The sequence below is a fragment of the Elephas maximus genome, chromosome 18, assembly GCF_024166365.1.
Source record: "Elephas maximus indicus isolate mEleMax1 chromosome 18, mEleMax1 primary haplotype, whole genome shotgun sequence".
Taxonomy (NCBI): Eukaryota; Metazoa; Chordata; class Mammalia; order Proboscidea; family Elephantidae; genus Elephas; species Elephas maximus.
In genome coordinates, this window is record NC_064836.1 from 81,439,295 (window position 1) to 82,016,010 (window position 576,716).

General features: G+C 40.0%; 3 protein-coding genes and 1 pseudogene across 3 annotated transcripts; 2 read left to right on the plus strand and 2 right to left on the minus strand.

The window, feature by feature from the left end:
- Nucleotides 1–135,374: 135,374 nt before the first annotated feature.
- On the minus strand, nt 135,375–157,048 carry GUCA1C (guanylate cyclase activator 1C). The gene is given in 4 exon segments (XM_049857884.1): nt 135,375–135,446; nt 135,754–135,905; nt 155,783–155,949; nt 157,038–157,048. Coding segments are annotated over 4 exon segments (402 nt in total).
- Nucleotides 157,049–163,124: 6,076 nt separating this feature from the next.
- Nucleotides 163,125–375,761, minus strand: MORC1 (MORC family CW-type zinc finger 1). Its single transcript, XM_049857885.1, has 26 exons — nt 375,751–375,761; nt 375,211–375,245; nt 367,843–367,911; nt 362,945–363,035; nt 362,124–362,232; nt 360,942–361,101; nt 358,645–358,750; nt 336,990–337,115; nt 319,786–319,865; nt 319,049–319,119; nt 316,829–316,893; nt 314,224–314,367; nt 311,678–311,832; nt 286,016–286,144; nt 276,114–276,219; nt 267,680–267,818; nt 240,084–240,149; nt 237,738–237,983; nt 208,831–208,900; nt 206,803–206,869; nt 205,406–205,414; nt 192,332–192,478; nt 185,060–185,147; nt 182,786–182,839; nt 174,977–175,171; nt 163,125–163,286 (listed from the first exon to the last, which is right to left on the minus strand). Exons 1-26 carry the CDS (start codon nt 375,759–375,761, stop codon nt 163,125–163,127), a joined length of 2,700 nt encoding a protein of 899 aa, XP_049713842.1.
- A 35,740-nt stretch (nt 375,762–411,501) lies between these two features.
- On the plus strand, nt 411,502–424,362 carry C18H3orf85 (chromosome 18 C3orf85 homolog; the record flags this gene model as incomplete). The annotated part of the gene is made up of 3 exons (XM_049857886.1): nt 411,502–411,511; nt 422,649–422,782; nt 424,273–424,362. Coding segments are annotated over 3 exons (234 nt in total), but the record flags the coding sequence as incomplete, so codon positions are not given.
- Nucleotides 424,363–503,777: 79,415 nt separating this feature from the next.
- On the plus strand, nt 503,778–504,598 carry LOC126061462 (COP9 signalosome complex subunit 7a-like; annotated as a pseudogene).
- The last annotated feature ends 72,118 nt before the right edge of the window (nt 504,599–576,716 follow it).

The following is a 576,716-nucleotide window of genomic DNA, read 5'->3' on the forward strand; positions in this document are numbered from 1 at the left end:
CTAATGTATTCTTAGGTCTATTCCTGCTCTTTCACTGACTTGTCTTCTGGCATCAGTACCATAATACATTATTTTTTAATTTGTGGTAAGGCACACTTTCATTCATATCTGATTTTCCAAGGTTTTCTATTCAGACATGTATTATTTCAGGGGAATTTAATCATTTTTTTTCGAATGTTACCACTAAAATATAGCCAAAAAAAGGGCAAATCTAAACAAAAAAAGGGGCCGGGGGTTATTATATTTAAATAATCATTCAGGAACATGATTATTATGGATTGAATTGTGTCCCCCCAAAATGTGTATCAACTTGGCTAGGAATCATGAGGTTAATGAGGCAGGATTAGGGGCAGTTATGTTAATGAGGCAGGACTCAGCCTACAGGGTTAAGTTGTATCTTGAGTCAACCTCCATTGAGATATAAAAAAGAGAAGCAAGCAGAGAGGACAGGGACCTCAGGGCACCAAGAAACAAGAGCTGGTAGTAGAGCACATCCTTTGGACCTGGGGTCACAGTGCTGAGAAACTAGAGGACCAGGGGAAGATTGATAACAAGGGCTTTCCCCAGAACCAACGCAGAGAAAAAGCATTTCCTGGGAGCTGGCACCCGGAAGTAGGACTTCTGGCCTCCTAAACTGTGAGAGAATAAACTTCTGTTTGCCAAAGCCACCAGCTTGTGGTATTTCTGTTACAGTAGCACTAGATAACTAAGGCAATGATGTGATAGTAAGTTTCTTCAAATAAAGTCTGCTCATTTTAAAAGTTTATTCCTAATAATGTCATGTTTTTTGTCATTATAAAGAAGGAAATTTTTGGTGTTCTAAGAGGTGGAAAATATTTTAAAGTGAGACTGTAGGTAATCATATTTTCTTAAGCTCTTTTCCAGCTTTATAGGGCCTATAGTTTCCCAAGTATATTGAGAAAGCAAAATGAGGAGAATTGATACTAATCAGTATTGACAGAGAGTGTAAGATGGCTTTCTCTTCCATGGAGCCCTGAAGTGTGCTGCATTTGCCATGTTCCCCTGTCCCTCCTTTCTCCTCCTCCAGTGGCCATTTGAAATGAAAGGGCGCTAGCAAAGCAAGCTGGCTGTGCCCTCACCTGTGGGAACATTGTTAAGCTTTTCTAGAATTTAATTATCTCCCTTTGATAAAACCTTTGGAAGACCAGATTAAAACAAAAAGTGTCAAAAGGACTTTTTATCAGTTATTTCTCCTTTTTTAAATGTTTATTCAGCACTAAAGTATATACTATAGATTACGGTAGTTTAAAGTTAACTCAAACGTTCTTCAGCGCAATTCCTTTCTATAAGATAAGAAGAGAGAGAGAAAAAAAAAAGACATTTTACGTTCTAGCTGAACTCTTGGCTCTATGACAAAGAGTAAACGCTTGTTCACAAATGTCGTTCATTACTTGTAAATGAAGCTACTCATAGTCTTAGAAGCTAAGATCGAGGCTTTATAATAGTAGTTAATTCATCCTTTGGTTTACGATTTTTTTTCCATGTATTTTACAGCAAACCGGCAAATCTAGATTTAATATCTTGTGATTCGGGAAGGGATTTTTCTGAAATTGTATGTTTCCTTGACTTAAAATTTTAGTATGTTGAGATGTACTTCTCCATACTGCTTTTTAAACTTAATTTAAATTTCAATATTTACTCTTTTAGGGGATGATTAGAAGTAAGGACTACAGCTGGTAATAAAAATGGATAAATGAACAGCAGAGTAGAAATAAAGATTTGACTGTGAATCCAAGAGTCAGGAGAGAGTCGACGGTGTCTTTAGATGTCTATTCCAATGTCTGGGACATGAAATCATGGTAACTGTCAAACCTTGCAAACAACTGCATACATCTGGCGGGGGGGGGAATCAGGATATAGCTGAGTAGTTAATAAAAGTTGTTTAAACACTATAAGCATTTAAGTTACCTTATTAGCCCAAAACCCACAAGCAGAACTTAACAATTCATAAAGTCAGGAAGGCGTTGTTGAAAGAGAATGCCAGGGTGGAATGGTGAAGGGTGAATCATGGTACGTACATTACATGAAATAAAATAAATTAACATGCCTTCATTAATGCTCTAAGAAAGAATATCTCAAGAAAAAATGATAAATGGAAACCAGTTTCTGTGGTTTATTACTACTAATTTAGCATGGATAAAATACCAACAATTTTCTTTATTTTAGTGTATTTAGCATAATCATATACAAAAGTTTGCCAAGATCTACTAGTCATCTCCATTCCGTTAACACCCAGGAAGCAGAGTAAGGGAATTTTGCCAAATCAAGTAGTAGGCTACATGGAGGCAAAACAAAGGAAAAATCACAGAAGTCATAATGAAATATCCCAGAGTCTACCCATTTCTCTTGGCTATAATCTTCTGTCCATCACATAACCTTCTGGCGAAATTATACTCACCCTGGTACTGGGAACAGGTTGCCCTGAATGGTAGACATGAGTATTTCAGTCATTGCAAAGATCTCTGTTTCACTTGAAATTAAGATATTGAAATCTATGTTAACTTCTTCTAAATTTAGTCAGTGTGGATTAGTGTCTAACAGCTCAATAACCCAGGGTGCACTGAAAAATGTGGTTTCTGGGCCTGCAAAGATGGGCCAGATGCATGGTGATTTAACCAAATAGACCACTTTGTAATGTTTCTTACGACTTGAAAATTTTAATTAAAAAAATTAATTACATAGCACACACATATACATACACTTATTATATAATGAACAACATATAAGTATAAAAGGCAAAAACATGCAAATTTCACTCCACTGCCTCCTACCCATGTCCCTGTAATGATAATGAATAGTCTACATTTCTCTCTTGCTGTTGTTCTATACAATTAAAATAAATACATAAGTACATATATACACAATAAATGTTTTCACAGAGATGAACTCATAAGTTCATTTCTGTGTTTTACTTTTTATACTTAATAAAAGGTCTTACAGATTTTTGATGTTAGTACATTTAAGTGTACCTCATTCTTTTAAAGGCCTGCATAAGATTCCATAGTATGTATGCCCTATTATTTATTTAATTATCTACATCTTTGGGCACAGGTGTATACCTCTGTTGTGAAAAGTTCAAGAGATGGGTCAAAGTGTGTGTCCAATTCAAATCCTGGTGCATGTTCCTAAACAGCCCTCCAAAAGTCTCGTTAAAAAATTTTCACTTTTCTTTCTCCAGTTGAAACAGGAGTTTAATCAGGTCTCAAAACATCACTATCCAAGAAAATTGTACATGGCAGCCATCAGTCCTGCCCACTGACCAGAGCTCCGTGGATTTCATCTATTTGGCAATTATTTGTTGAGCTCCTACTGTAGTACAGGCACTAAGCTAGCCACTGTATACAATTATGAAGGAACACAGAGACTCTGGCCACTGTGAAACTTACGGGATAGATGAAAATATGAGTAATAATCAGTTAACGAATAAATATGTAACTACTAGTAGTGAAAAGCACAAAGAAGAAAATGGAATAATGAGGTACGATATGAGGGAGGGCACCTCTGATGAATTTTTAATCAGAGAACAGGACAATGAGAAGGAGCCACCCATGTGAGAGAAGAGGCAAGAGCATATTGTAGACCTAAAGAGGGAACGAGCTAGATGTGCTTAATGAAGAGCAAGGCCAGTGTGGCTGGAGAGTAGTAAGCTTAAGGGAAGAAAATAAAAATGGTTTTTGAAGAGTTGCTTCATCTGCCCTAAGGAAAATAAGTACGGAAGTGGGAAAACAAATAGGATAAGCTATTGCAGTAATTAATTTGAGAGATGATGTGTACCTGGCCAAGTGTTAGAGATGAAGACAGGGAGAAATGGGGAGAATCTAGACATTTTTGAAATTAGAATCAACAGGACTAACTTTTGCTTCTAAGTGGAATATAACAGGTCATGGCAGGCTAACTTTCTCACTACAACAATTGGGGAAAAAAGATATATGGCAAAACTCATATTTTTAAAGACATCGATAAGTTGTGGAAGCAACAAAGAATACATGAACTCAAGCTTCAAAGAAAGAAATCCCTTCCTAGGTGTGCTGGCAATCACAGGCCATTTTCTTCCCAGGATGCATGGCTTATTCTGAGTGGGTTTATTTATTTGCCAGCGATGATAAAGCAAGTAGATTTACTTGTCCATTAGTCTCATCCAATAATTCCTTTAGAACACTTTAGCCACTTTAGAACAGTAGTTCTCAGGCTTTTTTCCTTCCTCCACATTTGTTCATGTGTACAAGAATCTCTCAGCAACAGCTTTATTATGAAGAGTGTGATTCTGAATGTGGGAATGGGTAAGGGGAAAAGGAAGAGAACTTTACACAGAAATCAAAAGAGAAAGAGAAGGGAAACACGTATTATGGAAAACCCTCTTCACCTTCCCCTCTAAACAAACCTGATACACTCATTCCACCCTTCCCTATCTCCTTTGTGAAACATTGTTAAGAAATTAATCCAAGAATCTTAAGGGTATGGGAAAACCCCAAACCACGGATATATAGAACTAAAATCCAGCTTGGAGCACATATTAGTAATAAGTAACAAATATTTTTATATGTTATTTGAGGTTCTTTTTAAAGCTTCATTGAAAATTTTTCAGTTTATTGGTGATTAAATAAGACATCATCAGGTTTCCTAAGAATTGACATTGTAAAACATCCTTTAGATTAAGAAAGTTAAAGCTTACCTCTTGTTTTAGTTCTTACTGAAACTTACACATGCTACTTTCTTAGTAAGTGAAAACAGTATCCTAATTATTTTGCTAAAAATATAAATGATAGCCAGATTAATAGACATTATATGCTTATATATACATAAATACATAAAGTATATACATAAAGTATAGTGTAAACCCATTGCTGTCGAGTCAATACTGACTTAAAGTAGCAACTCTATAAGACAAAATTCTTTTTTGACGATGAATGCAACGCCATTCCTCTTCAATTTGTCATTGCCAGCATAGTAGACCATAAGATTGTCTGACTCAAAATGGCCAAAACTAGTCCATTTCAGCACACTAATGGCTAGGATATTGATGTTTTTGTGTTTCATTTCATTTTCGACAACTTCCAATTTTTCTGAATTCATACTTCATCCATTCCACATTCTGATTATTAATGGATGCTTGCAGCTGTTTCTTCTAATTTTGAGTCATGTCACATCAGCAAATGAAGGTCCCAAAAGCTTGACTCAATCCACATCAATACGGTGGACTCTACTTTGAGGAGGCAGCTCTTCCTCAGTCATCTTTTGAGTGCCTTCCAACCAGAGGGATTCACCTTCCAGCACTATATCAGACAATGATATGGCCTACTGTGTTGAGAATGACAAATTGAAGAGGAATGGCGTTGCATTCATCATCAAAAAGAACATTTCAAGATCTACCCTGAAGTATAACTCTGCCAGTAATAGAATCATATCCACACCCCTACAAGAAGACCAGTTAATACCACTAGTGTTCAAATTTATACACCAATCACTAAGGCCAAAGGTGAAGAAATTGAAGATTTTTACCAACTTCTGCAGTCTGAAATTGATCAAATATGCGATCAGGTAAAATTGATAATTATTGGTGACTGGAATGCGAAAGGTAGAAACAAAAAAGAAGGATAAGTTGTTGGAGAATATGGTCTTGGCAATAGAAATGATGCTGGAGATCACATAATAAAATTTTGCAAGGCCAATGACTGCCTCCTTGCAAATATCTGTTTTCAACATAAATGGCGACTATACACATGGACCTCACTGGATGGAATACACAGGAATCAAATAGATTACATCTGTGGAAAGAGGTGATGGAAAAGCTCAATACCACCAGTCAGAACAAGGCCAGGGGCTGACTTGGGAACAGACTGTCAACTGCTCATATGCAAGTTCAAGTTGGAGCTGAAGAAATTTAGAGCAAGTTTAGGAGAGCCAAAGTAAAACCTTGAGCATATTCCACCTGAATTTAAAGAACATCTCAAGAATAGATTTGACACATTGAATACTAAGGACCAAAGACCAGATGAGTTGTGGAATGACATCAAGAACGTTATACATGAAGAAAGCAAGAGGTCATTAAAAAGACAAGAAAGAAAGAAAGGACCAAAATGAATGTCAGAAGAGGCTCCGAAACTTGCTCCTGAACATTGAGCAGTTAAAGTGAATGGAAGAAATGATGAAGTAAAAAAGATGAACGGAAGATTTCTAAAAGGTGGCTCCAGGAGACAAAGTAAAATATTATAATGAAATTTGCCAAGACCTGGAGTTTTAAAGCCAAAAGGGAAGAATACACTTGGCTTTTCTCAAGCTGAAAGAATTGAAGAAAAAATTCAAGCCTCTAGTTGCAATATTGAAGGATTTTATGGACAAAATATTGAACAGCTTAGGAAGTATTAAAAGAAGATGGAAGGAATACACAGAGTGACTGTACCAAAAAGAACTTGTCCACGTTCAATAATTTCAAAAGGTAGTATGTGATCAAGAACCACCAAGCTGCACTGAATACACTGGCGAAAAATAAGGCTCCAGAAATTGATGGAATACCAACTGAGATGTTTCAACAAACAGTTGCAGCTCTGAAAGTGCTCACTCTTCTATGCCAAGAAGTTTGGAAGACAGCTACTTGGTCAATCAACTGAAAGAGATCCATATTTTTGCCTATTCTAAAGAAAGGTGATCCAACAGAATGGAAATTGTCATACAATATCATTAATATCATATGCAAGTAAAATTTTACTGAAGATCTTTCAAAAGTGATTGCAGCAGTACGTAGACAGGGAACTGCCAGAGATTCAAGCTGGATTCAAAGAAGACTTGGAATGAAGGATATCATTGCTGATGTCAGATGGATCCTGGTTGAAAGCAGAGAACACAAGAAAGATGTTTAACTGTGTTTTATTGACTAGGAAAGGCACTTGATTGTGTGAATCATAATAAATTATGGATAGCATTGCAAAGAAGGGGAATTCCAGAATACTTAATTGTGCTCATGAGGAAGCTGTACATAGATCAAGAGGCAGTTGTTTGAACAGAACAAGAGTTCCACATGGTTTAAAGCCAGGAAAGTTGTATATTCTTTCACCAGACTTATTCAATCTGTATGCTGAGCAAATAATCTGAGAAGCTGGACTATATGATGAAGAACACGGCATCAGGATTGGAGGAAGACTAATCAAAGATCCGGATTATGCAGATGACACAATCTTGTGTCCTGAAAGTGGACTAGAAGCACTTACCAACGAAGATCAAAGGCCACAGCCTCCAGTATAGATTACACATCAACATAAAGAAAACAAAAATCCTCACAACTGGATGAATAAGCAACGTCATGACAAATGAGGAAAACACTGATGTCAAGAATTTCATTTTACTTGGATCCACAATCAACAGCCATGGAAGCAGCAGTCCCAGAAATCAAAAGACGTATTGCATTGGGCAAATTCGCTGCAAGAGGCTCTTTAAAGTGTTAAAAAGCAAAGATGTCCCTTTGATAACTAAAGTGCACCTGACTCAAGCCATGGTGTTTTCAATCACCTCATATGCATGTGAAAGCTGGACAGTGAACAAGAAAGACCAAAGAAGAACTGACACCTTTGAATTACAGTGTTGGTGAAGAATACTGAATATATCATGGAGTGCCAGAAGAATGAACAAATCTGTCTTGGAAGAAGTACAGGCAGAATGCTGAATGACGAGACTTCATCTTACATACTTTGAACATGTTATCAGGAGGGACTAGTTCCTTGGGAAGAATATCATGCTGGGTAACGGAGAGAGTCAGTGAAAAAGAGGAAGACCCTCAACAAGATGGATTGACACAGTGGCTGCAACAATGGGGTCAAGCACAACAACGATCACGAGGATGGAGAAGGACTGGGCTATGTTTTGTTCTGTTGTACATTTGGTGGCTATGACTCGGAACTGACTCCACGGCACCTAACAACAACTTAGGGCAGAGCTGAACTGCCCCACAGGGTTCCCAAAGCTGTAAATCTTTACAGAAGCTGATTGACATACCTTCTGTAGAGTGGCTGGTGGGTTCCAAAAGCCAACTTTTCGTTGGCAGCAGAGCGTTTTAACCGCTGTGCCATCAGGGCTACCCTTTAGTCAGTATGTACACTTTGGTCCATGGAAGAAGTAAAGAATGGTTTAGAATTTGAAGTGAAGGATTTTTCTACACATTTAATATGAAAGCATTGCCTATGAGAAATGACAATTTAAGACATGATACCTGTTTTCTGTTCATCCTATCTAATCATCTTTTTTTTTCTCCTTTTTATGACTTCTGGATTTCTTGAGTATTTTTATGGTTCTATTTTATCTCCATTGTTGGCTTATTAGTTATATATGGTTTTGTTGTGTTGTGTTAGTGATTGCTCAGAGTTTACAATAAATATCTTTAACTTATCACAGCCTAATTTCAAATGATATAATACTATTTTGCATACAGTTTGAGAATCTTAAAACAATGTACTTCTATTTCTCTCTTCCTGGTCTTTGTGCTGTTGTTTTACATGTTGTTATTTTTTCTTTTTATGCTTTAAAATGTCAGCTATTTTTCAGAGATCTAAAATATAAGAAAAAAGTCGATTTATCTATGTAGTTATAATTTTCAGTGCTCTTCAATTATTTTCATTGATTCAGCTTTCCAGTATCAGTTTCTTTCAGCTCGAAGGACTTCCTTTAACATTTGTTGTAGTGTAGGTCTGTTCATAACGGACTCTTTTAGCTTTTGTATATTTAAAAAAGTCTTTTTTTTTTTTTTTGCTTTTGTCTTTGAAATCTATATTTTCTGGGTAAAAAGTTCAAAGTAGATAGTATGTTTCTTTCAGTAATTTAAAAATATTGCTCCACAGTCTTTCACCTGCATTGTTTTTGATGACAAATCTGCTGCCACTCTTATCTTTTACCCTTTATACATTATGGATCATTTTTCTCTGAGTGTTTTAAGATTTTCTTCATTACCTCTTTTAAACATGTTTCTTATGTTTAGGGTTTATTGATTTTCTTAGATCTGTGTATTTATAGTTTTCATGAAATTTGAAAAATTTTGACCAATGTTTTTCAATATTTTTTCTTCACCTTCACATTTCAAGTTTCCCAATTACTTGAAAATTATCTCATATTTCACTGATGTTCTGCTCACTTTTTTCAGTCTCATTTCTGTGTTTTATTTTGGATAGCTTCTTTTGCTGTGTCTTCCAGTTCACTAATGTTTTTTCTTAAATATGCTGTTAACCCCAGTCAAAGTATTTTTTATCTCAGACAATTTAGACTTTATCTCTAGAGGTTCAATTTGGATCTTTTCTTACATCATCCATGTCTCTACCAAACATATTCTGCCTCTCCTCTAGCTTCTTGTACTTATGGAATGCAGTTATAATAACTGTTCTAATATTATTATCTACTAGTTTTATCATCTTTGTCATTCTGGATGAGTTTTAATTGATTGATTCAATTGATTTTTCTATCCACTAGGAGTTGCATTTTCCTGCTTTTTGCATGACTTATACTTTTTTATTGGACAGCAAACATTATGAATTTTACTTTGTGTTGGATGTTTTTGTATTCCTTTCCTATAAATATTATTGAGCTTTGTTCTGGGATGTGGTTAAGTTTCTTGGGTACAATTGAATCCTTTTGAGTCTTGTGCTTAAACTTTGTTAGGTAGATCCAGAGCAGCTTATAATGTAGGTTAAGTTTTCCCCCAAAGAAAGCAAGGCTTTTCTTAGTACTTAGTAACAAAGCTTAATGAATTATGAAGTTTTCTGCCCTAGTTGTTGGAAACAGGTGCTGTTACCAGCTGGTGGTGCAATGGTTAAGTACTTGGCTGCTAACGGAAAGGTTGGCAGTTAGAACCCACCAGCAGCTCCGTGGTAGAAAAGACCTGATGATCTACTCCTGTAAAGATTACAGCTTGGCAAACCCTGAGGGCAGCCTTACTCTGTCATATAGGACCACTGTGAGTCAGAATTGACTCAACAGCACACAACACCAACATGTCCTCCCTGGGCAGAGTTTTCTCTAATCCTTTCAGGCAGACCTTTCCCCAAACTTGGATAGTTAACTCACATGCATACACTAATTAATACTCAATGAATCCTCTAGAGGGACCCTGTACAGATCTCCAGAGCTCTCTCTCTAGAGCTCTCTCATCTCCAGTACTCTTCCCTGCATGCTTTAACCTCCTTGACTTCTCTTGACTTCAACCTTCTCCTCAATTCACATAGGTGGCTGGACTACACCTGGGTTATTTCTGCCTGCATTAGGGCCTGAAAGCTTTCTCTGGATGATGAGCTAAGACAATAGTACGGTTTACCTCATTTGTGTTCCATCTGTCAGGGTCATCAGTCTTCACGTCCTAGTGTCCAATGCCATTGTTTTATATATTTTATTTTTATTTTTTTTAAGTTGTTTCAGGTGGGAGAATATATCCACACAGACGGGTAAATCCAAGATTTCATCTTGAGCAGAAATAGAAGTCTAAATCTTCCTATCATTTTAAGGGCAATATCTGTGTATATAAAATCTGACCAGTAATCTTTTAAACACTGATTGAGAAGCTGTAAATCATTGATCATCATGTAGTTGTCAAGGAGATATATGCTTCACCTGTGACAGTTGTCAGACTTTATGTTCCAGAAGGAGTATAATGATAAGCTTTCATGTTTCAACTGAAAAATGTACATTGGGAAATAAAACAAAAATGTGTGACTAGAAAACAGCTGAATTCCAAAGTCTTAAGAATTTTACTGAGAATGTTTTAAAGTTCCCAAAATTTCAACTCAAATCTCAAGAATAGCAGTAACAATACATTTCCTTTTAGTATTACAGGGCTTTTCTCTGGCAGAGTAAGTCAGGGGTAATTTAGTTGTGAAATGTTTAAATCACTCTCCTAGGTTTTGCCCTCAGTTGATTAACAGAGCAATTTATATAAAGACATTGAAAAACAGGAAGTATCAAAATTGAGAGAAGGGAACAAGAAAGAATACAGATGTACACTCCTAATGTTCCCTTAACCATCTCTGAGAGAAACTACCCCACTCGTCCACAGCTCTTACTACATTGGAATTTATGGCTGACTGGACCAGAAGTGGGAAACTGAATCAAGGCAGCCAATTCATTTCTGAACCAATCCATGTAGAAGAGATCAGACAGTTTTTAGTGAGAGCAAAGGCAAGAAGACACCATAAGATAGAATTGGGGCCCTGGGAAATGAAGCAGAATTATAACGAAAAAAAAAAAGAATAAGCACTTGAAGACAGTTGGTTTAGAATGGAGTTCAAGACTCCATGACTATTCAAACTAATCAGGTAACAATCGTAACAGTGACACCTAACATTTAATAAACACTTGAAAACCCTGGTGACATAGTGGTTAAGAGCTACGGCTGTTAACCAAAAGGTCGGCAGTTTGAATCCACCAAGTGCTCCTTGGAAACTCTATGGGGCAGTTCTACTCTGTCCTATAGGGCCACTATGAGTCAGAATTGACTTTATGGCAATGGGTTTCTTTTTTTTTTAAATGCCAGACACTGGGCTAAGTGCTTTACCTGAATATTTAATTTAATCATATAACACTCTAAAAGACAGATGCTATTTTAATCCCAATCTAAAAGAGGAAGCCACGACTCATAAAGTTTAATTTGCCTAATGTCACACATATAAGCTGCAAAGTCAGGATTTGAACACAAGCAGTCTGAGTCCAGAGCTGGCTCTGTAGAATGACTAACAACTAGAGTTGCTTCCAAGTACCCTGGGGCCCTGATTTCAGATTGTTCTTACATCCTGCCTATTTAATTATAATAGTTTATTTCCTTACTTTGGAAACCCTGGTGGCATAGTGGTTAAGTGATACTGCTGCTAACCAAAAAGGTTGGCAGTTCGAATCCATCAGGCACTCCTTGGAAACTATATGGAGCTGTTCTACTCTGTCCTATAGGGTCACTATGAGTTAGAATCGACTTCATGGCAATGGGTTTGGCTTTGGTTTTTGTATTTCCTTACTTTAAGTTCTGTGACTCAGTCTCTGCTATCTGAAATTAAAAAAGGCTGACTAAAACAAATTTGAAAAATGATTTCTTAAAAGTTTTGGAAGATAATGACAGTTTATGGTAGCTTTCACACACTAAGAGCCCCTCTACTTTAGGAAGAATCCAAATATAAGTTCATTTAAATGACCATCTGTGCTTTCAATACACACATCTGTCACAAAATTTTCATATTAAAGTGATTTTATAGGCAAGTATTTTAGCAATGCTACTTGCTTAAAAATGCCTTAGCTTTTCCTTTATCAGTCTCCCATCTCATTTATAGGGGAAAAAATTAGGAGCCATCACATCAGTGATCATGGATGCTAAAATCATGTTCAGTCTCCATAAAGACAAAACTCAAAAATAACTGAGGAAAAAAAAAAAAAAAAACCCAGTGTTAGAACTAAAATCTAATTTTGTGCCTAGCTTTACCTAATTTTGTGTTAGAGGCTATTGTGTGATGTTTGGTCCCATTTGTGGGGGAATGAAAGTTATTTTATTTAGAATTAGACAAACATTTGTTATTTAAACCAAAATGGAAAGAAAATAGGATAAGAGTCTCTATCAGTAGTGTCCTTTGCCACCTCTAATGCAATGGCCAAGTCTCTTAAAATGCTAGCTTTCCATTTTCTCATAAAACTGAGAGTTTTGCAGGTTAGAGGCTTTGCAGTTTTTTGTTTTTAATCTGAATTGATTGAGAATAGTAGTTAGTAGGTTAATTGGAAATACCAGTTCAAGTGAGAAATTATTAAAAAATTACCATAAACATTTTAACTTAAAATATGTAAACATTTATTCATTGACCTTTTGATATAAGACCAAGTCCTTTTCTTGTGTAGGTGTATACTGATTATAGTTCCACAGTGTCTTTATAAATTACTGCCCATAAAACACCATCTACATTTCCAGTAGTGGTTTCTTTAAAGTGGAACAGGAACTCGTAAGAAATTTGAGTGCAGAATCCTTCTAGACTTTTGTATTTTCTTGCAAGACTTTTATAGCTATTTCTCCCCACCCAAATTTGCAACAATTTTTTAGCAAGTCACTCTTATTTCTTCTTTGTGAAGCATTAAATTATCATATAAAGAACTCTATTCACCCTCATATATTATAGAATACATAGCAAATTATATAATAACAATATAGCTAGCATAATCAATTTACAGACAAATCTGACTGACTCTTTGTAAGCATTCAACCCTGGTGGTGGGAGAAATCCAGCAGGTTATAAGAGAGTAGTTTACTGGCCATGAGTGTTTTGCATACTGTGGTCTTCTGACCACAGTCAATGTGTTTGCAGCCCTCAGTGTGTTTACAGAAGGAAGGGAGAATGGCAGTTAATTGAGGGACTCACAGAAGTGAAAGTCAGTAAACAAAGCTTCTACATTGCAAATCCAAATCAATGCTACAAAATGAATTTTTAGAACACTGGAAATGTCACCTAGACCCACAAAATGAACAAAAGTACCTAATATTCTAACTTTAGAAAAAAAATTTTTTTGAATTAAATATTGTCACACCTTTGTAGTCTTTCTACAAAGAATTGAGAGAGGAAAAACTATTAAGCCAACTAGAGCAAATTGCCCATTGCCATTTGTTGTAGATTGAATTGTGTCCCCCAGAAAGATGGGTTGGAGTATTAACCCTTGGTACCTGTGAATGTAACCTTGTTTGGAAATACAGTCTTCAAAAATGCAATCAGGGAAGTTAACATGAAGTCATACTAAAGCAGCTTGGGTCCTAATTCAATCTAAGTGGTGTCCTTATAAGAAAGAAAAGGCACCAAGAGACAGAAAGAGGAAAGACCACCATGTACCAATGGAGTTAGCTGCAGCTACAAGTCAAGGAATGCCCAGGGCTACTAGGAGCTAAGGGAGAGAATAAAGGATCTTCCCCTACAGCCGTTGGAAAGAAAAAGCCCTGCCAACACCCTGAATTTGGACTATTAGGCTCCAGAACCGTGAAAGAATAAACTTTTTCTTATAAGCCACCCAACTTGTGGGACTCTGTTACAGCAGTCTAGGAAATGAACACACCCTCCAATTTCCATTCTCCCATTCTTTCTTGGTACAGAATCTTGATTTTTAACTGGGCACATAGTTGCTGAATAACATGCCCCCTGCATCTTGGTGTGGTCTTGTTTGACCCTCATTCCCTCTGGCTGGAATAAGTTTGAAGTTTGAGCAGCCATATTAATTTGGGGATGGAAGCTATGGACTGAGGACAGCAAAGAAACAAGATAAAAAGAGCCTGAGTCCTTAGATGCCATAGAGCATCTTTTCAGCTCTGGACCACCTATCTCCACCCTTCTTTAATGTGAGAGAATTTCTGTTTTATTTAAACCACTGTTATTTTGAAGTTTCCATACTTGCAGGGAAACCTAATCTAACTAATACAGCCACAAACATATTGGTTTCATTTTTCAGTTAGCTTTTCACCAAGAAGTAATAAGGAGTGCTAAAGTGGTAACATTTAGAATGAGGTGGGGTTGGCAGAGTGTGAGCCATTGATATTTTTCCATTGACTGAATCTGCTTCATACTATTCATAGAGATAAAAGAAAAGCCAGTTTCCAGTAAAATACTGAGTTTCCTCACAAATTTATAAATTTGTTCCCTCTGCATTAAAAATTAAAACTTAGAAGAAGCCAACACTATGCTATAGACAGAAGCACCATGCCTTCCCTCCATGGTAAAGACCTGAAAAACAAAGTAAAACAGAGACAAAAGTCAATCCTGGAATCCTAAGTGTCAAATGAAGAGATAAAGAGCTCAACCAAGCACTGAATGGAATAAGAAACTGACAGAGAAAAGAGATCAAGGACAGAAACAGAGTGGAGGTGCCTAACGAGGCTTGGATTCTCCATCTTGGACTCGTCAGCCACCAAGATTGGCCAATTGGGAGTAGAGGAAGGCAGCTTCACTGAGCTCCCAGCAGGAGACAGAGCACCTGGTAATCAGCAATACATGCTTTCCCCCATCTTAGTCATCTAGTGCTGCTGTAACAGAAATACCACAAGTGGATGGCTTTAACAAAGAGAAATTTATTCTCTCACGGTCTAATAGGTTACAAGTCCAAATTCAGGGCCTCGGCTCCAGGGAAAGGCTTCCTCTGTCTGCTCTGGAGGAAGGTCCTTGTCCTCAACCTTCCTCTGGTGGAGGAGCTTCTCAGGCACGGAGACCTCGTGTCCAAAGGATACGCTCTGCTCCTGGCACTGCTTTCTTGGTGGTATGAGGTCCCTCACTCTCTGCTTGCTTCCCTTTCCTTTTATCTCTTGAGGGATAAAAGATGGTGTAGGCCACACCCCAGGGAAAATCCCTTTACATTGGATCAGGGATGTGGCCTGAGCAAGGGAGTTACATCCCACCCTAATCCTTTTAACCACAGGCAGAGATTATGATTTACAACACCCAGGAAAATCACAAAATGGAGGACAATCACACATGGCTTAACCAAGTTATCACACATTTTTGGCGGACACAATTCAATCCATTACACCACCCCAGATCCTTCTCCCCATGCTTGACCTCTGCAGCTTCCTGGTGAGCCAACGTCACTCGGCTGGGGAAGCGCAGGTTCTGTGTCGCTTGGATTTGTCCCACCCACTCTGGCCTGCTTCTTCAATGCCGTTTTTTGTTTTTTTTTTTTATGCTGTTGTTACTTTTTTTTGGCTATTTTTTATTTCTTCTCTCTCACCTTTTTATTTCTTCTCTCTTCCTTTCTCTCAAACACCTGGCTCTGTGTGCCTTCTCTGCTTCTTCTTGAACAGGCTGTGAAGTGCTTCTCAGCTGGGGAACCACTTCCCCAGTTGGTACCACCAAGTCAGTGGGCTCCCTCAGGGCATCTTTTTTTTTTTTTTTCCTCTTATTTTCTCGATTTCTTGTCTCCCTCTACCTTCTTTCCTTACCATTCTCCTGAACTCCTGGTGACGTGTGCCATCTCTGCTACTTGACAGGCTGTGAAGTGACACTCGGCTGGGGACCTGCTTCCAGTGGGCTCCCTTAGGGCATTTTGTTTTCTTTCTTTACTTTCTTTTGTCTTTTTTTCTCAGTTACTTGTCTCCCTCTACCTTCCTTCCTTACCATTCTCCTGAACACCTGGACCCATGTGCCATCTCTGCTCCTTCTTGAAGAGCTGTGCAGGGCTGCTCAGCTGGGGAACCACTTACCTGTGGGCTTCCTTGGGGCATTTTCCTTTTCCTTCTTCTTCTTTGTCTCAGTTTCTTGTCTCTCTCTACCTCCCTTCCTTACCCTTCTCCTGAACACTTGACATCTTTTTTTCCTCAGTTTCTTGTCTCTTTCTACATTCCTTCCATTTCTTTCTCCTGACCACATAGCCATGCGTGCCTTTCTTCTTTTTTAAATCTAGTTTCTTATCTCTCTCTTGCTTTCTTCCTTTCCTTTCTCCCATCCATCTAGCTGTGTCTGCCATGTCTGTCTCTTCTTGACAGGCTGTGTGTCACCACCTGGCTAAAACCACTGGGACATGGCTTCCCCAGGTCAGTGCCACTCCAATGGCAGGAACCCTCAGCACTTTTTTTTGGCTCCTGTTTCTGTCCCCTCTTTCTCTTCATTCCCACACCCACTTAGCTCCACACATCACAACCTCTCTGCTCCCTTCTGCCTATCTGCACCATGTGCTGAACGCTGCACCCTTGAGCTGTACAGGCACAGTCTACTGGAACGTGCCCTGCACTGACCCCCAGACCTACCCTGTCAGCCCCAGTATGTGCCACAAACAACCCATCATAGCCTCTTCCCTTCCTCTGGACCTGTCCTGCTGCCCCATAGCTGAGTGATTGGCCCTGCCTGTTGGACAAGGAGGTGAAAATTATTGTGGCTAGACAAGCAAACAACAAAGAATGCAGAGCCCACCTGCTCAGACATAACCAAATAAGACAAAAAAGCAAGATGAAACAAACAAATCTACAATCAATAAATAAAAAAAAATAACTACTGAATGTCCTGAAACAGCAGATAAAATCAAAACATATTTTAAAAAGGACAGGATGGTTCCAGTAGGTGTCCAAAATTAAAACACCAGACGAACTACCAGCAGAAGAAAAGGCACTTGCAACACCTGATAGGAAATTCAAATCTCTAATATTCAGAGCTATCCAAGAGTTGAAGGAAAAAGCAGACAAAAAATGAGGAAAAATATGCAAAAGACAGATGAAACAATGGAAGAATTCAAGAAAATAATACAGAAACAAAAATTTGCAAGTGATCAGAGTTTTGGAACATGTGGAGAAAATGGAAAACACAAAGAGGATCACTGCTGGCAAAAAAAACTTCCCTAATATCATGAAAGATGAAAAGCTGGCCATCCAAGAAGTCCAATGAACTCCATATAGGATAGATCCCAAAAGAAAATTACCAAGGCATATCATAATCACGCTAAAACCAAAAACAAGCAAAGAATCCTGACAGCAGCTCGAGAAAAACAAAAAGTCACACACAGAGGGGAAACAATAAGCCTAAGCTCTGATTATTCAATAGAAGCCATGCAAGCAAGAAGGCAATGGAACGACATATAAAACCTTGAAAGAAAAAATTACTAACCAAGAATAATATATCCTGCAAAGTTTTCATTCAAATATGATGGTGAAGTTAGGACATTTCCAGATAAACAGAAATTAAGGGAATAGGCTCGATGGCAGTGGGTTTTTTTTTTAAGGGAATATGTAACAACCAATCAAACTTACAAGAATTATTAAAGGGAGTCCTTCAGTTTCAGAACAAGCAACATCAAATGACAGCCTGAATCTAGGATGCAAGACAGCATAAGACAGATACCAACCTAGGTAATGAACTCTCAAGGATTAATCAAAACTAAAAGATTTAAAACAGGCAACCAGAGAGGTTAATCTGCAAATGACAACATCAGAACAATAAAAGAGGGAATAAACGGTGTAGGTATACAACTTCCAAATGGAGAGAAAGACAAGGTGATACCAAGTAACAAAAGACTGGTTCAAACATAGGAATATAAGGGTAAATTTCAAGGTAACCACAAAGACAGTTAATGAACCTACTCATCAAAAAAAAAAAAAAAAAATGTAGTCTCAGTAAATGCAAAATCTACAAAAACAAAAAAAGGGAAAAAAAAATCCACAAACAACAGGAGAGTAAGAAGAACAACAAAAAAAAATTCAGCACTACAAAAAAAAAAAAAACTACAAAATGACAGCAATAAACTCACAACTATCAATAATTACACTGAATGTAAATGCCCTAAATGCACCCATAAAGAGAAAGAGAGTGACAGAATGGAAAAAGAGCAGGAGTGGCAATACTGATCTCAGATAAAATAGACTTTAAAAGAAAAACCACCATAAAAGACAAAAACGGGCATTATATAATGATTAAAGGGACGATGCATCATGAAGACATAACCATAGTAAACATCTACTCACCCAGTGACAGGGCTCCAAAATACATAAAACAAGCTGTAATAGCACTGAAAACAGAAATTAACTGTTTCATAATAATAGTAGGAGACTTCAACTCACCACTCTCGGTAAAGGACAGACCATCTAGAAAAAAATTCAAAAAAGATACAGAAGATCTAAAGGCCACAATCAGCCAACTTAACCTAAAGGTATATATAGAACACTCCACCCAACAATGGCAAAATACACATTCTTTTCTAAAGTACTTGGAATGTTCTCCAGAATAGCCCACATCTTAGGCCACAGAGCAACCCTCAACAAAATCCAAAGCACCGAGATAATACAAAGTATCCTCTTTGATCAAAGTGCCATCAAAGTAGAAATTAACAACAGGAATAACAAGAAAAAAAAATCAACTTCATGGAAACTATATAACACCCTGCTTAAAAACCACTAGGTGATAGAAGAAATCAAAGATGGAATCAAAAAATTCCTAGAATCAAATAAGAATGAAAACACATCATACCAAAATCTTTGGAATACACCAAAGGCGCTCAGAGGTCAATTTCTAGCAATGCACACATCAAAAAAGAAGGGATAAAATCAAAACATCAGCTGTGCAACTTGAACAAATAGAAAGAGAACAGCAAAAGAAGCCCACAGCCACCAGAAGAAAGGAAATAATAAAGATTAGAGCAGGAATCAATGAAATAGAGAATAGAAAAACAATAGAAAGAATCAACAATGCCAGAAGTTGGTTTTTTGAAAGGATCAACAAAACTGACAAACCTCTGGCCAAACTGACAAAAGAAAAACAGGAGAGGACGCAAATAACCCAAATAAGAAATGAAATTGGAAACATTACAACAAACTCAGCTGAAATAAAAAGGACCACAACAGAGTACTATGAAAAACTATACCCCAACAAATTTGAAAAACTGGAGGAAACAGACAAATTTCTAGAAACACACTATCTACAGAAACTGAGACAAAACGATGTTGAAAATCTGGACAGACCCATAACAAGAAAAGAGATTGAAAGGTAATTAAAAAAAAAAACAAAAAATCCAGCCCTGATGGCGTCACTGGAGAATTCTACCATTCAGAGAATAGCTTACACTAGTACTACTCAAACTATTTCAGAACATAAAAAAGGAAAGAATACTCCCAAATTATTCTGTGAAGCCAGCATAACCCTGATACCAAAAACAGGCAAAGACATTACAAAAAAAGAAAATTACAGACCAATATTGCTCATGAATATAGATGCAAAAATTCTCAACAAAATTTTAGCCAATAGAACTCAGCATCATATCAAAAAAATAATACACCACGATCAAGTGGGATTCATACCAGGTATGCATGGATGATTCAAGATTAGAAAGTCAATCAATGTAATCCACCACATAAATAAAATAAAAGAATCACATGATCATCTCAACTGATGCAGAAAAGTTCAACACCCATTCTTGATAAAAACTTTCAATAAGATAGTCATAGAAGGGAAATTCCTCAACATAATAAAGGGCATCTATACAAAACCAACAGCAAACATAATTCTTAATGGAAAGGGACTGAAATCATTTTCCTGGAGAACAGGAACAAGACAAGGATGCCCTTTATTTAACATTGTGCTGGAAGCCCTAGCTAGAGCAACAAGGCAAGAAACAGAAATAAAGGGCATCCAAATTTGTTATAAAGAAGTAAATCTGTCCCTATTTGTGGATGATATGATACTATACATAGACAACCCAAAAGACTCCACAAAAAAACCAGTGGAACTAATAGATTCAGCAGAGAAGCAGGATACAAGATAAACATACAAAAATCAGTTGGATTCTTATACACTAATAAAGAGAACGACAAAAAGGAAAGCAGGAAAACAATATCATTTATAATAGCTCCTAAAAAAAAAGATAAAATACTTATGAATAAATCTAACCAGGGATGTACAAGACCTGAGATCTACATAAATGGAAAAACATACCATGCTCATGGACAGTAGACTCAACATTATAAAAATGACAATTCTACCAGAAGCAATCTACAAATACAACGCAACCCTGACCCAAATACCAACAGAATTCTTTAATGAGATGGAAAAACTAATCATTAACTATGTGGAAAGGGAAGAAGCCCTGGATCAGTAAAGAACTATTGAAGAAGAAGAATAAAGCAGGAGGACTCGTTCTACCTGACCTCAGAACCTACTATACAGCAATGGTAGTCAAAACAGCTTGGTACTGGTACAATGACAGACACATTGACCGATGGAACAGAATCAAGAACCCAGAGGTAAATCCATCCACGTATGCTCACCTGGTCTTTGACAAGGGCCCCAAAGTCCATCAAGTGGGGAAAAGACAGTCTTTTTAACAAATGGTGCTGGCAAAACTCGATGTCCATTCTCAAAAAAATTAAACAGGACCCAGACCTCACACCATAAACAAAAACTAATTCAAAATAAATCTAAGACCTAAATACAAGCCCAAACAACTATAAAGATCACAGAAGAAAAATAGGGTCAATGCTAGAGACCCTAATACATGGCATTAACAGGTTATAAACCATAACCAACAACACACAAACTCCAAAAGATAAGCTAGGTAACTGGGATCTTCTAAAAATTAAACACTTATGCTCATCAAAAGAGTTCACAAAAAGAGCAAAAACAGAGCCTACAGATTGGAAAAAAAAATTTGGCTATGACAAATCTGACAAATGTCTAATCTTTAAAATCTACAAGAAAATCCAACACCTCTACAACAAAAAGACAAGTAATCCAAGTAAAAAATGGGCAAAGGATATGAACAGACACTTCACCAAGGAAGACATTCAAGTGTCTAACAAACACAAGAGGAAACGCCTGCAATCACTAGCTATCAGAGAAATGCAAATCAAAACCACAATGAGATACCATCTCACCCTGCCATTATTGGCACGAATCAAAAAAAAACAGAAAATAACAAATGTTGGAGACTCTGCAGAGAGGCTGGAACTCATGCACCACTGGTGGAAATGTAACCATTCTGGAAAACGATATGGCACTGCCTTTGAAATCTAGAAATAGAAATACTATAAACCAAAAAAAAACCAAACCCAGTGCCATCGAGTCGATTCCAACTCATAGCGACCCTATAGGACAGAGTAGAACTGCCCCATAGAGTTTCCAAGGAATGCATGGCAGATTTGAACTGCCGACCCTTTGGTTAGCAGCCGTAGCACTTAACCACTACACCACCAGGGTTTCCTTCTGACTTATAGCGACCCTATATGATCCAGCAATCTCACTCCTAGGAATATATCCTAGAGAAATAAGAGTACATACATGAATTGACGTACGCACACCCATGTTCATTGCAGCATTGTTCACAATAGCAAAAAGATGGAAACAATCTAGGTGCCCATCAACAGATGAACGGATAAACAAACTGTGTGTATGGTACTTACACACAATGGAGTGCTCCACAATGATAAAGAACAATGATGAATCCTAGAACAACATGGATGAATCTGGAAGGTATTATGCTAAGTGAAATAAATCAACCATAAAAGGACAAATAATGTATGAGATAACTACTGTAAAAACTCATGATGAGGTTTACACACAAAAAGAAACAATCTTTGATGGTTACGAGGGAGAGGAGGGATGAGGATCAAAAAAAACTAAATAGACAATAGATAAGTGGTAACTTTGGTGAAGGACAAGACAGTACACAGTACTGGGGAAGCCAGCACGACTTGTTCAAGGCAAGTTCTTGGAAGCTCCATAGACATATCCAAAGTCCCTGAGGGACTGAATTGCTGGCTGAGGGCTCTGGGGACCATGGTCTCAGGGAACATCTAGCTCAATTGGCATAATACAGTTTAAAAAGAAAATTCTACTTTGGTGAGTAGTGTCTGGTGTCTTAGAATCTTCTGAGTGGCGATCTAAGATGCTCCACTGGTGTCACCCCGCCTGGAACAAGAGAGAGTGAAGAAAACCAAAGACACAAGGGACTAATGAACCACTACTACCACAGCCTCCACCAGACTGAGTCCAGCACAACTGCTCTGACAGGGATCACAATAGACGGTCCCAGACAGAGCTGGGAAAAAATGTAGAACAAAATTCTAACTCACACACACACAAAAAAGACCAGGCTTACTGGCCTGACAGAGATTGGAGAAACCCTGACAGCATGGCCTCTGGACACCATTTTAGCTCAGTAATGAACTCACTTCTCAGGTTCACCCTTCAGCCACAGGTCAGCAGGCCCATAAAACAAAGCGAGACTAAAGGGGCACACAACCCCAGGGGCGGGGGCAGGAAAGGTGGCGATTGGGAAGCTAAGGTCAAAAAGGGACAGTATTGTCATGACATTGGTTTGGTTACCAATGTCACAAAGCAATATTTGTATTAATTTTTTAATGAGAGACTGGTTTTTTCTGTAAACCTTTATCCAAAGCACAATAATTAAAAAAAAAAAAAGAAGCCTAAACCCGGAAATCACATACACACGCACACAAAAATAACCTGCACAATTGTAAAATAAATAAATAAAATTTGGACTATTTTATATATGATTGTGAAAACTAAATTTACATACAATTATCAGTTACTAAATTCAGGGGAAATGCAATCAAAGGACCAATTTTACCTTAAGGATATCACTTAAAAAAATTCTTTAGTAAGACATTACAGGCATTTTAAATAAATAATAAAAAAATTGTTTTAAAAAGACCGATCTATTGATTATTAGTCCTTCATCCACTGTCTAAATCTTGCTATCAAATTATTAAGGACAGTATTACAGCATTTTTAGTTACCAAGTTGATATTAACCTGATCTAATTTATCCAACCTCAGTAGGCCCTGGTAGTAGCAAAGATCTAAATCAAGCGGCTCGCAGAGTTCAACTCTGAGTACAGGTTAAAGAAAAGGGATGGAAAAGTGGGGTAGTCAGACTGTAACCATGAGGTAAGGGCAGTGGTGGTTTGGAGGCAGAATTCTCACCTTCCGTGCGGGAGACTCTGGATTTCTGCCAACACACCTCATTCCCAGCCACCACCCATCTCTCAGTAGAGGCATGTATGTTGCTATGATGCTGAACAGGTTTCAGGGGAACTTCCAGACTAAGACAAATTTGGAGAAAGGCCTGGTGCTCTACTTTAAAAATCCGCTGATGAAAACTCTATCCAATCTGCAGCTGATCTTGGGGGTGGCACAGGACCAGGCAGTGTTTGTTCTGCTGTGCGTGCGGTCGCCATGAGCTGGGTGGGTAAACGCAATAACAGCTAACAACAACAACAACCATGAGACAGGAGCTGCTCCCTTGCTTTATGGCCCTCAGGAGACCAGGAAGCCTGCTCGTCTGGCCAGGAGGGCTACTGTGTCCATGCTCTACAAGTTTTAAAAGCCTTGATGACCTTTGTCTGTTCCTGTTGATATCTTTGCGTCGGTTTCCCTACTCTTGTGAGAATGGCACATTCTTCATTTGCGAAGTCAGAGTGCGAAGGATAAATGTTAGATGCTCCTTCTTTCCTTGTTAAGAAGTAAAATCCTATTCATCCCTTATTCCATTTCTGCAAATAATAATGAGGTCTTCGGCCTGCTTTTTACCTTTTATGTTAAGTAATGGAGTTCCAAGCCTTCACAATTAACAAAACGAGACTAAAAGAGATGAAGAGATGTCCCCTCTCTCCTGTAGTTACAGAACTGGAGAGAGATTTCTGCAACATAAAACAAATTCAAACGGCCAGATTTGATAAGGTATTAAATTAGGAACATTCACAAGAATATCAATCTTGTTTCCTGTGCAACAAGGAGACTTGTGTGAATATTCATAACTGCTACCAACTTGTTCTCTTCTGTTAATATAAATTTGTCCTTGAAGATATCATTTGAAGCAAAGATTCTTGTAAAACTTTGAAGACTTTAGAGATTGTTGCCATATCCTGTGGCAATAACTTTGAAAAGAAACCTGCGATTCTGATTGGTTATCATGCTTGACCTGGTAATATTATTATAACTGACATCTCAGCATTTTTAAATAATATAAATACTTGTAAGATTGGTAGTTCATATCAGTAAACAGTCACTGGTACTTTCTTCTTCTCTGACAGGCATGCAGGAATAATAGTTGCCTAAACAGACCTTGGAAACCCTGGTGGTGTAGTAGTTAAGTGCTACGCCTGCTAACCAAAGGGTCGGCAGTTCAAATCCACCAGGCGCTCCTTGGAAACTCTATGGGGCAGTTCTACTCTGTGCTATAGGGTCCCTATGAGTTGGAATCGACTCAATGGCACTGGGTTTGTTTTTTTTGGTTTAAGTGATGCAAACAGTTTGCACTCGATTACTAACATGAAAGTTGATGTTTCAAACCCACCCAGTAGCACTGCAGAAGACAGACCTCGCGATCTGCTTCCATAAAGATTGCAGCCAAGAGAACTGTACGGGGAAATTCTACTCTGTAATACATTTTTTTTTTTTTTAATACATGGTATCACCATGAATCAGAATATACTCGATGGTAATGGGTTTTTGTTTGTTTTAAGGCTAATTTACAGAGTTATTATGAGGAGAAAGTGAGGTAAAATAAAATGTACAAGTATTATACAAAGCATAATACAAAATGTGAGGTGCTGTTATTTTCAAAATGACTTTTTAAGCCATTCTTCTGACAAATATTTCTATGAGCCTCCTCTGTGCCAGTCATTATTCTCCTGTAATCTCCTGTATTCAACCCTTCTTGCTTTCAGTCAACACCGGCCACCTGATTTTGCTCATACATCCATCCTGCTCTCATTCAGCCTCGTGTCTCAAGAGAAACTTTTCCCAGTTGAGGAGGAGAAATCAAGGAGGGACATAACCAGTTTAGGAAGAAACTGTTTCTCTTCCTCCGTCTGGGCATTTGTGCATCTGGACTGCTATCTGGTTGCTAGTCTGATGGTAAAGCCAACACCAAAGCAGGAAGAGCAGAGAGATTGGAGGAAAAGAAGAGAAAACACTCGGAGAAGTTCGTTCATCCTCCCAACTCAGTCTCACCCTCACCTCTTATCCAGCTAGCGGGCCAAGAGCTTGGTTTCTACTTCCGCGTCCTGTTTTTATTTTTCTTTGCCTGCATCCGGGCATATGACAACCGCCTTCTAATTGGTTTCTTCTGCTCAAGGCTTTGGGTCGCTATCAGAACATGCCTAAGACACAGCTTACATCATCTCTCTCTTTTCAAAAATCCTCATTGATTCTCACCTCCTAGATCAATGGTTCTCAAACTTAACAATGAGACTAAAAAAATCACCTGGGGATTTTATTGGGAATATAGGTATAAGTCCCATTTCCAAAGATTCTAGCTAAGTAGTTTGATATTGGGGCTTGGGAATCTGAATTTTTACTAATAGCCCTGATGATTCTTAAGTAATATGATCCTTGGATCATCATTTCATAAGCATTACCTTAGATGTAAGAGGCCAAACTACTTAACAAAGCATGTCATACCTTCTCTGCTCCGTCCGTAAACCCCCTTCAACTTTCATTCATTCACTCTGCTATGTGCCACCCCGGACTTTCCTAAGAAAGCCATACATTTTCAAGGCTCTGTATTTAACTTTCCCTGCTTGTGGTATCTTTCTCATCCTTGAGTTTTAGGTTACACATCGTAAGCTTCATTTTCCTCAATGGCAGTTTGTGAATTCATTATCCTTCCCATGGATTATAAAGTTACATTACCTGTTCCTCTATATTTAGCATACTTTACAATACATTGTAGCAATTTTTACATTGGCACTAAATTATAAGAACCCAACGCAAGGGGCCTTAATTCGTTCAGTTACTTTAAAATGAGTCCTCCTAAGACTTTTCAAGACACTGGAATTATCAGATACACATTAAAATATAACTTCATTTAAATTTAAAAAAAGATAGCAGATTAAAAACATGAAGAAGGGCGAGCATACTATCAAAATTGATGAAGCAAGTTTGAAAAAGAATCAAAAAGAACCTTTTAAGAAAAAAATATATATATGAAATTTAAAATTAAGGAAGTCAGTGTATTTAGTGGTAAGGAAATTAGTGAAGTGGAAAACAAAACTGATGAAATTACCTAGAATGCAGTCCAAAGAGACAAAGAGGTGGAAAATGTGGAAGACTGTTGAGAGACCTTGAGGAGAGAGTGAGAAGGTCTGTGTAGATGTAAGTGAAGTTCTTGAAGAAGAGAATAAAAAGAATGGGGGATTTACACTCTTTGAAATACCTGAGAAATTTTCAAAAATGGTATTAAACCAATGCCCAGATTCAGAAAATCCAATGAATTCACACCTAGATATCTTAAAATGAAACTGCAAAATACCAAAGATTAAGAGATGATATTAAAAGTAGCCAAAGAAAAAGTCAGATTGCCTATAAAGGAATTATTAGTCCGACAGTTGACTCCTCAATGGCAGCAGAAAACCAGAAGGAAATGGAATAAAATCCTCAAAGCTGAGGTAAAATATCTTTAAAGTTAGAATTGTCTATCAAGCTAAAGTGTATTTCCACAACAAGGATTGAAGACAAGGTTGACAGTGTGACTTCTCATTCAGAGAATACGAGAAGAGAAAATACTTCTTAAGACATTTTATGAGGACGTGATAATCTTGATAACAAAAACATATAATCTTACAGTCAATCCCACACAAGAATATAGATTAAAAAATCATAAATAAAACATTCATTGTTGTGTGCCATCGAGTCAGTTCCGAGCCGTAGTGGCCCCGTGTGACGGAGTAGTGCTGCCACAGAGGGTTGTCAGGGGCTGTAGTCTTTACTGGAGCAAATCATCACGTCTTTCTCCCACAGAGCCACTGGGTGGGTTCCAGCTGTCAAACGTTTGGTTAGTGGCTGAGGGCTTAACAATTACATCCCCGTGGCTTCTTAAATAAAACATTAGCAAAACAAATTCTTCAATTAAAAACACCTTGACAAACTTGCATTCCAGAGATATTCATCACTTGTACCACATTAAACATCTCAATAGATGAAGAAAATACAATCAAGAAAATTCAGCATTTATTCATTAAAAAACAACCAAACAAAACTCCTAGGAGACTAAATCAAGAAAAGGCTTTTTTAAACAGAGCTTCTACCAAAAAGACAGCAAACAATATACATGACAGTGAAACATTAAAACATTCCTGTTAAAATCAGGAGAAAGATAAGATTGCCTACTATTATTTCATATATTCAATATGATTCTTACCAGCATGATAAGAAAAGTAATAATAAATTGAAGAAATAAAACTATACTTAGTAGATATATTATCTACTTCAAAAACCCCAGAGTAACTACAGAAATATTACAATTAGAATGTTAATAAATATCCCAGACACCCCCCAAAAAAACGATATTAAAAAATCAATAGCATTTTTATACAGCAATAACAGGGAATACTATTTTTTTTTTAATTTTTATTGTGTTTTAGGTGAAAGTTTACAGAGAAGATTAGCTTCTCATTCGATAGTTTGTACATAAATTGTTCTATGACGTTAGTTACATCCTCCTCTATGTGTTACCATTCTCCCCATTTCCAACCTGGCTTCCCTGTTTCCTTTCATCTGGATTTTCTAACCCCTTCCCAACTTCTCATTTTTGCTTTTGGGCAAATGTCCTTTTGATCTTGTATGATTGATTGTGTTAAGGAACATGTTCCACTCTGGTGTTATTGTTTATTTTATGGGCCTGTCTCTTGTTTGGCTGATAGGTGGTCTCCAGTAATGTCTTCAGTTTCAGGTCAGAAAGGTGTCTTAGGGATTACTGCCCTGAATCTAAAAAAAAGAAAATAACAAATGTTGGAGAGGTTGCAGGGAGATTGGAACTCTTGTGCACTGCTGGTAGGAATGCAAAATGGTAAAGCTATTTTGGAAAATGATATGTCAATTCCTTAAAAAGCTAGAAATAAAAATACTATATGAGCTAGTAATCCCTCTCCTAGGAATATATACTAGAGAAATAAGAGCGTAACATGAATACACATAAGTTCATTTCAGCATTTTTCACTATTGTAAAAAGATGGAAACAACCCAAGTGCCCATCAACAGATGAATGGATATGGATAAACAAACTATGGTACACACACACAACGGAATACTATGCAACAATAAAGAACAATGACAAATATGCAAAACATCTCACAACATGGATGGATCTGGAGGGCATCACGCTGAGTGAAGTAAATCAATCACAAATAGAACAAATACTGTATGAGACCACTATTATAAAAACTCGTGAAAAAGTTTGCATGCAGAAAGAAAAAATTTTTGATGGTTATGAGGGAGGAGAGGAGTAGGGAGGGAAAAACACTAAATAGACAATAGATAAATGGTAATTTTGGTGAAGAGTAAGACAGTACATAATACTGGGGAAGTCAGCACAACTTGTCCAAGTTGAAGTCGTAGAAGCTTCATAGACACATCCAAACTCCCTGAGGGATGGAATGACTGGGCTGAGGTCTGGGGATCATGGTCTTGGGGGACGTCTAGCTCAATTGTCATAGCATAATTTGTAAAGAAAATATTCTACATCCAACTGTGGTGAGTAGCGTCTGGGGTCTTAAAAGCTTGTAAGCAGCCATCTAAGATACTCCACTGGTCCCACCCCATTAAGAGAAAGGGAGAATGAAGAAAACCAAAGATACCAAGGAAAAAATAGTCTACAGGACTAATAGACCACAACTACCACACCCTCCGCCAGACTGAGTCCAGCATAACTAAGTGGTGCCTGGCTATCACCACCTACTGCTCTAACAGGGATCACAATAGAGGGTTCCGGACAGAGCTGCAGAAAAATGTAGAACAATTTCTTTTAATTAATTTATTTATTTACTGTGCTTTAAGTGAAAGTTTACAAATAAAGTCAGTCTCTCATACCTTGCTGTGTGCTCCTACCTGCTCTCCTCCTAATGAGACAGCTCATTCCTCCTCTGTACCCTGTATACCCTGTGTCCTTTCAACTACCTCCTGTCCCCCTCTTCCTTCTCATCTCACCTCCAGACAGGAGTTGCCCACGTAGTCTCTTGTGTCTACTTGACCCAATAAGGTCGCTCCTCGCCAGAACCATTACCTATCTTATAGTCCAGTCCAATCCCTGTTTGGAGAGTTGGCTTTGGGAATGGTTCCAATCTTGGGCTAACAAAGAATTCAGGGACCATGACCTCCAGGGTCTCTCCAGTCTCAGACCATTAAGCCTGGCCTTTTTACGAGAATTTGAGGTCTGCGTCCCACTGTTCCTCTCCATCAGGGATTCTCTGTTGTGTTCCCTGTCAGGGCAGTGATCAGTGGTAGCTGGGCACCATCTAGTTCTTCCAGTCTCAGGCTGATGGAGTCTCTGGTTTATGTGGCCCTTTATGTCTCTTGGGCCCATCTTTACCATGTCTTTGGTGTACTTCGTTCTCCTTTGCTCCAGGTGGGTTGAGACCAATTGATGCATCTTAGATGGCCGCCTGCTAGCACTTAAGACCCCAGACGACTCTCGCCAAAGTGGGATGCAGAATGTTTTCTTAATATATTTTGTTATGCCAATTGATCTAGATGTCTCCTGAAACCATGGTCCCCAGACCCCCGTCCCTGCTACTGTGGCATTCGAAGCATTTGGAAATATTTAGGAAACTTCTTTGCTTTTGGTTTAGTACAGTTGCTCTGACTTCCCCTGTATTGTGTATTGTTCTTCCTTTCACCTAAAATAATTCTCGTCTACTATTTAGTTAGTGAATACCCCTCTCCCTCCCTCCCCACCCTCGTAACCATCAAAGAATATTCTCTTCCATGATTAAACTTTTTCTACAGTTCTTAATAATAATGGTCTCATACAATATTTGTCCTTTTGCAACTGACTAATTTCATTCAGCATAATGTCTTCCAGATTCCTCCATGTTATGAGATGTTTCACAGATTCATACTTGTTCTTAATCATTGTGTAGTATTCCATTATGTGACTATACCATAATTTATTTATACATTCATCCATTGGTGGGCACCTTGGTTGCTTCCATCTTTTTGCTATTGTAAACAGTGCTACAATAAACATGGGTGAGCATATATCTGTTCATGTGAAGGCTCTTATTTCTCTAGGATATGTTCCAAGGAGTGGGATTGCTGGATCGTATGGTTTTATGGTACTTCTATTTCTAGCTTTTTAAGGAAGTGCCAAACCTATTTCCAAAGTGGTTGTACCATTTTACATTCCCACCAGCAGTATGTAAGTGTTCCAGTCTCTCCACAACCTCTCCAACATTTATTATTTTGTGTTTTTTGGATTAATGCCGGCCTTGTTGGAGTGAGATGGTATCTCATTGCAGTTTTAATTTGCCTTTCTCTAATGGCTAATAATCACGAGCATTTCCTCATGTATCTGTTAGCTGCATGAATGACTTCTTTGGTGAAATGCATGTTCATATCTTTTGCCCATTTTCTAATTGGGTTATTTGTCTTTTTGTTGTTGAGTAGTATCATGTAGATTTTACAGATCAGACACTGATCGGATTTGTCGTAGCCAAAATTTTTTCCCAGTCTGTACCAATTTTTTTACTCTGTTGGTGAAGTCTTTGGATGAGCATAGGTGTTTGATTTTTACGAGCTCCCAGTTATCTAGTTTCTCTTCTGGTGTTTGTGCATCTTTAGTAATGTTACGTATTCTGTTTATGCCGTCTATTTGGGCTCCTAGTGTTGTCCCTATTTTTTCTTCCATGATTTTTATCATTTTAGATTTTATATTTAGGTCTTCGATACATTTTGAGTTAGTTTTTCTGCATGGTTTGAGGTATGAGTCTTGTTTCACTTTTTGCAGATGGATATCCAGTTATGCCAACACCATTTGTTGAAGAGACTGTCTATTCCCCATTTAACTGACTTTGCACCTTTGTCAAATAACAACTGCTCATGTGTGGATGGATTTATGTCTGGATTCTCAATTCTGCTCCATTGGTCTTTGTATCTGTTGTTATACCAGTATCAGGCTGTTTTGACTACTGTGGCTTTATAATATGTTCTAAAATAAGGTAGTGTGAGGCCTCCAACTTTGTTCTCCTTTTTCAGTAGTGCTTTTCTTATCTGGGGCCTCTCCCTTCCTTATGAAGTTGGTGATTTATTTCTCCATCTCCTTAAAAAATATTATTGAAATTTAGATCGGAATTGCATTGTATCTATAGATGGCTTTGGGTAGAATAGACATTTTCACAATGTTGAGTCTTCCTATCCACGAGGAAGGTATGTTTTTCCACTTATGTAAGTCTCTTTCGATTTCTTGCAGTAGTGTCTTGTAGTTTTCTTTGTATAGTTCTTTTATGTCTCTCGTTAGATTTATTTCTAAGTATTTTATCTTCTTGGGGGATATTGTAAATGGTATTGATTTGTTGATTTCTCTTTGATGTTCTCTTTATTAGTGTAGAGAAATCCAACTGATTTTCTTATGTTTGTCTTGTGTCCTGATACTCTGCTGAACTCTTCTATTAGTTTCGGTAGTTTTCTTGAGGATTCTTTAGCATCTTCTATGCATAAGATCATGGCACATGCAAATAGAGATACTTTTACTTCTTCCTTACCAGTCTGGATACCCTTTATTTCCTTCTCTAGCCTAATTGCTCTGGCTAGAACCTCCAGCACAATGTTGAATAAGAGTGGTGATAAAGGGCATCCTTGTCTGGTTCCCATTTCCAAGGCGGATGCTTTCAGACTCTCTCCATTTAGGATGATGTTGGCTCTTGGCTTTGTATAAACGTCCTTTATTACATTGAGGAATTTTCCTTCTATTCCTATTTTGCTGACAGTTTTTATCATGAATGGGTGTTGAACTTTGTCAAATGGATTTTCTGCATCAATTGATAAGATCATGTGGCTATGTATTTTGTTTTATTTATGTGATAAAAAGATTACACTAATTGTTTTTCTAATGTTGAACCTTCCCTGCATACCTGATATGAATCCCACTTGGTCATGGTGAGTTATTTTTTTTTTGATATGTGGTTGAATTCTATTGACTGGAATTTCATTGAGGAATTTTGCATCTAAGTTCATGAAGGATATAGGTCATAATTTTTTTTTTTTTTTTTTTGTGGTGTCTTTACCTCGTTTTGGTATCAGGGTTATGCTGGCTTCATAGAATGAGTTTGGGAGTTTTTCGTCCTTTTCTATGCCCCGAAATACATTTAGTAGTAGTGGTGTTAACTCTTCTCTGAAAGTTTGGTAGAAATCTGCAGTGAAGACATCAAGGCCAGGGTTTTTCTTTTGTTGGGAGTTAATTTCCGCTACTGCTTTACCTGTGTGTTCCTTGGCTTGTTTTGAGTTTGACTGATCTCCTTCCTGATCTCATGAAGTGTTCTGTATATTAATCTTTTGTAGTCTACATCTGGTAATGCCAGGAAGACATCTTCATCCTTTGATTCTTTGTTTTGGGAGTTTGTTGAAGTGCTCATGGCCTACTTCTTTATGTGATTTGATATTGACTGTTGTGTCCAAGCCATCTATAAGTTATTGCATTAATTTATTTTATTGTATTAACTTATTTTATTTTTGCTCACTGTATCCTAGCTTCTTGCTTTGTTTTGTTTTGATATAGCCAGATAGGCTACTTGAGTGAGCTAACTTGATTACTGGAGCCTGTGAAGTACTAATGCCCTGTCACAGCTAGAACTTTTACCAGATACATGAGCCTAAAAGTCCATTCACTATTCTTGCATCGATTCAGCTCAGGTGTCCAGGTAGTCAGTCACCAAGTGTGTGGTGCAGGCGCTCATCTGTGATCTCAGAGGAACAGTGGTGATTGCTGTATTCACAGGTTTCTGGTTTCGCAGGGGGTCACACTCTGAGCAAGGCAGGGGGCTGACAACTGACCCCCAGGTGCCTGTGAGAAGGGTGCTTCCCCGTTCTCTAGAGTGCACTGGTGGGTAGGCTCTGCAGCCATACCATAGGCACCAATGCTTTTAAGTGTAAGGACTGGGAGGCACCACTTATCCTTGGACCCCTGTCGTGGGTGGCTAGGTGGTGTGGGTTGAGCCACCAGTCCTCAGGCACCTGATGTGGGTAGGTGAGGATCCTGTTTAATAGACAGAGTGGTATCAAATGTCACCCCCCCCCAACCAGCCTCTCCACCACACAGCTGAAACAGTTAAAGTCAGACCTCAGGCACATTCGCCCTTGCAATATAATAGCAAGAGCCTAGTCGCTGAAATGGAGCCACCTGGGTCCACGCAGGGGTGAAAAACCTTCAGTGTCTGTGGACTACTTATCCTTGGACAGGAGGCACTTCTGCTCTAAGTTCCCAGATTAGGAGAGCCAGCAGATGATTTTTCCCCCATTTGTTAATTTGTTCCTTCCTCAAGGCTGGGAGAATGACTCAGGGAGTGCAGCAGAACTTATCTCAGGCCCAGGGAAATTGATCGTCACTGAAGCCAGCTCAGGGGAGAAGGAGGAGGGATCCAATAGATGGGATAGAGTTCTTTCAAAAGGAGGAGCTATTATATCCATGCAGTAAATTAGACAAAATCACTTACTTTGTGCCAAGAGTGCAGTTTTTTCACTGATCCCAGAGGCGTGCATAGGTTCTGTGCACTGGCTCAGCCCTGCCACATTCACGCCAGGGGATCAGGGCTGCACCACTTTGCTCGCCTTCTTTCACTGAAGCAACTGCGTCCTGAACACCACTGCCAGCCCCACCACAGTCGCACCAGGGGATCAGGGCTGCACCACTTTGCTCGCCTTCTTTCACTGAAGCAACCGCGTCCTGAACACCACTGCCAGCCCCACCACAGTCGCACCAGGGGATCAGGGCTGCACCACTTTGCTCGCCTTCTGTCACTGAAGCAACCGTGTCCTGAACACCACTGCCAGCCCCACCACAGTCGCACCAGGGGATCAGGGCTGCGCCGCTTTGCTCGCCTTCTTTCCCTGAAGCAACTGCGTCCTGAACACCACTGCCAGCCCCACCACAGTCGCACCAGGGGATCAGGGCTGCGCCGCTTTGCTCGCCTTCTTTCCCTGAAGCAACTGCGTCCTGAACACCACTGCCAGCCCCACCACAGTCGCACCAGGGGATCAGGGCTGTGCCACTTTGCTTGCCTTCTTTCACGGAAGTAACCACATCCCAAACATTACCACAAGCCCTGCAGTGGTTGCACTAGGGGATCAGGGTGGAGGGGCTCTAGTTCCCATCAAGTCAGGTCCAGCAACTCCTTACTGCTTCTGCACGGTCTCTCCCTCCCCCTGACACTCAGTGCAATTTCTTAACTTTGCCTCTGAGGCTCAGGGTTCCTTGCCTGTCATGTATATAATTAATTCACTTGTTTTTTGGGTCTTGATTGTAAGAGGGACCACCGGAAGTGTCTGATTACTCCACCATCTTGGCCTCGCCTCCTAGAAAGAAATTCTAACTCACAGAGAAGACCAGACTTACAGTCTGACAGAGATTGGAGAAACCCTGAAAGTATGGTCCCCAGACACCCTTTTAACTTAGTACTGAAATCACTCCTGAGATTCACTGTTCAGCCACAGATTAGACAGGCTTATTAAAAAAACAATAACATGCATAGTTCAACCACGTATACAAGACTAAATGGGCATACCAGCCCAGGGGCAAGGACAAGAAGGCAGGAGGGGCAGGAAAGCTGAACGAACTGAAGTGGGGAACCCAAGGTCAAGAAGGGGAGAGTGTTGACACATCATGGGTTTGGCAGCCAGTGTCACAAAACAATCTTTCTATTAATTGTTTGGTGCAAAACTAATTTGTTCTGTAAACCATCATCTAAAGCACAATAAAAATAAACAAATAAAACAAAATAAATGCCACACACACACAAAAAAGAAGGGTGTCCTAGAGCCATAGTCTCAGAGGTTCCTCCAGTCTCTGTCAGACGAGTAAGTCTAGTCCTTTTTGTGATTTTGATTTTCTGTTCTATGTTTTCTGATACTCTGTCCAGGACCCTCTGTTGTGATCCCAGTCAGAGTAGTCAGTAGTGGTAGTTGGGCACCATCTAGTTCTTCTGATCTCAGGGTCATGTAGGCTGTGGTTCATGTGGTCCATTAGTCCTTTGGACTAATTGCTCCCTTGAGTCTTTGGTTTTCTTCACTTTCCATTGCTCCAGATGGGAAGAGACCAATAGTTGTATCTTACATAACTGCTCACAAGCTTGTAAGACCCGAGACGCTACTCACCAAAGTAGGATACGGAACATCATCTTTATGAACTACGTTGTGCCAACAGACATAGATGTCCTCCAAGTCTATGGTCCTTCACCTAGGAACTATATCCCATGAGTTGTTTGGTTATATCTAAGAAGTTTCCATGACTGTGCCCCTTGTATGCTCTATTGTTTGTATTAATATACATGTAGTACCTCCAATTATATATGTAGAAATGTCCACAGCCAAACTTACATCTGCAGGTGGATGTGCTCCCTTACATCTTCCCACACCTCTTTAACATACCTATCTACCTATGTATCCATTTGTAAATTATTGTTTGTTAGTACTGTTGTTGCAGAATTGTCTATGTTATAGTAATTACTGTAGTTGCCCTTCGTTCTTGTGTTCCTCTCGGTGTCTTCCTTTGGTTTGGTCATGTTGTGCCGACTTCCCCCATATTGTGTATTGCCTTTTCCTTCACCCGTATTAACACGTGTCTTCTATCTAGCTCTCAGCCCAGCAATTCAGTCCATCAGGGAGTTTGGATGTGTCTATGGATCTTCCAGAAACCCTGGTGGCATAGTGGTTAAGACCTACAGCTGCTAACCAAGAGGTTGGCAGTTAGAATCCACCAGGCGCTCCTTGGAAATTCTATGGGACAGTTCTACTCTGTCCTATAGGGTTGTTTTGAGTCGGAATCAACTTGATAGCAGTGGGTTTGTTTTTTTGGTTTTTTCCTATCTAGCTAGTAATTTTCCCTCTTTCCCCTTCCCATCCCTGGTAACCATCAAAAAATTTTATTTCCTTTTTTCTGTGTGCAAACCTTTTCTTGTTTTTTTTATAGTAGTGGACTCATACAATATTTGCCCTTTTGCGATTGCCTTGTTTCAGTCAGCACAATGTCCTCCAAATTTATCCATATTGTGAGATATTTCAGGGATTCATTGTTATCCTTTATTGTTGCTTAGTATTCCACTGTGTGTATGTATCACACTTTGTTTATCCACTCATCTGTTGATGGTCACTTAGATTGTTTCCATCTTTTTACTGTCGTCAATAATGCTACAATGAACATGTATATATGTATTTGTGTCATGGCTCTTTTTTTTTTAGAATACATACCTAGGAATAGGATTGCTGGATCATATGGTATTTCTAGCTTTTTAAACATGCACTGTACAGTTTTCATTAGTGGTTGTACCACTTTACTTTCCCACCAGCAGCATACAAGAGTTCCAATTTTCCCACAACCTCTCCAACATTTGTTATTTATTTATTTATTTATTTTTGATTAGTGCCATTATTGTTAAGATGGGATGGTATCTCACTATAGTTTTGATTTGCATGTCTAATGGCTAACTATCATGAACATTTCTTCATGTGTTTGTTAGCTGCCTGAATGTCTTCTTTGGTGAAGTGCCTGTTCATGTCTTTTACTCATTTTTTAATTGGATTGTTAGAGAATTCAATTTAAAACACTTATCTTTTATAATATAACAAACAAGTAAATAAATAGATGGTATCTTAAAATTAGTCTAGCAAAGATGTGCAAAACACCATTAAAAAACATTAAAGCTGATTTAAATACATGGGGAAAAATTCCATGTTTGTAGATAAAAAGACTCAATATTGTACAGATATCATTTCCTCCCAAAGTTTATAGACTCATGCAATTCCAATGCAAATCCAACAGGCTTTTTCATGAAAACAGAATAGTTGATTCTAAAATTTATACAGAAAAGTAGAAGACAACGAAGAGCCAAAATACACTTAAAGGAGAAGACTAAGATTGATAAGATCTGCCCTACTCCTCATCATATTTCTTAGTACACTGTTGTATTGGTTCATAGATGAATAGACCAACAGCACTGAATGGAGAGCCCGGAAGAGATCCAGCAGTAGCACTGGATCAGTGGGACAGGACTGCAAATCAGTGGTGACATTATGTCTTGTTAAATAAGTCATGTTGCCTCAATTCTCCAGTCATATTGAAAAAAAAAAAAAAACTGTCCTATTCTGTAACACATGGGGTCACCATGAGTTAAAATCAACTCAATGGCAAGGTTTTTTTTGTTTTTTGTTTTTAATGGCCATATGGAAAAATGACCAACCTCACTAATACCTGACCAACTCATAGCACCAATAATCAGGGAAATGTCAATTAAAATAAGATAAGCAGAAATGTTAACAGCTGACAAGATCACACTTTTGGCTCCAAGGTGGAACAGTTGGAACTATATGCTGCCAGTGAAATTGTACTTTATTACTACTTTGGAGAATCATTTGACACTGTCCCCTAGTGTGATGAGTACATACCCTACCACCCAGGAACAGCACTCCCAGGTTCATACCCTAGAGAAAATCTTCTAGTAAACAAAAATGTTTGTACAAGAATGTTAACAGCAGCATTGTTCATAAGACAAACACATTGGAAACAACCTAAATGTACTCCAGTAGGACAGTGAATACAAATATTTTATTTTAGTCATACTGGAATTCTATACAGCAATGAATGTGAATAAACTAGAGTTAAACTTATCAATATGGATATACAACACAAATACAATATTGAGGAAAAAACAAGCTGCAAAAAATACATGCAGTGTGATATCCATATAAAGCTTAAAACCATATAAAACCATACTACACATTGCTTAGCAATACATATCTAAATTGTAAAAATACACAGATTGAAAAGAAATAACAGAACCATATTCAGGATAGTGTCTACCTTTGGTAGAGAGAGGGAGGCTGGGGTTGCACTCATGATAGTCAATGCAGTGAAGAGCTACTTACCCATCTTACCCATTACCAAACAAAGCCTTAAGTGATAGTGCTGAGTGTGGCTCAACTGGGAGCTGCTCAACCAAGCAGAACTTGCCCCTTCCTGTCCATTGTCCTCAAAGTGCTGGGTGTGGGTCAAGCCAATCAAACCCAGTTTATTAGCCTACATATCAAAGGGAAAAAAAATGCAGTTTGTCTTACTGTGTCTGCGCCATGATAACCTATGCAGTACATAATGTCTGTATGTACTTCTTTGTGAGAGATGTTATAAAAGGTTCTGCCTCCCTTTGTTCAGGGAGCTTGATTTGAGGCATACACCTCCTTGTTCCTCGCCTGCACACTTGTAATAAGTGCTCTTCCTCTCTCCTCACAGCGGTGTGTCTTTATTGACTGAGCAGAACACGCTTTGGGTAACATTCTGAGAGCAAGTACACAGGACAGGGGCCTTTGGCTATACTGGTGTTGTTTTATTTCTTAAACTAAGTAGTATTGTGATGTGTCAGCTTGGCTAGGCTATACTCTACTCCCTGCCATCGAGTTGATTCCGACTCACAGTGGCCCTATAGGACAGAGTGGAACTGCCCCATAGGGTTTCCAAGGAGTAGTTGGTAGATTTGAACTACTGACCTTTTGGTTAGCAGCTGAATTCATAACCACTATTCCACCAGGGCTAGGCTATTAAAAAAAAAAAAAAAAAAAAACCACTGTCATCAAGTCGATTCTGACTCATAGCGACCCTGTTGGACAGAGTAGAACTGTCCCATAGTTTCCAAGGAGCACCTGGTGAATTCGAACTGCCGACCTTTTGGTTAGCAGCTGTAGCACTTAACCACTATGCCACCAGGGTTTCCAGGGGCTAGGTTATAGTATCCAGTTATTTAATCAAACATTAATCTAGGTGTTGCTGTGAAAGTATCTTCCGGATATGTTTTACCTCTATAATCAGTTGACTTTAAGTAAATGAGATTATCCTTGATAGAGTGGGTGGGCCTCATCAATCTGTTTGGAAGGCCTTAAAAGCAAAAACTGAGGTTTCCCCAAGAAGAATATGTTCTACCTGGGGACTGCTGCATCAAATTCTGCCTGAGTTTCCTTACTTATTTCAGACTTGCCTACCCCCACAATTTGTCAGCCAATGGCTTAAAACTTCTCTCTCTCTCTCTCTCTGTCCTGACTAACACAGGACGGTACACCGTATTGTTATCTAGTTGATTCTGACTCATGGCAACTCCACGTGTCTGAATAGAACTGTGCTCCATAGGCTTTTCAACTTTTTTTTTTTTTTTTTGGAAGTAGATTGCCAGGTCTTTCTTCTGAGGAGCCACTTGAACATACAATTTCAAATTAATCACTGGGCATTTGAGTTCCTTAGTTAGACACTTTCAGGGTTCTGTAGTACAATTCCCCATCCAGTCTTCGAACCTGCACAGATGAGGGCTAGGCCCTGAGCTGCGGTGAGTTTGAGCCTCCCTCATGGCTGATAGTTGTACTCCATTGGTGAAACCAGAGCTTTCCAGGAAGCCTCAGGTGTCAATAACAGTACCTTACACTGCTGTGCCTGCATAACCTGTTATAATGTTAGTTTGCTTGATTCTTGCTGCTGTGTTAGTATTGGAGGTATTTTTACTTCCTTATCCCTTGAAGAAAACTGTGGTAGCATAGTGGCTAAGTGCTACAGCTGCTAACCAAGAGGTCATTAGTTCGAATCCTCCAGACACTCCTCGGAAACTCTATAGAGCAGTTCTTCTCTGTCATATAGGGTTGCTATGAGTTGGAATCGACTCTACAGCAGTGGGTTTGGTTTTTTTTTTTTTTTTTAATTTACCCCATGAAGGTAGCCAAGCCTTTCTGTTCTGAGTCTGGGTTCCTTTATCTCAACGGCTTGCTTATTGCTTCTGTTTCTCAGAGTTAAAAATGTAAATTTCACCACCCCACTCTCCCTCTCCAGGCCATTTCCCTATCTTCTGGTGTTTCTTCGGGAGCTGAGTCATTTGTGGGAAGAGAGAAAGAACTTTGTGTTGGAAGTTGATGAGGCAAACTTTGAGAGAGAGGGAGAACTCTTTCAGGCAGGGACCCTCATGTACTAAAGGCCAAGCCCCACCCTCATTTTCTGGGCAGCATGAAAAGACTCCTCCAATGAGGTGGAAGAGCCCCCAAAAACATCCAGAATTGAATTTCACACAACCTTGACAAGTAGGGGCATGAAAACAGGTAATATTATTTAGACAGATAAAGTAATATATCTTTTCTTATACCAAAGTGGTATAAAACAAATTCATACCTGCTTCACTATAATGGAGCCTGGTTGTGCAGTGCTTAAGAGTTCGGCTGCTAACCAAGAGGTCAGCAGTTCAAATCCACCACCACTCCTTGGAAACACTATGGGCTAGTTCTACACTTCTTATAGGGTCGCTATGAGTTGAAAGCAACTCGGTGACAACAGGTTTTTTTCTTTTTTACACTATAATGGTGCATTGATGTTTTCAATAATTTATTAATTTTATATCACCTTATTTGAAAGACCATCCCTCCTTTGGAGTGTGCAAATAAGAAACTTAAAAATGAGAGCGGTGAGCATTTTTTCCAAGTTCATGTAATTAGTGCTTACATTACTGCCTGCAAAGGCTTGTATTTAGACTATTCAGTCAGCTCAGACACTTGCCCGCAGTTGAGCAAGACTTCTTCTGCAGAAATGAATCACACCATGTGTTGTCTCATTGAGACATATAGGGTTAACTGGCAGAACAAATAAGCTGTTAAAAGATTACCACCTAGAAGTTGGGTAAACAGGAACCACTCCCTGTCAACACGGGATAAATTACTATCTCTTTCTTAGTGTTTTTCTAGTCCCTTCCCCCTTTAGAGGCTCCCACATGTGCAGAAGAACAAAGTGTGACTGCTGTTTAACCTTCCTTAGCCCTCCAAACATGGTGATGTAGTGCCAAAGATCAGTGCTCTTGCACTATATCCCATAATAAGTGATGCCAAGGGCTGCTGTGAGGACTCCACCTTGAATATCAGCGGGTTCCATCTTAGATTCCAGATGCATGTGCAATCTAATTAACATGCACCGCCATTCTGAGAAGTGCCTGCCCCTTGAAAGAAGCCCACTATATATTCATTACTCTTCTGTCTCCACTGAACCTATATAAGCCCTAGCCTTGCTCCCCTTTTCAGTCAGCCTTTTGGAGAGGCTTAGATCCCCGCTGACTCCTTTTGCTTGACTCAAGCAAAATAAAGCTTGCTGAAGATAAAGTTTGTCTTTCATGTGTATTCTTACTCAGGAAAAGACAATGATCCTTTGTGTCAGATTGGCAATTGATAACATCACCACTGCCCTACTTTCCAACTTCCTACTTTATACTAAAAAAAAAATTACTAGAGAATTTATATCAGGTAAACCTTTCTTGATGCAAGAAAGATGTCAAAGTGTGTGAATGTAGAATGAGAGAGGTGTGTATTCACTTATTCCAAATATTCCAAAATATACGCTTTGGCTACAATGTGGTAGGCACAGTTCTAGGCACTGGGGTTATGTAGAGAAATGAATCACATGGTCTCTGACCTCAAGAAGCTCCTGATTGAGTGCAGCTGCCATCTATTCTACTTTGAAGATAATAGGCCAGATGGGTTGGACTGTGTCTAAGAACCCTCTGGTCTTTCATTAGCCACAGTTGGCAGCGTAGCCTCCTTCTCTCATGCCGGCTCCTGGGCAACTTGGTGTTTAATTTCTCATGAATTTATAGCTTCAATGTGTTATTACTGCCAGAGAGAAGACAGATGAGTTATAGAAGGGATTAGTTATAAAATCCCTTTCAAGGATTTTAATGATTGGCCCAGATTCACCAGGCCTCATACGGCTCTTACAATAGTGCACTAAATGTAAACAAAGAGGTATAATAAAAATGATTTTGTAAAATGTTGACATTGTTGTGTCCTGATTATTTTATTTGACTGCTGTTTACCAATATGAGATGTACTAACATGATGCAAATTTCTTTCTTGAAAATTTTATTGGCCTCATTTTCTATTGAGGATAATTAAATAAGTAAAGATAATGGGAAAATGAAGATGAAAAAAGCATGGTAATCGCTTGTCATTCTATTCTCATCCGCAGATAATTCATCCAGCTCAAACATGCTACTGTTTAATCTACTTCCTTTCAAATTGGGTTATATCGCACTCTATTCAGGGGAATTAAAAGCTTACTCAGCTATAAAGGGATGTTCTGTAAGGTAGAACAGAAAAAGCTGAGGTAGTTCTACATGTATTTTGCTTAACAGCACCTGCTAATGTACCGCCAACAAAAGGCAAACTCTTTGGCTCCGCTTTCAGAGACGTTCCACGAAAAGTAATGTTTGCTTACTAATCAATACCTGTGTTCAATAAAGGAAAGGAAAGTGAAAACAAAAGACCGCTGAAATTTGAAATTGGTCCCATTCTCCAGAATTAAATATACTGACATTAAATCATTCTATTGGTTTATTCATCTCTAGATATGGGGAAAAAAAAGCCCACCAAACAACATTATAAAAAAACAGCTGTTGGATGTGATAAAAATTTTCTAGGGAAGAAAACATGCTTAATATTACTTGTCTCATCTTTTTGTTATGTTTTGAAAGCTGCTCGTCACTGAACAGTTTGTTTATAATGGGTTTATCTTTTTATATAATAAGTGAGAGACTATATAATGAGCCTAATTAGCACCATGTGTTGGAAACAGTTTTTCTCTAAGTGGGAGCCAAAAAAGAATTTCTATCCAAAATCCAAAACCCACATTGATTCAGAGCTGCTACTATGTGGGGCACAGTTCTAGGCGCTGGGATTATGAAGAGGAATGAATCACACCATCTCTGCCCTCAAAAAACTTCCGATTGAGTGAGGCTGCCACCTATTCTACACTGAAGACAATAGGCCAGATGGGCTGGACTGTGTCTAAGAAGTTTGAGTTAAATCAAAATGTTAGGTTTTGTGGCAGTTGGCTCTGATTTTTTCCCCCTTTGTTTTTGTGCATGCTCAAAAGAGGACAACAAGCATTGTAGTGGAGCCATAAGGTCAGAGATGAAGCATTCCCCACCTCCATGTGCTCTCAAGGGTTTCCTGGGACCCCTCTAGGAAATGCTTCAAAGCAAAGAATTTTGCTACTTTCCTGACAAATCATAAACTCAAGAGAAAAGCCTTTCTGTTTATTCTACATTGGCTTCAATTTCATTTCAAAAATAAAAATTGAGTTAAGTTAAACTATTGGCTACTTATTGCATAGATTCTTAAGCTTTTCAAGGAGCTAAGTTCTATTCTGGCCAGAATGTCAAAAAGGCCAGTGATCCCTTTCGTAAATGTTGAGCCATGATTCTGTTTCCATGTTCTAAGGTGTGAAATGTGTATCTTTTTTACAAGTGTAATAGTCAAAGCAAGGATTTGGGGATTTTATTTTTAAGTGCAACAGTCTGTGTAAATCTAGAGAGCTGCCTAGTGAACTAACCAAAAAAAAAAAAAATTGCCGTCAAGTCAATTCCAACTCATAGCGACCCTATAGGACAGAGTAGAAATGCCCCATAGGGTTTCCAAGGAGAGCATGGTGGACTCAAATGCCAACCTTTTGGTAAGCAGCCATAGCTCTTAACCACTACGCCACCAGGGTTTCCCTTAGTGTACTAAAGAAGAATATATTCCTCTCTGGGCCCATTCCTTGTCCATCTACTGCAGCTGAAAGAACTACCTGAGGGAGTTCTTCAAAAAACCAAACCTGTTGCTGTCGAGACGATTCCAACTCACAGTGACCCTATAGGACAGAGTAGAACTGCCCCATAGGGTTTCCAAGGAGCTCCTGGTGGATTCAAACTGCTGACCTTTTGGTTAGCAGCCATAACTCTTAACTGCTACACCATATTTACCACTTGACCTATAGTTGAACCAAGGCCCACACCACGGCCGGTGGCCTAAAATGCAGTCTGCTATAAATGCTCTGCCAAGCCAAGGCATGATGACAATTCACTGGAACAATCAGACTCAGTCTTACTGATTTTTTTTTTAATCTGGAGATTATTGAGAAAGCCATGTAGTTGCCTTTTCCCTTCTAGACCCAAGGCAGAAGGTCTAGAAGGGGAAAGGCAGGAAGAAGCCGAGGAAGAAAGAATCTTTAAGAAATACAGTGGTGTAACATTAGAGCTTTTCCCTCTTCTTCCAGATAAGTAAAACTAAAAACACTGAACATGATATATACTAAAAAAAAAAAAAACACAAGACTTAAAAGATGGAGAGATTGAGGCAGACGAGTCAGGGGCCTAGAAACCCAAGAAATGACAAAATAGTGAGTTTGCTGGGAGTTATTTATTTTTTGCCTCATGTGCCCCTGTCATGGATTGAATTATGCCCCCCCCCAGAAATGTATGTATCAACTTGGTTAGGCCATGATTTCCAGTACTGTGTGATTGTCCTCGATTTTGTGATTATAACTTTTATGTTAGAGAGGATAAGGGTGGATTGTAACACCTTTACCAGGTCACATCCCTGATCCAAAGTAAAGAGAGTTTTCCTGGGGCGTGGATTGCATCACCTTTTATCTTACAAGAGGTAAAAGGAAAGGGAAGACAGAATTTGGTACCAGGAGTGGGGTGCTGCTCTAGTAGATACCTAAAATGTAGAAGCAGTTTTGAAACTGTGAATGGATAGAGGAGTGACAGTGGCAAAGGACCACCAGCAGCAGAGAACCTGCAGCAGTAAAGAAGCTTCAGCAGCAGCAGAACCAGGAGACCAGTGCCAAACAGCACTGGAGCCCACCCACAGAGCGATAGAGCTGAGTGACTGTGCTTCCTGGTGGACTGGGGTGCTTCAGGGCATTTATCAGTGGAGCTAGGCTTGCCAACCCATGGAGCAACAGAGTTGAGTACCTGTATGCAGGAGGCTTCTTGGCAGAGTGGGGTGCCTCTAGGGACTTATCAGTTGAGCTACAGACCTTTGGAGCACTTGCCCTAGCAGGGCAGATGCAGGTGTGAGGCCTGAGGGGCCAAGAGGCCAAGAAACCGGGAAGAAGAAGCTGAAGAGACAAAGAACACAAGAAGCCAAGTTGCTTCTGTCTCAAAGGGTATGATCATGACCTCAAGCACTTCAAAAGGTGGAACCGTGGACTCTGGTGTTTCTAAGAGTAGAATTGCCATTCAGATGGACTAGGAGAATGGTGCACCTAAAGCTGAGAGAGCAGAGGTGCAGTCGCAGTGGGCCTGGAAGACAGAGCTGGAGCCCAGGGCCGAGGGGCCTCCACTCAGAATCCAGAGAGTGTGGCCAATACCTAGAGGCTGGAGTACAGGGTTACTGTGTACTGTCTCAGAGAACAGAGGATTATTTTTAAAGCCTTGAGAACTAATGTAACGTGTTCTGCTGACTTGTTTGGTGGCTATTATGCATTCTTTCCCTCTAATTTCTTCCATTTGTAATGGAAATGTCTAGCTTGTGCCTGTTCTGCCATTCTACCTTTGGAAGCAGATAACTTGTATTCTAGATTGCACAGATGAAGAGGATTTTTTGGATTTTAGACTTGGAGTTAAGACTTTTGCTATGATATGATGGGATGAATATGTTTTGCTTGTTGCAAGATGTGATTTTTAGGGGGCCAAAGGGTAGAATGTCATGGATTGGATTATGCCCCCCAAAAACGTGTGTATCAACTTGGTTAAGCCATGATTTTCAGTACTGTGTGGTTGTCCTCCATTTTGTGATTGTAATTTTAACTTAGAGAGGATCAGGGTGGGATTGTAACACCCCTACCAGGTCACATTGCTGATCCAATGTCAAGGGCATTTCCCTGGGGTGTGCCCTGAACCAACTTTTATCTCTAAAGAAATAAAAGGAAAGGGAAGCAAGCAGAGAATGGGGACCTCATACCACCAAGAAAGCAGCACCATGAGCAGAGCTTGTCCTTTGGACCTGAGGTTCCTGCCTGAGATACTCCTAGACCAAGGGAAGACTGATGTATCACAAGGACCTTCCTCCAGAGCCAACAGAGAAAGAAAGCCTTCCCCTGGGGCCAGGGCCCCGAATTTGGATTTGTAACCTACTAGGCTGTGAGAGAATAAATTTCTCTTTGTTAAAGCCATCCACTTGTGGTATTTCTGTTATAGCAGCACTAGATGACTAAGACAGTCCCATATTTGGAATTGAAAAACCCAGCAATCCAGAAATGCCAGAGAGCACGGACAAAAACAACAAAAAAAAAATCAACAAAAAAAAAATCAACAAAAGCCTGCTGTCACTAGCCAAGAATCAGGAAAGAATTAGCCTAGCAATACAGAAAACTTGTAGACAATAACCACTCTATTTCAACCAAACATCGTAGAAAAAATTGTGGCACCACCCCTACCCATGCAAGCAAAGGCCAAGTGCGAAGCTTAGAATTCTACACTCATGAGGTTGTAATGAGGTGTTCCAACACCCCCGCTGGGGCAGTGTCAGATAAGGCCAAGTAGAGAGCCAGGGCTTTCATGCCACCCAGCCACTAATGAGCACCCCCCCCACCATCCCCGCCAGAGCACTGAGAGAGAAAACCAGCTAAAACAGAAGGTTGAAATAAGATCTAGAGTCTCATAACATAATATGAACTTATCTAGGTTTCAATAAAAAATCACCTGTCATACCAAGAACCAGGACTGATTCCCACCGAATGTAAAAAGATAATGAATATTTGCCAAAACTGAGAAGAAAAAGATATTATAGTGATCTGAAAAATGTTTTAAAGCAGCCATAATAATGCTTCAATAAGCAGTTGTGAACATATTTGAAGCAAATGAGAAAACAGAAAGTTCAGCAAAGAAATAGAAAGTCTCAGCAAAGAGATAGAAGACATATAAAGAGGAACCAAGTGGACATTTGAGAACTAAAAATGCAACAAGTGAAATAAATTCTCGGTAGTGGGGCACAACTGTAAAATGGAGAACATAGGAGAAAGAATCAGTGAACTGAATAATAGAACAGTAGAAATTACATAATGTGAACAACAGACAGAAAATAGACTAAAAACAAACAAACAAAAAGTGAACAGGGCCTTGGAGACCTGTGGGACCATAACAAAAAGTCTAACATTGGTGTCATTGGTGTTCCCAAAGGATAGGATAAAAAGAATGGGGTTGAAAAAAGTACTTGAAGAAATAATGGCTGAAAACTTTTCACATTTGGCAATTCAGCAGCTGAGCAAATCCCAAACAGGATAAACCCAAAGAAATTCATGCTGTGAATGGATGCCTTTTCTCCATTGTTTGATATGATTTTTTTTTTTGATCTGATAATATGGTTGATTGCATTAACTGATTTGTAATACCAGATCAGCCTTATACCCCTGTGTCATGGATTGAATTGTGTCCTCCCCCCCAAAAATATGCGTCAACTTGGTTAGGCCATGATTCCCAGTATTTTGTGGCTGTCCTCCATTTCGTGATTGTAATTTTATGTTGAGAGGATTAGGGTTGGATTGTAACACCACCTTTACTCAGGTCGCCTCCCTGAACCAAAGTAAAGGGAGTTTCCCTGGGGTGTGGTCTGCACCACCTTTTATCTTTCTAGAGATAAAAGGAAAGGGAAGCAAACAGAGAGTGGAGGATTTCATACCACCAAGAAGGCAGCACCAGGAGCAGAACGCGTCCTTTGGACCTGGGGTCTCTGTGCCTGAGAAGCTCCTCAACCCAGGGAAGACTGAGAACAAGGATATTTCCCCAGGGCCGACAAAGACAGAAGGCCTTTCCCTGGAGCTGACAACCTGAATTTGGACTCATAACCTACTAGACTCCGAGAAAATTAATTTCTCTTTGTTAAAGCCATCCATTTGTGGTATTTCTGTTGTAGCAGCACTAGATGACTGAGACAACCTGAAATAACCCACACTCGACCACAGCCTATAATTTTTTATACAGGTTTCTGAATTCAACATGATATGCTGATGTTTTGTTAGTGTATTGTACCTATACTCATAGAGGATATAAAAATCCCAAAATATATATATTCTATACATAAAAATTAACTTATCCTTCTTCTTTGTTTCCAAATTTCACATTCCAATCACAAGTAATTATCAATGCATCTTAATTGCATGTTCCATCAATTTCAGACTACAGCAACTAATAAAAATCTTCTATTTCTTCATCTTTGGCCTTAGTGGCTGGTGTGTACATTTGAATAATAGTCGTATTAACAGGTCTTCCTTGTAGGTGTATGGATATTATCCTATCATTGACAGCATTGTACTTCAGGACAGATTTTATAATGTTCCTTTGACGATGAATGCAAGACCATTGCTCTTCAAGTTGTCATTCCCAGCATAGTAGATGAGGTGCTCACTCATCTATGCCAAGAAATATGGAAGAGAGCTTCCTGGCCAACTGACTGGAAGAGATCTGTAGTTATGCCTATTCTCAAGAAAGGTGATCCAACCAAATGTGGAAATTATAGAACAATATCATTAATATCACACGCAAGCAAAATTTTGCTGAAGATCATTCAAAAACAGTTGCAGCAGTATATCGATAGGGAATTCCCAGAACTTCAGGCCAGTTTCAGAAGAGGTAACAGAACCAGGGGTATCATTCCTGATATCAGATGGATCCTGGCTAAAAGCAGAGAATACCAGAAGGACCTGTGTTTTATTGACTATGCAAAGGCATTCAACTGTGTGGATTGTAAAAAATTATGGACAACATTGCAAAGAATGGGAATTCCAGAACACTTAATTGTACTCATGAGGAACCTTTACATAGATCAAAAGGCAGTTGTTTGGACAGAACAAGTGGATACTGATTGGTTTAAAGTCAGGAAAGGTGTGCGTCAGGGTTATATTTTTCACCATACCTATTCAGTCTGTATGCTGAGCAAATAATACGAGAAGCTGGACTATATGAAGAATAATGGGGCATCAGGATTGGAGGAAGACTTATTAACAGCCTGCATTACGCAGATGACACAACCTTGCTTGCTGAAAGTGAAGAGTACTTGAAGCACTTTTACTAATGAAGATCAAAGACCACAGCCTTCAGTATGAATGGCACCTCAACATGAAGAAAACAAAAATCCTCACAACCGGACCAATGAGCAACATCATGATAAATGGAGAAAAGATTGATATTGTCAAGGATTTCATTTTACTTGGAACCACAATCAACAGCCATGGAAGCAGCAGTCAAGAAATCAAGAGACACACTGCATTGGGAAAATCTGCTGCAAAGGACTTCTTCAAAGTGTTGAAGAGCAAAGGTGTCATCTTGAAGACTAAGGTGCGCCTGACCCAAAAGCCATGGTATTTTTAATCATATCACATGCATGTGAAAGCTGGACAATGAATAAGGAAGACCGAAGAACAATTGACGCCTTTGAATTATGGTGTGGGCGAAGAATATTGACTAGCCCATGGGCTGCCAAAAGAATGAACAAACCTGTCTTAGAAGAAGTACAACCAGAATTCTCCTTAGAAGCAAGGACGAAGAGACTGCATCTTGCATACTTTGGACATGTCAGGAGGGATCAGTCCCTGGAGAAGGACATCATGCTTGGCAAAGTACAGAGTCAACGGAAAAGAGGAAGACCCTCAAGGAGGTGGATTGACACAGTGGCTGCAACAATAAGCTCAAGTATAACAACGATTGCAAGGATGGTATAAGACTGGGCAGTGTTTCATTCTGTTGTGCAGAGGGTCACTACGAGTCGGAACCAACTTGACGGCACCTAACAACAACAACAACAATATATAAAAATAAGGTTTTATCCATATATTCAAGTTTATTCTAAAATTTATATGGAAAGACAAAAGAAGTAGATATACATCAATTTTGAAAATTATGAATAAAGTGGGAATAATTAGTCTACCCAATTTTAAGACTTATTATATAGTTTAGGTAATCAAGACTGCGTGGTATTGGCATATCAGTTGGGGCAGAACAGAGAAAACAGACATAGATCCACATCATATGCCTAACTGATTTTTGACAAAGTTACAAAAGCAATTCAATAAAGGAAAGATAGCCTTTTGATAACAACAAAAAAATGAACCTCGATTTAAGCCTCGGATTTTATATGCAAATTAACTCAAAATAGAGTAGGAATTTAAATGTAAAACATAAAATTAAAAGAACATTTTGGAAAAAATATAGAGGAAAATCACTGGATTTTAGGGCTAGTCAAAAAGTTCTTAGACTTGACACCAAAAGCACTATCCATAAAAGAAAAACTGATAAATAACTTCATCAAATGAAAAATTTTGATCAGCGAAATATCCTGTTAAGAGAACGAAAAGGCAAGCCACAGACAGGGAAAAAAAAAAAAAAATTGCAAAACACGTATCTGGTAAAACACTAAACCCGTTGCTGTTTCCAAGGAGAGGCTGGTGGATTTGAACTCCCAACCTTTTGGTTAGCAGTCATAGCTGTTAACCACCTCGTATCTATGATATATAAAAAAAAAAACTCAAAACCTCAACAGCAAAAAACAAAAAATCCCACTAGAAAGTGGGCAAAAGACATGAGAAGGCACGTTACTGAATAGGATATACCAAAAAAAACCACCAAACCCACTGCCATTGAGTTGGTTCTGACTCCTAGCAGCCCTATAGGGCAGAGTAGAACTGCCCCATAGAGTTTCCAAGGAGTGCCTGGTGGATTCAAACTGCTGACCTCTTGGTTAGCAGCTGTAGCACTTAACTACTGTGCCATCAGGGTTTCCAAAATACAGATGGTAAATAAAGACACTCAAGAAGCCCTGGTGGCACGCTGGTTAAGAGTTTAGCTGCTAACCAGAAAGTTGGAAGTTTGAACCCATCAGCTGCTCCACTGTAGAAAAACGTGGCAGCTGTCTTCCTTAAAGACTTACAGCCTTGGAAAGCCTGTGGGACAGTTCTACTCTGTCCTGTAGGGTTGCTAGGAGTCAAAATCCACTTGATGGCAATGGTTTGGTAAAGACATTCAACAGCATTAGCTATCAGGGAAATGAAAAGTAAAACCACAATAAAATATTACTACATACCTATCAGAATGGTGGAAAAAAAGTTACAACAAAACATTAGGAAGAATGAGGAGAAACTGGATCACTAATACATTGCTGGTGGGGATGTGAAATGATACAGTCGCTCTGGAAAACAGTTTGGCAATTTCTTTAAAAAGCTAAACATGTATTTACCATGTCGTTGTGTGCCGTTGGGTTCATCCTGACTCATACCGACACTATATGGCAGAGTTGAACTGCCCCATAGGGTTCCCTAGGCTATAATCTTTATGGAAGCAGATTGCCAAGTCTTTCTCCCATGCAGCCACTGGTGGGTTCAGACTGCTGACTTTGGTTAGCACCTGAGTGCTCAACCTTTGTGCCACCAAGACTCCTTGTATCTACCATAAAACCCAGCAATTGCTCCTGGGCATTTATCCCAGAGAAATGAAGACTTACATTTACACAAAAACCTGTACATGAATGTTTATAGCAGCTTTGTTCATAATCACCAAAAACTGGAAACGACTCAGATATCCTTCAAAGTCCACTTTGTTAAGCAAACTGTGGTACCATCAGTACCACGGAATACTACTCAGGAGTAAAAAGGGAGAAGCTATTGATGCATGCAACAACCTGAATGAATCTCCAGAGAATTATGCTGAATAAAAAAAGTCAGAACCAATAGGTTACATATTGTATGATTATATTTATACAATCTTCTTGAAGTGGAAAAATTATAGAAATGGAGAACAGATCAGTGGTTGCCAAGGGTTAAGGTGGGGTTGGGGTGGAGGGGCAGTCGATGTAGCTATAAAATGGAACATGAGAGACTCTTGTGATGATGGAAATATTCTGTATCTTGGCTGTAGGGATGTCAATATCCTGGTTGTGACATTGTACTGTAGTTTTGTAAGATGTTACCATGGGGGGGGGAAGTGGGTAAAGGTACACACAGTATTATATCTTACACCTGCATACAAATCTACAAAGTTATCTAAAAAAAAAAAAAAACCTTAACTGAAAAAAAATAAAACACTAGGTGAAAATCTATACGGAAAAAGAAGCAAGGTGGTAGCATCCAACACAATTCCAAGGTTTGAAAATTAGTGCAGTGTTCAGCATTAGTAATTGTAGTTAATTAAAAATGAAATGGAAATATTTTTTCTTTAAAAAATTATTTCTCCTAGATAATATCAAACTACATAATTTCACACCCTTGTGGATTTTCATCAGTTCAACTACAAACCTTCATAAAAACTAGGAAAGGCATTGAAATGATACCCTTTCCAATGTCTCAGAATGTACCCTGAAAGTGGCCAGATGAGGTCCATCACGCCCACTGATTTAGGAACTGAACCACTATTGAGCCAAATTGGAATTGCTTTCATTCATATTGCTTGCCAAGAGTTGCAATTTTATACTCGTAATATTTTATTATTATTTGACTAATACCTGGTATTAGCCTTTAAACTCCATGATTTCATGTTCCATGTGTGACTTTATCAACTTTGTATCTTTTGTATCTATTCAAGAGACTGGCGTATGATAAAATAAATTCTTTATGAATGAAAGAATAAATTAGTGAATGATTCTGTCTCTTGCCACTTTTTTGATTCTACTGTCCTAGCAAGACAGAGTGCCACTTTTTTGATTCTACTGTCCTAGCAAGACAGAGCCTCATAGACTTATCTTTCTGCCTAGGGAATTTACTAGCAAAAGGTTGGCAGTTCAAAACCATGCAACAGCTCTGTAGGAGAAAAGGCCTAGTGATCTGCTCCTGTAAACATTACAGCCTAAGAAACCCTATGCGACAGTCCTATTCTGTCCTATAGTGTCTCTATGAGTCATAATTGATTTGATAGCACACAACAACAAGGCTCACTGGCGCTATGGTTAGATAGATATGGAAGCATCTTTCCCACTCTCATTTCTGTTCATCACAATTAAGTGGTATCCAGATTTACCTGTGCTGGTGGATGCTACTACAGCTTCCTGTTCTTGGTGGAAGGCATGGTGGAAGAAAAAAACAAAAACATGAAAAAAAAACTTGGTATATTGTTGGTTTCAACACAGTTGAAAACTGCGCTATTGGGGAAAATAAGCTTATACATTAGTTCTTATAATTTAGATTTTGTGTCTTTCTTCACTTTGATTTATGATTTCTTCAATGGAAAGATCAGTGCCTTAATTATCTCATGCTGCTATAACAGAAATACCACAAGTAGATGGTTTAACAAACAGAAATTTATTCTCTCACAGCCTAAGAGGCTAGAAGTCCAAATTCAGGGTGCCAGCTCCAGGGAAGTCTTTCTGTCTCTATCGGCTCTTGGGGAATGTCTTGTCATCAATCTTCCCCTGGTCTAGGAGATTCTCAGTGCAAGGACCCCGGGTCCAAAGGACACGCTGTGCCCCTGGCACTACTTTCTTGGTGATAGGAGGTCCCACAGCTTTCTGTCCACTTCTCTCTTTTATGTCTAAAAATGGATTAACTCAAAATACAATCTAATCTAATAGATTGAGCCCTGCCTTATTAAAACATCATAAAGGTAGGATTTACAACACATAGGAAACTCGTATCAGGTGACAAAATGGTGGATAACCATACGATACTGGGAATCATGGCCGAGGCAAGTTGGCACAAAATTTTAGAGGGGACACAATTCAATCCATAACAGTCAGCCTAAGAAATCACAGAGAAAAGAATTGACCTTCTACTATTGTTGCTGTTAGGTGCCCTTGAGTCGGTTCTGACTCACAACAGAATGAAACACTGCCCAGCCCTAAGCCATTCTCACAATCGCTGCTGTTTGAGCCTATTGTTGAAATCCCTGTGTCAATCCATCTCATCAAAGGTCTTCCTCTTTTTCGCTTACTCTCTACATTACCAAGCATGAAGTCTTTCTCCACCGACTGCTCCCTGCTGATAACATGCCCAAAGTATGTAAGACAAAGTTTCGCCATCCTTGCTCTTAATGAGCATTCTGGCTATACTTCCAAGACAGAATTATTCATTCTTCTGGCAGTCCATGGTATATTCAATATTCTTTGCCAACATCATAATTCAAAGGCATCAATACTTCTTTGGTCTTCCTTATTTATTGTCCAGCTTTCACATGCATATGTTGTTGTTAGGTGCCGTCTAGTCGTTTCCAACTCATAGTGACCCTATGTACCACAGAATGAAACACTGCCCAGTCCTGTGCCATCCTTACAATCGTTGTTGTGTTTGAGCCCATTTTTGTAGCCACTGTGTCAATCAATCTTGTTGAAGGTCTTCCTCTCTTCTGCTGACCCTGTACTTTACAAAGCATGATGTCCTTCTCCAGTGACGGATCCCTCCTGACAACATGTCCAAAGTATGTAAGACACAGTTTCACCATCCTTGCTTCTAAGGAGCTTTCTAGTTGTACTTCTTCCAAGACAGATTTGTTCTTTCTTTTGGCAGTCCATAGTATATCCAATATTCTTTGCCAACACCACAATTCAAAGGCATCAATTCTTCACAAAAAGGGATGCTAGCGAAAACAATGCATTATAATGAGATGTGTAAAAAGCTGGAGATAGAAAACCAAAATGCTTGCCATTTCTCAAGCTGGAAGAGTATGCATATGAGGCGATTGAAAACACTACAGCTTGGGTCAGGTGCACCTTCATCCTCGAAGTGACATCTTTGCTTTTTTAACACTTTAAAGACATCTTTTGCAGCAGATTTGCCCAATGCAATACATCATTTGATTTCCTGACCGCTGCTTCCATGGGGCATTGGTTGTGGATTCAAGTAAAATGAAATCCTTCACAACTTCAATCTTTTCTCCATTTATCATGATGTTGCTTATTGGTCAGTTGTGAGTATTTTTGTTTTCTTTATGTTGAGATGTAATCCGTACTGAAGACTGTAGTCTTTGATCTTCATCAGTGTTTCAAGTCCTCTTCACTTTCAGCAAGTAGGGCTGTGTCACCTGCATATCACAGGTTGTTAATGAGTCTTCCTTCAATCCTGATGCCCTGTTCTTCTTCATATAGTCCAGCTTCTCAGATTTTTTGCTCAGCATACAGATTGGATATGTATGGTGAAAGGATACAACCCTCACCCACACCTTTCCTGATTTTAAACCACAAAGTATCCTTTTGTTCTATTTGAACAACTGCCTCTTGATCTAAGTACAGGTTCCTCATGAGCACAATTAAGAGGTCTGGAATTCCCATTCTTTCCAATGTTATTCATAATTTGTTATGATCCACACAGTTGAATGCCTCTGCTAGTCAATAAAACACAGTAAACAGCTTCTTTCAGCCAAGATCCACCTGACATCTGCAATGGTATCCCTCGTTCCATGTGCTCTTCTGAATTCAGCTTGAAATTCTGGCAGTTCTCTGTCAACGTACTGCTGCAGCCGCTTTTGAATGACCTTCAGCAAAATTTACTTGTGTGTGATATTAACGATAAAAAATTGTCTGATAATTTCCACATTCTGTTTGATCACCTTTATTTGGAATGGGCACAAATAGGAATCTCTTCCAGTCATTTGACCAGGTAGCTCTCTTCCAAATTGCTTGGCATAGATAAGGGAGTACTTCCAGTGTTGCATTAGTTTGTTGAAACATCTCACCCATCATGGACAGGTTTCAGCGGTGCTTCCAGACTATGACAGAGTAGGAAGAAGGACCTAGAGACCTACTTATGAACAAAATTGGTCAGCGAAAAAATTATGAATAGCAGCAGAACATTGTCTAAAAGTGCTGGAGGATGAGCCCCTCAGGTTGGAAGACACTCAAAATATGAGTGGGGAAGAGCTGCCTCCTCAAAGTAGAGTCGACTTTAATGACATGGATAGAGTAAAGCTTTGGGGACCTCCATTTCCTGGTGTGGCACAACTAAAAATGAGAAGAAATGGCTGCAAATATCCATTCATAATTGGAACATGGAATGTATGAAGTAGGAATCTGGGAAATTGTAAGTTGTCAAAAATTAAGTAGAATGCTTGAAGATCGATATCCTAGGCATTATTGAGCTGAAACGGACTGGAAATGACCATTCTGAATTGGACAATCATATGGTCTACTATGCCAGGAATGACAAATTGAAGAGGAATGGTGCCACGGTCATTGTCACAAAGCACATTTCAAGATCTCTTTTGAAGTATAACACTGTCAGCGATAGGATAATATTCATACTCCTACAAGGAACACTAGTTAATATTGAAATTTACGAACCAGCCACTAATGCAAAGATGAAGAAATTGAAGATTTCTACCAACATCTTCAGTTGAAATTGATCTACTACAGTACCTGCATTTTAATGCTTCATGATCCAAAAAGGTCACGTATTCTAGCTTTCTCACTTGATATGACTTTAGCAATTTAAATTGCTATTCAGTCAGTAGACAAGCTATACCAGCAGTGATCACACTAGCTTTGTTGTAACGTATTTCTCTGGCTAAAAAAATGTAGTTGAAATTACTGAATAATTTTCAAAATAGGAATCAAGCAGAGAGTGTGTGTTTTAATGGACAATCTTCCCCCATAGAGAAAAAAAAAAAAAAAAAGTCTTAGCTTTAATCAGGAAAGAGGGCAGTGCAGACAGCAGCCTATTTTCATTGGTATGGCCACCAATTATTTCCCAGGGAGAGGTCATTGAACTATAACTAATAAGCCAATTATATTGACGGTCACTGCTAATGTACAAATTTCACATTTTTTCAAGACAGGAAATCTAGGAGCAAACATACTCAGAAAGAAACAACAGCAACTTAGAGTTTTCATATAAAAATTACATTTCTTATGTACCTATCTTGATCATCTGTCTCCCCCTCCACAGTTACCCTTCCACCCTCCTCCTGGAAACCTTCCTCTGAAAACCTGTTATCCTACTTCTGATCTTAACCTTGATCACCTGCCCTAAGCCACCCCTATCTTAAATTGGAGGATGGTTAAAAAAGGGATGTGGTGCATTTTGGCTCTCAGAACTCATGGTTGGATCACAAACTAATTTTATAGATTACTTCAGGAAAAATCCAAGCAGCAAAAATTATAGTTTGAATTCAAACTCTTTTGCTTTCAACACTATCCTTCTTAAATTATCACGGAAAACAATCACTGAACAAATCACCACATCTTCTTTGTATAAGTTTCATACTTTTTTTGCTAAGCAAAAACGTAAACCACCAAAAGCCTTTAAATGAATGTGCTTGAAGAAGGTTAGAGTGAGCAGTGCTGCTGGTGGTGGTTTTATACCTTTCAATTAGTTTTTTGTGTAATTGCATTATTTGCAGGACAGTTTTCCATATCAATACTCGTATGTGGATGCTCAGAAATGCAGATTATGCTGCCACAAACAAACACATGCGTCATATAAAATATCTGCCTCATCTACTTTTTTTGTTCAGTTTCAAATAAACTATGACTTATGATGACAGTTTGGCATATTGTTTGTTTCCACATGATTGGAAATAGTGCGATTCTGGAAAATAAGCTTATGATTATTGCTTAGCCGACTTCGTCATCTCCCTGTAAATATGTACTACTCCTTAGCTTTACTGGCTTTAATTATAGATGTGGGAAATGAAAATTGGATTGGCTAGGTAGTAAATGGTTCGTGCCCAAATTGCCATCATTTTTCAGTCTTAAATTTTGTTTTATTTTTCTCTCTCTCTCTTTTTTTGTTTTTTCATAAGGACCAGTATAACAAGATTATCGTTTAAAATTGTGGCACCGGCTGATCAGCATAAATCATATTTATTCTCAATACTAGTTCTTGGTACGATTTCTAAATTGTTATGGAAAAGAATAGTACTGAAAAAACATCACCAGTTAAATTCATAAAAATTTAATCAAGAGCTTATTCAAGCCTGATTTTGGTATTCAGGTGAATATATCTGATTCCTCTGAAAACGGAAGATATGTTTCTGTAATGTTTTATGTAATCTAGTAGGCTCTATCTGAAGAGAAATTGTATGTTAATGGATTCACGATGACAACTACTCTGAAGAATGCTACCTTTTATATACAGAATATGAACATCAGCACAGTTTGTTGTTATAAACTTTTCAAGAACATTCAGGGAATTTAAATACTATATTATTTCCTAGAACAATGGCTTGCCATTTTTCTATTAACTGGTATGCTGTCGCAAAGACAGGAGCCCTGGTGGCGCAGTGGTTAAGAACTCAGGCTGCTCACCAAAAGGTCAGCAGTTTGAACCCACCAGGCACCCCTTGGAAACCCCACGCGACAGTTTTATTTTGTCTGATAGGGTCACTATGAGTTGGAATCGACTTGACGGCAGTGGGTAATTATAAAGACGAGATATACTACATTTATAACAAAGCAATATAAACGACATTTTGAAAAAAATTATCACTCGATTTTTTGTTTGTTTTGCAGCCCATTTTTGCTGTCTTTGACCCCAATCCTGGGAAACAGTATTTTCCTGCAGATTCGTTCTGCTCATTAAAAGAGGTCTGGGTGACTCCATAGGATAATGATCACCACAGACTGTAACTGGCCTTAAGGAAACAAACTATACACATTCACCCATCCATTTAATTCTAGACCTTGCTGGAAGCAGGCACTGCAATTAAAGAGAAAAAGGAACATGTAAAGATAGAAAGAAGTGGAGACAAAGGAGGCCATGCCCAGTACATGGGCTCAGGCCCAGCTTTACATGTGAGTGTGATCATTTCATTCATTCATTCAACAACTGAATGGACAGTACCCACCATTTGTCAGCTCTGTAATACACACTAAGAAGAGAATATTAAAAAAAAACAACAAATAAAAATTCTGAGAAAATAATAATTAACCGCCATAGTAGTCAAAACAGCCTGGTACTGGTACAACAACAGATACATAGGCCAATGGAACAGAATTGAGAATCAGACATAAATCCATCCACATATGAGCAGTTGATATTTCACAAAGGCCCCAAAACAGTTAAAGGGGGAAAAGACAGTCTTTTTAACAAATGGTGCTGGCATAACTGGATATCCACCTGTAAAAAAATGAAACAAGACCCATCCCTCACTCCACGCACAAAAAGGAGCTCAAAATGGATCAAAGACCTAAATATAAAATCTAAAATGATAAATATCAATGAAGAAAAAACAGGGACGTTAGGAGCCCTAATACATGGCATAAACAGTATACAAAACATTACTAACAATACAGAAGAAAAACTAGATAACTGGGAGCTCCTAAATATCTAATACCTTTGCTCATCCAAAGACTTCACCAAAAGAGTAAAAAGACTATCTACAGACTGGGAAAAAGTTTTTTGCTATGACGTTTCCAATCAGCACGTGATCTCTAAAATCTACATGATACTGCAAAAACTCAACTACAAAAAGACAAATAACCCAATTAAAAAATGGGCAAAAGATATAAACAGACACTGCACTAAAGAAGACATTCAGGTAGCTAACAGACACATGAGGAAATGCTCACAATCATTAGCCATTAGAGAAATGCAAATCAAAACTACAATGAGATTTCACCTCACTCCAATAAGGCTGGCATTAATCCAAAAAACACAAAACAAATGTTGGAGAGGCTGTGGAGAGACTGGAACACTTATACACTGCTGGTGGGAATGTAAAATGGTACAACCACTTTGGAAATTGATTTGGTGCTTCCTTAAAAAGCTAGAAATAGAACTACCATACGATCCAGCAATCCCACTCCTCATAATATATCCTAGAGAAATAAGAGCCTTTACATTAACAGATATATGCACACCCATGTTCATTGCAGCACTGTTTATAATAACAAAAAGACAGAAGCAACCAAGGTGCTCATCAACAGATGAATGGATAAATAAATTATGGTATATTCACACAATGGAATACTATGCATCGATAAAGAACAGTGATGAATCTGTGAAACATTTCATAACATGGAGGCATCTGGGAGGCATTATGCTGAGTGAAATTAGTTGCAAAAGGACAAATACTGTATAAGACCACTATTATAAGAACTGAAGAAATAGTTTAAACAGAGAAGAAAATATTCTTTGATGGTTACAAGAGGGGGGAGGGAGGGAAGGTGGGAGAGGGGTACCCACTAATTAGATAGTAGATAAGAACTACTTTAGGTGATGGGAAAGATAACACAGACTGCAGGCGAGGTCAGCACAACTGGACTAAACCAAAAGCAAAGAAGTTTCTTGAATAAAACTGAATGCTTCAAAGGCCAGTGTAGCAGGGGTGGGGGTTTGGAGGCCATGGTTTCAGGGGACATCTAAGTCAATTGGCATAATAAAATCTACTAAGAAAACATTCTGCATCCCACCATGGAGAGAGGCATCTGGGGTCTTAAATGCTAGCAAGCGGCCATCTAAGATGCATCAATTGGTCTCAACCCACCTGCATCAAAGGAGAATGAAGAACATGGAGGACACAAGGTAATTATGAGCCCAAGAGACAGAAACGGCCACATAAACCAGAGACAACATCAGCCTGAGACTACAAGAACTAGAAGGTGGCCGGCTACAACCAATGACTGCCCTGACAGGGAACACAACAGAGAACCGCTGAGGGAGCAGGAGAGCAGTGGGATGCAGACCCCAAATTCTCATAAGACCAGACTTAATGGTCTGACTGAGACTAGAAGGACCCTGGTGGTCACGGCCCCCAGACCTTCTGCTGGCCCAGGACAGGAACCATTTCCAAAGCCAACTCTTCAGACAGGGATTGGACTGGACAATGGGATGGAGAGGGATGCTGGTGAGGAGGGAGCTTCTTGGATCAGGTGGACACTTGAGACTATGTTGGCATCTACTCCATGGAGGTGAGATGAGAGGGTAGAGGAGGTTAGAAGTTGGTGAAATGGACATGAAAAGAGAGAGTGGAGGGAAGGAGCGGGCTGTCTCATTAGGGGGAGAGCAATTGGAAGTACATACCAAGGTGTATATAAGTTTTTGTGTGAGAGACTGACTTGATTTGTAAACTCTCACTTAAAGCACAATAAAATTAAGAAAATAATAATAATTAAATAATCTTGCAAAGAAGTATAAATTAGCGATTGTGAAAAAAGAGAGTCAGAGGACCTTGTTAGAGAAGGTACAGAATCTTCCCCAAGGACATATTCTTTGAGGTAAAATATGAAGAAGGGTAGTTAATACTGGATAAGAGAAGAAGAAAACTCACTTCTGAGTGTGGGTACAGCAGAGCAAAGCCCCATGTCAAGAGGAAGCATGATAAAGACAACTGAAAGAAGGTCAGGGTGTCCAGTGGGGAAGTATAGTGCGAGCTGAGGCTAGAGATGTGAGCAGGGCCAAACTGTGTCCTGTAGACCTCTGGTGAGTTTTGATATCACATTGACTGACATATCTTTCCCAAACATGCCACTGGGCTTGAAATCCTTTGACTGGAAGACACTGTATACTAAGCAAGAGTTGGTTGCTTGCACTGCTCATCAGGGATCTTGAGCAGGAATTTGGATGGCAGAAGAGAGACACATAACATTTCTAAAATGTCTCCCTTTCCTTCTACTTATCAGTATGGGGTTCTGCCTTTGGGTCATTAAGATGGTGAACAGAGCTGGGGAGAAGTGCTAACACCGGTGTGACTAGTTGTTTTCTTCTCTCTCTATTTTAACTTGCTCAGGAAAGTGTTCTGCTCCTGTGGAAGTTATGCAGAAGCATGTTTCAGATCACTAGAACAAATATGAAGACTACAGCAAAAAAACAAAAAACCAAACCCATTGCCACTGAGTTGATGCTGACTCATGGTGACCCCAGGATACAGTATCCCTTATTAATAAAGATACCTTAGACTTAAGGAGGAGAAGTTAAGATATAAAATAATAAAGTTAGAAGATATATTTCTGAGGAAATAATCTTTGTTCTAATCCTTTCAAGTTCCTGATCTAGTTGAAACCCTGAGGGGTAGGTACAGGAACAACTTAACCCTTGACAAGAATGGGGAAACCAAGAGCAGGGCAGCCGTCTAACACTAACCCCCCAAATTCTCAAGTAGAATCCATGAAGATGCAAGGCCCATGATTTCTCCCATGTCCTAAGGAGCAGTAGAGTAGAGAAGAGTTTCCCGTGGCCCAACATGACACGGGAGTAGTATAATGTATCTAATACTCCTTACAAGCACTTGGATATGGCATTGCAACCTGAAGGGTTATGAAATTGTGGCTTAGGCGAGCCAACAGTTGAAGCCCAGAAGCACAAGGACCTCAGCCAGGGCTGATGTTCAGCCGGTATTCCCTGGTTCACTTGTACTACTTACTTAGTACGGACATCTATTCTGGTTGCCTGTGCCTGTGCCATTGTGGGTTTTATGTATTTTGGTGATCACCCCTGATCACAATAGAACTCAGATGGCTATATTGCAACACAGACCAGATCCTACCCTCCCATATGCTGGTACTCACTCAGCTTCCTAGACAGGTGAAAAGACAGGATGGGAGAGATTTCCTAAGGTGATTGAGATTACATTTCTACTACCCAGAAAAATGGCAATCTCAAAATAGAATTTAACTTCCGTTATGGAGAAACAATGTTAGATTCCCTACACACCCAACTGTGTAGATTGATATATATCTCTCTATTTTTTTTTTTATTTATATAGGTATATATAGTCTCTATAAAGAAAGGGAGAGATCCTGGGTGTCACAAACAGTTAAGGCCTCAGCTACTAACTGAAAAGTTGGTAGTTTGAATCTACCCAGAGCTGCCTTGGAAGAAAGGCCTGTGCGGTGCCATAGGTCAAATTTGTGTGGCCTTTGTAGCCATGGTCTTGTACCTTTGACCCAAATGATTGGGCAGGACTGTGTTATAGAGTAATTGTGGCCCACCAAGGGTATTGGTTAGTTTTGCCATCCCTCTGGGCTGGAAATGAGCCACCCCAGAGGAGGGAAAGAAGAGAAGAGAACACCACAACCAAGGAGGGAGAGGTAGGCAGGAGAGACCTGCAAGAGTGACTTTCAGGAGACGGCTCAGTGGACTTCCCAGCCCATGGAGAGAGAAAACCGAGTACCTCTGGGCAAAGACTGAAGGCCAGAGAGAGGTGTACCTGCGAGTCCAGCTGGGAAGAGACTGTCTTGATGGAAGAACTATATCCTTGAGTATTCCTGAGCCTGAATTGTAACCTGTTACTTCCCTAATAAACCTCATAATCATGAGTATAGTCTTTGAGTTCTGTGTGGCCATTGCAATGAATTATCAAACCCAGCAGAGAAATAGAGTGCTACGGAGGGATGGCTGGTATCAGAACTGGTAAAGATGGCGGAGAGAAGAAGCATGTCTGACTCTGCCTTATGGGAATCACCCTTTGGCTGTTGATCTTGATTCTCCTTCCCCCTTCTGAAGTTAGAGGAGGTCAGGCACCACCCCCATGCCATTTTTACAGCCTGGTAATCTGTTTCCAAAAGGTAATCTGTTTCCAAAAGGTCATAGCAACTGAAAACTCTGTGGAACACAGTTCTACTCTGACACACACAGAGCCGTCATCATGAGTTGAAATCGACCCGATGGCAACTGTTTTTATGCATTTTATACCTAATCCTCAGAGTTTGCAGGAACATGCAGTGGTAGCTTCTCGTGTCGATTCACTTTCTGAGATATCTATCAATATGAGACAGGCAGTACTTAAGCCTGAACTTTGTTATCTAAATCCAAATAATGTATTACTCTTAGGAGAGAAAAGTTATTTATCTGAGAGAAAGATAAATTTAAAATATAAAAATATAGAAGTAAATGACAACAAGAACACTAAGCCAAATCATCTTAAGAATTCTCCTGGTAAAAATCATCTAGGTGACAAGATTCAGTGAGAATGTTGTTTGCCTTATACAAAGTTTCCACCAATGTCATAGTCCAATTCTCACAGGCATCTCAAACCTAATGAACTGCTCACTAGAGTAGAGCAGCCTAAACACAATCCTTTTTTATTAACTTTTATTGAGCTTCAAGTGAACGTTTACAAATCAAGTCAGACTGTCACATATAAGTTTATATACACCTTACTCCGTACTCCCACTTGCTCTTACCCTAATGAGTCAGCCCTTCCAGTCTCTCCTTTTGTGACAATTTTGCCAGCTTCCAACTCTCTCTATCCTCCCATTCCCCCTCCAGACAGGAGATGCCAACACAGTCTCAAGTGTCCACCTGATATAATTAGCTCACTCTTCATCAGCATCTCTCTCCTACCCACTGTCCAGTCCCTTTCATGTCTGACGAGTTGTCTTCGGGAATGGTTCCTGTCCTGGGCCAACAGAAGGTTTGGGGACCATGACCGCCGGGATTCCTCTAGTCTCAGTCAGACCATTAAGTATGGTCTCTCTATGAGAATTTGGGGTCTGCATCCCACTGATCTCCTGCTCCCTCAGGGGTTCTCTGTTGTGCTCCCTGTCAGGACAATCATCGATTGTGGCCGGGCACCAACTAGTTCTTTTGGTCTCAGGATGATGTAGGTCTCTGGTTCATGTGGCCCTTTCTGTCTCGGGCTCATAGTTATCGTGTGACCTTGGTGTTCTTCATTCTCCTTTGCTCCAGGTGGGTTGAGACCAATTGATGCATCTTAGATGGCCGCTTGTTAGCATTTAAGACCCCAGACGCCACATTTCAAAGTGGGATGCAGAATGTTTTCATAATAGAATTATTTTGCCAATTGACTTAGAAGTCCCCGCAAACCATGTTCCCCAGACCCCCGCCCTTGCTCCGCTGACCTTTGAAGCATTCAGTTTATCCCGGAAACTTCTTTGCCTTTGGTCCAGTCCAATTGAGCTGACCTTCCATGTATTCAGTATTGTCCTTCCCTTCACCGTTCTTAGCTACTAATTAATCAGTAAAAAACCCTCTCCCACCCTCCCTCCCTCCCCTCCTCGTAACCACAAACGTATGTGTTCTTCTCAGTTTATACTATTTCTCAAGATCTTATAATAGTGGTCTTATACAATATTTGTCCTTTTGCCTCTGACTAATTTCGCTCAGCATAATGCCTTCCAGGTTCCTCCATGTTATGAAATGTTTCACAGATTCGTCACTGTTCTTTATTGATGCATAGTATTCCATTGTATGAATATACCACAATGCATTTAACCATTCATCCACTGATGGACACCTTGGTTGCTTCCAGGTTTTTGCTATTGTAAACAGAGCTGCAATAAACATGGGTGTGCATATATCTATTTGTGTGAAGGCTCTTATTTCTCTAGGGTATATTCCGAGGAGTGGGATTTCTGGGTTGTATGGTAGTTCTATTTCTAACTGTTTAAGATAACGCCAGATAGATTTCCAAAGTGGTTGTACCATTTTACATTCCCACCAGCAGTGTATAAGAGTTCCAATCTCTCCACAGCCTCTCCAACATTTACTATTTTGTGTTTTTTGGATTAATGCCAGCCTTGTTGGAGTGAGATGGAATCTCATCGTAGTTTTAATTTGCATTTCTCTAATGGCTAATGATCGAGAGCATTTTCTCATGTATCTGTTAGCTGCCTGAATATCTTCTTTAGTGAAGTGTGTGTTCATATCCTTTGCCCACTTCTTGATTGGGTTGTTTGTCTTTTTGTGGTTGAGTTTTGACAGAATCATGTAGATTTTAGAGATCAGGCGCTGGTCGGACATGTCATAGCTGAAAATTCTTTCCCAATCTGTAGGTGGTCTTTTTATTCTTTTGGTGAAGTCTTTAGATGAGCATAGATGTTTGATTTTTAGGAGCTCCCAGTTATCTGGTTTCTCTTCATCATTTTTGGTAACGTTTTGTATTCTGTTTATGCCTTGTATTAGGGCTCCTAAGGTTGTCCCTATTTTTTCTTCCATGATCTTTATCGTTTTAGTCTTTATGTTTAGGTCTTTGATCCACTTGGAGTTAGTTTTTGTGCATGGTGTGAGGTATGGGTCCTGTTTCATTTTTTTGCAAATGGATATCCAGTTATGCCAGCACCATTTGTTAAAAAGACTATCTTTTCCCCAATTAATTGACACTGGGCCTTTGTCAAATATCAGCTGCTCATATGTGGATGCATTTATATTTGGGTTCTCAATTCTGTTCCACTGGTCTATGTATCTGTTGTTGTACCAGTACCAGGCTGTTTTGACTACTGTGGCTGTATAATAGGTGCTGAAATCAAGTAGAGTGAGGCCTCCCACTTTCTTCTTCTTTTTCAGTAAGCTTTGCTTATCGGGGGCTTCTTTCCCTTCCATATGAAGTTGGTGAATTGTTTCTCTATCACCTTAAAAAATGACATTGGAATTTGGATCGGAAGTGCATTGTATGTATAGATGGCGTTTGGTAGAATAGACATTTTTACTATGTTAAGTCTTCCTATCCATGAGCAAGGTATGTTTTTCCACTTAAGTACGTCCTTTTGAATTTCTTGTAGTAGAGCTTTGTAGTTTTCTTTGTATAGGTCTTTTACATCCTTGGTAAGATTTATTCCTAAGTATTTTATCTTCTTGGGGGCTACTGTGAATGGTATTGATTTAGTTATTTCCTCTTCAATGTTCTTTTTGTTGATGTAGAGGAATCCAAGTGATTTTTGTATGTTTATCTTATAACCTGAGACTCTGCCAAACTCTTCTATTAGTTTCAGTAGTTTTCTGGAGGATTCCTTGGGGTTTTCTGCATATAAGATCATGTCATCTGCAAATAGAGATAATTTTACTTCCTCTTTGCCAATCCGGATGCCCTTTATTTCTTTGTCTAGGCTAATTGCTCTGGCTAGGACTTCTAGCACAATGTTGCATAAGAGCAGTGATAAAGGGCATCCTTGTCTGGTTCCTGTTCTCAAGGGAAATGCTTTCAGGCTCTCTCCATTTAGAGTGATGTTGGCTGTTGGCTTTGCATAAAAAAAAATTTTTTTTTTTTTTATGCCCTTTATTACGTTGAGGAATTTTCCTTCAATTCCTATTTTGGTGAGAGTTTTTATCATAAATGGGTGTTGGACTTTGTCAAATGCCTTTTCTGCATCAGTTGATAAGATCATGTGGTTTTTGTCTTTTGTTTTATTTATATGGTGGATTACATTAATGGTTTTTCTAATATTAAACCAGCCTTGCATAAAATAAATCCCACTTGCTCGTGGTGAATTATTTTTTTGATATGTTGTTGAATTCTATTGGCTAGAATTTTGTTGAGGATTTTTGCATCTATGTTCATGAGGGATATAGGTCTGTAATTTTCTTTTTTTGTGATGTCTTTACCTGGTTTTGGTATCAGGGAGATGGTGGCTTCATAGAATGAGTTGGGTAGTATTCCGTCATTTTCTATGCTTTGAAATACCTTTAGTAGTAGTGGTGTTATCTCTTCTCTGAAAGTTTGGTAGAACTCTGCAGTATAGCCATCCGGGCCAGGACTTTTTTTTGTTGGGAGTTTTTTGATTACCATTTCAATCTTTTTTTGTTATGGGTATTTAGTTGTTCTACTTCTGATTGTGTTAGTTTAGTTAGGTAGTGTTTTTCCAGGAATTCATCCATTTCTTTTAGGTTTGCAAATTTGTTAGAGTACAATTTTTCGTAATAATCTGATATGATTCTTTTAATTTCAGTTGGGTCTGTTGTGATGTGGCCCATCTTGTTTCTTATTTGGGTTATTTGTTTCCTTTCCTGTATTTCTTTAGTTAGTCTGGCCAATGGTTTATCGATTTTGTTAATTTTTTCAAAGAACCAGCTTTTGGCTTTGTTAATTCTTTCAATTGTTTTTCTGTTCTCTAATTCATTTAGTTCAGCTCTAATTTTTATTATTTGTTTTCTTCTGCTGCCTGATGGATTCTTTTGTTGCTCACTTTCTATTTGTTCAAGTTATAGGGACAGTTCTCTGATTTTGGCTCTTTCTTCTTTTTGTATGTGTGCATTTACCCATATAAATTGGCCTCTGAGCACTGCTTTTGCTGTGTCCCAGAGGTTTTGATAGGAAGTATTTTCATTCTCGTTGCATTCTATGAATTTCCTTATTCCCTCCTTGATGTCTTCTATAACCCAGTCTTTTTTCAGGAGGGTGTTGTTCAGTTTCCAAGTATTTGATTTCTTTTCCCTAGTTTTTCTGTTATTGATTTCTAGTTTTATTGCCTTGTGGTCTGAGAAGATGCTTTGTAATATTTCGATGTTTTGGATTCTGCAAAGGTTTGTTTTATGACCTAATATGTGGTCTATTCTAGAGAATGTTCCATGTGCGCTAGAAAAAAAAGTATACTTTGCAGCAGTTGGGTGGAGAGTTCTGTATAAGTCAACGAGGTCAAGTCGGTTGATTGTTGTAAGTAGGTCTTCCGTCTCTCTATTGAGCTTCTTACTGGATGTCCTGTCCTTCTCTGAAAGTGGTGTGTTGAAGTCTCCTACTATAATTGTGGAGGTGTCTATCTTACTTTTCAGTTCTGTTAAAATTTGATTTATGTGTCTTGCAGCCCTTTCATTGGGTGCATAAATATTTAATATGGTTATATCTTCCTGATCAATTGTCCCTTTTATCATTATGTAGTGTCCTTCTTTATCCTTTGTGGTGGATTTAAGTTTAAAGTCTATTTTGTCAGAAATTAATATTGCTACTCCTTTTTTGCTTATTGTTTGCTTGATATATTTTTTCCATCCTTTGAGTTTTAGTTTGTGTCTCTAAGTCTAAGGTGTGTCTCTTGTAGGCAGCATATAGATGGATCGTGTTTCTTTATCCAGTCCGAGACTCTCTGTCTCTTTATTGGTGCATTTAGTCCATTTACATTCAGCATAATTATAGGTAAGTGTTTAGTGTTGTCATTTTGATGCCTTTTTATGTGTGTTGTTGACAATTTCATTTTTCCACTTACTTTTTTGTGCTGAGATGTTTTTCTTTGTAAATTGTGAGATCCTCATTTTCATAGTATTTAACTTTATGTTTGTTGAATCGTTACGTTTTTCTTGGCTTTTATTTTGAGTTATGGAGTTGTTATACCTCTTTGTAGTTACCTTAATATTTGCCCCTATTTTTCTAAGTAAAAACCTAACTTGTATTGTCCTATATTGCCTTGTATCCCTCTCGATATGGCAGTTCTATGCCACCTGTATTTAGTCCCTCTTTTTGATTATTGTGATCTTTTACATATTAACTTCAATGATCCCTGTTTTGAGCATTTTTTTTTAATTAATATTAATTTGTTTTTGTGATTTCCCTATTTGAGTTGATATCAGGATGTTCTGTTCTGTGACCTTGTACTGTGCTGGTATCTGATATTATTGGTTTTCTGACCAATTTCCTTTAGCATTTCTTGTAGCTTTGGTTTGGTTTTTGCAAATTCTCTAAGCTTGTGTTCATCTGTAAATATCTTAATTTCGCCTTCATATTTCAGAGAGAGTTTTGCTGGATATATGATCCTTGGCTGGCAGTTTTTCTCCTTCAGTGCTCTGTATATGTCATCCCATTGCCTTCTTGCCTGCATGGTTTCTGCTAGTCTGAACTTATTCTTATTGATTCGCCCTTGAAGGAGACCTTTCTTTTCTCCCTGGCTGCTTTTAAAATTTTCTCTTTATCTTTGGTTTTGGCAAGTTTGATGATAATATGTCTTGGTGTTTTTCTTTTTGGATCAATCTTAAATGGGGTTCAATGAGCATCTTGGATAGATATCCTTTCGTCTTTCATGACGTCAGGGAAGTTTTGTGTCAGGAGTTCTTCAACTATTTTCTCTGTGTTTTCTGTTATCCCTCCCTGTTCTGGGACTCCAATCACACGCAAGTTATCCTTCTTGATAGAGTCCCACATGATTCTTAGGGTTTCTTCATTTTTTTTTTAATTCTTTTATCTGATTTTTTTTCAGCTATGTTGGTGTTAATTCCCTGGTCCTCCAGATTTCCCAGTCTGCATTCTAATTGCTCGAGTCTGCTCCTCTGACTTCCTATTGCATTGTCTAATTCTGTAATTTTATTGTTAATCTTTTGGATTTCTGAATGCTGTCTCTCTATGGATTCTTGCAACTTATTAATTTTTCCACTATGTTCTTGAATAATCTTTTTGAGTTCTTCAACAGTTTTATCAGTGTGTTCCTTGGCTTTTTCTGCAGTTTGCCTTATTTCATTTCTGAGGTCATCCCTGATGTCTTGAAGCATTCTGTAAATTAGTTTTTTATATTCTGTGTCTGATAGTTCCAGGATTGTATCTTCATTTGGGAAAGATTTTGATTCTTTTGTTTGGGGGGTTGTAGAAGCCGTCATTGTCTGCTTCTTTATGTGGTTTGATATCAACTGCTGTCTGCGAGCCATCACTAAGATATAAAAAAAAAAAATCTGCTGCTGTCAAGATATAGTAGTGATTTACTCTATATTTGCTCACTGAGTCTTATCTTGTTTTGTTTTCTTTCAATATATGTGGATGGGCTACTAGATTGTGCTGTCTTGTTTGTTGTAGCCCTTGACTTACTTATGACCTATTACCAGCTGGTTTGGGCTGTTGCCAGATATATATGCCTGAGTCTATTCACTATTCTTGAGTAGAATCTGATTTGGGGTCATCAAGTGTGTGCTGCACCCTAACACCTATCCACCTCGAGAAGTAGTGGTGATAGTTGTGTGCACCAGATTCTATTAGCAGCTGGGGTTCACCCTCCGGGGGGGCAGGATGCTGACAGGCTTCCCCCAAGTGTCAGTGAGGTAGGTGTGTCTCTATTCCTATAACACCTTGGTGGGAGGGCTCTGCAGCTGTACCTTAGGCCCCCAATGCAAGTACCTCTACTGATTGGTAGATGTCACCCTCCTTAGACCCCTGAGGCAAGCGGCTAGGTGGTCTGGGGGGAGCTTCAGCCCTCAGTTCCCTGTTGTGGGTCAGTTAGGGCTCTGTTGAATAAGCAGAGATATCAGACCTGGGGAACTTGTTTTTCCAGTAAATCCGCTAAAAAAAATGCAGTCAGATCCCTATTGGAACTGCCTTTGCATTATAACAGCCACCTTGTTCTCTGTAAGGATGAAAGCCAGAGATTTGGATCATATATGCTTGGCTGGAGCTGGTTCTGTGTTTTTAGTCCAATTAGGGAAGGATTTTTGGTCCCTGGGTTTTTTGTGGTTGCTTCTCTCAGGCCAGAAGAATGGGTTAGGAAAAGACCAAAAAAAAAAAAAAAAAAGGGAAAAGCAAAGTCACAGAGCCGGAGTCATTCTCCCCCTGGCTCAGGAAATTCCAATGTTAATGAAGCCGCCTGGGAAGGGGAGGGGAGGGTTCAGAAAAACAGCAGAGAGTAGCACCCCGGAATATAGCCAAAGTTGCTTATCTTGCTTGGGATGACTATTTTATCTGAGATTCCCGAGGGGCATGTTGCCTATGTGTGCTGGCTGTGTGGAGATTGTCCCTGAGGGTCTGGCCCACTGAAGCCGCGGTCAGATCCTCCGCTGCCAGTCCAACGCCCAGCGTCAAGGTTCCCCTGCTGGGACGCTGCACTCCCGGCTCCAAAATCAGTCGCTGCCTCCCGGGGACTTCTCGTCCCGCCAGCCGCATCGCCACGCCGCCTCCGTGGACTGGCTGGGCCCCCTCCTGGGGTTAGTTCAGGGGAGTAGGGCTGCGCCCCGTGTTTGCACCATGACCAGATGCCACGTTCAGCTCCCCTGTGTCCAGTCCAAAGCCCGGCGCCAAGGTTCCCCAGCTGGGACGCTGCACTCCCAGCTCCAAAACCAGTCACTGCCTCCCGGGGACTTCTCCTCCCACCAGCCGTGTGGCCGTGCCACCCGCGCGGACTGGCTGGGCCCCCTCCCGGGGTCAGTTCAGGGGGCTAGGGCTGCACCCCGTGTTTGCGCCATCACGGATGTCGTGTTCAGCTCCCCTGGGCCCAGTCCTAAGTCTGGTGCCAAGGTTACCTGACTGGGACACCGGCTCCAAGCTCCGAAAACAGTCGCTGCTTCCCCATAGTTGTTCGTTCTCCATCTCTGTCACTCAGGTCAACTCTTTAAATCTGTGTTTGTTGTTCAGGGTTTGTAGATTGTCATGTATGTGATCGATTCACTTGTTTTTCCAAGTCTTTGTTGCAAGAGGGATCCGAGGTAGCGTCTACCTAGTCAGCCATCTTGGCCCTGACTCTCAACACAATCCTTTTTAAAATTGACTGGAGTCACTTTAAGTCAGAGAACATTGGCAAGCTGTCCCCTGCCTCTGAACCTGGCTATCAAAACCTTTTCAACTAAAACACATGACCAAAGCGGGCACACATATCTTTGTCCACATCTGGCTCGTCCCTGATGCATATTTCTACTGTTTGTAATATTTGTTGTCTTGCAGTTAAGTGCTAGAGAAAGAAGTATGAGGACAGCCTGTAGAAGTTCAAATATAAAGATATTTGGTGACGGTGGCATTTCAGGAGTTGGTAGCTAGGAGGCCACAGAAAGTGGCATTCACCGCTCTTGCTAATTTCGTATAAATCATTTACTTTTGCCTTTGAGATCATATTGTAAGTGGCATATTTGAGAATAGAATCCAAGCCTTTTGACTTCAAATTCAACTTATTTCTATGCAGCAATTGTGTTCGATCATGGTGTACAATGTGAGATGACAGAGAGCCATTTTGGGAAGCACAGTAAAATGGGATCTTCATCCTACCTGAGTTGTTCACTGTTGTGGATTGAATTGTTTCCCCCCAAAATGTGTGTTAATTTGGCTCAGCCATGATTCCCAGTATTGTGTGTTTTCCACCATTTTGTATCTGATGTGATTTTCCTATGAGTTGTAAACTGTGCCTCTATGATGTTAATGAGGCAGGATTAGAGGCAGTTATGTTAACAAGGGAGGATTCAATCTACAGGATTGGGTGGTATGTAAAGTGAATCTCTTGAGATATAAAAGAAAGAATAGAGCAAAGAGCAACGGCGACCTCATACCACCAAGAAAATAGTGCCTTTTTTTCTTTTTTTTTTTTTTTTTGACCCAGGGTCCTTTGAACCCAAGGTCCCTGCACTGATAAGCTCCCAGACCAGGGATCTTCCTCCAGAGCCAATAGAGAGAGAAAGACTTCCTCTGGAGGTGGTGTCCTGAATTGGTTCGGATTTCTAGCCTACTAGACTGTGAGAGAATAAAATTCCATTTGTTGAAGCCATCCACTTGTGGTATTTCTGTTATAGCAGCACTAGATAACTAAGACATTCACCAAATGAACTGACAAAACAAGAACAGTGAGTAAGACTAATTCCATTTATAAAATAAGTAAATCTACGAAAACAATGAATGGACAGGGAAGAACAATTCTAGTTACAGGGATCAGAGTGCAAAGAGGCCCAGCAAGTTGAAGAAACTGTGTTGTTACTCTATTATTCCAAACTTGTACGGAAGTATCATTCTCATACCTGATTTCCCCCTTTCCAGTATTGTTCCTCTATGTAGACTTTTTAAAACCTTAATAGAGGTGATACATAAATGGAGTCTTCTTTTTCAAAATCTAACACAGTCTTATCTCTTTTAGATCTTACATCTGTAGGGAGAACCAGGTATAAGTAATGATGTCAATATAATGCCAGCATGACGTGGAAGCCGCATCAGTTCCTTCATGAATTTTTTCATCTTATTCATATTTTGAAGTTAAACTCCCATTAAAACCCATTGACATCAAGTTGATTCCAACTCATAGCAACTGTACAGGATAGAGTAGAACTGCACCATAGAGTTTCCAAGGAGCACCTGGAGGATTCGAACTGCTGACCTTTTGGTTAGCAGCCATAGCTATTAACCACTATGCCACCAGGTTTTCCATTTTGAAGTTATCAGACCAAATTTCCTCATAATAAAAGATAAAGCCTTAGCAACATAAGAAAATCCTAACAGAAAAAAAAATATATATATAAATATATAAATAACCCTATAGGAGCACACCCAAAACCCACTGCTGTCGAGTCAATTCTAACCCATAGTGACCCTATAGGAGCACCTTCTCTTAAACCAAGTAGTGGTTGAACTCCCTCAATTTTCACACTTTTAAACTATCTGGTCAAGCTGTGAAGACAGATTAAAAAAAACTGTGAAAGATATATTTTCCCCTGAGTTAAGAAAGAATGACTGGTGAAGAATTTAATTTCAATGAGACTAGTCTCTACTGGAAGCAAATGTCTTGAAGGCTCCATGTCTTGATGGAGGAAACATGAGTCAGGCTTTAAGACTGCAGGGTTCTTCTGATTGTGGCTGTAGATTTAACTGGGTTAGTATTTTTATTACAATTGTTATTCATTTTGTTGGTGCTCTTCCAACAAAGCTGTATACGTTTTGATTTGCTTGCCCCAAACCTGTTTTTTTTCCTAATTTTTTTTATTGTACTTTAGATAAATGTTTACAGAACAAACTAGTTTCTCATGAAACAGTTAGTACATATGTCATTTTATGACATTGGTTAACAACCCCACACGACATGTCAACACTCTCCCTTCTCAAGCTTGGGTTCCCTATTACCAGCTTTCCTGTCCCCTCCTGCCTTCTAGTCTTTGCCCCAGGGCCGGTGTGCCCCTTTAGTTTCTTTTTGTTTTATGGGCCTGTTCAGTCTTTGGCTGAAGGGTGAACACCAGAAGTGACTTCATTACTGAGCTGAAATGGAGTCTGGGGGCCATACTCTCAGTGTTTCTCCAGTCTCTGTCAGGCCAGTGAGTCTGGTGTTTCTTTTTGAGTTACAATTTTGTTCTACATTTTTCTCCAGCTCTGTCCAGGTCCCTCTACTGTGATCCTTGTCAGAGCAGTCAGTGGTGGTAGCTGGGCACCATCTAGTTGTCCTGGACTCAGTCTGCTGGAGGCTGTGGTCGATGTGGTCCATTAGTCCCTTGGACTAATTTTTCCCTTGTATCTTTAGTTTTCTTCATTCTTCCTTGCTCCCGAAGGGGTGAGATGATTGGAGTACCCTAGATGGCCACTCACAGTCATTTAAGACCCCAGATGCTACTCACCAAAGTAGAATGTAGAACATTTTCTTTATAAACCGTGCTATGCCAATTGAGCTAGATGTTCCCAAGACCATGATCCACCCAGCAATTCAGTCCCTCAGGGGGTGTGGCTATGTCTATGGAGCTTCCATGACCTTGTGTTGTACAAGCTGTACTGGCTTCCCCAGTATTGTGTACTGCCTTACCCTTCACCAAAGTTACCACTTATCTATTGTTTATTTAGTGTTTTTCCATCCCCACCCCTCCCCTCCCTTGTAACCATCAAAGATTGTATCTTTTTGTGTGTAAACCTTTTCATGAGTTTTTCCAGTAGTGGTCTCATACAATATTTGTCCTTTTGTGATTGACTTATTTCAATCAGCATAATGCCCTCCGGATTCATCCATGTTATGAGATGCTTCACAGATTCATCATTGTTCATTATCATTGCATAATACTCCATTGTGTGTATGTACCATTCATCTGTTGTTTCCATTTTTTCGCTGTTGTGAACAACACTGCAATGAACACGGGTGTGCATATGTCTATTCGTGTGATGACTCTTATTTCTCTAGGATATATTCCTAGGGGGAACCCTGGTGGCGTAGTGGTTAAGAGCTATGGCTGCTAACCAAAAGGTCAGCAGTTTGAGTCCACCAGACACTCCTTGGAAACCCTATGGAGCAGTTCTACTCTGTTCTTTAGGGTCTCTATGAGTCGGAATCAACTCTATGGCAACGGGTTTGGTTTTTGGTATTTTATATTCCTGAGAGTGGAATTGCTGGATCATATGGTATTTCTAGCTTTCTAAGGAAGCGCCATATCGTTTTCCAAAATGGCTGTAACATTTTGCATTTCCGCCAGCAGTGCATAAGAGTTCCACCCTCTCTGTAGCCTCTCCAACATTCATTATTTCCTGTTTTTTTTATTTGTGCCAGTAATGCTGGGGTTAGATGGTATCTCATTGGGGTTTTTATTTGCATTTCTCTAATGGCTAGTGATCCCGAGCATTTCCTCATGTGTCTGTTGGCCACTTGAATGTCTTCTTTGGTGAAGTGTCTGTTTTTCCATCTTTACTCATGAGAGATATTGGTCTATAATTTTCTTTTTTTGTGATGTCTTTCCTGGTTTTGGTATCAAGGTTATGCTGGCTTCATAGAAAGAATTTGGAAGTATTCCTTCCTTTTCTATGTTCTGAAATACTTTGAGTAGTACTGGCGTAAGCTCTTCTCTGAATGTTTGGTAGAATTCTCCAGTGAAGCCATCCAGGCCAGATTTTTTTGTTGTTGTTGTTGTCGTTGGGAGTTTTTTTTAAATTACCTTTTCAATTTCTTCTCTTGGTATGGGTCTGTTCAGATTTTCAACATCATTTTGTGTTAGTTTGGGTATGTAGTGTGTTTCTAGAAATTTGTCCATTTTCTCTAGGATTTTCAAATTTGTTGGAGTATAGTTTTTCATACTGCTCTGTTATGATCCTTTTTATTTCATTTGGGTCTGTTGTAATGTCCCCCACTTCATTTCTTATTTGGGTACTTGCGTCCTCTCCTGTTTTTCTTTTCTTAATTTGGCCAGTGGTTTGTTGATTTTTTTGATCCTTTCAAAGAACCAACTTTTGGTTTTGTTGATTCTTTCTACTGTTTTTCTATTCTGTCATTTATTTCTGCTCTGATCTTTATTATTTTGTTTTTTCTGGTGGCTGTGGGCTCCTTTTGCCATTCTCTTTCTATTTGTTCAAGTTGTCTAGCTAATGTTTTGATTTTCTTCCTTTCTTCTTTTTTGATGTGTGCATCTATTGCTATAAATTGACCTCTGAGGACTGCCTTTGCTGTGTCCCAAAGGTTTTGTTATGATGTGTTTTCATTCTTGCTTGATTCTAGGAATTTTAAATTCCATCTCTGATTTATTCTATTATCTAGTGTTCTTTATGCAGGTTGTTAATCAGTTTCCATGTAATCGACTTTTTTTCCTTACCTTTCAGTCAGTAATTTCTACTTTGATGGCATTGTGGTCAGAGAAGATACTTTATATTATTTCAATGTTTGGGATTTTGTTGAGGGTTGCTCTGTGGCCTAAGATGTAGTTTATCCTGAAGAACGTTCCATGTTCACTGGAAAAGAATGTGTACTTTGCAGCCATTGGCTGGAATGTTCTATATGTCTATGAGGTCAAGTTGGCTGATTGTGCCCTTTAGCTCTTCTGTATCTTTGTTGAGTTTCTTTCTAGGTGTTCTGTCCTTTACTGAGGGTGGTGTGTTGTAAGTCTCCTACTATTATTGCAGAACTGTCAATTTCTCTTTTCAGTGCTGTTAGAGTTTCTTTTATGTATTTTGGAGCCTTGTCATTGGGTGCGTAGATGTTTATTATGGTTAAGTCTTTATGATGAATCGTCCCTTTAATCATGATACAGTGCCCTTCTTTGTCTTTTACGGTGGATTTTGTTTTAAAGTGTATTTTATCTGAGGTTAGTGTTGCCACTCCTGCTCTTTTTTGGTAGTTATTTGCTTGATGTTTTTTGCCATACTTTGATTTTTAATAAATGTATGTTTTTGTTGCTAGGGTGTGTCTCTTGTAGACAGCATATTGATAGATCCTGTTTTTTTTTTTAATCCATTCTGTAGCTCTCTGTCTCTTTATGGGTGCATTTAGGCCATTTACATTCAGCGTAGTTATTTATAGGTGTGAGTTTACTGCTGTCATTTTGTAGTGCTTTTTGTGTGTGTGTGTGGTGCTGACATTTTCTTTGTTCCTCTTACTCTCCTGTGCTGAGTTCCTTTTGTTTGTGGATTTCTTTTTCATTACTTTTGTTTTTGTGGGTTTTGTTTTTATTGAGACTTTATGTTTTTCTGCTTTATTTCGATGAGTAGGTTTGTTAACTTTCTTTGTGGTTACCTTGAAATTTACCCTTATCTGCCTAGGTTTGAACTAGTCTATCACTACTTGGTATCACCTTGCCTTCTGCTCCATTAGAAAGTTCTACACCGCTTATTCCCTCTTTTATTGCTCTGAAATTTTTCCAATTTACAGACTAACCTCTCTGGTTCCCTGTTGTAATACTTTTGGTTTTATATAGTCCTTGAGAGTCTGATTTCCTAGGTTAGTATTTGGCTGGTATAATCTCGCATCCTAGATTCAGGCTGTGGTCTAATGTTTGCTCTCAGACCAAAGACTCCCTTTAATAATTCTTGTAAGTTTGGTTTGGCTTTTATGTATTCCCTTAATTTCTGTTAATCTGGATATGTCCTAGTTCCACCATCATATCTGAACAAGAGTTTTGCAGGATATATTATTCTTGGTTGCCTTCTTGCTTGAATGGTTTCTGCTGAATAATCAGAGATTAGTCTGTTTCTCCTCTGTGTGTGACTTTTTGTTTTTCTCGAGCTGCTCACAGTATTCTTCCTTTGTCTTTGGTTTTAGCAAGTGTGATTACGATACGCCTTGGTGATTATCTTTTGGGGCCAATCATATACGGGGTTTGTTGACCTTCTTGGATGGTCAGCTTTTCATCTTTCATGATATTAGGGAAGTTTTCTGTCAACAATTCTTCAATGATCCTTTCTGTGGTTTCCATTTTCTCCCCCTGTTCTGGAAATCTGATCATTCAGAAATTTTTGCTTTGGATTGCGTCCCACATAATTCTCAGGGTTACTTCATTTTTCTTCATTCTTTTTTGTGATTTTTCCTCAAACACAGTTGCATCCAAGTATTTGTCTTCAATTTTGCTGATCTTGTCTTCCATCATTTCAAACCTGCTCCTCAGCCCTTTTATGACACTGTCCGTTTATGAAATCTTGCTGTTCATCTTATGGATTTCTAGTTGTTGTTTTTGCATGATTTCTAGATGTGAATTTATTCTGGCATTTTGTTCCCATATTATTTTCCTGAATTCTTCCATTTTTTTGTCTGTATTTTCCATGAATTTGTCTGCTTTTTCCATAAGTTTGTCTATTTTTTCCTCATTTTTGTCTGCTTTTTGCTTCAACTCTTGCATAGCTCTGGATATTAGAGATTTGAATTCCCTGTCAGTTAGTTCTAGTGCCTTTTCTTCTACTGGAAAGTCATCTGATGTTTTATTTTGGATGCCTACTGGAACCAGTATTGTCTACTGTCTTTGGGACATTCCATATTTTCTTCATTTATTGTTTGTATATTTGTTTGTTTTGGCCTGCTTTTTTGTTTTATTTGGTTATGTCCAGCAGGCAGACTGTGCATTCTTTGCTCATCTAGTCACAATACTTTTCACCTCTTTGTGCAATAGACAGGGTCAGTCACTCAGCTATGCAGGGTGCAGCAGGGTAGGTCCAGCTGAAGGTGAGGCACTGATATGGGTTGTTTGTGGCATGTACTAGGGCTGTCAGGGCAGGCCAGGAATCAGTGCTGCACAGATTCCAGTAGGCCGTGCCCAGTGCTGCCCGGTGGTGTGATGTTCAGTGCATGGTGCAGGTAGGTAGGAAAGAAGGGGGAGGTCGTGATGTGTGGAGCTAATATGGATACGGAAATGAAAAGACAGAGGAGAGAGAAACAGGAGCCAAAAAAAACAAAGGGAAAAAAAGAGTACTAAGGAAGCTTGCTGTTGGAGTGGAGAGATAAGAAACCAAGAAATGGAGAAAACAAAAAGGGGAAAAGAAAAAAAAATAATGACTAAAGATTCAGAAAGAAAGAAAAGCCTCCAAGGGTCCCACCAGTGCAGCTGCGAAGACTGGGGAAGTGGATCCCAGGCTTCACAGCACAGCCTGGCTTCACAGCACAGCCTGGCTAGAGGGGATATAGCTGTCACACAGCACCGGGTATTCAGGAGATGGGAAAAGAAGGTAAGTATAGTTTTTTTTTATAGAAAGACAAGAACTGAGAAATGAAGAAAGAAGAGAAAAAATAAAGAAAAAAAGAAATGCCCCCAGGGGCTGAGCTGACTGGGGAAGTGGTTCCTAAGCCGAGCAGAGCAGCCCAGCTAGATTGGGCTTCCAAGATGTGAAAAGAAAAAGGAAACTAACAAACAGAACAAAGTAAAACAAAACAAAACAAAAAAATGCCCCAGGGATCCCACCAGGATTGTGTCTCGTGCTGTGGGAGTGGTTCCCCAGCCAAGTGGGTCTTCACAGCCTTTCAGGAAGCAGAGATGGCATATGGAGCCTGATGTTTGAGAGAAAGGAGGGGAGGTGGTGGGAGGCATGAAGAAACCAAAAGAAGTGGAAAAAAGCAATATTACCTAAGGAAGCCACCCAATGTGGGCAGGGTGAATCCAAGGAGCCCAGGGCTGGTGGGAAGCAGAGGAGGCCGAAGGGGTGGAGGAAGAAGGGTGGGGGTCAGGAAAGCATACATCCCTGGTTACTGGGCGCTCTGTCTCCTGTTGGGAACTTCGTGAAGCTGCTTTCCCTTACTCCCTGTCCGCCGATTTCTGATGTGGGTGGGGTGAATCCATGCAGCGTGGATGCTGCACTTCATGGCCAGCCAAGCCACCCAGCCAACAAGAAGTGTGGAGGTAGAGCAGCTGGGAGAGGATGGTGGATGGGAAAGCATGTATCGCTGGTTATTGGGTGCTCTGTCTCTGCTGGGAGCTGGGTAAAGCTGCTTTCCCATGGCCCCTGTCCGTTGATCTCCGACAGGAGTCCAAGATGGCGAATCCGTGCTGCATTAGCTGTTAGAGGACCTCTGCATGTATCTCTCTCTCCTCACTCTCTGTGCTCTGTCAGTTTCTTATTCCATTTGGTGTTTGGCTGAGTTCTCTATCTCTTCATTTGACACTTTGGGTCCTAGGAATGACTTTTGTCTCTGTAAAAAAAAAATTTTTTTTTTTTTTTTTTTTTTTTTTTTGCTTAATTTTTTTGGTCTTTGCTGTGGAGGGACAGAGTGGTGCTTCTGCCAATGGTGCCACGTTGGCTGGAAGTCCCAACCCTATGCTTTAATAAATCTTTTTTTTTAATTTTTCAAAAGATATACATATAATACATGATTTGTTAATTCAACGTTTTTCACAAGTACAATTAGTGATACCAATTACATTCATCGTATTTTGCTACTCTCGCTACTAATCATTGCCAAATTTTCTATCATCATGAACAGAAACTCACTGCTTCCCCCTCCCTCCTACCCCTGATAACCACTAACAAAACTTTGGTCTCTATACCTTTGCCTAGTTTATATATTTCATATAAGTGAGATCATACATTATTGTCCTTTTGTGATTGACATCTCATTCAACATAATAGTTTCAAGGTTCATTCATGTTGTAGCATGTATCAGGACTTCATTTTTCTTTTTATGGTTGAGTAATATTCCATAGTATGCATATACCACATTTTATTTATCCATTCATCTGTCAATGGACATTTAAGTTTTTTCCAGTTCTGCTATATTGAATGGGGCTGCTATGAACATTGTTGGACATGGTTCTGTTTGCTTTGCTGCTTTCAAGTCTCTGGGGTAGGTACCTAGGAGTGGAAGTGTTGGGTCATACGGTAATTCTATGTCTAAGTTTTTGAGGAACCACCAAACTGTTTTCCACAGCAAGTGTACCATTTTACATTCCCACTGAAAATGGATAAGGTTCCAATTTCTCCACATCCTTGCCAAAATCTATCATTTTCCTTTTTTTTTTTTTTAAGTATTTTAGCTATCCCAGTGGGAGTGAAGTGGCATCTCACTGTCATTTTGATTTGCATCTCCCTAGTGGCTAATGAGGAAAACTTGGTGGTATCATGGTTAAGAGCTATGGCTGCTAACCAAAAGGTCAGCAGTTTGAATCCACCAGGCACTCTTTAGAAACCCTATGGGGCAGTTCTACTCTGTCCTGTAGTGCCGTTATGGGTTGGAATCAACTTGATGGCAATGGGTTTGGTTTGGGGATTTGGTTTAGTGGCTAATTATGTTAAGCATCTTTTATTGTATTTGTTGGCCATTTGTCTTCTGTGATGAAATGCTTATTCAAGTCCTTTGCCCATTTTTTGATGTGGTTGTTTTTTTGTTGTTGTTGTTAGGTTGTAGCAGTTCTTTATGTATTCTGGATGTTAAACCCTTATCTGAATGGAATAGAACAGAGAGTTCAGAAATAAACCACATATCTACAGTCAAGTGATTTTTGACAAGAGTACTAACTCCATGCAATGGGGACAAATAGTCTCTGTAATAAATGGTACTGGGAGAACTGGTTATCCACATGAAAAAGAATAAAGCTGGACTGATACCTCATACCATACATGAAAAGTAACTCAAAATGGATCAAGGACCTAAACGTAAGAACAAAAACCATAAAAATCCTAAAAGAAAACACAGAGACATGACTTCGGGATCTAGGTTTTAACAGCAAATTCTTAGATTTGACACCAAAAGCACTAGCAACAAAAGACAAAGTCGATATATTGGCCTTCATCAAAATTAAAATCTTTTGTTCAACAAAGAACTTTAACAATAAAGTGAAGAAACAACCTACAGGCTGTGAGAAAATCTAGCTATAGTTATTCTTAGTGTGCAATTTTGCAGAGCATGTAGTATTTTAGGAAAACATATATCACTTTATAACAGAAAGACCACTGTCTCAGGCTGAGTTCTCTGGGAAGCAGACTCTCAGGCAGAGTTTAGTGCACAGAATGTTTAGTATTGAGGGCCCTGGACAACACCGTGGAAAGGAAGAGAAGGAAGCAAGCAGAGGAAAAAGTCTAGGTGCAATGCAGGCTGGACAACATCAGCTGCCCCCCATTGGGTAGCTCTGGGGCTAAATGGCCTTCAGAGTTCTCATTACTGGGCTGAAATGGCTGGGTCTTTGTACCTCAGCTTTCATTAGTTATTGGGTGTGGGCCATCTGCCCCAACCACTACGTTGGCTGTGACCTTCAGCTTTCTGCATCTGAAGGAATTCCTGAAGGGGTGACAGCTGGAGGCTGTGTCTTGGCAACACTTTCACCCACTGGGCAACAGGTTCTTCCTAGAAGGAAGATATGAACATCTCCATGTTCACCACAGTCTGAATTATGAACAAAACTAGAGGCTCTCAGCCCACTCCCATAATTAATTATTCTCATGAATTTGTTGTGTATCCTTCCAGATCTTTTTCTGTATTTTGGTTACTTTTCTCTCCTTTTTGTCTCTCTCTTCCTCCCTCCCTACCTCCATCTTTCCCTCTCTCTCTCTCTGCATATGCATATATGAGTGTGTAACTGGCATTATGTTATAGGTTTCATTCCATACCTTTTTCATTCACCAAGAAGTCTTGGAGATCTATCTATTTGGATTCTTTTGGATCTACTACATTTCTTTTAATTGTTGCACAATATTCCATATATATTACTGTTGTCAAAGGGATTGATATTTACCATTCTAGCATCTATTCTACCCCTTCTCTTTCCTAAAAGAGCCCTGATTTTATTTACAGAGGCACTGTGCCCAGATAAAATACTACATTTTCCAGTCTCCCTTGTAATTAGAGTGATATGTAACAAAATTCTGGCCAAGATATGAAAGTGGAGGTCACTAAGTGGGGCTTCCAAAAAGGCTCTTCAAATCTCACTGACTCACCTGTCATGCACATTCTTTCCTCTTCTTCTTCTTCCTCTTTTCTTTTTGGAGTACAATTGTGATGACCAGGGGAAGGGTTAAAGAACCTCCTTTAGATGTGTGGATGGGACAAACTTAAGAAAAACAGAGCAGAGGAGCATTATATATTGATGATTCAGCAGATCTGCTGCCCAGCTCTGTGCAAAATAATAATAATAAAAAAAATAATCCATTGGGTCAAGGCACTCTAAGTTTAGTTATCTTTTATGTGCACCAGAAACCAATGTCTAACTAATACAAGTATTTTTTTTGTTGTTGTTAGTTGTTGTCAAGTCGATTCCAACTCATGATGACCCCAAGTGTGCAGAGCAGAACTTGCTCCATAGGATTTTCAAGGCTGTGAACTTTCAGAAGTAGATCACCAGGTGTGTCTCCCAAGGCATCACTGGGTGGATTTGAACCACCAAACTTTTGGCTACTAGTTGAGTGCTTAACCATTTGCATCATCCAGGGACAAGTATACCACAGTTTATTTTCCTATTTCAAATTGAAGTAAAATTTGTTTTCAAATTTCGGTCTCACACAGCTGCAGTGAGCATCTTCTACATGTCTCCTTGTGCACGTACATGAATGTTTTTCAAGAGTAGATTCAGAAAGAAGGAATTCCAGCCTTAAAGGGTATGTACATATTGAGTTTTAATGAGAGACAATGACAACATCTCTTCTACCAGTTGTTGCTGTTGTTAGGTGCCTTCAAGTTGGTTCTGATTCTTGGTGACCCTGCGTAGCACAGAAAAAACACTGCCCAGTCCTGTGCCATGCTCACAATCATTGTTATGCTTGCACCCGTTGTTGGAGCCATTGCGTCAGCCCATCATGTTGAGGGTCTTCCTCTTTTCTGCTAACCCTGTACTTTGATAAGCATGATGCCCTTCTCCAGGGGCTGATCCCTCCTGAAAACATGTCCAAAGTATGTGAGATGCAGTCTCGCCATCCTTGCTTCTAAGGAGCATGCTGGTTGTACTTCTTCGGAGACAGATTTGTGCGTTCTTTTGGCAGTCCATGCTATATTCAATATTCTATGCCAACACCACAATTCAAAGTTGTCGCTTCTTCAGTCTTCCTTACTCATTGTCTAGGTTTCACATGCATATGATGCAACTGCAAATACCATGGCTTGGGTCAGGCTCACCTTAGTCTTCAAGATGACATCTTTGCTTTTCAACCTTTAAAGACAACCTTTGCAGCAGATTTGTCCAATGCAGTGGGTCTTTTGATTTCTTGACTGCTGCTTCCATGGGTGTTGATTGTAGACCCAAGTGAAATGAAACCCTTGACAATTTTGATCTTTTCTCTGCTTATCACGATGTGTCTTATTGGTTCAGTTGTAAAGATTTTGTTTTCTTTATGTTGAGTTGTAACCCATACTGAAGGCTGTGGTCTTTCATCTTCATCAGTAAGTGCTTCAAGTCCTTTTCACTTTCAGCAAGCAAGATTGTGTCATCTGCATAACGCAGGTTGTTAATGAGTCTTCCTCCAACCCTAATGCCCTGTTCTTCTTCATAGAGTACAGCTTCTCAGATTATTTGCTCAGCATACACATGGAATCCAAATCAAAACCAAACCCACTGCCGTCGAGTCGATTCCGACCCATAGTGACCCTATACGACAGAGTAGAGCTGCCCTATAGAGTTTCCAAGGAGCGCCTGGAGGATTCAAACTGCCGACCTTTTGGTTAGCAGCCGTAGCACTTAACCACTACGCCACCAGGGTTTCCACACATTGAATAATAATAAAAAAAAAATTGAATAGATATGGTAAAAGCATACAACCCCGATGCACACCTTTCCTGAATTTAAACCAATCAGTATCCCCTTGTTCTGTCCAAACAACTCACTTTTGATCTATATACAGGTTCCTCATGAGCACAATTAAGTGTTCTGGAATTTCCATTCTTTGCAATGTTATCCATAATTTCTTATGATCCACACAGTCGAATAGTCAATAAAACACATGTAAGCATCTTTCTGGTATTCTCTGCTTTCAGCCAGGATTCATCTGACATCAACAATGATATCTCTGGTTCCACATCCTCTTACTCCAGCCTGAATTTCTGCCAGTTACTCCCTGTCGATATACTGCTGCAGCCACTTTTGAAAGATGTTCAGCAAAATTTTGCTCGTGTGTGATATTAATGATATTGTTCTATAATTTCTGCATTTGGTTGGGTCACCTTTCCTGGGAATAGACATAAATATGGATCTCTTCCAGTCGGTTGGGCAGGTAGCTGTCTTCCAAATTTCTTAGCATAGACAAGTGATCACTTCCAGCACTGCATCTGTTTGTTGAAACATCTCAATTGATATTCCATCAACTCCTGGAGTCTTGTTTTTTGCCAATGCTTTCAGTGCAGTTTGAACTTTTTCCTTCAGTACCATCGACTCCTGATCATATGCTACCTCTCGAAATGGTTGAATATCAACAAATTCTTTTTTGTAAAATGACTCTGTGTATTCCTTCCATCTTCTTTTGATGCTTCCTGTGTCGTTTAATATTTTCCCCATAGAATCTTTCACTATTACAACTCGAGGCTTGAATTTTTTCTTCAGTTCTTTAAGCTTGAGAAATAATAAGCATGTTCTTCCCTTTTGGTTTTCCATCTCCAGCTCTTTGCACATGTCATTATAATACTTTACTTTGTCTTCTCAAGACACCCTTTGAAATCTTCTGTTCAGTTCTTTTACTTCATCAATTCTTCCTTTTGTTTGAGCTGCTCGATGTTCGAAAGCAAGTTTCAGAGTCTCCTCTGACATCCATCTTGGTCTTTTCTTTGTTTCCTGTCTTTTCAATGACCTCTTGCTTTCTTCATGGATGATATCCTTGATGTCAATCCACAACTCATCTGGTCTTCGGTCACTAGTATTCAATGCATCAAATCCATTCTTGAAATAGTCTCTAAATTCAGGTGGGATATACTCAAGGTCATATTTTGGCTCTCATGGACTTGCTCTGATTTTCTTCAGTTTCAGCTCAACCTTGCATATGAGCAATTGATGGTCTGTTCCACAGTCGGGCCCTGGCCTTGTTCTGACTGATGATATTGAGTTTTTCCATCATCTCGTTCCACAGATGTAGTCAATTTGATTTCTGTGTGTTCCATCTGGCGAGGTCCATGTGTATAGTCACTGTTTATGTTGATGAAAGAAAGTATTTGCAATGAAGAAGTCGTTGGTCTTGCAAAATTCTATCATTTGATCCGGCATTGTTTCTATCACCAAGGCCATATTTTCCAACTACTGATCCTTCTTCTTTGTTTCCAGATTTCACATTCCAATCACCAGTAATTATCAATGCATCTTGATTGCACATTCGATCAATTTCAGACTGCAGCAGCTGATAAAAATCTTCTCTTTCTTCATCTTTGGCCCTAGTCGTTGGTGGGTAAATTTGAATAATAGTCATATTAACTGGTCTTTCTTGTAGGCATATAGATATTATCCTGTCACTGACAGCATTGTACTTCAGGATACATCTTGAAACGCTCTTTTTGATGATGAATGCAACAATATTCCTCTTCAAATTGTCATTCTGGCATAGTAGACTATATGACTGTCTGATTCCAAATGGCCAATACCAGTCCATTTCAGTTCACTAATGCCTAGGATATCGATGTTTATGCGTTCCATTTCATTTTGGACAATTTCCAATTTTCCTAGATTCTTACTTCGTACATTCTAGGTTCTGATTATTAATGGATGTTTGCAGCTCTTTCTTCTCATTTTGAGTTGTGCCACATCAGCAAATGAAGGTCCTGAAAGCTTTACTCCATCCACATCATTAAGATGGACCCTACTTTGAGGAGGCAGCTCTTCTCCAGTCATCTTTTGCGTGCCTTCCAACCTGGGGGGCTCATCGTCCAGCACTATATCAGACAATGCTCCACTGCTATTCATAAGGTTTTCACTGGCTAATGCTTTTTAGAAGTAGACTGCCGGGTCCTTCTTCCCAGTCTGTCTTAGTCTAGAAGCTCAGCTGAAACCTGTCCTCTCTTGGTGACCCCGCTGCTATCAGAACACCGGTGGCATAGCTTCCAGCATCACAACAACAAACAAGCCCCCACAGTATGACAAACTGACAGATACATGGGGGAGACACTGTGCTAGCTCCTTGTATATGTCATTTCACGTTATTCTCCCAGCATCTCCATGGAGTATTTTAATCTCATTTCATGGGTGTGAAAACTGAGACTAATTGATGTAAAATGACTACCCAGGATAATCTGAGAAGGTGCACCATATGAAGAAGAATGGGATATCAGGATTGGAGGAAGACTCATTAGCAACCTGCGTTACACAGATGATACAGTCTTGCTTGCTGAAAGTGAAGAGGACTGGATGCACTTACTGTTAAAGATCAAAGACCACAGCCTTCAGTATGGACTACACCTCAACAAAAAGAAAACAAAAATCCTCACAACTGGACCAAAGAGCAACATCATGATAAATGGAGAAAAGATTGAAGTTGTCAAGAATTTCATTCTACTTGGATTCACAATCAATGCCCATGGAAGCAGCAGTGAAGAAGTCAAATGATATATTGCATTGGGCAAATCTACTGCAAACGACCCCTTTAAAGTGTTCAAAAGCAAAGAATTTACTTTGAAGACTAAGGTGCCTGACCCAGGCCGTGGTATTTTCAATCACTTTATATGCATGCTAAACCTGGACAATGAACAAGGAAGACTGAAGATGAGTTAATGCATCTGAATTATGGTGTTGGCAAATAATATTGAATATACCATGGACTGCCAGAAGAAGGAACAAGTTTGTCTTGGAAGAAGTATAGCCAGAGTGCTCCTTGGAAGCAAGGATGGTGAAACTCTGTCTCACAAACTTTGGGCATGTTATCAGGAGGGACCACTCCTCGAAGAAGGACACTAGGCTTGGTAAAGTAGAGGGTCAGTGAAAACGAGGAGACCCTCAATGAGATGCATTTACACAGTGGCTGCAACAATGGGCTTAAAGACAGCAAAGATTGTGAGGATAGAGCAGGACCAGGCAGTGTTTTGTTCTGTTTCACATGGGGTAGTTATGAGTCAGAACTGACTCAGTGGTACCTAACAACAACAGGATAATACAGTTAGTGAGTGTGGGAGGCAGACATTAAATTAGTCTACATGCATGAAAGTCTCTGATCTTGTTTCTATAACACACAAAGGAATTTTGTGGGATTCTTTCACCCCCTAGTATTTGAAAGGTAAATGGTATAAGATACAGTACAGATGAACTCTGGCCATTCCCATGGCTGCCATGGGGGTGAGTCTCTCACAGGGAAGGTGTGAGCAGTTGTGGTTTCCATACCTAGCCATGTATCAGGATCACGAAGGATTTAAACATGTTTGAGGAAGACTTCCAGATGGCTTCTCTGTAGGCAGCCTAGCATTGAGGCACATAATTGAGGGCAACTCAGAATTAGGTGTATGGGCAAAAACCAATAGCCTGGGATGCAGAATTCATAGGTAGCAACCTAAGACTCTTGACCATGACAGCCTAAAAAACCTGGGCTTGATTCAATTTGTATCAAATACAAATTATTTTTCTTAAATGTTTTTTCTAAGCAGCAAATCTTTTTGAGATGTTTTAGCCTCAGTCTCTGAATGTGCTTGTCTCATGGAATCATAGGTTATGGGAGGTTGAAGGGACCTTAGAACTCAGAGATCGGTCCTGGCAGTTTAGAGTTGAGAAGAACAAGACTCAGAGAGGTGAAATGACTTGTCAAAAATCACAGTCTACAGTGGCCGTGGGCTTAGAATAAGGATCCAAATGTGGTTGTTAGTCCAGTGTTCTTTCTTCCAAGCTATTCTGCTCCATAAAGTTTTCTCAATATTGTCAGTAATCTTACTGATAAAACTTGGTGCTGTATTTCCTGGGTTTAATTTGATCATCCAAGTCTGGCTCCCTACAGCTGTCCCTAGAAACAAACTCTGACTATTGAAGAAGCTATTCCCTGTCCTCCCAGCGTTAATGATTTTGATTTCTTCAGCAAGCGTAAGACCTAGGTTGGTTTTAAATGTCAGGACTTTTCTGTATTTCATTTTCATATTTAAAGGTTATTCCAATATAGATGGGGGAGGGGAGAGAAAGCAGAGCAGCTTCTGTCTGGCACTCATATTGTTTCTTTAATTCACTAACCCTTCCTTTAGGCCTCTTCATTTGCTTCATAGTCGTATATTCAGTCTTAAACAAACCATATTTTCTCACTTGCTTCCCCATTATATTTAAACCTAAATCATTTTTCTGCTCTCACAGACTACTTTTGTGCCTCAAACAGCAACGCTATACCAACAGACGCTGTTCTTGGTGAGTGTGCTTTGTCCGTGCCAGAAAGCACAGCAGCTTACTTAAAGCAGCAGCTGGTTGCCAGCCCGACTTGTAGGGAAAGAGTGAAATCCTCTCAGAGTGCATCCTCAGCCTGCTCCCACTGCCACGCAGCATTTCTCCCTTGTCTCTTCCTTCCTTTCTCCATATTTGGGGTCAAAGATTCAGACCACCTGCTTCCTGGTGCACCTTAAAGTATGTAGAGAGATGTGCCATGATTTTAGCATTTGTTTTTTTTGAGCGGGGAATCATTTTGATAAAGGTAAACATTAGTAGAATGATGAATGTCTTCTCCCTTTTAAAATACAGCATCTTTCCTTCAAAGGATCAAGGGATTGTAGAAAAAAGGAAAACATTGGAAAATTCAGATTCTCATTAAATGCTTGCATAACTCTGGGCCACTCCCTTAATTTAGCTAAGGTTGTTGCAGTTTCTCACACACCTGGCCCCGCCTGTCATGGAATGCCTTACTTAAAATTTTACTGTAGAACATTTAGGGGGAAAACATATGGAATTCCGATTAAACAGAATAAAACTGCAATTTTTAAAAATCATCATTGTCAGGAGGATGACAAGAAGGCGTTGCTAAAAACTTAACATCTGAAGGAGGAAGAAATTGTCTCTAAAGTATTTGGTTCAGTAAAATAACATAACTTGATATGTGGTCCCTGGGTGGTGCAAATGGCTGGCCCTTGACTACTAGCCTAAAGGTTGAAGGTTTGAACCCACCCAGTGGTGCCACAGAAGAAACACCTGGAGACCTGCTTCTGTAACATTTACAGTCAGGAAACGCCTATGGAGCAGTTCTGCCCTGTAACATAGGGGGCCACTATGAGCTGATACCTACCCCGTGCAATGGATTTTTTGGATATGTAGATCTGGACTATTTTCTTGCACTCAGCATCGTGATGTTAAATCACAGAGGACAGTATGAAGAAGAAACATGGCTTTGGGGGGATATGTCCTTAAGAGATGGGACTTGAGGGAAAAAAAAAAAATATGTGGTTTTCTTTTTCCATTCTCTTTCTTTCCATCTCACATAACCATGAACTAATCTAAATTATTTTGCACTGGAATTTTAGATTCATCTTCTTACCTCCTTCAAATCCTAATAGCTCCTTGATGTGATCACTATTCCTTAGCAAAACCATGAAGTAGATATTATTTTATTATTTGTTTTCTCATGACAAGTAACTATGATCTTCACATTCACCCTACCCACCAAGCTATTTTCCTAAGAAGCTCACCAGGGTGTACTCTATAGGACCTGCCTGCCCTCCATACAGATAGGACAAAGCCATTCTTTGGAAAGAGAAGCCATTACTCCTTTTGTCTCACTTCCATAAGCTCTGGGAGTCAGCAAGTGAGAAGGTGGACATGGCTTGACCTTGGGCATAGAACAGAGCTTAGAAGTCCAAGAGGCAGCTCCCACGGAAGAACTGAAACCAAACCTGGGCAAACTATACACACTAATTAGGGTTCAAAAGGAAGAGACAGAAAGAGAGAGAATCCAGGTATGAAGCAATAGGGTGGCTGGAACCTAGGGAAGTAATATGAGAACTACAGGGTTAAAAGCATGAAATGGGAGGTAGAGCATGGGGGGAAACAGTGTGAATGCCCTTGATCACCTATCTATGTGTGGTCAGAGTGTCCTTCAGGCTTCCACTTGGCTCACCCCACCTATGCCATCTATGCCGGTAACCAAGCTCTGAACTCTCAACAACAACCCCACCCTCTCCAGTCTGCTGGTGATGCTAGACCTAGGACTCTCTTGACTACCTTTCTCCTTTGCCAGCTGGTTCCCTTTTAGGTTCAGCCAATAGGGGCTGTTGGAGAGAAACTGCCAGATTCCTCCCTGTTCCTATAACCCTTGTCTCTGCAATGGCCTTGTCCTGGCAAGGACAGTTGATTCCAATTTTTTTCCACATTCCTAGAATCAGCCTCATCATGCCCTTGCTTTCCACAGAAAATGGGGGCAGTTCCCTCTTCCAAGCTTCTATGTCCTGATAACCCTAATAACCCCAGCCTCTTTGCTTTGTTTCCCCAGCCTTGGGGTGGCAGCTTCTTCCTGCAGGTACTGTAACTACGTTACTTCAGTGATCCTTCTTTGCTTTCTCTGTCCTCCAACATGTCTTTAACAAGTTCCTTTTATTAAAATTCTTTCTGCTGAAATGGCTAGTGTGGTTTCTCTTTTCCCAGACCCTGATTGATACTGGCCCCGATTTAGGCTGGGGAACCCACACTCCTTCTTTTCCTAACATGTACTGGGTGCTGACTCTAGGATTGTGCAGGGTCTGCTCATTAATGCCAATAGCCCAGTGATGTGGCCACTACCTCCACTTTACTTCCAGTATCTGAGACTCAAAAAGCCATGTCATTTCCCAGTCACACAGTACATGGCAGAACTTGATTCAAAGCCAAGTTTGTCTGACTTTTCTCTTTGTATTTCAACACGCTGATTTTTCCTATGTCCCTGCTTCCCTCCTTCAATCATCTACTCCTCCTTTCTCTGGGGACTGTGAAGGTGGGTGAGCCCTGGGACTCAGGTAAAGAAGAGCCCTATGGGAGGCTCTGAGTGCCAGTGAAAGATGCATGCAAGGGCAGATGTTGAGGCCACAAAATCAGAAACCACTGAGATGAGAAGGACCAAGGATATAATGCCTGGGGTGAAAATTGTTAACTCAATAGCAAACATAGCCAGGCCAGGGGAGAAAGCCCCAGCTGGGAGTGTTGTAGGTGAAAGTCAAGATTGGGAATCTCAGCGTGCCTGGGCAACAGTAGTTGCTGCTTTGGATCTGTTGCCTCTTCCCTGAAGAATTTCAGACACACTGAGGAAGGTCAGGCCACAAGAAAAATTAGTTACCTTCAGCTTTGTCCCAAGACTTTGTATTTGCCAAAACTTTACAATGTGTGGAACACATTACAGTTTAAAGGCATTATACCACAACAACTCTGTAGGGTCATTTACCTTGCTGATATTCTGGCTCTAGTAATCATGTTTCCCTCCTCACTTATACTGCTAGGAAGCTTAGAGTCCAATGGGTAGTGCACCTTTAGCAAGTGAGTAGAACTTTGTGCCATTGTGGCTGCAAGGATTTTTGTCACTTTTATATGTGATCATTTTATTTTAACCGTATTTTATCTTAAATTGTGTATTAGTTTTCTAGGGGTGCTATAACAAAATACCACAAACTGGGTAGCTTATAACAATAGGAATTTGTTTAGTCACAGTTTTGGAATCTGGGAGTCTGAGATCAGAGTTGCAGTTATGTTGATTCCTTCTGAGGTTATGAGAAAGAATCTGTTCCATGCAGCTCTCCTAGCTTCTGGTAGCTGCAGGTGTTCTACGGCTCACAACTGTAGCCTCACATAGTGTCCTTCCTCCCTCTCTGTGTCTCCTTTCTTTATTAACAGGACACCACTGAGGCTGGATTAGGACCCTACTCCATTATGGCCTCATGTTAACTTCACTGATAACATGTTCAAAGATCCTACTTCCAGACGAGGATACATTCACAGATATAGGGGTTAGGGCTTCAATGTAACTTTTGCGGGGAAACCATTCAATCCAAAGCATACTGTGTACATTTTGTAGATCTCTTCAAAACCTTCTGGGCACAAAATGTCTCTACACCCAAGTATACTTTTAGCTAGACATTCACTTATAACTCCTTCTCTCTACCTCCATTTATACCTCATCTATACCTCCACCTGTGCTTGTATCCATATCCATAGCTATGATCAAAGACAGGGACAGTCCAACTCTGTAATTTTCCAGTTGTGTGATTTTAACCCAAGTTTGAATATGAAAGTATAATTAGGAAGCTTTGAACATAAAGGTGGTTCACATCTGCTCTTGAGCCTCCACTGTGTTCCCATGAGAAAGCCGTGCATTGACAGACATACTAATGGGCTTGTGATACAGGACCCAAAACTTAAAAAGTTCTAACCCATCAAGAAATCCCATTCATCATTTTATTTTTTGGAAAGGATATAAAAAATGAAATGTCAGAGCTATAATGTCAGGACCATTTAAAATGTCAAGTGCTTGTTGTTGCATAGCCTGGCTGTCTGCTACTCTGATCAAGCCTCCAACTGGCATAATAACTACAGGTGATGCATTGCATTTTTGTGCATAACTGGACTCAGATTTATAACAAATCAGATGGAAACATTCTCATTGCCCAGCCTGAAGTCTTCTCCTAATACACAGCTTAAGACTTTCGCTTTGGAGCAGAATATTATTATCAATTCATGACAGCATTCAGGGTAAGGAATGAGAAAACAAGGTCAAAAAAAAAAAGGCATACTTCAGAAATTGCACAATTTCTCTAGGTGAAATATATATCTATGGAGCCCTGGTGGCACAGTGGTTAAGAGCTCAGGCTGCTAATCAAAAAGTTGGCAGTTCGAGTCCACCAACTGCTCCTTGGAAACCCTATGGGGCAGTTCTATTCTGTCCTATAGGATTGCTATGAGTCAGAGCCAACTCAACAGCAACGAGTTTAGTTTTTGGTTATATATATATTTACATACATATATACTTACATATATATATATACACGTACATAGTTGTGTGCTGTTAAGTCAATTCTGACTGATACTGTCTTAGGTTGGGTTTTCTAGAGAAGCAAAACCAGTAAAGCATATAAATATATAGAGAGAGATTTATATCAAGGAAACGGCTCACTCAGTTGAAGAGGCTTGGAACTTCCCAAGTCCGTAGATCATGATAGAGGCTTCTCTCAATTCATGTAGCCACAGGTGCTGGTGAACCCAAGATCAGTAGGTCAGAGAACAGGGCTCCCACTCTCAGGCTGTGAAGATCGATGAATCCCAAGGTCTGTAGATTACCTGGTAGCTCAAGTCCGAAGGGCCAGAGGTCAGAAAACAAGAGGCAGCTGTGGGATCCAGAGTGAGCAAAAAAACCAGAACATCTGCTTATATTTGGATGCAGGCCACACCTCCAAGGAAAATCCCTTTCAACTAATTGGCTACTCACAGCAAATACCATCATAGGAGTGATCACAAATAAACACTGAGACTCATGGTCCAGTCAAGTTGACACACAGTCTTAGCCATCATAGTTCACCCCGTGTCAATTTGACACATGTACATATCTCCTCGAATCATACATGATCTCTGAATAAAGACAGTTATAAAGTCATACTTGCACCTGACATGATACAACTAACACACATACAATCAAAAACACACTAGCCCTGTTTACATCTTATAAGTGAAGGAAACAAAAATATCTGATGCACACATACAAAGCAAAAATACTCATAAAAATTACACTCCTCATTTCTGCAACTGGCCACGTGACCATAACTAGTATTTAGAACTACCTTCTTCCACCTCCCTTTCTGTATTCCCTTTTCTCTCAGCAAGCACCCCAGCTGGTCATGGTGCTTTGCCTGCTGGGGTGACCCAAACCTTCATTCCTGAAGAGTCTGGGTCATTAGTAATCATGTCGGAATTGGGTTGCTGCAGTTTTCCACTGACATTAATCACAGGGCATGGTAGTACTAAGAGATGCCCTAAGGGATGGCCTGCATTCCAGACAAACTCTTCTTTACCTCCATTATGTAATATCAATCCAATTTTCTCTTGGTAATCAGGATCAATCACACAAGCCAGTATGATAACTCCCTTCTTTGCCTGTTGATCCAGAACCATAAGGAGCCCAAAGAGGCCAGATGGCATTCTTAGCTTCCAGTTGAATGGAATCAGTGATGTGTCTCCAGGTGGGAGCATTCCCCCCTTTGGAACTAAGATCTCTAGACCTGTACATTATAAGGTCGCAGAGACAGGATGTAATAGTGAGTGGTGCCACTCCCATTTCCCCCCTTGATTCCTGGACCCATGAATTCTGGCTATGGGAGAAACAGCACCATATATTGGATGCTGGTTTAGAGTATATACAGCCTCCCGGAGAATATTGCCCCAACCCTGCAAGTTATTGCCGCCTAGCTGGCACTGTAATTGTGTCTTTAAAAGGCATTCCATCATTCTATCAAGCCAGCTGCTTCAGGATGATGGGGAACATGGTAAGACCAGTGAATTCCCTGAGTGTGGGCCCACTGCTGCACTTCATTTGCTGTGAAGTGAGTCCCTGGATCTGAGGCAATGCTGTGTGGGATACCATGATGGTGGATAAGGCATTCTCTAAGTACGTGGACAGTAGTTTTGGCAGAAGCATTGCATGCAGGGAACGCAAATACATATCCAGAGTAAGGGCCTATTTCAGGAAAGACAAAATGCTGCGCTATCCATGATAGAAGTGGTCCAATGTAATCAACTTGCCACCAAGTTGCTGGCTGATCACTTTGAGGGATGGTGCCATACTGAGGGCTCAGTGTTGGTCTCTACTGCTGGCAGATTGGGCACTCAGCAGTGGCTGTAGCCAAGTCAACCTTGGTGAATGGAAGTACATGTTGCTGGAGCCATGCAAAACCTCCATCCCTGCTACCATGGCCACTTTGTTCATGAACCCATTGAGCAACGGCAAGAGTAGCTGGGGAAAGAGGATGACTGGTTTCCACAGAACGTGTCATTCTATACACTTGATTGTTAAAAAAATCATCCTCTGCTGAGGTCACCCTTTGGTGAGCATTCACATGAGACATAAATATCTTCACTTCTTTGGCCCATTCAGAGAGGTTTATCCACACACCTCTTCCCCATAAATCCTTGTCCCCAATCTTCCAATCATGTTCCTTCCAAGTCCGTGACCATCCAGCCAAACTATTGGCCACAGCCCATGAATCAGTATATAATTGCACATCTGGCCATTTCTCCTTCCAAGCAAAGTGAACAACCAGGTGCACTGCTCGAAGTTCTGCCCATTGGGAGGATTTTCCTTCACCACTGTCCTTCAGAGCAGTCCTAGAAAGGGACTGTGGTGCTGCTGCTGTCCACTTTCAAGTGGTGCCTGCATATCGCGCAGAACCATCTGTAAACGTTTTCTTTTCTTCAGTCAACTGATCATAAGGAGCTCCCCATGAGGTCATACATGTAGACTGGGAGATGGAAGGTAATGTGACAGGAGTGGAGACCATGGGCATTTGGGCTACTTCCTCATTCAACTTCCTTGTGCCTTCAGGTCCTGCTTGGGGCCGATCTTGTATATACCACTGCCCTTTAATGATGGAGTGCTGCTGTGCAAGTCCAACTTTATGACTATGTGGCTCAGACAACACCCAGTTCATGATGGGCAGCTCAGGCTGCATGGTGACTTGGTGGCCCATGGGTAAGTGCTCAGTCTCTACTAAAGCCCAGTAACAAGTCAAAAGCTGTTTCTCAAAAGGAGAGTAGTTAACTGCAGAGGATGGCAGGGCTTTGCTCCAAAATCCTAAGGGTTTTGCTGTGATTCACCAATGTGATTCTGCCAAAGACTCCAAACAGCACCTCTATCTGCCACTGACACTTCAAGCACCATTGGATCAGCTGAATCATATGGGCCAAGTGGCAGGTGGCTTGCACAGCAGGCTGAACCTCTTGCAGAGCCTTCTCTTGCTCTGGGCCTCACTCAAAACTAGCAACTTTTTGAGTCACTTGATAAATAGGCCAGAATAGCACACCCAAATGAGGAATATGTTGCCTCCAAAATCTAAAGAGGCCCACTAAGTGTTGTGCCTCCTTTTTAGCTGTGGGAGGAGCCAGATGCAATAACTTAACATTCACTTTAGAAAGACAATCTCAACATGCCTCACACCACTGGACCCCTAGAAATTTCACTAAGGTGGAAGGTGCCTGAATTTTTGTGGGATTAACTTCCCACCCTTTTAGCATGCAAATGTTTTACCAATAAGTCCAGAGTCATTGATACTTCTTCCTTACTAGGTCCATTCAGCATAATGCCATCAATGTAGTGGACCCATGTGACTTCCTGTGGAAGAGAAAAGCCATCAAGTTCCCTGCAGCCTAAATTATGACACAGGACTGGAGAGTTGATGTAGCCCTGAGGTAGGAAAGTGAAAGTGTATTGCTGGCCTCGTCAGCTGAAAGCAAACTGCTTCTGATGTTCCTCTGAAACAGGTATGGAGGAAAAGGCATTAGTCAGATCGATAGCTGCATACCAGGTACCAGGAGATGTATTAATTTGTTCAAGCAATGAAACTACATCTGGAACAGCAGCTGCAATTGAAGTCACCACAAATTAAATTAAATTGGTTAAATTTAGATAATCTACTGTCATTCTCCAAGACCCATCTGTTTTTTCCACAGGCCAAATAGGCGAGTTGAATGGGGATGTGGTGGGAATCACCACCCCTGCATCCTTCAAGTCCTTGATGGTGGCAGTAATCTCTGCAATCCCTCCAGGAATGCGGTATTGCTTTTAGTTTACTATTTTCCTGGGTAGGGGCAGTTCTAGTGGCTTACACTTGACTTTTCCTACTGTAATAACCCTTAATGTATTTGTCAGGGATTCATTGTGGGGGTTCTGCCAGTTGCTGAGTATACCTATTCCAATTACGCATTGTGGAACTGGGGAAATCACTACAGGATGAGTTCAGGGACCAAATGGACTTACTATGAGATGGACATGAGCCAAGACTCCATTAATAACCTGACCTCCATATGGCCCCACTCTGACTGGTGGGCCACAGTGATGTCTTGGGTCTCCTGGAATTAGTGTCCGTTTAGAGCCAGTATCCAGTAATCCCTGAAAAGTCTGATTATTTCCTTTCTCCAAAGAACAGTTACTGTTGTAAAAGATCCCTTTGGGGAAGGCTGGGAGAAAGAGTAACAATAAAAATTTTTGGCTGCGTATTGGAGTCCTTCTTTAAGGGAATCCAGCCTCCCCTTCACTCAAGGGGTTGTGGGTCTTCAAACTCACTCAAATCTGGGAATTGTTTGAGGGACTGTGACTCTCTCTTCTGGCTATTCAAGTTAGGCTGCTGTTCACCTGAACTAGAATTCATCCATCTGTACAGATCAAGTAAATATTTAGTAGGTTTCCCATCTATTTCACTCCTAGGTCTCCCATCTATTTTACTCCATGACTAAGTAGCCAATGCCATAAGTCCATACGAGACAGACTATTCTGATTACTGCTTTGATTCTGCTGTCCATTACTGTAATCATGCCTGTCTTGTCTTTGTCGATTGAGTGCAGCCACTTGGCCCCTACTACCACGGGGTCCAGTCAGCTCCATTGTAGTTAGGTGCCTTAATTCATTTAGGGCAGTTCCCACTGTCAGATCTTATTTACATAAAATAGCAATCACGCAGTTTTCAAGGACACTGGAGCTCCCTTCTCAAATTTGTTCCTCACCATTATGGTAAAAGGTGTGTCCTCTGGGTACTCCATGTGTGGGTCTGTAGATCTAACCTGATAAATGCACTCTAGCATCCCAATTTCCCTAAGTCTTTGGACTTCTTCTATAGTATACCAAGGCAGGTCTTCAACTAGATTTAGTGTAGGCCACCTTGTAATCCATGCTTCAGCAACCCAGCCAAATAAACTATTATATCCTTTCCTAACTTCTCGAGTTGAAACATTGAACGAAGTATCTCTGCTTAGTGGACCCATATCAATAAGCTCAGACTGACCCATCTTTATCTTCTTTGCACTAATATCCCACAACTTTATAGCCATTCCCACACATATTCCCCTGGTTTCTGTTTGTACATATTAGAAAATTCAAGCAGTTCTTTTGGAGTGTAGTGTACCTCCTCTTCGGTCACACTTTGTACTTCACCTTTTGGGGCTCACCGGGACTTACATCTAGTTATAGGTGTAGAAGCCAGAATCAGTAGTGTGGAATCATTTTGAGACCATTCAGTACTGTCTTGTAAAGCATCTGCCTCAGACAATGCCGCAGGCAATGATGCAGGCAAGGGCTCTTTAGAGGCAGGTGGGCTAGAGCTAATCTTATTATATAGGAGTGGAGGGGTTAATGGTTTTTCTGGGCATGGCGGCTTAGCAGACAAACTGAAGTAACCTCTTCAGATGCGAGTGGTTCTACTGGCAGGATTGATTCAACAGAATTTAGGGGCTTAGTGTCTCCAGCTTTCTGATTATCTGCCTGTATGTTCCCATCCCAAGCTTCAGGATCCCAGTCAATCCCCTTACTTTAACTTTAGATACCTCTCAATGTTGGCAATTGAACTGGTGTTGTAATTCAGCCACTTTTACAGTAAGGCTCTGGGTTTGGCTTTCAGCAATTTCAGCTCTGTTACTACAAGAAGTAAGGCTTTCTTTCAAGGCAAAAGTGGAAGCCTTAAGGTCATTTATGCAGCACTTGAGCTTTGACTCTGAAGCCCTGAGCACATCTCTTTCACCAGTTTGTCTAGCGAAAGTAGGACCAACCAATTGGCTTCCTTATACTTCTCATTCTGACAAAACTAGAAAGATATCGCACATGTGTTCACCCAGAGCCTCACCTCTCACCAATACCTGATCTACTGGTGGTGATATTTTGAGTAACTATATTGCCACCTCACACCATGGATTAGCAGTGCCCTCTTTACTGCTGAAAGCAGAGTCATCAACATCTTTAAGACTAGCTGGACTTCAGAACCAGTTTAGAAAATCCATCCTTACAATTTTGTTTCTCTAGAACCACTCTCTGTACCAAATATCTGAGGCTGGGTTCTCTAGAGAAGTAAAACCAGTAAAGTTTATAAATATACATAGAGAGAGATTTATAACAAGAAAACAGCTCATGCAATTGTAGAGGCTGGAATGTCACAAGTCATTGGTTCAGTATAGAGTCTTCTCTCGACTCATGTAGCTACAGGGGCTGGCAAACCCAAGATCAGTAGGTCAGAGAACAGGGCTCCTGCTCTCAGGCTGTGAAGATGAACACACCCCAAGATCTGTAGATAAGCTGGTAGCTCAAGTCCCAAGAGCTGTAGGTCACATGAACAAGAGACAGCCATGGGATCTAGAGTAAGCAAAAAAGCCAGAACATCTCCTTATATTCAGATGCAGACCACACCTCCCAGAAAACTCCCTTTCAACTGATTGGCTACTCACAGCAGATTCAATCATGGGAATGATCATATATAAACACTAAGGCTTATGGCCCAGCCAAGCTGACACACAATCTTAACCAGCACAGATAACAACTCTGTAGGACAGAGTAGAAATGCCACATAGGGTTTCCTAGGCTGAATTCATAATGAGAGCAGATTGCCAGGTCTTTTCTCCCTGGAGCCACTGGATTCGAACCACCAACCTTCCAGTTAACAGCAAGCGCTTAATTTAATCATTGCACCACCGGGGCTAATTTATGTAGCAATGTTATTGTTGTTATTAGGTCCCATTAAATCGATTTTCAACTCATAGTGACTCAATGAGACCAAGGAGAACTGCCCCATCGGGTTCCTTTGGCCATAATCTTTACAGTAGCTGATCGCCAGGTCTTTTCTCCCATGGAGCTGACGGTGGGTTCAAACCACTGACCTTTCAGTTAGCAGGGCTGTTCGCTGTGTTGGGGGACACATTCTCTTCTCTACTCCCAGAGACTCTGAAGGTCAGCGTTATAGGGACTTTTCCATCAGTCACTTCCAATTTCAGCAGTTTCATTAGTGACCGGGCACCTACTTGTGACTATTTAGGCTTGTTTTTGCAATCTGGTTATCCTGCTGATATTCCCTGGATCAACTATCTTGCCATTAATATGTTAGGTATCTTTTACAACAACACAAAATCTCCCACCCAACCCCCTCAAAAAGTCAAACTTCATTGTGCAGGCCCACATCAGCATTTTTACTCTAAGGAAGTCAGCCTGTTTATAAAAGAAATCAGCCTGTGTAAAGGAAATTTGATTTCCGATTCTTTCTAACTCCTCTTGATTAAAACTTCATGAAAAATTGTGCTGGGGCTGGAAATTTAGCAAAGATGGAGTGGAGGAGACTTGGGAGATGAAAATGAGCCATCTTGCAAGTGAGAATGGCCAGCAAAAGTGAAGATTTACACAAGTTTCATATTCATTAGGAAGGTGGCACTAGAGGCATTTAGCAGAGTTCTACGATACAAGAATTTCTTCTCTTTTATGGGGAAACACGATTCTCTCTTATCTCCAATTAATTCCAGGTTTGATTCAGTGTGACCCTTTTGCTTTCAAAAAAGTTCCTGTCTAAAATACTGGCCTTTCTGGTTAGTCACTCAAGAAAGCATTTTTCTTTATGTCCTGCCCTGTGTTCTCTCACCCAAAATATCTTCTTGATAATGACCTTTTTTCATTTTCTTTTTGGTCTCGTTCGGTCTCTTTTCACTTTCACTGCTTATTAATATGAGCCACTAAATCCCCTTGTCCCTGTGCTATTTGACTCTAAGTTAAACTTGCCTGGGCACTTTCTGCACTTGACATTGTGAACAGCATCTATAAATCTTCCCAAATCGTGTCAAGAACTACTCTTAACCAGTGTGTGGCAAACTTCGATTCTTCATCTCCTGGTAGTGAAGGCTACAGATTCTCTGCTCAGTCATTTACCCCGACTTGTCTCTTGCCCTGTTTTCATTCTTCAATAATATTGAATGCTTTGCTTCAGTTTTCTGATTTTGTGATTCTCTTCAAGCTCAGCTTCCTTGATACTCTTATTTATAACATAAAAAAACTAATTTGTTAAATTATAAAAATGATTGATATATGCTTGTGGTAAAAAAATACAGAAAGGCATAAAACAAAGAGAAATACTACCCCTTTAAACTACCATCTGGCCTCCCAGTCTCACTTTCCATAGGTAATTAACTACAGCTAATTGATCCGTGTTTATATTTCATGAAGTTTTCAATGCATGTGTTTTTATATATGCAGGTATGGGGGCAGTGGTGGTTCAGTGGCAGAATTCTTGCCCTCCATGTAGAAGACCTGGATTCAATTTCTGGCCAATGCACCTCAATGTCTCCAGACTAAGATGGACAAGGAAAGGCCTGGAGATCTACTTCTGAAAATCAGCCAACAAAAAGCCTATGCATCACAAAAGTCCAATATGCAACCAATCAGGGGGATGGCACAGAGCCAGACAGCACTTCATTCTGTTGTTCAGGGAGTCATCATGAGTTAGAGGCTAACTTGATGGAGGCTAACAACAATGGCAACAGTGTGTGTGTGTGTGTGTGTGTGTGTGTATACTCATTGCCATAGCATTGACCCCAACTCATAAGTGACCCTATAGGACAGAGTAGAACTCCCCCATAGGGTTTCCAAGGAGCAGCTAGTGGATTCAAACTACCGACCTTTTGGTTAGCAGCTGATGTATGTTAAATTTCACAATGTTCTTTTAGATGTCTTTCTTCCTACAGACAGCATTGTATACTGTTCTTGTTTCTTCTTTATTTTTTTCCTTTGCTTTCCATATGACGCCTTCTTATCAGACACATATGCATTTTACCGCTATTTATTGAGCACCTATTATACACCAGGAAATAGCAAAGTACGAAAAACAAATAGCTTTTGCCTCGTGGAGCTGATCTAACAAGATAAATACATGCAGAATACTTCATAATATTGTGTGTTTTCTTGCCTGAACAGATTTTTTATTTGTCATTATTTTACAAAAAATTTACAATCAAAATTAGAATTTTTATATATGGTCTTGTGATTTTTGGTTGTATATTTGTGTGCTGTAATCTTCTTTATCTGTAGCTTCAATGTTCACTTGACAATCAGATATCAATGGTGTGTTTGCTTTTCTGTTTTATTTTACATATTTTTATTGTCGTAAATATATATGTAACAAATTGTCTGCCATATCAATATTCTTCCTATGTAAAATTCTGTATCATTAGTCATGTTATCATGTTGTTCAACCATTACCATTATCCGTTTCCAAACTGACATAATCAACATGACTCTGGTATATTTTAATTGAACATTTCTATTTCTACCAACACTGATGTTTTAATAACAATGATAATGAACAACAAAAAAAATTATATTGGAGTATACATACTTCAGATTGTACAAATACTATTAGACATCCTCCTCTGTGGTACAAATGCTACAGACATTCTTTTCTACTAACTTCTTTATGCATGAATAAGGCATTTTAAAATTATTCTCCTCCAATACTGGCAAAATCCTCCTGTGCTTCTGCAAATATTAACCTTTTACGTCTTTATTACTTTCTGTTCCTTGTCCTTTGGTGTACTGGGCTGTCTCTGTCCAACAGTACAATTTTTAGCAAGTCTTTTCCTTGATACATGGAATGATCCATCTGCCTCTTGATGAGATGATGCAACAGCCTCAAATTACTTCCATATATAAGCAAATTTCACCAGTTTTAGCTCTGTATATGCATTTGGTAAGCAATAGTGTTTCTGTTATTCTCAAATGCAATTTGTTTATTTGATTTTTGCATTTTGTGGAAGTCAGTGATGTTTATTTTATTTATTTAATTTACTTCAAAACACAAGTTTTGGAGGCAAGGCCAAGATGGTGGAGTAGTCAGACACTTCCAGTGATCCCTCTTGCAACAAAGACCCAAATTGATTACATATATGACGAGCTAGGAACCTGAGCACCAAAAGCAAAGTTAAGAAATCAGACTGAGTGACAGGGGAGGAAGAGATGGTGCAGAAGCAGCTAGGAGTTGCTGAGCCCACGGCACCACCTCAGCCCTGATTCCTTGGTGCAACTGCAGCAGGGCTGATGGTAGTTTTCCAGGACACAGTCACTTCAGTGAAAGAAGGCAAACAAAGTGGTGCACCCCTGATGCTGTGGCATGACTGCATTGGGGCTAGCTGTGGCATTTAGGACATGGCTGCATCAGTGAAATAAGGCAACCAAAGTGTCAGCACCCCTGACCCCCTGGTGTGACAGTGGCAGGGCTGGTTGTAGAGTTTATGACACAGCAGCTTCAGCAAAAGAAGGCAAGCATGGGATGCAGCCCCAACCCCCTGTGGGAATCTCAGCAGGGACCCAGCTGCTGCACACAGGCTGCACATGCCTCTGGAATCTGAGATAAAACAGCACTCTCAGGAGAAGATAATTAATTTTGTCTAATTTACTGTGCAGATCTAATAGCTCCTCCTTTTGAAAGAAGTCTCCTTTTGAAAGAACTCTCTTCTATCTATCTGATCCCTCCTCCCTCTGCCGCAGCCAGCTTCATTAACTGTGGATTTCCCTGGCTCTGAGATAGGTACTGCTGTGCTCCCTGAGCCATTCTTCTGGCTTTGGAGAAGGAACAAATTAACAAACAGGGGAAAAATACTCTGGTAACTCCACTAATCTGGAAACTCAGAGTAGAAGCAGCTCCAGTCCAGGCACAAGCGATCTACAGACTTTTCACCCCTGCATGGATCCAGGTGGCTCCACCACACCAGAGAATATCTGGCTGTTATATTGCAAAGGCGAATCTGTTTGAGGCCTGATTGTAACTGTTTCAGCTGAGCAGTGGAGAGGGGGCTCTGTCTATTAAACAGGGCCTCCACCTACCCACAGCAGGGGCCTGAGGACTGGAGGCCCCAACCACGCCACCTAGCCACATGTGAAAGGGCTCCAAGGATAAGTGGTGCCTACCTATCCTTACAGGTAAAAGCATTGGGTGCCTATGGTATGGCTGCAGAGCCAATCACCAGAGCACTCTAGAGAATAGGGATGTGCCTTCCTCACAGATACTTGGGGAAAGGTTGTCAGCACCCTGCATCTCTCAGAGTGTGAGCCCCTGCTGCTACCAGAAACCTGTGCATACACCAATCACCACTGCTCCTCTAAGATAGGAGGTAAGAACCTGCACCACAGAATAGGTGACCAACTATCAGGACACCTGAGCTGAATCTATATGAGAATAGTGAATGGGCTCCTAGGCTCATACACCTGGTAACAGCTATAGCCATCTGATAACAGGACATTAGTGCTTCAAAGTCTCCAATAATCAAGTTAGCTAACTCTAGTAGCCTATTTGGGTATATCAAAAAAAAGAGAAAAAAGCAAGAAACTAAGACACAGTGAGCAAACATAAAATAAATTAATATAATAACTTATAGATGGCTCGGAGACAACAATTGATATCAAATCACATAAAGAAGCAGACCATGTTTGCTTTAACAAACTCCCAAAGCAAAGAATTAAGAACTCTCCCAGATGAAGATGTATTCCTGGAATTACCAGCTGTAGAATACAAAAGATTAATATACAGAACTCTTCAAGACATCAGGAAGGAGATCAGGCAAAGTGGAGAACAAGCCAAGGAACACGCAGATAAAGCAACCGAAGGAATTAAAAAGGTCATTCAAGAATATAATGAAAAATTTAATACTTTGCAAGAATGCACAGAAAGAAAACAATCAGAAATTCAGAAGATTAACAATAAAGTTACAGAATTAGACAACTCAATAGAAAGTCAGAGGAGCAGAATTGAGGAAATGGAAAGCAGAATTAGTGAGATTGAAGATAAAACAGTTGGCAACAATATATTTGAAGAAAAATCAGATAAAATAATTAAAAAAAAAATAAAGAAACCTTAAGAATGATGTGGGGTTCTATCAAGAAGAATAACTTGCAAGTGATTGGAATACCAGAACAGGGAGGGATAACAGGAAATACAGAGAGAATTGCCATATATTTGTTGGCATAAAACTTCCCTGATATCGTGAAAGATGAAAGGATATCTATCCCAGATGCTCATGGAATACCATACAAGTTAGAACCAAAAGAAAGTCACCAAGACATATTATAATCAAACTTGCCAAAACCAAAGATAAATAGAAAAATTTTAAGAGTGGCCAGGATAAGCAAAGAGCCACCTATGAAGGAGAATCAATAATAACCTCAGACTACTCAGCAGAAACTATGCAGGCAAGAAGGCAATGGGATGACATACATAAAACATTGAAGGGGAAAAACTGCCAGCCAAGAATCATATACCCAGCAAAACTGTCTCTCAAATAAGAAGGAGAAATTAAGGCATTTCCAGATAAACAGAAGCTTAGGGAATGTGCAAAAACCAAACCAAAACTACAAGAAGTACTAAAGGGAATTCTCTGGTTAGAATATTAATAATATCAGATATCAACCCAACACTAGAACACAGGACAGAGCAACCAGATATCAACCTAGATAGGGAAAGTACAAAAATAAATCAAGATAAAAAAATGGTCAAAACAGGGACTCAGTGATGTCATTATGTAAAAGACTACAACATTAAATTAATAGAAAGGAACTAAATAAAGTAGGCATAGGAGGTGAGGCCAAGATGGCAAACTAGTCACAAGCTTCCACTGAACCCTCTTGCAACAAGGACCCAAATAAACAAGTGAATTGATTACATATATGACAGTCTATGAACCCCAAGAATCAAACACAGAATTAAGGAATTGGTCTGACCGACAGGGGAGGGTGAAACAGTGCTGAAGCAGCGACAAGTTGCTGAGCCCATGCAGCACATCAGCTCCGATTTTGTGGCAACAGCAGCAGGGCAGATTGTAGTTTCCTGAGACACTGCAGCTTCAGCGAAAGAAGAAAAGCAAAGTTGTCCATCCCTGACCCTGTGGTGCTGTGGTGTTAAGGAAGCGGCTGCTTCAGTGAAAGAAGGCAAACAAAGTGCTGACACCCCAACCCACTGGTGTGATGGCCGTATGATGGACTGTGAAGTTTAGGACAAAGCAGTTTCAGAGAAAGAAGGCAAGTGTGGGACACAGCTCAACCCCCTAGGGAAATCTTGGCAGGGACCCAGCCAGTGCAAACAAGCTACACACACCTCTGGAATGTGAGATAAAACAGTGCTCTCGACACAAGATAAGTGATTTTGTCTAATTTACCATGTGGATCTAATAGCTCCTTCTTCTCAAAGTACTCTTTCCTATCTATCTGATCCCTCCCACCCCTGCCCCAGCCAGCTTCATTAACGGTTGAATTCCCTGGGCCTGAAATAAATCCTGCTATCTCTGAGCCATTCTCCTGGCCTGGGAGAAGGAACAAATTAACAAATGGGGGAAAAATACTTTCCTGACTCTCCTAATCTGGAAGCTCAGAGAAAAAGCAGTTCCAGTCTAGGCATAAGTGATCCACAGACTTTGGCTTTCACCCCTACATGGATTCAGGTGACTATTATTTTGCAAGGGCAAATCTGTTAAAGGTCTGACTGTAACTGTTTCAGCTGTGTGGTGGAGAGTAGGTTTTGGAGGTCTGATACCGCTCTGCCTTTTATATAGGGCCCTCACCTACCCACAGCAGGGAACTGAGGGCTTGAGCCTCCATCCACACAACCTAGCCACCTGCAAAAGTGGTTCGAGGATAGTGGTGCCTACCAGTCTTTACAGGTATAAGCACTGGGTGCCAAAGGTACGGCTGGAAAGCCCACCCACCAGAGCACTCTAGAGAACAAAGATGCTCCTTCGTCACTGACACTTGGGGGAAGGCTGTCACCACCCTGCCTTCCTCAGAGTGTAAGCCCCTGCTGCTACCAGAAAACAGTGCATACAACCATCACAACTACTCTTCTAAGGTAGTAGGTGAGAGCCTACACCACACACTAGGTGACCGACTATCTGGACACCTGAGCTGAATTTATAAAAGAATAGTGAATGGAATCCTAGGCTCATATACCTGGCAATACACAGAAAAAGCCAAGGAACACACAGATAAAGCAGTGGAAGAAATTTAAAAAATTATTCAAGGACATAATGAAAAACTTAATAAGCTGCAAGAATCCATAGAGAGACAGCAACAGAAATTCAGATAACTAACAATAAAATTACAGAATTAGACAACTCAATAGAAAGTCAGAGGAGCAGAATTGAAGAACTGGAATGCAGAATTGGGGAGATGAAGGATAAGGCACTTGGTACCAATATATTTGAAGAAAAATCAGATAAAGAATTAAAAACAATGAAGAAACCCTAAGAATCATGTGAGACTCTACAAAGATGAATAACTTACATGTGATTGGAATACCAGAACAGGGAGGGATAACAGAAAATACAGAGAGAACTGTTGAAGATTTGTTGGCAGAAAACTTTCCTGATATTGTGAAAGATGAAAGGATATCTATCCAAGATGCTCATCGAACCCCATACAAGGTAAACCCCAAAAGAAACTCACCAAGACATATTATCATCAAACTTGCCAAGACCAAAGGTAAAGAGAGAATTTTAAGAACAGCCAGGGATAAGCAAAAAGTCACCTACAAAGGAGAATCAATAAGAATAAGTTTGGACTATTCGGCGGAAACCATGCAGGCAAGAAGGCAATTGGATAACATAGGTATAGCATTGCAGGAGAAAAATTGCCAGCCAAGAATCACATATCCAGCAAAACTGTCTCTCAAATATGAAGGCGAAATTAAGACATTTCCAGATAAAGAGAAGCTTAGGGAGTTTGCAAAAACCAAACCAAAACTACAAGAAATACTAAAGGGAATTCTCTGGTTAGAAAATCAATAATATCAGATATCAACACAACAATAGAACACAAACAGAAAAACCAGATATTAACTCAGATAGAGAAATCAAAAAAAATAAGATTAAAAAAATGCTCAAAAGAGGGAATCAGTGATGTCATTATGTAAAAGATGATGATAATAAATAAAGAGAGACTAAATAAAGTATGCATAGATCTTCCATATGGAGAGGAAATCAAGGTGATATAGGAAGAAACAAGTGAGGTTTAAACTTAGAAAAATAGGGGCAAATATTAAGGTAACCACAAAGAAGACTAGCAATCCCACACTTCAAAATAAAAAACAAAATAAACAAAGGCTCAGCAAAACCAAAATCAACTACAATGAAAAAGAGGAACACACAATTTATAAGGAAAAACTACTCAGCACAAAAAAATAAGTGGAAAAATTAAACTGTCAATAACACCAAAAAGAAAGCATCAAAATGACAGCACTAAACTCATACCTATCTATAATCATGCTGAATTTAAATGGACTAAATCACTAATAAAGAGACAGAGAATTGCAGAATGGATAAAAAAAAAAAACATGATCCATCTATATGCTGCCTACAAGAGACACACCTTAGACTTAAAGACACAAACAAACTAAAACTCGAAGGATGGAAAAAAATATATCAAGCAAACAACAATCAAAAAAGAGCAGGAGTGGCTATACTAATTTCTGAAAAGACAGACTTCAAACTTAAATCTACCACAAATGATAAGGAAGGACACTATATAATGATTAAAGGGACAATATATCATGAGGATATTACCATAGTAAATATTTATGCGCTCAACCACAGGGCTTCGAGATACATAAAACAAACTCTTACGGCATTGAAATGTGAGATAGATAGCTCCACAATAATAGTAGGAGACTTCAACATACCACATTCAGTGAAGGACAGAACATCCAGAAAGAAGCTCAATAAAGACACAGAAGAGCTAAATGCCACAATTAACCAACTTGACCTCATAGACATATACGGCACACTCCACCCAACAACATCCAAGTATACTTTCTTTTCCAACACACATGTGACATTCTCTAGAATAGACCATGTATTAGGTCACAAAGCAAGCCTTACCAGAATCCAAAACATCAAAATATTAGAAAGCATCTTCTCTGACCATAAAGCAATAAAACTAGAAGTCAATAACAGAAAAATAAGAGAAGAGAAATCAAACACATGGATACTGAACAACACTTTGCTCAAAAAAAGATTGGGTTATAGAAACAAATTAAGGACGGAATAAAGAAATTCATAGAATCCAACAGGAATGAAAACACTTCCTACCAGAACCTTTGGAACACAGCGAAAGCAGTGCTGAGAGGTCAATTTATATATAAAAATGCACACATACAAAAATAAAAAAGGACCAGAATCAAAGAATTATCCCTACAACTTGAACAAATAGAAAAAGAGCAACAAAAGGAACCTTCGGGAACCAGAAAAAAGTAAATAATAAAAATTAGGGCAGAATTAAATGAAATAGAAAACAGAAAAACAATTGAAACAGTTAACAAGACCAAAAGCTGGTTCTTTGAAAAGACTAACAAAATCAAAAAACCATTGGCCAGACCTACAAAAGAAAAACAGGAGATGAGGCAAATAACCTGAATAAGAAATGAGATGGACAATATCAAAACAAACCCAACTGAAATTAAAAGAATCATAACAGAGTACTATGAAAAGCTGTACTCTAACAAATATGAAAACCTAGAGGAAATGGTCAAATTTCTAGAAACACACAACCTACCTAAACTAACACAAACAGAGGCAGAACAACTAAATAAACCCATAACAAAAGAAGAGATTGAAAAAAATAATTAAAAAACTCCCATCAAAGAAAAGCCCTGGTCCGGACAGCTTCACTGGAGAATTCTACCAAACTTTCAGAGAAGAGTTACACCACCACTACTAAAGGTATTTCAGAGTATAGAAAAGGATGGAATACTCCCAAACTTATTCTATAAAGCCAGCACAACCCTGATACCAAAACCAGGTAAAGACTCCACAAAAAAAGAAAATTACAGACCAATATCCCTCATGAACTTAGACGCAAAAATCCTCAACAAAATTCTAGCCAATAGAATTCAACAACATATCAAAAAATAATAATTCACCATGACCAAGTGGGATTCATACCAGGTATGCAGGGATGGTTCAACATTAGAAAAACAATCAATGTAATCTGTTGCATAAAGAAAACAAGAGAAGAAACACATGATCTTATCAATTGATGCAGAAAAGGCATCTGACAAAGTTCAACAATTATTCATGATAAAATCTCTCAGCAAAACAGGAATAGAAGGAAAATTCCTAAATATTATAAACGGCATTTATACAAAGCCAACAGAGAACATCATCCTAAATGGAGAGAGACTAAAAGCATTCCCCTTGAGAACAGGAACCAGACAAGGATGCCCTTTATCACCACTCTTATTCAACATTGTGCTGGAGGTCCTAGCCAGAGCTATTAGGCTAGATAAAGAAATAAAGGGCAGGCAAATTGGCAAAGAAGAATAAAATTATCTCTGTTTGCAGATGACATGATCCTATACACAGAAAACCCTAAAGAATCCTCAAGAAAACTACTGAAAGTAATAGAAGAGTTGAGCAAAGTATCAGGATACAAGAGAAACATACAAAAACGAACTGGATTCCTCTACACCAATAAAGAGAATGTTGAAGAGGAAATCACCAAATCCATACCATTTACATGGCCCCTAAGAAGATACAATATTTAGGAATAAATCTAATTAGAGATGTAAAAGACCTGTACAAAGAAAACTATAAGATACTACTGCAAGAAACCAAAAGAGACCTACATAAGTGGAAAAATATACCTTGCTCGTTGCTAGGAAGACTCAACATGGTAAAAATGTCTGTTCGCCCAAAGCGATCTACAGATACAACGCACTCCCGATCCAAATACCAGTGACATTTTTTAATGAGGTGGAGAAACAAATCAACAACTTTATATGGAAGGGAAAAAGGCCCCAAATAAGTAAAGCATTACTGAAAAAGAACAAAGTGGGAGGCCTCATGCTACCTGATTTTAGAACATATTATACCGCCATAGTAGTCAAAACAGCCTGGTACTGGTACAACAACAGATACATAGACCAAAGGAACAGAATTGAGAATCCAGACATAAATCCATCCAAATACCAGCCTCTCCTTACAAACCCTGTGGGGCAGTTCTATTCCGTCCTGTAGTGTTGCTATGAGTCAGAATCCACTCAATGGCAATGGGTACAAGGAAGACTAGTTTATATGAACTATTATTCAAATTTATACAACAGCCACTAATGCCAAAGATGAGGAAATTGAAGATTTTTACCAACTTCTCCAGTCTGAAATTCATGAAATATGCAATTAAGATGCATTGATAATTACTGGTGATTGCAATGTGAAAATTAAGAACAAAGTTGGAAAATATGGCCTTGGTGATAGAAGTGACATCTTAGATCCAATGATAGATTTTTGCAAGGCGAACAACTTCTTCATTGCAGATATCTTTTTTCAACAACATAAATGGCAACCATACATGTGGACCTCACTGGATGGAAAACACAGGAATTAAAACCACTACATCTGTGGAAACGGATGACAGAAAGGTCAATATTATCAGTCAAAACAAGGCCAGGGGCTGACTATGGAACAAACCATCGACTGCTCACATGCAGGTTCAAGTCAAAGCTGAAGGAAATTGAAACAAGTCTATGAGAGCCAAAATACAACTTTAAGTACATCCCACCAGAACTTGGAGGCCATCTCAAGAACAGGTTTGATGCACTGCACACTAAGGACTGAAGGTCAGATGAGTTGTGGGATGACATCAAGGACACAGTCCATGAAGAAAGCAAAAGTTCATTAAAAAGACAAGAAAGAAAGAAAAGACCAAAACTGATGTTAAGTTTCTGAAACTTGCTCTTGAACCTAGACTAGCTAAACCAAATGGAAGAAATGAAGTAAAAGAGCCGAACAGAAGATTTCAAAGGGCTGCTTGAGAAGCAAAGTAAAATATTATAATGAAATGTGCAAAGACCTGGAGTTAGAAAACCAAAAGGGAAGAACACACTTGGCATTTCTCAGGCTGAAAGAACTAAAGAAAAAATTCAAGCCTCAAGTTGCAATTTTGAAGGATTCTATGAGCAAAATATTGAACAACACAGGAAACATCTAAAGCAGATGGAAGGAATACAGAGTCACTATGCCAAAAAGAATTGGATGACATTCAATCATTTCAGGAGGTAGCATATGATGAAGAGCCAATGGTACTGAATGAAGAAGTCCCAGCTACACTGAAGGCATTAGTGAAAAAGAAGGCTCCAAGAACTGGCGGAATACCAATTGAGATGTTTCAACAAAGGGATGCAACAGTGAAGGTGCTCACTCATCTAGGCAAAGAAATTTGGAAGACAGCTACCTGGGCAACTGACTGAAAGAGATCCATATTTGTGCCCATTCCAATGAAAGTTGATCCAACAGAATGTGGAAATTATCAAACAACATCATTAATATCACACGCAAGTAAAATTTTGTTGAAAATCATTCAAAAGCAGTTGCAGCAGAACATCAACAAGGAAATTCCGGAATTTCAATATGGGTTCAGAAAAAGGACTTGGAAAGAGGAACATATTTTTGATGTCAGATGAATTTTGGCTGAAAGCAGAAAATACCAGAAGATGTTTACCTGTATTTTATTGACTATGCAAAGGCATTTGACTGTGTGGATCATAATGGATTATGGATAACATTGTGAAGAAATGAAATTCCAGAACACTTAATTGTTCTCATGAAGAACCTGTACATAGATCAAAAGGAAGTCATACAAACAGAACAAGAGGATACTGCATGGTTTAAAATCAGGAAAGGTGTGCATCAGGGTTGCATCCTTTCACCATACTTATTCGATCTATATGTCTAACGATATGAAGAAGAATGTGGCATCAGGATTGGTGGAAGACTCACTAACAACCTGCAATATGTAGATGACACAACCTTGCTGACTGAAAGTGAAGATAACTTGAAGCACTTACTGATGAAGATCAACATAAAGAAAACAAAAATCCTCACCACTGGACCAATAAACAACATCATGATAAATGGAGAAAAGATTGACATTGTCGAGGATTTCATTTTACTTGGATTCACAATCAATGCCCATGGAAGTAGCAGTTAGGAAATCAAATGACATATTGCATTGGACAAATTTGCTGCAAAAGACCTCTTTAAAGTATTAAAAAGCAAAGATGTCACTTTGAAGACTAAGATGCACCTGGCCCATGCCAATAATTTTCAGTCACCTCAAATGCATGTGAAAGTTGGACAATGAATAGGGAAGCTGAAGAAAAATTGATGCCATTGAGTGATAGTGTTGGCTAAGTATGTTGAATATACCATGGACTCCCAGGAGAATGAACAAGTCTGTCTTGGTAGAAATAGAGCCAGAGTGCTCCTTGGAAGCAAGGGTGGAGGGACTTTGTCTTACATACTTTGGACATGTTATCAGGAGGGACCAGTCCCTGGAGAAGGACATCATGTCTGGTATAGGGTCACTGAAAAAGAGGAAGACCCTCAATGAGATGGATTGATATAGCAACTGCAACAATGGGTTCGAATATAGCAATGATTGTGAGGATGGCACAGGGCCAGGCAGTGTTTTGTTCTGTTGTACACAGGGTCCCTATGTGTCAGAACTGACTCGGTGGCACCTAACAGCAACCACAAAAACAGTTTCCTGAAATAAGAGCCATTTGGTATAAGCACTCTCACACCCCTTTGCTCCATATTGGAATGCCTGTGCCTACTCTTTTCATCCTACTCCGGGCTAGAGAGAGGCTCAGGCTTGTAGGAAGGCAGATAAAGAATGAGCAGGAAGTAGAAATGTAGAAAATATAGACAGTGCAGAATTGGACTCAAGTATGCACTACTCTTTCCAGAAATTTGCAATTAAAAGGAAGCAAAAAAAAAAAAAAAACTGGCAGTATAATAAGATAGCATGATGGAAGGAAAGATTCCTACATTAGAGAAAACTTGAGCTTATTTGTAAATTGATGGTAAATCTCCATTAGAGAGAAAATAATAGAGCATGTCCCAGAGCAAATAGCAGAGGGTCCTTCATTCCACTTACTCCCATTTTTCTTCCCTTGTGCTTCCAGTTATTCTTCTTCATATTTCCCAAAGTACCAAGCACGATGTATTGAATCCAAATACAGAGCTCCACAATACATAAAACAAATTCTAACAGAGCTGAAAAAAGAAAAAAAACAAAAACACCAAACCCAGTGCTGTTGAGTTGATTACGACTCAGAGAGAAAAGAGAAATAGTCCTACAATCATAGTAGGAGACTTTAACCTACCACTTTTGGCAATGGACAGAAAACTAGAAATAAACTCAGTAAAGATACAGATGATCTAAGTAACACAATCGAACAGCTTGACCTCATATACATATACAGAACACATCATCCACAGCCACACAGTACACATTCTTCTCCAAAACACATGGATCATTCTCCGGAATAGACCATATTCTAGGCCACACAAGCCTCATTAAATTAAAAAAAAATCAGCTTAATACAAAGTATCTTCTCTGACCATAACAGTATAAAATTAGGAATCAATAACAGAAAGAGCAAAGAAAAATTCTCAACAAAATTCTAGCCAACAGAATACAACAACGTAATGGATTGAATTTTGTCCCCCCAAAATATATGTCAGCTTGGTTAGGCCATATGTGGTTGTCTTTCATTTCATGATTTTCCTGTGTATTATAAATCATAATTTTTGCCTATGGTTAAAATTATTAGGATGGGATGTAACACTCTTGCTCAGGTCACCTCCCTTATCTAATATAAAGGGAGTTTCCCTGGGGTGTGGCCTGCACCACCTTTTATCTCACAAGAGATAAAAGGAAAGGAAGGCAAGCAGAGAGTGGAGGACCTCATACCACCATGAAAGCATTGCTGGAAGCAGACAGAGCATGTCCTTTGGACCTGAGGTGTCTATGCTGAGATGCTGCCAGACCAAGGGAAGACTGGTAACAAGGACCTTCCTCCAGAGCAGGCAGAGAGAGAAAGCCTTCCCCTGGAGCCGGCACCCTGAATTTGGACTTGTAGCCTACTAGACTGTAAGAGAATAAATTTTTCTTTGTTAAAGCCATCCACTTGTGGTATTCCTGTTATAGCAGCACTAGATGACTAAGACAAACAACATATCAAAATAATAATAATAGTACATCACAATCACCGGGGATTCACACCAGGGATTCAAGGGTGGTTCAACATCAGAAAATCAACCAACATGACACACAACATAAATAAAACAAAGCAAAAGAATCACATAATCATCTCAATTGATGCAGAAAAGGCATTTGATAAAATCCAACACCCTTTCTTGATAAAAACTCTCAGCAAAATAGGAATAGAAGAGAAATTCCTTAACATAATTAAGGGCATATATACAAAACCAACAGCCAACATTATTCTCAATGGAGAGAGATTGAAAACATTCCTCTTGAGAATGAGACAAGGATGCCCATTATCACCACTCTTATTCAATATTGTACTGGAAGTCCTAGCCAGAGTAATAAGGCAAGAAGGGAAAATAAAGCATATCCAAATTGGTAAGGAAGAAGTAAAACTGTACCTATTTGTAGATGACATGATCCTATACATAGAAAATCACAAAGATTCCACAAGAAAATTACTGGAACTAATATAAGGGTCCTGCAAAATGGCAGGGTACAAGATCAACATACAAAAATCAGTTAGAATCCTCTACACTAACAGAGAACTTCAAAAAGGAAATCAAGAAAACAATTTCTTTTAAATAGCCCCCAAAAGGATAAAATACCTAGGAATAAATCTAACCAGGGACGTAAAAGACTTATACAAGGAAAACTGTAAAACGCTACAGCAAGAAACTAACAGAGACCTACATAAATGGAAAAACATACTATGCTCATGAACTGGAAGACTTAACATTGTGAAAATGTCAATACTACTCAAATTGATCTATAGATATAATGCAATCCCAATCCAAGTCCCAACATTCTTTAACAAAATGGAAAAATTAATCTCCAAATTTATATGGAAAGGAAAGAAGCCCCAAATAGCTAAAGCATTATTGAAGAAGAACAAAGTAGGAGGCCTCACACTTCCAGATCTCAGAACCTACTATACAGCCACAGTAGTCAAAACAGTTTGGTATAGATACAACAGACACATAGAGCAGTGGAACGGAATGAAGAACCCAAAAGCAAACCAATTCAGCTATGAACAGCTGAACTTTGACAGAGTTGAAGTCCATTCAATGGGGAAGAGATAGTCTCTTCAACAAAAGTTGCTGAAAAAACTGAATATTCATTTGCAGAAAAATGAAACAGGATCCATACCTTACAGGATATAAAAAAACTAACTCAAAATGGGTCAAAGACCTACAAGTTAAACCTAAAACTATAAAGTTCCTTGAAGATAACATAGGGACAAAGGCATGGGTCCTAATTTATGGTATAAATACACTATTAAACATAACTAAAAATGCACAAGCAAGAGAAGATAAATTAGGTAACTAGGACCTCCTAAAAATTAAATATTTTATGCTGATCAAAAGACTTTGCCAAAAGAGTAAAAAGAGAACCTACAGACTGGGAAAAAAAAATTTGGCAACAACATATCTCACAAGAATCTCAACTCTAAAATATACAGAAAACTTCAACACCTCAACAACAAAAAAGACAAACAATCCAATCAAAAAATGGGCAAAGGACATGAACACACACGATACACTTCAGCAGAGAAGACATTCAGGTGGCTAACAAACACATGAAGAGATGCTCGCATTCATTAGTCATTAGAGAGATGCAAATCAAATTACAATGAGATACCATCTTACCCCTACAAAAATGGCACTGATCAAAAAAACAGAGAACAACAAATACTGGCAAGGCGGTGGGGAGATTGAAACTCTTCTACACTGCTGGTAGGATTGTAAAATGGTACAATCACTATGGAAAATGGTATGGTACTTCCTCAAAAGGCTAGAGATAGAAATAACCATACAATCCGGCAATTCCACCCCTTGGTACATGTCTTGGTCATCTAGTGCTGCTATAATAGAAATACCACAAATGATGGCTTTAACAAAGAGACGTTTAATCTCTCACAGTCAAGTAGGCTACAAGTCCAAATTCAAGGCATCAGCTCCAGGGAAGGCCTTCTCTCTCTGTCGGCTCTGGAGGAAGGTCTTTGTGATGCGTCAGTCTTCCCTTGGTCTGGGAGCATCTCGGTGCAGGAACCTCAGGTCCAAAGGACACACTCTGCTCACGGCACTGCTTTCTTGGTGGTATGAGGTCCCCAACTCTGCTTGCTTCCCTTTCCCATATCTCTTGTGAGATAAAAGGTGGTGCAGGCCACATCCCAGGGAAACTCCCTTTATATTGGATCAGGGAGGTGGCCTGAGTACCCGTCCTGTTACAACCCCACCCTAATCCTCTTAACATAAAATTACAATCACAGAATGGAAGACAACCACATTATACTGAGAATCATGGCCTAAACAAGTTGATACGCACATTTTGGGGGGACATAATTCAACCCATGACAGTATATATCCTAGAGAAACAAGAGCAGTTCATTGCAGCATTATTTACAACAGCAAAAAGATGGAAGCAGCTAAATGTCCATGAGTGGATGAATGGATAAACAAAATATGGTACATACATACAGCGGAATACTAAGTAATGATAAAGAATAAGGATGAGGCCACAAAACAGAACATGGATGAATCTAGATGATTTTAAGCTAAGTCCATCACAAAAGGACAAATATTGTATGATATCACTTTTAGAAAAAGTCAAGAATAGTTTTACACACAGAAAACAACTTTGATGGCTACCAGTTATGCGAGGCAGGAGGGGAGGGGAGGGAGAATCACTCACTAGATAGTAAAAAAAAAAAATAGTAGACAGGTGCTAATTCTGGTGAAAGGAAAGGCAATACACAGTATGGGGGAAGTCAGCACAATGTGACCAAGACAAATGAAAGCACTGAGAGGTAAGCAAAAATAAAGGACAACCATATAAATGCTATAACATATACAATTTTGCAACAACAGTAATAACAACCAAAAATTCGTGAGTGGTTACATAGGTACATATGTATGCTGTCTACGTGACAGAGGGCGTATGGGACTACATATGCCTGGATGTATAGGTATGTTTTTGTTGTTGTTAGGTGCAATCCAGTTGGTTCCGACTCATAGCAACCCTATGTATAACAGAACAAAACACTGCCTGGTCTTGCGCCATCCTCACCATCTATTGTTATTCTTGAGCCAACTGTTGCAGCCACTGAGTCAATCCATCTTGTTGAGGATCTTCCTCTTTTTGGATGACCCACTGCTTTACCAAGCATAATGTCCTTCTACAGGGACTGATAACTTCCTGATAACATGTCCAAAGTATCTGAGACGTAATCTCACCATCCTTGGTTCTAACGACCTTTCTGGTTGTACTTTTTTCATCACAGATTTGTTCGTTCTTTTGGAGGTTCATGGTATACTCAGTAGTCTTTGCAACATCCATCACAATGCAAAGGCATCAATTCTTCTGTCTTCCTTATTCATCGTTCAGCTTTTGCATGCATATGAGGTGATTGAAAACATCATGGCTTCGATCAAGTGCACCTTAGTCTTCAAGGTGACATTTTGCTTTTCGACACTTCAGAGAGGTCTTTTGCAGCAGATTTGCACAATGCAACCTGTCTTTTGATTTCTTGACTGCTGCTTCCATGGCTGTTGATTGTGGATCCAGGTAAAATGAAATCCTTGACAGCGTCAACCTTTTTTTCCATTTATCATGACGTTCCTTATTGGTCCAGTTGTGAGGATTTTTTGTTTTCTTTAGGTTGAGGTACAATCCCTACTGAAGGCTGTGGTCTTTGATCTTCATTAGTAAGTGCTTGAAGTCCTCTTCACTTTCAGCAAGCAAGGTTGTGTCATCTGCATAACGCAGGTTGTTAATGAGTCTTCCTCCAATCCTGATGCCCCGTTCTTCTCCATATAGTCCAGCTTCTCGGATTATTTGCTCAGTATACAGATTGAATAGGTATGGTGAAAGAATACAACCATAACACACACCTTTCCTGACTTTAAACCAATCAGTATCCCCTTGTTCTGTCTAAACAACTGCCTCTTGATCCATGTAAAGATTCCTCATGAACATAATTAAGTGTTCTGGAATTCCCATTCTTTGCAATGTTATCCATAATTTGTTATGATCCACACAGTCGAATGCCTTTGCATAGTCAATAAAACACAGGTAAACATCTTTCTGGTATTCTCTGCATTCAGCCAGTATCCATCTGACGTCAGCAATGGTATCCCTGGTTCCACGTCCTCTTCTGAAACCGGCCTGAATTTCTGGCAGTTCCCTGTTCATATACTGCTGCAGCCGTTTTTGAAGGATCCTCAGCAAATTTTTCCGTGTGTGATATTAATGATATTGTTCTATAATTTCCACATTTGGTTGGATCACCTTTCTTGGGAAAAGGCATAAATATAGATCTCTTCCAGTCAGTTGGCCAGGAAGCTGTCTTCCATATTTCTTGGCATAGACAAGTGAGCACCTCCAGTGCTACATCTATTTGTTGAAACATCTCAATTGACATTCCATCAGTTCCTGGAGGCTTGCTTTTCGCCGCCGATGCCTTCAGAGCAGCTTGGACTTCTTCCTTCAGTACCATTGGTTCCTCATCATATGCTACCTCTTGAAATGGTTGAACATCAACTAATTCTTTTTGGTATAATGACTCTGTGTATTCCTTCCATCTTCTTTTGATGCCTCCTGCGTCATTTAATATTTTCCCCATAGAATCCTTCAGTATTGCAACTCGAGGCTTAAATTTTTTCTTCAGTTCTTTCAGGTTGAGAAACACCGACCGTGTTCTTCCCTTTTGGTTTTACATTTCCAGCTCTTGCACATGTCATTATAATACTTCACTTTGTCTTCTTGAGACGCCCTTTGAAATCTTCTGTTCAGTTCTTTTACTTCATCAATTCTTCCTTTTGCTTTAGCTGCTCGACGTTCGAAAGCAAGTTTCAGAGTCTCCTTTGACATCCATCTTGGTCTTTTCTTTGTTTCCTGTCTTTTCAATGACCTCTTGCTTTCTTCATGTGTGATGTCCCTGATGTCATTCCACAACTCGTCTGGTCTTCGGTCACCAGTGTTCAATGTGTCAAATCTATTCTTGAGACAGTCTCTAAATTCAGGTGGGATATACTCAAGATCATACTTTGGCTCTCGTGGACTTGCTCTGATTTTCTTCAGTTTCAGCTTGAACTTGCATATGAGCAATTGATGGTCTGTTCCACAGTCAGCCCCTGGCCTTGTTCTGACTGATGATATTGAGCATTTCCATCGTCTCATTCCACAGATGTAGCCAATTTGATTTTTGTGTGCTCTGTCTGGTGAGGTCCATGTGTACAGTCGCTGTTTATGTTGGTGAAAGAAGGTATTTGCAATGAAGAAGTCGTTGGTCTTGCAAAATTCTATCATTTGATCTCCAGCATTGTTTCTATCACCAAAGCCATATTTCCCAATTACTTATCCTTCTTCTTTTTTTCCAACTTTTGCATTAAAATCTCCAGTAATTATCAATGCATCTTGATTGCATGTTCGATCAATTTCAGACTGCAGCAGCTGATAAAAATCTTCTATTTCTTCATCTTTGGCTCTAGTGGTTGGTGCGTATATTTGAATAATAGTCGTATTAACTGGTCTTCCTTGTAGGTGTATGGATATTATCCTATCACTGACAGCACTGTACTTCAGGATAGATCTTGAAACATTCTTTTTGATGATGAATGTACCACTATTCCTCCTCAAGTTGTCACTCCCAGCATAGTAGACTATATGATTGTCCAATTCAAAATGGCCAATACCAGTCCATTTCAGTTCACTAATGCCTAGGATATCGATGTTTATGCGTTCCATTTCATTTTGGACAATTTCCAATATTCCTAGATTCATAGTTCGTACATTCCAGGTTCTGATTATTAATGGATGTTTACAGCTGTTTCTTCTCATTTTGAGTTGTGCCACATCAACAAATGAAGGTCCTGAAAGCTTTATTCCATCCACATCATTAAGGTTGACTCTACTTTGAGGAGGCAGCTCTACCCCAGTCATCCTTCAGTGCCTTCCAACCTGGGGGGCTCATCTTCCAGCACTATATCAGACAATGTTCCACTGCTATTCATAAGGTTTCCACTGGCTAATACTTTTCAGAAGTAGACTACCGGGTCTTTCTTCCTAGTCTGTCTTAGTCTAGAAGCTCAGCTGAAACCTGTCCTCCATTGGTGACCCTGCTGGTATCTGAATACTGGTGGCATATTTTCCAGCATCACAGCAACATGCAAGTCCCCACAGTATGACAAACTGACAGACACGTGGGGGAATACGTAAAAATATGGATTTCTTCCAGTTGGTTGGCCAGGTAGCTATCTTCCAAATTTCTTGGCATAGGTGAATGAGCACTTCCAGTGCTGCATCCATTTGTTGAAACATGTCAATTGGTATTCTATCAATTCCTAGAGCCTTGTTTTTGCCAATGCCTTCAGTGCAGCTTGGACTTCTTCCTCATTACCATTGGTTCCTGATCATACGCTACCTCCTGAAATGGTTGAACTTCTATCAATTCTTTTTGGTATAGCGACTCTGTGTATTCCTTCCATCTTTTGATGCTTCCTGCGTTGTTTAATATTTTCCTCATAGAATTCTTCAATATTGCAACTTGAGGCTTGAAATTTTTCTTCAGTTCTTTTAGCTTGGGAAATGCCAAGCATGTTCTTCCCTTTTGGTTTTCTATCTCCAGATCTTTGCACATGTCATTATAATACTTTACTTTTTCTTCTCAACCTGCCTTTTGAAATCTTCCATTTAGTGCTTTTACTTCATCATTTCTTCCTTTTGCTTTAGCTTCTCAACATTTGAGAGCAAGTTTCAGAGTCTCTTCTGACATCCATTTTGGTCCTTTTTTTCCTGTCTTCTTAATGACCTCTTGCCTTCTTCATGTATATATAGGTAGAGCATATTTGTATATGCTGCATATGTATTCATATATATATAATAGTACATGCAGGAGGCACCTTTATGGAAACTTTTTGGACTTAACCAAAGACCTCATGGGACTGAGTTACTGGGCTTGAAGGTTAAGGACAATAGTCTCCAGGGACATGCAGGTCAATTAGCATAACATAGTTCATAAAGATACAGTGTTCTACAACCTAGTTTGGTGAGTAGCATCTAGGGTCTTAAAAGCTTGTAAGAAGTCATCTGAGGTACAACTGGACCCTTCCTGTCTGGATCAAAGGAGAGTGAAGGAAGCCAAAGGCTCAAGGAAGCAATTAGTCCACAGGACTAATGGCCAACATGAACCATAGCCTTCTCTATCCTGAGACCAGAACAACTAGATGGTGCCCAGCTACCACTACTGACTGCTCTGCCCAGGTGCACAATTGAAGGTCGTGGTTAGAATGGGGGAAAAATGTATAACAAAACTTATATTCACAAAAAAGACCTGACTCATTGGACTGATAAGAGACTGGAGGAACCCCTGAGACTACCATCCTAAGACACCCTTTTTACCTGGAACTGAACCCACTCCTGGAGGTCACCTTTCAGCCAAATAATAGATTGGCCAATAAAATAAATAATAACACCTGTGAGGAATGTGTTCCTTTGACCAATCAATTATATGAGACCAAACAGGCAACATTTACACAAAAGCAAAGATGAGAAGGTGAGGAGGGGCAGGGAAACTGGAGGAATGGTAATAAGGAAGGCAGGGTGGAAATAGGGAGAGTGCTGACACATTGTGGGGCCAGCAGCCAATGTCACAGAATAATTTTTGTGTGAATTGTTGAATGGAAAACTAATTTGCTCGGTAAACTTTCACCTAAAACACAATAAAATGCCCAAGTAAACAAATAGAGTAAATTTTCACCAAAAATACTAAAAAATATTACTTAATAAATAAAAAGAAAAGATTGTATGTCAGTTCAGGGTAATGAGGCTTGGAAATTAATGGAATACCATCTGAAGTCTTATTGTATACGGCATAAAGGGGTTCATTAAACATATTAGATAACAAAAGATACAAAGAGCACTTTGTAGGAAAGATTGTAGTGGTCACAGTCATAAGAATTCTGGACTTTAAGTCAATTATTTACATCTTATGTATGAATACAGAAGAATGACAAGGACTCTATAAGCATCTGGTGCTCCCACTCTATCATTGATTGACGCCTCTGGTTCTTTGTGTCCTTTTGTAGAACGGTTGACTGAAAAAACAGGTATGTATCCTTAGAAAAATACCAAATTTCTCTCACACTCCACCAGCATCTTTTCACTATAAGAGCTGTCAGGGACCCAGAGCAAATGATAATTCCAGAATTCCTAGAGGGAAGATTTAGCCACCACTTTTTTTTCCCCAAGGTTATTTAATTAAGTGACCCAGGTTTGACATAGAATTTCAAAATAAAATGAGAGAGAGAGAAAGAATGAGTCACCAGGGAATTTGAACATTGATATCTTGATTAAACATAAGGGATTCTTTGAAAAACTGCTGGTAACATATTTCAACTACTGGGCATAGTCTTAAATACAAGGATTTGACTATTTCTCTGGCTGCATCCCAAGTATTATTAATCCAGAATCCAATAGTAATCATACTACAACCCAAACTAAACAGTGGTAAAGAACCACTCTTGACCATAGCAAGTCCAGATCTCACAATTAAATACAGGATAATACTTATAGTAATGCTTACATTCATGTAGCATCATATTGAATGAAAATTTTTCAAAGTTCTCAGTAACTGGGCAGAGAGCCCAAAGGCCTAGAAAATTTGGATAGATGTTCAGTATCCCCATCTCCTAAAGTGAGTTGTTGTTAAGTGCTGTTGAGTTGGTTTCATGTCACAGCAACTCCATGAGACAGAGTAGAGCTGCTCATAGGGTTGTCTATGTTGTAATCTTTACCTGCCACCACTCATCTGTCAGTTTGTTGTACTGTGGTGGCTTGCATTTTTCTGTGATGCTGGAAGGTATCCACTGGTATTTCAAATACCATCAGGGTCACCCTTGGAGGACAGGTTATACCAGAGCTTCCAGACTAAGATAGACTAGGAAGAAGGACCTGGCAATATATTTCTAAAAATATCTGCAGTGAAAACCTTATGAATAGCAGTGAAATATTGCTTAATATAGCATTGGAAGATGAGCCCCTCAAGGGGCTCAAAATATGGCTGGGGAAGAGCTGCCTCCTCAAAGTAGAGTTGACTTTAATGACGAGGACGGACTAAAGCTTTCAGCACCTTCATTTGCTGATGTGGCACAACTCAAAATAAGAAGAAACAGCTGTAAACATCCATTAATAATCAGAATATGGAATGTACAAATATGAATCTAGGAAAGCTGAAATTGTCAAAAATGGAATGGAATGCATAAAGATCAGTATCCTAGGCATTAGTGAGCTGAAATGGACTGATATTTGCCATTTTGAATGAGAAAATCTTGGTCTACTATGCCAGGAATGACAAATTGTAGAGGAATGGTGTCACATGCATTGTTAAAAATAACATTTCAAATTCTATCCTGAAGTACAAAGATGCCAGTGATAGGATAATATCCATACGCCTCCAAGAAAGACCAGTTAATACGACTATTATTCAAACTTATGCAACAACTACTAAGCCCAAAGATGAAGAAATTGAAGACTTTTATCAACTTCTGCAGTCTGAAATTGATCGAACATACAATCAAGATGCATTGATAATAACTGGTGATTAGAATGAGAAAGTTGGAAACAAAGAAGAGGGATGAGTAGTAGGTAAACACGGCCATGGTAACAGAAACAACACCAAAGATCCCATGATAGAATTTTGCAAGACCAATGACCTAGTCATTGAAAATACCTTTTTTCAACACATAAGCAGTGACCGTACACATAGACCTTGCCAGATGGAATGCACAGGAATCAATTCCAGAACATCTGTGGAAAGAGATGGTGGAGAAGCTCAGTATCAACAGTCAGAACAAGGCCAGGTGCCAAATGCAGAAGAGACCATCGATTGCTCATATGCAAGTTCCAGTTAGAGCTGAAGAAAATTAAAACAAGTCCACTAGAGTCAAAGTAGTACCTGGAGTATACCCTACCTGAATTTAGAGACCAGCTCAGGAATAGATTTGCGGCATTGAACACTAATAACCAAAGGCCAGGCGAGTTGTGGGGCGACATCAAGAACACCATATGTGAAGAAAACAAAAGGTCATTACGAAGAAAGAGAAGACCAAACTGGGTGTCAGAATAGACTCTGAAACTTACTCTGGAACCTAGAGTAGCTAATGTGAATGGAAGAAATGATGAAGCAATTGAGCTAAACAGAAGATTCGAAGTGCAGCTTGAGAAGACAAAGTAAAGTATTATAACGAAATGTGTAAAGACCTGGAGTTAGAAAACCAAAAGGGAAAAACATGCTTGGCATTTTTCAAGCTGAAAGTTCTGAAGAAAAATTTCAAGTCTCAAGTTGCAATATTGGAGGATTCTGTGGGCAAAATACTGAACGACAGTAGGAAGCATCAAAAGATGGCAGGAATACACAGTTATAGTACCAAAAAGATTGCTCAAAGTTCGACCATTTCACTTAACTGTCTCCAGGTATGGACGAGAACCACTGCTCTACCACTACCTCCAGGTTTCTTCTCCTGAGACTTGCTCCCCCCTTCTATCGGACAAGACCTATGACAACTCTCTGCCAGCTGTCCCTCACAGGTGGTCTATATCTGATCCATGGTAAACATTCTATCATCCTTTGTCCCAACAAATACTTTCCAAACTGCATCCCTCTACTCTGCTACCAGAGTCTGCTTCTTTAGATTCCTCAGGCATGACTCCAATACTAGTCCACTGTTTCCCCAACGGCAGGGGACATCCATGTCTCAGTGATCTTAAATTCCCATACTGATGACTTAAGGAAAAGCAGAGGTACAGCTCTCACTCAAGAAATCTTCAAGCACCCTCACAAAACAAACAAAAAACAACTCTTGACCATTTTATACTCATGTAACTGCTTCTCCTGTAAATTCTGACTATAGTCTATTACTTCTTTTGGGATATGGTATGTGTGTGCATGTGTGTTCCTGGGCTAAAAATTTCGTTTTAACATCCTGTTATTATATGTAGAGAGAACTTAGATTTGCTGTTTTTTCACTTACCATTATGTAGAAAATATGTTCATAGTCCACTAATTTTTTAATAAGCATGTACTTCATGGCATTACAGGCATGCCTTGCTTTATTGGGCTTCCCAGATATTGTGTTTTTTAAAGTCGAAGGTTTGTGGTAACCCTGCACCAAGCAAGTCTATCGGTGCCATTATTCCAACAGCATGTGCTCATTTCATAACTCTGTGTCACATTTTGGTAATTCTCACAATATTTCAAACTTTTTCATTATTATGGTGATCTGTGATCAGTGATATTTTATGTTACTATTGTACTTGTTTTGGGGCACCACAAACTGTGCCCATGTATGACGGCAAACTTAATCAATATATGTTCTATGTGTCCCGACAGCTCCAACAACCAGCCGTTCCTCCTGTCTCTCTCTCTCTCTCCTTGGGCTTCCCTATTCCCTGAGACATGATAATATTTAAATCCTAAATATTTAAATCAGGCCAATTAATATCCTTACAATGGCCTCTAAGTGCTCAAGTGAAAGGAGAGTCCCACAAATCTCACTTTAACTCAAAAGCTAGAAATAGTTAAGCTTAGTGAGGAAGGTATACCAAAAGAGATAGGCCAAAAGCTAGGCCTCTTGAGCCAAATGGCTAACCAAGTTGTGAATGCAAAGGAAAGTTCTTGAAGGAAATGAAAAGTGCTACTCCAGTGAACACAGGAATGATAAGAAAGCAAAACAGCCTCGTTGCTGATATGGAGAGTTTCAGTGTTCTGCATAGAAGATCAAACTAGTCACGACATTCCCTTAAGCCAAAGCCTACTCCAGAGCAGCACCCCAACTCTCTTCAATCCCGTGAAGGCTGAGAGAGGTGAGGAAGTATCAGAGGAAAAGTCTGAAGCTGGCGGAGGCTGGTTTGTAAGGTTTAAGGAAGGAAGCCGTCTCCCTCACACAGAAGCGCATGGTGAAGCGGCAGGTGCTGATGTAGAAGGTGCGGCAAGTTACCCGGCAGGCCCAGACGAGATAACGGAGGAAGGCGACCACGCTGAGCGGCTGATTTCATACTGATGAGACAGCCTTGTGTTGGAGGGAGGTGCCGTGTAGGGCTTTCAGAACAGAGAGGCCGACTCTCCCGTTGGGGGCTGACGCACCTGCTGACTTTAAGTCGGAGCCAGTGCTCATGTACCGTTCCAAAAATCCTAGGGCCCTTAAGAATTATGCTAAATATACTCTACCTGTGCTCTATAAACGGAACAACAAAGCCTGGATGAGGGCACTTCTGTTTACAACATGGTTTACTGAATATTTTAAGGCCACTGCTGAGATCTACTGCTCAGAAAAAAAAAAAAAAAAGATTTCTTTCAAAATATTACTGCTCATTGACATGTACCTGTCACCCAAGGGCTCTGATGGAGATGCACAAGGAGATTAACATTTTCATGCCTGCTAACGCAACAGCCATTCTGCAGCCCATGGATCAAGGAGTAATTTTGACTTTCAAGTTTTGTTATTTAAGAAATACATTTGTAAGGCTATATTTTTATAGATGCCATAGATAGGGATTCCTCTGATGAACCTGGGCAAAGTAGACTGAAGCCCTCTGGAAAGGATCCACCATCCTAGATTCCACTAAGAACGTTCATGATTCATGGGAGAAGGTCAGAATATCAACATTAACAGGAGTTGGGAAGAAGTTGATCCCAACACTTATGGATGACTTTGAGGGGTTCAAGAGTTCAGTGGAGGAAGTAACCACAGACGTGGTGGAAAAAGCAAGAGATCTAGAATTAGAGGTAGAGTCTGAAGATGTGACTGAGTTGCTGCAATCTCATGATAAGACCTAAAGGGATAAAGAGTTGCTTCTTATGGATGAGCAAAGAAAGTGGTTTCTCGAGCTGGAATTTATTCCTGGTGAAGACGCTGTGGCTGTTGTTGAAATGACAACAAAAGATTTAGAATATTACATCAACTTAGTTGATAAAGTAGTGGCAGAATTTGAGAGGGTTGATTCCAATTTTGAAAAAAGTTTACTGTGAATAAAATACTATCAAACAGCTTCACAAGCTACAGAGAAATCTTCATGACAGGAAGAGTCAATTGATGTGGCAAACTTCATCATTGTCTCATTTTAAGAAATTTCCACAGCCATCCCAGCCTTCAGCAACCACCACCCCATTCAGTCAGCAGCCATCAACATCGAGGCAAGACCCTTCACCAGCAAAAAGATTACAACTCACTGAAGGCTCAGATGATGGTTAGCAGCTTTTAGCAATATTTTTTAATTAAGGTATGTACATTGTGTTTTTTAGACATAATGCTATATGGCACACTCAATAGACTACAGTATAGTGTAAACAGAACTTTTATATGCACGGAGAAACCAAAACATGCATTTGCTTTATTGCGGTAGTCTAGAAACAAACCCGCCATACCTCTGAGGTATGCTTGTTATTTATTTAAACTTTTCCTTCTTTTTGGATATTAGATTATATTTTTTTAATCTTTTATAATGTTAAGTGGTTCTGCAATGTACATCCTAAGACTTTTATATTTGAGTACATTAATGATTGTTTTCCCTTACTAAAATTAAGTAAATCTGAGTTTAAAATGAACATCAACTTTTGGACTCTTGATGCAGATTAACAAGTTTCCAAAGAAATGTTATATCCATTAATACTCTTTCTGTAGGTTTAAGTGTGCCCTTTTCACCTCGGGCTTGTCAGAATTAGGTATTATTGTTTTTATCTTTACTAATTAATTGGAGACAAAAGTATCTCATTATTGAATTAATTTCTGTTCTGTGCTTTTCTTATTTAAGTTTTCTCCTTTTCTGTTTCCTTTCTAAACATATTAAATGGGCATTCTGTTCATTATTTAATATTTTTCTTTTCTTTGACTCACTAACACAAGTTACAGAATTTAACTAATGAAAATCTATATACATTTTTCCCGTGAAACTTAGACAAAATCACTTGTTCTTTCCAAACTCATTTGCGAATCTGAAGACCCTTTCCTTCCCCTCTAAAATGCATAATATATAGGCAATATTTCGCCCTCAATTTCCAGGGCTGCAAGGATTACTGAAAGCCGTGAGGTGTAGATCCTGGGATGAGAATCCCCGTTCTGAGCACTGCTTTGGCAGGATCTTCGCAGTTTTGTATGCTGTGTGACACTTTAATTGATTTTTCTTTGTTAAAATTTTATTGTGATTTAAGTGAAAGTTTACAAATAAAGTCAGTCTCATACAAAAATTTATATACACCTTACTATATCCTCCTAGTCACACTCCTCTTAAGGAGACAGCACACTCCTTCTCTCCACACTCTATTTCCCGTGTCCATTCAGCCAGCTCCTGTCCCCCTCTGCCTTCTCATCTTTCCTCCAGACAGGAGCTGCCCACATAGTCTCATGTGTCTACTTGAGCCAAGAAGCTCACTCCTCACCAATATCATTTTTCTATCCTATGGTCCAGTCCAATCCCTATCTGAAGAGTTGGCTTTGGGAATGATTCCTGTTTCAGGCTAACAGTAGGTCTGGGGACCATGACCTCCAGGGTCCTTCTAGTCTCAGTCAGACCATTAAGTCTGGCCTTTTTACAAGAATTTGAGGTCTGCATCCCACTGCTCTCCTGTTCCTTCAGGGATTCTCTGTTGTGTTCCCTGTCAGGGCAGTCATCGGTTGTAGCCAGCAACCATCTAGTTCTTCTGGTCTCAGACTGATGTAGTCTCTGGTTTACGTGGCCCTTTCTGTCTCTTGGGCCCATAATTACCTTGCGTCTTTGCTGTTCTCCATTCTCCTTTGCTCCAGGTGAGTTGAGACCAATCGATGCATCTTAGGTGGCCACTTGCTAGCATTTAAGATCCCAGACACCACTCTCCAAAGTGGGATGCAGAATGTTTTCTTAATAGATTTTATTATGCCAATTGACCTAGCTGTCCCCTGAAACACCATGGTCCCCAAACCCTAGCCCCTGCTGTGCTGGCCTTTGAAGCACTAGGTTTATTCAGGAAACTTCTTTGCTTTTGGTTTAGCCTAATTGTGCTGACCTCTCCTGTATTGTGTGTTGTCTTTTCCTTCACCTAAAATAGTTCTTGACTACTATCTAATTAGTGAGTATCCCTCCCCACTCTCATTACCATCAAAGAGTATTTTCTTCTCTGTTTAAACTTTTCCTTGAGTTCTTATAATAGTGGTCTTATACAATATTTGTCCATTCACAACTGACTAATTTCACTGAGCATAATGCCTTCCAGATTCCTCTGTTAGGAAATGTTTCACGGATTCATCATTGTTCTTTATTGATATGTAGTATTCCATTGTGTGAATATACCATAATTTATTTATCCATTCATCCATTGATGGGCACCTTGGTTGCTTCCATCTTTTTGCTACTAGTAAACAGTGCTGCAGTGAACATGGGTGTGCATATATCTGTTCTTCTAAAGGTTGTTATTGCTCTAGGATATATTCTAAGCAGTGGGATTGCTAGATCGTGTGGTAGTTCTATTTCTAGCTTTTTATGGAAACGCCTAATCGATTTCCAAAGTGGCTGTACCATTTTACATTCTCACCAACAGTGTATAAGTGTTTCAGTCTCTCCAGATCCTCTCCAACATTTATTATTTTGTGTCTTTTGGATTAATGCCAGCCTTGTTGGAGTGAGATGGAATCTCATTGTAGTTTTGATTTGCATTTCTCTAATGGCTAATGATCTTGAGCATTTCCTCATGTATCTGTTAGCCACCTGAATGTCTTCTTTAGTGAACTGCCTGTTCATATCCTTTGCCCATTTTTTAATTGGGTTATTTGCCTTTTTGTAGTTGAGCTTTTGCAGTATCATGTAGATTTCAGAGATCAGACACTGATTGGAAATGTCAAAGCTAAAAACTTTTCCCCAGTCTGTAGGTCATCTTTTTACTATTTTGGTGAAGTCTTTGGATGAGCATAGGTGTTTGATTTTTAGGGACTCCCAGTTATCTAGTTTCTCTTCTGATGTTTGTACATTGTTAGTAATGTTTTTTATACTATTTATGCCATGTATTAGGGCTACTAGCATTGTCCCTATGTTTTCTTCCATGATCTTTATTGTTTCAGAGTTTATATTTAGGTCTTTGGTCCATTTTGAGTTAGTTTTTGTGCATGGTATGAGATATGGCTCTTGTTTCATTTTTTTGCAGATGGATATCCAGTTATGCCAGTACCATTTGTTAAAAAAGACAGTCTTTTCCCCATTTAACTGTTTTGGGCCTTTGTCAAATATCAGCTGCACATATGTGGATGGATTTATGTCTGGATTCTCAATTCTGTTCCATTGGTCTATGTATCTGTTGTTGTACCAGTACCAGGCTGTTTTGACTACTGTGATGGTATAATAGGTTATAAAATCAGGTAGTGTGAGGCCTCCCACTTTGTTCTTCTTTTTCAGTCATGCTTTACTTATCTGGGGCCTCTTTCCCTTCCATATGAAGTTAGTGATTTGTTTCTCCATCTCATTAAAAAACATTGTTGGAATTGGGATCGGAACTGCATTGTATCTATAGATGGCTTTTGGTAGAATAGACATTTTTACCATGTTAAGTCTTCCTATCCATGAGCAAGGTATGTTTTTCCACTTATGTAGGTCTCTTTTGGTTTCTTGCAGTAGTGTCTTGCAGTTTTCTTTGTATAGGACTTTTATGTCTCTGGTAAGTTTTATTACTAAGTATTTTATCTTCTTGGGGGCTACTGTAAATGGCATTGATTTGGTGATTTCCTCTTCGATGTTCTTTTTGTTAGCGTAGAGGAATCCAATGGATTTTTGTACGTTTATCTTGTATCCTGATACTTTGCTGAACTCTTGTATTAGTTTCAGCAGTTTTCTTGAGGATTCTTTAGGGTTTTCCGTGTATAAGATCATATTATCTGCAAAAAGAGATACTTTTCCTTCTTCCTTACCAATCTGGATGCCCTTTATTTCTTTTTCTGGCCTAATTGCTCTGGATAGGACCTCCAGCACAATGTTGAATAAGAGTGGTGATACAGGGCTTCCTTGTCTGTTTCCTGTTCTCAAGGGGAGTGCTTTCAGACTCTCTCCATTTAGGATGATGTTGGCTGTTGGCTTTCCATAAATGCCCTTTATTATGGTGAGGAATTTTCCTTCTATTCCCATTTGGCTGAGAGTTTTTATCATGAATCGGTGTTGATCTTTGTCAAATCCCTTTTCTGCATCAATTGATAAGATCATGTGGTTCTTGTCTTTTTTATTATTATTATTTATGTGATGGATTGCATTAATTGAGCCATCCCTACATATCCGGTATGAATCCCACTTGGTCACAGTGAATTATTTTTTTGATATATTGTTGAATTTTATTGGCTAGAATTTTGTTGAGGATTTTTGCATCTAAGTTCATGATGGATATAAGTTTTCAATTTGCTTTTTTGTGACATCTTTTTTTTTTTACCTGGTTTTGGTATCAGGGATATGCTGGCTTCATAGAATGAGTTTGGGAATATTCCGTCCTTTTGTATGCTTTGAAATACCTTTAGTAGTAGTGGTGTTAACTCTTCCCTGAAAGTTTGGTAGAACTCTCCATTGAAGTGATCTGGGCCAGGGTATTTTTTTTTTTTTTTGGGGGAGTTTTTAAATTACCTTTTCAATCTCTTCTTTTGTTATGGGTTTATTTAGTTGCTCTACCTCTGTTTGTGTTAGTTTAGGTAGGTAGTGTGTTTCTAGAAATTCATCTATTACTTCTAGGTTTTCAAATTTGTTGGAGTACAATATTTCATAGTTGTTTGATATGATTCTTTTAATTTCAATTGGGTCTGTTGTGATATAACCGATCTCATTTCTTATTCAAGTTATTTGTTTCCTCCTGTTTTTCTTTTGTCAGTTTGGCCAGTGGTTTATCAATTTTGTTAATTTTTTCAAAGAACTACCTTTTGGTCTTGTTAACTCAATTGTTTTTCTGTTCTCTATTTCTTTTAATTCCACTTTAATTGTTTTAAAACACACCAGGATATATTCATTTATGAGACTATTTTAAAATTTACACAGGGCTGTGTACTCTTTGTTGAGTATTTTAGATAATTTTGTTTTGCATCATGTGAATGTATATGCAGATTTCTGAATTTAGATTCTTAGAAAGTTCAATTACAAATTGTATTTTAGTACTTTTTTGTGATCTATTTGCCATTAAAATTAGTAATATTAGTATTAACTTATCCTTCAATTCTTTCCATATATCAGTTAATTCTATATTCTTGTTCATTTGTTGAGATGTTTAATGATATTTCTATCCTTTTCTATTGTTTTCTTACATTTTTGGTAATATTTCTACTATGCATTTTGTTTGTAACATAAAAAGAATTTGGACTAGATCATTTCTAAGACACTTTCTGATTCTAACTCTCTTTGATTCTGTATTAAAAATGCATCCATAATATTTTTATAACTTGTGCTATCATTTAGGTAGAGTGTTCCATGTAATCATTTTTTTTTCCCCCTCTGGAATCCATTTTATCACATATCACTGTTTTATCACATAGTTACTATTTCCCACTCCAGTATTTTTTTGGGGGGGGGGGTGTATTAATAAAGGGTAGCTTTGGTGGTGCAGTGGTTAAGTGATTGGCTGCTAATCAAAAGGTCAGTGGTTCAACCCCACCGGCCACTCCACAGTAGAAAGATGTGGCAGTCTGCTTCCATAAAGATTACAGCCTTGAAAACTCTATGGAGCAGTTCTACTCTGTTCCATACAGTCACTATGAGTCAAAATCTACTTGACAGCATTAAGTTTGGGTTTGGTTATTTATAAAGGCACTTATCAGACTTTAAAGATGAAAAGGATATGAGACACCTGAGTTATTTATTAGAAATAAAAAAGCTTAGTCCTCCGGAACCTTCATTCTTAGTCCAAGTCTCTTGCAATAGAAACCATCTTGCATTTTAGTTGCTGCCTAAAAGACATTTTGCACTAAGTCAGAGAAAAGGATATGTTGTTTTAGAACATCATGTTTATTTTGTTTTTCTTCTCAATATTCTGCTCAGTTTGTGAACTTCTGAGTAGACTACACCGAGAAGAAAATGCCAATTTGCAGTTGCACACTCAGTATCCTACAGATTTGGTGAAGCGTGCATTGTTTCAGCTATTCAAAACGTATATCCCAGAAGCAGCTAGACACACAGGGAGCTGTCACCACCTCCACAGGGAAGGAAAAGTGGATTAGCAATATAATGTCCTGCAAAGGATATTTCACTACTTACCATGCAGATGTTCAGTAGTTCCTTTTTGTCAGTAGAGCCATTTCCATTAGAATCATATAGCTTAAAATACCATTTTAATTTTTGCTCCACTTTTCCTAGTACAACCAGATTTATGGAAGCAATAAACTCTAAAAAGTCAATAAATACATCTTATAGAAAGCAAGGTGGAAAGAGAAATAAATATTTAAGGAGAACAATTTTTTTTAGTAGTCATCATTCATGCACAGGACCCTTAATACAATTTCATATAACCCGCTTGATTTCCACTTAGAAACTTTCTCTGGTTATGTACGTAAATTTTATTTTATAGTAAAATGCCTTTTTGGAGAAAATATCTATTTTTCATGCTAATGAAGCCCTTCTAGAACGCCAGGATGGAAGGCTGAGTGCTCACCTCTGAGCCCCATCAGTGACTGTCTTCTCCAGAACATCTCTAGCTGCTGTCCTCTGCTTAGGGAGAAGAAACCAAAAAGGTAAACCCACTGCCACTGAGGTGATTCATGGCAGCCCCATGTGTTACAGAGCAGAACTGCTCCATAGGGTTTTCTTGACTGTAGCCTTTATGGAAACAGATTGCCAGTTCTTTCTTCCATGGCACCAGGTGGGTTCAAACCACCAACCTCTAGATTAATAGCTGAGTGGAAACCATTTGTGTCACCCAGGGATCTTCTCAGGGAGAATACCAGGTACCAATGTTTAATAGAAGTGAAATATACCAAGTAGATAAATTCTGTATTCCTTTTTACACAGTCTGGTTGATTTTTTTTGTCAGTTAAACTCCAGGGTTCCTATTAAGTGCATCATTTTAAGTGAGTCAAGATTTATGGACCTCTTTTTCTATAAAGGTTTTGTCCTATTAGTCAGTCTTGGGAAAGATTGTTTAAAGCTTACAAGCTTATGTAGTTCCCCTCACCCTGTTTTAAATCGGTAAGACATTTCCAGTTGAAACAAAAACAGGCTGTGTCACTCTTGAGAGCCACACATTTCAAACCTCGCACAGCCAAATGCTCCACTATCATCAGTGGTGGCCGCATCCAAGGAGGTGCCTGTCCCACTCGCTGCTATTTTCCCACCTAAGTGCAGATGGCTAATGGTAGCATATCCAGGCCAAGGAAACGCACTGCTGGCTGCATTCTCTTTGGAATACTTGAGATGTCAAGTTCTATTTGTAAGACAGAATGTGACATAAAGTAGACCTTTAGCTTGGAAACAAAGGGCTTTAAACTTATCAGTCTGTAAATTGATATGTGATTTGCTTGGAGTCTCAAGCTTTTGCATCTTGTTCCCCCAAGATCTGAAGAAAAACAACTGAGAAATCATCAGTCATTCTAGAGTTTGAAGCAAAGACTGCCTGGCTGATTAACGGCTTTTGTTTTGTTTTGTTTTAAGTTTTCTATAAGACAACGATGACCGCTTTGATGTTGGAAGCCAATGGGCTAATAATTATGGCTTTGTTTTCAAAATTTACTAGTATTTTACTTTATACATTGTGGATATTTTACCTTTATAATCAGAAACAAATAACTTTAAAAAAACACTTCACTACATTTGGGTAGTAGATTATTATGTTGTACAACTTAGTCTTCTTTACCCCACTGATAACTTGAATATTTCTTATAAGAGATAAAACTTCTGCCAACAAGGTGGTAATTGAATGGGGCTTCTCTAGCAAGTTTGCCCAAGTATACAAAATGTAACTGGCCTCACCTTTTTCCCATCTGCCTTTCCTACAACGTTCCCCCCTCTTCACCTTGTTGATCTCTAGCAGAGCTATCTATGGCTGAGGCAAGGGAAATAGTTATTATAGACACTCCAGTGGCTGTTGTAATTGTGACTTATTCCAACTTGAATTTATGTAATCTTTTTAGAGAATAATTAGAAAAATTATGACCCATGTTGTTCAGCCCTAGTGTGAGAGCATTTCCTCCTTTTGCTCACCAATTTTCCTCATAATTCTGCACTATCAAATCCTAAAGAGTTAGTGTACCAATGGCAAAATCCACCTTTGAGGCTGGGTGTGAGAGGAAAGAAATCACACACACACAGACACAAAGAGAGGGAAAGAAAATATATGAAGACCTTAAATTTAAACATTCTCATCATTTCTCAATTATAAGGACACTATAAAGCACACTTTTTACATCTATAAGGAAGGTATAAATAGATTTTTCAAAAAAGGTTAAATGGTCCTATTAAATAGATGAGACTTTAGCAATCCAGTAAAACCAAAATAAGGAAAACAAGGTCCTGCAGTATTTCTGTCCAACAGAAAATTCATAGGTGGACTATATGGCCTCAGGCAATATTCTTCATGGCATGCCGTAAAGCACGGTTGTTTTCAGGAGGTGAACGATTTGAAATGCAGGTGCCCATACCCCATTGCTGTTGAGTCACCTCTGACTCATAGCGACCCTATAGGACAGAGCAGAGCTGTCCCAAAGGGTTTCTAAGACTGCAATCTTTATGGAAGCAGACTGTCAAATCTTTCTTCCATGGAACAGCTGATGGATTGAATCCACTAACCTTTCAGTTAGCAGCTGAGAGTTTAGCTACTGCACCACCTGTAGGAAGTTAAATTACAAAGCTTATATGTCTACGAAACTATTATTTTTTAAGTATAACTACTATTAATTAAAAAAGACAAAAAACAATGGTCTAAGCACTGTTCTAGACCCTTTCTGTGCATTATCTCTAATCCTAACGGTAACCTTGCAAGTATTCTTATTATTCTTATTTTACAGATGAGAAACTGGCTTCCAGAAAAGTTAAATAAAAAAAGTAACAAAAGTAGAATGTGGGTGAATTCAGGATTTAAACCAGGGCTTTGAACTGGTTCATTCTGGTTCAAACCCCTGCTGAGAATTTGTATTTCTACCCCGGATATACTGAATTAGAATCTACATTTTAACAAGATCCCCAGGCGATTCTTATACATAAGATTTTATACATAAGATTCTTATGTATAAGAATCTTGTTAAACTGTAAGGATCTTTAACAAGATTTTTATGGTTAAGAATCTATGTATAATATCTTATGTATAAGAATCACCTGGAGATCTTGTTAAACTGTAGATTCTGATTCAGTATATCCGGGGTAGAAATACAAATTCTCAGCAGGGGTTTGAACCAGAATGAACCAGTTCAAAGCCCTGACTTAAACCCAGCCAGCCCGGGTGTAAGGCTTTTATATCACTCAACATTGTCTTCAAATTGTATTACTATTGACTTCTCTTCCTAGAAGAGGTACCTACAAACTTGAATCGATGTGACACATTAAATGCCATGTGGTATTCTGGATTCTTGTGAGCTATTTGGTAATAAATATAATTGTATAAGTGAGGTCACTGGGAGTGTCTGAAGATGCTGTACCTGGGAGCCTGTGCTCCCATCATATTTGGTGCTTCCCAAAGAAAATCTGCCTGTGTGTTCTAAGATGCTCAGCCTCAGGCAGAGTTGTAAGGCCCAGTAGGTTCTCAGGGCCACCACTCCCAGATGCTCCCACACCCTGACCCCATGGCCATCTGGCTTAATAAGAGCAAAGGTATTCTTTCTCCTTTTTGCCTCTCTTGCTCTCTGGTGTCTTTGATTGGCATTTCTTTTATCCATCTTGGAATCCTTAACCCCCTTCTCCCTCGCCATAAGTTTAGCCTCCAGTGCCCCATATACAGCAGCCTCTTCCATCCTACAGTTTCCTCAGGAAGCTTTCCCAGCTGCTGCTCCTAGACCTGAGGCATCCATTCTGGCCCTGCTTCCACTGTTCTCAGTCTTCTCTCAAGCACTTGGCTGGAAACGGACAGGCTTCCTTTGCTGTGCTCGGCATTTTCCTCTCCTTAGGGCCTCTTGGAAACCCTGGTGGTGTAGTGGTTAAGTGCTACGGCTGCTAACCACAAGGCTGGCAGTTCAAATCTGCCAGGCACCCTTTGGAAACTCTATGGGGCAGTTCTACTTTGTCCTGCAGGGTCGGAATCGACTCGATGGCAGTGGGTTTTGGTTTTGGTTTAGGGCCTCATACCTACATACAGCCCTTACTAATCCCTCCACTCTCCTACCCTGCAAAAGCCCTGGGCCACTCACTGCAGACATCATCTGATGCACCTACCAGGATCCCACCACCACTTCCTCTCTGTCTGCCTGAGTGACCCTGAGAAAACAGAAACTGAAATGTTAGCTCAATATATTTCAGAGACATCTGCATTTGGGTTTTGTCCCAATGGTGGAGCCATGAATTTATAAACTGGGTAATGTCTTTACGGGAATGAGGTTCCATTTCATCGACTCAAATCATAGAAGTTTGCCTCTGGAAATAGTCCTTCGCTTTCCAGATGAGAAATGGACTGGATAGTAATTATAGTTGTAAAAAAAATCATAATTATAATAACTGCTAGTGTTGATATGTGCTATACATATAAAGTCAGGCATTGCGCTTTCTACATACGAACCCACTTAACTCTAACAAGGTCCCTACATAGTATTAACCCAGAACCACAGAATTCTGGGTTCTAGTAACATTAAGACCATGGAAAGAGAAACTACTGCTATTACAACTAGCAAGAGATTTCCGCTTGTTCTGTGTATCTTCTTATTCAGAAAAGCAAATACTGTAGTTCCAGCAAAAATGCACCAAACTATAATCCCAGATTAAAATGATTTCATCACACAGCATTAACATGGGAAGGCTTAGCTGTGAAAAATCCATAAATTGTCACAGCTCCTAACCTGAAGACATTTGGGTAGTTTCATTCTTTTACATGCGACACTGATCAGTGACATTTAACCAGCTGTGATGGGTCACTAGCAAAATAGGAATTGAAAGGCCCACCTGAAAATGGTCAGAAGTAAGGAAACTCAGAGAGCTGATATAAGCACATTATATGATTAACTAAAAATTGTTAGTGATGTTTAACCCACATTTTAGAAACTGCGAAGAAAGTACCCTTGTCATGTAAGTACATTCTAATCCCTTTTGGTGAATTCTGAAAGTCTGTAAAGGAAACATCACGCCCAGGATTTATGACCTAGCCCATTCTCACTTACACTAAGAGCAAACACAGCCTCTTATCAGGCACGGAATTGCTGGAGCGTCCTAAGGAGAGACTCATCTCTGTAAGATGAGAATGTGCTGCTGGTTTCGTAAACCGGTTCTATAACGTGACCTTCATGCAGAGTAGACACTGATGCTCCTGACCACAACTGCACAAAATTCAGGGGTTCTGAGAAAAGCACTTCTCATAATACTTACCCAACAAGCTCCTGATTACTAATAGGTTTCCTGGAAATCAGGAAACACTAACCCAAGAATGGAGCCAGAACAGCAGGTGTCCAGCCCACTGCTAACTGGGAACCAGTCTCATGTGAGTTTCATTAAGGAGAGACACTTGATCAAGCTTGATCTTTTCTGAATGAGCTAACTGTTGAAGACCCGGAACTCTGGCACTGCCACCTTTTTGCAAGGAGCTTCTTAAGATAGTCAAAATGGACTTCCTTATATAAGCATCTGTCTCCCTAAGCCAATATTGTAATGGATAAAATAAAACCCACCCTCGCCCTAATTCTATCCACCTTTAAGAGTGTTTTATTCCCAGTGTAAAAGCACGGGCCCTTGTTCCTTAATAAATAGAAGACGTAAGTAGGGGATGTAAAAAATGGCAGAAGTAATGGTGGAATGGATATAACTGTATTACTTGCTTCAACGCTGTAACTTTTTACTAGGATTGTAACTAAAACAAGAGTCAGAGGAATTGATTTCCAAGTTGCTGGTTTTGGACTCAGGATTCCTTTCTATATGTACCCATAGCTCTTCGGTGGCAGAAATGAGCCTTTTGTTATGTTGTTAGGTACGATTGAGTTGGTTCCAACTCATAGCAACCCCATGTACATCCAGCAAGGTCCACATGTTGTTGAAAAAAGGTTATTTGCAATGAATAAGACGTTAGTCTTGCAACATTCTCTCACACAATCTCTGGTGTTGTTTCTATCACCGAGGCCATATTTTCCAACCACTGATCCTCTTCTTTGTTTCCAACTTTCACATCAAATCACCATCAATTATCAATGCATCTTGTTTGATTTCTTGACTGCTGCTTCCATGATTGGTGATTGTGGGTCTAAGTAAAATGCTTGCAACTTCCATCTTTTCTCCATTTATCATGATGTTGCTTACTGGTCCATTAGTGAGGATTTTTGTTTTCTTTATGTTGAGGTATAATCCATACTGAAGGTATAATCATCATCAGTAAGTTCTTCAAGTCCTCTTGAACCTCAGGCAAGGTTGTGTCATCTGCACACAGCAGCTTGTTAATAAGTCCTTCTCCAGTCCTGATGCCACATTCTTCATAAAGTCCAGTTTCATGGATTATTTGCTCAGCATATAGATTGAATAAGTATGGTGAAAGGATACAACCCTGACACACACCTTTCTTGATTTTAAACAACACAGTATCTTCTTGTTCTTTTGGAACTACTGCCTCTTGGCCTATGCACATGGTCCTCATGAGCACAATTAAGTGTTCTGGAATTTCCATTCGTAATGTCATCCATAATTTGTTATGATCCATGCAGTAGAATGCCTTTGAATAGAAAGTAAAGCACAGGCAAACTTCTTTCTGGTATTCTCTGCTTTCAGCCAGGATCCATCTGACATCGGCCGTGACATTCCTCATTCCATGCCCTCTTCTGAATCCAGCTTGACTTTCTGGCAGTTCCCTGTCGTTACACTGCTGCAGCCATTTTTGAATTATCTTCAGCAAAATCTTGCGTGTGACATTAATGATATGTTCGATAATTGCTTCATCCTGTTAGATCATGCTTCCCTGGAATGGGCACAAATACGGATCTCTTCCCTTTAGTTGGCCAGGTAGCTGTCTTCCAAATTTCTTGGCATAGACAAGTGAGCGTTTTCCAGTGTTGCATCTGTTTGTTGAAACATCTGAATTGGTATTCCGTCAGTTCCTGGAGCCTTGGTTTTTTTGCCAGGTGCAGCTTGGGCTTCTTCCTTCAGCACTATCAGTTCTTGATCATATTCTGGCCAGTCAGACTGGTGATTCCGGTTTTAGCAGTGATTGACTCTGGTTTTAGCAGTGATCCTGGTTTTAGCAGGGATTCCGGTTTCAGCAGGGATTCCGGTTTCAGCAAGGATTCCGGTTTCAGCAGGGATTCCGGTTTTAGCAGTGATTGATTCTGGTTTTACTAGGATTCCGGTTTCAGCAGGGATTCCGGTTTCAGCAGGGATTCCGGTTTCAGCAGGGATTCCGGTTTCAGCAGGGATTCCGGTTTCAGCAGGGATTCCGGTTTCAGCAGGGATTCCGGTTTCAGCAGGGATTGATTCTGGTTTTACTAAGATTCCGGTTTCAGCAGGGATTCCGGTTTTAGCAGGGATTGATTCTGGTTTTACTAGGATTCCGGTTTCAGCAGGGATTCCGGTTTCAGCAGGGATTCCGGTTTCAGCAGGGATTCCGGTTTCAGCAGGGATTGATTCTGGTTTTACTAAGATTCCGGTTTCAGCAGGGATTCCGGTTTTAGCAGGGATTGATTCTGGTTTTACCAGGATTCCGGTTTTAGCAGTGATTCCGGTTTTAGCAGTGATTCCGGTTTTAGCAGTGATTCTCAAATCTGGCATCACATTGCAATCCCCTAGCAACCTTACAAAAATGGTGATTCAGTTGGTCTCAGGTGGGGACGCCAGTACTGGTATTTTTAATAATACCCCTCCAGAGATCCTACCAGTATACAGCAACAATTGAGAGCCACAGTATTTTGACAAATTTCATTAAAATGTATATATTTTAACTGCTTAAATTTAAATCTATGCCAGCAGGTAAAGCTGGTACACCTTTCACAGATAAAGTTCTTTGAGAGGCTCACCTATCAAAAAACGTGATGGCATACATGAGAATACGTTGTATATTACAAAGTGCTAAACAAATAGGAAGTGTTTTAATTATCACCAACAAATGCTTCCTGAGACCTTTATGCTAGAGGCTCTGAAGTTAATAGCCTTGGTCTTCACCCTTAAGGGCTTACAGCCCAATGGTTTACAATGTAATAGATCCCTATTTGCTTCTAGTAAATGCGTCTTATGAATAGCTACAGTAATTGCGGTCACCTTGCAGGCCAGACAGCCCGACACAGTGTTATAGGCCGCAGGGCATCAAGGTGGTTAATGAACAGCGGCAATAATGGCACAAGTTAAAAGCCAGGCTGCCTGCTCAGACTTCCAAGGACTCTCATACAAAGAGAAGCTAAGGAAGCAGATAACAAAAGGTCATCTCTGAATTTCAAGCAGAGTTGGGGTTCCCACTACGGGTCCTGGGTTGGACTATGATGACAGTCAAAACTATACGATGATTCCCATTTAATTGCATTTCGTGACTGGTAACAATTGCATGGGGTAAATACCCCTCAAAACAACAAAAATGAGCATCTAAAGCACTAGGATAAATTATGGACAAGAAACGACAGGGAAGCAATCTGTGCACCTGTAGGCTCACACTTTATTTGGAAATAAAATGAGAGCTTGATAAGAACTACAGGTAATTGTCACTGATACCAAACCTGTGTGGGCTGAGGTCAGAGTTACCTGCATTTCACAGATAAATATACCATCCTCTGGTGGGCTGCATTGCACATTTTTTCAAAGCTCTTCCACCTACATTATTTCATCTGAGCTCAGTGATAATGTAGACAGGATAGGGCTTGCTGTCTCAGTTTTGGAAATGAATTTGAGTCACAGAGGTTAAGGGCCTTGTCCAAGATTACACACAGCAAATAATGGTCAGAGCTGGGGCCCGAGCCTCGCTCTCCTGATTCCGAATTCAGTGCTGCTCCCACTGTCTCTTTGGTGATTGAGATTCACATTATGAATTTGAAATTTTTCCTATTTACCAATGGGCTCATTTTAAAACAGCAAGGACTGCTGATACTTTAAAGCTGAGATTTGATTTATGAGCAGACTCATATGTAAGCTATCTTTTCAAATCCCACGGCCTGCCACTTGTCCCCACTCCTCTCCCTGCAAACTGGTTCAACTCCCATGTTTCCATGAATTCACTCATTTCCTCATTTCCAATTCCCAGGGTTTCTTAGAGGCTGCTAATTTAAATAATCTGAGAATTTGCTTTGGCTGTTTTATTTTATCCTAGTTTTTGATGTGCCCAGTACTTAAATGATAACTGCTCTTCTGGCTTCAATGGTCACTGCATTTATAGTTTGAGTGCTAAACCCATAAGTTCAGAGAGATCATCTTATTGCCCTCTTAAGATCTTGGTAGTCCCGGTGGCACAGCGGTTAGGAGCTCAGCTGCTAACTGAAAGACTGGCAGTTTGAATCCACCAGTCGTTCCTTGGAAACCCCATGGGGAAGTTCTACCCTGTCCTATAGGGTCATTATGAGTCAGAATCAACTCAACAGCAATGGATACAAGTATAGGACCTTGAGTGGGGCAAATGGTTAAGCACTCGACTACTAGCTGAAAGGTTGGAACCCACCCAGAGGCACCTCAGAAGAATGCCTAGTGATTTGCTTCCAAAAGATCACAGCCTTGAACACCCTATGGAGTAGTTCTACTCTGCACACATGAGGTCACGTGAGTCAGCACCGACTTGACCACATCTACAACAATATCGGACCTCTAGAGTCCTACAAGAGGCACATCTTTCACAAGTTCTTTCAGATGTGTTCTTTTTCCTCCTTTCTATCTGCCACCAGTAATCAGGCTTCTATTATCCCATTTCTGCTTATTAGAAATGGCCTCATCCCTGCCGTCTGCATGTATATATCTGACAAGTGAATTGACAATGGCCCCCTATTTGGATAAAGCCTGGAGGCCTAGGTGTGGCCATGAAGGCCATTCGTTTACCTGCACACCCAGTACAGTGGCAAGAATGCACCAGGAGCCAGGAGGGCCGAGGGCTGACTTTCTGCTCAAGACTCTCCAGGCAATCCCTACTGGCAGCCCCAGTGCTCTGAATGCTTTGTCTCTCAGCTATGACATGGGAGAAAATGTGGTCCCGAGAATAGGCTGGTTATCTACAGGAACAAAACGTACAGGTGAGGTTCCTGGAGTGTGTAGCCTTCAGTCATCCTCTAGCGGTGATTGTCTGAGTGAGACCAGCTCCTCCTGGCCTTCACATGCCCTTCTGTTTCCAACTTTATACTTTAATTTGAGCTGCTCTCCTCATTGCAATTCTCAACTCCTTTGTTAAAGGTGGACCACCACAGGATTCTAAGGTACAGGTCTTGGAGTCAGGATGCTGGAGTTCCAACTTGCTGTGAAACCCTTTAGTATAATTTTAGGCAAGTTACTTAACCTCTTTGTGCCTCAGTTTCCTCATATGTAAAATGGGCTTGATAAAAATAGCACCTTCCCTATAATGGGAACCCTGGTGGTCTAGGGGTTAAGAGCTACAGCAGCTAACCAAAAGGTCGGCAGTTTGAATCCATTAGGCACTCCCTGGAAACATGGGGCAGTTCTACTATGTCCTATAGGGTCGCTATGAGTCAGAATCCACTCAACGGCAATGGGTTTTTTTTTTTCCCTATAATATTGTTGTGGGGATTCTATGAGATAATGTAATGTGCTTAAAACAGTGACTGTCACAGAAGTGCTCAATAAATGTTAGCTTTTATTAGTAATAATCCAAGTTCTTCACTTCTAATAAGGCCCCCAAAGGCCTCAACTCTTCAGAAAGGATTTCCTAACTTATTCCACTGCTTAGGTTTCTTTGCATCTTTTTTCCCAGATGTGGAGTGGGTTAGGGATATCTGAAATTTGAGTATGATTTTTCTACCATTAACCACCCTAGTGGGATAGGATTGAAGAGTTCTCCTGCCCTTTCATCCAACCCGCCCGCCTAGGAGGAGGGTGAACCCTTAATCAATCGCATTACTGGTATGGGGTTTAAAAGCAGCCCTGTAATACTAGTGACCCATTTGGACCCTTGAGACTAAAAGTTAATACAATGCTTTGCCCTCTCTTGGCCTTTGATTCTTTATTTACTACCTTTTGTTTTTCAGGATGTGTGTATCTTCCCCACAAGGTTGTAAACTCCTTTGAGGACAGGGACCAATTCTTATTCATCTTTGTTACTACCTTCTCTCCACTCTGCCTCCAGGTGCTCAATAAATATCTGTAAATGCAGTGGGATAACTAATACGGTGTGTTAAGTATATGACTTTTCTCCTGGTAACCCCTTCCAGCCACCGTCCCGCCCCACATTCAGTAAAGACAGTCACTGCCCTGGAGAGAAGTCATTGTGGCAGAAAAGCAAAAATCAAGACTTCACTCTTAGCTCTTGAGTTGCAACAATTGAAGCCATCTAGGATTCAGAGCATAAAATGTATGCCATAAACAGAAGATTTAGGAGAATTCATGGAGCCACTTTCTCTAGTTCTCCTGGCTACTCTCCAACTAAATAAAGATTCCACAGGCTGGGAGGTTGTGCAGCAGAGGGAGGGAAAGAGTTGCAAGACTTACAGGGGAGGTAGGAAACGTTTTGTGAGGTACAAGAATAGTTTAGAGGTGGAGGGTGGAAATCCCAGGTGAGTTGGCAGATTAAGTCACAAAACACCTGTGCTTCACTTTCCTGGCAGAAATTTTCTGAACTACCCAGCTCCTAGCATAGCTTTGGAGGAAAGGGTGTAAGGAATATCTGGCTAAATAGCCTGAACCAGACCTAAAAGCCCTCAAGGCTGAGCCATGCCTCGGAGTGTAAAATAGCTGAGAGAGATCCTGACCCAGGAGGCCCAGCTGTGCAGAGACAACTGCCCTCTGAGTAGGTCAGGAGAGGAGAAGAGGTGATGTCCCAGCAAATACCAGTGGGGACAGATGCTCCCCGCCCCCATTAATATTTTGACACCCATCCTTGGGGTTTAGATGCAACTTCTCCCCTGGTAAAATTGGGATTCAAAATATAAATCAATTTCATTACAGAAAACCAAAGTTACTTTTTTTTTTTTTAGTGCCTGACTGTGTGAGCCAAAATTCTTACTAGCTGCACAAATAAAGTAAATTTAAAACTTTTCCTTGAGTTCATTATTCCAGTTAGGTACCAAATCAGTATTTGGAAAATACAGTAGTCGTCCTTGGTATAAATATGACAGGAAAAAACAAAAAACAACAACAACCAAAAAAAAAAAAAATGAGAAAAGAGAAAGAACTGCATATTTAAAAGTGATATTATGGACTGAATTGTGTCCCCCAAGAAAGGTATGTCGAAGTCGTAAGCCCTGTACCTGTGGATGTGACCCTGGTTTGGAAATACGGTTCTTTGAAAATGTTTTCAGTTAACATGAGGTCATACCAGAGTAGGGTGGGTCCTAATTCAGTTGGAGTGTTGACCTTACAGAGGGAACAGACACACAGACAGAGGAAGGACCCCATGTGACCCTGCAGCTGCAAGCTAAAGAACACCTGGAGCTACTGTTGCCGGGCGAAAACCCCAGGTTTTGCTCGCATGACTCGTTACAGCCAATAAACAGGAGGACGAGGTGGGAGATCAGAAAGTCGTTTTTATTTTCTCGTACAAGGAAAGGAGCAATCTGGACTGCTGCCTCCAAGATTGCTCGCAGGCAGCTTGGGAAGATGGGCCTTTACAGGGAGCAGAGAAGGAAATGCAAATTCATCATGAATATTCAGCATTGACTTTCACGCAGGCACTCAGAGTTTGGGGATGACTACGCATTTTCTTTAGACAAGGGTTTAATCTCCCAGGATAGAGGAAAAGGTTGATTTTCTTTCATTAGGATGTTAAGTCTCCACCCAGAGGCGGGTTGAGGCCATCTGTGGCCCATTCTGTGGTTATCTTGTCAAGGACAATTTATTCTGCTCCGTGCAGGAGGATAAGCCAGGGCAGGTGTCTCTCAGAAGGCTTGGGCTCTGAGGCTGCCTGCCTCACTACCAGGAGCTAGGACAGAAGCAGGGGGTAGTTTGTCTTTCAGAGCCCTCAGGAGGAATCAGCAGGGCCAATACCCTGATTTGGACTTCTAGTCTCCAGAACCCTGGGGCAATATGTTTCTGTTCTTGTAAGCCATCTAATTTGTGGTATTTTGTTATTGGCAGTCCTAAGAAACTAATATATGAAGATACTAAAGTCGTCACCTCCCCTATGATTTTATTTATACACTCAGTAAATATTTGTTCAATATCTACCATATGCCAGACCCTGTGCTAGGTACCTGGACTGAGGACTCACATGGGGACCAAAGCAGATGACTAATCATTTTGTTTTTCCTATTTCTGCCTGTTAAATGTTTCATGAGGATGGATTAATGCACCACTTGCATTTTAAAAAAGAAAGGAAACAGAAAGAAGAGCAAATTACTGACCAGAAAGAAGGCAGTGTGGCTGGATGCAAACAGTGAAGGGTGAGTGCTGCTCCTTTGCCAGGAACACCCTGGACATCAGCAGAGTGGAGGGTGTTCACCTTTGTGCACTCTGTGAACATAGCCAGGAGTTCAAGCTCACAGCTCATCACTGGAAGCAGCATCCAGGGGAGGCATTTTGCATCAACCTCCAGGCAAAGCCTGTGGATACTCAGAGTGAGGATGGTGCAGCCCCTGCCCATTTTCATTGCCTTCCAGGAACAGTCAACAGCAAAATTCACATTTACACAGTGTTTCCTGTTTTTGGAACATCTGTGCTGGCCCCAGGCCATGTTCTTTTAAGGCCCATCAGCATGCCACCAGCCTCCGCTCAGGCAACGGTGGTGGCTGTGGCCGGCCTTTGGGTCCCACCTAACTTCAGGTCCCACACCTCGCCCTGTCCGAGTTTAATACCAGACCAGGAGAGCCACCTACTTTCATCCTGTGGTAACTTTTAATGGAAATTTCCTGTTTTGATGAGGTTACCCACTTCCAAGATAATGACAACAAAAACAGAAAAACACTAAACCTGTTGTTGTCAAATCTATTCTGAATATTGGTGACCCCATGTGTTACAGAGTAGAACTACTCCATAGGGTTTCTTGGGTGTAATCTTTACAAAACAGCTTGCCAGGCCTTTCTTCCAGGGTGCCACTGGGTGGATTCAAACTGCCAATCTTTAGATAAGTAGGGTCAGGCTAAAACCTCAGCATTCAAGTTAGTAGGATTTTCATAATGGAACTGACAATGCCCAGAGTAGTTAAGTGCTACGGCTGCTAACCAAAAGGTGGGCAGTTCGAATCCACCAAGCACTCCTTGAAAACTCTATGGGGCAGTTCTACTCTGTCCTATAGTGTCGCTATGAGTCAGAATCAACTCGATGGCAATGGGTGTAGATGTAGAAACTAAGGACCTTAATTTTTGAGGAGAGCCGTTTCCATCACTGACCTCACTTACAAAAGATACACAAAAATCATTTATGTTATCATCTTTAAAAGTTTTGACATAGCTTTTTATGTTATAACCATAAAAACCACCCACTGCCATGGAATAGATAATTGACGTACATAGTTAAAATTGAATAGTGCTAAAGGCATATAATTTACAACTGTCAACTTTTTAATTTTTTTCTAACATTTACCTACATATTTGTAAATAGTTATTTTGTTGTCCTGATTTATCAGTTTTAGACACTGTCTATTTACTTTCTGTTAGAGAACTGATAATTATTTAGCTCTACTGACCTCATACAACTCAGTGGTATGCTGTAGCCTATCTTACCTGCTGGTGAGAACTGATTGTTAAATTTTCAGCAGTTTTGTAAGCCAAGTATCATATGGTTGATAGCATAAAATTGGCCATGATGGAAGTATTTACACCACGGAAACTGGCAAACATTACCAGGATTTTTTCCCCCGACAGAATGGGCTTTTAAATATTTCCCAGCTGTTCTCTCTCCATATGCCCACCAAACCCAGCGCCACTGAGCCGATTCTGACTCATAGCGACCCTATAGGACAGAGTAGAACTGCCCCATAGAGTTTCCAAGGAGCACCCGGTAGATTCGAACTGCCGACCCTTTGGTTAGCAGCTGTAACACTTAACCACTACACCACCAGGGTTTCCCATATGCCCACAGTTGTACGTTAATCCAACAGAGAGTTTCATTTTAATGACTGTGGTAAATTTTGTTTACAAGAGAACCAAGTGGTATACCAAAATTACTGATTTCCTTGTTTTTCAAGGAGTTAATAATTGCCTCACAGCAACCTACCACCACCTGAATCTACTAGATAATCCATTAAAAGTGAGATAAGAAGGCATTGATTATGTACCTATGAAGTATTCTAACCAAACAAATTAACTTGAACCTATTTAAGCTTCTATAGCTACATACCCGTTTACGGGTAATATGACGAAGAGAAAGCCATTTCAAAGACACCATAGGAAAGCAATCAGTGAAATCTAGAATACAGGGCATTCTATAGAACCAATGACTCATTTTTCGCAACAAATCAGTGACAGAAATGGGGAGGAGGCAGTGGGGGGACTGTTATAGAGAAAAAGAATACTTAAGAGACACAACCTCTGATTTCAGCCTGTGAACCTTGTTTGGGTCCTGATTCAAATCAACCAACTGTACAAAGGTACGTTAATCAGGAAAGCCTACCTACACACTATTGGGTGATGTTAGGAACCACTGTTACTTTTTTTTTTTTTTAGTTATGAACATGATACAGTAGTTATATTTAACAAGTATCTTCATGTTATGGATGAATAATGCAGTATTTGCAGGAGAAATGACAATGTCTTTTTTTTTTAATCAGGAAAAACATAGGAGGACAGATGAAACAAGTGGCGACATTCTGAAAACTATTGAAGGTGGATGATGGATATATGAGGGCTCATTAGACTATCCCTCTACTTTGGTATATGTGGAAAGTTTTTTAAAGCTATCTCATTTTAAATTTCAATAATTTTCTTGGATTCATCCTTGTGTGTGTTTTTTTAAATGCGCTGTAAGTTTGATTAAATATCAGTTAATATTTTTATCCAAATGCTCAAACGTAGTGATAATCTATTGATATTTTTTTTTTTTAGATTTTCCTCAGAGCCCCCTTCTTCCTTTTCAGTCTGGATTATCAGCCTATGGATAGCTGGGCTTTCCTACCCCATGAATCTGGGACTGCCCTGGTCTGTTTTCCTGTGTGGACTCGCTCTTTCTCTCTTTGTTGATATATTTCCTCATTTTGCTGGAACACCCACTCCTGTAGCTTCCTAAGGAAAACGAGTGCGATGTAAACTGCTTCAGTGCTTGCATGTCTTTACTTTCTCCTCACATCTGACGTGGTTTTGTACTTTCTCCCTCAGAATTTTAAAGGCATTGCTCCGTTTACCTCCACCTTCCAGTGTAGCTGTTTAGAAACACAATGCTATTCTGATTCCAATGTCTTCGTATATTAACTGCTTGTTTTTCTTTCTTTCCCGATGGTATTGGATATTCTCCTTACCCTTGGTGTTATAAAGTTTCTCGGTATGTGCTACAGGTTGATCTTTCTCTATTCACTGTCTGGGTCCTTAGTAAGGGTGACTTATCACTGTTAGTTTTAAGAAATTTTTCTGGTTTGTTTTGTTGTAGTCTTATATTTTCTCTCATCTCTTTTTCTGTGATTCTTGTTAACCCCCAAGTATGAGGATTTATTTGGAGAAATGCCTGTGTGAAGGGAAACAGGAAAGGAGAAGGGAAAAGTTGATAAGCTGTCCAGTCCAGGATGTAAGTCTGACCCAGGTGAAGAGAGAGGGAGAGAATGTTGGGTGAAGTATCCCAGACTTTCTTGCAATCTAAGGAAGGTACATCAAAATGGCAGAGAAATCCTTGAGCCAACACTGGTTGACAAAAGAATCTGCTTAGTATTTAGAATGGGTCCATCTTAGTATTTCTGCTGCAGTCAGTCACGGGTGGGAGGAGTGCAAGCTCAAGTAGCATGCGTTCAGCACAACCATAGTGATGGTTTTCAAGGGAAGCAGCTGGGGCCCTGGTCAATTATGTCCCCCTGACCCTAGGTCTGAGTGGTGCACTCATCATGGCTGTTAATGTAGTAACAGTAGATTCTGTTATATTGTGATGATTGAATGTGGTACTTTATGTATGTACCTAGAACAGTGCCAGGCACACCGTAAGCCCTCAGAAAGTGTTAACTATTGCTGAGCGCAAAGGAGGAGTCAACGCAACAGATGTGAGATTGGCCAAAGGAACTGTTACCAGTTTTAAGTTCTAAACTTCAGAATCTATTTACCTTTACTTTAAGTAGCATTGAAAATCCTATGGAGCACAGCTATACTCTAAACACATGAAGTTACCATGAATCAGAATCAAATAGAGGGCAACTAGTTTGGTTTTGGTTTGGTAATAGGCTTGGTTAACTTGAGTACAAGCCAAAGCCAGGTTGGAAATGGCAGATTAAAAAGAAGTTGAAAAATTATTTGTATAGTAAAAATTAGAAGGCTGTGAAGTGTGTTTGATAGCAAGGGAAGAGAGAGAAAAATACTAGAAAGCAAACACAACTATAAAAGTACATATCTCCAGGGGTTTTAACATCAGGAAACGCAGCCCCAGTAACTTCAGTAGGGCATGGGTGCCTCACGGTATTACATAAAATGCAAAACTAACGTTCATAATAATGAATGTAATAGATCATGAAAATATTTTGATGGTACTTTGAGGAGGCAGAAAAGTATGAAATGCATTTTAGAACAATTTCCACCCAGAAGAGTTAAAACTGCAGAGAAGCTCTATGGAAATAATAAGTCTTCAGGGATTCTAGGCAGCTGATGGTTTGTTGTTGTTGCTGTTGTTGTTGTTAGGTGCCACTGAGTTCATTCCGACTCATAGCGACCCTCTGCACAACAAAACGAAACACTGCTCGGTCCTGCGCCATCCTTACAATTGTTATGCTTGAGCTCATTGTTGCAGCCACCGTGTCAATCCACCTCGTTGAGGGCCTTCCTCTTTTCTGCTGACCCTGTACTTTACCAAGTATGATGTCCTTCTCCAGGGACTGACCCCTCCTGACAACATGTCCAAAGTATGTAAGACGCAGTCTCGCCATCCTTGCTTCTAAGGAGCATTCTGGTTGCGCTTCTTCCAAGACAGATTTGTTCGTTCTTTTGGCAGTCTGTGGTATATTCAATATTCTTTGCCAACGCCACAATTCAAAGGCATCAATTCTTCAGTCTTCCTTTACCATTGGTTTGATATGTCTAATTGAATATATGAGTTTACTTTTTTGTGCATAATCGTATATCATTTCTTAGTATCACTTGATAATAAACAATCCTTACTCTTCACATTTTATAACATGATTTTACGTTGGGATCTCCATACCTTAACTGAGATTAGTCATCGCTCCCCAGGTTCACTTGCTGCCTAAGCAAATATCAAATATCTATGATGAAGCATGGTTACAAGAAGAACTTCCAGGCATTTAAATGAAGCTCCTAAGACAGGCCTGGCCAATCCCATCACCGATGTTGAGAGAGATGCTACACCAATGGCACATACTCAGGACGCCTATTTGGACACTGTCTGCCCATGCTTCTCCATTTGGCAGTGGATCCTTGTTTCTACCCAGCATCCCCTTTCACATGTTCCTCTTCTTGCAAGTGAACCAGTGATGAACACAGCAAGATAATAAACACTGAGCTAACAACAAAATCGCTGGCACAGGATTTGACATCAACACCTTGGAGAACGACCACAGGACGCGATGACAGCTCACCCAGCCTCTCAAGAGCGCTGCGGCATTCCACTGAGAGCAGCTGCCTTCAGTCCTGAAATCAGGATGTCTACAGCAGGCACAGAACACAAAGCAAAATCCAGGGACTGACTCAGAGAGAGGGCGACAAGGATAGAGTGAACCCTGAGAAATACACCCACAGCAGAGACCACTGAAACAACACTCGAACAGTATCCCCAGCATACTTCCAGGTTCAGGAGAACAGCAGAGTCTGCCCCATTTTCCCACTGATTTGTAAGCTCCTTGGGGGCAGAGCTCTTTTGGCTTGCACTCAAACTAAACAAAATGTATGAGCAGAAAGGAACTGTCATACTACAAAGGCAATTTCGCTAACAGTGAACAAACAACAATATGCTAACAGAAATCCCTTCCCTATACTACTAAGAGGATTAAAACAGCTATTAATTCTTCCCAGTTCCTGGAAGTTACCTCTTTTTGAGTCACCTGTGTTTTGGCTTTGGAAAAGGGCATATAGGGCTGTGCTAAATTCCATACAGCCTAATGGACAGCCAGTTATTTTAAATTTTACTTAATTAATTATCCCATCTTTCTCTTCTATTATCACTTGCATAGTCTTCTGAAGTTTTCTGTTTTTCTATCAGTAGAATTTTCCCCTTCCCTCTTCTTCTAGTCAGAGCTTGCACATTTTGAAACACCGAAATCTACAGATAAAATAAGTTAATACACAAGGGAAGATCAGGCAGAAGGTGAGCCTAGTATTTCAGCCTAATTTTTTCTACTCTTGTCCTTATATTTTTTCAAGAAATGAAATTAAATGTACTTTAGCTCCTCAGAAATAAGTAAATTCAAGACAATAGTTGAGTAGAAATCTTTGGAAACTAACATTTATGTGAATTTAAAACTGTAAATTCTTTTGGTTTTCCTCCAAGTAAATTGGTCAGATGTAGGGAAAAAAAGTATTACGAACCATTCCAGCTTTTCAGTTAAGTAAGACAACATGTTGGCTAATTTGTATTGATTTTATCTGCCAATCAAGATGCAATCACACTTTTAAAAGCAGATTCCTGTAATGTGCTTTTATATAATGTCACCAATGCATTGCTTTGACAACAGTCTTTGTAAATCAATCTGTACTTATTAGATTGACTTAAACGATAACATTAGAATTCCATGCCGAGATTTAATTTGGTTTTAAAACAACTCCCTATGTGCAGAATGTTTCTGAGGGCTGAGAGGCTAGTTCCCAATTATTTTCATGCTGTCAGTCCTAAATGTGTTTAATGACTCACTTACCCACAAGCTGTGGGTTCCCTGAAGATCTCCCAAATCACTGGAATGCAGACATTATACCTCAGGCTATTTTATAGAAAAAAAAGGTAAAATGCAGAATCACAGCCAAATGAAAAGCTCTCATCTTGTTCATGTCAAAGATATTACAAACTTGGTCAACATGATAACTGGCCTTTTGAATCTGAACTTACAGACCCAACAGTGTCTTAAATTCATGCAGTGTTTGTAGGTCAGATAGATATTCTGTCATAAATTTTCTGTACCACACAGAGGTGTCTTTAGCAGGAATTTGTCTGAGCACCAGCCCTAGACTCGCTATTCCTCATCATAATTCCCAGTCTACAGCTTTTTCTTGGGTTGTTTTCATGTGAGGTCTCTCCAGGCTTAGTCCCTCACTTTTCACTAAAACTGGAGGCTCACTTCTGCCCTTAGAAAGCTACTCGAAACCTCTTACGGCGATGGGCTGAGTAAGAACGGAAAGCCAGTGAGATTAATTCATTCACACAGCTTTAAAACAGAGGTCACTTGCTGCTGACAGGACTGCGATTACTGCCATCCAAAGACACAGTTTTTTGTGAAGGGCAGAGGCAATATTTTAGAGCAGGTAATCTTTGCCATATTGTTAGCCATAAATTATGCCTACGTTACTGAGCGGTACAATAGGGTCTAATGGAAGAAACTTTGATTTGTAATCAGGAAGCCTGGTTTCTAGACTTTGTTTCATCACGTATTATTATGTGGAACCATTGCTTAAGAGTCTCAATTTCCCATCTACAAAATGGGGAAAATGGTAATAAGAGTATCTTTTTATACCTACATATGAGGTCACTATTTTTATGAGTCAGAATCAACTCAATGGCAAAGGGTTTGGTTTATTGTGAAGATAATCTGGATGAAAAATTTTTTTTAAGTCATGAAAGAATTATACATTGTGAGTACTGTTCAATGAAAAGGAATTCTAGGTATAAGAAAGGTAAATGGGTAGAGATAATTAGTAATAAGGGTTGTAGATGGATAGGCAGTAACCGTGGTCTGAAGATGGAGGAAAATATTGGGCTGTGTCTTTTGTGAGTCCTGCCTTTTTTGTTCTTTGTTCCTGTCTTTCCTGTCTCTCAAATCTGTATCCACGCATGCCCTCTGCTTACTAGCTTTATACCTCTTCCACTCCTGAGCTTAATCTTGTTTTAGCCAGGCCCCAATTGCCAACAGACCTGAGAACTGAGTCAATGGGTATAAGAACTGTATCCATGGTCCAGTAACAGAATGCACTGCCCTGTGTGGTCCTCAAGGCATCTTGCTACCAACCATACCTAGGATCAGATGATCCTAGGTAGAAATAAACCAGTCTTGTTATTCCTAAATTCTAGTTCTCCGCTCCTACCTGCACTCCATTCTTTCCCTGATTCTCATATGGGCTCAGTTCTTAAGTCTGTTTTCTGCCTTTGTACCGACTGAATACATGTTTTTAACCCTAGGGTCCCCAAGAACTGGAGCGACTGGGGACTAGGCAAACTGCCTTCACAAGAAATAGGGGTGGTTAGTGTGAACATAATTAAGTGCATTTCTAGCATAACAATGTGGACATTCAATAGGAATTCCTACTTCATAATTGTAGTTAAATGATAAAAAATAAGAGACCAATAAGTCCATAGCTGGGAAAAATTTGGAATTCATTAATTTGTAAGTATCACATGAATCCACTTGAGTGGATGAGATTTATGCAAAGTAAAAAGAAACAAGGTGGAATAGTAAGGACTCAGCCCTGGGGAATATTCAGTGAGGAAACATGACCAAAAACCAAACCCAGTGCCGTTGAGTTGATTCCGACTCATAGAGATCCTATAGGACAGGGTAGAACTGCCCCATAGAGCTTCCAAGGAGTGCCTGGTGGATTCAAACTGCCGACCCTTTGGTTAGCAGCCGTAGCACTTAACCACTAAGCCACCAGGGTTTCTGAGGAAACATGAGGTGTACCCTATTAGAATCCTCAAAAAACCTTCTCTGGAGAAGTCTCTCTTCAGACTTTCTAAATGTCTGCCAGAAGAGTGCTCACAGGCAGTGACTTCTTATCAACATTAACTTTCATTAATCATCAATTTCTAGATTAAAGGAAGAATGGGCACTGACGACGGCAGCGGAAAGTAATGAAAGTTTTCAAGGGGCGAAAAAGTCCCTTGAGGAAGGAAAACGTTGGACAGATCAAGGATATAAGAACATGTGATCCAGAAACTGGGCTTCTTCACATAAATTTTTTTTAATCTACATAATGATCACTTGCTGATCCATAAAAAGTTATAATATAAAACTATTACAAATATTCTGAGAATTCTTATATTGGATAAATATTGATATAAAAAAAATCAGGAGTCTGACTACAGAAAACATTAACCAATCATAAGAAAATGGCAAAAAGTCTTCATCATAGGGCAAAGAATAAAAAAATATATATATAACTAGAAATGGGCAAGATGTATTTGAAGAAAACTTTAAAATGCTGCTGAAGGACACAAATGAATACATCAAAAGGTATATCTTGGTCTTAGAAAGATTGATATCGAAACAATATCAAATCTTTCTACTAATATACAATATTTCTAACAATCCAACAAAATACAAATAAAATTTGGGGGGAGTGGTAACTAGGAGGGTGAATCCTAAGACTAAATGAGAAACATGCAAGGAAAAGGAGAAAATACTGAAAAATAAAATTACTAACCAGCCTTACCAAAACAACATGGGCCTGGCAAGAGAAAAGATGAACAATTAATGAATCAAAATAGATATTTTTTACAACTAGGCCCAAATACAAATAAGAATTTAACATATAATAAAGGCAGCATTGCAGAAAAGTGGGAAAAAAGACTGATTATTCAATGATGATGCTGGAATGCTGCCACGTGTAATGGTTAATGTTATGTGTCAACTTGGCTGGGCTATGATTCTCAGTGGTTTGGCATGTGCTCTTCCATAATGTGATCACCCTCGATTTTGTGACCTGATGCCAGCAGCCAATTAGATGAAAGAGGAGTTTCCTTGGGGTGTGGTCTGCCTCCAATATATAAATGGATGTTCTCCCAAAGCTCTTTCTCTCTCTCGATCCTGCACTCTTCTCTCACCTGACCTCCAGTTCTTGGGATATAAATCTGCAGAAGTCTCCAGCCTGCCTCCTGACCTCCAGATTATGGATTTGCCAACCCCAGACACCTTATAAGCCAGCAGAGATCTCCAGCCTGATGTGGAGCCCATAGATTTGGGACTTCCCAGTCCCACAATTGCATGAGCCATTTTCTTGAAGTAAATCTCTCTCTCTATATATATACATGTCTCACTGGTTTGGCTTCTCCAGAGAACTCAAACTAAGACACCACAGCTATCTGGAAACACACACACACAGACACATATTCACACACAGAGTTGGGCTCTGTCTTAGGCTCGGCTCTCTAGAGAAGAAAACCAGTGAAGCGTACATACAGATATGTAGAAAGACAGAGAAATTTGTATCAAGGAAATGGCTCATGTAGTTGTAGACGCTGGAAAGTCCCAAGCCCATGCGTGGGTCAGGCATCAGAATGGAGGCTTCTCCTGACTCACGTAGCCACAAGGGGTTGATGAACCTAAGATCAGCAAGTCAGACAGCAGGCTGCTGGCTCATGTGCTGCAGAGGCTGACCAATCCAAGATCAGCAGGTAACATGGCAGGCCACTGGTTCAAGTCCCAAGAACTGGAAGTCAGATGACGTGCCTGACGCAGGACTCAGAGCAAGCAAGTGAGCTTTGCAAAAATGTACATATATATCCTGAATGCAGGCCACACTCCCAAGGGATCTCCCCTTACAACTGATTGGCTGATCACATCAGATCACATCATGGAGGATGACTACATCATTTCAAAACAGCCAAATTACATCATCATATAACTGCCAAACTGCATCATTACATAACCGCCAAAACACTGATCATGGCCCAGCCAAGTGGACACACAACCTTAACCATCACAGATTCCTAACGTATTACTTACACAAAAATATATTTTAGATGGATCAAAGATTTAACAACGCAATTATTAAAATCACTGTAAGAAAACAAAGTAAAATTGCTTTATAGTTTTGGCATGGGAAAGGCCTCTCTAAATGTGACTATAAAACCCAGAAGCCTTTAAAGACAGGAAATGAAAACAAATTTTTTTAATCCCATATGGCTTAAAACACCATAAAAACATTAAAAAATGAAAAATTATGAGAAAATACTTGAAATACACATTATATATAAAGGATAATTTTCCTAATTTGAAACTAACTCCTAAAAATCAGAAAATACCTACCACAAAATAGAAAAATGGTCAAAGGCCAAATTTTAAAATTCAGATTTTTTTAACACATGAATAAGTTTCTTAGCCTCACTCATAATATAGGAAATGCATGTTAAAACTACAATATACTGCTTTTCTCCTATTTGATCATAAAGAGTAAGGAAGTTTCATAACACACTGGTAGGTAAGGGCATGAGAAACAGGCACTCTCGTATATTACTGTGGTAGTGTATATTAAAATTTTATGGAGTGCTAGTAGGTAATATCTATTAATAATAAAATGTACACACCCTTTAACCCAGCAATTCATCCTTTGAAATTTACAGATATAATTGTGCATGTGCGAAACAGACATATTCACTGTCGTGTGTAAGTCCAAAAAAAAAATTAAAAAAAAAAGTCCAAAAGGAGAGAAAAAAAAACCCTAAATGTCCATTAATAAGGACACTTGGGGGTTGGATAAACAAAAGGAGATGGTTAAATAAATTTTAGTAAGTCCATAGAGTAGAATAATAAGGAGTAGTTACAAATAATGATGGAACACTTCTTGTACTCACACTGATAATAGAGTGATCTTTAAACTACGTTGTTGTTAGGTGCTGTCGAGTTGGTTCCAACTCACAGCAACCCTATGTACAACACAACGAAACACTGCCCGGTCCTGTGCCATCCTCACAATCGTTACACTTGAGCTCATTGTTGCAGCCACTGTGACAATCCATCTCGTTGAGTGTCTTCCATTTTTTCACTGACCGTCTACCTTACCAAGCATGATGTCCTTCTCCAGGGACTGGTTCTTCCTGATAACATGTCCCAAGTATGTGAGACAAAGTCTCCCCATCCTCACTTCTAAGGAGCATTCTGGCTGTATTTCTTCCAAGACAGATTTGTTCGTTCTTCTGACGGTCTGTGGTATATTCAATATTCTTCACCAACACCAGAATTCAAAGGAGTCGATTATTCTTCAGACTTCCTTATCTGTTGTCCAGTATTTGCATGCATATGAGGTGACTGAAAATATCATGGCTTGGGTCAGGCACACCTTAGTCCTCAAGGTGACATCTTTGCTTTTGAACACTTCGAAGTCGTCTTTTGCAGCAGATTTGCCCAATGCAATGTGTCCTTTGATTTCCTGACAGCTGCATTCATGGACACTGTTTATGGATCCAAGTAAAATGAAATCCTTGACAACTTCAGTATTTTCTCTGTTTATCAGGATGTTGCTTATTGGCCCAGTTGTGAGGATTTTTGTTTTCTTTATATTGAGGTGTAATCCATACTGAAGGCTGCAGCCTTTGATCTTCATTAGTAAGTGCTTCAAGTCCTCATCACTTTGAGTAAGCAAGTTTGCGTCATCTGCATATTACAAGTTGTTAATGAGTTTCCCACCAATCCTGATGCCATGTTCTTCTTCATATAGTCCAGGTTCTCTGATTATTTGCTCAACATACATATTGAATAAGTATGGTGAAAGGATACAACCCTGATGCACATCTTTCCTGACTTTAAACCACACAGTATCCATTAACACCATTAAGTGTTCTGGGGTTCCCATTCTTTGAAATGTTAGCCATAATTTGTTATGATCCACATAGTCAAATGCCTTTGAATAGTCAATAAAATACAGGTGAACATCTTACTGATATTCTCTGCTTTAGCCATGATCCATCTGACATCAGCAATGATATCCTTTTGTTCTATGTCTTGTACAAATCCAGCTTGAACTTCTGGCAGTTCCCTGTCAATATCCTGCTGCAACTGCTTTTAAATGATCCTCAGCAAAATTTTACGTGTATTAGGTGAAAAAAAGGTAAGGATGTCTTTCAGGGGCTACTGTATCTATATTTGCATCTGTGTATTTATTCATCGCTATGAGTCGGAATCGACAGGACAGCAGTGGGTTTGGTTTTTTTTTAATTTATTCATATGCTTTTATATACATTGGTTGTTTTGGGACTGATTTACAAGTAACTGATAAACCACGCCTTTGAACCAGTTCATTCTGGTTAGAACCTCTGCTGAGAATTTGCATTTCTAACAAGTTCCCAGGTGACGCTAACGCGCCTAGTTAGGGACCAACTCTAAGACCCACTAGTAGAGCGGTGGTTCTCAGGATTTACTGTACATAAGAATCACCTGTGGATCTTGTTAAACTGTAGACTCTGACTCAGTAAATTTGGGGTAGAAATGCAAATTCTCAGCAGGGATTCAAACCAGAATGAATCAGTTCAAAGCTCTGTGATAAACCCGTGCATATTAGCAGTAGCACCTGAAAGACATCATTGCCTTTTTTTCACTTAATACACGTAAAATTTTGCTGAAGATTATTTAAAAGCAATTGCAGCAGTACGTCGACAGGGAACAAGTGACAACAAGAATAACTGGCTGAAGACAAGAATGCAGAGAAAACTTTTCACCACATTCCGTTTTACATGTTCTGAGTGTTGTACCATGTGCATAAAACCAAAATGATACAATTCTTCAAACAAACATTAAATGGTTTATTGTTATCCAAAGTTGCAGGTATTTCTAAACAAACAAACAAAACAATGATTTATCAAGGAAGATGTAAAAGCACAACTCCTTATATGAATATAAGTAGATACATATATACACACTTATATAGAGATAAATGCATATATATCACGTTTAGGAATCTTCTTCTTTGACTATAAAAATAACTCAATAATAAAATTATCACATAACTTATACCTTGAAATCCTTTCTTGGGGTTTATAGTTTCTGATTTACTAAGTATTGGTCACAGTGGGAAATGGTATCATTAATTTCTAGACATTACACTTTTGCCACGCAAATTTTAAGAGATGATTCTGTAATCATTTGTATATTGATTTGAAAAACCACTGTTTTAAATATCTTACAATCTTTTAAGTGAAGACAACGTTTAAGCCTAAATAACATTTTTTTTCTTAGTAGCTCACATAGGAATTACAGAATCCTAGAAACAATTTCTGAAAGAACAGGACAAGTTAGGATATAAGATTGGGAAATGAGTAAATTAGAAATCAGTTGCATTCCTGAAATATAAATTTTTTTAGTGTTAAAGAGAATAAACTTTACAATAACAACAAAAAGGGAATTTTTTTTTTTAAAGAATCTTCTGATTCTCCTATTAGCATTTTTTAACAGGAAATACTTTTTAATTTTGAGAAGCACTTTTATTTTTTTCTACAGGGAGATTATGTTTATGTCCTGACTCTATAGTCACCTTATTTAAAGCATTTTGAAAAAGGCGATTATCTTCTTTAAGCAAAGCTTCCAGATAACCGTCAATCTGTTCCAGACCGCCTGCTGGGCCACCCTGGGAGAGAGAAGGAAGAGTCAGACCAGGGAAGGTGCTACGGGGCTGACACCTGTAACCTGGACAGCCTCTGTACGCCTTCCCCAGGACTCGTGCAGCAACAAAACCCACCTTGCATGTGAATAATGCTCTCAACCTTTCAAAATGTTTTTGCATTTAATCTCTTTTTATGCTCACAAGTGGTTAGGCTGTTCGATCATTTTTTCTTCCTTAGTGGAGGTTAGCTCAATTTTTTTTTTCTCCTTCTTTATAATTACTTCTCACATTCCCAAACCACCCCCACCCCAAACCTCAACATTTTCTCTTACAGGCTCTCATCTATTTTTTTTTTTAAATAGTTTTTATTGTGCTTTAAGTGAAAGTTTACAAATCAAGTCAGTCTGTCATATATAAGCTTATATACACCTTACTCCATACTCCCACTTACTCTCTCCCTAACGAGTCAGCCCGCTCCCTCCTTCCAGTCTCTCCTTTCGTGACGATTTTGCCAGTTTCTAACCCTCTCTACCCTTCTATCTCCCCTCCAGACAGGAGATACCAACACAGTCTCAAGTGTCCACCTGATACAAGTAGCTCACTCTTCATCAGCATCTCTGTCCTACCCACTGTCCAGTCCCTGTCCTGTTTGATGAGTTGTCTTCGGGAATGGTTCCTGTCCTGGGCCAAGAGAAGGTTTGGGGACCATGACCGCCAGGATTCTTCTAGTCTCAGTCAGACCATTAAGTCTGGTCTTTTTATGAGAATTTGGGGTCTGCATCCCACTGTTCTCCTGCTCCCTCAGGAGTTCTCTGTTGTGCTCCCTGTCAGGACAGTCATCGATTGTGGCCGGGCACCAACTAGTTCTTCTGGTCTCAGGATGATGTAACTCTCTGGTTCATGTGGCCCCTTCTGTCTCTTGGGCTCATAGTTATTGTGTGACCCTGGTGTTCTTCATTCTCCTTTGATCCAGGTGGGTTGAGACCAATTGATGCATCTTAGATGGCCGCTTGTTAGCATTTAAGACCCCAGACAGCACATTTCAAAGTGGGATGTAGAATGTTTTTATAACAGAGTTATTTTGCCAATTGACTTAGAAGTCCCCTTAAGCCATAGTCCCCAAACCCCCACCCTTGCTCCGCTGGCCTTTGAAGCATTCAGTTTATCCCAGAAACTTCTTTGCTTTTGGTCCAGTCCAGTTGAGCTGACCTTCCGTGTACTGAGTATTGTCCTTCCCTTCACCTAAAGTAGTTCTTATCTACTAACTAATCAGTAAATAACCCTCTCCCACCCTCCGTCCCTCCCCCGCCCCGTAAACACAAAAGTATGTGTTCTTCTCAGTTTATATTATTTCTCAAGATCTTATAATAGTGGTCTTGTACAATATTTGTCCTTTTCCCTCTGACTAATTTCACTCAGCATAATGCCTTTCAGGTTCCTCCATGTTATGAAATGTTTCACAGATTCGTTCTTTATCAATGCGTAGTATTCCATTGTGTGAATATACCACAATTTATTTAGCCATTCATCCCTTGATGGACACCTTGGTTGCTTCCAGCTTTTTGTTACTGTAAACAGAGCTGCAATAAACATGGGTGTGCATATATCTGTTCGTGTAAAGGCTCTTACTTCTCTAGGGTATATTCCGAGGAGTGGGATTTCTGGGTTGTATGGTAGTTCTATTTCTAACTGTTTAAGAAAACACCAGATAGATTTCCTAAGTGGTTGTACCATTTTACATTCCCACCAGCAGTGTATAAGAGTTCCAATCTCTCCTCAGCCTCTCCAACATCTATTATTTTGTGTCTTTTAGATTAATGCCAGCCTTGTTGGAGTGAGATGGAATCTCATCATAGTTTTAATTTGCATTTCTCTAATGGCTAATGATCGAGAGCATTTTCTCATGTGTCTGTTAGCTGCCTGAATATCTTCTTTAGTGAAGTGCGTGTTCATATCCTTTGCCCACTTTTTGATTGGGTTGTTTGTCTTTTTGTGGTTGAGTTTTAACAGAATCATATAGATTTTAGAGATCAGGCGCTGGTTAGAGATGTCATAGCTGAAAATTCTTTCCCAGTCTGTAGGTGGTCTTTTTACTCTTTTGGTGAAGTCTTTAGATGAGCATAGGTGTTGGATTTTTAGGAGCTCCCAGTTATCTGGTTTCTCTTTGTCATTTTTGGTAATGTTTTGTATTCTGTTTATGCCTTGTATTAGGGATCCTAACGTTGTTCGTATTTTTTCTTCCATGATCTTTATCGTTTTAGTCTTTATGTTTAGGTCTTTGATCCACTTGGAGTTAGTTTTTGTGCATGGTGTGAGGTATGGGTCCTGTTGCATTTTTTTGCAAATGGATATCCAGTTATGGCAGCACCATTTGTTAAAAAGACTATCTTTTCCCCAATTAACTGACACTGGGCCTTTGTCAAATATCAGCTGCTCATACGTGGATGGATTTATATCTGGGTTCTCAATTCTGTTCCATTGGTCTATGTGCCTGTTGTTGTACCAGTACCAGGCTGTTTTGACTACTGTGGCTGTATAATAGGTTCTAAAATCAGGTAGAGTGAGGCCTCCCACTTTCTTCTTCTTTTTCAGTAATGCTTTACTTATCCGGGGCTTCTTTCCCTTCCATATGAAGTTGGTGATTTGTTTCTCCATCACATTAAAAAATGTCATTGGAATTTGTATCAGAAGTGCGTTGTATGTATAGATGGCTTTTGGTAGAATAGATATTTTTACTATGTTAAGTCTTCCTATCCATGAGCAAGGTATGTTTTTCCACTTATGTAGGTCCTTTTTAGTTTCTTGCACTAGTACTTTGTAGTTTTGTTTGTATAGGTTTTTTACATCTTCGGTAAGATTTATTCCTAAGTATTTTATCTTCTTGGGGACTACTGTGAATGGTATTGATTTGGTGATTTCCTCTTCGATGTTCTTTTTTGTTAGCGCAGAGGAATCCAAGTGATTTTTGTATGTTTGTCTTATAACCTGAGACTCTGCCAAACTCTTCTATTAGTTTCAGCAGTTTTCTGGAGGATTCCTTAGGGTTTTCTGTGTATAAGATCATGTCATCTGCAAATAGAAATAATTTTACTTCCTTCTTGCCAATCCGGATGCCCTTTATTTCTTTGTCTAGCCTAATTGCTCTGGCTAGGACCTCTAGCACGATGTTGAATAAGAGTGGTGATAAAGGGCATCCTTGTCTGGTTCCCGTTCTCAAGGGAAATGCTTTCAGGCTCTCTCCATTTAGAGTGATGTTAACTGTTGGCTTTGTATAAATGCCCTTTATAATATTTAGGAATTTTCCTTCTATTTCTGTTTTGCTGAGAGGTTTTATCATGAATAGGTGTTGAACTTTGTCAAATGCCTTTTCTGCATCAATTGATAAGATCATGTGGTTTTTGTCTTTTGTTTTATTTATATGGTGGATTACATTAATGGTTTTTCTAATATTAAACCAGCCTTGCATAAAAAAAAAAAAAATCCCACTTGGTCGCGGTGAATTATTTTTTTGATATGTTGTTGAATTCTATTGGCTAGAATTTTGTTGAGGATTTTTGCATCTATGTTCATGAGGGATATAGGTCTGTAATTTTCTTTTTTTGTGATGTCTTTACCTGGTTTTGGTATCAGGGATATGGTGACTTCATAGAATGAGTTAGCTAGTATTCCGTCATTTTCTATGCTTTGAAATACCTTTAGTAGTAGTGGTGTTAACTCTTCTCTGAAAGTTTGCTAGAACTCTGCAGTAAAGCCCTCCAGGCCAGGGAGTTTTTTTTGTTGGGAGTTTTTTGATTACCATTTCAATCTCTTTTTTTGTTATGGGTCTATTTAATTGTTCTACTTCTGGTTGTGTTAGTTTATGTAGGTAGTGTTTTTCTAGGAATTCATCCATTTCTTCTAGGTTTGCAAATTTGTTAGAGTACAATTTTTCGTAATAATCTGATATGATTCTTTTCATTTCAGTTGGGTCTGTTGTGATGTGGCCCATCTCGTTTCTTATTCGGGTTATTTGTTTCCTTTCCTGTATTTCTTTAGTCAGTCTAGCCAATGGTTTATCAGTTTTGTTAATTTTTTCAAAGAACCAGCTTTTGGCTTTGTTAATTCTTTCAATTGTTTTTCTGTTCTCTAATTCATTTAGTTCAGCTCTAATTTTTATTATTTGTTTTCTTTTGGTACCTGATGGATTCTTTTGTTGCTCACTTTCTATTTGTTCAAGTTGTACGGACAGTTCTCTGATTTGGGCTCTTTCTTCTTTTTGTATGTGTGCATTTATCGATATAAATTGACCTCTGAGCACTGCTTTTGTTGTGTCCCAGAGGTTTTGATAGGAAGTGTTTTCATCCTTGTTGCATTCTATGAATTTCTTTATTCCCTCCTTAATGTCTTCTATAACTCAGTCTTCTTTCAGCAGGGTATTGTTCAGTTTCCAAGTGTTTGATTTCTCTTCCCTAATTTTTCTGTTATTGATTTCCATTTTTATTGCCTTGTGGTCTGAGAAGATGCTTTGTAATATTTCGATGTTTTGGACTCTGCAAAGGTTTGTTTTATGACCTAATATGTGGTCTATTCTAGAGAACATTCCATGCGCGCTAGAAAAAAAAGTATACTTTGCAGCAGTTGGGTGAAGTGTTCTGCATAAGTCTATGAGGTCAAGTTGGTTGATTGTAGCAATTAGGTCTCCCGTGTCTTTACTGAGCTTCTTATTGGAAGTCCTGTCCCTCTCCGAAAGTGGTGTGTTGAAGTCTCCTACTCTAATTGTGGAGGTGTCTATTTCACTTTTCAGTTCTGTTAAAGTTTGTTTTATGTATCTTGCAGTCCTGTCATTGGGTGCATAAATATTTAATATGGTTATATCTTCCTGGTCAATTGTCCCTTTAATCATTATGTAGTGTCCTTCTTTATCCTTTGTGGTGGATTTAACTTTAAAGTCTATTTTGTCAGAAATTAATATTGCTACTCCTCTTCTTTTTTGCTTATTGTTTGCTTGATGTATTTTTTTCCATCCTTTCGGTTTTAGTTTGTTTGTGTCTCTAAGTCTAAGGTGTTTCTCTTATAGGCAGCATATAGACGGATCGTGTTTCTTTATCCAGTCTGAGACTCTGTCTCTTTATTGGTGCTTTTAGTCCATTTACATTCAGTGTAATTATAGATAAGTATGTGTTTAGTGCTGTCATTTTGATGCCTTTTTGTGTGTGTTGTTGACAATTTCTTTTTTCTACTTGCTTTTTTGTGCTGAGACATTTTTCTTTGTAAATTGTGTGTTCCTCATTTTCATAGTATTTGACTTTATGTTTGCTGAGTTGTTATGTTTTTCTTTTGAGTTATGGAGTTGTTATACCTCTTTGTGGTTACCTTAATATTTACCCCTATTTTTCTAAGTAAAAACCTAACTTGTATTGTCCTATATTGCCTTGTTTCCCTCTCCATATGGCAGTTCTATGCCACCTCTATTTAGTCCCTCTTTTTTATTATTGTGATCTTTTACATATTGACTTCAATGGTTCCCTGTTTTGAGCATTTTTTTCTTTTTAAAATTAATCTTAATTTGTTTTTGTGATTTCCCTATTTGAGTTGATATCAGGATGTTCTGTACTGTGATCTTGCGTTGTGCTGGTATCTGATATTATTGGTTTTCTGACCAAACAATTTCCTTTAGTATTTCTTGTAGCTTTGGTTTGGTTTTGCAAATTCTCTAAGCTTGTGTTTATCTGTAAATGTTTTAATTTCACCTTCATATTTGAGAGAGAGTTTTGCTGGATATATGATCCTTAGTTGGCAGTTTCTCTCCTTCAGTGCTCTATATATGTCATCCCATTGCCTTCTTGACTGCATGGTTTCAGCTGAGTAGTCTGAATTTATTCTTATTTATTCTCCTTTGTAGGAGACCTTTCTTTTCTCCCTGGCTGCTTTTAAAATTTTCTCTTTATCTTTGGTTTTGGCAAGTTTGATGATAATATGTCTTGGTGATTTTCTTTTTGGATCAATCTTATATGGGGTTCGATGATCATCTTGGATAGATATCCTTTCGTCTTTCATGATGTCAGGGAAGTTTTCTGCCAACAGATCTTCAACTATCCTCTCTGTATTTTCTGTTATCCCTCCCTGTTCTGGGACTCCAAGCACACACAAGTTATTCTTCTTAATAGAGTCCCAAATGATTCTTAGGGTTTCTTCATTTTTTTTTAATTCTTTTATCTGATTTTTTTCAGCTATATTGGTGTCAATTCCCTGGTCCTCCAGATCTCCCACCCTGCATTCCAATTGCTCAAGTCTGCTCCTCTTCCTATTGAGTTGTCTAATTCTGTAATTTTACTGTTAATCTTCTGGATTTCTGAATGCTGCCTCTCTATGGATTCTTGCAGCTTATTAATTTTTCCACTATGTTCTTGAATAATCTTTTTGAGTTCTTCAACTACTTTATCAGTGTGTTCCTTGGCTTTTTCTGTAGACTGCCTTATTTCATTTCTGAGGTCATCCCTGATGTCTTGAAGCATTCTGTAAATTAGTTTTTTTATATTCTGCATCTGGCAGTTCCAGGACTGTATCTTCATTTGGGAAAGATTTTGATTGTTTAGTTTGGGGAGTTGTAGAAGCAATCATGGTCTGCTTTTTTATGTGATTTGATATCGACTGCTGTCTCCAAACCATCTCTAAGATATTGTAGTGATTTATTCTATATTTGCTCACTGAGTCTTATCTTGTTTTGTTTTCTTTCAATATACGTACATGGGCTACTAGATTGCACTGTCTTGATTGTTGTAGCTCTTGAATCACTTATGTCCTATTACCAGATGGTTTGGGCTGTTACCAGATATATAAGCCTAAGAGTCCATTCACTATTCTTGAGTAGAATCTGAGTTTGGGTCATCAAGTGTGTGGTGCAGACTGTCACCTATCCACCTAGAGAAGTAGTGGTGATAGTTGTGTGCACCAGATTCTAGTGGCAGCAGGGCTTCACACTCTGGGGGGGGGGGGGCATGATGCTGGCACCCCAAGTGCCAGTGAGGTAGGTATGTCTCTATTTCTAAAGCACTTTGGTGGATGGGCTCTGCAGCTGTACCTTAGGCCCCCAATGCAAGTACCTCTACAGATTGGTAGGTGTCACCCTCCTTAGACCCCTAAGGCAGAAGGCTAGATGGTCTGGGGGGAGCTTTAGCCCTCAGTTCCCTGTTGTGGGTCAGTGAGGGCTCTGTTGAATACGCTGAGATATCAGACCTGGGAAACTTGTCTTTCCAGTAATCAGCTAAAACAATTACAGTCAGATCCCTATCAGAATTGCCTTTGCATTATAATAGCCACCTTGTTCCCTGTAGGGATGAAAGCCCAAGACTGTGGATCATATATGTTTGGCTGGAGCTGGTTTTGTGTTTTTAGGCCAATTAGGGAAGGATTTTTGGTCCCTGGGTTTTTTGTAGCTGCTTCTCTCAGGCCAGGAGAATGGGTTAGGAAAAGACCAAAAAAAAAAAAAAAACAACCCCGCAGCGTACTTCACTCTCTGGCTCAGGAAATTCCAATGTTAATGAAGCCACCTGGGAAGGGGAGGGGAGGGTTCAGATAAATAGGAGAGAGTAGCACCCTGGAATATAGACAAAGTTACTTATCTTGCTTGGGATGACTGTTTTATCTGAGATTCCCGAGGGGCGTGTTGACTGTGTGTGCTGGCTGGGTAGAGATTGCCCCCGAGGGTCAGGCCTGCATCCTGTGCTTGTGCTGTTTCAGAAGCCCTGGTCAGTTCCTCCGCTCCCAGTCCAAAGCCCAGCGCCAAGGTTCCCCGGCTGGGACGCCGCACTCCAGGCTCCAAAACCAGTCGCTGCTTCCCAGTGACTTCTCCTCCTGTCAGCCGCATCACTGCACTGCCTGTGTGCACTGGCTGGGCTTCCCCTGAGGCCACTTCTGGGGGCTAGGGTGCGTGCCGTGTTTGCGCCGTCTCAGGATGCCTCAGCTCCCCTGCACCCAGTCCAAAGCCCGGCGCCAAGGTTTCCTGACTGGGGTGCTGGCTCCAGGCTCCGAAAACAGTCGCTGCTTCCCCATGGTTGTTTGTTCTCAGTCTCTGTCATTCAGGTCAACTCTTTAGATCTGTGTTTGATGGTCAGGGTTCATAGATTGTCATGTATGTGATCAACTCACTTGTCTTTGTTGCAAGAGGGATCTGAGGTAGCTTCTACCTAGTCAGCCATCTTGGCCCCGCAAGACCTCTCATCTATTTTTTAAATTCATGAATCTTTAGCCTTGTAGGCAAAAACAGATATATAGGCCAATTAGACTTCTCTGTTTCTCCTCTTTCCACATAAGCATCTTTGCTCCCAGCCCTTGGCTTGCTGTTCTGATCTGTATCCCTTTCTCCATCCTTCCCTTCTCCTTTCCCCTAGCTCCCTACTGGGGTAATTTCATACTTTCCTTCCTTGGGCTTCTTGATCCATGGAACAGACACATGCTTTCTCTTTACCAATCTAAATCTCCCTCCTTCAGACCTACCCATGGGGCCAACTAGCTCTCTAATTAAGCTGATGGATAAAAGAATTTTTATGAAGAACCTTCCAGAAACAATTAGGTCTTTACTTTGTTCACAATAAGTGCCCCAAAATACCATCCTAGTCTCTTGATCTGTGATGGTTAATTTTATGTGTCAACGTGGCTAGGCTATTGTTCCCATTGGTTTTGCCAAACACTAAACTGGGTGCTGTCCCATAATTTAATCTAATGCAATGTAATGTAATAACCTTCCATAATGTAAGGTAATCAATAAATCACTCAAAGAGGAGTTCCTTAGAATGTGATCTGTCTTCATAATACAAATTGATACTCTGTCAAAGCTTGCTGTCACTTGACTCTACGCTCTTCTTTCTCATCACCTGACCTACAGATCCTGGACTCAAGCCTGCAGAGTCTCCAGCCTGCCCCATGACTTTCCAGCCCCACAATTACATAAGCCAATCTCTTGAAGTAAATCAATTTCTCCCTCTCCCTCCCCCACCCCTCTCTCTCTATATATACCTCAGTGGTTCTGTTTCTCTAGAGAACCCTGGCAGACAACATCACTTAAAAAAAAAAAGTTGCCATAGAGTCAATTCTGACTCATAGTGACCTTACAGGACAGAGTGTAGAACTGCTCCATAGCACTTTCAAGGAGCGGCTGGTGAATTTGAACTGCCAACCTTTCTGGTTAGCAGCCAAACTCTTAACCACTGTGCCCCCAGGGCTCCATCCCTTAGCTAGTTCCATCAGTGTGTTTCTGCCTTCATCATTCAGCCCTGGATTTGCTGTTGTTAGTCTTCTAACAGCGCTGAAGTCTGGCAGTGAATCTCAGCTGTGTGGTGGAGCCCTGTTCCTGCAATCAGGTTCCTAAGGTTAATATCATTCTGGATTTCCCAATGTTCACTGACCACGGAAAATGCCCTATGTGAGACTTCCTGGCCCCAAGTACTTCTTAGTCTGTCTGGTAGAATCTAACGCGTTGGTTATTACTGTCTACCTGCCAGACTAAACTTCTTCCCAAGACTTGATTAAGGTTGGTTCTATCCCCAGTTTCTTCAAGAGCCTGCCCCACCCCATCTGCCTCTGGTCCACCTCATTGCACTTCTCTGTTCTATTCCACTGCAGTTGCTCTGGAAATCAGGGACAGTAAACATGGAAATTTTAGGCCAGGGCAAGAGAAAATGTGTTTGAATGAGAGCCCTTTGAGTACCTCTCCAATGTGACTAGGTAGAGATACTAACATGCTCCAATGATACTAGATATGGTACTGGCTAAAGCCCTTAATCTCCCTACCAAACTTTGTGAATAAAGCAAGATAAATTAGTAAAATTACCCTGCTTACCCTGGGAAGACCCAGGAGTTTTGCATACAAGGAATAGTAAATTATTATTATTTCATTTTTTTCTGTAGCCATACACAGATCTGCTGTAATGAGAGTCCATATATTTTATGAACTTTCTTAATAGTCAGACAGCAGTATTAGATTTCTACGGCCTGGAATTTCTTTGGCCTTCTTTGTATTTCTTGTTGGAGAAACAACAATCTTCACTGAGAGCCACCCAAGTGCCAGGCTCCACAGCAGATCTTATACACAAACCACTCACCGTCTCTCACAGCACAAGAACCCAAAGGAGCACCACTCAACACCACTCTTAGAGCAATAAACACACTGCAAGAACTGGCTGAAATAATATGTAGACAGAAGCGCAAATAAAACTACCATTACGTGAAAATGCTTAGTGTTAACCATCCTTTTTTAATACACATAGCATTTTAATTGCTGCCTAGACCACCAAAAAAAAAAAAAAAAGGGGGGTGGATTTCTCTTTAGGCTATATCCTCAAATTAATAAAAAAATACACACACACACACACACACACACACACACACCCATTGCCATCGAGTCAATTCAGACTCATAGCGACCCTACAGTACAGGGTAGCGTTTCCCCATAGAGTTTCCAAGGAGCATCTGGTGGATTCAAACTGCTGACCTTTTGATTAGCAGCCAGAGCACTTAATCACTACACCACCAAGGTTTCCATATATACATATATTTTTTTTCCTGTATTTAATTTTTGCACTTAATGTAAAACGAATTCCAGATAAATCAAAAGACTTGAAGGGGCAATGGTCTTAGAGACGTTGAAATGTTCACAGCCAGGACTGAAAGCCAGGCAGTGTGGCTTCAAGGTCCATGCTCATCACCCACTACAGTGATGTAGGGCTTATAGTGAGCTTCCCTTTACGGACACAGCGATCCTCCAAGTTGTGATTTTTGCAGGGGACCCAGTTCCTGCCCTTCCAGCTTGCATGGCCCAGGAAAGCTGTGTCTCCTGTCCCTCCCTGGAAGGGGAATAAAGCCATAATCCAGACTGCAGGGCCTGTATCTGTGTCTAAAAGGCCACATGCTTGCTACACTCAATGCTCTGACTTTGATTCCTCAATTTATTTCTAGCATACACAGACTTTTTGAACTTGTCTCTGTGTGTGTGTGTGTGCATACATACACACATATATAATACATACATATGTATATATAATTTTTATTGTATTTTATCCAACATTTCTATATTTCTGTGCTGTAGTAAAAGACAGGCCCTTCCGCATGAGCTCAATCTATCATAGAAACTCAGTCTTCATGCATTGAAGTACACAAACAAAACTGGCAATAATTTACACTTACAAGGTTTTTCCTGGCCTCTCCAACCTCTCAAGATTAGAAGAGTCTATTTTTATTTATGTATTACTTTAAAAGTAAATTAAAATATCTTGCTGTCTGCAAAAAAATTAGAAAAGAACTTCCTATTGGAAACAAGCTATTTGAAGAGATACTGATGATGAGTATGAACCCTGATGATGCAGTGGTTAAGAGCTCAGCTGCTGACCAAAAGGTCGGCAGTTCAAATCCACCAGCCGCTCCTTGGAAACCCTATGGGGCAGTTCTACTCTGTCCTGTAGGGTTGCTAGGAGTCAGAATGCACTCAACGGCAACAGGTTTGGTTTTTTGGTTTATAGCACAAGGAAAAGATGCCAGTTTTTAAGGGAAAAAGAACAAATATTTTTTAAGATGTTCTTTTATATACTTTCAAAGTTCATTTATGATTCTTACACGGAAAGTTGGGGCTAGGTTAAGTGACTTGTCCAAGGGTCAATAAGTGAACGATGATGTTCGCAGAAGCCAGTCAGTGCTTCCCATGAGGTACATTCCTAGCGCTCGTACACGACGTCACCACTCACCAGCTGAAGCTTCTGCAGCAGTACTGTCAGCTTTACACGGAGACGCTCCAGTTTCTCTTCGGTGAGTTTCCTTTTCTCTTCACATTGCCCCCGACGCACTCCACTCACTTCTTGTCTTCTAGCTGCATCAGAGACAATGGACCGCATCTTTCTCTTTAGTCTCTTCTCATATTGGACCATGTACACATTCTGGATCTGAGAACATTTTTAAAAGCAGTGTTAGTAGATTTCTAAAATATTGCTTTCCCCCTAATATCACAAAGCACCTTCATTTTCCAATTCTGTTGTATGTCCCAAGTCACAACTCTGTATGTAAATGCTACAGACAGTCTAAATGGAAGACATGTGGATACCCTTAAGGAAATGACAATCTAAGGGGGGTGGGGAACAGGAGAGGGGAGGAAAAATGTGCAATATTCCAGTAACTATAATAATAAGGCAGGCGGGGAGACCTTTCCTTCAGGAAGAAGAAAGAACCCAGTAAAGGCTAAATCTGTTCCCCACCGCCCCCCCCCCCCCCCAGTGTTGCCAGATTAGCCAAAGCACAAAGGAGGCCGGTGCCTGTGGCCCTCTCTCTGCAGCACCAGTGACTCACGGGCAATGACAGCCACTCCAGCTTTTCTAGCAGACAATGTAATGTTATTTGAATCTCAAGTCTGAAGCATCTAGAAAGCACAGAAGCTACAGTACAAGGAATTTCTGTTCCAGTAACTCTCTTCAGGTTCCTTGCTGTGAGGTAAAGAGGACATAGAGTTCTGCATACGATCCTTGCTAATTCAAGAGCCCTGGTTGTGTTCCAAGAGCTCGAGCTGTGCCCGAGGCACTCACAAAGTAGAAAGAGATAACAGAGAGGCCAAATGCAGTCATCTCAAAATGATATTAATTGCTGCTATCAACATTTCTAGAGGGTCAGAGGATGTTCGGAGGAAAGAGATGCAGGGCAAATACCACTATGATAAACATCTGAATCTTCATGTGATAACCAGATGCCTATGTTCCAGTATGACAAGAGTCCCAGGGAAATTGTAAGGGGGCCTTTCTCATCCACCTCCCCCTTTGTCACCCTCCACCACACTCAGAAACAAGTCCAGGCCTTCCTAGACACTGCCCACATCATCCCCTTAGGCACACATTAACCTCATGGATTTCTCCTTTCTATAAAACCCTTTAAATAAACAAACAAAAAATCCTATACATGCTTCTGTTTAATCAACATTTACTAAATACACCCTAAATTCAAAGCATTGAATTTAATTATAGGTGAGACAAAGATACAGGTATGGTCTTTGCCTTCAAGGCCTTCTAGTCTACGGAAGGAGATAATCCAAGTGTGGAAATATACCTTATTGGATAAAGTGCTTTGTGTCCTCAAGCAAGGCACAGATATCATGAGAGTTAGAGAAGGGTGCGGATTCACCATTAAAATAAATCATTGCCTTGTAATTAAAGTAGTTGGCTTAAATTTATTTATGTTTTCAGTATACTTTTAATAGAGAGGAGTATTTGAGATTAGCGGCCCAAATAACACTCCATAGGGGCAACCACTGACCCTCTATATGTAATTAAGATAATCTGTTAAAGGTTAGGGTAATTGTGAGGTTTGTAGATTGCCATGTAAAGAACTCTAAGACTTTCAAAGTCTTAAACCGCTTGGTAGCCTGTGTGAGGCACTAGGAATCAGACTCTGAAATCCTTGACCTGGCTTTACCTATTTCTTACTTTTTCTCCTAAATTATAAGCCTTATTCTACTAGCTTGCTGTTCTTCCAGGAATATATCAAGCTTATCCCCGCCTCAGGCCCTGTGCTCTTGTTTTTTGTTTGGTACACCCTGCCCCAGATCTGCACAAGGCTCACTCCTTGCCTTAGGTCTGTGTTAAAAGGTCACCTCCTCAGATATTCCGGGCCTATCTTACCTGAAACAGCCCCCACCTCTACCCCCTCCCACACCATCACCGTCTATGCACAATTATTTAATGGCGCATGTCATTATATATTTATCTGTGTTTGTTATATATATATATATATTTTAACTCAAAGCCAGGGAGTGGCATCCCCCAGGGCCTACAGGTACAGTGTGGTAAACAATTCAACTCAGCTGGAACAAAGACAGGTTCACAGGTAGTTCAGATACCACTGTACACAGTTCATCATTTTCCAAACTCTAGCATTTTACAACTTGTGCCATCTTAAACAAAAATAGCCAGGAAACACTCGAAACAGCAACAAAAACAAAGCACAAACCATTGAGGTGATGTGAACAGGCATATGTGCACCTACGTTCACTGCTGCATTATTCACAAAAGCACAAAAATGGAAACTACCTAAATGTGCTTCAGTGGATAAATGGAGAAGCGAAATGTGGAACATACATACAATGGTATACTACGCGACCATAAAGAACAATAAGGAGTCCACGAAATATAGCATGGGTGGATCTGGAGGACATAATGCTGAGTGAAATAAGCCAATCACACAGGGACAAAATTGCAAGATCCCACTTTCATAAGAAGATAAGAATATATACATATATACATATACACAGAGACTGATGTTCACTGGTGGTTATCAGGGATGGGGGTGGGGGAATCACTCTGTAGATCATTATTTTTTGTAATGGGAAAAGCAGCACAGAAGGTGGGTGTAATGAGCACAGCTTGACCAAAGTAAATGATGCCACTAAGAAGTGCACAAGAGAAATGGATATTTGTGCTAAAGAATATGACATACGTAGTTTGGCAAAGCCACCAACAATAACCAAAAAATGGGTGTATGGGCACATATGTAGTTGTGTAGGCATATATGTCTACTAGTAGGTAGAGGTGAGTACATATATGTGTACAGATAGAAGCCTCTATACGTATGTGTACACACAGATATGTGTGTGCCTGTATATATATTCACAGAGGACACAGTTACAGATACTTCTCAGACGTATCCAAACACCTTGCAAGAATGGTTTTCTAAGTTTGAAGGCTTAGGACCTTAGTCTCATGGAACAACTGAGTCAATTGGCATAATATAGTTCACAAAGTTCCTGTTCTGCATCCTAGTGAGGTAAGTAGCTTCTGGGGTCTTACAAGCTTGCGAGCAGCCATCTGAGATACAATTATTGGTCTCTACTTTTTACTCATCAGGAACAAAAGAGAGAGAAGTCTCACAGAAGAAACTATTCTACAGGGCTATCATGGATTGAACTGTGTCCCCCCAAAATATCTGTCAACTTGGCCAGGCCATGATTCCCAGTATTGTATGATCGTCCACCATTTTGTCATCTGATGTGATTTTCCTGTGTTATAAATGCTATCTCTACGATGTTGATGAGATGGGATTAGTGGCTATTACGTTAATGAGGCAGGACTCAAACAAGATCAGATTGTGTCTTAAGCCAATCTCTTTAGAGATATAAAAGAGATATGAGTAGGGAGACCTCATACCACCTAGAAAGTAGTACTGGGAGAACAGCGCATACTTTGGACCTGGGTTCCCTGCACTGAGAAGCATCTAGTCCAGGGGAAGATTGATAACAAGGACCTTCCTCTAGAACCGACAAAGAGAGAACACTTTCGCCTGGAGCTGATGCCCTGAATTTGAACTACTAACTTACTTGACTGTGAGAGAATAAATTTCTGTTTTTAAGCTATCCACCTGTGGTACTTCTGTTATAATAGCACTAGATAACGAAGACAAGGGCTAATAGTCTACACAAGCTACAGCCTCATCTACCCCGCGACAAGAAGAACTAGATGGTGCTCGGCTACCACTACTGACTGTTCTGGTCAAGGCCACAATAGATGGACCATGATAGAATGGAAGAAAAATGCAGAACAGAACTCAAATTCTTAAGTCCAGATTTACTAGATCATTTGAGACTAGAGAACTCCCTGGCACTACTGGCCTGAGATACTCTTTAAGCCTTGAACTGAAACTATCCCGAGGTCACGTTTTAGTGAAATAACAGATTGGCACACAAAATAAAGGGTATTATTTGTGGCTATGATGGTAAATTAAAAAAAAAATCTATATGAGACCAAAAGGTCAACAATTAGTCTAAAGCAAAGACAAGAAGAAAAGGGGGCAGGGAAACTACAGTAATCGAAACAAAACAACTAGGACACAAAAAGAATGTTGACACATTGTGGAAAATGTTACTAATGTTGCTGAACAATTTCTGTAGAAATTGTCAAACAGGAACCTAATTTGCAGTGTAAACTTTCCACCAAAAACACAATAGAATATTAGTAAAAAATAAATCTTTGTATAACCTCCAAAAAAACCCACACACACATACAAACCAAACCAAATCAAATCAAAAAAAAAAAAAAAAGAGATAAATATGAAAAACAACATTGTTTGGAAAAACAACAGTACTGCTCATCAGCAAAAACACTACTGATACACCTGGATGGATGTTACAGACAATATGTGGAGTGGAAAAAGGCAATTGCAAAGTATAATTCAATTTATGTAACATCCTTGAAATGACGAACCTGTAGAGACGGAATACAGATGAGCGGTTTCCAGAGGCTAGGGGTAGGTCTGACCATAAAGGGGTGGCACAAGGGAGATCCTTGTGGTGATGGGAGTTCTGTATCTTGATTTCAGCGGTGGTGTACAGATCTACACATGCAATAAAACGACATAGAACTGTATCTTACCAACTTCAATGTCCTGATTTTGATTTTGTACTATACTTAGGTAAAACGTAAGCGTGGGGGAAACTGGGCGATTGGTACGCAGAACCTCTCTGTAATATTTTTGCAACTACTGGTGAATATACAACTGTTTCAAACTAAAAAGCTGGGGAAAAAAAAAACCCAACATTGTTAAAACAGTGTTACACTGGGAATCTTTACACAGCTCACTACATGCAAAGCCAACGTCAAAACAGTGTTACACTGGGAATCTTTACACAGCTCACTACAGGCACAGCCAACATTGTTAAAACAATGTTACACTGAGAATCTTTACACAGCTCACTACAGGCAAAGCCAACGTTGTTAAAACAGTGTTACACTGGGAATCTTTACACAGCTCACCACAGGCAAAGCCAACGTTGTTAAAACAGTGTTACACTGGGAATCTTTACACAGCTCACTACATGCAAAGATAACGTTGTTAAAACAGTGTTACGTTGGGAATCTTTACACAGCTCACTACAGGCACAGCCAACATTGTTAAAACAGTGTTACACTGGTAATCTTTACACAGCTCACTACAGGCAAAGCCAACATTGTTAAAACAGTGTTACACTGGGAATCTTTACACAGCTCACCACAGGCAAAGCCAACGTTGTTAAAACAGTGTTACATTGGGAATCTTTACACAGCTCACCACAGGCAAAGCCATACTCAGTCTCTCAAAGTTCAACGTTTTCTAACTAACTACATTTCCCTTGAGCACTATCTGCCAGTTTCCTGATTTATTCTTCTGCTCTCCTCAGGGTCCCATCTTCAGGAGGTTTCTATAAAAAGTAGCAATTTTGACAATTTTCAAAACTCCATGAAAAAGGACTTCTGCTTGTATTAACGTTTTAATTAAGGTAAACAGAGAACTGTGCCAAGATGAGAGGCTTAGTTCTGCTGGCTAAACCTGCTCTTGTAGAGGTATTTGTGGCGGATCAAAAACGGAATTCTTCCCAAACTCCATTAATTCCGAATGGAATTAGGATTTGAAACAGGATATTCAACTGAGATTTTAGTTTTCTGCTTTGAATTCAAACTCATTGACTAGCAGCTTTGGAGCTCCAGAATCCTAACAACTGTGCACAAAATAGGGGAGGCTATAGATTTTGTACTATATAAACGGGGTGTGCATGTGTGTGTTTATGTGGGCAGAACCACACGGAAACAATGACCTTCGATTTAATGCGCACATATTAAGACCCAGATGCATTCAAAGGCACTGACTGGATGCTGCTGGAATGCAAAGATTGATGAGAGTATTCCTAACCTTAAAAATATTGTAATCTAGCTAGAGCGAAAATAAAATACAAAGCAGAAAATTTAATTAATGATAGAGTTTTAATTTTTTCTCAGAACACATATAGGTCAAGATTAATTTGACATTGGCAGGCTGAAGAAGGCTTCATGGAGAAGACAGCATTTCCCAGGTTCTAAATAAGATGGGTAGGATTTCAAGGGGCCAACTCTAGACTAAAAAAAAAAGTGGATAAAAAGATTCTAAGGGACAGAACGGGCAAAGGACAGCACAAGAGGCAGGGACATCTAGGTAGGTCTGAACAACTCTGGGAGGCTCATTTTGGGTAGAACAGGTGGCTTGTTAGAGCAAATAAAAGATGATGATCGGGGTCAGCAGGGGCAGCAAGGCTCTCATGAGTCATCTTGATATCATATAATAGTACTTATGAAAGCCACTACCACTGCTGTCGTCAGAATGAACTGAGGGGACGAAATGAGTCTGCAACTTACCTAGGGTCCTCCTATACTTTGATGTGGCTCTCATTATTAAAAGTACACACCTTAAAGCAAGTGATATAGATTTGTCTCCTAAATGGATTTCAAGAAAAGATATGAACAGTTTTTACAACTATCCACCTAAAGCTGCCAATCATTCAGAAAGTTCTTGAGACCAGGGTATTTTCTTTGTTAGGGCAAGTCATGATTCAAATTGTTCCATGCGTTGCTGCAATATCTCAGTTTGAACAGGAACTCATGATCTCTTGACGGTCTTGACAAGATTGTCTAGTGTTAGGTCTTTTGGGAATTTACTTCACCATTCTATTCCAACTATAAAGCAAAGATATACCTTGTTACACACAAAAGAGTACAACGCCGGGGGTGCCAGTCACTTCCTATTTATTATAGATTTGTATGCTATTGTGACAATTCTCAAGCAGATGGCTGTAAGGTTCTTGAAGAAGATGTTAGTATATACGGCAATGATGGAATTGGCACAGGTTTGAGAAAGTACATGTAAAGTGGTAACAAAGATCTAACGTCTCAGTATGAATTCTGGTACCATGAAAATTTCTAGGGTGTTGTGACCTCTATGCTGAGTCTGAAAACCTCAGTGGCCATCCTGACTCCAACACTAATTCCCTGTGTCAACCTGGCCAAGTTCACATCTTGGAGCCTCATTTCCCTTGAGTTGGAAATAAGGACATTGAGAACATACAACATTTTGATATATGTCTCCAGTAGAACTGAAGGCCATTACAAGTTCTTCTTTTTACAGGAAATCTCAAGGAACTAGGTACACAGTATAATTTAAAGACTGTAAAGAAAAAAAAATCTACGCAGAGAGAGATAGAGGGAAAAAAAGTTGTAAAAAAATACACTAAAATACTAATAGTAGTGATCTTGTACTGGTTTGGGACTATAGATGAATTTGTTTGAATTCCTTTTACTTTCTTGTATTGGCATAATTACTTTTATAATGGAAAAGGCATAAACTTAAAAAACTGTTGATAGCATACGAAAAAGCAACACAGAGAGATCAAACCTTCTGAAACAATTTACAGCTTAATCTACAAATGATTTCTGGTTTAGTCCAGTATCTCAAGGATTCAGTAAATCTAATGCTTAAAGACTTAAAATGTCATGTTTCTTGTTCAAAATATAGTCTTATTCCAGGTGTTTCATATGCTTTATGTTATAGAAACATTTGCATTTTAAAATTCAAAAAGATGTTGCTTTATGGCACTTGATATGTTATACATTAGTCTAAGTCTTGATAAGTGAATGCAGATTTGATTTCCTTCCAACCTAACATTTGGCAATGCACGTTATTTCTTCTCTGGAACACAGGATCATTTGGAATATAAATGACTACACTGAAAGGACGCTTACCTGGTTGAAACACAGTTTCAGCTTTTTGTTCGTCTGCTCTGGGCACTGCTCCAGCTGTATTGGTAAATGATAATAGATGAGGACATTAACTTTTAGAGAATGAGATGTCTGTAACAGAGTTATAACATTCAAGTATTTGGTGTAAAAAAGCATCAACTGCTGAGCGAAATTAGTCAGAGGCAAAAGGACAAATATTGTATAAGACCACTATTATAAGATCTTGAGAAATAGTAAAAACTGAGAAGAACACATACTTTTGTGGTTACGAGGGGGGAGGGAGGGAGGGTGGGAGAGGGTTTTTTACTGATTAGTTAGTAGATAAGAACTGCTTCAGGTGAAGGGAAGGACAATACTGAATACATGGAAGGTCAGCTCAACTGGACTGGACCAAAAGCAAATAAGTTTCCGGGATAAACTGAATGCTTCAAAGGGCAGCGGAGCAAGGGCGGGATTTTGGGGACCATGATTTAAGGGGACTTCTAAGTCAATTGGCAAAATAATTCTATTATGAAAACATTCTGCACCCCACTTTGAAATGTGGCATCTGGGGTCTTAAATGCTAACAAGCGGCCATCTAAGATGCATCAATTGGTCTCAACCCACCTGGATCAAAGGAGAATGAAGAACACCAAGGTCACACGATAACTAAGAGCCCAAGAGACAGAAAGGGCCACATGAACCAGAGACCTACATCATCCTGAGACCAGAAGAACTAGTTGGTGCCCGGCCACAATTGACGACTGCCCTGACAGGGAGCACAACAGAGAACCCCTGAGGGAACAGGAGATCAGTGGGATGCAGACCCCAAATTCTCATAAAAAGACCAGACTTAATGGTCTGACTGAGACTAGAGGAATCCTGGCGGTCATGGTCCCCAAACTTTCTGTTGGCACAGGACAGGAACCATTCCCAAAGACAACTCATCAGACAGGACAGGGACTGGACAGTGGGTAGGACAGAGATGCTGATGAAGAGTGAGCTATTTGTATCAGGTGGACACTTGAGACTGTGTTGGCATCTCCTGTCTGGAGGGGGGATGAGAGGATAGAGAGAGTTGGAAGCTGGCAAAATTGTCACGGAAGGAGAGACTGGAAGGGCTGACCCATTAGGGGGAGAGCAAGTGGGAGTACGGAGTAAGGTGTATATAAACTTGTATGTGACAGTCTGACTTGATTTGTAAACGTTCACTTGAAGCTCAATAAAAGTTAAAAAAAAAAAAAAAAAGCGTCAACAACCTAGAAGCAGCCAACATTGTTACAGTGGGTCTTTTCAGCCTGGGTCTAGCTAAATTAATTAACTAAATCATACATTTCCTCATCCCAAAAAGGATTAAGGCAGCTTAACTAAATATAACATGGATAATAAATTCTAAAGATGAAAAAAAAATCAATCTAAGAAAAATTAAATAGCAAAGTATTAAACACTCAAGGGTAGATGTCAAGAAGGCAGTTTGGATCTGAATTTCTAGGAAGGCAATGCCAGAGAAACAAACTGGGGAGTCACTGGCATATGGGGTAGTGTTCAAAGCCGCAGGCTACAGGAGGTCACCTAGAAACAGCACATAAGAGAGACAAGAAAGCGGTCCAGGAATGAGCTCTCAGACCAGCCAACAGGAGGAACAGATATGGAGGGAAGCAAAACAGTGAGAAGAGTGTGGTATCAAGGAAGCTGTGCAAAGAAAGTGCTCCAAGAAGGGGAAAGTGATCAACTGGTTGAAGGTTTCTAAGAGGTCAGGGAAGATAAGAAGTGACTACTGAATCTGTCAGCACTGCGGTCATCAGTGATCCCGGCAGGAGCAGTCCCAGGTAACCATTAACACATCAGCACAGTGGTGCTGAGGAGCCCACCTGTTGCAGCAATGTGAGCAGTGGCCCTGGCCACAGGACTGCACACCTCACTCAGCAGGTGCTCTAGGCACCTAACGTGGCCGCCCCACCCACTCCTCACCTCAACTCCTCCTAAAGATGACGGAAGAAGTGTATCTAGGAAACAGAAAGTCTATTTTTGGCAGGGGGAAATAAGTCAGGTACTGTACTCTGTTTCTTTTGATCTTTGCAACTGACTTTTCTCAATCCATAAGATCTTCTCCAACCATATTTAACCCTTGATTTTTACACAATAGTATCGAATGCAGCTTCAATTCTGAATTATCAAATCTTCCTTCACTTAAGCCATTCTAAGTCCTCTTAATCACACACTTTATGTTTTTATTTCACCGAAGATTAAATTCATGCTATTTGCTCATCCCCTCAGAGTCCAAAAAAGTCAGCTTACCTCAGAACTTGCTAGAGGCTCCTCCACACATGCATGGTTAAATTCTGATGGTAGCTGATACTCGGGGAAAAAAAACAGGAGAATCTCCCTAGGAACACAAGCACAGCAGAACTGGGGGCATACCAGGACAGCAGACACAGCACTCACCTGTTAGAACTGGCGCCATCCCCTGGGCGTTAAACATCCTGGCAAAGACGAACAATCGTGTCCCCTAACTATTTTGTTTTTACCATTGGCATTAAAGTGTTCTTCAGAAAGCAGAGACTGGGGAGGGAGGTGGGTGTGGCCGCAAAAGGGCAATGGGAGGGATCCTGGTGGTAACAAACCTATTCCGTAGCTCAACTGTATCAATGTCAAGATCCTGACTGTGATACTGTGCTATATATAGTTTTGCAAAGTTGTTACATTTGGGAGAAGCCAAATAAAGGATAAATGAGGCAGCTCTGTGTTATTTCTTACAACTTGGTGTGAATCTATAATAATCTCAAAATTTAAAGTTTGAAGCAAGTCAGCTGCCTAGCCTGGACTCCCAGTGCCCAGCGATCCATAACCACGCAGTGCGGTGAAGCCCTGCACCTGCCTGCCTGTACTCTTCTGCAGAAGCCCTCCGCAGAGAACCCAGCACCGCAAAATTCCCGGGTAACACTTAGGCTGACTACGGGCTTACTTTCTTCCCTAAGAAAACCTGAGCTTAACCCTCCGGAGTTATTCCTTTTATCAGGCTCTATGGGACAACTCTACTATACAAGGATGCTGCTCTTTTCAAACATTGGTGGCCATTGCTCTGACGGGTGCTTTATTTTGCCAAAACAGCAGTGCGCCACCTTCTCTAGTGTGACAGCTTCCTCTGGGATCAATCATCTAGATGACACATATTCCATTCCTGTGAGAATCTGAAATCTAGAAATGTACAGCCACCACACCTGACATGTGTACAGAGTGCTTTTATGCCGAAGTGCCCCAAGAGCCTCATGCACAATTTCTGAGGGATTTACAAAACGGTTTCAATCGTAAAATACTGTGGCGTGCCAGAGATGAAATCGCTCTCCCTTATACAGTTTACATTCATAGCCTTTTCAGTACATTATGGCATTTTATTGGTATTAATATTCATTTATAATTTCAAAGAGATTCAAATCAAAAAGTTAAAAATTCTCAGCACTATACTAATACCACACATATCCATATACATGATATTTGTACACTGCTGAGTAGGGCTCCTTGAATCCTTACTAAAGCATAGCCTTTGCCCTCTGGCACTTACAGAGCCTCACATGGAGCCTCCATGCCGGGAACTCAATACATTCTTACTGCCCTGAGTTCAGCCTGTTGGGGAATACAGATGAGAAAGTAGGCTATCATAATACAGAGCGAGAAATGCTAGGAGGAGAACGAGGATGGAGCACCATGCGTGCCCAGAGGAAGGGCCCTAACCCATAACTGGGGAGCCCCCAAAGAAAGAATAGGACTTAGCCAGGCGTGGGGGACATGTGGAAATGAAAAGGGAGTGTTCCAAGCCAACTGCACTACACATGGAGGAGTTGAGTACTTTTCTATGGCACGGAGCCCCTGGGTCAGATTCAACTGTCCTTTATAATGTACTGGAAATGTGCCAACCACTGCTGTATGCTCTATATACATAGCTTCACTCTTTGATTGAGGAGTTGTTTCTATTTAAATCCTCTCTGGTTTCCTGATTATTAAGGACTCTGCCCACAAACTCCATCCCCACCATCAAACCAATGCAGGTTCCCTGAAGCCTCCTTGTGTCTCTCTCCCTCCAGGACCCCTGTATTCAGCCTTCTACTGACTCCTTCTTAGAATTCTACTAAATAGTTTCTCCCTCAAGAATTCTGTACCACAGGCTGAATAAAGTGGGAAACATATTATCTCAGCTTCTTGCATTTTCCAAACACAAGCACACAGACCTCTTCCTCCTCCTGCAAAATTAATTCAGGAAAACTGCTGATGATAGCAGAACTCATAAACTTAGGGTCTGACTATAGGAGTTAAAGAATTCTTTAAAAAATTCCTTCAGTCATTGTGTTGAATCCCTCTCCTCAACAGTTTTCTTCAATGATGCCTTCTTTTGCTCCCGAGTGTGTATATTATCAAACCTCTCTCCTCCCTGAAACTCTAGATTTCCTTTAGGATGGACAAAATGATCCCATAAGCTCTGAAGGACCCTTAAAGTGGGTGGGCCAGGATGTATTCAGGGCAGAACTATAGGAATAAACCACTGACTCCAGTGGACACTGAGCATGCTGGGGAGTCCACTGAACCAGATGCTGCCACTTCAATGGGACTCTTGTTCCGTCTAGGAACAGTCCTTCCTTGCAGCATATATTCACACTTCTACCCCCTCCGCCCCCAGACTTGACAATAAAATTGAGATTTTGTCTTTGTTTAACATGGTCTATCTTCTCAAGAGCTCAAAAATGAAACATCCTGAACATCTTCCTGGAGAGCTGTAGTGGTTCCGTGGTAGAATTCTCAGGCTCTGTGAAGGAGATCCTGTTTGATTCTTGGCCAGTGCACCTCAAGCATCTTCTAGTGGAGATGTGTGTGTGTTGCTATGACACTGAACAGGTCTCAGCAGAGCTTCGAGACTACAAGGAACTAGGAAGAAAGGCTTGGTGATCTACTTCTGAAAATCTGCAAATGAAATACAACAGTCCAATCCACAACTTATCATGGGGACGGTGCAGGACTGGGCAGCATTTGTTCCATTTTGTATGGGTCACCACGAGTCAGAGGCTGACTCGGTGGCACCTAACACCACCACCAATCTTCCAGAGCTCTTATCTGTATCCATGCTACAGGTCCCTGCCATGGTACCCACATAAATTGATTCCTTTATGACTCATGTCCGTCTCTGAAAGCTTGAATTGAAAGCTTGTAGAGTTCAGCTAGATTAGCTAAAAACTAAGTAAACACTGTCTCTATAAATGATGGCCAAGTTTTGCATAGTTCCAGCTAAGGGCAAAAACGTTCCTTTTTACTCTATTTCACTGAGAAAAATCTCTCTCTTACTTCAGTTATCATAACTTCACTGGTTCTAAACAAGGGCTGGGTCACAGAGAGGCACCTGGACACCCAGCTATTCTTTTTCAACAGTAACAGAGTTAGCTAGCTTAGCAGTGGCTGAAGAGAAGAGCAAGTCTCCTACTTGAGGTAAACTGAAACTTTCTTCTTCAACCCACTGAAAAAGAAAGACTAGGATAAAATGGAAATGGCAGGACCCTGCTAAAACCAGGAATCAGATAACACTTTCTGACCGCAATTTTGGTGGCCTGGCAACAACCTGCAAAAAGTGACTCTTTTTAAAATTTATTTTTAGTATTTTTTTATTTAAGACAACACGAAGCACATATTGACTTTTGTAGGGTTGAAATCTGCTGCCTGCTTTATTTTGAAGTTTACGTATACAATATTAAGCTGGACATAAAAGGTTAAGAGCCTGGACTACAAGGCCAGGATTATTTGAATCCTGTCAGAATTCAAACCCCAATTCTACCACTGAAAGTTATATAATGCTAGGCAAACTACTTAACCACGATGTGCCGCTCAGTTTTCTCACCTGTAAAAGGAGGATAATAAAAATATCTACTCATAGGATTGCTGTAGGGCTTATGTGAGTTACTGCATGCAAAGCCCTTAGGCCAGTGCCGGGCACATAGTAACTGTATCCAAAACCAAGCCTGTTGCCTATAGGACAGCGTAGGAGCCCCACGGAGTTCCCAAGGAGTGCCTAGTAGATTCAAACTGCCAACCTCTTGGTTAGCAGCCAGAGCACTTAATCACTAGCCCTCCAGGGTTTCCAATAAGTGCTTAGTAAATATCTATTATTATTACTAAAAATGATTTAAAATTTGATACCATTCCAATATACGGACCATCTAAACAAGTTTATTAGGTTGGACCTAGGCTTAGATTAACAAAACTTAACAACACAACTTAACAACTTAACACAACTCAACAACTTAGCACAACTCAGTCTCACTCCATTATTTGAAAACATTACAACATCTGGCAATACTACTCAGTACTTTTTACATTAAAAACCCAGTAAGCCTTTTGATTTAATTAAAAAGTAAGTATTCTTTCAACATCTACTAATACATGTTTCACATGATGCAGAAAGTCTCATCTATTTTTAAAGGAGGATTTGGGGATTAAACTAATACACATGAAATTAAAAAAACAAACATGACAGGAATATGCTAAGCTAAACATAATCAGGTGGTGAAAATTGACAGTAAAAACTACTATCTTTTTATTATTTTACTCAGTTAGCATTAATTAAACAGAGGTGTCTGACCCTACTGTGGCAATTAAAAAGGGATAAAGATTATGTAATATCCAAAGTGAACCAATTGGAGGGAATAATCTATACATTTAAAAGGTTTTTAACTAATCTATTATGCGATGACCAAGGAAAATACGGTGAGAGCAATTCTGAGTGTAAAGAACATTGTGCTCTCCCCATTACACGCAGCTAGCCACGATCTTTGTGCTTTGAAGTTACTATGGTCTAGTTAACACAAGGAATAACATCTGGACCAGATAGGATAGTGCAGGGTAGAAAACAATACATAACAAAGACAAGCAATCTATTTTCACTGGTGAAATGCGAGAAAACATACTACATGTTGCTAAAGGCAAAAGAGAAAATTGCTTAAAATGAAGATCTCATTTTGTTCCAGTTAAAGCCTCGTGTTCTGTTCAATTCTTTTCCACTGAATATTTTTTTACAAAACAATCACCACAGAAAATTTAAGGTGGTACAGAAAAGAGCTGATAGATTAGCACATTCGGATTTGAGAGCGATGAAAACAGCGTGAGTTCAAGCACTGAAGATGCTACATGTTTATTAGGAAGACGGTTTGTGGGAAATTTTAATCTTCTTTTGATGCCTAATCATGGAAGTGGGTGCACTTTAAAGCCTCAGTACCCTCAAACGGATGGACCCTTTCTTGATCACATGTAACATATCACAATCAATAGAAATGTTACCTTTAGATGCAGAACAAAAATAGCCAGGTAAAAATAAGGGAAATGAGAAATTTGAAAAAGAAAGTTTACCTAACTGGGAAAGACTAGTAAATTCTGTACAGCACCCAGACAGGTCTCTGCAGGCCTCATCAGTGTTCAGAGAAGGAAACACGTAAATCCAGTCCTGGCCTTTGTAGCTATGCACTTTCTGTGTGACCCTGTGCCACTTAGTGTCTCTAAATTGTGGTTTCCTAATCCATAAAGTAAAGATAAAAATAATACCAATCTCATAAGTTTGTGGGAGTGAGGAAATAATGCATATGAAGCACTTACTGGGAAGAATGCTTAACTTTTAACAGTCAAAATGATAGCTATTATTATCCAGAAGGCTTGATTCACTTGAAGCAATGTCCCAGTCATTGGAAACAAGGTCTTAGTGGTGATATCTAGACATTTTTAATGATATTCACACTTTTATTTAGATGTATACAGGCACCAGGTAACCATTTGCATCAGAGTTCATTCCAACTCACAGTGACCCCATGTGTGTCAGAGTAAAACTGTGTTCCATAGGGTTTTCAATGGCTGATTTTTTCAGAAGTAGATTGCCAGGCCTTTCTTCTGAGGTGCATCTGGGTGGACATGAATTTCCCACCTTTTGGTTACCAGCGGAGCACATTACACATTTGTACCACCCATCTGTACCAGGAACATTATATATATAGACACGTGCATACATAATTAACACATATTGCCACGCCTTAGTGACTTGCTGGAATCATAGAACTAGTAAGTAACACACTGGGGTTCAAATTTAGGTCTACCCAACTTTAAAGCTAATGACCTTAAATATTACTTCTGGACAAATACTGACAGAGGGTAAGAAACTAGTTGGAGGGTCCCATTCTTCATGGACATTCACCCAGATCACTGAACAAGCGGCCTTCTTCTACTTCATGACATCTGTACAACACTGGGGTCTGGGCTGCTTCTGTCCCATTCTGGCCCATCAACCCTGGGACTATGACAGATTTGGTGGTCAGAGCTTGGTGTTCTGGAGTCCACCTTCATTTCTCAGTCTATGACTTATCTCTGGATCATTAGAATCGCTAGTAAAAATAGGTTCTGATGCAAAGTCCAAGGTGGGTCTACCTGCGTACAACCGAGAGCACTTCCTCCTTTCTCCAGAGGAAAGACTCAGTGGGACTTCTATGCCCAGGAAGCCTCTGTGCGTGGGGGCTGCCACACAGGGTTCTATAAAGCTCAGGGCGGCTGCGCATTGTGTTCATGTCTTGCAGTGGTTGGCTGTCTCCTTTCACAAACAGGACCAAAGCCTGGGGCACAAGTGGAGGCTGCAGCCCCTGCATACATGTCCCATCTCCACCATCCACGTGTTGTTCTCTTTCTTCCTACCTGATCCTGATTCCTTCTTGCCAACTCTCTTCTTCAGGAATATTTTGTTAATCACTGCCCTGAGGGAAAATACTCTTCAGGCTAGGCCATGCTGTGTGTTCTCTCTGGCTCTGAGCCTCACCCCATACAGGGTCCTCATGGTCTCCAAATCCTAACAGGACAGACTGGCTGCACTAACCAGCAGTGGTGCTGCTCCATCGCCTGACACAACGCCAATTTCAGAACAAGTTAGACTGGCTGCACTAACTAGCAGTGCTGCTGCCCCATCGCCTGACATGACACCGATTTCAGAGCGCTCTTCCGTAGGAACCCAAAGAACCCTGTTATCGCTGGCCCTATCTGGAAAGACTCTGAATCCTGCACTTTGCCTCTTTCCTATTTCCATCCTTTAAAGCACCCTACCATCACTGGTCTTATCTGCAAAGACTCCAAATCCTGTACTCTGCCTCCTTCCTGTTTCCACCCTCTAAGAACTGGGCTGAGACATCTAAACTCCTAAAATAACCACACCCATAAAGGTTAATCTTCTATACTGAACAAGACTATAGAACTCATTTTCCCTCAATAAGTTCATTATCTAAAACTACAAAAAGATTTTTAAAACCTACGAGTCTTTGTGAGGCAAAAAAAAGTAACAATAAGGATTCTTCATTGCATGGAGGAGAGGACCCCATCCACTGTGCTGCTGTGGACAGGCTCCAACAACAGGCCGTTACAGCACCTGCAGTTCTGTTTCAAGAGGCACTGAGCCCACGACAATATCTCAGTCGGCGTAGTTAGGAGACAATAGGGAAAAATTCATATGTTGTCACTGCTTAGAAAGTTCAACAGAACGTGTGGAAATATGTTAGTAAATATCTTTACCTTAAATTAGACATCAGTTTTCTCGCTGTTTCCTTCACGAATGTATTTTGAAAAGACTCTGTCATAGAAGAAGCAACTTCATAATCGCCATTCCCAGAAACCCTAGCTCTGTGTCCAGAACTTGCATTTACATCTTCCATTGTCACACTGGGCAAAAACAAGCAGTGGTTTATTATTCCAAAGTAGGGATCACATTAGATACTAATAAATTCAGAAACATTAATATACAACCAATGAAAGAAAAGAAACAAATCTAATGCTGAAATGATCATTTGTGTACCTGTACCCCTGACAAATTTTGTTTCCAAGGTTTTCAGGTAGCCACAATAAAGGTAACTGATGGTAATTTATTCTGGACAACGGTGATCGTGTACCACTTGCCTCTTACTCGTGAAGGAGGCTTTCAAACTAAAGCTCTAGTCTAGCCTGGGGCAAAGCATGTAGAGAAAGAAAACAAAAGAAGGGTGACAAAGTCAGTTTGGAGTCAAGATCTGGAGGAAGACGAGTACTCCAGGTGAAGTGTGGTGATGGTCAGGTGATGAGCTAGGGCTGTGCAAAGCAGAGGGGTGGGATGAGCTAGGAGCTGAGGTAGAGAGGTCAGGTCGTGGTCGTGGGGGAGAGAACTGGAGTTTATTCTAAGTAGACCAAGCATGGCCGGTCCAGGGTTTCATGCATGTGGGTGAGGCGATCTGATCCATTCTTTAAAGGGATAACTGGCATCTCTCTAAATGGGATCCAACAGACAACAGGAACTCAATAGACAGGAAATTCAGGGGGAAGTGAGTTTATGTTAATGGGATAGGAATAATTCGTAAAAGGAGACTGAGAATGGTTGCACAACTTGAAGGAGGTAATCGCTGTCACTGAACTGTACGTGTGGAAACTGTTGAATTGGTGCATGTTCTGCAACAACAATAAAATAAAATAAATTATTCAAAAAGATCCATAACCATATGTGCTTCTAAAGGCTGTGTGAGCCCCAGGCATACTGTTTCCTCCACTGAACAAATGGCTCCTTTATATCCACATGAGGTGTAATGCAATAATTAAAGACAATCGACAGCACTGGGTGGGATCTTGGTCATAAAACATAAAAAAAAGGGTAATTGGCTGAAGCATAGAAAATAACACATAGTAAACTCAAAAAAACCAAACCCACTGCCATTGAGTTGATTCTGACTCATAACAACGCTGCAGGACAGAGTAGAACTGCCCCATAGGGTTTCTAAGGAGGAGCTGTTGGACTCAAACTGCTGACCTTTTGGTTAGCAGCTGAGCTCTTAACCACTGCACCACCAGGGCTCCAATTAAAGAATACCGTGGTCATAAAATATAAAAAAAGGGTAACCGGCTGTAGCATGGAAAATAACTCACAGTAAGAAGGCACAGAATAGTGTAGTATGTTGATAATACCCAAAGTGTTCAGGGTTGTGGGAACAAAAAAGAATAAGGGGCTGGGGAAAATATGGGAGATGATGTTGGATAGGTGGTAGAAGTCAGATCATATAGGGCTTTGTTTCTCAAGTAATGAGATTTTTGTAGTCCTTTTTCACACTGGGCTTTCTAAGAACGTCCATAAATTAAGAATAGAGCTCTAGAGAGTTTTGTATGTTTATATCACACAAGCCTTTCAAAAACTGGATAATAGTTTATATCGGACGTACTTCTACCATCAATAGTTCTTTGGCATTAATTATACTGTCTAACTTCAGATGAGATATTTTAAGGTTAAGAACATTATATAAACTAATGCTTAATTGTCTGTTAAAGAATACTTGTACAATGTTTGAATGCTCATTAATTATACCTCTGTACTGAAATTTTATTAAGGAAGTCTTTTTTTTTAAATCTTTTTACCATTTTAGGAATGCTGGAAATGTATGCTGGGATTAGAGGTGGAGGGATAAATGCATACACTAGAGCACAGGCGGTTCTCTTCCTAAACTGGTTTTTCTTTGTCATATAATAATAGTGCCTACCTCGCAGAACTGTGCTAAGGATGAAACAAGATATATAGAGATGTTAGCTCAATGCCTAGTATTAAGAAGTGCTCAGTAAACTAAAAAGAAAAAAAAGAAGTTGCCCTTGAGTGGATGCCAACTCATGGTGACCCTGTGTGTGTCACAGCACAGCTGTGTTCCACAGGATTTTCAATGGCTGATTTATGAGAAGTACATTGCCAGGCCTTATTTCCAAGGTGCCTCTGGGTGGACTCGAACCTCCAGTCTTTTGGTCAGCAGCTGAGCGTGTTAACCACTTGCACCACCTAGGGAATCCGCTCAGTAAATAATATCTAATTATTGTTACTGTAGGTGGTTATTATTATGATTAACTTTATCATTACTTTCATTACTACTATATTTGACAAGGTCCTTCCATTAAGATGATTTTAGGTGAATTGTACTTCTAACATTTGTAATGTATTTATTATGCAGCAGCGATTTAAAAAAAACACAACCTCATAAAGATTTAAAACTAATGTATGAAATAATGCACGCCCACACACTTAAATTAATTTTAGCTGTATTTTAAGTCACTTTAGTAAATAACTCTGGGTGAATGCATTGACCATAAGAAGGTCTAGCTACAGATTTGGGAAAAAATCATATCATTCATTCAACCAACAAATATTATGAGTGCCAAGCGTAAGTCAGGGGTCATTCTGGACACTAGGGACACAGGGCAAGGAAGTCACAGGTCCTGCGCTCATGTAGTGAGCTGCCCTCTATGGAAAAATACAGAAAATAAGCAAGCTAGAATGTAAAATGGCAAAAGAAATAGATAAGTGAAAGATACTTTCAGACAGTAATAAGTCCTCGGGGAGGGGGGGGAAGGATAATTTAATAGTGTGGCTGGCTCAGAAATGGAATGGGCTACTTTAGATGGACTGGTTATGGTGGAACTCTGAGGCTAGATGTAAGAAGAAGGGAAGATAAGGTCCCTGTCCTTACCAAGCAATTACGCAATAGGAAGACAGGTTGGTATTTAAACAGACAGTATCCGCTGACCATCACAGGGACCCCCCCCCCAGGGTGGAAACACTGTTGGTATTGAACAAATAATTATTGAAACTGAACAAATTGTAATGCAATCTGATCATTTCAACAGTGTCTCTGTGAATACCTGATTTTTTCTGGGAGAATCAGGAGGACTCCAAAGAAAAGACCACTTGAACTAAGACTTGCAGATCGAAAGGGCATTAGGGTGATGCACAAATTGCAGAAGGCATTCATGCAAAGGAAGTAGTGTGGGCAAAGGGAAGGAATTATGTGATAAAACAGAACTACAAGTAATTTTTTATATTCCAAAAAGCAAAGGGAGCCCTGGTGGCACAGTAGTTAAATACTCAGCTGCTAACCAAAAAGGCTGGTAGTTCAAATCCACCAGCCACTCCTTAGAAACCCTATGGGGCAGTTCTACTCTATCCTATAGGGTGGCTATGAGTCAGAATCAACTCAATGGCAACAGGTTTTTTTAAAAAGCAAAGGGGAGGCTAAAGAAAGAGGCAGGAAGCAGATCATGAAGGTTTCATGCCATGCTAAAAAGGTTATAACTTAAAGGTGATGAAAGGCTATGAAACGTTTTTGAGTAGAAGACTGACATGATCAGAGTTGAATGTTAGAGGGACTACTTTGACAGCAAGTACAGGAAAATAAAAGACCTTTTTCTTCCTTGTCCTTAATCAATGTTCTCCTGTGTAGACAGCATGGGATTTGGATTCAGATAAACTACATGTAAGTGCCTTGAAAAAAGCTTAGGTAGGTGTCTTAGGCTGAGTTCTCTAGAGAAACAAAACCAGTAAAGTGTATAAATGTATATATGTATAGAGAGAGATTTATATCAAGGAAAGGCTCACACGGTTGTAGACACTGTAAAGTCCCAAGTCCCTAGGTCAGGAAAGAGGAGGCTTCTCCTGATTCATGTAGCTATAGGGCCTGGTGAACTCAAGATCAGCAGGCTGGAGGGTAGGGCTGTTCCTCACAGGCTGTGAAGATCAATGAATCCCAAGATCAACAGGCAAAACCACAGGAAAGCTGCTAGCTCATGTCCCAAGAACCGAGGTCAGACCAACAGGAGCCAGCTGCAGGATCCAGAATGGGCAGCTGCAGGATCCCCCAGCCCTGCCTGAACATCTGCCCACACTTGATATAGATCACATGCCCAAAGAAATTCCCCTTCAACGGATTGGCTACTCATAGCAGATTCCATCATGGGGGTGATCATGTATCAGATCTCAACAGGGAAGTGATCACAATATTAATTCGACTACCAAAGCACTAAGAATCATGGCCCAGCCAAGTTGACACACAATCTTAACCATCACAGTCTACCCCTTGTTAACCTGGCACCTGTACACATCTCCTTACACCATACATAATCTCTGAATAAAGATAATTATAAAGTCATACGTGAGCCTAATATGATACAACGAACACACAAAAAAAACAAAAATACAATAGCCATGTTTACATCTTATATAAGCGAAGAAAACAAAAATATTTGATGCACACATACAAAGCAGAAATACTCATAACAATTACAGTCCTCATTTCAGCAACTTGTCTTGTGGCCGTAACTGATATTTAGAACTACCTTCTTCCACCACCCATTGCCTTTACTCTCAGCAAGCACCTCAGCTGGTCGTGGTTCTTTGCCTGGTGGGGTGACCCAAACCTTTATTCTTAAAGGGTCTGGGCCATTAGGAGTCATGTCAGAATTGTAATTTTCCATTGACTTTAATCACAGAGTATGGCAGTATAACAGATGCCTTAAGGGACCTCCTGCATTCCAGACATATTCTTCTTTACTTCCATCATGTAATATCAATCTGATTTTCTCTTGGTAATCAGGATCAACCACACCAGCCAGTACGGTAACTCTCTTCTTTGCCTGTTGATCCAGAGGCATAAGGAGCCCAAAGTGACCAGGTGGCATTCTTAGTTTCCAGTTCAGTAGAATCAGTGATGTGTCTCCAAGTGGGAGCATTCCTCCCTTTGGAAGTAAGACCTCTAAACACACAGAGCATGAGGTTGTGGGCATGGGAAGCAAAAGTACTGCCAGTGGGTCACTAGGGGTAATAGTGAGTGGTGCCACTCCCATTTCCATCCCTTGATTCCTAGACCCATGAATTCTGGCTATGGGAGATACAGCACCATACATTGGATGCTGGTTTAGAGCATATACAGCCTCCTGAAGAACACTCCCCCAACCCTGCAAGGTACAGCTACCTAGGTGGCACTCTAATTGTGTCTTTAGGAGGCCATTCCATTGTTCTATAAAGCCAGCTGTTTCAGGATGATGGGGAACATGGTAAGTCCAGTGAATTCCATGACCATGGGCCCTCTGCCACACTTCATTTGCTTTGCAGTGAGTCCCTTAATCTGAGGAAATGCTGTGTGGGATACCATGACAGTGGATAAGGCATTCTGCAAGTCCATGGATGGTAGTTTTGGCAGAAATACTGCATGTAGGGAAGGCAAATCCATATCCAGAGTAACTGTCTATTCCAGTAAGAACAAAATGCTGCTCCTTCCATAATAGAAGTGGTCCAATGTAATCAACTTGCCACCAGGTTGCTGGCTGATCACCTCAAGAGATGGTGCCATATCAGGAACTTAGTGTTGGTCTCTGTTGTTGACAGATTGGGCACTCAGCAGTGGATGTAGCCAAGTCAGCCTTTGAGAGTGGAAGTCCATGTTACTGAGCCCATGCATAACCTCCATCCCTGTCACTATGGCCACTTAGTTCACGAGCCCACTGAGCAATGACAGGAGTACCTGGGGAAAATGGATGAGTGGTTCCACGGAATGCATCATCCTATCCACTTGATTGTTAAAATCATCCTCTGTTGAGGTCACCCTTTGGTAGGAATTCACATGAGACACAGATATCACTTCTTTGACCCATTCAGAGAGGTCTATCCACATACCTCTTTTCCATAAATCCTTGTCTCCAGTTTTCCATTCATGTTCCTTCCAAATCCCTGACCACCCAGACAAACCACTGGACACAGTCCGTGAATCAGTATACAGTCACACATCTGCCCATTTCTCCTTCCAAGCAAAGTGAACAACCAGGTGCACTGCTCGAAGTTCTGCTCATTAGGAGGATTTCCCTTCACTACCATTCTTCAGGGAGATCCCAGAAAGGGTCTGTAGTGCTGCTGGTGCTGTCCATTTTTGAGTGGTGCCTGCATATCATGCAGAACCATCTGTAAACCAGGCACTAGTTTTCTCTTCTTCAGTTAACTGGTCATAAGAAACTCCCCATGAGACCATAGCTGCAGACTGGGAGATGAAAGGTAATGTGACAGGAGTGGAGACCATGGGCATTTGGGCTACCTCCTCATACAACTTACTTGTGCCTTCAGGACCTGCTTGGGCCCAACCTCTATATGCCACTTCCATTTAATGATGGAGTGCTCCTGTGCATGTCCAACTTTATGGCTCTGTGGGTCAGACGATACCAAGTTAATGATGGGCAGCTCAGGCTGCATGGTGGCTTGGTGGCCCATGGTTAAGTGTTCAGTCTGTACAAAGGCCCAGTAACAAGCCAAAAGCTGTTTCTCAAAAGAAGAGTAGTTACCTGCAGACGAGGGCGGGGCTTTGCTCCAAAATCCTAAGGGTCTGTGCTGTGATTAACCAATAGGGGTCTGCCAAAGATTCCAAACAGCATCTCTATCTGCCACTGACACTTCAAGCACCATGTGATCAGCTGGATCATATGGTCTAAGTGACAGAGCAGTTTGCACAGCAGCCTGAACCTGTTACAGAGGCTTCTCTTGTTCTGGGCCCCGCTCAGAACTAGCAGCTTTTCAAGTCACTTGATAAATAGGCCAGAGTAGCACGCTCAAATAAGGAATATGCTGCCTCCAAAATCTAAAGAGGACCATTAGGCATTATGCCTCCTTTTTGGTTGTGGAAGGAGCCAGATGCAGTAACTTTTCCTTCACTTTAGAAGGAGCATCTTGAGATGTCCCATACCACTAGACACCTAGAAATTTCACTGAGGTGGAAGGTGCTTGAATTTTTGTGGGATTAATTTCCCACCCTCTAGCACACAAATGTTTTACCCATAAGTCAGACTCATTGACACTTCTTACTTACTAGGTCTAATCTACATACTGTCATCAATGTACTGGACCAGTGTGTCTTCTTTTGGAAGGGAAAGGTGATCAAGGGACCTGCAGACTAACTTATGACATAGGGGTGGAGAGTTGATGTAGCTCTGAGGTAGGCAACTGAAGATGTATTTTTGGCCTTGCCAGCTAAAGGCAAACTGCTTCTGATTGTCCTTTGAAATAGGTATGAAGAAAAGGGCATAAGTCAGATCAATAGCTGCATACCAGGTACCAGGAGATGTATTAATTTGCTCAAATAATGAGACTACATCTAGAACAGCAGGAGCAATTAGAATCATTACCTGGTTAAGTTTTTAATAATCCACTGTCATTCTCCAAGATCCATCTGTTTTTTGCACAGGCCAAATAGGCGAGTTGAATGGGGATGTAGTGGGAATCACCACCCCTGCATCCTTCAAGTCCTGATAGTAGCAGTAATCTCTGCAATCCCTCCAGGAATGCAGTATTGCTTTTGGTTTACTATTTTCCTAGGTAATGGAAGTTCTAATGGCTTCCACTTGGCTTTTCCGACCATAATAGCCTTTACCCCACTTGTCAGGGATCCAATATGGGGGTTGTGCCAGTTGCTGGGCATGTCTATTCCAATTATGCATTCTGGAACTGGGGAAATCACTACAGGATGGGCTTGGGGACCCACTGGACCTACTGTGAGACTGGCATAAGACTGCATTAATAACCTGACTTCCATATGCCCCTACTTTGACTGGTGGGCCACAGTGATATTTTGGGTCTCCTGGTATTAGTGTCAGTTCACAGCCAGTATCTAGTAATCCTAGAAAAGTCTGATTATTTTCTTTTCCCCATTGAAGAGTCACTCTCATAAAAGGCAGTAGATTCCTTTGGGGAAGGCTGGGGGAAAGATTAACAGAATAAGTTTTTGGCAGTGCACTGGGGTCCTTCCTCAAGGGGACCCAACCTCCCCTTTATTCGAAGGGTTGTAGGTCTGCAAACTTGCTCAAGTCTGGAAGTTGATTGATGGGCTGTGACTTTCTATTCTGGCAATTTGAGTTAGACTGCTGCTCATGTGACCTAGAATTCATCTGCTTGTACAGATCAAGTAAATATTTATTAGATTTACTATCTATTTCACTCCTAGGGACACCATGACTAAGTAGTCAATGCCGTAAGTCCATGAGTCATGCTATTGTGATTACTGTTTTGATTCTGCTGTTCATTAGGGTAACCACACCACCTTGTATTTGTTGATTGGGTGCCGCCACTTGGCCCCTACCACCATGGGGTCCCATCAGCCCCAATGTAATCAGGTGTCTTAATGCAGTTAGGGCAGTTCCCACTGTCAAATCTGACTTACATAAAATAGCAATCACAACAGTCTTCAAGGATGCTGGGGCTTCTTTCACAAATTTGTTCCTCACTGTTGTGGTAAAAGGTGTGTCCTCTGGGCACTCCATGTGTGGGTCTATGGATCTAACCTGAGAAATCTATTCTAGATGCCAATTTCCCTAAGCCTTTGGATACCTTCTTCAACAGTATACCAAGGCAGGTCTGGTACTCCAACTTGATTTAGTGTAGGCCACCATATAATCTATGCTTCAGCAACCCAACGAAATAAACTATTAGACCCTTTCCTAACTTCTCCAGCTGAAACATTCAATGAACAATCTGTCCCTAGTAGACTCATATCAATAAACTGAGATTGATCCATCTTTATGTTCCTTGCACCATTATCCCACACTCTTAGCAGCCATTTCCACACATATTTCCCAGGTATCTGTTTGTACATATTAGAAAAGTCAAGCAGTTCTTTCGGAGTGTAGCATACCTCCTTCAGGGTTACACTTTGTACTTCGCCTCTTGGGGCTCACTTGGACTTAAGTCTAGTTATAGGCCTAGAAGCCAAAATCGGTGGGGAAATGTTTTGAGAACGTTCAGCATTGTCATGTAAAGCATCTGCCTCTGGCGATTTTCCAGGCAATGACTCAACAAAGGTGTTTTAGATGCAGCTGGGTTAATCTCATTAGATTGGAGTGGAGGGGCTAATGGTTCTGTTGGCAGAAGTAATTCAATGGAATTTAGGAGCTCAGTGTCTCTAGCTTCCTCATTATCTGTCAATATGTCCACATCCAAGGTCTCAGGATCCCAGTTCTTTTCAATCAATGCCCTCACATTAACTTCAGACATCTCTCAATATTGTCAGTGGAGCTGGTGTTGTAATTCAGCCACTCTTACAATAAGACTCTGGGTTTGGTTTTTGGCAATGTCAGCTCTCTTACTACAAGAAATAAGGTTTTCTTTCAAGGCACAAGTGGAAACTTTGAGGTTGTTTATGTGGCGCTTGAGCTTTGACTCTGAAGCCCTGAGCCCATCTCTTTCTTTCACCAGTTTGCCTAGCAAAAGTAGGACCAACCAACCGGCTTCCTTACGCTTCTCATTATGACAAAATTGTAGAAAGGTATCATCTATGCAATCACCCAGAGCATTGTCTTTTACCAATACCTATTTTATTGGCAGTGATATTTTGCATATTTGAACTGCCACCTCATGCCATGGGTTAGCAGTGCCTTCTTTACTACTGGAAGAGACATCAACATCTTTAGACTAACCAGACCTGAGAATCAATTCAGAAAATACATCTTTACAATTCTGTTTCTCTAGAACCACTCTCGGTACCAAATGTCTTAGACTGGGTTCTCTAGAGAAGCAAAACGTATAAATATATACATATATACAGAGATTTATACCAAGGAAAATGGCTCATGCAGATATTAGAGGCTGTAATGTCCCAAGTCTGTGGGTCAGGAAAGAGGCTTCTGATTCTCATAGCCACAGCATCTGGTGAACCCAAGATCAGCAGGTCAGAGAGTTGGGCTGTTGCTCACATGCTATGAAGATCGATGAATCCCATGATCAGCAGGCTAAACCAAAGGTAAGCTTTTAGCAAAGGTCCCGTGAACTGGAAGTCAGAGGAACAGGAGCCAGCTTGTCATGGATTGAATTGTGTCCCCCCAAAATATCTGTGAACTTGGCTAGGTCATGATTCCCCATATTTTATGACTGTCTATCATTTTGTCATCTGATGTGATTTCATTATGTGTTAGAAATCCTATCACTATGATGTTGATAAGATGGATTAGTGGAAATTATATTGAAGAGATCTACAAGATGCTTTTGAGATATAAAAGAGAGAAGTGAGCAGAGAGACAGGGGGTCTCATACCACCAAGAAAGCAGCGCCGAGAGCAGAGCATGCCCTTGGGACCCAGGGTTCCTGTGGGGAGAAGCTCCTAGTCCAGAAGACTGATGAGAAGGACCTTCCTCCAGAGCTGACAGAGAAAGCCCTCCCCTGGTGTTGATGCCCTGAATTTGAACTTCTAGCCTATTATTCTGTGATAAAATAAATTTCTCTTTGTTAAAGCCATCCATATGCGGTATTTCTGTTATACTAGCACTAGATGATTAAGATACAGCTTCAGGATCCAGAATGAGCAAAAGCTCCCTGAGCCCTATCTGAACGTTTGCTCATACTTGACGGAGGCCATATGCCCAAGGAAACTCCCCTTCAACTGCTTGGCTACTCACAGCAGATCCCATCACAGGGGTGATGATGTATCACATCTCAGAAAGAAAGTGATCACAAGATTATGCGATTGCCAAAACACTGAGAATCATGGCCCAGCCAAATGGACACAATCTTAGCCATCACAGTAGGTTTGTAGTTGAGTGGAGATAAGAATTTGCTACCTTGAAAATATATTTCTATTGGGTATCCCCACCAATTGTCTGTCAGTTTGTTTTACTGTGATGGCTTGTATGTTGCCGTGATGCTGGATACTATGCCGTCGGTATTCAAATACCAGCAGGGTCACCCATGGTGGACAGATTTATGCGGTGCTTCCAGACTAAGGAAGACTAGGAAGAAGGACCTGGTGATTTACTTCTGAAAAAAGTGGCCACTGAAAACCTTATGAATAGCAGTGAAACACTGTCTGATGTAGTGCTGGAAGATGAGCTCCTCAGGATGGAAGGCACTCAAAATACAACCACAGAAGAGCTGTCTCCTCAAAGCGGAGTTGATCTTAATGACATGGATGGAGTCAAGCTTTTGAGACCTTCATCTGCTGATGCAGCATGACTCAAAATGAGAAAAAAAGCTATAAACATCATTAATAATTGGAACATGGAATGTACGAAGTATAAATCTAAGAAACATGGAAATTGTCAAAAATGAAATGGAATGCATAAAGATCAATGCCCTAGCTATTAGTTAGCTGCAATGGACTGGTATCGGCCATTGTGAATAGGACAATCATGTGGTCTCCTATGCCAGGAATGCCAAATTGAAGGGTAACAGTATCAAATTCATTGTCAAAAAGAACATTTCAAGATCTATCCCAAAGTAAAATGCTGTCCGTGATAGGCTAATACCCATATGCCTAGAAAGAAGATGAGTTAATATGACTATTTACACAGCAACCACTAATGTCAAAGATGAAGAAATGGAAGATTTTTACCAACTACTACAGTCTGAAACTGATCAAATGCGCAATCAAGGTGCATTGATAATTATTGGCAATTGGAATACAAAAGTTGGAAACAAAGAAGGATCTGTTCTTGGAAAATATGGCCTTGGTGATAGAAATGATGCCAGAGATCCCACGAGGGAGTTTTGTAAGACCAAGAACTTATTCATTGCAAGTGCTTCTTTTCAGCAACATAAACTGAGACTATACACATGGACCTCGCCAGATGGAATGCTCAGGAATCAAAGTGACTACATTTGTGGAAAGAGATGATGGAAAAGTTCGACATCATCAATCAGAACAAGGCCAAGGGTGGATTATGGAACATTCCATTAATTGCTCATATGCAAGTTCAAGTTGAAGCTGAAGAAAAATAAAACAAGTTCATGAGAGTCAAAGAACAGCCTTGAGTATATCCCACCTGAATTCAGAGACCATTTTAAGAACAGATTTGGCTCACAGAACACTAATGGCCAAACATCAGATGAGTTGTGGGATGACATCAAGCACATCATAAATGAAGAAAGCAAAAGGTCATTTAAAAGATAGCAAATAAAGAAAAGAACAAAATGGATGTCAGAAGAGACTCTGAAAGTTGTTCTTCAGTGTAGAGTAGCTAAAATAGATGGAAGAAATGATGAAGTAAAAGAGCCAAACAGAATATTTCAAAGGGTGCTTGAGAAGACAAAGTAAAATATTAAATTGAAATGTGCCAAGACCTGGAAATAAAAAACCAAAAAGGAAGAACACACTTGGCATTTCTCAAGCTGAAAGAACAAAGAAAAAATTCAAGCCTCGAGCTGCAATATTTAAGGATTCTACAGGGAAAATATTAAACTACACAGGAAGCATCAAAAGAAGATGGAAGGAATACAGAGTCACTGTACCAAAAAGAATTGCGCTATGTTCAATTATTTCAGGAGGTAGCATATGATCAGGAACCAATAGTACTGACGGAAGAAGTCTAAGCTGCACTGAAGGCATTGACTAACAACAAGGCTCCAGGAATTGATGGAATACCAGTTGAGATGTTTTAACAAATGGAGGTAACACTAGAAATGGCCACTCATCTATGCCAAGAAGTTTGGAAGACAGCTACCTGGCCAACTGGCTGGAAAAGATCCATATTTGTGCCCATTCCAAGGAAAGGTGATCTAACCAAATACGGAAATTATAGAACATCATTAATATCACATGCAAGTAAAATCATGGTGAAGATAATTCCAAAACAGTTGCAGCAGTACATCAACAGGGAACTACCAGAAATTCAAGCCAGATTCAGAAGAGGACATGGAGTGAGGGATATCATTGTTGACATAAGATGGATCTTGGCTGAAAGTAGAGAGTATCAGAATATGTTTACCTGTGTTTTATTGACTATACAAAGGTATTTGACCGTGTGGATCATAACAGATTATGGATAACATTGGGAAGAATGGGAATTCCAGAACACTTAATTGTGCTTACTCAAAACCTGTACATAGACCAAGAGGAAGCTGTTTGAACACACGGGGATAGTGTGCGGTTTAAAATCAGGAAAGCTGTGTCAGGGTTGTATCATTTTACCATACTTATTCAACCTGAATGGTTAGCAAATAATCCAAGAAGCTGGACTATATGGAGAAGAATGTGACATCAGGACTGGAGGAAGACTCATTAATAACCTGTGATGTGCAGATGACACAACAATGCTTGCAGAAAGCACTTACTGATGAAGATCAAAGGCTACAGCCTTCAGTATTAATTACACGTCAATATAAAGAAAACTAAAATCCTCACAACTGGACTAATAAGTAACATCATGATAAACGGAGAAAAGATTTAAGTTGTCAAGGATTTCATTTTACTTAGATCCAAAATCAATGCCCATGGAAGCAGCAGTTAAGAAATCAAGTGACACATTGCATTGAGCAAATCTGCTGCAAAAGACCTTTTTAAAGTGTTTAAAAGCAAAGATGTTACTTTGAAGAGTAAGGCGCACCTAGCCAAAGCCATGGTGTTTTCAATTGCTTCCTATGCACTTGAAAGCTGGACAATGAATAAGGAAGGCCGAAGAGAACTGATGCCTTCATATTATGGTGCTGGTGGAGAATACTGAGTATACCATGGACTGCCAGAATAATGAACAAATCTGTCTTGGGAGAAGTACAGCCGGAATGCTCCTTAGAAGCATGGATGGCGAGACTTGGTCTCATGTACTTTGGATATGTTATCAGGTAGGACCAGTCTGTGGAGAAGGACATCATGCTTGGAAAAGTAGAGAGCCAGCAAAAAGGAGGAAGACCCTCAGTGAGATGGATTGACACAGTGGCTGTAACAACGCACTCAAACATAGCAACAAGTCAGAACTGACTTGACTGTACCTAACGGCAACAACAATTATATTTGGTATCCAAAATATTCAAATGATTTTATTTTAAACATGGCAAAGGTCTCATGTCAAGAAAATTCTAGTGTTCAATTAGTATAATTACATGTATGTATGACAATAAGATAATGAGTCACAGAGGAATGTCAGTTTACGATTTCATACTCATACTTTATAACTGTGACATTTTCAGTTCTTTGAAAATACAGTAATTTGAATTATTTACATGCTTTGAGTAGGTTATTAAACCTGCTTCATTTCATTATCCCAAAATCCTTACAAAGGGAAATGAAAACATGTGGGGAAAAAGGTAAGAAATCTAGTACATTCTATTGTTCCCTTCTCCTTTTTAAAATTTGGTTCCATTTCTTGTCTTTCTTTGTTACTGCTATTTTCCTTTTTCTTGTATTTAAACATTGATAATTATTTTTCAACAGTATAATTACACTCATTTGGAATCTATGTAATTGCAGTACACTGACCTTTTCAAGTTACACAATGAAGAGTTTCTCTTTATTTCTGGAGTAACACTGTACAGCTCCTGTTTTTCTTCAAAAGAACACAGACAAAAGTAAGACAATAATGTTTTGATGATCAGAAATAAACTGAACCAAAAGAAGTGCTAGCAGTTCATTAACTATGTGTGTAAAATTTGCCTGTGTATTCAAACATCAATTTGTAAAACTGCACCAATATATTCTAAGGAAAACTTAAAATGAACTTCTTGGAAAGAATATGTAGTAAACAGGATAATCTAACAGTCTTTGTAGCTGAAGTTTTTTTTTTTTTTTTAATTAATGTTTATCACCTGCTATTGGTGTTGGTGTGCTCAGGACTCATATTTTCTGCTCTCACCAGCCTCTGCCTAGACAAACATCTACCTTTCCCCTAGTATCTCATCCACTTCTGCACTTTTATTTTGTGGTCAGATTCTGACATACTGACAGGTACCAATGAAAAATATGTCTCCAATTGAGCGTTGAACTTTAAAGCAAGAAGAAATCTGAAGTCAACCAGTCCATCCTCTCGCTCAGTGAACCTCAGAATTGTAGACTCAGAGAGGATAGTGATTTGTTTAAGGTCACACGAGAAGCAAAAATCCTTTGCTCACCATTGATCGGTTGTAAGAATGTCTTAGGGGCACAATAGAAGCAAGAACCAAAGTGCCTTTCTTACCATCTATCTCTAGAATTCTTTGTGATATCTTGTTCCATCAAGTAAACTTTTGCCAACAAATTTAGGTACATTGAAGGCCATGTGGAACAGGATATCAGTAAGTAACATTTTAGATGGGTAACTAGCTGAGGAACTGCCTGGCTCCTTAAGGAAAATACAAAAAAGAATGGACAGAGAGAGGCTTTCCAAGCACACTGCAGGCACCATTAGTTTTACTCACTGACATGCATACAAAATGAAATTTTTTACCCAACTGTCAACTGATCCATAATTACAGCCATTTGAAAATACTTCACAATTTGTTCCTGTCAAACTCAGGATGAGTATTTAAAATTAAATTACTAATTTTAGGATCAAAATTGTATTAACCATTTTTCCATTACAATTTGAAAATCCAACAGGACCATACTTGAAGGCACAGTAATAGTTTGAAATTTCTCTAAAAGATTGGCTTTAAAATTAAGAAACCCTTACAAAAGCAATCCTGGTTGTGGAATGGCAAATTATCTTAATTAAGATAAAAAAAAAAAGTGTGAACTCTTAGGGACCCTACTAATAGGCTCAACTGTGAATGAATAGCTGGTTAGGTTACCTAAGCAACAAAATATGAAAGAAAGAGAGAACACAAAATGGTGGCACGGGCCCATAAAAAAAGGGTTGAGGATGATGAAGCCAAATGGAGCTAAGTTTTGCTAGAAAGAAAAAGAAAGGTTTTAAAACATTTCAAAAATGTGACTGAAAAAACAATGTACTTGTTGCTTGGGCTAATGGAATAATATTAAAATAAAAAAGAATAGCATTTATAATATATACTAATTATAATAGTAACAATGGTTGGAGGCTAGGAAAACAAAATTTTCTGAGTCCAGTTTGTTTCTGGTTTCTCTATCCAGGGAAACTAAACTTAGATTGAATAGAGATGGCAACTACATGTTTTAAATAAGTTTAAGTCTCACCTGAGATAAATTACATCCCATGGACATGAAGGAACTAATAAATGAGTTTTTTGGATTACTCTTAGTGATCTCAGAGGAGTCATGAAAAGCAAGAAAGGGACATAAAGATCGAAAATAGGGGCATGTCATTATAATTTTCAAAATAGATTCTGAAAATTGTAGGCCTGATATCAGTCCTCAGCAAAATTCTAATAGAATTCACTGCTAAGGGTGGCATAACTCTACTATCAGGAATTTCAGGCAGGGTGGTAGTATTGGTGGCACTATTTTCAGGCAGAAGTATTTTTCTGCTCCTTCAAAACACGAAGCCTTCAAAGCCTTATTGAAGACCCCACAAACATTACAGCTAATATAAGTAAACTGAGTTCTGTTTTTTACCTTTGTTCATAAGAGGAACTTCCTTTTTTTCTTGTTTCAGTGAAATGCCAGTGTCTCTTTTATCTAAAACCTGAAAAACAAGATTTTTATTTAAAGCTGCAGAAAAACATAGGACTTATTATAGAGTGGAAAAAAGACAATGCACATCAATGTCCACCTGAAATGAGAAAGATCATAGCGTTGTCAGTAGTAACATTTGCACACACATAAGGAAGGAAAGAATTGCAGAGGTTGTGAAAATTATATTTGGCATGCATCTAGAGAATGACTGCCATTGTAATTGTTGTATTTACTTGTATAAAATCTTAAAGGACTTCACATTTATAGCAACATTTGTACAAGTATTTTAAAAATTTGTGTCTTACACAGATGTAGCAGTGTCTCCAATTATTGAGCCAAGTATTATTCGTTTTCACCAGGAGGAGCCATCCAGTCTCAGCTCTTTTAAGGAGGCTTCCCTAGTTGTTGCACAGCAGAGACTCAACATCAGTGCAAGTAAACCTGTGGTGGACACTGAGTGCTAGGGCCTCAGGTACCAAAGCATGATGGGGAAGAATATGGGGATAAGGCACTCGCCCATGAGGACAGGAGTGTTAGAACATAGGACAGCTTATCTTCTGACAGAATCTTAGGGAAGCTAAACCCCAAGAGCATGGCTCCTGGACACACTTTTAACTCAGTAGTGAAGTCACTCCTGAGATTCACCCTTTAGCTAAAGATTAGGTAGGCCCATAAAACAGTTATACACATAGTTCAACCATGTGTATGAGACTAAATGGGCACATCAGCCCAGGGGCAAGGATGAGAAGGCAGGAGGGGACAGGAAAGCTGGGTGAATGGAAATGGGGAATCCAAGGTTGAGAGGGGAGGGTGCTGATATGTCACGGGGTTGACAGTCAATGTCACAAAGTAATAGGTGTATTGATTGTTTAATAAGAAACTAACCTTCACTTAAAGCACAATTAAAAAAGAATCTTAGGAAAGCTAATGAAAAGGGGCTGCAGAGCCTTATGTATTGAATCAGGAGGGTTGGTGGCATGTGGGAGTGAAGGGATGTGTGTTTAATCTGGGATGAAGGACTGGGGAGGTGGAGGGTGCCATTCAGAAATCATGTCTACTATTGTTTTGAGAATCCTGTAATAGCCAGGCTCACACAAAACAAACTTACATTTTGGGAATGGACTTCTTCACATCTAAGATTGTGTGTGTGTGTATGCAGAACCTCAGGAAAAAGCAACATACCCAGAGTGTACCCCATATGTATCTTGTAAATCTGAGAAGAGGTGGGGAAACAACTGTAGAATAAAAAGAACAACGAAGAAGGCAGGGGTAAGGCCTGTCTGGTTCTGGAACTGAAGACACTGAAGTTCATTCAAAACATGACCATATCCCCCACCTCTCATTACCCAGTGCAAGGCGTGGAGCTGTCTGTTTTCTGCAGCTCGCCCACTGTGCACGTATCTTTCACCTTTCATGCCTCCCTACGGAGAGGGTAGCAATCTCCTTTTTCTCCCCTCCAGGAAGCAAGGTGTATTCTTACGTGGCACTCTGCAAACAGCGCTGTCGGGAAGCAGGTTAACCGGGCACAGGTGTAGCCTAGCAACAACATACCCGCCTAGCTCTCCATCCCTGCCATTCTCTATCTTACCCAAATCAAGAGAAATAAAAGCCTTGTGAGCAGGAAAAAGAAATAAAACTGATTCTAAGCTCCTTTTGTCCGTTTCAAAATATTTTCATATGTACATTGTAAATAAGTGCATGCTGTAGGAAGCCGTCATAATGCATAATTTCTAAAATCTCGTTTTGCAAAAATCTTGAAAATGGCTTTAAAAAGAATGCCTTATTTATTTCTGAGGTAACATAAACTTTAAAGTGTTCTGATGTGCTGACATGTAAGGAAAGCCCACACAGTACTTTGTTACAAAGTGTCCCCCCTTTTAGGACTATTTCTCCACAGGTTTATAAGCAGCACAGACTATTTCTCACCACAATGAACAGAAACCGTAAGGTGAGCTGAAGAGAAGCGAAATGAAGCCAGCTGCTGCTGAACCGATTCGGGCTCGTGGTGGCCCCACGTGCATCAGAGCAGGACTGGGCTCCGCAAGGTTCTCAACGGCTGGCTTTTCAGAACTGGATCACCGGGCTTTCTTCCGAGGCACCTCTGGGTGGACTCAAACCCCCAGCCTCCGGGTTAGCAGCCAAGCACATTAACTGTTTGCACCAGCTAGGAACTCCAGAAGAGAAACGATTCCCTACCTGCAGTACCACCACTTGGTTAGGAACCATGATGACCCTTCTCGGGATGTGTTCATTTGCTTCGGTAACTCCTTTTTATGATGAAAATCAGGTAAGATGGAAGTATCCAAGGTTAACAAAAAATGACAGCACTCTCAGAAGGGAACTTCTGTGGTTTGTGTTATTCATACAGCCTCACTAAATTCATTATTTTTGCATTTGATTATTTAGTTCTTTGAACTCCACCTTGTTGGGGCTGTTTCCATCACGATCAAATATATGCCCCTCCAACAGCAAAAACGTCACCTGTACAAAGCTTTACCGTTCCTACTGCAGAAGAGATTTCTCTTCTTTTTCTTTATTTCTATCCTTTAAATTGAAAGCATAGAAACGTTCAAAAGATTTTGGATAAACAACTTGTAGCCCACAGATGCTTCCTCTTAAACAACACTGTGTAAATATCCGATTTCAAAGGATGCTGCATTCTATGACAAGATAGTTGTCGCCTCGAGGGTCTGAAATTTTTCATGCTGAGACAAGAAGAGACGCAGCTGTCCTTTCAATGACACCATTTGTATATATCTTTGATACTACTTACAAAGCTCTTTCACATACGTTAAATCGTGTCTTTAGAGAAATGCTCTTCCGTCACTCAGGCTTAACTGTATTTCATACTCTGCAGTTTGGGGATATCTCTTCCCTAAAATCTCACCTAAGTCACAGGACAGATAACACCTCCCACACAGGAGATGAGACTGAACGGGGATTAAGACACCTTAGTTAGATTACGTTGATGATATGCAGGGTGGGATTTGTCAGTTCCCCAAGGGATGCAATGGGTCAGCATAATTCCACACACTTAATTTTGCAAAGTATCTATTTAAGAAGATAAATAAATCATAAATAAGTCAGAGGAAAAATAATCATACCACAGGCAGCTATATAATACCCATCTAATTCAATTGTTAAGTAACTTGAAGAACTGGACAGTATCATTTTACCTGCTGTTTTTCCTTCTGTTCCTTTACCGCTCCCCCCCACCCCAAGCACATACTATTATCAAGGATCCATAAGAGCTACACGTCCAGTAAATGCCTTCCTGTCAAACTCTGAGGGCCCTTCTGTTTTCACTCTGCCACAGTTAACATGATGGACCAGGACCCTCCCCTTCATTCATTAATTTCATCAATAAAATTGCTGAGTTCCTACTGTGGGTGAATAGTACAAAGTCCTTGTCTTTATGGAGCATATTTTCTAGTTAAAGAGAGAGAGAGATTAAACACACAAAAAGACAGATGTGTAAGAGAATATCAGGTGACAAGTTCTGTAAAGAAAAATAACGCCGGTAAGAGAAGGAGTTCCTGGATACCGTGACCCCGTTGCCTCTCTGCTCTTGCCCCATAGCCTTCATTTCTGCTCTCTAGCCACTTTCCCGCAAATGTGCCAGGAATAATCCTCCCCCAACATCTTTGGCTTGCTGTTCACTGCAAGCTGGTGTGTTCCCCCAACTTTTCTCCAGTCTTCCCTCAAACATCACTTCCGTGGAGCCTTTTCGGCTACTCTACGTAAAACTGCAACTCATTCCCACCGCACCCAGCACTGACACTGCCCCTGGCCCCTGCTTGATCTTGCTCATTAGCACCTACTGTTTTTTAACCACACGAAATATCTCACTTATTTGTTGTCTGATTCCTGGAACAGAAGTGCCATGAATACCAAGAGCACTGTCTATTTTACTCTTCTGTATCTCCAGTGTCTGGGACAGTTACTGCTACTCAGTGCACTCACAGAGTGAATACAGTACAAAAGCAAGCCTGCTACTCGGTATACTCACAGAATCAATAAAATAAAAAAGCAAACCATGAAAATGTGTTTGTGGGTTACTTAGTACCAGGCAGTAGAAACAACAAAGAAAAAGGCTGTGAAGCAAAAACAATCTTAGGGTGCTGGAGACCCAGGAAAGGTCAGGGCGGCTAGAAAGGCACTGAGAGTAGAGATAAGTGTTGGGGTAAGATCCCACAGGGGGCAGGGCCAGGTCACCTATGGCCTGCAAGGCCACAGCCAAGACACTGAAGGCCGTTCAGGTGTGAAAAGAAGCTATTGGAGGGTTCTGAGCATGACAATGACAAGATCTGACATATTAAATAGAGTACTTCATCAGCCATACTTCTAGGCTTTCCTATCGGGCAGTTTTACTCTGTCCTATAGGGTTGCTATGAGTCAGAATCAACTTGACAGCACCTAACAACAACAACAAACAAACAACTCTGAGTTTTAGACTGTGGAAGCCAAGAGAAGCATTGGGGTAATTTACAGGGCACTGCTATTACCCTGGCGAGAGATGGGGAGTTAGCCTGGGTGGTAGCTGTGGAGATGGTAGGATAGGTTGTATTTTTAAAGGCTGATTTGGCGAGATTGGCTGATGGACAGAGTGTGGGATGTGAAAGAAAGAAAGGAATCCAGGGGGACTCTCAGGTTTCAGCCAGAATAACTGTGAAAGGTGCTGTCATTTAATGAGGTGGGGAAGCATGAAGTAGTTCCTCTTGGAATTCCTTCCTCTGATTTCTATAACCATCTGTGTTCCAACTCTTCCTTAATCATTTACTTTTTTTCTATCTACTCCTGATCCCCGAATGAAACATTTCAAGGGGTTACACTATCAACTTTATGCAAACAATGGCTTCAGTTCAGCAACATTATCAACCCTAACTTTTCACCTTCCCTCCAATTATTTCCAGCTGACTTTCAGGAGAGTCACACTTGAATGTCTTGCTGCAACTTCAACCCTCAGCCCCATCTTTGCCTATTCAGTCAAACTCCCTACATCGACGTTCTGCTAAAACCTGTTCACCATGGGTGAGCTTGCTGGTACTTGGTATACTGGTGACATAGCTTCCAGCGTCACAGCAACATGTAAGATACCACAGTACGACAAACTGAAAGACTGACAGTAAGTTACATACAGTTTATTATTGTTATTAAAAGCCAAGCACCTTATCTATAAACCATGTAAGACTAGGATCGTGTTGCATCCTTGATTCTTGCCATTAAACTTTGAAGCAGGGCCCAACTCTACAAGCATCAATAAATATAGATTTTATTGAAGACTGTGCTGCAAATGTCAGTTTTAACTTACCACTGAACATCTGTATTTACACTTCTTCAATTGCCAGCTGCCTCATCTCTCTATGCATTTTCCCAGCAGCATCACTGGCCCTGCAGCTCCAGCCTTTTCTGCTTCTGGGATTACCTCCAGCATCGTTCTCTAAATCTCCTTTTTCTTCCACACAGGAATTTCAATCTCTCAATTTTCATTTGTCTCTCACATCTCCTGGCTCACTCAATAAAGGCTGAATTTGCCCTCTTTGGAATTACAGGAGGAAGACACCTTTTCCTCATTTATCAACATGGTTAGGTTCCAAAGACCAGGTCATTATGTGAAATCTGTGTTATGCAAAAATGGAGATGACCACGTCAAGTGACAAAATGGAGGACGACTATATCGTTACATAACCTCCAAATTACATCAATTATATAACTGCCAAATTATGTCATTTCATAACTGTCAAACCACTGAGAATCATGGCCCAGCCAAGCTGGCACATAACCTTAACTATCACAGCCAGCATTACTCTCACTTCATACCTCAGTATTTGTTACTGCTAGATGTATGTCATTAATGCACAAAATAGATTTTTTTACTATTGTTGTAAATGTGAAATGTCCCATAGTTGATGCGAAGAGAAGTTATATTCTGGATAAAATATTTTTCAAAATAATTTTTATTTCTTCACAAATATATCATGCCATTAATTCTCATAACCTTAAGAGTAGGTGTTTTATCCTCCCCAGCTGTAGAAAACGGAAGATCAAAAGTTGATACAACTAGGGTGGTGCAAATGGTTAATGTGCTCAGCTGCCATCTGCTACCTGAAGGGTTGAAGGTTTGAGTCCACCCAGAAGTACCTCTGATCTACTTCCCCAAAATCAGCCATTGAAAACTGATGCAACGCAGTTCTACTCTGTCACACATATGGCAGCCATGTGTCACGTTGAGGAGATGGCAACCAGTTTCAGAGCTGATATAACAAGTGGCATGTAGCTCTGCACTTGAATCTGAATCTGCCAGAGTGAAGAGCACTCTTTTCCAGAGGCAGTGCTACCTCATGGTTTTGTAAAATTATCTTCTAATTTTTCTGCTCCTTCAGGGTTGTTGCTTTTGTTAGGTACCATTGAGTTGGCTCGACTCATAGCAACCCCATGTGTAATAGAATGAATTGTTAGCCAGTCCTGGGTCATCTTCACAATAGTAGGTATTTCTGAGCCCATTTATGGCAGCCTGTGTAAACCCATCTCATTGAAGGTCTTCCTCTTTTTGGTGTATCTCAAAATCTCTCACACAGTACTGTTCAATAAATTCATCTTGATTAATTGCTGCATGGTTATCCATAGTGCACACACCGGCTCTTGAACACTTAGGTTCATTCTAAGTGCCCCATGAGATCTTCCTTTAGGCCAAGGTCTGTATCACATGTGGTGTTTATGTCTGTTGGTAAGTCTGTTGGCAAGCTGATGAATGAAGCAGTGGAGGGTGAGTACAGGCAGCTTTTCCTCCAAAATCCTTGGGCAGCTCTGTTTACATCAAGTAAAGGGGCTGGCTCTGCCCATGACATTTCTGATACAGTTAGCAACAATCACTGGATTATACAGGTACACATAGAGGCAATGGGAGCATCCTCAACCAGGAAAGCTGACCGAGAAATAGTCTGCTTTTGAAATGAAGGCAACTTCAATAATGTGAGATCATACGACCTTCCCCTAAAAGCTTCTGTTAAGAGTCAGAAAAAGAGATACGCATTTAAACTGAATGCTGGCTGATTTGGGGACTGGCTGTCCAGATTATTTGCTTTTCTTCTTTTTGCCTTCTTTTGGTCACTGAGTTACCTTTTCGATCTCATTGTCATGTAGTACACCTGGGATACTTTCTTTTTTGTTTTTTTTTCTTTTTTTGCTACCACAGGGCATGAACCTAGACCTCAGCAGCTTATCAGCTTCTCTAGAGGCTCCTCAGCTTTTATAACCCACCACGGAGGCCCTGTGAATGAATCCTAGGGATTAAGCGTAAATCGATGCCTGTTCTGAGCTGGAACCAGCCTCTTTTGAAAGGTGCCCGGGGAACTAGCCAGGTGCAGCTGGTGAAGGTGAAGCTCAGTTCTGATACAGGGAGATGGTTCCATTCCCTTCCTCCTTTGATCACACAGTAAAACCTCCAAAAGCTGGAACCCGTGTAAGGGCAAAATCCGTCAAAGAAGGAAAACTGAATATTTTCCACTAAAATGATTACTTCAGGCTAATCAACATTCTCTGAAAAGCCAGAACCGGCGAGATGAGAACGGAACCAGAAAATTGTTGGTATTGCAACCTCGAAACGAAGAAGTGCAGATGTGGAAGCAGGAAATAGTTCCAGGGAGTACAAGCGTCAGAGCCAAGGGCTCAGTCTTCCACCCCTTTGGCACAGTTACTACGTGTGAGTTTGCGCTGTGGATCACTATTGTTCTCCGAGTACATCTAGTCTTTACATTTTGCCTTTTTTGTTCTCTTTTATTTTTTTGCCTGTAAATTTTTTCCAGTGAAAAACAATATCTGTAAGTTTGAAAGAAGATACTAATAAATTCCTTAATTTTCAATAAGATTCAGCAAAGTATTTTTTCCTTTTCCTTGTCTTGAGAGGTTTTACTCCTCTCCTTATCTTTTTTAGTTTTGGCTTTGGCTGTTTGTAATTTTGACACACATCATTACAATTTCCAAAATCCACTCCTTCATTTCCTTGAAATCTTTTCCTTCAATGTTTCTCATTTTGCCCCCAAAATAAAGCATTTCCTCACTTAACACATTCAATGTATGTACAAAAGCAAAAACGATCTTCTTAAGAGGTTTTTTTCTCAAGTACTTTACTGATGTGTACTAGTTTTATCGTATGGATGACTGTGATCAGGATATGTATCAGCTTGGCTGGGCCATGGTTCTCAGTAGTTTACCGTTCATGATGTAGTTTGGCAGTTATATGATGATGTGATCGCCTCCATGATGGGACCTCCTGGGAGGTACCAATCAGTTGAAAGGGATTTTCCTGCTGGGGTGTGGCCTGCATGAAATATAGGTGGGCTTTCTCGCAAGACTCACAAGCTTTTGCTCACTCTGTATCCTGCATCTGGCTCCTGTTCATCAGACCTCAGGTTCTTGGGATTTCAGCCAGCAGCTTACCTGCCATCTTGCCTGCCCATCTTGGGATTCATTTGTTTTCACAGCCTGTGAGCCAGAGCCCTGCGGTCTGACATGCCGATCTCAGGTTCCCAGCCCCTGTGGCTATGGAAATCAGGAGAAGCCTCCAGCCTGACCTACAGAGTTGGGACGTTCCAGCCTCTACAACCATGTGAATCATTTCCTTAACATAAATCTCTCTCTCTCCCTCTCTCTCTCTACATATGCTTTACCGGTTTTGCTTCTCTAGAGAACTCAGCCTAAGACAATGATGTTGATAGTTGTCATGGACTGAATTATGTCCCCCCAAAAATGTGCTTATCAGTTTGGCTGGCCCGTGATTCCCAGTATTGTGTGATTTTCCTATATGTTGTAAATCCTGCCTCTATGAAGTTAATGAGGGAGGATGGGTGGCAGTTGTGTTAGTGAGGCAGAACTCAACCTACAAGACTGGATTGTGTCTTGAGGCAATCTCTTGAAATATAAAAGAGAAGTGAGCAAAGAGACAGGGGGACCTCATACCACCAAGAAAGCACTGCTGGGAGCACAGCGCGTCCTTTGGACCTGGGGTCCCTGCACGGAGAAGCTCCTAGTCTGGGGAACATTGATGAGAAGGCCAACACAGAGAGAAAGCCTTCCCCTTGAACTGACACCCTGAATTTGGACTTTTAGCCGACTTTACTGTGAAGAAATAAATTTCTCTTTGTTAAAGCCATATCCGATTGTGATATTTCTGTTACAGCAGCACTAGACAACTAAGATAATAGTTTTCATTTTGTTTGAGATACATACACTTTTGAGAAGATAAGACCATATATTCCTGAACTTTTGTAAGTGTTTCCTTTTTTAAAAAAACAAGCTTATTCCTTCACAGCCATGGACAAGAGAGTGAGAAATTTATCTCTGAAAGAAAGGTTTGATGAAGACCTATCATTAGAGGGGCCTGAGCCTTTCAGTCAAACACATGTTTTCAGCTCTATAAAGGCTTTAAAGCAATATGGAAAAGTTAAAGGAGACCAAGAGTTTTTTTTTTTTTTTGATAAGTCTACAGAATTAGAAATTTGTTTTAAATGATTTCATCAAAAAAACAAAAACATACCGAACAGTTGATATTAGGTGTTTTTTATGAAAAAGTGAATTTTACCCGTATCTTTTCTTGAATAGTTTAGGCACATATCTGTCCATTATTTGAATAAACACATAAATCATAAAAAAAAAAAAAAGTTTCTTTTTAAGTTCTATAAAATTGAAAAGAAACAGTTTCTGGGTGTTCGAAGTAGGATTCCTAATAGAGAGTGATAGAAAAGCGGTAAGACTGTCAAAGGTGGAAAACCTGCAAGACCAAGAAAAGCAAGGCAGTCCTGTTGAGTTCTAGCTCTCATAGGTTCCACCGTGTATCTTTCCTGAACCCTAGAAAGTACCTAGCACACTGTGCTGGGCACTGTAAGCTAAATCTTTTATAATAAATACCAGAGGCTCCACTGCCAGACTCTTAAAATGCATCTTTCAGTGGTGATCTGGCCATCGAGTTTTTAAAATTGCCTATAGATTGGGAAAATAAAATGACCATTTGCCAGTCTACTTTTGGAGACTACCTTCAAGCCAAGAGGCTTAAATGACCACAGAGGACAAAGAGGCCAAAGTCAATCCAAACAAAAAAGGTAGTACACAATTCCTGGTTATTACACAGGCAGCTGTAATCTAACCTTGTAACCACATTATATTCTTTCAACTATGTCTGCCACTGATATGCAGAGCATTTATTGAAAAACTATAAAATATGGAAATATAACAAAATATGAGTATCTAAGAAAGAAGTAAATGTTACTTCATATCAGAGTCAGAAATTCAGCACAATGTCAATTTGGAGTATGTGCTCCACCAAGAAGAACAGAAGTATATACACATGTAATAAAAAGTCTTCCACTCTGACTGAGTCTCAGCAAATTATTCCTACCCAATATCCCTAACTTAATGTTGGTGCTGGTAACTTTATCCTCCTGGTGTTCTTGAATTTTACCTCTTTCTTCCAATTGATCATTTGTTTAACCAATCATCTCTTATGGTCTGGATATATGATTTTCTCAGTTGCCTTTCAAAAAAGATCCCCTAGGGTGTCTAACCTGTACAGCTGCTTCTTTTATCTTCTCTGATGACATAATTTGAATGGGTTGCTTACCTCTTTGATAGGATGCTTGGTATTTCATCTCATTGCTTCATTTTATTTTTACCACTTCTACCCAGCATGATGCAGTAGGACTGCAACTGATCAGACAGCATCATTTTTGAGGGGCACTGATAATACCAAATGCATCCACAGTCCTGGAGTGGTATGGAGCTCACATGTCAAATTTTTGCCTAGAGTAAAGTTCATCTGCCAACTTAGCACACAGTAGCGCATAGGAGTTCTTAACTGAACCTAGACAAACCCTTAATTACAACAGTACCACAGTGCACTTCTCCAGCAACAGCTAAACTGTGTAGCGATGGCTTTACATAGACACGGATTCCCCTGACAGAGGCTGGCACATCAATAAGAGATGGTATAAAATAATTTCTATTTCTAACTGGGACAAATTTGAACTCTACCTACGGGTCTGGAAAGTTTTGTGACACAAAACAGTTCAGAATCTACGATATTCATTAAGAGAGAGGGCAGGGCATGTATTTTGAGCACAGAATATGGGATATATGGATTTTCTGGAGATCAACAGGCAACACCTGTTCATGGGGAGAAGGTGGCTGTAAGTTTATGACCAGAAGAGTGATCATCTTAGACAAGAAAACAGTCTCTTTTTCAGGAGCCAGGAATTAGTAGAGACTCTGAGAAGATAAAACTGATGACTATTACATGACTGTGTTGACTGGAAAGAGAACAGCCAGAGATGAAGCAGAGAAGAATTCATCGTATAGATCAGATGTAGCGTGGATAAGGGGTGAAAAGGCTGCAAACGGAAATTAGCTTAATATGGCCAAGGAGTAGAGCAGGATTGATTTTTTAAAATTGATTCAAGACAGCTGGAGAATCCTCATCAATGAAACTCTGAAAAATCTGAGCCAAAGTGATTAGTGTTAATCAATGCAATGTGTATTTGTACGCTGAAATCCTCACTTCTGAGTAAAGTGCATTTGTGTACACCAAACAACCCATGTGGAATGGGCTGCTTGAACTGATATGAAGGATAGGTTATGGGGATGGAAGATAAAGGGACATTACATAATGAGGAGTGGTTAAGAAAGTGGGAGCTGAATTTGAACAGCCAGGATTCAAGGCGACTACTTCCTCACAGTGGATGCTGAGCAAGTTTTATTTTCTTATTAGTAAAATGGGGATGAAAATAGTACATACCTCTCAGGTTGTTAAAAGGACTCAATGAGGAGGTGGAGCCAATATGGCATTATAGACAGAAGCACCATGCCATCTTAGTTATCTAGTGCTCCTACGTCAGAGATAACACAAGTGGATAGCTTCAACAAACACAAGTTTATTCTCTCACACGCAAGTAGGCTAGAAGTCCGCTTTCAGGATGCCAGCTCCAGGGGAAGGCCTTCTCTCTCTCTCTCTGTTGGCTCTGGGGGAATGTCCTCGTCATCAATCTTCCCTTGGTTTAGGAGCTTCTCTGCATAGGAACCCCAGGTCCAAAGGATGCACTCTGCTCTTGGCATTGCTTTCTTGGTGGTTTGAGGTCCCCATGTCTCTCTGCTCACTTCTCTCTTTTATATCTCAAAAGAGATTGGCTTAAGACACAATCTAGTCTTGTAGATCTCATCAACATAACTGCTGCTAATCCATCTCATTAACATCATAATGATAGGATTTACAACACACAGGAAAATTACATCAGATGACAAAATTGTGACAATCACACAATACTGGGAATCATGGCATAGCCAAATTGATAGGTATTTTGAAGGGATAAAATTCAACCCATGACATTCCACCCTTTGGCCCCCCAAAATTCACATCCTTGCCACATATAGAACACATTCACCCCATCATATCATTAACAAAAGTCTTAAATCCTAGTTCAAAATCTCATTTTCTGAAAAATTCCTCTTCATCTGTGAAATCTAGAAAACAAGTTATCTGCTTCCAAAGTGCAGTGGTAGAACAAGCAGGCACAAGCTAGACATTTCCATTACAAGTGGGAGAAACTAGAGGAAAAGGGATAAGGGGCACCAAGCAAGTAAGCAGAACATATTACATTAGCCCTCAAGGCTTGCAAATAACCCTCTGTTCTTTGAGACCATTTACACAGCGGCACTATCCTCCAAACTCTGGGTATTGGCTACATTCTCCTGATTCTTGGTGGAGGCCTTCCAGGCCCACTAGGATGGCAACTCTGTTCCCTTGACTTTAAGTGCACCATTCTCCTAGTCCATCTGAGTGGTGACTCCACCCTTAGAAACACCAGAGTCCATGGCTCCACCCTTTGAGGCCCCAGAAGTCATGGCCATACCTCTTGAGACTGAGGCAGCTTGCCTTCCTGTGTTCCTTATGTCTTCAGGTTCTGCTTCCTGGTTCGTTGGCCTCTTGGCCCTTTGGGTACTCTCAGCCCACGTCTGGTCTGCTGGGCCAAGTGTTCCAAAGCTCTGTAGCTCCACTGATAAGTGTCTGGAGGTACCCCACTCTGCCAGTAAACTTTGGCCAGAAGGCACTCAACTCTCGCTCCGTGGGTTGGCAAGCCTAGCTCCAACGATAAGTGCCTGGAGGTGCCCTACTTCACCAGGAAACTTCCTGCGCATAGACACTCAGATTGCTCTGTGGGTCGGCTTCAGCACTGTCTTGTGCTTGTCTCCTCATTCTGCTGCTGCCAGTCATCTGCCTCTGCCAGTTCTCTGCAGCTGCTGCTTCTCTGTTACCGCTGGTCCTCTATTGCTGCTTCTCACCATCTGCATCATCTCCGGTGTCAACAGTTCTCCTTACTTCTTCTGAGTCTTCTATTCATCCACAGTTTTAAAACAGATCCACATTTTAGGTATCTGTTAGACAGCACCCCACCCTCAGTACCAAATTCTTAGTTATCTGGTGCTGCTATAACAAAAATACTATAAGTGGATGGCTTTGACAAACAGAAGTTTACTCTGTCACAGTCAAGTAGGCTAGAAGTCCGAATTCAGGGTGCTAGCTCCAGGGGAAGGCCTTCTCTGTCGGCTCTGAAGGAAGGTCCTCATCATTAGTCTTCCCTTGATCTAGGAGCTTCTCTGGACAGGAACCCCAGGTCCAAAGGGCACACTCTGCTCCTGGCACTGCTTTCCTGGTGGTATGAGGTCCCCATGTCATTCTGGTAATTTCTCTCTTTTATATCTCAAAAGAGATTGGCTTAAGACACAATCTAATCTTGTAGATCTCATCAACATGAATGCCGTTAATCCATCTTATTAACACCATAATGACAAGATTTACAACACATAGGAAAATTACATCAGATGACAAAATGGTGGACAATCACATGATACTGGAAATCACAGCACAGCCAAACTGATACACATATATTTGAGGGACACAATTCAATCCATGACACTGTCCCTCTGCAGCAAAGACCCAAAAAACTAACTAAAACAGATATAAACGTCACTCCTGGAACCCTAAGCATCAAAGAACTAGACCAAGAACTGAATGGAAGAAGCTGACAGAGAACAGAGATCAAGGAGAGCTATGGAGTGGAGGTACCCTGCTGTCTTGGAGCACAGCCATCGACAATCCTGGGCAGGGAGTACAGGAAGGCAACTTCAAGGTTTTAGGAGCAAATTATAAACAATGAAAGCCAGTATCAGTAAAATTGAAGATAAATCCATGGATACCACTGATTTTGAGGGAAAATCAGAGAAAAGAATGAAGCAAAATTAAGAAAACCTAAAAACTATGTGGGATACAATCAAGAGTAAAAATTTGTATGTGATCGGAGTTCCAGAACAAAGGGAGAAAATGGAAAACACAGAGAGGATCATTACAGATCTGCTCACAGAAAACTTCTTTAATGCTGTGAGAGATGAAAAGCTGACCATCTAGGAAGCTCAAGGAACCCCACATAAGATAACCAAAACAAAAACCAAACTCATTGCCTTCAAGTCAATTCTGACTCATAGCAACCCTACAGAACAGAGAAGAACTGCCCTATATGGTTTCCAAGGAGTGCCTGGTGTATTCTAACTGTTGACCTTTTGGTTAGCAGCCAAGCTCTAAACCACTGTGCCATCAGGGCTCCATATAGGACAGATCCCCAAGAGTCATAAAGACATATAATCACACTTACCAAAACAAAAAAAGAATGCTGAGAGCCACTTGAGAAAAATGAAGATCACATACAAAGAGGAAACAATAAGACTAAACTCTGATTATCTGGCAGAAACCATGCAGGTAGGAGGGTAATGGGATGACACATATAAAAACCTGAAAGAAAAAAAAAAAATACCTACCAAGAATTAATATATCCTGTAAAACTCTTGTTTAAAAAAGATGGTAAAATTAGGACATTTCCAGATAAACAGAAGGGAATTCATAAAAACCATACCAAGTTTACAAGACTAAAGGGTGCCTGTCCTTTGGTTAAACAGAACCAAAAACATCAGATTGCAACCTGAATCTAGGACACAAGATGGCATCAGCCAGATACCAACTTAGGTAATGAATTCTCAAGGATAAAACAAAAGTTTTATAAGAAGGAACCAGAGACGTCAATCTGTAAATGACAATATCAGAATAATAAAAGGGGGAATAAATGGTGTAAGTATAGAACTTTCAAATGGAGAGGAAGTCAAGATGATGTCAAGTAATAAAAACTAGTTTAAACTTAGGAAGATAGGAATAAATTTCAAGGTAACTGTCTTAGTCATCTAGTGCTGCTATAACAGAAACACCACAAGTGGACGGCTTTAACAAAGAGAAATTTGTTCTCTCACTGTTTAGTAGGCTACAAGTCCAAATTCAGGGCATCAGCTCCAGGGAAAGGCTTTCTCCGTCTGTCAGCAGTGGAGGAAGGTCATCGTCATCAATCTTCCCTTGGTTTGGGAACATCTCAGCGCAGGAACCTCAGGTCCAAAAGATGCACTCTGCTCCCGACACTGCTTTCTTGGTGGTATGAGGTTCCCCTGTCTCTCTGCTCCCTTCTGTCTTTTATACTTCAGTAGAGATTGGCTGAAGACATTATCTAATCTTGTGGATCTCATCAACATAACTGCTGCTAATCCATCTTATTAAATCATAGTGATAGGATTTACCATATATAGGGAAATCAAATCAGATGATAAAATGGTAGACAATTATATAATACTGAGAATCATGACCTAGCCAAGTTGACAGATATTTTGGGGGGACATAATTCAATCCATAAGAGTAACCACAAAGAAAGTTAATAAACCTACTCTTCAAAATAAAGGAGAAAAATATAAAAGTCTCAGTAAACACAAAATCTACAAAAATGAAAGAAATTCCACAAACAAAAGAAACTCAGCACAGGGGAGTAAGAGGAACAAAGAAATCGTGAGTACCACAAACAAACAAAAATACAAAATGACAGCAATAATCTCACACATATCTATACTCACACTGAATGTAAATGATTGAAATGCACCCATAAAGAGACAGAGAATGACAGAACAGATTTAAAAAAAAAAAAAGACCCATCAATATGCTGTCTACAAGAGACGTGTTGGAAACAAAGATATAAATATATTAAATATCAAAGGATGGAAAATATGTATATCAAGCAAAAAGCAACCAGTGAAGAGCAGGAGTGGCAAATACTAATCTCAGATAAAATATACTTTAAGGCAAAATCCACTACAAAAGACAAGAAGGACATTATATCATGATTAAAGGGAAAATCCACCATGATAACATAACCCTAATGAATACCTACACACCCAATGGCAGAGCTCCAAAATACGTAAAACAAATTCTTACAGCACTGAAAAGAGAAATTGACAGTTCCACAATAATAGTAGGAGATTTCAATACACCACTCTCAGCAGAAGACAGAAAATCTAGAAAGAAACTGAACAAGGATACAAAAGATCTAAAGGCCACAATCAACCAACTTGACCTCATGATCGTATAAAGAACACTCCACCCAACAGCAGCCAAGTATACTTTCTTTTCCAACGTACCAAAAGAGACCTACATAAATGGAAAAACATACCATGGTCACGGACAACATTGTGAAAATATCAACTCTACCCAAAGCAATCTAAAAATACAATGCAATCCCAATCCAAATACAAACAGCATTATTCTGTGAGATGGAAAAACTAATAACTAACTTTATGTGGAAAGTTAAGAGCCAAGGAAAAGTAAACCACTATTGAAGAAAAACAACAAAGTATTACCTGATCTCAGAGATCCTACTTTATAGCTACAGTAGTAAAAACAGTCTGTTCCTGGTACAATGACAAACACATTGACTAATGGAACAGAATGAAGAACCCAGATGTAAATCCATCCAACTATGGTCACCTGATCTTTGACAATAGTCCAAAGTCCTTTAAATGGAGAAAAAACAGTCTGGTGCTACAAAACTGGATGTTCATCTGTCAACAATGGAACAGGATCTGTATCTCACATTATATACAAAAACTAATGCAAAATGGATCAAACATCTAAATATAAAACCAAAAACTATAAAGATTATGGAAGAAAAAATAACGTTGACGCTAAACAAACTAAAAAGAGAAATCCTTTGCCATCGAGTAGATTCCAACTCATATTGACACTATATGACAGAGTAGAACTGCCCCCCTTCAATTTCCAAGGAGTGGCTGGTGGATTTGAACTGCTGAACTTTTGGTTAGCAGGAGAGCTCATAGTCACTGCACCACTAGGGTCAACACTGTTGTTGTTAGGTGCCATCAGGTGAATTCTGACTCATAGCAACCCTATGTACAACAGAACAGTGCCTGACCCTGCGCCATCCGCACAATCATTGTTATGCTTAAGCCCATTGTTGCAGCCACTGTGTCAATCCATCTAGTTGAGGGTCTTCCTCTTTTTCACTGACCCTGTACTTTACCAAGCATGATGTCCTTCTCTGGGGATAGATCCCTCCTGACAACATGTCCAAAGTATGTGAGACAAACTCTTCACCATCCTTGCTTCTAAGGAGCGTTCTGGTTGTATTTCTTCCAAGACAGATTTGTTCGTTCTTTTGCCAGTCCATGGTATATTCAATACTCTTCTCCAACACCACAATTCAAAGGCGTCAATTCTTCTTCAGACTTCCTCATTCATTGTCCAGCTTTCGCATGTGTAGGAGGCAACTGAAAACACCATAGCTTGGATCAGGCACCTTAGTTTTCAAGGTGACATCTTTGCTCTTCAACACTCTTTGAGGTCTTTTGCAGCAGATTTGCCCAATGCAATGCATCTTTTGATTTCTTGACTGCTGCTTCCGTAGGTGTTGACTGTGGATCCAAGTAAAATGAAATCCTTGACAACTTCAGTCTTTTCTCCGTTTATCATGATGTTGCTTATTGGTCCAGTTGTGAGGATTTCTGTTTTCTTTATGTTGAGGATTAATCCATTCTGAAGGCCGTGGTCTTTGATCTTCAACTCTTCTTCATTTTCAACAAGCAAGGATGTGTCACCTGCATAATGCAGGTTCTTAATGAGTGTTCCTCCAATCCTGATGTTCTTCATATAGTCCAGCTTCTCGGATTATTTGCTCAGCATATAGATTGAATGCTGAAAGGATACAACCCTGACACACACCTTTCCTGACTTTAAACCACTCAGTATTCCCTTGTTCTGTTTGAATAACTGCCTCTTGATCTTCTTCATGATCTTCTTCATGGGCACAATTAAGTGTTCTGGAATTCCCATTTTTTGCAATGTTATCCATAATTTGTTATGATCCACACAGTGGAATGCCTTTGCATAGTCAATAAAACACAGGTAAACATCTTTTTGGTATTCTCTGCTTTCAACCAGTATCAATCTGACACCAGCAATGATATCCCTGGTTCCACGTTCTCTTTTGAATCTGGCTTGAATTTCTGGCAGTTCCCTGTTGTGATGGTTAAGGTTGTGTGTCAACTTGGCTGGGCCATGATTCTCAGTGTTTATATGTGATCACTCCCATGATGGAATATGCTGTGAGTAGCCAATCAGTTGAAGGGGCATTTCCTTGTGGGTGTGGCCTGCATCCAAGTATAAGCAGATGTTCTAGCTTTTTGCTTGCTCTGGATCCTGCCGCTGCCTCCTGTTTGTCTGACCTCTGGTTCTTGGGACTTGAGTTATCAGCTTATTTGCCGATCTTGGGAATAAGTTACTGGGCTGAGGGATGGACACCACGGTCTCAGGGGACATGTAGCTCAAGTGGCACAACACAACTCATACAGCAAATGTTCTACATCCTATGCTGGTGGGTAGCACCTTGAGTATCTTTTAAACTTGTGAGAGGCCATCTAAGATACATCTACTGGTCCCACCCGTCTGGAGCAAAGGAGAATGAAGAAAACCAAAGGAGAATGAGGAAAACCAAAGGCACAAGGGAAAGATTAGTTCAAAGGACTAATGAACCACAACTACCAAAGCCTCCACCAGACTGAGTTCAGAACAACTAGATGGTGCCCAGCTACCACCACTGGCTGCTCTGACAGCGATCACAATAGACAGTCCCTGAAACAGTAGAAGAAAAATGTAGAACAAAATTCAAAATCACACACACACACAAAAGACCAGGATTACTGTTCTGACACAGACAGGAGAAATCCTGAGAGTATGGCCCCAGATACCCCTTTAACTCAGTACTGAAGTCACTCCTGAAGTTTGCCCTTCAGTCAAAATCTGTTGTTTTTGCTGATAGGTGCCATCGAGTCAATTCCAACTCATAACAATCTTACAGGACAGAGTAGAACTGCCCCATAGGGTTTTAAAGGAGCGGCTGGTGGATTTGAACTACTGCCCTTTCGGTTAGCAGCTGAGCTCTCAACCACTATGCCATCAGGGACAAAGATCAGACAAACCTATAAAACAAACAATAACACTTGTAGTTCAACCATGTATACGAGACTAAATGGGCACACCAGCCTAAAAGCACATATGAGAAGGCAGGAAGGGACAGGAAAACTGGACAAATGGGAAATGGGGAACCGTTTGAGAAGGGCAGTGTTGATAAATCATGGGGTTGGCAACCAACGTCACAAAACAATATGTGTATTAATTGTTTAATGAGAAACTAATTTGTTTTGTAAACTTTCACCCAAAGCACAATTGAAAAAAAAAAAAAAAGAATTCAATAACAAGACACATGTGAAGCACAGTACCTGAATTCCATCATGGACACATAGAGAGAGGAAAGGCTAACTCCACTAGAACACACACTAGGATTTCAGCACAATAATGTTTTACAGGGTCAGGGTAAATTTGGATCACACTAAACCAAATCAAACTGTTGCTGTCGAGTCAATTCCAACTCATAGCGACCCTATATGACAGATTAGAATGCCCCATAGGGTTTCCAAGGTGCTGCTAGTGGATTTGAACTGCTGACCTGTTAGTTAGCAACTGAGCCACCAGGGCTCCTGGATGACACCAGTTACCCTAAAATGGTGGCAAGAACTGTAGCAGTGCTAACAAGATTGTAAAAAATAATGAAAGAAGTTTGCTGCAGTGCACAACAATAGTTTCAGACTAAAGGTCAAACTGGAAGGAAATCAAAGGCTTTTTGAAAAGGATTGTTCTCACTGCTAGATACCATTGAGTCAGTTCTGACTCATAACGACCCTATGTACAACAAAATGAAACACTGCCAAGTCCTGCGCCATCCTCACAATCGTTGCTATGCTTAAGCCCATTGTTGCTGCCACTGTGTCAATCCATCTCATTGAGGGTCTTCCTCTTTTTTGCTGACCCTCTACCAAGCATGATGCCCATCTCCAGGGACTGATCCCTCCTTACAACACATGCAAAATCTGTGTGACATAGTCTCACCCTCCTTGCTTCTAAGGAACATTCTGGTTGGACTTCTTCCAAGACAGATTTGTTCATTCTTTTAGCAGTCAGTGGTATATTTGATATTCTTCTCCAACACCACAATTCAAAGGCGTCAATTCTTCGGTCTTCCTTATCCATCGTCCAGCTTTCACATGCATATGAGGCGATTGAAAACACCATGGCTTGTCAGGCACAACTTTAACTTCAAGGTGACATCTTTGATTTTCAACACTTTAAAGAGGTCTTTTGCAGCAGATTTGCCCATTGCAATGCGTCTTTTGATTTCTTGACTGCTGCTTCCATGGCTGTTGATTGTGGATCCAAGTAAAATGAAATCCTTGACAACTTCAATCTTTTCTCCCTTTATCGTGATGTTGCTTATTAGTCCAGTTTTGAGGATTTTTGTTTTCTTTATGTTGAGGTGTAATCCATACTGAAGGCTGTGGTCTTTGATCTTCAGTAAGTGCTTCAAGCCCTCTTCATTTCAGTAAGCAAGGTTGTGTTATCTGCATATGTCAGGTTGTTAATGAGTCTTCCTCCAATCCTGATGCCAAATTCTACTTCATAAAGTCCAGCTTCTCAGATTATTTGCTCAGCATACAGAGGGAACAGGTATGGTGAAAAGACATAACTCTGGCGCTCACCTTTTCTGACTTTAAACCACACAGTATCCCCTTGTTCTGTTTGAAAGACTACCTCTTGATCTATGTACAGGTTCCTCACGAGCACAATGACATGTTCTGGAATTCCCATTCTTCTCAGCGTTATCCATAATTTGTTATGATACACACAGTGGAATGCCTTTGCATAGTCAATAAAACACAGGTAAGCATCTTTCTGGTGTTCTCTGCTTTCAGCCAGGATCCATCTGACGTCAGCAGTACCTTTGGCTCCACGTCCTCTTCTGAATCTGGCTTTAATTTCCGGCAGTCCCTGTCAATAGACTGCTGCAGTTGCTTTTGAAAGATCTTCAGCAAAATTTTACTTGCACGTGATATTAATGACATTATTAGATAATTTCCACTTTTGGTGGGATCACCTTTCTTGGAATAGGCATAAATATGGATCCCTTCCAGTTGGTTGGCTGGGTAGCTGCCTTCCAAATTTCTTGGCACAGACAAGTGGGCACTTCCAGTGCTGCATCTGTTTGCTGGAACATCTCAACTGGTATTCTCTCAATTCCTGGAGCCTTGTTTTTCACCAATGCCTTCAGTGCAGACTGGACTCCTTCAGCACCGTCAGTTACTGCTCATATGCTACCTTCTGAAAAGGTTGAACATCAACCAATTCGTTTTGGTATAGTGCCTCTGTGTGTCCCTTCCATCTTCTTTTGATGCTTCTTGTGTCTTTGAATATTTTCTCCACAGAATCTTTCACTATTGCAACTTGAGGCTTGAATTCTTTCTTCAGTTCTTTCAGCTTGAGAAATGCAGAGCACGTTCTTTCATTTTGGCTTTCCATCTCCAGGTCTTGCACATGTCATTTTAATACTTTACTCTGTCTTCTCAAGCCAACCTTTGAAATCTTCCATTCAGCTCTTTTACGTCCTCATTTCTTCCTTTCATTGTAGCTACTCGGCATTCAAGAGCAAGTTTCGGAGTCTCTTCTGATGTTCATTTTGTCTTTTCTTTCTTTCCTGTCTTTTTAATGACCTGTTGCTTTCTTCATGTATGATGTCCTTGATGTCATTCCACAACTCATTTGGGCTTCAGTCATTAGTGTTCAATGCATCCAATCTATTCTTGAGAAGGTCTCTAAATTCAGGTGGGATATACTCGAGGTTGTACTTTGGCCCTCATGGATTTGTTTTAATTTTTTTCAGTTTCAACTTGAGCTTGCATATGAGCAATTGATGGTCTGTTCTGCAGTTGGCCCTGGCCTTGTTCTGACTGATGATATTGACCTTTTCCATTGTATCTTTCCACAGATGTAGTCTTTTTGATTCCTGTGTATTCCATCTGGCGAGGTCCCATGTGTATAGTCGCCATTTATGTTGTTGAAAAAAGGTATTTGCAATGAAGTCATTGGTCTTGCAAAATTTTATCATGTGACCTCTGGCATTGTTTCTATCACCAAGGCCATATTTTCCAATACAGATCCTTCTTTGTTTCCAACTTTTGCATTCCAATCACCAGTAATTATCAATGCATGCTAATTGTATATTTGATCAATTTCAGACTGCAGAAGTTGGTAAAAATCTTCAATTTCTTCATCTTTGGCCTCAGTGGCTGATGTGTAAATTTGAATAATGAATAACAGTGGAACACTGTCTGATACAGTGCCGGAAGATGAGCCCTTCAGGTTGGAGGGCACTCAAAAGGTGACTGGGGAAGAGCTGCCTCCTCAAAGCAGAGTTGACCTTAATGACATGGATGGAATCAAGCTTTCAGGACCTTCATTTGCTGATGTGGCATGACTCAAAACGCAAAGAAACAGCAGCAAACATCCATTAATAATCAGAATGTGGAATGTACGAAGTATGAATCTAGGAAAATTGGGAGTTGTCAAAAATGAAATGGAACACATAAACATCAATATCCTGGGCATTAGTGAGCTGAAATGGATTGGTACTGGCCATTTCAAATTGGACAATCACGTGTTCTACTATGCCAGGAAGGAAAGAGTGAAGAGACATGGCATCATATTCATTACCAAAAAGAATATTTCAAGATCCATCCTAAAGTACAACACTGTCAGTGATAGGATTACATCCACACACCTACAAGAAAGACCAGTTAATTCAACTATTATTCAAATTTATGCACCAAATTTATGTACCAAAGATGATGAAAGTGAAGATTTTTTACCAATTTCTGCAGTCTGAAATTGATCAAACATGCAATAAACATGCATTGATAATTACTGGTGATTGGAATGTGAAAGTTGGAAACAAACAAGAAGGATCTGTAGTTGGGAAATATGGACTTGGTGATAGAAATAATGCCAGAGACCATATGACAGAATCGTGCATGCTGAGCAAATAATCTGAGAAGCTGGACTATACGAAAAAGAATGAGGCATTAGAATTGGAGGAGACTCATTAACAACCTGCCATATGCAGATGACACTAATCTTGTTTTCTGAAAGTGAACAGGACTTGAAGCAAGTATTGATGAAGATCAAAGACTACAGCCTTTAGTATGGATTATACCTCAACATTAAAAAAACAAAAACAAGAGGCCTATAGCAAGGTATTAACCAAAAAATATACAAGGATTAGCAGCAATTGATGAGGCACATTATACCAACTTCATGCTTTCCTTTATCAGCCTCTGTTAAAGAAATTCAATTTCTGATCTGTGCCCTCAGGAAGTGTATGATTTAGATACGCACATCTGAAGGTTAAATAACAATAGCTTCATTGCTGTAGAGTTGATTTCATCACACAGCAACCCTACACAACAGAGTAGTGCTGCCCCATAGGGTTCCCAAGGGGTGGCTGGGGGATTTGAATTGCCAATCTTTTGCTTAGTAGCTGAGCTGTTAACCATCACGCCTCCAGGGCTCCTTAATAAAAATACATAGCAATAAAAAAGAATGTCACAGACAAATTAAGTATGAAATGAGTGGTAGAAACAAGAAGGCTCAACAGTGAACTGAAAGGCCTGCTGTATTTTGCAAAGGATATGCACAAATTACTATCGATATACTGAATGAATAATTCCAGACACTTAATTGTGCTCATGAAGAACCTGTACATAGATCAAGAGGCAGTTGTTTGAACAGGGCAAATCTGCTGCAAAGGACCTCTTTAAAGTGTTAAAAAGCGAAGATGTCACCTCGAAGACTAAGGTGCGCTTGACCCAAGTCATGGTGTTTTCAATTGCCTCATATGCATGTGAAAGCTGGGCATTGAATAAGGAAGACTGAAGAAGAATCGATGCCTCTGAATTATGGTGTTCGTGAAGAATATTGAATATACAGTGGACTGCCAAAAGAACGAACAAATCTGTCTTGAAAGAAGTACAGCCAGAATGCTCCTTAAAAGCAAAGATGGCGAGACTTTGTCTCACATACTTTGGACACAGTATCAGGAGGGATCAGACCCTGGAGAAGGATATCATGCTTGGTAGACGGTCAGCGAAAAAAAACCAAGGCCCTCAATGAGATGAACTAACACAGTGACTGCAACAATGGGCTCAAGCATAACAATGATTGTGAGGATGGTGCAGGACTGAGCAGTGTTTCCCTCTGTTGCACATAGGGTTGCTGTGAGTCAGAAGCAACTCAATGGCACCTAACAACAACAACAACAACATAGGTACATACATCATTCTTAAAATGTATGTAGATGTTGCTGGGGGGAATAAGATATACAATTATTTCAAAATATCTAGGATGGCTTCCTCTTATGATGTAGCTCTTAACCAGTGGATGGATCCCTGGTGGCACAGTGGTTAAGAGATCAGCTGGTAACCAAAAGGTCAGCAGTTCAAATCCACCAACCTCTCCTTGGAAACCCTATGGGTCAGTTCTACTTGGAACTGACTCCACAGTGTGAGTAACCAATGGATAATAGACATACCTAGGATTATTTAAGATGTCTGCAGTCATTGTCATTTTCTGACATTAAAAAGTAGTTCTCATACTTGAAAAGGTAGAAAACAACTGGAATGTAAAATTTCTAATGCAGGGAAAGGTCTCTCTTGATTGGAATGTGTACAGGTAGGCTGTTAGGTTCTTGAGGGCAGAGACTGTGTCTTATTCATCTTTGAGTCCCTGGTACTCAGCTCCAAGTAAGTGTTTAATATGTTTGTTGAGTGAAATGAATTAAGAAAGATCACTGAGAGAAAATTTAAAGGAATTAAAAGTCATATACATAGGACATAATAAGTAGATTAATTTTATTTTGAGCCATGTTTTCAGGAAATAGGTTAAAAAGTTGTTTAGGATAAAGAAATTAGAACCTTTTAGAAAGGCAGGGTGTGATAATAACAATTATCTAGAAGAGCAGTTAATTAATTACCTGTATTAATAGAGATGAACACTAATGTATGTAAACTAAAACATTAGCTAATTCCAGAGTCATTACCAGCGAGCTCTTGGAGGACGTGATAAGATTTACTCGGAACATATCTGCCTTCCTAAGCCTATGCTGCTTAGCCTAATATTAAAATTAATTGTATTTCCTGTACCTCCTGTGTCTCATGGTGGTAATGTCTAATGTTGGGCTTCCTAGAAAGAATGTTAGAAATTTACCACAATAATCCTCAGGTAATCGAAAACTGTTTTAATTGCAGTTTAAGATCCGATTGAATTCACTTTTCAAGTGCTTATAAGAAATTTTTCATAATGGATCAGCCTTCTAAATTTTCTTAAATATAGAGTATCTTCTCAGGTGAAATCATCTTACCTTTCCAAGAGTTGATATAGAACCCAGCTCTGTTTTTTTTCCTTCTACTATCTAATCAGTCCATTGGAGACTGGTTTCTACCCTCATCATTCCAACAGCAGCAGAGACCTGGCAGAAGGAGGCAGTACAGTGGGCTTTCCCAACCCACAGAGCTAGAAAGCTGAGCTCCTCTGAGCAGAGACCTAAGGCAAGGGAGACGCATGCCTGCGCACATGGCTGGGCAGAGGCTGTCCTGATGGGAGAACTGTATCCTTGAGTGTTCCTGAGCCTGAATTCTAACTGTTACTTTCCTAATAAACACCATAATCCTGAGTACAGTCTGGGAGTTCTGTGCGGCCAGTGCAGTGAATGACCAAACCCAGCAGAGAAGAGAGTGCTGTGGGAGGGATGGCTGGTGTCAGAATTGGTAAAGATAGCAGAGAGAGCAGGCATGTCTGACCGCAGCCTCATAGGAATCAGCCTGGAACTACTGACCTTGATTTTCCTTCCCCCTTGTGAAGGTAGAGGAGGTCAGACACTGCCCCCAGGCCATTTTTACACTCCATCTCCACCATTGTCCCAGCCCACACTTCAGTTATTCCTGAGGATACCACTGTAATAGTCCCCATTCACTCTGCTCTCCACTGACCTTTCCTCCACACTCAGTACACCACCCCCTGCTGGAAATCCTTTAATGGATTTCAATTGGTTTTCCCATTGCTTTTAGGACAACTGAAGAACCCATGCCAAGGGCTATGGAACCTGCATGGTTCTGGTCACTCTCCGCTCATCTCACACCCCTTTCTAGCTCACTGCCCTGTCACAGCTTAACTGTCTCCTTAAGGTGCAGTACTTTACGCTCACCATGTTCTCTTTTAGCAAATGCTGTGTGCGTTTGTTTGAAAATACTCTTTCTTTCCTTTTACCAATTTAATTAGAATTCCATTGTAAAACCTCAGTGATCACTTTTTGGGGAGCCTTCCCAATCCTCCCAGATAATCATATCCCCTATTAAAAGTGCTCATGCTGTAGTATGTCTCTGCCATGAAAACTACCACAGTAGCAGTTTCTATCTGTCTGTGTAATTATGTGATTGTCTGTCTCCCTCATCAGACTGCTAGTTGAATGAGAACTGGGACACCATGTGGTTTTGCTCACCACTGAATCCCCTATAGCTAGCATACTCAATTATACATACCCCAAAACCAAACCTGTTGCCACAGAGGTGATTCTGACTCATAGCAACCCTACAGGACAGAGTAGAACTGCCCCATAGGGTTTCCAAGCAACAGCTGGTGAATTAGAACTGACGACCTTTTGTTTAGCAGCCTAATGCTTAACCACCGCACCACCAGGGCTCTGAATTAAGATGTCAATATTTATTAATACATACCTGTATGTATTAAATGCTACACTAAGTACATCTCTATAGTTAAGTCTCACATGCATCGTCTTTACACGTGGGAACACTCGCAAACTTCTCCATCGTATATGTTTTTGGAGCACGCAGTGTCCTCACAAAATACGCCAACTGAACACAAACCTTAAAACTGAGCAGCTATTGAGTTTTTCTAGAAATCAGGGTGAGGGACACTATGACTCTGAAGTGACAAAGTACTTTTTATATTACAAATGTGCAGTACTTTGAACACAGCAAGTGTTGAATAAGTATCTACTGAATATATGAACTTGTACATTCAAACACAATACGATACCCGAAGTGACAGAAAAATTAAAATTCTGTAGTAACTGTAGACCTATTCAGCTGGTTTATATAGACTTAAGGGAAGACTTAGGACAAACATTTCAAAATTATGGGGCTCTGGATTTCAAATAAGGAGCTCTGGCGGTGCAGTGGTTAGGCACTTGGCCGCTAACCAAAAAGCCGGTGTTTCGAAGCCACCAGCGGCTCCGCAGGAGAAGATGCGGCAGGCTGCTTCCGTAAGGTTTACAGCCTTGGCGACCTTGCGCGGGAGTTCTATCCTGTCCTAAGGGTCGCTGAGAATCAGGATTGCCTTGACGGCAACAGTCTGATTCCGTTCGGATTTCAGGATGAGCTACCCAACAAACAGAACAAGTAAAAGCCTGTCTGAGGAGGTCAGGGGTTCTCCATCGCTACATATTTTCAAGAAGAGGCTGGGCACGATGTGTCAAAGATATTACAATGGAAATGTATGAGATATTTCTGTAATGTGACCATTTCTTTTGAAAGAACCATGCCTAAAATATTTTGTCACCCTGTGTACGACACTTTGTCTCAATAGGTATTTGCTAATAAAATCAGTTAATTTTTTTTCAGAACCCACCGGAATTCACTTCAACATTTTCCATGGTAGCACATAGTTCCCTTTAAGGGTGAACTTAATTTTTGGAAATGATAAAAAGGCATTAGAAGTTAAATATGATGAACAAGGTTGATATAATAGGCAATAATTTTTTGGCTTACAAAAGGCAGACACCGGTAGTTTGTGAAACGATGTCTGTCATCGCTTGACACTATACGTGACACGTGGTAAATGCTCACTCAGTTGTAAGTACTAGTATTATTATGAAAAGCTGAATCTGAAGGCTAATTCTCAAGAATGAATTAAATAAGAGTAACGGAACAATGAATCCACAGTGATTCTTTTAGCAGAAACAAACTCATTTGGATATGCGGAAATTCTAGGGTAGTACATTTGTTAAAATCAGTCTCAACACTTAGTTGTATATTGACGGCATATCCCGCTTTTCCAGGACTTCGACTACAGGGATAACTACCTATCTACAATCTGGTTAAGGGCTTTTCCTCTATAAAGCACTGAATGCAAAATTCTAAAGATTATACATTTATCATATATTTCTCTCTGTTTATAAACACATTTAAAATACTTTTTCCAACCAGGTGTTTTTTCAGGGGGGCCTTCAACTGGTTTGAGCTTTCCACACCCATTGCTGATATCAGCAATCTGACTTTTTTCCGAAATAGAGAATACAAAAAAAAAAGAAATTGGGAGCTTATCCAGGAAACACAGACTGCAATTTGTATTCTATAATTTAAAAAATCACCCAGTGCCGTTAGAGTGCTTTAAAAATGTAAAAATGAAGCAAAACCTTCACCAAAACTATTTCAGAACAAGTGGATTACTAAAAAAGAAAAGAGCCCACCTGGGACCCCTCAGCTGGTTCGACGTTTTCTGGCGGGGCTGCTGGGTGTCTCCCCTGCCGAGGTTTCACTTTCTCCTGCATAGTCTTCTTCACCGTTTTAGTCTCTGAAATGAACTCTACATCTGAGTCTGACCCGTCTGTGTGTCTCTTCTGGCCTCCATGGTGGACTGAAAGCTCAAAGGATGGGACAGACTCAGGCTTCAAGTCACCACCTGGAGGCCTGATCCTCTGTGTTTCGGTATTTTCCTTAAATAACAAATAACAAGTTGTTATCTTTTTGGTAGTCAGCTTATTTATAATTAATCACCACTTCCCTCACAACCTTATGACATCAGATAATATTTCTTATTACTAGAAAAAAAAAATTTATAAATCAGGAGCTTAGAAAACAGGCCTTCAGGAAATGTATACCACTGTAACAGCTCATCCAGACTTTGATTCAGGAACAGCTGCAGAGCTGGGGTGAGTCAAGAAATCTGATTAAGAGGATGGGGTTTTTTTTTTTTTATAAGATCCTAGATGGAGGACATATTTCGTACCTCACTTTTCCCCTCCCAGAGGTTCACTTGTCTTTGGCTCCCTGGCCTGTCCAAGGCTTGTCCCTATCCCTACCGCACCCCATATTCTCCTTCCCACCCCTTGCTGGTTGAACTTTAACTGATAAATGATGTATTTGCTGATAAAAGGGAATATTTGTGCCTACTGGTCAAAGCCTGCATGTACATATATGTATATATTAAATGATTTACTAGGTCAATATATTTAAAACCTAAAATGTGTTTCCTGTAAGAAAGCAAAAATGACTATTAGAAGGAGAGGAGTTTGGGGTGTTAAGTGACACTGTGGTACTTCTAGGTGTATCATTCTCCACCAGAAAACTAACATACACTGGTCAAGGACCTTTCTCCCCTTAGCAGTGCTGAGGGCACAGTGAAATGGCTCGGCTCCCCTTTTCTTTCATGTAAACCACCATCTTTTTGTAAAGTTACACTGCAGTTGAGTACCTCAGTTTGCTCATGTCTTTGCATGCCAATCTTATTTCTGAGATCCTACCGAGGGGACGTATAACAACACATTTGCAATCTATTTCCTGGGGCAAGTCACTGACAGATGATTTTTACTGATCTCCACTCCTGAAAGAATACTTTTCCTGCTCTCACTCTCAGATTTTGGTAATAATTTACTATAAAAGGGACTGACCCCATGCCTGGTTCTGCAGCTGAGCTTGTGGTGATCTTAGGGAAAATACTGTAAAGGAAGGGGCTGGATCAAAAGATGGTAAGAGTTCCAATTCATTATCAGGTTCTCAGGTCCCTCATTCCTTGATATAGTAGCAGAAGAAGTAACCAAGAAAATACAAACTAACAATTCACTCTGGCAACAAGTGTTTCAATGTTTGAAACAGTCAAGAAATGTCAAAGATATAAAATAAACTACGTACATACATCAGTAATTTATTTATCTAAAGGTTGGCTATTTATCTAAAGGTCCACCTATAAGAAACGTGAATAATTAAAATTGTAAAGGGTTCCCCATATTTTGTATGTGTGACTGGTGTAACTGAGAAGCTTAAAGGTTCAAAAATGTTTTCCTCTAAATTTTGAATTTTAGATAACAATGAATTCTGAGGGATACAATGCAATTATGACATTTAGTAACCATGAGAAACAATGTAGAAATTACATATAAAACATATTTGTAGGAAAATACACATCCATAAACTGACATACACACCCTCTCTCTCTCTGGGGATGGATGGATGGATTTATATATATATATGTGTCTCTGTGTGTGTGTACATATATAGACACATACGTGTCTATATGCATACACACATGTATGTGCATATATATGCATACATTCTCAATAGATAGCTGCCTTCAAGTTCACTCTGACTCGTGCCAGCCGTGTGTACACCAGAACGAAATGCTGTCTGGTTCTGCGCCCTCCTCCTGTGCCGGCATGTTCAAATTTATCACTGCAGCTACGGTGCCAACCCATCTCCCCAAGGGAATGTCTCTCTCTCTACGCACACATACACACACACGTATGTGTATGCCATAAAAAATATTGAAAAAATACATTACAATATTTACAAGGGTCATTATTGCCAGGCAGTAAGACAATGGGTGATTTAAATTTTCTTACTTACATTTTATTTTCTAAGTTTTCACTAATTAAGTTTTTTTTTGTACCCTACTAAGAAAAAAAAAAGCTGTTAAATAGAATCTGCTAGCGCTTCATTTTCCGAACCTCATAAACCAAGGTGACCTTTAGCCCTAGATTAGGCTTATCCTTGCATGTGAAACTTGACGCAAATGGTTCCATCACACTTGAATCACTGACCTTAGGTGCTGCAGTTTGGCAGGTGGTAGTGAACTCAGCGATCCTACTTGGTGGTATAAGTTGGGGCTTTTACGGAAAAAAAAAAAAAAAAGCAAGTGTAAGTAAAAATAACTTCAAATTGGCCTATTACAACAATTCGGTTTTCTTCATTTCTTGCAGAAGAGATGTCCAAATAGCATGTTTTCACTGACAACTGTTTCAAGGGTCCACTTAGGTTTAGACGTGCTGCAATGATGTTCTCATTATTAGTGACACGCTCAATTACAGATTCAGCGTCTTATGAGCAACTTTCAGGGTGCCACTGTGTCAAACCCTGTCTGCTTCCTAGCCTCCACAGCCCTCTTGTCCCCTCTCTTGAGACACTGTATCCCAGGGTCTGGGTGGAATTTTGGCTTTGGCAGCAGCTCTATCCAGTTCCGAGCTTGAGGCCTGAGCTTCAGTGGACTCTGAAGGCAGACTGGCCCCGCTGTGTCCCAGGAGCAGGGGGGCAGTTGCTCTCCTTGAGCACATTCTAGAAAAGTACTTTTTAAGCTGGTACGTTGACGTGATTGTTGTTAAGCTACAATGATGGGATGTTAAATAAAATACACGGAGGCAGGATAGAGTCTGCAGGCCCTTCACTGCCTTGTGATGAGACCCTGATTAGGCCCCCAGCGACCACCCTCACAATTATAACTTTATTTAATACTCTGAGTCCTCTGTAGCTTTAGAAAGTTTAAGTTTCCTATCCTAAACAGTGACCATATGTATTTAATTTATTTGCACTTCTTCCACTGTCTGATATTTATTGATAACATCTTTCTCAGTGTTTACCCTAGTGCAAAAAATATACTTATGAGGGCATGGTGGCGCAGTGGTAACATTCTCGCCTGCCATGCAGGAAACCAGGGTTTGACTCCTGGTCAGTGCTCCTAATGTGCGGCCACCACCCTTCTGCCAGTGGAGGCTTGCACGCTGCTCTGATGCTGAGGAGGTTTCGGCAGTTTCCAGGCTACAGACTGGGAAGAAAGGCCTGGCGATCTGCTTCTGAAAATCAGCCAGTGAAAACCTTACGGATCACAACAGTCTGATCCCCAACCGATCACGCGGATGGCACAGGACAGGGCAGCTCTTCGCCCCATCGTGCACGGGGTCGCCTTGTGCTGGGAGGCAACTCGATGGCGGCTAACAACAAAGAGGACACTTACACTGCTGTTACCTCACTCATCAGCTAAACGCACCTCTTGATCTCCTGCGCAGACGGTACGAGCGTAACTACCTTTCACCTTTGCCCTCTTTTGTGTTAGCTGAACTATTTGTACAATCCCAGGACTTTGACCTTCAGTTTGGCCTAACGCCCCAGTTTTAGTCTTAGTTCTGGACCTAACACAGCCAGTGCTCACCTCCAGTCCTTTGCGGTGGAATTTTCAGGTATCTCTTGATTGGTTGAAGTTTGATCTCGGTAGTTTCCTCAAAAAGGGATTATGAGAACAATATTTTCTGATTTTTTTTTTTTTTTTCTATTTTCAAGTCTAATTACCTGCAACATTTTTATTTGAAGGACAGTTCGGCTACGTAAAAAATCCTTGGCTCACACTTTCTTTCCTTGAGGACCTTGCAGTTCTTACTTCAGTGTTACCTGGAGCTGAGTTTGGCATAGAGAAGTTTGAAGTGAATCTGAATTGTTTTCCTCTTATAAGTAACTTGACTTTTATGCCTGCTGGCCGAAGGGGTCTATCGTTTTCTTTAGCTGAGTAATTTTACTAGAGTGTTTTCTTGTTGACCATTCTGGGACATGCAGGGTATCATTTCAAAAAATGTAGTTTCAAGTTATATTTTTTCCCCTGAATTACTTCCTGATTAATATCTTTAAAAATTTATTTTTCTATTACTTTGGAGTTTTGCCCTGGTGAAACAGTGGTTAAGAGCTACAGCATTCTGTAGCTGCTAACCAAAAGGTCAGCAGTTCGAATCCACCAGACGCTCCTTGGAAACCCTATGGGAGCAGTTCTACTTTGTCCTACAGAGTCGCTATGAGTCAGAATTGACTCAGTGGCAACAGGTTTGGTTTTGGTTTTAATATATATTTCAGTTATGCAAATGTTGAATCTCTTTGCCTATCTTCTATTAGTATCACTTTCTTCATAATTTCAAGCAAGCGTTGCCTAATTTCACCAATTTTATTTCATAAGTGTTGCCTAATTTCACCAATTTCATTTCATAAGTGTTGCCTAATTTCACCAATTTCATTTCATAAGCTTCCTCCCCCCCCCCAACTTTTATCCTCTATCTCGGGGGTCAGCAAACTTTTTCTGCAAAGGGCGTGTCATCAAATCAGCTCCAACTCATAGTGACCCTAGATGTAACAGAATGAAATACTGCCCGGTCCTGCGCGATCCTCACAACAGTAGGTATGTTCGAGGCTATTGTTGCAGCCACTGTGTCAATCCACCTCATTGAGGTTCTTCCTCTTTTTTGCTGACCCTCTACTTTACCAAGCATGATGTCCTTCTCTAGTGACTGGTCCCTCCTAACAATACATCCAAAGCATGTGAGACGAAGTCTCACCATCTTTGCTTCTAAGAAGCATTCTGACTGTATTTCTAAGATTTGTTCGTTCTTCTGGCAGTCCATAATATATTCAATATTCTTTGCCAACACCATATTTCAGAAGTTCAATTCTTCTTCGATCTTCCTTCCTATTCATTGTCCAGCTTTCACATGCATACAAGGTGATCGAAGACACTACGACTTGGGTCAGCACACTAGTCATCAAGTGGACATTTTTGCCTTTTAAGATTTTAAAGAGGTCTTTTGGAGCAGATTTGCCCAATGTAATATGTCCTTTGATTTCTTGACTGCTGCTTTCATGGGCATTGTTTGTTGATTTGAGTAAAATGAAATCCGTGACAACGTCAATATTGTCTCTGCTTATTATGATGTTGCTTATTCGTTCAGTTGTATGGATTTTTGTTTTCTTTATTTTGAGGTGTAAACCATACCGAAGGTTGTAATCTGATCTCCAACAGTAGTGTTTCAAATCGTCTTCACTTCTGTCAAGCAAGGTTGTATTACCTGCATAGCTCAGGTTGTTAATCAGTCTTCCTCCAAACTTGAAGCTGCTAAATGTTGTTGTGTGTCATCAAGTCAGTTCTAATTCACAGTGACTCTATGGGACAAAGCTGAACTGCCCCATTAGAGTTTCCAAGGCTGTAATCTTTACAGGGAGTCCTGGTGGCTCAGTGGCTAAGAGCTCAGCTGCTAACCAAAAGGTCAGCAGTTTGAATCTACCGGCCACTCCATAGAAACCCTATGGGGCAGTTCTACTCTGTCCTATAGGGTCGCTATGAGTTGGAATTGACTTGATGGAAGCAGCCTACCACTTTTTCTCCCGTGGGGCAGCTGATGGCTTCAAACTGCTGAACTTAATGTTTAGCAGTCAAGTGCTTAACCGCTGCACCACCAGGGCTCCTTATTGCTGCTAGATAGTATTTTATGCTTTGCAGGCCACATACAGTGTGCGTTGCATAATTTTCTAATTTTTGTTTTTTCTCCACCCATCTAGAAATGTAAAAGTCACTTATTTTTAGCTTGAGGGTCCCATATGAACTGGCTATAGCCCCGCTGTGTTTACCACATTGTTAATTTGCCCTTGTGTTTTTTCCAGTTGGATAATGTCATTCTTTCTGCTTGTCATGGATTGAATTGTGTCCTCCCAAAATATGTCAACTAAGCTGGGCCATGATTCTTAGTATTGTGTGACTGTCTGCCATTTTATGTGATTTTCCTATATGTTGTAAATCCTATCACTATGATGTAATAAGATGGATTAGCGGCAGTTATAGTGATGAGGTCTATAAGATTAGGTAGTGTCTTAAGCCAATCTCTTTTGAGATTTAAAAGAAAGAAACGGGCAGAGAGACATGGGGACCGCATATCACCAAGAAAGCAATGCTGAGACCAGAGTGCATCCTTTGGACCTGAGGTTCCTGTACTGAAATGTTCCCAGACCAAGGGAAGACTGATGACAAGGACCTTCCTCCAGAGCTGACAGAGAGAGAAAGCCTTCTGCTGGAGCCGGTACTCTGATTTGGACTTCTAGCCCACTGGACTGTAAGAGAATAAACTTCTTTTTGTTAAAGTCATCCACTTGTGGTATTTCTGTTATAGCAGCACTAGATGACCAAGACATTGCTATTACTTTCTTGAATTCCACCCCATTGTGTTTTAATGTCTCCTGCTGAATTGACATCTCTTCCTGATAACTCTTAGATTTCTGCTGCAGGGTTTTCCTTCATAAAAATGATTTTTTCCCCCAAGTTTAATTTTTAATTTATGTAGAAATGTGTTTATTATAATTTCCTTCTGAACTATGGGAACATTTTTCCTTCTTTTTTTAATTCATAGCTTTACTGAGCTACATTTATTAGCATACAATCAACTGTACATCCTTCAGCTATACAATTTGATAAATTTTGACATATGTATAAAACCATAAATCTACTACTATAATCAAAATAATGAACACATTGATTCCCAAAAGTTGGCTTGTGTTTCTTTATAAGCCCTTCCTACCACCCCTTCACGCATCACAATATCCCTGGGCAACCACTGATTTGCTTTCTCTTACTATATATTAGTTACATTTTCTAGAACAGTATGTAAGCAGAATCATACAGTATGCAGTCTTTTTCTGTTTGGTTTCTTTTACTCAGAATAATTACTTTGAAATTCATGCATGTTGCTGCATTTATCAGTAGCTCATTGCTTTTTATTGCTCAGTAGTAGTCAGCTGAATGGATATACAACTATTTGTTTAACTATTCACCTTCTGATGGTCATTGAGTATCTTCTAGCTTTTAGATACTGGAAGTAAAATTACTACGAACATTCAAGTACAAGGTTTTGTGTGGACATACGCTTATGTTTCTCATGTGTAAATACCAAAAACTGGAATGACTGGGTCATATGACAGATTTACGTTTAACTGTTTAAAAAACTGCAAAACTGTTTTCTAAAGTCATTGTACCATTTTACACTCCCCCAGTTGCCCCACATCCTAGCCAATACTTAGCACGGTGAATCACTTTAATTTTATGCAGTGTAGTGAGTGTATAGTAGTATCTCATTGTGGTTTTAGTTTGTACTTCATTAATTAATTTATAGACCAATATGGAAAGAACTGATGTCTTAACAATATTGAATCTTCAAATCCATGAACACGGTATACCTCTCCATTTATATATGTTTTATTTAATGTTTTTGGCAATGCTTTGTAACTTTTATCATATATTTTGATGCTATTGGAAATGGTATTGCTTTTAGATTTCAATCGCCAATTGTTTTTTGCTAGTATACGGAAATAATTGATTTTTATGTATTGATTTTGTACTCTTGCTAAGTTCATTTAACTAGTTTCAACTGTTTTGTAAATTTCATCTGATTCTCTACATAGGCTATTGCATCTCCAAAGGGATACAGTTTTACATCTTTTTTTGCAGTCTGGATGTCAAGTTGGGGTAGTGAGAGCAAATCTCCTCTCCTGATCTAAAGGGAGAGCATGCAGACTTTCACTATTAAACATCATTTTAGCTGTTTTTTGTGGATGCCCTTTATCACATAGAAGGCTTTCTCTTCTATTCTTGATTTGCTGAGAATTTTTATTAGGCAATGATATAGCTGTGTTTATTTATTTATTTTTTTGATCATTTATATTTTACTGCAATTTTTCTTCTTACAATATCTTATTCGTGTTATATATTTGTTATATGTTTATACAATACCAAAACCAAACCCATTGGCATCGAGTTAATTCCAACTCATGGGGGCCTTGTGGGTCAGTTGTTAAGTGCCAAAAAGGTTATCAGTTTGAACCAGCCAGCCGTTCCTTAGAAACCCTGTGGGGTAGTTCTACTCTGTCCTATAGGGTTGCTATGAGTTGGATGTTTATGTAGTGTCATTTATATTTTGCTAATTTTTTTCTTTTCTATTATGATGCTTGTTTAGATGTTATACTAGTTCATTTTTTAAACACATCATTATAAAAGTTGGGTTTTCTAGGACCAGCTTTTTGACTGAACTCTATAGGGAGCGTAGGCAGAGGATAAGATTCCAGATGAGTTCTTTTTCACAAATACCTTTTTTCTCATCTTTGCAACAAATACTGCTTCTGAAAATATAGCTTATTCAAGTACTTTCATGTACACCTTCTGCTTCTATATGTCCAGTGGGATTCCTGTGGCCTCCTGGATATTGCCAACAATGGCTATAGCTTTTCCATCTCCAGATGTACCCTCCTTCAGTAAGTGTACTTGTATTGATTCTTTATGTGTGCCATTGTTGGGCTATGAAGTTCCTGCTTTGGGCAATCCTTAGATATATTTTGGTATATGTCTCCTAGTTTGACTACAATTGGAGTTTACACTTTTGTTTTCTACTTTTTTTTTGTTGCTCTGAGAGAAATCCAAAAAAGGAATGAGAAAATGCTAAGTCTTTATAGCCATATTTATGCCAGTAGTCCCCTACAGCACTTTGACATACCTCTATCACGGTATATGTCATATGGTTTAATAGTTATGCGTGTCTCTCTCAATAGCTTGTGAACTCCCAGTCATTTATCTACAGCACTTAGCCCAATGCTTAGGACATTATAGGTGTTCAAAAAATTTTGGGGACTGATAGGATAAACAGATGCTCTTTGAGCCTATTACTCATCTCTTCTCCACAGTTGAAACACTGCCACAAGTCAATTGTGGGTTCATCAATATGACTACTTGTCCAATACCTGTCAGATACTATCGCACCTTTCAGATCAGGCATATTAAATGCTAGTGTGTACTCTCTTACAGTACCTGTGTTACCCTGGAGCAAGTCTTGCTCCTCATATAGCAAAATGGATTATGCCTAGCCTGGTAATGATTTATGACAAATTGTTATTATTTATGTTTGCAACATTTTTGTTGCTAGCTTAGAGGCAATTATTGCTACTATATAGTTTTATGGAGTCCGGGTGGCATAGCGGTTAAGAGCTATAGCTGCTAACGAAAGGTCAGCAATTCAAATCCACCAGCCACTCCCTGGAAACCCTACAGGGCAGTTCTGCTCTGCCCTATACTGTCACTATGAGTCAGAATCAACCCGACGGCAATGGCTATATAGTTTTATTACAATGAGTTTTGACCTGAACTACTAATTACATCACTAAGGAGTTGTGAGTACCTAAAAAAATTTATAAATTCCATTAATTTTCTTCTTTCATTTTAATTTCAGAGTTGTGTTTTGGACATTATAGAAAAACACAATAAAGAAAAACAGTAAATACAACTAGATTTTGAAGAGAAAAACAACAATAATGGTGGTCAAATAAAACATTTTAAGGCAATACAGAAGCCAATACCAGGCACTGTGGTGACCTCCTGAGGCAGGCAGCCTCAGAGCCCAACTCTTCTAAGAAACACCTGCTCTGGTTTATCCTCCTACACTGAGCAGGATAAGCTGAACGTTCTTCTGAAATTGTCTCTTACAAGATAACCACAGAACGGGCCATAGAGGGCCTCAACCCACCTCTGAGCAGAGACTTAACAACCTAATGAAAGAAAATCAACCACTTTTTCCATCCTGGGGCATCGAACTCTTGTCTAAAGAAAATGCATAGTTATCCCCAAGCTCTCAGTGCTTGTGTGAAGGTCAGTCCTGAATATCAATGACGAATTTCCATTTCCTTGTGTGCTCTCTGTAAAACCACATCTCCCCAGGCTGCTTGTGAAAAGTCTCGGAGGTAACAGCCCCAACTGCTCCTTTCCCTGCACAATGAAATAAAGGTTTCTGTCTGATCTCCCACCTTAGCCTCTTGTTTATTGGGTATAACAAGTCATGCTAAGCAAAACCTGGGGGTTTTCACCCGGCAACACTCCAGTAATAGGATGAAGGCAAAAATTCATGCCTAACTAAAAGAACATTGCAGGAGATGGGGAGAGAAGCATGCAAAGATAGCTACACTGAACAACTTTTGCCCATTTCTATACCCAGAAAGTTTTACTACAGATAATGAATGGGTAATTAATTTCAATATTTTTATACTAGTGGTGCACTATCCCCTTAAGAAGGAGTCCATGGGTGACAGAAACAGTTAACAGGCTTGGCTGCTAACTGAAAGATTGGCAGTTCCAGTCTACAGAGAGGTGTTTCAAAAAAAAAAAAAAGTCTAGCTATCTACTTCTGAATAACCAGCCACTGAAAACTTTAAGAAGTTCAAGTCTACTTTGATACACACAGAGTTGCCATGAGTCAGATGTGACTCAGCGGTAACCGGTCACATCCGTAACAATGGCGGATCCCATTCCCCCCACCCACTTATCTTTTCCTTCATTTTATCATATACTTTCCATCACTGTCTGTCTCCAGGGCTCGCTCAAGTTCAGGCAACTTTGAGCAGTTTACACTTATCTTTTCATCTCTTAAAAATGGCCCACTTTTGGAATCTTTTATTTATAGTTCTAATTCTCTCAGTACTATTGCCAATGACCTTCATATCCACTGAAACTTCTAGACTCTCAGTTTCTCTTTTTTCTCTAAGTTTATCACATCCCAACTTGGCTTCCCTTTCTTTCCACTTCTGTGTGAGAAATAGTCCATCACTTTAGTTATGCTCCGCCACACTGTTATAGATTGAATTGTGTCCCCAAAAAATATGTGTCAACTTGGCTAGGTCATGATTCCTAGTATTGTGTGGTTGTTCACCATTTTGTGATCATATGTGATTATCCTAAATACTGTAAATCCTAACCTCTATGGCATAGTGGTTAAGAGCTACAGCTGCTAACCAAAAGGTTGGCAGTTCGAATATACCAGGCACTCCTTGGAAACTCTATGGGGCAGTTCTACTCTGTCTATAGGGTTGCTATGAGTCAGAATTGACTCAATGGCAATGGGGTTTTTTGTTGTTGTTGTTGTTTGATGATGTAGTGGTTAAGAGCTATGGCTGCTAACCAAAAAGTCCATGGTTTGAATCCACCAGGTGTTCCTTGGAAACCATATGGGGCAGTTCTACTCTGTCCTAGAGGGTCACCATGCGTTGGAATTGACTCGACAGCAATGAGTTTTTTTTTATTATGAGGTTAATGGGACCAAATCAGCAGCAGTTATGTTAATGAGGCAGGAGGATTCAACCTACAGGATTAGGTTGTATATTGAGTAAATCTGTTTTGAGATATAAAAGAGAGAATCAAGCAGAAAGGAGAGGGATCTCATTACCACCAAGCAAGAAGAGCTAGAAGCAGGGCATTTCCTTTGGATTTGGGGTCCTTGCACTGAGATGCTCCTAGACCAGGGGAAGACTGATGACAAGGACCTTCCCCCAGAGCCAATAAGAGAAAGCCTTCCCTTGGAGCTGGCACCCTGAATTTGGACTTCGAGCCTCCTAAACTGTGAGGGAATTAATTTCTTCCTGTTAAGGCCATCAGCTTGTGGTATTTTTGTTACAGCAGCACTAGGTAACTAAGATACACACCCATCCTGACAATCCTCAGTTTTGTATCAATCAGATCATCAATATTTCCCTTTCTGCTCAGAAATTTCAGGATGCTAAAATTTATGTAACTTCTGAATCCATATTATAAAAAATGTATGGTTTGCATCCTTTTCTGGACAATTCTTTTGCCTGTCCCTAGTTTTCTTCTGTCCTTATCCCCTTAAAGGCTGCTCCAAATCTTCATTAAAGCCTCTGCCCAAAGCCTGCCTCTTTCACTGTCAGCACATGGCCCTGTGTCCTCATTAGAGAGGAGTAAACAAAATTGAGGTTATGAGGTATGTGTGAAATGCCCATAACTTCTTTCCCACAATCTCACAGGAAAGAATATCTCTCCCCTTCACCTCAATTAAACCCTCCACTTATGTCCTAACAGCCTCTCCTTCCTGTCTTTGCTAGAATCTTTCTGCATCAATCAGGCCCCATCTCTCCCCATATGAAGCTTCTCCAGTTTCACAGGTTCCTTTCTCCTAGTCCAGAAACATTATCAAATCTTCCCCACCACAAATGCACTTCAACTCTATTTAACCTTCTAGTTACAACCCTATCTTTCACCACTCCTTGAATGTACAATTTTTTAAATGTAGCTTATGATCCATGGCTTCTACTTCTTTACTTTTCATTTATCCCCCCACAACTTACCTGCCTTTCTCTCTGAAACTTATCTTGCTGAGGTTACCAATGACCTCTGAGTTATAAAATTCAATGTACTTAGCACAATGTCTGGATCATCATAGATTCAACAAATTTGAAGGGGAAAAGGTCAAACTAAAACACTAAAAGATAAAATTAGAGTTGCAAACCCACAGGAGGAAGTTTCTAAAACAGTAAGACAAAACGTAGAGTATTTTAATTTTACCCTGAATCATCTTCTGTGAAAACAGCAATACCCACTATTTGGTGCACTAAAATATATTTGCATATATTAAGTGTGCTAAACGAAGCTGACATGAAAGAAAAAAAATCACAAGTTCCCCAAAGTTTTCCCTCCTAAATTAATTAAAGAGAGAGATTTCTAATAGATACATTTCTACTAATAGATAGATGAAGTTAAACCATTTTAGTTTTGGTGATAGCCTATATTTTTAAAAATATGTTTTTACAAAATCTCTTACATGGTTTCTTTTTTAAATTTAAGGAATACATTTTTATATGTTTGATTATATTTTTTGAAAATAAAAATCTGGATACTAGGTAAACTTGCTTCAAGGTTTGACTCAGTTACTTAATGAGTAGCTGTTTACATACTATAGCTTTTTTCTCGTCACCTTTATGTATTTTTTAATTTTTTACTATATTTTAGATGCAGGTTTACAGAACTAACTAGTTTCTCATTAAACAGTTAGTATATTGTTTTATGACACTGGTTAACAACTCCATGACACGTCAACACTTTCCCTTTTCGATCTTGAGTTCCCCATTACCAGCTTTCCTGTCCCCTCCTGTCTTCTAGTCCTTGCCCCTTGCCTGGTATGCCCCTTTAGTCTTGTTTTGTTTTATGGGCCTGTCTAATCTTTGGCTAAAGGGTGGACCTCAGGAGTAACTTCATTACTGAGCTAAAAGGGTGACCAGGGGCCATACTCTCAGGGTTTCTCCAGTCTGTCAGGCCAGTAAGTCCAGTCTTTTTTGTGACTTAGAATTTTGTTCTACATTTTTTCTCCAGCTCTATTGTGATCTCTATCTTTGTATGTTTTAAATAAGAATAATCACCGTAGAAGACTTGCTAATATCAGTGTTTATTTTTTAAATGACACTCATAAACTCTTACACTAGGACTGTTATGCTTCCTTATATATGTTAGCAAAATCCTGCAAATCACAGACTTAAATCAGCAAAATTGGTATAACATGAAGTCTTGGAGGCCTAAAAGCAGATGATCCTTAAACCTTGAATAAAGGAGAGAATGTCCATGGTTCATATGAATCATCTGGAATCTGGGCAGAATGTAAATCCCAAGGCCTAGGTTCAAGAGATTCTTGTTTAGTTGGTCTGGTGTAGATTGCAGAAATCTGCATTTCTACAAACATGTGAGGTTGTTCTCATATAGATGTGCCAGTAAGCACAGACTTAAAGCCTTAGAAGGTAAGGAATTTTCTCTTCTAATTTTATATCAATGCTTTGTGGGACTATAGAGAAAATATTTTTGTGTTTCTGCATAGTTAGGGCTTTCTGAACAAATTTTACTGGAATTTGAGACTTGGGCTTAAAAAAAAAATCTTGAAAGTTAATTTGACTGATTATTAGTGAGAGAAAATCTGGAAATTTGTACCCAGAGAGATTAACCTCCCCAGAGGTCTGTGTTTACATTTTAAGGGAGAGATGAGATCCAAGATCATAGGACATCCTCTACATTGTAAACTTGGAAGAGCTAGCCTTCTGTTTTGTTTTGGTAAAATATACACAGTTGAGGCAGTCTAAGATGGTGGCATAGTCAATAGCCTCATAGCGTCCCTCTTACAACAAACACCCAAGAAAAAAAGTGAATCCTGTATAGAATACAACTTTGGAACCCTGAGCATCAAAGGCAAGGCTGAAGAATCAGACCAAATCCCATGAGGAGGGAAACTGTAGAAAAACATTGGACACAGAGGATTACGGATCACTGGCGCCCTGTCAGCTAAACCTGCACAGCATAGCCATGTTGAGTAAAAGCAGGAAGCACTTCCAGCTGAAGCCCCAATCACCTGGTGCAGCCAAGCAGAAGCAACTCTGCACCCACATCCAGGACCAGGAAGGAGTGATCCCTGCCCTGAAAAAGTTAAGTGCGCTCACCTCACCTACCACACACTCCCAAACCCCCGTCGGAGGCACATGGACCTTGGTGCCCCCCCACACCCTCAATCTCACCTCCCTGCATGTGATCATGGTCTGATGGCACCCACCACCACTCTGACCCCTGAGCCAGAGGTCTACAGATTGGCGCCCCTTTGCTCAACCACTCATGCCGGGACCTGCAGATCAGCAGTACCTCCTCTCTGCCCGGCCACCAGCACTGAAGGCCCACAGAATGGAGGCACTGCCTCTCAGCCTAGCCACTCACACTGGGAGCCTGTGGACCAGCGGCATCCCTCATCTTCCCACCCAACTGAATCAAGGGCTCATGAACTGGTGGTGCCCCACTCCTAAGTCCAGCCACCCAAGCCAGGGCCTGCAGACTAGCAACCTCCACTTCTCCATCTGGTGGCCTGTGTCAGGGTCCCAGGAACCAACTGTACCCCCTCTTGCATCCGGCCACTGCACCAAGGGCCCAAGATGGGTAACGCCTGCTCCCATGCCCAGCTGCCCACACCAGGGACCCATGGACTGGTGGCATCTACTATTCAACCCAGCTACTGGTGCCAGAATCTTGCAAACTGGAGGTGCCCGCTCCTACACAAAGCCACCCACGCTGGGGGCCCACAGACCAGTGGCATCTTCTACTCTCTCTAGCCACCCACACTGGGGGCCTGAGGGCCATCAGCACACCCTACCTCACAACATGCTCTAGTGGACAGCGGCATGCCCCCCTAGTGGGCACCTGTGAACTGATGACATCCCCTCCTGCCTTGCTAGCTGTACCACCTGCAACTGGAGGCCTGTGCCTGTTCTGACCACCCCGGCACAGCCCTGACCACCCAGGACTGCTGGTGAGAGATTCCATACAGCCTATCCAGTGCCCAATGACTCGGCCACCCTCACCTCAACCACCTGGCGAACAGCAGTGCACACACACGACACCCAACCCAGTGATCAGTGAAAAGGCTCCCTGCACCTACACCCAGGTGACTGGCTGGTCAAACCTCACCAGCAACAACAGGTACATCCTTAGCCACCCTGAAAGACTAGTGAACACAGACCCATGGTCACACACCCAGCGGCTGCCCCACTTACCCAGAGACAGGTGGCGAGCACTGCAATGTGGAAAGTCTAGTAACCAGGGTAGCACTCACGCTCCCTCTGCTTGGATATATCAAAACAAAACAGAAAATCAGGATATAGGAAACAAGCATACAATAAATAACTAAATAGAATAACACCTTAATTCCTCAGAGACAATAGACAATATCAAATCACATAAAGAAGCAGGACAAGATGGCTCCAGCTAGTGACCACAATAAAGAACCAGAAAGCCTTCTGGAGGAAGAAACGGTAATGGGAACAACCTGATGTTGTTGTTGTTGTTAGGTGACATCGAGTTGGTTCTGATTCATAGCGACCCTATGCACAGCAGAATGAAACACTGTCCAGTCCTGAGCCATCCTTACAATCGTTGTTATGCTTGAGCTCATTGTTGCAGCCACTGTGTCAATCCACCTCATTGAGGGTCTTCCTCTTTTCCGCTGACCCTTTACTCTGCCAAGCATGATGTCCTTCTCCAGGGACTGATCCCTCCTGACAACATGTCCAAGGTATGTAAGATTCAGTCTCACCATCCTTGCTTCTAAGGTGCATTCTGGTTATACTTCTTCTAAGACAGGTTTGTTCGTTCTTTTGGCGGCCTGTGGGATTTTCGATATTCTTCGCCAATACCACAATTCAAAGGGGTCAATTCTTCTTCGGTCTTCCTTATTCATTGTCCAGCTTTCATATGCATATGATGTGATTGAAAATACCACGGCTTGGGTTAGGCGCACCTTGGTCTTCAAGGTGACATCTTTGCTCTTCAACACTTTAAAGAGGTCCTTTGCAGAAGATTTACCCAATGCAATGCGTCTTTTGATTTCTTGACTGCTGCTTCCATGGCTGTTGATTGTGGATCCAAGTAAAACGAAATCCTTGACAACTTCAATCTTTTCTCCATTTATCATGATGTTGCTCATTGGTCCGGTTGTGAGGATTTTTGTTTTCTTTATGTTGAGGCGCAATCCATACTGAAGGCTGTGGTCTTTGATCTTCATTAGTAAGTGCTTCAAGTTCTCTTCACTTTCAGCAAGCAAGGTTGTGTCATCTGCATAATGCAGGTTGTTAATGAGTCCTCTTAGTTATCTAAAACAGAAATACCACAAGTGGATGGCTTCAACGAAGAGAAATTTATTCTCTCACAGTCTAGTAGGCTACAAGTCCAAATTCAGGGCATTGGCTCCAGGGGAAGTCTTTCTCTTCTCAGCTCTGGAGGAAGATCTTTGTCATCAATCTTCTTCTGGTCGAGGAGCTTCTCAGCGCAGAGACTCCAGGTCCAAGAGACGCATGCTCCTGCTCTTCCTTCTTGGTGGTATAAAGTCTCCCTGTCTCTCTGCTCGCTTCTGTCTTTTATATCTCAAAAGAGATTGGCTTAAGACACTATTTAATCTTAGAAATCTCATCAGTATAACTGCTGCTAATCCATCACAGTGATAGGATTTACAACACATAGGAAAATCTCATCAAATGACAAAATGGTGGACAATCACATAATACTGGGAATCATGGCCTAACCAACTGGACACATATTTTGGGGCGACACAATTCAACCCATGACACCTTCCTTCTAACTCCAATTGTCCTTGATGTACATCTAGCTTAGAGCACATAGTTATTTGTCTCCTATCTAAAGACTATGTATTAGTTTGCTAGGGCTGTGATAACAAAGTATTAGACACTTGGTACCTTAAAACAATAGAAATGTATTTTCTCACGGTTCTGGAGGTTAGAAGTCTGAAACAAGGTGTCGGCAGTGCCATGCTTCCCCTGAAGGCTCTAGGGAAGAATCATTCCTTGCCTCCTCAAGTTTTTGGTGGTCCTGGGCATCCCTTGACTTGAAGCAGTATAACTAGTCCCTGCTTCTGTCTTCACATACCCTTCTCCTCTGTGTGTCTTTCTGTGTCATTGAATTTAAGATCCACCCTTAACCCAGGGTTTCATCTGGAGATCCTTGACTAATTTTATCTGCAAAGACACTATTTCCAAATGAGGTCACATTCCAAGTTTTCAGGTGGATATTAAATTTGAGGGTCCCTTTTTTTTTTTTTTTTTATATGAGTCGAAATCAACTTGACAAAAACGGGTTTTATTCAACCTACAACAATAAGCTTTCTGAAAGAAAACCCAAAACTGTCTCGCTTGTGGCTGTTCCACCATTGTACTGTGGAAGCAGATAACTTGTATTCTGGATTTCACAGGTGAAGAGGGTTAGATTTTAGACTAGGAGTTGATTTAAGGCTTTTGGGATCATAGACGGGGTGCATGTATTTTACATGTGACAATGACATGAATTTTGGGGGGCCAAAGGGTAGAATGTTATGGATTGAATTGTGTCCCCTAAAAACATGTGTCAACTTGGTTAGGCCATGATTCCCAGTAGTGTGTGGTTGCCCACCATTTTTTGATCTAATGTGATTATCTTATGTGTTGTAAATCCTAACCTATGTGATGTTAGTGAGGAGGACTAGAGTCAGTTATATTAATGAGACAGGACTCAATCTACAGGATTAGCTTGTATCTTACATCAGTCTCTTTTAAGATATAAAAGAGAAAATTGAGCAGAGAGGAGAGAGACCTCATACCACTAAGAAAGAAGTGAATCATGTCCTTTGTACTGAGGGTCCCTGCATTGACAAGCTCCCAGATCAGGGAAGATTGATGACAAGGACCTTCTCCAGAGCCAACAGAGAGATAAACCCTTCACCTGGACCTGGTGCCCTAAATTCGGATTTTCTATCCTCTAAGACTGTGAGAATAAACTTCTCTTTGTTAAAGCTGTCCACTTGTGGTATTTCTGTCATAGCAGCACTAGATGACTAAGACATGTGCTGTCCTCACGATCACTGAGTGTTTGAGCCTACTGTTACAACCACGGCAACCCTCATCTCATTGAGGGTCTTCCTGTTCTTCACTGACCCTGTACCTTACCAAGCACGATGCACTTAAATTTGGTCAAAATAAAGTGCCGCATTCGGATGAGAGGAGAGTGACTGCATTGGATTTCATTTGCCACGTTCAGTCTTTGCATCAAATCAATAGCCTCAAATTCCATGGCTGTTGAAAAGGAATTCCAGCAATCGCTTTCTATCCTTTTGCAGTGCTCACATGAACATGGAAAATGAAATAATGTAATCTGACAATTCCCACCTTGGTTGTTTTCGCGGTGAATGTAGAGCACAAGAAGGCTTGCTGAACTTTTAACTGTGTTTTCCAAATTGAAATGGCATAGCTGAGCACAACATCATAATGAAGAATGTGAGTGCGTTTTCCCGTTTAGAATGTAGTCTTTTTAATGTGTCATTATTGTGTGCAATGCTGAGATTTCAAATCCATGTAACTAGAGAGACAGATGACTTAACTAAGACAGAAGGAGACATTCTTACAGCTAGGGAAATGAAAGAAGACTTTATATAGAAAGTGGCATTAGTTTTGGATCTTGAAAGACTTGGAGAAGGGACAGAGACCACTCCAGACAGAAGTCAGGAATAAAGGCACTCTGATCAGCAGGGAAGTAGAGAACAAGCATAAGTAACATGCGGCAGTTCCGTGGGAGCATCATGGAGAATGTAAGAAACTAATGCTACAAAGGCACCTAGAGTCAGGTTATAGAGTGTCTGGACTGTTGGCTACGAAACTTCTATTAACCAGATATGATTAATTTAGAAATACACTATACGTTAACATCACGCAGATACAAGTGGTTAAATATAAGGTAGGCGTCATTCAGGAAATGAAGTTATGATCTGTCTTATAATGATTGAGAGTATTAAGGACATTAAAAGTGATACCAAAAAAGCCCAAATAAATTGTAACTAAAACTACACACTCATCTGTCAGTTTGTGGTGGCTTGCATGTTGCTATGATGCTAGAAGCAATGCCACTAGTATTACAAATACTAGCAAGGCTGCCCATGGTGAACAGGTTTCAGTGGAGCTTCCAGACTAAGACAGACCAGGAATAAGGACCTGGTGATCTCCTTCTGAAAAAACTGGCCAGTGAAAACCTTATGGACAGCAACAGAACATTGTCTGATATAATGCCGGAAGATGAGCTACTCAGGTTGGAAGGCACACAAAATACGACTGGGGAAGAATTGCCTCCTCAAAGTAGAGTTGGCCTTAATGATGTGGATGGAGTAAAGCTTTTGGGGCCTATATTTGCTGATGTGGCACAACTCAAAATGAGGAGAAACAGCTGCTAACATCTATTAATAATTGAAACGTGGAACGGATGAAATAAGAATCAAGGAAACACAGAAGTTATCAAAAATGAAATGGAAAGCTTTAGATTGATATCCTAGGCATTGTTGTTGTTGTGTGCTGTCAGGTCGATTTCAACTCATAGCGACCCTATCGGACAGAGTAGAACTGCCCCACAGGGTTTCCAAGGAGTGGCTGGTAGGTTCAAGCTGCTGACCTTTTGGTTATCAGCCTGAGCTCTTAACCACTTCGTCACCAGGGCTCCACATCCTAGGCACTGGCCATTTGAATTGGACAATCATATGATCTATGTGTGTGTCAGTTTGGCTGGACATAATTCTCAGTGGTTTGGCAGTTATGTAATAATACAGTTTGATAGTTATGATGTGACCTGATGTGATCATCCAAACAATTATAAGGGGAGTCTCCTCGGGAGTGTGGCCCACATCCAATATATATATGGACATTCTAGCAAAGCTTGCTTGCCTGCTCTGGATCCTGCATCTGGCTCATTATCATCTGACCTTCAGTTCCTGGGACTTGAGCCAGCGGCCTGCTGTACTGCCTGCTGATCTTAGGATTCGTCAATCTCTGCACCATGGGCCACGCTCATCCAATTAACCGGTCTTACCATGTTCCCCATCATCCTAAAGCATTTAGCTTGATAGAATGATAGAATGGCCTTCTAAAGATACAATTGCAGCCCCAGCTAAGTGGCAACACTTTGCAGGGTTAGGGCAATGTTCTCCAGGAAGCTGTATATGCTCTAAACCAGTGTCCCATATATGGTGCTGTTCCTCCGATAACCAGGATTTATGGTTACAGGAATCAAGGGGTGGAAATGGGAGCGGTACCATTCACTATTACCCCTAGTGACCCATTTGCAAATTTTTGCGTCCCGTTCCTGTGACCCTATGCCCTACAGGTCTAGAGGTCTTACTTCCAAAGGGAAGAATGCTCCCACCTGGAGACACAACACAGATTCCATTGAACTGGAAGTTAAGAATGCTACTTGGCCACTTCAGGCTCCTCATGCCTCTGGCTCAACAGGCAAACAAGGGACCTACCATATTGGCTGGTATGATTTACCCTGACTACCAAGGAGCAATTGGATTGGTGTTGCATAATGGAAGTAAAAAAGAATATATCTGGAATACAGGAAATACCTTAAGATGTCTCTTAGTACTACCATGCCCTGTGATTAATGTCAATGGAAAACTACAGCAACCCAATTCTGACATGATGGCCCAGACACTTTAAGAATGAAGATTTGGGTCACCTCACCAGGCAAAGAACCACCACCAGCTGAAGTGCTTGCTGAGGTAAAGAGAATACAGAATGGGTGGGTGAAGAAGTTCTAAATATCAGTTACAGCCACATGGCCACTTGCAGAAACTAGGACTGAATCGTTACGAGTATTTTTTCCTTGTATGTGTGTATCAAATATTTGTTTTCTTCAGTTATAAAATATAAAATGTAAATGAGGCTAGGGTATTTTCAGTTGTATGTATGCTAGCTGTATCACGTTAGGCACAAGTATGACTTTGTAATTGTCTTTAGAGATTGTGTATTGTTTAAAGAGGTGTGTTCAGGTGCCACTCTGACAAGGGGTGTGCTGTGATGGTTAAAGTTGTGTATCAACTCGGCTGAGCCATGATTCTCAGTGGTCTGGCAGTTATGTAACAATGTAGTTTGTCAATTAGTAATGATGTAATTGGGAAGTTATGTAATAATGTAGACATCCTCCATGACATGATCTGGTGTGATCAGTATCAGTTATCAGGGGAGTTTCCTCTGGGATGTGGCCTGTATCCAATATATATACAGAAAGTCTAACAAAGCTTGCTTGCTTGCTCTGAATCCTGCATCTGGCATGTTATCATCTGACCTCTGACTCGTGAGGCCTGAGCCATCAGTCTGCCATATTGCCTGCCAATCCTGGCATTCATTAGCCTCTGCAGCCTGTGAGCCAGCGGCTTGCTGTCTTACCTGCCTATCTTGGATTCATCAGCCCCTGCAGCTACAGGAGTCAGGAGACACCTTCAGCCTGACACCTGACCCAGGGACTTGGGATTTGCTGGCCTCTACAATGGTGGGAGCCATTAAGATAAATCTCCCTATACATATGTATATAAATGCTTCACTGGTTTTGCCTCTCTACAGAAGCCAGCCTAAGATAGTCTGCTATGCCGGAAACAACAAGAGGAACAACGCTGCATTCATAGTAAAAGAAAAAAAACATTTCAAGAGCTATCCTGAAGTAAAATGCCATCAGTAATAGGATAATATACATATGTCTACAAGGAAGACCAGTTAATACGACTATTATTCAAATTTATGCACCAACCACTAATGCCAAAGCTGAAGAAACTGAAGATTTTTACCAACACCTGCAGTCTGAAATTGACAAAACATGCAATCAAGATGCTTCCATAATGACTGGTGATTGGAATGCAAAAGTTAGAAACAAAGAAGAAGGATCAGTTATTGGAAAACTTGGTCTTGGTGATAGAAACTATGTGGGAGATCGCATGACAGAATTTTTCAAGACCAAAGAGTTACTCATTGCAAATACCTTTTTTCAACAACATAAATGGTAACTATACACCTGGATCTTGCCAGATGGAAAACACGAGAATCAAATCAGCTACATCCATGGAAAGAGAAGATGGAGAAACTCAAGGCCAGGGGCCAACTATGGAACAGGCTATCAATTGCTCATATGCAAGTTGAAGCTGAAGCTGAAGAAAATTAAAACAAGTCCATAAGAGTAAAAGTACAACCTTGAGTATATCCCACCTGAATTTAGAGCTCATCTCAAGAATAGATTTGACGCATTGAACACTAATGACTAGAGACAAGATGATTTGTGGAATGCCATCAAGCACATCATGCATAAAGAAAGCAAAAGGTCATTAAAAAGGCATAAAAGAGAGAAAAAAAAAAAAGACCAAAATGGACGTCAGAAGAGACTCTGAAATTTGCTCTTGAATGCAGAGTAGCTAAAGCAAAAGGAAGAAATGACGAAGTAAAAGAGCTGTATAAAAGATTTCAAAGGGTGGCTCAAGAAAACAAAGTATTTAAATGAAATGTGCAAAGACCTGCAGTTAGAAAACCAAAAGGGAAGAACATGCTTTGCATTTCTCAAGCTGAAAGAACTGAATAAAATATCCAAGCCTTGAGTTGCAATACTGAAGGATTCTATGGGCAAAATATTGAATGACGCAGGAAGCATCAAGAAGATGGGAGGAATACATAGAGTCACCTTAGGAAAAACAACTGGCAACATTCAACCATTTTGGGAGGTAGCATATGATCAAGAAACAATGTATTAAAGGAAGAAGTTCAAGAGGTACTGAAGGCATTGGTGAAAAACAAAGCTCCATGAATTGATGGAATACCAACTGAGATGTTTCAACAAAGGCATGCAACACTGGAGCCGTTCACCGGCCTGTGCCACTAGTCTATGCCAATAAATTTGGAAGACAGCAATCCGGCCAACTGACTGGAAGAAATCTGTATTTATGCTCATTCCAAAGAAAGATGCAGAAATTATCAAATATCATCATTAATACCACACCCAAGTAAAACTTTGCTGAAGATAATTTAAAAAAAGAACAGTACAGGTATCAGAACTGCCAGAAATTCAAGCCCAATTCAGAAGAGGACTTGGAATGAAGGATATCACTGCAGATGTCAGACAGATCTTGGCTGAAAGCAGAAAATACCAGAAAGACATTTATCTGGATTTGATTGCCTTTGCAAAGCATTTGACTGTGTGAATCATAACAAATTATGGATAACAATACAAAGGATAGGAATTCCAGAACACTTCACTGTGCTCACGTAGAACCTGTACAAGAAGCAGTCCTTCAAACAGAATAAGGGGATACTTCCTGGTTTAAAGTCTGGAAAGTTGTGCATCAGGTGTCCTTTCACCATACTTATTCAATCTGTATGCTAAGCAAATAATCCGAGAAGTTGGACTATATGAAAAGAACACAACATTAGGATTGGAGGAAGACTCATTAAGAACCTGTGATATGCAGATGACACAACCTTACTGTCACGAAAGTGAAGAGGACTTGAAGCACTTACTGATGGAGGTCAAAGATGACAGCCTTCAGTATGGATATGTACGGATATAAAGAAAACAAAAATCCTTCACAACTGGACCAATAAACAACATCATGATAAATGGGGAAAATATTGAAGTTTTCAAAGTCCATTTTACTTGGACCCACAATCAATGCCTACGGAAGCAGCAGTCAAGAAATCAAACAATGTATTGCTTTGGCAAATCTGCTGCAAAAGATCTCTTTAAAGTTTTAAAAAGCAAAGATGTCACTTTGAGAATGAAGGTGAATCTGACCCAAGCCATGGTATTTTCAACTGCCTTATATGCATACAAAAGCTGGACAACAAATAGGGAACACTGAGGAAGAACTGATGCCTTTGAATTATGGTATTGGTGAAGAATATTGAATATACCATGGACTGCCAGAAGAACAGGTCTGTCCTGGAAGAAGTACAGCCAGAATGCTGCTTAGATGCAAAGACAACAAGACATTGTCTCACATGCTTTAGACATGTTATCAGGAGGGTCCAGTCCCTGCAGAAGGACATCATGCTTGGTAAAGTAGAGGGTCAGCGAAAGAGAGGAAGACTCTCAATGAGATGGACTGACACCTTGGCTGCAGCGATGGGCTCAAGCATGACAAGGATTCTGAGGATGGTCTAGTGCTGGGTAGTGTTTTGTTCCTTTGTACATAAGGTCACTATGAGTCAGAACCAACTTGACAGCACCTAATAACACAACAAAACTACCTTCTGAGTGCACAATAATGGCAGAGTCCCCCTTGTCATACAATAGAAAATAGATGAGAAATCTAATTGTAAATTGAAACTGAGAAAGGGATGTAGTCTCAAATGCAAAGTTCTCATACACAGGGGAATTGATTTTGTAAATGTACTTGAACGTTTGAAATTATTGTCTGCCGTTTACTGAAAAAAATTATTGAAATAATCCATCAGTGAAGAGCTGAGCAGTCGAGGGTGACATGATGAAAATGGAAATGCATCTCAGTTTGGCCAGCAGGTGGCACTTGTCACAAGGTATAGAAAACAGAGGGTCATGAATGAGGCAGAAACACGGAGTTAGGAACAGACCATCTCTTCAAAAGGAAGAAACAGTAGAATGGGGTCTTAGTGAAGCACCCTTTATGCAGAGGCACTCGGCTTTTTGGCACAGTGTGTCAGTTACGTGGGGGAGGGGAGATAGAGGGACAAACGTTTTACTCTATGAAATACACAGAGGGTGACAAATCTTAGAGTTTCTTGTTAGGTTTACTGAATTTAGGTATTTCCCTTAAACATGGTTTGTAATTTATCAGTCTGCTACCTTTGCAAATGGTTTTACGCCCTTTTTGTCTGATTAGTCCTATGGGACTGTGAGCATCATTATGCTGGAATTGGCAAAAAGGGAATAAATTCCAACTGTACCATTTAAAGACATGTGGTGTGACTTGAACAAAGTTATTTAACTTCTTTGAAATCATTTCCCTCTTTTGTTGAAGTGGATACATGTAGCTGGAATGTTCTGGGGATAAAATAACATGCTATTTACAGAGATGACTGCTCCGGACATCCCTGCTTCCCTCTCTCCTAGAGGACAAGGTCTAATTGTCTGGCTCTGCCTTTTAGCAGCACTGTTTTCCGCCTCACTCTGGGTTTTCTTTCATAGGCCATCCTGTGGGTGCGCTCTTAGAACGGGTTTGTCTTTCCTTACACACCAGTGTAGAGTGGAGGGTAGACGCCATTCAGATGCAGTGTAGCTACTATACGTGTGTCACATCCTAACAGCTCTGCTTCTAAAGGCACCCAGGGAGAGAAAATTCACACCGGCCACTGGATGCTTTTGAGTCTTGCTTCTGGCAACAGGCATAGAGCACCAAAATAGTTTCTGAACACTTTCATGGATTATTTTTGACAAGGGGAACTTATGTCACATCTCAAATTTTTTGTATTCGGCAATTACAATATTTTATAACAAGTAGCACAGTTTTTAAAAGACAACTAGGCCACACAAATATTGAGTTTATTTTTTAAAATCCACAAGGTTAGCACTGAATTTAAAAGGTTGGTTCCATGAAGGAACAGGGCAGCACATGACTCCAAGTCTCCATTTACATCGTTCTCACGCACACTGCCCTGTCCTTTTTCTTCTGTTCACCCTAAACAGACATCAAGACCCAGCTCAAGCCCGCTTGCTCTATGAATCTTTTTTTGACTGAAGTTACCCTCACTCTCTCCTTGTCAATGAGCTTCTACTGTAGTTTCAGTTCAGTCAATTAAGTACTGAATTAATATTGTCTTAAACCAAAAAGAAAAGCCAAATCCATTGCCATTGAGTCAATTCCGAATCATAGTGACCCTACAGGACAAAGTAGAACTGCCCCATATGGTTTCCAAGGAGGGGATGGTAGGTTTGAACTGATGACCTTTTGGTTAGCAGCTGTAACTCTTAACCACTGCACCACTTGGGCTCCATATTGTTTTACAGTTGTTGCTAATTTTAAATAGTTATTAAAACTTTTTTTTTTCCACAAGACTGTATATTATCTGAGGTCATGTATTATTCATTGATTCAACTGCAATCTATATTGTTGTTGCTATTGTTAGCTACAAAGTCATCCCTAACTCGTGGCAACCCCATGGACAATGGGATCAGACCATTGTGATCCACAGGTTTTCACTGGCTGATTTTCCTAAGTAGGTCACCAGGCCTTTCTTCTTAGTCTGGAAGCTTCACTGAAACCTTTTCGGCATCATAGCAACACACAAGCCCCTAATGACAGGTGGGTGGTTGCTGTGCATGAGGCACAGTTGCCAGGAATTGAACCCAGGTCTTCTGCATAAAAGCCAAGAATTCTACCACTGAACCATTACTGCCATCCTACACCTACCTGTAAGTGCTACATATGTGCCGGGCACTGTTTTACCTAATTCACATTCACAGTAGGCAGCCCTCATGGGGCTTACATTCTGGTATTACAGTTATTCTGGGTTCTCCACAAAGCCTGGTGTGACCGCTACAGGGGCACGTACGTGTTCAGCGAACACGTCAGAACGAACTGGCTGTCCATGGTTGGCTGCAACTCAACCAACAGGGTCAGTTAAGGGCACCGAGTACTGGGAAGCATGTTAAAGATGCTAGAATCGTCTTCACAAAAGAAGGCAGGGAAGGACAGTGAGGGTCCTTATGTCATTTGAACTGAGGGAGTAGATTCCTACTTAAGTACTGTTAAATATCTTTGGTTTATATTTGTAACCAAACGAATATAGAAACCTGGCTTAAATGTTTATGAAAAATCAACTACCAAGAAAGAAACAATAACTAGAATGATGGCTCAAATCTCTTACTCCATCGACTGCGTCAAAACCTCCACCTCAGTGGTGAATAAAGTGTCCTCAGCAAACAACGCGCCACTTGAGACTTCATGACCGGTGCTATTAATAACCAAAGGTCCAGAGAAGGCAATAAAGACAAAATCAGTTCAGGGTGTGCTGGGTTCCCTCACAAAGCAGCAAAAGGTGGTAAAAAAGAAACAGAATATTCCCCATCGGAAAGATACGACTTTACCTAATTGTTTATTTATTAAAATAACTACTGGTTCGGGTTTTGACTTGTTGCTGTTGTTAGGTGCCGTGGAGTTGGTACCAACTCAGAGCAACCCTATAGGACAGAGCTGAGCTGCTCCATAGGGTTTCCAAGGAGCAGTTGGTGGATCTGAACCACTGACCTTCTGGTTAGCAGCTGATCTCTTCACCACTACACCACCAGGGCTCCTGATTTTCATTTAAGTTACCTTTAATTTTGACTTCTGTTATTCAACTCTAAGAATTATAAAAAACTAAGCTTTTTGAGGATGTGGACTGCTTAGGACAATGGTGTTTCCAAAGTTACTGGCAGAGAGACCCTGAAACTCCAGGCTAAAAGGGAAGAGTAGGTCTCTTTGATTGTAATCACTGGAGACGGTAGACGAGTGCAGGTCCCTTGCAAGGTGGGGAGAGGTAAGAAGGTGAAACTAGGGTAGGGAAGAAAGTTTATCTGCTAAGAATCCAAGAATACATGTGATAATAAGATGTCAAAGCCAAGAGTCTTAACTTCTGCTGCGTAAGATAATTTTCTAATTTGAATAAGCACTTAATTTTCTGACATCAAGAGAGGCATCAACACGTTCAGACATATGCCACTAACCTCTTCAAGAGCTATATGAAGAAGCTGATGGTCTACACAATTAAAAAATGCTGAATTTGGGTACCAAATTTATGTAGTAAACATATAATGGCTTTATTAGTTAAGAAATTAAAACATTTCTTCATGTTACTTTTTCTTTCACTTGAGATTGTCATGGTTATCTATGTTTATCGGCAGTAATATTTTTTTTTTCCTTTTTTTTTTGACTTATAGCGGCCCTACAGGACAGAGTAGAACTGCCCCATAGAGTTTCCAAGGAGCGCCTGGTGGATTCGAACTGCTGACCCTTTGGTTAGCAGCCATAGCGTTTAACCACTACACCACCAGGGTTTCCAGTAATATTTTATTTATTGAATTTTCTTACAATTAAATATGATGTTGAGCTTATGTATTAATAGGTTAATTTTTTTTTAAAGAACAACTCCTTAAAAAACCCACCCTCAGAGAAGAAGCCTAATGAAATAATTAGAGCCTAACCTTTGGGGTCATATAGACACTTGGCCAAGTGACCTTGGACAAGCTGGCTGGCTCCTAAGAAGCTACATGTCCGTCTGTAGAGTGGAGATAGATTTCTCTATCCCTCACACTCAGTGTTGTATAGACTTCACACTGTGTTAAGCAAGGGCCTGAGTGAGTAAATCCCACCTTCGTTACTAACTGCATACTAAGGATCAACATGAGTTCAATCCCCACCTGGAAATGGATCTAGTCCTCACTTCACAGTTCTCCATCCTCATTGCTAGCTGCCCAAGTGGCATTCTCTCTCTGACCCTAGCCACCCAGAGCTGGGATGGAGCTCACAAGTTAAATGACATCCTTCAGACACCCACCCATGCAGTGCATCTCTGACTCTAGCCACCTGGAGCTAGAGTCACAAGTTAAAAGGGCATAGTCCTTCAGACTGCCAAATAGATAGACACCAGCTGCAAGCTAGAGAAGTCCATCTGACACGCAACCTTCTGTCCTATTGGCCACAATTTGGGGCTCGTTTCCCACTACCTTTTCAGGGTACCAGCCACAAGCTTGGGGAGTCTATCCAATACCCCAACCTTCTGACCTGCTGGCTCCTACTGCCCATTTTGGGTTCAATATCACTGGAACAGCTCACAGAATTCTACTCTATACTTACAGGTACCTATTTATCATAACCAGAAAGAATGCAAACAACAAGACACATAAGGCAAGGTCTGGGGGGTTTGCCAGCGCGAAGCTTCAATATTCCCCTCTCCAGTGCATAGATGTCTTTCACCAACCAGGAAGCCCATGGAACTTCATGTCCAGGGCTTTTATTTGGCCTCATTGCACAGTAAATATGGGTGGCTGATTAAATCATGCCCCTCTCTCTTCCTGAGGTGAGCTGACCAGGTGGCCTTTGTGCCCTGGCCAGCCCCTATCATTTGCACAAATCCTCCAGTGTAATCTGGCAGTTTTACATAGCAAAGGCACCTTGACTACCCAGGAAATTCCAGGGATTATCTCTCAGAACAAAGGAAAAATGCCCGACTTACTTTAGGGAAGGTGATTCATCACCACACACACACATACAGTGTTTTTTAAAGAATTCTGCTCTTGTCTCTGTACCCATGGAGCACTCGTCCTCACCTCTAGAACAGTCCTTAGGTCAAAAATTTAAAGGATGGAAAGAAGAGGTTACAAATTTTACTTGGGTAAACCACATTAGTCAATTTGCATACATGAAACCAACAGCTCAAGAGTCAGGGTAGATTTTGGAAAGAATTAATGACAACTCACCTGCAGCTGCTGTTCTGTAAGCTTATTTTGATACCTATGGACCAACTCTCTAAGATGCTTCTCTTTCTCATTTTTTGATAGCGTTGCAGTGCTCATGGTGCCCAGGGGGATAGAAGGTAGCCGTTCCATCTGATGACAACTTTACAATCAAAAAGTACAAGATAAAGCGTCAGGAGGAAATATAAAACCATGTACTCTCTGTAAAAGATGATTCATTTCTACAAGGAGTTGCTCTTTATGTCTCACAACCAAAATTGAAACACAAAGGAAGAGTACTGTATTGATGACTATAGGTGATAGATACATGGCCTTAAATCTCCCATTTGCATGGAGAAGAGTCTAATGGAAAACGTGTAGGGTAGCATTTACTTATGATGGTAAAAGAGAATAAGTTATTTTGCTAATGCTTCATTTAAACTGTATTATGAAATGAGGCCTTTTGCAAAAACGTGCTTTCTAGATACTTGATAAAGTGCCAAATATTTTTTCACAAAAATTTGAGGTAGAAATCTGTATTATTGTTGCTGTGAGTTGATACTGAGTTGATTCCAACTCACAAATGGTTAAGTGCTGGACCACTAATTAGAAGGCTGGCAGTTCAAACCCACCCAGCAGTGGTGCCTCGGAAGTAAGGCTGGTGATTTGCTTCCAAAAGGCCACAGCCCTGAAACCCCTATGGAGTGCAGTGCTACTCTGTACACACAAGGTTGCCATGAGAAATCTATGTATCTCTAAAATATATCAAATAATTCTGTCTCTAAAACAGAACATACTGGCAACATGGATCCTTTGCATGATGACTCAGGGTAACTGTGAAGATGGCTAACTACTATGATGTGGGACAATACTCAATGGCCATAGAGTCCCTTCATCAAATAGCCCCACAGACCAGGACTAGCACATCCTTCCCAAGCTCCCTGCAGCTTTCAGCACATCTGCTTTTAGCAGTCACTCTGCTTCCAGCCTCAGTGATATGCTGTTTCTAAAAAAAAAAAATCACTAGCAGGTTAATAAATGTATTAAATAATCATGTTGAATTATATATAAACAAACATTCAACAGGCTATGCATAATGGCATCCCTGGTTACAAAAAATAGTAATGACTTTTGTGACATGGTTCGGATGGTTTGAGTCCTTCCCCCCCCCACCCCCACCCCCTTCTTACTTTTGGTCCTGTGGCTACACTCCAGGGTGTAGAGTTAATCAAAATTGTTGAAAAAGTAAAATATTTTTCACCTCGGTCTGGAAGCTTTACATGGATAAGAAGTGGACATAGCTTTGGTTCACGGCATGGCTGGCAATGCGAAGCACTGAGGCAAAACACTGAGGTCAGTTCTTAGAGGCTGCTCCAGGCAGTGAGGCAGAATGCTGAGGTCAGTTCTTAAAGGCCGCTCCAGGCAGTGAGGCAGAATGCTGAGGTCAGTTCTTGGAGGCTGCTCCAGGCAGTGAGGCAGAATGCTGAGGTCAGTTCTTGGAGGCTGCTCCAGGCAGTGAGGCAGAATGCTGAGGTCAGTTCGTAGAGGCTGCTCCAGGCAGTGAGGCAGAATGCTGAGGTCAGTTCGTAGAGGCTGCTCCAGGCAGTGAGGCAGAATGCTGAGGTCAGTTCGTAGAGGCTGCTCCAGGCAGTGAGGCAGAATGCTGAGGTCAGTTCTTAGAGGCTGCTCTGGGATGCCACCGTGACCAGCTGTTATCAACCTGACCCCAATCCATGGCAACCTCATGTGTGTCAGAGACTGTGCTCCACAGGGTTTTCAATGGGTGGTTTTTTTGGAAGTAGTTCACCAGGCCTTTCTTCTGAAGTGCCTCCAACCTTTCAGATATCAACTGAACACAATATCAATTTGTACCATCTGGGAACTCTGTTGTAGCATAAAGGTTTTGTATTATTGATTGATAGGTAGGGAGAGAGACCACTCAGCTACCATAAAGAGCAAGGAGGGGCAGAGTTTATAGAAAACAAGTGTGTGCTAGGCTAAGAATGGGAGGAAGAAGTTGAGAATAGAGAGGGTATTCTCTCTGAAACAGAGAAGGAAAACTGAAGCAGATCAAACCCACTATTTCTGTTTTTCAGGGATGCAGAATGTATTTTCTTGCTCCTAACCAACAGAGAAGAGTGAATACCTACAATCAAATTCAGGTACTGTGGTGAAAAAAACACTTAAGTCCACCCACATACGGTGTTTGTTATTATTGTTGCTTTCAAAGAAAGATTCTAAATCAATGAACCCAGGGGAAAACTACTACCTATACAGGCACAGGCACCGACAGGGCAGATTTGAAGACATCTGTTGGGTGGCACCTGGAGGGGTTTCTATTTAATTTCAAAAGAAAAGAATCGTGAGGTAATGTTAATGCTTTACTCAGAAAAGAGAAGCCTAAAGTGTTTTATTAAAACTCAATCTATTCAATTGTCTTCATTTAAGATTTTTGAAAATGCATTAAATTTTAATATGCATGGTAAACTGCAGCCATTTTTTTAACAACCTTTCCAAAATTCAGTCTTTTTGGTTCAGTCAAGTGATAAGGTATCATTTTTACCCTATTTTCAAAGCAGATAAATGCATATCATGAATGTAATGGAAATATACAGGTATCTCTTCCTTAGATGTTATTGTTGTTAGGTGCCATGAAGTCGGTCCCGACTCATAGCAACCCTATGAACAACAAAAGGAAACATCCTGCATCAGCCTCACAATCGTGGCTATGCTTGAGCCCATCGTTGCAGTCACTATGTCAATCCTTTCATCAAGAGTCTTCCTCTCTTTCACTGACCCTCCACTTTACCAAGCATGTTGTCCTTCTCCAGGAACAGGACCCTCCTGATAACATGTCCAAAGTACCTGAGATGAAGTCTTGCTATCCTCACTTCTAAGGAGTATTCTGGCTGTACTTCTTCCATGATAGATTTGTTCATTCTTCTGGCAGTCCATGGTATGTTCGGTATTCTTTGCCAATACCATAATTCAAAGGAATCAATTCTTCTGTCTTTCTTATTCATTGTCCAGCTTTTCGATGCATATGAGGCAACTGAAAATACTATGGCTTAGATCAGGTGCACCTTAGTCCTCAAAGAAGTATAGTCCTCAAGCACCTTAGTCCTCAAAGCTTTTGAACACTTTAAAGAAGTATTTTGCAAATTTGCCCGATGCAATATGCCATTTGATTTCCTGACTGCAGCCTCCATGGGTGCTGATTGTGGATCCAAGTAAAATGAAATCCTTGACAGCTTCAATATTTCCTCTGTTTATCATGATGTTGCTTATTGGTCCAGTAGTGAAGATTTTTGTTTTGTTTTGAGGTGTAATCCATACTGAAGACTGTGGTCTTTGATCTTTATCAGTAAGTGCTTCAAGTCCTCTTCACTTCCAGAAAGCAATTTTGCCTCATCTACATATATCAGGTTGTTAATGAGTCTTCCTCCAGTCCTGATGCTGCATTCTTCTTCATACAGTCCAGTTTCTCAGATTACTTACTCCGCATACAGATATAATAAGTGTGGTGAAGGGATACAACCCTGACACACACTTTTCCTGATTTTAAACCTCGCAGTATTCCCTTGTTCTGTTTGAAGGACTGCCTCTTGGTCTATGTACAGGTTCCTCATGAGCACAATTAAGTGCTCTAGATTTCCCATTCTTTGCAATGTTGTCCATAATTTGTTGTGATCCACATGTCAAATGCTTTTGAATAGTGAATAAAATCCAGGTAGACATCTTTCTGGTATTCTCTGTGATATCCCTTGTTCCACACCCTATTCTGAATCCAGCTTGAATTTTTGACAGTTCCCTGTTGATGTACTGCTGCAACTGCTTTTGAACGGTCTTCAGGAAAACTTTACTTGCCTGTGATATTAATGATATTGTTCCATAATTTCTGCGTCCTGTTGGATCACCTTTCTTGGGAATAGGCATAACTATGGATCTCTTCCAGTCTTCCAAATTTCTTGCCATAGACAAGTGAGTAATTCCAGCACTGCATCCATTTATTGAAACATCTCAAGACGTATTCCATTAATTTCTGGAGCCTTGTTTTTTGCCAATGCCTTCAGTACTATTGGTTCCTGATCATATGCTACCTCTTGAAATAGCTGAACTTTGTCCAATTCCTTTTGACACAGTGACTGTGTGTATTCCTTCTATCTTCTTTTGATGCTTCCTGAGTTGTTTAATATTTTCCTGATAGAATCCTTCAATATCGTACCTCGAGGCTTGCATTTTTTCTTCAGTTCTTTCAGCTTGAGAAATGCAGAGCATGGTCTTCCGTTTTGGTTTTCCATCTCCAGGTCTTTGCACATGTCATTATAATACTTTGTCTTCTCAAGCCAGACTTTGAAACCTTCCATTCAACTCTTTTACTTCATCATTGCTTCCTTTTGCTTTAGCTACTTGATGTTCAAGAGCAAGTTTGAGTCTCTTCTGACACCCATTTTGGTCTTTTCTTTCTTTTCCGTCTTTTTAAAGACCTTTTGCTTTCTTTATGTATGATGTCATTCCACAACTCATTTGGTCTTCAGGCATTAGTGTTCAATGCATCAAATCTATTCTTGAGATGGTCTCTGTATTCAGGTGGCATATACTAAAGGTCGTACTTTGGCTCTTGTGGACTTGTTCTAAGGACTTGTTCTAGTTTTCTTCAATTTCAACTTGAACTTGCATATGAGCAACTGATGGTCTGTTACACAGTGGGGCCCTGGCCTCATTCTGACTGATGATATTGATCTTTTCCATTGCCTCTTCCCACAGATGTAGTTGATTTGGTTCCTGTGTATTCCATCTGGCAAGGTCCACATGTATAGTCACCACTTATGTTGGTGAAAAAAGGTATTTACAATGGAGAAATCATTGATCCTGCAAAATTCTATCATGCGATCTCTGGCGTCATTTCTATCACCAAGGTCATATTTTCCAACTACTGATCCTTCTTCGTTTCCAACTTTTGCATTCCAATCTCCAAGAACTACCAATGGATGTTGATTGTATGTTTGATCAATTTCTGACTACAAAAGTTGGTAAAAAAAAATCTTCAATTTCTTCATCTTTGGCCTTACTGGTTGGTGTATAAATTTGAATAAGAGTCGTATTCACTGGTCTTCCTTGTCAGTGTATGGATATTATCCTACCACTTGCAGTGTTGTACTTTAGAACAGATCTAGAAATGTTCTTTTTGACAATGAATGCAATACCATTCCTCTTCAAGTTGTCCTTCCCGGCAGAGTAGACCATATGATTGTCCATCTCAAAATGGCCAATACCACTCCATTCCAGCTCACTAATGCCTAGGATATCAATGTTTATGTATTCCATTTCATTTTTGATGATTTCCAGTTTTCCTAGATTCACACTTCATACATTTCATGTTCCGATTATTAATGGATGTTTGCAGCTGTTTCTTCTCATTTTGAACCATGTCACATCAGCAAATGAAGGTCCTGACAGCTTGACTCCATCCACCTCATTAAGGTTCACTCTACTTAGAGGACGAAGGTCTTCCCAGTCACCTTTTGAGTGCCTTCCAACCTGAGGAGCTCATCTTACAGCACTATATCAAACAATGTTCTGCTACTATTGATAAGCTTTTCACTGGCTAAATCTTTTCAGAAGTAGACTTCCAGGACCTTCTTCCTAGTCTATCTTAGTCTGGAAGCTCAGCTGAACCCTGTTGGCCATGGGTGATCCTGCTGGTATTTGAATACCGGTGGCAGAGCTTCCAGCATCACAGCAACACGCAAGCCCCCACAGTACAACAAACTGGCAGACATGTGGGGGAAAAGAAGCTTTAGTGGTTTGAAAGAAGATGGCTTCCATTTTACTCTATCTGGGTCACTGCCCCTGAATACTGCCACCATCTCTTTAAATGAGAACCATAAAATCATGTATTTTTGTCACTAAAAGGTATTTGGATTGCATCGGACTCTCCTGAAATATAAAAGGACGCCTTCAAAGAAGTGATTTGGTAAAGCAAAAAGAGTAAAGGTTTTGCAACAAAATGCTTAGCTTTAAATTTCAACTATAACAAGGAACCTTGAACGAGTCACTGATCCTGTCTTAGCCTCTCTGTTTTCTCCTTTGAGAAAGTTCTTAGGACTATGGTGTAATTGCCATGTATGAGAAACCTACTGTTTCCTGCCCAAGGTCTAGTTACATAGACGTGGTTCATTCAAATACTGTTTACTGCTATTAACCCTGCTGATACTAAACCATATTTTACTGAAATAAAACAAAAGCACTTTTCACCCCATTTTTCTGTCCCTCTACTTATGGAATGATGCATAATAAAGAACTACAGTTCCCTGCTCCTCACTTTAACCCACTCATTTCATGTGATTCTAGCTAATTCTATAGCACATGTATATCAGTTCTGCCTAAAGATAATCTCTTTCAAGGTATGTTTGCAAGGTATGCACTGCCCATCCTACCATACTGAATCAGAGGACAGCTCAAGGTCACCAGATCCATTTCTCTTCTGCTGGGAGTCATTTATCTATGTCACTGTCAATAATTTCCTGTAAAGGAGGTGCCAACTCTTGATTAACTGCCCTTGTAATCAGGAGTTTCTTTATATCTCACCCAAATATCTTGCTACCATTTTAAGCATGTTTCTCCTCATAATCTTTTCAGTGGAAATGAGATACAGATGGCCAACAGTATGGTAATATATTTAAAGAACCAAGGACTTAAGCAAATTATAAATATAAGAAGACTTTTCACTGTAGGCTTTTAAAGTCTATCAGTTTCCTGTCAACAAGGCTAAAATTATCTTGTCTCCCATCACAGGTGGCCCTGTTTTGATGTGTAAAGGGCAGAGTAATGCAGCTCTGAAGCTAATTTTGCGATGCTCTGTGATGGCATCACCATCTTTCAATGAGACAAGGATAGTAAGGGGCCAGTATAGGGACGGTGGTGAGCTGGAGATAAGGGAAGCTGTAATGGACTGCTTCCCAGTTCTTTGGGTCTGACAGTGCCCAAGATTAGTCTATGAAATCATAGCTATATAGTTAAATCTGTGGAGAGTATCGTAAATTCTGGCTCCTTGTTGTTAAGGGACCCCAGTGACCAGGGAATTTCAGTAGACTGTCTTTACAAGAGGACCAGCTGGATGCAGAGAAGATGCACCAAAGTACTATTATTATACCCCATCTACAAAGAGTTGAATTAAAGAAGTGTCTTATCATTTCCTGAGGTTTCATAGCCGGTGGAGTCAGGAATTAAAGACAGGTTTCTGGCCCAGTCTGAACTCCGAACACTACCCAACACATTGTTTGAATAGTTCTTAGCTCATAGCATGTAATCAGTATTATTATTATTAGGCCAGAATCAATTAGGAATTAGAAAACCTTACTCATAAACAAGTTTTTTAACCCCTATTTGGGCTTTAATGGTCTCTTCTCTGAAATAAACATGTCAGACTAGATGAGTTTTTTTTTTTTTTAATCTTACTCCATTGAGCTCTAAGCTTTTTGCAGAGAGTAGGGAACAGAGTACTTTTGGTCCCCAGGTTTCCAGAGTCCAATTGAACCAGGACAGTTCTGCTTTTATCTATTTTACTTACTTGGATTCCAAGACAAATTTTATTTGAAAACAAAATATGAGTTCTGCTGTAAACAAAACAATGGAGGAGGAGTTGGAAAACCCCCGGTCAATGTGAAATCTTAGCACCCTTCAACCTCTGACATTTTTGTTCCACCTCAAAAGATAATTAGCCTGGGGGCTCTAGATGGAAGGGGCTTCAGCAACAGTTTCTGAATGTATTCTTCTTATACTTACTTTTTCTACTTTTTTCGGGGCTGGATAAAAATAACCAAACAGGAATTATTACCCTATTGTCTATATTAGCAATATTGATCCACTTATCCAGGCAGGACTTAGAACCATCTCCATGGAAAAGCTCTGTTTGACCCAGGGGTACCTTTGTTAAAAAAAAAAGGGAGTATTAAATCTTTTTCCCTAGGGAAAGAACATTAGTTTCAAAGGGCTAGTAATAATGTTGACATTCATCAATATTTAATTGGTCTTTTTCCTGTTTTAGACTGAACTTTTTCCTCCAAGAGCACAAAGCAATGAAATCAATATATGACTTAAATGGAAAAAGCACATGGTCTACCAGCTGAATGCCTCTGGAGACACCCTCGGTTTAACACTCCTATACGGTAGGGTCGTATATTGTGTGAAAATGAACTGGAAGGCGCAACTCTTGAATATTGGCTGGGTCATGGTCTTCTGCCAACAAAAGTGCAGAGCTTTCATGCTCCAGCGTCTACAGAAATGACATCCAGGTCTCTTTTATCTTGTTGGAAAAACATACTAATGAAATATCTTTCCACAAGTGGCAAGGGGCTAGAAAGGATTTGAAGAGATAGCAGATCCTGAGCTATAATCCATCTGTACTGTTATTTTCTAGTGGATAAAAGATTTTTGAAAACTCTGTCAAATCTACCTGTTTTCCAAGGGGTTAGGATTATTAGCACAAATCCAGATGTCAAGAAATTCTTTTTCCTGATAATTAGTAGAGGAAGGCAAGACTCTCCACTTGAGGCAAAGATCTGATAATCAAAACAAAATCACACACAAAAGAGGCCACAATTAGGAAGGAATCCATCACATTAAGGCATCAGTTTGCATATACCAAGAGTATAAGGGTATCTCTGGGTCCAAACGTGAAGGCTTGATTACATACTATTATACCTGATGATAAAACTACGCTAGGGTTCTACAAGGTCCTGCCAATAACTTATAATTATTATTATAGTTTACGTTCCCTTCTGTTGTTTTTCTGCCACCCTACCTCCTCCTAAGCCACGTTATGACCTCAGTGGCTTGAATCTCCTTTCCTCTAAGTATATTATCCATCTGCTGACAACACCATTTTTTGTCTCCAACCACATAACATAAAAAGGAAAATCAAGCTCTCTGAACCATCTAAATGTTTCCTTGTTCTGCACTGTTTTCTGTTTTTATCCCACTCTTCAGCCTACAGTTTCTGAACTCTTTGTCCATTTCCCCCTTTGAGCCTGCCCTTGTCTTTAGGAGCAAAGCATACTACTCTTTCCAGGCTATACTATTTTTTTTTTATTGTGTTTTAAGTGAAAGTTTATGAATCAAATCAGCCTCTCGTACAAAATCTTACACACACCTTGCTATGTACTCCTAATTGCTCTCCCTTTAACGAGACAGCACACTCCTCCCAAACCTGTATTCCCCTGTCCATTCAGCCAGCTTCTGGACCCCTCTTCCCTCTCATCTCCGCTCCAGACAGGAGCTGCCCGCATAGTCTCACGTGTCTACTTGAACCAAGAAGCTCATTCCACACCAGTATAATTTTCTATCTTACAGTCCAGTCCAATCCCTGTCTGAAGAGTTGGCTTTGGGAATGGTTCCGGTCTTAGGCTAACAGAAGGTCTGGGGACCATGACCTCCGGGGCTCTTCTAGTCTCAGTCAGACCATTAAGTCTGATCTTTTTACGAAAATTTGAGGTCTGCATCCCACTGCTCTCCTGCTCATCAGGGATTCTCTGCTGTGTTCCCCGTCAGGGTACTCATCGGTTGTAGCCGGACACCATCTAGCTCTTCTGGGCTCAGGCTGATGTAGTCTCTGATTTATGTGGCTCTTTCCAACTCTTGGAAACCCTGGTGGCATGGTGGCTAAGTGCTACGGCTGCTAACCAAAGGGTCGGCAGTTTGAATCCTCCAGGCACTCCTTGGAAACTCTATGGGGCAGTTCTACTCTGTCCTATAGGGTCACTATGAGTCAGAATCGACTCGATGGCACTGGGTTTGCTTTTTGGTTTTTTGGTTCTGTCTCTTGGGCTCATAATTACCTTGTGTCTTTGGTGTTCTCCTTTGTTCATTTTTTAATGGGGTTGTCTTTTTGTGGTTGAGGTTTTGTAGTATCATGTAGATTTTAGAGATCAGACGCTGACGGGAAATGTCATAGCTAAAAACTTTTCCCAGTCTGTAGGTAAAAACTCTTCTGGTGAAGCTGTTGGATGAACACAGGTGTTTGATTTTCAGGGGCTCCCAGTTATCTAGTTTCTTTTCTGGTGTTTGTGCATTGTTGGTAATGTTTTGTATACTGTTTATGCCACGTAGTAGGGCTCCTAGTGTTGTCCCTATTTTTTCTTCCATGATCTTTACTGTTTTAGATTTTATATTTAGGTCTTTGATCCATTTTGTGTTGGTTTTTGTGCATGGTGTGAGGTATGGGTCTTGTTTCATTTTTTTTGTGTATGGATATCCAGTTATGCCAGCACCATTTGTTAAGGAGACTGTCTTTTTCCCATTTAACTGACTTTGGGCCTTTGATAAATATCAGCTGCTCATATGTGTATGGATTTATGTCTGGATTCTCGACTCTGCTCCACTGGTCTGTGTATCTGTTGTCGTACCTGTAGCAGGCTGTTTTGACTACTGTGGCGGTATAATACATCCTAAAATCAGGTACTGTGGGGCCGCCCACTTTGTTCTTCTTTTTCACTAATGCTTACTTACCCGGGGCCTCTTTCCCTTCCATATGAAGTTGGCGATTCATTTCCCCATCTCATTAAAAAATGTCATTGGAATTTGGATCGGAATTTCATTGTATCTATAGATATCTTTTGGTAGAATAGACATTTTTAAATGTTGAGTGTTCCTATCTGTGAGCAAGGTATGTTTTTCCACTTATGTAGGTTTTTTTGGTTTCTTGCAGTAGGGTCTTGTAGTATTCTTTGTACAGATCTTTTACATCTCTGATTATATTTATCCCTAAGTATTTTATCTTCATGGGTACTACTGTAAATGGTATTGATTTGGTGTATTTCCTCTTCGATGTTCTCTTTGTTGGTGTAGAGGAATCCAACTGATTTTTGTACGTTTATCTTGTATCCTGATACTCTGCTGAACTCTTCTATTAGTTTCAGTAGCTTTCTTGAGGGTTCTCTAGGATTTTCTGTGCATAAGATCATTTCATCTGCAAATAGAGATACTTTTACTTCTTCCTTACCAATCCGGATCCCCTTTATTTCTTTATCTAGCCTAACTGCTCTGACTACGACCTCCAGCACAATGTTGAATAGAGTGCTGATAAAGGTCATCCTGGTCTGGTTCCCTGGTTCCCGTTCTCAAGGATAATGCTTTCAGACTTTCTCCATTTAGGATGATGTTGGCTTTGTATAAATGGCCTTTATTATGGTGAGGAATTTTCCTTCTACTCCTATTTTGCTAAGAGTTTTTATCACAAATGGGTGTTGGAGTTTATCAATTGCCTTTTCTGCATCTATCGATAAGATGATGTAGTTTTTGTCTTTTGATTTATTTATATGATGGATTACATTGATCATTTTTCTAATGTTGAAATACCCCTGCATACCTGGTATGAATCCCACTTGACCATGGTAAATTATCTTTTTGATAAGCTGTTGAATTCTATTGGCTAGAAGTTTGTCGGTAATTTTCTTTTTTTGCGGTGTCTTTACCTGGTTTTGGTATCAGGGATACGGTGGCTTCATAGAATGAGTTTGGGAGTATTCCATCCTTTTCTATGCTCTGAATTACCCTTAGTAGTAGAGGTGTTAACTCTTCTCTGAAGGTTTGGTATAACTCTTCAGTGAAGCCATCTGGGCCAGGGCTTTTTTAAATTACCATTTTAATCTCTTCTTTTGTTACAGATTTATTTAGTTGTTCTACTTCTGTGTTAGTTTAGGTAGGCTGTATGTTTCTAGAAATTCGCCCATTTCTTCTAGGTTTTCAAATTTGCTAGAGTACTATTTTTTTGTAGTAATCTGATATGATTCTTTTAATTTCAGTTGGGTCTGTTGTGATATCACCCATATTATTTCTTATTCAGGTTATTTGTTTTGACTCCTGTTTTTCTTTTGTCAGATCGGCCAATGGTTTATCCATTTTGTTAATTTTTTCAGAGAGCCAGCTTTTAGTCTTGTTAACTCTTTTAAATGTTTTTCTGTCCTCTATTTCATTTAATTCTGCGATGATTTTTATTATTTGCTTTCTTCTGGTGCCTGATGGTTTCTTTTGTTGCTCTCTATTCAATTTGTAGAGATAATTCTTTGATTTTGGCCCTTTCTTCTTTATGTACGTGTGCATTTATTCTTATAAATTGACCTCTGCACACTACTTTAGCTGTGTCCCAAAGGTTCTGATAGAATGTGTTTTCATTCTCATTGGATTCTATGAATTTCTTTATTCCATCCTTAATTTCTTCTATAACCCAATCATTTTTGAGCAGGGTATTGCTCAGTTTCCAAGTGTTTGACTTCTTTTCCCTACTTTTTCTGTTATTGATTTCTACTTTCATGGCTTTATGGTCAGAGAAGATGCTTTGTAATATTTCGATGTTTTGAATTCTGTTAAGGCTTACTTTATGACCTAACGTGTGGTCTATTCTAGAGAATGTTGCACACACGCTGGAAAATGAAGTATACTTGGCTGCTGTTGGGTGGAGTGTTCTATATATGTCTATTAGGTCAAGTTGGTTGACCGTCGCATTTAAATCTTCCGTGTCTTTATTGAGCTTCTTTCTGAATGTTCTGTCCTTCACCGAAAGTTGCGTATTGAAGTCTCCTACTATTATTGTGGAGCTGTCTATCTCACATCTCAATGTTGTTAGAGCTTGTTTTATGTATCTTGCAGCCTTGTCATTGGGTACATAAATATTTAATATGGTTATATCCTCCTGGTATATTGTCCCTTTAATCATTACATAGTGTCCTTCCTTATCCTTTGTGGTGGATTTAACTTTAGTCTATTTTGTCAGAAATTAATATTGCCACTCCTGCTCTTTTTTCAGTTGTTGCTCACTTGATATATTTTTTCCATCCTTTGAGTTTTAGATTCTTTGTGTCTTTAAGTCTAAGGTGTTTCTTGTAGGGAGCATATAGACAAATCGTGTTTCTTCATCCATTCTGCCATTCTCTGTCTCTTTATTGGTGTATTTAGTCCATTTACATTCAGCGTAATTATGGGTAGGTGAGCTGATGCTGTCATTTTGATGTCTTTTTGTGTGTGTTATTGACAGTTTATTTTTCCCTCTTATTTTTTTGCTGAGTAGTTTATATATTGCTTTTCCTCTTATTCATTTTTCTTGATTTTATTTTTGCTGAGTCTTTAGGTTTTTCTTTTTCTTTTGATGAATAGGATTGTTAGTCTCCTTTGTGGTTATCTTAATATTTACCCCTGTTTTTCTAAGTTTAAATCTAACTTTTATTTCTTTACATCATCTTGACTTCTTTGCCATATGAAAGATCTATGACTACATTTTTTAGTCCCTCTTCATTGTTTTAAGGTGCAAGCCATATACCTTAAAACAATAAAGATAAACAAAACAAAAATCCTCATGATAAACAGAGAAAAGACTGACGTTGTCAAGGATTTCATTTTACTTGGATCCACAATCAACAGCCATGGAAGAAGCAGTCAAGAAATCAAACAGCACATTGCATTGGATAAATCTGCTGCAAAGGACCTCTTTAAAAGTGTTGAAAGGCAGGGATGTCACCTTGAAGACTAAGATGCACCAGACCCAAGCCATGGTATCTTCAATTGCATCATATGCACGTGAAAGCTGGACAATGAATACGGAAGACGGAAGGAGAATTGACGCCTTTGAATTGTGGCATTGGGGAAGAATATTGAATAAACCATGGACTGCCAAAAGAAGGAACAAATCTGTCATGGAAGAAGTACAACCAGAATGCTCCTTAGAAGCAAGGATAGCGAGACTTTGTCTTACATACTTTGGACATATTGTCAGGAGGTATCAGTCCCTGGAGAATGACATGATGCTTGGTAAGGTAGAAGGTCAGCAAAAGAGAGGAAGACCCTCAGCGAGGTGGACTGACACAGTGGCTGCAACAATGAGCTCAAGCATCTAATAACGATTGTAAGGATGGTGCAGGATCAGGCAGTTTTTCATTCTGTTGTGCACAGGGTCACTACAAGTCAAAACCAACTTGATGGCGCCGAACAACAATAAAATATGGTTTTAATGTTGTCATCTTTTACATAATGACATTGCTGTTTCCCTGTTTTGAGCGCTTTTTTATCTTGATTTGTTTTTGTGATTTCCCTCTCTGGGTTGATATCTGGTTGCTCTGTCCTATGTTCCAGTCTTGGGTTGATATCTGATATTATTGATTTTGTAACCAGAGAACTCGCTTCAGTATTCCTTGTAGTTTTGGTTTGATTTTACAAATTCCTTAAATTTCTTTTTTTCTGGGTATATCCTAATTTCACCTTCATATTTGAGACACAGTTTTTTTTGGATATATGATTCTTAGCGGGCAGTTTTTTTTCCTTCAATGCTTTATATAAGTCTTCTTGCCTGCATGGTTTCTGCCAAGTAGTCCAGGTTTATTCTTACTAACTCTCTTTGTAGGTGACTTTTTGTTTATCTCTAGCCACTCTTAAAATTCACTCTTTATATTTGCTTTTGGCAAGTTTGATTATAATATGTCTTGGTGACTTCCTTTTGAGATCTACCTTATGTGGAGTTTGATGAGCATCTTGGATAGATCTCTTCTCATCTTTCACAGTATCAGGGAAGTTTTTTGCCAACAAATCTTCAACAATTCTCTCTGTATTTTCTGTTATCCCTCCTTGTTCTGGTATTCCAATCACTTGCAGATTTCTCTTGATAGAGTCCCACGTGATTCTTAGGGTTTCTTCATTTTTTTTAATTCTTTTATCTGATTTTTCTTCTAATATATTGGTGCCAAGTGTTTTATCTTCAGTCTCACTAATTCTGCTTTCCATTTCTTTAATTCTCCTTTGACAACTATTGAGTTGTCTGATTTGGTAATTCCATTGTTAATCTGAATTTCTGATTGCTTTCTCTCTGTGGATTCTTGCATCCTATTAAATTTTTCATTATGTTCTTGAATAACCTTTTTAATTTCTTCAACTGCTTTATCTGTGTTGTGTCCTTTGGCTTGTTCTGAGTTTTGCCTGATCTCCTTCCTAATCTTTTGAAGAGTTCTGTATATTAATCTTTTGTATTCTACATCTGATAATGCCAGGAAGACATTTTCATCCAGAAGATTCCTTGATTTTTTGTTTCGAGAGCTTGTTGAAGCGATCATGGTCTGGTTCTTTATGTGATTTGATATTGACTGTTGTCTCCGAGCCATCTATAAGTTATTGTATTAATTTATTTTATGTCTGCTTATTATATCCTAGCTTCTTGCTTTGTTTTGTTTTGATATGCCCAAATAGGCTGCTTGAGTGAGCTAGCCTGATTATTTTTGCCTTTGATGCTCTAATGTCTTGTCACCAGAGGGTTAGAGCTGTTATCAGGTACATGACCCTAGGAGTCCATTCACTTTTCTTGTACAGATTCAGCTCAGGTGTTCAGGTATGTGGTCATCAAGTATGTGGTGCATGCTCTGTCCTACAGTATTAAAGTGGTAGGGTTGATTGTGTAGGCACAGGTATCTGGTTGCAGCAGGGAGTCACGCTCTGAACAAGGCAGGGGGCTGACAACCATCCCCTGAGTGTCTGTGAGGAAAGCATGCCCCCATTCCCTGGAGCACACAGGTGGGTGGGTTCTGCAGCCAGACCATGGGCACCTCCTGCTTTTGGTTGTAAGGACTGGGAGGTACCACTTACCCTTGGACCCTTGTCATGGATAGCTTGGTGACGTAGGTGGAGCCACCAGTCCTTAGGCCCCTGATGTGGGTAGGTGAGGACCCTAACAGGCAAAGCAGTGTCAAACATCAAAAACTCATCTCTCCACTGCACAGCTGAAACAGTTGCAGTCTGCCAACGAGAGCCTATTCACCTAAAATGGGTCCACCCAGGTCAATGCAGGGGTGAAAGGTATTCAAGTCCTGGGCCATTTGTGCCTGGAGAGGAGCTGCTTCTGTCCTGAGCTCCCCATCTTAGTGGAGCTGGGAGATTATCTTTTCTACCAATTGTTAATTTATCCCTTTTCCAAGGCTGGGAGAATGGCTCAGAGTGTACACCAGGACCTATCTCAGGCCCAGGGAAACTGACAGCCATTTAAGTCAGCTTGGGGGCTGAGGGTGTGGTAAAATAAATGTACAGTGGTTAGGAACCTGAACTTGAGATTCCCATCAGTTTTAACTTTGAATCCCAGCTCTATCACTTAAAACTTCTATCATCTTGGAGAAATTACTTAACTTCTCTACCTTTCAGTATCATCATCTATAAAAAGAGATTAATAATATTGCTTAGGAATCCCTGAGTGGTAGAAATGATTAACACACTTGACTGCTAAGAGAAATGTTGGAGGTTTGAGTCCACCTGGAGGTGCCTCAGAAGACAAGCTTATCTATCAAAAAATCAGACATTAAAAACCCTTTGGAGCATAGTTCTACTCTGACACACTTGGGTGCCGTGAATTGGAATCAAGTCAACGGCAACTGGTTAATAGTACTTAATCTCAAAAGGTTACTGTGAGGATTAAATGACATAAAATTAATGACAATGACAAAAACCAACATTGCTAGGCAGTATCCTATGCACATTGTAAATTTTTTACTTATTAATTTCATTCTCACAAAACTACATAATGTAGCCACAAGTAAAAACTTCATTTTACAAATGAGGAAGCTGATGCTTAGAGAGTTAAGTAATATGCCCACTTCAAAAAACTCTCAGGTATAGGAAATTGGATTCTAACATCAAAAACACAGAGTAATTTTTAGCTATTATTATTATCATCCAAAATGTTGTCACATATTGTCATCAGTTCTCTCAATTATGCCTTCTACATATGTCAGGAATGTTTCTCTAAAATCACACTGTCATGCCCTAATTCAGACATTACAATTTCTCACCTGGGTCCTGGATGACAGTGGCAGTCCCCATGCCCTAATTCACCATTTCTCATCTGGATCCTGGATTACAGTGGTAGTCCTCATGCTCTAATTCACAATTCCTCACCTGGATACTTGAGTACAGTAATAGTCCCCATGCCCTAATTTACAAATTCTCACCTGGGTCCTCGAGTACAGTGGTACTCCCCATGCCCTAATTTACAATCCCTCAACTGGATCCTGGAGTACAGTGGTAGTCCCTATGCCCTAATTCACAAGTCCTCACCTGGATTCTGGAGTACAGTGGTAGTCCCCATGCCCTAATTCACAATCCTTCACCTGGGTCCCAGAGTACAGCGGTAGTCCCCATGCCCTGATTCACAATTCCTCACCTGGGTCCTCGAGTACAGTGGCAGTCCCCGTGCCCTAATTCACAATTCCTCACCTGGATCCTGGAATACAGTGTAGTCCCCACACCCTAATTTACAATTTCTCACCTGGGTTCTAGTGTACACTGGTAGTCCCCATGCCCTAATTCATAAGTCCTCACCTGGGTCCTGGAGTACAGTGGTAGTCCCCATGCCCTAATTCACAATCCCTCACCTGGATCCCAGAGTACAGTGGTGGTCTTCCAGGAGGTCTCATCCCTCTCTTTGCTCAAGCCCTTTTCCAAATCCCCCTTCACTGAGCTGCCACACCAAACTTAGTACAAATCACATCTGACCATGTCAGGCCTTCCTTGAACCACCCCAGGCCCAAGGTTGGGGAAGGACTCCTCTAGCACCGTGTAAATAGTTCTCTAGCATTTTAGACACTACAGTGTACTTTGTTTATTTGCTTATCCATGTTCTCCTCTGGACTGCAGATTCCTCAAGGATAGTAGGAATTGTATTTTAATTCTTTAACCCTTTGCATAGTTGCTAGAAGATGTATCAGTGTTCAATGATTCAAAGAACACTTTCAATGCCTCCCCACTGCTTGTGAAAGTAAAAACTTCTTACCCTCACATTCAAGGCCCTCTAACATGTTTACCCGACCTATATTTTTGTCTTTCATTATTTATTCATTATTAATTCATTCGGTAGTCAACTACTAATTTCCTACCATGTGTTAAACATGTAGCAGGTATTAAATATAGAAAGACATCAGTTTTCTATTACTTCACCATAAAAAATTTAGCTATAGTAACCCACATCCATCTTGATGCCTCAGCTTTCCATCCAGAACACTCTCTATGCTACATCTCTGCCTATTAAAATTCCATCTAAAATACCATTATAGAAGCTAACTCTGCCTTGAAGGCTTGCTTCAACATCTTCCTTTTCTCTGAACTCTAAAGAACTTTTTGCCTCTTTTACATCATTTACCCCATTTTTCCTTCCATTTCAGTTATTTCTGTGCTTATCTTTACCTGTCCCCTAGACTGTAACCACTTTGAAACCAAGAACCATGTCTTACTCATCGTTATACTCCCACCGCCTAGCTGTACTTAACACAATGACGTGTTAAGTTACATATTTAGGAACTCATTAAATGTTTACTAGTTAGAATGGAATCAATCACTAACCACACTGGATGATAAATGGTATGGCCATGACTTGTCTTCTTTGATACCCAAGAGAATCTAAAGATTTTTCCACATCCTGGGTATTTTGATATTCAAATTCATTCCAAAACAATGACAAATTTCTATTACCTAAAAAAAAACAAACAAAAAGCAGATAAGGAATAATGAAAGAAAATAAGATCAACAAAATCAAGATGATTAGCTAAAGAAAGTTTGAATATGAATACATGTGTAAGAAATATGATCTCAACTACATAAAAATCAATAAAAAATAAAAATCAACACATATACAGAAATAAAAAAAATAAAGTCCTGATTATCACTGAGTAGTGAGATTATGAAATTATGTTCTGCTTTATACTTTTTTGTATTTTCCAAATTATATACAATAAGTACACAAAATCTTTCTAATAAAATTAAACACAATACAGCTACTTAAAAAAATAGCCTTTGCATTGTTGCAATAAAATATGTTGACATTTAAAAATATTGTTCCTAAATATTCCTAAGAGGGACTGTACTGATTAAGCTTGCAGGCCACCCTTAAAATTATTGATGCAAAATTTTTTTTTTCTTTTTATGCTATTATTGTGCTTTAAGTGAAAGTTGACAAATAAAGTCGACCTCTCATACAAAACCTTATATACACCTTGCTATATACTCCTAATTGTTCTCCCCCTAATGAGACAGCACACTCCTTCCCTCCACCTTCTTTCCTCATGACCATTCAGGCAGCTTCTGGCCCCCTCTGCCCTCTCACCTCTCCTCCAGACAGGAGATGCCAATAGAGTCTCATGTGTTTACTTGATACAAATAATTTTGAAAAAAAAAGAGAAGTTTTTTTTTTTTTAACCTTTATTTTTGTCTCTGGTTCCTCTTCTTCCAGTCTTTAATGTCTATGCCTACCCTGCCCTATATTTTGTACTCCCTCCAAGCCTACAAAGAGCAGTTATCATGGGAGACCATTAGGGAGACTGTGTTCTTACCTTTTGATCTAGCAACTGCACACTAGGAATTTTCCCTACAGGCATATAAAATTATGGCCATAAATATTACAGCAGTGTTTGAATAGGGAAAAAAATTAGCAACAACCTAAAAGCCCATGAATAGGGAACTGATAAATTCCAAACAATGGAACAATAAAGGAGTGAGGTAGAGCTAAACATACTGTTGTGTCAAAATCTCTAAGATACATTTTTAATTTAAAAACAAAAATTAAACAGTATCCCAAGCATAGTGAATTTTGTAACTTATAAAAGCATAAACACATAAAATTGGGGTGGACATACTTTTCCTTGAAATGATACAAATAAAAAAGATTTAATAGTAGATACTTCTGGAGAAAGGAACAGGTGCTAGGAGGATGGCAAAGGAAGATACTTGTACTTTAAATCTTTCTGAACACTGAATATTTTTACATGTACGTAGATAATAAAAAAATCAAATTCATGTTCTTATCGTTTGGTTCAATATGGTAGCCACTAGTCACATGTGATGCTTGAAATGTGGAAAATTTCATAACATTTCCACCAATATACAAAGTTCAACAAGTGTGTTTCTAGAATATAAACCTTTATATAAATAAAATATATAAAATAGGGCCAGCTTTACAACAACCTACACATATAACTGTGTAATCCACGCAAACCACAAATAAATACGCCTCAGATTTTACTATCCTGTGTTAAAATTTAGGTTCAGCACATTATGTGTTTTTAAGACCAGCAGGGGAGGAACTCAGCCTTCAGACAGGACTTTGCCTCTGCCTGAAGCTGCCCTAATGAATTTCTGTATCTCTTCCTCTTGTCGCTTCACAAAATCCCTAGCTGCTCTCATCCCAAATTTTCCTTCTGCTTTCTGGGCTTTCAACTCAGACTTCAGTTTTCAGCTCTTTGCTGGGCATCTGGCCTTGGTTCATTCCAAAACCAAAACCAAACCCACTGCCCTTGAGTCTTTCAACTCATAGAGACCACACAGGACCAAGCAAAACTGCCCCACAGAGTTTCCAAGGAGCACCTGGTGGATTCCAACCGCGGACCTTTTGGTTAGCAGCCAAGCTCTTATTCACTGTGCCACCAGGGGTCCTGGTCCATGCCAGCCTTCACTTTTTCTCTGCAAACAGATCCTGATGTACTCTCTGGTATCTGAATAGGGCTCATGAGGCTTGCGTCTCTCATTTCTACATTAACTGCTCTGTCCATCATAGGTCAAGGCAGGGAGTGCTGTAGATAAAAATTACGTAGATTCTAGTGGTGGCTCTGCCACACATTAGTTGTATAATTCTGGGGAAACCACTTACTTTTCTTATTATAAATTGAGTGATTAAATAACTTTCCTTCCAGGGTTTCATAAAGATTAAATGTGAAGGTACATTAAAAACTAGACAGCCGTGCAGAAATTAAGTTGCTGCTGTACTGTATTTGACCTCTCTCTGAATGTTATTTCCCCCCAAGAAGACTTCTCCTTTCAAAGGAGGAACTGTGTTTATAACTGCATGTCCTCAACAAACAACTCAGCATCCTGCACCCAAAAGGGTCTCAAAAGAGGATGCTACTGCTACTCCTTACAAAACACCTCACTAGTGTTTTGTTCAGGGTAAACTGAAGGTAAAATAATGTCTGTCCCTGAAAGCATTAATGAAAACATAGTTAATGCAATACAGCTAACTTATAAGATGGATATCAGCCATGATCCCCAACACAAACATTTTAATAGTAACACAAACCCTAGGTTGTTATAAACAAACACACACTTCTCAAGGGTACAGTGGTCCTCTCCCTCCCTGATGTGTGATCCCAACACTCCTACAACACATCCACATCACATTTTAGTTCATCTTATACCTATTTCTGCCTTTGAATAGTGAATTCCTTGAAGACAGTGACAATTATCTTGTCCCAGTAGCTGACACACAGTACTCAACGTTTACTTATGGAACTAAGTAAAACTGAAGAACTCCTGGGGATTTAAGGCAGAAAGGGAGAAAATTTACTAGTCCAAACATCTAAATACCAGGCCTGATAGAAGGCATTTTAATATACAAGGCAAATATCAAGGCAAAGAAATCAAACAGGATTTTTCATTTTGGGTGTCAGAAATGGCTTTTCCTAATTTCATCTAGCATCTCAACTACTTTCCTTCAGATAGAAGCTTGCTCCAACATACAACCTGCATTTGTGCCTGTGGTGTTATTAAAAACAACAACAACAAGTTCCCATGGAGTGGATCCTAAAGAACAGGTAGAAACTTCAGCAAGCTGGTAAGAGGGATGGTATGGGCAGGGAGCTGACAGTGGGAAGAAGGCATTACAGTGGTGTCTATTTCTTTCAGGTGTTTCTCACTCTATAGAGATTTATACAGCTGCCCTGAAAGGTTTCTTTCCTCACCCCCTAAAATCCATTTATCCCAGAATGATAATAATAATTGACATTGGGGAGGTGGGGCCAAGATGGAGGAGTAGTCAAACACTTTCTGTGGTCTCTCTTACAACAGAGACCTGAAAGAACAAGTGAATCGATTATGTATGACTATCTAGGAGCCCTGACCATCAAAGACAAAGTTGAGGAGTTGGACTGAGTTGCAGGGAGAGGGAAAAACAGTTCAGAAGCCGCGAGGATTTGCCAGACCTGACATGGTTGGCACCCTGCAGGATCAGCTGGCTTGCACAGGCTGAGGCAAGCAGTAGCACTTGGGACACATTTTCCACACTGGGAGAAACTGAGTAGTAGAGTGTCTGCTCAAGCCTCCAGAACCAGGGACAAACAGTGCTCAATTGGTGAAAAACAAGTACAAGCATCTAATCTACTGTGTGGGTCAAAGAAACCCTTCCCCCTTTGGGAAGTACCTCTCTCCTATTTACTTGCCCCCTCCCCAATCTGATCTGGGTTTTGTGCGGCTTCAGTGATTGCTCCATTCCCTGGGCCAGAAGTAGGACCTGTCGAGAATCCCAAGCCATTCTCCTGGCTTTGAGAAGGGAACAATTTAGAAAACAGGAAAAAATAATCTGCCAGCTCTCCTAAGCCAGGAACTCAGGGGAGGCACAGCCCCTTTGCCTAGGCACAGGCATAAGGGGTCCATGGACTCTGAATGCCTTTCACTCCTGCACAGACCTGTGTAGGCCCATTTCAACAGTGTAGGCCCTCGTTTGCACAATACAACAGGGTACATACCTTAAGTCTATTTTCAAGTGCAACAGCTTTAAGGCACAGTGGCAGGCTCGTGACTTTTGACACCATCCTGCCTGTTAAAAAGGGTCCTCACCTACCCACATCAGGGGCCTAAGGACTGGTGGCTCCACCCACTCCACCTAGCAACCTGCGACAGGAGTCCAAAAATAAGTGGTACCTCACAGTCCTTACAGCCAGCAGCATCGGGTACCCATATTCTCGCTGCAAAATCCACTTACCTATGCACTCTAGGGAATAGAGACATGCTTTCTACCCAGACAGTCAGGGGGAGCCATTAGCCCCCTAACTTGCTCAGCACATGACCCCCTACTGCAGCCGGATACCTATGCCTACTCCAATCACCCTGCCCATCTAGGACTGCAGGTGAGAGCCTGTACTACACACCTGGTGACCAACAACCTGGACACCTGAGCTGAATCCACACAAGAAAAGTAAATGGACTCCTCAGCTCACATACTGAGTAACAGCTCTAACGACCTGGTGACAGGACATGAGGGCTTCAAAGACGCCCACAATCAAAGTAACTCACACGACCAGCCTATTTGGGCATATCAAAATGAAACAAAACAAGAAGCTAGGATACAGAAAGCAAACATAAACTAATTAAATATAATAACTTATTGATGGCTCAGCGACACAGTTAATATCAAATCACATAAAGAGGTAAACTATGATGGCTCCACCAAGCGACCAAAAAAAAGAACCATAAAATCTCCCTGAGAAAGAGAAGATCCTGTAATTTATGGAAGTAGAATCCAAAAGATTAATATCAAGAGCTCTTCAAAAGATCAAGAAGGAGATCAGGCAAAATGCAGACCAAGCCAAGGAACACACAGAAAAAGCAACAGAGGAACTTAGGAAGGTTATACAAGAGCATAATGACAAATTTAACAGGCTGCAAGAATCCACAGAGAGACAGCAAACTGAAAGCCAAAAGATTAACAATGAAATTTCAGAATTAGACAACTCAGTGGAAAGTCAGAGGGGCAGAATTCGGGCAATGGATGTAGAATCAGTGAGATTAAAGATAAAGCACTTGACACCAACTTATCTGAGGAAAAATCAGATAAAAGAATTCTTAAAAAAATGAAGAAACCCTAAGAATTATGCAGGACTCTATCAAGAGGAATAACCTATGAGCGACTGAAGTATCAGAACAGGGGGGATAACAGAAAATAGAGAGAGAATTGTTGAAGATTTTCTGGCAGAAAACTTCCCTGATATTAGGAGAGACGAGAAGACATCTATCCAAGAAGCTCATCAAAACTCACACAGGATAGATCCCAAAAGAAGTTACCATGACGTATTACAATCAAACTTACCAAAACCAAAGATAAAGAGAGAATTTTAAGAGTGGCCGGGAATAAACAAAAACGCATCTACAAAGGAGAACCAAAAAGACTCAGCTCTGGCTACTCAGCAGAAAGCACGCAGGCAAGAAGGAAGGGGATAACATATATAAAGCCTTGAAGGAAAACAACTGCCAGCCTAGAATTATGTTTCCAGAAAAACCGTCTCTCAGATATGATGGTGGAATTAGCGCATTTCCAGATAAACACAAATTTAAGGAATTTGCAAAAACGAAACCAAAACTACAAGAAATACTAACGGGAGTCCTCCAGTTAGAAAATCAATAACATCAGATAACAACCCAAGACTAGGACACAGGACAGAACAACCAGATATCAACCCAGTTAGGGAAATAACAAAAATAAATCAAAGCTAAAACACTGGAAATAGCGAAGCACAGATGTCAATATGTAAAAGATGACATTAAATCAAAAAAGAGGGACTAAATAATATAGTCACAGAACTTTCATATGGAGAGGAAATCAAGGTGACACCAAGAAATAAAAGATTGGGTTAAACTTAGAAAAACAGAGGTAAATATTAAGGTAACCACAAAGGAAACTAACAAACCTACACATCAAAATAAAAAACAAGAAAACATAAAGACTCAGCAAATACAAAAGCAACAACAATGAAAAAGATGAAAAGAAAATACATTTGAAAAAAAGCACTCAGCACAGAAAATTAAATGGAACAAACCGTCAGTAACACACACACACACACAAAATATATCAAAATCACAGCACTAAACTCAGACCTATCAATAATTATGTTGAATGTAAATGGACTAAATGCATCAATAAAGAGACAGGGTGTCAGAATGGATTAAAAAAGATCCATCTATATGCTACCTACAAGAGACACAACTTAAACTCAAAGACACAAACAAACTAAAACTCAAAGGCTGGAAAAAAAATATACCAAGCAAACAATAATCAAAAAAGAATAGGGGTAGCAATATTAATCTCTTATAAAATAAAAGTTAAAGCAAAATCCACCACAAAGGATGAGGAAGGACACTGTATAATGATAAAAACTCAATACACCAGGAGGACATAACCATAATAAATTTTTATGCACCTAATGACAGGGCTCCAAAATACATAAAACAAGTTCTAACAATACTGAAAAGAGAAATACACAGCTCCACGATAATAGTATGAGATTTCCACACATCACTTCTGGTGAAGGACAGAACATCTAGAAAGAAGCTCAATAAAGACACGGAAGACCTAAATGCCACAGTAAACCAATTTGATCTCAAGGACATATAGAGAACACTATCCAACAGCAGCCAAGTATACTTTCTTTTCCAACACACATGGAACATTCTTGAAGAATAGACCACGTATCAGGCCACAAAGCAAGCCTTAACAGAATCCAAAATATCAAAATATTACAAAGCATCTTTACTGACCATAAAGCCATAAAAGTAGAAATAATAAGAGAATGAACAAGGAAAAAAAATCAAATACATGGAAACCAAACAACACCTTGCTCAAAAACTAGTGGCCTATAGAAGAAATTAAGTATGGAATAAAGAAATTCACTAAATCAAATGAGAATGAAAACACATCCTATCAGAACCTTTGAGACAAAGCAAAAGCAGTGCTCAGGGGTCAATTTATACCAATAAATGCACACATCCAAAAAGAAGAAAGGGCCAAAATCAAAACATTAAACCTACAACTTCAACAAATAGAAAGAGAGCAGCAAAAGAAACCCTCAGGCACCAGAAGAATAGAAATAATAAAAATTAGAGCAGAATTAAATGGAGAATACAAAAAACAACTGAGTTAACAAGACCAAAAGCTGGTTCTTTGAGAACCTCAACAAAATCGATAGAGCACTGGCCAAATTGATAATATGAAAACAGGAAAGGAAGCAAAAAAACTGAATAAGAAATGAGATGGGCAATATCACAACAGGCCCAAATGAAATTAAAAGAATCATAACATAATTCTATGAAAAACTGTACTCCAACAAATTTGAAAACAGAGAGGAAATGGCCAAATTTCTAGAAACACACTACCTACCTAAACTAACACAGACAGATGCAGAACAATAAACCTATAATGAAAGAAGAGAATGAAGAGGTAATTAAACAAACAAACAGAAAACCCAATTAAAAAAAAAAAAAAAAAAGCCCTAGCCCTGACAGCTTCACAGGAGAATTCTACCAAATTTTCAGAGAAGAGTTAACACCACTACTATTAAAGACATTTCATAGCATATCCCCAAACTAATTCTATGAAGCCAGCATAACCCTGATATCAAAACCAGGTAAAGATACCACAGAAAAAGAAAATTACAGACCAATATCCCTCATGAACATAAACACAAAAATTCTCAACAAAATTCTAGCCAATAGAATTCAACAAAATATGAAAAAAAATAATTCGCCATGACCAAGTGGGATTCATACCAGGTATGCAGTGGTAGTTCAACATTTGAAAAGCAATCAATGTGATCCATCACATAAATAAAACAAAAGACAAGAACCACATGATCTTATCTATTGATGCAGAAAAGCCAGCTGACAAAGTCCAACACCCACTCATGATAAAAACTCTCAGAAAAATAGGAATCAAAGGAAAATTCTTCACCATAATATAGGGCACTCAGACAGTCAACAGCCAACATCATCCCAAATGGAGAGAGTCTGAAAGCATTATCCTTGAACCAAAAGCCCAGTGCTGTTGAGTCGATTCCAACTCATAGCAACCCTATAGGACAGAGTAGAACTGCCCCATAGAGTTTCCAAGGAGCACCTGGTGGATTTGAACTGCTGACCCTTTGGTTAGCAGCCGTAGCACTTAACCACTATACCACCAGGGTTTCCCATTATCCTTGAGGATGCCCTTTATCACCACTCTTATTCAACACTGTGCTGGAGGTCTGAGCCAGAGCAATTAGGCAAGAAAAATAAATAAAGTGCATCCAAATTGGTAAGGAAGAAGTAAAAGTATCCCTATTTGCAGATTATATGATTTTATACACAGAAAACCCCAAAGAATACACAAGAAAACTACTGGAATTAATAGAAGATTTCAGCAAAATATCAGGATACAAGATAAACATAACAAAAATCAGTTCCTCTACAACAAGAAAGAGAACTTCGAAGAGGAAATCGCCAAAGCAATACCATTTACAATAGCCCCCCAAACGGTAAAACACTTAGGACTAAATCCAACCAGAGACATGAAAGTCATATATAGAGAAAACTACAAAAGGTTACTACTGCAAGAAACCAGAACAGACCTACCTAAGTGGAAAAACATACCTTGCTCATGGATAGGAAGACGCAACACTGTGAAAGTATCAAGTCTATCCAAAGCGATCTACAGATACAATGGAATCCTGATCCAAATTCCAATGATATTTTTTAATGAGATGGAGAAAAAAATCAACAATTTCATATGGAAAGGGAAGAGGCCTCAGATAAGTCAAGCATTACTGTAGAACAAGAGCAAAGTGGGAGGCCTCACACTGCCTGGTTTTAGAACCTATTATATCACCACAGTAGTCAAAACAGCCTGGTACTGGTACAACAATAGATACACAGACCAAAAACCAGAATTCAGAATCCAGACATAAATTCATCCATCTATTTTTTTATGAGTAGCTGATATTTGACAAAGGCCCCAAATCCATTAAATTAGGAAAAAACAGTCTATTTAACAAATGGTGCTGGCATAACTGGATTAAATTAGGAAAAGACAGTCTATTTAACAAATGGTGCTGGCGTAACTGGATATCCATCTGCAAAAAAAAAAAAAAAAAGAACAGAATACAAACCATAACTAACAATGCACAAACACCAGAAGAGAAACTAGAAAACTGGGAGCTCCTAAAAATCAAACACAACCACTTTGAAAATCAGTCTGGCACTTCCTTAAAATGCTGGGGAAGCTCTGGTGGTGTGGTGGTTAAGTGCTACGGCTGCTAACCAAAAGGTCAGCATTCAAATCCACCAGGCGCTCCTTGGAAGCTCTATGGGGCAGTTCTACTCTGTCCTATAGGGTTGCTATGAGTTGGAATCAACTTGATGGCACTGGGTTTGGTTTGGTTTTTTGGTAAAATGCTAGAAGTAGCAGTACCATACGATCCAGCAATCCCAGTCCTTGAAATAGACCTTAAAGAAATGAGAGCCATCACACGAATAGATATATCCACACCCATGTTCATTGCAGCACTGTTCACAATAGCAAAAAGATGAAAACAACCTATGTGCCCCTCAATCGATGAATAGATAAACAAATTATGGTATATTCACACAATGGAATACTGAAAAAAAAAAAAAAAACCCATTGCCGTACAGTCGATTCCAACTCATATAGACCCTGTAGAACAGAGCAGAACTGCCCCACAGGGTTTCCAAGGAGCACCTGGTGGATTTGAACTACTGACCTTTTGGTTAGCAGCTGTAGCACTTAACCACTATGCCACCAGGGTTTCCATAAGAGCTCAAGAAAAGGTTTAAACAGAGAAGAAAACATTCTTTGATGCTTAGGAGAGGGAGGGAGAGAAGAATTCACCAACTATAGTGGTGAATTTTAGGCTAATTGGTTTATTTTAGGCTAAGTGGTTTATTTTAGGCTAAGAGAAGGACAACACACAATACAGGGGAAGTCAGTATAACTGGACTAAACCAAAAGCTAAGATGTTTCCTGAACTCATCCAAACACTTCAAGGGACCGAGTAGCAGGGGCGGGGGTCTGGGGACCATGGTTTCCGGAGACATCTAGGTCAGTTGGCATAACAAAGTTTATTAAGAAAATGTTCTGCATCCCACTTTGGGGAGTGGCATCTGGGGTCTTAAAAGCTATCGAGTGGCCATCTAAGATGCATCAATTAGTTCCAACACACCTGAAGCAAAGGAAAATGAAGAACACCAAAGACACGAGGAAAATGTTAGCCCAAGAGACAAAAGGGGTCACATAAACCACAGACTTCATCAGTCTGAGACCAGAAGAACTAGATGGTGTCCAGCTACCACCAATGACTGACCTAACAAGGAATACAACAGAAAGTCCCTGATGGAGCAGCAGAAAAATTCACATAAAAAGACCAGGTTTAATGGTCTGAGACTGGAGAGACCCTGTAAGACGTGGCCCCTGGACTTACTGTTACCCCAGAACTGAAACCTTTCCCAAAGCCAACTCTTCAGAAAAAGAATAGACTGGACTATAAGACATAAAGTGATAACTCAAGAAAAGTGTGCTTCTTTGTTCAAGTAGATGCAGGAGACTAAATGGGCAGCTCCTTTCCGGAGGTGGGATGAGAAGGCAAAAAGGGACAGGAGCTGGTTGAATGGACACAGGAAATTCGGAGTAGAAAGGGGGGGTGTGCTGTCACTTTATAATGAGAGCAACTAGGGTCACATAGCAATGTGTGTTGTGTATAAAGTTTTGTATGAGAAACTAACTTGAGCTGTAAACTTCCACTTATAGCACAATTAAAAATAAATAATAATCAACATTGGGAGGTGTATATCTACTGACATTTCCCAAACTGCAGGGAACTAGAGGCTGAGAGCTTATACTTAAAAAATCCTTGTCTCTCCTAGTCAGGAAACAATAAGATTAATAACAATAATAATCAATTGTTTTAGGTTCAGCTTCACTAGTGGAATGGACATTTTTTAAATATGGCTTTAATAACTGATGTTTGTGTTAGCGTGTCTTTAATAAGGTTTTAAAATTGCCCTGTACACAGAGGTTGAATTAAGAGATAAGAGTAAAATTCCAAAACTTCAAAAACAAACTGATTTTTAAAAACACATCTTAAATATTTCCACCCACCTATGAAAAGAGCCATAAAGATAACCAAAAAATTATTAACTCCAAAATTAAATTGTTATTTAAATATCCTCAAAATATTCCAATTTAAAAATTCAGCTTAACACTGTTAAGAGAAAACGGCTATAAGCACGCAGCTAATATTTAAAATTATTAAAAAAATACGTATTTTAAAAACTTTTATTTGAAGGATCAACAACTTGTTAAATTAAATGGATATTCTGGGGTTAATGAATACAGAATTAAAGTCCTAATTTCTAGAAGAGATGTCTCCGAGAAAAAAAAAATGAGAGGTTAATTTATATCCAGCTATGTACAGAATATTTTATTCAGAAGATTCCTAACGCTTAAATTAGTCTGATTAATTTTTTAGGAGCCTCTCACAGCTAGAAACATATAACGGAAAATGCTGCAATAAATTACTAAAAACTTGTCAAAAACCAGTAACTAAAAGATCAGTTCATACAGTAAGATTTTGTGTCTTACATACTTTGGCCATGTTATCGGGAGGGACCAGCCCCTGGAGAAGAACATCACGCTCGGTAAAGTGGAGGATCAGTGAGAAAGAGGAAGACCCTCAATGAGATTGACTGACACAGTGGCTGCCACAACAGGCTCAAACACAGCAACGATTGTGAGGAGGGTGCAGGACCAGTGATGTTTCATTCTGCTGTACATACGGTCACTGCAAGTTGGAACCGACTCAACAGCACCTAACAGCAACATAAATGTTAGTTTCATATCTGCTCATAGTTATATCCAGTGAATCAATCAGCCTAGGGGAGAAGACACCTAAAACTGATTATGAAGTCAAAACACCAGGAAAATCACAAGACAGAAGAGGTATTTAAATCAGTCCCTACCTTCAGGTAGTTCTGCATCTAAATAGATGATTACATTCTATATTTGCAGATCTCCTGAGATAGAAATTACACACTTCCTCCTCTGTTCAGTCTTGTTGTTTGTCATTATCCTTCTCATTCTTAGCTAATGTAACAGCCAGACTTCAGTCCCGTCCTAAGCTCATCCAAAGTGTGATACTTTATGAACAATATCCTTAATGGAAGCTCTGGGTTAGTGTCGGCAAACAGGTTTCGATTGATATGCCAGCTCCACTCAGTTGGTAGCAATGTCAGGAACACTCTTAAGAAGGATCATGAAAGCCAATCACAGACACCAGGAACCAGTATGATGCTGAGAAAGCCTGTGGTTCGTGTGGGATGAAAAAGACCCCACATAAAACTGGCCTACTTGCTATCCTTCTTTGTTTTTACTTCCCAAAGCACTTTATTGTACTTGAAGGAAAACAAGACATCTTCAGTGGCGGTAAAGCTGCCACAGTTCTTCTTTCCTTTCCTTCTCTTGGGTATTCAGGGTGGGGTTGGCCAAGCCTCATGCTGTGGCAGAAGTAGGCAGCAGTTGCTATAATGGCATTTTCACTTGACTCCACTGTGAACACAGTAGGTTTCACGGTAAAACTTCATGAGTCTGCAGAGTCGGTCCAACTCACTCTAAATGTCAACACTGTGATGTCACCTGGCAACACAGCACCATTTTCCCTAGTTCCACGTGAGTAGTCATCCACCTTCTTAAGGCTGAGGACCTCCTCAAGCCACAAATAAGTCAGAACTACTGCCCTTTCCAATCTGAGAAAACACATGATGACAATAAAAAGTATGAAAATAATGTGATATTAATGTCATTACCCACGACACCTGGACATATTTGAAACCTGTAGCATATAGGTGTGAAGCATAATTCCATCTCTAGACGATCATCGTCAGATGACACGTGTGTCAGTTAGGGTTCCCCAGCAAACCAGGAAAACGGAATTATATTAGGAGATTTATTCCAGACAACTGGCTTATGTGACTGTGGGGGCTGGCAAGTCTTCTGTAGGGTAGGCTAGCAGGCTATAAAATCTCAGACAAGAGCTGATGCTGCAGTCTTCAGGCAGAATTTCTTCTTCAGGGAAGCCTCAGCTTTGCTCTTAAAGCCCTTCAATTGATTGAATGAGACTCATACACGTTATCAAGCATAATATTCTTCACCTAAAGCTAACAAATTGTAGGCGCTAACGACATCTGCAAATACCTTCACAGCAATACTCAGATTAGCATTTGATAGAATAACTGGGTGTTATAGCCTAGTCAGTGCTAGAATTCTTGCCTTTCATGGGGGAGCCCTGGGTTCAATTCCCAGCCCAGGCACCTCAGGAGCAGCCAGCACCCGCATTTCAGTGGTGGTTTGTGCGTTGATATGATGCTGAACAGGTTTCAGCAGAGCTTCCAGACTGAGACATGCCAGGAAGAAACCCTGTGGATCACAACGGTCCGATCCCCAGCCAATCATGGAGACGGTGCCAGACTGGGCAGCGTTTCATTCTGTTGTGCACGGGATCGCCGGGTTAGGAGCCAGCTCTGCGGCAGCTAACAGTAACAGCAACATAGCCCAGCCCAACTGACACAAGCCTTTGCCACATGGAAGTAATCACACGTGGATTCCAGGGCTCCTTGGCGTATCTCTGAGGACATCGATGGCTTCTCGGCTCCCATGTGGGAACCACATCATTCTGTGTTCCAGAGAGAAGAAGGGAGAGTGTTTCTTGTTGTTAGTTGCTAATGAGTTGGCTCTGACTCGTGGTGACCTCCCGTATAACAGAACGAAACGTCGCCTGGTTCTTCACTATCTTCGTGATAGTTTCGTAGTCTGAATCCACTGCAGTGGGGGCTACCATATCAGGTCATCTCATTGAGAGCTTCCCTCATTTTCTGTCGGTCCCCTGCTTGACCAGCCGTCCTGTCCTTTGCTGATGATATGCCCAAAGTCACCAAGCTGAAGTCTCACCATCCTTGCTTCTAAGGAGCATTCTGGTTGTACTTATTCTAAGACTGATTTGTTTGTTGTTCTGGCAGTCCGCGGTATATTCAATATTCTGTAATAACGCCACAGTTTGAATGCATCAATTCTTCTTCTTTCTTTTTTTATTTTCCAGCTTCTGCATGCACAAGAGTTGATTGAAAAGTCCATGGCTTGGGTCAGACACTTAGTCATCAAAGTGACATCTTTGCTTTTTAACACGTTAAAGGAGTCTTTTTGCCACGGATTTGCTCGACACAATATGTCATTTCATTTCTTAACTGCTGCTTCCACGGACATTGATTACTGAGCCACTGAAACTATTGACAACTTCAATTTCTTCTCCATTTATCACGATGTCATTTATGGCCCAGTTGTGAGGACTTCCATTTTCTTCAAGTTCTGATTCTAAAGGCTGGAGTTTTCGACCTTTATCAGTGGCCTCATTATGACAGCCTTCAAAAGCAACACTAAGAAAGGTTATATTTCTTCTCATTCTTTCCCCAGGAAAAAAATAACACCAAGTTATTTTACTCTCTCTTTTTAGGTTAGATTTTTAGTCACTGTCACTGTTTTTTTTTTTTTTTTTTTTTTATATACTCCAGTTTCTCTGGTTTTCTCTAAAATGTAGAAACCAAAGCTAGATATAATAATCTAAAATATATTCATAGAGGGTTCTGGGTTATCATAGGCACTGGCCTACTCGGTACCTATGTCTCTCCAATACCCAGGTTAGGACAGCTTATCTTTCTACCAGTACTCTCCTTAAGTACTTTCCTCACACATACACAAAGCCAGATGACTGACTTACCACTGTTAGATGTCTGTAGATTCATCTTTGATTTATTTTTAATTAATACATAATACAAGTGCAGTCAGAAAGAAGGAGGCCTGGTGGCCCAGTGGTTAAGCATTTGGCTGTTAACCAAAAAGTCAGCAGTCAGAATCTACTAGCCACTCCTTGGAAGCCCTATGGGGCAGTTCTACTCGGTCCTATAGGGTCACTATGAGTCGGAATCAACTTGAGGGCAACAGGTCATGGGTAGTTGGAAATAAAAGGAAGCATAAATATTGTCTACAGCGATAACTTCATTTACCAGGTAAAAGCAAACTAAATGAATAAAATCTAAGAAAATAATTTTTTTAAACAGAAGTCAATCCAATGAACCATTCTTTACCGGAAGCTGGCATGAACAGAATGATTTTGAACAGAATGAATGTGTATGTGTGTATGTGTGTGTGTGTGTTTGTACATATATATGTGTATATACATATTACATTTACATATATGTATATACAATGAAACCCGTGAGAGCCAACAGTCAACAGGACAGCCTTGTTTTTCCAGGTCTTGCAAGTTTTCCACTTTTGACAGGGTGCAGTCACCACTTTTCTATCACTCTCTTGTGGGAAATATTTGAGTTTTTCTTCTCTGACAGGTTTCCGCCTTACACAAGTTCTGGGTTTCGCAGGTTTAACTGTATAATATGTATGTGTGTGTGGCATATAGAGAGAGAGAGAAAGAGAGTGTTCCTGGATGGCATAAACGATTAGGCGCTGGGCTACTAATCAAAAGGTATGTGGTTTGAATCTACCCAGAGGCGTCTTGAGAGAAGGGCCCGATGATCTCCTTTTGAAAGATCATAGCCATTGAGAACCACACGGAGCATCGCTCTACTCTGACACACATGGGATTGCCATGAGTTGAAATCAACCCAATGGTAACTGGTTTGATATTTTTTATATATATTACATACATATATACATGTACATACATATATGTACATTATACACATATATGTGTGCATGCTGTGTGTTGTTGAGTCAATTCCAATTCATAGCAGCCCTACAGGACAGAGTACAACTGTCCCATAGGGTTTCTAAGGCTGTAATCTTTCCAGGAGCAGATTGCCAGGTCTTTTCTCCCACAAAGTGGCTGGTGGGTTCAAACCACCGACTTTTCAGTTAGCAGCTGAGCACTTTAACCACTGTGCCACCATGGCTCCTTTTGTGCGTGTATGTATATACACATATATATACACACATAATCATATATATTTAATTACTTAGCTAAAATATCTATACCATTTTTAATGTTTTAATTGTGTCTCTAATTCCTCGTAAATCAAGCTTTTATCCAAAGCATTTACTTAGTAGTATAGGGTGGCACAGTGGTTAAGAACTACAGCTGCTAAAAGGTTCTTTGTTTTTATAGAGTTTTAGTTACTTCTGTCAAACAGTAAAATTACCAACTAGCATGCTATTTAGAATCTATAACTTTGAGTAACAAACGACATATGAAAGTAACTTTTTCTTTATACAAATGATAAACCCATCACTATCGAGTCAATTCCAACTCATGGTGACCCTATAGGGCACGGTAGAACTGCCCCAGAAGGTTTCTAAGGAGCAGCTGGTGGATGTAAACTGCTAAGCTTTTGGTTAGTAGGCTGAGCTCTTAACCACTGCACCACCAGGGCTCCATACAAGTGATAGAGCTAACAAATGAAGAAATAATGATATAATTACAGCATAACTCTTTGTAATTCCTAGGAGATCTACAAGAGCTCGATGGCACAATGGTTAAGCACTGGGCCGCTAAATGAAAGGTTGGCAGCTCGAAACCACTGAGCAGCTCTGCAGGAAAAAGACCTGGTGACTTGCCTCCCTAAAGATTACAGCCAAGAAAACCCTATGGAGCAGTCTGTCACATGGTGTTCCCATGAATTGGGACAGTAACAACAGCACAAGAGATCTAAGTATTGATCATGTATTGCTAATATCATTAAAAGAGAGACAAGCAGGCAATATGTGACTCCTGATAAAAGAATACACCACCACCTACCAAACGTCTTGACAAAAAAAACCTGGATCTGATCAAGCTGCTGCTAGTCTAGATTCTACCAATTTATAGAAAAATGTACAAAACAGAAAAACCAGCAATACCCAGCACCCAGTAAGCAAAGTCTACAGTGCAGGAAAACTGTAAGACAACCAAACCAGCCTTTCCTATGAATAAACTGCAGGGAACACGAGAGAGAGAATGAGAAAAGAGACGTGGGAACTGATGAGAGGAGGAGTGCCGGTTAAGAAAGTCTTAAGACACATGTAAACCATCAGAACGTGTAGACCTTCTTTGGATCCTGATTGAAATAAACTGTAAAAACACTATAATAGGAGGTAATTAGAAATGTGAACAACTGACTGGATATTTTATGATATTAAGGAAGGACTGATAATTTTTTAGGTATGCTCCATGTGCTGTGCTTTTGTTTTTAAACACAATTCTTACATTTAGAAATACATGATAAAATACTTATGAATATAATCATACAGTGACTAAAATTTCCATCATAATCCAGTGGTAGGGGAGCAGGTGGGAGTATTGATTAAATCAGTCTGCCCAGGAGTTCATAACTGCTGAGGCTGGATGATGGACTGATAGGTGTTCATTATAACGCTGTCTTTAATTCTGTATCATTCTGAAATTTCCAAAAATAAAAGTTTAAAAATTAAAACATAAAATACAGAATTTCTAATATTTAAAAAAAATAAACAGGCATAAAAGCCATAGCTACAAAAACCGAGAAAAAAAAAAGATAATGAATTGTCAGCCTAACTGTACAAACTTTTGTCATAGTCTCACCTCAATATTTACATGGGTTTCTTCATTCCATGTATCCCTAGCAGAGGTTTGATATCTCACGTTTCTTGAAATGCCTTTCTGAGATCTTAGAGACTAAAATACATCATAAGAGAAACAAAATTTTGTTGATATGGTGGCTATATCTAGTTACTATAGCATTACCTACTTGTTAAAAGAACCATTCATTTAATAAATATTATCGCTTACTTTCAAAAGTATGAAGAACTGGGTAATCAATATGAATTAGGTGATAGTATAGTTAGTAAGTATTGTATCAGGGTTCAAGGTTGTCAACAAAAGACATCAATGACACACACTATCAGTGCACGGGTAAACACTTTACTCACACAGAAAAGAGAAAGAGCTAGATCAGCTTCACTAGTGGGCACCAGTCTCCCATGGCCAGCAGGATCATCCCCCATATGGCCAGTGCAGCGGAAATGTGTACTTTCACCCCTCTCATCCCATGGTTGAGAGACCCTGTGCCCTCCCCACTGGGAACAGATATAGAAGTGGTGCTAGCCAGGTACCATAAGGTGCTCACACATGTACAACAGAGAGAAAGCTACTGTATGCCCAGAACAGAGGAAGGCTTCTCTGACCAGGAGAAGGAACTGGAGGAAGAGACAGTAACCCACTCCCAGTCTCCTTATCAGAGAGTGCTCAGGGCCCAAAGGCCTTTACTTAGGCAGCCTGAATGGGAGGCATAGAGGCCAACCGTGACCCAACAGTAAGATTTGTAATTGGCTAACTTTCCTCACCACGAGTGGCCAGTGTGCCCACTGTACCTGAGTGGAGGTTGGCAATGGAGGGCCGCAGTGCTTGACCTCCCTGTTCTGTCCAACAGCATTAAATGAAATCACAGAGGAAAAACTAGTTGGATCTAACATAATGCTGGAAACAATACATTAATTGAAAGTCAGTATTAGACACCAAAAAGAAGCCCTAACAATCTAAAAGAATGGGCCTAATAAGGTAATAAAATTTAATAAGGATAAATGTATGATTCTACTCAACAGTCCAAAAACACTTACTGGAAAAATATGAGAGTATGGCTTATCAAGAACACACACATTAAAGTTTTCATTAAGAATTTAAATTGGTAACACTAAATAGACAATAGACATATGTTAACTTTGGTGAAGGGTAAGACAGTACACAATACTGGGGGAGCCAGCATAACTTGTACAAGGCAAGGTCAAGGAAGCTCCATAGACACATCCAAATTCCCTGAGGGACAGAATTGCTGGGCTGAGGGCTGTAGGGACCATGGTCTCAGGGAACATCTAGCTCAACAGGCATCACACAGTTTATGAAGAAAATGTTCTACATCTATTATGATGAATAGTGCCTGGGGTCTTAAAAGCCTGTGAGCGGCCATCTAGGATACTCCACTGGTCTTACCCCTTCCGGAGCAAGAAAGCACAAAGAAAACTAAAGATACAAGGGAAAGATTAGTCCAAAAGACTAATGGACCACATCTACCACGGCCTCCACCAGACTGAGTCCAGTACCACTAGATGGTGCCCAGCTACCACCACTGACTGCTCCAATAAGAATCAAAATAGAAGGTTCCAGACAGAGCTGGAGAAAACTGTGGAACAAAATTCTAACTCAAAAAGAAAGACCAGACATGCTGGCCTGACAGAGACTGGAGAAACCCTGAGAATATAGCCCCTGGACACCTTATCAGCTCAGTAATGAAGTCACTCCTGAAGTTTACCCTTCAGCCAAAGACTGGACAGGCTCATAAAACAAAACGAGACTAAAGGGGCACACCTTCCTGGGGCAAGGACTTGAAGGCAGGAGGGGACAGGAAAGCTGGTAATAGGGAACCCAAGGTTAAAAAGGGAGAGTGTTTACATGTTGTGGGCTTGTTAACCAGTGTCATAAAACAATATGCATACTAACTGTTTAATGAGAAACTAGTTTGTTCTATAACCTTTAATCTAAAGTGCAACAAAAATGATTAAAAAAAAAGGAACTTTAATTGGTAATAAAGACACAAGAGTCAATAATACGCACTGACAGGCTGCACCAATAGAATTACAACTTCAAAAAAAGAGATGTTGATTCTATTTCAAGAGCGTTCAGGTTTTACCTGGAATATTTGCTTTGAAGTGACACACTTTAAAGTGCAATGCCAAAATGGTGAATAAAAATCATTTAATACTAGGTCAAATGAAGAATAGCAACGGAGCTTGAAAATGTTAGTCTGGATAAAACAAGACAGAAAAGAGACAGAGCCTGCCTTCAAATATCTGGAGGGCTCTCATTTGGAAAAGGCTTAGGATCTACCCTCCACGGCCCCACACGTGAAGGATTACACTGGCCTGGCTAACTCCTCGTTCTTCAGGAAATATCACTTCCTTGGGGAGGCCCCCTGGCCTCTAGACTTCAAGTTCCCAAGGACCTGTTTAGCACTCATACTCCTCCAATCCAACTTCTGTTTGTCAAATCGCGTTATCCCTGCTAGGCTATAAACTCCAGGACACGGCAGGATAGACCACGTCTGGTTTGTTCATGCTATAACTCTCGTGCCTAGCAGAGCTGAATGAATGAGAGGACGAAAGAGAAATAGATTTGAATTCAACATGCAATTTCTAATAGAGCTGTTCAGAGATTCATGGGCTGCCTAGGAGGTGGCAATTTTTCTTTCATGGGAGGCCCTCACTCAGGTTTAAGTTGCCTGGGAGAGGAGTGGGAGTAGTAGAGGGGATCAAGGCACTGGTTGGGGTTATGGGTTAAACTGTGTCCCCCAAACGTATGTTTTGTAAATCCTAACCCTGTAAATGTAACCCTATTTGAGAATGAGTTGTCTTTGTTATGTTAATGATGCCATATCTGTATATAAAAAAAAAAGACTGACTTTAATCAATCATTTATAGACTGACTTTAATCAATCATTTTTGAGACACTGAAAAAGGCTGACCAGGCACAGAAGCAAGGACACACGAATGGATAAAGACTGATGCCATGTGGACAGCACCAAGGAACTGAGGAACAGAAGCTGAGAATAGACAAAGAACATCTCCCTAAATTGACAAAGACAGAAAGCCTTCACCTAGACCTGGTGCCCTAAATTTGGACTTCTAGCCTCCCACACTGTTGTTGTCAGGTCAATTCTGACTCACAGCAACCCTATGTACGATAGGAACAAAACATTGCCCGGTCCTGCGCCATCCTCACAATCCTTGTAAGGCTTGAGTCCATCGTTGCAGGCACTGTGTCAGTCCATCTCATTGAGGGTCTTCTTCTTTTTTGCTGACCCTCTACTTTACCAAGCATGATGTCCTTCTCCAGGGACTGGTCCTTCCTGAGAACATCCAAAGTATGTAAGATGTAGTCTTGCCACCCGTGCTTGTATTGAGCATTCTGGCTGTACTTCTTCCAAGACAGACTTGTTTGCTCTTCTGGCAGTCTATGCTATATTCAGTATTCTTCACCAACACCCTAATTCAAAGGAATCAATTCTTCTTTCATCTTCTTTATTCACTGTCCAGCTTTCACATACATATGAGGTGACTGAAAACACTATGACTTGGGTCAGGCGCACCCTAGTTCTTAAATGATGTCTTTGTTTTTTAATACTTTAAAGAGATCTTTTGAGTAGATTTGCCCAGTGTAATGCATCTTTTGATTTCTTGACTGCTGCTTCCATGCACATTGATTGTGGATCCAAGTAACATGAAATCCTTGACAACTTCGATATTTTCTTCATTTATCATGATGTTGCTTACTGGTCCAGCTGTGAGGATTTTTGTTTTCTTCATGTTGAGGTATAATCCACACTGAAAAGCCTGCGGTCTTTGATCTTCATAGTGGTTCAAGTCCTCTTCACTTTCGGCAAGCAAGGCTGTGTCATCTGCATAACGCAGGTTGTTAATGAGTCTTCCTCCAATCCTGATGCCACTTTCTTCTTCATAGAGTCCAGCTTCTCAGATTATTTGCTCAGCGTAGCAGCACCAAGACAGGTGGGGACCGGACTAAAGGACTGCTAGCCTCATTTCCAACTTGAGGACCTATGATTTGAGTTCCGCTGAAAAGTGTTATGCTTATTATACCATAGGCTTCATTTAAATACATGGGCTAATTCTGATCCATTTTGGAAAAGTTTAGTACTATATTTCTACATAACTGCTTCTGTTCAAACACAAATTTCATTTGGTGTTTCTCCCCATCTTTTCCTTCTCCCTTCTTTCCCTACTTCAGAAAGCTGATGAATAATATTTCCATTGTAGTCTAAGGATACACATAAAACTTCAGAAAACACAGCAGCAGACAGTGAGGTGAGGTAAGACTCAGAGACGAGAAAAATATTTCTGAGATTCTTACCATCAACTGTGCCAAAAGTAAATGCAGATTTGATAAATGACACATAGTCATTACCTCTCCATTTTCCTTTTTGCTGATTCGATTTTTACAAGGTCCTGGTTTTCCATAGAAACAGATCAGATTTACAGCAAATACAAAGACTGCATCTTTTATTTATAAGGCAAAAAATCTACCCAAGTACTTTTCATTAAAATTGGGTTCCCTGAAATACTGGCTTTCAGGGTATTATTCAAATATTACCTAACTTCTGTTACTCCTGAGGGAATAAATGAGCAAGGACCTGGAAGGTCGATCTCCTTCCAATAGTTTTGAGATGACCAATTTTGCCCTTTCTTACTGGATTCAGTTTTATAAGGAAGATTTAGGATGAAGTTATCAGATATGTAAACAAACGCACATGCTTGCTATCCTCCCTCCACTCTCCGCCTTTTTTTCAATAGGGAAATCTTTTATGAAAGTACCTTCCAGCCTCAGATCAATTCATAGACAGTTATGGAATTAAGGAAATAATACGTTATTAACCAGCAATAATAAAAATACAAATACAACTTATTTATTTTGAATCCTACTACATTCATTGAGAAGGTTTTTAGAAAATTAACTAGACAGGTCAGGAACAGGCAATTACGTAGAGCGGTGGGGTAGCTTGGCAAGTAAAACGCAGCGTCAAGAGGACACTTGTTGGGAGGGCGCCAGCACACCAAAGGCGCTTAGAGAGAGCCGCACCAGAGTCAGGACTGAATGTGACTCTCCTGAGTAAATGTAGCCTAGACTGCAGTCCAAGGAGCCTTGGTGGCGCAGTGATTAAGCACTCAGTTGCTCACTGAGAAGTCGCTGGTTTGACCCCACCAGCTGCTCCACAGGGGAAAGATGTGGCGATCTGCTTCCATAAAGTTTACAGCCTTGGAAACCCTAGGAGGCAGTTCCGCTCTGTCCTATAGGGCTGCTACGAGTCAGAATCAACTTGACCGCAATGGGTAGACTGCAGTCCCTGAGTGGCGCAATGATTAATGCTCTCAGCAGCTAACCAGAAGTTGGCAGCTCAGAAGAAAGGCCTGGCAATCTACTTCTGAAATATCATCTCTTGAAAACCCAATGCAGTACAGTTGTACCCTGACACACTTGGGTTACCATGAGTCAAAACACACTCAATGGCAACTTTTTTTTTTTCTGGTTACATAGAGATAGGTGGTCTTGGGTGGTCCAAAGAGTTAATGTGCTCTGCTGTCAACCAGAAGGTTGGACATTCAGTCTACCTAGAAAAAAAAAAGAGGCACCCTGGAAAAAAGGCCTGGAGATCTACCTCTGAAAAAATCAGCCACCGAAACCCCTATGGTGCACATTTCTACCGTGACACTCATGGGATCAGAATCGATGCGGCAGCAACTAGTTTTTAGATGGAGATAATTTCTATGACCTTAAACTTAATGCTGGTAGCTCTTTTGCTAAAGATGAGGAAGATGAGGAAGGGATTATGGAGAAGATATGAGAAGAATGGAAGTTAGACAATTTTCAAATGCTTAATGTTTACCTTTTGCACTGTGTCACGGCATCATTTAAAGACCAAGGAGCAGAAGCTTGATTCATACTTCATTACGTATATTCCATTGAAAGAAAAACATGGAGCCCTGGTGGTGCAGTGGTTAAGAGCTTGGCTGCTAACCAAAAGATCAGCAGTTCAAATCCACTAGCCACTCCTTGGAAATCCTATGCGGCAGTTCTACTCTGTCCTATAGGGTCACTATGAGTTGGAATCAACTCGACTGCAATTTTTTTTTTTAACATATATTCCAGAAGAGCCCTGGTGGTGCAGTGGTTAAATCACTCAGCTGCTCTCTGAAAGGTCGACAGTTTGACCCCACCAGCCACTCCATGGGAGAATAAAGTGGCACTCAGTTTCCATAAAGATTTACAGCTTCAGAAACCCTATGGCGCAGTTCTCCTCCGTACTATAGGGTTGCTACAAGTCAGACTCGACTCGAAGGCAATGGGTTTGTATTTTTATGTGCATTCCAAGGAGCCCTGGTGGTGCAATGGTTAAGCACTTGACTTCTAACTGAAAGGGCAGATCTACTCTGTCCTTTAGGGTCACTATGAGTCAGAATTGACCTGAGGGCAACTGTTCTTTTTCGTTTGTTTGTTTTACATTCCTAAGTTTTCTACAGCTTCAAATAAACCCTGACAGATAATGTAGTCATCCCTATGTTTAACTCCAAAAATATCTCTTTCAAAAAAAAAAACAAATGGAAAAAGTATGCCTATCCTAAGCAAAAATTACATGGATGTACTTACTCTTAGGGCAGTGCTTCTCAAATTTTAATGTGCTTACATATCACCAGGGAATCTTGGTAAAATGCAGGTTCTAATTCAGTAGGTCTTGGATGCGGCCTTAGGGTACATTTCTAACAAGCTCGCAGGTGATGCTGACAGCGCTGGTCCATAACCACACTCTGAGTGGCTTTTAGACACTGACGTCGAAAGCCAGCTTTGACAGGAATTCTGTTCTCTCAGCCTCATTCCCGCTGCTCCCACCCCCTCAAGTCCCTGCATTCTCCTTTCTGTTTCACAGGTGGGAGAAAGTTTAGGTCCAAACATGCTGAATACACAAGAAAATAAAATACTCTAAAATTACACCTCCAGTGCAGCACTAAGATTTTTTAAGGTGCCTCAAGGGTAGACATAATTTCTGATATGCATGAAGTTTGTGTAATTCATGCATATCAAAAATTATGTCCCAACCCTTGAGACAACTTAAAAAATGGGAGTTAAACAATTTTCATGCAAATCATTGAACAAATACACAGTGGCCTGTCTATTTCTTTCCATAACGGAAGCTCTGTATCTGGGTAACTTAAAGGCAGTTTGTTTAATTAATGCACAGCACAGCACCATGTTGTTCAGTTTCTCTGGGGAGTGAGATGATCTGAGTTAGACAAATTTTCCAAATAACTGTTCACACTTTTAAGTTTCCAAACATACATTTTCTAACTATTTTTAATCAAAATTGACTTAGAATTAAGATAATAAAAACGTGTTATTAGTACAAAACAAAATTTAACCTGCAATTACCCAGGGTCAACAATTACTCTATGCCCTGATGTAACCGTGCTGCAGGAGCTACCGAGACCCAGGTGGGACTAGGTGCTCCTACGCGGGAAGGTTCAGATTTGGTCCTTTAGGGTTTCTTGGGCAGTTCGGAGCTACGTTTTGCCTCTTACCCCCTGTCGTCAGCTGCCACTTCACACTGCTCTCTGGTTGTCCTTCCCTTCCAATTTCTTATCGGCTGCTTTATTTTTAATACAATATTCTGGGAAAGATTCTGAGACTGGCTCCCTTCTCACTTCTAATACGTTTTAAATGCAGGAGATCTTTTTAGGGGCTCTGAGTCACTAGTTACCTGAATAAATGTAATAGCTACAGCTTAAGGAAGTCACAGGACTTGGTCCCTCTTTAAGCATTGCTGATAGGATTACGAAATACTCACTGATTCCAGTGTCCTTACAGTACTGGACCAAGTACTGTCCCATGACTTTCAGCAGATGACTGTATTCTTGGACATTGAGAAATTCCTGTTTATTATGGGATGGTTCCATGATCTCCAAGGGTATATTAACAATTCCAACCACGCCTGCGCCAAGTCTGGGGGAATAAATGCATATACAAGTTTTGTGAAATTTAGCTAAGGAAAAATAAAAAGCAAATATATCCTGGTCATTTAAAATCAAATTCTTCAGAAATAAACTCATTTATTTGTTCTGGACCAAAGTTTAACAAGAGACGTGGCAATTGTATCTCACTACATAAATCTACGGCCATCCTAGGTGTGTCTGGTCCCATAATGTACAACCACTTTAACACATCATTGCTGAATTAATGTGACTCCTTCTCCACACCCACCACCTAAGGTGAAGAGGAGGCCTTTCAGCATGAAACACCAGGATAAATGCCTTGCTCAATAAACAAATATCATCTTTCTAATGATATTGGTCGGAGTCACTTTCTTCATCCTCAATTTGATCTGTCAGCTTGGACTTCTCATCACTACAGAGGCCCCCAGGATCTTTGTGAATTCTCCTGAGGGGGTATAAAAGCTGGGCTGTCCCAGAGGGTAAAAGTACCCACGTGTTAGCCGACTAGGTAAACTCAATTTCTTTGTTTTTTGGGGGCTGTTGATGTATACACAGTGTAGCTAGAACTCACAGTTGCTGTATTATTTTACTTGGTGACATAATCGGCTCTGGAAGAGAAGAGTATCCAGGAGTCTGACCCTTCGGGGGCTCCTCACTGTCCTTGGCACCGCACACAAATCAAGCTTTCCTAATTTGCGGTCTCTGCTGGTCTCTCCTGTTATGTTTTCACCACTTTCCCCTCCCTTCATTTTACTTGTCATTCTTTAAGTCTAAATTTGTCATCACCTCTCTCAGGAAGCCTGACTTGACTCTACCAGTCTGGCTTAGCTGCCCTCCTACACACTCTTTTTGCACCTTACATTCGCCACTAAAGCAGTGTTCATTCGTTCATTCAAACTAAGCACCTGGCCCTGTTCCAGGAACTGAGGATAGAGTGAAGAGCAACAATGACAGGGTCCCTGTTTATGAAGTATCCCTTGAACTAGCGGGTGACAAGCATGAAGCTAGTAAACAGACAATGAACATGATCACTTCAGATGGGGAGAGAAGAAAGGAGTATGGGCTATAATACGTGAAAGAATGGCAGGTGATGGGGGTGATGGCAGGGACCAATTTTAATTAGATAATCAAAGACCTTCCTCTGGTGGGGCGTTTAGAGCTGACACCTGAATAACATGCTAGGGCCAGCAGTGAGAAGGTCGGAGGCCAGAGGGAATGACAAGGGCAAGGCGAATGAGCTCAGAGTGAGGAAGAGGGGATTTAGACTGGTGGGGGACCAGGGGTGAGGACAGTGTGTCACAGAGCATGACAGAGGCCAGATCACCAGAACACCCCAGTAAGCAGCTCTATCCTAAATGTAATGGGGTTTAAGCAGAGATGTTGCAAATGATGTTTTAAAATATCATGCTTGGTGCTATCACATAATAAAAAACGTGTGTTAGTCACCTGTCCCTTCCACTGGGCTGTAAGTTCCTTAGCTAAGGCTACTAACCCACTGCCGTCGAGTCGATTCTGACTCATAGCGACCCTATAGGACAGAGTAGAACCGTCCCACAGAGTTTCCAAGGAGCACCTGGTGGATTCGAACTGCCAACCTCTTGGTTAGCAGCCATAGTACTTAACCACTACACCACTAGGGCTTCCGCTAAGGCTACTAGGTCTTTACTATTTTGTCTGCAGGGTGTAGCACAGTGCCTGGCACATGATACTTCCCAATAAACTCTTGCTGAATGAGCAAATGAATGAACTGCTCATTTCTTCAGAGTGAAGAATCAAAACAAGAAACATTCCCCTGAACCATTCTACTGGTCACGATGATCTTGTCTGCCTCGTGGCGCTTTTCTATAGTGTCTCTTCAGGACTTTACATAATTCATGTGAGTAGCTTGTGGAGTTTCAGACCACTGGGAAAGCACCAGGAGGTATTACTCTAGAATCCAAATAGGCTGCAGAATGTTAATAATAAATACTCCTGCGGGTAGCTGGCAAGAGCTCATGTAAGCAGGGGTTGCACACAATGCTAACGGGGTTGCTCTAGAAGACTAGGGATCTTCCCTTTCTTTTCTAAAATTTCTTTGATATGCTTATATTATTTTTAAATTGGCAAAATATTAAAAACTTAACCCAAATAGATAGCACAAGGAATGGTAAAACATCAAGTTGCTCAGGAAACACACTGAACAAATTTCTAAAAGTCTGCTTTCTCCTTACAGCATGCATGTAGCTCCACGGGCATTATAAAGGAGACAGACTACTGCCTGTGTGCTGACAGGAAGAGGGAGCAAAGACGCCAATACCTGCTTCTATATTGATTGATTGATCACTCACCTAGTTCCATACACAGAATCTGACTGCCGCCTCCCTCTTCCTGCCTGTGCATATGAAAACAAAAACATACTTACAAGGACTTGAGCTTCAACTGGGGGCCCACTTTCTCACGCATTTTGATCAAGCGGCTGTTACTGTAAATGAACATTCCGGCTTGGCTTCGATTTTCTACACTCACTCCAAAGAACAAGGACAGCGTTTTTGCTTTTTTTAATTCTCTAGAGTTAAATATAGAAAAGTTGAGGAAAACGGTTTTTATTAAATAATAATATAAAGTTCAAAATGGCTAATAAACTCAGAAGGCAAACTTCAAAGGAATGATCTATAAAATATCCATGCATTTTGCAAAAGCTGGCGGGTACACTCAGTATCTCTGCATAGCCAAGTGTTCTGCACAGTCATGAGGGATAATAATTTTACCAGCCAAACACAAGCATTCACTGATTCAAAAACAATTTGCCAATTTAAATTTACAAGAACTTGAAAATGCCAAGAAAGCTCTGAAATGTTAAGTGATCCAATCTGCAGACCGCAGCTTTTTTGAGAAATGATGAGCTGGGTATTTCAAAATTTAAGTATTTCTAAGACTAGATGTGATTTCTAACTTCCACCATGTCCTCGAGACTCCAAATATCCTGTACAGCCCAGAATCTACCAAAAGATATTTTTTAAGTTTTCTCTCTAACCTTTTCTAAAATCAAAGGTAAATAAAAACTCAATAAAGCAAGTTTATAAGGGCAAGAGATATAAGCTGTTTTTTCACTCTGTCCTGCTACGCTAGGTTTTGTGCAACTCTTCTATTAAAAGTGCAAAAATAGAAATTGTGTAATAGCAGAGTATGACAGACCAAAGTCACAGGAGGCTGCCTGGAGCTGTGAAAAGTGCCTGATGTAAGAACCAGAAAGCCAGACTCAGCTTCAAATACAAGCTCATCTTCATGATAGCCAGGTGACTCCGGATTAGTCACTTAGCCTTTCTCAATCTTATCTGAAAAGTGGGAATAATACCTGCCCACCTACTTGGGAAGGAGTCCCTGGATGGCACAAATGGTTAAGCACTGAACTACTAATTGAAAGGCTGGCAGTTCAAACCCACCCAGAGTCACCTTGGAAGACGGGTCTGGTGATCTACTTCTAAAAAGGTTATAGCCTTTAAAACCCTATGGAGCAGTTCTACTCTCTATGGAGCAGTTCTACTCTGTACACGTGGGGTCACCGTGAGTCAGGATTAACTCAAGAGCAACTAACAACAATAATGACCTACTTGGGATGCCACAAGGACTAAAAGAGATAATGTTAAATATAAACCCAGAACAGACTGGGTACTTAACAAATGTTATTTTCCTTCCCCAACCAAAAATGACGGCAAATACAACTCCTCCCTCCACCCGCCCCAGAGCCACTCCCCGTCCGCCCACTGAATACGGCTTTTTCTTTTGAGGTTCATAACAACGTACTAGTACAACTGCCATAATACACTCGTTGGACTGCGCGTATACATCTGTCATTAAAGGACACTGATAGATTTCCATCAGTCCTTCTATGTGGACACAATATACAGAGTATATCAGACTTTCTCAGAAAGTTATTGACACCGGTTACGCTATCAGGTGTTTATTAAATCCAGCGTACACCTAGGGTTAAATATACGCGGGTCAAACTTTTCTCAAAAGTCTCTACTCAATAATTGGATCCCAGCTCTTCAACAGTATGTTGAATGTGTAAGGGACCCCAGACCAGGGTGTCAGAGGATACAATATAATCATTCTGCAATATTAAATGTCATGCTGTCTTCAAATAATTAAAAAAAAAGAAAGCATTTTACTTTTAAAAAAAGTCCAAGCCAACTGGCATTATTATAGTAAAGCACAGGCTGGTCATCAGTAATAGGTACTATTATGATTGCAAACAAGTCCTCAACCAGACTGTTCTTTCTGAATTTGTATGATATTTATTTAATAGTTACTTCAATAAATGCATAAACAATGTTTCAAATTTAAGTTTTGAGGAAAGTTATGGTTTTATGAAATTGCATGGTTCATAAAAATAATATTCAAATCTAATCATATGATCCTAAAAACTAGTTTCTCAAAATTATCACATAGTCTTCAAAGTGTGACCTTACTGGAACAGCACTGACTATTTTCAGTTTAACTTAACATCTAAGTTGGAGAGCTAATCAATTTACAGATGTAAATATTTTGTTTTATTTCATAGGCTTACTACTTTGACTTTGTTAACTATATGTAAATGATATATTTACTTGGAATGTAATTTTCTATCTTAAATGTTAAGTTACTGAAGAGGAAAGTAACTGCGACTGGCTCTCTGGTTCAACAGCAAAGGACGTGAATGGAGAGAGACACGGTCAGCCGATACCTGGGCAGCCCACTTCCTGAGACATCTCATCCAGACAAACAACCAGGTGCTGAAATAATTTTTCACTTTATATTCAGAAGCTTTAACATAACATAGCATGTGTACATGCAAATATACACTTTATATTTTATATTGATTATGTTGGTTAAAGGACTTTGACCACATTACGCTTAATGTTGTAAGATGTCACAAGTCAAGAATGAGAAATTGTCAAAATAACCACTAAATCTGCCTACTCAGGAATCGGAATTTGTTTTAATCGAATGCAGAGGATCCTTGCAAACAGAACTCTGCGACTTACCTCCGTTTCTGTTTAAGAGTCTCACGCTTTGCTTCTACATCTCCCAAAGCTTCTTGTAATGCATTCTGGAGAAGTATATTTGGCTGGAAGAGAACACAATGCCATTAAATTAACGAAGGCCAAGCTGACATGTATTACCTTATGTCCAAATGTTTCAAGGGCAACAGTGACAGGTCACATGGCCCAGCAAGATTCTACTACCAAATGTACTCAATAAATATTTGATAATTGATTAAGTTCCAATATCTAAGAGGATAAATCAAATCCTAGCCCACTAATCACTGTCACGCATAGTCAGATGCACTCTCTCTATTTTTTGGAGAGAACCTCTACTCCCTGTTACGGCACCATGGCTTTGACACAAACTAAGTGAAAGCTCGGGGGAGTCGTTCAATGTGCCTAGGTTCTGGCTACTGTCTCGGAGAACAAAACCCAAAACTCATTGCCGTTGAGTCAATTCCGACTCATAGTGACCCTACAGGATATGGTAGAACTGCCTCATGGAGTTTCCAAGGAGTGCCTGATGGATTCAAACTGCCGACCCTTTGATTAACAGCCGTAGCTCTTAACCACTACGCCACCAGGGTTTCCTCTCTGAGAACAGGAAATGCTAAATTTTGTGATAATTAAGGCTTCTTTCAGGAAAAAAAAAAGTGTAATTAAAAACTTGTTAGTAGCTAAAATTTCTCTTTTCATATAAAGTTCTTAATATCTCTACTGCTCTCCAGGCAGAAAGGATATAATTCATTATTATTATTCTCACAAATAAGAAAAGACTTGGTGTACTCTATCCAACTGGCGTGAAAGCGGGTTTTTTTATTTTTATTTTTTTTGATTGAAGACTGTTTTCATTGACTTCCAAGTAAAAGAAAATGGCAAATGGTTAGTAAGTTTCACACTTCAATCTCTCAACTGCCTGGAGGAATTTAAGAGGTCAAAAGCCGAGGTCATCTGGCTGTGCTCTCTTCTCTGTGTTAAAGAACCAGTGTGTATCAGAGCCACAAAGCAGGCCGGTCAATGGCTTCCCCACCCCTCCTGTCAGAGAAGTCAGAGCACACAGCAAGGAGGCAGTGAAAAGTGTCAGATGGAGGCAAAAAGCAAGGTCCTGACCCATTAAAGAGTGTGTTTCTCTTGTCCCTCAGATACATAATAGCAAAGGGAATTTATTTCTTAGAAATAGCGACAATGAAAAAACAAAGCTTAAACCTTAAAAATATGACAAGAATTTTTTATCTTTAACTCAAGAAAATAGAGGAAAAGGGAAAAGTGAGAGAATCCTGGGAGAACCTGTATAAATTTAGCTTTGGGCGTTAGCACATACGATTCTTTGATTCCATCACCTACTCATTACTGTGAGATATGAGAGCTCCTTACTAGGCACAGCCTTGTTCTTGAACATTTAAGGGGAAATCATGGAAAAGATTAATATATTTTGGTCTGCAGAAGGGGATGAAAGAAAGGTGAAGAGTTTTTCTCTGTCCTCATATTTACCCCTTTGTATGCAAACAAATAAGTTGCTTAATGAATCACCGCAGTAGAAAATTGTGCACCATATTTTCAGTAAAAATGAGGAAACTTACACGTCCTATAGTACATTTTTTCCTCATTTAGTAACAAGGCGTTATAATTAATGATAAGAGTTCTTTATAACCTATCTGAGCCATAGACATATTGCAAGGGTTACAGAGAATGTTTAGGAACTGTGAGGAGGAACTCATAAGAGCTTTGTAAGCTGGAAGCATTGTTATTAATATTTGTAATTACAGCATATAACTCCTAGCACTGGAAAGAAGGATTGCTTATTAGTCCTCTCCTTCCTTCCCCATTTATTTGGGTCTCTGAGGAGCTATAATTTGAATAGATATTTTCAAATAGACTTAACGGTCCAGTTTTTCTACTAGCATCTTGTTATTTTCTCTTTTTCTCATATTACTTCTCTTTTCACTCTAAGCAAATTAGTTGTGATGCTCTTCTCCACTGTTTAAATCCACACAATGTTCTGTTCATCTTTGCTCTCAGGCTTAGCTTCCTCCCCATTTGCTGGGTGTCCCCCCTTTTTCTGAACTTATCTATTCTGTTTACCTGTGCTAAAATCAACTTAACCTTCTGAGCTCATCTGTGGTTAAAAGTTTAAGAAGTAAATTATAAGGCACAGCTATGCACAGAAAAAAGCAAATGACAGTGTTTGCTGTTTAAAATCCTACTTTTTCTACATCGTACCTTGGGAGGAGGTGACAAAGTTGTGTCCAGTTTATTGACTTTCATTTGTGCTTCTTTCAGTATGAGTTCAGCTGGAAGTTGAAGCAAGATAGCTGTAATAGGGAAATTCTTTCAGGAAAATTTAAGTGAGCATTTTCTGTGGATATAGCCATGACGACTGCATATGGCATACAAATCATAATACCAGAAAACCTTACGGTCCTTTCATAGAATTCCAAGTCTAGGCAGCTGTGCTGGGCTCCTCTCAGGCATGATAACGTACAGGGTTAACTATATATACGAATCCAAAAATCAGGCGTGAGCTTTCAGCTCACTGAAAACTAAAATCAGTGCAACGTGGGTATACAGCTACTCTTTACTCCTGGGTCACTGGGTAAGGATGGCTTTGTCCCTGCCATTAGAGGAGTGGATGTTTAGAATATTCTCTCCTGAAGTGGAAGCAACTCTGGTCTCTAATATGACATAACTCATTATTATGATGGCCAGAGTTTCTAATAGATACTAATCTAATTCTGAGTGTGTTCTGGATTATAATAAAAAATAACATCATAATTAAACAAAACTAGCCTTGCATAAGATGTGTTATGAAGTTCTTTAGAGGCAAGAACTGCTTCTGATTAACTGAAGTAGTTTCTACAATGCTTAGACCAGTGCATGGCTCAGTAAAAGTGCTCAGTTAATGTTTGCTAAATGGATAAACATTAAAAAGGTAATGTAGGCTATTAGAAGACACATACCAATCTTAACAGCTTCTTCGGCATTTTTAACTTCATTTTTAAATGTTCCTTTAAAAGAAGATGTAACATAGAGATACTTTCTGGAAAGAAGAAAGAAGAATATAATCAAGTTAGATTATCACTTTTAAAGTATATGACAATATTATTTAATAAGATTGTAAGCTCCAGAAATAAGCAATTATTAAGTAAGATTAATCAGGTAAATTATATTCAGCTTAGTCTACTATGCTGGAAATGACAAATTGAAAAGGATGGCATTCACTGCCAAAAAGAACTTTTCAAGATCTGTGCTGAAATACAACACTGTCAGTAACAGGATAATATCCATATACCTACAGGGAAGACCAGTTAATATGACTATTATTCAAATTTACACCAACCACTAATGCCAAAGATGAAGAAACTGAAGATTTTTACCAACTTCTGCCATCTGAAATTGATCAAACATGAAATCAAGATGCATTGATAATGACTGGTGATTGGAAGGTAGAAGTTGGAAATGAAGAAAAAGGATCAGTAATCGGAAAATATGGCTTTGGTGATAGAAATAACGTCAGTTATTCATTGCAAATACCTTTTTCCAACAACATAAATGACAAATATACACATGGACCTCACTGGATGGAATACAGAGGAATCAAATCCACTACATCTGTGGAAAGAGACTATGGAGAAGCTCATCATCATCAACCAATAAACAGCCAGTGGCTGACTAAGGAACAGACCATCAGTTGTTCATATGCAAGTTCAAGCTGAAGAAAATTAAAACAAGTCCACGAGAGCCAAAGTATGATTTTAAGTATATCCCACCTGAATATAGGGACCATCTCAAGAATAGATTTGACCACTCTATACTAATGACGAATTTTTATACTAATGACCAAAGACCAGACAAGTTGTTGGATGACATCAAGGACATCATACCTGAAGAAAGCAAAAGGTCATTAAAAACACAGGAAAGAAAGAAAAGAGCAAAATGCCTATCAGAAGAGACCCTGAAACTTGCTCTTGAACCTTGAGTAGCTAAAGTGAATGGAAGAAATGATGACGTAAAAGAGGTGAATTCTCAATTTCAAAGGGCAGCTCCAAAAGACAAAGTAAAGTATTAAAATGAAACCTGCAAAGACCTGAAGTTAGACAACCAAAAGGGAAAAACATGCTTGGCATTTCTCAAGCTGAAAAAACTGAAGAAAAAATTCAAGCCTCAAGTTGCAACACTGAAGGATTCTATGGGCAAAATATTGAATGATGCAGAAAACATCAAAAGAAGATGGAAGGAATACACAGATTCATTTTACCAAAAAGAAATGGTTGACATTCAACCATTTCAGGAGTAGCATGTGATCAAGAACCCACGGTATTGAAGGAAGAAGTCCAAGCTGCACTGAAGCCATTGGCAAAAAAAAAAAAAAAAAATGGGGGGGGCGGGCTCCAGGAACTGACAGAATACCAATTGAGATATTTCAACAAACAAATGTAATGCTGGAAGCACTCACTCGTCTATGCTGGAAAACAGTTACCTGGCCAGCTGACTGGAAGAGATACGTATTTGTGCTCATTCCAAAGACAGGTAGTCCAACAGAAAGCAGAAATTATCAAACAATATTATTAACATCACATGCAAGAAAATTTTATGATAAGATAATTCAAAACCAGCTGCAGCAGTGTATGGACAGCGAACCACCAGAAATTCAAGATGGATTCAGAAAAGGATGTAGAACGAAGGATGCGGAAAAGGAAAAGATCAGATGACCCTTGGCTAAAAGCAGAGAATACAAGAAAGATGTTTACCTCTGTTTTATTAATTATGCAAAGGCATTCGATTGTTTGAATCATAACAAATTATGGGTGATACTGTGAATGGGAATTCCTGAACACTTAATTGTGCTGATGTGGAACCTCTACACAGACTGAGGCAGTCATTCAAACAGAACAAGGAGATACTGTGTGGTTTAAAAACAGGAAAGGTTTGTGTCAGGGTTGTATCCTTTCACCATACTTATTCAATCTGTATGCTGGGCAAATAATCTGAGAAGCTCAACTATATGAAGAAGAATGAAGCATCAGGATTAGAAGGCTCATTAACAACCTGTGATACGCAGATCACACAACCTTGCTTGATGAAAGCAAAGAGAACTTGAAGTACTTAATAATGAAGATCAAAGACTACAGCCTTCAGTATGGATTACTCCTCAACATGAAGAAAACAAAAATCATAAAGAAAACAAACAAAGCAGCTCAGGTAAAGCAAAAAATCACATACAAAGGGGAAACAACAAGACAAAGCTAAGCTCTGATTACTCCGCAAAAACCATGCAGGCAAGAAGGCAATGGGATGACCTATATAAAACCTTGAATGAAAAAACTTGCCAACCAAGAATAATGTATCCTGTAAAACTCTCTCTCAAATATGACGGTAAATTGGGACATTTCCAGATAAACAGAAATTAAGAGAATTTATAAAAGTCAAACCAAACTTACAAGAATTATTAAAGGGAGTTCTTTGGTTAGAGAACCAATGTCAGACAACAAACCTAATCTAGGACACAGGTCAGTATCAGCCAAATACCAACCTAGGTAATGAACTCTCAAGGATAAAACAAAACTAAAAGATTCAAAACAGGAAACTAGAGAAGTCAATCTATAAATGACGATGTCAAAACAATAAAAGGGTAAATATACAGAGTAGACATAGAACTTCCAAATGGAAAGGAAGTCAAGGCACTACCAAGTAATAAAAGACTAGTTCAAACGTAGAAAGATAAGGATAAATTTAAAGATAACTGTCATGGATTGAACTGTGCACCCCCCAAAATATGTGTCAGCTTGGCTAGGCCATAATTCCCAGTGTTGTATGATTGTCCAGAGTTTCTTCATCTGATGTGATTATCTTATGTGTTGTAAATCCTATTGCTATGATGTTAATGAGGTAGGATTAGAGGTAATTATGTTAATGAATCTACAAGATTAGATTGTGTCTTAAGCCAACCACTTTTGAGATATAAAAGAGCAAAGTGAGCAGAGAGACATGGGGTCCTCATACCACCAAGAAAAAAGAACCAGGAGAATAGTGTGTCCTTTGGACCTGGGGTCCCTATGCTGAGAAACTCCATAACCAGGGAAGATTGATGGCAGGGACCTTCCCCTAGAACCAACAGAGAGAGAAAGCATTCCCCTGGAGCTGGCACCCTGAATTCAGACTTCTAACTGCTAGACTGTGAGAGAATAAATTTCTCTCTGTTAAAGCCATCCACTTGTGGTACTTCTGTTATAGGAGCACTAGATAACCAAGACAGAATTTGGTACAAGGAGTGGGGTGCTGCTCTAACAGATACGTAAAAGGTGTCACTGGTTTTGAAACTGTGAATGGACAGAGAAGTCAGAAAGAAATGAAAACTGTTAACACTGGAGAACTGAAACAGATGGTAAGAAGCAGCAGCAGATAAACGGCAGCAGCAGAACCAGAGACCAGCATGAGACAATGCTGGACCCAACCCAAAGAGAAAGACAGCTGAGTGTCTTTGGCAGGAGGCTTCCTGGCAGAGTGGGGTGCCTCCAAGCACTTATCAGTGGAGCTAGGCTTACCACCCATGGAGCAAAAGAGCTGAGTACCTTCTGGTCGAAGTTTACCCGTGTAGTGGGGTGCCTCCAGGCACTTACTAGTGGAGATAAAGAGCTCTGGAACATTTGCCCCAGCAGGGCAGACACATGCAGTGAGGACTGAGGGGCTAAGAGGCCAAGGAACCAGGAATCAGAAGCTGAAGAGACAAGGAATACAGGAAGCAGAGCTGCCTCAGTCTCAGAGAATACAGTTTGTACTCAGATCTGACAAGAAGAATGGAGCTGCCAAAGCTAAGGGAGCAGAGTTGCCATTCCAGTGGGCCTGGAAGATGGAGCTGAAGCTCAGGGCCAGGGGGCCTCCATTCAGAAGCAGGGGAGTGTGGCCAACATCCAGAATCTGGAGGACAGGGCCTCTGCATAAATGGTCTCAGAGAACAGAGAATTATTTTCAAGACTTGAGGGCTAATGTAATGTGTTCTGCTGACTGGCTTGGTACCTGTTATTCCTTCTTTCCCTACAATTTCTCCCATTTGTAATGGAAATATCTAGCTTCTGCCTGTTCCACCACTGTACTTTAGAAGCAGATAACTTGTATTCTAGATTTCATAGATGAAGAGGAAGTTTTGGATTTTGGACTTGGAGTTGAATTAAGACCTTTGCTATGATATGATGGGGTGAATGTTTTACATGTGGCAAGGACACGAATTTTGGGGGGACAAAGGGTAGAATGTCATGGATTGAATCATGTCCTCCCAAAATATTTATCAAACAAGCTAGGCCATGATTCTCGGTATTGTGTGATTGTCTACCGTTTTTGTCATCTGATATAATTACATGTTGTAAGTCCTACCTCTATGATGTTAATCAGGTAGGATCAACGGCAGTTATGTTAATGAGGCAGAACTCAATCTACAAGATTAGACTGTGACTTAAGCCAATCTTTTTTGAGATATAAGAGAAAGAAGTGAGCAGAGAGACATGCGGACCTCATGCCACCAAAAAAAAAAAAGAGAATAGCACTGGCTATTTGATCCAGGGTCCCTGCACTGTGAAGTTCCTCACCTGGGAAAGACTGATGGCAGGGACCTTCTCCCAGAACCAACAGGGAGAGAAACCCTTCCCCTGAAGCTGGTACCCTGAATTTGGACTTCTAGCCTTTAGACTGTGAGAGAACAAATTTTTCTCCGTTAAAGCCATCCATTGTGGTATTTCTGTTATAACAGCACTAGATAACCAAGACAGTAACCACAAAGAAAGTTAACAAACCTATTCATCAAAATGAAGAAGAAAAACATAAAGTCTCGGTAAACACAAAATCTACAATAACAAAACAAATGAAATTTCAAAAACAAAAAGAATTCAGCACAGGAGAGTAAGAGGAACCAAGAAAACATCAGCACAACAAAAAAAGTAATATAAATGACAGCAAGAAACTCATACTTACTGATAACCACACTGAATGTAAATGGTTTAAATGCACCCACAAAGAGACAGAGAGTGACAGAATGGATTTAAAAAAAAAAAAAATCCATCAAAATGCTAGCCTTCATAGACATATACAGAACACTTCACCCAACAGCAGCAAAGTATACATTCCTTTCGAACACATATGAAACATTCTCTAGAATAGACCATATCTCAGGCCACAAAGCAAACATCAAAAAAAATCCAAAACACTGAGATAATACAAAGTATCTTTTCTGATCAGAACATCTTAAAAGTAGAAATTAATAACAGGAAGAGCAAGGAAAAACCAAATACATGGAAACTGAATAACTCCTTTAAGAAGCACTTTTTTTTATTTTAAGAAGCACTGGGTAACAGAAGAAATCAAAGATAGAATAGAAAAATTTTCTAGAATCAAATAACGAAAACACATAATACCAAAACTTTTGGAAAACAGCAAAAGCAGTGCTCAGAGGTTAGAAGCACATACATTAAAAAAAAAGGGATAAAATCAAAAGATTAGTCCTACAATTCGAATAGAAAAAGAACAGCAAAAGAAGACCATAGCCACCAGAAGAAAGGAAATAATAAAGATCAGAGCAGAAATAAATGAAAAAGAGAACAGAAAAGCTATAGAAAGAATCAACAAAACAAAAAGTTGGTCCTTTGAAAGGATCAACAAAATTGTCAAACCACTGGCCAAACTGACAAAAGAAAAACAGGACAGGAAGCAAATAACCTAAATAAGAAATGAAATGGGGGACATTACAGCAGACCTAACTGAAATAAAAAGGATCAAAACAGAGTACTATGAAAAAGTGTTATCCAACAAATTTGAAAACCTAGAGGAAATGGACAAATTTCTAGAAACACACTACCTCCCTGAACTACCACAATCTGAGGGAGGAAATGTGAACAGACCCATAACAGGACATAAGATTGAAAAGGTAATTAAAAAAAAACTCCCAACAAAAAAATCCTGGCCCAGATGGCTTCACTGGAGAATTCTACCAAACATTTAGAGAAGATCTCACAGCAGTACTACTCAAAACAATTTCAGAACATAGAAAATGAAAGGATACTTCTGAAGTCATTCTATGAAGCCAGCATAAACCTCATACCAAAGCCAGGCAAAGAGACCACAAAAAAAGAAAATTACAGACCAATATTTCTCATGAATACAGATACGAAAATTCTCAACAAAATTCTAGCCAATGGACTTCAGCAGCGTATTAAAAAAAAAGATACACCACGACCTAGTGGGATTCATACCAGGTAAAAAAGGATAGTTCAACATTTGAAAATCTGTTAACATAATCCACCACATAAATAAAACAAAAGGATCACATGATCATCTCAATCAATGCAAAAAGGGCATTCGAAAAAGTCCAACACCCATTCCTGAAAAAAACTCTCCATACGGTAGGAATAGAAGGATATTCCTCAAAATAATAGAGAGCATCATACAAAACCTGGATCCCTGGTGGCCCAGTGGTTAAGAGCTTGGCTGATAACTAAAAAGTCAGCAGTCCGAATCCACCTACTGCTCCTTGGAAACCTTATGGGATGGTTCTACTCTGTCCTACAGGGTCACTATGAGTTGTCATTGACTCAACAGCAACAGGTTTAGTTTGGTTTTCATACAAATTCAACAACCAACATCATTCTCAAGGGAAAGAGGCTGAAAACATTCCCCCTGAGAACAGGCAAAAGACAAAGATGCGTGTTATCACCACTCCTATTTAAAATTGTGCTGGAAGTCCTAGCTAGAACAATAAGGCAAGGGGGGAAAAAAAGCAACCAAATTGATAAGAAAGAAATAAAACTATTCCTATTCATGGATGATATTATACTATACATAGAGAACTCTAAAGACTTCACAAGAAAACTACTGGAACTAATAGGAAGATTCAGCAGAGTGGCAGGATACAAAATAAACATACAAAAATCAGTTGGATTCCTATACACCAATAAAAAGAACAATGAAAAGGAAATCAGGAAAGTAGTACCATTTTTAATAGCCTGTAAAAAAAAAAAAAAAAAAACTTAGGAATAAATCTAACCAGGGATGTAAAAGACCTATACAAAGAACACTACAGAATACTACTGCAAGAAACCAAAAGAGACCTACATAAATGGTAAAACGTATGATGCTCACTCATAGGTAGACCTAACACTGTGAAAATGACAATTCCTACCCAACAAAAAGCAATCTATAAATAAAGTACAATCCTAATCCAAATACCAACAACATTCTTTAACAAGATGGAAAAACTAATCTTCATATGGAAAGGGAAGAGGCCCATAATCTTTATATGGAAAGGGAAGTAAAACACTACTGAAGAAGAACAAAGTAGGAGGCCTCACACCACATAACCTCAGACCCTAGTATACAGCTATGGTAGTCAAAACAGCTTGGCACTGGTACAATTACAGACACTTTGATCAGTGGAAGAGAATTGAGAACCCAGATGTAAATCCCATCTACCTACGGCTACCTAATCTTTGACAATGGCCCAAAATCCATTAAATGAGGAAAAGAAAGTCTTTTTAACAAATGGTGGTGGCAAAACTGAATGTCCATCTGTAAAAAAATGAAACAGGATCATATCTCCAACCATACACAAAAACTAATTCTAAATGGATCAAAGACCTAAATATAAAACCAAAAAGTTTAAAGATCATTAAAGAAAAAATAGGGTCAACACTAGGGGCCCAAATATATGGCATAAACAGGACACAAACCATAACTAACAATACACAAACACCAGAAGATAAGCTAGATAACGAGGATCTTCTAAAAATTAAACACTTATACTCATCAAAAGATTTCACCAAGAATAAAATGAGATCCTACAAACTGGGGGAAAATTTTTGGCTATGACATATCCAACAAAGGTCTATTCTCTAAAATCTGTAAGAAAATCCAACACCTCTACAAAAAAAGACAAATAATCCAATAAAAAGACGGTGAAAGGACACCAAATACACAAGGAAAATATGATCGCAAAAGACAGAAAGGGCCACATAAACCAGAGATTGCATCAGCCTGAGACTGGAAGAACTAGATGGTACCCAGCTACCACCAATGACTGCCCTGATAGGGAACACAACAGAGCATCTCTGGTGGAGCAGCAGAAAAATGTGATGCAGAACTCAAATTCTAGCGAAAAGACCAGGCTTAATGGTCTGACTGACACTGGCGGGGCCCTAGAGGACATGGCCCCCGGACACTCCGTTAGCCCAAAACTAAAACCACTGCCAATGCCAACTCTTCAAAGATTAGACTGGACTATAAGACATAAAATGATACTGGTTAGGAGTATGCTTCTTAGCTCAAGTAGACAAATGAGACTATGTGGGCAGCTCCTGTTTGGAGGCAAGATGAGAAGGCAGAGGGGGACTGGAGCTGGTTGAGTGGACACAGGAAATACAGGATGGAGAGGAGGGGTACGCTGTCACATGTAGGGAGAGCAACTAGGGCCACATAACAATATGTGTACAAGGTTTTATATGAGAAGCTAACTTAAACTGTAAACTTTCACTTAAGGCACAATTAAAAAAAAAAAAAAAGATGGGGAAAGGATACGAAGAGACACTTCACCAAAGAAGACATTCAGGTGGCTAACAGACACATGACGAAATGCTTGCTACCACTAGCCATTAGAGAAATGCAAAATCAAAACTACAATGGGATGCCATTTGACCCTGTCATTTCCAACACGAATCAAAAAAACAGAAAATAACAAATGTTGGAAAGGCTGCGGGAAGACTGGAACTCTCAGGCACTGCCAGTGGGAAGGCAAAATGGTACAACCATTTTGGAAAATATTTCTTTAAAAAGCTAGAAATACCATATCATTCAGCAATCACACTCCTAGAATATATCCTTGAGAAATAAGAGCCATCACACAAACAGACTTACACACACCCATGTTCACTGCAGCATTATTCACAATAGCAAAAAGATGGAAACCTAAGCCATGAATGGATAAATGAACTATCGTACATACACAATGGAATAATATGCAATGATAAAGAAAAATGATAAATCTATGAAACATCTCACAACATGGATGAATCTGGAGGGCATTATGCTGAATGAAACGAGTCAATCACAAAAGGAGAAATACCGTACATGAGACCACTATTACAAAAACTCAGGAAAATGCTTCCACACAGAAAGAAACAATCTTCGATGGTTATGAGGGAGAGAAAGGAGAAACATTAACTAGACAGTAGATAAGCAGCAACTTAGGTGAAGGGTAAGACAGCATATAAGACTGGGGAAGTCAGCACAACTTGACCGAGGCAAAGTCATAGAAGCTTCCCAGATACACCAAACTCCCTGAGAGACCGACCTACTGGGCTGAAGGCCGAGGACCATGGTATGGAGGACATCTAGCTCAACTGGCTTAACACAGTCTATAAAGAAACTCTTCTACATCTGACTGTGGTGAATAGCCACTGGGGTCTTAAAAGCCTGCGAGCGGCCATCCAAGACACATCCATTGATCCCATCCCGGCTGGAGCAAAGAAGAATGAAGAAAACCAAAGACACAAGGGAAAGATTCGTCCAAAGGACTAATGGACCACAACCGCCACAGCCTCCACCAGACTGAGCTCAGAATAACTAGATGGTACCTGGTTACCACCATGGACTGCTCTAGCAGGGATCACAATAGAGTGAGAAAAAAATGCAGACTATTTAAATTCACACACACGCACGCACAGATACACACACACACACACACACACACACACACAACACACACAGCCTTGCCAGTCTGACAGAGACTGGAGAAACCTGAAAGCATGGCCCCACACACCCTTTTAATGCAGTAGTGCAGTAACTCCTGAGGTTCACCCTTCAGCCAAGGATTAGACAGGTCTATAGAGCCAACAATAACACACGTGAAAGATGTGCTTCATAGTTCAATCATGTATGATACTAACGGGCACATCAGCCCCGAAGCAAAGAGGAGAAGACAGGAAGGGACAGGAAAACTGGACGAATGGAAACAGGGAAACTGGGATGGAGAAGGGCAGGGTGTTCACACATTGCGGGCTTGGCAAGCAACATTACAAAACAATTTGTGTATTAACTGTTTAATGAGAAATTAATTTGCACTGTAAACTTTCACCTAAATCACAATAAAAAAACCAAAGTGTGTGTGTGTGTGTGTGTGTGTGTGCGCGCTGTGTAAATGTGCAGAATACCACCTGGAAGGGTCCTTATCCGCCTCCTATCAGAGGTTCCCCTTGGGGAGACTGTGGATCGCTAGAACACAGAGTGAATAACAAGTGGTAAAGGAAGTTCTAAATTATTTGATGTTTTTCCCGATATTAATTCCATATTGTTTAAAATTTTATTAATTTTACTATTTTAAGGGCAAAATAGAATTCCTCCCCCTCAAGAGAAATAAAAACAGAAAGATCTGAATTTTTTTCAAGATTTTATGCCCAGAACCATGCAGTGCAGCACGATGCGAGCATCTGCTGTGACTGCTTTGAACAGAACAACCTGCAGAAATTTACACTTACATTTGGCATTTAATTTTCACACTTACAAAATTCATCTAAAACCTTTTGACTAATATCAAAAACAATATTTTAGAAATTTTATGTTAAAAAAATAGACTTTGAGAAAACTACGGCTTTAAATTTTTTAATGCAGGGAAACATAGCCAAGATTATGAATCTAACTACATTCTAGTATTCACAATCGTGATTATTTTATTTTTAAATTATGAGCTTACCTAGTATTGTTATGCCATAATATAGTCCCAAGGAGCCCTGGTGGCACAGTGGTTAAGCACTCGGATGCTTAACCAGATGCTAGCTGAAAGGTCTGTGGTTCAAACCCACCCACTGCTCTGAAGAGTCACGATCTGCTCCTGTAAATATTACCGCCTTGGAAACCCTATGGGACAGTTCTACTCCGTCCTATAGGGTCACTATGAGTCAGAATTGACTTGACAGTGTATAACAACAACGGAATAGCTAAAATTATTCATTATTACTCATATGTAATTAGCAGGATCAGGAACTTTCTCATATGAATGCTGATAGGTAGATCTGGCTGTGAAATAGGCCTCTCAAACAGTATGTCCAGGATGAGGTGGAGTTCTCCACTGACCATTGCTCCTAACCTCCACACCTCTGCCTCTCCTGCCATTCCCAAGTTTTGGCTCAGGGAGAAAACTTAGGATGTTTGGCACAGGATATTGGTGATGGTGGCACAACACGATTGATGTAATTGATTTCACTGAATTGCAGATGTGAAAAACGTTGAATTGGCAAATGTGTTACCTACACTTTTACAATTAAAAAAATAAAATTAATAAAAAACAGAAAAATAAACAAACAAAAAAACCTGGGAAGCATTCATAACTCCTCATTTTCTGGCTAGCCCACACCCATTTCCATCAGCAAGTCCTATCTTCACATGTCTGTCATCAGAGCACATCTCAATACTTCTGCCACGAGCATCCTAGGACACCTGGAGTAAGGTATTCTAACTAGTCTCCCTTCCTCTCCTCTTCCCCATAAAATCAACTGCCCACTCAGCAGCCATACTGATCTTCATAAAACTATGAAGTAATAACTTGTTGCTGGAGGACCTGTGTGGCCTGCCCACACCTTCCTCACCTCCTCCCCGACGCTGCACTCCTGCTACACAACCAGCCTTTGTTCCCATCCTTGCACTCACTGCCCTTTCCTCCTGGGACCGTCTTCCCAAATATCCTTGCACGACGCACTCCTGCATGACTCCCTGTGTTACCAGGCCTCCAAGATGTCCCCTAACAATTCTGAACTCCTGGCTTTCATGCCTTGTGGTAGTGCCCTCCTACACTGAATCCAGGCTGGCTTATGTGAATAAAAGAATACGGCAGAAGTGATGGTGTGTCACTTTTGAGACTGTGTCCTAAAAGGCTGCAGTTTCCACTGGCAGAAGTCAGCCCTTACACAGTGGAAATACTCAGGTAGCCCTGTACAGTGGCTTCTGTAAAGAAGAACCAAACTGCCAGCCATGTGAGCAGCCAGCCGCCTTGGAAGTGGATCCTCTAGCTCCAATCAAAGCTTCAGCAGCCCCAGCCGACATCTCTCAGCAACTTCACGAGACCCCAAGCCAAAACCATGCATCAGAGCCACTCTCAAATGACTGGCCCACAGAAACCATGAGAGAAAATAAATGGCTACTGTGATACTAAGCCACTACATTTTGGGGTCATTCGTTATATAGCAATAAATAACTAATACGCTCAGTTCCTCTGTTTATTCAGTTCCCTGCTCAAAATTTGCTTGCTTAGAAAGGCCATCCTTGATTTCTTATCTAAAATAGTCACCCAAACCCCCATGACTCTCTATTCCCTGCCCTTTTTTTTCCCGTAGTACGTAGAATCGCCTGTTATCGTACTATCTATTTTTTATTTACTTATTGTCTTTCCTGCCACTGGAATGTAAGCTCCATGAGGGCAGGAATTGTTTTGTTGCCTGTGTTGGCTCCCCAAAGCTTAGAATCCTGTCTCGTACACAGTGGTCATTCTATCCAGGTATTACTCATTTCTATAATAGCAACTACAAACATGTCGGGAACAGTTCTGAGCAGTGTTCTGTTTAAAATAGAACATAATTTTATTTAATCCTCACAAGCCTAAGGGGCAGGGAAAGTCCCAGTTCACAGTGGAGAAGAATAAAACCCATTGCCGTCGAGTCAATTCTAACTCATAGCGACCCTACAGGACAGAGTAGAACTACTCCACAGGGTTTCCAAGGAGTGCCTGGTGGATTCGAACTCCTAACCTTTTGGTTAGCAACCACAGCACTTAACCACTATGCCACCAGGGCTTCCAGAGAAGAGTAAGGCTTAAGTAATTGCCAAAGGTCCACAACTAGCAAACGACAAAACCCAAACTCAAATCCAGGCTTGGCTGATCCAAATTTTGCTCTCAACCACTATCCTATATTGAAAGGTTAGATAATTTAAGATTATAAAAATTCATGAATATATATATATAATTTGTAGAGTTTACAAAAGAGATACTTTTCAAAAATTATTAGTCTATCTAGGTGGGGGGGGGGATAAGGGGGTGGAAACAACCCTAAAAAATGAGAAGACTGCTCCAGCAGCAGAGTGCTGCAGTGTACTCAACAGTGCACCATAAAGCTGTATCTCTACACAACTGACAAAGGAGCACGCTGCTCCTATGAAAGCAGAGTAACTCCAATGCCACTTCATTTGGGCTCCTTGCAGTGGTGTGGCTCTGTAGAAAAGCCCTGTTAATGAAGAATGGAGTTCATTAAACCAGCATTTTTGCTCTGTCACCCTTAGAGAGCCTTCACAAATGATCATTTCAATCCCTTCTTTAGTCCTAATATGCAGATACATAGAGCCTGTAGAAATGTGACGGTTAGTATTCTGTTGAGCTAAAAAAATCAAAGTCAAAGAAAGTAAGTAATGTTTGTTGCCTAAGATCAAATAACACAGCCATACATAACTTGTTGGTATTATATAGGGATAAACAATACTTAAGACTCCAAGAATTAAAGACTTATAAAAGCTTAAGTTGAAAGAGGTATCAGAAACCATCTAGATGAAATTCTTCCCAAAGTAATAATGCCTTCTACAACCCAGAATCTTCCAGAGACAGATTTGTCCCCATCTTACGTGCGAGTCTTTTCCATTGTAAGAGCATGAATAACTGTGGACACTTCATTAATTCCATGCCACAGGCATAGGCTTCTCTGAGCTGCTCTATCCTGTGCCACGTGGATCTGGAGAAGGTAAATCTTCTACTCTGGATACCCTGAATCAGTATCTGATAACTGGACTGGGGCTGGTGTCCACACGAAAGATGCTATGTAGATGTCCCTGAATTCTGCTCAATAGGGAAGATTCATGCTTGGCAAAACCTACACTTAAGGGCGCAAATGCTAGGTGCACCCACCAAAGACCACACCGCAGAGCTGTATCCTGAGCAACACTAAGCTGCTTCAGTTTTCCAGAACATCCCAGTCCACGGAAACACATGGAGTCATAGGCGATGGTGAGGCTTCTGGGATGGCTCCCTGCTACATACGTTCTCTGAACATTGTTACACTAAATTTCAGTCAACAAAGGTCATCTGTGTGTCTCTTCCTGGCAAAAACAGCCCAACGCTCTCATCTGAGCAAGTTTTGCCTTTTTCTATCCAGCCATCCATGTTCTGCCTTTTGGAATTCCAGTTTTCACAGGACAGCCTTTAATGCCTTCACTCAGGTCCTAGGTTTTTTCACCTCCATGGAATGACTCCTTACTAGAACAGTTACTGTCCTGGGAGTGAGACACTTTCCAATGCATTCGTGTCCCTCCTAAAGCATCCCCACATGGGCATCCCCTCCAGACATGGTGCAGCAATATAAGGCTTAATGGTACTATTGTCATCTTGTTTGGTCACTAAGTTCCATAAACATTTTTAGCAACCTCACAGGATTGGCTTATACTAGGCTTGTGGTCAATTAAAACATCTACGTATTTTTCTCACGTAAATCACTGTCAAGTTTATACTTACACAATAGATTTTTTAATCTAAACGTAGATCTATACCTTACCTATATTACATTTATCTTTTGGACCTCAACTTTTTCACATCTTGTTTCTGTAATGCCAGGTATAAAATACTCTTCTCAGTTCAGGGTCAACTAAGAATTCAGTAAGCATACATGTCTGTTTGTTGTTTGCTCATTTATCTGTTTTTTCCAAATTACTGATGAAAAATATTGAACAGAATACGATCAAGGAAGAAAATCAATGACATGACACCAAAAATTTCTCTTCAGCCTTTCTCTGAATGTGTTAGAGATGTTTGTTTCAAGTTGCTAAAGCAATTAGAAATCCACTCATATGGTTGAAAATCCAGTCTTCATTTTTGTTTGCTTCAAAAGCATAGAAAAATAACTGATGAGGAACTATAGTCATGTATTCTTATAATACTTTAGAGTTAGAGTCCTTTTAGGGGTATCTTAGTTTCACATTTCATTTCCAGAAGTTTATTGCAGCCTGGTGGCCAACAGTCTTTAATCACTTTCTAAATATCCTTTAAATGTCTTTATTTTGACCGGATGGGGTCATTCCCAACCCTTATCCTGTTCTGATGCAGCCAATAAACTATAACACCTTTTGGTAAGGGAAAAAAAAAAAATAGTAGTCTACTAGAAGTGGGATAACAGGGGAAAACTCCACGTATTTCTTACATAAAATTTCTGCCACCATAAGACACATTAACCCGGACCCGATGCCATCGAGTCAATTCCGACTCATAGCGACCCTATAGGACAGAGTAGAACTGCCCCATAGAGTTTCCAAGGAGCGCCTGGTGGATTCGAACAGCTGATCTTTTGGTTAGCAGCCGTAGCATTTAACCACCACGCCACCAGGGTCTCCATAAGACACATTAGGGAAATTAAATGCAAGTAAATATGATAAATGGAGAGAGAGATAAGCCCTAAACTATACTGCCACAGAATAAATCCGTCCATATGGGAACACCAGATATCGGATTTAACAGAGCTTATCAGAGTCCCAAGTGAAACTTGGCAAGATTCAAGCCTTCTTCAACTTTTTCTGGAAACAAAACATATACGTATATTATATTACTTTGACAGGTGAGTAAAAAATACACTAGAGTGGGCACAGCTATCATTTGATATAAGTGATTTAGGGGGATGGAATTCAATTTACTATAATTCCCCTCAGGAAATAGAGACAAATTCACGTTTTCTATTGGCTTAAACCATTTTTTACCCCCAATTCACTAAGGGAGGAATAATTTAATTTGAAAAGATAAGCTTTATTGATTGATCCAGGAGACTTAGTAATTCCAAGAAGAATAAGACTGATGAAAAGACAACATCACTTTGATATTCGTTAGGGAATGAACAGACAGTTTTATAAAGTCTCAGACTTGGCATAATTTATTTTCAACAAATAATCTCCAATATAATCAGAAATCAAAAATAAACTTTTGAGCAATCTATTGGTGTGCAGTCAGGGTGTAAGTAAGATACAGATATCTATAATTTTTAATATTAATTTCTACATGAGGGATTTTAAGACCCTGGGACAGCAACTACTTTTCATGAAAATAAGAGAATTTGACAAATGAGGGCCTATTATCAAGAGTTAGTGGAACAGGAGAAAGGGCACAGAATTCGGAGTGGCAAAGAATTTGGAGCCAGAAGATTTAAGTTCTTATCCAGTTTTGACATTCACTTATGTCTAAATGGTGACAATAAAACCTAACAACAGGGTCACTGCAAAAATTAAATAAAATAGTGTGTGAAAATACATATTTACAGGCACTGTAAGACATTAAAAGTTTTTCTCAGTAGATATGAAGTTACTCAAAACTGGAACTAATCTTATCTTTTTTATACTTTGTAGCTAGCACAATCTTAGGTTCAGAGAAGAGTCTGACAAATGTTTGGGAAATGAATGAATGGTCACCTAGAAGCCACAGCACGAATGACTGTTCTGAATGTATGCATAGCTGGGTGAGACAGGTTTCATAATAAGCAAATGCAAACTTAAAAAAAAGTTCATGCTATAATATAAAATAAAACAGAAATGAAGTATGTGTATTCATAAATACGTTCACTTTATGCATACAGTGTCCGTGCATACACAGGTATACGGTTTAATAGTTCAAATGTATTATGACAACAGAAGATGAAAGTGAACTCTGACCTTTTAATGGAACCGATCACAACCCAAGCACTGAAGTGGAAAACAAATTTCTACTTTGGATGATTATCTAACTTATTGTATTCACTGCAGTGTGTTGCTATTTCTGCCAAATACTTGTCACACGTGATTACTCTTTAGAAGACCTTCCTGAATGCAGTCTGAATTTTGTTTACAGTGTAAAAATCTTACTATCAAAGTAAATGTCATCACCTTGACAATACTGGGGGGCACATCAGTTTTTTATATAAAAGCTCTATGAAGATAATTGATAGAGGCAGGGACAGATTACCCAATAAGCAAGGTACACACGGGCTTACTCCTGCTTACTTACTAGTCTGTAGTGCACAGTTTCACGTGTTTTTCACCACATCAAAGTAAACACAAGTAAGCCAGTGCACACCTTCCTTACTGTAAGCCCATGCATACCTCGCTTACTGGTTAATCGGCTTCTGGATGGAAGGTGAGTTACCTGGGTCTGTAGAGGGAGTGACAAAGGTGTTTTGTTTTAACTCTTTTGGCCTGAATGAAGATTCTCATCCGAGGGTCAAAGTACAGGACAGATGTGTAGGCTCTGAATGACCATCTCTCTGGAAAACTGGAATAGAAAATATCAAAGGCCACGATGTAAAGGAAGCAACAAGAACATTTCTTTGAGAAGAAAAAAAATCAATCTGTCAGGTTATGAAGGTTACTACTAGAAGCTTCAGGAACTTTTTTTCTAAGGTTAACCTTTATTTGGCGAATGATATCACAAACACCAGCAAATCATGAAACACTCACGTACTTCATTAGGTAGAGGTACACAAATTACCTACCTTTTGATTAGGACTGAACTTTTGCTGGCAACCAACCATTCTAAGTAGACTTGAACATCAGCAATAGAAAACATACTTTCCATATTTCCAAAATCAAATAAACAAACCAATCCCCCAGCTCAAAACACAACAAAATCAGACCCACGTGAATAAAAAGCATTTCCAGTAAGTTTTTTCGAATAAAAAATTATAACTTAAATGTTTCATTTACTTTTAAAATTATAAACAAGAAACACAAAATTTTATTTCGTAAGTGCAGTAAGTATTAAAGTAAGTATTTATGACCAGCTAAAGGGAGAATCCTGATGACTAGTGATAAGTGAAAGAGATAAGGGAGAAAACTAAAGAATAGACAGTAAAATGGGAACAACAGAAACAATGCAAATAGACTATGAAGAAAACTACCATTTTACCGCCGCATGTTACTGGGAAATCTCTACAGCCCTGTATACTAACAGCTCCGGAGACATTCTCTATTAAAGCCCGCTTAGGAACTGAAAATGCTGTCCAATTTGACACGATATAAAGATCAAAAATAAGGTCAGACACGCTTAAGGAGTGGTGCTCTTTCTCTACTGGGTCTCTGAACTGTAAGGCCAGTCTACGGGGGATTCCTCAGGAGGGGTACGCCACTGCCAGTTACTCAGTGAGAAGTGACAAGGCTCCAGGGGATTTACAAGAGTGAAGACAACGCCCAACAGAAACTCAAGGATTTCTTACGGGATTATAAATTCCTTCAGGCAGAATTTAAAGCTCATATATAAAGTCAGAAATTTCCTTTACTTCTTTAAAGAAAATTCTTTTCAAGTAAGCCTTGAGTAGAATTTTTCAAAAATAAATTATACGAAAGTATCTAGTTCACAGGGAGCCCTGGTGGTGCAGCGGTTAAGAGCTTGGCAGATAACCGAAAGATAAGTGGTTCAAACCCACCAGCAGCTCCATGGGAGAAAGATGCAGTAGTCTGCTTCCGTAAAGATTTACAGCCTTGAAAACCCTATAGGGCAGTTCTATTCCGTCCTATAGGGTTTTTCGGTTTTCTCTTTTTTTTGGTTTTCTCTAGTTCATGGCTATCATTGTATAAATACTGATGCATTTTTAACGTAACAAGAGGCTGCCTGCACTGGGTACAGTGTTACAATTATGTGATCAACTTTCAGCATACCACGATTAAGTCCTCACCTGTTAAAAGAAAAAAAGTCACCTTGAGACTCTATAAATATTCCAAACTTTGTTACTGAAAACCTTTCTGGATCGCCTGATTTGAAACTGGCTTTGGAGATGGTAACTCTTTCTTCTGACGTTCCACAATGATGGAGGATCTCTGTCATTTAAGCTAGAGATTTGGAAACCACTCCCTGATAGACCTAGTGGCCAGGCCATGTCTAAGGCAGGCTGCCTGAAACAGAGAGCAGAACATTCTCTCACAGATCTGTGGGCCTTGGACACCAGCCAAGGAATGCCCACCTGCATGTAAACACACTGGGCAAACAGGCAACACACTTCCACCCAGGTCAACACACAAGCTACTCTTGTAAGGTCTGTAGTTGAGAAAACAACTCTGAATGCCAGGCACCAGACTAGACTAGGTGCCTTCTGAAATATCTCAGAAGTGCCATATTTTTATCATGAAAAATCATAACAACAATTGCTTTCTAAATTTATTGCTAAAGTCCCTTACAAATCTCTGAAGAGTTTTTTTTTTTTTTAATTGTGCTTTAGGTGAAAGCTTACAAATCAAGTCAGTCTCTCATATAAAAAGTTATACACACCTTGCTGTGTACTCCTAGATGCTCTCCTCCTGATGAGACAGCACATTCCTCCTCTCCATCCTATATTCCCCATGTCCATTCAACCAGCTCCTGTCCCTTCTTCCTTCTCATCTCACCACCAGACAGGAGTTGCCCACATAGTCTCAAGTGTCTATGTGAGCCAAGAAGCTCAGTCCTCACCAGTATCATTGTCTGTATTGTCCATTGTACAATCCCTGTCTGTAGAGTTGGCTTCAAGAATGGTTCCAAACTTGGGCTAACAAAGGGTCTGGGGACCATGACCGTCAGGGTCCCTCTGGTCTCTGTCAGACCATTAAGCCTGGTCTTTTTATGAGAATTTTAGATCTGCATCCCACTGTTCTCTGTTGTGTTTCCTGTCAGGGCGGTCATCAGTGGTAGAAAGGCACCATCTAGTTCTTCTGGTAACAGGCTAATGGAGTCCCTGGTTTATGCAGCCCATCCTGTCTCTTGGGCTCCTCTTTACCATATGTCTTTGGTGTTCTTCGTTCTCCTTTGCTCCAGGTAGGTTGAGGCCAATTAATGCATCTTCAATGATGGCCTTTTGTTAACTTTTAAGACCCCAGGACGCCTTTTGCCAAAGTGGGATGCAGAACATTTTCTTAATACATTTCGTTAGGACAATTGACCTAAATGTCCCCTGAAACTATGGTCCCCAGACCCCCATTCCTGCTACTCTGGTCTTTGAAGCTTTTGTTTGTATTCAGGAAACTTCTTTGCTTTTGGCTTAGTCCACTTGTACTGACCATCTCTGTGTTGTGTGTTGCCCTCCCCTTCACCTAAAATAATTTTTGTCTACCTAGTTAGTGAATATTCCTCTCTGTCCCTCACCACCCTCAGAACCATCAAAGAATATTTTCTTCTGTGTTTAGACTTTAGAGTTCTTATAATAGTGGTGTCATACAATACTTGTCCTTTTGCAACTGACTATTTCACTCACCATAATGCCTTCCAGATTCCTCCATGTTAAGAAATGCTTCACAGATTGTTCTTAATTGTTGCATAGTATTCCATTGTGTGAATATACCATAGTTTATTTATCTATTCACCCATTAATGGGCGCCTTGGTTGTTTCCATGTTTTTGCTATTGTAAACAGTGCTGCAATGAACATGGGTGTGCATATATCTGTTCCTGTGAAGGCTCTTAGTTCTTTAGGTTATATTCCAAGGAGTAGAATTGCTGGGTCATATGGTAGTTCTATTTCTAGCTTTTTAAGGGAGTGCCAAATCAATTTCCAAAGTGGTTGTACCATTTTACATTCCCAACAGCAGTGCAGAAGTATTCCAGTCTCCCCACAACCTCTCCAACATTTCTTATTTTGTGTTTTTTGTATTAATGCTAGCCTTGGCGTGAGATGGAATCTCATTGTAGTTTTGATTTGCATTTCTCTAATGGAAACCCTGGTGGCGTAGTCGTTAAGTGCTACAGCTGCTAACCAAAAGGTCAGCAGTTCGAATCCTCCAGGGGCTCCTTGGAAACTCTATGGGCCAGTTCTACTCTGTCCTATGGGGTCACTATGAGTCGGAATCGACTCAACGGCACTGGGTTTGGTTTTGGTTTTAATGGCTAACCATCAGGAGCATTTCCTCATGTATCTGTTAGCTACCTGAATGTCTTCTTTACTGAAGTGCCTGTTCATATCTTTTGCCCATTTTTTAATTGGGCTATTAGTCTTTTGGTTGTTGAGTTTTTGCAGTATCTTGTGGATTTTAGAGACGAGACACTGATCAGAAATGTCTTAGCTAAAAACTTTTTCCAAGTCTGTAGGTAATCTTTTAACTCTTTTGGTGAAATCTCTGGATGAGCATAGGTGTTTGACTTTTAGGAGCTCCCCGGTATCTAATTTCTCTTCTGGTGTTTGCGCATTGTTAGCAATGTTTTGTATACTTTTATGCCACGTATTAGGGTTACTAGTGTTGTCCCTATTTTTTCTTCCATGATCTTTATTGTTTTAGATTTTATATTTAGGTCTTTGATCCACTTCAAGTTAGTTTTTGTGCATGGCATGAGGTACGGGTCTTGTTTAACTTTTTTGCACATGGACATCCAGTTATGCCAGCACCATTTGTTAAATAGACTGTCTTTTCCCCATTTAACTGACTTTAGGCCTTTGCCAAATATCAACTGCTCATATGTGGATGGATTTATGTCTGGATTCTCAATTCTGTTCCATTGGTTTATGTATCTGTTGTTGTACCAGTACCAGGCTGTTTTGACTACTCTGGTAGTATAAAAGATTCTAAAATCAGGTAGTGTGAGGCCTCCCACTTTGTTCTTCTTTTTCAGTAATGCTTTATTTATGTGGGGCCTCTTTCCCTTCCACACAAAGTTGGTGATTTGTTTCTCTATCTCATTAAAATATGTCACTGGTATTTGGATCCAGATTGCATTGTATCTATAGATCGCTTTGGGTAAAATAGACATTTTTACAATGTTGAGTTTTCCTATCCATGAGCAAGGTATATTTTTCCACATATGTAGGTCTCTTCCGGTTTCTTGTAGTAGTGTCTTACAGTTTTCTTTGTATAGGTCTTTCATGTCTCTGGTTAGATTTATTCCAAAGTATTTTATCTTCTTGGGGGCTGTTGTAAATGGTATTGGTTTGGTGATTTCCTCTTTGACATTCTCTTTGTTGGTGTAGAGGAATCCAACTGATTTATGTATGTTTGTCTTGTATCCTGATACTCTGCTGAACTCTTCTATTACTTTCAGTAGTTTTCTTGAAGTTTCTTTAGAGTTTTCTGTGTATAAGATCATGTCCTCTACATATAGAAATATCTTTAATTCTCTTTGCCAATTTGGATACACTTTATTTCTTTATCTAGTCTAATAGCTCTGGCTAGGACCTCCAGCACAAGTGTGTGCTGGAAAAGAAAGTATACTTGACTGCTGTTAGGTGCAGTGTTTTGTTTTGTTTTGTTTAACAGGACCTCCAGCACAAGTGCGTGCTGGAAAAGAAAGTATACTTGACTGCTGTTAGGTGGAGTGTTCTGTATATGTCTATGAGGTCAAGTTGGTTCACTGTGGCATTTAGCTCTTCTGTGTCTTTACTGAGCTTCTTTCTGGATGCTCTGTCCTTCACTGAAAGTGCTGTGTTAAAGTCTCCTACTATTAGTGTGGCGCTGTCTATCTCGCTTTTCAATGCTGTTAGTTTTATGTATCCTGAAGCCATGTTGTTGGATGCATAAATATTTAATATGGTAACATCCTCCCACTATATTGTCCCTTTAATCATTACATAGTGTCCTTTCTTATCCTTTGTGGTAGATTTAACTTTGAAGTCTGTTTTGTCAGAAATTAATATTGCCCCTTCTGCTCTTTTTTGACTGTTTGCTTGATATATTTTTTTCCATCCTTTGAGTTTTAGTTTGTTTGTGTCTTTAAGTCTAAGCTGTGTCTGTTGTTGGCAGCATATAAACAGATTGTGTTTTTTATCCATTCTGCAACTTTCTGTCTCTTCATTGGTCCATTCAGTCCATTTACATTCAGCGTGATTATGGATAAGTATGAGTTTAGTGCCATCATTTTGATGTCTCTTTTCGTGTGTTGTTGACAGTTTCTTTTTTCCACTTAATTTTTTGTGCTGAGTAGTTTGTAAATTGTATATTCCTTTTTTTACTGTTCTTGATTTTGTTTTTGCTGAGTCTTTATGTTTTTCTTGTATTTTATTTTGATGTGTAGGACTATCAGTCTCCTTTGTGGTTACCTTATTACGTACCCCTATTTCGCTAAGTTTAAACCTAACTTTTATCTCCCTATATCACCTTGATTTCCTCTCCATATGAAAAATCTATGACTACTTTATTTAGTCCCTCTTTATTGATTTAATGTAGTCAGCTTTTACAAAATGACATCGCTGTTTCCCTGTTTTGAGCGTTTTTTAATCTTGATTTATTTTTGTGATTTCCTTATCTGTGTTGATATCTCTTTGCTCTGTCCTACATTCTAGTCTTGGGTTGCTATCTGATATTAAAGATTTTCTAACTAGAGAATTCCCTTTAGTATTTCTTGTAGTTTTGGTTTGGTTTTTGCAAATTCCCTGAACTTCTGTTTACCTGGATATGCCCTAATTTTGTCATATTTGAGAGACAGTTTTGCTGGATGTATGATTCTTGCTGGCAATTTTTTTTTTCCTTCAATGCTTTATATATGTCATTCCATTGCCTTCTTGCATGCATGGTTTCTGCCGAGCAGTCTGAGCTTATTCTTATTGATTCTCCTTTGTAGGTGACTTTTCATTTATCCCTGGCTACTCTTAAAATTTTCTCTTTATCTTTGATTTTGGCAAGCTTGATTATATGTCTTGGTGACTTTCTTTTGGGATCTACCTTCTATGCAGTTTGATGAGCATCTTGAATAGATATCGTCTCATCTTTCACAATATCAGGGAAGTTTTTTGCCAACAAATCTTCAGCAATTCTCTGTGTATCTTCTGTTTTCCCTCCTTGTTCTGTTACTCTAGTCACTCATAGGTTATTCCTCTTGATAGAGTCCCATAAGATTCTTATGGTTTCTTCATTTTTTTTTAATTTGTTTATCTGATTTTTTTGAATATATTCTTGCCAAATGTTTTATCTTCCATCTCGCTGATTGCAATTTCCATTTCCTCAATTCTGCTCTGCTGACTTTCTACTGAGTTTTCTAAGTCTGAAATTTTATTGTTAACCTTCTGAATTTCTAATTGCTGTTCTTCTATAGATTCTTGCAGCCTATTAAATTTTTCATTATGCTCTTGAATAACCTTCTTGATTTCCTTGGCTGCTTTATCTGTGTGCTCCTTGGCTTGTTCTGCGTTTTACCTGATCTCCTTCCTGATGTCTTGAAGAGTTCTGTATAGTAATCTTTTGTATTCTACATCTTGTAATTCCAGGAAGACATCTTCATCTGGAAGATTCCTTTAATATTTTGTTTTGGGAGTTTGTTGAAGCAATCATGGTCTTTTTTTTTTATGTGATTTGATATTGTATTAGTTTATTTTATGTTTCCTCACTGTGAACTAGCTTCTTGCTTTGTTTTGTTTTGATATACTCAAATAGGCTACTAGAGTGAACTAACTTGATTATTGGAGCCTTTGAAGTACCAACGTCATGGCTCCAGATGGTTAGAGCTATTAACAGGTATATGAGCCTAGGAGTCCATTCACTATTCTTGTATAGATTCAGCTCAGGTGTCCTGGTAGTTAGTCACCTAATGTGTGGTGCAAGCTCTCACCTATGATCTTAGAGAAGTGCTGATTGATGCATACACAGGTTTCTTATTGCGGTAGGTGGTCACACTCTGAGGAAGGCAGGGGGCTGACAACCTTCCCCCAAGTGTCTGAGGAAGGCATGTCCCTATTCTCTAGGGCACACTGGTAGATGGGCTCTGCAGCCATAACACAGGCACCCAATGCTTTTATGTGTAAGGACTGGTAGGCACCATTTATCCTTAGACCCCCGCCATGGGTGCCTAGGTGGTGTGGGTGGAGACACAGCCCTCAGGCCCCTGCCGTGGGTAGGTGAGGACCCTGTTTGATAGGCAGAACAGCATCAAATGTCAACCACCCCTGCAGCCTCCTGCCTCTCCACCACACAGCTGAAACAGTTACAGTCAGACCTCAAACACATTCACCCTTGCACTGTAACAGCTAGAGCCTATCCACTATAATGAGGCCACCTGGATCCATGCAGGGGTTAAAGACACTCAAAGTCTGTGGACTGCCTGTTCCTGGACAGGAGCAGCTTCTGCCCTAAATTTCCAGATTAGGGGAGCCGGCAGATTATTTTTCCCATTTGTTAATTTGTTCCTTCTCCAAGGCTGGGAGAATGGCTCAGAGAGCATAGCAGGACCTATCTCAGGTCCAGGGAAATCAACTGTCACCAAAGTCAGCTAGGGAAGAGGGAGGAGGGATCAGATAGATGGAAGAGAGTTCTTTCAAAAGAAGGAGCCCTTAGATCCACACGGTAAATTAGACAAAATCACTTATCTTGTGCTGACAGCACTGTTTTATCTCGGATTCCAGAGGCATGCATAGATTCGGTGCACTGGCTCGGCCCCACCATGGTTGCACCGGGGATCAGGGCTCTACCACCTCGGTTGCCTTCTTTTGCTGAAGTAGCTGCATCCTGAACACCACCACCAGCCCCACTGCGTTTGCACCAGGGGATCAGGGCTGTGCCACTTGGCTTGCCTTATTTCACTGAAGCAGCCACGTTCCAAACACTACTGCCAGCCCTGCTGTGGTTGCCAGGGGATCGAGGCTGAGGCGCTCCTGCCAAGCCAGATCCAGCAACTCCTCACTGCTTCTGCACCATTTCTCCCTGACCCTGTCACTCAGTCCGATTCCTTAACTTTGCCTTTGATGTTCAGGGTTCCTAGCTTGTCATATATATAATCTATTCACTTGTTTTTTCAGGTTTTTGTTGTAAGGGGAACCACCAGAAGCATCTGACTACTCTGCCATCTTCGCCCCACCTCTCTCTGAAGACTTCTTGAAATTGAAATTAATAAGGTCTATATTATCTTGAAGAAACTCTGGTGGCATAGTGGTTAAGTGCTACAGCTGCTAATAAAAAGATGGGCAGTTCGAATCCACCAGGTGCTCCTTGGAAAGTTTAGAGACAGTTCTACCCTGTCCTGTAGGGTCACTAGGAGTCAGAATCAACTTGACAGCAAAAGGTGTTTTTTTTTTTTTTTAAATCTTGAATATAAAAAAGGGGCATAAAGATTTTTAATTACTTTAAATTTTGAACTTTGAAGAGGCTTACCAAATTTGATCTTAGTGTAGGTTATACCTCTGAGAAATGTCATCTTGAAAAGATAATTTAAAAGAAAAGTTATAATCTCCACAAAGTAATGAAAGTACTTCTGCCATAACCACCGTATGGCAAACAGTGCATTATAATAATTTGAAGCTATAACATTTAATGTGTTCCCAGCCAGCTCAGTTAAGACATAAGCCAGAAACATTATGGAATGCTGTCCAATGACTGTCAGTTTAGAAACACACTGTCAACACGGTACCTAATTTCAAATCATTACTTAGCACAAAATTTCAACTCCATTACTCTGTGTTATATCATCACATACAGAGCTGGTTTTGCATGGGCTTCTCTAGCTACATGACCCCCTGAGCCATGGTGGATTCCAGGGACATGGCAGGGCCCTTTTATCTATGATGGCCAACTTCTAGACATGCCTTTTTTTTTTTTTTTTTTTTTTACTAAGGTCTGTGCCTTCTTCAGGAGCTCTGGCACTGGGGCCTGGCTGCTAACCAAAAGGTCAGCAGTTGGAGCCCACCAGCTGTTCCACAGGAGAAAGATGTGGCAGTCTGCTTCCATAAAGATTACAGCCTTGGAAACCCTATGGGGCAGTTCCATTCTGTCCAGTAGGGTCACTATGAGTCAGAATTGGCTCAATGACAGTGGATTTAGTTTTCATTTTTGGGTGGTGACTTCTTCAATGCCTAGGTAGCGTAAATAGTTTAGTGTTCAGGTGCAACCTGAAAGGATGGCAGTATGAGTCCACCCAGAGGTAACTTAGAAGAAAGGCCCGGTGATCTACTACTGACAACAGCCATTGAAAACCTGTGGAGCACAGTTGTACTCTGACTCACACGGTGTCAACATAAGTCAGATCAACTGAAGGCAACCTTTTTTTTGTTTGTTTGGTTTTGATGCCTTCTACCAGTTTCTTGCAAAGTTGTGTACACATGGCATTTATAATGTTAACAAGACAGTAAGCCACTGAGGGAAGTGAAAGGAACTCAGGAACAAGGATATCATGGACATAATTAACCAGGGCATATGGTTCTGAAGTCCAAAAATGGAATCAGGAAAAATGCCATAGGGGTGATCGAGTCAGTTTGGAATTCAAAAAATATTTCAAAGGTAAAAAGAACTTAACAAAATTTTCCAAAACTTCCTGTGTCACCTTAATATGGACCCCAAATGACCCCACTTCATGATAAACGAAGAAAAGATTTAAGTTGTGAAGGATTTCATTTTACTTAGATCCATGGAAGCAGCAGAAAAGAAATCAAAAGAACTTTGTTGTTGTTAGGTGCCGTCTAGTCAGTTACGACTCACAGCGACACTATGCATAACAGAACGAAACGCTGCCCGGTCCTATGCCACCCTTACAATCATCATTATGCTTGGCTCCTTGTTGCAGCCACTGTGTCAATTGTCTAGGGTCATCTTCTTTTCTGCTGACTCTGTACATTGCCAAGCATGATAGCCTTCTCCAGGAAATGATCCCTCCTGACAACATGTCCAAAGTATGCAAGGTGCAGTCTCACCATCCTTGCTTCTAAGGAGCATCCTGGTTGCACTTCTTCCAAGACAGATTTGTTCGTTCTTTTGGCAGTCCATGGTATATTCAATATTCTTCGCCAACACCACAATTCAAAGGTGTCAATTCTTCTTCGGCCTTTCTTATTCATTGTCCAGCTTTCATGTGCATATGATGTGATTGAAAATACCATGGCTTGGGTCAGGCGCACTTTAGTCTTCAAGGTGACATCTTCGCATTTCAACACTTTAAAGAGGTCCTTTGCAGCAGATTTACCCAATGCAATGCGTCATTTGATTTCTTGACTCCTTCTATGGCTGTTGATTGTGGATCCAAGTAAAATGAAATCCTTCACAACTTCAATCTCTTCTCCATTTATCATGATGTTGCTTACTGATCCAGTTGTAAGGATTTTTGTTTTCTTTATCTTGAGGTGCAATCCATACTGAAGGCTGTGGTCTCTGATCATCATTTGTAAGTGCTTCAAGTCCTCTTCACTTTCAGTAAGCCAGGTTGTGTCATCTGCTTAATGCAGGTTGTTTATGAGTCTTCCTCCAATCCTGATGCCCTGTTCTTCTTCATATACTACAACTTCTTGTATTATTTGCTCAGTATACAGATTGAATAAGTATGGTGAAAGGATACAACCCTGACACACGCCTTTCCTGACTTTAAACCAATCAGTATCCCCTTGTTCTGTCCAAACAACTGCTTCTTGATCTATGTAAAGGTTCCTTACAAGCACAGTTAAGCATTCTGGAATTTCTTTTCTTCGCAATGTTATCCATAATTTGTTATGATCCACACGGTCAAATGCCTTTGATTAGTCAATAAAACACAGGTAAACATCCTTCTGGTATTCTCTACTTTCAGCCAGGATCCATCTGACATCAGCAATGATATCCCTGGTTCCACGTCGTCTTCTGAAACCGGCCTGAATTTCTGGCAGTTCCCTGTCAACATACTGCCGCAGCCATTTTTGAATGATCTTCAGCAAAATTTTGTTTGCGTGTGATATTAATGATATTGTTCGATAATTTCCACATTTGGTTGGATCACCTTTCTTGGGAAAAGGCATAAATATGGATCTCTTCCAGTCAGTTGGCCAGGAAGCTGTCTTCCATATTTCTTGGCATAGCTGAGTGAGCACCTCCAGCACTGCATCTGTTTGCTGAAACATCTCAATTGACATTCCATCAATTCCTTAAGCCTTGTTTTTTGCCAATGCCTTCAGTGCAGTTTGAACTTCCTCCTTCAGTACCATTGGTTCCTGACCAAATGCTACCTCTTGAAATGGTTGGACATTGGTTAATTCTTTTTGGTATAAGGACTCTGTATTCCTTCCATCTTCTTGTGATGCTTCCTGCGTCGTTTAATATTTTCCCTATAGAATCCTTCACGATTGCGACTTGAGGCTTGAATTCTTTCCTCAGTTCTTTCAGCTTGAGAAACGCCAGCATGCTCTTCCCTTTTGGTTTTCTATCTCCAGCTCTTTGCTCCTGTCATTGTAATACTTGGCTTCTCGAGCTGCCCTTTGAAATCTGTTCAGTTCTTTTACTTCATCATTTCTTCCTTTTGCTTTAGCTACTTGACATTCATGAGCAAGTTTCAGAGTCTCCTCTGACATCTATCTTGGTCTTTTCTTTCTTTCTTGTCTTTTCAGTGACCTCTTGCTTTCTTCATGTACAATATCCTTGATGCCATTCCACAACTCGTCTGATCTTTGGTCACTAGTGTTCAGTGCATCGAATCTATTCTTGAGATGTTCTCTAAATTCAGGTGGGTTATACTCAAGGTCTTATTTTGGCTCTCGTGGACTTGCTCTGCTTTTCTCCAGTTTCGCCTTGAACTTGCATAGCATTGGGCAAATCTGCAGCAAAGGACCTCTTTCAAGTGTTGAAAAGCAAATATGTCACCTGGAAGAGTAAGGTGTGCCTGGCCAAAGCCATGGAGTTTTTGATTGCCTCGTATGCATGTGAAAGCTGGACGATGAGTAAGGAAGACCAAAGAAGAATTGATGCCTTTGTATATGGTGTTGGAGAAGAATACCGAATACATCTTTTGAACTGCCAAAAGAATGAACAAATCCATCTTGGAAGAAGTACAGCCAGTATGTTCCTTGGAAGCAAGGGTGGTGAGACTATGTCTCACATACTTTGGACATGTTATCAGGGGAGATCTGTCTCGGTAGGACATCATGCTTGGTAAAGTGGAGGGTCAGCAAAAAAGAGGAAGACTCTCAATGAGACGAATCGACACAGTGGCTGCAACAATGGGCTCAAGCATAACAACAATTCTGAGGGTGGCACAAGATCTGTGTTTTTTTTCTGTTGTGCATTGGGTCCCTATGAGTCGGAACCAAATCGACAAAATCTACCAGCAACAACCACAATGATCTTCAGGGATGGAGAACAGTGGGATCCACCACTGAGAGTCCCCGCAACTTCTGATGGAAGTATTTGCCATATTCTTGGAAATTACTGAGACACTGGCATTCGATTCAGTTTACCAGAATTTTATTCATTTGTTGCTTGCTATGTACTGGGTACTGAGTTAGTTTCCGGGGCAGTATAGTTAGTTAGTGCTAGACAGAAGCGTTGCAGGGACCAAGGACAGAAGGGACAGGGTAGAAGGGATCATTGTTTAGGCAGCATTGCATTTTTGTTTATGGGAATAGAAAATGTGGCAAAGGGAATTGGTGATGACTGTACAACATAACTGCTGTCGCTAGTTTGACTGAATTGTACATATAAAAATGTCAAACTCACAAATGTGGTGTTCTTTATATCTTTATAACAATTAAAAAAGAGAAGCCCCAAAAAATAAGCAAAATAAGCTCTTGGAACTCTGAGGTTTGAAAGCTTCTGCCTGGGGGGGTGGGGGATGCACTGAGAATATCCACATGCCAGGCATGGGCTTATTCTATCTGTATAGGATCCATACGAAATTATGAAATAGATATTATAACCTCATTTTATATATGAAAATACTGAAGTTCAGAGAATATACATAATTTTTCATTAGAATGAAGGCTCTTGCAGGAGAATTCAATTCTCTTGAGGCAGTTGTATTTGTCTATCTGTTGTTGTTGTTCAGTGCCTTCAAGTCAATTCTGATTCATAGCAACCCCATGTCCTAGAGGACGAAACACTGCCTGGTCCTTCATCATCCTCAGGATCGTTGTTATGCTTGAACTCACTGTGGCAGCCACTGTGTCAATCCACCTCGTTCAAGGTCTTCCTCTTTTTCGCTGACCCTCAACCAAGCATGATGTCCTCCTCCAGGGAATAGTACCTCCTGATAGCATGTGTAACATATGTGAGATGTAGTCTTTCCACCTTTGCTTCTAAGGGGCATTCTGCCTGTACTTCTTCCAAGACAGGTTTGTTCATTCTTTTGGCAATCCATGGTATATTCAATATTCTTCGTCAACACCATAATTCAAAGGTATCAATTCTTCTTCAGTCTTCCTTATTCATCATTCAGCTTTCACATGCAATATGAGGTGACTGAAAACACCATGGCTTCGGCCAGGCGCATCCTGGTCTTCAAGGTAATATCTTTGCTTTTTAACACTTTAAAGAGGTCTTTTGCCGCAGATTTGCCCAATGCAATGCATCCTTTGATTTCCTGACTGCTGCTTCCATGGGTGTTGATTGTGGATCCTCAACAACTTCAATATTTTCTCCTTTTATTAGGATGTTGTTTATTGGTCCAGTTGTAAGGACTGTTTTCTTTATGGTGAGGTGTAATCCATACTGAACACGGTAGTATTTGATCTTCATCAATAAGTGCTTCAAGTCCTCTTCACTTTCAGCAAGCAAGGTTGTGTCATCTGCATACCTCAGGTTGTTAAGGAGTCTTCCTCCAATCCTGATACAACATTCTTCTTTGAATAATCCAGCTTCTTGGATCATTTGCTCAGCATAGAGATTGAATAAGTATGGTGAAATGGCACAACCATGACACATAGCTTTCCTGACTTTAAACCAATCAGTATCCCCTTGTTCTGTTTGAGCAACTGCCTCTTGGTCTATGTACGGGTTCCTCATGAGCACAATTAAGTGTTCTGGAATTCCCATTCTTTGCAATATTATCCGTAATTTGCTATGATCCACACAGTTGAATGCCTTTGCATAGTCAATAAAACACCACTAAACATCTTTCTGGTATGCTCTGCTTTCAGCCAGAATTCATCTAATATTAGTAATCATATCCCTCTTTCCATGTCCTCTTTTGAATCTGGCTTGAATTTATGGCAGTTCCCTATCCATGTACTGCTGCAACCACTTTTGAGTGATCTTCAGCAAAATTTTACTTGCATGTGATATTAATGATATTGTTCAATAATTTCTGCATTTGGTTGGATCACCTGCCTTGGGAATAGGCATAAATATGGATCTCCTCCAGTCAGTTGGCCAGGAAGCTGTCTTCCATATTTCTTGGCATAGCCAAGTGAGCACCTCCAGGGCTGCAACCGTTTGTTGAAACATCTCAACGGATATTCCATAAATTCCTGAAGCCTTGTTTTTTGCCACTGCCTTCAGAGAAGCTCAGATCACTTCCTTCAGTACCACTGATTCCTGATTTTATGCTACCTCCTGAAATGGACGACCACAGACCAGTTCTTTTTGGTACAGTGACTCTGTGTAATCTTTTGATGCTTCCTGTATCAATTAATATTTTACCAGTAGAATCCTTCAATATTTCAACTTGAAGCTTGAATTTCTTCAGTTCTTTCAGCTTGAGAAATGCCAAGCATGTTCTTCCCTTTTGGTTTTCTAACTCCAGGTCTTTGCACATGTCATTTTAATACTTTATCTACTCAAGCCACCTTTGAAATCTTCTGTTCAGCTCTTTTACTTCATCATTTCTTCCATTTGCTTTAGCTACTCTATGTTCAAAAGCAAGTTTCAGAGTCTCTTTTGGCAACCATTTTGGTCTTTTCTTTCTTTCCTGTCTTTTGAATGACCTCTTGCTTTCTTCATGTATTATATCCTTGATGTCATTCCACAACTCATCTGGTCTTCAGTTATTAGTGTTCAATGCATCAATCTATTCTTGAGATGGTCTCTAAATTCAGGTGTGATATACTCAGTGTTGTACTTTGGTTCTTGTGGACTTGCTCTAATTTTCTTCAGCTTATCTATTTAGTTTCCTGATATATTCCCAGCTCCTAAAACAGGGTCTGACACTCAATAAATATGTATTGAATGAGTGAGCATAAAACATACCCATGAACACTCAGACAGTTATGAAGCAGAAGAACCAGAATTTGAGGCCAGTCCTAAGCAATTGCAAAGTCCTCGTTTTTTATAATATACCACACTACTTTCAGGTTGACTGGTTTGAAGCACATCTTTGCAATGTAACTTGGATTGGTGACAGTGACTGATGGGCTTGGGCAACCCCACCTTTCACAAAGACTACCTGCATATATGCCTGAGGTTCTCATTCCTTCAACCTGCTCCCACAGAACTGGATTCAATAACCTGATGCCCGTATTTTCTAATTGTGTATGCATCTCACTACACAGAGAATAAACTACATGATATTAGGCTGCCAACATCCCCCAGTAGTCCAGTTAACCCTTTAGGATGCTAAGGTCCTGTCCCACTTGTGAGAGGATATTGATACTGATACACCCTACATTTCAATAAGAAAACTATAAGCTTAAGTATTCTTATTAATCATTTAAAAGTAATCCACTGAAAAAGTATAATGGGACATATAATTTGTTCCATAAAATGGAACAAATGAATCTTCCTTCTTTGGGGGAACAGATGAAATCACAACTCAACCAATCTCACAAAGGGGAGAAATAGAACGCAGAACAAAATAAAACAAAAAAAAGTGTACGCACAAACAAATAATCAGAGAAGCAAGGTAAATATAAAGCCTAAAATAAGAAAGCAGAGTAAAGCTTTTTTGGAACAGGAATTTATCACTATTTAAATTAAAAATAACTACCAATTAACCCAGCAGTACTATTTCTGATAATCTATACCAAAGAAATACTTATACATGTGCCCAAAAATACAAGTATGAAGATGTGCATTGTCTGAAATAGAGAAAAAGTGAAGTCAACCTAACTGCTTATCAACAGGGGTATACTGGTGTATAACAGTGATTATGATACAATATTAGATTATTACAAAATCAATGTATACTGACTATTCAACAATCACTTATAAGAATGAAGTATACCATTTAAAACAGCCATTTAAAAGAATGCAGCACAGCACTGACCAATAAAAGGAACCAGGGTTTCTTGAGAAAAGGCTGACGGCAAGGTTAAAGCAGGGGAAGTACAAGATGAGCCAGGAACACCCTGTGATGCCACATAATAGAAAAATTGCTCAAAAAATAACAGTGACATGTCAAAAGAACACAAGAGCCAGCTTGAACAGGCCCCACTAGCAAAATCTAGGGCAACTTTAGCCACAGAATTAACATTAAAAGCAATAGATGAAAACTCCTAGAACAAAAGAAGACTATGGGTCCATACCATACGTAAGAAGAGGCAAAGGGGAGGGAGCATGATTAAACAAGTGTCCAAATATCAGCATTTCGGGAACTTGGGTGAAAGGTACATGGGATTTTTTTTGTATCATCTTTTTGCAAATCTTCTGGAAAGTTTAAAATTATTTTAAAATAAAAGGTTATAGGGAAAAAACAGGGTAAATTAAATCTAACAAACTGACAATGAAAAGTCTATAGGATGCATCTAAAAATTCAAGTTGCAAAAGAATTCTTGTAGTAGAAGAAGGATTGAGGGAGCAGAGATATAAAATTAGGCAACCTTTTTTTAAGCTTTATATGTATTTATGTATGTCTGAATATTTTTCAGTAATTAAAAATTTTGTTCTATTTAACCCCCCCCCCCCCCCCACACATAAAGGTTAATGCCCCATGAACAGGAGCTGGGCCATCAGGTGATGAGGGGGTAGGGGGAAGGAAAGAAAACTAATGCTTGGGGCTAGGACTCAGTGGTATATCTTACGTGAAATTTCAAAATCTAAACTGTGAAATTATAATTCCATACTGGCTCTCACAAAAAGAATTCTGTGTCACATGAATGACTCGCATCCTAATTACAGAATTTTAATTCCCTACCTTGTATCTTCCTAAGCACTGGTAAGGAATGTTGAAGCAGAATTACAACTCCGTAGCTTTTGCAGATGCCAAGTCCAACTAACCACATACAAGGCAATGATGGTCACTGGCTTGTTCCAAAACCCTCCTCCAGTCTGCCATCTTTCATCTGCTCAGTGCTACTGCACTCGGTCAATACAGGGCCTTTCAAAATGTCTCTAAATGGAATTTTCATTGTTATTGTGATTGAAAGTTACTAACAGTGCTAGTCAAAAGGAAAGAAAGAATTAACTGAAGATTTTGTTTTGCACAGGCTACTTCAAAGAAAAAAAAAACAACATGCCAAGGAAGAGTCTACAAAGTTTGAAACATGAGACTTTTCCCAAAGTTCCAAAAATTACTACAACATAAATTAATAAACAAACATATCTAAGTCCAGCCCTGAAGAAATATCTTGTTTTCTGTCATTAGATCACTATAATACTCCTCGGCATCCAGCATTCACAGCACTTTTCCTGCCTCTTTGTTCCAAACACTAGTTTGTTTCTTACAAAATTATTTCTCATGCCTTCCTCTTCTCTTTCATGGAACTGGACCTAAGTTTAATATGATAGTTAATTTAACATGATTTTTCCCCTGATACAAGCCACTTTCTACATTTCACCCTGGAAATCTATATCTCATCGCTGGCACTCTCCTTATACCATATTCACAATCTCAAAATCCAATTTAATATATCATCTGTGAAACTCAAACTTCTTCACCACCTGCCTTCTAAAATTCCGAGGTGACTGTTATCTAGCTGCGTCTGTTTTTATTTAGTGAAACGGGTCATTTTTAGACTGATGTTGCCAAAGGACGTGACGCCACTAACCGAGAGCTTGAAGTGTTTTTCTAACGAACTTTTTATGGTGTCGTTATCATTGGACACAAGGCCCTGCCAGCCACTGGCCCGACTACTGCTGCTACCGCCTCAGCCCAGATCAAAATGACAAAGAGTTTTGATTCTTAAGTTTAAAACTGGTGCCAAATAGTTACGGGATCTATATGAAAGTTCAGACCCTTTGATACAGTAATTCCCTTCCTAGGAATTTGTTGTTAGGAAATAACTGAAAAGAATTTTAAAAAATGCATTTCCATGAACATGCTTATTTCAACATTATGCATAAATAACATGAAACTTGGGAGCAATGCTACTATCCAAAAACAGAAAAACAGTTATGAAAATTACAGTGAATCAACTCAGTGGAATATTATGAAGCCACTGAAATATGACTTCTAAAGACTATGTGACACAGAATAAAGTTTAGAAGCAAATCATACGGGAAAAAAGAAAAGTGACAAATTGCAGTTTTTAAGAAACACTAGAATGTAATAACAAAAAAAATTAATCATGTTATATAAATTCTTCTTAAAATTTTTTAAATGTTTACCTTTTGATTTTACAATAAACAAAAATGGAAGGAACATAAATAATACCAAAAAACCCTCTTCTCCAAGGCCAGTAAAAACCTGAAAATCTGAATTTTCCTATTCCTGTGCAGAAAATTACACTATTTTCAGAATCAGCAGGAATAGGTTATCTAGCAGCAAACCTGAGATTATACAGTTCCCGGATCTGAAACTTGTTTTGGACAGATGTAGACTCATGTATAATTCAAAAACCCACTGCTGTCGAGCTGATTCCTACTCACTGTGACACTGTAGGCCAGAGCAGAACTGCCCCGTAGGGTCCATGGCTGTAAATCTCTATGGAAGCAGGCTGCCACGTCTTTCTCCCACAGAGCAGACGCTGGGTGTGAACTACCGAACTTTCAGCTAGCAGCCGAGTGCTCCGATGAACAATGTTAATCTCAGAACTATGTTGTTATCCATAGGCTTGTATAGCAAATTTTGTACTTTTTAAAAATTAAAAAATATATATGTATTTTAAGTTTAAGAGGAGTATGAGAGTGATGGAGAGGAGAGAGTAGGTGTAAGTCAAGAACGCAGTGGAACTATGGGCCAAAACTTTTCAGAGAAGCAATTATAGTGATGTTACTACCCCAAGGAGGTGTCATTCCTGTCCCCTTCTGGCGCCTCCATGTCAGAAGCCATGAAAAACATACATCCTTGGCACAGAAATTATGTCTCCTCTTTACAGTAATCCTTCCTCATAAGACCCTATCCCTGTCCTTGCAAGACTTTCCTTGGGCTTTAACTATAAAACACTTGCTGAAAAATCAAACAAGCAAAGCCAATATGGTCCATGTTCCTAAGTGACACGGTACAAGGTCTAGGTCTGATCCATTCTCTTTATTTTGTAATTAACTACCTAAACGGCTTAAGAAGCTTCTGGCTTCATTAAACAACCTGAAAATGGAAAGAACTTTTTCCCCAAAGAATTAGTCAACAAACTATTCCTTTAATAATGTATTGTTACCTAATGCTAAATGCCAAGCCACTGTTGAAAATTAGGAATTTCACCCAAACCAAAAAACCCACTGCTGTAGAGTTGATTCCAACTTACAGTGGCCCTATAGGACAGACAAGAACTGCCCCATAGGATTTCTAACGTTGTAAGTCTTTACGAGAGCAGACTGCCACATCTTTCTCCTGTGGAGCAGCTGGTGGGTTCAAACCACTGACCTTTTGGTTAGCAGCCAAGCACTTTAGCCACTGCGCCACCAGGGCTCACTAAGAATTCCACATGTTGGAATAATATGAGAAAAATATGAATCATAACAAAGGTAGGAAAAGATAATCCAAAGTGTTTTATAAAACATTAAATTTTCTAACTGTGGAAGGAAACTTCTAAATTTTACCTTAAAAGGCAAACCCAGAAAAGAGAAGAAAAAAATATTCTCTGTTAAGTTGATGTATTTATTTGGGTTTCAATACCTTATTCTAAAACTATACTGTCCAATATGGTACCCACTAGCCAAAGTTAGGAGCCCTGGTGGCAGAATGGTTAAACAGTTGGCTGCTAACCAGAAAGTCGGTGGTTTGAATCCACCCAGTGGCTCTGCGGGAAAAAAGGCCTGACGATGACCTATCTGCTCCTATAAACATTATAGTCTATGAAACCCTATGGGGAAGTTCTCTGTCCTTCAGGGCTGCCAAGTTAGAATCAACTTGGTGGCCCACAACAACCACCACCACCACAAGCGGATACTGGGCACCTAAAATGCCATTAGTCCATGCTACAGAAGAGTCATTCAACGTACAACTGCCTTTAAATTGGATGGATGAGGTATGGACTATTTCATAGACCTCCTATCATTAGTTACCTAGGTTGATTTCATTTTTTAATCATTTATTGAATAAACCAAACTTGTCATTTGGAAAAAGAAAAAAAAGCCATTAGTCCAAATTGAAACGTGCTGTGTGTGTAACACACACACAGACATCGTCCCATAAAGATTTCAGCTTAGGGAAACCTATGGGACAGTCCTTCTGTCACAGAGGCTCACTGTGAGTCAGGATCAACTCAGCCGCACAGCTGCCATAACAACAGCAATGTAGTTTACAGGGCATTCTAGGCAAAGAATAAAGGCAAATAATAATACTCTCATCTGGTTATTTTTTGCTTCACACTATACTGATGTTGCTTTCAAAGCTCTATAATGAGTCATAAACTCTGTGGTTGTGTTTTGTTTTCGGTTTTAATATCCTTAAGATAGTAATTATGGAATTAGACTCATAGCAACCCTATAGGACAGAGTAGAACTGCCCCGTAGAGTTTCCAAAGAGCACCTGGTAGATTTGAACTGCAGACCTTTTGGTTAACAGCCATAATTCTTAACCACTATGCTACCAGGGTTTCCTAGAAAGCTTTAGAGGTCTTATACGCCAGTGGTTCCCCAATATGTTGGCACTTTTGAAACATCTGGGGAACATTTGACAAATATTAATACTAGGCTTGATCCTTGGAGATTCTGATTCAGTAGGTCTAGGATGAGGCCCAGGATCCTGTACTTCTTAAGAAGCTCCCCAGGTCACTCTGAGGCTCAACCAGGTTTGGAAACCATTAGCCTAATTTAGTTAATTTGTAACTTGGTAAGATAAATCATCCCACTATAGGGGTCTCAGACCTGGAACCAGGACGCAGGACTCATAACTCCAGCTTCCTGCCATTGTTGAGAAACACTGTGTTGAACACACACATTACTCACTCCTCAAGGGCTCCAGCAACCAAAATATCTTCTTGGTCAGTTTTAACATCCAGTTCTGGTTCTCCATTAAGCAAAAGCTTCAAGTTGTAAATAACCAGCAAAGTACCTGGTAGGAAAATAGAAGTTTCACCTGTCAATATTTTAAATACACTAAACGTTAGTCTTATGCTATCATCTCATCTGTGGAGTTGTACTTCCATACATAATATGTTTGCCTAAGTTCCAAGATATATGTGTCTTATAGCAAATTCTACTCTCTGTCAAAGAGTGTTGTTTGTACAGCCTGGAGATTTGTATTACTACTGAATTCATTATGAGTCTTTCAATATGGATTCTTAATCTTTGGCACTGTATTCATAATTTGCATCATGAAAATTGTTAGGAGTCTGAACCAAATGTGTATTATGAGTAAAGCTCTCATTAAGAGAACTGGAATCAATGCGTATAAGAAGAAACATAAATTAAAAAAAAAATTGTACAAATACAAAATACTGCCTTAGACTCCATGGTGGGGGTTGGCAAAATTTTTTTTTTCTGTACAGAGTCAAATAGTAAATATTGCAAGTTCTGCAGGCCCATACAGTCTCTGCCACAACTCCTCTCTGCTGCTGTTGCATGAAAGCAGCTATAGAGAATACACAAATGAATGCGTATAACTGTGTTTCAATAAAACTTTATTTACAAAAATAGGTGGGGGCCAGATTTTTTTTCCTTTTTTTTTTTTATTGTACTTTAGATGAAGGTTTATACAATGAACTAGTTTCTCATCAAACAGTTAGTACACATGTTGTTCCATGACATTGGTTAACAACCCCAAGACATGTCAACACTCTCTTCTCAACCCTGGGCTCCCTATTACCAACTTTCCTGTTCTCTCCTGCCTCCCAGTCCCTGCCCCAGTGCTGGTGCACCCCTTCAGTCTTGTTTTGTTCCATGGGGGTAGGGGTCAGATTTGGTCCACCGGTCACAGCTGGATGGCCCCTGTTCTACAGCATTAACAAAAAGCTCATATTCTTTACAAAATTGACAATGACATGAAGACAAACAGGACTGTCAGAGAAATCAAAACAACCAATTATTATTTTGTTTTTTGGTAGTTCTTAAGACGAGGGAAAACAGCATGGTGGCTAGGAATATGGAATCTGGAGGCCAAATGCTTGTGTCTAAATCTTTTATCTATCACTTACTAGTACAGTGACTTCAGACGAGTTTCCTGACCTTTCCATGTCTAATTTTTCTCACCTGTAAATGGAGTCATGAGACACATAGAATTGCTCTTAGGATTAAATGCATAGTTTTTATAAGGCATGTAGAAAAGAATCCAGCAAAGAATGAGACCATCACTGATACTGATGAGTATTCCATAGTTAGAAGAGAACTAAAAAACCTCATGAATAAGGCAATAAAATCAAGCAATTTTGAAAGTAAAGTAGGCCAAATCAGAAACAAATTTCTCAGAATATCACTACAAACATTACATGAATCAAGCAGTTACAGAAAAACAATATACACGTAGCTTTTTCTACAGCAGGGTTCTTTGTGATTCTAAATATGAGAAGTGGTAGAAGGAAGCATGGAGAAAGGTTGGCACTAAAAATGTCAGTAGACAGTGCATCCTACTGTCGAATAGAAATTTGGTGGAGGTAGAAAGAATGGGGAAAAGACTTGCTGATTTGGAAAGAGTGTTTATAAACCTTTTGCTACCTCTACCACAGGAACCTGAATTCATTAGTTTATAAGTCACTAACCCTCTTGTGGGGCCCTAGTGGTGCAGTGATTAAGAGATCAGCTGATAACCAAAAGGTCAGCAGTATAAATCCACCAGCCACTCCTTGGAAACTCTATGGGACAGTTCTACTCTGTCCTATAGGGTCACTACAGGTTGGAATTGACTCGATGGCAATGGTTTTTTTTTTTTTTTAACCCTCAGTTGAGTTTTGGGTTCTTATAAACCTGGGGTGACCTAGTATCAGGTGCTGAAGTTAAGTGTCTCCTAACTTTGTTGTATGGTGTAGCTGTGGACTCCCTGAGGTCATAGCCTGTGTCACCCTCCTCCCATCCAGTTTCAATCAGCTCATACAAGTACTGTACAAGCCTTTCTCCCATTATCAGGGACATACAGTGACTCATGTTTGGACTCTTTTAAGACAAAATTCATATGAATAAAATAAATGACTGCCCCTGTAAGATCCCATGTGAGATTATAAATACAAAAAAGTGAAAACATATTTATACTATCTTTCTTAAGACACTGAAAACAAATGCTTTCATCAGAATTTCCATTTTTATTATCTTACCACATTTTCCATAAATCATATCAAACTGCTGCATCAATTCAGCTTCAGTTTTAAATGGGGAGTATTTATAAATTATAGATACTTCTGTGGAGAATTTTATGGGATCATTGGTGACATACTCTTTGGTTCTTGTTAACCACGAAGGTATTGGAACCACAACCTTTAAAACAAAAATAAACATCAATTTATTATGAAATGTACAAAAATCATCATCTCTTTTGTCTAATCCTAATTCATATACTCTCATCCAGCCAAATTACAAGACACAAAGATTACTTCCCCCTATACTCTAGTTTTCAGGGATAACATAACAATTAGGGACTCAGGGTTTTATTTTAAAATGATTTATTGTGAAATGTGCGAAAGGATAAAATCTACTTATCCTCCTCACGAAAGATGGGTAGAACGGCATAGGAAACAATGGCACCAATATTTTAGAAGTTGAAAAACAGATGACTTAGCAGACCCAAGAAAGATGAATCCAAAGCCGATACCAGAAATGCGAAGAACCAGCCTGATACACTGTTCAGAAGCCCCTGAAAGGCTCAGGGATTGATGGCATGAAGTAGCTCTAAACACACAAACGAACGAACAAAAAACACATTGCTGCCGAGTTGATTCCAACTCATGGAGACCGTATGTTGTTATTGTTGTTAGCAAGGAGAAAAACCAAAAACCAAACCCATTACCATCAAATCGATTCCAACTCATAATGGAAATATTTCTTTCTCTGAGCCATCAAGCAGAATCAACATGGCCGATATCTTGATTTGGACTTCTAGCCTCCCAAACTGTGAGATAATAAATTTCTGTTTAAAGTAATCTACTTTATGGTATTTTTTACATAAGCCCTAGGAAACTAAGACACAAAAAGAATAACTGGCATAATAGTAAAACTCAGGCATTGCAAATGAATGAAATGCTTTTTGGATCATCACAGAGAGTTGAAATTATGGTCACTAAAGTTGCTATGGTTGGAATCAACTCGAAGGCAATGGGCTTTTTTGAATTTAGAGTCATAGTTTAAAGTCTAACTTGCATTCAATTTCTTTAAATTGTCTTTGAATTCAGTATTTTATTTACTTAAAGACAGTCAGAACATATGACACACTTTGAATCCTGCAGGATAAATTTAAACCACCACCATTACCACAAGAACAGAAAGAAAACATCAAATCTTACCTCACTAAGACCTTCTCTTTCACAGAACGTCTGAGAGAAAAACACACAGGTCATTGTTTCTTCCTTCTTTGTAAAAAGAATAAAGTCTTTGCCAATTCTCATGGACCCACTATGAATGAAGAAAATAACGGTTTATCACTAACACTAAAAAGAGGAAACAGGTGAGCATGGTGCTATGTACTGTACCAGGGTGGTCGTCTCATAGAAAAAGCTCCATTGTTTTGATGACCCATTACCAATAAGGCACAAGTATTGTTACTTTCTTTCCTCAAAGCAGAGGGGATGAATTTGAACTCTTCTAGCCACACAGCCTTGGGTGACAAGTGGCTGCTAAAGATATGTGGCTGCCTGGGGCCCGAGGAAAGAACCGTCATCTGGCCTTGGCAAGAGTCCCAGATGACAGTGGCCTCTTGTCCTCACCTCTTACTGAGATGTACTAAAAAAATAAACTATGGACATGTATCTCCTAGGCTAAAATGTGCTTTGAGGAACAACAAACATGGAGACACAATGAAGCTCTAAAGTACATGGAGGTTGCTTCAGAAATTTCTGAGAGAAGATTCAGCTTATTATATTTAATATTAACTTTTTTTTAAGTTGTAAAGATACAAGTCAGTTAATGGATATGGTGATTTCTACAGAAAGTAGGACCCCTATGCCTTTACCCCGCCCTCTTGGACTTTGAGACAAAATGACTATTTACCCTAGGTTGATATTCTTTTCTAAGTTTTACATACTTGGATCATTCCGTGTGGGACTGCCTTTAACTAAATATAGTTCCCAATATTAATAAGATATGCGTTAAGGGGAAACTGGCTTACCTTTTAAGACCATTGCCATACTGCCCAATGAACTTCAAGGCTGATAACCGTTTTTTGGATGTTCCAAAATAAATAATGTCTGAAGCTTCCTCTGTAATCCACAAAAATTTTTTAAGGTAGTTAGGAATTATGCGCCATTGATACTGGCCAGAGGTCCAGTTGTCAGAACCTCTCACAGATCTCAAGACATTAGGACAAGTTATACCTTTTGGGTCAGCCCAGAGATAAGGACTCCTGTCAGGTCCCATAACCTAGATCAGAGGAGGTAAGAAGGCTTCACAGTCAGATAGACCTAGTCATATGACCTTAGGAAAATAGTGTTTAAAAACTGGAGCCTTAATTTCTTCATCTATAAAAGGGAACTATTAATACTTATATTACAAAGCTCTTGATGGAGACAAATGAAATGAATTAAATAAGATGATGTATATTTGGTACTTGGTAAGTGCTAACAAATTATAGATATTATTATTTGTACTAACAGTAATTTTCCCATGGATTTGACTTTTGTCCAGGTTGTCCACATAAGACAAAGAAGGGCAGACTGGCTCCTGATCTGATACTACCTGGAAAGAAGGGTTAATTGCCTCAGACTTTCAGAGTCATTTTTCTGATCTCTCCAGGACATTCTGGGATTCTATAAGGAATCCTCTGGCCTTCTGAAAATACCTACTTCCAGAAATAGGAATAGCGCTCTAAGAGCAGCAAGATAAGACATTAATGGATCTCTCAATTAGCATGCCTGAATACACGTTTTAGATGGCCCTGAGGATCCTGCATCAGCTTGGCTGAAGACACGTTACAGCTTAGTGGCACCTGATGTGGTAGTGTAAAGGCTACCAGACACCCTACTTGTCTGCACTCCCTGGATATTGCATCAGGTTCTGACAAAAAGTTCCTGTGTTAGGTGACCACCACCAGCTGTCAGTCTGTCATACTGTGGTAGTTTTGCGTTGCAGTGATGCTGGAAGCTCTGCCACCAGTATTTCAAATCCCAGGAGGGTCAGCCATGGTGGGCAGGCTTCGCCAGAGGTTCCAGGCCAAAACAGACTTGGCAGTCTACTTCTAAAAATCAGCCGGTGAAAATCTTATGGCTCAAAACAGAATAGTGTCCGATACAGTGCTAAAAGATGAGTCCCCCTAGGTAGGAAGGCACTATACAATAGCCATAACAGTGGACTCAAACACATCAACGATCACGAAGACAGTGCAGGACCGGGCAACATTTTGCTCTGTTATACGCTCAGTCGCCCTAAGTCAGAGCTAACTCGGAGGCAACTAACAACAACAAATATTAGGCAGGAGTATACATGATGACAGTAAAAAAAAAAACCTACCATTTATTGTTCAGTACATTCTATATACGTGTTATATTTTATATGCATTGTTATTTAATATTTACAGCAAACCTGCAAAGAAGATATTATGATCTGGATGTTACAGATGAGGAAACGTAAGTTTAAGGAGTTTAAACAGCCTGCCCAAGATCACACAGCTGATAAATGGGACAGCCAGGATTACAACTCACAACTGTCAGAGAACAAATGCCTTGTGTTCATCACTACACCACATGGACTCTCAGAGTTCTGGGCATGGACACAGGACACTGAACAGGACAGACACAGCCCTTGTCCTCAAAGGCTTTGTGTCCCGGTAGTAGAGGCAGTTCTGTGTAACACATGGGGTGGCCATGGAACACTGGACAGCAACAGATTACTGAAGGCGGCCTGAAAGAAAGACCAATGAGATCATTGCTGAGAGTATTAAGTAAAGAAAAAACAACTAGGGTAAGGTAATAGAGAAATAATGGCGTGTGGCCTGCCGACAGGATGATCATGGAAAGCCTATTTGAGAAGGTGACACTGGAGCTGAGAGTCAGAAGACGAGGGGCAGGTCGATGCGACTGCAGAGCTGCAAACGAAGGAGGGAGTGGTGCAATCAAAGGCCAAGAGCAGGACCGGGCCACATAACGCAAGACCTTGACAGTGATGCTGGGGAGTTTGAATGCTGTTTAAGGGATGGAAAGCCACTCAGGGTTTTAAGCAGGGTAATGACATGGTAAGATTTACATTAAAAGGGAGAAGGAGAAACCAAAAAAAAAAAAAACCCCACCCAGGATGCTGTATGTGGGATGAACTGTAATGGGCAAGAAACGAATTTGGCATTTACTGTGGCCCTCTTCTATGGGTCAAGCTTGATCTCACTTAGTCTGGACAGCAGATAGATCCCATTTTCAGTCATCAGATAAATTCTTCCTTTTAATTTACTATGTGATTTCCAATGTTAATAAAGAATTTCTTTGCCAACACTCCTTCCTTCCAGTTGCTATCAGTTGATCCCAACTGATGGTGAACCCAGGTGTGTTAGAACAGAACTGTGCTCCATGGGGTTTTCATTGCCTGCTTTTTCTGAAGCAGATCACCAGGTCTTTCTTCAAAGGCACCTCTCAGTGGATTTGAACTTCCAATCTTTCAGTTAGCAGCCCAGAAAGCATTTGAACCACCCAAGCAACTCCCTGCCAACACTAGTGGTTGGTTGGTTGGTTTTACTGCTATATAAATCAACTAAGGTGTAAGTTTCTTGCAAAGATCTGAATATTTGTCACTTGTCTCCGTTTTCAGTATTTTGTTTGTGGATGTAAATGAAAGGAGTTGCATCTTAAGGAATTCCCTTAGAACACATCACTTATATTCCATCATTTATTTCAAGAATTCAGGAAGATGAACTTAATGCCCAGGCTAGTACTGAAAAGTACTTTCTCATACTTAGTTAAACACCAATGCACTAACAATACTTTTAATTAAAATTATCCAGAAAAATTAAATTCTGTCCAAACAAAGTCAGAACAACAACTGGGTGGGATATTTGAGCATTTTGTAAACTTGCTAATACATATCCTTTGACTCTTCAGACCAAATGAGACTGCAGAGACCCAGAAGAAAATAACTGCTTTGCTCTGTGTTCTTAGTTGATATCAGTGTCAAATAACCACCTTTGCCCTGCCGTGGGACTGACCAGAACATTCACATATTACACAAGCTCCCTCACCATTTTTTAAACCTACTGGTCAAAAACCCTGGCTTGTGGGGGCAGAGACAAGTGTTACAAGAATTCAGGAATAAGATACCCAGATAACTTAAAGCCCTTATCGGAGGGAATAACATTTCATTTCCTCAGTAAGCAGGTATTGTGCACCTATTCTTTGTGGCCCTGTGCTAGCCTTGAAGACACAAAGAAAATTCACACAATATATTGTAGATGATACAATGTAGAGGAAGTCAGCACAAGTTGACCAAGGCAAAGCTATAGAAGCTTCCTAGACACATCCAAACACCTTGAGAGACCAAGGTACTGCGGCTTAGGGCTAGGGATCATAGTCTAGGGGGGACATATAGGTCAAATGACATGATATAGTTCATAAAGAAAATATGTTCTACATCCCACCTTGGTGAGTACTGTCTGGGCTCTTAAAGGCTTTTGACCGGCCATCTGAAATATATTTACTGGCCCCATCACATTTGGAGCAAGGGAGAACGTAGAAAACCAAAGACACAAGGAAAATATTAGTTCAAAGGACTAATGGACCACAAGAACCACAGCCTCCACCAGCCTGAGCCCAGAAGAACTAGATGTTGCCTGGCTACCACCAACAACAACTCTGACAGGGATCACAGTAGTGGGTCCCGGACAGAGCAGGTGAAAAATGTAGAAAAAAATTCAAATTCACAGAAAAAGACCAGACTTACTGGTCTGACAGAAAATAGAGGAACCACCGAGACTATGGCCCCTGAACTCTATACTAACTCAAAACTGAAGCCTCTCCTGAAGTCCTCCTTTCAGCCGAATATTAGATAGGCCTATTAAACAAACAATAACACATACAAGAAATGTGCTTCTTAGTTCAATCAAGTATACCAGGCCAAATGGGCAACACTTGTCCAAAAGTGATGACAAGAAGGCAGGAAGCTTCAGGAAAACTGGACAAGTGGACTCTGAGAACCCTGGGGGGAAAGGAAAAGGAGGAGCGTGCTAACACATCGTGAGGACTGCAACTGATGTCACAAAACAATTTGTATATAAAATTTTTGAATGAAAAACTAATTTGCACTATAAGCTTTCACCTAAGACACAATGAAATTAAAACATGTATTACAGTTAATGAAGAGTGCCCGGGTGGCACAAATGGTTAACATGCTCAGGTGCTAACCAGAAGGGAAGAGGTTTTTGTTCACTAAAAGGCACCTTGGAAGAAAGACCTGGCAATCTAATTCTGACAACTCAGTCACTGAAAACCCGACACAGTACAGTTCTTCTCTGACACTCTTGGGGTCACCATGAGTCAATTTATTCCATGGCAACTCATTTGGTTTGGTTTATTGTAGATGAATTTGTTATGATGGGAACATTCAATTGAAGCAAGCAAACATGAACATGAAGAGAATAAACACCGACTGCTAAAATACAAGGAGGCAGCCTCTACCTCAAAGTGAAGCAGAAAATTAGAGACAGCCTAGCGGCACCGGAAGCTGCCCCAGCTCTTGGAAGCAATGCTGACGGGCGGGCTGAAAACCATCTCAGAATCCCTTCCATTTCTATTTGTTTTGCATTCAATCCCAGATGCTTTTTCTTAAAAACAGTCAGTATCCTTGCCTTTCATTTTTTGACAATATTTATTTAAGTATACTTTCTGTCTTGGTTTAGATGGTTACACAGAACTGACTCCACGAGCTGAACAGTTAAGCCTAAAAAGTTCAACAGTAAGTTAAGTCTAGGGTTTATATTCCCTAATGGCTGCATACCTGTTTTTGCATAGATGGCTCAGTTTATTTTTATTTATTTTATGCATTTTCAGACTGTTTCCTTTAACAGCCAGTTAGGTATCTGCGTAATTAACTTACCGGGGCTCATGCCACATCCATCATCCAGGAAGCACAGCATGAATCCACCCTGCAGTGTTTCATTATCCACTGTAAAAGAAAGCAGCATTACTAATAAATACTGGGCTAATTTGTTCGTCGGCAGGTCACGCTGCTCACGTAATTACCCTCCCTCCTTAAACACGGCCACGGAGTGCCGGGGCTGGGGCACGACGACGACGGCGCAAGGGACAGAGTCTTGGCTACAGGCTTCACAGAAACCACAGGGGAAAAACATCGTGCACCAAAAACACTTAGAATTAACATGAAATATCTACATGTTAATAAATTATGTATCAGCGTGATTCGGCCCGCTCTGGAACTGGACTGGTCCCTTAAACTGCAGGCATTTCCTCCTAGGGGAGGGAATAAAGGGAGACCCCAGGATCTTTTAATCAAACTGACCAACCTTTGTGCCCTTCCACCAAAGCACTCTGGTAAACAAATCCAGGCCATTCTTACTGCTGCCATCAGGCTCCCTTCTAGTAGTTAATTTCCCTAAGATCCATTTTTGAGTGTCTCTTAGGAGGAGAAAATATTTGCCTCTTGAAGACGCATTTGATTTTTGAAAACAGCCAATGTATTTGGAATCAATTTTGATGATTAAAATATACTATTAAGCTATGTAATACAATCTGGTTTAAAAAAATTTTAAGGCATAACTAAAACTAATGAGGCTAATTTTAATGTACAGTTTTTAAACTGGCTCTGAAAGTAATTTCAACATTTGTACATATGAGTTCTAGGACATTTCCTTTTTTAAAATAACAATTTTGTTGAATATTTTTACACAATGAACTGCATGTGTTTAAACTGTTCCATTTGGTAAACCCTGACATACGAATACACCCACGAAACCACCAGCAGGATCAAAGCAGTGAACGCATACACCACCCAGACACCTCCTGGTGCCCTCTGCAGCCCCTCCCTTCTGCCCCTTCCGTGGCTGCCCCATCCCCAGGGGACCACTGATCTGCCCTCTGTCCCTAGAAATGAGCTTCCAGCACATCTGATAAGCCAACCTGTATTGAGCGGTCACCTTGTATTCACATTTTAAATATTAAATAATGATACAAGATAATCCATGTATAAGCACCTAAAAGATACCCTGGTGGCGTAGTGGTTGACAGCTACAGCTCCTAACCAAAAGATAGACAGTTCGAATCCACCGGGCACTCACTGGACACCCTATGGGGCAGTTCCACTCTGTCCTATAAGGTTGCTAAGAGTCGGAATTGACTTGACGGCAACCGTTTCTTATTTTTTTTTTTTTTTACGCTTTCAGGGTTCATAACGTTCTGGTCGTATGCCCACTTCTAATCACCTCCTGACTCTAACTCTTCTGCCTGTCACCTGACTCTAACTCATCTGCCTGTCACCTGACCCTAACTCATCTGCCTGTCACCTGACCCTAACTCATCTGCCTGTCACCTGACTCTAACTCATCTGCCTGTCCACAGCCCCTTCAGCTCTGCCTTCCTGTTGGTTGCCGTTGAGTTGATTCTGACTCACGGTGACACCGTGTGTGCAGAGTACAACTATTCCAGACGGTTTTCAAGGCTGTGACATTTCAGAAGCAGATCACCAGGCCTGTCTTCTGAGGCCCTTCTGAGTGCATGTGAACTGCCAGGCTTTCAGCTGGTAGTCGAACGCTTAACCGTCTGCACCACCTGGGGACTCCCGGGCTCTGCCTGGCCGCCTCACTTCCCCAGCTCTTTCTCTGTACCCTTTGGTCTGCTTGCCTCCGCTTCTGCAGCAGGATATCCTTCCAGACTCTCCTTAAGGTATCTGTTCTGTTCAACTTTCCCTCTAAGGCTGACACTTCTTCAGTACCCAGTGAAGGCATCCCACTTTCACTGAGCTCTTTGCACAAGGCAGTAGTTTCCCACCTGGATTGCACTTTAGAATCATCTGGAAATATTGACTTAATTGGTCCTGAATGAATTTCAGGAATTGGTAGTTTTTCTAAAAGCTCCCTCTGGCTATCCTAATAGTCATCCAGAACTGGTAACTACCTGATCCCAGTACTGGTCAGGTTTAGCCTCAGGCAGCTCTGCACAGTAGCTGCAGCTGACTTTGCAGCTCTTGGTTTAAATTTCTCCCAGAAGGAGGCTACAAGAAAAGGGTATTTCTCAGGAGATGGGTGGGAAGGCTCAAGATTGCCAGGAAATGTACATGGTTGTTAGAACAATTTTAATGTGAGGTGCTTAACATGAATAAAATGGCTGAAACAGGTCTGATATCAGGCCCCATTTCTGTCCCTGCTTCTGCCTTCCCAGAAGTACATGAAACTTGATTTATTTTCCTGGAGGAATTTTGAAGGTTAATGGCTAAAGTATGTGGTTTTGTTTAAGTATGTAAAATGTTGCCTGCACAGAATGTCCTCAGAAAGTTTTTGTTTAGGTTGTTCCCAGAGCCTTGTGTCAGAAAAAGCTGATGTTAAAAAGAATAAGTGCATTGTCTTAACTTTGTGACTGTCTTATATGCCTGACTGGTTGGGATTTTAAAACATCAACCAATCAGAATATTTGCTCAGAAGCTCCTGAAATCTTTGTATATAGACCTTTCTTCCCCTCCCCAATGCTGGGCGCTTTGTAACCTTCTCGGCACTGCCCAACTTGAGTTGTCTATTCCACAATAAAACTTCTCACTTTTAATCAGAGCTAATTATGAGACTTTTATTATTTTGACACAGTACTTTTTCTGTAAATCCTAAACACGGATTGTAAACTAGCAATCATAGCTTCTAAATCTGACATTGTTTATTCCAATTCCTTAAAACTATGTTTTTCGGCTAAATGTCACCTGTTCATGGGTGGATTACCCAGTTAGTAAGGTAAGCATAGGCTTACTTGTGCTTATTTACTAATCTATAGTAATTACTGGGTAATCCATTCCTGTCAAGGACTGCAAATTTGAAAAGAGGCTTTGATTCTGTAGGAAGGTGCCATGGGGTTGGGAGACAGACAGATGCCAGCCATACCTAGAAGCAGAATCTTTGATGTGATGAAAGAAATGTGAAATTGTTCACTACAGATGATCTGGTTAAGCACCAGGTTTACCTTGCCTATTGGATAAAGTGCCCCTGCATCTGTTTACTATGCATGTCCAAACAAAGCAATGCCTTCTTCATTGGACTGACTCCTCTCCCTGATGTGTCTGCTTCAATACAAAGCATCATCCTGCCATTAGGCTTCAGCTGCCCAAGTAACAAGGTCGTCGCTGAGTTTCTCATCTCCTCACCCCACACACAGACACCAGGTGCTCTAAATTCCACCTCCACATCTATGAGATTTGGCCACTTTCTCCAGCCCTACTATACTGCCTTACTTCAGACAACCATCATCTCTTTTCTGGACTACAATAACAGCTCCCTAACTCCTTGCTCCCCCTAAAATCAAAGGATGCAGCCAGTCTGCAATCAGTTGACTATTTCATTACTCTCCTGCTTATAACACTGCCATGGCTTTCCACTGCCTCAGGATGAAATCCAATCAGTTAAGGAATCTTTCCTACCTCCATGACCTGGACCTCTTAGCTCTCCAACCTCACTCTTGTCATCTCCTCCCCAATCCATACTGCTATTTTCCACTCCCACACACACATTCCCTTGGACTAATCTTCAACGTTTCAAACATTTTTGCAACTTCATCAACATCGCGTATTATCTCTGGGTTCTAGCCACTGCACATACTGTTCCTTTGCCCCTTCCATCCTTAATTCAACAGGGCAATGGCCAGTTCCATTTAGGTGTTAGTTCATACAGGACTTGTTCTAGGAGGACTTCCTGTCCCTTCCACCACATCATGTGCTCATACTGAAAGTTCCCTTTGTAATCTTTTATATTGTATCACAATACCTGTTCATGTATTTACTTTTCTCACAAACCAGTGTGGTTCTTACACATTTTTGGAATACAGCTTCCTCAGAGACATGATGAAAACTGTGGACTCTCTACCTATTAAAGGGCAGATAGATACATACCACATTTTCCACACACTCCATATTAGGATGTCAATTCCCTAGAATCAGGCACTGTGTGTACTCAGCACTTAGCCCAGCTCCTGGCACTTGGTACGTACCAAAAAATTATTTATTGAATGCTGTGATGGTTAATGTTATGTGTCAACTTAACTAGGCTGTGATTCTCAGTGGTTTGGCAGATACTGGACTGGTTGCTCTTCCAACCCTGTGATATAGTGTAATCATCTTCCATGATGTGATCTGACATGATCAGCCAATCAATTGAAAGAACATTTTTCTTTAGGATGTGACCTGCCTCTAGTATAAAAATGGAAATTCTGGCAAAGTTCAATCTCTCTCTCTCTAGACCCTGCACTCTTCTTGTCACCTGATCTCAGGTTTCTGGGATGTAAGCGTGCAGAAGTCTCCAGCCTATCTGACTTGCAGATTTTGGACTCACCAGACCCTGCAATCAATCCCATGATCCTACGGAGGTCTCTGGCTGCCACCTGACCTACACATTTGGGACTTGCCAGCCCCCACAACTACGTGAGACATTTCCTTTAAGTAAAACAACCTCTCTCCCCCTCTACCTCCCCGTCCCCCTTTCTCTCTGTGTCTATATATAAATATATATATATATATACACACATATGTTTCTGGGTTTTTTTTTTATATATATATATGTTTCACTAGTTTTGCTCCTCTAGAGAACCTAGACTAGAACACACTAGACTACACACAGTAACAAATAAAACACCCATGCCTCTTCCGAACTTACTTTAAGAAAACTTAAGATTGAAGAGTAATTTAGGGATCTCTAAAAATATATATATATTTTAAAATAATTTGAAGCTAGCCCAATGCTCAGATTTACTATCCAGTCCCAGACCAATTTTACTTATTTGTGCGTAAGACCTAGCTCTGGCTTTTTTTTCCTTAAGAAAAATCAATTTTGCTACGTTGATAGCCATATCACAAGTCACTGTAATGAAAAATAAGTTCTAACATGAATACCAAAAACAAATAAACAAACAAAAAGAAAATGTTGCCACTGAGGTGATTCCAACTCATAGTGAAATTATTGGACAGACTAGAACTGCCTCATAGGATTTCCAAGGAGCAGCTGGTGGATTCAAACTGCCAACCATTTGGTTGGCAGCCGAGCTCTTAACCACTGAGCCAACAGGGTCCCATAACATGAATAGGTGATTTATACATTTATTTTTTCACGAAAACATTGATAAGCAAGAACTCTGATCAAACGCTTCACTCAGTTCTCTATTCCTGGCCTAGAGGAGTTGTTGTTTGGCTCATTCTTAGTACACAATGAATAAATTGTTATTGAATAAATGAATGAATCTCCGAAGTGCTTTACCTCCATTCTTTGTCTCATAATAATTCTTCAGACAAGAATATTCTCTTCTTCCTACACTACTTGACAAAAATCACATCCATATTTCAAGCCTTAGCTCCTTAATACGAGGCATGAGTGTCTTCTTTGAGTTCCCTCCATATTCTAAGTCTCTTCTAGACTTTTATTACACTCTGTAGAATTGGGTATGTGAGAAATACTGTCATTTCCTCCTATCTGCTATGAAGCTCAATTAGTATTAGTAAAGGGACTCTTCCCTATCCCTTCCCACACTCTTCCTCTGTGGGGCAAGCTGACATCTGATGGGTAATTTGGGAAGAATTAACAGGGCAGGCTACATTCAGATGTTCCATTTTTCCTCTTGAGAAGGAGCCGCCTGCAAAGAGGCAGACCAGTTTGGAGGGGAAGCCTGACTTGACTAGGTAGGGAGTCAACCTGATTCTGGGGTTCCATATGCCAGTCCATTTGACTTTCACGCTAGGCTACATACTCTAATCTAGCACTTATCAGTAATAGAACTTAACTCTTCTGTTTAATTTCTCATCTTTTCAGAAGCTTCATTTATTGTGTTTCCTCAGATGCCTGGAGATGATGGCTTAAGGATCATCAGCAACCATATAGCTCAGAACCTTAATTAAGCACTCAGACGACGGAGTTGCTCGGTTAATGCAGATGGGGGTTTACACTGTGGACCACGTCCTCTCACTTGTAACCAACAGCCTGTATTTACGGGAGAGCTGGCAGAACTGGAGTGGGCAGAGTGTTACCACTGTCATCACGGGCCTTTTCTCTGTGCAGTATTACTACAGAACTGTTTCACACAGCTGAACTTCATTAGGACCATATTCTAATGAAATGAACTGATTAGTGCAATAAACACTTGGTGGCTAAAAATAAAGTCAATGAAGGAAACATACTTAGTTTGGGTTTTATAGCCCTCAAACATTCATACTTCACATTCGCTTATGCATTTCAAAACTGTGATAAGTTGGGAATGATGTTTGCTTTATTGTGACTAACAATTAATACGCTTTTTAAAAATAAAGCTGTTTTCTCATGCAAACGGGCTGCTCCAAGCCACTCCAATGCTTTCAGAAAACTCTGAAAGATCTAATTTTGTAAATGGGTACTCTAACAACTGAACAACCTGACTCTCAGAGGGCCATCTAACAACCGAACAACTTGACTCTCAGAGCGTCCTCTAACAACTGAACAACTTGACTCTCAGAGGGTCCTCTAACAACTGAACAACTTGACTCTCAGAGGGTCCTCTAACAACTGAACAACTTGACTCTCAGAGGGTCCTCTAACAACTGAACAACTTGACTCTCAGAGGGTCCTCTAACAACTGAACAACTTGACTCTCAGAGGGTCCTCTAACAACTGAACAACTTGACTCTCAGAGGGTCCTCTAACAACTGAACAACTTGACTCTCAGAGAGTCCTCTAACAACTGTACAATTCAACTCTCAGAGGGTCCTCTAACAACTGAACAGTTCGACTCTCAGAGCATACTCTAACAACTGAACAATTCAACTCTCAGAGGGTCCTCTAACAACTGAACAACTTGACTCTCAGAGAGTCCTCTAACAACTGTACAATTCAACTCTCAGAGGGTCCTCTAACAACTGAACAATTTGACTCTCAGAGGGTCCTCTAACAACTCAACAACTTGACTCTCAGAGGGTCCTCTAACAACTCAACAACTTGACTCTCAGAGGGTCCTTTAACAACTCAACAACTTGACTCTCAGAGGATCCTCTAACAACTCAACAACTTGATTCTCAGAGGGTCCTCTAACAAACAACCTGACTCTCAGAGGGTCCTCTAACAACTGAACAACTTGACTGTCAGAGTGTACTCTACTGACTCCCCATAGGTCACCGTAGTCACAGAGCACTTAGGTTAAAAATCTATACAATGTGCTTTGGTTTCATGAAATGTAATAAAAGTAAAATTACAGGGTTTTTCTATTAAAAGGGGAAAAAAGGGAAGAAAGCAAATCAGCTCACCTGAAAACACATCCAGTCTTGTGGCCCCTGCATCTCTGAAAACAATACAAAAACATAATTTCTTCAATATGAAATTGTTTTTTAAAAAATTACATTGATCTGAGTTGCTTATGTGAGGTATAATCTGTTGTCAGGTATCAAACAACAGAGAAAGACATTTGAATTGCTTCAAAAACAATTACTAGAATGTTTCACTGTACATTTATATATCAAGACCTATGTATCACTCATAATTTGAGAATGTTACAGAGCCTGAAATTTATAAATTTAAGAGATGGAATTTAGTGGTAGTTACACAAAAACCTCAACAAAATGGGTATGAATAATAATAGTTTAAAAAATGGTTGGAGAAATATCCAGAAGTCATAGGTTTTCATGATATATTTAATTTAAAAAAAACTGTAAAGAAATAGAAAATTGCTAAGTCATAGGTATTGTAAGATAACATTTTGAAGAACACATATGATACACATGTGCATATCTAGAACCAAAGGAATCAAAATACTAATAGTGGTTTTCTCTAGGTCAGAGGTTGCTAACCTATGGCCCATGGGTCAACTCTGGCCCACTGACTTTTTATAAATAAAGTTTTATTGGAACACAATGCCTATTCATTTATGTATTGTCTATGGCTGCTTTTGCACTAATATGGGAGAGTTGAGTGGTTTCAATAGAGACTGCAGAGTCCACAAATCTGAAAATATTTACTGTTTGGTCTTTTACAGCAAAGTATGTGGATTCCTGCTCTAGATAATGAAACTACTAATGAACTTTTCTTTTTTTCCCTTATTTTCTCAGTTTTCTAAAATTCACAGATATTATTTTTGTACTTTTAAAAGTAAAAATGTAAAGGATAAAAAGTCAAAAGAGTGTGGCTTCAATATCACAGGTCTGACATGAGGATTTAGGTCTCAGCCGCTGAGGAAGAGCGCATGTTGAGGGAAGGAGGAGTCTAAAAGGAAGCTCAGTAAAGTAGCAACAACCAGTGGGATTCTGACTGGGGAAACTTGAGTTTCTCCCAAGATTTCCATTAGTCCCAACCTAAAACTGTCCCCAGTAAACCTAAGTAGGTAAAGTGTACTTGATCTACAAAGCTAGTTTCAAAGTCAGTCCCTCAGCTACCTCCTCTGGCAAATTGCACCCCCCAAGCTCCTCCTATATTGAAATTCTGGAGTTTCGACTGCCGTTTCCTGAACATTTTCTATGTGTCAAGTAAGCACTGGATGGAACACTTCTGAAACTTCTCTCCGATCCTCAGAACAACCTACGACAGGTAAGTATCATGATCACTGTTTTACAGATGAGCAAGCTGTCCCCATCGTGATGGGCAGTGGTGGGTCAGTGGTAGAATTCTCGTCTTCCACGCGGGAGACCTGGGTTTGATCCCAGCCCGTGCACCTCATGCAGAGCCACCACCCGTCCGTTGGTGGAGGCTTGCACGTTGCTCTGATGCTGAACAGGTTTCAGCAGAGCTTCCGGACTAAGACAGACTAGGAAGAAAGGTCTGGTGATCCACTTCTGAAAATCAGTCAATGAAGGGTGGGCCAAGATGGCAGAATAGTCAGGCGCTTTGTGTCATCCCTCTTACAACAAAAACCTGAAAAAACGAGCGAATCAGATATATATGACGGCCTAGGAACCCTGAGCATCAAAGACAAAGATGAAGAGTTAGACTGAGTGACAGGTGGAAGGAGAGACACTTCAGAAGCAGCAGAAATGGGGAATTCAGGATCACCAGATCACTAGCATCCTGCTAGCTAAACCTGCACCGTGTGGAGATACTGAGGCACGCAGCAGCATCCCACGCTGAAACCCACCCCAACTGGTGCAGCTAAGCAGGAAAGATTCTATATACCCCCAGAATCAGACAGGAGTGACACCAGACCTGCACAAGTTAGGTGAAGGCTCCCAACTCACCACGTGTACCATGGCCTCATCCCCCACCAGAGCTCCAAGAGCCATGAACCCAGTCCAGAGGCACCTGCCCCTTCACTCAGCCACTGACACAGGGGGTCCACGGGTTTGCAGCACCCTCCACCCCCTCTGATCACCCACAGCAGTGCCTTGCTGGCTGAGCCAGTACAGCATGCCCACATTAGCATAAGGTGGGCAGAGTTCCCAGCTGGAGCTCATTTTCACCTGCAGCAGCCAAGTGGGAGCTGTAGGTCTAAGGCATTTGACACCACAGTGCCTCTTAAGCCTGTAGCTCTTAGCCTGATCTGAGGTGCCTATCCCATAGCTTAGCCACTGGCACAGGGGGTTCATGGGCTTACAGCACCCTCCATCCCCTCCGATCATACCACCACTGCCTTGCTGTCCGACCCTGCACAGCATGCCCTTATTAGGATACAGTGGGCAGGGTTCCCAGCAGAAGGCATCTTCACCTGCAACAGCCAAGTGGGTACTATAGGTCTGTGGCATTCGACACCATCCCACCCCCAAAGAAGGAGCCCCAACCACACACACCAGGGACCTGAGGGTCAGCAGTACCACCCACTCCACCCAGTCACCCACTACTGGGGGTGAAGAACCAGTGGTGCCCCCAAACCCTCCAGCCAATGGCACTGGGCACCCAAGGACCAGCTCCACTACACCCCACTATCCGCTTTAGTGGACGGGGCAGATTCTTCATCCAGGCACATGGGGGCAGTCAACAGCCCACTGCCTTGCCCTCCGCATCACCCCCACTGCAACCAGTGACCTGTGTCTGCTCCAAACACCACCCCACCAGAGCCCTGCCCACCAGGGCTGTAGGCGAAAGCCTCCCCAAGCTCTTCTCCAAATGTTTGGTAGAATTCACTGGTGAAGTCATCTGGGCAGGACTTTTTTTTTTTTTTTTTAATTGGAGGAGGTTTTTGGTTTTGTTTTAATTTCAATCTCTTGTTTTGGGTCTGATCAGATTTTCTACCTCAGTTAGTGTTAGTTTAACTAGGTAGTGTGTTTCTAAAAGCTTGTCCATTTCCTCCAGGTTTTCAAATTTGTTGAGTATAGTTTTTCATAGTATTCTGTTATGATCCTTTTTATTTCAGTTGGGTCTTTGTGATATCACCCATCTAATTTCTTATTTGGGTTATTTGCTTCTTGTCTTGTTTTTCTTTTGTCAATTTGGACAGTGGTTTTTCAATTTTGTTGATCCTTTTAAATAACCAATTTTTGGTTTTGTTGTTTCTTTCTATTGTTTTTCTATTCTCTAATTTATTTCTGCTCTGATCTTTATTATTTCCTTTCTTCTGTTGGCTGTGGGCTTCTTTTACTGTTCTCCTACTTGTTTCAGTTGTAGGGCTAATATTTTTATTTTTTTCCCCTTTTCTCTTTTTTGATATATGTGCCTATTGCTATAAATTGACCTCTGAGGATTGCCTTAGCTGTATCCCATAGGTTTTGCTATGATGTGTTCTCATTCTCATTTGATTCTAGAAATTTGGGGGTTCCACCTTTGATTTCTTCTATTGCCCAGTGTTTTCTAACCAAGATGCATTCAATTTCCATGTATTTGATTTTTTTCCCTTGCTCTTCATGTTAGTAATTTCTACTTTTATGACATATCTGATAAAGGTCTAAAATCTATAGGAAAATACAACCCCTGTACAATAAAAAGACAACTAATCCAATTAAAAAATGGGCAAACGATATGAAGAGACACTTCACCGAAGAAGACATTCAGGTAGCAAACACATACATGAGGAAATGCTTGCTATCGCCAGCCATTAGAGAAATGCAAATCAAAACTACAATGAGATATCATCTCTTCCCAACATTACCGGTACTAAACAAAAAAAGAGAAAATGACACGTGTTGGAGAGATTGCAGAGAGATTGGAACACTTATGCAATACTGCTGCAAATGCAAAATAGTACAACCATTTTGGAAAACAATATGGCACTCCCTTAAGAAGCCACAGATAGAAATACCATATGACCCAGCAATTGTACTCCTAGGAATATATCCCAGAGAAATAAGGGCTGTCACATAAACAGAGATATGCACACCCATGTTCACTGCAGCATTATTCACAATAGCATAAAGATGCAATCAAAGTGCCTATCAACAGATGAATGGATAAACAAATTATGGTACATACACACAATGGAATACTACACAATGACCAACACTGACGAATCTGTGAAACATCTCACAATGTGTATGAATCTGGGAGGCATTATGCTCAGTGAAATAAGTCAATCACAAAAGGACAAATACTGTATGGAACCACTATTGCAAAAACACATGAAAATGTTTCCACACTGTGCCTGGGGTCTTGAACCCCTGCAAGCAGCCATCTAAGGTACATGCCCTGGTCCCATCCTGTCTGGAACAACGGATAGTGAAGAAAACCAAAACACAAGGGAAAGATTAGTGCAAAGGACTAATGCACCACAACCACCACAACCTCCACCAAACTGAGCCCAGAATAACTAGATGGTACCCGGTTATCACCACTGACTGCTCTGGCAGAGATAACAATAGAGGGTCCTAGACAAGCTTGAGAAAAATGTAGATCAAAATTCAAACCCCCCACCCCCCCAAAATAAAATAAAATACCAGGCTTGCTGGTCTGGCAGAGACTGGAGAAACCTTGAGAGTATGGCCCCCAGCCACCCTTTTAACTCAGCACTGAAGTCACTTCTGAGGTTCACCCTTCAGCCAAATATTGGACAGGTCTATAGGGCCAACAATAACACTGTGAGGGATGTCCTTCACAGTTCAATCACGTATAAGAGACTAATGGGCATGCCAGCCCAAAAGCAAAGATGAGAAGGCAAGAAGAGACAGGAAAACTAGACAAATGGAAACAGGAACCTGGGATAGAGAAAGGGAGAGTGTTGACACATCATAGGGTTGGCAACCAATGTCCCAAAACAATTTGTCTATGAACTGTTTAATTAGAAACTAATTTGCTTTGTAAAGTTTCACCTAGATCAGAATTTAAAATTTTTCAAAAAGAAATAAATGTCTGGTTTAAACCTAGAAAAATAAAGGTAAATTTCAAGGTAACCACAAAGGAAGCCAAAAAAAACAGCCATCAAATTGAAAAAGAAGAAAAACATAAAGACTCAGGAAATACAAAATCAGCAATAATGAAAGAAAAGAAAATCCATAAAAAAAACTCAGCACAGAAAATTAAGCAGAACAAAGACACTGACAACACAACCCCCCAAAATTACAGCAGTAAACTCATACTTACAATAGTTACACTGAATGTAAATGGCCGAAGTGTATGAGTAAAGAGACAGAGAATGGCAGAATGGATTAAAAAAAAAAAAATGATCCATCTACATGCAATCTAAAAGAGACACACCTTAGGCACAAAGACATAAACAAACTATAACTCAAAGAATGGAAAAAAATATACCAAGCAACCAATAACCAAAAAAGAGCAGTAGTGGCAATATTAATCTCCAATAAAATAGACTTTAAAGCAAAATCCACCATAAAGGATAAGGAAGGACACTATATAATGATTAAAGTGTTATAACACCATGAGGATATAACCATAATAATTATATATGCACCCAATGATAGTGCTCCAACGTACATTAAAAACAAATAAAAAACTCTAACAGCATTGAAAAGAGAAATAGACAGCTCCACAGTAATAGTTGGAAACTTCAACACACCACTTTTGATGAAGGGCAGAAGATCTAGAAAGAAACTCAGTAAAGATACAGAAGATCTAAATGCCACAATCAAACAACTTGACCTCACAGACATATACAGAACACTCCACTCAACAGCAGCAAAGTATACATTCATTTCCAACACACATAGAACATTCTCCAGAAAAGGCCACAAAACAAGCCTTAACAAAACCGAAACCATCAATATAATACAAGACATCTTCTTTGATCACAACATCATGAAAATAGAAATTAATAACAGAAAAAGCAAGGGAAAAAAATATCAAACACATGGAAACTGAACAACACCTTGCTTAAAAACTACTGGTAAATAGAAGAAAACAAGGATGGAATTTAAAAAATTCATAGAATCAAATGAGAATGAAAACATATCTTACAAAGCCTTTGGTACACAGCAAAACCAGTGCTTGAGAGTTCAATTTATAGCAATAAACATACATCAAAAAAGAAGAATGGGCCAAAATCAAAACGTTAGCCCTACAAATCAAACAAATAGGAAGAGAGCAGCAAAAGAAGCCCACACGACCAGAAGAAAGAAAATAATAAAGATTAGAGCAGAAATGAATGAAATAGAGAATAGACAAGCAATAGAAAGAATAAACAAGACCAAAAGTTGGTTCTTTGAAAAGTTTCAACAAAATCGACAAACCACTGCCCAGGCTGACAAAAGGAAAACATGAGAGGAGGCAAACAACCTGAATAAGAAATAAGATGGGTGATATCACAACAGACCCAACTGAAATAAAAAGGTTTCATGACAATATATTATGAAAAATTGTACTCCAACAAATTTGAAAACCTAAAGGAAATCGACGAATTTCTAGAAACACACTACATACCTAAATTACCACAAGCTGAGGTAGAAAAGTTAAACAGACCCATAATAAAAGAAGAGATTGAAGAGGTAATAAAAAAAAAATTGCCAACAAAAAAAAAAAGTCCTGGCCCTGACAGCTTCACTGGAGGATTCTACCAAACTTTCAGTGAAGAGCTATCATCGGCACTACTCAAACTATTTCAGATCATACAAAAGGAAAGAACACTCTCAAATTCCTTCTATGAAGCCAGTATAATCCTGATACCAAAGCCAGGCAAAGACATGACAAAAAAAGAAAACTACAGGCAAATATCCCTCAAGAACATAGATGCAAAATTTTTCAACCAAATTCTAGTCAACATAACTCAACAGCATATGAAATAAATAACAAATCATGACCAAGTGGGACTCATACCAGATGTGCTGGGCTGGTTCAACATTAGAAAAAAAAAATAGATAAACATAATCCACCACATAAATAAAAGATTCATACAATCATCTCAATCGATGCAGAGAAGTCATTTGACAAAGTCCAACACCCATTCCTGATAAAAACTCAGCCAAACAGGAATAGATGGGAGATTCCTTGACATAATAAAGGGCGTCTAAACCAAACCAACAGCCAACAACATTCTGAATGGAGAGAGGCTGAAAGCTTTTCCTGTGAGAACGGGAAACAGATGAGGATGCCCTTTATCACCACTCTTATTCAACATATTCTTATTTTTCTAATATCACATATAGGCCTTACTATGAACAAGGACCAAAAGTTACAGTAATAACCAATTAATGGAAACAACTGAGACACAAAGTCAAGGAGGATGTGCTCCCTCTTTAAAGGTAGTAAGCACTGCAACTAAATATCCCTGCTCAGAAAGAGGGAGACCAGCCTTAGTATCTGGGAAAGTTTCTGGATGCAAGAGTGAGGCTGAGAATGATCTGTGAGATACAGAGTCAAGATACAAAGGAGATACGGAAGACAGAATGTACAGGCGAAATCTGGTCCAAGATTCAAGCAGACGAGCCAGCCAATGAGTTAACACAATGGGTGCCCATGAAGAAGCAGAAACAAAGTATCATTTTTATTTGTAAGAATATTTATTTTGTTTTCTTCTGGGTAAATATTAAAATATTAGATGGTCTAATATCAAGTCTTCAAGGCTCCCAAGACATTACCTAAGTAAAGATTAGTTTTATCTTTGTTAATATGATTAACTGCACCAATATTAGTTGGCCATTTTTTGAGAATACCTACTTTTGAAGGAAACCCACAACGAAAGCCAGTATAAATTATAAAAGAAAATCAAAATAAGATGGTTTTTTATTCTGTAGGGTCACTCATTAACTCTACAGTTTTACACGCCATTCGCTTCCCTAATGTGGACAGTCCTTAAAATAACATGAGTTTACTATCATTTTTTTTTAAATGGATGAAACTGACATTTGTCTAGGCAATATCCAAATGTGAGTGATGGAGGATATGTCTAACAGCAGCTGCAGTTGGTATGACAAGAAGCGTAAAAGAATTTGGAATGAAAACCACCAGCTAATGAATATGATGAAATAAGTAAACGGGGAAAGTCTGCTATTGTTCAGAACCACATGAATGTTAAATAAATTAGAAAAATGTAATCAATACGAAGCAGGCAACTATTTTTCAAATTCAAGATAAGTTTAATTTAAAAAAAATTTAAGATATCAGATGAGAGGTTCCAGTTAACTGGACAAAAGTTCCGGTGGAGACTGGGGACAAAGTATCATGTACAAAATAGGTGCTCAATAACACCACGGTGCTGAAATGGAAGCTTTTAAAGTCAGCTTTCCACGGGATAAGGCATAAATCGATAACTCAACTTTAAAATGTTCAAGACATTTTATAACAAGCTTTGTGCTTTAGCCCAGGATACTTTCTATCTGAATAGCTGTAGTATTAGGGGGAGGCCCCTCACCATACCTTACCATGCCACATTTTTTTTCTCTTTCCTGTAAAGCATTCTTTCTATATCTTCTAGTTCTAATTCTCACCACTACAGGAAATCATCGAAATCTTGAAGACAATAATATAAAATATTCCTTATAGTAATAAAGGATCTTGTGTAGACCTTGGAGTCTCTAGGTGGTACAAACAATTAACATGCTTGGCTGCTAACTGAAAGGCTGGAGGTGTGAGTCCACCTCGAAGCACCTTAGAAGACAGACCTGGTGATCCCCTTTTCACCCTATGGAGCACAGTTCTACTCTGACACACATGGGGTCACCATGAGTTGGAGTCGACTCGACGGCAACTAGTCAACCTTATTAAAAGCAAGACCAAGTGAGCATCCTGCATGTCTGTTAAATAGCTTCATTTGACGTCAAATACTAGCACTGAAGCAGGGGTAGTAAACTTAAGTGTCCAGCGAGGACAAAGTAACTGAGATTTCAGGCTGTCCACCGGAGTATGTGAGAGTTGGGGTAAACCTGAAGGCAGGGGCTGGCCCCGAGAGAGCCCCTGGTATCACCTCCAGCCACTGGTCCCTTGAAGGAATGTGGGGTTGAGGTTGCTTCTTCTGATTTTCAAGAAAAGTAGGAGATGCAGATTTTTATGTGGTGCCTCCTGGTTCTTAAACCTCACAATTCCTTTTCTTCCTCTGCTTTATAAACACTGTATGGGCTTTTATGTATGGTCTAAACAAACATGAGACAGGCTGGACTTGGTCAGGGCACTGCCAGTTTACACTGTTCTGAGAATTGCTTTACTGATTGTGTTTCTCTCACTCCCCTGAGTCTGAAGTCAATCTTTCTTTCCGAATCACCCTCTAATAAATAAACGGGACCCTTTGTTGTTTCTCCTTTATTGAATATTGAATGAATGAGTTAAACAACTTCAGAAAAAAAGAGATAGTGGCTAAATAGAAAGATGTGTTTCATTCATGAGGGTGATGATTTCCCTCAGGCCTTTCACAGAGCAGAAAGCACTCTAAGTGTCTACCTTTAAAAGAAATTATCTTTTTTTTTTTCCCACAAATAACATGTCTACGTAAATAACGCACCTACACATATAACGCAAGGCACAGCAAGCTTACAAAAATAGCACTGGGGGGTGTTGTGCAGTTGGCAAAAAAATGTACAATGTGTACGTTATTTGTGTAGAAATATAGTACATCCTAACTTTCAGAGTTATGGAAAATTGTCATATAATGGGGAGACCAGAGGAGATCATGAGCTGCTAACCAAAAGGTCGGTGGTTTGAACCTACTGGCCACTCCTCCAGAGAAAGATGCAGCACTTTGCTTCTGTAAAGATTATAGTCTTGGAAATCCTATGGGGCAGTTCTACTCGGTCCTATAGGGTTGCTACGAGTTGGCACTGACATGACGGCCACGTTTGCGTTTGGCTTATAGGTTGCTGACTTATAGTGGTAGTGCTGGTGGTAAAATTACCACACCCACTTAAAACCTGTTAATAACCTACGACTTCCAGCTACACCAAACATACATGCTTTTGTCTGGTTTTTTAGATATTTTTATAATTTAGCCCACTACAGCCTGTTTCCTCACTCTTAAAATATGGATAATAATGTACCTGTATCCTAGATTATTGTGAAGACTGAGAAAATGCATATAAAGAGATTAACACAGAGTCTCACACACAGTAAGAACATTACTATATATAAACCATATTTGCAGTAGATTAGCTGGGTTGTGAGTATTATCCATCCAAATTTTATTTCCATTTCTCTCTAATACAATGGTTCTCAGAGTGTGGTCCCAGGCCAGCAGCATCGACATCACCTACGCCTTCTCAGAAATGCAAAGTATTAGGACCCACCCCAAACCTACTGAGTCAGAAATTTGGAGGTGGGGCTTGTCAACCCCTCCAGGTGGTCCTGACACACACCAGGGTTTGAGGCTCACTGCTGAAAATACACTCTGTGTTCTAAGCAGAGGCCCTCAGTCTATTCATATTCTGCCCACCTTCAAGACCAGAATTCTTATTCTACCTGCTCTGTGAAGCTATTCAGACCTTCAGTGTCCCCTGTTTTGAACTTCATCATGTAAAATCTGGACTTTCTAACTTATATACATCATGCTTGGTAAAGTAGGGGGTCAGCAAAAAGAGGAAGACCCTCAATGAGATGGACTGACATAACAGCTGCAGCAACAGGTCAAACACAGCAATGATTGTGAGGATGGCACCAGACTGGGCAGTGTTTTGTTGTTATGCATGGGGTCGCTATGAGTCGATGGCACTTAACAACTTATATCCTAGTAATATTGCTTCAAATTATTTGCTATTATTTCAGGTCCTTAATTTTGCTTCTCTACCTTGTTTACCTTGACGTACCCTTGCATGCCTGTCAGTTTATCATACTATGGTAGCTTGTGTGTTGCTGTGATAGTGGAAGCTTTGCCACTGGTATTTCAAATACCCGCAGGGTTATTGTTGGTGGACGGGTTTCAGCAGAGCTTCCAGCCTAAGACAGACTAGGAAGAAGGACCTGGCAATCTACTTTGGGAAAAAACTGGCCAGTGAAAACCTTACTAATAGCAGGAGAATATTGTCAGATATAGTGCCGGAAGATGAGCCCCTCAGGTTGGACGACACCCGAAATAGGACTGGGGAAGAGCTGCTTCCTGAAAGTAGAGTCAACCTTAATGACGTGGATGGAGTCACCCTTTTGAGACCTTCATTTGCTGATGTGGCACGACTCAAAGTGGGAAGATAATGGCTGCAAACATCCATTAGCAATCAGGACGTGGAATGTACAGAGCATGAATCTAGGAAAATTGGAAGTTGTCAAAAATGAAATAGAATGCATACTCAAGGATATCCTAGGCATTAGTCAGTTGAAATGGACTGGTATTGGACATTCTGAATCAGTCATATGGTCTACTATGCCGGGAATGACAAATTGACAAAATGACGGAATTGTGATCATCATCAAAAAGAATATTTCAACATCTATCATGAAGACCCACACTGTCCATGATAGGAAAATACCTAAAGCCTACAAGGATGACCAGTTAATATGACAATTATTCAAACTTACCCACCAACCACTAAGGCCAAAGACGAAGAAATTGAAGATTTTTACCAACTTCTTTAGTCTGAAATCGATCAAACATGCAATTGAGATGCATTGATAATTTCTGGTGACTGGAATGTGAAAGTTGGAAATGAAGAAAGAACTCGTTAAAAAAAAAAACCCACTGCCATCCAGTTGATTTGGACTCATAACAACCCTACAGAGCAGAGCAGAACTGCCTCATAAGGTTTTCAAGGAGCGGATGGTGGATTTGAACTGCCAACCTTTTTTAGAGGCTGAGATCTTAACCACTGCACCACCAGTTTTCCACTGAAGAATAGTAATTAGAAAATATGTCCTTGGTGATAGAAATGACGCTGGAGATCACATGATAAGAATTTTGCAAGACCAATGACTTCTTCATTGCAAATACCTTTTTTCAACAACATAAACGGCAACTACACATATGGACCTCACCGGATGCAATACACAGGAATCAAATTAACTACCTCTGTGGAAAGAAGTGATGGAAAATGTCAATATCAATGGTTAGAACAAGGCCAGGGGCTGATAGCAGAAAAGACCATCAATTGCTCATATGCAAGTCCAAGTTGAAACTGAAGAAAATTAGAAAACGGCCACAAGAGCCAAAGTACAATCTTGAGTATAACCCACCCGAATTTTAAGATCAACTCAAGAACAGATTTGATGCACTGAACACTAATGACTGAAGATCAGACAAGTTGTGGAAGGACATCAAGCACATCATCACACATGAAGAAAGCAAGAGGTCACTAAAAAGACGGGAAAGACAGAAAAGACCAAAGTGGATGTCGAAAGAGACTCTGAAAGTTGCTCTTGAACACAGAATAGCTAAAAAAGAAATGATGAAGTAAAGGAGCTGAACACTAGATTTCAAAGGGCAGCTCAAGAAAAAAAGTATTATAATGAAATGTGCAAAGACCTGGATTTAGAAAACCAAAAGGGAAGAATATGCTTGGCATTTTCAAGCTGAAAGTACTGAAGAAAAAATTCAAGCTTCAAGTTGCAATATTGAAGGAGTTTACCATGAAAATACTAAATAACATAGGAAGTATCAAAAGAAGATGGCAGGAATACGCAGAGACACTACACCAAAAAGAATTGGTTGACATCCAACCATTACCGGAGATAGCATATGATCAGGAACCAGGGCTACTGAAAGAAGCCGCCCAAGCTGCACTAAAGGCATTGCCAAAAAACAAGGCTCCAGGAACTGACAGAATACCATATGAGATGTTTCAACAAAGAGATGTAGTGCTGGAAGTGCTCACTCGTCTATGCCAAGAAATTTGGAAGACAGCTACATGGCCTACCAACTGGAAGAGATCCATATTTGTGTTCATTCCAAAGAAAGATGACCCAACAGAATCCAGAAATTATCAAATAATGTCATTAATATCACACACAAGTGAAATTTTGCTGAAGATCATTCAAAAGCAGTTGCAGCAGTACATCGACAAGGAACTGCCAGAAATTCACGCCAGATTCAGCAGAGGACGTGGAACGAGGGGTATCATTACTGATGTCAGGTGGATCCTGGACAGAAGCAAGGGATTCCAGAAAGATGTTTACCTGTGTTTTATTGACTACACAAAGGCATTCAATTGTGTGGATCATAGCAAATTACGGATAACATTGCGAAGAATGAGACTTGCAGAACACTTAATTGCACTCATGAGGAACCTGTACATAGGCCAAGAGGCAATTGTTCAAACAGAACAAAGGGATACTCAGTGGTTTAAAAAGAGGAAAGGTGTGTGTCAGGGTTGTATCCTATCACCATACTTACTCAATCTGAGCATGTAAGAATGTGGCATCAGGATTGGAGAAAGACTCATTAACAACCTGAGATATGCTGATGACACAACCTTCCTTGCTGAAAGCGAAGAGAACTTGAAGCACTTACTGACGAAGATCAAAGACTAAAGCCTTCAGTATGGATTACACCTCAACATAAAGAAAACAAAAATCTTTACAACTGGACCAATAAATAACATCATGATAAATGGAAAAAAGACTGAAGTTGTCAAGGATTTCATGTTACTTGGATCTACAATCAATGCCCATGGAATCAGCAGTCAAGAAATCAAAAGATGCATTGCACTGGGCAAATCAGCTGCAAAAGCTCTCTTCAAAGTGTTAAAAAGCAAAGATATCACTTTTAGGACTAAGGTACACCTGACCCAAGCCACAGTATTTTCAGTTGCCTCATATGCATGTGAAAGCTGGACAATGAAGAAGACTGAAAAATAACTGATGCCTTTGAATTACTGTGATGGCGAAGAATATTGAACATACCACGGACTGCCAGAAGAGCAAACAAATCTGTCTTGGAAGAAGTACAGCCAGAATGCTCCTTAGAAGCAAGGATAGTGACAGTTTGTCTCACATACTTTGGATGTGTTATCAGGCTGGATCAGTCCCTGAAGGACATCGTGCTTGGTAAACTAGAAGGACATGAAAAAAACAGAAATACCCTTAACATGATGGAATGACACAGTGGCTGCAACACTGGGCTCAAATACAGCAATAATTTTGAGGATGGTGCAGGACCGGGCAGTGTTTCATCCTGTTGTATATAGATAGGGTTGCTATGAGTGGGAGCTGACTGATGGCACCTAACAACAACAAACTTCATGACCACGGTGCTGATGGCTGGCCTCTGACAAGATCCTTCCCTTGGCCCTCAGCACTGCTGTGGTCTCACTTCCTTGATTTCCGTTTATGGCCAAAAAATGAGAGACAAACACAAAAAGTTGAAATAGTTACCAACCAGTAGCAAGGCGTTTAGGTCTCCTACTGAGATCCCTGATCTAACAACTGCTTCCTACTTCCTGGGTGGACTTGGCTTTCAGCAGAAAAGGTGCGTAAACCTTCTGTTATAGGGAAATATAAAACCAGTCAAGTGCCGGATTCAATTTAGCTGAAACTCTGACTCCCTCATAAGCCCCCAGATCAAATACATTACTGAGTGAGCCTTAAATCGTTAAAGAGATTTCCTTAAACACCAATACCTTTGTTAGAAAGGCAGCAAGACAGAGGAGGCAGGTGTGTAGCGGACAGTCTGAATTTGAGTTCTGGCTCTGCCAAGTGTGAATTGTGTGGTCTTGCTCTCCGTGTGCCAATTGCCACATCTGTAGAACCGGGATACTAATCACCTCACTTCAGTGTGTTGTTGTGAAGACTAATGAGTTAATAGTCACAGGTAATGTGCTTCAGACAGGTCTGATACATAATAAGCGATTAACAGCTACTAGCTATTTTCACCTTAACTATATATGATTCACTGCAATGAAAACTTCCATAAACGTCCACCCCAAAAAGTAAATTCTGAAGACATACTGTACGTTGATATATAACTCACAAAAATCATCTAAATGAGTATCTGCTATCACTTGGGTATTAACACAAAAACAGAACCCTAATTTAACTTCAAGTCTGATCAGAAATACAAGGTGAGTAATTCCTCCTCTTTTTTCCTATAATTCCTTGATTTTGCAGGAAATGTGGCCACAAAATAATTACAGGTGGGAAAAAATAACATTACCTTCTTATCTTTAGATATTACTCAAGTTGATTATGCCATGAAATTCCCTCAGAAATCTCCCCACAGATAAGCCTTACCTTGCATTATCCAGCAATTCGGCAAGTGCTCCAAAAAGGAAGCTGTGAGTGGTGCTGATGAAGAAATACAAGGAAAACAAAAGGTTAAGCCAGCTCTGTAGTAAGTGTAAAAGGTTCAAGACACTTGCAGACAAATGTCCTCCAGTTCTAGACAGATAATCAATTAAGGAGTTATTCTGCAAACGACTATCTCAGCACGGTCAAGATTGTGAAGGAGATGCTCTCCATTGTAGAGTCAGGAGCAAGCACACGTTTGCCAAAATATCCTGGCTGTGCCTAATAAAGCAAGGACTTCAAGGACCTTACTGTAGTTAGAACAAACTTTAACCTCTGCAAATTCCTTTATAACCATTCGTTGAAGTTTTTCCAGAGAATTATTTATTAAAATTGTGTTATTAAGGCCAAATTATTTCTGAAGAATATTGATTAAAATTCTGGCCACAAGGCTCCATCTGCCACATAGTACCTGGCAGGAGGCCTCTGTCTGCCCCACTAACCTGTATTTATTCGTAGAATTTTTCCACCTCTGAAGAGCCTGTTCCTTAAATAACCTCACCGATTACGGGCCGGCACCCTCTCCTGCACTCCCCGACACCAGGTCCTGGGTAACAGCTCACTAGACAGTCTTCATTCACAACTTACAACACACTGAAAGCTTAATGTGCATCTGGGGATAAAGGCAGGCTGTGTTCCGGGTCTCGTACTTGCTTGTCATTTCCTGATGTGGATAGTTCAATCAGCAACTTATCACAGCATTAAAGGGGATTCAGTATACAATTACCTTTAATGTTTAGTAAACAGAGGTAGCAGAAGCAAGACAGATCCATTTACCAGAATCATTTGCTTATTTGTGCAAGAGACAGGGTCATCTGCAATGCCACAGAGATTCTAAATACCTAAGGTCACAGGACAACATTTTAGCTTACAATTTACATTTATAAACTACATACATATACCCATTTCTGGAATTTTAAACTTTAAACACAAATGCTGATGCAAGGTCTCTTGAGTCAAGTCAGCTTTAAAGTTTGTAATTAAAAAAAAAAAATGCTATTGTTACAGAAAGGGGTCCCTCACTCTACAGAAAATCGGTATATAAAAACTTAAAATAGCCTAAGAGATAAGTGGAGGTAATCTGCTTTACAAAAGCAGTACTTGAAACCATAAGCTTTTCTAGTGAATTTAAAACAAAATTCAATAAAAAATTCAACATAGAAACAATTCTTAGAAAATAGTAATTGCAATAATTCTGACAAAATCGCCCATGAGTTTCTGTACTATTTCATTCAACAAACTCTTAACAACTGCCCGCAAATATGCTGGAAACGATGTCTAGACAGGTCTTTGCCCCCCTGGAGCTCAAGGTAGTAGCTCTGGTGGTCGTAGCCGCTGTAGAGTGGATTCCTACTCATGGTGACCCCATGGGTGCAGAGCAGAACTGTTCCACAGGGTTTTCAGGGCCAGTTTTCAAGAAGCAGAACACCAGTGTCACAGATTGAATTGTGTTCCCCCCAAAATAGGTGTCAACTTGGCTAGGCCATGATTCCCAGTACTGTGTGGTTGTCCTTCATTTTGTGATCTGATGTAATTGACCTATGTGTTGAAAATCCTAATCTCTGCCTGTGATTGAGGCGAGCTTACATTACATTTAAGAGGATTAGGGTGCGATGCAACACCCTTACTCACGTCACATCTCTGATCTGATGCAAGGGGAGTTTGCATCGCCTTTTACCTTACAAGAGATACAAGGAGAGAGAAGCTAGCACAGGGAGGAACCTCCTACCACCAAGAAGAGCTGAAGGCAGAGTGCATTCCTGGGACACAGGATCCCTGCACAGAGAAACTCCTAGACTCAGGGGAAGATTGATGACAAGGACTTTTCCCCAGGTCTGACGGGGAGAGAAAGCCTTCCCCTGGAGCTGGCACCCTGAATTCAGACTTCTAGCCTCCTGAAATTGTGAAAAAATTAACTTCTGTTTGTTAAAGCCATCCACTTGTATTTCTGTTATAGCAGCACTAGATAACTAAGACACTAGGCACACCTTCCAAGGAGCCTCCGGGTGTGTTGGAACCACCAACCTCTCAGCTAGTAGCCCAGCACTTAATTGTGTGAGCTACTCAGGGAGTCCCTGGAGCTAGTACATTTTCCACATGAAGCTAGTAAGGGATATGGCAAGTGGGCAAGTACATAAAGGTGCTACACAGACTGTGACTCTGAAGGAAGACCGATGGGAAAGGTAAGTGGTGAGAAAGAGGCAGGTGGTCAGGGAAAGCCTCTCAGGATACAAGACATTTAAACTGAGCCCCGAGGAGGAAAAGGAACTGAACCCCTTACAGAGCCAGGGTGAAAACTTTCCAGGGAGAGCAGGAGGTGCAAAGACCCTGAAACAGAGAAGCGCTAAGGTAGCCGGTGTGGTCAGCCTACGGTGAGGCTGGGCGAGGGGGCAAGGCCAGGGCAGGGCCCGGGCCCTGCAGGGTGTCCCACTCCACAATGTTCTATGGGCAACTGGAAACCACTGTAGCATTTGGGGAATGGCAGTGTATCGGGTTTACTTTTTTAAAAGTTCTCTCTGGAGGATTCAGGAAAATGGACCACAGAGAGCCAGAATGGGAAGATGAGCCAGAGAAGAGGCTATGTGCAGAGGTCCAGTAGAAAAACAGATGACCCTGAGACATAAATATAGCACGAAGAGGACTTAATGACAGATTGATGGGGCGGAGGGAGGGCACAAAGGGATAAACAAAACATCACTCTTGTTTTTACTGATGGAGGTCCCAAACAAAAATCTACCTGGCGCAGGGGAGGTGTCAGTATGTATCTGATCTTGCTGCTGTCCCAGGCTGTGTAGCTTTTGTTAATAAGTTACCCAACCATCAATCAAAAATGAAGCAGGGGGAGGGGATGTTTCAGGGTGGCTTGGGCATGGGGAAAGGAAGCAGAAACTACACAAAAGTGAGCCTGAGAAACTTTTCTGAGATAAATTTCCCTGTCCTGCTGGCACAAGGCTTATGGCTTTTCTTAAGCTCACTCAAATCTACCATTTTTTCATTTGCCTTCCACCTCAATTACCATTTAATTACTTGCTCATCTTTCCAGTTTGAGATCTTTCTTGGTGATAGAGATGATAAAAACCAAATATCTGCTGAATTTGCTTGGTGTATTACATGTTAAAATCACAGCTGGCCTCTCCTGGCTTTCTGGACACTTACATTTCCGTGGTTTCAAACCTTTATCCCTTATACTAATCGTTATTTTCAGTAAATCCAAATTACTGAAAGACTCCCCCTCAAAATGACCACCACAGTGATTATATAGTACTGATTCCTGTACTTTGCTGAGTTGGAAACGATAGATGAAATAGAAAGCCTTTGTTACCTGCCTTTGCAATCTGAGTATTTGAAATGAGACCTAATGAATAGCACTATGAAAGATGTGGGCATGGAGGAGAGGAAAAAGTTGCCGAAATAACAACTAAAATGTGAGATCCCTGTCCTCAGAAGGGTCACAGCTTTGTTAAGACTCAGGAAGCCATGCCGGCTCCAATCAATAAAATCAAATTATTCTGTGTGAAGAGCAAATTTAATCTTTCAGTTGTCAGTGTGTTGGCACAGAGATGGCTGAAGGTCATTTCTAGGTCGGCAGAACGAGGCTTCTGCCGACCTAGAATAAAATCGTTCTGTTAAACACTAAATTGAGCCCTCTCCATCTCTTGGTGTTAATTGAAGAAGACCAAAAAGGTGTCGTCTGGTCCAGAATATACTTTGATAACGTTTTCATTTTTTAAACAAATACATAGAAACTAATGTGTGAGTGCGTTTCTGTAAGTCAACAATATCAAGCTCATTTTTGAAAATTCGGTATTTGGCTAGGAGATGCACACGCTGAGACCCTCCCCCGCACTGGCCCAGCCAGGTACTCACGAGTTGGCGTGGATGAAATCCAGGTGCAGCTGTGCCCGCCGCAGCGGGGCATACCTGTCGCCCATGCCCTGGACGCGGCCCGCGCGGCCCAAGGGGACAGCGACCCGCCCGCCCCGCGACTGTTCGCCTGCGCCTGCGGCCACACCCGCGCCCACACTGACGCCCGTGCCCACGCCCACGTTCACACCCACGTCCGCGCCCACACCCGCACCCACGCCAGCGCTCACACCCAAGCCCGCGCTCACACCCACGCCCGCGCCCGCGTTCACGCCCACGCCCGCGCCCACGCTCACACCCACACCCACGCCCGCGCCCACGTTCACGCCCACGCCCGTGCCCACACCCACACCCGCGCTCACACCCACACCCACGCTCGCGCTCATGCCCAGGCCTACACGCGGACCCCCTGGGGGCAGGAATGTGAAGTTCACGCTGCTCTGGGGGCTTAGGCGACCACGGACGTTATTGTGGCCGTGACTCAGTGGTTAAGGGCTCAGGCTGCTGATGAAAAGGTTGGCAGTTCAAATCCACCAGCTACTCCTTAGGAACCCTATGGGACGGTTCTACTCTGTTTTCTAGGGCGGCTGAGTCCGAGTGGGCTCAAGGGCAAGGGGTTTTTGGTCACCACTTGAGAATGACTTCTCTGAGCTAGACTCCTCTTTCTGAACGGAGGTTTACATAACCTTTCTACACTGTTGTTCCTCTCCCTGCCTCTGGACCACTCCCCAGGTGGGAAATGCAGCAAAAGCTGGCATTGAAATTTGATTACCCACAGCACATACACGAGAATGTGGAGAAAGGAAGTCCAGGGTTGTGTCGCCGGGGTTGTGTAAAAAAAAGTGTAGGGAAGGTAAATGGATAGTTTCCCTCTGCTTGTCCAATTCCTTACATAGCACCAGTAGTAAGGATGCCTTGTGTTTTAGCACCAGCGCTCACTTTCCCAAATCTCTTGGGTTTATCATGTTTTCTCCATTTGGAGGAAAGGAAATCAAAAAGATCCGTTAGGGAGAAGGAAAGGAAGAGGAGACAACTAAATGCGATCACAACAGAATTTCTTCATGAGGACAGCTGTGCACACCTGGCTGAGTCATCAACTTTCTACTTGTCAGCTGCCTTTAACTCTTTGATGAGCTGACCTGACTCACTGAGTAGACCTTCTATACTGTCCCAGAGGATAGAACTGGGCAGGTGAAAGGTGGAGATGGTAGGGTTGTTGTTGTTGTTGCTGTTGTTGTTACGTGCCGTAGAGTAAGTTCCGACTCATAGCGACCCTATGCACAACAGAACGAAACACTGCCCAGTCCTGCGCCATCCTTACAATCATTGTTATGCTTGAACTCATTTTGCCGCCACTGTGTCAATCCACCCCATTGAGGGTCTTCCTCTTTTCTGCTTACGCTGTACTCTGCCAAGCATGATGTCCTTCTCCAGGGACTGATCCCTCCTGACAACATGTCCAAAGTATGTAAGATGCAGTCTCGCCACCCTTGCTTCTAAGGAGCATTCTAGTTGTACTTCTTCTAAGACAGATTTGTTCGTTCTTTTGGCAGTCCATGGTATATTCAATATTCTTCACCAACACCACAATTCAAAGGTGTCAACTCTTCTTCGGTCTTCCTTATTCATCGTCCAGCTTTCACATGCATATGATGTGATTGAAAATACCATGGCTTGGGTCAGGCGCACCTTAGCCTTCAAGGTGACGTCTTTGCTCCTCAACACTTTAAACAGGTCCTCTGCAGCAGATTTACCCAATGCAATGCGTCTTTTGATTTCTTGACTGCTGCTTCCATGGCTGTTGATTGTGGATCCAAGTAAAATGAAATCCTTGACAACTTCAATCTTTTCTCCATTTATCATGATGTTGCTCATTGGTCCAGCTGTGAGGATTTTTTTTTTATGTTGAGGTGCAATCCCTACTGAAGGCTGTGGTCTTTGATCTTCATTAGTAAGTGCTTCAAGTCTTCTTCACTTTCAACAAGCAAGGTTGTGTCATCTGCATAACGCAGGTTGTTAATGAGTCTTCCTCCAATCCTGATGCCCTGTTCTTCTTCATATAGTCCAGCTTCTCGTATTATCTGCTCAGCACACAGATTGAATAGGTATGGTGAAAGAATACAACCCTGATGCACACCTTTCCTGACTTTAAACCAATCAGTATCCCCTTGCTCTGTCTGATCAACTGCCTCTTGATCTAATGGTAAAGCCAAGGATAACATAAACAAGGGCTAAGCTCAACAGCTGCCCACACAGAGCAGTGTGTTCCGAGTTACCAAAACTCAGTCTGAAACAGGATCTCTCAAGGATGCTGTATGGAAAGTCTTCGTTGGGGTGGGAAACTAGATGACCTTTAAAAAGTGTTCAAACTCTGATTCAAAGTCTAGGGCTGTTGACTTGGACCATGACTCGTCTGTCAGTTTGTCATACTGTGACGGCTTGCCTGTTGCTATGATGCTAGAAGCTATTCCACCCACTGGTATTTCAAATACTAGTAGGCTTCCCAATGGCTGACAGGTTTCAGTGAAGCTTCCAGACTATGACTAGGAAGAGAGACCTGGTGATTAGCCAATGAATACCCCATGGATCACAAGATAATATCATTTGATATAATGCTGGAAGATGAGCCCCTAGGTCAGAAGGGGTTCAAAATACACAATGGCCACAACAATGGACTCGAGCACAGCAATGATTGTGAAGATGGAGCAGAACTAGGCGATGTTTCATCTTGTTATACATGAGGTCACCGTGAGTTGGAGCCAACAGCAGCTAACAACAACAATTGATTTGGAAACTAATATAATTCAACAGTATTCAGCAGAGATTTTACGTGTTAGCTTTAAAGTCAGAAAGGAGAGTCAATTCAATAAAGAACTTGAGCTACATGGATTTCAGATTCCATGGCTTCATGCAGACAATGAAGCCCTCACAAATGAAAAAAAAAAAAAAAAGATGTCATTCTACTTTAAGAGAGAGGTGTTTATCAGCTACCACATTTATAGGAAGAGGAAGAGAGAATTTGAATGGAACCCAAAGGAAAATGATGCTCCACTTTAATGTGAAAACTGGAAATAAGCATAAACATTTTAAGTAATTTTCTGATTGCATTTTGTCTTAACAGTGGCTGATGTGGTGGTTTTTTCATAGTGAAATTCTCTTTACTAAGCAACTTGAGTTATCTTTCCAATTTTTCCTTCTGTAGAACTTTGCAATATGATATTTTATTTTCATTTTATGGAGTGAGAAAAGCTTGACGAGCTTCTTCTGGATTTATTTTATTTTCCCAGTTTCCAGCTGGTATTTCAAAGCAATTTACTGTTGGGAGGGCACCAGAGCCATCAGCCTGTAATTAGCGAAGGCTATAATATTTAATTTCTACCAGAGGGAAGGGTGTGATTAGTGCAGAAACACTCCTAATAACCTGGGCAGAGCATTCCTGCAGCAAGTGGCCAGCCCAAAGCACTCGCCAGCGCTGGTTGGGCTGCATGACAGGCTTGGAGGAGGCTCCGTTAGATGATGCTGAAAAGAAGGCCTGCGATTCATTGCACAAAAACCACCAAAAGTCTTTTCGCCATTTCAATTCTGTCTCACCACCCTCTTGTCATAAAGCCAAAACTTGTTCTTCTTCAAGATGTACTTTTGGGATCCCCCGCACCAACCACCTCCTTCAATCCTGCCTTAAGATTCATTACAACATTATCTCACCATGAAAAATACTGGAGGAATGAGAGGGAGGGGAGATTTAAAATAAGAACTGCATCTTGGAGTTGATTCTGATTTTAAGGAGAATCAGTTTAGGATAAGAGACTCTTCACAACATCTAACTCAACATTTCACTTTTGCACCGTCCGTCCATGTCCTAGGCGACAAACGATGGTGTGAATCTTTCAAACTACACCCCCCTTTCATTTAAATAGCTAATATGTGAACCAACGTCTCATCACTTTTTTCAAACACGTTGAAACTCAAGACCAAGTTTTCAAACATAAAAAAGACTGATGTTCATACCTATCGACCATCCAGGATGTTACGTCATTTCCTAAGAACTATAATTAAGACGTGACATTGGCATATAATAAACAGAGAAAACAAATGCTATCAAATTGATAATGTTGAAAGTGGCTAAGGATCTTTGGTAGCTAATAGTGAAATGTCTCTGTAAAGCAACTCACACTTTTCTTGCTCTTTTTCTTGTGTTTATACAGGACTAACGATAAGTGTGTTTTCTTCTACTTCCAACCTCTTCCATGTCAGGCAGTGGTGAGTTTTTCATTGCATCTAAACTCAGTTATCCATTTAACTGTCAGTCTTTTTACTCTAGATACACAGCACCGTGGTAGGCATCTCTGTGGACTGTGGAAAAATACGAGGCCTAGAGCTTGTCCAGAAAATATTTATGGTTATTATATGAATTCAAAAATATGATAGTCAGTTTGGTTGGCTAACCCACTAGCCATTTCCAACTCTTCTCTTTCCACTCTAAAAACTAGAGTCTTATTTCTTGGACTCCCCTGCTGCAAGAGGTGGCTGTCTGACCCAGTCATTGTAAGTAAATATGAGCAGACGTGTGTGAGTGGGCTTTAGGGAGGGTTTTGCTCTCCTTATAAAAGGTACAGGCAGTGCTGCCTCTTCCTTCTGTCTTGTCTCTGCCTTGAATGTGGGCACAATACCTGGATCTTTGGATATAATTTGCATCCCTGAGAGAAAGGCCAAGACAATCATCTCCTTTTCAGTGTGACATATAATTTGGAGTCACTATTGGTTCATACAATGAAGTTGTCCCAAACATTCTTGAATTACTAAACCAAAGCTAGCAGTCACTCACCTTCAGATTAATTTTTGTTATAAAACAAAAAGTAAAATAAGTCTTTACTTGTTAAATTCATCGTAATTTTTTCACTTGTATACAAAGATATCCCTAACTGAAATAGAGATTCAAAACGTAACACCAAAAAGCATCAAAAATCAAAATTTCTCTCCACCATCGAGCATTAGCAGAATGATATTTTACAGGAACTGTGATTTGTAAGTCTTTTCTTGTCAGAGCTGGTAAGTATAGGTTGGCACAGAGAAATGCTGCAGCCAGGAGGAGTCATTAGAACAAAAAGATGGAGGAAAGGACAGTGCCTCTGTGTACAGAACGTAACAACCAGAGTCATTAGACTGAAGCATAGGAAGAGAGGAGGTTGGCCAGTCAAGGAAAAGGAGAATTGAAAGAGAGGCTTGAGTATCAGGGTGAACTTTCTGTTCAGTCTGATGTATGAGTGAGAGCCACTATTGGCTCATCCACTGTATCACTCATTTATTTGATTACAGTCAACTCTGTGTTAGGTCCCAGGAATACAAAAATAAAAATAACCTGTCCCTGCCTTCGGGGGTTGCAGTTCAGTAGAGGAAGAATGCATCAGGTTTCAATCTAGGAAACAGAAAGCCTTGTAGATATGTCAGACAGAAAGGAACATGTTATAGAAAAATGGGTACTTATGAAACCTCTGAAAGGGTAGAAGGGCCAAAATCAGGGGCCCACCAACAGACAGCTGAACTCAGGAATACATCGTGAAGCTATAAACTAGAGACCAGAAGTCTGCTGATGTCACTGCTCCAAATGCTTCTTCCATTACTCAGGAGAATGGTCTCAGGATGTTGGGGCACTGAGACTGGCCACTGCCTCTAAACACCACATCCCCAAGTCCTGCACATCAGCAGCAAAACATCAAAAAGATATCCCTCTCTGACCTCTGACTTCTTGTAGGAAATACTCTAGTTGGTGAAAACTTTTTCACATCCAGAGACTTGTTAACTGAATAGATTGGGGAGAAGGTATGTGGAGGTGAAGGCGGCAATATACAGTGTCCGCCATATTGATAGACTTTTAAGGGACTAATTGATGTATTAAAGCATTATAGGCTCTCTAAGAGAAGTCTTGGCAATCAAGTAGGGAAGTGGGTTAGGAAAGACTTCAAAGAAGAAATGACAGTTGAACATCACCTTGAAAGATGCATTTACATTTGCCAGGTGAACAGAATTGAAATTGGCATGCTAGGTAGAATACTCAGTTGAAAAAAGGAAAAGTGTGAAACTGTATGGACATACAATTAGTAGTTTATCATGTCTTAAGTGTGGGGTGCAAAGTGGGGTGGGGGGTGGGAATACATGTTTAGAGAGGACTAGACAGGAAGTAGGGGATGGATCCTGGTGGGCCCTGAATGCCATGCTGAAGAATTCAGAATCTATCCTGTAAGAACTGTAAGACAAGATTCGTGCCTTAAGCAATGCAGTCCCATGAACAAATTTCTGCTCTATAAGGATCACTCTGGGTACAGTGTGAGTAACAGGTGGGAGGAGTTCAAGACTAGAGGCAGGAAGGCTAGTTAGAAGAGCATTACAACAGAAAGTTAGGACAGCCACAACTACCGTGGCCTCCACCAGACTGAGTCCAGTACAACTAGATGGTGCCCAGCTACCACCACCAACTGCTCTGACAGGGATCACAACAGAAAGTCACAGACAGAGCTGGAGAAAAATACAGAGCAAAATTCTAACTCACAAAAAGACCAGGCCTACTGGTTTGACAGAGACTGGAGAAACCCTGAGAATATGGCCCCCAGACACTCTTCTAGCTCAGTAATGAAGTCACTCCTGAGGCTCACCTTTCAGCCAGAGATTAGACAGGCCCATAAAGCAAAACAAGATTAAATGGGCACACCAGTCCAGGGGCAAGGATAAGAAGGCAGGAGGGAACAGGAAAGCGGTAAATAGGGAACCCAAGGTCAAGAAGGGGAGAGTGTTGACATGTCGTAGGGTTGGCAATCAATGTCACAAAACAATATGTGTATTAATTGTTTAATGAGAAGCTAGTTTGCCCTCTAAACCTTCATCTAAAGTACTATTTAAAAAAAAAAGACAGAACTCTTGAGTAAAAAATAAATAAATGCTGTGCACTGGATATCCTGATAACTTATTTAGCTGAGAAATTCACCTCTAGGAGACTTGCAGTAAGATGGAGAGGAGAAAACAGAGATGAGGACTGGAGAGGTGAAAATGAAAAGTGTTGATTAGGAAAACTTGGGAGTGGACATTTCCAAATGAGATCAACAAATAACAGTAAATGCATGGGAGAAATACAAGCATGGGTGGATTGATTTAACTCTTCTAAAGTCTGAGAGAAGCAGAAAAGAAAGGGGGCAAAAGTCATTCCTTGTTTTGAGCTTGAAATCCATTAACAGTATCAGGCAAGTCACAAAAGATTTCTAGTTTGAAAGGTAGAAGAGGAAAAGTTCATTTTTGTCATGTTAGGATTTAGCATTAAACGGCATATCCAGGTAGAAAACGATTGTCAGTGAGGCTTAAATAAATCTATGGCTGTCCTGTCTTCAATGAAGTTGGCTAACAAGGCATTGTCATTTTTCAATAAAATGAAAATTCGTGTTGTGGAAGATATTAGTGAAGTTACTGAGCACTTTGTGCCTCTGAATTTGGAGGCTGAGAAGCCCCCAAGGCTGAGAAGGCTGTTGAAGCTGTCAGGAAGGAGAGGAGCACGTGTGTGCACACAGGTAAACGGATGGGAAATGCAAATTTCATGGATATAAGTTAATATTTTAAAGACTAACCAAAAAAATTATCTGCAAAGAAAATGTTCTGTACAGAACCCCAATTTAGATATTCATCTCCAATTTCTGGATTGAGGCAGTATGACAACTCCATAGGTTGACAAGGATTATGCACCAGCCTCGACCTGAAAAGACAAGAAAATCTTCTCTAATTCTGTTTCCTGGGATTTACCCACGGGAAATGAAGGGAAGATAATGTATTCCAGATCGCTCTCAAACTTGTTTCTGTTTCATTCAGCAAAACCCTGTTAAAACCATTGAAAATGGCTAAGTCTGGTGCATTATTAGAATGCAAAGTGATGAAACAAGAAAATTGATCTTTGGAACACTCTGTAGTAAAAGTCTTTTTAAAAGTTCAAGGGTGGAAAAAACCTCACACATGTAAGGAAGTCTCGTACCCTGACCTTTGAGCACAGCACTTAGAGACATGCAATGAATCAGTGGTAATTCAAAGGGAGAGGTAAGCTCGTTTTTTCCTGGTGTGGCAAAAAGAACCGTCTCTTAAAAGTTTTTATCTCACTCAAATTACAAACCTTTAAAATGAAACAAATAGCCCTATATGTTCCCCAGTGTACCATTTTCAGCTTGGGGACCTTTCTGACCCATAAATTTATTATCTTTCCTTCATATCATACCATAATAATATCCAGAAAATGACTGGTATATCTTAGACACTCAAATAAACTGCTGTTTCTAATTTAAAATTTGCCAACAATCTTATTTTTTTCTTTTGTTACTTGCATAGCCCTCTCATATCAAATTGCTAGACTTCTGCCACTGGAAGTAATCACAAAGGATGTTGTAATAAGTGAGTTTTAAAGTAGGTAACACCAAGTATATAACCAATACACTGCAACACTTTAAGATTAGTTCTTTTGGTTTTATTTATTTTACTGTTGAATTTGAATTATCTTTATTCCAACATAAATACAATAGGACAATAAGGAAATCCAACATGTAAAAGAAAAATTCACCAGAAGAACTGGGTGGTGCCCGCTACCATTACTGAACATTTTGATCAAAGATTCTATAGAAGAATCCTAATCAAAAGGGGGAAAAAGCAGAACAGAATTTCAAATTCTCATGGACTCCAGAGTTTCTGGAGCCAACAGGGCTGGATTAACCCCTGAAACTATTGCTCTGAGACAATCTTTAAAACTGAAACCAAAACTATCCCCTGAAGTTTTCTTAAAGCCAAACAATAATTTTGATTAAGTGGTAAAAAATGTCTGCATTGAGCATTATGCTCTTAAGAACTATCAACATGGGATCAAGTGACAGTAGCAACTGGAAAGATTAGATAGGAATGGTAGGGAGCAGTGAGTTTATGTTAATGGGGTAGGAAAAGCTCAGAAAAAGGGGGTGAGAATGATTGTTCAGTTCTAAGAATGTAATCGATGTCACTCAACTGCACATGTAGAAATTGTTGAATTGGTGTATATTTTACCGTGTATAATCTCAACAACAACAAAATAAAATTTTTAAAAAGTCCAACACATTAAAAAAAAAAAGGAGCTGCTATGTGAGGTGATGTCAGGTGTTCTCTCCCAAAAGCCCAACATTCCACCATCTTTTATTGGTAGCCTGAGAGTTCTTCAACAAAGCAAAAGGCCTTCTATTTCACAAATTAATAAACATTATTTATTTCACAAATAATAGGGTATGGCAGAAGAAGACTGTTGAATGTGGGCTGAATGCAGAAGTAGCTAGATTCAAGGCTCCACTGGTATTACCCTGCTCTTCGGGCTCAGAGGCATATGCTGGATATTTCTAGCTTGGATGGAATCTGGAGCGCTGTCCAGAAGTGGACACATTGCCTTAGACCTTATGCTAATGGTATGGTTCATGATGGAGAATCTTCCTGGTTGTGGATTGATGTGTGTTTCCCAAAAATTTATGTTGAAGTCCTAACCTCTGATACCTGTGAACATGACCTTGTTTGTAAAAAAAGATCTTTAAAGATGTTATCAGTTAACATGCAGTCCTATGGACTAGGGTAGGTCCTATTCCAATCTGAGTAAACTAGTTATTATCAAGTCAGTTTCAACCCATGATGACCCCATGTGTGTCCAAAAAAAAAGAACTAAGCCCTATGGAGTTTCCAATGCTTGATTTTTTGGAAGCAGATCACCAGGCCTTTCTTTGGACATATCTCTGGATGAAATTAGACCTGCAACCTTTCGTTTAACAGGGGCTCCCCATCAACCTGAGTAGTGTTCTACAGAAGAGAAGAGACACGAAGAGACAGAGGAAAACGAGCATGTGAGGGAGGAGTTATGCTGTAGCTGTAAACCAAGGAATACCTGGGGCCTCCAGAAGCTGAGAAACACAAGAAAGGAACATCCCCTGGTACCTATGGAGAGAACACAGCCCTGCAGACATCCTAAACTTGGACTACTAGCCTCCAAACTATGAACAGTAAATTTCTGTTCTTCAAGGCACCAAGTTGGTTGTATTTCATTACTGCAGGAGTAAGAAATGAATATACACATAACGCTATTGAAAAACGTTTAATCAATAAAATATGGTAACAGACATTTGATATGAAGAGTTAGTATGGACTTGAGTGTTCAGAAGGTCTCTCAGGTTTCCAAATTCCATACCTTTTCACCCAAAATCATTCAGTTTTGGTGTGGGACACTGAGGTTGTGGGTGGAGAAGTGAGTCATTTGCGAGAGCCTGAATCTTTTCCAGAATGGCTTCCTGCCTTTAAGGCATGGGGTCTTCACATCATTCTCTTTAATGGGCCTTTTACAGTAACTCTTTCCTTAGGACATTTCTTTCTCATTAATTCTTCCATTTTTTCCTCCCCAATCCTAAAAGAAACATTCCCTATCCTCTGGTCAGTTACAAACAAATTGGTACTCCAATTAAGTAAGTTGGCTTGGAGTCTCTATTCAGAACGTCATTCCCTGCTGAAGCTCGTAATTCCATTGTTTATGGGATCCCTATCACACACCAGTTAAATTTTGCTGAAGATCATTCAAAAGCAGCTGCAGCAGTATATCATTAGGGAACTGCCAGAAATTCACGCCGGATTCAGAAGAGGGCATGGAACCAGGGATATCATTGCTGATGTCAGATGGCTGCTGGCTGAAAGCAGAGAATACCAGAAAAATGTTTACCTGTGTTTTATTGACTATGCAAAGACATAGTCAATAAAATTATAACAAATTATAGATAACTTCCAATGAATGAGAATTCCAGAACACTTAAACGTGCAGTTGTTCAGACAGAACAAAGGGATACTGAAATGGTTTAACATCAGGAAAGGTGTGTGTCAGGGCTGTATCTTTTCCTCATACCTATTCAATCTGTATGCTGAGCAATTAACCTGAGAAGCTGGGCATCAGGATTTGAGGAACACTCATTAATAACCTGTGTTATGCTTGCTGAAAGTGAAGGGGATTGAAGCACTTACTGATGAAGATCAAAGACCACAGCCTTCAGTATGGATTACACCTCAGCATAAAGAAAATGAAAATCCTCACAAGTGGACCAATAAGCAACATCATAATAAAAGGAGAAAATATTGAAGTTGTCAAGAATTTCATTTTACTCAGATCCACAATCAACACCCGTGAAGCAAGAGTCAAGAGATCTAAAGATGCATTGCTTTGGGCAAATCTGCTGCAAAAGACCTCTTTAAAATGTTAAAAAGCAAAGATGTCACCTTGAAGACTAAGGTGCACCTGACTCAAGCCATGGTGTTTTCATTCGCCTCATAAGCATGTGAAAGCTGGACAATGAATAAGAAAGATGGAAAAAGAATTGACACCTTTGAATTGTGGTGTTGGTGAAGAATATTGAATATACCATGGACTGCCAAAACAGCAAACAAATCTGTCTTGAAAAAAGTACAACCAGAAAAAGTGTTCCTTAGAAGCAAGGATGTCGAGAGTACATCTCACATATTTTGGATATATTATCAGGAGGGACCAGTCCCTGGAGAAGGACATCATGCTTGGTAAAGTAGAGGGTCATAGAAAAAGAAGAAGACCCTCAATTAGATGGATTGACACAGTGGCTGCAACGATGGGCACAAGCATACCAATGATTGTCAGGATGGGGTAACCAGGCAGTGTTTCATTCTGTTGTACATAGGCTTGGTATGAGTCGGAACCAACTTGATGACACCTGACAACAACAACACTAGGTAGCACCTCACCAATGAAGAGGTTTATGCCCACTCTCCTTGGATCCCACTCTTACAGATAAGAATCCCCATAAATATCAGAGGTGATGGGAAGTTATTGTTATCAACTTCCCGTTGTTATATACCTACTTCTCTGTTATATACCTAACCTCTGCCATGGCCTCGCCTTTGTAATTCTATCTCAGTAAGACTGTGAACTATCTTTAATTATCTTTGAGTTCTGATGTTGCTTATTCTTTCCAAATTTGTAGTTTCTATTCCTTTTTTTGTCCTCTTTTTCAGGACTAACTGTTTAATCTTGTCTTCATCCAAAGATCTTGTCTGTACAGCATCATAATTTTTATCTAGAGTAACCAAAGGATCATTAATCCTGAGAAGAAAGTCTGTGGTGGAGAATATGGCATCCTTGTAACATAAAGAGGACCGGATCTTCTAAATGGCTTGGGACTCTGTAACTATTATAGCTCTATTCAAAGTTAAATCTCCATGAAATTCCTCCTAGGAACCCTCTGCATTGGGAAAATCACAATTTTAGCAATGTAGGAACATGCAATAAATTGAATTTTCTGCTTCCAAAGAATAATCTTCTACGTCTTGCCTGAGGAATATAACACAATGAATAACAAAGAAAAGTGACTGTAATAATGAATTTAATGACTACTATGTGACCAGCGATAAATGAAATAGCCTGGTGAATTCTATTTGAGTATCTTCCTACAAAGGAAACAAACGCTCGTGGTATAGTTTCTACCAAGGTCCCTAATTCATTCTTGCCCATTTATACCTACCCTGATGCATCATCCTTCCATGGAAATAAAATTAATTCATCAACCTATTGGTCAGCCTCAGTGGAGATAGGACCTACACAACATGTTGACCCAGAGATGCAAATAATTAAACATTTTTTGGAGTCCTAGCAAGAAACTGGATTAAGGGAAGATTGTTGGAGAGTTGCTTGTCTTTCTTAAACCTCTGTTCTATCCAAGAAGTAAGTAAGGGCAATCTTCACAAGAAAAAAACAGATTATTAGCCGACATGGGTCTCCTCCTCTTCTTTGATATTCCCAACGAAACTTCCAAGTACTCCTCTTCCTTATTGAGAAAAACAATCAGAAGAAGCAAAACAACACCTATTTGAATAGGATACCTCATTGCTATCCAACAAACAATTAATATGAAGCAATTTCTACCCGTTCTTATCCACCCACTGTAGCATCTCAGGTTCTTCTTCTAACCTCTTGCTCCTTCCAACCCAGGACTCACAATTCTCAGCTTACTCCCTCCAGTTCCTCGAGCACCGCAGAATTTCACTTTCATATGTCCTCCTCCATATACCTCTCCTATATCTTAAGTCTCCCATCTTTTCCTCAAGGAACCAGCAATTTTAAGCAACACTCTTTAAAGCTAAGTCTTTCTCTGGAGAATCCAACTTAGCTGAAACCAAGGAGCTCTGGTTAAGTGCTCCACTACTAACCAAAAAGTCAGCGGTTCAAACCTACCAGATCTCCGTGGGAAAAGATGTGGCAGTCTGCTTTGGTAAAGAATACGGCCTTGGAAACCCTACGGGGCAGTTCTATTCTGTCCTATAGGATGGCTAGGAGTCAGAATCGGTCGGCTTGACGGCAGTGTTTTTTTGTTTTGTTTTGTTTTGTTTTTTAAATGGGTAAGCTGAACACATGTACTTACATTTTGATCCTGAAGAAGTCATACTCATACCAATGAAGGCTCAGTTACAGCTGGCAGCAGTACAGGCATCATAAAATGACAGAGGAGCCTATACTTCAAACCTGCACTGGGTTATCAAGTTTATTTTCTGAGATTACTGGGATTGTGGGAACAGATTGCTTCCCTGTAGAAATAATACTAATGCCCACAGAGCTACCTGCAGAGAAAATCTGGCCCCTCGGCTTTTCCAGTGAGTCTCCAGAAATGCCACCTTTACTTTTAGTTCAGTGGTGCATGAAAGACTTAGCAAATGACAGACTGCATTTTGCTGTGAGCCAATTGGGCAGGGTCCCTTGACAGTGCTGTGCCCTGTAAACAAGCTAGCACGCTGCCGATGCGTGGTAAATGTCACATGTTGTCAACTATCAATTATTCAGGAAAATGCCTTGGCATGCGTTGCGTCAAAGCTTAATCAATAATCAGTGTGATTCCAATACCATATCATAAAACGGATTGGCATTTTTACTTAAACTGCTAGACTGTATATAAAAAAAGACTGTATACCTTTATATTATTAATGACACATCTTTAAATTACTCCAAATTGTTTACAGTGATAAAATTATTAAGCATCAGTTAACATTTCAGAAACTTTTTAAAACAGACCAGCACAGTATTCAAAAATGTTATTTTTATAGTCCCAAATGATGCCTGACTAGTGTATCACGTCTATTTAAGCTCCTTTATCTTAGCTCATATTGCTTCCTTTCCTGGAATTTCCTTTCTCGCCCAACTCAGTCTGTCCTCCTGGAAAGCTCCAACTCACCTCCCTGAGAAACTTGCCCTAATATTATTTTCTCCCTCACAAGAAACGATATTTAACATATCTTTGGAATCAACTTGACGGCACTGGATTTGGGTTTTTTTTTTTTTTTTGTAATTCTAATACTTGGAACAATGCACATAGTATATATTCAAAACAGATTGATTTTAAAAAGTAACTGGGCCATAGTATTTGTAGTTGTTGTTCGCTGCCGTTGAGTCAGCCCCAATTCATGGTGTCCCTGACTCATGGCAACCCACGCACAGTAAAATGAAATGCTGCCTGGTCCTGTGTCATCTCTGTGATTGGTTGTGCATCAGACTGTTGAGTTCCACAGGCCTTCCACTGGCTGATTTTCAGAAGTTGATTGCCTTTAGAAGTTGATTTGCCAGGCCTTTCTTCCTAGCCTTTCTTAGTCTTGAAGCTCCCCTGAAATCTGTTCAGCATCAGAGCTACACACAAGCCTCTAATCCTCACCTGACAAATGGGTAGTGGCTGCGCTTAAGGTGCATTGGCTGGGAATCAAACCCAGGGCTCCAGCCCCACTACTGGAGGTGTGCGAAGGTAAGAAAGAGCAGTCAAATCTGATTGGAGGATCAGAGAAGGCTTCACCAGGAAGGGAAGTAACCTATACCTCTGCTGTGAAACTGACTTGCTAGGCCAGCTTCACCTATGAGCACAGTCAGAATCCTCCTCACCTAATTAGCCTCATTTCACTGGCTTGAGCCCCTATGCACAAAGCAACCCTCCTGCTTTTGCTGCCACCTTTCACATACTGTAATTTCTGCAAGCTCCTTCAACAAGGCGTGAAACATCTCTGAGCCTAAATTTCCTCATCTGTAAAGAGATAATAACGATCCCTGCTTCACAGAATCACGTGAGGGGTAAGTGAGACAATGTATGTAAAATGCGTGGAAGAGAGCTGACACACCACCGAAGCTTAGTGGAAGTCAGCTTTTATTACATGTGCTGATACATCGCATCCAAAATAATTGACGAATGACCCGTTTTGTTACAGGAGTAAGATAAAAGAGCTAGGATGCAACTCCAGCTCCCCTTCTCCAGACAAGCCTCGCCTTCACCCCCGAGGTTGAACAATGACGGAGGGAAGACTAGAGGGGGGAAAGAGGGATGTCTCCTTGGGTTCTACAACCTGTAAGTCGCAAGAAGTATTTCTCCTTTGATTGTCTTGAGGTTCTCCTAGTTTATCACACAATTACAAATTTATACCTCTCCACCAAGTAAAAAATAAGGGGAACTTACAGAGGTGTAGCACTGGCTATGTCGTCTTCAAAATCACGTACCGATGGACACAGGGCAGGGGTTACCAGGACTCTGCTATGCCTGTTTCCAGATGTCCCTGTCTTTCCAAATCCTCCAGCAGTAATCAAAGGCATCTAAATGCTGCCTACGGTTCAAAGGGAGACATCAAGAAAGTTGTTTTCTACCTGATGAGACTGGCTAACAGGTGTACACTTTGCAGTTAAGTGTAAATTGTACACTGACATGCTTATTCAGTTAACTGTATCATTGAAAGGGTTAATTGAAAAATGGGAGAAGTGTTTTTGTCTTATTTCTTACATAATTTTGTTGGATACAAACAAAGTTTACAATGTGATGAAACATTCTCTGGTTTTTAATTAAACCTTTTCTTTTGTGATGTGTAATTTACACGCAGTTGTAAGGTATAAAGTAGAGAGATCTTATAAACACTTCATCCAGTTTTCCCCAATGGCAACATCTTGCAGAACTATAGAGTACAGTACAGTACAGTGTAATAACAACCAAGGTATTGAAATTGACACTGATATAATCTACTGATTTTTTTCAGATTTCTGCAGTTTTCCATGTATTCATTTGTGTGTGTGTGTGTAATGCGCATTTGTTGCTGTTGTTAGTTGCCATGAGTCAATTCTGACTCATGGTGACCCCATGGGTGCAGAGCAGAAGTGCTCCACAGGGTTTTCAGGGCTGCGACCTTTCAGGAACAGACGACCAGGCCTTACTTCCGAGGCACCTCTAGTCCAGGACTCAACTGTTGCAACACCCAGGGTCTCTGGATGTGCATTTAGGTCTATGTATTTTCATCACATTTACGTTCATGTATCCACCACCACGCCCCAGATAGGAAACATCCCATCACCACAAGGATTCCTCCTGATGCTCTTTTGTAACTATACCCGCCTTCCCCACCCCTTGGCTAACAACCCGTTCTTCCTCACTGTAATTTTGTCTTTTCAAGAAAGTTATTTAAACTGAATCATACAGTATGTAACCTTTTGGGAGTAGCTTTTCCATTCATAATTCCTCGGAGATTCATCCAAGTTTTTGTACCTATCAGTCGTTTTATTGTTGTCGTTGTTGTTGTTGAGCAGTATTCCCGGAACGGATGTAGGTTGCCCCACCGCCTGCTTAGCATTCGCTGTTGGAGGACATCTGGGCTGCTGCCGGCTTTTCCCAACTTTTGATAAAGCTGCTGTGCACATCTTGTACAGCTTTTCGCATGAGCACAAGCTTTCACTTCTCTGAGATAAAGGCCTGGGAGCGCAGCTCTGGGTCTTGGTCATCCCGTGTTTACTTTTGTCAGAAACTGAAAAGCGGTTTTCCGGAGGGGCCGGGCCATTCCACGTTCCCACAGGCATTCCCACAGGCACTGTACGGCCGTCCGCTTTTTCCACTGCTGTTTCTCTGCAGTACCTGAGTCTGTGTGAATGGCAAATCAGTAAATAAATAAATGACCCGTAAAGGCAGCCTGAAAAGTCAGTCCAAAAAGTCCAAAGGGTAAAGAAAGCAGTCGGTATATGAAAAAGCCACCTCAAGTCCGGCCTCGCCGATGCTGCAACTCACAGCTCCCCAGGTAAGCTGCCAGTGCTTCCGCTGCTGAAAGACGCCTGCTGTGCCCCAAAGTGTTGCTCGGGCTGAATTAAAATAAATACATCTTTCCACAGGATCATGGCCTATAAAGTGCTTCAAGTGACCCTCTGTTCGACATTGCTTGTAGGTAAGAACCTATTTCTCTTTTACTTAGCAAGCTTTTTATACCTATCAGGTTGTTAACCTCTTCTGACTTTTAAAGAAATGAGCAAACGTGTTTTATTTATAGACCAATTCTAAAGCATTGGAGAACCATACTCTGTGTCATGCTGTGGTTTTGAATAGATTAATGTTAATTGCGTGTGATCATTTTATCCCTAATAATGTATTAACATATTAACACATTACTGGTGCTAAGAAGTCAATCTAACTGCTGCTTCAAATGAAGGGCTGTGGCATCCTTGAACAAAGAAAAATTAAATATGTCTTTTAGAAACTGTAATACTTACATAGTGCCATTATGTGGAGACTCAAGATCCTTTGGGAGCATGAATTCATTAACCTTCAGGGCAAGCTGTAGCTCAGAGAAGTGGTGTTTTAAAGACAGATCAAGGAAGGTACCAAAGGCCAGGTGACTTGCTGCCAAATTGATCCAGGAACTCAGTGGTTAACCTCAAATTGAACTGAGAGGTCATTTGCTTTTCTTGTAACCCAAACTGAAAATATTTTCCAAGGTATAAATTCCTTTCACAGTTTAATCTGTACAATTTATAAATATTTCTGATGAAGATGGCTAAATCAGGATGAATTTCTCCTATGATAAACTCGAGACACATACAAAATACATATTTTTTTGCTTTAAGTATATGTATAAATATATTGATATAGATACACATACAAAAATGCATATTATACATAATATATGTGAGTTATATATGTGCATGCTATATAATACATAAAATTAGCTCTTTTATATTTATAAATATGTTTATATGTATATGTATACACACACACTCCCACACATAATTAGCCCTTATTTTTTTTTTTTTTAAGCCTAGGAATTATTTTAATAGAGTCTTTAATCATCAGTATTGCACTGTGTATTTCGGACAGGTTCCAATAAATCAATTAGAAATTTTTAGCCAAGATATTATTAAGCATTTATCACCAAGACATACATTGTTATACACAGTTACAGCCCATATTTCTGTGAAGCTATCAGATTTCACCTCCAGATAAGGAAAGTCAGGCTGGCTATGACTAGATTCATTCAGCATTCTGGGTGTCGTAGAAAACTAGTCTCCTACCCACAGGGCATCATTTGTTATGGTCCAAGAGATGGGAATCCCATGAACACACACAGGTAGTGATCTTGAAGGAGTCTTTCATGAATTTCTAATCTCGGTCGACAAGACTGAAATGTACTAAAAGATCTACCAGCTCCAAACACACGTCCCAGGGACCTAGATGGCTGTACCGTGCACGCCTCGCGTGTGCGTTTGCATGCTGAGAGTCCGGTTAAGGCAGACTGAAGTTAAACTCAAGTGATAGCAACTTCTGTTTACTTATCAAAGTACTCAACGCATCAGCAATTGTAATGTCAATAGATCCAAAGTTCCTGAGTTAAAAGTTCAGCTACGAAAGGGTTCTATTAACGGGCAGTTTAACATGGCAGGTAGGAGAGCTGGTCCCACCCTTCAGCGCGCCTGTCTTTTCCTCTGCTTCTCTCCATCCACCCTCTTTGCCCCTTTTCTTTTTACTCTCACATCTGCTCTGCTCTTTCTATGGCTTCTCACATTTTTCTTCTCTTTCATAACCTCTTCTTTTCTTACCTTCCTTCCTTGGATCTCTTTCCTTATTTTTCTTTTCTTACCCCTTTTCTTCTCTGTTCTTTATCCTCTTGACATTTTTCTCTGGCACAACCTAAATTTCTTCTCTCTTAATCGCAGTTAATCTCTCTTCTTCTTCCCCCATATTTTATTTGAATTAAAACCAAGTGAGAGAATCCATTGTGTGTGTATCCACATACATATTCATCCACGTGTCTATATATATGTGTGTGTATATATATACATATACTCATCTATATATATATATATACTCATCTACCTCCCACCATAAATTTTTGGGTTAATGACCAAAGCTTTGAGTGGGAAGAAAAAAAAAAAATCTATTTTATTATGTTAAAAAAAAATCTTTACACAAAAAGAATGAAATAGTCAAGTGTATGGAAATGGAAACCTAAACATGAGTATTTTAGTCTCTCACAAAATCATAAATGTTCTCCTATAGTTAGAGATATTTTTGAAAAATTTACCATTTTGCCAAAACCTTAGGATACCTTTTCTCCTGATCTTCTTTTGTACTTAATTTCTAATCACTATTTATCGTTTATTTCAGTACCTAATTTATCTGTGTATGTAATTGTCTAGGCACTTTCCATCTTTTTTTTTTTTAATACATAAACATTTTAGGGGTAGAGACTAAGAGTCAGTTCATCGATAATAGTGTGTTTATGTTCTTAAGACTGACATAACAAAGCACCACAAAATGAGGGGCTTGAAAACAACAGACATTTATTCTCTCACAGTTCTGGAGGCCAGTCGTCTGAAATCAAGGTGTCAGCAGGGACACCCTCTCTGCTGGCTCTAGGGGATACTCCTTCCTTACCTCTTCCGGATACTGGTAACCCCAGACAGTCTTTGGTTTGTGCAGCTTAACTTCAGTCTCTACCTCTGCCTTCACATGGCTGTCTCCCTTCTGTCTGTCTGTCTGTCTGTCTGTGTGTCTTCTTTTTCTTAGGACGCCAATCATATTGGATCACAGCTCACCCTGCTCCCGTAGGACCTTATGTTAACTAATAACATTTAATAACCCTATATCCCAACAAGGTCACATTCACAGGTACCAGAGGTTAGGACTCATCATATCTATTTGAAGGACACAATTCAGCCCATAACAAATAAAAATCCATTGCTGTTGAGTCAATTCTAACTTGTAGAGACCCTACAGGACAGAGTAGAGCTGCTTCATAGGGTTTCCAAGGCTGTACTCTAGAGGGAAGCTGACTGCCTCATCTTTCTCCCATGGAGGGGCTGGTGGATTCTAACCACGCTGACCTTTTGGTTTGCAGTTGAGCCCTTAACTGCTGTACCACCAGGACTCCTCGATAACAAATAGTAAATAATAATTATTATCTTTTACATACTTATCTTGAATGCTAAGTGCTTTACATTTAATACCCTATATTTAAGTGTTCTTAAACTTGCATGGCTATAGTTTTTATTCTCTACCTCCAGCACCGGATATTAGATCATATCACAAATATTAATATTATCCATACCCTAAAGGACACAGTGGTTGACCTATTTTGTGGGTCTGCCAGGCATTACCTGTCTTCTACCCCCACTGAGGCACATCACATCTGTTTCAAAGATGTCCAGATGCTGAAGGTTACAGAAGTGAAAGAGCTCAGTGTTGACTGTCCCAGGGTGACAAGCTTCTGCTAGTTGGGGTGCCCTAGGCAGTGCTCTCTTTTCCTATTTTTCCTTATTTCACAGAGATAACACACCTGTTGGGATCTCTGAGCCCCTACCCCAACAAAGAACATCCCCTTCTTTGTCTTGGTTTTGATCAAGTTGAGAAATAAGCAAAGACATTTATGGAAGTCATAATCATCTTTGCTTATTTATCACTGAAAAAGGCTAATTTGGATGATATATCTCAGTATAGGAATCCCTGGGTGGGTGGCCGAAGTGGTTAAGATGCTCGGCTGCTAACCAAAAGGCTGGAGGTTCCAGCCCACCAAAGGGCACCTCAGAAGAAAGACCTGATGATCTACTTCTGAAAACCCTGTGGAGCACAGTTCTACTCTGACACACAGCGGAGTCGCCCTGAGTCAGAATCAATTCAATAGAAACTGGTTTAACTGGTTAGCTGAAATCATTTTTTAATTGCTATGTGGAGTACTGGCCTGGTGAGTGAACCCCAAAATCTGGCAAACTTAGCATCCATTTGCAGGCTGGAGAAGCAGGAAATAAAGTGTGCTCTCTAAAGGCAACTCAGTCTCAAGAAGAGGCACTGAGCTGGACATGTCAAGCTGTGAGTCCCCAGTTTACCATTTAAATAAGTGCTATCCCTTCCCAAGGACAGAGTGCACAAAGGGGCAAAGAAATACCTGGGGTTACTCTAAAAGAGCTCCCTTTACAGGGAAAAAAAAAAAATCAGAAATCTGCTGTCAGACACAGGAATTCTGCATCTTAAGTTTCATGTTAGGCTTTCTGATTTTTTACCGTCAAGGTACCTGCCACCAGCATCACTTTCATGGCCCTGTGCATAGTGTATAGACCGTTCAGTCATTTCTCCACCATCAAATCTAAAGGCACTTTTCTGCCTTCCCTGGGTGATGGTAATATTGGGAGTCTTTCCCTTTCTAATTATACAACTTTAATTACTCCCACGCTGCTCATCAGCAGGTAGTGTGCACTCAGCCCTTTGTTTATGCGTAATGTGAATACATTTTTATTTATTTTTGCTTTAATTATAAATAGATCTCTTTTGGTCTCTCTTTCACTTATTTCTGTCCATCTCAGTGCTGAATTTCTCAGCATGTAAGTTCTTTGGAGGTAGTAGGAGCTACACCACTTAGTAAATTCTACGTGCTTCTGATGACATCATACCAAACTCGCTTTTGATTAATGACCTATTTGTTTGAATATATTCAAGTTCAAAATATGAGTTGGAAGACACCTTGGAGATTGTACAATCCATCCCTATTTTACATAATGGAAAATGCAGGTGCAGACTGGCTTTCCAACCTGTCACTGGCAGAGCCAGGACAAAACTCTGGGTCTTCTGATCCCAGGCTTGTGGCTAGAGCTGTGACCCCAATGATCTCCACATGCTGAAGTGTCTGCCTTATTTCTACTGTACAGAGTCTCCTGCAAAGGGTGTTCAAGAAACGTTTTGATGGTAGAACTATGCTCGACAGGTCTTACTAGGAATGCCTTGTACAGGATTAAGGAAAGGAGAGTGTGTAGAGAGTTGGAAAAAAGAAAGATATTTTTCATAGCTTATAAAGCTTTAAAAAGGCATTACTTTGGCTGATATTTCCTACATTAGAAACAAACAAACAAACAAAAAAACCTATTTAAGAACCAACAAAGTAATACAGCTCAGGGTTTGGTTTGCAAGCCCCAACAGTATAAAACAGACTCACAAACTCAAAAGCCCAATCTTTCTCTTACTTACTTTCAAGGTCAATCAGGCAGAATGAACAAGGGAGGAATTTCTTAAGCAGAGAGGACAATAGCATGCCCTTCTATGTTACTTGCGTTTTATTTCCAGCCCTGCCACTGACTTACTAGGTGACCTTGAGTGAGTCATTTCATCTCTGTGTGTCAATTTTCTCATTCGTAAAGTAGGATAATAAATACTACTTTCTGTCTCTCTCATGGGTGATGCTATTATCACCATCAATTAATATTTATTGGATGCCTGTTGGGTGCATAATGCTGAGGTAGGTGCCTTGTTTTCTGGGAGGGGAAAAAGAGATTATATCAGTAAAATATTTTCCATGAGCAAAAAGATAGAGAATTTAAAAAAGGAGATGGAATTGTTAGAGCTTAAAAATAGCTATGGTACAAATTTTAAAACATGTTTCTTGGCCAAGATTTATATAATAGCAATTTTTTTTTCCTTAGTGATCGTACAATACAACTAGGATAATTTGGTACAGAATATAGGTTTCACTTTTGGATAATTCCAAATAACACTGTCTTAAGCAATTGCTCTTTCTTTGTCTAGCTTTAAGTTAGATCCTAAGCATCATTTGTTTAGAAATACTTGATGGATATTGATGATATTGGATCTACTATCCACAGTCACTGCCTTTGTTTTGAAAAACACGTTTTGTAACAGAATAATAATACATAAAGCAGGTAATATTACAACACCTTTTCTTCAAAGAGAATAAAGAGAAAGCTGAAGTCACCTATTAGCATATCTCAGCTAAAAATGGAACTTCAAAGCTAGTCAGCCCACACTTGGGTTCTCAGCCCAAATGGATGAGGGCGTTCTTCAATTCTCTCCAAAGTAATCCTTTCTTCCCATCCTTGTTGTCATCTCCCTGATTCAGATCCTAGTTATCCCTCACCTGGGCTGTTAGAAGAGCTGCCCGCCCGTCTCTCTCGCTCTTAAATGAGATGCTTTGTGTGTGAAAGTTTTGAAATGTAAAGTGCACTGTAAGTGCGTGAGAGTTGTATACTGTTATCTGGCCGCGGACAATCCTGCATCTTAGTCAAGATACAAGGCAGTGGCTCTGAACTGAGCGTTCCATCTCCTCCAGTTCTCACCTGTATGGCCTTGGACAAGTTACTTAACTCTTCTGTAATTTAGTTTTCTTCTCCGCAAAGTGAAATAAATGACGGTGCCACTTCCTAGACTTATTGTGATATTAAATAAGTCAGGAAAGTATTTAGCATAACGCTCAATAAATGTTAACTGATGTTACTATTTCCTTAAATAAAACTCTTCCCTCCAGCCACCTTTAACCATTGTTTTCAGACATTGGTCTCATAGGTTTCCAGCGTCACACTTTTGCTCACATCCTTTCTCCAGATTAAAATGAATTTTTGCCCATTCTCCCATCTTAAAGAATCTAACCTCGACTTCAACGAACAGGTGGAGCAACTCCTCATGAAAACTTCCACTTATGCCCAGTGTGCAGTAACAACACCTTCGCCTAAGTTTCTTTCACAAAATCAGATTCTGTATTGCCTTGTTTTGCTTTGTACCTTTGACCTTTTATCCCAATTAGACAGAAGGCCCCTAGAGGGAAGGTTTCATGTCTTACAGATCACAGTAAACCTGCCTATAAAGAGTATTGGTCAATAAAACCAAATATCAAACCAGCGGCCATCGACTTGATTCCAACCCACATGGGTCAAAGTAGAACTGCGCTCCACAGGCTTTCAGTAGCTGATTTTTCAGAAATATATCACTAGGACTTTCTTCAGAGACAGCTCTGGGCAGACTTAAACCGCCAACCTTCTGGTTAGAAGCTGAGCACATCAGCCTTTTGCACTACGACTAGAGAGAGGTCTGTTAACGATGAGGCTGTAGAATATTTCACGTAACGTTATTCACAATTAAATTCTGTAACAAATCCTTCCTTTTTAAATTGTGGTAATATATATAACACAAAATTTGCCATTTTAACCATTTTTAAGTGTATAATTCAGGGCATTGATTAACAAATGCTTTTTTATTACACCCAATGGACAGATTGTATTATTACCACGTATAGGTCAGGAGTGTGTTCTTTTATATTAATTCAAGTTACAACTCTGACACTATCATGTTTTATTTAGAAATGAAAACATAATATGAGCTTAAAATATTAAGATTCTAAAAGCTCTGGAATTTAAAATCATCACCATATTTTTCTTAATTCTGTAATGGGGATGTCAATTTAATTTAATAATGAATTTATCAATATTAATTTAAATCACAGTGTCAGAATTGGGAGAATGACCTTATTTAATACAACCAATCTTAGAAGTGGCATTTGTCATATCGAGCTGAAAGATATGTTCTATTTTAGAGGGCTAGGAAAGTAAGCCTCCACATGTCTGTCAGTTTGTTGTACTGTGGGGGCTTGTGTGTTGCTGTGATGCTGGAAGCTATGCCACCAGTATTCAGATACCAGCAGGGTCACCCATGGAGGACAGGTTTCAAAACGCTGAGCTTCCAGACTAAGACAGACTAGGAAGAAGGACCTGGCAGTCTACTTCTGAAAAGCATTAGCCAGTGAAAACCTTATGAATAGCAGTGGAACATTGTCTGATATAGTGCTGAAAGATGAGACCCCCAGGTTGGAAGGCACTCAAAGGATGACTGGGGAAGAGCTGCCTCCTCGAAGTAGAGTCGACCTTAGTAACGTGGGTGGAGTAAAGCTTTTGGGACCTTCATTTGCTGATGTGGCATGACTCAAAATGAGAAGAAACAGCTGCAAACATCCATTAATAATTGGAACCTGGAATGTACGAAGTATGAATCTAGTAAAATTGGAAATCATCAAAAATGAAATGGAACGCATAAACACCGATATCCTAGGCATTAGTGAGCTGAAATGGACTGCTATCGGCCATTTTGAATCAGACAATCATGTAGTCTACTACGCTGGGAATGACAACTCTAAGAGGAATGGTGTTGCATTCATTGTCAAAAAGAACGTTTCAAGATCTCTCCTGAAGTACAACGCTGTCAGTGATAGGATAATATCCATATGCCTACAAGGAAGACCAGTTAATACGACTATTATTCAAATTTACTCACCAACCACTAGCACCAAAGATGAAGAAATAGAAGATTTTTATCAGCTGCCACAGTCTGAAATTGATTGAACATGCAATCAGGATGCATTGATAATTTCTGGCAATTGGAATGCGAAAGTTGGAAACAAAGAAGAAGGACCAATAGTTGGAAAATATGGCCTTGGTGATAGAAACAATGCCAGAGATTGAATGATAGAATTTTCCAAGACCAGCGACTTCTTCACTGCAAATACCTTCTTTCACCAACATAAACGGCGACTCTATACATGGACCTCGCCAAATGGAACACACAGAAATCAAATTGACTACATCTTTGGAAAGAGATGATGGAAAAGCTCAATATCATCAGTCAGAACAAGGCCAGGGGCCGACTATGGAACAGACCATCAATTGCTCATATGCAAGTTCAAGCTGAAACTGAAGAAAACCAGAGCAAGTCCACGAGAGCCAAAATATGACCTTGAGTATATCCCACCTGAATTTAGAGACCATAGGAAGAATAGATTTGATACATTGAACACTGGTGACCGAAGACCAGGCGAGTTGTGGAATGACATCAAGGACATCATCCATGAAGAAAGCAAGAGGTCACTGAAAAGGCAGGAAAGAAAGAAAAGACCAAGATGGGTGTCAGAGGAGACTCTGAAACTTGCTCTTGAGTCTCGAGCAGCTAAAGCAAAAGGAAGAACTGATGAAATAAAAGAACTGAACAGAAGATTTCAAAGGGCCTCTCAAGAAGACAAAGTAAAGTATTATAATGACATGTGCAAAGAGCTGGAGATGGAATTACCAAACGGAAGAACACACTCAGCATTTCTCAAGCTGAAAGAATTGAAGAAAAAATTCAAGCCTCAAGTTGCAATAGTGAAGGATTGAATGGGGAAAACATTAAACGATGCAGGAAGCATGAAAAGAAGATGGGAGGAATACACAGAGTCATTATACCAAAAAGAATTAGTCGATATTCAACCATTTCAAGAGGTGGCATATGATCAGGAACCGATGGTACTGAAGGAAGAAGTCCAAGCTGCTCTGAAGGCGTTGGCAAAAAACAAGGCTCCAGGAATTGATGGAATATCAATTGAGATGTTTCAACAAACAGATGCAGCACTGGAGGTGCTCACTCGTCTATGCCAAGAAATATGGAAGACAGCTGCCTGGCCAACTGACTGGAAGAGATCCATATTTATGCCTATTCCCAAGAAAAGTGATCCAACCGAATGTGGAAATTATAGAACAATATCATTAATATCACACGCAAGCAAAATGTTGCAGAAGATCATTCAAAAACGGCTGCAGCAGTATATCGACAGGGAACTGCCAGAAATTCAGGCCAGTTTCAGAAGAGGACGTGGAACCAGGGATATCATTGCTGATGTCAGGTGGATCTTGGCTGAAAGCAGAGAATACCAGAAGGATGTTTACCTGTGTTTTATTGACTATGCAAAGGCATTCGACTGTGTGGATCATAACAAACTATGGATAACACTGCAAAGAATGAGAATTCCAGAACACTTAATTGTGCTCATGAGGAAGCTGTACATAGATCAAGAGGCAGTTGTTTGGACAGAACAAGGGGATACTGATTGGTTTAAAGTCAGGAAAGGTGTGCATCAGGGTTGTATTCTTTCACCATACCTATCTAATCTGTTTGCTGAACAAATAATCCAAGAAGCTGGACTATATGAAGAAGAAAGGGGCATCAGGATTGGAGGAAGACTCATTAACAACCTGCGTTATGCAGATGACACAACCTTGCTTGCTGAAAGTAAAGAGGACTTGAAGCACTTACTAATCAAGATCAAAGACCACAGCCTTCAGTATGGATTACACCTCAATATAAAGAAAACAAAAATCCTCACAACTGGACCAGTGAGCAACATCATGATAAATGGAGAAAAGATTGAAGTTGTCAAAGATTTCATTTTACTTGGATCCACAATCAACAGCCATGGAAGCAGCAGCCAAGAAATCAAAAGACACATTGCACTGGGCAAATCTGCTGCAAAGGACCTCTTCAAAGTGTTGAAGAGCAAAGATGCCACCCTGAAGCCCAAGCCATGGTATTTTCAATCACATCATATGCAAGTGAAAGCTGGACAATGAATAAGGAAGACCGAAGAAGGGTTGATGCCTTTGAATTGTGGTGTTGGCGAAGAATATTGAATATACCATGGACTGCCAAAAGAACGAACAAATCTGTCTTAGAGGAAGTGCAGCCAGAATGCTCCTTGGAGGCAAGGATGGCGAGACTGCGTCTTACACACTTTGGACATGTTGTCAGGAGGGATCACTCCCTGGAGAAGGACATCATGCTTGACAGAGTACAGGGTCAGTGGAAAAGAGGAAGACCCTCAATGAGGTGGATTGACACAGTGGCTGCAACAATGAGCTCAAGCATAACAACGATTGTAAGGATGGCACAGGACCGGGCAGTGTTTCGTTCTGTTGTGCAGAGGGTCGCTATGATTCGGAACCGACTCAACGGCACCTAACAACAACAACAACAACAGGAAAGTAAGAGTAATATTGTTGACTGGTTCTTTCAACATTAAGCATCCAGGTGGCTTATATCCATTAACTCATCCATTCTTCACCATAATCCTATTTTTCTTATTATTATTCCCCTTTTCATACATACAAAAGAAATGAATTGAAATTGAGCAACTTGCTCCCAAAAAGCAACAGACAGGAATTGAATTCAGGTCTGCCAGCTCCCATGCACGTACAGGAGCTCTGAAGACCTTCTCCATCCACCACTTCATGTTGGCTTTCATGCAGTACTGTATGTAGATCAAATAGGGTGATGAGGGAACCATGGTAACAGACAGGTGAGGAGCACCCATTTACCTCAGGGCATAGCTTTTCCAGGGTTTTCTTCCTCAGTGCCCATCCTTGCACAGATTATAGCCGTGTTTCTTTAAGAGCAAACATTGAGATGTAAACAATGTGGTAAAAGATGCTGTCCTTGTGGCCTCTGAATTGCAGGCGTGTTAGGAGCACCGTTTTTGTTGGAGGACCCAGCAAACCAATTCCTACGCCTCAAAAGACATATATATTTGCAGGATTACTGGGACCCAGATCACAGTCCAAATGTGTGGAGAGACACACTGGCTGATCAGGTACTTGCATTCAAAAGATATGCCCTTCACTGTCTACATTTTTTTTTAATTAACATTGCTTCAACTGCCACTAACAGACCAGCCTCTCCTTGATTTTTCCTCTCTGGCCCCCTGAAGTAGTTTTTACCTGGGAAACTCCACCTCTTCCTTAAAGGCTCAGCTCAGATATCCCTTCCTCTGCCACCTTTCTCTTCTTTCCAGGAGACATTGTCCTTCCTTTTCCCACCCATTTCCATGCTGTTCCCACTTGAATAATTCCCAAAATTAACACTGCAATTGTTTGTTCTGTGCGCTCATCCTCCTGTCCAATCCATGGGGTGGGGGGGAGGTCAATGTCTTATGCATCAAAGTAATCATTCTTAGAATCTAGCAAAGCAACTGGTATGTAGTCAAGACTCAGTAAATTATGATATGTTTAGGTAGGTGTATAGATGGCTAGTGGTGGTGTTTTAGTTCACTTACAGCTATTCAGTAGCTAGTTTTCCTCTGTGATAATTACCCAACCCTTTAATGGCATTCCTTCATTTGCTTGCCTTTTCCTATTCATGTGCATTCCAAATCGAGAAGTAATAAAAAAGAAACTTGTATTAGCCAGTTTTATCACGTGTTTACCTTTCTTATGGAAGAAAATGAAACTCTGGCCCAAACAAGGTTGCTGAATTATCTGAGGATTTCAGTTATTCATGATTTCCCTCTTACAACTCAGCAGTTTAGAAAACAAAGATGTGTAATTAATTACTTTGTTCACTTATTCATTCGTTCTTTCTTTTAACATTTATCAAGCACTCACTATCGCCAGGCACAAGGGTTGTATAAAGGAACAAAAAAAATTGGACCTCCTTGTTTCCCCCAGGGCCTCAGTCCTATCCTTGCTTCTCAGGGCTGGGTCTTAAATGGTCTTCCAGCACCAGCTTGTTTCTGCTTGGCATTTGCTGATGAAAACCACCACCTTGAATAATGTATCTAATTTTATGCTTGTTTTCTCCAAGAGGCATCATTTAGAGATATTAAAACAAGACATTCATTTACTTGGCAAGTTAAATAATTACATAGGCTAGTAGACTGTGTCTTCATTATGGAATGTTGAAATTTTCAAGTACGCTCCTGCCTATAATTGTAGACCAGTTGTTGTGTGATCAACCAGCAGATATTGCAATGTAACAAAATGCTACCACATTCATTCACACTGTGTCCCCCAAAATACTGCTAAACATTTGAGTATTAAAGAAACAGATGGGTGAAGTGTTAAAAAAAACAACCCCTCTTTAATATTATTCTTCCATTGGGTTCCTCCCGGTCTTTTAGGAGTATTTCCATAGGAAACCCTATGAGGCAGTTCTACTCTGTCCTGTAGGGTCACTGTGAGTTGGAATTGACTCAATAGCAATGAGTTTTTTTTTTTTTTTTTTTTTTTTGGTATGATACATTAACTGATACAATATGTGTTCTATAGACTCAGAGACCAGGACTTGTGTTTTCTTTTTCTACAGGTTCGTGAAACATGGACTTCTTTGAAAACAACAGTACAGTATTATTTGGACCCAATTACCTTCACCTCTTATATGTCTATTGCCCAGTAAATGTGCTTTGCTGGTTCAACCAGAAGAACAAATATGGTGGCATTCAGCATGAAAATGTGCCTAAACCATGGGCTTTGGAGATGTGGTGGTGAATCTCTGCCACTTACTAGGCATGTTATTTTATCTCCTGAAACTCTTTCAGATTTGAAAAACAGATTATGTGTGTCTCATGGAGTTGTTTGCTGAAAGGAGGAAATATGACAACCCATACAAAGACCTAGAATTAGAAGTTCTCAACAAATGGTAGCTCTTAAAATGAGAACTAAAATAAAGGCTGTAGTAACATTTACCCTAAGAAAGGACTTTTGTGGGAAAAGTAAAACAAAATAAAAAAGTAGCGTCATTAAAACACTGTTCGTAGCTCTTGCTTTCTGTTGTCTCTTATTGAAGAGTTAGTTCATTTCTGTAATTCAGGGAAGGGAGAGTCTCTCAAATGGAGCTGATGCTCCCGTCTTCATTACTTGTTACTTTCTAAAGCCAGTCTAGTTTGAGACCATGATTTTGAAACTTTTTACATCAAAGTTGTATGGCTGAGGGCTGTTAAGAGTAAAATCTTAACTCATATTAGGGTGTAGATGGTGGTTAAGGAACCCACTTGCTGGCAAGTGCAAACTTCCATAGAAGTTTTATAAAATTTATGCAAGCTTTGCAACCTGCTGCATAATATATTGATGTTTGTTTCAATATGAAATAACAGTTTTAACTTATTGATCAAGTACACTTATTAATCTTTTCCACAATAAAACTGAAAAATTTAGTCTAAAGAAAAGCACAATATATTTATCCTGTAACTTTCCCTATACGCATGGAATACCACTTCAATACTCTAGTTGCAAAAATACTGAGGAGACAATATAACTTGCCAACTTGGTTTCCACTAATCACCAAGATTGTCCCAGATAATCATAGATAAGTGAAATTTTGTCATTAGAGGTTTCTTTCTGTCCATATACCTACATCAATTGTTCTTTGTGGTGGGATTTCTTTTGGACTTTCAAGCTAAATAGAAGCATCTTCCCAAGACTTTAGTTGGCCTTATGCGATCTTACAACAGTCTTGGGCAGTTTTTCAGCAGCAGATGAATAAAAAAAATAGATACCAAAAAAGCTACACTATTAGGACTTTGGCCCCAGCCTTTTCTTCTCTAAGAAGACACTGGTGGCCACTTGGTATTATCCCATCCCTTAGAGGCAACTTCATAAAATGTGAGGCTAATGTGTAACTTATTATGTTAACTCTTATCCATTTCCAATAAATATGAACATAGATTTTTATATCAAAAGACAATGGTAGGGGGGGAGGCACGATGGCTAGAAGCTTCTGCTGAACCCTCTTGAAACAAAGACCCAAAAAAACAAGTGAACTGATTACATATATGACAATCCAAGAACCCTGAGCATCAAACACAGAACTAAGGAATTGACTTGAGTGACAGGGGAGTGAGAGACTGTGCAGAAGTAGCAATGAGTTCCCAAGCCTGTGCAGCACCTCAGCTTCGATTCCTTGGTGCCATTCTTTGGTGCTAATGCAGCAGAGCTGATGGTACCTTCCTGAGACACAGCAAATTCATCCAGAGAAGGCAAACAAAATAGGCGCATTCCTGACCCCATGGTGTGCCTTCAGCGGGCCTGCCTGTGGAGTTTGGAAGTGGCTGCTTCAGTGAAAAAAAGGCAAATGAAGTGCTGGCACCCCGACCCCCTGGTGTGATGGCTGCAGATCTGGCTGTGAAATTTAGCACAAAGCTGCTTCACGGAAAGAAGGCAAGCGTGGGATGCAGCCCTAACACCCTGGGGCAATCTTGGCGGGGACCCAGTGCACACAGGCTCCGTTGCTTCTGGAATCTGAGGAAAAACAGCACTCTCAACACAAGATAAGTGATTTTGTCTAATTTACTGCACGGATCTAATATCTCCTTCTTCTGAAAGTACTGTCTCCTATCTATCTGATCCCTCCCCTCCCTGCCCCAGTTGGCTTCATTAACATTTGAATTCCCTGGGCCTGAGATAGAATAAGCCATGCTCTCTGTGATCCACTCTTCTGGCCTGGGAGAAGGAGCAAATTAACAAAGTTTCCCAACTCCTCTAAACTGGAATCTCAGAGCAGAAGCGGCTCCAGTCCAGGCATAAGCGATCCATAGACTTTGGCTTTCATTCCTACATGGAACCAGGTGGCTTTTATAATGCAAAGGCAAATCTGTTAGAGGTCTGACTGTAATTGTTTCAGTGGTGTGGTGGAAAGGCAGGTTTTGTAGGTTTGATACCACTCTACCTATTAAACAGAGCCCTCACCTTTTTTTTTCTCACCTACCCACAGCAGGGATCTGAGGGCTGAGGCTCCATCCATGCCACCTAGCCACTGGCAAAAAAGGTCTGAGGATAATGGTGCCTACCAGTCTTTACAGGTATAAGCATTGGATACCTATGGTATGCCTGCAGAGCACACCCACCAGAGTGCTCAAAGAGAACAGAGACACTCCTTCCTCACTGATACTTGGGGGAAGGCTGTCACTACCCTGCCCTCCTCCAAGTGTGACCACCTCCTGCTACCAGAAACAAGTGCATACAACTATCGCCACTACTCCTCTAAGATAGTAGGTGAGAGCCTACACCACACACTAGGTGACCGACTATCAGGACACCTGAGCTGAATCTATACAAGAGTAGCAAATGGACTAATAGGCTCATACACCTGGTAACAGCTCTAACCATCTGGGAACAGGACATTCGTGCTTCAAAGGCTCCAATAATCAAGTTAGTATACTCTAGTAGCCTATCAGGGTATATTGAAACAAAACAAAGCAAGAAGATAGAACACAGTGAGCAAACAAAAAATAAGCTATTACAATAACTTATAGATGGCTTGGAGACAGCAGTTGATAAAAAAGCAGACCATGATTACTTCTACAAACTCCGGATGAAGATGTATTCCTGGAATTGCCAGATATAGAATACAAAAGATTAATATACTGAATGCTTCAAGACATAGAGAAAGACATCTGGACCGAAATCAGGCAAGGTACAGAAAAAGCCAAGAAACACACAGATAAAGCATTTGAAGAAATTAAAAAGATTATTCAAGACCATAATGAAAAATTTAACAAGCTGCAAGAATCCATAGAGAGACAGCACTTAGAAATTCAAAAGATTAACTATAAAATTATAGAAGTAGACAACAATAGAAAGTCAGAGGAGGGAGCAAAATCAAGCAGGTGGAAGGCAGAATTGGTGACCTTGAAGATAAAGCAGTTGGCACCTATATATTTGAAGAAAAATCAGATTAAAAAAATGCAGAAGCCTTAAGAATCATGTGGGACTCTATCAAGAGAAATAACCTACGAGTGATTGGAGTACCAGATCAGAGAGGGATAAGAGAAAATACAGAGAGAATTTTTGAAGATTTGTTGGCAGAAAACTTCCCTGATATCGTGAAAGATGAGAAGATATCTATCCAAGATGTTCATCAGATGCCACATAAGATAGATTTTAAAAGAAAGTCACCAAGACATATTGTAATCAAATTGCCAAAACCAAAGAAAGAGAATTTTAAGAGCAGCTAAGGATAAACGAAAAGTCACCTACAAAGGACAGTCAATAAGAATAAGCTCAGACTACTCAGCAGAAACCACGTAGACAAGAAGGCAATGGGATGACTTACATAAAGCATTAAAGGAAAAAAAATTGCCAGCCGAGAATCATATATCCAGCAAAATTGTCTCTCAAATACGAAGGTGAAATTAGGACATTTCCAGATAAACACAAGTTCAGGGAATTTGTAAAAACTGAACCAAAACTGCAAGAAATACTAAAGGGAGTTCTCTGGTTAGAAAATCAATAAGATCAAGTATCAACCCAAGACTAGAACACTGGGCAGAGTAATCAGAAGTCAACTCAGACAGGGAAATCACAAAAATAAATCAAGATAAAAAAAACTCTCAAAACAGGGAATCACTGATGTCATTATGTAAAAGATGACAATAATCAATACAGGGATTAAATAAAGTATGCATAGATCTTCCATATGGAGAGTAAATCAAGGCAATACAGGGAGATGCAAGGTAGGTTTAGACTTGGAAAAATAGGGGTAAATATTAAGGGAACCTCAAAGAAGACTAACAATCCCATACATCAAAATAAAAACCAAGATAAACATAAAAACTCAGCAAAAACAAAATCAACTATAATGAAAAACAGGAACACACAATTTACAAAGAAAAACTCAGCACAAAAAAGTAACTGGAAATATGAAACTGTCAACACACAAAAAAAGGGCAGCAAAATGACAGCACTAAACTCATACTAATGTATAATTACTCTGAATGTAAATGGACTAAATGCACCAATAAAGAGACAGAGAGTGGCAGAATGAATAAAAAAAAATAATAACCCAGCTATATGCTGCATAAGAGACACACCTTAGACTTAGAGACACAAACAAAACTCAAAGATGGAAAAAATATATCAAGCAAACAACAATCAAAAAAGAGCAGGAGTGGCAATATTAATTTCTGACAAAATAAATTTTAAAGTTAAATCCACCACAAAGGATAAGTAAGGACACTACATAATGATTAAAGGGTCAATTTACCAGGACGATATAACTATATTAAATATTTATGCACCCCATGACAGGGCTGCAAGATACATAAAACAAAATCTAACAGCTTTGAAAAGTGAGACAGCTCCACAATTACAGTAGGAGACTTCAACACACCACTTTCAGTGAAGGACAGAGCATCTGGAAAGAAGCTCAATAAAGGCATGGAATATCTAAATGCCGCAATCAACCAACTTAACCTCACAGTCATATATGGAACACTCCACCCAATAGCAGCCAAGAATACTTTCTTCTCCAGCACATATGGAACATTCTCTAGAACAGACCACATATTAGGTCATAAAGCAACCCTTAACTGAATCTAAAACATCGAAATATCACAAAGCATCTTCTCTGACCATATGGCCATAAAAGTAGAAATCAATGACAGGAAAACCAGGGAAAAGAAATCAAATACTTGGAAACTGAACAATACCGTGGCTCAGAAACGACTGGGATATAGAAGACATGAAGGATGAAATAAAGAAATTCATAGAATCCAATGAGAATGAAAACACTTCTTATCAGAATCTTTGGGACACAGCGAAAGCAGTGCTCAGAGGTCAATTTATATCAATAAATGCACACATACAAAAAGAAGAAAGGGCCAAATACAAAGAACTACCCCTACAACTTGAACAAATAGAAAGAGAGCAGCAAAAGAAACATCCAGGCACCAGAAGAAAAAAAAAATAAAAATCACAGCAGAATTAAATGATTTAGAGACCAGAAAAATAATTGAGAAACTTAACAAAACCAAAAGCTGGCTCTTTGAAAAAAATCAACCAAATTGATAAACCATTGGTCAGACCGACAAAAGAAAAACAGGAAAAGAAGCAAAGAACCCAAATAAGAAATGAGATGGGTGATATTACAACAGACCCAACTGAAAATAAAACAATCATATCAGATTACTATGAAAAATTGTACTCTCAGAAATTCAAAAACCCAGAAGAAATGGATGAATTCCTAGAAACATACTATCTACCTAAACTAACACAAACTGAGGTAGAACAACTAAACAGACCCATAAGAATAGAAGAGATTGAAAAGGTAATCAAAAAAATCCTAACAACAACAACAAAAAAAGACGGCCCTGAAGGCTTCATTGCAGAGTTCTACTAAACTTTCAGAGAAGAGTTAACACCACTACTACTAAAGGTATTTCAGAACATAGAAAAGGATGGAATACTCCCAAAGTCATTCTATGAAGCCAGCATATCCCTGATACCAAAACCAGGTAAAGACACCACAAAAAGAGAAAATAACAGACCTATATCCCTCATGAACTTAGATGCAAAAATCCTCAACAAAATTCTAGTCAATAGAATTCAACATTTCAAAAAAATAATTCACCGTGACCAAGTGGAATTCATCCCAGGTATGCAGGGATGTTTCAACATTAGAAAAACAATTAATGTAATTCATCTTATAAATAAAACAAGAACCATATGATTTTATCAACTGATGTAGAAAAGGCATTTGACAAAGTCAAACATCCATTCATGATAAAAACTCTCAGCAAAATAGGAATAGAAGGAAAATTTCTCAACTGAATAATGGGCATTTACACAAAGCCAACAGTCAACATCATCCTACACGGACAGATTCTGAAACCATACCACTTGAAAATGGGAACCAGACAAGGATGCTCCTTATCACCACTCTTATTCAACATTGTGCTGGAGGTCCTAGCCATAGCAATTAGGCTAGATAAAAAACTGAGGGACATCCAGATTGCTAAGGAGGAAGTAAGTGTCTCCATTTGCAGATGACATGATGTTATACACAGAAAACCCTAAAAAACCCTCAAAAAAAAAAAAAAAAAAAAGAAAGAATACTACTGAAACTAATAGAAGAGTTTAGCAGAGTATCAGGATACAAGACAAACATACAAAAATCAGTTGGATTCCTCTACATCAACAAAAAGAACATCAAAAAGGAAATCACCAAATCAATACCATTTACAATAGCCCCCAAGAAGATAAAATACACAGGAATAAATCTTACCAGAGATGTAAAAGTCCTATACAAAGAAAACTACAAGACACTACGGCAAGAAACCAAAAGAGACCTAAATAATTGGAAAAATACACCTTGCTCATGGATAGGAAGACTCAACATTGTAAAAATGTCTATTCTACCAAAAGCCATCTATAGATACAATGCAATTCCATTCCAAATTCCAATGACATTTTTTAATAAGATGGAGAAACAAATCACCAACTTCATATGGAAGGGCAAGAGACCCCGGATAAGTAAAGCATTACTGAAAAAGAAGAATAAAGTGGGAGGCCTACTCTACCTGTTTTTAGAACCTATTATACCACCACAGTAGTCAAAACAGCCTGGTACTGGTACAACAACAGATACATAGACCAGTGGAACAGAATTGAGAATCCAGATATAAATCCATCCACATATGAGCAGCTGATATTTGACAAAGGCCCAAAGCCAGTTAAATGGGGGAAAGACAGTCTCTTTAACAAATGGTGTTGGCATAACTGGATATTCATCTGCAAAAAAATGAAACAAGACCCATACCTCACACCATGCACAAAAACTAACCCAAAATGGATCAAAGACCTACATACAAAATCTAAAATGATAAAGATCATGGACGAAAAAATAGGGACAACCGCAGGAGCCCTCAAACACGGCATAAACAGAATACAAAACATTACTAAAAATGATGAAGAGAAACCAGATAACTGGGAGATCCTAAAAATCAAACACCTATGCTCATCTAAAGACTTCACCAAAAGAGTAAAAAGACCACCTACAGACTGGGAAAAAATTTTCAGCTATGACATCTCCAACCAGCGCCTGATCTCTAAAATCTATATGATTCTGTTAAAACTCAACCACAAAAAGACAAACAAACCAATTAAAAATTGGGCAAAGGATATGAACACACGCTTCACTAAAGAAGATATTCAGGTGGCTAACAGATACATAAGGAAGTGCTCTTGATCATTAGCTATTAGAGAAATGCAAATTAAAACTACGATGAGATTCCATCTCACTCCAACAAGGCTGGCATTAATCCAAAAAACACAAAATAATAAATGTTGGAGAGGCTGTGGAGAGACTGGAACACTTATACGCTGCTGGTGGGAAAGTAAAATGGTACAACCACTTTGGAAATTGATTTGGCGCTTCCTTAAAAAGCTAGAAATAGAACTACCACAGGATCCAGCAATCCTACTCCTTGGAATATATCCTAGAAAAATAAGAGCCTTTACACAAACAGGTATATGCACACCCATGTTTATCACAGCACTGTTTACAATAGCAAAAAGCTGCAAGTAACCAAGGTGTCCCTCAGTGGATTAATGGATAAATAAATTATGGTATATTCACACAATGGAATACTACGCATCGATAAAGAACAATGATGAATCTGTGAAACATTTCCTAACATGGAGGAACCTGGAAGGCATTATGCTGAGTGAAATTAGTCAGATGCAAAAGGACAAATATTGTATAAGACCACTATTATAAGATCTTGAGAAATAGTTTAAACTGAGAAGAACACATTCTTTTGTGGTTATGAGAGGGGGGAGGGAGGGAGGGTGGGAGGATTATTTACTGATTAGATGGCAGATAAGAACTACTTTAGGTGAAGGGAAGGACAACAGTCAATACAGGGGAGGTCAGCTCAACTGGACTGGAATGGACCAAAAGCAAAGAAGTTTCCTGAATAAACTGAATGCTTTGAAGGTCAACGGAGCAAGGGCAGGGGTTTGGGGACTATGGCTTCAGGTGACATCTAAGTCAATTGGCAAAATAAATTTTATTAAGAAAACATTCTGCATCCCACTTTGAAGTGTGGCATCTGGGGTCTTAAATGTTAACAAGCAGCCCTCTAAGATGCGTCACTGAGTCTCAACCCACCTTGATCAAAGGAGAATGAAGAACACCAATGTCACAAGGTAATTATGAGCCCAAGAGACAGGAAGGGCCACATAAACTAGAGACAACATCATCCTGAGACCAGAAGAACTAGATGGTGCCCGGCCACAACCGATGACTGCCCTGACGGAGCACAACAGAGAATTCCTGAGGGAGCAGGAGAGCAGTGAGATGCAGACCCCAAATCCTCATAAAAAGACCAGATGTAATGGTCTGATTAAGACTAGAAGAATCCCAGCGGTCATGGTCCCCAAACCTTCTGTTGGCCCAGGGCAGGTACTATTCCCGAAGCCAACTCATCAGACGAGGATTGGACTGGACAGTGGGTTGGAGAGAGATGCTGATGAGGAGTGAGCTACTTTCATCAGGTGGACACTTGCGACTATTTTGGCATCTCCTGTCCAGAAGGGAGATGGGAGGGTAGAGGGGGTTAGAAAGTGCAAAACGGTCATGAAAGGAGAGACTGGAAGGAGGGAGCGGGCTGACTCATTAGGGAGAGAGTAAGTGGGAGTATGTAGTAAGGTGTATATATGTGAGAGACTGACTTGATTTGCAAACTTTGACTTAAAGCACGATAAAAATTATTTAAAAAAAAATACAGAAGAGAAACCAGATAACTGGGAGCTCCTAAAAATCAAACACCTATGCTCATCTAAAGACTTCACCAAAAGAGTAAAAAGACCAACTACAGATTGGGAAAGAATTTTCAGCTATGACATCTCTGACCAGCGCCTGATCTCTAAAATCTATATGATTCTGTTTAAACTCAACAACAAAAAGACAAACAACCCAATCAAGAAGTGGGCAAAGGATATGAACACGCACTTCACTGAAGAACATATTCAGGCAGCTAACAGATCCATGAGAAAATGCTCTCGATCATTAGCCATTAGAAGAATGCAAATCAAAACTACAATGAGATTTCATCTCACTCCAACAAGGCTGGCATTAATCCAAAAAACACAAAATAATAAATGTTGGAGAGGCTGTGGAGAGATTGGAACACTTATACGCTGCTGGTGGGAATGTAAAATGGTACAACCACTTTGGAAATCGATTTGGCACTTCCTTAAAAAGCTAGATATAGAACTACCATACAATCCAGCAATCCCACTCCTTGGAATATATCCTAGAAAAATAAGAGCCTTTACACGAACAGATATAAGCACACCCATGTTCATTGCAGCACTGTTTACAATAGCAAAAAGTTGGAAGCAACCAATGTGTCCATCAATGGTTGAATGGATAAATAATTTATGGTTTATTCACACAATGGAATACTACACACTGATAAAGAACAATGATGAATCCATGTAACATTTCATAAGATGGAGAAATCTGGAAGACATTATGCTGAGTAAAATTAGTCAGTTGCAAAAGGACAAATATTGTATAAGACCACTATTATAAGAACTTGAGAAATAGTTTAAACAGAGAAGAAAACATTCTTTGATGGTTACAAGAGGTGAAGGGAGGGAGGGAGAGGGAGAGGGGTTTTCGCTAATTAGATAGTAGATAAGTTTTATTTTAGGTGAAGGGAAAGACAACATACAATACAGGAGAGGTCAACACAAATGGACTAAACCAAAAGCAGAGAAGTTTCCTGATTAAACTGAACACTTCAGAGGCCAGTGTAGCAGGGGTGGGAGTTTTCGGACCATGGTTTCAGGGAACATCTAAGTCAATTGGCATAATAAATCTATTAAAACTTTCTGCATCCCACTTTGGAGAGTGGTGTCCGGGGTATTAAACGATAGCAAATGGCCACCTGAGATGCATCAATTGGTTTCAACCCACCAGGAGCAAGGAGGAGTGAAGAACACCAAAGACACAAAGTAATTAGGAGCCTAAGAGACAGAAAGGACCATTTAAACAGAGACTACACCAGCATGAGACCAGAAGAACTAGATGGTGCCCATCCAGAATTGGTGACTCCCCTGACAGGAAACAGCAGAGAACCCCTGAGGGAGCAGGAGAGCAATGGGGTGCAGACCCAAAATTCTCATAAAAAGACCAGACTTAATGGTCAGAATGGGACTAGAAGGACCCTGGAGGCCATGGTCCCCAGACTTTCTGTTAGCCCAAGACAGAAACCATTCCCGGAGACAACTTTTCAGACAGGGATTGGACTGGAATATGGAATGGACAATGACACTCGTGAGCAGTGAGCTTCTTGGATCAAGTGGACACATGAGACTGTGTTGGCATCTCCTGTTTGGAGGGGAGCTGGGAGGGTGGAGAGGGCCATAAGCTGCCCGAATGGACATGAGGAGAGAAAGAGGAGGGAAGGAGTGTGCTTTCTCATGAGGAGGAGAGCAATTAGGAGTGTATAGCAAGATATATATAAATATTTGTATAGGAGACTGACTTCATTTGTAGACTTTCACTTAAAGCACAATAAAAATTAATTTTAAAAAAAGATAAACGGGAAATAAAAAAGGATGTGACTGGAACAATTTGTTGCCTATACATAATCAGAATACTGTAATGTAAACAAAGTTTTTGTTCTGAATTCTAAGGGATAAATTCATTCCTATTAATTTGCTTGTGCTTTCTCTCTGGAAACACGTCCTTGTTTTCGCAACGACTGATTTGAATGCAAGTTTGTATCTAGAGTATTTGAATAAAAACTCTTAAGCATAAAAAAAAAAGACAATGGGATGGACAAAACAAAGAAGATGAATCATTTGATTTTGCAGTAGGGAATAAATCTGAGGTGGTGCAATAACACATCTTCACTGTTTCAACAATAATACCCATTTTGTTACCACAAAATTGCATTTTCTAATCATTTAATCAAAATAAGAGAATACCTGTTTTAAGTTATTTAGACTATCCTCCTACACACATACACACACTTGCTCATACACACATTCACACATACGCAGCTGTGACTGGAGCAACATAGGGTGGAGAGAAAAAGAACTTTAATCCATTCATTTTGTTCAGTATCATACAAGGAAGGATCAGAGCGGGTTGAAGGCTGCTGAAAAGGTTAAATTGTAAGTTAGCTACAAACTTAATTTTGTCATAGGTAACACTGAGAAGAAATTTTACAATTAGATTGTTATCTAATAAAACAAGCATGGAAAGGACGTTTCTTATTCACACATACTTTCATGTGAAATTATTGGAAATTTATATAACATCAGAAAATTAAAAGAAAACAACAATCTAGGCCTAAGTAGGATAATTTATCTAAAAATCTAACATTTAACTCCACACAAGTGAGCAAAGTGGTGACTCTTTCATTTTCTAGATAGGATATAAGAAAAGTCCGGAACCACGTATTTAGCGACTACATGAAAATTTTCTTAGACCAAAACAACTTTATATTTATTTGGTTAAAGAAATTGATTATTTTGAGCTATCAGTTATTTGGCTGACTCACCTAGTTATTTTCAAAATGAAATATGAGTTGACAATCGAATTTTGTTGTTGTTTTCCAATTTGATTTAAATCTATATCTAATTTACAAACACTAGGTATATGTGTGCCTATCCGAAGACCTTTTCAACCTTGTAAGGATCCTAGAACAAACCAAAGCAATCTGGGAAATACTAGGATAAATACAAAGGATCAAAGACTACCTTTCCTCACTTACTCCCTGTGGATGCTAAGGAGCCTCTGTGGCTGGAATGTTCACATAGACTACTGCAGGCTTAACACAAATACAACAGGGACTGTGAATTCTTCTGAAGTACAAGGTGTCCATTCTGAGGTCTACAGGGAACCATGTTGGTTTGCTTCCATTTTCTGATTGATTACATAAGCCCATTCTTTAAGAGGAAGTGACCGGTAATTATTTTCCCTCTAAATTCAGATGCCCTAGAAGGCATCTGTGTAAACTTGAGGCTCACTAGCCTCACTTTCATCCCATGAATAGTACTCTACTAAGTTTTCCTTCATTTTCTGTAGACCCAGTCAACCAATAAATCTAGAATCAAATTGACCTCCTGGGTTCTTAGACACTCAGTACCCTCTAACATTTCTGAGGTGCTCACTCACAGTTTCCCAGTACACATTCCAATGCTCAGTTAGTCTAGGGAAACAATTCCAAGTCTTGCTTAGATAATACTCATGAGAAGCATGGTTCTAATATGTAGTATACCCAGCTCAAAAGCCTATATTTTTTTTAAACTTTTGACAAATGAAGAGGAGAGGAAATCAATCACTGAGACATAAATTTTGATGTGTATTATGCTAGACAATTTATATACTTTGTTTCATTTAATTATTATAACAATCTGATAAGGCAGTACAAATGGTTAAAGTACAAGACTATTAATTGAAAGGTTGGAAGTTTGAGTCTACCCAGAGGCACCTTGAAAGAAAGGTCTGTCAAATCTACTTCTAAAACATCAGCCATTGAAAATCTTATGGAGCACGGTTCTACCCTGACACACACGGGAACACCAGGAGTTGGACTCTACGCAACAGCAGCTGCTGGGTTTTTTTTTTTTTTATTAAGTAGATCACATTTTACAGATTACAAACTGAGGCTTAGATAGAGGTAGATATAAGAATGATTAAGAATGTCTGGGCTCAATTCCTGGCTTCACTATTGCTAGCTGTGCAGTTTTCTGCATGTCACTTACCTCTTTGTGCCTTAGTCTGCTCTTCTACAATATAGGAATAAGTGGACCTAATGACTGTGAGGAACAAATAAGGTGATACACATAAAGCAGTTAGAACAGTGTCTGGCATCAAAGTAAACACTCAATAAAAGTTGGCTATTGTTAGTTTTTCTAAGGTCACCTTTAAGTCCATGCTCTTCTCATTATATCACAATGGGGCTCCAGAATTCCATTGTCTAGAACTCAGAGCTCCTTTTAGTTTGGCCCTTTTCCTGTCATTTCACCCACTCCCCTGAAACACTCTTTCTACCCTGTATCATTTATAATCTGTTCACTCACTCATTTAACAAACACTCTTGCTAGCTTTCTTTGGCCTAGGCATGGTAGAAGTACAAAGGAGATTGAGACACAGTGTCTTCTCTGAGAGATAAATATCCACTGTATTTATAGGGATGAATTATGGAGATTCATATGAAAAGTCACATGTGCACAGACGATAGAAAACTTACTCGGCCAGGGTGGTCAGGCAAGGCTTCTCCTTAGACTTCAGTTTTAAAGGATGCATAAGAGTAATACAGGCAGTGACTATCATTACAGACATTTTTTATATTTTTCTATTACAGTATAAACCCCTTAGGGCCACGATTTACATGAGATTTAGACTTGCAGCTCCAGCAATACGGAGGACAGGGCCTGGCGTGCAGCAGGCATCTGATGGGTGCTGAGGAGGAGGGCGGCCGCAGCAGATAAGTGGCTTTCATGAGATTTTACTCTCACCCTTCCGTATGGACTGAATTATGCCCCCCCAAAGATATGTTGAGCTCCTAATACCTGTTACTGTGAAAGAGACCATATTTGGAAATAGGATTTTTCTTTTTTCATGTTTTTACTGGAGTAGGCTGACCTAATCCCTTCTGAGTGGTGTCTTACAAAAAGGGAAAACAGGGAGAGGCACATTCACAGGGGAAGAGAGACACCATGTGATGATGGAGCAGGAGCACCTACAAGCTCAGGGATACCAAGCATTGACAGCAGCTACTAGAAACTCGAAGCAGAGAAGGACTTTCCCCTAGAGCTCAAGCCCTGAATACGGCCTTCCTGAATACGGCCTTCTAGCCCCCTGAACTGTGAGAAAATAACTTTTTGTCTTCCAAGAGACTCACTTGTGGTATTTTATTTGTTACGGCAGCACTAACAAACTCAGGTACCTTCCTCTATCAGGTATGAGACAGGGTAATAAGGCATGATGTAATTTACCTACACAGCGTACAAGGAAACAATAGAATTGAACAAGAGCCCAGTTGTATTTTTTTACTTCTAGTCTTTAGTTTCATCCATACAACAGACCCAAACTCAAAAGATATCCATCCTTGCGTGCCAATTCATTATAATTTAAGTAGAATAACTAATGGATGGGAGCTGCGGTACATATAGAACAAATTAGAAATGAAGGTATTCATTTTCATATGTTGATTTTACTTATTTCATTCATTTTCCTCTGATTGATCTAAAACATTTCAAGCAATGGAACCAGGCAGAGAATATGTATATATCACGTGCTTACCTTCAATGACCGCGACAGCCTGAATGAATTTTATTGAAAGTCATTTAGCATTGACTGGTTAAATATACAAACTACTCATCTGAATCAGAGATACTGCCAGACTCCTTCGAATTAGAGAAAAAAAGAAATGTTTGGTGATTACCTCACCAATTGGAACTGTCTTGGCAGGCAGTTCAAACGTAAAAATGAAATAAATTATCTAGATTTAAAAAAATTTTTATTCTGTCCATCACAGTAACAAAAGCAGCTGCATTTTCTCTGTCTGATCATGTTAGAAAACAAGCTACTTATTTTTCAACAGACATTTTGAGGAAAGGTGAAGCTTCTTTCCCCTCTCCCCCTTTGCTCCATCGAAAGTGTATTTTAAAAGGATTCTTGGAGGATCTTTAATCCAGACAGTAACCATAGAGAGAGGGAGGAGGGGGCAAGACTTGGAACTGGAATTCTAAATGCCTTTAAATGCTTACATAGATAGAGTCCCAGGCATTTTCCAGCCAGGCTTAGTGTTCAGTTCCCTGTTCCGCCCCTTTCTGGGGGTTGGAGAGATGGTGATCTACGGTGTAGCCTGCTATTTAAGAATGTAGCCTCTGAAGCCAGAGGGTCCTAGCCCACTTACTAGCATTGTCACAGTGGGCAAACGACCTTGCCCTGCTGTGGCTGCCTTTCCTAGGTATGAAATGGGAATGATAAAACACCCATCCCTGAGGCTTGAATGAAAACAGCCCCTGGCACATAATAAGCCCTCTACAATCACTTGCCTACAGTAATAGAATGTACTTATCTCTACTTTGACTTCAGAAAATAGATTTAACTGTTAGGAAGATTCTTCCTCATATAAACACCAAGGGCTACTATCTTTAAAATAAAAAATATAGCTTATCATGTTAGGAATGCTGGGAAAATTCCCACAGGGGACACAGTCAATAATTCTGTTTTGTCATTTGAATTTCCACATTTTGACTCACATACCATCACAGATCATTTCCCCTTAATATACCAGAAAAAAAAAGTTACCCAAATGTTAACAGCCTGGAAGAAATAAAAATCCAAGAATTTCCCAGTACCTGAGATAGATAGTAATTTCACTATTGTTCTGTTCTTCTGAAGAATCTTACATATAGGTCCCAGAGTGATATATCTGAGAGCTTACTATGGTTGAGGCACTATGACTTTGTGCTGACGTCAAAGATGAATGAGACTGTTCCCTGCTCTTAAGGATCTCAAAGAAATTACAGTGCAATGAAGGGCTGTCATTTGTGTGCACCATGATGATGAAAATGCTATGATAGAAGTTATGGTGGCAAAAAGTTCTTGATGCCCTGGTACCTATCTGGAGCTCAGATCTTGCCTGGGACAACTCTCCTTCTCCCTTAACATGTTCTAACCACACTGGCCCTTGCTATTATTTTAAAATATGCCAAGTTTGCTCCAACCTCACAGACTTGGTGTTTCTCTTCCCTTTGCCTGTGTTGCCAGAATCTAATAAGGTTCTTGCCTCTCACTGGTCAAAAATGAGCAGGTAAGGCACGAAGAGTTTTTCACATGAGCAAAGCTTTATTGAAGAGGCTTGCAAGCAGAGACAAGGAGGGCCTAAGCAACGCATAGCCCCGTTTCATAGAAAAAAGGACTTGCTTGGATTTTTTTTTTTAAGTTTTTGGGCGAGAAAAGTTTCATGCTTAGACGTAGACATAGGCAGGGATATGTTAACTAAGGTGTGCTTGCTTCCTAATATGGCTCTTGTCCAGGGGGCCTCTGAGATTTGTAGGACTTATCATGGGGTGTCATGCCTGAGCAGTCTCTCACTCCCCGAGTATGATTCTCGGCTGCTGCTGCTGCAGCCCCTCACTGCCCCTGGTGGAAGGTCACACAGCAGTCACAGGTGACTGTTCTCCACACATCCCTGGGGCTGGTTTTATCCAGCTGCTTCTGAAAGACAACTTTAAAGAAATTTGCAGGCTATTTTCTGATACCCTGCCCTATTGTTCTGGGAAGTGGCTTTGTTTGTAGGCACTGACCCATTTCCTGTATTTTATTTGCAGATTTGGGGACCCCTCTGTTCCCTGTCTTACCTGGACTCTTCTTCTTATGATGTTTACAAGGTTGGCTTCTTGTTATCATTCAGGTCTCAGCTCAAATATTCTTCCCCAAAGAAAGCCGTGCTCACCAGCAGGCCCTAAGTAGTGCACTTTATGGGTTTCCTATAGCTGCTGTAACAAATTACCACAAACTTAGTAGCTCACACAACACAAATTCATCTTACCGTTCTGTAGATCAGAAGTCCCACACTGGTGGGGCTGTGTTGCTTTCTAGAGAGTCTAGGAAACAACCAGTTTCCTTGCCTTTTCCAGTTTCCAGGCCACCGTATTCTTTGGTTTGTGGCTCCTTCCATCTTTAAACCCAGCGATGTTGCCTCTTCCAACCCTTCTTCTATAATCATATCTCTCTCTCTCTGACCAGAGCTGGAAAACGTCCTCCATTTTTAAGGGCTCATGTGATTAGATTGGACCCAGCTGAGTAATCCAGGATAATATCATCTCAAAGTCTTTAACCTTAATTATATCTGCAGTCTCTTTCCCCATGGAAGGTAATATATTTACAGGTTCCTGGTATTAAGACACATGAGCCCTTTATTCTATCTACCACACTTACCCTCCCCCAGTCTCTATTATGTTGCTTTGTTTGTTTGTTTGTTTAACACTTTGTGAAATTCTCAGGAGCCCTGGTGTCCCAACTGTTTAGTGCTTGTCTGCTCCTATAAAGATTACAGCCTTGAAAACCTTAGAGAACAGTTCTACTCCGTGACATGGGATTGCTGAGTTGAAATCAACTCGATAGCAACTAACAACAACATACGAAATTCTCTTATTTATGTTCTTATAATTTACTTATTATTATATATTTCTTTATGATAAGAAAACCCCACCTGCACCATATATTCTTACAGTATTCTGAGTTCTTCTTGAGAATAAGAACTTAACCTACTTTGATCCCAACACCTAGAGCAGTACATGGCATGAAGAATCAATAAATCCTTGTTAAATGAATAAACAAATTCAGGTTTGGCAATTGGCGTAAGCTTTAAAGAGGTGGCCCTGCCCAAATTGAGTCTTGAAGATCGGTAAGGAGATTATAGATGAAAGTCAGGGAGAAAACTTTCTGGCATATGTTGCTGTGGAATGATGATAAAATAGTGCTCTTGGAGGAACAATCGAGGACAAGTGAGGCAGAAGAAATAAGTCAGAGCCAAATCACCAAGGACATCTAGATTTCATCCTGTACATAATGAGGGCCATCGAAGGATTTATAGGGAGGAACAACTTGATTAGCCTTACATTTAGGGAGACACTGTGTCACAGGTGCCACTGTCAAAGATGATTACTTGGAGGAAGGCCAAATGGGAGGCTGGGAAGTGAATTTCCCCTATCTTCCAAAATTTTAACTTGTTAATCTGATGAATTGATGAATGGCATAGTGTTCATGAAAAACTGTTAGCTGAAAATCCATCTTGTCTTCCAGGCAATGTGTATTTTAATAGTTGTCCACTGGAGATACTATTCTTCTTTCCCCTACCAACTGTAGAAGATCTTTGAAAGCATATATGGCTGCCTTCTTAAGATTTTCTTGAAATCTTAAAGAGGGTATATTTATGTAAAGCCTAGTTGGCAGATTGAACTCACCAGCAGTTCAGTGGAAGAAAAGACCCGGTGATGATTACTGCCAGGAAACCCTATCGAGCAGTTCTACTCTGTCACTATGAGTTGGAATCAACTCAATGGCACACAACAACAACTATAATCAGAGATTCAGCTTTATATGTTCCCTTCTGGAAGTGGCATACAAAGTTACTTTCAGCAAGACAGTCCAGCTGTCTTTTTGTCGTTTGTTCCGATCATGCACTGGTATAAACAAAACAAAACAAAGAGCATTATGTGATGATGGCTTATAACTAAGAGTAAGAGAAAGGAAAGACTCAAAGATGAAACCACAGTTTCAAACGTGGGTGACATGGGTAATGAAGGTGTTGAATAAAGAAAAGAGAAATGACAGCAGGAAGATCTGACAGGGTTGTGAGGTCGGAAAATGATGTGTTTGGTTTGGTTTAAACCATGAATTTCATGCTCATTCTCATGTTTAATTTGGGAAGTTATAGATCTCTCACTGAAGATTTTTATATGAAAAACAAAATCATCTACTTCTACTCTGGCAAAAATAAAGCAGACAAAATATCAAACAAATAAACAAAATGCTTCATAAATTGTAAAATTCTTCCACTTCTCTCTTTTTCTCTCACCTCTCCAGTAATTAAAAAAATAATAATAATAAAATACATGAAACTTTAAGCATTAATATTTATAGATTCTATTCCTTTTCAGTTTAAAAGAAAAAAAATTCCAAATCAGGAAACATGATTTTACTACTTCTATATAAACTCAAAATATTTTATATCATTAAGGAAATTCTGAGTGTACATTAAGGCCTACATGATAACTTGAGGGAAACAACAACAATGAAAATACTGATAGTGCCAAATGTTAGTAAGGATATCGAACAGCAGGGCCTCTTACTCATTGCTGGTGGGAATGCAAAATGCTATAGCCACTTTGGAAGACACTTTGGCAGTTTCTTAGAAAGCAAAACATAATCTTATCCCATGATCCAGCAATCATGCTCCTAGTTATTTACTCTACTGAGTTGAAACTTATGTCCACACAGAAACCTGCACACAAATGTTGATAGCCGTTTTATTCACAATTGCCCCAAACTGGAAGCAACCAAGATGTCCTTCAATAGGAAAATGGATAAACAATCTGTGATACATCCATACAACAGAATATCAGTGATTAAAAGGAATGAGCTATCAAGCCACAAACAGATCTAGAGGAAACTTATCTTTTGCTAAGCAAAATAAGTCAAAACCCCTAGTCATTAGCATAAATTATGGACTTTAGTTAATAGCAATGTGTAAATAGTGGTTCATCAATTATAACAAATATACCACATTAATGCAAGGTGTTAATAATAAGGCAATTGTGTATGTGAGCAGCTGCGGGAGGTACATGGGGACTCCATGTACAATAAGCTCCATTTTTCTGTGAATCTAAAACTGTTTTAAAAAATGAAGTCTTTAAGTTTATTAATTAAAAAAAAGCCACTACTCTGTCATTACAAAACCATAGCTATGACAACACCTACCTGTCCTCCAAAATATTTTATTTGACGGGAGTGATCATGCACCAGTATGCTTGGGAGGTTCCCTGGGATGTTTATGCCTGTCGTCCCAGTATAATTATTAACTGAGCATCCCTTTGTTCTCAAAAGTGTCCTGTTGGGATGATAAACTACATGGTCACTGTACTCAGAAGGGAAAGGAAATTAACATCTTTTTAACATCTGTCTTCAAATCCAAGGATCTGGACCATGCCCTTTACTTAGAGTTTCATTTAAGCTTCACAGTGTTCCTATGAGGATAAGTTAGTCCTTCGTATTTCAGATGAGAAAAACTGAAGCTAAATGAATCATTTGCCCAAGGCCATACAATTCATCACTTGTAGAACCTACACTTGAACATTGCTTTCCATGACTCCAAAGCTCAAGCACTTTGCTCTGTAGTATTTGAATTCAGGAGAAAAACCAGATGGTTTACATATAAAGAGAGTTTTATTTCTAAAACTCCTGAGGAATTTTTCTTCAGTAGAATATGAAAAAAAAAAAATTTTTTTTTTTGTAGAATATGATGATGTCACAGTTAATGTCTGTTCTATCCTTGGGTAATCTGACAATAATGATGTCTGTACTCCATTATTTCCTGCAAGGACAGTGACAGTGTAGCATATAGCTCCATTATCTGACCTCAGCAGAGAAAAATGATTAATTTGTGCCACCACATCTTCGCAGCTGGGAAGAAGTCTTTGTGGGAGTAGAGAGTTGTGTGGACTGCAGTGGCTCACATTTCTGGCTGATTGGAAGCACCAAACCAACCTTTAGCTTTTCCATCCCCAGTAGAGCAGGGCTCAAGAAAAGACTGCAGTTTCCAAGCCAGGTCTCCCACACACACTCTTTCTTTCAAATTCTCAGAGCGCATCACCATCCTGCCAATTACTATCATTCCACAAAAGAAAGGCCTGCCGTGGAAGAATAGTTTCATTTGTGACAGAATAAAACTACTAGTTTCTGCTTTGTCTTAGTCTGGGTTCTCGAGAGAGGCAAAACAAGTGTGTAAAAATATATAGAGAGATTTATATCAAGGAAATGGCTCATGGGGTTGTAGAGGCTGGAATATCCCAAGTCCATGGATCAGGATACAGGCTTCTCCTGATTCACATGAGCACTGGGGCTGGCGAACCCAAGATCAGCAGATAGGAAAGCGGAGCTGTTGCTTACAGGCTGTGAAGATCGATGAATCCCAAGATTGGCAGGCAAGACCTCAGGTAAGCTGCTAGCTCAAATCCCAAGAACTGGAAGCCAGAGGAACAGGAGCTACCTGCAGAATCCAGGACAAGCAAAAGGCCACAAGCCTTCCCAGAATATCCACTTATATTCAATGCAGTCCATATGCCCAAGGGACCTCCTTTTCAGCTGATTGGCTGCTCACAGCAGATCCCATCATGGAGGTGACCAGATAATATCAAATCTCATCATGGAAGTGATCACAACATCATAAGACTATGAAACCACTAAAAATCAGGTCCAGGCGAGTTGACATACGACCTTAACTATCACATGGATTAAAAGTTGTTTCATAGATGATCTCTTTAAAAGGTAATTCAACTTTTCTACCTAGATGGTACTTTTTAAAACTAGGTAAGGAACTCTGCTCTTGGTGTGGTGCTTCAGGAAGCACCTTGAGTAGTGGATACAGCATCAACTTTGGAATCAAATGCACCTAGATTGAGTATAAGTCTGCCACTTTTCAGCTGCATGACCCGGTTATTTATTTTTGTTCCTCAGTTTAATAACATGGAAAATGGAAGTAACAATAGCAGCTATGTCACAGGGTTATTTTTGCTTAAATGAGATAACAACAATAGCAGCTATGTCACAGGGTTATTTTTTCTTAAATGAGATAAGTATAAAAGACATAGATTAATGAGAGTGGGAGATGTCTTGACTTCACTCTATAAAGCTTTAAAATGTGATCTAGGGACTATTGGGGATCTACAGGTTCCTTTCAGGGGATTCATGAGGCCAAATTGTTTCAGTAAGAATTTTAGTAAGAATATTAAGATATTGAGGCAGAACCAAGAGGATGGAATACATAGATGCTCCCGGCGAGCCCTCTTTACAACAAAGACTAGAAAAAACAAGTGAAACAAGTATATTTATGACAAGCTAGGAACCCTGAACATCAAAGGCAAGCTTAGAAAATGAACTGAGGGGCAGTGGGAGGAAGAGACTGTTCAGAAGCGGAGAGGAGTTACCGGACCTGAATCATGGGGAGCCCTCATGCACCATTCCAGGAGCGGCAGTGGTGGCTGCTACTAGCATTTGGCATGGTTTCCTCAGGGAGAAGCAGCCAGCCACACACCCTACTCACACCTCCGGAACCAGAGAAGAAAAGCACTCTTGGTAAAAGCCAGGTACTTCTGCATATTTTACCGCTCCCTACCACCCCCACCCACCGATCCTATACTGGCTTCAGTGGCTGACTTCCCTGGGCCTGAGATAGGCCTTTTTGAGCACCTAGAGCCAAACTCCCGACCTTGGAGAAAGAATAAATATGCAATTGGGGAAAAAGATCATTTGTCAGCTCCACTAATCAGGGGAGCTCAGGACAGAACAGCTCCTGTCAGGCATAAACGGTCTATGGACTTTGAGTACCTTTCCTTTCCACATGGACCTGTGTGGGCCAATTTCAGGAGAATAGACCCTTGTTGGCAGACTTCAACCATTTCAGCTGTGTGGTGGACAGGTGGGTGTTTGATGTTTGACATTGCTTTACCTATTAAACAGGGTCCTCACCTACCCACATCAGGGGCCTAAGGACTGGTAGCTCCATTCAGGTCACCTAGCCACCTGTGACAGGGGTCCAAAGATAACCGGTACCTCCCAGTCTTTACAACCAAAAACACTGGGTGCCCATGGTCCATCTGCAGAACCCACCCACCTGTATGCTCTAGGGAACAGGGAAATGCTTTCCTCAGAAACATGTGGGGGATGATTCTAAGCCCCCTGTCTTGTTCAGAGTGTGACCCCATGCTGTAAGCAGATACCAGTACATACACCAATCACCTCTACCCCTCTAAACTGTAGGACAGAGCCTGTACCACACACTGGATGATCAGCTACCTGGAACCTGAGCTGAACTCATACAAGAAAAGTGGATGGACTACTAGACTGATATACCTGATAACAGCTCTAGGTATCTGGGGACAGGACGTCAGAGCTCCAAGGCAAAAATTATCAAGCTAGCTCACTCAAGCAACCCATCTGGGCATATCGAAACAAAACAAAGCAATACAATAACTTATAGATGGCTCAGAGACAATAGTCAATACCAAGTCACATAAAGAAACAGACCATAATCACCTCAACAAGCACTCAAAACAAAGAATCAAGGGATCTTCCAGATGAAAGTGCCTTCCTGGAATCACCAGAGGCAGCATACAAAAGATTAATATACAGAACCCTTCAAGACATCAGGAAGGTAATGAGGCAACATGCAGAAAAAAGACAAGGAACACACAGATAAAGCCACTGAAGAAACTAAAAAGATTATTCAGGAACATAATGAAAAATTTAATAAGCTGGAAAAATCCAGAGACAGACAGCAATCAGAAATTCAGAAGATTAACAATAAAATTACAGAAGTAGACAACTCAATAGAAAGTCAGAAAAGCAGAATGATCAAGTGGAAGGCAGAATTTCTGAACTTGAAGATAAAGCAATTGGCACTAATATATGTGAAGATAAGTCACATAAAAGAATTTTAAAAAATGAAGAAACCTTAAGAATCATGTGGGACTGTATCAAGAGAAATAACCTACAAGTGATTGGAGTACGAGAGCAGGGAGGGATAACAGAAAATACAGAGAGAATTGTTGAAGATTTGTTGGCAGAAAACTTCCCTGATATCGTGAAAGATGGGAAGATACCTATCCAAGATGTTAAAAGAAAGTCACCTAGACATAGTATAATCAAATTGCCAAGACCAAAGATAAAGAGAGAATTTTAAGAGCAGCTAGGGATAAACAAAAAGTAACCTACAAAGGACAGTCAATAAGAATAAGCTGAGACTACTCAGCAGAAACCACGTAGAAAAGAAGGCAACGGGATGACTTACATAAAGCATTGAAGGGAAAAAAATTGCCAGCCAAGAATCATATATCCAGCAAAACTGTCTCTCAAATACAAAGGTGAAATTAGGATATTTCCAGATAAACACAAGTTCAGGGAATTCGTAAAAACTGAACTAAAACTACAAGAAATACTGAAGGAAGTTCTTTGGTTGGAAAATCAATAATATCAAGTATCAGGCCAAGACTAGAACACTGGGCAGAACAATCAGAAGTCAACCCAGAGAGGGAAATCACAAAAATAAATCAAGATAAAAAAAACTCTTGAAACAGGGTAACAGTGATGTTATTATGTAAAAGAAGACAACATTAAAAAAATAAAGAGGGATTAAGAAATGTAGTCATAGATCTTCCATATGGAGAGGAAGATAAGGCGATTAAAAGAAACAAAAATTAGGTTTTAATTTAGAAAAATAGGGGTAAATAATAAGGTAACCACAAAGGAGACAAAGTATCCTACTCATCAAAATAAAATACAAGAAAAAAATAGAGACTTAGCAGAAACAAAATCAACAACGAATGTGAGGACAGGACAATACATAAAGATAATCTACTCAGCACATAAAATTAAGTTGGAAAAAGAAACTGTCAACAACACACCAAAAAAAAAGTCAAAATGATAGCACTAAATTCATACCTACCCATAATTATGCTGAATGTATATGGACTAAATGCACCAATAAAGAAACACAGAGTGGCAGAATGGATTAAAAAACATGATCCATGTATACACTGCCTACGAAAGACACACCTTAGACTTAGAGACACAAACAAAATAAAACTCAAAGGATGGAAAAAATATATATCAAGCAAACAACAATCAGAAAAGAGCAGGAGTAGAAATATTAGTTTCTGACAAAATACTCTTTAAAGTTAAATCCATCATAAACAATAAGGAAAAACACTATATAATGATTAAAGGGACAACATACCCAGAAGATATAACCATATTAAATATTTATGCACCCAATGACAGGGTTGCAAGATACATAAAAAACTCTATCAGCATTGAAAAGTGTGATAGACAGCTCCACAGTTATAGTAGAAGACTTCAACACACCACTTACGGTGAAGGACAGGACAACCAGAAAGAAGTTCAATAAAGACACGGAAGATCTAAATGCCACAATCAACCAACTTGACCTCATACGCATATACAGAACACTCCATCCAAAAGCAACCAAGTATACCTTCTTTTCTACTGCGCATGGAACATTCTTTAGAATAGACCACATATTAGTTCATAAAGCAAGCCTAAGCAGAATCCAAAATATTGAAATATTACAAAGCATCTTTCCAGATCATAAGGCCATAAAAGTGGAAATAAATAATAGAAAAAGCAAGGAAAAGAAATCAAACACTTGGAAAATGAACAATATTCCTGCTCAAAAAGGACTGGATTATAGAAGACATTAAGGATGGAATAAAGAAATTCCTAGAATCCAAGGAGAATGAAAACACTTCCTATCAGAATCTTTCAGACACAGTGAATGAAGTGCTCAGAGGTCAATTTATATCAATAAAAGCACACATTCAGGGGGTGGGGCCAAGATGGCAGACTAGGTAGACGCTACCCCAGATCCCTCTTGCAACAAAGACTCGGAAAAACAAGTGAATTGATCACATACATAACAATCTACGAACCCTGAACAACAAACACAGATTTAGAGACAGAAAATGAACAAATACGGGGAAGCAGGGACTGTTTTCGGAGCCTGGAGCCAGCGTCCCAGTCAGGTAACCTTGGCGCCGGGCATCTGGGCCCAGGGGAACTGAACTCATAAACCTTGTGACAGTGCAAAAAAGGGGTGCAGCCCTACCCCCCTGAACTGAACCCGGGAAGGGGCCCAGCCGGTCCGCGCTGGCGGCGTGGCGACGCGACTGGTGGGAGAACTCCCCGGGAGGCAGTGACTGGTTTTGGAGCCGGGAGTGCTGCGTCCCAGCCGGGGAACCCTGGCGCCCGGTATTTGACTGGGCGCCGTCACAGCGCAAGCACGGGGCGCAGCCCTACTCTCCTGAACTAACCCCGGGAGGGGGCCCAGCCAGTCCGCGGGAACGGCGCAGCAACGCGGCGGGAGGGACGAGAAATCCCCGGGAGGCAGCGACTGATTTTGGAGCCGGGAGTAAAGCGTCCCAGCAGGGGAACCTTGACTCTAGGATTTGGACTGGCAGCGGAGGATCTGACCGCGGCTTCAGCAGGCCAGACACCCGGGGCAATCTCCACACATCCAACACACATAGGTGACACACCCCTCGGGAATCTCAGATATAATACTCATTCCAAGCAAGACAAGCAACTCTGGCTATATTCCGAGGTGCTACTCTCCTATCTCTCTGATCCCTCCCCCACCCTCCCCAGTCGGCTTCATTAACATTGGAATTTCCTGAGTCAGAGGGAGAACAGCTCCGGCTCCGCGGCAGCTTTGCTTCCCCCCCCCCCTTTTTTTTCTTTTGGTCTTTTCCTAACCCACTCTTCCGGCCTGAGAGAAGGAACCACAAAAAACCCAGGGACCAAAAATCCATCCCTAATTGGACTAAAAACACAGAACCAGCTACAGCCAAGCATACATGATCCAAATCTCGAACTTTCATCCTTACAGGGAACAAGGTGGCGGTTATAATCCAAAGGCAGTTCTGATAGGGATCTGACTACATTTTTTTTAGCGGATTTTCTGGAAAAACAAGTTTCCCAGTGATGGCTCGGAGACAGCAGTCGATATCAAACCACATAAAGAAGCAGACCATGACAGCTTCTACAACCCCCCAAACAAAAGAATCAAAATCTTTCCCAAATGAAGATACAATCCTGGAATTATCAGATACAGAATATAAAAAAATAATTTACAGAATGCTTCAAGACATCAGAAACGAAATAAGGCAAACTGCAGAAAAAGCCTAGGAACACACTGATAAAACTGTTGAAGAACTCAAAAAGATTATTCAAGAATATAGTGGAAAAATTAATAAGTTACAAGAATCCATAGAGAGACAGCATGTAGAAATCCAAAAGATTAACAATAAAAATTACAGAATTAGACAACGCAATAGGAAGTCAGAGGAGCAGACTCGAGCAATTAGAATGCAGACTGGGAAATCTGGAGGACCAGGGAATTAACACCAACATAGCTGAAAAAAAAATTCAGATAAAAGAATTTAAAAAAATGAAGAAACCCTAAGAATCATGTGGGACTCTATCAAGAAGGATAACTTGCGTGTGATTGGAGTCCCAGAACAAGGAGGGATAACAGAAAACACAGAGAACATAGTTGAAGATCTCCTGACAGAAAACTTCCCTGACATCATGAAAGACAAAAGGATATCTATCCAAGATGCTCATCGAACCCCATTTAAGATTGATCCAAAAAGAAAAACACCAAGACATATTATCATCAAACTTGCCAAAACCAAAGATAAAGAGAAAATTTTAAAAGCAGCCAGGGAGAAAAGAAAGGTTTCCTTCAAGAGAGAATCAATAAGAATAAGTTCAGACTACTCAGCAGAAACCATGCAGGCAAGAAGGGAATGGGACGACATATTTAGAGCACTGAAGGAAAAAAACTGCCAGCCAAGGATCATATATCCAGCAAAACTCTCTCTGAAATATGAAGGCGAAATTAAGATATTTACAGATAAACACAAGTTTAGAGAATTTGCAAAAACCAAACCAAAAAAAGAAAAACAAAACCAAAGCTACAAGAAATACTAAAGGATATTGTTTGGTCAGAAAACCAATAATATCAGATACCAGCACAACACGAGGTCACAAAACAGAACATCCTGATATCAACTCAAATAGGGAAATCACAAAAACAAATTAAGATTAATTAAAAAAAAAATGCTCATAACAGGGAATCACTGAAGTCAAAATGTAAAAGATCACAATAATCAAAAAGAGGGACTAAATACAGGTGGCATAGAACTGCCATATGGAGAGTGATACAAGGCGATATAGAACATTACAAGTTAGGTTTTTACTTAGAAAAATAGGGGTAAATATTAAGGTAACCACAAAGAGGTATAACAACTCCATAACTCAAGATAAAAGCCAAGAAAAACATAACAACTCAACAAACATAAAGTCAAACACTACGAAAATGAGGATCTCACAATTTACTAAGAAAAACGTCTCAGCACAAAAAAGTATGTGGAAAAATGAAATTGTCAACAACACACATAAAAAGGCATCAAAATGACAACACTAAACACTTATTTATCTATAATTCCGCTGAATGTAAATGGACTAAATGCACCAATAAAGAGACAGAGAGTCTCGGACTGGATAAAGAAACACGATCCGTCTATATGCTGCCTACAAGAGACACACCTTAGACTTAGAGACACAAACAAACTAAAACTCAAAGGATGGAAAAAAATATATCAAGCAAACAACAAGCAAAAAAGAAGAGGAGTAGCAATATTAATTTCTGACAAAATAGACTTTAGACTTAAATCCACCACAAAGGATAAAGAAGGACACTACATAATGATAAAAGGGACAATTGATCAGGAAGACATAACCATATTAAATATTTATGTACCCAATGACAGGGCTGCAAGATACATAAATCAAATTTTAACAGAACTGAAAAGTGAGATAGACACCTCCACAATTATAGTAGGAGACTTCAACACACCACTTTTGGAGAAGGACAGGACATCCAGTAAGAAGCTCAATAGAGACATGGAAGACCTAATTACAACAATCAACCAACTTCATCTCATTGACTTATACAGAACTCTCCACCCAACTGCTGCAAAGTATACTTTTCTTTCTAGCGCACATGGAACATTCTCTAGAATAGACCACATATTAGGTCATAAAACAAACCTTTGCAGAGTCCAAAACATCGAAATATTACAAAGCATCTTCTCAGACCACAAGGCAATAAAACTAGAAATCAATAACAGAAAAACTAGGGAAAAGAAATCAAATACTTGGAAAATGAACAATACCCTCCTGAAAAAAGACTGGGTTATAGAAGACATCAAGGAGGGAATAAGGAAATTCATAGAATGCAACGAGAATGAAAATACTTCCTATCAAAACCTCTGGGACACAGCAAAAGCAGTGCTCAGAGGCCAATTTACATCGATAAATGCACAGATACAAAAAGAAGAAAGAGCCAAAAGCAGAGAACTGTCCCTACAACTTGAACAAATAGAAAGTGAGCAACAAAAGAATCCATCAGGCACCAGAAGAAAACAAATAATAAAAATTAGAGCTGAACTAAATGAATTAGAGAACAGAAAAACAATTGAAAGAATTAACAAAGCCAAAAGCTGGTTCTTTGAAAAAATTAACAAAATCGATAAACCATTGGCTAGACTGACTAAAGAAATACAGGAAAGGAAACAAATAACCCGAATAAGAAACGAGAAGGGCCACATCACAACAGACCCAACTGAAATTAAAAGAATCATATCAGATTATTACGAAAAATTATACTCTAACAAATTTGCAAACCTAGAAGAAATGGATGAATTCCTGGAAAAACACTACCTACCTAAACTAACACATTCAGAAGTAGAACAACTAAATAGACCCAAAACAAAAAAAGAGATTGAAACGGTAATCAAAAAACTCCCCAAAACAAAAAGCCCTGGACCGGACGGCTTCACTGCAGAGTTGTACCAAACTTTCAGAGAAGAGTTAGCACCACTACTACTAAAAGTATTTCAAAGCATAGAAAATGATGGATTACTACACAACTCATTCTATGAAGCCACCATCTCCCTGATACCAAAACCAGGTAAAGACATTACAAAAAAAAAAAAATTACAGACCTATATCCCTCATGAACATAGATGCAAAAATCCTCAACTAAATTCTAGCCAACAGAATTCAACAACATATCAAAAAAATAATTCTCCATGATCAGGTGGGATTTATACCAGGTATGAAAAAAAAAAAAATTTTCTTTTATACAAGGCTGGTTTAATATCAGAAAAACCATTAATGTAATCCACCACATAAATAAAACAAAAGACAAAAACCACATGATCTTATCAATTGATGCAAAAAAGGCATTTGACAATGTCCAACACCCATTTATGATAAAAACTCTTACCAAAATAGGAATTGAAGGAAAATTCCTCAGCATGATAAAGGGCATGTATGCAAAGCCAACAGCCAGCATCACTCTAAATGGAGAGAGCCTGAAAGCATTTCCCTTGAGAACGGGAACCAGACAAGGATGCCCTTTATCACCGCTCTTATTCAACATCGTGCTAGAAGTCCTAGCCAGGGCAATTAGGCTAGACAAAGAAATAAAAGGCATCCAGATTGGCAAGGAGGAAGTAAAAATATCTCTATTTGCAGATGACATGATCTTATACACAGAAAACCCTAAGGAATCCTCCAGAAAACTACTGAAACTAATAGAAGAGTTTGGCAGAGTCTCAGGTTATAAAATAAACATACAAAAATCACTTGGATTCCTCTACATCAACAAAAAGAACATCGAAGAGGAAATAACCAAATCAATACCATTCACAGTAGCCCCCAAGAAGATAAAATACTTAGGAATAAATCTTACCAAGGATGTAAAAGACCTATACAAAGAAAACTACAAAGCTCTACTACAAGAAATTAAAAAGGACCTACTTAAGTGGAAAAACATACCTTGCTCATGGATAGGAAGACTTAACATAGTAAAAATGTCTATTCTACCAAAAGCCATCTATACATACAATGCACTTCCAATCCAAATTCCATTCTCATTTTTTAAGGTGAAAGAGAAACAAATCACCAGCTTCATATGGAAGGGAAAGAAGCCTCGGATAAGCAAAGCATTACTGAAAAAGAAGAAGAAAGTGGGAGGCCTCACTCTACCTGATTTCAGAACCTATTATACAGTCACAGTAGTCAAAACAGGCTGGTATTGGTACAACATCAGGCACATAGACCAGTGGAACAGAATTGAGAACCCAGATATAAATGCATCCACATATGAGCAGCTGATATTTGACAAAGGCCCAAAGCCAGTTAAATGGGGGAAAGACAGTCTCTTTAACAAATGGTGTTGGCATAACTGGATATCCATTTGCAAAAAAATGACACAGGACCCATACCTCACGCCAAGCACAAAAACTAACTCCAAGTGGATCAAAGACCTAAACATAAAGACTAAAACGATAAAGATCATGGAAGAAAAAATAGGGACAACCCTAGGAGCCCTAATACAAGGCATAAACAGAACACAAAACATTACCAAAAATGATGAAGAGAAACCAGATAACTGGGAGCTCCTAAAAATCAAACACCTATGCTCATCTAAAGACTTCACCAAAAGAGTAAAAAGACCACCTACAGACTGGGAAAGAATTTTCAGCTATGACATCTCCGACCAGCGCCTGATCTCTAAAATCTACATGATTCTGTCAAAACTCAACCACAAAAAGACAAACAACCCAATCAAGAAGTGGGCAAAGGAAATGAACACACACTTCACTAAAGAAGATATTCAGGCAGCTAACAGACACATGAGAAAATGTTCTCGATCATTAGCCATTGGAGAAATGCAAATTAAAACTACGATGAGATTCCATCTCACTCCAACAAGGCTGGCATTAATCCAAAAAACACAAAATAATAAATGTTGGAGAGGCTGCGGAGAGATTGGAACTCTTATACACTGCTGGTGGGATTGTAAAATGGTACAACCACTTTGGAAATCTATCTGGCGTTATCATAAACAGTTAGAAATAGAACTACCATACAACCCAGAAATCCCACTCCTCGGAATATACCCTAGAGAAACAAGAACCTTCACCCAAACAGATATATGCACACCCATGTTTATTGCAGCTCTGTTTACAATAGCAAAAAGCTGGAAGCAACCAAGGTGTGCATCAACGGATGAATGGGTAGATAAACTGTGGTGTATTCACACAATGGAATACTACGCATTGATAAAGAACAGTGACGAATCTGTGAAACATTTCATAACATGGAGGAACCTGGAAGGCATTATGCTGAGCGAAATCACTCAGAGGCAAAAGGACAAATATTGTATAAGACCACTATTATAAGATCTTGAGAAATAGTATAAACTGAGAAGAACACATACTTTTGTGGTTATGAGGGGGGGAGGGAGGGAGGGAGGGAGGGAGAGGGTTTTTTACTGATTAATTAGTAGATAAGAACTGCTTTAGGTGAAGGGAAGGACAACACTCAATACATGGAAGGTCAGCCCAATTGGACTGGACCAAAAGCAAAGAAGTTTCCGGGATAAAATGAATGCTTCAAAGGTCAGTGGAGCAAGGGCGGGGGTTTGGGAACCATGCTGTAAGGGGACTTCTAAGTCAATTGGCAAAATAATTCTCTTATGAAAACATTCTGCATCCCACTTTGAAATGTGGCATCTGGGGTCTTAAATGCTAACAAGCGGCCATCTAAGATGCATCAATTGGTCTCAACCCACCTGGAGCAAAGGAGAATGAAGAACACCAAGGTCACACAACAACTAAGAGCCCAAGAGACAGAAAGGGCCACATGAACCAGAGACCTACATTATCCTGAGACCAGAAGAACTAGTTGGTGCCTGGCCACAATCAATGACTGCCCTGACAGGGAGCACAACAGAGAACCCCTGAGGGAGCAGGAGATCAGTGGGATGCAGACCCCAAATTCTCATAAAAATACCATACTTAATGGTCTGACTGTGACTAGAGGAATCCTGTCGGGCATGGTCCCCAAACCTTCTGTTGGCACAGGACAGAAACCATTCCCGAAGACAACTCATCAGACATGAAAGGGACTGGACAGTGGGTAGGAGAGAGATGCTGAAGAAGAGTGAGCTAATTATATCAGGTGGACACTTGAGACTGTGTTGGCATCTCCTGTCTGGAGGGGGGATGGGAGGATAGAGAGAGTTGGAAGCTGGCAAAATTGTCACGAAAGGAGAGATTGGAAGGGCTGACTCATTAGGGGGAGAGCAAGTGGGAGTAAGGAGTAAGATGTATATAAACTTATATGTGATAGACTGACTAGATTTGTAAACGTTCACTTGAAGCTCAATAAAAGTTAATAAAAAAAAAGCACACATACAAAAAGAAGAAAGGGCCAAAATCAAAGAATTATCCCTACATCTTGAACAAATAGAGAGTAAGAAAAGAAATGCACAGGCACCAGAAGAAAATAAAAAATAAAAATTAGAGCAGAAATAAATGAAATAGAAAACAGAAAAACAATTGAAAGAATTAACAAGATCGAAAACTGCCTCTTTGAAAAAACCAACAAAATTGATAAACCACTGGGCAAACTGTTAAAAGAAAAACAGAAGAAGCAAATAACCCAAGAAAGAAATGAAATGGGTGATATTACAACAGATCGAATAGAAATTAAAAGAATCATATCAAGTTACTATGAAAAATTGTACTCTAACAAATTTGAAAACCTAGAAGAAATGGATGAATTCCTAGAAACACACTACCTACCTAAACTAACACAAACAGAGGTAGAACAACTAAATAGATCCATAATAAAAGAAGAGATTGAAAAGGTAATCAAAAAATTCCCAGCAAAAAAAAAAAGCCCTGTCCTGGACAGCTTCACTACAGAGTTCTACCAAACTTTCAGAGAAGAATGAACACCACTACTACTAAAGATATTTCAGAGCATAGAAAAGGATGGGATACTCCCAAACTCATTCTATGAAGCCACCATATCCCTGATACCAAAACCAGGTAAAGACACCACAAAAAAAAAAAAAGAAAGAAAATTACAGACCTATATCCCTCATGAATGTAGATGCAAAAATCCTCAACAAAATTCTAGCCAATAGAATTCAACAACATATCAAAAAAATAATTCACCATAACCAAGTGGGATTCATACCAGGTATGCAGGGATGGTTCAACATTAGAAAAACAATTAATGTAATCCACCACATAAATAAAACAATAGAAAAGAATCACTTGATTTTATCAACTGATGTAGAAAAGGCATTTGACAAAGTTCAATACCCAATCATGATAAAAACTCTCAGCAAAATAGGAATAGAAGGAAAATTCCTCAGCATAGTAATGGGCATTTATACAAAGCCAATAGCCAACATCATCCTAAATGGGGAGAACCGGAAAGCATTCCCGTTGAGATCAGGAACCAGACAATGATGCCCTTTATCACTGCTCTTATTTGACATACCTGGTGGATTTGAACTGCCAACCCTTTGGTTAGCAGCAGTAGCACATAATTACTACTACCAGGCGCTCCTTGGAAACTCTACGGGGCAGTTCTACTCCATCCAATAGAGTCACAATGAGTGAGAAATGACTCGACAGAACTGGCTTTGGTTTTCTTTTTTTTAATTCTTCAGCATTGTGCTGGAGGTCCTAGCCAGAACGATTAGGCTAGATAAAGAAATAAAGGGCATCAAGATTGGCAAGGAAGAAGTAAAGTATCTCTATTTGCAGATGACAGGCTCTTACACACAGAAAACCCTAAGGAATCCTCAAGAAAACTACTGAAACTAATAGAAGAATTTAGCAGAGTATCAGGATACAAGATAAACATACAAAAATCAGTTGGACTCCTCTACACCAACAAAAAGAACATCTAACAGGAAATCACCAAATCACTACCACTTACAGTAGCCCCCAAGAAGATAAAATACTTAGGAGTAAATCTTACCAGAGATGCAAAAGACTTAAACAAAGAAAACTACAAAACACTTCTGCAAGAAATCAAGAGAGACCTACATAAGTGGAAGAACAACTTGCTCATGGATAGGAAGACATTATAAAAATGTCTATTCTATCAAAAACAACCTATAAATTTAATGCAATTCCGATCCAAATTCCAGTGACTTTTTTAATGAAACGGAGAAACAAATCACCAACTTCATATGGAAGGGAAAGAGGCCCTGGATAAGTAAAGCATTACTGAAAAAGAAGAACAAGGTGGGAGGCCTTACTCTACCTCATTTTAGAACTTATTATATTGCCACAGTAGTCAAAACAGCCTGGTACTGGTACAACAACAGATATATAGACCAATGGAACAGAATTGAGAATCCAGACATAAATCCATCCACATATGAGCAGGTGCTATTTCTAAAGGCCCCAAAACAGTTAAATGGGGAAAAGACAGTCTTTTTAACAAATGGTGCTGGCATAACCGATATCCACCTGCACAAAAAATGAAACAAGACCCATACCTCACACCATGCACAAAAACGAGCTCAAAATGGATCAAAGATCTAAATATAAAATCTAAAATGAAAAAGATCATGGAACTAAAAATAGGGACAACATTAGGAGCCCTAATACATGGCATAAACAGTATACAAAACAGTACTAACAATGCAGAAGAAAAACTAGATAACTGGGAGCTGCTAAAAATCAAACACCTATGTTCATCTAAAGACTTCACCAAAAGAGTAAAAAGATTAACTACAGACTGGGAAAAAGTTCTTAGCTATGACATTTGCAATCAGGGCCTGATCTCTAAAATCCACATGGTACTGCAAGAACTCAGCTACAAAATGACAAATACCCCAATTAAAAAATGGGCAAAAGATATGAACAGACACTTCACTAAAGAAGGCATTCAGGTAGCTAACAGATACATGAGGAAATGCTCACCATCATTAGCCGTTAGGGAAATGCAAATCAAAACTACCATGAGATTTCATCTCATTCCAACAGGGCTGGCATTAATCCAAAAAACACAAAATAATAAATGTTGGAGAGGCTGTGGAGAGATTGGAACACTTATACACTGATTGTGGGCATGTAAAATGGTGCAACAACTTTGGAAATCGATTTGACACTTCATTAAAAAGGTAGAAATAGAACTACCATAGGATCCAGCAATCCCGCTCCTTGGAATATATCCTAGAGAAATAAGATCCTTTACATGAACGATATATGCACACCCATATTCACTGCAGCACTGTTTACAATAGCAAAAAGATGGAAGCAACCAAGGTGCCTGTAAACAGATGAATGGATAAATGGTATATTCACACAATGGAATACTATGCACTGATAAAGAAGAGTAATGAATCCATGAAATATTTCGTAACATGAAGGAATCTGGAAGGCATTATGCTGAGCGAAATTAGTTGCAAAAGGACAAATATTGTATAACACCAGTATTATAAGAACTCGAGAAATAGCTTAAACAGAGAAGAAAATATTCTTTGATAGTTATGAGAAGGGGGAGAGAGAAGGGTATTCACTAATTAGGTAGTAGATAAGGTCTACTTTAGGTGACAGGAAAGACAACACACAATACCGGTGAGGTCAGCACAGCTGGACTAATCCAAGAGCAAAGAAGCTTCTTGAATAAACTGAGTGCTTTGAAGGTCAGCATAGTAGGGGCAGGGGTTTGGGAACCGTGGTTTCAGGGGACATCTAAGTCAACTGGCATAATAAAATCTATTAAGAAAACATTCTGCATCCCACTTTGGAGAGTGGCATCTGGGTCTTAAACACTGGCAAGCGGTCATCTTAGATGCATCAATTGGTCTCAACCCACCTGGATCAAAGGAGAATGAAGAACACCAAGGACACAAGGTAATTACGAGTCCAGGAGACAGAAAGGGCCACATAAACCACAGACTACATCAGCCTGAGACCAGAAGAACTAGATGGTGCCTGGCCACAACTGATGACTGCCCTGACAGGGAACAAAACAGAGAACCCCTGAGGGGGCAGGAGAACAGTGGGATGCAGACCCCAAATTCTCATAAAAAGACCAGACTTAATGGTCTGACTGAGACTAGAAGGACCCCAGTAGTCATGGCCCGCAGACCTTCTGTTGGCCCAGGACAGGAACCATTCCCAAAGCCAACTGGACAATGGGTTGGAGAGGAATGCTGGTGAGGAGTGAGCTTCTTGGACTACATTGGCATCTCCTGCCTGGAGGGGAGATGAGAAGGTAGAAGGGATTAGAAGCTGGCAATATGGACACGAAAAGAGAGAGTAGAGGGAGGGAGTGGCTGTCTCATTAGGGGGAGAGCAATTGGGAGTATGTAGCAGGGTGTATATAAGTTTTTGTGTGAGAGACTGACTTGATGTGTAAACTTTCACTTAAAGGACAAAAAACAAATTTTTTTTTTAAATTGATAAAAACAAAAAAATGATTGTGGAGCTATCTCACTTTTCAATGCTGTTAGAGTTTATGTATCCTGCAGCCCTGTCATTGTGTGCATAAATATTTAATATGGTTATATTCTCCGGCATATTGTCCCTTCAATCATTATATAGTGTCCTTTCTTATGCTTTGGGGTAGATTTAACTTTAAAGTCTTTTTTTGTGAGAAATTAATATTGTCACTCCTGCTCTTTTTTGATTGTTGTTCGTTTGATATATTTTTTTCCATTCTTTTAGTTTGTGCCTTTAAATCTAAGGTGTGTTTCTTGTAGGCAGCACGTAGATGGACTGTGTTTTTTAATCCATTCTGGCACTCTTTGTCTCCTTATTGGTGCATTTAGTCCATCTACGTTCAGCGTAATTATGGATAGGTATGAATTTAAAAAAAAAAAAAAATTTTTTTAATGAATTTAGTGCTATCATTTGGATGTCTTTTTTTGTGTGTGTTGTTGACAGTTTCTTTTTCCCACTTAATTTTTTGTGCTGATTAGTTTATATATTGTCTTTTCCTCTTATTCATTGTTGTTGATTTTGTTTCTGCTGAGTCTCTATTTTTTTCATTTTATTTTATTTTGATTAGTAGGATTGTTAGTCTCCTTTTTGGTTACCTTAATATTTACCCCTTTTTCTAAGTTTAAACCTAACTTTTATTCCTTTAATCACCTTGTCTTCCTTTCCATATGAATGATCTATGACTACATTTCCTAGTCCCTCTTTATTGGTTTAATGCTGTCTTCTTTTACATAATTGCTTTGTTGTTTCCGTTTTGAGTGTTTTTTTAAATCTTGATTTCTTTTTGTGATTTCCCTATCTGGGTTGATACCTGGTTGCTCTGTCCAGTGTTCTAGTCTTGTGTTGATATCTGGTATTATTGATTATCTAACCAGAGAACTCCCTTTAGTATTTCTTGGAGTTTTGGTTTGGTTTTTGTGAATTCCCTAACCTTCTGTTTATCTGGAAATGCCCTAATTTCACCTTAATATCTGAGAGACTATTTTGCTGGATGTATGATTCTTGGCTGGCAATTCTTTTCCTTCAATGCTTTATATATGTCATCCCATTGGCTTCTTGTCTGCATGGTTTCTGCCATGTAGTCGAGCTTATTCTTATTGGCTCTCCTTTGTAGGTGACTTTTCGTTTATCCCTGGCTGCCCTTAAAATTCTCTGTCTTTGGTTTTGGCAATTCGATTATAATATGTTTTCATGACTTTCTTTTGACATCTACCTTATATGGAGTTTGATGAGCATCTTGGATAGATATCTTCTCATCTGTCATGATATCAGGGAAGTTTCCTGCTAACAAATCTTCAACAATTCTCTCTGTTTTTCTGTTATCCCTCTGTATTCTGGTACTCCAATCACTCGTAGGTTATTTCTCTTGCTAGAGTCTGACATGATTCTTAGGTTTTCTTCATTTTTTTTTAATTCTTTTTTTCTGATTTTTCTTCAAATGTATTGGTGCCAAGTGTCTTATGTTCAGTCTTACTAATTCTGTCTTCTGCTTACACAATTCTACTCCTCTGATTTTCTTTTGAGTTTATAATGTTTTAATTTTATTGTTAATATTCTGAATTTCTGATTGCTATCTATGAATTCTTGCAGCTTATTAAATTTTTCATTATGTTCTTCAATAACCTTTTTATTTCTTTAACTGCTTTATCTGTGTTCCTTGGCTTGTTCTGCATATTGCCTGATGCCCTTCCTGATCTCGTTCCTGATGTCTTGAAGAGTTCTGTATATTAATCTTTTGTATTTTGCCTCTGGTAATTCCAGGAAGGCATCTTCATCCAGAAGATCCCTTAATTCTTTGTCTTGAGAACTTGTTGAAGCTATCATGGTCTTCTTCTTTATATGATTTGATATTGACTGTTGTCTCTGAGCCATCTATAAGTTATTGTATTAGTTTATGTTTGCTTACTGTATCCTAGCTTCTTGCTTTGTTTTGTTTTGATATGCCTAAATAGGTTGCTTTAGGGAGCTAGCTTATTTTTGCCTTTGAAGCTCTAAAGTCCTGTCAGTAGATGGCTAGAGCTGTTATCAAGTGTATGAGCCTAGGAGTCCATTCACTTTTCTTGTATGGATTCATCTCAGGTGTCCAGGTAGTTGGCCATCAAGTGTTGGGTACAGGTTCTGTCCTACAGTCTTAGAGGGGTGGGGTGATTGGTGTAGGTACCAGTATCTGGTTGCAGCAGGGAGTCATTCTCTCAACAAGGCAGGGGGCTGACAACTATCCCCTGAGTGTCTGTGAGGAAAGCACATCCCTGTTCCCTAGAGGGCACAAGTGAGTGCAATCTGCAGATGGACCATGGGCACCCAATGCTTTTCTTTATAAGGACTGGGAGGTACCAATTATCCTTGGACCTCTGTAGTGGGTGGCTTGATGATGTGAGTGGAACCAGCAGTCCTTGGGCCCCTGATGTGGGTAGGTGAGGACTCTGTTTAGTAGGCAAAGCAGTGTCGAACATCAAACATTCACCTCTCCACTGCAGGGCTGAAACAGTTGCAGTTTGCCAACAGGGCCTATTCTCCTGAAAGAGGCTCACACAAGTCCATGCAGGGAGAAAAGGTATTCAAAGTCCACAGACCATTCATGCCTGGACAGGAGCCCCTTCTGTCCTGAGCTCCCCAGGTTAGCGGAGCAGGCAGATTATTTTTTCCCCAATTGTGAATTTATTCTTTCTCCGAGGCTGGGAAAATGGCTCAGAGTGCTCAGCAGGACCTATCTCAGGCCCAGGGAAATAGCCACTGAAGCCAGCTTGGGGGTGGAGGGTGCGGTAAAACATACACAAATACTTAGCTTTTGCCGAGAGCACCGTTCTTCTCTGTTTCTGGAGGTTTGAGTAGGCTGTGCGGCTAGCCATTTCTCCCTGAGGAAACTGCAGCTGAATGCTACCACCAGCCTGCCACAGTTGCTCACAGGAATTGGTGCTGAATTTTTAAGTTTTATCTCCTAAATTTTTATTTTCTAAAGTTCATTTTAGAAAATGAATTCCCCCGATTCCCTGGAAGTGAGAGAGGGAAGCAGCCTGACTACATAGGCCAACGGACGGGACCCAAGGCAGTCCCCCTGACTCCTGACATACTTGGTGCCTCCCATTGTTGAGTCTGTTGAGTTTCTGAAGTACAAATCAGCTGGCTTCTCATTAGTTACCCCACTGTAAGCACTGATGTTTCTAATTTCTCTGGTTTGCTAAGATAATTACCACTGGTCCATCTGCTTTCCCAATTACTAAATTCTGCTAACCTCCCTTTAATACTGTCATTTCCTGTCTTGTTCTCTAGATTCTTAAGGGTTTATGCTTTTTTTTTTTTTTGAGAGGCAGGGAGGAATATCTGTTGAAGAGGAATAAGTTAATCAACCTTATTGGCCATTGCAAAGGTTCTCTCTTGTTTGTTTATATGTATATTTATTTTCTTTAATATTTTTCCCACTCCCATCTCTTTCTTAGACCAAAGGCAATGATTCCTAGTGTCTTTAATGCATATGTTTTTATTTGAGTTTGTAAAACTGTGTATTTCTGTTTCATGTATATGAATTTAAATACCCACACATGGTATTGTAATCTAGTTCTTTTTTAATTTCTTACTTTTTTCACCCAACGTCATGCTTTTAAGATTCATCCTTTGCTATCTCTACTGTTAGGATTTATAGATTTTAAAGATTTATATCATTTTTATTCCTTTACTGGTATTTTCTTTGATTATGTTTCTATTGATTGGAATTTCGCACTATTTTTCTTTCTTAAAACAGACCTATAGTTCATCTCTACAATTTCCAGTTTGGGTTTCTTTAAAGTGAAGCGAGGACATGAAGATACTTTTCAAACAATCTGAGGGCAAAATACTTCCAGATTTTTTTTACTTCACCCCCATCTTTTACAGCTACCTTGCCCACATCTAATCCGACAGGAATTGTTAGAGATTCACTTCTATATTCCTTTTCTAAGCAATCCTTTGGTAGATTTCCTTTATAGAAAGAATAATTTTGTGTTCAAGCTTTTTTTTGGTAAGTTTTGGTTAAACTTTAATCAAATTAGATCATTGCAGTAACAAATAAATGAGCCTAACCTAGTTTAAGGGTAAATACAATTGAATTTTGATAAACATACAATTCAACTGGAGGGAGAAATACTCCAGGATAGTAGAGAGCAGTGAGGATTCAGCAGGCTATGGGCATTTGTGTGAACGTTTTACACAGTGAACGTGAGTGTTGGTTAACTCAGAGAGTCATTTAAGAGAACTTTTACTATAGTATTTGTTTGCTTGTATCTGAAAAATGCCCTATCAATTTGTTTCTTTTTTGTTTGGTTTATTTAGATCCTCTTGTGCTTGAATAAGAGCAGATCCACAACAGGGCAGGATGGAGAAGTGTTGAGACCTCTGTCAAGAGACCTCTTGAAAGCTGGATGGGCAATACAGGCACTGTTGCCAAGATGTTTATTCCAAATATGTGCTATCAAAATTCTATCAAATCAAATCTTCTCTTTCACCTAGAATTTAAAATAGGGCAATGGTTGAAGAACTGCTAAAGAGATGTTTGAGTCGATAAGCATATAGTACAAGGCTGTGGTTTGTTTATGATTATCAACCACCTAGGCAGCACCATTTTCCCCATCTTTGTTCTCAGAGGCAGTTCCAGTACCATCACAAGAGAATCCTCATGTTCTTCCAGAAAACTAAAATGAGCCCTTAAAATGTTATTAAGAACCGTTCTCCCAAGAAATATAAACCCCCCTTCAGACTTTATCTCATTTTCTCTTCTAAAATCTGTGAAAGGGATAGATAAATGACAAATTGTTGATGCACTTTACAAGAAAAGAAATAGGCTCAGAGTGGAAACCGGCTAACTAAAGACCATAGCACAGTGCTAACAGGAGTTGACTGTGCCATATTTTATGGAAACTCCTTTTCTCATTCTGAAAAAGCAAAAGGAAAATAAAGGCATGGATAAAATTAACCACATTTTTTACTTTGATGTTGCAATGCTCATTGCTTTAATCTTATATCAATAAATTGAGAGAAGTGTTATTTTCTCCTCAGCCAACACCACTATGTTGCTCTTTTTAACTGATGCTTGGGAAACAGAAAGGGAGTGAAAAGTTCAAATAAATGCATGAGGCAGTAGCACTTGGCAAGGTTTTATTTTTCTTGTGTTTCTGGTACTCTAGAATATTTCTTGGTATATGGAACCTTTATCTACCAATGACAATCTGTCAAACAACCAGTTAAAGAGGGTACAGGAATTTATATTTGAAAAGAAAAGGAAATATAAACTAAAAATAATTATCTTACCATTTGCAAGAATTTTTATTAAACTTTGTATTCATTTCAAGCCTGAAAGGAAGTTTGTTTGCCTTAAAGAGGGAACAAATACTCATACTTTTTTAAAACTCTAAACTAAATTAAGATAAAATCAAACAAATCAAACCTATTTTCTTGTGTAGGGGGGCCTCGTTTGAGTCTAAGCTGTGTTTATCTTAAGATGCATTCATTTCTTGACATAACTGAAGGATTGTGGCCCTTATGGACTCCCAAAGCTGTATTTACAGAGAAGCCTGAGAACCTCTATTCTGAGGAAGGGGGCTCCTCATTCTAAGGGAAGTTCAATGTAAAGTGCTCTCATTTGGTTCAAGAATAAACAGACAGGACGTGGGAAGTTGGAGAGTCTTCCTAGCGTGCAGGCTCAGGCCTAAGGCCAGAGGCAGAGCTGCCACCGATATGACAGTGACAAGTAATGATGAGAAGGGGTTTATGGCTTCTCTGTGCTTTCAGTGAATATCACGAAGAAAAGTGCAAGATTTTAATACATTTGCAGAACAAACAGGACAGATTTGTAGTGTATAATTACCTGGCTCATATTATACATTCTCATATTTCACATTTCTGATAGTTGCATTTTGTTTTCCCTCTAGGATAAGGGCATGCAAACTTTTTTCTGTAAAGGACCAGGTAGTAAGTATTTAAGGCTTTCTGTGTCACATGGGTCTCTGCCACATATTCTTCTTCTTTTTTTGTTTTTACAACCTTTTCAGTTTTCTGGCCAAATAAAAGTAGGTCAGAAGCCAGCCCTTGCTCTAGGACTTTGGGCCTTAGGTCTGTTGTGATGAGGATGTTGATATAAGGATGTTGCCATGAGGATGTTGTGATGAAGGCATTGCCATGAGGACGTTGCCATGAGGATGGTGAGGTGAGGGCATTGCCATGAGGATGTTGCCATGAGGACGCTGTGATGAGGCTGGGGCCTTGGTATGCCATCTAGCCATCCATCTTACCTTCTGCATCTGCCATGATAGGACTCTTGGTCAGACTTTCCAACTGTCCTTTCACCAATCCTGGAGATTTCTGCCTGAGACCTGGTATCGTGGCTGAAGAGTGAATAAATGGACTCCAGGACCAGTGGGCAGCACTGCTCTGTGCTCCATGTTCCAGAACCTAGTGCAGAGCTGGGGAGGCATAGGGCACTTTCGCCATTCCAGGTTACCATTGGAACATGGACTCCACATGCTTTTGAGCAACAAACTGACTGGCTTACAGGAAGCCTGATGAAGAGGACGGTGCTTGGCAGGCATTAGTGGTCAGTGCTGGCAGGGTCTACAGCAGCAGGAGGAGCCCCTGAGTCTCTGCACATGTGCTATGCCTGCATATTTGCATCATAGGAAGCCCTGGCAATAGATATTGCCCTAGAACATGAAGTAGGAAAGCAGTGTAATGACAGGTGTTCTGTGGGAGCTGGCAGGGCTGTGTTTGTAATCATGGGAGACACTACCTGGGACATCCAGGGGAAAAGGCAGTAGGAACTTTACACAGGGGTGGGGATAGAGGCACAAAGATGTTGTTTCTTAGTTTACCTAGTTTTGTATTTTAATCCCAAGTGGGGTAGCCTGGAGAAACATTGTTTGGATTGGTTAGATTTATCCTACTATTGTTTCCTCCCACATAAATGAAGGTAATTGTTTTCAACTAAGAATAGTGCTATGTGTTTGGGAGACCAATGTGCTGTCTCTAGTCATGTCAGTATATAGCTGCTTGATCTCGTACAAGTTCCGTAATTTCTCTTGCCCCCAGGCTGCTCCTCTGTAGAGTAAGCAGTCTGGATTCCTAGCGTCAAAGGATGCATCTTGTTTTAGATATTTGTTTCATAATTGATTAAAATAAAAGCCATTCATTAATAATTTTTAAAATTGAAACAGCTACTTTGTTTCAAACATGGTGATCAGTAAGGAGACTACTGAGGCAAAAAGAGTCATTGCCCTCAAGAATCTCTCTAAAAGCAAACCGACACAAGCAGGTTATTAAAAGTTAGGAAAGAGGTGTGCTCACGTTACTCTGGGATCATAGAGGATGGGCACTGTCTTAACCTGAGTTCCTAAGAAACCAGAACCTGGGCCAAAGCTTCTGTGTGAACACTGTATTGAGGGTTCAGTCCCAGAGCAGTTGAATGACAGAAGGAGGGAAAGCAAAGGTGGCTCATTCATAATAAAATACAGCTGTAAAGAGCCCTGGTAGTGCAACAGTTAAGTGTCCAGCTGCCAAGTGAAAGGTTGGCAATTCAAACCCACCCAGCAGCTCCTCCAGAGAAAGACCTGGCTAACTGCTTCCATAAACATTACAGCCAAGAAAACCCTGTGGAGCAGTTCTGCTCTGTCACATGGAGTCACTATGAGTTGGAATCAACTCGACAACACCCAACAGTAACATAATCAAAACATTACATCTACACTGGTTAAAAGTCAATCAGCATAATAAAGCACAGATGATATCTTAGTTACATTAGACAACTGTATGGAGACTCCTGTGCCTCAGAACAGTCTGTGGAGGGTGGGGATGGAGCATGGGATGAAAGCATGGGAATCTACCTAGCAACCCCTTCTTGTTTCCTGTCTCTCCTTGGTCAAAGTTCATTCCAAAGGGAACTCGCTTCCTTACATCCTGAATTATATGACCTAGCCCCAGGTGTGGGGAAGCTAGAGCCCCGTCCCCACCACACGGTGCTTCATCTGACTCTAGAAGTGGATGTTGTGGGTTTGGACTCTGGCATCATGTTTCTGCAGTCCCGCATGATAGGCATGATGGAGCCATGCTAGAGTTCAGCCCGGCCTGAGAGAGGTGGCAGGGTTAGAAGCTGTGGCAGTGGTACAGCAAGGGCTCATTGCCAAGCAGCTGCTGGAAGCTTGGAGGCAGATGGGGCTCCGTGAATCTGGAGAGGGCCATAAGTTTTATACAAAACAGTGAGTTGAAAGGCTTCCTAGAGGAAGTGAGGCCTGAATTTCATCTGGAAGGAAGGAAGGAATTACCAGGCGAGCATCTGGGGGGAAACAAGAGGTAATGGGACATGACAATGTGGGGTTGTCAACAAGAAATTTCAAACTAAGAGAACAGTATTTGCAAAGGCAAAGAGGTGTGAAAAAAGATGACCAGTCCAGTCAACTGCAAACATTGCCTGGCTGGGGGATCCTGGTGCATGAACAACAGAGGCCCCCTCATTCTGGACCATCGTTCTACCTTTGCCAACTACCCACCAGAAACTGAACCTACATGGGGTGAAATGGGAAATATTTTAAGTACAAATCCCATGATGGGTAGATGACTGAAATCATCATCAATTTATTAATTCATTCAATTCACTAATCAAATATTTGTTTTATACCTACTTGTGTGAAATGTGGGCAAAAGATGTGGCAATCTGCTTCTGTAAAGATTACAGCCTTGGAAACCCCATGGGGCAGTTTTACTCTGTCCTACAGGGTTGCTATGAGTTGGAGAGTTGGAATTGACTCAGTGGCAACAGGTTTTGGTTTGGTGTGTGAAATATTTTATTGCACTCAAGATTTAAACCACAGAAATCTTTTGCATTCTACTTAAAGCTGCTTTTTCTAGAAACACAAGGATATTACCAGTGACTATTTCTCTTCATCTTTTTAATTTCCTGTGTTTATGGTTTTGATTGTCAGGGTATATATATATATTTTAATTCCCATGTTTTCCTGACAGGAATTCATTAATTATTCACTCTATAGATAACCCTCTCAGATAGTGCCATCTGTGAAATGAGCACTGCAATTAGTTAATTAAATATTGACTCTTGAAACATCTGAAGCACTGACAACTCTAGCCATGAACAGACTACTGCTCTTTTATTGCCTCTGAGCAGTAATAACACACGTTCAATTGTTATCTCTGACTAGAAATAAAGATGGATGAAAGGGTTTTTATTCACTGAATATCATCACTTGAGCTCATGTGAATAATGTGAATGATATTCTGGTGAGCCTTGAGTTTTCACTAGGCCATTTTGCACTGCTGGATATAAACATCTCGGGATAAGCAGAACTGCACTTCAAAGTTGCATTCCTCCTGCTTTTCTAGCTCACTGCCTCTAGTACTCACTGCAATTCTAAAAATTATTTGACTGCAACTGTGCCTAAAATCCAGTGATCCCACCAGTTATTCACTGTCCTTCACCCCACTCAGATACTTTCTTTCCTCTTTGCTGGGCTTTGAGGGTGTGTTCCATCATTGTAACACCATCCTGTATACACCTCCTACTCCCTCCCACCACTACTTTCCTAGACTACTCATCTGAAAAAAAAAAGAAGCCCAGTTTTGATTAATCTGATTCTCTGCTTACTCCATACCTGTTGTGCCTGTACTGTAGTTGGAAAAAACACACTATTGAATTGACTCATCCTTTTCAACCGCTTTTGCTGAATTTTCTCATCTGGGGTGCCCAGAGGTAAGCTCTTCTCTTTCTAGCTGAATTCATCCTGTCTTATGGCTTTAAATATCATCTATATTTTTAAAAGAATCCCTGGGTGGTATAAATGGTTAACATGGTTGGCTGCTAACTGAAATGTTGGTTGTTCAAATCTACCCAGAGGTAGAAGAAAGTGCCAGTGATCTACTTCTGAAAAATGGACACACATGGGGTCACTATGAGTCAGAATCTAGGCCACAACAAGTGGTTTACCTTTATATTTTGATGATGCCCAAATTTATACCTCCAAACTGGATCTTTCCTTGGAATTTTGGACTGAACTACATACTAAATATTTCTAACAGGCATCTCACACTTAATACGTCCACAACTCTTGTTCTCATCTCCAACTTGACAAAAACCTGCTCCTTTGGTCCCATCTTTCCTATCTTGGTAATCGGTGATCAAGTCTACAAGTTGCTCAAAGCAAACAACAAAAAGAAAAGAAAAAACAAACTTTAAGTTATATATTCAAAATTAAGATATAGTTCATATGCCATAAAATTCATTCTTTTGGGGGGAGGTGAGATGGTACCCAGGACAGATGTACCACACCATACCTCTGCAGCAAAGATCCTGTAAACAAAGTAAAACAGACACAATCTGTTCAACCCTGGAACCCTGAGCATCCAATGAAGATATAAAGAACTAGATCAAACACAGAATGGAAGAAGAAACTGATGAAAACAGAGAACGAGGAGAGACATGGAGGGGAGGTCCCCTGCCAGCTAAGACGGCACAGCATAGCCATCTTGAAACACAGCCAGAAACAACCCTGGACAGTGAGTATGGGAAGGCAACCTCAGGGAGCTCCCAGTAGGAGACAGAGCAACTGAAAACCGAGAAATATGTTTTCCCACCCCTCACTTTTCTGGTGAGCAGAAGCAAGAACCCCTCCCATCCCAGCATCCCCGACCAATGGGGTGCACAATACAAGTCCCTGCCCCGGTCCACCCCATTTTTGTTTTCTGTTTTCTTTCTTTTCTTTCTCCCTCTCACCTAGCCCTATAACTCCTCCTCCCCCTTCCTGCCAGCCCCCACCCACGCTGCCATTTTTTCTTTCTTTTCTTTCTCCCTCCCATCTATATGACACCTCCCATACCTTTCCAGCAACCCCCACCACACCACTGTGACAATAGAGCCACAAGTGCAATGACTCTCCACACCAGGTCTGCCCAGCTCCCACCTGTCAGCTCTGGCACCTCCATTATTTTCTTTCTCCCTCCCATCTAGCCCTGTAAGTACCTCCCCTTCCTTCTCACCGGCTCCCAGGCCCACTCTGTCACTCTTGCTGGCCCCCACTGCACTGCTAGATTTTTTTTCTTTTTTTCGTTCTTACTTTTCTTTCTCCCTCTCACCTAGTCCCATACACCACCATCCCCCCTTCCCACCAGTCCCTATGACCACCCAGCCCCCATCCACAGGGCCCCACCACCCTGACATTTTTTTCTTTCTCTCTCTTTTCTTTCTTCTTCCCACCTAGCTCCGTATGCCACACACCCCCTTCCAGCCAGGCCCTGCTGTGCTGTTGTGGCTACAGCACCCCTGGTAGACAGGCCCTCCACCACACAGGGACCACACCACCCCTCCTCATCCACCACTCGACCAGCTGCCGATCATCAGGAAGCAAATCCATGCCACTCTTGTCCAACTGCCCTGCCCATCTGGCAAGGGGCTGTGAACACTCACACAGTACTGGTCCAACATAAGGAAGTAGAAAGCACACAGTCAATTTACCCTCAGCCATCCCACCAAACCAGTGTACAGAGAAGTGAGTTGGCCCTGTCTGCTGCTACCCTGCCCACCCAGACATGGTGGTGAGAGGTATAGTGCCCACAGACTAGCAAGCCGCAAAGCACACACAACCCACCTGTCTTGACATATCCAAACAATACAAAAAAGCAGAATGAAACAATCAATCAAAAAAGAAAGAAAATAATTTATTAATGTCTCTGAGCAGCACACAATATCAAAACAAAAAAGCAGGACAAGATGGCTCCAGCAAATGACCATGATAAAGAACCAGATAACTTTCCGGTAGAAGAAAAGGCATTGGAGCTACTTGGTATGGAATTTAAAAGACTAATATTTAGGGCTCTCAAAGAGATTAGGAAAGAAATCAAGGAAAACACAGAAAAAAACAAGGAAAAAATAGACAAAATCATTGGAAACACAGATGAAAACATAACCAAAGTCAAGGAAAACACAAAGCAATAGAGAATTCAGGGAAATAATACAAGAACAAAACATCAAAATAAATAAATAATTACAAATCATACAAAACAGCAACTAGAAATGCAAAAGATAAACAACAAAATTCCAGAAATGGACAACTCATTTGAAGATTTTAGGAGCAAATTTGAAACAATGGAAGACAGAATCGTGAGATTGAAGACAAATCCATGAACACCAATTTATTGGGAAAAATCATAGAAAAGAATGAAGAAAACCTAAGAATTATGTGGGACACAATCAAGAGCAAAAATTTCCACATGACTGGAGTTCCAGAACAGGGACAGAAAATGGAAAACACAGAGAAGATTATTGAAGATTGACTGGTGGAAAACTTCCCAAATATTATGAAAGACAAAAAACTGACCATCCAAGAAGCTCAACAAACCCTTATGGAGTAGATTGCAAAAGAAAGTCAACAAGACATATCATAATCACACTTGGCAAACCAAAGACAAAGAAAGAATCCTGAGAGCAGCTCAAGAAAAACCAAAAGTCACTTATAAAACGCCAACAATAAGACTAATCTCTGATTTCTGAGCAGAAACTATTAAGGCAAGAAGGCAAAGGGATGCCATATGTAAAACCTTGAAGAAAAAAAAGAAAAAAACTATTAACGAAGAATAATACATCCTGCAAAAGTCTCTTGAATATGACAGTGAAATTAGAACATTTCCAGATAAAGATAAATTGAGGGAAATTATAAAAATTAAACCAAAGTTACAAGAATTATTAAAGGGATTCCTTTGGTTAGAGAATCAACAATATCAGACAACAACTGAAGTCTAGGACACAGGACAGCATCAGCCAGATACCAACCTAAGTTAAGAACTCTGGATAATAAAATGAAGATAACAGTCTTAAAACAGGGAACAAGACATGTCGATCTGTAAGTGATGACAACATCAAAACAGTAAAAGGGGAAATAAATGGTGTAGATATAGAACTTTCAAATGGAAAGGAATTCAGAGCAATATCAAGTAAAAAAAAAAAAAAAAGGAAGCTAACGATAAATTTCAAGGGAACCACAAAGAAAGTTAACACATCTACTTATCAAAAGGAAAAACATAAAGACTCAGTAAACACAAAATCTATAAAAAAAAAAAAAGGAAAAGAAAATACGCAAACAAAAGAAACTCAGCACAGGAAAGTAAGAGGAACAAAGAAAGTGTCAGCACCACACACACACAAAGGCACAACAATATGATGGCAATAAACATATATAGTGATAATCACACTGAATATAAATGTCTTAAATGCACTCATAAAGGGACAGAGAATGGCAGAATGGATAAAAAGCACAACCAATCAATATCCTGTCTTCAACACACAAAGACATAAATATATTAAAAATCAAAGGATGAAAAAATAATTTATCAAGCAAACAGCAACCACTAAAGAGCAGAAGTGGCAATACTGCCTAAAATAAAATAGACTTTAAGACAAAATTCACCATTAAAGAGAAGGAAGGACATTATATAATAATTAAAGGGGAACTTCCGGCCAACATAGCAGAATAGATAGAAGCACCACACCATCCCTCCACAGCAAAGACCTGAAAAACTAAGTAAAACAGAGACAAACATCAGTCCTGGAAACCAAAGTGTCAAATGAAGAAATAAAGAACTCAGCCCAGCACCGAATAGAATAAGAAATTGACAGAGAACAGAGAGCGGGGAGAGATATCTGCAGATCTGTCAGCTAACACAGCACGGATTCGCCATCTTGGACACCTGTAGGAGATCGACAGACAGGGAGCACAGGAAAGCAGCTTCACACAGCTCCCAGCAAGAGACAGAGCACCCAGTAACCAGCAATACATGCCTTCCCACCCCACATCCTCTCCCGGCTGCTCTACCTCCATGCTTCCTGGCTGGCAGCGGTGGCTCGGCTGGCCGGGAAATGCAGCGTCCATGGCACTTGGCTTTGCCCCACCCACATAGGAGATCCGCAGACAAGGAGTACAGAAAAGCACCTTCAGGAAGTTCCCAGCAGAAGACAGCAATATATGCCTTCCTAACCCCCACTCTTTCGCTCCCCCAGTCCCCTCAGCCTCCTCTCTTCCTGCTGGCTGCAGTCTCTTGGCTTAGAGGCAACTGATTCGGCCCCAGGGTGCTTGGATTCACCCCACTCACACTGGCCAGCTTTCTGAGTACCATTTGTCTGTTGCTACTGTTGCTTTTTTCTGTTTCTTTTCGTATCTTCCTTGCCTCCCACCACCTTCCCCTCCTTTCTTTCGAACACCTGGCTCCATGTGCCATCTTTGCTTCCTCTTGAAAGGCTGCAAAGATCCGCTCAACTGGGGAGCCACTCTGCTGGTGTGTGACACCATACTGGTGGGATCCCTGTTTTGTTTTTTCTTTTTTTTTTTAACTTTGCTTTCTCTTGCTTTGTTCTGTTTTGTTCTGTTTCTTTGTTTTCTTTTTCCTTTCATGACTTGGGAGCCCCTTCTAGCAGGGCTGCACTGCATAGCTTAGGAGCCACTCCTCCAAAATGTGCAGCTGATAGGTGAGATTCCTGGGGGTATTTCTTTTTTCTTACTTTCATTTCTTTTTCCTTTCTGTCTTTCTTCATTTCTCACTTCTTGTCTCTCTATATTTACCTTCTTTTCCTGTCTCTCAAATACCTGGTGCTGTGTGACATCGATATCGGCTCTAGCCATGTTATACTGAACGGTCTGGGAGTCTGGGAGCCACTTCCCTGGTCTTTGCAACTGCACCAGTGGGACTCAGGGGGATTTTCTTTTCCAAAATTTTATCTAGGTATTTTTTTTCTTTTTGTTTTTAGCCATTTCTCATCTCTCCACTCCAGTGGCAAGCTCCCTTGGCACTCTTTGTTTGTTTGTCCCTTTTTCTCTGTCCTTTCTCTCCTCTTTCTCATACCCATATTGAAGCCTCTGCCGAGACTTCCCCCCACTCTCCCTGCTCCACCGCAGTTCCCCACCCCCCTTGCAGCCTGCCAAGCCACAGCTTCTAACTGTGGTTTGGCCCGACCATGCTGTGGCCCTAACCACAGTTTGAATTTGGTGCCAGAATCCTGCACACGCTTGAACAAAGATTTTGGTGCATGCACAGGACCTGAAGAGCTATGTCCTCAATCTGTCCTTAGACCTGAACATCACTGACATGATTCAACATCTGGAACTCCAAATATGGACATGGGAGGGCTAAGGGTGGAGAGTTCCAGGCACCAAACCCAACCCCCAGATGCCACTGGAAATAAAAATCTCCCCAGCCCCCTCAGACAGTGAGCATGTGGCCTTATGGGCACTAGACCCCACATTGCTCCTTGTCTGCATAGACAATAAATTTTCACTTTCTCTTTTCTTTGCAGCTGGTGGTGTGGTGTCCATCTTATTTCAATCAGTTAATAGGACAGGACAAGAACCCTAGTTTGGTTACAATATTAGCTCCATACATCACAACCTCCTTGCTCCTTCCTGCCTACCTGCACTGTGCACTGAACATCACACCCCTGAGTAGCACAGGGACAGCCTACCAGAACCTGGTCAGCACTGATTCCTGGCCTGCCCTGTTGGCCCTAGTATATGCCACAAATACCCATTCTAGCCCCTCCCCTTCAGCTGGACCTGCCCTGCTGCACCATAGCTGAACAACTAGCCCTGCCCATTGGACAAAGAGGTGAAAAGTATCATGACTAGAGGCAAGTAAACAACAAAGAACGTGTAGCCCATCTGCTCAGACATAACCAAATAAAACAAAAAAGCAGGACAAAACAAACAGAACTACAATCAGTAAACAAAGAAAATAACTACTGAATGTCCCAAAGACAGCAGACAATATCAAAACACATTTCTTTTTTAAAAAAAAGACAGAATGGTTTCAGTAGGCATACAAAATAAAACACCAGATGAATTTCCGTGGAAGAAAGGCACTAGAGCTACCTGACAGGGAATTCAAAGCTCTAATATTCAGAGCTATCCAAGAGTTGAAGCAAAAAGCAGACAAAAAATGAGGAAAAAAAATAGACAAATTCATGTAATATACAGGTCAAAAAATGGAAGAATTCAGGAAAATAATTAAGGAACAAAGTGCCAAAATAAATTCACAACTAGAAATCATACAAAGACAACAACTAGAAATCCAAAAGACACACAACAAGATTTCAGAAATGGGCAGCATCATAGAAGGGCTGAGTTGCAGTTTTGAAATGATGGAAGACAGGATCAGCGAAGTGCAAGAAGAACATTTGGATACAACTCTGTTTGAGGAAAAAATCAGAAAAAGAACAAAGAAAACTGAAGAAACCCTGAGAATTATGTGGGATACAAGCAAAAGCAAAAATCTGCGAGTGATCAGAGTTCCAGAACACGGGGATAAAACAGAAAACACAGAGCAGATCATTGAAGAATTGCTGACAGAAAACTTCCCTAATATCCTGAAAGATGAAAAGCTGACAATCTAAGAAGCTTGACGAACCTCATATAGGTTAGGCCCCAAAAGAAAATCACCAAGGCATAACATAATCACACTCACTAAAACCAAAGACAAAGAAAAACTCCTGAGAGCAGCTCGAGTAAACTCAAAAGTCACACACAGAGGAGAAACAATAATACTAAACTCTGATTACTCAGCAGAAACCATGCATTCAAGAAGTCAACAGGATGACATATATAAAACCTTGAAAGAAAAAAAAATTGCCAGCCAAGAATAATATATCCTGCAAAACCCTCATTCAGACACGATGGTGCAATTAGGACATTTCCAGATAAACAGAAATTAAGGGAAAATATAAAAACCAAACCAAATTTAAAAGAATTATTAAAGGGAGTCCTTCGGTCTGAGAACAAACAACATCATACCACAGCCTGAATCTAGGACCCAAGAATGTACCAGCAAGATGCCAAACTAGGAAACAAACTCTCAAGGACTATCCGAAACCAAAAGAATTACAACAGGGAACCAGAGGTTAATCTGTAAATGATAACAACATCAGAACGATAAAAGAGGGAATAAACAGTATAGGTACACAACTTTCTAATGGAGAGGAAGGCAAGGTGATATCAAGTAATAATAGGCTAGTTCAAACCTAGGAAGATAAGTGTAAATTTCAAGGTAACCAGAAAGAAAGTTAACAAACCTACTTAACAAGTTAAAGAAGAAAAGCATAAAATCTCAATGAAAACAAAAGAAATGAAAAAGAAATCCATAAACAAAAGGGATTCAGCACAGGAGGGTAAGTGGAACAAAGAAAACGTCAGCACCACAAAAAAAACCAATACAAAATGACAGCCATAAACTCACACCTATCAATAATTACACTGACTATAAATGGCCCAAATGCACCCATAAAGAGACACAGAGTGACAGAATGGATAGAAAAAAAAAAAGGATCCATCAATATGTTGTCTGCAAGACACACACCTTAGAAACAAAGATGTAAATTTATTAAAAATCAAAGGATGGAAAAAAATATATCAAGCAAATAGCCTCTAAAAAGGAGCAGGAGTGGCAATACTAATCTCAGATAAAATAGACTTTAAAACAAAACCCACCATGAAAGACAAAGAAGGGCACTATATGATGACTAAATGGACAATCCATCATGAAGACTTAACCATAATAAACATTTACGCACCAAATGACCAGGTTCTGAAATACGTAAAACAAACTCTAACGGCACTGAAGAGAAATTGACAGTTCCACAATAATTGTAGAAGACGTCAACACACCACTCTTGGTAAAGAACAGAACATCTAGAAAGAAACTCAGTGAAAATACAGAAGACCTAAAGGGCACAATCAGCCAGCTTGACCTCATAGACATATACAGAACACTCCACACAACAGCTGCAAAGTACATATTCTTTTCCAATGTACATGGAATGTTCTCCAGAAAAGACCACATCTTAGGCCACAGAGCAACCCTCAAGAAAATCCAATACATGGAAATAATACAAAGTATCTTTTCTAACCACAACATCATCAAAGTAGAAATTAACAAGAGGAGTGCCAAGCAAAAAAAAAAAAAATCAGTTACGTGGAAACTGAAGAACACCCTGATTAAAAACCACTGGATAATAGAAAAAATCAGAGATGGAATAAAAAATTCCTAGAATCAAATGAGAATGAAAACACATCATACCCAAAGTTTTGGGACACAGCAAAGGCAGTGCTCACAGGTCAATTTATAGCAATAGATGCACACATCAAAAAAGAAGAAAAGGACAAAATAAAAAACATTAGCCACACAACTTGAAGAAATAGGAAGAGAAAAGCCAAGAAGCCCACAGCCATCAGAAGAAAAGAAATAATAAAGATCAGAGCAGAAATAAATGAAATAGAGAATAGAAAAACAATAGAAAGAATCAACAAAACCAAAAGTTGGCTCTTTGAAAAGATCAACCAAATTGACAAACCACTGGCCTAACTGACAGAGAAAAACAGGAGAGGATGCAAATAACCCAAATAAGAAATGAAATGGGGGACATTACAACATACCCAACTGAAATAAAAAGGATCATAACAGAGTATTAAGAAAAACTATACTCCAACAAATTTGAAAATCTACAGAAAATGGACAAATTTCTAGAAACACACTACCTAACCAAAGTAACACAAAATGATGTTGAAAATCTGAACACACCCATAACAAGAGAAGAGATTGAAAAGGTAATTAAAAAAGAAAAAAAAACTCCCAACAACAAAAAAGCCCTGGCCCAAATGGCTTCACTGGAGAATTCTAGCAAATACTCAGAGAAGAGCTCACACCAGTACTACTCAAACCATTTCAGAACATAGAAAAGGAAGCAATACTTCTGAATTCATTCTATGAAGCCAGCATAACCCTGATACCAAACCAGGCAAAGGCACCACAAGAAAAGGAAATTCCGGACAAATATCTCTCATAATATAAAAAAAAATATAGGTGCAAAAATTCTCAACAAAATTCTAGCCAATAGGATTGAACATCATATCAAAAAAATAATACACCATGACCAAGGAGGATTCATACCAGGTATGCAAGGATGGCTCAACATTAGAAAATCAGTCAATGTAATCCTCCACACAAATAAAAGGAAAAAAGGAATAACCTGATCATCTCAATTGACAGAGACAAGGCATTCAACAAAGTCCAACACCCATTCCTGATAAAACCTCTCCATACAGTAGGTATAGAAAGAAAATTTCTCAACATAATAAGCAGTTCAAATCCACCAGGCGCTCCTTGGAAACTCTATGGGGCAGTTCTACTCTGTCCTGTAGGGTCGCTATGAGTCAGAATCGACTCGACGGCACTGGGTTTGGTTTTGGTTTTACACAAAACCAACAGCCAACGTCATTCTTAACAGAGAGAGGCTGAAAGCATACTCCTTGAGAACAGGAACAAGACAAGGATGCTGTTTATCACCACTCCTGTTTACCCTACCTACAGCAATAAGGTGAGACAAAGAAATAAAGGGCATCCAAATGGGTAATGAAGAAGTTAAACTGTCCCTATTTGAGAATGATATAATACTAGATATAGAAAATCCAAAAGACTCCACAAGAAACTACTGGAACTAATAGAAAGATTCAGCAGAGTAGCAGGATACAAGATAAACATAAAAAAATCAGTTGGATTCCTATTCACAATAAAAAACAATGAAAAGGAACTCAGGAAAACAATACCATTTATAACAGCCCCTAAAAAAAAAAATCAAATACTTAGGAATAAATCTTCCAGGGATGTAAAGGACCTATACAAAGAAAACTACAAAAAACTACTGCAAGAAACTAAAAGAGATCTACATAAATGGAAAAACATACCATGCTCATGGGTAGGTAGACTCAACATTGTGAAAACGACAATTCTACCCAAAGCGATTTTACAAATAAAATGCAATACCAATCAAAATACCAACATTTTTTTCAAGAGATGGAAAAACTTACTATTTACTTTATATGTAAAAGGAAGAAGCTCTGGATAACTAAAGCACTACTGAAGAGGAATAAAGTAGGAGGACTTGCACTACCTGACCTCAGAACCCACTATACAGCTACCGTAATCAGAACTGCCTGGCACTGGTACAATGACAGATACATTGACCAATTGAACAGAATTGAGAACCCAGATGTAAATTACCCACCTATGGTCACCTGATCTTTGACCACAGTCAAAGGCCATCAAATGGGGAAAAGACAGTCTTTTTAACAAATAGTGCTGGCAAAACTAGATGTCCGTCTGCAAAAAATGAAACAGGGCCCAGACCTCACACCACATACACAAACTAATTCAAAATGGATCAAAGACCTAAAAAAAAAAGCCAAAAACTATGAAGTTCATAGAGGAAAAAAAAAAAAAGAATCAACGCTAGAGGCCCTAATACATGAATGGCATTAACAGGATACAAACCACAACCAATGACACACAAACTCCAGAAGATAAACTAGATAACTGGGATCCTCTAAAAATTAAACGCTTATGCTCATCAAAAGACTTCACCAAAAGAGCAAAAAGAGAACCTACAGGCTGGGGAAAAGGTTTTGGCTATCACAAATCAGACAAAGTTCTAATCTCTAAAATCTACAAGAAAATCCAACACCTCTACAACAAAAAGACAAATAATCCAATTAAAAAATGGGCAAAGGAAATGAACAGACACTTCACCGGAGAAGACATTCAAGCGGCCAACAGACCCAAGTAAATGCTGAAGATCACTAGCCATTATAGAAATGCAAATCAAAAAGATTGGACAGGCCCATAAAACAAAACGAGACTAAAGGGGCACACCAGCCCAGGAGCAAGGACTAGAAGGCAGGAGAGAATAGGAAAGCTGGTAATAAGGAACCCAAAGTTGACAAGAGGAGAGTGTTGACATGTTGTGGGGTTGTTAACCAATGTTATAAAACAATATGTGTGCTAACTCTTTAATGAGAAGCTAGTTTGTTCTGTAAACCTTCATCTAACTTACAATAAAAAAAAATGGATGAATGAATGAAAAAAAATAATGCTCTGAAATGGGAAAAAATAATTAAAGGAAAATCCACCAAAAAGACATAACCTTAATAAATATCTACATGCTCAACAACAGCACTCCAAAATACATAAAAGAAACTCTAACAGCAATGAAAAGAAAAATGGAAAGTTCCACAATAGTAGTAGGAGACATCAACACACTATTCTCAGAACAGGACATCAGAAAAACAAAGATGCAGAAGATCTAAATGCCACAATCAACCAACTGGACCTCATAAACATTTAGAACACTTCACCCAAGAGCAGCAAATTATACATTCTTTCCCAATGCACATGGAATACACCAAATTTTAGGCCACAAAGAAAAACACAATAAAATGCAAAACATTGAAATAATACTAAGCATTCTTTCTCATCACAAGGCCATAAAAGTAGAAATCAATAACAGGAAGCGAAAGGGAAAAAAAAATCAAATGCATGGAAACTGAATAACACCTTGTTTAAAAACAACTAGGTAATAAAAGAAATCAAAGAAGGAATTTAAAAAAATGCCTAGAATCAAATGAGAATGAAAACACATCACACCAAAACCTTTGGGACATAGAAAAGACATTGCTCAGGGGTCAATTTATAGCAATAAATGCACATATGAAAAATGAAGAACTGGCCAAAATCAAAACATTAACCCTACAACTCAAACAAATGAAAGAGAATAACAGAAGTAGTCCACAGCCACCAGATGAAAGGAAATAATAAAGATTAGAGCAGAAATAAATGAAATAGAAAGCAGAAAAACAATAGAAAGAATCAAGAAAACCAACAGTTGGTTCTTGGAAAAGATCAACAAAATTGACAACTCTTGGCAAAACAGACAAAAGAAAAACAGGACAGGAAGCTATAACCCAAATAAGAAATGAGATGGGGGATATTACAACAGACCCAACTGAAATAAAAAGGATCATAACAGAATACTATGAAAAATTGTACTTCAACAAACTTGAAAATCTGAGGAAAAAGGACAAATTTCTAGAAACACACTACCTGCCTAAACTAACACAAACTGAGACAGAAAATCTGAGCAGACCCATAAAAAGAGAAGAGATTGAAGAGGTAAAAAAAAAAAAAAAAAACTCCCAAGGTGAGGGATGAGGAATAAAACCCTGATCTGGACAGCTTCACTGGAGAATCCTACCAGACATTCAGAGAAGAGCTCACACCAGTACTACTCAAATTGTTTCAGAGCCTAGAAAAGGAAGCATTACTCCTGAATTCATTCTATGAAGCCAGCATAACCGTGATACCAAAGCCAGGCAAAACCCATTTCTATTGAGTCAATTCTAGACCAATATCTCTCATAAATATAGATGCAAAAATTTTCATCAAAATTCTAGCCAATAGAATTTAGCATCATATTAAAAAAAAAAAAAAAGTACATTACCAAGTGGGATTCATATCAAGCATGCAAGGATAGTTTAACATTAGAAAATCAATCCACAAAATCTACCACATAAATAAAACAAGAAAATCACGTGATCATCTCACTCAACACAGAAAAGGAATTGGATAAAGTCCAACACCCTTTCCTGATAAAAACTCTAAATACGATAGGAATAGAAGAGAAAGGAAAGACCAAAATGGATGTCAGAAGAGACTCTGAAACTTCCTCTTGAACATTGGGTAGCAAAAGTGAACAGAAGAAATGATGAAGTAAAAGAGCTGAGAAAGAGATTTCACAAGGCAGCTGAAGAAGACACAGTAAAGTATTATAATGACACTTGTGCAAAGACATGGAATTCGAAAACCAAAAAAGAACACACTCAGCATCATTTCTAAAGCTGAAGGAACTGAAGAAAAAATTCAAGTCTCAAGTTGCAATACTGAAGGATTCTGTGGACAAAATACTGAACAACACAGGAAACAGGAGATGGAAGGAATACACAGTCACTGTACCAAAAACAATTGGTTGACATTCAGCCATTTCCGAAAGTAGCATATGATCAAGAACTGACGGTACTGAAGGAAGTCCAGGCTGCACTGACGCGTTGGTGCGGTAGAAGGCTCCAGCAACGATGGAATACCAACTGAGAAGCTTCAACAAATGGATGGAGCACTCGAAGTGCGCACTCGCCTGTGTCAAGAAATTTGGAAGACCGCTACCTGGCCAACCGACTGGAAGACTTCTAAATTTATGCCTATTTCGAAGAAAGGTGATCCAACAGAATGTGGAAATTATCGACCACTCATTAATATCATGCACAAGCAAAATTTTGCTGAAGATCATTCAAAAGCAGTTGCAGCAGTACATCAACAGGGAGCTGCCAGAAGTTCAGGCTGGATTCCCAAGAGGACGTGGAACGAGGGGTATCATTGCTGGTGTCTGATGGATCCTGGCTGAAAGGAGAGAATACCAGAAAGATGTCTGCCTGTGTTTTAGTGACTATGAAAAGTCATTTGACTGCATGAATCATAATAAATTATGGGTTACATCACGAAGACGGAGAATTTCAGAACACTTCATTGTGCTCGTGAGGAAACTGCATGTAGATCAAGAGGCAGTCATTTGAACAGAACAAGGGGATGGATACTGCACGGCTTAAAGTCAGGAAATGTGCGCTTCAGGGTTGTGTTTGTTCACCATGCTTATTCAATCTGTATGCTGAGCAAATAATCTGAGAAGGTGGAAGCAGAGTGTGGCATCAAGACTGGACGAAGACAACCTGCAAAATGCCAATGACACAGCCTTGCTGGCTGAAAGTGAAAAGGGCTTGAAGCACTTACTGAAGAAGATCAAACACTACAACCTTCAGTATGAATTACACCTCAAGATAGAGAAAACGAAAATCCTGACAACTGGATCAATAAGCAAATGAAGAAAATATGGACGTTGTCAAGGACTCCATTTTACTTGGATCCACAATCAATGCTCATGGAAGCAGCAATCAGGAAATCAAATGATGCATTGCATTGGGCAAATCTGCCACAAGAACCCTCTTTAAAATGTTAAAAAGCAAAGATATCACCTTGAAGACTACGATACACCTGACCCAAGCCATGGTGTTTGCAATCGTCACATATGCACATGAAAGCTGAGCAATGAATAAGGAAGAACGAAGAATTGATCCCTTTGAATTATGGTGTTGGCATACAACCACTATGTGAAACAATACTGCGCCTCCTTAAAAAACTAGAAATACCATAAATTCCAGTAATTCCACACCTAGGAATATAACCTAGAGAAATAAGAGCTTCTACACGGATAGTCATATGCAGACCCATGTTCATCACAGCTTTATTCACAATAGCAAAAAAGAAGGAAAACAACCTAAGTGCCCATCAACAGATGAATGGATAAACAAATTATGGTACAAACGCAAAATGGAATGCAACGATAAAGAACAATGATGAATTCATGAAATATGCCACAACATAGATGAATCTGGAGGGCATTATGCTGAGGGAAACAATTCAATCACAAAAGGACAAATATTGTATGAGACCACTACTACAAAAACTTGAGAAAATGTTCACATGCAGAAAATAACAATCTTTGATGGTTTCGAGGGAGAGGAGGTTGGGAAGGGGAAATCACTAACTAGATAGTAGACAAATGTTAACTTTGGTTAAAGAAAATACACACACAATATAGGGGAAGTCAGCACAAATTGACAAGGCAAAGTCATAGAAGCTTCCTAGACAGATCCAAACACTCTGAGGGACCAAGTTACTGGGGCTGAGGGCTGAGGACCGTGGTCTTGAGGGACATTTAGGTCAATTGGCATAACATAGTTCACAAAGAAAATGTTCTACGTTCTACTTAGCTGAGTAGCGCCTGGGATCTAAAAAGCTTGAGTGGCCATCTAAGATACATCTATTTGTCCCATCCTGTCCAGAGCAAAGGAGAATGAAGAAAACCAAAGACACAAGGAAGCAATTAGTCCAAAGGACTGACGGACCACATGAACCACAGCCTCCACCATCCTGAGTCCAGAAGGACATGACAGTGCCCATCTACCACCAAGGACCACTCTGACAGGGATCACAGTGGAGGGTCCCAGGTAGCGCTGGAGAAAAATGCAGAATAAAATTCAAATTCACAAAAAAGAGCAGACTTACCGGTCTGACAGAAACTGGAGGAACCTCTGAGACTACGGCCCCCGGACACCCTGCTAACTCAGAACCGAAGCCCCTCCCAAAGTCCACCTTTTAGTTAAAGAATAAAAAAATAGGCAGGCCTATAAAACAAACAATAACATTCGTGAGGAAAGAGCTTCTTAGCTCAATCAAGTACATGAGACCAAATTGGCAACATCTGACCAAAGCCAAAGACAAGAAGGCAGGAAGGCACAGGAAAACTGGGTGAATGGACACGGAGAACCGAGGTGGAAAAGGAGAGAGTGCTGACACACTGCAGGGATTGCAACCAATGTCACAGAACAATTTGTGTACAAATTTTTGAACGAGAAACTAATTTGCACTGTAAACTTTCACCTAAAGCACAATAAAATTTAATTAAAAATTCACTCTTTTGTGTGCTATCTCATTGTGGGGAGAACAACTGGGAGTGTATAGCAAGGTGTATGTGAGGTTTTGTATGACAGACTGACTTGATTTGTGGACTTTCACTTGAAGCACAATAGAGATTTAAAAAGTAAAAAAAAAAAAAGTCACTGTTTTAAAGTATGGAATTCAGCGGTTTTTAGTACGTTCACAAGGTTTTGCAACCATAACCACCATCTAAATGCAGAACATTTTCTTCATCCCCCAAAAGAAACTTCGTTTTAGCCCTTGTTGACTCTTCTTTCCACATAGTACATCCAATCCATCGGCAAATTCTTTTGGCTTTGTTCTTAAAATATATCCCAAATCTAAACATTTCCAATCACCTACACTCTTATAAAATTGTGATGTGCTATCAGGATAACAGAGAGTGTCCTAACTGGGCTGCTTGAGTCCCACCCTTGTCCTTCCCAATCTAATCTCAACACACAGCCACAGGGAACTTTTTGAAAATCTAAGTCATAGTTTTCTCAATACTCTTCAAAATTATCCTATGGATTTCCATCCTCTCAGAGTACCATTTATACATTACGGCTCCCCGCAAGGCCCCACATGATCTGGCTCTCCTGTTATGCCTCTGGCCTTCTCTCCTACTGCTCTCATGAGCTTGCTTAATCTGTCCCGGCCACACTGATATTGCTACTTTTCAAACGTGCTAACCACACTCCTAACTCAGGACCTGAATGCTTACTGTTCCCTCTGCCTGCCTGAATCTCTCTTCTATCAGATATTCACAGGCTGCCTCCAGAACTCACTTCCTTCAGGACTCTGCTCAAATATTGTCTTATCTGTGAGCCCTTCCCTGAACATTTAATGTTAAATAATACACCCCAGTACTCCCAATTCTCCTAGCCTGCTTCATTTTTTCCACAGTGCTTAATTTCATTTGAAAAAGTACCTATATAATTGTTTATGTGTTTATTGTCCGATTTCTCCCAAGTAGTATGTAAACTCCATGATGATAAAAACTAGTCCCAAAACATGCCTGGCACAAAATAATCATTCGATTAATATATTTTGTTTAATTAAAGAGAAAGGAAGAGAAATGGGAACCAGACAAGAAAAAAGTAGACTAAGCAAGACAGTCTAAAACTGAAACAGGTGAACTGAACTTGGGTGTCTTAGGCTGGGTTCTCTAGAGAAGCAAAACCAGTAATGCGTATAAATATACAGAGAGAGATTTATATTAAGGAAACTGCTCATGCGATTGTAGAGGTTGGAAAGTCCCAAGTCCTTGGATCAGGATAGCGTCCTTCCCCAAATCACTGAGCTGAGGAAGCTGGTGAACCCAAGATGAGCAGGTTGGAAAGCAGGGATCCCGCTCACAGGTTGTGACCGTCGAGGAATCCCCAAGGTCGGCAGGCAAGACTGCAAGGTTTCCCCTGAGTCACTTAGCTACAGGTACTGGCAACCCAAGATAGTCAGGTCGGGGAGAAGGACTCTTGCCTGGAGGCTGTGAAGATTGGCGAATCCCAAAATGGACAAGTAAGCTGCTAGCTGAAGTTCCAAGAACCAGAGGTCAGACAAGAAGAGATGCTGGATCCAGAACAAGCCAACAACCTTTGCAAGGCAAGCAGGAAAAAGGGAAGGAGCTGGTAGAAGGCAGAGAGATGAAGGCTGAGGGGGCGGTGAGCCACCACAGGCTCCACCCCCACTTGGTACCACTCAGCAGATTCCATCACCGGGATGATCACATATCAAATTTCGACAGGAAAGTGATCACAACATTATACAATTGCCAAAACACTGAGAATCATGGCCCAGCCAAACTGACACACAATCTTAGCCATCACATTGGGGGTGTTCATTAGGAATTGTAATGGAACTGAATTAAATCCTTTCTGGGAAAAAATGTTTATGTAGTATAAGCAAATGAATCAATAAATGAATATAACTGATTGCATACTGTGATAAATAGGTCCTAAATTTTTTTTTTTTTTTTTTTAAAGAGAGAGGGCCCATGTCTGCAAATGTTTAGCTAAGAGCATCATTGGTATAATAATGGATCTTAATCCAAGTCTGGAAACTCTGGTGGCATAGCAGTTAAGTGCTACGGCTGCTAACCAAAGGGTCAGCAGTTCAAATCTGCCAGGCGCTCCTTGGAAACTCTATGGGGCAGTTCTACTCTGTCCTATAGGGTTGCTGTGAGTCGGAATCGACTCGACTGCACTGGGTTTGTTTTTTTAATCCAAGTCTATTCAGTCTTTATCCAACATTGTCTGGGTTGCAAGAAGAAAGGAAGCAGAGGTTGGATGAAGGAGGAACACATGCTGACTCTAGGATACTTAGTCATTATGAGACAGAAATCTTCTGATTGTGCTATCTATCCTGCCTCCAAAAACACATAATTTGCCCCTCAGGGCTATTTCTGGATTCCCATCATTTGGATTGTTGGGTGCTCAAGTGTAAAGAAGATCAATGAGAATGGAGAAATTTCCTCCAGAGGTTCATGTCTTAATAAATGAGTGTAGTAGTATCAGGAGAAATCTGTCTTACAGATTAAAATCAGAAGGAAAGATAATTTCTCCTCGGATAAGAGAAAAAGGGAGAGTGGCCACCAATAAGATTACAGAAAAGCAATTGCTAGTGTGGGAACCATTTCCAGAGGCACAGTGAATCAAAACTGATGCATACATTTGAAGATCTGGGCACCTGCCCACGAATCCAGCTAGAACAACAAAAAAATAATATTAATAACAGTTTACATAAAACGAACACTGGCTATATGCCAGTACTGACCTACACCCTCTATCCAAATTAATTCATTCAGTTCTCACCACAGCACTCTCAAGTAGGCATCATTATTATCTCTGAGACAGAGAAATTAAGTGACCTGCTCAAAGTCAAGTAGTTAGGAAGCCAGGTGGGCAGGCGTTGAACCCAGATAATCTGGCTCCACAGCCCATGTCCTTTTTTTTGTAACACCTCGATATATTTTAGAACATTTTCATCACCCCAGAAAGAAATCTTATATCTGTTAGCAGTAACTTCTTATTTTCCTCTAACCCCCCAGCCCCTGGAAACCACTAATCTATTTTCTGTCTCAATAGATTTACCTATGTCTGACATTTCAAATAAATGGAATTATACAATGTGTGGTTTTTGTGACTGGCTTCTTTCACTTAGCATAATGTCTTCAAGATTCATCTATGTTGTAATTTGTGTCAGTACTTTATTTCTTATAGATATACCACATTTTGTTTATCCATTCATCAGTTGATGGACAGTTATTTCTAACTTTTGACTAATATGAATAGTGCTGCTATGAACATTCACGTGCAAGTTTTTTTTTTTTTTTAATAAACATCTGTTGTCAACTCTCTTGGGTATATACGTAGGAATGGAATTTCTAGGTCGTATGGCAACTCTGTGTTTAGCCCAGGGCTTCCAATCTGGGTTCAAACTCCTGCTGAGAATTTACATTTAACAAGTTCCCATGTGAGGCTAATGCTGCTGGTTAGGGAACAATTCTGAGAACCACTAGTAGAGCAGTGATTCTCAAAATTTATTATACATAAGAATCACCTGGGAATCTGGTTAAAATGTAAATTCTGATCCAGTATATCTTGGGAAGAAATGCAAATTCTCAGTGGGGGCTCAAACACAAGGAACCAGTTCAAGGCCCTGGTTTAATCTTTTAAAAAAAAAAACTCACACTTTTCTTAATCACTACCCTCCCTAGAATCTGATACAGGGCATTTCCCACAGTAGGCACAGTCACTGCCGTCTCTAGGGAAAGCTTTTGAGGATACTATCTCTCTCTGCTTTCAGGAAGCTTTAAGTTGTTCTTCTTTTGATGTTTGATATCCTGTTATTTCAGCATGAAATGGATCTTGGCTAATTTCAAGTTTGAGGTCAACAAATATTATTGAGTCTATGATATGTGCCAAAGATTATTACTAGCTCTATGAGGAATTCAGGGGAAAATATCCATCCCTTCCATCCTATATTCCTTTCATAAACATTTATTGAACATCTACCAAGTGTCACCAGTGCTGTCCACGTGGAACTTAAAATCTTATGGAGAAGACACAAACATGGCCATGTGAACCGTTACGGCTACCAAGGAGAGGTGTGTGGTGTTCTGAGACCCTATAATAGGAGCACTGGATACAAGGAGATCAGGAAAGGATCCTTTAAGAAAAATTCACTTGAATGAAGATCTAAAGGGAGACAAGGGGTTATTTGGTGAAATTTAGGAGGAAAGAGCACCATGGGCTTTGATGCAGAAAGGAATCACGCATGAGGAACCCAAAGGGGACAGAGAGTTCAGAGAGCAAAGAATGCTTGGAATGCGAGGAGGCTGGAGAGGTAGAGGGATCAGACTTTGTTGAACCTTAGAGACCAGATTAAAAACTTTTATTTTTAGTATTTAAAAAGACGGGGAGGAGAAGATGACATCAAGCTTCGATTTTGAAAAGACCACTTTGGTTGCTGTATAAAGAAGGCTTGTGTGGGATCCGGGATGAATATGAGCAGTCCGGTTAGGTTTACAATGGAGGTGGAGAAAAGTGGACAAATTTGAGACGTGTGCATTTTGGATCAGCAACTGAGACAGTGAGACATAGGGAAGTAATAAGGATGTCAGTACATATTGGAAATGCTAGGAGGGATTTCAGGTTGATCAGGACAAGGTATGTGTCTTCCATGGAGTGACATCAAGTAAGTAGTTTAATATATGGATCCAGAACTCAAGGGAAAGTTGTGGACTAGGGATATAAAATCAAAGGTTTAAATCTCTCATCTAAAAAACTGTGAAGTAGAGAGGATACACTACTTGCCAGTCTGAACAAATTAGGAAAAAAAAATACAAGACAGTAGTTGAGCAAATGCCAAACTATTTGACATCAATAATAATTGTTTTAAACTGTGGAAATTCAGAAAGAGAGAGACCACCCCTGTCCAGAATTACTGGGATACCTGTGTTGAGGGGCTGGGATTGGAGGTGCCCTTGAAAGACAGGTATGGTTTGGTTTAGCAGAAAGGAGGAGCCTGTTAACCTGTGTCCGTCAAGTGGATTCTGACTCATAGTCATGCTATAGGACAGAGTAGAACTGCCCTACAGAGTTTCCAAGGAGCGCCTGATGGATTCAAACTGCCGACCTTTTGGTTAGCAGACGTAGCTCATAATCACTACACTACCATGGTTTCCAAAAGGAGAGAGGTGCAAATTTCAACCCGGTGATGGTAGGAAAGCAGTACTATTAACCAGAGACTTTAAAGGTTCAGAAAGACAGAATTAAACAAACAGGACTGGGCCTATGTACATCGTATAACACTATAATCATGATAATATAGCACCACCTCAGACTACCAACTCAAGGCCAGAGAAAGCCAGGTGTGTTGGCCTCTCACTGATCAGGGCCTCTGAAGCAGCATGGACTTCTGGTAGAACTCCAGCTCCCAAGATGAACCTCTATTCTGAGAGCGAGCCATTAAGCTCTACTCAGCCCTAACAGCCTTCACCGCTCTGCGGAGCACTCCTGCTGTTCCCTGATTGTGGAGACATCTGGCCTCTGGAAGGAGGTATCAAGCACTCAGGGCTATTGAAGATGAGCCAATGAGAAACCATGGTTCATAGGGAAGCACCGCCTTGTGGCCCTAGCACAGCTGATCCCTTTCCAGTACCAAAAAACCAAAAACCAAACCCACTGCCGAGTTGATTCCGACTCTTAGCGACCCTACAGGACAGAGTAGAACTGCACCATAGAGTTTCCAAGGAGCACCTGGCGGATTTGAACTGCTGACCTCTTGGTTAGCAGCTGTAGCACTTAACCACTACGCCACCAGCGTTTCCCTTACTTTCCTGTACAGTGATTCATAATACATCCCCACTGCTGAATCCCTGCTCAGATTATACTCCTAGCTCCATTGCTCAGAACTTGGCAAGAATGAACACCTAGAGCAACATAACAGATTTAGTGCCTCTTCCACACATCCCCGTTAATATTTATGCTTTTGAGATGAGAAAAATGCACCAAAAATAGCTGAAATTTCAAAAAGAAAGAAAGAAAAATACCTATTGTTGAAGGAACTGTGAAGTCGGCACTCTCAATACAATTTTTTAAGTAGTTTGGAAACGTAGTAAATTGTCCTTAAAATTGGCCTGGTCATTTTACCTCAGGGAAATAATCCTCAAGACATAATTTTAAAAAAATAAATAAGAAATAAATTTTATTCACAAAGATGTTCATTATAGAATTGTTCAAAACAATACAAAGTTGAAAAAACCTTAATGTGCAACAATTTCAAAAACAAAACAAACCCATTGCCATGGAGTGGATTCCAACTCATAGCGACCCTATAGGACAGAGTATTACTGTCATCCTTTTCCTTACCAGTCGCATCACTTAACCACTGTGCCACCAGGGCTCTGTACAACAATTAGGGAACAGTTAAGTGAATTAGGTATTACCATGCATTGTATTACCCTCCTTTGCCTTCAAGTCAGTTTCGACTCATAGCAACCATGCACTACAGGGTAGATCTGCCCCACACAGGTCTTCCAAGGCTGTAATCTTTGTGGAAACATCTTTCTCCCACGGAGCTACTGGTGGGCCCCAACTGCCTACCTTTCTGACAGCAGCCGAGTGCTTAACCGCTGTGCAAACAGGGCTCCTTATTGTAATATTACTCATCACAAAATATTTTTATGAAGCTCTTTTTCAAAGCTTAAACATTCTTTACGTAGTAACATTAAGCCTCAAAATCAAAATAGAAAATTGTATGTAGAGTGTGATCCTAGCTTTGTTAGGAAAAAAAGACTGAAGGAATAGTCATCAACAAAAAAAAAAACCCAGTAAATGTCTCTATGGTTAATGGAATTATAAATGATACACAAGGACCTATTATCCCATAACCAAGACAGGCCCTGGCTTACTTGTGCTTACTTACTAATCTATAGCGCACAACTTCACCGATGTGAAATTTCACCCATGTGAAATTGTGCATTATGATGGATTGGTTAAGTAAAATTCACCTAAGCCTGGGCGTACCTTGTTTAATGTAAACCCATGCATACCTCGCTTACTGGATTATCTGCCCTGGTAAGTACATCTTTGCTTTGTCGTTATAAATAAGTAAACACCTAGTTGGAAAGAATAGAAGACAAAATGAAAATGGAGGGTAAATTGGAAATTATGATGACATACTTCTACGTATATAGGATTCAGAATTAAGTTACATCTGGTCCTGTCTATTGATCACAAATACTCCCTCCTCCCCAAAGTCATTCCCTTGAGTCAAAGGAAGCCCCAGGCCAGGGAAGGCATCTTTTTACGTTTGCCATCCGGGAAGATGGCTAGCTGGGTTTGAGAGGAAGCTCTCCCGCCGCCCTGAGTGTCAAAACACTGAGTTCAGGTCGCCCCTGCGCTGTAGAGCCTACTGTGCCAAGGTGTGAGGCCAAGGGGCAGCCTCCGACTGACAGCTGCTGCCTGAGGCTTTGCCAGCCATGCTGAGGAGCTAGCCAGCATGAAAAGACAACAGGAAGCAGACGGCAACCCGTTCCTCTCTTTGGCTGGCCTGTGAGAGCCATCTGGAGAAAAGGAAATTGGTCCGCTGCCTGGAGAAAAAGGTGCCGGTAATAAATAGTTCCCATCCTCGCATTTTGCCAATATGTGGTGCCCAGAGAGGGACCGAGGAAAATCTGCTGCAGGCATTGATGGGAAAACACTGCTGTCCACCACAGTTCACAGGTTACCTTTCTGGAGGGGCAGCTTTCTGGGGCCCAGGAGCCCACAGGACTCCACAGTTGACACAACGGGTGACTCCTAGTGGTGTGAATGCCGGCCAACCAGGCACAAAGAAGGGAGAAAAGGCCTTCTTCTCCTGGGATTGCAGGCTGGACAATGTGAACACTGTATGGGTCTTCATCCCCCACCATAGCATTTACCTGTCCGTCTCCAGGTTCCCCAGAAACCATCGCAGCTACTCATGTGTCTTCAGACAGTGTTCCTTGACTTAAACGTCCGGCTCCCGCAAATGGAGGTTAAAATCCCCAGCTCTTTAGTGGGAGAAGGACTCGTGTTCTGGAAGTTGACATGTGAATACAGAGGGTGCTTAAGTGAGAACAGGAGGAAAAGAGAAGAGGTGAGATATTACTTAGTCTGCCACTTCCTGCTGACGTCAGCGGGATGTGTTCCTGTAGTTCTATAGCCCGCGGATGGGTGGGAAGGACCACCACTCCCTGGTTAAATGCCTGGGAAGTGTCTCTGACACCACCATGGCCAGGCCACTGCAAGTCCACGTAGTGACTCTGGGAATATAGAAAAAGTGCTTCCTCCAGGCTGATTCAACCCCTCTCCGGGGAACTTGATGTGGAGGGTGGAGCAAGGGATGGATTTCAGACCTCAGTCACCTCTTCATTTCTATTCAAGCAGTGAACAAAATTCACCACCATATTTGGTGGCCCTGATTGTGAGGTTCAGTCAGCCCCAGATCTTCATGACCAACTCAAAGATGCTGTTGTCAGGTGCAAATGAGTGGATTCAAACTCAGAGGGACACTTTGTACAACAGAATGAAACATTGCCCAGTACTGCACCATCCTCAACATTGTTGGTATGTTTGAGCCCATTGTTGCAGCCACTGTGTGAATCCATCTCACTGAGGGTCTTCCTCTTTTTCACTGACCCTCTACTTTACCATGCATGATGTCCTTCTCCAGGGACTGGTCCCTGTTGACTACATGTCCAAAGTACATGAGACTAAATCTCACCATTCTCACTTCTAAGGAGCATTCTGGCTGTACTTCTTCCAAGACGGATTTGTTCATTCTTCTGGCAGTCCATAGTATATTAAGTATTCTTCATCAACACTATAATTCAAAGGCATCAAATCTTCTTTGGTCTTCCTTATTCATTGTTCAGCTTTTGCATGCATATGAGGCGACTGAAAATACCATGGCTTGGGTCAGGTGCACCTTAATCCTCAAAGGAATATCTTTGCTTTTGAACACTTGAAAGAGGTCTTTTGCAGCAGATTTACCAAATGCAATACATCGTTTGATTTCTTAATTGATGTATCCATGGGCATTGATTGTGAATCCAAGTAAAATTAAATTCTTTACAATTTCAATATTTTCTCCATTTATTGTGATGTTGCTTATTGGTCCAGCTATGAGGATTTTTGTTCTCTTTATGTTGAGGTGTAATCCATACTGAATACAAAGATAGGACGCAAATTTTATCATTGGCATAAACTGTCATTCATTTATTCATTAAAGGACTCCCCAAACCACGGTTTATGTATACATGCATGCATACATTTTTTCAACAAATACTTATCAAGGGCTTACTCTGTGTTATGTGCCAAGATAAAAAGTTGAATGACCCGAGATCTCTACCTATGTCCGTCTCTTTATGGTAAGGAAAACAGAAGTATATATATATAGAGAGAGAGAGAGAGAGAGTGATAGAACCCTGGTGGCACAGTGGTTAAGTGCTCATCTGCTAACTGGAAGATTAGCCATTGATCCCATCAGCTGCTCCATGGTAGAAAGATGTGGCAGTTTGCTTCCATGAAGATTATAGTCTTGAAAGCTCCATGAGGAAGTTCTACTCTCCCCTATAGGGAAAAATCTCTACAGCTTGGCATGGCCATGTGACCAAGTTCTATTCAATAAGATGTGAGCAGGTGGTGTGAGAGTTCCAAGAAGTCTGCTTAAAGGAAAAGAAATGAATATTTCCTTGTTCTTCTTGCTGTCATGCTAGGACTTGGATGAGATGACTAGATCTCTAGAAGCCACCTTGAGTTATGAGGTGTATTTAAGAATGGAAAGCATATATGAAAGATGGTGAAACGGAAAGATATGGTCTGGAACCCTGGTGACTGAGGAGCTGTCACTCAGCCTTGGACTGCCTAAGTCTAAACTTTTCTTAGGTGAGAGAAGTTTAAATTTCTGTCTTGTATGAGCCATTGATTTTTTTCCCCTGTCATTTTAATCCAACTCTAATCCTGAAGGAAGCTTAAGAGGGCATGGAATGTTTGAAGAATGATATAAAGTTTATAATGGTTGGTTGAAGGATGAGTAACAAGTACAGTAAAATAAAGATGGATAGATATTCTGAAAGCAGACTGATTTGGGTTTTGGGTGCCATACTTAGAGATTTGGATGTGTATATATACAAAAGGGATACGATCATAATTGATTTTTTTTTTCAAAACTATGTAGAGGGAGGATATATTAGAGAGAGGAGAGACTTGTGGCAACGGAGTCATTTAGAAGACTATTATTAGAGTCCAGCTAATGATTAGATGAATGCAGAAGCAATGAAAATGGAAAAGAAATAACAGCTCAGAAGACAGTCCTGAGGCAGAATGAGCAGATTTAATCTCTTTCAGTGGATGAGGAGGATGTAGTTCATGATTCTAGCATGGGTGATCACAGCATTAGCTAAAATAAGGGTATAGTAGGAGAAATAGATCAGGAGGTAAGTTCTAGTCCAGATCTGTTATTTAGTACTCATCTTGTGAACTTAGGCAAGCCACTTAAGCTCCATGGGTCTCACTTCAAAAAGGAGTGCTTTAGAATAGATGATCTCAGATGTCCTTAGCTCTTTTGTAGGAAAATTATGTCACCATTTCAATGGAGAGTCAAAGTGTGGTGACTTTCACAAAACAGTCATATTTCCATGGCAAGTCTCCTGGCACCATCCAAAGACACAAAAGCCATTGACTCATCTCCGTGTACCAGGATATAAGTTCTCACATATCTGAAGAATAACCCCACAAACTTGTAGTTGATCCCCCTCTTTTGTTAAAATTTTATAAGTTTCCCTTTTGCTCTAATAAATGAGCAATAGCTCCATACAAGTCCTGGCCCAAAGGGGCCATCAGATAATTCAGGCCATTTTCCAGAGTTGAAGCTGGAAAGAAAGACTATGAGTTCGCTCAGTGAATATGGATGGGAGGAAAATACATTATAGAAATAGATGTCAGAGAAGTTAATAAATTATCCTCACACTTATCATTATGCTAATTAGTAGAAAGGAGTAGAAATAAAAATCTAACATGGAATTTCTGGTTATAAAAACTCAGATTTTGTAGATTACTTTTACTTTTGCCCAAATTTTGAGAATTAAACTTTCTTTTTTGTCAGATCTGTGCCCCCAACTTTAGACTGTAGTAACCCAATAAATGAAGCTCAATTCAGAAGAGGACATGAAATGAGGGATATCATTGCTGATGTCAGATGAATCTTGCCTGAAAACAAAGAATACCAGAAGGAGGTTTACCTGTGTTTTATTGAATATGCAAAGGCCTTTGACTGTGTGGATCATAACAAATTATGGATAACATTGCAAAGAAAAGAAATTCCAGAACATTTAGTTGTGCTCATGTAGGACCTGTACATAGAATAAAGAGGCTGTCATTCGAACAGAACAAGGGGATGCTGCATGTTTTAAAGTCAGGAAAGGTGTGTGTCAGGGTTGTATCCTTTCACTGTACTTGTTCAATCTGTACGCTGAGCAAATAATCTGAGAAAGTGGGCTATCTGAAGAAGAATGTGGCATTAGGATTGGAGTAAGAGCCCACCTTAATCTAGTATGAACTCATTTTAACTTGATCAAATTTGCAAAGACTGTATTTCCAAATAAGGTCCCAGTCACAAGTTCTGGGGGTTAGGACTTCAACATATCTTTTTGGAGGATAAGTTTCAATCCATAACAACATATTTTAGACGAAGATTAAAACTTCAGATGGGGTGGCCCCAAAAGACCTCAGGGAGAAGATGAATAAACCTGAAAGAAGTGATAGGCACATACAGGTAGTGACCTGAAGAATGTGATGTCCATATTTGGAGGAGGAGCAATCCAAGCAGAGGAAACAGCTAGTACGAGGACCCTGAGGTTTGAGAAACAGCAAGGAGGCCAACAAAGTTGGGGTAAAATGGGGGAGGAGAAGGGGAGTAAGAGATTAAGTCAAAGCGTCCCCAGAAATGGGGACTAGGATGAGGTAAAGCTGAGAAGAGAAGCCTGAGGGACCTCCTGTACATTGGTAGGGAAGGCTAATAAAGTGTCTTTTTTAATGGCCCACCAGACTAAAGGAGTCCCTGGGTGTTGCTCAGTTAAGTGCTCAGCTGCTACTGAAACACTGATGATTTGAATCCACCCAGAGGTGCCTTGGACAGCAGACCTGTCAATCTGCTTCCAAAAGATCACGGCCATTGAGAATTCTGTGGAGCACAGCTCTACTCTGAAATACCTGGCATTACCGTGGATTAGAATCAATGGCAGCTTTTGTTTGTTTGGTTGTTTTCAATCAGGTTGAAAAAGCAGAAGACGAGGTGCCCGGCTAAGGTCATGGAAAGTTGTCAAACATCAGGGAGCTAAAATTTTTTATGCATTAAAGAAAAATCCATTCTCTCCCAGATTTTTTATTTCTGTCCTTATCTGAAATTTAGCTATGATAATAGATCAAAGGAGAACTTAAAGTAAGGCTGGGAACTCAATTCTGTTTAAAGACCTTCCCAAGGAAGACATACAGTAGTTGTCAGGTATGTTTAGAATAAACTCATTAGCCTGGCAACAGATGAAGTATGATCTCTAACAGTCACTTACAGAGTTGGGATCCTGCAAACGATCTACCCTTCTGGCATTTTTCCAATCTGCTTCTGCTTTTTTTTTCTTTCTTTTAATAAGCTCATTCTATCATCCCATCAGCTTGGTTTCCACCGCAGACAGAGTTCTGCATTCAGCTCTCAATTCACATAGCAATTTTCATCAGCTGAGTCATTGCAGTTAAATTGGTATAGTCCTGACCCCAGGAAGTGGGCAAGATGACCTAATTGGTCTTTCGTTTCTACCACCAGCGATACCATGAATACAACCCAGCCAGCATCGTGCTCAACATCATGAAAGATCAGAGCCTGTATAGATTTAAAATAATCAGTGCTCATTGGAAGTAGAATAGTGTAAATTGGTGGCTCTGACATTCAAAGTCAGAACACGAACATTTTATGCCTAGCTTTATTACTGATTTTCCATGGAACCATAACTGAGGTGCTACATTTTCCTTGGTCTTATTTCTGTAGCTGGAGAATCTGAGCCTTCTTTCATTCTCTAGCTTCTGATTATTGGCACTAATGGAGATGAGCAAGAGTATAGACAATCAAATGGCATTGCCATTTGGCTTGAGAATTAATTTACTTTTGCAAAATGGGCTTTTTGGGAATTCACAGTATTTGAAATGAGAAAATAAAGTCACATTGAAAAAACTGACTTAGGGAAAATTAGAAATTTTATATAGTGTTTCTTATCTCATTTTCCTTCCTTTCATTCCTTCCTTTCTCCTCCTCTCTCTTCCCTCCTTCTTTCACTACCCAAAGTAAAACTGGACTTTCTCTTTTTCCAAAGCAAGATTTCTAATGCATACTTTGTCTAAGTGCTGGAAAATAAACCAATTAATTTTTTTAAAACTGGAAACTCCTGGACTTTAAAAGCTTATGTTTTAATATCTATTCTCAGGTAAGATTGCTTGTAAAACACAGGTAACTGGATCAGATCACGGGTACTGAGGTCCAAGGTCGGAAAAATCCATGCACACTAATTTCAGTGGCATCTGCTTTGAATAGTCTCCAGACAAGCAGCCAGATTGGGCAGGCTCTTTGTTAGATGGAATGAGTCCAAATCTTGCTTTTGGATTTAATGTCTTCTGCCATCTTGTCTCAATTCTAGATTAGTTCCAAAGTACTTTCCTTCCCCAATAGTCAGTTACCTGCCATATAGGTGTCTTCATACCAGGAAGCATAATATTAAAAAATGCACTCAGAAATATTTAAGGGCAAAGGCCATGATGTATAAAACTTATCCTCAATTGGTTCAGGGGAAAAATCAGACAGATATATAGCACAAATGATAAAGCAAATGGAGTTACATCTTAACAATAGGTGAATCTGGGTAAAGGGCATATGAGTGGCCTTTGTATTATTTTTATTTTTGTACCTTTTCTTGTAAGTTTGAAATCATTTCTAAATAAAATGTAAGACAAAAAAAGAAAGCGGATGCTGAACAGGACAAGTGTATTTTTGTTATATATATGTGCACGTGTGTGTGTGTGTGTATGAATACAGAGAAAGCTCTGAAAGGATAGGCACTAAGATGTTAACAGAGGGTGTCTCTAGGCAGATGAAATGTGAAGTTTTAATTTCCGTGGGCCTCCATTTTCTAATTTCCCGCAACACATGCATACTACTGCTGTAATAATAAACATTGTTTTAAAGAACAACAAGCAAACAAAAGCTGGGCACTTGCCTCAGTTGTACTTGGATAGGGCACTTTAGTCAGTGCTTAGTACAGCTGCCCATTATTGAGTTCTTTGTCCCACTTTTGGGGAAATGTTTGGGGACCCTGGAGATGGACTAAAGCTCTGTGGTGCTCTTCTCCAGCCTTCTTGCCTTAAACAAGATGGCGAAGCTTTGCCATGGGCACTACATTAGGGAGGCAGAGGAAGCTCCAAAGTTTGGGCCATACATCTTTCAAGACAACCTACTGCTCCTTCAGAGTCATAAATTGCTTTGGCCCCTTCTTGAGCAACCCTTTCATCACCCACTACAGAGGGTTTCTATATAAACAGTCCTTGGAGGATGTACATCCACACATCGTGATGCTGAAGCTTGATTTATAATGAACACTGGAATTAGTCAGCCAGGTCAACCATCCCCATGGCAGCCAGTTTGGTGTGCGTGAGCACGAATGTAAGTGTATTGCTGTTGCTTCATACTTCAAAAGCTACCCAGTTTACATGCTCCTAGGATTTGTTAGTAGTGTCCATTCTAAGGTCACAAAATACTAATGTGTGAGGAAGGTCAGATGAACAAACATCTGAAAATGAATTACACAAAAGCAAGAACAAATTGATCTGCTGCAGGGTAAGGAGATGATAAGGGAAAATTTGGTTTGGTTTCCAAGGATAAAACAGTTGGAGAAAAATAAAACATTATCTCCTAAAAAAAAAAAAAAAAACTAATGTGTGAGTAGTTCAAGCCAACAGACAATGGCTGATGAACATTATTGGTTGTTTCCCCTCTTCGGGCAGAACAGCTCCTGAACCTTGATTTCAACATCTGTATGGGTAATAACCCCCATGTGTCTGTCAGTTTGTCATACTGTGGGGGCTTGCATGTTGCTGTGATGCTGGAAGCTATGCCACCTGTGTTCAGATACCACCAGCAGGGTCACCCATGGAGATCAGGTTTCAGCTGAGCTTCCAGACTAAGACAGACTAGGAAGAAGGGCCCAGCAGTCTACTTCTGAAAAGCATTAGCCACTGAAAACCTTATGAATAGCAGCGGAACATTGTCTGATATAGCGCTGGAAGATGAGCTCCCCAGGTTGGAAGGCACTCAAAAGATGACTGGGGAAGAGCTGCCTCCTCAAAGTAGAGTCGACCTTAATGACATGGATGGAGTAAAGCTTTCGGGACCTTCATTTGCTGATGTGGCATGACTCAAAATAAGAAAAAAACGGCTGCAAACATCCATTAATAATCAGAACCTGGAATGTACAAAGTATGAATCTAAGAAAATCGGAAATCGTCAAAAATGAAATGGAATGCAAAAACATCGATATCCTCAGCATTAGTGAGCTGAAATGGACTGGTATTGGCCATTTTGAATCAGACAATCATATAGTCTACTATGCTGGGAATGACAACTTGAAGAGGAATGGTGTTGCACTCATCATCAAAAAGAACATTTAAAGATCTACCATGAAGTATGATACTGTCAGTGATAGGATACTATCCATACGCCTACAAGGATGACAAGTTAATATGACTATTATTCAAATTTACGCACCAACCACTAGGGCCAAAGATGAAGAAATAGAAGATTTTTATCAGCTGCTACAGTCTGAAAGTGATCGAACATGCAATCAGGATGCATTGATAATTACTGGTGATTGGAATGCAAAAGCTGGAAACGAAGAAGGATCGGTAGTTGCAAAATATGACCTTGGTGATAGAAACAATGCTGGAGATCAAATGATAGAATTTTGCAAGACCAACAACTTCTTCATTGCAAATACCTTCTTTTACCAACATAGCCAGTGACTATACACGTGGACCTCACCAGATGGAACACACAGGAATCAAATTGACTACATCTGTGGAAAGAGACAATGGAAAAGCTCACTAACATCAGTCAGAACAAGGCCAGGGGCCAACTGTGGAACAGACCATCAATTGCTCACATACAAGTTCAAGCTGAAACTGAAGAAAATCAGAGCACGTCCACGAGAGCCAAAATATGACCTTGAGCATACCACACCTGAATTTAGAGACCATCTCAAGAATAGATTCGATGCATTGAACTCCAGTGACCAAAGACCAGATGAGTTGTAGAATGAAATCAAGGACATCATACATGAAGAAAGCAAGAGGTCATTGAAAAGACAGGAAAGAAAGACCAAGATGGATGTCAGAAGGGACTCTGAAACTTGCTCACAGACGTCAAGCAGCTAAAGCAAAAGGAAGAAATGATGAAGTAAAGGAACTGAACAGTTGATTTCAAAGGGTGGCTTGAGAAGACAAAGTATTATAATGACATGTGCAAAGAGCTGGATATAGAAAAGCAAAGGAGAAGAACATGCTCAGTGTTTCTCAAGCTGAAAGATCTGAAGAAAAAATACAAGCCTATTGTGAAAATATTAAATAACACAGGAAGCATCAAAAGAAGATGGAAGGAATACACAGAGTCATTATACCAAAAAGAATTAGTCAACATGTGGGGCACGAGGGGAGGACTAAGGGATCTTCATTGTCGGAGTGGACACCATGTGACACTCCTTCCCTCACTGCATCTTGAGCCTTGGGGCTTAATGGGGTGCATGTAGTGAGGCTTGGGGTTAGTCCCAGGTGTCAGGGGAGAAGCTCCAGACATCCTAAGCCCAGCTGCCCCCAACTCAGTGCAGCCATGAGTGGGGAGGTGACAGGGCAGAACCAGGAGCAGTTTCTGCTTCTGGCCAAGTTGGCCAAGGGGGCAGCACTGGCCACACTCATCCACCAGGTGCTGGAGGCCCCTGGTGTCTACGTCTTTGGGGATCTGCTGGATATACCAAATGTTAGAAAGCTGGCCGAGAGTGACTTTGCTTCCACATTTCGGCTGCTTACGGTGTTTGCTCATGGGACATATGCTGACTATCTAGCAGAAGCCCAAAATCTTCCCCCACTCAAAGAGGCCCGGAAGAATAAACTTCGACACCTACCAGTTGTCACGCTGGCCGCCAAAGTCAAGTGCACCCATATGCAGTGTTGCTGGAAGCCGTTGCCCTGCGTGACGTGCGGCAGTTAGAAGACCTGGTGATTGAGGCTGTGTATGCCTACGTGCTTCCTGGCTCCTTGGACCAGCGCAATCAGCGGCTGGAGGTTGACTACAGCATTGGGCAGGACATCCATCGCCAAGACCTAAGTGCCATTGTCCGAACCCTTTAGGAGTGGTGTGTGGGCTGTGAGGTTGTGCTGTCAGGCATCAAGGAGAAAGTAAGCCAGGCCAACCAGCACAAGGAGGAGCAGCTGGGCCTAAAGCAGCAGATCGAGAGTGAGGTTGCCAACCTTAAGAAAACCGTTAAAGTTACAATGGCAGCCACAGCTACAGCCACATCTCAGGACCCTGAGCAACACCTGACTGAGCTGAAGGAACCAGCTCCTGGCATCAACCAGCGCCAGCCCAGCAAGAAAACCTCAAAGGGCAAGGGGCTCTGAGGGAGCTCCAAGGTTTGGTCCAAGTTGAACTGAAGGGACTGTTGTTTCTTCTCTGGGGATGTGGGTTCCCAGCTGCCCACCTGCCCCTTAGGAGAACTCAGAGAGCCTTACTGTGCCCCTGGCCAGCTAATAATCCTAAATTCATGAGACTTCACCTCCCTTCTTCTCTCCCTCACTCACAAGCGTAGATCACACCTCTCTAGGAAGGAGGCGAGTATAGGTCATGTTTTAGTTAGTACTTTTTGCTTTGTGTGACTTTCTAATGCGTTCCCATGTTCCCTACCGCCTCCCTGCCATTCCCTCTCCCCTCTTTAAGAGCTCAGCATCTGTCCCTGTCTGTTACATCTGTCATTGTGTAGGTGCCCAGCATAACCCACAGGTGTTCTTCACATACTACCCCTAACCTTGCATGCCTGATCCCCAATTCCCACCCCCTACACTGGTCTATTGCGCAGCATCTGAAGAGTCATAGGGCCCCCAACTTTTTTCCCACTATGAGCGTTCGCGGAGCCAGTCTGCCATCCAAACAGTCACTGGACACTTTCATCCTAGAATCCTGTCACTCTGCATTTGTTTGCTTTCCTCTCTCCTCCCCTTGGGTCCTGGGAGTGCTGGTGCTTCAATGTTCCGGGGCCCAAGAAGGGTAGCTGTTTCTTCAGATGTTGAGAGATGGCTCTTTCTTGGCCCTGGCTGTCTTAGAAAGCCTGATAGCAGTCCTGGGAGGATTTATATTTCTTTTTGTGAGTTTGGTAGGGAAGGTAAGGGGAAAAAAGGGAATATAGATTGTATTAAAAAAAGTATATATACATATATCTATATACAACATGACACAGAAATAAATCCATGAAAAATCTATTAAAAAAAAAAAAAGAATTAGTCAATGTCCAAATATTTCAAGAGGTAGCATATGATCAGGAACTGATGGTGCTGAAGGAAGAAGTCCAAGCTGCTCTGAAGGCATTGGTGAAAAACAAGGCTCCAGGAATTGATGGAATATCAACTGAGATGTTTCAACAAATGGATGCAGCACTAGAGGTGCTTGCTCGCCTATGCCAGGAAATATGGAAGACAGCTTCCCGGCCAACTGACTGGAAGAGATCCATATTTATGCCTATATCCCAAGAAAGGTGATCCAACTGAATGTGCAAATTATAGAACAATGTCATTAATATCACACACAAGCAAAATTTTGCTGAAGAACATTCAAAAACAGCTGCAGCAGTATATTGACAGGGAATTGCCAGAAATGCAGGCCGGTTTCAGAAGAGGATGTGGAATCAGGGATATCATTGCTGATGTCAGGTGGATCCTGGCTGAAAGCAGAGAATATCAGAAGGATGTTTACCTGTGTTTTATTGACTATGCAAAGGCATTCGACTGTGTGGATCATAACAAACTATGGATAACACTGCAAAGAATGGGAATTCCAGAAGACTTAATTGTGCTCATAAGGAACCTGTACATAGATCAACAGGCAGTTGTTTGGACAGAACGAGGGGATACTGATTGGTTTAAAGTCAGGAAAGGTGTGCATCAGGGTTGTGTTCTTTCACCATACCTATTTAATCTGTATGCTGAACAAATAATACGAGAAGCTGGACTACATGAAGAAGAACGGGGCATCAGGATTGGAGGAATACTCATTAACAACCTGCAGATGACACAACCTTGCTTGCTGAAAGTGAAGAGGACTTAAAGCACTTACTAATGAAGATCAAAGACCACAGCCTTCAGTATGGACCGCACCTCAACATAAAGAAAACAAAAATCCTCACAACTGGACCAATAAGCAACATCCTGACAAACAGAGATAAGATTGAAGTTGTCAAGGATTTCATTTAACTTGGATTGACAATCCAACCAGCAGCCAAGGAATCAAATGACACATTGCATTGGGTAAATCTGCTGCAAAGGACCTCTTTAAAGTGTTGAAAAGTAAAGATGTCACTTTGAAGACTAAGATGCACCTGACCCAAGCCATGGTATTTTCAATCACATCATATGCATGTGAAAGCTGGACAATGAATAAGAAAGACTGAAGAAGAATTGACGCCTTTAAATTGTGGTGTTGGTGAAGAATAGTGAGTATATCATGGACTGCCAAAAGAATGAACAAATCTGTCTTGGAAGAAGTACAACCAGAATGTTCCTTAGAAGCAAGGGTGGTGAGACTGTGTCTTACACACTTTGGACATGTTGTCAGGAGGGATCAGTCCCTGGAGAAGGACATCATGCTTGGCAAAGTACAGGGTCAGTGGAAAAGAGGAAGACCCTCAGCGAGGTGGATTGACACAGTGGCTGCAACAATGAGCTCAAGCATAGCAATGATTGTAAGGATGGCACAGGACAGGGCAGTGTTTCGTTCTGTTGTGTGTAGGGTCGCTATGAGTCGGAACTGACTCTACGGCACCTAACAACAACAACAACAATGGGTAATAAAGAAACCCTGGTGACACAGTGGTTAAGAGTTCAGCTGCTAACCGGAAGGTCAGCAGTTCGGATCCACCACGTGCTCCTTGGAAACCCTATGGGGCAGTTCTACTCTGTCCTATGGGGTGGCTATGAGTCAGAATCGACTTGATGGCAATGGGTTTTTGGGTTTGGATAGATAATAACCACCACCTGTCTGTCAGTTTGTCATACTGTGGTGGCTTTTGTGTTGCTGTGATGCTGGAAGCTATGCCATTGGTCTTGCAAATGCCAGCAAGGTCACCCATGGTGGGCAGGTTTCAGCAGAGCTTCCAGACTAAGACAGCCTAGGAAGAAGGACCTGACAAACTACTTCCAAAGCTTAGCCAGTGAAAACCCTATAGACCACAGCAGAATATTGTCCACTATAGTGCTGGATGCTAACCAAAAGTTTGGCAGTTCAAATCCACCAGCTCCTCTTTGGAAACCCTGTGAGGCAATTCTACTCTGTCCTATGGGGTCACTATGAGTCAGAATCGACTTGGCTGCAATGACTCAAACATGTTAACAATGATGAAGATGGTGCAGGGCTGGGCACTGTTTTATTACGTTGTACATAGGATCCCCATGAGTTGGAGCCAACTCACCAGTGAGTTACAACATAGGAATAAAGGCATAGCAGGGGCAGTGAAGGTTAAGTGAGATTTCTCCAACTGCCTGGTCTCAGGCTTCAAAATGGCAATGCCTGAAAATCTGGAGAGGCCACAGGGCCATGAGTGCTGGTGCTCCTTGTCCTTCTCTGCCTTGCACCTCTCTTGACCGGGTAACCTGTCAAGTTGTTAATGGCTTAGCAATTAGTAAACAACCCTTCACAGTCTCCTCTGGTAGTGCCTAAACTTAAAGAGTTTTCAATTTGGTGTTATTGGGGCTAACCAGTATTCACTTCAGGAACAGTATTTGCTTTCTGCTGTGACTTCACTTGCTCATCATAATTCACAAAGAATTGTCAGCATTGGCACTTATCAAGGGACCTCATCAACCTTGTCCTTCCCAACTTAAAGAAGTTTTTGCTCTGGTGTTTTCAGAATCCTGCCAAAAATGATTATGTCATCTAAATAAATAAATCCTCTAGGTAATTTATGTCTTCCAATTACCTTCTCCATTAAACACTGAAAACTGGCCCATACCCATTGCTGTCCAGTCAATTCTGACTCATAAGAAGCCTGTAGAACAGAGTAGAACTGTCCCATTGAGTTTCCAAGGAGTGTCTGGTGGATTCAAACTACTGACCTTTTGGTTAGCAGCCATAGCTCTTAACCACTGCACCACCAGGGTTTCCTGAAATACTTCTGGGCACACTTTCAAATTGATACTCTGTCCCCTTCCACATACAGGGCAGATGAAGTCAAATTTTTTTTTTTTTTAATCCTCTTTAAACCCACTGCCTTTGAATCAGTTCTGACTCATAGTGACCCTATAGGACAGGGTAGAACTGTCCCAGAGGGTATCCAAGGCTGTAAATCTTTTACTGTGACATCTTTTTCCCGCAAAGCCTTTGGTGGATTCCAACTGCTGATCTCTCAGGTAGCAGCTGAGTATTTGATCATTCGTATTCTTCAAGTCCGGGAGTAATCTTCAATATTTCCCTGGCAGACAGTCCAAGGTGGTTTGATAGGGCATTAGTCTATTTCTGTGCATTTTTTCAGAACGCAATAGTCCATGTGTCTATGTAATTATAATTTGCCTGATTTCTTTTGTGTCACCTTGAGGGCCCATAACTAAGGCTGTAAGGTTTAGATATGATGTTGTTTGTGAATAACTCTTTAGTATGCTCTCATATGTCCTTGATTTCAGGCTTTCAATCTCTCTAGAATGCTGAAGTGTGGATCATTTTTACTGTATTATTTGTTGTCACTCTGAACACAATGTATTTCTCATTCATAGAAGGAGAAAAATTGCTCCTGTCTTAAAATTTTCTTGGTAGTCTTTTCTTCCCCTCATTGAATATTGAGAAACCTTTAAAATCCAAACATTTTGGCTTTAATTTTGGAAATTCCATGGATTCAAAGTCTACTTAGAAAAACAAGGTTTATGTCATGTATATATCTGGCCAAATGTCCATTCTTTCTTCAGCCAGTAACCAGTTTCCTCTGAATTGGAATTGGCTCTTAGTGATCCCATGTGAGTCAGAATAGAACTGTGTACAATAGGATTTTTGATGGCTTATTTTTTGGAAGTAGATCATCAGGACTTTCTTCCAAGGTTCCTCTGGGTGGATTTGAACAGCCAACCTTTCAGTTAGCAGAGAGCATGTTAACCATTTGTACCACCCAGAGACTCATCTCTTTCTTTAGGAAGCAGCAAATACACATGAGAAAAACAGACATTTAAGTATGCAAGATCTGCCTGCTGCTGACACCACTGGACTTGCCTTTACAAAACATTGGAATTTTTTCTCATAAGTAATAACATATCCCAAGAACACTCAGGTATGGGCATATAATAGTGGGTTATATGCCTCCTACATGATCTCAGAGGCACTAGGAGAAATTCTAGTCTAAAATTAAAAAAGCAAAACAAAACAAAAGCAACAACATAAGGATAGTTCTCGAAACTTAAGTCACTGTGTACATCTGCATTATGGGCTGGTATCAATATACCTCATGAGAACTAGATCCGTGCTTTTAGGGTCCTCAACCTTATGCGATTTGGAGAGGCTCTCTTTAAGAGAAAGAATACAAAGTTACAACTGCAAAATCTCATAAGAGAGTTTATTTATGGTGAGAAAAATGGAAGCAAATTATAAAATTTAAAATGCTGACTGGGGGAAAAACTGACTGGGCAGCATGAAGATGGTCATAATTTCTTGGCTACTCATTCCATTGGGAGATGAAGTCTAATTCTGCTCCCCTTAAATCTAGCCTGGCTTTAGTGACTTAATGACCAACAATGTGGCAGAAGTGAATTTTAGGACTTGTGAGACTAGGTCATAAGAAGCGTTGTAGTTTTCACCCAGGAACTTAGACCACTTATTCTTGGAACCCAGTCATGATGCTGTGAAGAAGCCTAACCATCCCTAAGAGATCACTGTGGAGATAAGCTGAGGCTCTTGTTCCAACAGCCCCAGCTGAGCTAGCAGCTGACAACCAGTACCAACTTGCCAGCCACATGAGGAGAACCATCCTGAAAGTGAATGCTCCAGGTCCAATTGAGCCACGCCACCAGAAACAGAAAAGCTGCCCCTGCTGAGCCCTCCCCAAATTGCAGATTTGGTAGGACAATAAATAATTATGATTGGTTTATGCAACTAAGTTTTGAGGTGATTTGTTCTGTAGTAATAGACAACCAGAACACTGACAATATCACAAAATCCAGAATGATTCTTCCTGCCTCATGTGGTTGTTAGTATTAAACAACAACCTGATTAAATTATGTATAAAGTGCTTAGAACAACTGAGCCACAAAGCAAGTGCTCGATAAATGTAAACTAATGTTATTATTAGGTATCATATAGGTTTCCACAAGACTCTTTGAGGCTGGCTATTGAAAAGTGGCCTGTAGCCTTTTAATTCTAACCTGTTTCTCCTTCATATGATTCCCTGCAGTCTCTTCTCTTGTCTTTCACCCTCAGACCTTCTCTAAGACTCCAACACTCCGCTTGTTTTCCCAGGAAGATGAAGTAGCTCTGTATCGCCATCAACTCCCCTCCCCACCCCCCCCGCCCCCACCCCGGCAGGTGCATCTTTCTGGTGTGAATTCTGTATTCTTTTCTTCAGGTCTTCTCTGTTGACTCTTTACCACTTCACATGATAGAATTTTGCAAGACCAATGACTTCCTTATTGCAAATACCTTCTTTCAACAACATACACAGTGACTATACATGTGGAGCTCACCAGATGGAAAACATGGGAATCAAATTGACTGTATCTATGGAAAGAGACCATGAAAATCTCAATATCATAAGTCAGGATAAGGCCAGGGGCCAACTGTGGAACAGACTATCAATTCCTCACATGCAAGTTCAAATTGAAGCTAAAGAACATTAAAACAAGTCCATGAGAGCCAAAATACAAACTTGAATATAGTGTATCCCACCTGAATTTGGAGACAATCTCAAGAAAAGATTTTTCTCATTGAACACTTATGACAGAAGACAAGACAAGCTGTGGGATGATATCAAGGACACTATACATGAAGAAAGCAAGAGATCGTTAAAAACACAGGGAGGAAAGAAAAGACCAAAATGGATATCAGAAGAGACTTTGAAACTTGCTCTTGTACGTAGAGTAGCTAAAGCAAAAGGAAGAAATGATAAAGTAAAATAACAGAAGATTTCAAAGGATGCCTCAAGAAAACTAAGGAAAGTATTATAATGAAATGTGCAAAGACCTGGAGAAAGGAAACCAAATGTGAAGAACACTCTCAGCATTTCTCAAGCTGAAAGAACTGAAGAAAAAATTCAAGTCTTGAGTTGCAATTTTGTAGGATTCTGTGGGCAAAATATTGAATGACAGAAAGTATCAAAAGAAGTTGGAAGGAACTTATAGAGTCACTGTACCAAAAAGAACTGGTGGACATTCAATCACTTCAGGAGATAGCATATGATCAAAAACGGGTGGTCCTGAAGGAAGAAGTCCAAGCTCCACTGAAGGCACTGGCAAAAAACAAGGCTCCAGGAACTGATGAAATACAAACTGAGATATTTCAACAAATGGATGCAGTGCTAGAGGAGCTCACTTATCTATGCAAAAAAAATTGGAAGACAGCTACCTGACCAATTCACTGGAAGAGATCTATATTTGTGTCCATTCCAAAGAAAGGTGATCCAAAGGAATGCAGAAATTATAGAACAATATCATTAATATCACACCCAAGTAAAATTTTGCTGAAGATAATTAAAAAATGGTTGCAGCAGTACATTGACAGTGAAATGCCAGAAATTCAAGCCAGATTTCAGAACAGGACATGGAATGAGGGATCTCATCTCTGATATCAGATGGATCTTGCCTGAAAGCAGAGAATATCAGAAAGGTGTTTACCTGGGTTTTATTGACTATGCAAAGGCATTCAGCAGTGTTGATCATAAGAAATTATGGATAATATGGCAAAGAATGGGAATTCCGTAATGCTTAATCATGCTCATGCAGAACCTATACATAGACCAAGAGGCAGTCATTCGAACAGAACAAGGAGGTACTGCGTGGTTTACAGTCAGGAAAGGTATGTGTCTGGTTTGTAGCTTTTCACCTTACTTATTCAATCTGTATGCTGAGCAAATAATCTGAGCAGCTGGACCATACAGAGAAGTTATGTGGCATCAGGATTGGAGGAAGTCTCATTAACAACCTGTGATATACAGATGACACAACATTGCTTGCTGAAAGTGGAGAGAACTGAAGAACCTACTGATGAAGATCAAAGACTACAGCCCTCAGTATGGAATACACCTCTATATAAAGAAAATTCATATTTCAAAAATACATCTGGGCCAATAGCAACATCATGATAAATGGAGAAAATATTGAAATGATAAAGAATTTCATTTTACTTGGACCCACAATCAATGCCCACGGAAGCAGCAGTCAAGAAATCAAACAATGTATTGCATTGGGCAAATCTGCTGCAAAAGACTTCTTTAAAGTATTAAAAAGCAAAGATGTCACTTTGAGGACTAAGGTGCACCTGACCCAAGCCATGGTATTTTCAGTTGCTTCATATACGTGTGAAAGCTGGACAATGAATAAGGAAGACTGAAGAAGAGTCGATGCGTGAATTATGGTGTTGGAGAAGCATATTGAATATATCATGGACTGCCAGGGGAACAAACAAGTCTGTCTTGGAAGAAGTAGAGCCAGGATGCTCCTTGGAAGTGAGAATGGTGAGATTTAGTCTCACACTTTGGACATGTTGTCAGTAAGGACCAGTCCCTGGAGAAGGGCATCATGCTTGGTAGAAGGTCAGTGAAAAAGAGGAAGACCCTTAATGATGTGGCTTGATACAGTGGCTGCAACAATGGGCTCAAATATAACAAGGATTGTGAGGATGATGCAAGGACTGGGCAGTGTTTCCTTCTGTTGTACATAGGGTTGCTAGGAATCAGAACCAACTCAATGGCACCTAACAACAACAACAACTGTATTTTATTCATGCTATAAAATTCGTATTTCAGAAGGCAACATGGATGCTCTGATCAAGAGAAAGATTTCACACGAGGATATTGGTGGGGGAAGTACAAAGATTGATACATTGAGGTATTTCCTCCCTCTAGGTATGCCTTAAACAGGAATTTCTGCACCTTCTTTGACCCTCGTACTCTAAATCCTATCCCTTCTTACTCTCACAAGCTCCTCCAGTCACCCCTTCTCTCTTCTGCATCAACCAACCTGTCCTCCCAGCTGGATCATTCTTCATATGCAGAGATGTGCTATTACCATCCGTCCTTATAAATACATACCCTCGACCCAACAATTCCCTCCAGTTAGTGCCCCAATTCTCTTTTCCCCTTCACAACAAAATAGATTTAAAGGATTTTCTGCACACATGGTTTCTACTTGTTCTCCTTCCATTATTTTCTCAATCTCCTCCAATTTCAACAATAAACTGAAACTTTCTCATGCTAAGATCACTAACTACCTCCACTTCTGTGACATCATCTTACTTGACCACTCAGAAGCACAGGCACCCGTACACTCTCATCCTTGATTTACTCTTCTGTCAGCTTCCCTGGCATCATCCTCTCTCATCTGGCTACTCTGTTTCAATCTCCTTTGCCTGCTCCTCATGTAAATATTAGGAATTCACCGGTCTTTCTTCTGTACCCTCTGCACAGTCTTTGGGTGATATCACCTGTTTATGTGGCCTTTAAAGCCATCTAAATGCTGACAACTCCCAAAATTATATATCTATTCTAGCCTCTGAACTCCCACGGTTGTATATCGAACTGCCTACTTGACATCCTCTTAGCAGTTTCATATGTATCTCAAATACAACAAATTAGAATAAAAGACCAAGCTTGGGGATAAATCGCCTATAAAACAGGGGAAACTTCCAAATTAATTTTTTAAGAAAAACTTTAATACTAAACACATTTTTTTTTTTAATATATAGGTAGTCATCAGGATTGGGACTTGATTAGGCATCTAATCAAGATGGAGCCCTGGTGATGCAATGGTTAATTGCTTGGCTGCTAACCAAAATGTTGATGGTTCAAACCCACCAGCCGTTCCTCTGGATAAAGATGTAGCAGTCTGCTTATGGAAAGATTACAGCCTTGAAAACCCCACGGGGTAGTTCTACCCTGTCCTATAGGGTGGCTTGGATTTGGCTTGATGGCAGCAGGTTTGGTGATTTTAGGCATCTTTACATTTACGTTGACTTAGTATTGTTTTCACTTTTACTATGTTTGCAGAAAAGAGGCAATGTAACATTTTTATTGCATGATACTTCTAAAAATCTAATCAACCCTCATTCTTACTCAGCTTTCCCTGTATCAGTAAATGCATCAGTATAACCATCCATTCCATTTTGAATCTGGAAATTTGGTAATCATGCTTGATAACCTCCCCCTTTTCCACATCCGATCCATGAGCAAGCCCCCAAAATATATTAACTCATACATGGTTCTCCACCTCTACCACTGTCATGCATTTATAATCTCTCAGCTCAACTATCAAAGAACCTCCTTATTGCATACATCTTCCACTTCCATGCTTGTTGTTGTTGTTAGGTGCCGTCAAGGAAGTTCCTACTCATAGGGACCCTATGGACAACAGAACAAAACCTTTCCAGTCCTGCGCCATCCTAATGATTGTTGCTATGCTTGAGCCCATTGTTGCAGCTACTGTGTCAGTTCATCTCGTTGAGGGTCTTCTTTTTTGATGACCCTCTACTTTACCAACCATGATGTCCTTCTCCAGGGATTGATCCATCCTGATAACATGCCCAAAGTATGTAAAATGTAGTCTCACCATCGTTGCTTCTAAGGAGCATTCTGGTTGTACTTCTTCCAAGACAGATTTGTTGGTTCTTTTGGCAGTCCACAGTGTATTCAATATTCTTCACCCACAACACAATTCAAAGGTGGCAATTCTTTTTGGGTCTTCTTTATTCATTGTTCAGCTTTTGCATACATATGAGGCGATTGAAAACACCATGGCTTGGGTCACGCACACCTTAGTCCTCAAGGTGACACCTTTGTTTTTTAACACTTTAAAGAGATCTCTTGCAGCCAATTTGCCCAATGCAATGCATCTTTTCATTTCTTGCTGCCATGGGTGTTGACTGTGGACCCAAGAACAATGAAATCCTTGACAACCTCAATCAGTTCTCAGTTTATCATGATGTTGCTTATTGGTCCAGTTGTGAGGATTTTTGTTTTCTTTATGTTGAGGTGTAATCCATACTGAAGGCTGTGGTCTTTGACCTTCATTAGTAAGTGCTTCAAGTCCTCTTCACTTTCAGCAAACAAGGTTGTATCATCTGCTTAATGCAGATTGTTAATGAGTCTTCCACCAATCCTGATGCCCCATTCTTCTTCATATAGTCCAGCTTTTAGGATTATTTGCTCAGCATACAGATTGAATAGGTAAGGTGGAAGAATATGAAACTGACACACACATTTCCTGACTTTAAACCATGCAGTATCCCCTTGTTCCTCATGAGCACAATTGAGTGTACTGGAACTCCCATTCCCCTCAATGTTATTCATAATTTGTTATGATCCACACAGTCAAATGCCTCAGCATAGTCAATAAAACACAGGTAAACATCTTTCTGGTATTCTCTGCCTTTAGCGACTATCCATCTGACATCAGCAATGATATCCCTGGTTCCACGTCTGTGCTTACTCTCTTTTAATATATTCTCTACTCAACAGGCAGAGTGTCCTTTTAAAAAATCCGTAAATCACTCCCATTGCTAAGAACCCCTCGATGGTTTCCCATGGCTCTTCATATTGAACTCAGCTCCATTCCAAGATTTTGAAGCCTTGTCTGATTTGATCACTGTCCTTCTCCCAGCCACACCGTGGACACCAGAACTCCTTCCAGTCCTGGTTGCTCCTTCGCATCATTTGGTTTCAGCATCAATTTTATTTTCCTAAATTTTATTTATTTTGTTGTTGCTGTTATTGAGAATATGAACCAAAACATACATCAATTCAACAGTTTCTACATGTATAATTTAGGAACATGGACTATATTCTTTGAATTGTGCAATGATTTTCATCCCTCTCAGAAGTTGTTCCTCCCTTACGAACACACTCACTGCCCCCTAAGTTTCCTATCAAATCTTTCTAATTGCTGTCGTCAGTTTGATCTGATATAGATAGTTCTTAAAAGAGCATAATGCTCAAGACAGACCTTTTTTAAAAAAAATTTTATTGCGCTTTAGGTGAAAGTTTACAAATCAATTCAGCCTCTCATACAAAACCTTATATATACCTTCTATGTACTCCTAGTTGCTCTGCTCCCAATGAGACAGAACACTCCTTCTTCCCACTTTCTATTTTCATGTCCATTCAGCCAGCTTCAGTTCCCCTCTGCCCTCTCATCTCCCATCCAGACAGGAGCTGCCCACATAGTCTCATGTGTCCTCTTGAGCCAAGAAGCTCACTCCTCACCAATATCATTTTCTATCCCATAAAAAAACCAAACCAAACCCACTGCCATCGAGTCGATTCCAACTCATAACGACCCTATAGGACGGGTAGAACTGCCCCATAGAGTTTCCAAGGAGCATCTGGCGGATTTGAACTGCCGGCCTCTTGGTTGGCAGCCATAGCACTTAACCTCTATGCCACCAGGGTTTCCTTCTATCCCATAGTCCAGTCCAATCCCTGTCTGAAGAGTTGACTTCGGGAATGGTTCCTGTCTTGGGCTACAGAAGGTCTGGGGACCATGGCCTCCGGGATCCTTCTAGTCTCAGTCAGACCATTAAGCCTGGTCTTTTTACAAGTATTTGAGGTCTGCGTCCCACTGCTCTCCCGCTCCCTCAGGGGTTCTCTGTTGTGTTCCCTGTCAGGGCAGTAATCAGTTGTAGCTGGGCACCATCTAGCTCTTCTGGCTTCAGACTGACGTAGTCTCTGGTTTACGTGCCCCTTTCTGTATCTTGGGCTCATAATTACCTTGTATCTTTGGTGTTCTTCATTCTCCAGGTGGGTTGAGACCAATTGATGCACCTTAGATGGCCACGTGCTACCATTTAAGACCCCAGACACCACTCTCCAAAGTGGAATGCAGAATGTTTTCTTAATAGATTTTATTATGCCAATTGACCCAGATGTTCCCTGAAACCATGGTCCCCAAACCCCTGCCCCTGCTATGCTGGCCTTCAAAGTATTCAGTTTATTCAGGAAACTACTTTGCTTTTGGCTTAATCCAGTTTTGCTACCTCTCCTGTATTGTGTGTTGTCTTTCCCTTCACCTAAAATAGTTCTTGTCTTCTACCTAATTAGCGAATACCCCTTTCCCTCCCTCCTTCCCCCCCTCATAACCATCAAAGAATATTTTCTTCTCTGTTTAAACTATTTCTCGAGTTGTTATAATAGTAGTCTTTTACAATATTTGTCCTTTTGCAACTGACTAATTTCACTCAGCATAATGCCTTCCAGATTCCTCCATGTTATGAAATGTTTCACAGACTTATCATTGTTCTTCATTGATGCATAGTATTCCACTGTGTGAATATACCATAATTTATCCATTCATCTGTTGATGCACACCTTGGTTGCTTCCATCTTTTTGCTATTGAAAACAGTGCTGCAGTGAACATGGGTGTGCACATATCTGTTTGTGCAAAGGCTCTTATTTCTCTAGTATATATTCCAGGGAGTGGGATTGCTGGATCGTATGGTAGTTTTATTTCTAGCTTTTTAAGGAAGTGCCAAATAGATTTCCAAAGTGGTTGTGACATTTTACACTACCACCAGCAGGGTATAAGTGTTCCAGAAGACAGATCTGTTTTACTAGTTAAGCTGAATTATTTTTCAGTTTTAAGATGACTTCAAGGGATATTTTTGGTTTAAGGTTTAAAGATTATCTCAGGGAAAATAGTTTCAGGAGTCATCTACCCTCCATGGCTCCAGAAAGTCTGGAGTCCATGAGAATTTTAAATTATTTTCTTCATTCTCCCACTTTTGTTCAGGATTCTTCTATGGAATCTTTGATCAAAATATTCCCTAATGGTAGCCAGGCACCATCTTGTTCTTCTGGTCTCTTGGCAAAAGAGGCAGATGCTCATGGAGGCAATTGGACACACATTCCATATCCTCCTTCCATTCCTGACTCTCCTTCCTCCGTTGCTCCAGATGAATAGAGACAAATTGTTGCTCCTTTGATGGCTGTTTGCAAGCTTTGAAAATCTCAGGCACTACCCAATAAACGAGCAGGTAGAACAGAAGCACTAATCACCTATTGGGTCAATTAACTGGGATGTCTCATGAAACCATGACCCTAAACCTCCAAACCAAGGAACCAAATCCCATGAGGTTCTTGGTCTTACGTAAGCAACCTCAGCAGCTACTCTTTTTCTTTGTCGTCACACAACTTTAGCCAATTCATCTATTTACAGGTGTACAACTTACTGACAGCAATTACAATAATCAGCTGTACAACCCTACCCTTAATCAATGTGATTTTTCCATCACCATTAACCTCCCTTTTGTTCTCTCCCTCCTGACCCTGGTAATCACTAATAAACTATGATCTGTGTACATTTGCCTTTTTTTTTTGTCTTTTTATATAAGTACGGTCATACAATATTTGTCCTTTTGTAACTGGTTTATTTCACTCAGCATAATATCCAGGGGCTGATTATCCAATAGGCAAGACAAGCATAGTGCTTTCCTTGCTTACTCGATCATCTGTAGCAAACAATTTCACATGAGTTTCACCACTTCAAAGGTTCTCACTGCAGATTAGTAAGTAAGCAAAAGTAAGGCCGTGCTTACCTTGTTTACTGAATCATCCACACCGTTAGGGATTGTAAATTTGAAAAAAGACTTTGACTCTGTAGGAAGGTGCTGTGGGATTGGAAGAGAGACAGATGTCAGCCATACCTAGAAGCAGAATCTCTGATGTGATTAGATATCCACCCTTGATAAAAAAAAAAGAAAAATTTTTTTGTACTGTCTTTAAACTCCATCCATACTGTAGTATGTGTTAAGACTTCCATTTCTCCTAATGGCTGAATAGTATTCCATTGTATGTATGTACCACATTTTGTTTATCTGTTCATCTCTTGATGGGCATTTAGGTTGTTTCCACCTTTTCGCTATTGCGAATAGTGCTACACTGAGCATTGGTGTACAAGTCTCTTTTTGAGACTCCACTTTCAACTCTTTTGGGTATATACCTACCTAGAAGTGAAATTGCTGAATCAAAGTTCTATTTTTTAGTTTTTGGACAAACCACCACTCTGTTTTCCAAAATGGCTGTAACATTTTGCATTCCCACCAGCAATGGATAAGGGTCCCGATTTTCACACATCCTTTCCAAAATTTGTTATTTTCTGTTTTGTTTTATCTTAGCCATTCTAATTGGAGTGAAATGGTATCTCATTGTGGTTTTGATTTGCATTTCTCTGACAGCTAATGATGGTGAGCATCTTTTTTATCTTTTTATTGTGCTTTAGATGAAGGTTTACAAAAGGAACTAGTTTTTCATTAAACATTTAATACACATGTTGTTTTACGACATTGCTTAACAACCCCATGACATGTCACCCCTTCTCAACCTTGGGTTCCTATTACCAGCTTTCGTGTCCCCCCCCCGCCTTCTAGTCCTTGCCCCAGGGCTGGTGTGCCCGTTTAGTCTCACTTTGTTTTATGGGCCTGTCCAAGCTTGGGCTGAAGGGTGAACCTCAGGAGTGACTCCATTACTGAGCTGAAAGAGTGTCCAGCGGACATACTCTCATGTTTTCTCCAGTCTCTGTAAGGCCAGCATGCGTGGTCTTTCTTTTTGAGTTAGAATTTTTTCTACATTTTTTTCCAGGACCCTCTATTGTCAGAGCAGTCAGTGATGATAGCCAGGCACCATCTAGTTGTACTGGACTCAGTCCAGTGGAGGCCATGGTACATGTGGTCTGTCAGTCCTTTGGAATAATCTTTCCCTTGTATCTTTAGATTTCTTCATTCTTCCTTGCTCCCAAAGGGGTGAGACAGTAGAGTATCTTAGATGGCCACTCACAGGCTTTTAAGACCCCAGACGCTACTCACCAGAGTAGAATGTAGAATATTTTCTTTATAAACTATGTTATGACAATTGAGCTAGATGTTCCCCAAGACCATGGCCCCCACAGCCCTCAGGCCAGCAATTCTGTCCCTCAGGGAGTTTGGATGTGTCTATGGAAAGTCCATGACCTTGCCTTGTACAAGTTGTGCTGGCTTCTCCAGTATTGTGTATTGTCTTACCTATCACCAAAGTTATCACTTAATCTATTGTCTATTTAAGTGTTCTTCCATCCCCACCACTCTCCTCCCTCCTAACCATCAAAGATTGTTTCTTTCTGTGTGTAAACCTTTTCAAGAGTTTTTACAGTAGTGGTCTCATACAATATTTGTCCTTTTGTGATTGACTTATTTCACTCAGCATAATGCCCTCCAGACTCATCCATGTTATGAGATGCTTCACAGATTCATCATTGTTCTTTATCATTGCGTAATACTCCGTTGTGTGAATGTACCACAGTTTGTTTATCCATTCATCTGTTGATGGGCATCTAGGTTGTTTTCATCTTTTTGTTATTGTGAACAGTGCTGCAATGAAGATGGTTGTGCATATGTCTATTTGTGTGATGACTCATTTCTCTAGGATATATTGCTAGGAATGGGATTGCTGGATCATATGGTATTTCTATTTCTAGTTTTCTAAGGAAGCACCATATCGTTTTCCAAAATGGTTGTATCATTTTGTATTCCCAACAGCAGTGCATAAGAATTCTGATCTCCCTGAAGCCTCTCCAACACTTGTTATTTCCCATTTTTTTGACTCATGCTACTAATGCCAGGGTGAGATGGTATCTCATTGTGGTTTTGATTTGCATTTCTCTAATGGCTAGGGATAATGAGCATTTCCTCATGTGCCTGTTGGTTGCTTGAATGTCTTCTTTAGCGAAGTGTCTGTTCATTTCCTTTGCCCATTTTTTGATTGAATTATTTGTCTTTGCATTATAGAGGGGTTGGATTTTCTTGTAGATTTTAGAGACTAGACATTTGCCCAGTTTGTAACATACAATTTTTTTTTTTCCCAGTCTGTAGGTTTCTTTTTACTCTTTTGGTGAAATCTTTTGATGAGCGTAAGTGTTTAATTTTTAGAACATCCTAGATACTAGCTTATCATCTGGAGTTTGTGTGTTGTTGGTTGTGGTTTGTATCCTGTTAATGCCATGCATTAGGGTCTCTAGCATTGTTTTATTTGGTCATGTCTGAGCAAGCAGGCTGTGAATTTTATTGTTTGCTTATCTTTGGTCACAATAATTTTCACCTCCTTCTCCAATGGGCAGGGCCAGTGGCTCAGCTATGTTGCAGCAGGGCAGGTCCAGGTGAAGGGAAGGGGCTGGGATGGTTTTTTTTTTTTTTTTTTTCTGGCATATACTATGGCCAACAGGGCAGGAATCAGTGGTGGGCAGGTTCTGGTAGGCCGTGCCTGTGCTGCTCAGGGGTGTGAAGCTCAGCACATGGTGCGGGTAGGAAGAATGGGGGTGGTTGTGATGTGTGGAGCTAATATGGGTATGGATATGGAAAAGAGGAGAGAGAAACAGGAGCCAAAAACAAACAAAAGGGTGCTGAAGGAGCTTGCCATTGGTTGGAGAGATGAGAAACCGAGAAATAGAGAAAAACAAAAAGAAAGGGGAAAAAAATTACTAGATAAAAATTTGGGAAATAAAAGAAAGAGAAGAAAAGCCCCCAGGGGTCCCACTGGTGTGGCTGCAAAGTGGTTCCCAGGCTGCACAGTATAGAGTGGCTAGAGAGGGTATAGATGTCACAGAGTGCATTGTATTCAGGAGACAGGAAAAGAAGGTAAGTTTTTATAGAGAGACTAGAACTGAGAAATGAAGAAAGACAGAAAGGAAAAAAAAAAAGAGAGGGAGAAAAAAAACAGAAAAAAAAAGAGAGAATGAAAAGGAAATGCTCCCAGAGGCTGTGCAGACTGGGGAAGTGACTCCTAAGCTGTTCAGTGCAGCCTGGCTAGAAGGGGCTCCCAAGCCACGAAAAGAAAAGGAAAACAAAACACAAGAAAGCAAAACAAAACACAAAAAAGCCCCAGTGTTCCCACCAGCGTGGTAGGGTGGGCTGGGGGAGTGGTTCCCCAGATGAATGGTGCCTCACAGCCTTTCAAGAAGCAAAGATGGCCCACAGAGCTGGGTGTTCAAGAGAAAGGAGGGAGAAGCAGTGAGAGGCACAGGAAAAACCGAAAGAAACGGAAAAAAACAACACTAGCAACAGTAAAATAGCACTCAGGGAGCCTGCCAGTGTTGGTGGGGTGAATCTAAGTGGCCCAGGCTGAAGCAGTTGCCTTCTGGTCAAGAGACTGTGGCCAGCAGGAAGCAGAGGAGATCAAGGGTGGGAAAGGAAGAAGGGTAGGGGTTAGGAAAGTATATATTGGTGGTTACCAGGTGCTTTGTCTCCTACTGGGAACTCCATGAAGCTGCTTTCCCGTGCTCCCTGTCTGCTGACAGAAGTCCAAGATGGCAAATCCATTCTGCGTCAAGGGACTGTTAAGGGACTTCTGCACGTATCTCTTCTCGCTCTCTGTTCTCTGCAGTTTCTTATTCCATTTGGTGTTCAGCTGGGTTCTTTGTCTCTTCATTTGACACTTCGAGTTCCAGGAATGACATTTGTCTCTGTTTTACTTAGTTTTTCAGGTGTTTGCTGTGGAGGCATGGCATGGTGCTTCTGTCTATGGTGTCATGTTGGCCAGAAGTCACTCAGCATTTTTTCATGTGTTTGGTGGCCATTTGAATGTCCTCTTTGGTGAAATGTCCGTTCAAATCATTTGCCCATTTTATGATTGGATTATTTATCTTTTTAAGTTGTTGCAGTTTTTATATATATATACATATTATATATACATATATACAACTTATTATTAGATTCTTGTCAGATACATGGTTTCTGAAGATATTCTCCCAGTCAGTAGCTTGTCTTTTCACTTTTTTTGGTAAAACCTTTTAATAAACAAAAGTTTTATTTTGTCTTTTGCTCTTTGTGCTTTTATCATACTAATCAGTTGTTGAAAGTGAAGACTGACAGTGTTGCCCCTGCTTTTTCTTCTAAGAATTTTATGGTTTTATTTCGCACACTTAAGTCCTTAACCCATTTTGAATTTTTCTTTGTGTATGGCGTAAGACATGGATCCTGCTGCATTTTTCTGCGCGAGGAAATCCAATTTTCCCAACACTGTTTACTGAAGAAATTCTTCTTTCCCCCATCAAATGGATTTATCACCCTTGCTAAAAATCAGTTGACCTTAGATGTGTGGGTTTATTTCAGGTCTCACCGTTCTTCAATGACATCTTCACAGAGAAAGCTTCTAATTAGCACCCACTCTTTAGTCATCTACCACTTTATCCTTTTTGTTATCATAATTTGTAACTTACTGATTTGTTTGCTTCCTTACTTCCTTTTTTACTATTTCTTACACTAGACTATAAACTCAGAGGCCTTGTCTGTTTTCTTTACTCTGTGTTCCCCCCAAGCCTGATACATAGCAGAGGCTCAAAATTCAATGATGAATTAATAGATTCTATCCATAAATGGAAACCCTGGTGGAGTAGTGTTTAAGTACTACGGCTGCTAACCAAAGCGTCAGCAGTTCAAATCCACCAGGTGCTCCTTGGAAACTCTAAGGGGCAGTTCTACTCTGTCCTATAGGTTTGTTATGAGTTAGAATCGACTCAACGGCTCTGGGTTTGGTTTTTTTTTTTTTTTTTTTTTCGGTACCCATGAATAGAATCAGGACTAAACCCAATTCCCATAACCAAAAATGCAGCTCTTCTTCCACTCTCTCTCTCACTAAAAAAAGTAACTCTAGAATACTGGGCCTAGAATGAGCTCTTTGCTACCAGGTGCAATGACTTATTTGCTTGTAATCAGGGCCCAATCCAGAACTAAATCTGTAGCCTGTGTTTATTGAATGGTGATGGAATGGATAACTAAGTAAAGGAGCAAGTCACTCTGGGTTTTCATTTTCTCATCAATAAAATGAGAACAATATTAAAATTAAGTTCCTTCCTGCTCTAAATTTCAAGACCGCTGAAAGTCTTATAAGATTTAAATGACAGCCAGGAGGTTTAGCCACAGACCTGGACTCAGCTACTAAGAGCTCCAGGGCAAGCTTAGTCCTTGTAATAACATAGAGTGATAATCAAGGATTCATCACAACAATGGCATCTCCTTGTCTCCATTCCATTTCTACATGAAAATGGGTGCTTGATCACTATGCAAGAGATACCAGTTCTTGAATCCAGACTTTCTGGAGCCACTTGAGGCTAGACAACCCCCAAAACTATTGCCCTGGAGGAATCTTCAGACCTTAAAGCATATTCACTGAAGTCATCTTACAAGAAAAAAAAAGTTCATGGCTGCCAGGGGCTAAAACTAGGTGGAGCCCAGGGCATTTTTAGGGCAGTGAAACTTCTGTATGATGCTGTAATGGTGAATACATCACACTGTGCCATTTTTAAAGACCAACAGGACCGAACACTTTAGTGCGTGAACCTTAATGTTAACTATGAAATTTAGTTAACAATAATGCATCAATATTGATTTATCAGTTGTAACAAATGCATTACACTGATGCAAGATGTTAATAATTGGAGAAACTGTGTGTAGGGGGGAATGAGTATATGGAAACGCCATACTTTCTGTGCAATTTTTCTATAAACCTAAAACAACTCTAAAAATAAAGTTTATTTTTTTTAAAAAAAGAGTTACAGTGCAAACACTGATGAAATTGAGAGGTGTTTATAGTTTACAATATAGTCCATATGAACACTTAGAGAGGTGTCTGTTGCAAAGTAAGTCTTCAATGAATGATAGTATATACACCAAAATTCACATTATCTAAGACACAGGGGATATTTCAAACATGAAAATGGGGAAAGCTGACTTTTGAACCTTCTATCCCAATCCTGTCTGAAGAAGGCACATCACAGAAGGCTTTGAAAAATAATTAGGAGAAACAGATTTGGCCTTCCTAAATATGTACGCTTTGTCTTTCTACTCTGAAGATGGCATATAAAGGAGGATAAGTAAGTTGACAAAATTCACGAAGATATTTAACAACTGCTGATGTGCTGTGACCCAGGTTCTCAGAATTAATATTCTAACATCCACAGAATTTTTTATTAGGCTTTAGTAAATGTATTCAAAATATTCAAATTCAATCACACACTAAATGCAGCATGACACCTAGGCTGTTAATTTCAACCTCTCTCAAAATGATGGATATGTACTCCCAACCACCTATCCCATTGAAAAAAGACAATTTCCTAAGACGTTTTTAAAGCTTCTCACTAGTGGCTACTGAATTAGAGGCCAAATACTAAACCATAAAAATCATCCATTAAAAGCTGGAAAACATACAATCCAAGATACAGTAAGCTTGGTAATCATTTTGACAAGGGTAAAATTGAAGTAAGAGACCTTGCTTAATCCACTAAACCAAGTGTGAGAAGGTGATAAAAACACAGCCCTTCAACACTATGTTCAACCAGATGCTGGTGTCTGGTTGGAGGAAAGGGAGCCACCAGAAGTAGCCTCATTCCATGTCGTGGTCTGTACTAGGCTAAGCTTTGCATAAGCTGGCACCCAGTCTTTACTTGGGTACAGGCACACAACCTGAATCTGCTCTTAGGCACAGATGCATTGGCACAAAATCTGTTCTTAGGCCCAGAAAACTGAGAATTTTGGCTACATTTGCATAACATGTCATTCCAACAAAGTGATTGAAACTGCAAGGGTGGGTGGATTTGATAAAACACAGTAAGCAGAACAGGAAGAATTCAGACATTAGTTGCCATCAGACTCACAATTTTAAGGAGAAAAAAAATACTCCGTGTGGAAGTTTTCCGGAAGAACGTATGTCTGTTAATAGTAGTTATCTCTTATAGAAAGGATTATGGGATACTTTTTCTATAAAAGTGTATTTCTGTAATTTTTGTTTTCTCAAAATCACATATTACTTATATAATCAGAAAAAAATATAAAACATAGAAAAGCAAGAAAAATGGCACACCCCATAATCCATTCACCAGCATCGAATGCCCAGATCTTTACTTTTAAACCACTGAAAGGGAAATTTGAGATTTCTTCCTTTAGGCTTCCACTTACAAGGGATAGCATATTCCCTTCACAATGGTATAAGATTCCTTTTGTCCTTTATGGGATAAACTCCCCACAAAATTGATTTGTCTGGTACTCAAGGTGAGGCTGAGTCATGCGTATAAAATAAAGACTTTTAGTCCCTCTTCAATAAAATAGAATATTCCTTAAACCTACAATGCTAGGGGGAAAAATGATTTCATTAACAGAAATGTTTGGCTAAGACACTGGATGGTGCCTTTCACCTGCCACAGCAATTAAAATATCTCCAATAAAATACCATTGAGATAAATTATAGTCCTTTATTCAGAGTTTGTCAGAGAAGGTCTAATTTACAGCTTTGACTTAACTTGTTAAAAAACTCTAGGAACACTAATACTGTGATAAATTTCAATCATGTGGCTAGACCTAGCTTCAAAGCTATATTAATTACACATTTAAGCTCTACATACAAACTTGTACATTACACTACACCCAGAACATGTAAAATATAGTCTGAACCAAATTAAAATATGCCCCTTTCCTTGGCTGTTATTTGCTTTTGATATACTATAGTTATTTCAGTTCAGCCTTTATAAACATTAAATTACAGCTGCACTTTCTCAGCCATTTTGCTTTCTTAGCGAGAACTCCAGGCTCTAGTTAAACTTCTGGTATGATTTTTTACTTCTGCAGGATATAAAGTAAATATCCAGAATTCTCCAACCAAGATAAATACTTCATAAAAGAGGTGAAAGTGCTAGCAAAGTTTCACTTCCTGATCCAAAAGTCTACCAGCTGTGCCTTCCTCACCCACCACAATTCCTAATCTTACCCTCCCATTAAAAAAAAAAAAAGAAATCAAGCCCGTTGCTGTAAGTCAATTCTGACATGTAACAACACTATAGCACAGAGCAGAACTGCCCCGTAGAGTTTCTGAGAAGTGCCTGATGGATTCAGGCTGCCGACCTTTTGGTTAGCAGCCTGAGTTCTTAACACCACCAGGGTTTCCACCCTGCCATTACACTCTAGTTTTTCATTATAGCATCACAAATGTAGGTCAAGTTACCAGAGTCTCAATAAGTACAGGCATATTTTCCTTGCTTAAGAAAAAGCCTAGACAAGGGTTACTCAAAGCAGCAGGTCTACAAACTACCATTCTGTGACAAATTACTAATCTGTGGCAAATTACCATTCTGTGACAAAATAATGAGTCTGAGCCAGAGATAAATGAACACATTGCTTCCTTCACCAAGGAAGTCAGAAAAGATCAGTTGAACTGAATCATATGCTTAGTGTTGTAGTTGAATATTCCCCAAATATTACATATATGTAAAATACCACACCGTACAAAATTCAAATGGCAAGGTAGGGCTAAGATGGTGGAAGGGTTGGATTCTTCCTGTGGTCCTTCTTACAACAAAGACCAGAAAAAACAAGTGAATCAATTACATATGACAATCTAGAAGCCTAAACACCAAACAAAAAGTTGAAGAGTAGGATTCAGCAGCAGGGGAGGGAGAGACAGTTCAGAAGCAGTGAGGAAGTGCCAGACTTGATGTGGTCAGCACCCTGCAGGCTGGATTGGATGGCGCACATGGACTGAGGAAAGAAGTTGCACTTGGACATGTTTTCCACTTTTGGAGAAACCCAGTGGCAGAGAGTCTGCACAAACCTGCAGGGCCAGGGGAAGCAGTGCTAGATCTGCAAAAGCTAAGTGCAAGCATCTAACCTAGTGCGTGGGATCAAAATAACCCTTCCCCTCTGGGAAGCGCCTCTGTCTCCCTCACCCACCCCCTCCCCACTCTGCTCTGCTCCAGGTCTGGCAGTGTTCAGCAATTGCCACGCCCTGTAGACTGGAAGTGGGACCCTTCAAGCCTGAGCCAGTCTCCTGGCTTTGGGGAAGGAATGAATAAATAAATGAACAGACAGGAAAAAAGAAACTGCCATCTCCCCTAAGCCAGAAACTCAGGGCAGACACTGCCCCTTTGCCTAGGCATAGGCATAAGAGGTCCACAGACTTCAAATGCCTTTCACCCCTACATAGACCTATGTGGGCCCATTTCAACAGCACAGGCCTTCATTAGCATAGTACAAAAGAGTATGTACCTGAAGCCTATTTTCAACTGCAACAGCTAAGGGGCAGTGGCAGATTCATGACATTTGACACCGCACTGCCCATTAAGCAGAGTCCTCATGTACACATATCAGGGGCTTGAGGACTGGTGGCTCCACCCACTCTACCTAGACTCCACAACAGGGGTCCAAGGATAAGTGCTGTCTCCCAGTCCTCACACCCAGGCACTCAGGGGCAGCAGTCAGACCCCTATCTTACTTAGCACATAACTCCCTACCACAGCCAGATACCTGTGCCTGCTCCAATCACCCCTGTGTAGCCCTGCCTGTCTAGGACTCTAGGTGAGATTCTGCACCACACTCAGTGATCAATGACCTGGACACCTGAGCTGAATCCACCTAAGAAAAGTAAATGGGCTGCTGGGCTCACATACCTAGCAGCAGCTCTAACCACTTGGTGACAGGACATGAGAGCTTCAAAGACACCAATAATCAAAGTAGCTCACGTGGCCAGTCTATTTGGGCATATCAAAACAAAACAAAACAAGAAGCTAAAACTCAATAAGAAAACATAAAATAAATAAATATAATAATTCATCAATGGCTCAGAAAGAACAGTCAGTTCAAATCCCATAAAGAGGCAGACCATGATGATTCAAGCAAGCAACCAAAACAAAGAACCAGGAAATCTCCCAGAGGAAGAGAAAATCTTGGAATTACCGGAGGTAGAATTCAGAAGATTAATATACAGAGCTCTTCAAGAGACTAGGAAGGAGATCAGGCAAAATGCAGACCAAGCCAAGGAAGACACAGACAAAGCAATAAAGGATGTTAGGAAGGCTATACAAGAGCAAAGTAACAAATTTAGCAGGCTGGTAGAATCCATAGAGAGACAGCAAATAGAAATCCAAAAGATAATAAAATTTCAGAATTAAACAACTCAATAGAAAGTCATAGGAGCAGAATTGAGGTGATGGAAGTCAGAATTAATGAGATTGAAGATAAAGCATTTGACACCAAATCATTTGAGGAAAATCAAATAAAAGAATTTAAAAAAATTGAGAACCCTAAGAATTATGTGGAACTCTATCAAGAGGAATAACCTATAAGTGGCTAGAGTACCAGAATGAGGGTAGGGGGAATGGAATAACAGAAAATACAGAGAGAACTGTTGAAGACTGATTAGCAGAAAACTTCCCTGCTATCATGAAAGATGAGAAGATATCAACCTAAGAAGCTCACTGAACCCCACATAGGGTACATTCCAAAAAGAAGTCACCAAGACATATTATAATCAAACTTGTCAAAATCAAAGATAAAGAATTTTAAGAGCACCTAGGGATAAATGAAAAGTCATCCTCAAAGGAGAGTCAATAAGAATAAGCACTGACTAAGCAGAAAACATGCAGATAAGAAGGCAATGGGATGACATATATAAAGCCTTGAAGGAAAAAATTGTCAACCAAAAATTATATATCCAGCAAAACTGTCTCTCAAATATGAAGGTGAAATTAGGGCATTTGCAGATAAACAGAAATTAAGGTAATTTGTAAAAATCAAACCAAAATTACAAGAAATTCTAAAGAGAGTCTTCTGGTTAGAGAATCAACATCAGATGGCAACCCAAGACTAGAACACAGGGCAGAACAACCAAATATCAATCCAGATAGGGAAGTCACAAAAACAAGTCAAGGCTAAAACACTGAAGGTAGGGAATGAGAGACACCAATATGTAAAAGATGAAAACATTAAAACAAAAAAGAGGGACTAGTGTATTCATAAAATTTTCATATGGAAAGGAAGTTAAGGCAATATCAAGAAATAAAGACTGGTTTAAACTTAGAAAAATAGAGGTAAATTTTAAGGTAACCACAAAGGAGACTAATGAACATACACATCAAAATAAAAAGGAAGAAAAACATAAAGATGCAGCAAATACAAAACCAACAACTATGAAAGTAATGAAAAGAAAAGACAAAAATGATTCAGCATAGAAAATTAAGTGGAACAAAGAAACTGTCAACAACATACACACACAAAATCAAAATGATAGCACTAAACTCATAACGATCAATAATTACACTGAACATAAATGGACTAAATAGAGAGTGGCAGAACAGACAAAAAAAAAAAAGATCTGTCTATATGGTGCCTACAAGAAACATACCTTAGACTCAAAAACACAGACAAACTAAAACTCAAAGGATGGAAAAAATATATATATCAAGCAAACAACAGTCAAAGAAGGGCAGAACTGGCAATATTAATCTCTGACAAAATAGGCTTTAAAGCAAAATCTACCATAAAGAATAAGAAAGGACACTATATAATGATTAAAGGGTCAATACAGCAGGAGGACATAGCAAAAATAAATATTTAACACACCCATTGACAGGGCTCCAAAATACATAAAACAAACTCTAACAGGACTGAAAAGGGAAATAACTCCCCAAGTCGTAGGAGACTTCAACGTCCCACTTTTGGTGAAGTACAGAACATCTAGAAAGAAGCTCAATAAAGACACAGAAGATCTAAATGCTGCAAGTAACCAACTTGATCTCACAGACATATACAAAACACTCCACCCAACAGGGGCCAAGTATACTTTCTTTTCCAACACAGATGGAACGTTCTCCAATACAGACCACATTTTAGGCCACAAAACAAGCCTTAACATAATCCAAAACATCAAAATATTATAAAGCATCTCTTCTGACCATAAAGCCATAAATGTAGAAATCAATAACAGAAAAAGAAAGGAAAAAAAAAATCATATACATGGAAACTGAGCAACGCTTGCTTAAAAACTATTGGGTTATAGGAGAAATCAAAGAAGGAATAAGAAAATTCACAGAATCAAAGAAGAATGAACACACATTCTACCAGAACCTTTGGGACACAGTAAAAGCAGTTCTCAGAAGTCAATTTATAGCAATAAATGCATACATCCAAAAAAGGAGAAAGGGCCAAAATCAAAATATTAACCCTACAACTGGAACAAATAGAAAGAGAGCAGCAAAAGTAGCCCTTGGGCATTGGAAGAAAAGACAAAATAAAAATTAGAGCAGAAATAAATGAAATAGAGAACAGAAAAGAAGAATCAACATACCAAAAGCTAGTTCTCTGAAAAGATCAACAAAATCAATAAATCACTGGCCAAACTGACAAAAGAAAAACAGAAGAGGAAGCAAGTAACCCCAATCAGAAATCAGATGGATGATATCACAACAGACCCAACTGAAATAAAAAGGATCATAATAGAACACTACAAAAAATTGTACTCCAACAAATTTGAAAACCTAGAGGAAATTTCTAGAAACACACTGCTTACCTAAACTAACACAAACCAAGGTAGAAAAACTAAATAAACCTAAAAAAAAAAAAAGAGATTGAAGAGGTAATAAAAAAAAACTCCCAGCTACAACAACTGAAAAAAAAAAAAAAAACTTGGCCCTGATGCCTTCACTGGAGAATTCTATGAAACTTTCAGAGAAGAGTTAACACCAGTACTACTAAAGGCATTTCAAAGCATAGAAAAAGACGAAACACTCCCAAACTCATTCTGTGAAGCCAGCATAATCCTGATACCAAATTCAGATTAAAAAAAAAAAAAAAAAAAACCATTGCTGTCAAGTAGATTCTGGGTCATAACAACCCCAAAGGACAGAGTAGAACTGCCCTGTAGGGTTTCCAAGGAGCACCTGGTGGTTTCAAACTGCCAACCTTTTGGTTAGCAGCCTTAGCACTTAACAACCACGGCACCAGGGTATCAAAAACCAGGTACAGATACCACAAATAAAAAAGAAAATTACAAACCAATATCCTTCATGATCATTTTATCCTTCATGAACATAGATGCAAAAATCCTCAACAAAATTCTTCCCAATAGAATTCAACAACGTATCAAAAAAAAAAAAACTTCACCATGAACAAGTGAGATTCATATCAGGTATGTAGTGATGGGTCAATGTTATCAATGCAATCTATCACATAAATAAAACAAAAGATAAGAACCACATGATCTTATCAATTGATGCAGAAAGGGCATATGACAAAGTCCGACTTCCATTCATGATAAAAACTCTCAGCAAAATAGGAACAGGAGAGAAATTCCTCTACATAATAAACAGCATCATAATATGTCTTGGTGACTTGCTTTTAAGGTCTACCTTAGGTGGAGTTCGATGAGTATCTTGGATAGATATCGTCTCATCTTTCCTGATATCAGGATGTTTTCTGCCAAAAAACCTTCAACAATTCTCTCTGTATTTTCTGTTTTCCTTCCCTGTTCTGCTACTCCAGTCACTCGTAGGTTATTTCTCTTGATAGAGTCCCACATGATTCTTAGGGTTTCTTCATTTTTTTTTTTTTTAATTCCTTTATCTGATTTTTCTTCAAGTAAACTGGTGGCAAGTCCTTTATCTTCAACCTTACAAATTCTGCCTTCCACTTCCTCAATTCTCCTCCTCTGACTTTTTATTGAGTTGTCTACTTCTGTAATTTTGTTAATCTTCTGAATCTCTGATTGCTGGCTCTCTATGGATTCTTGCAGCTTATTAAATTTTTCATTATGTTCTTGAATAACCTTTTTAACTTCTTCAACTGCTTTATCTGCTTGTTCCTTGGTCTGTTCTGCACATTGCCTAATATCTTGCCTGATGTTTTGAAGAGTTCTGTATCTTAATCTTTTGTATTCTGCATCCGGTAATTTTAGGAAGCCATCTTCATCCAGAAGATCCCTCAATTCCCTGTTTTGAGAGCTTGTTGAAGTGATTGTGGTCTGCTTCTTTATGTGATTTGATATTGACTGTTATGTCCAAGCCATGTATAAGTTACTGTATTAGTTTATTTTATGTTTGCTCACTGTATACTAGCTTCTTGCTTGTTTTGTTTTGATATGCCCAGATAGGTTGCTTGAGTGAGCTAGCTTGATTATTTTCACCTTTGAAGCTCTAACATCCCGTCACCAGATGGCTAGAGCTGTTAGCAGGTATATGAGCCTAAGAGTCCATTCACTTTTCTTGTATAGGTTCAGTTCATGTGTCCAGGTAGTTGGTCATCCAGTGTGTGGTACAGGCTCTGTCCTACAGTCTTAGGGGGCAGGAGTCCTTGGTGTAGGTACCAGTATCTGCTTGCAGCATGGGGTCACACTCTAAACAAGGCAGGGGGCTGACAACTATCCCCCGAGTGTCTGTGAGGAAACCGGGTCCCTGTTCCCTAGAGCCCACAGGTGGGTGGGTTCTAAACGGACCTTGGACACATGGTGATGGCTGCACATGAAGTGCACTTGCATGGAATCAAGTCCAGGTCTCCTGGATGGAAGGTGAGAATTCTACCACTAAAATACCATTAAATTCTTATCATACACATGAGAAAACTGGGGGTTCCAAGACGTAAGTTGCTTGAGGTGATAACAATTAAGTGCCATAAATCCACACCTCCTTCTCCTCATCTCCCTTCTGATCCTCTCTCTCCTTTGTCCACACAGAATTAAAGTAATTTTAATCCTAGGGGAACTAGATGGGCTTTGTGTGTGGAGGAGTAAATGTTTCTGCAGGTTTTATAAATGAGAGCTTACAGAATGAGAGTTGGAAGTTGTCGAGCCCCTTGATGCATTTTTTTCTCTCTTACTTGCATTTCTCCAAGATGAGAAGGCATAGAGGAGCCAGCATGGCTTTGAGGAAAGGAAAAAACTCTCTGGCCTTTAGAATTTGTTGGAACAAAAGAGACTGACAGGAAAAAAGCAAAGAGAACTATTACATTTCCTTTCTAGGTGTGATAATTCTACTGAGAAGGAAAATAGCAAGGATTTAGGGTGAAAGCAATGTTCAGAAGACAGTGGGCACTTGACTAGAGATTTCATTTGACTCTATCTCCTAGGTCCCCCAGTGACAGGAAGTGTGAGGGAACACGCACAGCCTCCATAGATGCACGCAGAACATGAATTTAGCACAGACTTTAGAACCAGACAAACATGGCTTCTCATCCTGCACCTCTCAGTTACTGACCTTGGCCAAAGTCCTTAACTCTCTGGTTCTCATCTGTTAAATGGGCTGTTCTGAAGAATAAGTGAGATAGTAATAATAATGCACATAAAACGCTTGACATTTAGTAGGCATAGCTATTTTTACCCAAACATAACTCATGCTTTTCGATGATCTAAATTTTACCTATAAAACTGCTCTCAGAACTGATGTTAACTTTTAGTAAGTGTTGATAGCCACCAAAGGATCCCTGGTGGCACAGTGATTAAAGGACCTGGCCGCTAATCAGAAGGTAGGCAGTTCTACTCTGTCCTATAGGACCACTATGGGTCAGAATCAACTCAACAGCAACAGGTTCGGTGAGTTAGTCACCAAAAATCTTTTGCATGAATTTTAATCCTAGAACTCTTTGAAAAAATAAGACAAGGTACAATTTTTTCCAATAGTTTCACGTTTCCTCTAATTATATTTATGATCCTGCACTGAAAAGAATTTTTAAAGAACATTTTTTGAATAAATCTATCTCTTATATAGCCAAGCTAGCTAAAATGATCCTTTTAAAATAAATACTAGCCAAAAATTACACCCTTTCCAATTCTCAAGTCATGTGAAATAATTGACCATATGAGAACCGAAGATGCAAGCATTATGTATGTTTACATGGTCTTTTACATAAATATAAGGAGCCCTGGTGGTGCAGTAGTTAAAGAGATCAACTGCTTACCCAAGTGTCGGTGGTTCTAAACCATCAGTGGCTCCATGGGAGAAAGCTGTGGCAGCCTGCTTCTGAGAGATTTACAGCCTGGAAACCCTGTGGGGTCGCTATGAGTTAGAATCTACTCTACGGCAGTGGGCGGCAGTGGTGGTTATATACACACAAATTAACACCTACTCAATAGACTAGTTTTGTCTATTTGAAGAGATAGAGGGGTCCTGTTTTAATGACTGAAAGATACATGCTTTTGGAAAATTCTGGGTAATTTGGACTTTTTTTTTTTTTTTTAATCTAAGAGAAAATTCCTTCTGATCTGCAAATACAGCAAAAGACCAGGTTGGAAGTTTGCATGAGAATGTTCGTCAGTTCTTTTAAAAGCAAACACCACAGTTGATATGATGATTTGTATATGGAAGTGAATTTATGATGCAGTCTTGTAATTGTTTCCATTCACATGGAACAGCTCCAGCTGCTTTCAAAAATCAACAAATGACAAACAGAAAGATGGGAGGAAAACAACAGAATTTTGTTATGTCCAACCGAAAAACACAGTATTGCATATAAATTCCATTCAGCATAATTAAGCACATAATTAACATCATTTGTAATGCAATAAAATAAGGCAGCTGAGATAAATGGAAAAAGGTCCCAACTATATTGATTTGATGATCAAAATTGACAGTGCCAAGTTATATATTTACTAAAAATATGGACAAAGTTTCAAATAATTTCTTTCTGGATATATGTGCATAAACTGTGGTTAAAGGTCTGAGCAATTTTCATCTTGTTACTCAAGTTTGTTAAACCTTAGCCTTCCATGATTCATGTCCCTCACAGTGTACTTAATTACCTAGAATGAATCATAAAACAGTTCTAATTTAATAGTTAAAGCATCACGGACAAGGAGTAAATCCTTTCCTTGATAAAATTTTGGGAATATAGATTTACAAAGGAAGACAAGAAGAACTAAAATTACTGAATGCCTTCAATGTTTCAGGTACTGTATCTGTACTTTAAATATATCAATAATTCACTCCACAAACATTAATTGAGCTCATGCTCTCTGATAGAAAGATATCCTATTAAGTGTTGGAAATATGAGTTATAAGGCTGTCCCAATCTAATGGGAATGATAGGCATATGTAGATGCCGCTTCAGTATGATGAGAACTGCAGTACTGGCACATGGCCCTGGTATGGAGTGTGAAGTGGGGAGGCACAGAGACAAAGCATCTTACCTTATCTTGTGGGATGAAGGAATCAAGCATAGCTTCTCAGAGGAGGACTATGTTGAGCCCTTAAGGATAAACAAGTGTTGATTTTCATAATAATCTCATAATAACCCTCATTTTTAAGTCACAGAATTATCCCATTTTATAGCGCTATAAGTTGGTTGTTTGAACACATCCAGAGGCGCCTCAGAAGACAAGGCTGCCAATCTGCTTCCAAAAGGCCACAGCCTTAAAAATCCTATGGAGAAGTTCTACTCTCACACATGAAGTTGCCATGAGTCAAAACTGACTTGATGCAGACTTCCAATAAATTCTTTTGAAGAATTAAAAAAAAAAAAAAAAAAACTGACTTAATGGCAACTGACAACAATAATAACGTAGATGAGGAAACTGGTACACTGTGATGCAGAGATGATATGTGGTATGTGGCAGGACCAAGATTTTGAACCCAAGTCTACCTGATCCCAGTGTTCATAAATTGTCTACTGTACTATATTATCCCTGAAGGTCTCAGCAAAATATTCTGTATGTATCTCTAAGCCACAAAATATTTCCATTGCTGATCTTACTTACCAGTTCTAACCTTATTACTATTACTGATCTCACCTAGCAATTCCAACACACCGTTACCTTCTTATAATTTTCCCCCATGCTCAGTAAGAGAATATAATCATTAGTTTGTGTTTCTTCAACATATTCTTAGAAATTCTCATGAAAACCCAAGATATTACAGTTGTCCCAGAGAATAGGTATGAAAACCTAAAACTGTCCCTGAAAGGAGAGGAAGTTCTGTTAAGATGTTTAAAATAAAGGACTAGAAATATTCCTTTTAATTGACCAAATAATTCTGGAGTTATTCTCAAAGAGAGGGGCAGCAGTCTAAAGATCTTTCGGATTAAGAAGTTCACTTGCTCCTTCTCATGGCGGGGCACAGTAGAAGTTCCTTCATAGTTTGCCTGGCTTCATGAGAGAAAGAGGAGACAATTCTATTTTCAGCCTAATATATTCTCTAATTGACTGTGCAACAGCTTTAGGAAACTGGAAGCCACCCTGACCACCTATAGCCAGCAGATCATGAGACTTCAGATTTGTTTAGCCGTCCACGAGAGCTCACTAAGGTATCGCCAATATCAGCATCACCACTGAGACATAGAAAATGAGATCTAGAGGTGTCCACAGGTGCATTAATTCAACAGATACTTAATGCTGACCTACTATGTGCCATACAACATGCTACCTACTAAGGGTTTAATGCTGAGCAAGCTATAGTGCCTGAACTTAAGAGTTTGCCTTCAATGGCAGGAGACTATGAAGAAATAGCATATAAATGCATAGGGTCCAGCCCACTCATCTTACACATATGGAAATAAAGAATACAAAATAAGTAGTTTATCAAACTCTCGTTACGCACTGTCAGTGGGAGTGGATATTGGTATAGCCTTTTTGAAAGACAGTTTGGAAATAACTTTTAAATTTGTAAATGTTCTTACTCTTTGATGCAGCTATTCTAAAGAGGAATTTATCCTTCAGGTATACTTGCAGAAGTTCCAAAGATATATGTTGGAAAAATTATTGTAGGGTTGTTCACATTAGGGAAACACTAGAAACCACTAAATATCTATCAATAAGCAACTGATTTTATGAATTGCAAAATGAAGTAGATTTGAACATAACGTACACATAAGAAGATATCCAGGTCCTACTGATATATGAAAAAAGTTATAAAACTGTATGTGTAATATGGTTTTATCTTTATTAAAAAAAACCATAACAAGTACATTTTTAGGAAAAAAAAAAGGAAACCCATACCAACACCAAAACAAAAAAATAGTAGTTAATACAGTAATTACAGATAATTTTCATTTTTCATATTATATAATGTTGAATTGGACTGTTTTTTACAAAACATCATGTTCAACTAAGTTGATGAGTTTTGATAAACAGTGTCTTTCAAAAATAATATGTCTTGGTTTTTATACCTATGAAAGTTCTTTGAAAACTGTAAAGCCTAAACATTATGGGGTTATCTATTTGCATTCATGAGAAATAAAAACACACATTATTTTTAGGCACCCTAAAAGAGGATCAGGCAGAAAAAATTTAAACTACTAAAATGATAAAATTAAAAATTAGAATAATCACATAGTTTTGTAGTTTCTTAAAAGCATTCTTAAGCTTTAAGTCTCTTGATTCCTGGTCCAGGTCTCTTTCTATGCATTTATCTCTTGCCACATGGGTAACCCATTAAAAAGTTTATGCTCAAAGGCAAAATCTATCCTAACCGATCCTTAAGTCTCATTATAGGAACTGCACATATTTGAATGTTTCTATGAAGGGAAAAGAAACCTGCTAATATTACTAAAGGAACTTGTAACTACACATTGCAAAAACTTTAAACTTTACATCACCAGAATGTATGAGCTCCTGAAGCAACCAGTGACTTGACCTGTTCACAGGGAGGCCTCACAAATTATCTAGAACTAATAGTGAACAAGGCATTTGGGAGACTTTTTTGCGTGATGTAATCATTGGGGTTCATGAAATTTTTCTATTTCTGTATATGTTTGAAATTTTCAAAAATAAAATTTAAAACAAAAAAAGGGCAAGTTTTACATTTTTTATAAAGGTGCAAAGCAGTGTCTATAGTAGAATACACTGAATGTAAGAGGAAAGGAAGGCCTCTGTGTGGTGCACAAATGGTTCACTCTGGACAACTAAACTAAAGGTTGGCGGTTCAAAGCCACTGAGCAGTGTTGCAAAAGAAGAGGCCTGGAGATTTGCTTCCATTAAGATTACAGCAAAGAAAATCCTATGGAGAAATTCTATTCTGTAACACATGGGGTCGCCATGAGTCAGAATTGACTCAAAGGCAACTAACAACAAGGGAAGGAAAGTAAGAATAAACATTATTTGCCTAACTTTGAAGAGAAAAAAAGCAAATACTAGAAGGACTAACCAAAATTAAAATGTACACGTATGAGGATGGGGAGGATGGGGTACAGGAGATAAGGACAGAAGCAAGACTTCTCTTTTAATACACTTCTGACTTCTGACTTATGTAAATTTTCACATATTCCCAAAATCAATTACACGTAAAAAGTAAACTAAACATTGAAAACAAAGTAAAATGAATGAACTTAATTAACTATATGTCAAACTGGTCAAAGAATCACACAGAGAAAATAATTATTTCAGGTCATTTTTTAAAAAGTGCTCTGTTTTTAACTCCCAAGTGGGATATGGCCAAAGGACAAAAAGAACTGGAAATAAATATTAAACTTTAGGAGGTGAAGCCAAAATGGCAGAGTAGTCAGATGCTTCAGGTGATCCCTCTTACAAAAAAGACCAGAAAAAAAAAACTGAAATGATTATATATATGACAAGCTAGAAGTCCTGAACATCAAAGACAAAGTAAGTTAGGAAATCGGACTGAGTGGGAAGGGGGAGGAGAAATGGTTCAGAATTGGTAAGGAGTTGCCAGACCTGACTTGCTGGGAACAAGTGCCCCTCAGGCATGATTCCCTGGAGCGGCTGCAGTGGGGCTGGTGGTAGCATTTGGGACATGGTTTCCTCAGGAAGAGATAGTAAGCTGCCCAGTCTACTCACACCCCTGGAACCAGAGAAGAACAGCGATCTCCAACAAAGCTAAGTATTTGCATTATTTTACCATACCACCAGCCCCCAAGCCAGCTTCAGGGGCTGTTGATTTCCCTGGGCCTGAGATAGGGCCTGCTCCACACTCTGAGACACTTTCCCAGCCTTGCGGAATGAATAAACAACTGGGGGCAAAGATAATCTGCCAGGTACATTAACCTAGGGAGCTCAGGACAGAAGCAGCTCCTGTCCACACACAAATGGTCCACAGACTTTGAATACCTTTCACCCTGCATGGACCTGTGTGGGCCCATCTCAGGAGATTAGGCCCTTGTTGGCAGACTGCAATTGTGTATGTGCTTGAGAGCTGACTTCAACTGTTTGAGCTGTGTGGTGGAAAGGTGGGTTTTTGATGTTTGATACTGCTTTGCCTATTAAACATGGTCCTCACCTACCCACATCAGTGGCCTGAGGGCTGGTGGCTCCATGCGTGTCACCTAGCTGCCTGTGACAGTGGTCGAAGGATAAGTGGTGCCTCCCAGTCCTTACAAACAAAAGCACTGAATGCCCATGGTCTGGCTGCAGAACCTACACACCAGTGTGCTTTAGGAAACAGGGATGTGCTTTCCTCACAGACACTCAGGGGATAGTTGTCAGCCCCCTGCCTTATTCAGAGCATGACCCCCTGCTGCAACCAGATACCAGTGCCTACACCATTCATCCCTGCCCCTCCAAGGCTGTAGAACAGAGCCCGTACCACACACTTGATAACCAAATACCTGGACAACTGAGCTGAATTCATACAAGAAAAGTGAATGGACTCCTAGGCTCATATACCTGGTAACAGCTGTAGCCATCTGGTAACAAGATGTTAGAGCTTCAAAGGTGCAAATAATCAAGCTACCTCACTCAAGCCACCTATTTGGGCATACCAAAACAAAACAAAGCAAGAAGCTAGGATACAGTGAGCAAACATAAAATAAGTTAATAAATAACTTATAGTTGGCTCAGAGACAACAGAAAATATCAAATCACATAAAGAAGCAGACCACAATCATGTCAATAAGCTCTCAAAACAAAGAATCAAGGAATCTTCCACATGAAGATCTATTCCTGGAATTACCAGATGTAAAGTACAAAATATTAACATCCAGAACTCTTTAAGACATCAAGAACGAGATCAGGCAAAACACAGAACAAGCCAAGGAACAAACAAATAAAGCTATTGAAGAAATTAAAAAGGTTATTCAAGAACATGATGAAAAATTTAGTAAGCTGCAAGAATCCATAAAGAGACAGCAATCAGAAATTCAGAAGGTTAACAATAAAATTACAGAATTAGACAACTCAGTAGAAAGACAGAGCAGCAGGATTGAGGCAATGGAAACATAATTAGTGACAGCAAAAATAAAATACCTGGCACCAATGTATTAGAAAAAAATCAGATTAAAGAATTTTTAAAAAATGAAGAAACCCTAAGAATCATGTGGGATTCTATCAAAGAGAAATAAACTACGAGTGATTAGAGTATGAGAACAGACAGAGATAACAGAAAATACAGAGAGAATTGTTCAAGATTTGTTGGTAGAAAACATCCCTGATATCATGAAAGATGAGAAGATATCTATCCAAGATACTCATTGAACCCACATAAAGTAGATCTCAAAAGAAGGTCACCAACACATATTATAATCAAACTTGCCATAACCAAAGATAAAGAGAGGATTTTAAGAGCAGCTGGGTTTTTTGGGAGGGATAAACGAAATGCCACCTACAAAGGAGAGTCAATAAGAATAAGCTCAGACTTCTTGGCAGAAACCATGCAGGCAAGGAGGCGATGAGATGACTTATAAAAAGCATTGAAGGAAAAAAATTGCCAGCCAAGAATCATATGTTCAGCAAAACTGTCTCTCAAATATGAAGGCAAAATGAGGACATTTCCAGATAAACAGAAGTTTAGGGAATTCATAAAAACCAAACCAAAACTACAAGAAATACTAAGGGGAGTTCTCTGGTTAGAAAATTAATAATATCAGATATCAACCAAAGACTAGAATACAGGACAGAGCAACCAGATATCAACCCAGACAGCGAAATAACAAAAGTAAATCAAGATTAAAAAAATGCTCAAAACAGGGAAACACAGATGTGTTATGTAAAAGATGACAACATTAAAACAATAAAGAGGGACTAAAAAATGTAGTCATACATCTTTCATGTGGAGAGGAAGCCAAGGCGATATAAAGAAATAAAAGTTTGGTTTAAACTTAGAAAAATGGGGGTAAATATAAAGATAACTAGGAAGGAAACTAACAATCCTACACATCAAAATAAAATACAAAAAAAAAAGAAAATAAAGATTTAGCAAAAACAAAATCAACAACAAAGAACAAGAGGAAAAGACAATATATAAAAGATAAACTACTCAGCGTGAAAAATTAAGTGGAAAAAAGAAACTGTCCGTAACAACACAAAAAAGACATCAAAACGGCAGCACTACACTCATACCTACCCATGATCACGCGGAATATAAACGGACTAAATGCACCAATAACGAGACAGAGAGTGGCAGAATGGATTAAAAAACACAATCCATCTACATGATGCCTACAAGAGACACATCTTAGCCTTCAACAAACTAAAACTCAAAGGATGGAAAAAAATACATCAAGCAAACCATGATTAAAAAAAACAGCAGGAGTGGTAATATTCATTTCTGACAAAATAGACATTAAAGTTAAATCCACCATAAAGGATAAGGAATGATACTAGATAAGGATTAAAGGAGAAGACAACCATGTTAAACGTTTACTCACACAGCGATAAGGCTGCAAGGTACATAAAACAAACTCTATCAGTACTGAAAAGTGAGATAGACCGCTCCACAAAAACAGTAGGAGACTTCAACACACCACTTTCAGTGAAGGACAGAGCATCCAGAAAGAAACTCAATAAAAGTCAGTTAAATGGGGAAAAGATAATCTCTTTAACAAGCGGTGCTGGCATAACTGGATATCCATCTGCAAAAAATGAAACAAGACCCATACCTCACAAAAACTAACTGAAAATGGACCAAAAACCTAAATATAACATCTAAAATGATAAAGACCATGGAAGAAAAAATAGGGACAATGCTAGGAGCCTTAATACATGGCATAAACAGTATACGAAACATTACTAACAATGCACAAACACCAGAAGAGAAACTGGATAATTGGGAGTTCCTAAAAATAAAGCATCTATGCTCATCTGAAGACTTCACCAAAAGAGTAAAAAGATCACCTACAGACTGGGAATAAGTTTTTAGTTATGGCATTTCCAATCAGTATCTGATCTCTAAAATCTACATGATACTGTAAAAACTCAGCAACAAAACGACAAATAACCCAACTAAAAAATGGGCAAAGGATATGAACAGGCTCTTCACCAAAGAAGACATTCAGGCAGCTAACAGATACTTGAGGAAATGCTCATGATCATTAACAATTAGAGAAGGGCAAATCAAAACTACAATGAGATTCCATCTCACTCCAAAAAGGCTGGCCTTAATCCAAAAAAACACAAAATAATAAATGTTGGAGAGGTTGTGGGGAGGCTGGAACACTTATACACTGCCGGTAAATGCCAGTGGGAATGTAAAATGGTACAACCACTTTGGAAATCGATTTGGCACTTCTTTAAAAAGCTAGAAATAGAAATACCATACAATCCAGAAATCCTACACCTTGGAATATATCCTCGAGAAATAAGAGCCTTTACACAAACAGATATAAGCACACCCATGTTCATTGCAGCACTGTTTACAATAGGAAAAAATGGAAGCAACCAAGGTGTCCATGACCAGATGAATGGATAAATAAATTATGGTGTATTCACGCAATGGAATAGTATGGATCAATAAAGAACAGTGATGAATCTGTGAAACATTTCATAACATGGAGGAATCAGGAAGGCATTCTGCTGAGTGAAATTAGTTGCAAAAGAACAAATATTGTATGAGACCACTATTATAAGAATTCAAGAAATAGTTTAAACAGAGAAGAAAATATTCTTTGATGGTTACAAGGGTGGGGAAGGAGTGAGGCAGGGGGCCTTCGCTAATTAGATAGTAGACAAGAACTATTTTAGGTGAAGGGAAAGACAATGCACAATACAGGAAATGTCAGCACAAGTGGACTAAACCAAAAGCAAAGAAGTTTCCTGAATAAACTGAACTCTTCCAAGGCCAGAGTAGCAGGGGCAGAAGTCTGGGGACCATGGTTTCGGGGGACATCTAGGTCAATTGGCTTAACAGAATCTATTAAGAAAACTTTCTGCATCCCACTTTGGTGAGTGGTGTCTGGGGTCTTAAATGCTAGGAAGCAGCCATCTAACATGTAACAATTGGTCTCAACCCACCTGGAGCAAAGGAGGATGAAGAACACCAAAGACACAAGGTAATTATGAGCCCAAGAGATAGGAAAAAAAAAAAAAAAAAAAAAACCTGTGCCGTTGAGTCGATTCTGACTCATAAAAAAAAAATAGCGACCCAATAAAAAAAAAAATTTTTTTTTTTTTAAAGGGCTACATAAATCAGAGACTACATCAGCCTGAGACCAGAAGAACTAGATCTTGCCTGGCTACAACCGATGACTGCCCTGACAGGGAACACAACAGAGAACCCCTGATAGAGCAGGAGAGCAGAGGGAAGGAAATCTCAGATTCTCATAAAAAGACTTGGCTTAATGGTCTGATTGAGACTGGAAGGACCCCGGACCATGGTCCCCAGACCTTCTGTTTGCCCAAGACTGGAACCATTCCCAAAGCCAACTCTTCAGACAGGGACTGGACTGGATTATAAGATAGAAAATGATACTGGTGAGGAGTGAATTTCTTGGCTCAAGTAGACACATGAGACAGCTCCTGTCTGGAAGGGAGATGAGAAGGCAGAGGGGGGCAGAAGCTGGCTGAATGGACTTGGGGAATACAGGCTGGAGAGAAGGAGTGTACTGTCTCATTAGGAGGGGAGAGCAATTAGTAGTATATAGCAAGGTGTATATAAATTTTTGTATGAGAGACTGGCTTGATTTGTAAACTTTCACTTAAAGCACAATAAAAATTAAAAAAAATATTAAACTTAATAGGCTTGTTATTAGTACAGATATTGGTATTGCAATTGTGAAACAATTTTCTGTATATTGTAGGATGAAGCATATAATAAAACATGTTAATATAATTAGAGTCAGGTTTACAATGTAATACAAAGGAGATACAATTATAAAATCAAAACAGTTAAGAAAAAGCAAACTGTACCATTAGAATTGGAAATATGACCATGAAATATTATTAAAATATACGCCCCTCTGTATTGGAGTAATGGAGCCCCAGCAGCACAGTGGTTAAAGCGCTCAGCTGCTAACTGAAAGGTCGTAGCTTCAAACCCACCAGGTGCTCCTCCGGAGAAAGATGTGGCAGTCTGCCTCCTAAAGATCACAGCCTTGGAAACCCTACGGGGAAGTTCTACTCTGCTATGAGTGTGAATCAACTGGCCGGTAGTGGGTTTGGTTTTAGTTTGCATTGAACTGAGGAGGTGGGGAGCTGCTGAAAGCTTGAGGAAAAGAAGACCTGGCAGCTCAGGATGTGATTCAAACCTTTCTGATGACAAAAAATAATCATCACACAGACAGACAGACAAATAGAAAGAGTTTTAGGGAAAGAAGCAGGGTGACAGGAGAGGTAGAGAAAAGTACGGAGCATAAAAGAAGGGAGAACAAGGTCGTGTGGACCACAAGGCAGGGAGACACCCCCTGTGTCAGGCTCCTCTGAGACTAAGGGAGCTCCTTAGGGGCGCAACAGGAAGAGACCCCTGTTCTAGACACTTTGAATCAGATGACAAGCCCATTGCAAAGAAAGGATTCTACATTCCACTCATTTTTGTTCCTTTCCTATGACTGATTTTATTGCTCTCGATTACTCCATGATCATTAAATAACCACTGGATTTTAGTTCCAAGAAACAGAAACTCAAGAACAATGACTCATGGAGGAACTAAAGGATAATTTCAAATTAATGTGTACTAAATGCTTGGTTTACGGCAAACCAGAGGCCATTTGTTACAAAGCTGCATGAGGCTATTGCAGGCAGGGGTAAAAGTTCTTAGCCAAAGAATACAGAGCCTGAAACAGAGCATGGAAATCATGGCAAACTTGGAAAAAAACTCAAAAGCAGAAACATAAAGAAACACAGCAGACTAGAGAGGAGATAACAAAGATAATGGGGCCAAAGTCTTCAAAAGTCCAAATAAGAGAAATTAAATTTAAAAAGCAAAGATATGATTGAAGATAAATTTAAAAGCAGTAATTTAAAAAGACAATAGGAGCAGATTAATCACATCGTTAAAGAATCTGGAGGAAATCTGACCAGAAACTTCCTAACAGTCAGAGTTTGAAAGAAAAGCAGCAGCTGGGACAGCCACAATGGGACGTTTCCACTCTGTGGGTCCTGCGGCAGAAGAGCCAGGCTACTGCTGTGTAAGGCGAAGAATGACCACTGAAAAGCCCCAGTCTAGAGTGAACAACTCGCAGGAAGATAAAGGAACTGAGTTACTCTAGTGATTGTTTCTATGGAGCACATTATGACTCCATATTTGCAAATTTCAGCAAGAATGATTTTGATTTAACCTACTCAGTTGTTGGAGAACACTGTTTGTAAAATGCGAGCTATCATAGTAACGGTAGTGTCAGAACCTGTCTGACTTCGGGGGGATAATGACTAGGATCAGGCCAAAGCTGATTCCCATGAAGGGGAGGTCAGACATACCTCCCCTCTCCAAACTTTTCACCAATTCTGACACCAGTCAGCCCTCCCACAGCATTCACTACTTCTCTGCTGGGTTCAATAATGCATTGCAACGACCACACAGAACTCACAGACCATACTTAAAAGGTAAGTGAATTATTAAGGAAGTAAAAGGGTACAACTAGGGATCAGGTTCAAGAAGCATGTAGGCAAGGTCTCCCTACTTTGGTGGAGAACAACTTTTTCAGCTCCTCTGGGCAGTGCAGCCTCCTAACAGCCCCTTCAGGACAAGCCTTTTCTCAGCCCCCTCAGGACAGGCTTTCTCTAGGCCCCTTCAGGACAGGCCTCTTCTCAACACCCTGAGGACAGGCCTCCTTTAGGTTCCGTTAGGACTGGTCTCCTTTAGGCCCCCTTGGGACAGGCCTCCTCTAGGCCCCCTCAAGACAGGCCTCTCAGCTCTCTCAAGACTGCCCTCTTCTCAGTCCCCTCAGGACAGGCATCCTTTAGTTCCTCTTAGGACAGGCCTCCTCTAGGCCCCTTCAAGACAGGCCTCCTCTCAGCTCTCTCAAGACTGCCTCTTCTCAGCCCCCTCAGGACAGGCATCCTTTAGTTCCTCTTAGGACAGGCCTCCTCTAGGCCCCTTCAAGACTGCCCTCTTCTCAGCCCTCTCAGGACAGGCATCCTTTAGTTCCTCTTAGGACAGGCCTCCTCTAGGCCCCTTCAAGACAGGCCTCCTCTCAGCTCTCTCAAGACTGCCCTCTTCTCAGCCCTCTCAGGACAGGCATCCTTTAGTTCCTCTTAGGACAGGCCTCCTCTAGGCCCCTTCAAGACAGGCCTCCTCTCAGCTCTCTCAAGACTGCCTCTTCTCAGCCCTCTCAGGACAGGCATCCTTTAGTTCCTCTTAGGACAGGCCTCCTCTAAGCCCCTTCAAGACTGCCCTCTTCTCAGCCCTCTCAGGACAGGCATCCTTTAGTTCCTCTTAGGACAGGCCTCCTCTAGGCCCCTTCAAGACAGGCCTCCTCTCAGCTCTCTCAAGACTGCCTCTTCTCAGCCCTCTCAGGACAGGCATCCTTTAGTTCCTCTTAGGACAGGCCTCCTCTAGGCCCCTTCAAGACTGCCCTCTTCTCAGCCCTCTCAGGACAGGCATCCTTTAGTTCCTCTTAGGACAGGCCTCCTCTAGGCCCCTTCAAGACAGGCCTCCTCTCAGCTCTCTCAAGACTGCCTCTTCTCAGCCCTCTCAGGACAGGCATCCTTTAGTTCCTCTTAGGACAGGCCTCCTCTAAGCCCCTTCAAGACTGCCCTCTTCTCAGCCCTCTCAGGACAGGCATCCTTTAGTTCCTCTTAGGACAGGCCTCCTCTAGGCCCCTTCAAGACAGGCCTCTTCTCAGCACCCTCAGGACAGTCCTCTTTTCCACCCCCTCAGGACAGGCCTCCTCTCTGCCCCCTCAGGACAGACCTCCTTTGGGCCCCTTTAGGACAGGCCTCCTCTAAGCCCCCTTTAGGACAGGCCTCTTCTCAGCCCCCTCAGGACAGGCCTCCTCTCAGCCCCTTTGGCACAGGCCTCCTTTAAGTCCCCTAAGGACAGGTCTCCTTCAGGCCACCTCAGGACAGGCTCCTCTTGGGTCTGCTGTCCGTCACCACCAGGTCTGCTGCTGGGCCCCTTCCGAGCCTGTCGCCATCTTCAGTGTTACAGCCCTTGACCCTTCTCCCTCTTCTCTCTCTGCTTCTTCTTTCTTGTCTTCTTTCTTCCTTCTGCTTCTGTTCCTGCTTCTTTCTGTCTGAAAAAGCTCTGTGGGGCTGGCTGTATATACAAAACTCATTGTCAATTTCAAGGCTTGGCCCCTCCCAGCAGGGGCCACAAACTGACCAGTTCCCTCTCAGTGGGCCACAGACACTTCACTTGCAGAGTAAGCTATAGTCACCTCATTTGCATAGTCCATAATCACTTCATTTGCATGGGTATATTGACCAATCACTGCAATGTGCAGACCAATCGCAAGGCAGGCTGCAGTCCAGTGCCAGACAAAAAGTCAAGATGTTTACAGCTTACCCAGGAAATGTCAATCAATCTGGACAAAAGTAACAAACCCTTTCAGGTAGAAACTAGGGCAAAGGCTTAGGGGGGAAATCTCTCAAGCTGTTTATTTTTGTTTTTCCAAAGAACCAAGGCAAAAAGCCACATAAAGAAATTCATTTCCTCATACTGTTATTCCAAGTGATCTCAGTACCCGTGAGTTTTTAGCCACACTCAGGAGCTAATACGAGGATTATTTACATGCAATATAGATAATTTATGAGGAACTGGTGGTTCAGTGGTAGAATTTTTGCCTTCCATGTGGGAGACCCAGGTTCAATTCTACCCAAAGTGCAGCCGTCACTCGTCTATAAGTGGAAGCTTGCATGTTGCTATATGCTGAACAGGTGTCAGTGAGCTTCCAGACTTAATGGGCTAGGAAGAAAGGCCTGGCAATTTGTTTCCAAAACACAGCTTATGAAAACCCTAGGGATCACAGTAATCTGATCTACAACAGATCGTGGGGATGGTGCATGACTGTGCAGCATTTTATTCCATTGTGCATGGGGTTGCCATGAGTTGGGGGCTAATTCAACAGCAGCTAACAACAAAAGCAATATAGATAATTTACTACATGTTCTAACAAGAGACAGTCTAGAACTTTTCAGGAGTTGGAGATACTATCACTTAAAGATGGAGGCCACTTGATGTAGCAAAAGACATGGAGGTTAGAGAAACTGATTCAGGCTGCTTGGACTTGAAATAATCAGGGCAGGCCCATGACATTGAAGGCAGCAACATGCAAAGAACTGTACGTGAAAGTTTCACTAAAGACACTGAACTATTCCAAAGAACTTTAATGAAACCACCAGATTGGTCAAGAAGTGCCAGGAGACTCACAGAATCTCCCAACATCATCTGTCTTCTAGGCCCCTTTTACAGAAATACGCATTTTGCTTAGGTAGCAACGGATAATCTTAAAGATTTGCATAACGAGTACTAATTCCAGGGGATATTGTAAGCATGCATGGAGTCCATATTTCACCCTACAGGAATATGAAAAAACAATGGAGATTTTCAGACCTTCTTTCATCATCGAAAACAACTTTGTAAATTTAACAGAAGATTTTGAAGCAATCAGACTGACTATGCTAACTAAATATTTATTGGTATTTGAACTAACGAGTATTTCATTATATATATAATGTACTTTTTTTCCTCATTCTTAGAAAAACCATAGAGGGGACATTAAATACTTGTAAACTATATTCATGATTAAAGTATGAAATAAGTGTTTATAATGTTGCAAAGATTGGGTATACATTAATAATGCTGAATCTTGGACTGTGAAAACACACATGTAAGAAAAAGCCAAGAAGCAATGGCATCCGAGGAACAACGAATGTTCAGATTTTGGTTTCTACCAAAAGGAACTAGATCTCCTTGAATATGGCAGATTTTAATTCTGGGGCAGGGAAGGTGTAAAGTCAACCTGGGATATCTTATGCCATAGGGAAAGAAGGGTTCCAATACCAATGAGGTCATGTCAAAAGAAAATAACTTAAGAAATGCCTATTTTATTCATCAAATTTGTGAAATTTTGAATTATAATTTTACTTATAAAGAATAATGGGAGGCATCTGATTTTTGACAAAGGATCGAAGTCCATTAAATGGGGAAGAGATAGTTTCTCTAAGAAATGATGTTGACAAAACTGAATGTCTATCTGTAGAAAAATGAAATAGGATCCAGACCTCACACCATACCCAAAGGTGATTCAAAATGGATCAAAGACCTAAATATAATGTCAAAAACTGTAAACATCATGGAAGAAAAAAATAGGGACAACACTAGCCCAAGCCCAGTGCTGTCGAGTCGATTCCAATTCATAGTGAACCTATAGGACAGAGTAGAACTGCCCCATAGAGTTTCCAAGGAGTGCTTGGCGGATTCAAACTGCTGACCCTTTGGTTAGCAGCTGTAGCACTTAACCACTATGCCACCAGGGTTTCCAACTAGGGGCCCTAATATATGACATAAATATGATAGCAAACATAACTAAAAATGCACAAACAGCAGAAGGTGAACTAGATTAATGAGGCCTCCTAAAAGCTTAACACTTATGCTCATCAAAAGACTTCTCCAAAAGAGTAAAAAGAGAGCCTACAGATTGGGAATACATTTTTGGATAAGACATATTTGAAAAGGGTCTAACTGCTAAAATTCATAGAAAACTTCAACACTTCAACATCAAAAAATAATCCAAATTAAAAAGTGGGCAAAGGATGTGAATAGACATTTCACCAAAGAAGACATTCAGATGGCTAACAAACACATGAAGAAATGGTTGGAATCACTACCTATTTGAGAGATGTAAATCAAAACTATAATAAGACACCATCCCACCCCAATAATAATGACACTAATAAAAAAAGAAAATAACAAATGTTATAACAAATGTTGGCAAGGTTGTAGGGAGATTGGAACTCTTATACACTGCTGGTGGGAATGCAAAATGATAAAAACAGTATGGCTCTTCTTTAAAAAGCTAGAAATAGAAATACTATATGATTCAGCAATCCCACTCCTAGGAATACAACCTAGAGAAATAAGAGCCGTCACAAGAATAAACATACGCACAATCACAATCATTGCAGCATTATTCACAACAGCAAAAAGATGGAAACAACCTACGTGCCCATGAACAGATGAATGGGTAAACAAACTGTGGTACATACACACAACGGGATTCTATGCAAAAATAAAGAAATAATGATGAATTCACAAAACATCTCACAACATGAATGAATTTGGAGGACCTTATGCTGAGTGAAACAAGTCAACCACAAAGGACAATACTGTATGAGACCACTATTATAAAAAAAAAACAAGAAAAGATTAACACACACACAAAACATTCTTTCATGGTTACCAGGGATGGGAAGGGAAGGGAGCGAAAGTTACTAACTAGATAGAAGACATGTGTTAATATCGGTAAAGGGAAAGACAATACACAGTATGGGGGAAGTCAGCACAACATGGCCAAGGCAAAGGGAGACACTGAGAGGAACACAATAATAAAGGGCAACTATGGTAATTTTTGTAACATTGACAATCCTCCGACAATAGCATTAACAGACAATAATCTAAAAATCAATACATAGGTAGATAGGTATGCTAAAGAGGTTTGGGAGGGTGTGAGGGAGCACACCCACCTGCAGATATAGGTTTGGTTGTGGATAGTTCTACATACGTAATTGTAGTTCCTATAGGGTCGCTATGAGTCGGAATCGACTCGATGGCACTGGGGCTTTTTTGGGGGGATGTATATTGATACAGACAATAGAGTATGCAAGGGGCACAGTCATGGAAACCTCTCAGACATAACCAAACACCTCAATGGATGACATTGCTAGGCTCGAGGGCAAAGGGCCATAGACTCAGGGAACACCTACGACAATTGGTACAATATAGTTCATAAAGACAATGTTCTGCATCCTACTTTGGTGAGTAGTGTCTGGGGTCTTAAAAGCTTTTGACTAGCCATCTAAGACACAACTATTGGTCTCTTCCCATGCAGACCAAAGGAGGGTGAAGAAAATCGAAGACTCAAGGAAGCAATTAGTCCAAAGGACTAATGGACCATATGAGCCACAGACTACACGAACACAACCCTGAGACCAGAAGTATGAGAGGGTGCCCAAGTACCACTACTTGGGCTGGGATCACTACTCTGACTGGGATCACAACAGAGGGTCCTGGACAAAGTGGGAGAAAAGTGTAGAAAAAAAATCAAATCCACAAAAAAGACCAGACTTACTGGCCCGACAGAGACTGGGGGAACCTCTGTGACTATGGACCTAAGATTTCCCTCTGAACTGGAACTGAAGCCATTCCTGGAGGTGACCTTTCAGCCAAACAATAGATGGCCCCATAAAATAAACATTAATACCCAGGAGAGATGAGTTCCTTAGAACAATTATACAAAATTGAAAGGATAACATTTGCCTAAAAGCAAGATGAGACAGCAGGAATGAGTAGAAAATCCAGAAAAAAGGAAAGGGAGAACCCAGGGCAGAGATGGGAAGAGTGCTGACACATCAAGGGGAATAAAAGCAATGTCATGGAACACTTCATATACAAACTATCAAATGAGAAACAATTTGTTCTGTAAACTTTTACCTAAATGCACAATAAAAAATAATAATAATAAAAAAGAATAGTAACGGATATTAATTGCAAGAAAAAAAGCAAAGAGAGAAAATGGGTTCCTCCTTAAAGAAGAATACCTGCTGATATGGAAATAATGATAACATTTAAAATTTTTCATTGGCTATCTTACCATAAAACAATTGATACAGAAAATTATCATTACTAAATACTAAAACCCTTAGGTTAAATGTTTTCGGGTAACAGGATACTTGCATGATACCCTGCAGATTACTTGCTTTTTACAAATTAAAAAAAAACCCACTTTTATAAGGGAGAGATCTTACCATCACCACCTTAATCAAATAATTAAACTTAGCATCATCTAATAGTATATCCTTCTGAAGGGAGAAATATGAAATACTCAGTACCACCTATAAGTTATTCTTGCCCAGAATGTTTATCTGAAATCAAATGATACATTTTAGAACTAACTTCAAGGCTATGGCAATTTCAGGAAATAGGAGGATTATGTTAAATGATACTACAAAGAAACAATTAGCCAAATCCAGAATGTGGGGGCATTTTACAAGACAACATGTCTAACCAATGTCACAAAAAATGAGAGGAAAAATCAGGAACAGATAGTGGCCATGGTTGAACAACATGATGAAAGTAATTAACGCCACTGAACTGTACACGTAAACGGTGTTGAAATGGCAAATATTTTGTTACATATGTATTTACCATAGTAAAGAAAAAAAATAGGACATGGGCTTTTTCTAAGATTAAAAGAGATTAAAGAGATACCAAATTTGAATGTAATACAGGAAACTTGATTGGGTTCTATTTGACAATAAAATCATATTGTGAATAATTGTACGTGTGAATATAGCTTGAAATTTATACTAAATTTTCATCTTTTTAGGTTTGATAATGATATTGGGATTATGTAAGAAAACATCCTTATTTTTAGGACACTCATGCTGATGTATTTGGGGCAAAGTGTTAAAATGTCTATATCTTACCTTTAAATGGATGGGAAAGAAAAGTATATGGCAAAATGGTAAGCACTGTTGAGTTTAGGTGGTGGGTATATGATCATTGTACTTTTTTTTTCAACTTTTAAAGAATGTCTGACATGTTTTACAACAAAACTTTGAGGAAAAATGGAAGAATATCTGACAAGGGACTTTTATTCAGGGAATGTAATAAACTCTTAAAACTCAAAAAATAAACAAACAACACAATTGAAATAGTTCTCCAAAGGAGACATATCAATGATCATTAAGCACATGAAAAGATGCTCAACAGCATTAGTCATTAGAGATGCAAATCAAAAGTACTTCACATGAACTAGGATGGCTAAAATAAAAAAAAGATGGAAGTGACAAGTGTTGACAAGGATGCAGAAAATCAGAGCTGTCATGCGCTACTGGTGTGGATGTAAAATAGTGCAGACCAATTTTGGAAAACAGTCCGGCAGGACCCCCAAGTTTAATGTAGATTTACCATATGACTCAGCAATTCCACTCCTGTATATCTACATATGTGTGTGTGTGTGTGTGTGTGTGTGTGTGTCTGTGTGTGTCTGTGTCTGTGTCTGTATGTGTATATATACCTGAAGCCCTGGTGGCACAGTGGCTAAGAGCTCAACTGCTAACCAAAAGGTCAGCAGATCAAATCCATCAGTTGCTCCTTGGAAATCCTATGAGGTATCTCTACTCCATCCCATAGGGTCTCTATAAGTCGAAATCCACTCAGTGGCAATGGGATATATATATAAAACCAAAAACCAAACCCACTGCCGTCGAGTCGATGCCGATTCATAGTGACCCTATAGGACAGAATAGAACTGCCCCATAGAGTTTCCAAGGAGCGCCTGGCGGATTTGAACTGCTGACCTCCTGGTTAGCAGCCGTAGCACTTAACCACTATGCCACCAGGGCTTCTGGGGTATATTTATACAGGAGTAGAATTGCTGAGTCATATGGCAACTCTGTGTTTAAACTTGGAGGTACTGCCAAACTGTTCTCCGAATTTGTCCTCACCATTTTGACAACAGGAACGATAGGAAAAACATCCACCCAAGAGAAATGAAAGTGTATGTTTACACAAAAATTTGCATATAAATGCTCATAGGAGCATTATTAATAACAGCCCAAAGTGGAAACAACCCAATGTCAATCAACTGATGAATAGATAAACGAGATTTGGTCTATCCATAAAATGAAATGTTTGTCAATAAAAAGAATTTATAATACATGCTAAAACATGGATGAGCTTTGAGAACATATGTTCTACCAATAAAATGAAATATTTGGCAATAAAAAGAAATATTTGGCAATAAAAAGAAATTATTAATACATGCTAAAACATGGGTGAACTTTGAGAACATACACTAAGTGAAAGGAGATAGACACAAAAGTCCATATATTGTATTATTACATTTATATTAAGTGTCCATAATAGACAAATTCATAGAGACACAGAGTAGATTAGTGGTTGTTTGGGGCTTGGGAAGGTGTGCATGAGTAGTGGGTGCTAAAAGGTATAGAATTTCTTTTTGAGGTGATGAAGACGTTCTAAACTTAGATAGAGGTGACCTTGTGTACATCTGTGAATACACTAAAAACATTGAATTGTACACTTTAAAAGGGTCAGTTTTATGGTGTGTGAGTCATATCTCAATAAAACTGTTAACAAAAAAGGTTTGAAGAAATAAAAAATGTTCTGGCCCTAAGCCAAACCTGTTGCTGTTGAGTTGATTCCAACTCATGGTTACCCCACGTGTTACAGAGTAGAGCTGCTGCAGGCTTTTCCTGGCTTATCTTTACAGAAGCTATCACTGGGCCCTTCTTCTGTGGTGCCACTGGGTGGGTTCAAACCACCAAAGTTTAGGTTAGCAGTCAAGCACAAACCACCTGTACTACCCAGGAACCTCTGCTGGCCCCAGTGACCTTGAAAGTCACCCTTGAGAGTGCTAGTCAAATATAAACTTTTCTATTTTCTGTACTTTCCTTTCTTCTGTATGCTTCAGCCCCCAGGGCTTTAATTGGGTAATTGAAGAGTAGAGATATAGATGGGGGAAAAAAGATAAAAAATAAGCCAACCATGTACCTCTTCCTGACTTTACACTTCCTGCCTGAAACTAAACCCTACCTAGGGAGGGAACAACCCTCAATTTTAAATCAAGTCTGGAATCTTTACCGTTAAATGGAACTAGACATTTTAATTTCTGGACGGTATTACCAATAAGTGGCCAGAAATATTTCAGTGCAACCAAATTTCATTCAGGGGATGAGAAAGGTGTAACTCCACTGAATAAATTTAATGGGGCAATTGAAGATAAATTAATGGTTTTATGATTAAATCCTGTAGGTTCAATGTAACAGTTATAAATGAAAGGTATAACTGACAAATCGGCTGTCAAGTAGCTCAAAGTACAAGAGTCTTTTTCTGGACTTGTTCATGAACTCGCTTCTGTTCCCCTAAGTCAGGATCCTAATCCTAGGACAAGTTCAAGGTGGCCTTTAATTAATTCTGCAGCAATAAAACATACACAGTATAGTAATGATGTATATTAATATAATTTTAACAAGTGGAGTAGTCAAATGTTAAAGATTATATCTTTTGGTTATTATTATAAAGACACTGACATTCATGATTTCCTTGATCAACTCCAAAGAGAAGAGACAGTTGAATAATAATAATAAATTACAACAGCATATATCAAGTGCTATGAGTGAGATAGTGTGGTATAGTGAAAAGAAGAACTACTGCAAGCTAGGTAGACTCGGGTTCAAATCCTGGCTGTACTGATTCCTGGTGAAATGGCCATGGACCAGTTGTCTACCTCAGTGACTCCATTATACCTCCTATAAGCACAGCATTCAGTTCTGCCCTACATAGTGCTGATTTTTTATAGGCTATTTGTCTCCAAAACAGTTCCACATTTTTTTTAGAGAAAAATGTATTTATTACTCCAGTGAGCAGTAAAATTAATATGTATTTTTCTCATGATCCATCAACCAGCACACAGAGTAAGCAATATTAAATGCTCCCAGCCAATTTATTTGCTTACTCTGTTGTGATCTTTCTTTCTGCTATTATTTCATGTTTTGTCGAGCAGTTTGGATTCTTAATGGCTGATAAATGGCAAGCAAATTGATAGTGTTGGAAATGCTACAGAACTCTCTGGCAGTTTCACAGCAGCTGTTCAAGTGCACATTTTATAGTAAGTGAGCACCTTTGAAAATCTTGTGGCAGTGTTTGCTAGTAGAGTTCAGCAATGAAACAGGGATTGGTGAAGGACTTGTGTCATATGAAGTTCACCTTAAACATCTCTACAGCCTTGGAGGAAGTGAACAACAATTCTTTGGATAATTGCCTGCAGAAATTATGCCTGGAGACATGTCACAACTTCAGATTTGAAAAGAAGCAAGTGATGATTGTCAGTATACAATATCGAGAAATATATCCAATGCCCCTTTGCGGTACAGATTCAGTCGGACTTTCCCTGTCAAATGGAATCCCTTCTGTGCTAAATGGGATTTATCTGTAATAAGTTATCTAGTGCAATGTTGTGTGGATTAAATGAGACAGCCTGTAAAAGTGCCCAGCCTAAAGGTACAGAGATCAAAGTTTATTAGTGGTTACCAGGCATAGGTAGTAAGGAGGGGAAAAGAAGACACAATGCTTAGGGACACTGAGCTTCAGTTGAAGGGTGATGGAAAAATTGGGAAATGATTAATGGTGATGGTTGAACAACATGATACACAAAATTAATGCCACCAAACTGTACATGTGAAGTTGTTGAAATGGCAAATGGTTTGTTACCTAGATATTTAGCACAATAGAAATAAGTGCACAGCTTAATGTCTGGTACGTAGTAGGCTCTCAGCTAAACTCTCCTTTCCTTATAATAAAGGATTTGGCAGAAGTCATGGCAGGGAAGAGATATACAAGGAATCCCATTGTCATCAAGTCTATTTGACTCATAGCGACCCAATAGGATAGAGTAAAACTGCCTCACAGGGTTTTCGAGGCTGTAATCTTTATGGGAGCTGACTGCCACGTCTCCCTCCTGTGGAGATGCTGATGGGTTCAAACTGCTGACCCTTCACTTAGCAGACAAGCGCTTAACCACTGTGCCACCAGGGCTCTTATATAAGGAATAAAGAGGCCTAACTCGATCTAAGGGATCTGATGACGTGAGAAAATTCTTGAAGAATGAGAAGTTTACCAGGCAAAGAAGTTGGGTGACTATATTCAGTATAGAGAGAACAGCATGAGCTAGGGGTGGCTTGGGAGAGCTCCCGACACATTGAGGCAGCTGCAGACAGATTGATGTGGGTCTGACCCTGAGCATTAGGCACCAACAATGAAATTCCTGCACTGTCTTCCCTTCACTTTATAGCAAATACACTAGTCCTATCCAGTGTTCATTTTCCACATCTTCTTTATTAACAGAATACCAATAATGTTTATTAAAGCAAAGTGTCCCACTAAAAAAAAAACACCAGCATCTCCCAGCCTCCTTTGCAGCTAGAGGTGGCCTCGTATACAGTTTTGATCAATGACACATAGACAGAAATAAGAGATTTCTGGGACAATTTTGTTTACCTGGTATAGTCATGGCCATTCCTCCTCCTTGCTTTCTTTAGCTTCTTTGTCCTGCCTAGAATGAATGTTTGAAGTTGGACTGTGGCTATGAAGAAACTCTGAGGATAAAAAGAGTTATAAGGATGATGAAATAAAGAGAACGAGAGAGTGGGTCATTGATGACACAGTCTTGGCTGCCTGTATCTGAATTCTTTAATAGATTTGCCTTCTGATTTTTAAACCACTGTGGTTGGGTAGCTGAAGGGCATCTTTAACGACCTGTTTTTTAAGCCAGATCAGCCTCAGCAATACTGTAAGGAAGCTGGTGTGCAATGTGGACACCTAGTTTCTCTCTCCCCTGTGTGCCTCTGTTCACGCTATTTCTTCCACCTGCACGGCCCTGTGCTCCTACCATCCCTGCTGACACGCTTTCTTTTATGTGCTGGTGCAGCAGTTATGTACCAGGTGCCACGCTATTAAAATGACCACATACACTCACAGACATACTCACAACTTGGTCACAGTCTAGTTAGAGAAGTAAGATGTGCAAATAAATCCACACAATTGAATGTAATTAGTGCCGAAAAAGGAGTCCAGGTGGCACCGTGGTTAAGCACTGGGGCTGCTAATCCAAAGGTCGGCGGTTTGAACCCACCAGCTACTCCTCAGAAAAAAGATGTGGCAGTCTACTTCCGTAAAGATTACAGCCTTGGAAGCCCTCTGGGGCAGTTCTACTCTGACCTGTAGTGTCGCTGTGACTGGGAATTGACATAGTGGCAACGAGTTTTTGGTTTTAAGTGCTGACATAGAGAAATCTCAGTGTTTTAGCTCACAGGAGACTGGGTGGACTGCATCAGGGGAGTCAGATGGCATTTCAGCCAAGATGGTGACTGACCTGGATCCTAGAGAATCCACTGGACCGGTATCCTAGAGAATCAGCCAAAGATTTAAAAAAAAAAAAATTATTTTGTGTTCTTTATGTCCCAAATTAAATGCTACCATTTTCACAAAGCAGCCCTGCAATGGCCTCAGTCAGAAAAGATTTTTTAAACAATACCTTGCCATTGATAACATCTAAGACAGGGAGCAAAGGCCTGAGATCGGAGAGTGCCTGTTTGAGAAATAGCAAAGAGACTGGTGTGGTCAGAGGAGAAGCAAGTGAAAGAAAAATAGACTATCAGAGCGGTAAGAGGGGGTTGAGTGTGGAACATAGCGACTTAGTAAGACAAGGAACAGACGGGCCCCCAAATCTGTAAACGAAATAAAAATAAATGGGCCAGGGCACAGAAATAAAGCCATTCCCAGAACAGTGGGGCAGGGTGTCTAAAAATAGCCACAAGCTTCTTTAAAGTTGCCTTTCAGAAGCACCTGGAGAAAAACCAGGCCCAGGGACACGCGCAGAACATCCACCTGTGACTGCTGTGTGACCTTCTACCAGGGGCAGTGAGGGGCTACAGCGCCAGCTGGGGAATCAAACCTGGGGAGCAAGAGACTGCACAGGTGCAACACCGCATAACAAGTCCTGCGACGAATCCCAGAGGCCTCCAGGACAGGAGCCATCTTTAAAAGCTGCTGCGTGCACACCTTAGTTAACATATCCCCACCTATGTCTATGAATAAACGTACATCTTTTCCCACCCAAGAACTTTTTAAAACTGGGGCCTGTCTTTTGTTCTGCGAGGTGAGGGTAAGCATTGCTCTAGGCCCTCCTTCTCTCCGCTTGCAAGCCTCTTCACTAAAGCTTTGCTCCTGTGGAAAACTACGTGTGTGCCTTACCTGCTCATTCTTGACCAGTGAGAGGCAAGAACCTTATTCTGCTAACACATCCACCCATTGTTGCCCCGAGTTATTTAAGATGTAAGTATCTTCCCTCCTTTATGAGACTTTAGAACCCAGAGGCTGGGACTACACCTGACTTAACTTCATATCCTTGCAGAGTGCCTCGCACATAGTAAATATTAGTTGAATGGGCACCATCATCTGTTCTCGTGATTATAGATGCCAAGTGTCTTAGCCTCAGGTTCCCCAGTATCTGGTATCTGGCTTATTTCTTGGATGAGGAGGTCCCTTTAACACATGTTTGTTAAATGAATAACTTTTAAAAATCGGGAGAAAAAATTTTTTAAAAAAGCACAAAGTATTTTTGTTACACAAATATTTAGAAAAGTTTTACCTCTTTGCTGCCTATGCTCAATCCTCTAAAGAGAACTGAATGGGGGGGCAGGGGGAGAGAAGAAGTTAGGTGGGGGCTGTGTCGGGAGGAATCAAAGTGTGAACAGCTCCGTGGTTGCTCCCCCCACCCCCACCCCCCACCCCGACCCGAAGCACAGAGGTGGTTGGCTGGAAAGAGAGGGCTCTATCCTGAAATAACGGTGTTTTAGGGACTCTTGACAGCAGCAACCAGGAGGCTCCTAGGAAGCAACAAACCAGAAAACCATTTGGGAAATGGATGTGTTGCCCCAAACAGAAATCATCTGTGCAGAACCCCCCCACCAGGCGAAATTCTGTCCAGAGAAATCTTGACTCATCTCTCCAGTCAGAATGATTCTCTCTCTTCCAAATTTATTACACCTCCACACCTGAGTCACACAGACATAAACAGGCTATAAAAAATTATTTTCTGCCCAAGCAAAGCACACATCACCTGAGGCAACCCTTCAAACAGAAGGGATTTTCTACCCTAGATATCTTGGACATGAATCTGAGGCCAGTTGCTTTAATCTGAGTCTGTGAGCTTACACTCTTGCATCTACGTTATTATCTTCCCGTGAAATGCTTCTATAATAGGACCAGGCACTCTTTTCTAGGTAAATTGTACCTTTATATAATAGGTTACCTCTGCTGGATGACTTTTTCCTCATTAAAAATGAATTCTGTGACATAAGAGCTATGAAATTACAAAGTTCTTCAGCAAAACGCAGATTTTCCCCAGAGGATTTTTATTAAAACACACTGTCCTGCAACAAGCGTGACTATAACCCACAACACACGTTTATTGTGAACCAGATTGGATTAATAACGTGGTCTCTGAGACAAGAGAGAAGTGCAGATAGCCCTGAAAACTCTATTGCAATGTTTACCAGCTGCCGTTTATTTTGGTCCAGGTACCGTATTTTTCCAGCTAGGTGTGCCTATGATCAGAGCATCACCTTCTAAAAAGTAGTTCTGATATTACATCAATTGACAGAGCTTTATTTTTATATAAAGACTAATTAAATACAAAGCCCTCAACCTTTCTACGAATTATTTTAAGACTTCCCCACAATGAACTAGGGCTTTTGGCAACAACACTAAGAAACCAATGTTAAAGACTGGCTTGCTTATTTGAATTTCTTCTGCCTAATTACACTCTTTTCAATACATATTTTTAAGCCAAATACTTCTATATGATTTATTATGGAAGGAAGTAAGCACTTGGCATCTCCCCCCACCCCATCTCTTCAACAGAGGCAGCCATTTCAACTATTTTGACCTTTTCATTTAACATTTAACTCTTTATCTCTAAATAATATGTTTTTAATGCTTCTTAATGTTTTTACAGCTTTAGGTATTATTTATTGAATTTCTACTATGGAACCTGAGAATTTAGCCTCGTCCTTGCTTGTCCCTCCCCAAAGCACAGACTTTCCTTTTTTTTTTCGTCCTTCCATTATTTAGAATTTGCACTACTATGACTATGTAAACACTCTTCACATTTGAGGCTATGTTTCTTTCTTTTGTAAGGTTTTATTTTGCCTATACTTACTAACTGTCCTTTTTAATTAACCAGGATTTCTATGTACCATACCCATCAGACTCACCTTCCATGGCAGAAGTGTGTTCCATCAGTCTCATCTTGCAGCACCCTGCCCTCCTGATCCAGTAGGGACTGCTCACTCTCTAGGTCCACTGCCCAACTGTCATCATAGCACCACCCTTTTCCATCTTGCTTGTGTTGGATATTCTGGGTTCCATGTTCTTCTTAGCTTACTTTTCCTTTTGGAATAGCATATTCTCTGATACCTTCCAGAGAAAAGATACACCATAAATTAGTTTTATGAAAACATTCATTTCTGAAAATGAATGCCTTATTCACCAGACAAATCTTGACTCATCTCCCAAGAGAGGTCAATTTTTAGCTTCTTTAGAAAAACTTATCTGACTTACCCTCCCCAGGAAAAGTTAAGCTTTCCTAAATACTTCATTCATTCATTTACTTATTCATTCACACATTCAGGAACTATTTATTAAGTGATGTAATGGTCATGCACTGTGCTGGGTACAAAGGTGAATATTAGTTTGAGTTTATTCATGAGGGTTTTAGTTGAGCACTAAAATAAACTAAGACATGAAATTTCTATTTATAATTTTTACATCTACTGTGAAAGAAAGGAAACCCTGGTGTTGCAGTGGTTAAGAGCTTGGCTGCTAGCAAAAAGGTCAGCAGTACAAGTCCACCAGGTGCTCCTGGAAACTGTATGAGGCCGTTCTACTCTGTCCTATAGAGTTTCTGTGAGTCGGAATTGACTCGACGGAGGTGGGTTTGGTTTTGGGTTTTATGAAAGAAAAGGACAGTGTATTAGGAGAGAATAACGGGCCATAACATTTAAAAATAAAATCTGAAAGATTAAGAGTTAAGATAAAGTGATTGTAGCCATGGATTTACTCTTGATGGTTTACTTGCACCCCGAGTTTAGAACCTGCTGTGTGCATTTGGTCTGCAGACTGAGAGAACAGAGTTTTTATTCAGTGTACACAGTGATTGTATGAGGAAAGAAATTAGTTATTTTATGTGGCACATAATAAAATGAAACAAAATGTTAATTTGCAAAAAAGGTAGGAATTATGGATTAAATTGTGTCCCCCCCTCACCAAAAAATTTTTTGGAAGTCCTAATCCCTCATACTTGTGAACATGACCTCATTTGGAAACAGAGCCTATGAAAATGTCATCAGTTAAGCCACTGCCCAGGCTCTGACCCACAGGCTCTGTGAGTTAATAAATGTACGTTGTTTTAGCCACTAAATTTGTGGCAATTTGTTATACAGCAGAAGAAAGCTAACACAGTAGCTCAGCACAGACCAGAATGTTATCTGTTGGACACCTCTTCCCTTTTATTTCAGCCCCAATGGAGACCAGCTCCTCTTGAAATTAATCCTGCAACTGCATTGGTCAAGGCCTGGAAGGCTGAAGCTGACCCTACTTGGATCACTACTTTGATTTTTAAAAGTATTTCTACCACTAAGTTAAGTATTTGCTTGTTTTATTGGGTTTTTGTTGCTTGTTTGTTTTTTGCTTCATATTCATCCTGCCGAGAGTAGATCAAACGTTAAAGCTTGAGTCAACTCCCCAGTTTCCTTTGGTGAAATCTCATCAATTATTCCAATCCACAATGAGTCTCTCTTCAATGAACCAATATTAGGATATTACCATGAAATTCAGCATTTAGATGTTCTTAACAAGTATATTGTTTTTCCAGCATGATAGTAGATCCTTTATTTGTCTTATGGATATTTTCATATTTCCCACATCATTTGACACAGTGCTAGGCAAAAAGAAGATGCTAGTTACGTATTGTTGATTGACAAACCTGATCTGACTTTCTAGAAGATCTTGATAAAAACTGATCTGCCTGGACACTTCAGAATTCACTCAGTACAATATTGGGCTCCCCTAGGGCTAATCACTCAGGACTAAGTTATTGAAAAAAACCTCTGGGAATAAAATAAGGTCTTAGATCAAATTGTTTCCTAGGTTAGTTCCATCTTCAGTCACTAGGAGGCATGATTTATCCGCATGTCAGAGGGCATGCCTTTTGAAAACTCAGAATTAGTCTTTATGCACAAATTAAATCAGACTGTCAGCACACTTTCTCACAAAAATAATGGAATGTATAATCAGATGATCATAAAAATACGGAGGAAATACAGGGATACTTCTAAAACTACAGACTATGTGGTGAAAACTAAAAACGTGTGTCTATAATTGTTGGGTGCATGTTAAATCTAGATTATAGTTTCATTAGCCATAATTTTAGACTAGTCGCTTCTTATCCCTAAAATTTTCCATAGCGGCAAACAGCCAGCATTCTTGGGATGATGTATCGATACTTTTGCTTCATGAAGTTTTTGCGTTTCAACTCAAACTGGAATGTTTCTGTCAAGATAAAGTAGCAAATACTTTCAGGCTTTTTGCCTTAAGAAAGAATCAGGCCAGAAAGATTGATACTGGTTTCTATGATTCTTACACATTTCTTCATTGTCTACAGTGACTAGACTGGGACAAGATTCAAACATTTATAAAAATCCATTTATTTAAAAAAATACAAAAACTTTCTTAACCTAGAAACAAAGATCTGTAGGGATATTTTTAACCCACCCAAATTTAAGGAGCAGTCTCCCCCTGCCCCCCGCCTCCCTTCCCTCTCTTTCTCTCTCTCTCTCACACACACACACACACACACACACACACACACACACAATTTGGGATTCCTGATTATCTCTTATTTGCATGAACCTGTTTGGCTGAGGAAGTTCAAAAATTGTAAACATATTGAACGAATCTTCCTGCCATTTTAGCCTTAAACTGGTAACCACTTACCGCTTTTTAAAAATAACTTTGTCAGAACAATTGTGATAATTCTTAATCACTAAGTCTAAGTTTAGATACAGTGATAACAAAAATGACCTAGTTTTTTTTTTTTCTCCTTTACTTTCATGCCTTTGAATGACATTTTTCCATGACATTACTACAATTTCAGGGGTTTTTAAATGGCTTTTAAATGATTTCAGTTGATTCCAATTTGCTGCTGTTAACTATTCCTCAGTTTATACTTGAAAAAAAAAACTTTAGAATTTCAGAAAAAAGTATCAAAATAACCACTTCCCTTATGGAAACTGCACTAGATAATTTCTTAGTAATTAGTCTTATTTAGTATTCAGTATATACACATCCACATACATACGGATTATACATGTATAGAGAGAGAGTGCTCTGGTAGCACAGTAGTTAATTGTTCAGCTGCTAACTGATAGGCTGGCAGTTCGAGCCCACCAGCCACTCTGTGAGAGAAAGATGTGGCAATCTGCTTCTGTAAAGATTACACTTGGAAGTCCTATGGAACAGTTCTACTCTGTCTTATAGGGTGCTATGAGTCGGAATTGAGTCAATGGCAATGGGTTTGTTTTGAGGTTTTTTTTTGTTTGTTTATAGATATGTACGTATATGTAAATATTATATGGGGGTGCTAATACCATCACCACCACCGCCAACAATCCCCAGAGAATTCACCACAAGCAGCGGTATAAAGGTTAAGCATTTGGCTGCTGTGGTGTGCTGATGGATCACTCTAATATGGCCTTTCCTGCCATGGTCTTGTAACACCCACCTAAGTGACTGGGTGGCACTATGCAAATAAAGTAATTGTGACCCACCAAGGGGATTAAATAGCTTGGTAATAATGTAAATAAAGTTCATGGCACCATGTGGGGGTGGGACCATGCAAATAAGGTCTATGGAACCCCAACAAAGGGATTGGTTTGTTTTGCCATCCCATTAGGCTTAAAATAAGCCATCCCAGAGGCAGGAAGGAGAGGATCTCACCACCATCAAGAAAGAAGAGCCAAGAGTGAAGTGCATCCTTTGGACACAGGATCCCTGCTCTGAGGAGCTCCTGGAATCAGGAGATCTACAGAGAGAGAGAGAGAAAGCTTTAACACCAACGATGCTGAGAAGCAGTGGCAGAGAAATAGTGGCAGGAGAGACCAGCAGGAGATGACGCAGTGGGCTTCCCAGCCACAGAGGAGGCTTGCTGCAGGAGTACCTCCAGGCACTTGGTAGAGAGCTGAGCTCCTTCAGGCTGAGGCACACTGTCGGAGTGGGGTGCCTTGGGACACTTATCGGCAGAACTAAAAGAGCTTCGTTAACACTTGCCTGAGCAGAGCAGAGGCCAAGGAGCCAGAGAGAGGTGTGCCTGCGAGTATGGCTGAGAAGAGGCTGTCCTGATGTGAGAACTATATCCTGAGTGTTCCTAAACCTGAGCTGTAACCGGCTACTTCCTTAATAAACCCCATAATCATAAGTATTGTCTGTGAGTTCTGTGTAGCAATTGCAATGAATTATCAAACTCCGCAGAGAAGCAGAGAGTGCCATGTGAGGGACAGGTGGTGTCAGAGGTGGTAAAGACGGTGGCGAGAGGAGGCACGTCTAACCTCAGCCCCGTAGGAGTCAGCTTTGGACTGTTGATCTAGATTTTCCTTCCTCCTTGTGAAGTTAGAGGTCAGATGCCTCCACCACACCGTTTTTATTGTTGCTAAACAAAAGGTTGGTGGTTTGAACCCATGCAGCAGCTCCGCAAGAGAAAGACCTGGAGACGGGGTGGATTATCCAACAGGCAAGGTAAGGATAGTGTTTACCTTACTTACCAGGTCATCTGTAGTGAACAGTTGCACAATTTCTCAGTACATCAAAGATTCTGCTTCTACGCATGGCTGGTATCTGTCTCTCTCTCAACCCTACGGCACCTTCCTACAGAATCAAAGCCTCTCAAATTCACAGTCCCTGACAGGGACAGACTACCGAGTAACAAGACTTACTCATGCTTACTTACTAACCTATAGTGTGGCACGAGCAAGCCCGTGCTTACCTTGCTCACTGGGTTATCCAACCCTGCCTGGCACTCTGGTTCAGTAAAGACCACAGCCAAGAAAAGCCTACAGGGTAGTTCCACTCTGTAGCATGGGGTCACTACAAGTGGGAATCCACTGCATAGCACCCAAAAACAGCACTATACTGCAAGAAATGCTAAAGGAAATTTTCAGGCCAAAGGGTAATGACACCAGATAGAAACGTAGTTTCTTGCATTATTTCAAAGTAGACTGTGATAACCTATGAATAAAACCAAAAAAAAAAAAAAAAAAAGGCTATGAATGCACATTGTAAACCCTAAGCAACCACTAAAACAGAAAGAGGCATTTTTTAAAAATCCAACATAGGAATTACATTTAAAAAGATAATTAAAAAGGCATTGACATTACTACCAAAAAGTGGATTTCATGACAAAAATGACTGAGGTAAGAGTGACATTTCATAACGATAGAGGGGTCGATTTATCAGGAAAATGTAACAATAATAAATGTGTATGTACTTATTTACAGAACTTAAATAAAACTGACGGAGGGGAAGATAAACAAATCCATAATTATAGCTAGAGATTTTAACCCTCGTTATTCAATGATTTATAGAAAAATTAGATTTAGAAAATCAGCAAGGATTAAGAAATTTGAACTTCAGTCTCAAGCACCTTGACCTAGTTGATTTTTTTTTAATTTTTATTGAGCTTTAAGTAAAAGTGTACAAATCAAGTAAGTCTCTCATACAAAAATTTATATACAACTTGCTATATACTCCTAATTGCTCTCCCCCAATAAGACAGCCCGCCCCTTCCCTCCACTCTCTATTTTCGAATCCATTCCGCCAGCTTCTAACCCTCTCTGCCCTCTCATCTCCGCTCCAGACAGGAGATGCCAACATAGTCTCAAGTGTCTACCTGATCTAAGAAGCTCATTCTTCATCAGCATCTTTTTCTGTCCCATTGTCCAGTCGAATCCCTGTTTGAAGAGTTAGCTTTGGAAAAGATTCCTGTCCTGGGCTAACAGAGAACGTCTAGGGGCCATGACCACCGGGATCTTCTAGTCTCAGTTAGACCATTAAGTCTGGACTTTTTACGAGAATTTGAGGTCAGCATCCTGCTGCTCTACTGCTCCCTCAGGTGTTCTCTGTTGTGTTCCCTGTCAGGAGAGTCATCAGTTGTAGCCAGGCACCCTCTAGTACTTCTGGTCTCAGGCTGATGTAGTCTCTGGTTTATGTGGCCCTTTCTGTCTCTTGGGCTCATAATTGCCTTGTGTCCCTGGTGTTCTTCATTCTCCTTTGATCCAGGGGGGCTGAGACCAATTGATGCATTTTAGGTGGCTGCTGGCCAGTGTTTAAGACCCCAATGCCCCTCTCCAAAGTGGGATGCAGAATGTTTCTTCATAGATTTTATTACGCGTATTGACTTAGATGTCCCCTGAAACCAAGGTCCCGAAACCCCCACCCCTGCTACGCTGGCCTTCAAAGCATTCAGTTTATTCAGGAAACTGCTTTTGATTTAGTCCACTTGTGCTGACCTCGCCTGTCTTGTGTGTTGTCTTTCCCTTCACCTAAAGTAATTCTTATCTTCTAATTTTTTTTTGAATACCCCTCTCCCTCTCCCCCTCTCGTAACCATCAAAGGATATTTTCTTCTCCGTTTAAACTATTTCTCGAATTCTTATAATAGCAGTTTTTTTTTGTTTTTTTTTTTTTTTATAATAACTTTTATTAAGCTTCAAGTGAACGTTTACAAATCCAATCAGTCTGTCACATATAAGTTTACATACATCTCACTCCCTACTCCCACTTACTCTCCCCGTCTTGAGTCAGCCCTTTCAGTCTCTCCTTTCTTGACAATTTTGCCGGCTTCCCTCTCTCTCTATCCTCCCATCCCCCCTCCAGGCAAGAGTTGCCAACACAATCTCAAGTGTACACCTGATATAATTAGCTCACTCTTCATCAGCATCTCTCTCCCACCCGCTGACCAGTCCCTTTCATTTCTGATGAGTTGTCTTCGGGGATGGTTCCTGTCCTGTGTCAGCTGAAGGTCTGGGGAGCATGGCCGCCGGGATTCCTCCAGTCTCAGTCAGACCATTAAGTTAGGTCTTGTTATGAGAATTTGGGGTCTGCATCCCACTGATCTCCTGCTCCCTCAGGGGTCCTCTGCTGAGCTCCCTGTCAGGGCAGTCATCGATTGTGGCCGGGCACCAACTAGTTCTTCTGGTCTCAGGATGATGTAGGTCTCTGGTTCATGTGGCCCTTTCTGTCTCTTGGGCTCTTAGTTGTCATGTGGGCTTGGTGTTCTTCATTTTCCTTTGCTCCAGGTGGGTTGAGACCAATTGCTGCAACTTAGATGACTGCTTGTTAGCATTTAAGACCCCAGACGCCACATTTCGAAGTGGGATGCAGAATGATTTCATAATAGAATTATTTTGCCAATTGACTTAGAAGTCCCCGCAAACCATGTTCCCCAGACCCCCGCGCTTGCTCCGCTGACCTTTGAAGCATTCATTTTATCCCGGAAACTTCTTTGCTTTTGGTCCAGTCCAATTGAGCTGACCTTCCATGTATTGAGTGTTGTCTTTCCCTTCACCTAAAGCAGTTCTTATCTACTGATTAATCAATAAAAAACCCTCTCCCACCCTCCCTCCCTCCCCCCCTCGTAACCACAAAAGTATGTGTTCTTCTCAGGTTTACTATTTCTCAAGATCTTATAATAGTGGTCTTATACAATATTTGTCCTTTTGCCTCTGACTAATTTCGCTCAGCATAATGCCTTCCAGGTTCCTCCATGTTATGAAATGTTTCAGAGATTCGTCACTGTTCTTTATTATAATAGCAGTTTTATACAATATTTGTCCTTTTGTAACTGCCTAATTTCTCTAAGCATAATGCCTTCCAGATTCCTCCACATTTCACAGATTCATCACTTTATCAATGCATAGTATTTCATTGTGAGAATATACCATAATTTATCCATTCATCTATTAATGGGCACCTTGATTGCTTCCATCTTTTTGCTATTGTCAACAGTGCTGCAATGAACATGGGTGTGCATATATCTGTTTGTGTAAAAGCTCTTATTTCTCTAGGATATAGTCCAAGGAGTGGGATTGCTGGATTGTATGGTAGTTCTCTTTTTTTTTTTTTAAATAATATTTATTGTGCTTTAAGTGAAAGTTCACAAATCAAGTCAGTCTCTCACATACAAACTTATATACACCTTACCTCATACTCCCACTTACTCTCCCCCTAATGAGTCAGTCTGCTCCCTCCTTCCAGTCTCTCCTTTCATGACCATTTTGCCACTTTCTACCCCCTCTACCCCCCCATCTCCCCTCCACACAGGAGATGCCAACATAGTCTCAAGTGTCCACCTGATGCAAGTAGCTCATTCCTTATCAGCATCTCTCTCCAACCCACTGTCCAGTCCAATCCATGCCTACTGAGTTGGCTTCGGAAATGGTTCCTTCCTGGACCGACAGAAGGTTTGGGGACCATGACCACCGGGATTCTTCTAGTCTTAGTCAGACTATTAAGTCTGGTCTTTTTATGAGAATTTGTTGTCTGCATCCCGTTGTTCTCCTGCTCCCTCAGGGGTTCTCTGTTGTGTTCCCTATCAGGGCAGTCATCGGTTGTGGCCGGGCACCATCTAGTTCTTCTGGTCTCAGGATGATGTAGTCTCTAATTCATGTGGCCCTTTCTGTCTCTTGGGCTCATAATTACCGTGTGACCTTGGTGTTCTTCATTCTCCTTTGATCCAGGTGGGTTCAGACCAGATGATGCATATTAGATGGCTGCTTGTTAGCGTTTAAGACCCCAGACGCCACACTTCAAAGTGGGATGCAGAATGTTTTCATAATAGAATTTATTTTGCCAATTGTCTTAGATGTCCCCTGAAGCCATAGTCCCCAAACCCCCGCACTTGCTCTGCTGACCTTCGAAGTATTCACTTTATTCAGGAAACTTCTTTGCTTTTGGTCCAGTCCAGTTGTGCTGACCTCCCCTGTATTGAGTGTTGTCCTTCCCTTCACCTAAAGTAGTTCTTATCTACTATCTAATCAGTAAATAACCCTCTCCTACCCTCCCTCCCTCCCCCCTCTCGTAACCACAAAAGCATGGGTTCTTCTCAGTTTAAACTATTTCTCAAGATCTTATAATAGTGGTCTTATACAATATATGTCCTTTTGCATCTGACTAATTTCACTCAGCATAAAGCCTTCCAGGTTCCTCCATGTTATGAAATGTTTCACAGATTCATCACTGTTCTTTATTGATGCGTAGTATTCCATTGTGTGAATATACCATAATTTATTTATCCATTCATCCATTGATGGACACCTTGGTTGCTTCCAGCTTTTTGCTATTGTAAACAGTGCTGCCATAAACATGGGTGTGCATATAGCTGTTCATGTAAAGGCTCTTATTTCTCTAGGATAAATTCCGAGGAGTGGGATTTCTGGGTGGTATGGTAGTTCTATTTCTAGCTTTTTAAGGAAATACCAGATCGATTTCCAAAGTGGTTGTACCATTTTACATTCCCACCAGCAGTGTATAAGTGTTCTAGTCTCTCTACAACCTCTCCAATATTATTTTGTGTTTTTTGGATTAATGCCAGCCTTGTTGGAGTGAGATGGATTCTCATTGTAGTTTTGATTTGCATTTCTCTAAAGGCTAATGATTGTGAGCATTTCCTCATGTATCTGTTACCTACCTGAATGTCTTCTTTAGTGAAGTGTCTGTTCATATCTTTTGCCCATTTTTTAACTGGGTTGTCAGATCAGGCGCTGATCGGAAATATCATACCTAAAAACTTTTTCCCAGTCTGTAGGTAATCTTTTTACTCTTTTGGTGAAGTCTCTGGATGAGCATAGGTGTTTGATTTTTAGGAGCTCCCAGTTATCTAGTTTTACTTCTGCATTGTTAGTAATGTTTTGTATACTGTTTATGCCGTGTATTAGGGCTCCTAACGTTGTCCCTATTTTTTCTTCCATGATCTTTATCATTTTAGATTTAATATTTAGGTCTTTGATCCATTTTGAGTTGTTTTTTGTGCATGGCGTTAAGTATGGGTCTCGTTTCATTTTTTTGCACATGGATATCCAGTTATACCAGCACCATTTGTTCAAAAGACTGTCTTTTCCCCATTTAACTGTTTTGGGGCCTTTGTCAAATATCAGCTGCTCATATGTGGATGGACTTATGTCTGGATTCTCAATTCTGTTCCATTGGTCCACGTATCTGTTGTTGTACCAGTACCAGGCTGTTTTGACTACTGTGGCGGTATAATAGGTTCTAAAATCAGGTACAGTGAGGCCTCCCACTTTGTTCTTTTTCAGTAATGCTTTACTTATCTAGGGACTGTTGCCCTTCCATATGAGGTTGGTGATTTGTTTCTCCATCTCATTGAAACATGTTGTTGGATTTTGGATTGGAATTACATTAAATCTATAGATCGCTTTTGGTAGAATAGACATTTTAGCAATATTAAGTCTTCCTATCCATGAGTAAGGGGTGTTTTTCCACTTATGTAGGTCTCTTGGTTTCTTGCAGAAGTGTTTTGTAGTTTTGTTTCTATTAGTCTTTTACACCTCTGGTAAGTTTTACTCCTAAGTATTTTATGTTCATGGGGGCTATTGTAAATGGTATTGATTTGGTGATTTCCTCTTCCGTGTTCTTTTTGTTGGTGTAGAGGAATCCAACTGATTTTTGTGTGTTTATCTTGTATCCTGATACTCTGCTGAACTCTTCTATTAGTTTCAGTAGTTTTCTTGTGGATTCCTCAGGGTTTTCTGTGTATAAGATCATGCCAGCTGCAAATAGAGATGCTTTTCCTTCTTCCTTGCAAATCCGCATGCCCTTTATTTCTTTCTCTACCTCCAGCACAATGATCAACAGAGTGGTGATGAAGGGCATCCTTGTCTACTTCGCGATCTCAAGGGGAATGCTTTCAGGCTCTCTCCATTTAGGATGATGTTGGCTATTGGCTTTGTATAAATATCGTTTATTATGATGAGGAATTTTCCTTCTATTCCTATTTTGCTGAGAGTATCATGAATAGGTGTTGGACTCTGCCAAATGCCTTTTCTGCACCAATTGATAAAATCATGTGATTCTTGTCTTTTGTTTTATTTATATGATACCCAAACCAAACCCACTGCCGTCGAGTTGATTCTGACCCATAGCGACCCTATAGGACAGGGTAGAACTGTCCCTGTAGAGTTTCCAAAGAGCACCTGGTGGATTCAAACTGCCGGCCTTTTGGTTAGCAGTAGTAGCACTTAACCACTATGCCACCAGGGTTTCCATTTGTATGATAAAATGGATCACATTAATTACTTTTCTAATGTTGAACCAGCCCTGCATACATGGAATGAATCCCACTTGGTCATGGTAATTATTTTTTTGATATGTTGTTGATTTCTATTGGCTAGAATTTTGTTGAAGATTTTTACATCTAAGTTCATGAGGGATATAGGTCTGTAATTTTCCTTTTTTGTGGTGTCTTTACCTGGTTATGGTATCAGGGATATGCTGGCTTCATAGAATGAGTTTGGTAGTATTCTGTCCTTTTCTATGCTCTGAAATAGCTTTAGTAGTAGTGGTATTAACTCTTCTCTGAAAGTTTGGTAGAACTGTGCAGTGAAGCCATCAGGGCTAGGGCTTTTTTGGGGGGAGGGGGAGTTTTTTGATTACCTTTTCAATCTCTTCTTTTGTTTTGGCTCTATTTAGTTGTTCTACCTCTGTTTGTGTTAGTTTAGATAGGTGTGTGTTTCTAGGAATTCATCCATTTCTTCTAGGTTTTCAAATTTGTTAGAGTACAATTTTTCATGGTAATCTGATACGATTCTTTTAATTTCAGTTGGGTCTGTTGTAATATCACACATCTCATTTCTTATTTGGATTATTTGCTTCCTTTCCTGTTTTTCTTTTGTCAGTTTAGCCAATGGTTTATCAATTTCGTCGATTTTTTCAAAGAACCAGCTTTTGGTCTTGTTAATTCCTTCAATTGTTTTCCTGTTTTCTGTTTCATTTAGTTCTGCTCTAATTTTTACTGTTTGTTTTCTTCTGGTGTCTGAGGGTTTCTTTTATTGCTCTGTTTCTATTTCTTCAAGTTGTAGTGATACATCTCTGATTTTGGCCCTTTCTTCTTTTTGTATGTGTGTATTTATTGATATAAATTGACCTCTGAGCACTGCTTTTGCTGTATACCAAAGATTTTGATAGGAAGTGTTTTCATTCTGATGGGATTCTATGACTTTCTTTATTCCATCCTTAATGTCTTGTATAATCCAGTCTTTTTTGATCAGGGTTTTGTTCAGTTTCCAACTGCTTTATTTCTTTTCCCTGCTTTTTCTGTTATTCATTTCTACTTTCAGGGCCTTATGGTTAGAGATGATGATTTCTAATATTTCAATGTTTTGGATTCTGCTAAGGCTTGCTTGATGACCTAATATGTGGTCTATTCTAGAGAATGTTCCATATGGACTAGACAAGAAAGTATAATTGATTGCTGCTGGGTGGAGTGTTCTGTATATGTGTATGAGGTCAAGTCGGTTGATTGTGGCATTTAGATCTTCCATGTCTTCATTGAGCTTCTTTCTGGATGTCCTGTCCTTCACCAAAAGTGGTACGTTGAAGTATCCTCCTATAATTGTGGAGGTGTCTATCTTACTTTTCAATGCTGATACAGTTTGTTTTATGTATGTTGCAGCCCTGTCATTGGGTGCATAAATATTTAATATGGTTATATCTTCCTGGTATATTGTCCTTTTAATCATTATATAGTGTCCTTCCTTATCCTTTATGATGGATTTAACTTTAAAGTCTATTTTGTCAGAAATTAATATTGTCAGTCCTGCTCTTTTTTGATTTGTTGTTTGGTTGATATATTTTTTTCCATTCTTTGAGTTTTGGTTTCTTTGTGTCCCTAAGTCTAAGGTGTGTCTCTTGCAGGCAGCGTATAGACAGATTGTGTTTTTTAATCCATTCTGCCATTCTCTGTCTCTCTTTGGTGCATTTAGTCCATTTACATTCAGCGTAATTATGGGTAGGTAAATTTTTTTTTTTTTTTTATGAATTTAGTGCTATCGTTTTGATGTCTTTTTTTGTGTATTGTTGACAGTTTCTTTTACCCATTTAATTTTTTGTGCCAAGTAGATTATCTTTATACATTGCCTTTTCCTCACATTTGTTGTGCTGATTTTGTTTCTGCTGAGTCTCTTTTTTTCTTGTATTTTATTTTGATGTGTAGGATAGTTTATCTCCTTTTTGATTACCTTATTGTTTACCCCTATTTCTCTAAATTTAAACCTAACTTTTATTTCTTTGTATCACCTTGTCTTCCTCTCCATGTGAAAGATCTATTAAGTACATTTCTTAGTCCCTCTTTATTGTTTTAATATTGTCTCCTTTTACATAATAACATCGCTGTTTCCCTGTTTTGAGTGTTTTTTTTTTTTTTTTTTTTTTTAATCTTGATTCATTTTTGTGATTTCCCTGTCTGGGTTGACATCTGATTGCTCTGCCCAGTGTTCTAGTCTTGGGTTGATACCTGATATTATTGATTTTCTAACTAAATATCTCCTTTTAGTATTTCTTGTAGTTTTTGATTTGGTTTTTATGAATTCCCTAAAACGGTTTATCTGAAAATTTCCTAATTTCACCTTCATATTTGAGAGACGGTTTTGTGGATATATGACTCTTGGCTGGCAATTTTTTTCCTTCAGTTTTTTATATAAGTCATCCCATTGCCTTCTTGCCTGCATGGCTTCTGCCAGGTAGTCCGAGCTTATTCTTATCGACTCTCCTTTTCAGGTGACTTTTTGTTTATCCCTAGCTGCTCTTAGAATTCTCTCTTTATCTTTGGTTTTGGCAAGTTTGATTTTAATATGTGTTGGTGACTTTTTTTTTAAATCTACCTTATATGGAGTTCGATGAGAATCTTGGATAGATATCTTCTCATCTTAAATGATATCAGGGAGGTTTTCTTCCAAGAAAACTTCAACAATTCTCTCCGTATTTTCTGTTATTCCTCCCTGTTCTGGTACTCTAATCACTCGTAGGTTATTTCTCTTGATAGAGTCCCACATGATTCTTAAGGGGTCTTCATTTTTTTTAATTCTTTTTTCTGATTTTCCTTCAAATATGTTGGTGCCAAGTGCTTTATCTTTTACTTCACAAATTCTTCCTTCCATGTGCTCAATTCTGCTCCTCTGGCTTTCTATTGAGTTGCCTAATTATGTAATTTTATTGTTAATCTTCTGAATTTCTGATTGCTATCTCTCCAGGGATTTTTCCAGCTTATTAAATTTTTCGTTATGTTCCTGAATAATCTTTTTAATTTCCTCAACTACTTTATCTGTGTATTCCTTGGTTTGTTCTGCATATTGCCTGATTTCTTTCATGATGTCTTGAAGGGTTCTGTATATTAATATTTTGTATTCTGCCTCTGGCAATTCCAGGAAGGCACTTTCGTTTAGAAGATCCCTTGATTCTTTGTTTTGAGAGCTTGTTGTGGCGATCATGCTCTGTTTCTTTACGTGACTTGATATTGACTGTTGTCTCCAAGCCATCTATAAGTTATTAGTTTATTTTATGTTTGCTTACTGTGTCATAACTTCTTGCTTTGTTTTGTTTTTATATGCCCAAATGGGTTGCTTGAGTGAGCTAGCTTGATGATTTTCAC

What these genes read in the sequence shown, in the direction of transcription:
- MORC1 (XM_049857885.1), bottom strand. An exon ending in AAGACTGGATGTGTTTTCAG is followed by an intron (nt 367,912 to 375,210) that starts GTGAGCTGATTT and finishes TTTCTTTTACAG; the next exon opens with TGGATAATGAAACACTGCAG. An exon ending in AAAGAGAAGGTCTTAGTGAG is followed by an intron (nt 361,102 to 362,123) that starts GTAAGATTTGAT and finishes TTTGTTTTAAAG; the next exon opens with GTTGTGGTTCCAATACCTTC.